General features: G+C 36.6%; 41 protein-coding genes, 1 long non-coding RNA gene and 2 other non-coding genes across 77 annotated transcripts; 21 read left to right on the top strand and 23 right to left on the bottom strand.

The window, feature by feature from the left end:
- Positions 1-2,542: 2,542 nt before the first annotated feature.
- LOC106167902 (uncharacterized) lies at positions 2,543-17,555 on the bottom strand. The gene is made up of 4 exons (XM_087008765.1): positions 16,970-17,555; positions 14,883-15,264; positions 7,167-7,771; positions 2,543-4,996 (listed from the first exon to the last, which is right to left on the bottom strand). The coding sequence occupies exons 1-4, from the start codon at positions 17,533-17,535 to the stop codon at positions 4,558-4,560; spliced, it is 1,992 nt and encodes a 663-aa protein (XP_086864891.1). The 5' UTR covers positions 17,536-17,555; the 3' UTR covers positions 2,543-4,557.
- A 2,074-nt stretch (positions 17,556-19,629) lies between these two features.
- On the bottom strand, positions 19,630-21,806 carry LOC147763161 (protein Star-like). The gene is made up of 2 exons (XM_087009677.1): positions 21,222-21,806; positions 19,630-20,643 (listed from the first exon to the last, which is right to left on the bottom strand). Exons 1-2 carry the CDS (start codon positions 21,236-21,238, stop codon positions 20,208-20,210), a joined length of 453 nt encoding a protein of 150 aa, XP_086865803.1. The 5' UTR covers positions 21,239-21,806; the 3' UTR covers positions 19,630-20,207.
- Positions 21,807-22,191: 385 nt separating this feature from the next.
- Positions 22,192-25,230, bottom strand: LOC106167926 (uncharacterized). The gene is made up of 2 exons (XM_024077125.2): positions 24,648-25,230; positions 22,192-22,924 (listed from the first exon to the last, which is right to left on the bottom strand). Exons 1-2 carry the CDS (start codon positions 25,205-25,207, stop codon positions 22,486-22,488), a joined length of 999 nt encoding a protein of 332 aa, XP_023932893.2. The 5' UTR covers positions 25,208-25,230; the 3' UTR covers positions 22,192-22,485.
- A 3,352-nt stretch (positions 25,231-28,582) lies between these two features.
- On the bottom strand, positions 28,583-37,160 carry LOC147763160 (uncharacterized). Its single transcript, XM_087008764.1, has 5 exons — positions 35,602-37,160; positions 34,339-34,770; positions 33,156-33,228; positions 30,986-31,599; positions 28,583-29,627 (listed from the first exon to the last, which is right to left on the bottom strand). Exons 1-5 carry the CDS (start codon positions 36,228-36,230, stop codon positions 29,189-29,191), a joined length of 2,187 nt encoding a protein of 728 aa, XP_086864890.1. The 5' UTR covers positions 36,231-37,160; the 3' UTR covers positions 28,583-29,188.
- A 141-nt stretch (positions 37,161-37,301) lies between these two features.
- Positions 37,302-86,060, bottom strand: LOC106167937 (uncharacterized). 4 transcript variants are annotated; one of them, XM_087007998.1, is made up of 48 exons: positions 85,864-86,060; positions 76,719-76,901; positions 65,807-68,687; positions 65,149-65,595; positions 64,373-64,576; positions 63,306-63,599; positions 60,796-60,933; positions 60,308-60,487; positions 59,182-59,475; positions 58,713-58,859; positions 58,028-58,201; positions 57,443-57,736; positions 57,077-57,226; positions 56,720-56,905; positions 56,255-56,548; positions 55,820-55,969; positions 55,311-55,499; positions 54,873-55,166; positions 54,551-54,700; positions 54,053-54,241; positions 53,497-53,781; positions 53,059-53,208; positions 52,609-52,803; positions 52,107-52,400; positions 51,739-51,888; positions 51,211-51,396; positions 50,581-50,874; positions 49,976-50,125; positions 49,479-49,676; positions 48,919-49,206; positions 48,580-48,729; positions 48,137-48,262; positions 47,601-47,894; positions 47,095-47,244; positions 46,586-46,693; positions 45,818-46,252; positions 45,314-45,460; positions 44,897-45,081; positions 44,262-44,538; positions 43,916-44,002; positions 43,500-43,799; positions 43,001-43,150; positions 42,657-42,795; positions 41,085-41,221; positions 40,606-40,760; positions 40,020-40,134; positions 39,490-39,676; positions 37,302-39,136 (listed from the first exon to the last, which is right to left on the bottom strand). In XM_087007998.1, the coding sequence occupies exons 2-48, from the start codon at positions 76,764-76,766 to the stop codon at positions 38,593-38,595; spliced, it is 12,579 nt and encodes a 4,192-aa protein (XP_086864124.1). In that variant the 5' UTR covers positions 76,767-76,901; positions 85,864-86,060; the 3' UTR covers positions 37,302-38,592. The 4 variants fall into 4 exon arrangements, with proteins under 4 accessions (XP_086864124.1, XP_086864123.1, XP_086864126.1 ...); XM_087007997.1 differs by lacking the exon at positions 85,864-86,060 and adding an exon at positions 84,904-85,080; XM_087008000.1 differs by lacking the exons at positions 76,719-76,901; positions 85,864-86,060 and adding an exon at positions 76,592-76,615.
- A 3,927-nt stretch (positions 86,061-89,987) lies between these two features.
- On the top strand, positions 89,988-92,758 carry LOC106167889 (uncharacterized). Its single transcript, XM_087008763.1, has 4 exons — positions 89,988-89,991; positions 90,580-91,494; positions 91,937-92,287; positions 92,595-92,758. Exons 1-4 carry the CDS (start codon positions 89,988-89,990, stop codon positions 92,756-92,758), a joined length of 1,434 nt encoding a protein of 477 aa, XP_086864889.1.
- Positions 92,492-101,453, bottom strand: LOC106167887 (heat shock 70 kDa protein 12A). The gene is made up of 7 exons (XM_013546781.2): positions 100,917-101,453; positions 98,583-98,792; positions 97,365-97,506; positions 96,823-96,972; positions 95,803-96,231; positions 94,841-94,978; positions 92,492-94,411 (listed from the first exon to the last, which is right to left on the bottom strand). The coding sequence occupies exons 1-7, from the start codon at positions 101,265-101,267 to the stop codon at positions 94,062-94,064; spliced, it is 1,770 nt and encodes a 589-aa protein (XP_013402235.2). The 5' UTR covers positions 101,268-101,453; the 3' UTR covers positions 92,492-94,061.
- Positions 101,454-109,764: 8,311 nt separating this feature from the next.
- LOC106167897 (uncharacterized) lies at positions 109,765-119,382 on the top strand. The gene is made up of 2 exons (XM_013546792.2): positions 109,765-110,032; positions 116,936-119,382. The coding sequence occupies exon 2, from the start codon at positions 117,095-117,097 to the stop codon at positions 118,229-118,231; it is 1,137 nt and encodes a 378-aa protein (XP_013402246.2). The 5' UTR covers positions 109,765-110,032; positions 116,936-117,094; the 3' UTR covers positions 118,232-119,382.
- A 14,535-nt stretch (positions 119,383-133,917) lies between these two features.
- Positions 133,918-144,098, bottom strand: LOC106167886 (uncharacterized). 2 transcript variants are annotated; one of them, XM_087009543.1, is made up of 6 exons: positions 143,595-144,098; positions 138,944-139,176; positions 138,425-138,651; positions 136,810-136,916; positions 135,169-135,309; positions 133,918-134,886 (listed from the first exon to the last, which is right to left on the bottom strand). In XM_087009543.1, exons 2-6 carry the CDS (start codon positions 139,143-139,145, stop codon positions 134,664-134,666), a joined length of 900 nt encoding a protein of 299 aa, XP_086865669.1. In that variant the 5' UTR covers positions 139,146-139,176; positions 143,595-144,098; the 3' UTR covers positions 133,918-134,663. The 2 variants fall into 2 exon arrangements, with proteins under 2 accessions (XP_086865669.1, XP_013402234.2); XM_013546780.2 differs by having other exon boundaries at positions 138,944-139,181; positions 143,595-144,097.
- Positions 144,099-146,261: 2,163 nt separating this feature from the next.
- LOC147763159 (uncharacterized) lies at positions 146,262-148,611 on the bottom strand. Its single transcript, XR_015333311.1, has 5 exons — positions 148,428-148,611; positions 148,153-148,210; positions 147,693-147,791; positions 147,135-147,257; positions 146,262-146,510 (listed from the first exon to the last, which is right to left on the bottom strand). It is a non-coding gene; the product is annotated as an uncharacterized LOC147763159 (long non-coding RNA).
- A 358-nt stretch (positions 148,612-148,969) lies between these two features.
- Trnay-gua (transfer RNA tyrosine (anticodon GUA)) lies at positions 148,970-149,057 on the bottom strand. The gene is given in 2 exon segments: positions 148,970-149,005; positions 149,021-149,057. It is a non-coding gene; the product is annotated as a tRNA-Tyr (tRNA).
- Positions 149,058-150,643: 1,586 nt separating this feature from the next.
- On the top strand, positions 150,644-153,589 carry LOC106167882 (nocturnin). Of its 2 annotated transcripts, none has more exons than XM_087008351.1 (3): positions 150,644-150,727; positions 151,146-151,385; positions 151,813-153,589. In XM_087008351.1, exons 2-3 carry the CDS (start codon positions 151,157-151,159, stop codon positions 152,637-152,639), a joined length of 1,056 nt encoding a protein of 351 aa, XP_086864477.1. In that variant the 5' UTR covers positions 150,644-150,727; positions 151,146-151,156; the 3' UTR covers positions 152,640-153,589. The 2 variants fall into 2 exon arrangements, with proteins under 2 accessions (XP_086864477.1, XP_086864476.1); XM_087008350.1 differs by lacking the exon at positions 150,644-150,727 and adding an exon at positions 150,750-150,896.
- Positions 153,590-155,257: 1,668 nt separating this feature from the next.
- LOC106167969 (uncharacterized) lies at positions 155,258-163,895 on the top strand. Its single transcript, XM_013546878.2, has 7 exons — positions 155,258-156,077; positions 159,170-159,242; positions 159,934-160,019; positions 160,899-161,006; positions 161,371-161,433; positions 161,738-161,818; positions 162,100-163,895. The coding sequence occupies exons 1-7, from the start codon at positions 156,006-156,008 to the stop codon at positions 162,268-162,270; spliced, it is 654 nt and encodes a 217-aa protein (XP_013402332.2). The 5' UTR covers positions 155,258-156,005; the 3' UTR covers positions 162,271-163,895.
- Positions 160,547-160,635, top strand: Trnay-gua (transfer RNA tyrosine (anticodon GUA)). The gene is given in 2 exon segments: positions 160,547-160,583; positions 160,600-160,635. It is a non-coding gene; the product is annotated as a tRNA-Tyr (tRNA).
- A 4,077-nt stretch (positions 163,896-167,972) lies between the features above and the next one.
- On the top strand, positions 167,973-169,567 carry LOC106167973 (uncharacterized). The gene has a single exon (XM_013546887.2). It carries the CDS (start codon positions 167,981-167,983, stop codon positions 169,331-169,333), a length of 1,353 nt encoding a protein of 450 aa, XP_013402341.2. The 5' UTR covers positions 167,973-167,980; the 3' UTR covers positions 169,334-169,567.
- A 168-nt stretch (positions 169,568-169,735) lies between these two features.
- Positions 169,736-178,742, bottom strand: LOC106167972 (uncharacterized). Of its 3 annotated transcripts, none has more exons than XM_013546886.2 (3): positions 178,584-178,742; positions 172,610-174,377; positions 169,736-170,515 (listed from the first exon to the last, which is right to left on the bottom strand). In XM_013546886.2, the coding sequence occupies exons 2-3, from the start codon at positions 174,174-174,176 to the stop codon at positions 170,220-170,222; spliced, it is 1,863 nt and encodes a 620-aa protein (XP_013402340.2). In that variant the 5' UTR covers positions 174,177-174,377; positions 178,584-178,742; the 3' UTR covers positions 169,736-170,219. The 3 variants fall into 3 exon arrangements, with proteins under 3 accessions (XP_013402340.2, XP_013402339.2, XP_013402338.2); XM_013546885.2 differs by lacking the exon at positions 178,584-178,742 and adding an exon at positions 176,174-176,289; XM_013546884.2 differs by lacking the exon at positions 178,584-178,742 and adding an exon at positions 175,951-176,276.
- Positions 178,743-180,693: 1,951 nt separating this feature from the next.
- On the top strand, positions 180,694-184,766 carry LOC106167947 (BTB/POZ domain-containing protein KCTD3). Its single transcript, XM_013546853.2, has 4 exons — positions 180,694-180,879; positions 181,174-182,627; positions 183,007-183,162; positions 183,631-184,766. Exons 1-4 carry the CDS (start codon positions 180,722-180,724, stop codon positions 184,167-184,169), a joined length of 2,307 nt encoding a protein of 768 aa, XP_013402307.1. The 5' UTR covers positions 180,694-180,721; the 3' UTR covers positions 184,170-184,766.
- Positions 184,743-191,511, bottom strand: LOC106167948 (putative divalent cation/proton antiporter TMEM165). The gene is made up of 7 exons (XM_013546854.2): positions 191,171-191,511; positions 190,267-190,486; positions 189,696-189,794; positions 189,301-189,377; positions 188,610-188,780; positions 188,063-188,168; positions 184,743-187,742 (listed from the first exon to the last, which is right to left on the bottom strand). Exons 1-7 carry the CDS (start codon positions 191,318-191,320, stop codon positions 187,663-187,665), a joined length of 903 nt encoding a protein of 300 aa, XP_013402308.1. The 5' UTR covers positions 191,321-191,511; the 3' UTR covers positions 184,743-187,662.
- Positions 191,512-192,072: 561 nt separating this feature from the next.
- Positions 192,073-197,889, bottom strand: LOC106167962 (protein FAM47E). Its single transcript, XM_013546871.2, has 9 exons — positions 197,711-197,889; positions 195,692-195,851; positions 195,179-195,397; positions 194,715-194,854; positions 194,426-194,534; positions 193,863-194,129; positions 193,309-193,473; positions 192,849-192,929; positions 192,073-192,580 (listed from the first exon to the last, which is right to left on the bottom strand). The coding sequence occupies exons 1-9, from the start codon at positions 197,779-197,781 to the stop codon at positions 192,458-192,460; spliced, it is 1,335 nt and encodes a 444-aa protein (XP_013402325.1). The 5' UTR covers positions 197,782-197,889; the 3' UTR covers positions 192,073-192,457.
- Positions 197,890-198,287: 398 nt separating this feature from the next.
- On the top strand, positions 198,288-209,549 carry LOC106167961 (protein Jade-1). The gene is made up of 15 exons (XM_013546870.2): positions 198,288-198,483; positions 199,367-199,430; positions 201,264-201,329; positions 201,773-201,867; positions 202,363-202,556; positions 202,810-202,970; positions 203,182-203,240; positions 203,417-203,506; positions 203,853-204,034; positions 204,273-204,378; positions 204,711-204,884; positions 205,411-205,559; positions 206,508-206,628; positions 206,855-206,980; positions 207,549-209,549. Exons 2-15 carry the CDS (start codon positions 199,385-199,387, stop codon positions 208,551-208,553), a joined length of 2,574 nt encoding a protein of 857 aa, XP_013402324.2. The 5' UTR covers positions 198,288-198,483; positions 199,367-199,384; the 3' UTR covers positions 208,554-209,549.
- A 652-nt stretch (positions 209,550-210,201) lies between these two features.
- On the top strand, positions 210,202-265,479 carry LOC106167957 (uncharacterized). Its single transcript, XM_087008866.1, has 22 exons — positions 210,202-214,296; positions 250,414-250,491; positions 251,068-251,247; positions 252,769-252,885; positions 253,219-253,311; positions 255,934-256,104; positions 256,479-256,529; positions 256,977-257,080; positions 257,343-257,434; positions 257,853-257,965; positions 258,255-258,370; positions 258,892-258,983; positions 259,362-259,435; positions 259,723-259,928; positions 260,262-260,425; positions 260,660-260,753; positions 260,995-261,081; positions 261,340-261,407; positions 261,761-261,909; positions 262,574-262,748; positions 263,004-263,177; positions 263,458-265,479. The coding sequence occupies exons 1-22, from the start codon at positions 210,814-210,816 to the stop codon at positions 263,712-263,714; spliced, it is 6,138 nt and encodes a 2,045-aa protein (XP_086864992.1). The 5' UTR covers positions 210,202-210,813; the 3' UTR covers positions 263,715-265,479.
- Positions 241,627-243,682, bottom strand: LOC147763158 (uncharacterized). Its single transcript, XM_087008870.1, has 2 exons — positions 243,471-243,682; positions 241,627-243,350 (listed from the first exon to the last, which is right to left on the bottom strand). Exon 2 carries the CDS (start codon positions 243,236-243,238, stop codon positions 242,057-242,059), a length of 1,182 nt encoding a protein of 393 aa, XP_086864996.1. The 5' UTR covers positions 243,239-243,350; positions 243,471-243,682; the 3' UTR covers positions 241,627-242,056.
- Positions 265,480-266,446: 967 nt separating the features above from the next.
- On the bottom strand, positions 266,447-269,422 carry LOC106167952 (small ribosomal subunit protein uS3). Its single transcript, XM_013546859.2, has 5 exons — positions 269,337-269,422; positions 268,274-268,498; positions 267,715-267,809; positions 267,157-267,344; positions 266,447-266,761 (listed from the first exon to the last, which is right to left on the bottom strand). Exons 1-5 carry the CDS (start codon positions 269,364-269,366, stop codon positions 266,580-266,582), a joined length of 720 nt encoding a protein of 239 aa, XP_013402313.1. The 5' UTR covers positions 269,367-269,422; the 3' UTR covers positions 266,447-266,579.
- Positions 269,423-269,426: 4 nt separating this feature from the next.
- On the top strand, positions 269,427-273,622 carry LOC106167951 (cathepsin O-like). 2 transcript variants are annotated; one of them, XR_015333473.1, is made up of 10 exons: positions 269,427-269,618; positions 270,009-270,114; positions 270,360-270,492; positions 270,762-270,827; positions 271,164-271,320; positions 271,615-271,730; positions 271,984-272,159; positions 272,379-272,471; positions 272,713-272,888; positions 273,240-273,622. XR_015333473.1 is itself a non-coding variant. In XM_013546858.3 (9 exons), the coding sequence occupies exons 1-9, from the start codon at positions 269,427-269,429 to the stop codon at positions 272,745-272,747; spliced, it is 1,074 nt and encodes a 357-aa protein (XP_013402312.2). In that variant the 3' UTR covers positions 272,748-273,622. The 2 variants fall into 2 exon arrangements, 1 of the variants encoding a protein (XP_013402312.2); XM_013546858.3 differs by having other exon boundaries at positions 272,713-273,622.
- Positions 273,623-274,045: 423 nt separating this feature from the next.
- Positions 274,046-284,355, bottom strand: LOC106167949 (chitinase-3-like protein 1). The gene is made up of 10 exons (XM_013546855.2): positions 284,210-284,355; positions 283,221-283,410; positions 280,442-280,694; positions 278,745-278,869; positions 278,254-278,377; positions 277,802-277,987; positions 277,350-277,469; positions 276,372-276,786; positions 275,576-275,758; positions 274,046-274,349 (listed from the first exon to the last, which is right to left on the bottom strand). Exons 1-10 carry the CDS (start codon positions 284,298-284,300, stop codon positions 274,147-274,149), a joined length of 1,890 nt encoding a protein of 629 aa, XP_013402309.2. The 5' UTR covers positions 284,301-284,355; the 3' UTR covers positions 274,046-274,146.
- Positions 284,356-287,782: 3,427 nt separating this feature from the next.
- Positions 287,783-302,341, bottom strand: LOC106167971 (uncharacterized). Of its 4 annotated transcripts, XM_087008868.1 has the most exons (3): positions 301,041-301,162; positions 300,372-300,393; positions 287,783-292,072 (listed from the first exon to the last, which is right to left on the bottom strand). In XM_087008868.1, the coding sequence occupies exon 3, from the start codon at positions 291,914-291,916 to the stop codon at positions 289,811-289,813; it is 2,106 nt and encodes a 701-aa protein (XP_086864994.1). In that variant the 5' UTR covers positions 291,917-292,072; positions 300,372-300,393; positions 301,041-301,162; the 3' UTR covers positions 287,783-289,810. The 4 variants fall into 4 exon arrangements, with proteins under 4 accessions (XP_086864994.1, XP_013402335.2, XP_086864995.1 ...); XM_013546881.2 differs by lacking the exons at positions 300,372-300,393; positions 301,041-301,162 and adding an exon at positions 301,954-302,341; XM_087008869.1 differs by lacking the exons at positions 300,372-300,393; positions 301,041-301,162 and adding an exon at positions 297,066-297,232.
- Positions 302,342-303,467: 1,126 nt separating this feature from the next.
- Positions 303,468-312,273, bottom strand: LOC106167964 (uncharacterized). The gene is made up of 8 exons (XM_013546873.2): positions 312,102-312,273; positions 310,712-310,825; positions 309,887-310,045; positions 309,156-309,243; positions 308,031-308,207; positions 307,580-307,767; positions 307,054-307,207; positions 303,468-306,933 (listed from the first exon to the last, which is right to left on the bottom strand). Exons 2-8 carry the CDS (start codon positions 310,777-310,779, stop codon positions 305,584-305,586), a joined length of 2,184 nt encoding a protein of 727 aa, XP_013402327.2. The 5' UTR covers positions 310,780-310,825; positions 312,102-312,273; the 3' UTR covers positions 303,468-305,583.
- A 67-nt stretch (positions 312,274-312,340) lies between these two features.
- Positions 312,341-317,369, top strand: LOC106167965 (U3 small nucleolar RNA-associated protein 18 homolog). Of its 2 annotated transcripts, none has more exons than XM_013546875.2 (13): positions 312,341-312,654; positions 312,896-312,951; positions 313,230-313,322; positions 313,501-313,574; positions 313,756-313,880; positions 314,187-314,270; positions 314,543-314,714; positions 314,918-315,018; positions 315,156-315,246; positions 315,597-315,720; positions 316,058-316,229; positions 316,492-316,631; positions 317,016-317,369. In XM_013546875.2, the coding sequence occupies exons 1-13, from the start codon at positions 312,430-312,432 to the stop codon at positions 317,038-317,040; spliced, it is 1,482 nt and encodes a 493-aa protein (XP_013402329.2). In that variant the 5' UTR covers positions 312,341-312,429; the 3' UTR covers positions 317,041-317,369. The 2 variants fall into 2 exon arrangements, with proteins under 2 accessions (XP_013402329.2, XP_013402328.2); XM_013546874.2 differs by having other exon boundaries at positions 312,360-312,654; positions 312,890-312,951.
- An 863-nt stretch (positions 317,370-318,232) lies between these two features.
- LOC106167959 (gem-associated protein 8) lies at positions 318,233-320,035 on the top strand. The gene is made up of 3 exons (XM_013546867.2): positions 318,233-319,019; positions 319,214-319,285; positions 319,502-320,035. The coding sequence occupies exons 1-3, from the start codon at positions 318,446-318,448 to the stop codon at positions 319,708-319,710; spliced, it is 855 nt and encodes a 284-aa protein (XP_013402321.2). The 5' UTR covers positions 318,233-318,445; the 3' UTR covers positions 319,711-320,035.
- Positions 320,036-320,232: 197 nt separating this feature from the next.
- Positions 320,233-332,002, bottom strand: LOC106167958 (tudor domain-containing protein 5). The gene is made up of 22 exons (XM_013546865.2): positions 331,259-332,002; positions 330,798-330,943; positions 330,494-330,550; positions 329,985-330,150; positions 329,636-329,772; positions 328,734-328,839; positions 328,294-328,391; positions 327,729-327,949; positions 327,429-327,576; positions 327,134-327,195; positions 326,784-326,853; positions 326,455-326,538; positions 325,868-326,142; positions 325,516-325,623; positions 325,098-325,212; positions 324,722-324,807; positions 324,430-324,498; positions 324,121-324,223; positions 323,575-323,696; positions 323,021-323,142; positions 322,409-322,524; positions 320,233-322,001 (listed from the first exon to the last, which is right to left on the bottom strand). Exons 1-22 carry the CDS (start codon positions 331,863-331,865, stop codon positions 321,351-321,353), a joined length of 3,669 nt encoding a protein of 1,222 aa, XP_013402319.2. The 5' UTR covers positions 331,866-332,002; the 3' UTR covers positions 320,233-321,350.
- Positions 332,003-332,161: 159 nt separating this feature from the next.
- LOC106167955 (tetratricopeptide repeat protein 19, mitochondrial) lies at positions 332,162-334,841 on the top strand. Its single transcript, XM_013546863.2, has 2 exons — positions 332,162-332,359; positions 333,592-334,841. The coding sequence occupies exons 1-2, from the start codon at positions 332,190-332,192 to the stop codon at positions 334,541-334,543; spliced, it is 1,122 nt and encodes a 373-aa protein (XP_013402317.1). The 5' UTR covers positions 332,162-332,189; the 3' UTR covers positions 334,544-334,841.
- LOC106167953 (uncharacterized) lies at positions 334,550-361,112 on the bottom strand. 2 transcript variants are annotated; one of them, XM_013546861.2, is made up of 28 exons: positions 360,961-361,112; positions 360,522-360,637; positions 360,114-360,221; positions 359,519-359,658; positions 358,428-358,632; positions 357,828-358,034; positions 357,353-357,493; positions 351,524-351,737; positions 350,876-351,138; positions 350,448-350,651; positions 349,861-350,118; positions 349,393-349,515; positions 348,686-348,916; positions 348,265-348,381; positions 347,512-347,625; positions 347,066-347,367; positions 346,394-346,756; positions 346,072-346,252; positions 345,450-345,592; positions 344,989-345,154; positions 344,539-344,689; positions 343,998-344,224; positions 343,340-343,561; positions 342,764-342,985; positions 340,279-342,237; positions 339,842-340,015; positions 339,409-339,531; positions 334,550-336,367 (listed from the first exon to the last, which is right to left on the bottom strand). In XM_013546861.2, exons 2-28 carry the CDS (start codon positions 360,583-360,585, stop codon positions 336,108-336,110), a joined length of 6,882 nt encoding a protein of 2,293 aa, XP_013402315.2. In that variant the 5' UTR covers positions 360,586-360,637; positions 360,961-361,112; the 3' UTR covers positions 334,550-336,107. The 2 variants fall into 2 exon arrangements, with proteins under 2 accessions (XP_013402315.2, XP_086865373.1); XM_087009247.1 differs by lacking the exons at positions 359,519-359,658; positions 360,114-360,221; positions 360,522-360,637; positions 360,961-361,112 and adding an exon at positions 358,977-359,076.
- Positions 352,969-356,772, top strand: LOC106167954 (uncharacterized). Its single transcript, XM_013546862.2, has one exon. The coding sequence runs from the start codon at positions 353,277-353,279 to the stop codon at positions 355,089-355,091; it is 1,815 nt and encodes a 604-aa protein (XP_013402316.2). The 5' UTR covers positions 352,969-353,276; the 3' UTR covers positions 355,092-356,772.
- A 941-nt stretch (positions 361,113-362,053) lies between the features above and the next one.
- LOC106167896 (divergent protein kinase domain 2A) lies at positions 362,054-367,458 on the top strand. 3 transcript variants are annotated; one of them, XM_013546791.2, is made up of 5 exons: positions 362,054-362,160; positions 362,548-363,329; positions 363,754-363,876; positions 364,482-364,659; positions 365,325-367,458. In XM_013546791.2, the coding sequence occupies exons 2-5, from the start codon at positions 362,703-362,705 to the stop codon at positions 365,660-365,662; spliced, it is 1,266 nt and encodes a 421-aa protein (XP_013402245.2). In that variant the 5' UTR covers positions 362,054-362,160; positions 362,548-362,702; the 3' UTR covers positions 365,663-367,458. The 3 variants fall into 3 exon arrangements, with proteins under 3 accessions (XP_013402245.2, XP_086865396.1, XP_086865395.1); XM_087009270.1 differs by having other exon boundaries at positions 362,063-362,160; positions 362,514-363,329; XM_087009269.1 differs by having other exon boundaries at positions 362,082-362,243.
- On the bottom strand, positions 366,109-399,313 carry LOC106154873 (C-Jun-amino-terminal kinase-interacting protein 4). Of its 7 annotated transcripts, none has more exons than XM_087009248.1 (31): positions 399,011-399,313; positions 396,510-396,630; positions 396,132-396,202; positions 395,787-395,884; positions 395,251-395,519; positions 391,198-391,437; positions 390,665-390,758; positions 388,038-388,111; positions 387,706-387,741; positions 386,281-386,307; positions 385,779-385,796; positions 384,088-384,145; positions 383,800-383,856; positions 383,210-383,357; positions 382,618-382,811; positions 377,914-378,093; positions 377,326-377,551; positions 376,649-376,804; positions 374,661-374,835; positions 373,828-374,049; positions 372,965-373,021; positions 372,498-372,530; positions 372,208-372,306; positions 371,653-371,887; positions 371,137-371,204; positions 370,688-370,839; positions 370,164-370,335; positions 369,652-369,765; positions 368,933-369,118; positions 368,350-368,451; positions 366,109-368,032 (listed from the first exon to the last, which is right to left on the bottom strand). In XM_087009248.1, exons 1-31 carry the CDS (start codon positions 399,311-399,313, stop codon positions 367,911-367,913), a joined length of 4,107 nt encoding a protein of 1,368 aa, XP_086865374.1. In that variant the 3' UTR covers positions 366,109-367,910. The 7 variants fall into 7 exon arrangements, with proteins under 7 accessions (XP_086865374.1, XP_086865380.1, XP_086865375.1 ...); XM_087009254.1 differs by having other exon boundaries at positions 376,739-376,804; XM_087009249.1 differs by lacking the exon at positions 385,779-385,796 and adding an exon at positions 385,079-385,096.
- Positions 399,314-399,508: 195 nt separating this feature from the next.
- LOC106167895 (uncharacterized) lies at positions 399,509-406,998 on the top strand. Its single transcript, XM_087009262.1, has 19 exons — positions 399,509-399,749; positions 400,170-400,270; positions 400,592-400,661; positions 400,811-400,941; positions 401,496-401,590; positions 401,965-402,064; positions 402,351-402,394; positions 402,574-402,651; positions 402,948-403,144; positions 403,339-403,394; positions 403,558-403,664; positions 404,076-404,181; positions 404,261-404,360; positions 404,682-404,724; positions 405,138-405,189; positions 405,401-405,587; positions 405,915-406,035; positions 406,392-406,482; positions 406,860-406,998. The coding sequence occupies exons 1-19, from the start codon at positions 399,524-399,526 to the stop codon at positions 406,929-406,931; spliced, it is 1,977 nt and encodes a 658-aa protein (XP_086865388.1). The 5' UTR covers positions 399,509-399,523; the 3' UTR covers positions 406,932-406,998.
- Positions 406,999-407,570: 572 nt separating this feature from the next.
- LOC106167934 (uncharacterized) lies at positions 407,571-430,693 on the bottom strand. Of its 6 annotated transcripts, XM_013546834.3 has the most exons (10): positions 425,700-426,001; positions 418,206-418,373; positions 417,351-417,449; positions 416,987-417,085; positions 416,120-416,218; positions 415,314-415,511; positions 414,034-414,132; positions 413,749-413,839; positions 412,640-412,665; positions 407,571-411,195 (listed from the first exon to the last, which is right to left on the bottom strand). In XM_013546834.3, the coding sequence occupies exons 1-9, from the start codon at positions 425,775-425,777 to the stop codon at positions 412,655-412,657; spliced, it is 942 nt and encodes a 313-aa protein (XP_013402288.1). In that variant the 5' UTR covers positions 425,778-426,001; the 3' UTR covers positions 407,571-411,195; positions 412,640-412,654. The 6 variants fall into 6 exon arrangements, with proteins under 6 accessions (XP_013402288.1, XP_013402289.1, XP_013402287.1 ...); XM_013546835.2 differs by lacking the exons at positions 412,640-412,665; positions 425,700-426,001 and adding an exon at positions 430,537-430,693; XM_013546833.2 differs by lacking the exons at positions 412,640-412,665; positions 425,700-426,001 and adding an exon at positions 428,317-428,615.
- An 856-nt stretch (positions 430,694-431,549) lies between these two features.
- On the top strand, positions 431,550-441,270 carry LOC106167931 (FAD-dependent oxidoreductase domain-containing protein 1). Its single transcript, XM_013546829.2, has 9 exons — positions 431,550-431,915; positions 432,245-432,374; positions 432,835-432,943; positions 433,519-433,613; positions 434,134-434,273; positions 434,676-434,800; positions 435,189-435,324; positions 439,193-439,297; positions 439,515-441,270. The coding sequence occupies exons 1-9, from the start codon at positions 431,631-431,633 to the stop codon at positions 439,770-439,772; spliced, it is 1,383 nt and encodes a 460-aa protein (XP_013402283.2). The 5' UTR covers positions 431,550-431,630; the 3' UTR covers positions 439,773-441,270.
- Positions 441,271-441,734: 464 nt separating this feature from the next.
- Positions 441,735-462,834, top strand: LOC106167929 (uncharacterized). Of its 3 annotated transcripts, none has more exons than XM_013546827.3 (35): positions 441,735-441,924; positions 443,076-443,251; positions 444,347-444,487; positions 444,856-444,956; positions 445,118-445,478; positions 445,684-446,203; positions 446,425-446,481; positions 446,637-446,745; positions 446,907-446,981; positions 447,091-447,192; positions 447,435-447,668; positions 447,837-447,965; positions 448,156-448,399; positions 449,254-449,418; positions 449,683-449,779; positions 449,964-450,194; positions 450,462-450,709; positions 450,923-451,122; positions 451,290-451,369; positions 451,574-452,430; positions 452,838-453,045; positions 453,255-453,869; positions 454,144-454,274; positions 454,432-454,613; positions 454,854-455,112; positions 455,408-455,643; positions 455,960-456,142; positions 456,362-456,609; positions 456,871-457,324; positions 457,598-458,018; positions 458,173-458,368; positions 458,487-458,613; positions 458,814-459,263; positions 459,423-459,792; positions 460,022-462,834. In XM_013546827.3, exons 2-35 carry the CDS (start codon positions 443,137-443,139, stop codon positions 460,435-460,437), a joined length of 8,562 nt encoding a protein of 2,853 aa, XP_013402281.2. In that variant the 5' UTR covers positions 441,735-441,924; positions 443,076-443,136; the 3' UTR covers positions 460,438-462,834. The 3 variants fall into 3 exon arrangements, with proteins under 3 accessions (XP_013402281.2, XP_013402280.2, XP_013402282.2); XM_013546826.3 differs by having other exon boundaries at positions 451,574-452,466; XM_013546828.3 differs by lacking the exon at positions 449,254-449,418 and having other exon boundaries at positions 451,574-452,466.
- Positions 462,835-463,094: 260 nt separating this feature from the next.
- LOC106167944 (uncharacterized) lies at positions 463,095-483,466 on the bottom strand. 3 transcript variants are annotated; one of them, XM_087009264.1, is made up of 18 exons: positions 483,157-483,466; positions 477,011-477,120; positions 474,681-474,800; positions 474,080-474,185; positions 473,751-473,812; positions 473,488-473,508; positions 473,121-473,212; positions 471,112-471,244; positions 470,124-470,199; positions 469,766-469,901; positions 469,330-469,412; positions 468,675-468,873; positions 468,118-468,175; positions 467,635-467,785; positions 467,067-467,193; positions 466,221-466,304; positions 465,774-465,949; positions 463,095-465,731 (listed from the first exon to the last, which is right to left on the bottom strand). In XM_087009264.1, the coding sequence occupies exons 1-18, from the start codon at positions 483,303-483,305 to the stop codon at positions 465,716-465,718; spliced, it is 1,899 nt and encodes a 632-aa protein (XP_086865390.1). In that variant the 5' UTR covers positions 483,306-483,466; the 3' UTR covers positions 463,095-465,715. The 3 variants fall into 3 exon arrangements, with proteins under 3 accessions (XP_086865390.1, XP_086865389.1, XP_013402305.2); XM_087009263.1 differs by having other exon boundaries at positions 463,095-465,949; XM_013546851.2 differs by lacking the exon at positions 474,681-474,800 and having other exon boundaries at positions 463,095-465,949.
- Positions 483,467-483,475: 9 nt separating this feature from the next.
- Positions 483,476-490,410, top strand: LOC106167942 (uncharacterized). 2 transcript variants are annotated; one of them, XM_013546847.2, is made up of 8 exons: positions 483,476-483,719; positions 484,276-484,444; positions 485,306-485,506; positions 486,372-486,538; positions 486,923-487,100; positions 487,363-487,464; positions 487,920-488,143; positions 488,602-490,410. In XM_013546847.2, the coding sequence occupies exons 1-7, from the start codon at positions 483,627-483,629 to the stop codon at positions 488,123-488,125; spliced, it is 1,116 nt and encodes a 371-aa protein (XP_013402301.2). In that variant the 5' UTR covers positions 483,476-483,626; the 3' UTR covers positions 488,126-488,143; positions 488,602-490,410. The 2 variants fall into 2 exon arrangements, with proteins under 2 accessions (XP_013402301.2, XP_086865398.1); XM_087009272.1 differs by having other exon boundaries at positions 483,576-483,719; positions 484,289-484,444.
- Positions 490,210-501,067, bottom strand: LOC106167941 (26S proteasome non-ATPase regulatory subunit 5). Of its 3 annotated transcripts, none has more exons than XM_087009265.1 (9): positions 500,871-501,067; positions 500,356-500,500; positions 499,940-500,072; positions 499,572-499,595; positions 499,408-499,487; positions 496,717-496,969; positions 496,086-496,274; positions 491,790-491,899; positions 490,210-490,871 (listed from the first exon to the last, which is right to left on the bottom strand). In XM_087009265.1, exons 1-9 carry the CDS (start codon positions 501,053-501,055, stop codon positions 490,473-490,475), a joined length of 1,518 nt encoding a protein of 505 aa, XP_086865391.1. In that variant the 5' UTR covers positions 501,056-501,067; the 3' UTR covers positions 490,210-490,472. The 3 variants fall into 3 exon arrangements, with proteins under 3 accessions (XP_086865391.1, XP_086865393.1, XP_086865392.1); XM_087009267.1 differs by having other exon boundaries at positions 496,813-496,969; XM_087009266.1 differs by lacking the exon at positions 499,572-499,595 and having other exon boundaries at positions 499,408-499,511.
- On the top strand, positions 493,421-495,927 carry LOC147763157 (uncharacterized). The gene is made up of 4 exons (XM_087009275.1): positions 493,421-493,647; positions 494,166-494,316; positions 494,655-494,729; positions 495,053-495,927. The coding sequence occupies exons 1-4, from the start codon at positions 493,510-493,512 to the stop codon at positions 495,544-495,546; spliced, it is 858 nt and encodes a 285-aa protein (XP_086865401.1). The 5' UTR covers positions 493,421-493,509; the 3' UTR covers positions 495,547-495,927.
- LOC147763156 (E3 ubiquitin-protein ligase TRIM32-like) lies at positions 497,317-499,344 on the top strand. Its single transcript, XM_087009277.1, has 2 exons — positions 497,317-497,440; positions 497,987-499,344. Exon 2 carries the CDS (start codon positions 498,230-498,232, stop codon positions 499,073-499,075), a length of 846 nt encoding a protein of 281 aa, XP_086865403.1. The 5' UTR covers positions 497,317-497,440; positions 497,987-498,229; the 3' UTR covers positions 499,076-499,344.
- Positions 501,068-502,234: the final 1,167 nt, after the last annotated feature.

Raw genomic sequence — 502,234 nt, 5'->3', positions numbered from 1 at the left:
GACTATCTTTGAATGTAAAAATGGATTCATTAACCATTGGTAAGTATGGGAAAATTGTTGTTTACTCCAGGAAAATTCATTTTTTGGCCGAAAGAAAGAGTTATTATCCCTTTAAAATGCTTAAGCTGTGTAGTGGACTAAGTGACTGCATGTTGTGGTCAGTGTACACCCATGTAAACACGGTAATTGTAGGTCATATAGGTATAAAATATAGAATGCGCTTCATGTACATTGGTTCCTTTTCTGACAGTATACTAAGCGATAAGCTGTTTTCATGTACGATGTACATGTATTGAACATGTCTGTTCATTTTGATATTTAAAATGTGCTTAATATATGATATTTGTACGTGTGTTGGAGTAATTGGTTTGCGGATGTCAGTAAAATTGTGTAGATTGCTTTAGTTAAGTGGACATCCAGCAAGCTTATGGTAGGAGCCCGTGTAAATGTATATAGCTGTTTAGCGTTGCTTTTGTGTTTGAAATCAAACTAATTAAAAGCAGTTGTTATAAACTCATCCAGGCGTCTTATTTGCAATTAATCTGAGATAGATTCTTTAATTTTATTCACTTAATATTTACCGTTTATTAATTTGTTTTTATTTATTTATTTATTTTTTTGGGGGGGGTATGAAATGCTTATATTTTGTTGAAAGGAAAGAAAGTGAACACTCTGCAGTTGAATTGCCTTTGAGTGAAAATTCCAAATTCTGGTAATAGGACACAGTCGAAATACGATTACCAAAATTAAAAAAATTAATAAATTTCATAAATATCGCAAACGTAATTTGCGCTAAGGTGCGCTGGTGTTTGAATTTGCACAACGGAAGCAAGGGCACAATTTTTACAGACAACTTAGATTTTCTGTCTAGGCTGTTTCAACGCGTTATAAGTTAATACAAATATAGAATGTAGAACATTCACGAAAACCACCTTGTGTCAAGTTAGTCGCTGTAAGAAGAAATTTCATCAACGGTGGCTGGGCCTGTGTAGAGGCGTCTGGGGATTGCCCGACTCTGAATCAAGGGGGCGTCGGATCGAGTCCCACCATAGGTCCACGCCGAATACCTTGTGCTACAAGAATACAACAAATGTGTACAGTCAGCGCGACTAGAAACCCCCTCCACACACACACACACTGCAAAACGAAGATGCTGGTAAGACGGCTGATTTCAATTATGATATCAAAGAACAGAACAATTTTTATGATCATCAAAAAATAGATTTTATTATACTTAATCAGTTGGATAAGGCAAATGTAATGTTTTTAGTAATCTACACAATTCAAAATACTATGCCAACATAATGCTGTTAAAATTATATTTGAAGGGGGGCATAGAACAAAATAAAGCAAATCACCTTTATCAAAACCTTCTTACCTAGCTGTATCACAAAACAAAAACACGGGAAAGAACTGCAAACATAATCATCATGACTCACGTAAACGTACTTGTTTCAGCCAATATTATTTAATCAAGTCAAATTTTTAGCTAAATCGGTGATATAGTGTGGAATAAGCACTGGTAATCTCTTAGAAGAGATAATGACTTTCTGTCACCGGCTAAAAATGTATGGTTTTGTGAACCCAAATATTTATACTTTAACAGAGATTCAATGTCTTCGACATTTCATATATATTTAAATATATTAAAATATATATTTATATATGTCTATCGATATTTATATATGTCTATCGACATTTCATACATCTCTCTAAAGCACATTCTCGTGGTGATGAAATTCAATTTTAACACGTGGGTGCCTTCTAACACGATAAGACGGTCAAGGAAAGGACTCAGCGGTCACATGCAACCCGCCTCCCTTGGCTTCTGAGCTAACCCCCATTCACCAACCTTTCGCTCCCAGAAAAAAAACATAAAAGCTCCCAGATAGTGGCTAACCTCCACCAAGGCAAATAATTAATTAAAAATTCACCATTAATTAATGGATCGTTAGCAAAATCTAACCTTAAATTGATCCGTTTCTGACCTATCTCGAAACTTTCTTCTAAAACCATCCACTTTTTGAGATAGACTGGTGACTGACAATCAGAGGTGCAAACATAATTGCTGGAGATAAAAACGGTGTAACAAGAGAATCGAGACCCAACCAAGGCAATTTTCCATTACAGCGCATTTCTCATCATGATAAAGTTGCCCTAGACTATAGTTTTTAAATAATTAAACCTTGTAAACGCAATTCAATGCCTTCAACTGAGATCACGAAAACATGTCGACTATTTTGACCCGCATCTTACTGAAAATCATGTGTAATACAATGTTTATCTGGGCAATGAGATCTCAGTGAAGAAAAAAAACTGTAAGAGGGAGACATAGATATCTGTGCATCAACTTTAGTCCTGGTCATCTTATCCACTGTAATATATATATATATATATATATATATATATATATTTTTTTTTTCTTTTTTTTAGTACGGGCCCGTCGTCTCTTGCGTTCCTTTGCCACTGGAAATATTTAAAAAATTGCCATTTAAGGAAGATTCTTTTATTCATTATCACCTGAATCATTATCACCAAAATGTGATCATTTTCTGACTCGCACAACGTTGGTGTTATTTATACAGTCTCGATATACTGATATAACTTAATGATATTATAACGGTGCGAGGTTAAGTGTGTGTAGACCTTTGGTTAGTACTGCATGTAACTTGGCGTAGAATTTCAATACTTTTCTGAAACTATTGCCATGTATTTGTTATTCGATAACAAAACATATTACGCACATTTCGGATAATATCGATTTTATCTTAAGCTTTTAAACCTTTTTTTTTCGAATAACGAGATTGACATTGCCATATCTGCTCCAATGACCGCAGGCCCGTAGCCAGGGGGGTTCGGGGGTTCGAAAGGACCCCCTTTTACCGGGAAAGGTTCCCTCTGGGTAAATTTTTATCTAGGTACATGAAGGTTTCATGGTAAAAGGTTAACTTTTTAAGAAAGAGACCCCTCCTCCCATTTGAAAATGTTGGCTATGGGCCTGGACCGACTAGCCATTATAAGTGGAAGGCCCATGACCAATGGCTAAATAGAGAGATAGCCTATAGTGTCCACGTGCATCTCATTGTCAAGACGATAAACTAAAACCGAAACTGGTAAATGAGAAACATATCAACTGTAGGCCTACTTACGAAGTACCGGTTCACTCCTTCTGGAGATGTCTTTGCCTTCAAAAGTGTGTTCAGTATGACAGTTTTCTCCTCGTCTGTCGCCATCTTCCACTACCTTCCTAGCTGTCTGAGTGATTGTCACTAAAAACTAATCTGAATAACAATGCAGCCAGACATGACACGACGTCACTCAAATATCGCATTCGGCTCACGTGCGAGCTAGTAATTTTTAAAGGCCCCGTCACACGCATTTGGAATCAGCAGGAATCAATCAGAACCAGCCGGAATGGAGAATTTTCAAATTCGTTCTACATTCGGGAAGAAATTTCAAGTTCACCTCAATTCTTGTAAGAATGCCGTTGGAATACTCAGAATGCACTTGAGTCCGCCTGGAATGATTCGTGCTCATTCCGCCTCTAGTGTGACGGGGCCGTAAAAGCCTATATCCCGCCTCTTTTTGTGATGTTATTTTAAATTGCAGAATAACATGAAGAAAAGAAGACTGACATGTGGGTTCCACTGGGTCTGTAAAGCAGGAAGCAAAAGTTTGCTTTGGCTTTCTGGGTTAAATTGTTTTACCGTTATAATAACACAATACTGATCAATATACAGGCCCGTAGAAAGGTGTGTGGGGGGGGGGGGGGGAGAAACGCCCTTTTGGCGGGGAAAATCCGTTTTGAATCAAAATCCAAGGGTTAGCTAAATGGAGTTCATGCAAACATTCACCTTGAAAATTTGTTCTGATAAGAAGTATGACAACTGTTCATCTGGGTTCATATTTCCTAATAAATACACTTATGCATTCCATTTTACCACCAAAACAGCGGTTATCACAATTAATCTGGAATCTATGCTTTCCATCAGACCACTTGGACTTTCATAGATAGCTATGCCTCCGTAATTATCTCTTAAGAGATTATTTTTTATGAAAAAAACATTTAAAACAGACTAATTTTGGATGTCGGAACAGATTCAGTAACTATTGGTAATCATGGGAAAATCGTCGTTTACCCCAGGAAAATCCAATTTGGCCAAAACAAACAGTTGTTATCCCTTTAAAGTAGAATATTACCGTTTGAAATACATTAATTCCGAAGCTGCATTTGAAAGTGGAGTTTATTTTGTATTGTAAGAGCCAAATCGACAAGGCCATTTTATGTGCACGGGTGTAAATTTCTGTGACCTTTGCGGTCATTTAGGATATTTCAGGTTTCCCAGGCAAAGGTTTTGGACGTTTGGTAGGTTATTAATGATGGTAACTTGTGAAAGTGCATTAATGATAATCGAATGTAGAGAAGGAACTTCCCAACGTCCCCTGAAACTCGGGGTTTGACTTGAATTCGACATGACGCGATCAGACAACCAAAGTTTATATGGGAGATGTTTGAGTTCAGCTTTGGGGATGGCCAAGTCAGCAACACCTTCTTTACTAGGCCAGTATCTCCTTTCTAGCAAATAGTAAATCCTGTTTTAATCTAGGAGCATCTATCTCTTGGTACACCCCTGTGTTTTGGAAGATCTTCCTGATTTCTGTCTTGCGCCGGATTTCCTCCGTTCCTCCCTTCCCACGGAAGACACCATACTCCACCGTCCACACGTCCACCATGATATCTTTCCAAGGGAATGTCTGGAGAACCTCCTCCTCGACCCCTTCGACGTCCAGGGAGAAGTAATCCACGTGGCTGACGCCAAGTGCGGCAAGGATGGAGTGTATTGGGAAACACTGTACTAGTCCTTTGCCTTTTCCTCTAGAGTCTGGAAACTTGTGACCCAGTTCACTGATGCCACCTAACCTATTGGCATAGTTAAATTCCATTCGCGCTGGGTGCGGTATCGGAGACAGGCAAGCGTTGATGATATTTGATTTCCTGTATCAAAAATAAAATATCAAAAGTAAACAATAAGAATAAAGTGATGTGGAACTATATAAAGATAGAACAAAATTGTAACTGCACGTAAAGGAAGCAGGAAGAATGTATGTGGGGCTATTGGAGACAATATTTCCGATATATAGTATAAATAAAATATGTACTTTTTATGTCATATTTTTCCCGAGAAAAAAATTATGACAGTTTTGTGTACGCCAATGCAAAACAGTCAATATTTGCATAATAATAATAATAATTATATATATATATATAACACAGGGCAAATATATGTGTTTGTATGTGTTACAAGTGAGATTGTGATTCAGTTCAATCGCCGATTAGGAAGACCGCGATATCCTACAGCGATTGAGAGATTCGGAGTTGGGGGGGGGGGGTCTGGATCTGGTACCGCAAAAAACCAGCCAATTATTACATGGGCTGTACGTGGAGTAGCATTATCATCCTGTAACAGTAAGTTCACATGACTCATGTCAAACGCCTCTTCTTGTTTAAACTGTTTAAACTGGTTTCTCAAAATCCCCTTTAAATTGTTTACTTCATACATAGTTATTGCTTAATGTTATCAGATGTCATATATGATTGAGTGTGGTTTTAAATGTAACACACCTTGCCTGCAAAAGATTTAACTATGAAAAAAATGGGATAATACCCAAATAAATACATAAAGATTCATTTTGCAACATCTTTCTGGTAAGACCTTGATTTTTACACTAAATGTAACAAAATATAATCACCTAGCAAAATATAATGAACGTTGTGCACATTTCTTCAAGGGTACCCATTAAATAATAACTAGGCAACTTATCATCGTGTAAATTGGGGATGTGAATAGAACATTGAAGAACTGCAAGACAAAGCAAGAACATTTATTACGAATATGTCTTGTTCATACCTCACGCGTCAGCTCTCATTGGAATGCCTCATCCGATTCTAGCACCCCCCCCCCCTTTGTGCATGCAAGGGAAGCTGTGTGAAAAAGAAAGGATTTTCATGGGCAACTGTCATCCCGTGGCAGTGGGATATATGTCAAAATAAGGCCTAAAATTATTTTTACAGAGGAGGTGACCGGTTTTATCATGACGTTTACTTTATTCTCATAAACAAGATTATGTTGTTGTTGAGAAAAATACGGTATGTTTAATAAAGTACAAGAATCTTATAATATAAGCACATTGTACATTTCCTCACTCTCTCTGCTATGATGCCAACATATTTTGCTAAATTTGGTAAGTGATTTCTTATTTTTAGGTTGATTTAATTGGCTAACCCAAGTTCAGGAGTGGTAGTGTATTATCTCGGTATTAAACAATTCCTATGGTGTTAAACAATTCTATCTCTTACAAGTAAAACAAACAATGGAAATCATCTCTAATATCATGGTATTTCTAGACACAGATTATATTTTCATTCACGAGATATAGAAATTATCCCTAGAATGTTTTAATCATTTAGTAGTGTGGCAAAATTTAGCAGGAATGTTAAACATTGACCAGCTTATTTTCCTTTTGATTAACACTTCTGAATAGAAAGTTGATTTTATCATGAATAATAAGAAAATGTCAAAAAATAGTGCTTGCCTGCTGCACGAAGCATTTAAGTCATTAAGAATAAATATTAAACATTAATGTATCATTTTCAAATGAAATGAACTTATTTTGATGTAAAATCAGATGGTTTTTGTTTTGGTGTTAGATAAGATCGTAAAACACAGTAAATATAAAGTTCTGAATCAGATTTATTCTTTGATATACTCCTCTAAATAGATGTACAATGCATGCTACACAAAAGTATTAATTTTGACTAGCTGAAACTTTTTAATTCGAATAAATGACAGATTTCTATAGAAAATACTGTACAGATTCGTTTCATATTAGGGATGACGTTATCATATAATCATCTATTTTGCATTTGACTAGCTTAGGGAAACAAACTGATGGATCAGCAACTGTCCTTGAACAATCGCGATCCGTCAAAGGAGAATTAGTTAGAAACCACACCTGTCATACAGTAGATTATAGATAATATTATTCAAAAATCAAGCCTTTCATTACATAATAGGCTAATAAATAATCTAACACACGGGAGTGGGTTTGTGTGACAGATGTTTGTTAGTTGGAAACTATGTGATATTGAAAGAAAACGCACCTACCTGTGTTTCTTAGTCAACTTATCGAAATCCCATGGGTTTGCTTCTACCAGTACTCCCGTCCAATTCCGAAATCTCTCAAAAAACAACGAGTTAGATAAACGTTCACCATCCGCGGCTCCCGCCTCGACAAAGAAACCGTTCTTTCTTTGCTTCAGTAGCTTATCAATTGCTTTTGATTGCCCAACCTGAGACATATGTACTTTTTGTGGTTCAGCCAAGTGGTAGGGACGTTTGGAGGGTGCAAGAAGCCATTTTTCGCGGAGGAGCTTCAATAATCTAGGGTCGGTTGCATTCATTCTCTTTGATCCCAGGTCCTCCATCATGTCTGCATCTGTCAGTTGGCTATCACCTTGAAGAACGCCGAGTTCCTCGCCATGCCTAGCTTGAGGGTAATCAGTCGGCACCCATTTCTTTGGTTTGGTTTCTCCAACGATCTGTGTGATATCCGGAAACAATAAGAAAGAAATAACTAGTAGTGCCCCAATAACCAGTGTACTTATTTTCAACGCACCACCAATTTTTGACGGTAGCACATGTACACATCTTAAAACATACATTGTGCAGCTAATTCGATCCCTCACTTTTGCTGATCCGCCACGTATTTGCTTTCAATTCAATATAATGCCGGTATATGACTTGGATCGAAAAGAAAAACATTTCCTTTTTACTGCTAATAAATAATGAGCTGACGTTGCATGCTCTCATTTCCCAGAATGTAATATTTGAGACAGTTACTTATATTTGTTGCGTATGGTCTATGTTACGTATTACCACATATTTAGAGAGCTGTGTGGCGTGTCTTTTTAGAATTTAATTATTTTGAATGAAAAATTGTCATATTAATTTGAACTGAAAAAGTGAATACGTTCAGAAAGAACGTAAATACAATTACGATTGCAAAATAAATACAATTACGATTGCAAATGTATAATTTCTTATATATAGTGTGGTCTGATCTACCGGTGAATTCAGGATCATTCGGTGCCGAGTCTGGTAGTTGGGTTGGCCTGTTATATATTCTTTCATCCCAAGGTATAAAAGTTATCTTTACAATGATGTAGTCATTTGGCAGTGTGGCAAATTTTGCAGGGATTTTTAACATTGGTCAGTATATTTTTCCTTTAATTTATTCCTCGGAATAGATAGTAGATTTTATCATGAATAATAATATATTATCAGAGAATAGCTCTTGGCTTCTGAATGAAGTATTGAAGTAATTTAGCACAAAAATTAAACTTTAATACATGAATTTGATATGAAATAAAATTATTTTGATGCAAAATCAGATGATTTTGTTTTGGTTGTTAGACTACTACACACACTGGACAAAAGAAGTGTCACCCCCTGAATCAGAGTAATCAAAGTTATAAGATGTAAGATGTAAGATAAGAGTTTATTCAGCCATTAATATATAAATATAAAATTCATATAAAACGGAAATTGGACTGCTATTCGGGTTACAAATTATAAATAAATAAATTATAAATTTCCATTTTGTTGTTAAAATAAGACACAGCAGATGGGTAAAAACTCTTTAAAAACCTTTTAGATCCCTTAAAAGTTAAAAGCCTGCAGTTGCTCGGTAAAAATTTAAAAAGCCCATGTGCGGGGTGGGTATAGTCAGACATGATTTTCTCTGTTTTTGTTACTGATCTATTACAGTGCACTCGGTAGGATTTTTCTAAGGGAGTACCGTACCCCTTGCCCAAAAAAAGAAGGGGTAATTTTCAAAATGAAGGGGTAAAATTAAAAAATGCTCATCAAGGTGTAATTACTATGTCACCTTATAGTGTTGTTTCTTTGGCTTTTTCTCCAAAAATCAGTTGGGGGGGGGGGGGTGGGTGAAAATATAACATGTAATTTATTAGAGATTTTACATTGCTTTTAAATTACCACAGAAACAATCAAAATACAACAAGTACGACTGCACTTCATAGCCAAAAATTTACAATCTATTCTTGACTGAGATTTAAAAATGCTCCTGGCCTAACTGCTTCCTTAGTAAAGTTTTTAAAAAAACTAGGTCAAACAAGCGCTCTGTAATAGTTGGGAGAGGGAGAGATAGAGAACGGCGCCAAAATGTCTGGACACTGACAAGTAGTCACCCAGTATCCGTCTCTGTCAAACAAGCATTTTTTAGTATACTATTTGAGAAGGGACACAAAATTTACATATTAAGCCATTTTAATCAATCAAAATGTTCATACTTCTTATTCTTCCTAGTGTTTCTCCCTAAAATTGATGCCGACAAAAAGTAGGTCAAGTCGGGAACATTAGGCACCCGTCGTTTTTAAGTTTTACTAAATTGTTTATAAAAATTAAACCTTTGCTTTCAATTTGTAAATAATTACTAGAAATATTATTTCACAGTTTGTTGAAAGATAATTTTTATTTATGTTTGTTTGCGCAGCACTTCAAGTTCAACTGTTTTCTAAGCTGGCCAAATCTGGAGCTAGCCGGTTGCTGCAAACCACTTTGTTTCCAACCGGCAAATGACTGCCAATAATAAACGATCTATTTTGTCTGTGATAATAAATTTTACACTTCAAATTTTCCGGGCAAGTGAACAGCCGAAAGTCACTTGCGTTTCCGGGCAACTACCAGCTAAATTTTAGTTGCCCGGCTGATAAAACTAGTTGCGAAACGCAACCATCGCAAGTAGGTATGTCGGACTCTGAAATCTATAGTAAATAACTTTGCCTACCTTGCATGACAAAATTTTTTAATTGACTGTTGTTTTTTTCCTTTGCTTTTCCTTTTTCTCGTCATTTTGTCATCACTGGTAATCAGCAGAGCTGGAAATTCCCGGTCGCCCGCTCGTCAAATGCGACTAAAAATTTATTCTGACGACTAAAACTACAAAAGTCACAAGGGTTACTGGCCTAAAGTATATTTGGTCTGGGCGAGTGATTTAAATTGGTCCTAAACGTATGGTTGCTCAATTAAAATGTTGAACAATTATGTGAATAAAAAAACGATCATTTCATCGTTGTTCATACCTTGTTTATACTAAAGAGAGGCACACGTGCTTTGACCTAAAACTTGCATATTATGACCAATCAGAGAAGATTACGTCATCCTCTGCGGCTCAGTGAAAGAAGAAGCATGTTTTAGTCGGGTAATTCAAATATCTTAAGAAAAAAATGAGACACTTGGGAATCAATTATGACATTTTCAACATGAGTCTGACCGTCAACAGTCAACAGACTGGTCAACTTCGCCGATCTTCAAAGCCAAAGGTGTGCGTATTCGTACGCGCTGGGGCTCCAGCCAATGCGTAAAAACAGCAAAACAACGCGTAATTACGCACTCTCATACGCTAACGAGTTTACTGTATTAGTATAGATGGCACCTAGAGAGGGGAGTTCCAGACCGATGATTTTGCCGCACGTTGATGTGACCATATCTAAACGCTTGCGTTCTTCTACAGTGGCCCGCCCATACCATACTATGATTGCAAATGTTAATATACTTTCTATAACGCATTTGTAAAAGTTTGCTAAAATCATTTCATTTGAAGTAAAATCCTTCAACTTTCTTAAAAAATAAACCCTTTGCCTCGCTTTTTTTAACTGTTTGTCTATGCCTGGTCTACTTATAATGTGACTAATGAGTATAAAACCGCTGTACCATGGAATTGTATTGTTGGTCTTTTTGTAAAATATGATGTTAATAAAATGATACCAGGAGCATATCATATCACAGTCATTTATTTCCCCCAAAGTATTGGTTCAGTAGGGGTGACACTTCTATTGTCCAGTGTGTGTAGATCGCAAAATACCCAATAAATGTTGAGAAATGATTGTAATCCCTAGAGCGTTTTGGTAAAATCTTATAAGGGCTTTTATACATAGTTCTCAATCAGTTTTATCCTTTGATACATTTCTCTGCATAAATGTACATTACTATACAAAATATTGATTTGGCTAGCTGAACCTTTTCAATTCGATCGAATCAAAGATTTAGACTTCTTTTAAAAAAACAAATCCCTTTTATATAAAATATGACATTATTATATAATAATCATTTTGCACTCTCGATAGCTAAGGAAAACATACTGATGGATCAGCAACTGTCCTTGAACAATTGCGATCCGTCAAAGGAGAATTAGTGAGAAACCGCACCTGTGCCATACAGTGAATTATATGTATTATTATTCAGAAATTAATAGGCTGATGAATAATCTAGCACACATAAGCGGGTTTGTGTGACCGATGTTTGGCTGTGGGAAACAATGTGATCTCGAAAGAAACCCACCTACCTGTGTTTCTTAGTCATCTTATCAAATTCCCATGGGTTGTCTTCTACGAGTACTCCTGTCCAGTTCCGAAATCTCTCAAAAAACAATAAATACGTTCACCATCCAAGGATCCCGCCTCGACAAAGAAACCATTGTTTCTCTGTTTCAGTAGATTATCAATTGCCTGTGATTGCCCAAGCTGAGACGCGTGTATTTTTTTTTTTTTTTTTTTTTTTTTTTTTTTTTTTTTTTGGTTGATCCAAGTGGTATGGACGGTTGGAGGGTGCAAGAAGCCATTTTTCGCGGAGGAGCTTCAATAATCTAGGATCGGTTGCATTCATTCTCTTTGATCCCAGGTCCTCGATCATGTCTACACTTGTCAGTTGGCCATCACCTCGAAGAACGCCGGATTCGTCGCCAAGCCTAGCTTGAGAGTAAACACTCGGCACCCCGAACTGCCATTCTCCAACGATCCGTGTGATATCCGGAAACAATAAGAAAGAAATGACTAGTAGTGCCACAATAATCAGTGTACTTACTTTCAACGCACCACCAATCTTTGACGGTAGTACAAGTCTCCATATATACATTGTGTAGATAATTTAAACCACTTTTGCTGATCTGCCACGCATTTGCTTTTAATCCATTATAATGCCGGTACATGTATATGACTAGAAAAAAAAATCCTTTTCACTGCTAATAAATTATGAACTGACGTTGTATAGGTTGACCACCATCCCCAGAAATGCACTGCATGACGTCACGCTTAGCCCACTGCGCATGCGTGCACTTTTAATGAGTTGCTAGATTGCCATAGGAAAATGAATGGGTTTACGATTCGTGGGTAATTCGTGATAATTGACAAACTAACGGCCTGATGCCGATAGACAGCAACGCTGTGCTGTGCTTCAAGCAACTCCTGACCAAATATCGCTGGGGTTTTTAAAAAAATTCTGTTGTACACACGTACTAAGAAGTTTGCCGTGTATGCCTAGCCTACCCTCAGCAAAACGCACATATTTTCAGAAATAGTGATTTTAGACGGTAGATTCACTCAGAAACAAAGGCAAACTAATTCGTTGCCGATAGCACCAGCAGATAGCAGCACCATACAGAGTCTGTTTATAAACTTTCATGGCAATTGAAGAACTTTTACCACTGTACAATGGAGTCCAAAAAAGCACTTGGCACAAATGTGAAACTGCCCAGGGCAAGGCCAAGAATTCTATCAGTATTTTCAATCATATTATCAGATTCTACATAAATTGACTGACAATATCACTACTCAGTATTTAACTAATCTCTTAATCCAAAATTCCTATCATCATCTAATAATAATGCAAATTTCTTCTTTCAGATTGCTATTTATTTTAAATTTTAATGCTTCAACTGTTCCAAAATAATCTTGTAGTAAAGGAAAAATGCAAATAAGAAGTGGAAGACCAATTTTACCCACATTATTCAATTATTTGAATATAAAAAGAATAAGATCACGATTTAACAAATTAAAATAATCTTTCATGAACTCTTTCATGAATAACATATTAAACAAAATTAAAGTTATAAGTTAGTGGTAATGGCTTACTGTGGAATATATGACCTCTGCACATCATCAGTACCTGACTTGGTACAGTATAGTTACTACTTGGATACAGAGTTAGATTTAATAATGTAACAATAAGAACAATATATATTACAATAAACTTCTCTGCACATGTCAGACGCTTGTTACCATGAACTAACACTACTTGACTATGAGCACTTATCACAGAGTCTGTGTGCGATGCCATTTTTGTGCTGTGATTGGCTAGTTGAGTCACGTGAAGCACTACTGTAGCGCCCTCGCGTATCGCGTGAATGCTGCTCATTTCTGGCCATGATGCTGTCATTTTCTATTTTTATCATTAGAATGTTATATTTAAGACGGTTATTTATATTTGTATGATGAAATTATACATTCGATGGAAATAAAACAACTACTGTATAATATTTCCTTTGGCTCGAAAAGCGTAAGGCTAAACATATAACTAAAAAACGAATATCATGTTATTCCCAATTTTCAAGGTTAGATTAGTTTGTTGTGCAAATGAGTCACGTATATAAACTCAACTGTATTAAACTTAAAGAATTAAAGCGTGGAATGAAAACGTGATGTCGCACGTTAATGTTTTTTTTTTTTTTTACTAATTTAAACCTTATCAAGTTTGTAATATATTGCACTATACGAAATACAGGTGCGACAGGAATGTTTGTCCGCTAGGAACTGTAGTCCAGTCCCCATCACTTACACTAGGTTCTAGATTTCAGTATTGCCAGCGCGATCTTGATTTCATATATAACCCATATCAGAACTGTAAAACTATCACATGAAAAGTGTAGTGAACAAGCTAGCTTTATAGTGCCCTGACACTCAGGGCACCATCACTTGGTCTAGTTGACATTCGTCCCATCTACGTATAGGGCCATTGATGGACTGCATCGCCCAGTCAAACGTGATGTCACAATTATAATAGCTTCTGGTAGAAGGGATTTTAAAGGGATAACAACTGTGCACATGAGATTCATATTTTCCCAATAAATACATTGTAAACGAGCAATAGAAATCCAATAAATTCCATTTTAACACCAAAACATAGTTATCACAATTATTCTGGAATCTGTGCTTGCCATCACACCTGGTGGACCTTCAAAGATGGTGTTTCCTCCGTAATAATCTCTTACAAAAACCAAACTTTTATGAAAAAAAAACGACCATCTTTGGATGTCGTAACGGATTCATTGACCATTGGTAAGTAGAAAAAAAACGTCGTTTGTTCCAGGAAAATCCTTTTTTGGCCAAAACTAACAGTTCTTTAAAGTAGAATAGATAGCTACTTTTGGTACAAATTACCTTTTGAAATACAATCACTTCGAAGCTGCATTTGAAAGCGGAATTTACTTAGTAGTGAAAGATAAAGTATTGAAAAAACCAAATTATATTTTAAAATGAAATAAATAGTTGATTTATAACCCCATTTAGTAATATATGTCTGGTTTCTGTTGGAAACCTTTTGGGGATTAACAAATTGAATAATTACCATTTCAGATAGTAGATGGGTACAATGACAAATGAAGTACGTGATTAGTCTACAATAGTGGTACGAATCAAGCACAGCGACATTTGATATGCAAGGGTGTAAATTTCTATGGTAATTTGCAGTCTTTTTCGATAATTTCAGGTTCCCCATGCAACGGTTTTGAATTTTTATTGTTTTGATGATGATAACTTGAGAAAATGCATGTATGATTATCCAGAAAGTAGAGAAGGAAGTCCCCAATGTCCCCTTAAACTCGATGTTTGACTTGAACTTGACACAGTTTATACAGGCAATGTTTGAATTCAGGTTTGTGGTGACCACATCAGCAACACCTTCGTTACTAGGCCAGTATCTCCTTTCGAGCAAATAGTATATCCTGTTTTAATCCAGGAGTATCTATCTCTTGGTACAATCCTGTGTTTTGGAAGATCTTCCTGATTTCTGTCTTGCGCCGGACCTCCTCTGTTCCTCCCCTTGCATGGACCACCCCGTACTCCACAGTCCACGTGTCCACGTGTCCACCATGATTTCTTTCCAAGGGAATGTCTTGAGAATCTCCACCTCGGCCCCCTCGACGTCCAGGGAGAAGTAGTCCACGTGGTTGACGCCCAGTGCGGCCAGGATGGAATGTATTGGGAAACATTGTGCTAGTCCTTTGCCTTTTCCGCTTGGAAACTTGCGGCCCATGTCACTGATGCCACCTAACCCTTCGACATAGTTAAATTCCATTCGCACTGGGTGCGGTATCGGAGACAGGCAAGCGTTGATGATATTTGTTTTCCTGTATTAAAAATAAAATATCAAAAATAAACAATAAGATTAAAGTGATGTGAAACTAAACACAAAACATAAATGTTACTGCACACAAAGGAAGCAGGAACCATTTAAAATGGATGTGATGCCAGTGGAGACAATATTTTGGAAATATAGTAAAACAGATATGAACTTTTTATGACATGGACTTTACTATTTTTCCCGAGAAAAAAATTATGACTCAGACTTTGAACCTTACATTCTCCAGAGACAGTTTTGTGTACGCCAATGCAAAAACTAATTATCTCATCATAAATACATGTATAAAAGAATGTCTTTTAAGAAATCTTTAAAAAATCCAGGTCTGTCATTCATTTAAGTTTAAAAAAGTTCAGCTAGTCAAATTAAATAATTTTGTATATTATAACCTTTTCAGAGGTGTATACCAAGAAAAAATCATGTTTTTAGTTCCTAAAAAAATTGCCAAAACTATCAAATCAGCAAAACACTCTAGGGATTTCTATCTTTCTCCACATTGAGGGGATTTTTTACGATCCACTCTAACACCAAGACTTAATTCATCTCATTTTACACCATAATATGTTTATTTCATTTTATTACACTAATGTGTTATGTTTGTCCTTTAGGCAGTAGAATGCAAATTTTTATACTTCCCTTGCAAAATATCCGAGGATATCCTACTCATTCTTAATGAGGTTCTGAGCGGTTGAGCGATTTGGTGGTGGCGGGGGAGAGATCTAAGTCTGGTAACGCATATAACCAGCTTAATATTACATTGGCTTTACGTGGAGTAGCATTATCATTCTGTAACAGTAAGTTCACATGACTCATGTCAAACTCCTGGTTTAAACTGTTTTAACTGGTTTTTCAAAATCACTTCTATCTTGTTAAGTTCATACATACCTGTGAAAAACAATGGAATAAGCTTGTATCTGTGTTATTAATGAAAAAAAAAACAAGAAGAAAACATAAAAGAAAATGCCCTGAAAAATCAAAAATGTTTATGAAAATTCAGATCTTGGGATTTTAAACATTGGTCAGTTTATTTTCCCTTTGATTTAAACCTCTGAATAGAGTTGATTATATCATGACAATAAGAAAATGTCAAAAAATAGTGCTTGGATACCTAATGAAGTATTCAAGTCTTTAAGCATGAAATAAACTTATTTTGATGAAAAATTGGATGATTTTTGTTTTGGTGTTAGATTAGATCGTACAATATACAGTAAATATGAAGTTCTGAAACAGTTTTATTCTCTGATATACTCTTCTAAATAGATTTAAATATGAAGTTCTGAACCAGTTTTATTCTCTGATATACTCTTCTAAATAGCTACACAAAAATATTAACGTTGACAAGCTGAATCTTTTTTATTCGAATGAAAGACAGATATAGATTTCTACAGAAAACACTGTACAAATTCGTTTCATATAAAAGATGACATTATTATAAATTCATCCATTTTGCATTTTACTACAAAAGGGAAACAAACTGATGGATCAGCAACTGTCCTTGAAAAATAGCAATCCATTAAAAGAAAATCAGCGAGCAATATCACCTGTTCATACAGTGGATTATATATCATATCACTGAGATACCAAGACTTTCATTACATAATAGGCTAATAAATAACTTAGCACACAGAAGTAGGCCTGCGTGACAGATGTTTGGTAGTTGGAAACTAAATGATATCGAAAGAAAACCCGCCTACCTGTGTTTCTTGGTCATCTTATCAAATTCCCATGGGTTTGCTTCTACGAGTACTCCCGTCCAATTCCTAAATCTCTCAAAAAACAACGAGTTAGATATACGTTCACCATCCGCGGCTCCCGCCTCGACAAAGAAACCGTTTTTTCTTTGCTTCAGTAGCTTATCAATTGCTTTTGATTGTCCAACCTGAGACATATGTACTTTTTGTGGTTCAGCCAAGTGGTAGGGACGTTTGGAGGGTGCAAGAAGCCATTTTTCGCGGAGGAGCTTCAATAATCTAGGATCGGTTGCATTCATTCTCTTTGATCCCAGGTCCTCGATCATGTCTACACTTGACAGTTGGCCATCACCTCGAAGAACTCTGAGTTCCTCGCCATGCCTAGCTTGAGAGTAATCAGTCGGCACCCCGAACCGCCATTTCTTTGGGTTGGTTTCTCCAACGATCCGTGTGATATCCGGAAACAATAAGAAAGAAATGACTAGTAGTGCCCCAACAATCAGTGTACTTATTTTCAACGCACCACCAATCTTTGACGGTAGTACATGTACACATCTTAAAATATGCATTGTGCAGATAATTCGATTCCTCACTTTTGCTGATCTGCCACGTATTTGCTTTCAGTCCAATATAATGCCGGTATATGACTTGGATCGAAAAGAGAAATATTTCCTTTTTCACTGCTAATTAATTATGAGCTGACGTTGTATGCTGTCATTTCCCATAATGTAATATTTGAGACGGTTATTTATATTTGTTACGTATGGTCTATGTTATCTTTTACCACATATTTAGTGTTGACAGGTGTGTGGTGTGTCTTTTTAGAATTAAATTATTTTGAATGAAAAATTGTCGTATTCATTTCAGCTGAAAAAGCGATTACGTTCGGAAAGAAGGGCATAAGTCTGTTGCAACATAAATTATGTTTTAAAATACTATTATATTTCATATATATATATATGAAATTATACATTTGCATGGAAATAAAACAAATACTGTATAACATTTTCCTTTGACTCGAAAATCGTAATGCTAAACATATAATTTTAAAAACACGAATATCACGTTATTCCCAATTTTCAATCCAAAATTAGTTTGTTGTGCAAATAAGAAACGTTAATATATATACTCAATTACATTAAACTTGAAGAAATCGTGGAATGAAAACGTGATGTCGCACGTTAATGTTTTTTTTTACTTTTGTTTATTTATAACTTATCAAGTTTGCAATATATTCCACTAGACGAAATACGGTGCGACGGGAATTTTTGTCTGCTAGGAACCGTAGTCCAGTGCCCATTACTTGGTCTAGGTGACCAGCTGCCTGAGTGATGGCCTCTAAAACTAATCTGAATAAGAATGCAGCCTGACATGACACGACGCCACTAAAATATCGCAACAAACGCATTTTGCAATTGCTTCTCTAAAGTACGCTCATGTTTGGTCCTCATAATGATGATGCGTGGTAATTCTTAAAAGCCAATACGCCGCCTCCGTTTGCAGTATTATTGTAAATTGCAGAACAACATGAAGAAGGGGAGAATGACATGGGAGTTCCATTGAGTCTTTAAAGAAAGAAGAAAAAGTTTGCTTTGGCTTTAATTTCCGGATTAATTGTCATTAAATGTTATAAAATCCATTAACTAGATGACATGTATCTTGAAAATTGGTTTTGATAAATAAATAAACAAGGGCATGAAGGTTAGATGGTCGTTCTTTCTTTTGGAATCTTATTCTATTAAATTATCCACGGTTGATTTTCAAGCGGCTTATCATTTTGCAACTCCCATTCTGTCCTCTCTCAGCCCGTTTTTTTTAACACGTTGGCATTCAGGGCTCCGTAACTCGAAAGCATCGCGAATTACGACCGAGCGCAAGCGTCTCTATTCCATAACTCGGTATTTACTCGCTTTCGAGTTACGTAGCCCAGATTTCATTTATAATGATAGTTTTGTAGATGGAGAGGCACAATATGCCCTGCATGTGTAAATGTGATATATTTCTCATCCATTTGCACCCATTCAGGTGGGGGTAGACTTTGTTGGCCTGCAGCATTCCACAGTAGAAATACACACCAAATACCCAGTAAGTAAGTGTAGTAAGAGGTTGAACTGTGTTCGCAGACGGTTGCTTCTTTCCAAATGCGTTTGATAAAGGCACTTGCCAATAAAAAATACCGTACGATACAAAGAAAAAAGGAATATGATTTCATAATTTGGTTATCTATATGCGTCAATGCAAAAAGATATAGGGCCATTGACGGCAGTGAACAGTCAAACATGATGTCACAATTATAATCGCTTCTGATATAAGGGATTTTAAAGGGATAGCAACTGTGCATATGCGGTACATATTTTCCAAAAACAAAAAAATGCCTTGTAAACAACCAACAGAAATATAATAAAGTCCATTTTACCATCAAAGCAGCGGTTATCATAATTATTTTGGAATATTTTTTTGTCATCAGACCACGTGGACCCTCATAGATAGCTATTCCCCTGTAATAACCTCTTCAGAGATTATTACAAAAAACAAAGTTAAAAAACATATGGACCAACTTTGGATGTCGTAACGGATTAATCAATCATTGGTAAGTAGAAAAAAAAACGTCGTTTGTTCCAGGAAAATTCTTTTTTGCCCAAAACGAACAGTTGTTATCCCTTTAAAGTAGAATAGATACCTACTTTTCTTGGTAAAAAATTACCTTTTAAAATATATTCACTTCGAAGCTGCATTTGAAAGTGGAATTTACTTAGTAGTGAAAGTAAACGTATTACAAAGAACCAAATCATATCTGATAATTGAAATAAATAAACGATTTATAACCCCTTTTAGTAATATGTCTGATTACTGTTGGATACCCTTTTTTAATTTAAAAATTAACAAATGGAATAATTATCATTTCAAACAGAAGCTGAGTGCACACAAACGAATGTAGTGCGTTATTAGTTTGAAATAGTGGTACGAAACAAGAACAATGACCTTTGATATACACGGGTGTAAATTTCTAGGGCAATTTTCGGTCATTTTGGTTATTTCGGATTCCCTATGCAATGGTTTTAAACTTTTGGCACAGGGGCGGTATGATGATGATAACTTGAGAAAATGCATGTATGATAATCCAAAGTGGGATTTGACTAGAACGTGACCCAGTCAAACCCCGAAATCAGACAAGCAAAGTTTATACAAGCAATATTTGATTTCAGCTTTGGGGATGGCTGTATCAGCAATGCCTTCCTTACTAGATCAGTATCTCCTTTCGAGCAAATAGTAAATCTTGTTTTAATCCAGGAGCATCCATCTCTTGGTACAACCCTGTGTTTTGGAAGATCTTCCTGATTTCTGACATGCGCCGGGCCTCCTCCTTTCCTCCCCTTGCATAGTAGACCCCGAACTCCACAGTCCACGTGTCCACCATGATTTCTTTCCAAGGGAATGTCTGGAGAATCTCCACTTCGGCCCCTTCGACGTCCAGGGAGAAGTAGTCTACGTGGTTGACGCCCACTGCGGCCAGGATGGAATGTATTGGGAAACATTGTGCAAGTCCTTTGCCTTTTCCTCTGTCTGGAAACTTGTGGCCCATTTCACTGATGCCACCATACAAATTAGCATAGTTGAATTCCATTCGCACTGGTTGCGGTATCGGAGACAGGCAAGCGTTGATGATATTTGATTTCCTGTATTAAAAATAAAATAACAGTAGCTGAGTTGATTTAGTGAACTGCACCGTTGATGACAAGAGCTTTTGTTAGACTAGATCGCAAAATACCCAATAAATGTGGAGAAATTATTGTTATCCCTAGAGGGTTTTGGCAAAATTCTATAAGGGCTTTTATACATAGTTCTCAATCAGTTTTATTCTTTGATATACTCCTTCTGAATAAATGTTCAGTACTATACAAAATATTGATTTGGTTAGCTGAACCTTTTTAATTCGATTGAATCAAAGATTTAGATTTCTTTAAAAAAACTTTACAAAACCCTTTTATATAAAATATGACATTATTATACAATCATCCTTTTGCATTTTCACTAGCTAAAGAAAAAAAAATGATGGATCAGCAACTGTCCTTGAACAATCGCGATCCGTCAAAGGAGAATTAGTGAGAAACCGCACCTGTGCCATACAGTGAATTATATGTTATATTATTCAGAAATTAATAGGCTGATGAATAATCTAGCACACATAAGTGGGTTTGTGTGACAGATGTTTGGCTGTTGGAAACAATGTGATCTCGAAAGAAACCCCACCTACCTGTGTTTTTTGGTCATTATATCAAACTCCCATGGGTTTGCTTCCACGAGTAATCCCGTCCAGCTACGAAATCTCTCAAAGAACAACGAGTTAGATATACGTTCACCATCTGCAGCTCCCGCCTCGACAAAGAAACCATTTTTTTCTCTGCTTCAGTAGATTATCAATTACCTGTGATTGCCCAAGCTGAGACGCGTGTATTTTTTTTGGTTTATCTAAGTGGTATGGACGGTTGGAGGGTGCAAGAAGCCATTTTTCGCGGAGGAGCTTCAATAATCTAGGGTCGGTTGCATTCATTCTCTTTGATCCCAGGTCCTCGATCATGTCTGCACTTGTCAGTGGGCCATCAACTCGAAAAACGCCGGATACCTCGCCATGCCTAGCTTGAGAGTAAACAGTCGGCAGCCCGAACTGCCATTTCTTTGGGTTGGTATCTCGAACGATCCATGTGATATCCGGAAACAATAAGAAAGAAATGACAAGTAGTGCCCCAACAATTAGTATACCTATTTTCAACGCACCGCGAATCTTTGGAGCTAAGTCACGACTCAAAACTTCCATTGTGCGGATGATTTGAACCCTTGGTTTTGCAGACCTGCCACGTATTTGATTTGAATTTTATATAATGCCAGTATATGGTTTGGATCGAAAATAAGCATTTTCTTGTCGTTGCTAATAAATTATAAGCTGATGTTGGATCGGTTGACTACATGCAATCATATTCCTTTTTGACATTAAAGTTTAACATTTAAGACGGTTATTTGTATTTTTGTTGCATTGTAAGACAACGTATTGAAAAAGAGACAAATCCCCTCTGAAAAATGAAATCAATAAATGATTTATAATCCCATTCATCAATATATGTCTTTGTACTGATGGATACTTTTTTGGGTTTAAGTAATGGAATAATTATCATTACAAACAGCAGATGTGTGCACATTAAGAAATGTAGTGCGTTATTAGTCTGACACATTGGTACGAATCAATAACAAGGCCATTTTATATGCACGGGTTTAAATTAATTTACTTCCATTTTGGATATATCAGGTTTCCCATGCAAAGGTTTTGGACGTTTGGTGCGTTACTGACAATGATAACTTGTAAAAGTGCATGTATGATAATCAAAAGTAGAGAAGGAAGTTCCCAACGTCCCCTGAATCTCGGAGTTTTACTTGAACTCGTCATGGCGTGATCAGACAACCAAAGTTTATATAGGAGATGTTTGAGTTCAGCTTAAGGGATGATCAAGTCAGCAACGCCTTCTTTACAAGGCCATTATCTCCTTTCGAGCGAATAGAAAATCAAATTTTAATCCAGGAGCATTTATCTCTTGGTACAACCCTGTGTTTTGGAAGATCTTCCTGATTTCTGACATGCGCCGGGCCTCCTCCTTTCCTCCCCTTGCATAGTAGACCCCGAACTCCACAGTCCACGTGTCCACCATGATTTCTTTCCAAGGGAATGTCTGGAGAATCTCCACTTCGGCCCCTTCGACGTCCAGGGAGAAGTAGTCCACGTGGTTGACGCCCAGTGCGGCCAGGATGGAATGTATTGGGAAACATTGTGCAAGTCCTTTGCCTTTTCCTCTGTCTGGAAACTTGTGGCCCATATCAGTGATGCCACCAAAAAAATCGGCATAGTTAAATTCTATTCGGACTGGGTGCGGTATCGGAGACAGGCAAGCGTTGATGACATTGGATTTCCTGTTTTAAAAATAAAATAACAAAAATAAACAATAAGAATAAACTGATGTCAAACTAAAGATAAAAAACTTTGCTGTTGCACATAAAAGAAGCAGGGACCATTTGGAAATTAATTGTGGATGCTTGGCCAGTGGAGACAAAATGTCCGATATATTATAGATAATAATAATAATACAAATATGAACTAATTTTATGTCATAAACCCATATGTCCTGATAAAAAATTCACGTTGACCAGTGCCAGCTCGCCTACACCATAGTAGCCAACACACCCTATACGTGTCTATACCCTATACATGATGGGTGCGTCCTGTCGACCAGAGGCAGAGAACTGGGAATATACTTCTTACCAGCTGTTCTTTAAACACTATGCTTCCATACATTCTGACGCTAAATCTGTTTTCATCTGAGAACAGTATCAATGCCCAGTGATTGACTGGTGTCCATGCCAGAGTTCAAATATACCATTTGTTCCTTGTGATCACTGGTTTCCTAACAGAAAGCCTGCCAAAATAATGGCGATTTTGCAGACGTCTTCTGACGGTTAACTGGGAAACATGGTTTTCCCTGTTCTTGTTTTATGTTAAACCAACCTTCTGGCAATTCAACGGGTCAAGACACCCGCCTATGTCAACCACTTGGTACTATGTATCCTTGTCACTTATATTAGGACCCGCATATTAAAAACAATTGGTGTTGGAGTGCTTCAGTGGTTACGGTGGGTATGTTAATGATCGTCTACTCACATCAGGGGCGTAACCAGACATTTTAAAATTGTACGCACAGATTTTCAAAATTCCCAGGTACAGCGAAATGTAGACACATGCAACAGATAAAGGGCAGATTAACTTAGTTTTCACTAGTAATCAAATCATCACTAAAATTTTTAAAAAAATCCTGCGATTTAATGAAGTTCCAGTATATTATTCCACCCAAAACTATATATTTATTTAACTAGGGCCTCAATACATAAACTTTGGGCACTTATGCAGATTATACCTGCTTGTATCGAGCTCAATTCTGAATTATGTCGGTGCGGTACTGTTATTCGATTTGGTTTGCGGCATTTATCTTGAGTTGTCAGACAAGAACGTGAAGAACAGTTGATCGTTGTTATTATTATACCCTCTTGCTATCCACTTCGTGATATCCATGGTAAGCTGAATGATCAATTAACTAAGAGTTGAACTTATATGTGGTATCATCGAGGTTACATGTGGGTGCATGGCTCCACAAATCAACCAATTACTAGTATATTACAGGATAGAAATCTGATACATGTATAAATAATTTTAATTATTTTGGCACGGATCAAGTCTGTGTCAAAGTTCTTTGAAGCTTTGCAGAAAAAGTCTTCTTTTGTTTCTCTGGCTCCTTATTAAGCCCAATGTCCAGATTTAATCTAGTTCCCCCAGGTCTGCTGGAGATGCTCTTTGAAAATAACACACATGTAGATTTTTTTACCTGATATAAATATCGCCAGCGAAAGTGTGTTCGATACACTCAAGGCAAATACTACCCGAGAGTTGAAGGGTTCAGAATAATATCTTGGTAAAAGATTCTCTTTTCAGAAAAAAAAACCCTTTTGGAATTGCTGGCTACGGGTCTGGTGGATTACATATTATATTATTCAGAAATCAAGACTTTTTATTACATAAGTAGGCTTTTGAGACAGATGTTTGGTAGTTGGAAACAGTGTAGTCTCGAAAAAAAAACCCACTTACCTGTGTTTTTTGGCCATCTTATCAAAGGCCCATGGGTTTGCTTCTACAAGTACTCCCGTCCAGTTCCGAAATCTCTCAAAAAACAAGGAGTTAGATATAAGTTCACCATCCGCGGCTCCCGCCTCGACAAAGAAACCGTTTTTTCTCTGTTTCAGTAGCTTATCAATTGCCTGTGATTGCCCAACCTGAGACGCGTGTATTTTTTGTGGTTTATCTAAGTGGTATGGACGGCTGGAGGGTGCAAGAAGCCATTTTTCGCGGAGGAGCTTCAATAATCTAGGGTCGGTTGCATTCATTCTCTTTGATCCCAGGTCCTCGATCATGTCTACACTTGTCAGTTGGCCATCACCTCGAAGAACGCCGGGTTCCTCGCCATACCTAGCTTGAGAGTAAACAGTCGGCAGCCCGAACTGCCATTTCTTTGGGCTGGTATCTCGAACGATCCGTGTGATATCCGGAAACAATAAGAAAGAAATGACAAGTAGTGCCCCAACAATTAGTATACCTATTTTCAACGCACCGCGAATCTTTGGAGCTAAGTCACGACTCAAAACATCCATTGTGCGGATAATTTGAACCCTTGGTTTTGCAGACCTGCCACGTATTTGATTTGAATTTTATATAATGCCAGTATATGGCTTGGATCGAAAATAAGCATTTTCTTGTCATTGCTAATAAATTATAAGCTGATGTTGGATCGGTTGACAACATGCAATCATATTCCTTTTTGACATTAAAGTTTAACATTTAAGACGGATATTTGTATTTTTGTTGTTTTGTATACGTATAGTCTATGTAACGTATTTCCACATATATAATGTTGAAATGTCTGTACAGCTTTTTTTAAAGCGTAATGCTTAACATATTATTTAAAAAATTCGAATATCATATTATTCCCAATTTTCAATCCGAGATTAGTTTGGTGTGCAAGTAAGAAACGTATATAAAATTAATTAAACTAAACGTAAGGAAATCTTGGGATGAAAACGTGATTTTTTTCCATATTTCAATCTAATCAAGTTTGCAATATATCCCACTAGATGATATACCGGTGTGACGGGAATGGTTGTCCTCTAGGAACCATAATCCGGTCCCCATTACTTGGTACAGGCTGTATTCAGCCCATATACCAGTACTAAGCAAACTGCTCCGACTAAACCCTAACCAGTACTAATCATATGGGACCTCGGACTTTCCTACGACTACCATCCCTTTCATATCGGCTCACTCCTTCTTTTGGAAATGTGCTGCAAAGCATGCGGAACACAGGCCGGTTGTTCCTTCAAAAAAGTGCTTAATATATAGTCGGATGTTGTTTTCTCCTAGTTTGCAGCCATCTACCCTTGCCTTCCTAGCTGCCTGGGTGATTGTCACTAAAAACTCATCTGAATACCAATGCAGCTTGACATGACACGGCGCCACTCATATATCGCAACAAATGCATTTTGCAATTGCTTCTCTAAAGCAGGCTCAGGTTCGGTCTATGTGCGAGGTAATTCTTAAAAGTCAATATCCAGCCTCCGTTTGCAATCTTGTGAATTGCAGAACAACACGAAGAAAAGAAGACCGATATGAGGGTTCCACTGGGTCTTTAAGGTTGGAAGCAAAAGTTTGCTTTGGTTTTCAGAGTTAATTGTCATTTAAATGAAAATTGGTAAAAATCCATTAACTAGATGTTATTCGGCTTGTGATTTTATTATCGTTAAAGCACAATACCGATCAATATGCAGTCCTGTAGGAAAGGGGGGTTAAAGAAACGCCCCTTTGGTGGGAAAATCCGTTTTGAATCAAAATTCTCTGTCATTTTTAAGAGCGCTTTGTAAGACAAGTTTGGTATTAAAATACTTTAAAATCCCATATATGAAATATTTGAACTTTAGACACGTATGTTGTGGGAAAACACGGACATAGAATTCTGCATAGAGGTATATAATGACCAAGGTGTGCCAAATGGAGCTCAAACATTCATCTTAAAAATTCGTTTTCGAAAAGAAGTTGAATAATAGCAAAAATAGCAAACCTAAAGTTTAGCATAGGCATTAAGGTTAGATTGTAGAAGATGCAATCAGATTCCGCCAATATAAGCTTTTTCCACTTCATTTGGAATCTCCAAAAGATCTACTCAATGAATTATTCTCGGTTGATTTTCAAGCAGCTTATCACTTTGGACCCCCTATCGTGGCCTCTCCCAGTCCGTTTTTTTTTATTTTTATTTTTATTTTTTTTTTACACTTCATTTATAGTGATATAGTGTCGTGGACGGAGAGGCATAATATGACCTGCATGTGTAAATGCTATCTCTGTACCCGGTAAGTGTTGCAACAGGTTGAACTGTGTTTGCAGAAGGTAACTTCTTTCCAAATACGTTAAATGGTCATCTTTGAACAATCAAATAATCTGATTGAAGCCACTTAGAAATAAAAAAATGCCATATGATACAAAGAATAAAGAAATAAGACTCCATATTTGGAATACATGTATATATATGCGACAATGCAAACATATTTAGGGACATTGATGGACTGCAGTGTCCAGTCAAACATGATGTCACAATCAAAATATCTTCTGGTATAAGGGATTTCAAAGGAATAACAACTGTGCATATGAGATAAATATTTCCCAATAGATACACTCTTGCCCAAAATGGTTGGTACACGGAAATTTTGGGAGGCATATCGCCCTGTTTCTTTCATTATTATTGATATTATCAAATTAATACTGTTTACATTGATAAATATGTGAAGCTGGAGAATTGGTAAAGTCAAGGAGAAACAAACAATGCCAATGTGAAAAAAGCGTAAATTTATTTAGGGTATTTTTTCTCATGCCCCCAAAAAGGGTACTTTTTTTGCATAACAGTACCAAGTGAAAAATTAAACATAAAATTATACTGTGATTGACAATTAATATGAAATTTGGGGAAATTGTCAAGAAACATCTTCAGAGTTCATTATTGATCTAAATAGCGGGTATGCCCACCCCGAGCTTGGACAATGGCACCAGACGGCGTGGCATACTGTGAACTAGAGTTACAGCTCTTTGGAGAGGAATTCTGGTTCATTCATCTTGAAGGGCATTTCGCAGTTCATCTAGATTTGTAGGGGGAAGGTTTCTCCTCTAAATGGCACGACCAAGTTCGTCCCACATGTGCTCAATTGGGTTTGCATCTGGGCTTCTTGCTGGCTGTGGCATCGGCTGAATGTTGTTTTTTCGGATATAGTCTGCAATTAAGCGGGCTGTGTGGGGAGTTGGATTGTCATGTTGCAATCTAAAATTGTCTCTGTATATTCCTCTTTTGAACAGCTCCAGGTTCTTCTGGAGATTGTCTCTGCATCTGGCAGCGTTAAGGTTTTCATCCAGAGGAAGCAATGGGCAAATACCGTTGCTGCAAATGGCACCCCACACATGTACAGAACCACCTCCTCCAGCCATTGTTTCCTGGATATTTTCATTTAACAGCCTCTCCCCAGGGAGCCTACGCACTCTCATAGCTCATAGCTATAAATTAACACTTTTTTCACATTTGCATTGCTTGTTTCTCCTTGACTTTACCAATCCTCCAGCTTCTCATATTTAACAATTTAAACAGTATTAATTTGATAATATTAATAATAATGAAAGAAACAGGGCGATATGCCTCCCAAAATTTCCGTGTACCAACCATTTTGGGCAAGAGTGTATATGGTAGAAATGTAATGCATTCCGTTTAACCACCAAAACAGCGGCTATCACAATCATTCTGGAATCTGCGTTTGCCATCTGACCACGTAGACCTGCGTAGGCAGCTTTACCTCTGTGATAATCTCTTAAGAGGTTATTGAAAAAAACTTTTTAAGAAAAAAAACATGGACTGATTTTGGATGTCGGAAAGGATTCAGCAACTTTTCGTAAGTATTGGGAAATCGTCGTCGTACCCCAGGAAACCTTTTTTTTTTTTTGCCAAAACGAACTGTTGTTATCCCTTTCAAGTAGAATATATATTTACTATTATTTATCAAAATTACCATTTGAACAACATTCACTCTGAAGTTGCATTTGAAAGTGGAATTTTATATGCATTGTAAGACAACGTATTAAAAAAGAGCCAAATCGTCTCTGAAAAGTGAAATCAATAAATATTTTATAATCCCATTCATCAATATATGTCTTTGTACTGATGGAGACTTTTTTGGGTTTAAGTAATGGAATAATTATCATTACAAACAGCAGATGTGTGCACATTAATAATTGTAGTGCTTTATTAGTCTGACACAGTGGTACGAATCAAGAACAAGGCCATTTTATATGCACGAGTCTTAATTTACTTCCATTTTGGATATTTCAGGTTTCCCATGCAAAGGTTTTGGACGTTTGGTGCGTTACTGACAATGATAACTTGTAAAAGTGCATGTATGATAATCAAAAGTAGAGAAGGAAGTTCCCAACGTCCCCTGAATCTCGGAGTTTGACTTGAACTCGTCATTAAGTGATCAGACAACCAAAGTTTATATAGGAGATGTTTGAGTTCAGCTTTGGGGATGGTCAAGTCAGCAATCCCTTCTTTACAATGCCAGTATCTCCTTTCGAACAAACAGAAAATCAAATTTTAATCCAGGAGCATTGATCTCTTGGTACACCCCTGTGTTTTGAAAGATCTTCCTGATTTCAGACATTCGCCGGGCCTCCTCCTTTCCTCCCATAGCATAGAAGACCCCATACTCTACAGTCCACACGTCCACCATGATATCTTTCCAAGGGAATGTCTTGAGAATCTCCACCTCGGCCCCCTCGACGTCCAGGGAGAAGTAGTCCACGTGGTTGACGCCCAGTGCGGCCAGGATGGAGTGTATTGGGAAACATTGTGCTAGTCCTTTGCCTTTTCCTCTGCGTGGAAACTTTTGGCCCATATCACTGATGCCACCAAAATAATCGGCATAGTTAAATTCTATTCGGACTGGGTACGGTATCGGAGACAGGCAAGCGTTGATGACATTGGATTTCCTGTTTTAAAAATAAAATATCTAAAATAAACAATAAGAATAACTTGATGTCAAACTAAAGATAAAATAACTTTGTTATTGCACATAAAAGAAGCAGGAACCATTTGGAAATTGATTGTGGATGCTTGGCCAGTGGGGACAAAATGTCCGATATATTTTAAATAATAATAATAACAAAAAAACAAATATAAACTATTTTTATGTCATATTATTTGTCCTGAGAAAAAATCCACGTTGACCAGTGCCAGCTCGCCTACACCATAGTAGCCAACACACCTATACATGCCTATACCCTATACATGATGGGTGCGTCCTGTCGACCAGAGGCAGAACATTGGGAATATACTTCTTACCAGCTGATCTCCAAACACTATGCTTCCATACATTCTGACAACGCTAAATCTGTTTTCATCTGAGAACAGTATCAATGTCCAGTGATTGACTGGTGTCCACGCCAGAGTTCCTATATACCATCTGACTCGACGTAGATGGTTCCTTATGATCACTGGTCTCCTAACAGAAAGCCTGCCAAAATAACGGCGATTGTGCAGGCGTCTTCTGACGGTTAAGTGGGAGACATGATTTCCCTGTTGTTTTATGTTAAACCAACCTTCTGGCAATTCAGCGGGTCAAGACACCCTCCTATGTCAAACACTTGGTAATATGTATCCTTGTCACTTATATAGGAGCCGCATATTAAAAACAATTGGTGTTGGGGTGCTTCAGTGGTTACGCTGGGTATGTTAATGATCGTCTACTCACATCAGGGGCGTAACCAGACCTTTTAAAATTGTACACACGGATTTTCAAATTTCCCAGGTACAGCGAAATGTAGACACAGGCAACAGATGAAGGGCAGATTAACTTAGTTTCCACTTGTTATGAAGGTGCTTAAGAAATTCTGCAACATGTGAAATCAAAATTACCGACGTCCTTCGACCCTTTTCAATTTGCATATCGTAAGAACAGGTCGACTGAGGATGCTGAGGATCAAGTCCGTGTCAAAATTCTTTGAAGCTTTGCAGAAAAAGTGTTCTTTTGTTTCTCTGGCTCCTAAGCCAATGTCCAGATTTAATCTAGTTCCCCAGTTCTGTTGGAGATGCTCTTTGAAAATAACACACAGGTAGATTTTTTACCTGATATAAATATCGCCAGCGAAAGTGTGTTCGATGCACTCAAGGCAAATACTATCCGAGAGTTGAAGGGTTCAGAATAATATCTTGGTAATTGCTAGCTATGGCTCTGGTAGATTATATATTATATTATTCAGAAATCAAGACTTTTTATTACATAAGTAGGCTTTTGAGACAGATGTTTGGTAGTTGTAAACAGTGTAGTCTCGAAAGAAAACCCACTTACCTGTGTTTTTTGGTCATCTTATCAAAGGCCCATGGGTTTGCTTCTACGAGTACTCCCGTCCAGTTCCGAAATCTCTCAAAAAACAAGGAGTTAGATATAAGTTCACCATCCCCGGCTCCCGCCTCGACAAAGAAACCGTTTTTTCTCTGTTTCAGTAGCTTATCAATTGCCTGTGATTGCCCAACCTGAGAAGTGTGTATTTTTTGTGGTTTATCTAAGTGATATGGACGGCTGGAGGGTGCAAGAAGCCATTTTTCGCGGAGGAGCTTCAATAATCTCGGGTCTGTTGCATTCATTCTCTTTGATCCCAGGTCCTCGATCATGTCTACACTTGTCAGTTGGCCATCACCTCGACGAACGCCGGGTTCCTCGCCATGCCTAGCTTGAGGGTCAACAGTCGGCACCCCGAACTGCCATTTCTTTGGTTTGGTTTCCTCAACGATCCGTGTGATATCCGGAAACAATAACAAAGAAATGACTAGTAGTGCCCCAATAATCAGTGTACTTATTTTCAAAGCACCACCAATCTTTGACGGTAGTTCATATACACATCTTAAAACATACATTGTGCAGATAATTCGATCCGTCACTTTTGCTGATCTGACACGTATTTGCTTTCAATCCAATATAATGCCGGTATATGACTTGGATCGCATAGAAAAACATTTCTTTTTTCCTGCTAATAAATTATGAGCTGACGTTAATGCTGTTATTTCCCTTTTTTATACTTTGAATGTAATGTTTGAGACGGTTATTTATATTTGTTACGTATGGCGTATGTTATCTATTACCACATATTTAGTGTTGAGAGGTGTATGACGTAGAATTTAATTGTTTTGAATGAAAAACTGTCATATTCATTTGAACTGAAAAAGGGAATACGTTCAGAAAACAGGGCATACCTGTAAGTCTGTTGGAAAATAAAATATAAGTGTTAGAATACAAATATATATATATATATGTGAAATTATACATTTGCATGGCAATAAAACAGCTACTGCATGACATTTTCTTTTGACTGGAAAAGCGTAATGACAAACATATAATTTTAAGCACACGTATATCATGTTATTCCCAATTTTCAATCCAAGATTAGTTTATTGTTCAAATAAGAAATATATATATATACTCAATTACATTAAACTTGAAGAAACCGTGGGATGAAAACGTGATGTCGTACGTTAATGTTTTATTTTTCACTTATTTAAACCTTATCAAATTTGCAATGTAGTCCACTAGACGAAATACGGTGCGACAGGAATTTTTGTCCGCTAGGAACCGTAGTCCAGTGCCCATTACTTGGTCCAGGTGACATTTGTCCCATTTATTAACCCCAAAGCTCCAACTAACCCTAACCTGTGCTAATTATATGGGACCTCGTACTTTCCTAGGACTACCATTCCTTGCACATCGGCTCACTCCTGGAAATGTACTGCAAAGCGTGCGGAACACGGGCCGGTTGTTCCCGCAAAAGTGCTTAGTCGAACGTTGTTTTCTTATCGTCGGTCGCCATCTGCCTTTGCCTTCCTAGCTGCCTGAGTGATGGTCTCTAAAACTAATCTGAATAATAATGCAGCCTGACATGACATGGCGCCACTCAAATATCGCAACAAACGCATTTTGCAACTGCTTCTCTAAAGCAGGCTGAGGTTTGGTCCACAATTCTTAAAAGCCAATACCCTGCCTCCGTTTGCAGTATTATTGTAAATTGCAGAACAACATGAAGAATGGGAGAATGACATGGGAGTTCCTTTTAGCCTTTAAAGAAAGAAGAAAAAGTTTTCTTTGGCTTTTATTTCCGGATTAATTGTCATTAAATGTTATAAAATCCATTAACCAGATGAAATTAATCGTGAATATGATTGGTTTTAATAAATAAATAAACACACCTGGAGCTTTTTTTTTTTTTTTTTTTTTCAGCACGTTGGCACTTAGGGCTCCGTAACTCGAAAGCATCGCGAATTGCGACCGAGCGCAAGAGTCTCGATTCCATAACTTGCGAATTACGGAGCCCAGATTTCATTTATAATGATAAAGTTTTATAGATGGAGAGCCATAATATGCCCTGCATGTGTAAATGTGATATATTTCTCATCCATTTGCACCCATTCAGGTGGGGGTAGACTTTGTTGGTCTGCAGCATTCCACAGTAGAAATACACACCAAATACCCAGTAAGTGCAGCAAGAGGTTGAACTGTGTTCGCAGACGGTTGCTTCTATCCAAATGCGTTTGATAAAGGTACTTGGAAATTAAAATGCCTTACGATACAAAGAATAAAGAATTATGATTCCATATTTGGTAATCTATATGCGTCAATGCAAAAAAAATAAAGGGCCATTGGACGGCAGTGAACAGTCAAACATGATGTCACAATTATAATCGCTTCTGATTGAAGAGATTTTAAAGGGATAGCAACTGTGCATATGAGGTTCACATTTACCAAAAAATACATTGTAAACAACCAACAGAAATATAATAAATTTCATTTTACCACCAAAACAGCGGTTTTTACAATTATTTTGGAATTTGGCTTGTCATCAGACCACGTGGATCCTCACAGATAGCTATTCCTCTGTAATAAGAGATTATTGTTGATTATCTCTAAAGAGATTATTACAAAAACCAAAGTTAAAAAAACATATGGACCAACTTTGAATGTCGTGACAGATTCATAAACCATTGGTAAGTAAAAAAAAACGTCGCAAGTTCCAGAAAAATAATTTTTTGCCCAAAACGAACAATTGTTATCCCTTTCAAGTAGAATAGATAGCTACTTTTCTTGTTAAAAATTACCGTTTGAAATACATTCAATTCGAAGTTGCATTTTAAAGTGGAATTCATTTAGAAGTGAAAGTCAACGTATTACAAGAAACCAAATCATATCTGATAATTGCAATAAATAAATGATTTATAACCCCATTTAGTAATATTTGTCTGAATACTGTTGGATACCCTTTGGATTTAACAAATGGAATGATCATCATTTCAAACAGAATATGGATGCACACAAACGAATGTAGTGTGTTATTAATTTGAAATAGTGGTAAGAACCAAGAACAATGACCTTTGATATGCAAGAGTGTAAATTTCCATGGTAATTTGCTGTTATTTTGGATATTTCAGGTTCCCTATGCAGTGGTTTTGGACTTTTGGTATAATGATGATGATAACTTGAGAAAATGTATGTATGATAATCCAAAGTAGAGGAGGCATTTCCCAGTAGTCCCTGAAACTCGGGATTTGACTTGAACTCGACATGAAGTCAAACCCCAAGATCAGACAAACAAAGTTTATACAGACCAAATTTGAATTCAGGTTTGAGGATGGCTATATCAGCAACGCCTTCCTTACTAGGCCAGTATCTCTTTTCGAGCAAATAGAAAATCAAAATTTAATCCAGGAGCATCTATCTCTTGGTACAGCTCTGTATTCTGAAAGATCTTCCTGATTTCTCTCATGCGCCGGACCTCCTCCGTTCCTCCCCTCGCATTGAGGACCCCGAACTCCACCGTCCACACGTCCACTATGATTTCTTTCCAAGGGAATGTCTTGAGAATCTCCACCTCGGCCCCCTCGACGTCCAGGGAGAAGTAGTCCACGTGGCTGACGCCCAGTGCGGCCAGGATGGAGTGTATTGGGAAACATTGTGCTAGTCCTTTGCCTTTTCCTCTTGGAAATTTGCGGTCCAGTTCACTGATGCCACCCAAAAAATTCGCATAGTTAAATTCCATTCGCACTGGGTGCGGTTTCGGAGACAGGCAAGCGTTAATTATATTTGATTTCCTGAATTAAAAATAAAAGATCAAAATTGTCAAGAATAAACAATTACAATAAATTAATGTAAAACTAAAGAAAAAATTGTTACTGCACATGAGGGAAGCAGGGACCATTTGGAAATTAAAGATAGATGTGGGGCCAGTGGAGACAAAATTTCCGATATATAATAAAACAAATATGAACTGTCATAATCCATACCTACTATTTGTCCCGAGATATAATTATGTAGATCAATGAACCTTACATTCTCCCGAAATGAACAATGTCAATATTTGCATTATACTTAGAAGAGGTAATGTGTTAATCCAAAGTAGAGAATGCAGTTCCCAATGTCCCCTGCAACTCAGTGTTTGACCTGAATCAAACCCCGAGATCAGACAAGCAAAGTTTATACAGACTAAATTTGAATTCAGATTTAGGGTGGTCACATCAGCAACGCCTTCCTTACTAGGCCAGTTTCTCCTTTCGAGCAAAGAGAAAATCAAATTTTCTGACTAGCCGAACTACTTTTAATTCGGATGAATTGCAGATTTCTTTTTGAAAGACAAATTTGCTTTCGATAAAAAATGACACTATTATATAACCCTCCCTTCTGTATTTTTACTAGCTTAGAAAAACAGTATGATGGATTAGCAACTGTCCTTAAACAATCGCGATCCGTCAAAGGGGAATCAGTGAGAAACCGCGCCTGTGCCATACAGTGCATTACATATTATATATTATTCAGAAATCGAGACTTACAGGTTAGGCTTATAAATAACCTAGCACACAGAAGCGGGTTTGTGTGACAGATTTTTGGTAGTTGGAAACTATGATTTCGAAAGAAAAAACACCTACCTGTGTTTTTTTGTCATCTTATCAAAGGTCCATGGGTCTGCTTCTACAAGTACTCCCGTCCAGTTACGAAATCTCTCAAAAAACAAGGAGTTAGATAAAAGTTCGCCATCTGCGGCTCCCGCCTCGACAAAGAAACCGTTCTTTCTCTGCTTTAGTAGCTTATCAATTGCCTGCGATTGCCCAACTTGAGACGTATGTATTTTTTGTGGTTCAGCCAAGTGATATGGACGGTTGGAGGGTGCAAGAAGCCATTTTTCGCGGAGGAGCTTCAATAATCTCGGGTCTGTTGCTTTCATTCTCTTTGATCCCAGGTCCTCGATCATGTCTACACTTGTCAGTTTGCCATCACCTCGAAGAACGCCGGGTTCCTCGCAGTGCCTAGCTGAAGGGTCAACAGTCGGCACCCCTAACTGCCATTTCTTTACGATCCTTGTAATATCTGTAAACAATACGAAAGAAATGACTAGTAGTGCCCCAACAATCAATATAATTATTTTCATCGCACCACCAATCTTTGGAGATAAGCGAAGACTCAAAACATCCATTGTGCAGATACCTTGAACCCTCAGTTTTGCTGACCTTGTTTTTATCTCATATTTATGCTGGTATACGTCTTCTAATGAGCTCATGTTGTACCGCAGTCATATGCCCGTTGCAATATAAAGTATAAGATACTAAGAATACAATTATATGTATATGTAGTTTGACATGTAATTCAAACAACACAAATATCAAATTATTCCCAATCTTTAACCCGAGATTAGTTTGGTGTGCAAATAGGAAACGCATACAAAGTTACTTACATTAAAGTTAAGAAAAACGTGATGACGCCATGCAGAATAAAGGGGCTTTAACATCAATCTGTACTTATTATATGGTCCCCGGACTTTCCTAGAACTACCATTCCTTTCACAACGGCTCATTCTTTCTGAAAATGTGCCGCAGATCGTGCGGAACACAGGCCAGTTGTGTATGCAAAAGTATTTTTAATCGGACGTTGTTTTCTCCTTGTCTGTCGCCATCTTCCATTGTCTTTTTAGCTACCTGAGTGATTGTCACTGCAAATAACCTAATCTGAATAACCATGCAGCCTGATATGACATGATGTCACTAAAATATCGCAACAAACGTATTTTGTCTTTGCATCTCTAGATCAGTCGGCGGTTTCGGTCCACATGCAAGGTAATTCTTAAAAGCCAATACCCCACCGGTGTCTACAGTCTTAGGGTGCCTTCCCCATGAAACCATTGTGTTAGGTGAATCGATCAAACTCTGAGGACTCACGCTGAATACAATCAGATGAACTGAACGACACGCCTCAAGCAGTTAAGGGTGGTTAACTTTTTTGAGCACTTAGCCCCCCATGGAGTTGGACCGACCCACCTAGTTTGATAGTTTCAGTGGGAGCACATGCACCTTTAATGTGAATGAACAAAAGGAGACTGACGTAACAGACTTTCCCTCTCCTACAGGAATATGTTTTTAATGCCCCCTTTTTTGACATATTATTATGACAAAAATAGAAACAGAATTTAGTTCGAAGTTCTACGATATCTATATCCAGTTTCAAAAAACCAATTTCTCATTAGCTAATACTGGAGCAATCATTTCACTCAATCGTATTTTGGATTGGATATAATTAGTCTATATGTGTCACTAAGTATCAATAAGTGTATGTAAAGAACCCAGCAAGGCATATCAACAAGTCTTTTAGACATTTATTTTTAAATTGCAAAGCGAGTCAACATTAAATGCCCCTTCACTTAAACCTCAATCATTTAACAATATACAGATGTACGCTATTTATCCCTTTTTAATATAAAAACAAGATTTTTGTAGCTTCTTAGAATGTCATCAGCTAACAAAAAATGGTGATGCCGTACGGAAAAGTTCTTTTCTAGTTAAAACATAATTAAGACATACTTGGTAATTATTACTGGCGTGAATATAGACATATAAAATGCTAAATACTCAGTTAATTAACTGATTTCGTCAAACACGTCTTGTTATAGATAAACCAGATAAACGTCAATATATGAAATGAGATATAAAAATACCAACTAATAATATAAAAACATCAAGCATTCAAAGATCATGAATAATGTAAAAGCCACCTGTCTAATATCATCAGTGAAAACCTAAATTATTTAGAGGTGCAAAATAGCAAAAGTTAGATGGAAATTATATACACAATGTATAACGAGAAAACACTCTTAAGAAACATCACAGGGGAATGGAAACATTTTCGGTGCATATGGCGTTAAAATATGTAAGGATGAAAAGATACACATTCCACCATATCAATCTTTTAAAGGCGGGAATGACATTTAGAACGACAAATTTACAAGAACCATCCCTATACCTTTAGATTTGTAAATTCTGGCATGACAAACCACGAAGTAAACGTAGACTCATGTGTGAGTGCATAATGATCATTAGTTTAACGCCTAGTATAATTATCATACGCTTAGTCTATAATTACACAGGTGTCCCTGTTAAAAAGTAGTACAAACGTTCTGCAGTAATCACTGGTAGCGATGTGCTTTACAGCATTGAAAAAAATCACAACTATCCACCGTAAGACTTTGTAGCACGCAGGGTTTTTCAAACCACTACTTAACATATAATCTGTTCGAGTTATATAGTCTGTGTAAACATCATAAGCCAACAAAAAACATTAGGCATTTCATTATCTTAGATAATAAAAATTACCAATCTACAACTTGGTAAAAGAGTGATCAATTATAAAAAAATTGAAATGAATATTATTGCGCAAGATGGCACAGAGTTAAAATGAAATCTCATGCTCAAGTTCATATATGAGCTAGGACGACTGGTTATGTTTTGTGCATTAAATGACAAACCATAAACTGCTGATTTTACTGTGATATACTTATGAAAGACACTGCTCTAAATGAAAATTTTCTTACATGATACCTTCACTTACGCTATAACTGATAAACAACAAACCCGTCCACATTACACTTGCAATTAATAAAGCTGGTTAATCACAGTCTTGGCAAAAGCAGCGGCACACAAAGCTGAATATGGTCGCCACCCTTTCTTCTCCCCGCTTTCGTAATCACATATTCCTTGTATAACGAGGAAATTGTCCTTTCCTCTCTTCGCCAAAGTCTCAACCAATTCAGAATAATTTGAGCTGAAAGCCAAAGCACCCGACACTGCCGCAAATTGGCTGCGGAAGTCTTGGTGACGTATGATTGGGCGACCTGAGGCAATCGTTCCGAAACGCACGGTTGGTACATTTTCCGGGTACAAACTCTCAAAAGCTCTCGGGGGTTTAGGGTGTTGAACCCGTACCACTTCGCCATCTTCCATTTTGTAAAAGAGGCGATCAGATTTGACTGAAGGTCTTTGGAAAGCAGAGTCTTCACTGTGGAGGGTTTCCTGTCCCGCAAAAATGTGTTCTTCCCAAGGCCTTTCACGTGCTGAAAGATGCTCTGCCATTGATTTAAGGCGTTTGACAACGGACTTCATGGAGTAGTCACGGCTACCCCAAGAACGTGTGATGAAACTGTAAAATGAAGAAAAAGCTTTAGAGTTTTAAATAGATAAAACCTATTCGGTTTTCAATACAGGTATATTGAAATTTGACAATTCGCTAGAACATATCAGTAATGTTTGATGATGATACATTTTTATAGTCGATGAGCTAGTCCTTTTTCACTGTGTGATTTGACGATGTAAGGCTAAACATTATGAATGTTAATGCATACACTGAAAAGAATAAGCAGAAAATCGATATTGCTTCCATGTGCGACCTGGGATTTCATCATTTCGCTCTCTACTGGACAAAAAAAGGTGTCACTGATTCATGCACATTACACACACAATCGGCGGCCAAATGCATCATTAAAAGCCACTTACCGGAGTTTACTTCCATCTTCAGAAGCCGTTTCTAACTTATCACAGTGTATATAAACGTGGCCTTGAGATTCCCTGGCAAACCCAACGACAATGTCACCGCGGCGGACGTGTTTGTCAAAGTCCGAATAGTGAGGAACGCCTCCTGCCACACCAACTATGATCACGTTGGCTATTCTTCTAAATAGTTCTTTAAAATGAAAATAATTAAAATAATAACAATAATAATATCAGTTTTTAATCATTGTTTTAATCATTTTAGTACTCCAGGATACAAAACCACTGAACATGTTTTTTTGCCTACTAAATCGTGTGATAAGTATTAAAAAATTCTGCATTTTTAAAATTTATATCAAAATCGATTTGATAATTTGATTTCCCCTAGGCTGTAATACGTTATTGGTCACTGGTATGTTTGGAATTTAATTTTTCATGAAAGGGCTGACCAAACACAGCATTTTAATGCAGTGCAGATAATCACGTCAAGATTATTACTGAGAAAGGCATCGGTGTATACTAAAACTGGTGTGTACCTAAAAGTTCCTGAGATGCCTTTTCTATCCTTCCTTCCTCTAATGGCACGCTGGAGGCACTGGGAAATTTGGTGGAAACCACCCGGTGCCTGCCGATGTTACCAAAGGTGAAGACCTGAGCGTACAAAAGGAATATGTATCCATTAACTCACCAATTCATCTCAATGCCCTCGTCAACTGCAGTAGGTTTAAACCGAATTGATATTATTCAAGTAAACAGGTTTTAAAATTCAGTGGAGTGCCATGCTCTATTTCTAATAAAAATGCACATTAATTTTCTGTAATTATAATTCTATGCTGGAACTTCACTCGCACACTAAATGTGGCATTTTCTTAAATCAAAATCTCAAATCAGAACTTTATTTGTTCTCTTGTACTCAGGTGTATTAAGATGTCAGGTTAACAAACAGCTTCCTTATAGAGAGCATTAGCTTTTATCTTAGCTGTTGACCAAAGAAATTATTCATCTGAAAACTTCCCATTTTGTGATTAGTAGGCCTAACCATGCGTACAGGTAGTTCCAATACTAAAAACAGGTTTCGCGTTTCCCCATCTTTCTGTTGAATAACAGTTTAAAAAACTTTACCTGTGAATCACCATCAGTGGTGTACTTCAAAAAGGTGACCTTGTTATCAATCATAGTGTCTACGGCCACTTTCTCATAGTATAGAGTGGTGATAATGGCGATGGTTGGCTGCGCCTGGGACTGTATGGCAGGCATCTCTCTCACGACATGGACATCTGGAACATTTCATTACATTACATATAACAGCATATACAAAAGTAGATTAATAATCCCTGTTTCAAATACCACTTTATATGGCCACTGCGACCTAATGTTGATTTTCAATGCATCGGAAGATAATTTCTAATGTGGCTAAAATGCAAACAAATTCTCACAGATACATCTTTCATTTTGCATAGTACACAACAAATAAAAAAACAATCACATATGCACTACGTGTTGTCAATGTGAGCGCAAATCATTTCGAGCGCAAATTTTATTTTGTTTTAAAGCAATGCTAATGACATAAGCATTCAGTTAAAGATCTTCATTTTCCATACCATGTGAAGGGGCAGCCAGGATTATATGCGCGCGCATCCATTTCCCCTTTTCTACTTCCTTTATGAGTCCCCTGTCCTCCATTTCCTTCAGCATCACCACGGACATCATCATGTCCGTGGGTTTCGTTTTCATTAACCTAAACAAATGAATTAAATAAAAACTGAAAAAAAAAGCGAACCAATTTCGAACATGCAACATCCCGTTCTTCTCAGTTTGATTTGTACACCAGAGTAGTCTTACCATGCTGTAGACTTATGGCTTTATGATATATATATATATATATATATATATATATATATATATATATATATATATATATCAAGTGGAACAAAGTTATCACATACATGATGTTTTAGTATATTTTAATACTTTAAAAATAATATTTTAATAACTACATAGGCCTATAAATGTCAATAAGTCTTTTTTGCATTCTATGTCTATTGGTCTAATTCTGTAATGCTACCAGTTCGATAAGGTAAATGAATTTCTAATCATGTTTTAATGTCATAAAAGATTTTAAAGTAGGTATGTTTTTAATCTATGGTGTGGAGCATCTGTAGGTGTTGGAATAGGAATAAAGTCTTTGCAACTTGAACATATGCAAGAGAAAACTGAACATATATTGGATTTGTATATATCGTATTGCAAAACACTTTCGTCAGATTCAACCCACAAAGAGTGATAAAAACAGAAGAACTTGCAGAGGAAATATAACAAGAAAATAATCAAAATGCAAACTCTGCCATTATCAAGAGAAAAACTCATCAATTCCACAATTCACTTCTTGAAGACGGGGTGGTCATTCTATCAGAAAAAATCAAAACAATAAAGGAACCCTTCAAACAGGTGAGCAACTGACACACACACCACTAGGTAAAAATCCTAGCCTACCCTGATTCTATATAGATGAGGGCAACAAACTAGATCTTTCAATTATAAATAAGGATAGAGATGCATTGGCTCTTCACAGTGGAAGATACCATCTGTGACAAGTGGGTTAATTGGTCTCCAACTACACGCCTCGTTTGCGAAATTATATTATAACGGTACCATTGGATGACCCAGAAAGAACGAGGCCAATATTGCAGGAAGTGAAGGTATGTCAATCCCACAGTGTCCTTAACCTACCGATATTTATCATAAGACGCACTGTTGGTACATAAAATACTGGCACATGTAAAAGAATAGTAAGCACAAATAAATGACTACGCATGCAATGCAATAACATGGTATTCCTGGCAATGTCTTTAAAAGTGGGCAGTGGTGTTTTTACAGAATAATAAATATTAAATGCGTTGTTTTTTTTTATTTTAACAACAACGAAGCAAACTTAAAATACATATTATTTAATATGTATAGATCTCTAAGTTAAAAACTTAAAAGCCAATTATGCTCATGGACCTTTCAAAAATGGTTAAAGAGGTTAATTCCTAGTAGTCTGCAAGCCCAGTTCAAAATCATGTTAAAGTCAAACTAAAATCAAATTTAATATGTTCAAATGAAACCGACGTGCACGGTATATACTCATTGAAGTATCAAAATACAATGTACAGAAACATAATCGCTTTTACCTCAAGAGGTCCTTTGTATCCAAAGGATTCGGATAGGCATCCTCCAATATATTTAACATTCTTTGTTTTTTAGACATCCACAAGAGGCTAACTCGGGCCTGCTTCATGCGGTCTTCTTTCGTTTCTTCTTTATTTGGATCTACAAAGTAAATTCATACTTATATAGTTTAAATAGCTAAAAACACAAAAATGTACGCTGTAACACCTTGCTAAAAATACCTGTCTTCTCTCTGCTGCGATTGAAGTAAGCTTTAAATTTTACTGCTTCAATATCTTAAATACACAATAAAAATATACAAGAAGAAGTCCTGTTACATGTCTTTTTATGGATGTGATGGAATTACCTATATATTCTACAAATTCCCATTGCCCATCGGATCCCTCTCCTGTCGCTACCGCAAGGCAATTGACAGAGTGCATCTTCTCTTCCGGTATGGTCCATTCTAAGAAAGATCGCTTATACTTCTTGTTTCCTCTGCCTACTCTTATTTTGCCTGTAAAACAATTTAAAATATTAGATGTATAAAATGTTAGTATAATAATGCAATAACTAAATCTGTAAAATTTGCCTAGACAACTTTCCTTGGTAAAATGATTTTCTCTTTGATAGAGGAGCTGTATTTAAGGGGCCCTCATCAAAGCCTTGGTTTATATCGCTGTAATATCAAAACAGATATTTTAAGTGGGGACATTCGCTTCACAAATTAATTACTTTGTCAAAACGTTATATCCAAAAGAAGCATTCGAAATTTTATTTTAAATCTTATATATCCATCCATCTATCTATCTCATTCATTTTGTACAAAATCAAAAAGAGGACAACATGAGCTTTATCATACATACCTCCATCCCAACTGATCCAAAATGGTCGGAATTCCTGGGGATTTAACACTCCTCTGGTATAAGTTTCAGCATAAATAGCACCATGCCCGCCATGTCGAATCATCGACCGGTTGTTGTCCCTACCTCCAAGCTGAATTTCGTACGTTTTGCTGTCGGTTTCCCCGTATATTGAAGACAGGGCTATATTTCCGTTGCACCCTGCCCTCAGCCGGAATGTAATCCATGTTTTATCTGTCACCGGTACTTCTGGTAGGTACTGATAATCGTAAACCGCAGGAGTGAGGACGGTGATGAAGTTTTCTGAAATAGAAAGTAAGTTTGCCATGAAAAGAAAACAGACATAAACTGACAAATTTCTTGTTTTCGTTTGAAACTTTAAATAAAAATCTATTAAGCTAAGAGTAACTGCCACTCACCTATCAGGTCTAGGCCACCCTCACTTTCTGATTCACTAGGATAATCTTGATCAAACAGGTACTCATCTCCAGCGGTCTGCCTCCAACCTTTAAGAAATACAGAAATAGCAAAATACTTTCTTGCACATACTGTAGCTATCAGTTGGATTGCTGGTTTTCAGAGTTACACACTTTGGGTATATGTTAATTCAGAAGACTCCGTCCACAACAGGATGTGCATCAATTCTGTGATAGTACAAGTGATAATCAACGATATTCCACAGCAGAAAACATTATTTTCCTATTATGCACTTTCGATGTTATATCTAAAAGCCCTTGGTCTACTTAATCAGTTTTATGGCCATACCTTTATACTTGAGGAACTCCCACTCTGCCGCTGTCACACCCGAACTGACGCCCAAGTTCGTAATCTTTTGCCAGCTTTCCTTCGGCGGCTCCCATTCCAGGATCTTATCATTGCCCTTCTTGTACCCTCTCCCGATCTGCACTTTCGCGTCCTCCCAAGACAACCAAAATGTTCTGAAGTTGTCAGAGCTGAGGATCCCCTTACTGGAAACTTCTGCTTCAATACGGTCGTTTTGCTTGATGTAAGTCTTTTTGTTGTTGTCAGCTCCAAGAATGATCTGGTAAGTACAAAGGGCTACATTAGAAGTGCATATTTCCTCAAAGAAGGGTAGTTCAAAACTAACAGTGTGTATTTGAATATTACTGTTAGGCTCTTTTTTTTAATTGTTTTAAACAAACTCCACAAAAATATTTATCCAGATGTTTTGTTGCAAGAAATAGTAACTCATCTATAAACAGAAGTCAGTAGAATTTCTAATGAAATACTTATTAAAACAGTGGAGATATGGATAAAAATTCAGACTGTTTCTCATTATGGTTGTTCATCAAACATCAAATCTGAATTCACCGAGTATTTTGTATATCCAAGTCTACGTGAGAAAGAAAATGAAGCACCTGAATCACACTGACACAAACCTCATATGCATCCTTCCTCAGTTCACTGCCCCCAGTTTCTGAACTCCCTGACAGGGCCACTTTGGCTTCTTGGTCAGTCTTGACTCTGAACACCGTCCACTCTGTCCACTCCTCAAATGTCTCTGTCCATTCCTCGAAAGTCTCATATTCGCCATCTGGCTCGGATTTGGCGGAGATGATAGTTTCTAAAAAAAAATTTTCACGCATTTACAAAATCCTAAACTGCAACGCGAAATGGTCAAGCTCTATTTCTGTGACTATCTGTCGATACGAATTTTATAACTATTTTTAAAAACGACACAAACACACACACACACAAACACACACATACATATATATTTTTGTGTCTTTTTTGAATTCCGTCTATGACGTTATTGACAAGTTGGTACTGGTATTATGGACGTGTTATTTTCTTACCAAAGTATGGCTTTTCCTCTTCTCCTGACTCCGACACTTTTCTGCTTGTTTCTATGGGAACCTTTAATCCTTCAGGTGTTATATGGTATCGCTGTTCGTCTGTCGTCTGCTCAACAGTAGTGGTTTCAGTGGAGTCGGTCACATCACCTTAAATAATATCAATTTTGTCAACATTCTCCTTTTAATTGGAATACTGGGTATTAAAGCTTAATAAAACATCGTTATTTAAAAAGAAAATGATCGTGTGACAGTTGAAGAGAATATTTTGCAAACGCCCCTCATCAACTTTACTGCCGTTTAATTTTAACCAACTTAAAATTTCTGTTACATTTACCCAGTTATATGTTACACCAAGCAATAATAAACTATCGGGTCCCTAGAGGAAATTCATTAAACCACACAAAACACTATATAAAATGCATTTCACCAGCTGCGTGATATTTCCTTCATATACAAGAGGAGAGAGAGATACTGTCAGAGATAGCTTAGTGCAGTAACACTCACCGGTCACTTTGAGCACCTGCCATTCAGCCGTATCAGTACTAAGCACGGCCGCGGAGATGATTTCGTAATTTTCATCTGGTATTGGTAACTCCATCAGCAGATCAAATCCCTCAAACTTCCCTCTACCAACACGAAGTTTTTGGTCCGTCCAAGTTATCCAGAAAACATGATATTCAGTGTCTGATATTATATCATGCGTATCAGTCACCACTTTCACTTCTCCATTTTCGAGTATTTTGGACTTGTTGTTTGCGTCGCAGCCCAGAATAATTTCATATTTTCTGTTTTTATCGAGACCAGATACAGACGATAAGACAACATGGAGTTCCCCTTTTGATTTAACGTTGAAGATTACCCACTTCTTTTCCACAACTGTAGTTTCCTCGAAGAAATAGTAATCATCGTCCGGGTTTGTGACGAATGTCTCCACATTTTCTGAAAATGTTAAAAACTGATCTATGAATATACCGTTATCTCGCTGATCACTAATGACATGAAAAATTAATAAAAATGAATTTGAAGAAATTGCAAAATGGAATAAAGCTCTTGAGCTAAAACGAGAAAAATCTGTAAATCTATACACCAGTATGTAGCCAATTAATTGATCTAGCGTATATGTATAAATTTGAAAACATGTCTCTCGTTTACACAAACAATACTAATATTACTTTAAAATGTGATTGTTGTACCTGAACGGCTGTCTTTACAATTTTTGATATATATGGAAAAGCTATTGACAAATACTCTTGAACATGCTTAACATGTTACCTGGCTTGGGTTCTTTATTGTTTATCATGAAATTCAGCGCCTCTTTAAATCGCACTGACTCGTCGTAGGTCACTACTTCGGTCTCTTTTTCCGGCGTTTCTTTTGGTTCTAAAACAAATTCACAACGAGGAAGTGCGCAAATCATGGGTATTCAGTGCTTAAATCATCCAAGCAGGTATTTGTACTTGATTGCATAGGTAAAGAGGTCTATTTATTAATTAATTTTTCTTCAATCAACTGATTTTCCCGATTCTGGCACCATTACTATGGTACGGGATGGAAAGCATTGTCTATTAGCGTTCATGTAATGCAAAGGAGTGGGTTAAGTCAAACTAGGGATGCATTTGGTATACTAAAGGGAAAAACACCAAATTTAATAATTTCATCACTGAATTTAACACATTTGTAGCATGGTAATTCTGTGCATTTTGTTCAATCACACGACAAGGTATATCATGGATCAAAGCCGTTTAGGAATCAATGATACAACCCACGCACGTAATATTTACCTGCAAAATCAGGCAGTCTCCAAGACCCTCCATCCTTATCATCCACAGCAACTGCAACCGCATTGACTGGGTGTATTTTGTCCTCGGGTATAGCCCACTCTACCACCACGTCCTTCTTGACCTCTTGACCTTGCCCCATCTGAATTTTTGCTGAAAATGATTAGAGATTCAAGCTTTTAATTACAGACGTCGTTACTAACTTTATCAGTTTTTTTTCTCATTTTTTTTCTTATTTTCTTGTGTGTGTGTGTGTGTGTGTGTGTGTGTGTGTTGTGTGTGTGAGCAATCAGAGGGTGATGCACATAAGTATGTTTTATATGACATGACACTACTCGGAATCTAGGATGACTGTTTTCACATAACGGTTCATTAGAATTGGAGGCGTGTGGCAAATAGTTGTGCTATTCTCATTTTCTTTAGCATAACACATAGACGTTTGTTTGTACAAATAAATAAAAATTCAAATTAAACAATTTCTTGAATTTTTTAAAGGTAAAGGTCACTACCTTCATCCCAACTGATCCAGTAAGGTTTAAACATGTCTTTGGAGAGAATGTTCTCAGTTTCCACCGTCTGCTGCGTTTCTCCGCCTTCTCTTATTTCTGACTTGGTGTTGTCAGCGCCACCTATAACTACTTCATATACACCGTGTTGGACGTCGCCCGTCTTTGACGTCAGGGCCACCCTGGCGTTGCCCGCTGCACGGATGCCAAATACGATTGATTGAAATGTCTCTGTGGGGTACCCTTCAATGAACTGGTAGTCGTCTGCTTTATGAGTTCGCATGGTGACAAATGTTTCTAAAAATAAATTAGAGAAAAAGTAAACGTATCACAGGCCCATCTGTCATTACGTGTAAGCAGTTAGTATGATGTGGAGGTTTGATTTCATTCCGTACACTCCCTTTTTTTGGATAAATGCACGACGAAAATTCCTGATCCTATGTACAAAACTGCATGGCTCCAACTGAAATTCGTGAGATTTCTCTTAAATTGCGTCCATTAAGCTATAACATGTACGTGTTACCATTCTATATTTTTACCTATACGCGGTTCAGTTACGGTCACTGTCGTCTGCTCTTTTTGTTCAATCGTCTGCTCTGCCAGCTGCACGCTGGTCTCCTCCACTTCACTAGTTGTTACAGCTGGGGTGACCAACTCTTGCTCAACTGCAATTTCAATGAAAATATTTAAATATGACTAGTGAAAATGGCAGTTTTTTATGTTTTAACAAATATCTGAAAAAGAAAATAGAAGGACGAAGGCGCCATGACAAAAAACATCCTAGTTTGACGACACCTTCTTGACCAAAATTTAAAAAATGTCATTCAAATGCGCAGGATATTCAAACTGCCACCATACTATTTTCTCATTTTATGTGATATTTTACAAAAATGGCACTACACAGAACCATTCCGAATGAATGGCAAAGAGTCCGTCACTCCTTTTCATGGACGCGCATAATTTTGTTTCCTAGTGTACCAACCTGCAAACATGGGTACCATCCACTCCCCGCCTTCCTCACTGTCTACAAACACGGACACTTCATCTACCGACTGGAGCTTGCTCTCTGGAATCTCCCATTCCAAAACAGTCTGTTCGTCCTTTGTAACACCTTCACCGACTTTAATTTTGGCTACGAGAAAAAGTAGTCCCGTATATAAGTTCACTTTTAAATTGTGATGGCGGCATAATTCTCATAAATCTCGACAGAGTAACAATTGAATATATTCTAATTTACTTCAGAGCTTTATTCTCAACGAGACGTTTCTATGTTCATACATGACAAGAGCTGCGATAAACACTGTTTCATAGAAGGACATACCATCATCCCAACTCATCCAGAATGGCTTCATTAAGTCTTGGGACAATATAGCCTCAGTGGGCGCCTCCACAACTGTCTCTCCGGACTCTTGGATCTCAGTTTTACTGTTACTGTGGCTACCAATGACAACTTCGTAGGACTTCTGTTTCGTGTCACCGTGGACGGAGGTCAGGCAAACCCTGGCGTTGTCCTTCGCCCGGACACCAAAGACCATCCATTCTACGTTTTGGCACCCTGGGATGGTGCGGTAGTCATCGACCGGGAGGGTTGTTACCACGCTGTAGGATTCTGAAATAGTACCGTAGTGGAATGTAACATTTGGCAATAAATTACTGTGCTTTTAGCTTGAGGGTTTACCACCAAATGGTCTTTTTTTTATCCCAAGTAAGTATAGTTTGCACATCGTGTGTATATTTATACTGTGCATGAAAAAAGGTTGAATTAAAAGTGTGTGACAACAAATATTTAATAAGAAACAAATCGTTACAAAAAAAGTAATTTTATGACAAAGAAACAAGATCACCAATATCCTACCAATGTAATTTTTAAAAAAAACTTACCGATTTTTGGTTCTACTTTAGCAACTTCATTGAGCTGTTTTTCAACTTTCTCCCTTTGAGTCAAGTGAATTTCTTGAATAGAGATATGTTCTGCAACCTCTTGAGCCGGGATTTTGTCCTCTTCAAGTTGCAGAGTTTGGAATGTCACAAGAGATGTCTGGGCAAGTGTTTGTGGCTTCACGTGGCTAACGGATTCCTCTGCAAAAAAAGAATAAGATAAAAATAAAAATAAGAAAATAAAAAAAGCTTCTTGCAATATTTTGCCACAGATTCGTGATCAAAAATAGAAAAATGAACGCGTAGGTAATAATGATACATATAGTACCTAACGGCTTTCTTTTAAGCGAATCTAATAATACAACTGTATACAGCTGAAAAACCCGATAATATTTTAAAACCCTAATCTTAATTTCTCCTTCTAAAATCCATACAGAATTATTGCATATTTTTGCAAACTACAGATGTGATTCCTCATGGAAAAAGTTTGTAGGCATTACCTGTAAATTCTGGAATCTTCCATTCTGCCTTACTGTCACCCCCAGACGCTAGTGCTACGTGTTTCACAGTATGGCGTTTATCTGCGGGTATCTTCCACTCAAGGATGGACTCCTGAGTGCCCGTATCACCTTCTCCTACCTGGATAGTATCTGTGTAAACAAGAAAAAAACATGAATGCTGCTTTTTGTGTAGATTTATATAAGTTTACATGGATAATTATTTTGAGTCACTTTACAACATGAGCTTGATCATCTGTTTAACAATATCATGATCTCGATCGTTCCTTTCTGTAACATCAACTACATCTTTGCCAAAATTATGATAAATTATATATATATATATATATATATATATATATATATATATATATATATATATATATATATATATCACAGAATTCTATTTTCCTGGTATTGAAGATTATACTGTTTTAAAGTGAATGCTTTGATTCAAGTAGTTGTACTTTCAGATAATGAGAAAATTGAATTTTATACTGAATTTTATTATTAAAACGAGCATCAGTAAGGTTCGACCTTCTCACATCGACCTTGACACTAGTGACAGCTCAGTTATCGTAGTTAAAACCGTATTGGTTGCTGCGTACCGTTTTCCCAGGAAATCCAATATGTCTTGAAGATATCCTTGGACAAAATACTTTTGGTCATCACCTCCTTTTGTGTCTTCCCAGATTCCCGGATTTCAGTCTTGGTGTTACCCTCTCCTCCCAGGATGATTTCGTAACATTTCTGCTTCGCATCGCCATAAACAGAGGTCAGGCAGACACGGGCGTTTTCGGCGGCGCGGACGCCAAAAATGACCCATTGGTGCTGGAGGGATGGCTGATTGACAAGGAACTTGTAATCGTCCACGTACCTTGTGTACATGCAGCGGAATTTTTCTGGGTTTTGAAGAAAAATGTGTTTTCGTTGAAGTTGTATTTTCTGGTGAGAGTTATGAAGCAAAATAACAACGTATGGTTTTAGTCAATTCTCTTATATATAGTCTGATTTATAGTAAAATGTTTTTGCTAATAGTTATTTTGACTATAGGTCGAGCGATATGATATAAATCTTTAGTTGAAAAAAGGTGTCCAAATTTTGTGGGTTTTTTATATTATCCCTTTGTTTCTAAATGTAAATCTTCCAAACAATGTCCTTTTTATAATCATATAAGACTTTCCACGAAATAGACGATACAAAATCCCCAAGCAATTAGAATAAATAGCTATACTTACTGATTTTTGGTTCTACATAAACTATTCTTTCTTTTAGTGGTTCAGGTTTTTTCTTTGAAATCAGCTGTATGTCAACATGTACTACTTTATCGGTGACGTCAAAGATTGTCGGTTTTTCAGTCTCCAGTGTTAGAGACATGTAGGTCAAACAGGAACACCTCTTTACGTCACATAGTGGTACAGCAGCTAAAGAAATGATGGAAACCATGCAATGCCATGTGAACATTAAATGTGGAGGGTGACATTTACCATTTTGTATTCCTTCTAAAAAATCAATCAAATAAAATAATAATTTTACCTTTATGTATCTAGTTCACTTGATAAACCTGAATATGAGAATTGAATGAAATCTTGAACTTTTAGATATCTTCAGGGGTAATTTACAAAGCATTAAGAATTAATACTGTCTGTTTGGGTTAGGTGTCATCCATTAGTAAAATATACCATTTCTTCTGCTGCACGTATTATGCAATTGCATGCTACAATAAATAGGCGTATTTAAACACGGTGTATATTACTTCCACTTACACTGAAATTCAGGAATCATCCACACTGCGCCGTTCTCATCACCACTTGAAACAGCAATGGCGTCAACTCTGTGTCGCTTGTCCGCTGGGATATCCCATTCCAGGACTACTCTCTGGGTGTCTTGGTCACCTTCACCAAGTATCAATTTATCTGAAAAAGGCGAACTAATGAAATCAATTCATATCCGTCTTGCTATTGACACCAGATAAAAGTCTTAACACAAATGTTAAGTTAAGAATACTGTGTTAGGAAGCAACATTTTGGTTTAGGACACTGTGTTCTGGTCAAGATAATTTGAAACTATCACTGGATAGAAAGTGCTGAACTTTCACCGTGAATCCCGTTCAGTTACTTTTAAATCACCTTACCGTCACTCCAACTTATCCAAAACGTCTTGAAAACATCCTTGTTGAGAATGCTCTTGGTAGGTCGAATAATTTGTCTTTCTTCTGACTCTTTGATTTCTGATGTCGTATTTTCATCTCCTCCAATAATGATTTCGTAGCTCTTGTGTGCCTGGTTCTCTTCTACGGTGGCCAACACGATTCTTGCGTCTTTGGAAGATTTCAGACCAAAAACTACCCATTGGTGTTCTGGTAATGGCCATCCTTCCAAGAACCGATAGTCGTCTACTTGGAATATTGTTAGACAACGGAATAGATCTGAAACATATCAGTGATTGATTTTTATTAATAGTAAGATTTGCCTCGTCTGGTCTTTCATATACAAATTCGGAATTTGATACTGATGTCTATTGCTGTGATTTTTTCATTAACCAACACTAAACAACACAAGGATTCTCTTCTTACTTTGATGGTGAAATGGATGTTATTTTTTGTTGTGACTCTAAGGCGGAATAGCAGATTTCACCTATTTTTGGCTCTACAGCCACCTCACTCTCTTCCTCATCCTCGGGTTCCTCTACAGTATAATCCGTCACTAACTGGATGTCCTTGTGTACCGCTATGTTGGTGACATCAACAATAGGAGGTGCGTCATGTTCAAGGTGGAGAGACTGGAACGTCATGCACGATTGTTTCTTGATGTCCACCGGTTCGGTAGTTTCTATGTAAGAACAAAATACATAAATTCAAGACACTAAATCTTTTACCCAATCTGCCATCCAATTTTTTCCTTCTCCTTAGCAAGTTAGGGAGCTAATTTTGAAAACAATAAACCACGTTAGTGAAAATGAAGATAATATTCACAGTATATAAACATGTATGGCTTTTTTGACAATCCTTAAAAGGACATCTGACCTGAGTACTATTCTACTATTTGTACAGATCTCTCTTCTTCTCTCTCTCCAAAAAAACTCACCCTCAAATTCTGGTACCATCCATACGGCGCCATGTTTATCTCCAGCAGCCACCGCTACAGCACTGATGTGTCGCCTCTTCTTTTCTGGGATGTCCCACTCCAGAACAGTTTGCTGCTTGTCCTCTTCGTTTGCACCGACTGTGATTCTGTCTGTGAGTAAAAAAGGAAGAGAACGGAATAAATCTCATGTAATCTACATTTCTTAATATTCATCATTATTTGTAAAACGTATCGTTCGTTTGAGACTCATTTTCCGCATGCGCTGATGAACGAAGATTGTACGTAATAACTTAAATTTATATTATATTTATTTAAAGACGTTTGCTCACATTTGCAATGTGTGGTGCAATGATGTTCCTCACTTTGGAAATTACACTAAGTCATGCACCTTTTTACACAATTGTTAGTAAATATAACCGATAGCATTTTGTGACCTACCATCATTCCAACTGATCCAGAACGTCTTAAATATGTCCTTCGATAATATGCTCTCGGTCTTTTCGCTCTTCCGAACTTTTCCCGATTCTCTTATTTCTGTGGTGGTGTTGTTGTTCCCTCCAATGACTATCTCATAATTCATCAGTGCCTTATTTCCCTCTTCGGTCCCAAGGCAAACGCGGGCGTCCTGGGCTGCCTTGAGCCCGAAGACGAGCCACTGTTGTAAAGGAAGCTCGAGGAACCGGTAGTCGTCGACTGTTAACACGGTGAGGCAACGGAATTTTTCTAAAACATATAAAAGACTCAGATGATGGACCCATTATTTTTTTCGTTGTTTTCTTTTTAAAGTGGTTATAAACAGAAACATTCCAAGTTGTTTATCTTTAACAGTCAATGGTAAAGGACATTTGTCCTTACATGCATAATTATTATTATAACACTTGTATTGGCCTAATGTTCATTGATGTGAAATATTGACATAACAGCAAGATGGTTTGATGCTATAAGTATTATACATTTTTCTAACTACGCTTATCCAAAAGTAATAACAGAATACCTATTTTTGGTTCCACGGGTATGGTTTGCTCGGCTGGTACTGTTTCTTTCTTTTCCACAACCAGCTGTATGTCCTTGTGGACAACTTTGTCAGTGACATCTACCATAGGGGGCATTTCACTGGGTTCAAGCTGCAGGCTCTGGTAGGTTAGACACGACTGCTTGTTGATATCAACAGGTTGTTTCATCACTGGAAATGAGGACAAAATTCTTATTATTTCTAATTAAAATTTGTGCTTTTAAACATTTTCTTTCTGTGTCCCTATGTGTTATCGTGGCCCTGGGTGGGAAGCAGTTTTATCTTAAAGCAAATCATACAACTGAAAGAAGTAAACATTTATTTGTAGCAAAATTAATTTTTTTATCTAATTCCATAAATATATTACTTTTAATACATCATACAGTACATCATCATTCTTTTATCAGTACAGATGAGAGATGAGAACTAATCTGAATCATATTTCAAATATGCAAAAACGTGAGCATGTTACACAATTACCTTGGAATTCTGGAAGCATCCACACTGCTCCGCTCTCACATCTTGATGAGACAGCAATGGCGTCTATATCATGGCGTTTGTCGTCTGGAATATCCCACTCCAGCACAGTGCGCTGTGCGTCTTTGTCAGATTCTCCTAGGGTGATTTTATCTGGAAATATAATTATAACGATGAACATAAAGGTTCCATAGATTTTTATGGGAATTGATTTTTGTCGATTTATTTGGTAACTTACAAACAAATACAACTACGATTTTCTAAATGTCTTCAGTCAATATAGTATGATCATATATTCGAGTACACGGTCGCTTTTGATTTTTACCATTGCACCAGCTGATCCAGAATGTCTTGAATATATCTTTCGATAAAATGCTCTTTGTTGGTATCGTCTGCTGGGTTTCTCCATCCACCATTATTTCTGTGGTCGAGTTCTCATTGCCTCCAATGACGACTTCGTAGCTCTTACGTGCCTGGCTACCCTCCACTGTAGCCAGAACGACCCTGGCGTCCTTGGCTGACTTCAGCCCGAAGACTATCCATTGCTGCTCTGGGAGTGGCCATTCGTCCAGGAAGCGATAGTCATCAACGTGAAGGACGGTGAGACAACGGAACTTCTCTAAAATACAATTAAGTACATATTAGCTCAAATATCTTGTTTCACGGAACACGGATTTTTTTCTATATCGTTCTTTTTTCTTAATATGTAAGATTTTACATAAACTCAAATAAATCAAACATGTGAAACGTTGTTGACCTTTACCTATTTGAGGCTCTAAAGGAGCCGCTTCCTCCTCTGGCATTTCTTCTTTCTGTTCCACAACCAGCTGTATGTCCTTGTGGACAACTTTGTCAGTGACATCTACCACAGGGGGCATTTCACTGGGTTCAAGCTGCAGGCTCTGGTAGGTAAGACAGGACTGCTTGGTGATATCAACAGGTTGTTTCATCACTGAAAAGTAGGACAAACTTCCTTTTATTTGCCGGTATATATTATGTTTATTTACACATTATTTTCTGAATAATGGAATCAATTTAGACTAAAAGGAAATTTCACAATTGAATTATATTTAGCAAAGTGTAATTGTTTTGTTAGACTCAAATTCTTTGCCACCAATATAACCACGTTTAGTGCCTCATACAGAATATAACTTTCATAAGTACGGATGACAAAGATGAATAACTTTAAAATTCACAAATGAAGATGGTCCCCGGTCTGAAACGCATTATGATTACACTAGAGCGAATACGAATAATTGGATTAAACCTTACCTTGGAATTCTGGAAGCATCCACACTGCTCCACTCTCGCATCTGGAGGAGACAGCAATGGCGTCGATATCATGGCGTTTGTCTTCTGGAATATCCCACTCCAGCATAGTGCGATGTACGTCTTTTTCAGATTCTCCTAGGGTTATTTTATCTGGAAATATAAATTTTACCTGTGTACATAAAGGTTAAATATAGCAATGTTTGGTCCTGGTGATGCGCGCATTCACAACTGACAGTACATGTCCATGTTTTTGATACAAACTTTACTCCAATCAACTTGATCAATACCAACTTAAACAAAACTGATTTTTACGCGGAATTAATTTTCCCGATTTCTTAGTTAAATAAAAAAATACAAGCAATTCTTTAAAATCTTGTAGGAAATATACTAATATCGTTCTTTTATTTTTGGATACACGTCACTTTTGATATTTACCATTGCACCAGCTGATCCAGAATGTCTTGAATATATCTTTGGATAAAATGCTCTCTGTGGGTGTCGTCTTCTGAATTTGTCCCTCTGCCATTATTTCTGTGGTAGAGTTTTCATTGCCTCCAATGACGATTTCGTAGCTCTTACGTGCCTGGGAACCCTCCACTGTAGCCAGAACGACCCTGGCGTCCTTGGCTGACTTCAGCCCGAAGACTACCCACTGTTGCTCTGGTAGAGGCCACCCGTCCAAGAAGCGATAGTCATCCACTTGGAATACGGTAAGGCATCGGAAGTTTTCTAAAACGTACAGAACTCATGGGTATCAATTTGATTTTTTATTGCTATACAACATATGGAAAAACGTAAATATTCTTCTGTGGGTTTATCTGACACATATATCAAGCTTTAAATTGAGATACGTGCTGATGTGAACTGACAGCCCACCTGGCGTTTTGCGTGACATCTTACCTATTTTGGGCTCCCCAGAAATTTCCTCAGCAGTAGGCTCCAATTCCTTTTGTTCTTCCACGAATTGGAGGTCTTGAAAGATGTTCCTGTCTGTGACGTCAACAATTGGTGTGTCAGCACACCCTGCCTGCAGGGTCATGTAGGTGACGTGGGAAACTTTATTGACATCATTCGGCAGCGTGGTGACTATTTGAGGAAAAAGCTAAGCGTTATCTTATATCTCAAATTCACACTAGTCCACATACCACGACCTGTCTGTTTACACTTTTTCTATCTTCTATGTATTTTAATAAAATGCTTTCAATGGACGCTGTCTGCTAATTAAAGGATCATGAAAAACTACAAAATGTTCTTTACCTTCAAAATTTGGTACCATCCATGTAGCGCCCTTTTCATCCCCACAACAAACTGCTACCGCATTCACTGGGTGTCTTTTTTCCTTCGGGATTTCCCACTCCAGTTTTGTTTTCTGTTTACCTTCATCATTCTCTCCAAGAGTGAGTTTATCTATAAAAGATCAATCGCACAACGATTTGTTGGGCTGGTGCATGTTTATTAAGTTATTAGCTGTATAACTGTATTCTGGCAGTACGTCTTTACCAACCAAACATACTATATTAGTCGAATATCAATATTTATTTAACATTAAACTTTTATCAACAGAAACACTTAATGGCGATGATTTAGAAGCATTAAACATATATAGTTAAGATAAAAACGTACCGTCCTCCCAGTTAATCCAGAATGTCTTGAAGACATCTTTTGACAGGATGTTTTCAGTAGGAATAACCATCTGAGTTACCCCATGTTCTTTCACTTCAGTCTTCGTGTTCCCCTCACTCCCTAAAACCACTTCATAGCTCTTACGAGCAACGTTTTCCTCTACGTTGAGCAGAGCCACGCGGGCATCAGATGAACCCCGGAGACCGAATACAAACCACCGCTGACCTGGTAACGGGTATCCCTCAAGGACACGGGTAGCATCGACTTGGAATATTGTGAGACAACTGAAGTGGTCTAAAAATCGAAAAAAAAATAGTGAAAATTTTCTCATTATAACATATTTAGAAAAAACTTTGGATGGCTTTAATATGTATGTTAAATTATTCGTGTTTACTGATGATTATGAGAACACCTTATTGGAAGAGGACAGGTGTAAAGATAGCAAAACTTTCGAAGTATTTTATTCTGATCTGTGTAAAGAAATGTTGTAGTAATTTTTGTGGCACAGCACGGGGTAATTGCTTCAGCAAAAGCTTCCCAATTAACCCATTTCTTTCTGTTTACGAAAGTCAATTTCTGCTGTACCAATTTTAGGCTCCAATGCCACTAGCTCTTCGAAAGGCGTCTGCTCTTCTTGCTGCTGTACAGTCTCAAGTTCCGGTTCTGTCATTTTTACTATGGCCTCCTCCGCAGTTTTCTCTGGCTCCATTTCTAGGACCATATACAGTAACTGAGTGGCCTTGGGAAGTTCGGAAACAGCTATCAAATATCAAAATGAAAATACACACCATGTATTTGCGAAATTGCCGACGAATCATTTATAGTCTCTACTGTGAAAGAGCGTTTGTGCTGATTTGAAACGGAGACCTTTAGTTTTTTCTGATTAGGAGCAAAATTTTGTTTTATTTAATTTAATATGAAAAACTTAAAATAATTTAATTTCATTATGTTTTACGTCTTCAAATCAGCTTTAATAAATGCGTTTTGCTTTATGGATACGATCATCTTGGCAACAGGTGCGGTAATGATGTTGGCACGAAGTGCTAATTTTTGATAGGCATAAGCCGCCCTAGGCAGGCGTGACAGTATGGTATGTGCTATCCTGTCAGAGATAAGCATCGCTTTTAAATAACTTTTCATATGATGTTTTAAGACAAAAACGACAGTTGTGATATATCGTGTTTGTGACAGGTGTATAACTCTGCGACATCTCATATCTGCGTCTTTTAAAGGGATAAATGTCATCCCCACAGTATTGAACTAGTCTTACCATTAAACTCTGGAACTCTGAATTCTGCCGGTGTAGCGCCGATTGATAAAGCGATGGCGTTGACGGGAAATCGTTTGTCATCAGGAATTGTCCACTCTAATATTGAACGCTGGTCATCTCTGTCACCTTCTCCAACCTCTAGTTTATCTGAGGAAGAGTATAAAACACTTGGGTAACTTCAAATTGCAGCCAAATTTATTTATTTTGAATAATTAACAAATCTTGCTTCGTAATGTTATTTTGACGTTGTTTTTTACTTATATTTTAATGACGATATCACATCAAATATTAAATCAAACAAGGACTTAACATAAACATTGATGATCTTATCTCATTTCTGTGATTACATTGGACAAGCGTTAGCTATTCAAAATTATCGAAATGTCGAATGCCATTAAGAAATGAAACTGTTACAAAATACAAGATCATTTAGCAAAATAAATAATTTTTAAAAATTCACAATGCTCACCGTCGTCCCATTTAACCCAGAAAGTCTTGAAGACCACGTCAGAGAGAATCCCATGAGTCGGGACTTCTATTTGTGACACCCCCGACACCACAACCTGCGTCTTAGTGTTCCCCTCACATCCCAGTTGCACCGTGTAACAATTCTCTTTCGTTTCTCCTGCCGCCGACGATAAATAAACTCGGACATCGTTAGCGGCGCGAACTCCAAAAACAAACCAACGCTGCTGATGCACGGGATGTGTATCAATAAAGCGAATGTCTGTCTCTTGGCTAATGGTGAACGATTGGAGATTTTCTGAAAGACATCAAATGTTCATTGCTATTTACCTAAATATTGCTAAAGGCTATTATGACAAACACATCGCTCATGAATAAGAGTTGACCTTTCCGGAATAAACGTGACTGATTATTTAAAAAAAATACATGTATAATAAAAAAAACGTGAAGTCAGTAAATTATTTTAATCACAATTATCATTTCAAAGAACCTTGGTGGATATTAAACGTATTATAAATTATACACCTATCTCTTGCATATGTAATAATCATAATCTTTACAAAAAAAAGGGGGGCTTGCCGAAAGAAAAACACGTTTCAATTAATGGGCTGTAATGAACTGTTTCGTCTCGGCATAACCATTTTAAACCACAATGTGTACATGTTTTGGTATTGTGGTAAATATAGCCAGGTTCTTGCTTGCCGAACCTATCTACCAGACATTGTGTTGTCGACAGGTGTAACAACATTGGTCTATAGCACTACGAAGATAGTCAAGCCTACCTTGCGAGGTTCTTATATACATACCCCCTAGCCCGAAAGGATAAACAAATCTTTACGTAAATACACATTGAATATATCAAAGGTGATATTGCTTTTTGGAAGATCAGACTGTTCAGTAAAGCTGTATCAACAGAAAACCATTGTGTTGTATGTCGTATTTTACGCTCAAGCAACGACATCGTATCAGTTGTGCTGTATCTACTGCTTGAATGAAAAAACTAGGTTGTAAATACAATGAAAAGCGAATATTTCATCTCCCACACAAAATGCTTCTTGTTTTGCGAGCGCTATTCGCGCTATCACATAGTAAAATACCAACCTATATTACTTCAACGGACGCAAACCTACCTATTTTAGGTTCCAGTTTCATAGGGGTGACTGTTTCCAATTCTTCCTGTTGTGCCAGAAGTACCCCTAACCGTACCCGCTGCTCTGTGACCTCTGTATAAGAAGGCTCCTGGGGCTCTAGTTCCAGAGCTTTGCTGACCAAGTACGTCGCCCTCTTTTGAAAATCTTTCGGGGGCTTTGCTGGAGGAACAAAACGAATAAAAATCGTGTTTCAGTGCCACATATTTGAATTTTGTAAAAAAAATTGTGAAACAGCAACGGTTTCTTACACAATGATAGTACGATTTTAATTTTCATCCCTAACTTTCAATGAGATCACAAACAAAAAACAGTCAGTACAAAAGGGATGGTCTTAAATCTAGTCATACCTCTAATTAAGTTTTAAAAAAAAGCTTTTACAGGATATACCAATCAATCGAGGTAGTTACGAACTGGTCAGTTATAATATACGAAGGGGGCAATTCTGACACAGAAAAAGTGTTACTTACATGTATATTCCGGTATCTTCCATACCCCTGTACCACAGATGGCTAGGTATTTGATGGTGTGTTTCTTTCCCCCTGGGATGTTCCACTCCAACACACTGCGGTATTTACCCTCCACACCTTCTGCAAGCTCGATTTTATCTGAAAACGATCATTGATTCAATAAATATGGATAAGTGATTGTCTTACAGGATTATTTACCTGCGTTGTAATTATAATATAATCACAAATAAAGGACTTCACAGCAAGAAATAACTGCACAACAAATTCATCCATCATGAAAAAGTCTCGAATTTGAGAAGTTGTGAAATAAATGAATGTAAGATTAAGATTTCTGTGTCATTTTGCTATGTTATACATAAATAAATTGTTGCAGACGACTTTTATTTGAGAGACTATATACATGTATGTATTTGTTAGGTTGTCATTGGGAAGATACGAAGTTTTACAGGACATGTAGACAAAGAAAAGACCTGAAATCCAATCGTGTCCAGCATAACTTTTATGTAAAAATCAAAACGCCACTGGTCGTGAACTGCAATGGAACACCATTAATTACTGTTCACGTAGGTCTCATTCTACTACTGAGTCATTTTGGTAACTCTTCCTAAAAGGGTACTTGACCTTGGGGTTGTTAAATAAGGAATGTCGGATTTTTCACCTCTTTGGAATCCATTGCTCACAGCAGAGTAAACTATAAAGTGCGTTATATAAACATCTTTGCTATTCTTTCGCCTTACATGTGACACATGAAGCATCTGATAGCACATGTGCGCTCAGACGGGGAAAATCGGGTTTGAAACATATTTGTCATCAGTGGAAAACCGTTATCAAGCTTTCTCAACACAGCTACACCTTCGTCAGCCATATTACCAGACTGTTGAACTTGATGATTTTTTCTACAATAAACAAGAGGCGCAATCCGAAACTCCACAGTGTCCTTTCTACAGTATTATATTTTATTTATTTATTTATTTATTTATTTACTAAAATGTATGCATTGAGGATAAAAACATGTAAATTAAAAATGTATCTACTCCATTCATCCTCCCCATGGTCCTTTCTATCTTTTTCCGTGTGAACGTGCCTGTATTTGCATACATCCACGCGCCTCATTTTCCTCATGCATGCCCTCTGTATCATGTAAAGATATGCCAAACGATGCCAGCAGGACCACCCCGAGAATCACAGATAACCGAAAACTTCCTTCAATCCCAGGTAACTTCTTCCTCTTATAGTGATTGGAAACGGAAAAGCCATGCTGATGATGAAGGTTAGTTAACAGTTATCTGAGAAATTCCGGGTGAATATGACTTAATTTCGAGTTAATTCCAACACCTCACACGATGAGCAGTTTCGGCGTTACTTTCGATAATGGCAAATAACTAATAGAGTAAATTTCTTCTAATCCGCTACTAGTCATCAGTTATTAGTCTAAAACTGATGCAGAAAATGTACATGCAATACACACATTCATAATTTACTGCCGTTATGACACAGTTTCGTATACTATTATCTGTCATCAGGGCCATTGCAGCAACAATGATGTAGAACATATGATAGGCAATAATTCTATTGCGGCACAACGTCTCATATAATTTTCTATTAAACCCAGAAAATCATAACTGCCATAAGCCACCCACCGGTCAGTTTAACACTACTGACCCTCGTGGCAAGGGACATACTGCCAGAAGATTGTCACCATTTGAAGAATTCGTATTTCACGGCAAATGTATTAAAGCTCAGGTTTATTTATATTTATTATTCATAACATAATCTTCCATTATGCCGTATAAGTTGCTGTAACAGGTAGATGTAGGCTAGCGCTTACATCACGCAAACAGCGCATTTCTATCTTTGACGAACATTTTTTACCTTATTTCTTTCATTACCTTGTCAAATATACAAAATACTTTTCCGTGATTTTTCAGGAAAAAATGATCCGAAAGTACCTCTTGCTTAACCGATACAAGGTTGAATGTACTCTTTGATGAATAAAACAAACATATGCGCATGCCTTACCAACAAGTGATTGCTGATTATTATTACCAGCAGAAGGTAATGTTCACAACCCCGCTCCGACTAATGCTATTCCCTTTGAAGAATAGAACTAAAAAAACGTATACTCAGACGTAATTTTCCTATTTCCAGACCTGCTAATCACATGCACATGACAGGTGCTGATTGTTTCTGTATATCATTTCAATATGGCCGTCTACCAAGTGGCGTCAAGAATGACTACTTTGGCAATAATATCTGTTAACCTTTTCCAGCAAGGAGGAAGCAATGGCTATCACAGTCTCACTGAAATGCTGTTTCATGTAAAGGAGAGAAGGGGTGGCTAAAATTGAGTTTTATTTTATAATAACGTGGTCAGGTGTTCTCCTTACTGCCTAATATACATGTAGGAGAAGCCACATTATATGGTCTAACAATGATGTTTGCTAGTTATTTCATTAAAATGTATATAAATAACTTAAAGGCTGTCCAATGTCGGTATAACTGTAGCCTACCTTCGTTCCAACTGAGGCAGAATGTCTTGTACATATCCTTTGAAAGAATGCTTTGAGTCTTCCATTCATCCTGCTTCTCTCCGGAGGCCATGATTTCTGTCTTACTATTGTTATCTCCACCGATTATTACTTCGTAGCATCTTTGGGAAAGTTCGTCATACTCCGAGGTTAAAATCACCCTCACATCAGACGCTGCCTGAAGACCGAACACTACCCATTGGCAGTCATCTAGAGGATAGCCGTCGATGAAGCGATACTCTCCAACGTGGAAAACGGTCAGGGTACGGAAATTGGCTGTAAATCATAAAGCATATAAGCATGAAACACACGATAACTGAACAGCGACAGTTCTTCTGATAGAACTGTACACGCACCCAGTGGTACATGTACAATGACTTACTGATTACATGCGAAGTCACCAGAGGTCACATTTTCATGTTTTTTCTTATTTATCTTGCGTGCTTGATAACGTGCCGTGTATCATAGACATACTTTGCCAGGTCAACGGCAACGGCGACGATGCAACCGTCCTCTACCGCAAGATATTTACATTGACTTACAACAGACTTATACTGAAACAGGCTCGTCTATCCATGGAGAGAGCTTTGATTAATCTCCCTCATACCGCGATACCCTTTATCTTTATGTGAAGATGATATATCGTCATCGTAAATCCATTCAAATGCGTACAGAAGATGCTCCGTATAAATCTTTGAACTGTCTGCCAGCAAGCATGCGGGCAGGACGATGAACATCAATATAACTATATTAAGATGAAATATAGATATCACCTGTAGAACGCATTAATTTGAAACCTTTCATCTAATTATTTTTACAATACGAAAAAAATATCTATTTGCTGCTAAACGTATAAATCCATACTACAAATTTGAGAACAGAATTTTTTCTAAAAAAATGGCCTACCTTTCCTAGAATAAGGCATGGTCAAAGTATTGTACACCAGCAGCTACCTTAGGAACAGAAACGCCATTCCGGTGCACTGTTCCTGCACTCTGTTAATCTCTCTATTAATCAGTGTAGTACAGTCTATTATCCAATCCACATACCTATTCTAGGTTCCACTAATCCCAAGGTTTCATCGTCTGCTCCTTCAGTAATGCTCTGTTCCACTAGCCCCATCTGGCGGCCAGGTAGAGGTTCTGTGGTGAGTTCCTCTTGTGGGGGCGCCATCTTTTCTTCTCCTGGAATTTGCTCTTCAAAGGAGTCTAGCCTTTCAACGCCAATTGTGTCTTGGATCATTGCTTTCAGTTCTGCAAACAACATTGTGTATAGCAATAATGTTTCATTATATAAGTTTATTGCAAGGCTGCAAAGACCATCATATGTAACTATACGGTAAAAGTCAATTGTTTATTTACAAAGACCGGTTATAATCCAAGTTTAGTAATCATGCTATCCTCTCATTCAATTTACGTGAATACGAAGTATCAACAGTGAGTGTCAGTACTATTTAATTTTTAGTGTAACCAAAACAACTAAAATAATACAAAATTGTTAAAGCATCGATTCGTCGAAGGTTTTAAGAAATAATTCCTTCAAAACACTTTCGCTTTGGGCGTTTCTTTTCGTGCTTATAGTCAATATGAGAATAAATGAGAATAATTGTTTATGTGTTCTCCATAACTGATGAGAGCTCAATTCCGTTTGGGAATTCGTATAAGAAGCGTGAAGCATTTTACATTGTATAACCCATTAAGGGGGGAGCAAATAAGTCATAGTTTTTAAATCGCTTTAAAATACGGTGTAACACGCAAAAGGAGGGAAGCGTAGAGGCATAACATAAAGCATAAATAAAACATACATGCATGCAAATTTAATGTACCTGGTGTGAGGAAAAATTCCCATTCAGACGGTTTTTCACCAGTGCCAACGGCGACGTATTTTATTGGAAACCTTCTGTTTTCTGGTATATCATATTCCATGATGGTTCTGTATCCTCTTCGTCTCCCTTTTCCTATTTGTAGTTTATGATTATCCCAGCTGATCCAAAAACTCCTGAAATATTTCTCAGACAGAATATTGTCCGTTTTGCAAGCATTTACCACGGGCCCTTTTGACCCATCCTGGATCGTGGTAAGGGTGTTGTCTAGGGCCCCAAGGGTTATAACATGAGCGTCGTTCTCGACGTCTTCAAGGGTTTTGGTCAAAGCGACGTAAACCTCGCTCTCTGATCGCACTCGAAACGTCGTCCAAGGAATAAATTTGAACAGAGTCTCCGGCAGAAAGACGAATTTGCTTGGAACAGCAGTATCCTGAGTGTGGTAAACATCTGAAAAATAATTATTGCAGTTATTAAATATAATTAAATTTTTTATTTAGTCAATTTTCCGGCTGTGGCCGGTCTTAATTGAAAGTTTATTTTTGTCAATACATGTGTGGCTTTAGGACCTTTAGGACCTTTTTAGTTATGCAACCAGTTTTGTCCTCACACCCAGGAAAAAAACCTCACATCTTAAACAAAATAAAAGGCATGATCATACCCAATGGCTCTTCGTTTTCCTCCTCCTCTTCTGCAGTATCTGGTACAGGCTCCCCGTCTTTTATTTCCATGGCAGCTAACACCATTTCACGAAGCAGAGATTCGTGTTGAGATGGTTCCTCCTCTTCTCCAGTTAGAGACACGTCTTGTTGTATTACTTGGACTTCCGTTGCTGCTACCATAGCTTCTTGCGCTTGTATCTGCTTTTCGTCTTCTGTTGTTGGAGTAATGTCATTGGCTGGCTGAACGTGCTGTTCGTCCACGTGTGTTGGTTCCACGTAGCGTTGGATGGTTTCTTGACTACGGACATTTGACACGTCTTCAGGAATCTCCTGAGTTGGGAGGTCTTCGACTTCTAATGGTACATCGGTAACGTTTTCCTGAGCCTCAGATTCGTCAACTATATCAAAAGCAGATTCTACCATTTTTCTAAGTTCTGATGGAGTTATATCTTCTTCCTGTTCGACTAACGTAGTTTCTGTAACCGTCACTGTTGTTTCTTTACGTTTTGTCAATGCCGTTACAGAAGGACCTTCTAAAGTTTCCTCTGAAACACTCATACTGGTAGTTTGTGGATGACTACTTTCCACATCCACCGTAGCGTCAACTTCCGGTCTTTTTATCTCACCCACTTCCGGTTCTTGTGATGGCGGCGGCGGAGCTTGCAGGACTTGTCCAGGTATCGCCATTGTTTCATTTTGATTGGTATCCAAGTCTAAAACTGGTTTGTCCTCCATAACAGTCACTATGCGCTCGTCTAGCTCTTGCGATTTACGTGTCTTTTTTGGCAAAGGTGGAGGTTCAAGCAATTCCTCGTCTAGCTTAGCTGTAGTGGTAGCTTCTGGAATATTGACTTCATCATCTAATGGAACAGTAACTGTGTCTGGCGAAAATACCACGTCTTCTGATGGTTCTTGGGATGATAAAGGTGTGCCCTCTATTGCCCTTTCATCTAATGGCTTTACCTCATCTTCCTCGGCAGGTGCAGTTTGTGTAGGAAGACTCTCCTCTGATGTCTGTACAACTGGGCTTTGCAATACCTTTTCTGGAACAGTTGCACTTTCTACGATTTCATCATCTTTTAAAATCATAGTCTGCTTCGGTTGGTCTGGTCCCGCAAGCTCTTCTATGGGCTCTTGTTCATATATGGCATCAGTCTTTGATGGAATTTGCTTTTCGTCAGTTCCGTTAGCTTTAACATCTAACTCAATTATGTCTTTCGGTTTAGGATCTTCTTCTTCTGGAGTCTTATCCATTTCCTCGGCCACTGGTTTCTCTAACGTTTCGACTGGAATTTTTTGTGTAGGAGGATTCTCTTCCGATATCTGTACAACTGGGCTTTGCAATACTTTTTCGGGAACAGTTGCACTTTCTACGATTTCATCATCTTTTAAAACTATTGTCTGCTTCGGTTCGTCTGGTCCCGCAAGCTCTTCCATGGGCTCTTGTTCGTATATGGTATCTGTTTTTGGTGGAATTTCCTTTTTCACAATTTTGTCTATATCAACATCTGAATTAATTATATCTTTTGGTTCCTCTTCAGGTGTCTTGACTTCCTCCGTCACAGGTTTTTCTAACGTTTCGACTGAAAGTGTCGCAGTCTGTGGGACGAGCGTATCTAAATCCATAGTTTCTGTAGATTTATCCGGACTAATTAAATCTTCCCTGGGTTCTTGTCCGTGCGATTCTCCTGGCTTGGGCGGCGTCCTCGTTTCCTCAATCTCAATTGTATCAAATGCCGATTCAACCATGTCTTTTAACATAAACTTTTTATCTTTAGGTTCAGGCTCACGATCATCTAAATTGCGATCTTCTGGTTTTTGTAAAGTTTCTGACGGCATGATTGCGGTTTGAATATCTCGAGGCTCATCCAAAGCAATTAAAGCCTGAGGTCCATCTGGACTCACTTGCTCTTCTTTCGGCTCTTGTGCTCCACCTGGTGCTTTTCGAGTTTCCTCTGTGGTTACTGTTTCCAAATCAGTCTGAAATACTACATCTTGTACTGAAACGCCATTTCTTTTCGGGCTCTCTGGTTTGTTTTGATCAAATGCTGACGGTTCGTCAGGGCGTTCCGGTTTGTCATCTGATGACTGACTTGGCGGTCTGATGAGGCGCTTTTCCTCCAATTTTAGCCCTACCTGCTCTTCGTCGGGCGACAGGATTTCTGTGGGAGTTCCCTGGGGTGTGATAAATACCTCGGACGTAGACTGATCTGTACTTGTGCTGCCATCTATCGGCTGTGCATCTTGTTTACCGACCTCGGGTTTCGTATCTTCATCAGGCGTCCCATCGTCCTGCTTGTTTGACTGTATATCTACAGGTAGAATTTCTCCGTTAGAGATTGGTGTCGGTGGTTTCTGTAAGACTTTGTCAGTAAGAGAAACACCCGGCGGGTGTGTTAAGTCGAGTTCTGTTTTTGGATATGTAGCATCCACGATTATAGTATTGTCTATCTGATCCACTTCCTGCGGAGTGGGTTTCTGTGGTGGTTCTGGTTCAGCAGGTTTTAATATCTGTTGTTCCTGCAGCGTCGCCTGTTTTTCCTCGTCGTCCCCTAGCTGTAGAGTGGGTGTGGCACTTGGCACTACCACGTGTTCATCTTCCTCACGATCCTGTCCAAAGCTATTTATATATTTAGATTTATCTTTTTCGAAATGAGCAAGAAGTTCAATTCCTCCGAATTTAAACGAATAATCACGCGTGAAAAGAGTGTTCTTTTCAATCACGTGACTCTCTTCACGTTTTCGGGACCCGTCGTCTGCTATAAAGTCACGTGTTGTGATTGTGTCCACGGTCGTCTGGTCCCACGTGAAGACTTGCTTGCTCTCAAGGAAGTAACGCCTCATCTCCATTGTTCCGTTAACCTTATTAGCTGGTGACACCTGAAGTAAGAAAAAAATGTGTAAAAACGTCGGAAAATCATTTTATTTACGAGTCAGATTCAGAATTTGGACCTACTTAAAACAGAATAACGATTATTCACAATTTAGCCACCATGCAGCTACATAATTTGCCATATATGTGTTCACTAATCTTTTCTTTGCAAACCACTACAGCAGAAAACGTTCAACACCACAGGTAGTCCTAGGCATCCTGATATTTATTTCAGAAAGTTTTGATTGAATATTTCAAATAAACTGCTATCCAACATTCTGACCTCATTTTCATCATTTAAACACTTCACTCTGGAGGCCGAAAATGAGGCAGTCTGATGGAAAGCGGGCCTTAGGGGGTAATTTGTTGCAGATTGACCGAAATGTGAAAACATTTACAGATCGTTAACATTGCATTTCATGCTGCGCAGTGCAAATTAACACCCACAGAGGCAAAACCAATATGTCTGGGTCGTATAGGGGACTCTGTGAAACTTGATTAATAATTACACGATGTATAAAAAGAAACGGACCAACAACTGAAAACGACCTCATGAGTCCAAGCCCAAAACTGCGATATCATCATAACTTATATGTAATAACAACGTTAATGTTTAACATACGTGCATCTGAAGTTAAATTATAAGTCATGGTATATACAAAGTAGATAACTAACCAGGCCCGTGGATAGCAGCTAAAGAAATGGATGCCAAACAACTCTCTGCTGGGGGATCAGAACAACTACTCTCTTGCCAGCCATGTTGTTAAAATAAGTCTGGGGAAACCAAGGACGCTGCAAGTGCCTCGTTTATCTCATCCCTTGCAACAGTCTGGATGATCGTAATAACTACTCTTCTAAGTAACGACTACCTTTACCCTTCAGACACCTATGGGAATTTGCAAGATGATAACGGTTGCTTCTATCATTGATAACGACATTCTGTTTTTCTCACTCACCCTGGTACTAGTTGTTAATATGTCGTCACTTTACATGGATCTCAAACACGCAGGATGCTACCCCGGTTAGGTAGTATATAAACCAGATAAACCACCTTTCACACGCAGAGAGCATAAAACTAATTCCTTGAAGGTTATACGTAACACAGGCAGAATCACAACAGTACCCAGTAGCTGCTGTTTCTACTCATTCGTCTTTTTTTTTTCATCTGGGCTGAATACTTAAACTAGCGGCGTCGGTACACCGTTGGATAGAGCAAGTATTTATTATAATGGAAAAACTAATTATAAAAAAAATCAACGACCTTTCTTGATCTATTAAGCTGGTCCTTATGGTGTACCTCGTTTGTCTATCGGAATGTCGGAATGTGTTTAATCTTTTTCAGTGGACGGGGGGGGGGGGGGGCGTCTATCTTTACTGCCACTATCACCTTTAGAAATCCTGATATAGAAACTAAAACTTAGCAACAAATATGTTTAAGTGTGGGTTTGTGTGTTCGTGCGTGTGTGTGTGTGTGTGTCTGAGAGGGAGAGAGAGAGGGGGGGATGGCGCAGTTAACCATTTGTCACGCTGAGCTGGGCCGCAATGACCAACACTTAATTTAGCCGTTTATACCGTCATATTATAAAATAGAATAGCTACATTAATCAACTAGGCACATTGACAAAGTTTTTACTGGTGAGAGAACGTGCTCAGAATGCTAATTTAAAGCACAATAACTGGGTGATGACCTACTGGTAGTTCATGTGCAAAAATCCTAGCAAAACAGAAATGTGCACAGCCAGTGAATATCCAGAGAAATGTCAGTTAAAATATCTATTGCACAAAACTCTCTCTGGGGTCCAGGTAGTGGGTTATACTTTCTAACGAGTGGTAATATAGGGTCTAAATTGCCGCAGGAGAAGTGCCAGTTGCAGCTGGGACCTGTGGTTTTCTTATTACAAAAACATTGCAGAGGTTAATATGTTTTTTTAATAGAAGTCAGCCTAAAGGCCACTTTAAAAAGGCGTTCAACATGCATGTAAAATCATTGTTATCGTCTGATCCCGTGGTTATGGTAAAATGTTTTTGCACTTTTCTATAATCTGTCGATTTCGCAACAATGCCGTCTATAACAGGTGTAAAATACACATACCTAAATAAATACAAAATGCATAAATACATACGGGTATAACTGAATATAATTGAAGAAACATATAGTAGTATAATTACATCTAAGGGCTCATTCCCAATAAAACTATTGTCCGATGTAGATCGATCCAACTCTGCGGGGACTCTCGCTGAATGCAATCAGTTTAACAGATTAATGCTCCCCCCCCCCCCCCTGGCGTTGAGTAGAACACAGAAAAACTGCTGATAATAATGCGAATACGTTGGAAACAAGGGGAGGCGTGTTAATTTGTTAATCTGATTGCATTCAGCCAGAGGCCCCTTGGAATTGGATCGATCTGTGTAGAACTATAGTTTCATTAGAAATGAGCCCTTGACTTGCTCTACACATGTTCTACACATAATACCTACATATATATATATATATATAAAACCCGACTATGACCTTTACGCCAAAGATTCTCTACCATACTCTTACATTATTGATAGGTTACATAAATAGTGCGCCATTCCTTATGTTCATATATGCCATATTTCAAATACTGTGGACCTCGTATTTCCAATACACGTTCATCTTAATATGGTCTACTTCGTTTATCAGAGTACATGTATTTCTAGTTTTTCTTTTTTCTTTTTTTTTTAATTTTTCCTATCTGTCTTCAGTGCATGATATTTAGGAACACAATTTGGACGGCAAAACCAGAGTGAAAATTTATACTAAGAGTCACGGTGTACAGGGGGCAATTCTCGTGTGCCAAGGAAATATGTATAGGAAACGACACTACTCTTCGGAATTCAGAAAAATTTCCTACTAATTTTTGAAATTTTGGGCTATTCAAAATACTTCTCAGAAAGGGGTAAATTGTTTTTTAAAAAACATCTGAGAGCAAGAGAGATTGAAAGAGGGGGAAACACTTCGCACTACTGCGTCTGAAAATAAGAGAGATAGAGGGGGAAATACTTTGCACTACAGCGTTATAGAAATAATTGTAAACAAAATATCATGTTATTTCTGAAGAAGCATTGGAGTCACACGGACCAGTAAACATGTCGCTTTTTTCAATTATAAAATAGAATAAAAAAACTGTATTTGAATTTTAGTACATTCTAAGAGGTATGAATTCTTAAAACAATTGTTATTATCCATGTCTCACGAATTATTTCACAATAAATCTTGTCTTTGGTCCCGACCAATGTGTCTCACTTTTTAAATAAAGCCAGCTTTTATAATCAGTTTCTTTTGAGATAGAATGTGTAACTGCACCAATATGGTACCAGTCTTAATAAACCATTTATTTACGTATCAAATCATCTTCTTGAGCAAGTAACATGGAAGTAGTATTAAATGTCCACGTGTTAATCATTAATGACGATTACAAGAAATTGCTGCACGATTATGATGGCTTATTTCAATGCATTTTATGTGCTTATTGTTCGCTTATGCACACTCCATGTTACATCTTCTTAACCATTTTCTAGCCACAGGGTGCGCTAGTAGTCATGAGCTGTTACTAAATTATCGTATGTCTCATACCTACATTTTGTATACTATGTTAGAAGCCTCTGATATCGGAAGGTGCCCTATGGCCGCTGTCTGGGATGTCCCGATTATATGTCGTCCATCATTAAGTGACCAAGGATTCCGTTACATCTGGTTATTTCACGGATAGTTGGACATGAATGGCGACGATTTCTAATAGTTGGTCTCTTACATAGACGGCCCTTCACCGATGAATAGCAGGAGAGATCATTATACAAAGTGCAGTTTGGCTGGAGTTCTCTCGCCAACACATAGCACTTGTGCATACTTTATTCTTGTGACTAAGTGAATCGAAATTGTGGCAAATATAATGTATACCATCCATTCTTTTCTTCTATTCTGATACTACATATGTAAACATATATAAATGTATATCCTTATATATTGTGTGAATAATGTAGTCTAGTGAGCCTGCAAATGTATTCATATCATTTAGTGCTCAATAAACTTATAAACTAAAAAACGAAGAACGACTTTTGACGTGACAGCATTATTGAATAATTCAAAAATAAAATGTACTAGATGTCAAATAGAATACACTGACGATTATGCTACTGGTAACGTCTGATTTTAGTAAACACAAACATTTTCGGCCATATACTAGTATGCTCCAAGTAGATATCTGAGAAAGAAAATGATTTCATAAACCATATTTCAAAATCGTCAAAACAGTATGATATTAAATAACAATTTTGAAATAAACTTCATTAGGCCTACAATATTAATAAAATCATAGCAGACTGTTCGTGTTTTGGACTTCGCTGGTAATAATCTTGTGGACAAATGTACTAATAAAGTTGTTTTAAAAGACGGCTCCCAGCTCCAAAGGTGTCATTAACTCCGGCAACGTTATAATTGACTCGTGGTCTATTGGTGTTTAGTTGGCTGGGATATACATTTTAATACCCCGAGGAGAAACAACGATCCACAAAGGCAACTTTTTATCTACATAACGTAACGATTATACCCATAACCCAAGACTGGCTTTTCTAACAGCTGGGCAACTGGTAACCAAGTCAAACACCAATTTATTCACATCATCCTAATCAGACGAAGTCATTTTAGTGCTGATCGCTGTATGACAAATACTTGGAAGCATTTACCTGTAACTCAAGTACCATTTGATGTGGTTCTGACTAAGCCATAATCAGAACTTATATCTTTTTCATTTTTTTCCTGAAGACATAAAGGTATTAAAGGCATTTCCAGCATACAGCGTAGTATTGGATTAGATGTGGATTTGGTGGGCTCTAAAATATGCGCCCCCGCCAGGAGGCTGCGCATAGCTTACGGTGCTCTCAGGACACCCTTATAGTGGTCGAGTTACGATGAGGTGAATCGTCTGAACAATATAGGAGGAAATACCATCTGCGTTAACTCTGAGAGCAAGTTTGCTCTCCCGGCACAACAATACCGTTACTAGTTTCCCTTACTTTCTTACGGAGATAATGTGCTTGCACTAGTGGAACCTAAGATTCAGGACTTTGGGGGGGGGGGTACTCGGAAAGTTTTGCCGAGCTTATATAAAATAGTGGACTAGAACAATTCAACTAGGATATGTGAGGCATAGGGATGGGTACTTTGTTTGGTTTTTTCTCGTTTAGCTTGTTAAAGGCTGTTATAAAAATGAACACTGGAGAAAGGGGGACTTGCAACACTAAAACGGAAGGGGCCCGTGACCCAGGGCCCTTCCCTAGACCCACCATAGTTTTGTAGTACATCCTTTTAGAAAGGTGTTCCACCCGCCTTTAAGGGAGGGGGGTTTAAAGCGTCTAGTACAAAGAACACCACAGCCCCCCTCCTTTAAGGTGGGTCGAACACCTTTCTAAAAAGAAAACACCACACTGCTATATCAAGACTGTTAACACCAAGTCCATAAAACTGTATGGCCAATGCTTTTAGTTTCTGTTCATATTACCTTTATGTCCGAGAGCTATAACATACAGCACTTATCGCTGATCTAATAAGCATGACTAGACTATTTGGTATGTACATAATGCGGCCTCTTCAATGGCAAATGTTTTATCAAATGTTGTATTCAAATAAACTTCGTTTGCGATGAGTCCGCGGCAAGCCCCAGTGCATGCATGTGCCATTCATATATAGTTACTAATACAAATACTTGTAAAGGTTTTAGGATTAAAGTCGCGTGTATTGCCCCGTGGAGGAGTAAATTTATACAACAAACGCAGTAGGTCGTGTCGGCATAAACTTTTTTCTTTAGATGAGCCAGAGAAAATAGGATACAAGAGCGAGGAGAAATGGGCTATTCTGAAGAAGGCAGAATCCCACATGGGTTAATTGATAGATAACTACCAAACACCATTCCGTGGCAAAAGAAAAAACACTGTCTTCATGCATAGAATACAAGTAAAGTGACAGATAAATATAAATCAAATATAATTAGAGAAAACTGAAGGTCTCCAGCATTCACAGATTCCGTAGAATATGTATTTCAATAAATCTATGTCACAAAAAATATGCATAACACACATGCTGTACAACACTGCTGGATGTTGTTAACCAACTGGTAAAACCAAATGATACCGCTGGTAAACATGACTGATACGTATGCTTCAAGTTCCTTAAGTGCTACATATGCCAGAAGCATCTTGTTTTGCATAATCATAAAATTATAATAACCTTAGTACACTTTTACATGTTCGTCTTGTCACAACCTGCATAATATATTAAGACGCGTATTGTGTGGTTACATATATAAACTAGAAATATCTCATACATCTAAGACGAAAAATTTCTGCATGCTGTTTCGGTAGGGTGGTATGAAGTGACTAGCTGATTGACAAAATCATCAAAAAATATTGTTCTAATGACAAACGTAACACACACATACACATAGACGAACGCATCACCAGTCGTTTGCACTCCGTAAACTATACCTTAAAATTTCTACAATGCCATCCCTACTGGAGGAGAAGTAAGTGCGCAGCAGGAGCGGCAGCGGGGAGCCAATTTCTGGGACAGAAGAGCATATTGAGTTCCCGATGGCTGACGTAAGGAAACATACATCTCTGCAGACATGTTCTCACATAGAGAAAACAACCGCAGTCATAAGCGCTGCCCTAAATAGATCCTGCACGTGATTAACTCCCAGGTATCTATTTATTATTATGCATCATCCTCCACAGTTGCGGGAGCAGTTGATTATCCACCAATGTAAGAAAAATTACATATATTTTAAGACCGCCAAAGAAACAGCTGCAGCTCCTTAAAGCAATGCATCATTGACTAATCACTCCCGTTTGACTTTTCGCCGATCTCTCGGCTCATTCGGTATTCAGACAGCTATATATATACAGAATACATTACACTTTTAAGTGTACATTGTGTGCCTAATATATTTTAAGTGTTGTTCAAATTTGATAAGCGGATGCATTAAAAAGTTATGGGTTGAGCAGGTTTTTAAGTCAGCTGGGTCACCCACAGTGGGAAATCTTAACGAGCGTTTTAAATTAAAAAAAAAACTTTTTAATGTGCAGTGAAATGCCTAGTTGTTTCAACTTGCTGTTTATAGAATGATTTAAAGTGCTGCATTATATAAAAAACAGCCCATGAACCTTAAAAACATCTGAAAGGGTTTAGATGTAGGAGGTACACGCGTTCCATTATTAGTTAAAAAAGATTAAACGATTAATTCTATTCTATTAACTAAGTGTAGGCTGTCTTAATTTTTTTAAGAAGAGGGGGGCAAAAGTCTTCAAAGGGCCATTTTGTAATATTGACCATCAGGTGAATCCCCTATCACGACCTGGAACAACCTGTGGCTTAGCCAATTAAGGCCAAAAGAACAATTTTCCATTAACTTTGCACTACCATTAAATCTTTCAAGGCTAAGTGAAAAAAAAACAGTGCAAGAATATGCTCGTGCCGTACGTGTACAAAAGTGAACTCTAAATATATGTGTTAAATCAAAATACTATTTGCTTTCATATCATATTCAAACATAAACATGGGATGACTCGTTGTCTTCCAAGGAAACTATAATATCACTTTGACATGTATATGGAGTGTTAAGAATACTTTGAGAGGCCGATAAGGAACTCAAAGTTTAAAAAGTAATAATGATGTCAAATATTAGCTTTAAGGATTACATTCTGTGATTAAATGTCACATCAAATTGGAATGCGTAGGTACTATTTCTGTATAACGCATACACCTGCTATGAGCCAAACATCGTCACTGACAATTGAAGCAAACAGAAAGATTGTCTGCCTACCCAATCGACCGTCCGGCCGACTGAAAAACGGCACGAGATTTAAACAAGCAAGCAAGCAATTCTTTTACCTATCGGCGCAGATAATCCGAAAATTACACGCTGTCCTTTCCACCTATGTTTCTCGTATAAGATGCATCAACAACACGAAATTGTAACACAATAAGAATAGTAAAATTGCCAGCTCGAGTTGCTTACCTGTCCAGACTCGCCCGATCGGGACTGCTCCTCGGCAATCTTCGGCATTTCGTCGTGGAGCCTGGATGTTTTTTAACCTCTGGCCAACGAGTGAATTATGCAACGTTATTTATACGTCTAGAAGCAGCTGGCAGAGAATTGCTTCAGTAGTAATGACTCGGATCGGTGTTCGCACATGAGCCCCTGATAAATAAAAAAAGGGAGAAGGCAATTATCAATCCGTACAGAGCTTTTTGGCAGAAAATATATGGAGCCCGGCGTTTTTTTTTCTTTTTTCATTACTGGACTACCCCATCCCCTTTAGACACAAATATATGTAGGCATTTATTTATCCCCAGAACAGGAATACATATTATTTAGAAATATGAAGTAAACTACGCCGCCAGCCAAAAACCAATAATAATAATAACAGTTATAATAAAAATAATTATAACATGATGGAGCATACATGTATGGCGGTATGTCTTTTAAATAAACTGGATGTGCTTTTATGCATGAGAGAGAGAGAGAGACAGACAGAGACAGAGATTAATTCACTCCGTACTTAATTGAAACGAAAAGATACAGTATATCATTCATAACGTTTTACATGTCGAAACTACTATACTTTTACATTGACACACCCCATGTCTTCCCCAGCGTTATACAAATACAAATGTTGAGCAACATACAAATGCAAAAGAATGATATATTGACATATTTCAAGGCACATTAGTATGAGCCCACTTTGGCAGACCTCACTCAGCGCGGGCACTACAGTTTATGTGGTTTTAAAGTGAGGGATGTGGACATGATGATATGCCAATTTCCAGTTTATGACCAATTGAGTAGCAATAAAGTTTGGACAATATTTTATGTATTATAAATAGGTAAATTGACCACTTTCAAGCTGAAATTCATTTGAAGGCCGATACATGAGTGTGGTATTAGATTCTGATGAAAATGACTATGTCTTCAGTAATATGTTTACTTGATTATCAGGAAATGTATATCAATCTTATTCTGGAACTTAAATGTACATGGTAAGCTTTATCGACTAACGGGCGTTGCAGCCTCAATCAAGACTCGTTACTTGGTAATGACCTGGATGGACCGGTCACCTTATTTAGTGTCATAAGGTCACCAGCGCCCAGTCCCCGGTGTTGGAGAGATTAAACTTTTCCGTACAGTACCCGTATGACACTAAACAAGGTGACATCCAGCTCCTTACCATGTTAAAGGCCTCAGGGTGAGACCGCAACGTAGGTTAATCGTTGAATTTCACCACGTAAGTTTCAAAATTCGATTGATACATATTCCTGATTCAAATTCTACCGGATGGCCAAAAACATTCACTCATTTACTTGATTAAATTAAGCAGCAACTAATGAATCTCTCTCTCTCTCTCTTACACATCTTTTTATCTCCATTATCACGCCTACCTACAAGGGAACAGCTGGTTCACAGGGACCGTTCGATATAAATCGCATTAATAACACCGCACCATATTTTCTTACCTTTTTGTGAACTGTTTAAAAGATTCTCGTGTGTTTATATAATTAACAAAAGATACCAAACCGATTCAAACACGCCTTTCCGAGAGACACGATTTTCTAACAGAAAATGTACAGAACGAAACTTCTGCATAATTTAATATTCATTAAATAATGACAGGACGATATGAACATTTTTGGTTGATATAAGACATATAATGCAAAGAGGTGAAAGGAGATTTAACACACTCTAAATCAAAAAGTGTTCAGTCACAAGTTAAAGCTATAAAACATTGCGTAGGCCACTTTCACTTATCCATTTTCTTAATTTGATTAATAGTGCATCACGCAGTTGAGTCAAAGTCTATGTTTTCGATTAAGAAAACATTACTCACTACTGTGGAAATTTATCGCTGATACAGATTTTTTTATCTCCATAACACCACTTACAGGTGCCGAGTTTGTTGTTGGCTGGTCTTTTTGTAAAGTTGCTGATAGAGATGTATTAGGCTGTCGCGTTCGTTTGAGAAGTTTACGAAAGGTGTCACTCATGTCGTTTCCTTTGCATACAGTCGTGACCATGATTTTTCTGTTATTATGGATTTGCTTGCTCTGCAGGGCACTGGGGTCCTAGTTTCAGGGTATTTTAATATATTCTTTACATAAGTATGCAATTTTGCAATAGTTTTTTTTTTAAATTATTTACACTGAAATAATATAATTGTGGTTTTAAACAAGATTGAGTTGTTTTCGAGGTTGTCAGGTTTTGATTTATGCTTTTTAAGAACGCTCTTATCTCTTCCACGAGACACACCAGGTTAAAGACACTTAATATTAGCGCGGTATTTCGGTTTTATTCAAGACATGTTTTTAAAAATGATACTTTACTTTTGACAGAAATGATGATGATTTATTATGCGTTTTCATGTCTTTTTTATAACCTTACGCCATAAATGGCATAATTGAAAGATCGAGCTTGATACGTAAACAGACTTTATACGAGTAGCTCACCGAAGCATGCTGAATATAGGTGTCATTTCAGAAAAGATGTCAGAGGAGGAAAGCTAACACCCTCACCTTCCAACACCTTTAGAAAAACCTCCGCTACTTATAATATAGTAAATGACACATTGAACTGCACAGGGAAATATTGCCGAGTCTGATTTAAACAAGGTTAAGTACTGGTATACATGGTATATATAAATATATTTCCACGAGCTTTCCTATATGCTGGTGTTTAGAATTTTCCACAAAACTTAACACATTGAAATGATAAAGGACTTGCAAGTGTGAGAATTTGACACTCTTATTACATGTAGAATCTCTATTTTTCTCTCTTTAAACCACACTAATTGTTTTTCAACATAAAATTAATTCCTCCTACTACTACTGGTACATATATTATTACTTCGTACAACGCTACTCCTTTACAACAATAACTTTGAATTCGTGCGGGACGTCTTATTTTTCAACTTTTTTTACTGTCCGTTAAATCTATCAGAAAAGTTTGCTTTACTGCGAAACATTTACCAATTAACCCACGCACCGTTTTGTCGTAGGACGACTCGCAGTTTATCAATCAATATTTGAAAGACATTTGATAAGAGCAACTGATTTATAATTCGGACATGCGTAGGAGGCGTAAAATGACATCGGTGCGAGGGATACGGGCTTTATAGGCCTATACATCCCAACCCCGTCATCTTATTTTCAAGCAGGGTTCATTTAAGGTCGGCTTAACGAAAGATAAGCTTGACTTAAATTGTAATGATTGCTCGATTTATATTCATGTCATGTTGCACAACTACTACGGAAACACGGAAGGGTAACATTACAGTGACTTCGGTATTTGGGTGTTTATCATCAGTGAACGCCCCCGTCCTTGTGTCTTTTGGTAGGACGAATACCGGTAGATGTGAAAAAAAATGTCAGCTTGGGATTTGAATTTCGCCATCTAACATCGAATAAATACAGTCTATGTGCGTATCCGAGCGAATTGTTCCAGTATTAATTATTACAAAAACTAAGATGTTTTAACGGGTCTTAGAATGGAACAGAATTAAACTAGAGATCACCTATAGATGACCAGTGAAAGAAACTAAACCAGACCAAAATATGGCCTCAAAATGGATCAAAGGAATTTGCATCCTCCTCCCGAATAAAAAAAAACGCCATGTGATAACAATGCCTAGGTGAAACAAGATCGTTCACGCGGCGTTCTATAACACCTATCATAGCATATAGTGACAGCTTGTATGATATTGTCACATGTGTGCATTTCCTTCATATTGGCATTCGATGTCTCATCTCTACCCTGAGCTAGGCGCGCTGATTATCACCTGACATATTTGAAAGTCTGGAAAGCTCCAGCCCTCGGTGGCTGATAATTGTTATTATTATTATTATTTTGAATGGAGGCCAGCAGTGTGTGTGTGTGTGTGTGTGTGTGCGTGTGTGTGTGTGTGTGTGCGTGCGTGCTTGCGTGCATGCGAGTGCCCGCGCTTGTGTGCTTGTGGAGGTTAATGTCTTTTTTAACACAGATGCCAGGTGACCGGAGACCCAAAACCTATGCTCTATTCCATTTCCTTCAGTGAGTCATTATTGCAGACAAAGGCCACCAACGTTGTTATAAATATACCAAGAAATGACACCTAAGCTGTATTATCCAGATTAAATAAGTAATCCCAATTGCTATGCAAAACATGCCCTTAGAGTATATAATACCATAAAACCTTTCGATTTGATATAAAAGCAAGAGCAAGTTTGTTTTTTGGCAAAAAATATTTTTAAGTATATTAGTTTCTTAATCGTTCTAAAAACAGATGAGGTGATTATCTTGTCGCGAACCTTTTAACGGGAAAGACAAAAGAAAGGACAGTGCACCCTGATACAGACATGACAGTGATGCTTGGTTCATGTTAGTGCATATAATTAAAGTACTGGCAAACCCCCAAACATATACATCTAGTTCTGGCATACAAATCGAACACAACTTCCCTGGAGGCCTCAGAAGCACATGTACCCCAGGTTATTGGGAATGCTATAGGAATGGCAAATAACATGACTTAGCCTCTCTCTCTATCCCTTTCTCTCTCTCTCTCTCTCTCTCTCTCTCTCTCTCTCTCTCTCTCTCTGAAAATGAGTATTAAAATCGGTGGGATTCTGTACTTAAGTGTTTTTGACGTGATGCTTTTTTTACAGTTACCTCACAAGTAATAGTGGACAATGGTTCAGTTTTTCTAGGGCTGGCAAGATACATATTTACACCCATAAAATAGTTAACGGGAATACATCAACTTTTCATATTGTACAGTTGAAGGTGTCTAACGCATTTTGTCAATGTGATAGAATGATGTTGCCCATTTCAAAAATGTTTCGGGTGACATCTAAAAATAATTTGAGATCACCACCTCTCGCCTTGCAGAAAGGTTAAATGGCCATTTGCATTACAAATCCGGCCATACAGTTCATGGGACGTGTTGTGCTTCTTTAACCTCAGTATAATGTGAAGGCCAAGAATTTATGATGCACTATTAAGGTCTTGGTGAAAAAAGTACCGGACTTTTAATTGGGCATTTTAGAACCCCGCCTTCATTTAATTCACCTGTAAAGCTTGAGCAATTTTTCTCTGCGTACATGTATAAACAAACCAATTCACAGACCTCGATTCAGAAAAGAATAGCCACTGCTGATTAATGACCCCTCTATCGGCGACTATGTTAAAGGAACAATACCAGAGTGAATACGTTTTATGTTTGTGTACACAAGATAAAGCACTATGAAGGACAGTAAATTAAGCATCCAAAACGACAACAAGTACCCGTATACATGTAGCAAGTGCGTCTGTAGGCCCGTAGCCAGGGGTTCGAAAGGACCCCCCTTTTTGCTGGAAAAAGGTCCACTCTGGGTAAATTTGATCTACGTAAACTAAGGTTTCATGAAAAAAGGTCCACTTTTTCAGTAAAAGAACCCACTTCTGCAAAAGCTAGCTACGGGCCTGGTTTGAAATGTAAAAGAACACACACACACAGATACGTGTAGATGCGGTCACCTCGAACTCATGTGAGTCGTTTCCCCAACTCAATGCTACAGGGAAAAAATACACTCGAATCAGAAATGATTAAATTAACCCTGAGTGACCTCGCAAGCAAAAATTGGACAAAACATATCCATTGACGAGGTCTTTCTCTCGGTTCTTTGATTCATATGAAGCATGTCAGTAGGTTTTCAGTTTGACAACTGATTGAGTGAGGCGGTTATCAAATACATTAACATGCATTGTTACATGCAGTGACAACTGCGTTTGGGGCCAGATGTATTACTACCGATACACCACAATGACATGTACAATATGCCATATTCGAATAAAACACTGAAAACACATACATGCTTAAATTGTTACGATGTTTTTTTTTACCAAAATCGAACAATATTAAGAAGGAAATACATATATGAAAAATCCATATATTGTATTTCTTGATATACGAGTATCAATATAAACCATTGTCATTTAATCAGAGTAGGTCTCTTAGTTACAATATCATTGGAAAATATATTTTTATAATAAAATGTGGCCCTTGTATTAAAGGAAAAAACCAGCTGATGTTTCACTTATTGAAAATAAAACAGGACACACTCCATATTGTCACAGTGTTAATCTTGCATGACGCTGTCAGGAAGAAAAACCTGTAATGTTATATGCAGGTCATATAAAATATATATATAAATATATTCTGCAGTGATGCTATTGAGGAATGCGGGCAAATGTATATGAAATACATTATATCTCTGTGAAGTAAAGTAAAGTCGGGTTAAGGCATTATCAGCCGTGTTCACACACACAAAAAAGGTTTTCTGGGTACATATCAAAGCATCCCCAAAAAAAGGAACACAATAATAAAACCTAATACAGGGATAAACATACGGGGACGAAGAGCTACTGCCGGATGTAGATATTAGATGTACACGATTTACTGAGACAAAGACCTCGTTCCCAATGAAACTATTGTTCTGTGTAGAGTGATTCATTTCAGCGGGGACTCTCGCTGAATGCAATCAGGTTATTTATAATAGATTACCATGCCTCCTCCTGGAGTTGAGTAGAATCCAAAAAAAGCTGGTGGTTATACGAGTACATGTAGTTAGTTATTGTATTTCCTATTACTGTCTAGGCGATACAGTGTTACACATGTACAGTAGATTATAAATAGGATTTGACCGACTGCGTACATTAAATATAAACAAGTACGTTGGAAACAAGATGAGGCGTGTTAACCTGTTAATCTGATTGCATTCACCTAGAGTCCCTGCAGAGTCGGATCGATCCATGTGGAACGGTAGTTTCCATTGGGAATGGAACTTAAGTTCATCTCTATGTACCTGTGAGCATGGAGCTACCATTAAGGGGTTTTAAGTCATGTATGCATAGCGTCAAATAGGTGCCTCCACTTTTACGACTTTCATGCAAATAATGCATGATTGACGGTCCTATTAATATTGTTCAAGACCAAGAAAAAGTAATTTTCACAGAATTTGACCCTGGTTTGTGTACTGACCCTGCATAACTATAGGAAGCCGGAGTTAAGCATAATTGTGTCACCAGGTGGTTGGGACCGAATGCACGTAAGGAACTTACACAGTGACTTGAATATTATAACCAGCTGTGCTAAGTGCTCGTCTCTGTCTGTCCCCATGAATGTCAAATCATAAAATATCCTGCCCTCTTCTGATTGATAACCTTCTAAAGAGTAACCGTCGTTAAAACCTTGCTCAGATACGCCTGTATGTCTTATACTGTGCGTTCTGCTGTCATATGAGTGCACAATTAATATCCGGGTCACCACCTTCCAAAATGGTCATTTAAAGATATCACTATAGCTGGTTTTACTCTAAAGCAACACCACCATGGGGTTCAGAGTTGATCATCTGATTCTACTTCTTCTTATTTTAAAGTGCACCTTCACACATTGTAAACCCTATCTCACCCCTTGACAAGTTCCCATGCTTCCATTCATGCGATCATGACATTCATTTATTTACATACTTTACTACAGTATATTAGCGGTGCTCACCAACGTAATATATACTCAAAAGCCTCAATTCAATAAGCTATTATGCCTTTGCCCATCTGAATTAAGATACAAAGCATAGCTACGTACAAACGTTCATGTACCTGTATGCGCTCGCGCTCACGCACAAAATCACCTTTATATCTGTTGTTCCCAGTCTAGACCCGATTAGCAGTCATAATGTTTTTCCAAGTTAAAGACAGGTCTCAGTATGAAGTTATGCAATAAATCCCGTGATCTATACGCAAACAGTCCGGTCTTGGATTGAACCACACTATTTCTATTATAAAATGTAGACTACTACCGGCATAGCCTGTAGTCTGCAGCAAGTGAATGGGTCTTCAACGCATACCATAACACATCCTGACAACTGCACTATTAATTAAATGTCAATCTCCCGAGCCTGTGCGATGTGATTAAGACTTAGACCTGGGAAATTAAGTTGTAGACTGCTATCGCAAGACTCCGTAAGACTTCAGTTACTCTTTGATACCTTATCATTCATTTCTCAGACCGGCACCAAGGCTCGGCTTTAAGCAGGTGTATTAAGGTGCAGCCAGGAGTCTTATGACAGTGCACGGGGTTCAATTATTATTACACTTGATCGATGACATGTTTGATATTTAATAAGGTAAGCCTCATTACCTCGAAGTAGGCGTTTCCTCTCACTCCACTCGCCCGCGTGCACCCAACTCAGTCCCGTACAAACAAACCGTGGTACGCTTTACATTGTTTCGAGTAAAACTGGTTTTCCGTGTTGTTATTCGGCGCGACATTTACAGCCAACTGAATGCGGCTCCCACTTTGTAAGGTGTAAGTGGAGTTGAACGTTGCGGTGACTAACGTCATATCAAAAGAATGTAGGTTACTGGCGACAAGATGTGTTGTCCAACGGCTGCATGGGCACACATTGCGTATCAAACGGCCTTTGTTTCGAAAGCGGGTTTTTGCTTCCTCACTTTGTGAAATGTCACTGCTACCGGGGAGAGAAAATGTTAATTGACAGTAAAGAAAATATTCGCAGTTTGACCTGTGGGAAGAGTGGGTGACAGCGCTAAATACATGTACCTGTGGAAGAACTGCTAGTGCTAGTTGAGTCACATTAATTATCTTAACCTCTATATATTACACATTTAATTGCCTCACTTCCCTTTACCTTTGAATACACGAAGTCGCCACTGAAGCCAGATATGCAACGAGCAGGTTTTTCTATTTATGATAAATAACACAGTAAATTAAATTTTAAAAAAGCGTTTCATCAGAGTTATTGTGTTTAAAGACCATTGTGTAAATGTTGACAATTAACTTATAAGTAGTCGTACATGGGCAGTTATTCCATCACTCGTTAAGCAACGACACCTGCGTCTCTTCTCAATGACGAGACGGTGACATCGTTGTCAAGCAGCCTGTTTTCTAACCAGAAGGTCCAGCACTCCTCCGCACACCAATAACAATGAGAGAGTGTCACAGCGACCCCAGGAAATAAATAATAGGGTCGTGTAGCTTGATGACATGTGACAAATGACTATTCTAGTGAGGTTAATTTAAAAAGAATTGTCACAAAGTAAATACTATCAGTGCTGTACTGTTAGCAAAATAGCGTACCTGTGCTTTGATACCCGACGACTTTAGGTGTTGCGCGCTCTTCCCGGGGCCCTCTCCTTTTGGTGTGACCAGTCGTCCCTCTACACTTACAAAGCCAGGTCAAGTCCTTCTCTCAGCAGGTGCCTACCATTGCGTTAACTGCAGCGACAGCGATATAAAATAAATTGTGACCTTGAACAGCGTCATACCTAAGCCCCCATCACGACTTTCGTTCATTCACAGGCCTCTCTTATAGCGCTGCAATAAACGGGGGCAAATCGAAGCGTGGGTGGGGAGTGAACCTGAACGAAATGCATCTTGAAAAACTGGTCCCCGGCGCTGCCTCGTACTATGTGACGAATGTAAACATATGGGGCAACTGATCTGCCATGATGACAATCACAGTAAAAAAAAAAGGTGGATGAAAATACGATTTGCTGAGGAATGCGCTAGTTGTGACAATTGTGTCTGCTGCATTCAATCTGCCACGTTCGAAAACGGCTCTCAAGCCTGCGTGAATCACAGCGACTCTCAAACCAATTGTATTCCCAGGCTATCTAAAAATGGATGAATTTTTCCCAGGAAAAAAAGATAAAACTGACAGACACTATGCTTTATTATAGCATCATTTTCTTTATACAAAAATAAATTAACTTGGGATATGCTTCTCTTTTATTTCAATATCTGACAGGCAGACAGAAGGAGACAAAAGCCGCGTTCAGATTCAAACAACATACCAGCTGGATCGATCCAACTCAGCAGGAGGATTTTCGCTGAGTGTATTCAGTGTTATCAGCTTAATTGTTTGACACGCCTCCTTGAGTAGCTAGTTAATTAGTTAATTACCATCTAGCAGCTAGAGGAGACGTGTAAGAAATTTAAGCCAAATAATTACAGTTATCACACTTTAGGAGAGTCTCCAGTAGAGTTGGATAGATTCAGCTGGTGAGATGGGTTTATCTGAACGCTCCCAAAGAAAATCAGCTACGCAAACTACAACGGATAAAACAATACAAAAAAGAAAGTAAATAAAAATAAGTGGCTCATAAAATCAACAAACAGACAACATTTTATCACTTGAGCCTCGGAAGCTTGACACTTCCATAAATGCATAATTAAATACCTTATCCGTGTCGGGCTTATTCTGCTCATTGTATTATTATAGTGTTCCCGCAATCCATTTGGAAATAATACTGCAAGCGCTTCGCTGCTGAAAAGGGAAGCCTTTGAAGGCTTTATACACCACCTTTAAATATTGCTGGAATTTATCTTTCCATTTATAGCGCGTTCTTAAACTCAATCAACTTTTCCTGTACTTTCAGATGTATATAAATCAAAATATAAGCAAGCAAAACACGCTACCTTCAAAGTTTCACATTGCATGACAAACCTTTTCCATTTTATGATAACACAATGCCATATGTACCGTGTGCCCCCCCTTTAGAACCTAGCTGTAAAATTAATATGGGTTAACCTTTTAGTGTACAATACACAAAAGGAAAATGAGGGGATTGCAGAATTATATATTGTATGTTAGTACTGTAATATTTTTTAACGCAGTGGATTCAAAATGTAAATGGGCCAAATTAATGTTAGTGGGATGGGCTAGATTTGAATTACCGTAATATACTCGACTTTTAAATGGTCAATATTTCTATAGCATTTTTTGTGCATTTAATCTAATTGCATAGAATAAAGATATACCAGTAAAGCAGCATTTTTTTTTTCATTTTGTTGCTATTACTTAATTTTTTAAGAAATTATAACTTACAATTACAGTATCTGTAAAATTCACAATTTTCCCCCATTGAAAAGATTGAGTAATTACAGTATTTCACTGCATATCGTGTTGGTTTTCATTTCCACATTAGCACACAATAGAATCATGAAATACATTGCTAAAGGAGTAACGGGTTTGCTTTATCACAAGCAACTTCCATGGCCTGAAGGTACCTCGATTGAGACCCAGAGGCGTGTAGACTCATAAAATCGCTTTTGCATACATGGTAGTTAAAAGAGCTTGCATAGCTTCAGATTTTGTGTCATACGCCTGAAAATGAAACAAGTGACACTACGGTAAAATTTTTCACCAGTAGTACGTTTTTCAGCACAGAACAAAAAACAGGAAATAAAAAAAAACCAATCAAGCTGGAATACATAAAAAAGTCATGTTTACTTTTAACAAATTTCCGACCACACTACCAGTATACAGATCCCCTACAGTTTTGCCCACGGCGAGCAGCGCGAAATGTACCACACATAGCCAAAGGGTATGGTGACAACGGAAGAATATTCGTTTGATTTTATTCCCTTTTCATAAATGCATAAACAGCTTTTATTGAAGCAGACAGACTACAACAGGCAGCATATAGACAAAGAGTGACTATTGCTCCAAGTTGAGGAAACGGCAAATAGTCGTTCTGGCAAAAAAAGGTAAAGTAATTGGTAAACTTTTTCTTACCGTAGAATATCTATGATCATATACTGCTATGCCTACATTCTATCTAATATCATGAATTTTGAATTTCAAACACGTCTGGTATCAAATCACTTAAATTTCTACATTGAGCTCAAAGCCCCACGTCAGTAAACAAGGCACATTGCTTTTTTGTTTAAAAAGGCGTTTACAAACTGTATATCCGGACTAAAACTGATGTTTCATATGCATGAAAAAGACTTTATGAGATGATTTAATTTTGCTAAATAGGCCCGTTTCCAATGCCTTTTAAAATTTTTATCCAACCAGAGGTCTGCTGTATTTTGCCTATGATGGGTGGTTTGTTTTGCAATGTTTTGTTCCAAATATACGACGGTATTTTGCTTAATTGCAGCTGAAGGAGACACCTCCATGTTCTTAACGTAAGCAGGCTCGAAGCAGATACAAAGCAGGATGCAGCTACTCTGCCTTAAAGTAATTCTCGTAATTACTTTTGTACAAGATGTATGTGAAGGTAAGAAGACTGTCTATCTTCAGTGTGTATCTATGTATCCATGGGGGTTCAACTCCCAAGGTGCAGCAATGTAGAGAAGGTTGATAATTCTGATGTTTTGTCTCTTTTGCATAGTTTGTTCGTCCCAAATATATGCATGGAATATAAGACAGTTGCAAGATTATTTTTGCACCAATTTGGTGAGCCTTTTGGTGCACACTAAAATCGGGGAATAAGTAAACTCAGCACTTGTACTGCATTTCATGGGCACATTTGGGACGAAGAAAGCCAACAAATTGATTTGTAAAAGAGACAAAATGCAAGGATTATCAATATACACAGCGTACTTATGTCTTGGGAGTTCAACCCCTTGCTATCCATCTGTGCGCATTTCTGTAAAATCATCTAAGGGCAGGTTTGGTAAAATTATATTTTTTTAAATTCTTGTTACAAATTACCGGGACCACCTCATATTAATATTCAAAGCAAACTTTATTATCATCTGCCAAACTGAGTTTTAAAAGTATGAGTCACTCGGGTTAAGAATTAAAACTTTTTTTTTATTTATTTGCCTGACTAAGAAAGTGGGCACAGTATTACTTGAGTCAATTTTGCAGTATTGCTAGGTAACGTAAGTACCATCAATACCCAATTATGAACTGCTGTTATTGTGGGCTACAGTATATGTTACTAAAACAGGCTTAACGAAAGACTATAAAAATTTTAACAATTTCAAGCAAAATAAGTCACTTAGGCTAGGTTTCAAACACAAGTCGTGGTATGGCCAAGTCCACTCAATCACTCCTGTAAGTAATAAGTGGATTGTGGTGAATTTTTCAGGATAGGCCGCAAACTTAAAAGTGATTACATTTTGGTAGTGATCTGTTAATACAGGCCCGTAGGCAGAGGGGCTTCGGGGGTTCGAAAGATCCACCCTTTTGCTGGGAAAAGGTCCACTCTGGGTAAAATTTGATCGATGTACTTGAGGATTTCATGGTAAAAGGTCCACTATTTCAGAAAACGAACCCTCTCTCTGGAAATGCTGGCTACGGGCCTGAAATGCATCATCCACCCATTAAATATATGTCAGTAAAATACGGTATTGCACAGGCTTTGTTTGAGTATATTTTCTCTATCAAACCCGTCACGCATGCGCTATAACTCCCACCCCTGGCTTCTCATGAATATTTGGTACTCAGTCTAGACTGATGCAATATGCGTAATTTAAATCTAATCATCCGGCAGCTTCTCAAAATACTTTTGAATGGCGTCATGGCGTACGTCCGGTTATTGCCGTGATCTTGAAGACGTTAATGTTATGGTTTGCGCCAAATGTGAAGCGTTCTACTTCAAAATCTACAGTTTACATTGAAATTTTGTAAATCAGTCCTTAATATTACATTGCATCTACATGTACGTGCAAAATTTGAGTTTTAGCTATCATAATTTTTCTACGTAGTCCATTAAAAATTTGAAATGTACCTTTTTTGTCGACTTTTTTAATTATAAGGTTTAGTCTAGGTGTACGACACTGAACTGTATTTGAGCTCTTTAGATAAAGCCTGTAAAATAAGGAACAATGTATACTGAATGTTTCCTTATAGCGTGTTTACAAGTAAAAATTGCATGCCGATGCCATGCGCTAGGTCAACAAGAAAAATAAAACTATATAACCGAATACGTTTTTCCGGTCCATAAAAATAATCTTTGTGATATGTGTGATAAAGCTGAAATATTTAGAAACATATTTTGTAACGTACAAGCCATTGCGCGTCACATACTGATTACTGTATTTCGCCACTAATAGGAACGGCAGGTACAGGAGGACCACCAGGGACAAGTGGACCACCAGGAACAGGAGGACCACCAGGGACAAGTGGACCACAAGGAACAGGTGGGCCACCAGGGACAGGTGGTCCCCCAGGAACAGGGGGACCGCCAGGAACAGGAGGGCCGCCAGGAACAGGAGGACCACCCGGTACAGGAGGGCCACCAGGAACAGGTGGACCACCTGGTACAGGAGGGCCACCTGGTACAGGAGGGCCATCAGGCACAGGGGGGCCACCAGGGACAGGAGGGCCACCAGGGACAGGAGGGCCACCAGGTACAGGAGGGCCGCCAAGCACAGGAGGGCCACCAGGAACAGGTGGACCACCCGGTACAGGAGGGCCACCAGGAACAGGTGGACCACCCGGTACAGGAGGGCCACCAGGAACAGGTGGACCACCGGGTACAGGAGGTCCACCTGGTACAGGAGGGCCTCCAGGAACAGGTGGTCCACCAGGAACAGGAGGACCACCATCAACAGGTGGACCGCCTGGGACAGGAGGGCCACCAGGAACTGGAGGACCACCGGGAACAGGAGGACCTCCAGGTACAGGGGGGCCGCCGGGGACAGGCGGACCTCCTGGGACTGGAGGTCCACCAGGTACAGGCGGGCCTCCATCAACAGGCGGACCACCAGCAACAGCCGGGCCACCAGGAACGGGAGGTCCACCTGGAACGGGAGGACCACCTGGAACTGGTGGACCACCTGGGACAGGAGGACCACCAGGGACAGGCGGGCCACCTGGGACAGGAGGACCCCCAGGTACAGGAGGACCACCATCAACAGGAGGGCCACCAGGCACAGGAGGGCCACCAGGGACAGGCGGCCCCCCAGGAACCGGAGGCCCACAGGGAATAAGCACCGGTGGCCCACCAGGGACAGCAGGACCCAAAGGTAAAAGCTATAAATAAAATCATCAGACTGAACAGTTTTTGTCGTCAATTTTGTGAACAGAAATTCTCACCCCTCCCAGTTCCTACCCACACCCTCGTACAGTTATTCAGTCGGTTTTACCTGGAATGTGAAATAAGAGGAAACATTAAAATTGTTCAATATTTATATTTTTTTCTCAATTTTCTATGATTAAGCATTGTTTACAAGTACATCCTCACTTCAACACGACATATTCCTTAAACTCATATTTTAATTTCAAAAGTCCGTCACAACCATATAGATGTACAACCAGTAAGATCAGTAAGAATGTACGTTACTCACAGGCTAAGCGGCAGCTATTCAGATACTTTCTATAACGTAAGGCGAATGTCCTGGTCAGAGAAAGTCACATGGTATTAAAGGTCTTCATTTTAGAAAATCGGAGTTATATAACTATTTGCAGGTGTGAAAGGTATGGTCGGCCCGCCTGGTGACGTCAAAGGTCAAAAGGGCCAGAAGGGCGTAATGGGAAATGTAGGGAATTTTGGTGCAATGGGAGAAATGGGCATGCCGGGGATGAAGGGGATGAAAGGAATGAAGGGGATGAGTGCAATTGGACAGAAAGGACAGAAGGGTGATACCATGACAATGGTGCAAATGCGCCCTGGAGGACAACCCAGCCCACCTGGGAACCCAGGAGGACCAGTCACGAATGCTCCGGCCACTGCGGCCACTGCGGCTACTGCTAGGATACAACACGTGCCAACCGACTGGTTTGACGGGAAACAAACGGATCCAGAGAGTATAAGCCCAGGTTTGTTTTGCCTTGAGACATTTTGCTAAGTTTCTATTCTCTTTTTTATCTCTCTCTCTCTCATCCACATATTATCTACAGTGGAAAAAACTCATAAGCTGAAAGATAACTCAGTTTTAAGTTGACGACGAATGCAGGCTGTTAAATATCAAGTTGATCAGGTTTCTGTTAACGAAGTATTTGAAGACAAACAAACAGAATTAGGACGTTCTAAATCGCATTTTTATTTCCATTTTTCTACTCTGTTTTACATTTACCTCTATTATGTCCAATTTCTACCTGTACCATTCGTTTTTTTCATCCACAGAACTTAAAGCAAAACTGGATGCGGCTATAATGCACCAAATCATTCTTGGGTGCATAATTGGAACCGTGCTCATTGGAACCATTGCCATATACGCTGTCTACTTCCGGGCTCGACTCAGAGAGAAAGCCGCCATTGAAATAATGCGGCAAAAACTTTTAACTTAAAACCTCACCAACCATACAACGCGACACACTGACTGTCATAAACTGAGACTGTAACTGATTTTAGAAATCACATTTCAAGGAGAAATGCAACATGATGAGAAAAGTTTTAGCTAAAGTGAATTAAAAAGGCTTAAGTTCAACAAATTACTGTGCCGCTGTTCACAATAAATACTTTACCACCACTTCTAACATAGTCTATATGTTGTGCTGATATAGCTGCGGTGGACTATTCATAAATATATGAGTGTTCTTAACAATCAGACATATTAAAGGAAATATAAGGTCATTGCATCTTTTAGATGTCAGAATGCCGGCCTTATTACAGAATAGAGGATACTGCCACGTAACATTATTTTAGAAAGTGGAACCATACACAAAATGTTTTTCTGGATCTACCTTTCGCTTGTACATGTACTTACTTATTTTTTACATGTGCTTATTATTATTTTATGTAACAATACTTGGGATCAGCCCAAAACGTTTCTTTGTGCATGTGATGTGTTCCGCGTAAAGTCAATAACAAAATATGTTCACATAACGCTGTTATAAATACGACTAGCATTACTCATTCACCTTTTGTACGACGCCCAGTCGAGAAAATTTCACATTTCCTCATTTCGTTCCCTCAACAATTTATGGGATGACCTATCGTTAAGGTTGTAATAATAACCGCGTTAACCACTTACACATTCAACTGTGGTATACGCCTAATTGCGATTCTGTCGCGGATATTTTTTATTATGTGAGATCACTACATAGGCCTACTCATAACCAAGGTCCTTATAAACCCACCTCGGGGCTTGGGTTCCGTGGCAGTCAAGACCGGGTGTCTACATTTGGAGCGCCTGCGCACCAAGTAGACGCTCTTTTATTTTCTGGGAGTATTTGACAAGGTGTACATATCGAGTTTCAGTAAAAATGAATAGGAACAAGTCAAACCCACCAACCTTCTTGTCGCATGTCCTACCGGTACCGCGTGGTGACGATTTCATTTTTCACAAGATATGGATATATTTTCATTATCGAAATGTTTCCTTTTCAAAGTAAATACATTATTTCATATCGCATGAACGGCTCTGAAGTTCCCGCATCGATGATCATGTCATAATCAGAATATATAATCATAATCAGAAAAATCTGCACATGCTTAACAGGAAGAGCGACTGGCCCTTGATGACCTTTCTTGAGTGAACGCAAAAAAATGTGTTCATACGAGTTCTATGGGGGTTTATTGGGCCGCGGTTTGCTTGATGTGCTTTTATTGGGGTATTTTTTATGAATACACGTCTGCTGCATTTTAGTGTCATTTTGCGAGGAAGTTGATGTTCACCGGAAGTGACGCATTTCCGGTCGTTAGATCCACGGCAGTCACGTGGATTTCTGTATCTCCGAAGCCCATGCGAACTTCAACCAGTCTTTCCTTGCCCGGGTCATTTTGGCCAGGTACACTTACTGAAATTTTCCCCAATGGTGTGGTGTCCGGGTCCGTTGTGTACTTGGCATCTTTAGAGGAACTAACGTAAACCGGAAGCTGCATTGTGTGCTTAAATGGGACAACAGCTTTGAATCTATGCGTAACGTTCTCTCCTATCTGAACTGAGGAACCAGCTTCCACAAAGGTTTTGAAGACGTTCTTACATTTATCCCTGCCAGCTAGAAATGAATGAATAAACCAAAAATAAATATCATTTCACAAAGAAAGGAAAAGCTTTTTTAAATATAGGCCTATAGATTTTGGGGCCGTAGCGATAGTCCGAAGGTTCAATAGTCCGAAGGTTCATTGGTCCGAATGTTCACTATAGAACCTTCGGACCAATGAACCCTTGATTAAAAAATCGATGAAAATGTTACCACTTTTCGGACCAATGAACCTTCGGACTATCGAGACGCCCCCATAGATTTTAAAGCGGGCGCTACTCATTCGAATAATGACATTGGTAAAAATATTTTTCTTTTCACTCCTTCCACCTGACGTATAAATAATCTCTCTCTCTCTCTCTCTCTCTCTCTCTCTCTCAAACACACACACACACACACACACACACACACACACACACACATATACGAACGGTAGGGGCCTACCTATATTTATTTTATATTCATCAGGATGAACCCCATCTGTAAAGTCTGCAACACACTCGATACCGTACGTCATTGAGGACACTCGCCGCTGAATCACTGTTGGGTTGTGACCGTACAAAACCGCTCCTTTCACTATCGCTGTACCAGAAAAAAAACAATTATACTTAAGCACATCTACTCGCCCAGAAATAAAAGATGATAAAAGATACATAATGATTGAAATCATGCTGATCGGATGGCGTTTTTGAACTAATTTTTATATATTCAGCAAACACATACCATAAGTAAATAAATAAATGGGTGTATATATGGATTGGTTGCATGCATGTGTGTAAACTTTCGTGCAAGCGTGCGAAAATGTGTTGTTTAGTTCACGTAAATAACCCCCAGACTTCTAAATTAATTTTAATAGAGTTGCTTGTGCACTTGACTCTTTTTATGGTTTTACATGTAATTATATAACGCTAGTAGGCGTGTGCAATTTGAGTAATTAAAACTTGTATGCACCGCCCAATAGTGCCGCATTGACTCCATCTTAGATAAGGAATTTGGATATAAGACGTTCAGAAGTAATATCTCGGAGATCAGATTAAGGGGGAGACCGCTTGGGAGAGCTATGAAGACGGACGCGAGTTATGGAATAGGGTTCCGAAGTTGGAGACATCACCTAGAACATGTAGTTTGCGAGCATCAACAAATAAACCTTTAAACTTTGGTTTGTTTTCCTTGAGCGACTCAACGAAAATGTGACACGAACCGTGGAAATGAGGATTGCGCTTTGCGCAGTAAAAAAGTTTTTATTACAGTGTGTGACTATGCTCGTGTTATTGATATCGTCTTTTTGTAAATTTGCATCTGCACGCGCATTTGTGTGTATTGAAATGGACACATATTACACAGTGTATATTGAAGTGGACGCACGCGTATCTCAGAATAATAGTTAATTAACATGGTCTCCTTACCTAACCCGGCCTCCTCAGGCGGTATCACAACCTGGTGTCCGTCGCGAAATGCATCCTTCACGGCCTGTTGCAGTAGCGGAGACTCAGAGAACCCACCAACTAACACAATATACTGAATGTCAGTGTGTTCCGGCTCTTCAAACAATGTTTTAACGTGATTAATGATAGAAGTAATGCTGTCTTGGAAAAATTCAGTCACCAGAAGGAGCGGCAGTCGCATCTTATCGGCAGCCCACTGGATACCAAGATTGCATTTTGCGCATGCGTCTCTCATAGGCATTTCTCTTGCAAATTGAAATTCTTCGCGTAGACTGTTTGGAATTCGAATGTTGATCATGGTTGGGCTGTCACCTTTAACGGTGCGCTTCTTTAGTTCAAAATCTCTTATAAGTCCCACCCAGTCGCTAGGGTGCCTAACTTTGTAGTCCTCTGAAAGAAAAAAAAATGACACGCATCACATTCTCCGTGTATCGTGTAACATATCTCCAGGTGTAGTAGAGATAGATTGATTTAACTATGTATCATCCACTTCAGAGGGCAGTTTAATTAAGGCTAACTGGTCATTTTGGACATAGTGGATATGTTTTTTTCTGTCCCCCATCAGCGATGGTTGTAGGCCGCGCGCTATATGTTTGGCATCTAAAAATGTGGTTAGATTTTTGAAATCAGAGGTAGGCCGCACCAAGAAGGTCTGAGATACCTCCATGGCTGCACTCATACTGGTACATTTATCGTTGGAGCAAACCATAATATCAAAGAATCAATTAAGATATATCACTTAAGTAGGCCTGGCTGCGCCACTGTGTATCAATCCAGATGAAGTATTCTATCTAAATGATTGAATAAAAACACGGAAGAAAGAAGTTAATGAATGAAATGTCACAGAAATCAACAAAATAACAATAATAAAATATTTCAAATCTCTCCACACACACTATCAATATGATATATATTTACAAACGGTTTTTCATTGATACACACTGACTGACAGCAATAACTCGGGGATTAGCATATATTTACCAATGAATTCGTCTTCACAGATGTCCTTAAGTAGCTGTTCAAACTTCCTGTCCACCGTTATGCCGCCCCAGGCCCCCCCGGACGCCTTGTGCAGCGTGGCCAGATGACCGTTGTCCAGTATCTGCTGGATGGTGACGTCCACTGTCCCGCCTGAGGGGGGAGAAATATGTCATGTTTTATTTTTATGTTTATTAATTTTTTATTTTTATTATTATTTCTATTTTTTCTATTCAATCCTACATAAGAAGGACTGTCAATTCTGTGCATTTACATTATACCTGTAACCTGTGCTTACAAAACTCTTGTCCTCGCAACAGAAGTGTAAGCCTTGAACCTGCCGTGCCTTTGATAAAAAATATGGATGGTGATTTTACACTAGTAACGGTTTAAAGGGCATTTTTAAGGGTATCACATTGGAATATACACGTCCTGTGTGTCAAAGCTATACTGGTAGTATACTTTTTATCGGTCGTTTCCAGCATCCTTCAGGTGTATTTTTAGATAGGCCTACTTCTGGAAAATAGGGTGAAAAAACGACCCACCTCCGCAATCCAGCACGAGGTACTTGGTGCCCTCTGCCGTGAAATTACCCACGAACGCGTGAGGGGACAAACGCTGGCAGAAAACAGACGCTGCTTCAGGTTCGTAGCATATGACAAGCCGACTACTGACCCTGATCCCAGCCTAGGAAAAAAATCAGGCAAATATTGTGCTGAATATGTACATGAATGAGCTTCAATTGGTATATGTTTAAACTATGTTTTTCATGCAGTAAAAACAGAGTGTGTGTGTACGTGTGAACTTCGTGTATTAAGAACACGTTAACTAAACATTAAAAACTACATGTACACTAGATATCATGCAAATTTTCTCAAGCTGAAATTAAGGAGCTCTCCAAATTGGTAGTCCACATCATGATCAGGAAGTTGTCTCTCAAGGTTTCAACAGATATGCTTGTTTCAACGAATTTTGTTAGATTGTTATATTTTGAATGCTTATAAAAACTCTCTAGCAGTTCATCGTACACAGTAATGTGATCGGCAGTAATATTCCTCGAAAGAAAGAAAGGTAATGCGGATAATAAAGAGCTTCCTAGACTGTCAGTGACATTGCAATGAATATGAACAGCATGTAAACAAAGGCATTATTGGTAACTGAAAGAATTGATAGCAACCCAGTCTTAATAATTAATACAGCCGGCGTCTTACAAATACCGTCTTGCATAAGAACCTGTCAAGAATGATATGTACGTTTCTGGAAAAATAATAAAAATGATGACCTTCATCCCAAAGGATGAGCTGGCAAAGGTCATAATTATTATTATTTTTAGATTTTCACCTTGTACGTTCTAAAGGTGGTTGGGGGACTGTGTCTGAAAAAAGTTTACTCTTTGTATTCTTGTGAAATTGATGATAAAAATGGATGATTCCTTAGTATGCTAGGCAACAGACATACGTGTACCATCGCCGAGGTGATGTCTACATTTTAAGATTCACCAATCATCATAGCCGTCATTTGATTCTGAAAGGTTTCTTAATTACCAACTTGTGCAAAGAGTGAAATTTCTGAAACACCAGCATTATCTATTTAGCATTAATTATCAGCCACAGGAACACAAAGTCGCAATCCAAAATTAACCTGTTTCTTTTCCTAGAAAACGTGTCTTGTACGTGATACAAGAGAGAGAGAGAGAGAGAGAGAGAGAGAGAGAACGAAACAGCGAAAGAGAGAGACATGGCATATAGGAACATGTCCAATACCTTTTTGGCTGCTTCCCTCATGAACTGTTTGGCCGAATCTCTCCATATAGAGGGCACTGTGATCACCCACCTCACGTCGTGATCCGAGACGCTATTATGCTGTCTAGCAAAGAAATGCTCCCTTAAATGCCTGATAGCCAGCGAAAACACCTCCATTGCGCTTTTCGTACGTCCGTTTGCAGCGACCAGTTTGATATTCCTGTCCAGGCGCTGCGTTGTATCAAAGTAAGTGTACTGTTAATATCTTAGAAACACATGCAAATATATAATATTCTTTTCAAATGGATGTTTGTATATACTAGTGTACTTGTAGGTTATGTGATATAAATTTTTTTCAGCATGCTTTTTTGAATGTCTGCATTCTTATTCACGTGCATTGGCATCTCTTGGGCGCACACATGTTAAATGTCATTTGTCAACACTATTCAATGTTTATCATTAATCTGCTTCATTTCTTTTAGTAATGGGACTTTCAATAAATGCGGCCGTCATCGGCCAAATTTCGAACAGCATACATGTACTTGAGTTTGTTCCATTATTTTATCTGCATGTCATATTATTTAAATTAGCTTAGATCAAGGAGACATAAATCAATTGTAGTATTGTATAGTATTGTTGTATTGTAGTAATATTTAGGACTTTAAGGTATGCTTGTAGGACTTTTGTAATCATACGTCTTTGAACCTTTTTGCCTATCTGTTACGAGGACATTTAAAAAAAAAGAATATGCAACATAAAAACATTGTACCAGCAGCCATTCAGCGGAAACAAGGTCTCCTAAATAAATTCAGAGCTTTTCTTTCTGCTTCCAACTGGAAAGACCGATGCTGTTTTTTTTTCATTGTTCTCACAATAACAATTGTAATAGGAAACCTCCCAATTTGTGTATTCTTTTTCGTGCCAGAATCTTAAGAAAGCTCCTTATTTTTCTAGACCTGATGGACACAGCCAATGAACTGCAAACAGAAATTCAAATTACTCATGAAAACAAGCCTTAATTGCCTGAAGGGTTGGTACAATGCACTACTCAGTCTATGTACACTCCTATTAACAGTGTCCCTGGAGGGATTATCGATTTGGCTATTTTTAAGGCTAATCTGGACCTGACTTGTTCCAAGACCAAAAACACGTGCACAAATTCAACGTGTTTCCAATTAACATAACTAGTTACAGCAAAACCGGAGATTGTTGTGGATTTTTATATCAATATTATCTTTTATTATAGATGATATAAATTATATATATGTAGGCCTACATTCACTCTTCTGAGGTTTAACTTTCGTAGTTCAACAATGTTGATAGATTCGACGACTTTAAGCTAATTTTTTGGAGTAAGCAAAATATAAAAAGTATATAGTTTTTTATTATAAACAGTGTGGCCGTTAAATTTAACACTCATATCTACATCTACGCAGCGATTGCGTACTGAAATTAGCACATGAAACACCTTTGTTTTCAAAGATCAGTTACATTTGGTAGACTATTGCGTCACATACGACTCGATATACTTTGTACAACATATGCTACTAAATATGTACAGATATATTGCATAGTATTAATGATAAGATAAATCACGAGTGTTCATAACACTTTATCGTCAAGAAAGTCCCTCTTGGTATGTAATAGAAAGTTAAACAGTGTTGGAATGAGAACTGCAACCTACGCTTTTAACATCAAGGACGCTCACAAATGTCACCACAAGTGGTGATTGCTATTGAAAATTATCAGATAAACCTATCACTGACTATTTGTCGGAAACCATGGTGATCCTGAGGTATGGGCGCTTAGATTAAATAAAAAAAGACTATTATTTTAGAAATTTTAGATATGAAATAAAAAGCACTGAAAACACAAGGCTTCATTTATGTAGAAAAAAATGGAAATAAAAGAAAATAAATAGAGATGTCACGAGAAAATGCGTCATCGTTACTATTGCGCATGCTGTCTGAAAACTGTTCGCCATGTTATTATTGAATGCGCTCAATACTAGTATTACCATTGACCATTGTTTAGCACAATAGGAAACACAATACTATCTTCCTACAGGTATTTGGTGTACGGAGACCTTATTTTTATGTTATTTTTACGTTAATTATGCAATTTTCAGAGAAATTACTCAACAAATTCTGTAATAAGTTTTGTTTTGTAATAAGGCGGACTACTGTGCAGATCGTAGTATGTGTGAACGCGCTTACCCTGTGTTGGATCGTATGTGAGCGTGTCGGAATACGTTTGTGCGTATTTTTGGAGAAAGGGAGGGTTTGAGGGGATTGAGTGAGTGAGTGAGTGAGAGGGAGGGAAGGAAGCAGGGAATAACAAAACACATCAACCTACCACTTCTGTGTGTAGTTTTAGCTTAAACCTGTCAAAGTAAAACCACTCTTTGTGACAGTCCTCTTCTTCCATTTCTGCATACTTCTCGGTCGCTTCAAATCCAAACGAGTCTAGGGTGCCATCGGGTCTCAGCAGGAGACAGGTGGGGGTTTTGTACAGGGCACATCCCACCTCGTTCCCCCAGTTTTTGTTCATGTATATACGGGAGGGCTCATGGGTGTACGAATAGGCGTACCCACTAAAAGAAGTGCCGAAATCAATTGCCACGACCACCAGTTCTTTGGCGGCAGTGTTCTGGCTGCCTTGGCTCTCTGCTGGTATCTTCTCGTGTCCTTGACTCTGATGCGCCATTTGGACGAACTCGGATACTGCCAAGCTACATGCTGGTTTCTACTTGGAACGTGACCATTTTGGCCCTGTCCTTACGGCATCGGAATATATCGCACGTGTCGATGTAAAAAGGGTTAAATGGACACACAGGTTTGACACACTTTAGCAGCTGCGTGCCTTCGCTACATATAAATGTGAACTATTTTGATATCAGAATGTTATCTTGACCAGCTTTAATATCTGTCACATGAGATACTTGATAAAAGGGGCTTATCTTCATAAATCTATTGAGGTTGACCTGCATTGATTACATATGTATCAACATACTCGCACGATTCACATGTTAATAATTAAGTTTTGGCTTGCTAACGTGCAAAGTTGAAACGCATGTATCCTCCAACTGTTAATAGACACTAATGTTTTAAACTATTCCTTTTTTTTACATTAAAATAATTCTGGAATTTCATTTATTCCTTAATTTAATTCTCTGCTAACTGCGCATATCTATTTAAACACATTTTTTATCTAAAAGCTGTATTATATTTAACACTGAAAGACGTCAACCTATTAAACTAGACGTTGATTAACGAAGTCGATACATATACGAATTACGCATAAAAGTCACGCAGTTACTTCGACTAACATCTAATCTCTGACATATCATTCAATAACTTCCCCTTTTAATTCAATTAAAGGTTATTGAAGGACACAAAACGAAATGTTGTCAGCTTGCATTTAATACCTAATTTAGCGAACACGTTTGCTACACATAATTTCAGTCAATTTTTGCAGACTGTTGTACGCCTTGGGATGTAATCAATGATAAATGTATTTTTTATTAAATATTCCAGTTCAAGTTGTCTTTTAATTGAGTTCACTCACCGTTGACGCGTGCTTTCATACTAACATAAAAATCAGAAGTGGCGGTTTGTCCCTAAGATTGGAGCGGCTTCCTGTCACTTACATGTACCTCAATCACTATTAATACAACCACCATTAATACAATTTGATTAACACCATCATGTTTCATCAGCTTTTTATTCAGAAGTTCCATTTAAGATCTAGTCGAAGAACGGAATTGAGGATCCTATTGCCCGAAGGTGTCATCATATAATTTTCAAGAAAAAGTCAATGAACTTTTTTCTTTTTTTGTAATTTGTTTCATTTCGCCGACGCACGAACCTCTTTGGTAGTTTTCTATGAGTCATGTGCCATGAAGGACTCGACTGTCCTCAAAGCTGATCAGCGATTCATGTCTACTTGATACCTAATAAACAATTGAAAACTTATTATCGGCTGGTCTCCTCTTTTGTAGAGGTAGGCTGGTAGCATCTCTATGAGGTGAATTTCTTATCATTAACATTACGTTTTTGGAATTTGGTTTCTTTTGGTCACACACGCTCTTTTACTGTACGTTTGTTGGTTTGTAAGGTTTTTAATGTATGGCAACAAAACAGATTTGAGGACAGTCGAGTACTTTATGGCACATGACTCATAGAAAGCTACCAAAGAGCTTAGTGTGTCGGCTAAGGGTTTTACAGGCCACAACAATTTCCAGTTTACATGTATCAACGCTATTACACAGGAAAGTCAGACTTAAGCATGATAATGTAAGTGCTGATTTAAATAAGTAATTAAATAAAGAAGACTGAATTTCATATCATACTGAGTGCTACATGTACCACAAGGATTCACTGCTGGATAATAAAAAAGACTACTTTGAGAAGCTGTTTTCAAGCAAAATTTGCACTTCATTTTTTGGGGAGGGGGGATGTTCAGTCCAATTTGTGTTTTGCGAATCACTTTTCATTTGCCATGCGGATATTAAAATCTAAGAAAAACGCTGACTTCATCCTCATTTCACGTCACGCAATTGACATTTGAGGTGTGGTGTTCATCATTATTTCATATACTGTATATACAGGGCGAATGTTTAGTTAATTTTTTTTTATTTTTTTTTTTTTTTGCGTCCCGCTGTTCTTTTGTCATGAGGATATTAAAATCTTTAATAAGCGCTGACATCATCCTCAGCTCTCATTACCCAGTTGACGTATGTATTGTCCTATTCTTGGAAAAGTCACATCATTATTTCACTTACCAAGTTTTAATAGCCTTATCTTTAAACTCATCCCTAACAAATAAACAATATCTCAATCAATATTCATTCAAATACAGTGTATAATTGTGTACGATTCTCTGGTAATGTATACTGTCCTGATTTTTTTTCAAAACCCATCCGTTGTGTTTCGGGTTTGCTAAAGCCTGGTGACGAACAGACAGACAAACAGGCGAACAGAGGTGAAAACATATCTCCTTGGTGGAGGTCAGGGGCGGATCCAGGATTATTTGAAGGGGGGGGGGGTCCGTAACGACAGGCCTCAGATGCAAAGCCGACCATCGTCCCCTTGGTGTGGAGTTTAAAAAAGATATTGGTATTTTGGAGAGCAAACAGTGCCCTTTGGTACGTTTTAGAACTATGATTTAGTTAGTTAAAATCCTAATTTAAAGAGGGGAATATTGGTGTGATATATTTTTCAGAAACCAAAGAGGGGGGGTCAGGAGCCCCCCAACCCCGCCCCCCTCCATCTAAATCCGCCACTGGGAGGTAATGCTACTTACATGCATTAGGGTGTGGTTTATCAAAGTTAAAGGCATCATAGGATATACTAATGAATGCTCATCCTGCAACACAGGCCAAAGAACCTTAGTTTATTTACCAAAACAAAGATGACTGGTTGTTATAGGACCAGGCTTTGTGCTAAGTACAGCAAGAGAGGTTTCCACGAAATCGCTTACTGCTAGAATCTGCATGGTTTTTTTTTTTTTTCAAGTGTGAAAATTATTCATTTCTACTAAGGATGTGAAATTAAAAACCCTCCCAAGTCTCAAAGTCGATATCTGGATATCAATTTTTCAGAGATAATTTAACAATGTAATATAATTGAACGATTTTACAAAGCGGGTAATTGCTCTATATAGACCAAAGCGTTTTGTAAATTTAAACCAATTCCGTGGCGTTAATACTGTGCTTTAATGTTATTAAAACAGAATAATAATAATAATAATAATAATAATAATAATAATAATAATAATAATAATAATAATAAATGATATCGACTCCCACTAAAATGTGGAAAATATTTTTAATGTATGAACGGACGAAAAATATAAAGTTTATATTGGGCGTGATCAATCTTTTAATTTTATTTATTTGCACCCCAATTTGACAGCTTGACAGTGAAATAGACCCCATTTCCAGAGATTAGATCTATCTACTTTAGATCGACCTAACTCCCTGGGGGTTCACGCTAAATAGCTGTCAGCCGAGCGGACACGAAAGTTAATTACCCCCTTACAGCTTGTAGTAGGCGGGACGGACATTTAAGCCGGATTATCTGACAGTAATCTAGTGAGACTCCCCGCGGGGATAGATCGATCTAAAAGCTTTGGGAATACAGCCATAGAGCTAGCTTACTGCAATCATAGTCGACACACCAAAAAACAATATTTATTGCAGAAGAGTTCACGTGATGTGTTACTATATATAAGCAGACAGTACAATTTCTAAACACAAATGGATCAAGGTTTTTAATCATCATTCAACAACTTTTAGGGTATTTGTGGTAGCGTGCCCATAGGTCTTGATTACTATGGCCACATTCACAACCAAAGGCCGCACTCACAACCAAAGCTGATCCGCGGACTTAATATCTCACTCGATGTCATTTATAATCTACATGTATATCAAAGGAGAAAAATCAACAAAACCAAAAAGATGGAGCCGAAGTACATGTAAGATGCTAAAACGTGCCGTCACAAATATACAGACTTGACATTTAATATGGAATATTTTAGTTTAGAAGGTATGCCTAGGTAAAAATGCGTTCTTTTTTCAAAGAAATCCGATCTCATATAAGATATGTGAATGGAAAAGTGTGTAGTGAGGTGTGTCTCTACTAATTAACTGACTACCATGTTTATTGCACTGCTGAATTGTGTAATATGCAATGATTTAATTGGGTAGTGCTCCTTTGGACTGGTCCAAGCTTGGGTGTGCCAAAGCATGGTTCTATCAAAAAAGTATCCATATGTCGGCAACTACTGCATAAAATAATTGGAAATTTTGCATGCAAGCGGTCGGTTTGCAGTGCTTAAAATGAACTAAGTGGTGTTTTAAAAAATGCTTTATCTGTGGTAGAATGGTGCTAAAATGAAAGACATTGTCAGACAGATTATTGCGTCAAACAGAACGGTCCGCATAGTTTTATAGAGTAATGCCCAGACTGATGTACCTACACAGAGGCCACACCCAATGTATCAAAATCATGCCAGCAGGGTACAGGACTCACTGTCTTTCGGGATATGCTGCTGCAACTGAACAAAAACCACCCAGTCCGTTCAGAACGAGGGCTAAATTGCTCTCAAAAGGCGGTTTTCAAGGCCCTTAGCGAATAACAAACTTGTTTAAGCAGGTTAGAATACCAGACGACCTCCGGAAACCTACTGTAAACGGTAAAACAGCGTCGTCTGTTTTTTTAATGAATTGGGGACCGTGACAGTTTCTGGGTAAAACACTGAAACCGCGTGGCTTTCTTTACTGAGGTCAGATTTCACCTGTACCGCTCAATTAGTCAAAACAGAATTTACAGACATCCAGAAGAGGCCTATGATGAAGAGTGTGCCAAGTCTAAAGTGACTAGGGTCATTGACAGCGTCAGTATCTGGACTGGATACCACATTGGTGCCAAAACACCAAGAGAAGTCATCGATGAAAACCTGAACCAGATCAAATAAAGGAATAATCTGGGAACCACTTGACTATCATTTGATAGGGGGCACCTTAGGAACAATTTCAGGTAGCACGGTGAGAGTGCCGGATCACACAGAACACTCTTAATAGCAGATAACTTTCAGAACCAAGGGACTGAGCAACTTCCTTGGTTATCAAAATCGCCAAATTTGAACCACATAGACAATATGTTGGTAGGCCATTACTAGCCGAATCAACAGCTTACATGTCGTGCAACAAAACTGAACCAAATTGGACAAGTTTTGGTCAATGCCTGGAATATTATTCCAGATTGAACTCTAAAAACCTATCCCAAGAAATGCCTTGCCGCTTGAGAGACCTGGTAGCAGCCAGAAGAAGTCAGGCGTAACAGCGACCGTTGCTGTGACTAGACACTGACATGAGGGTCCTTTGTGGGGCGTGTTACTCTTTTACAGACGATCATTTGTAAAATATGGAGATCCAAAATACCAATTTTAATGGTTGCTGTATGACATACAGGGTTACCACTTAATATGGAATATTATTTTTTGGCGAGTAAATTTTCTACAAAATATTTAATTTCTCTCTAACTACTTTAAATCCAAAGCTGAGGTGTCACTCCATGTGTAGCCAGGTGTGTTATCTAATTACCACACAACTCTCGAAACAATTGATGCATGCAGTTGCATGTTCTGTGGTCAGAAATGTGAGGGGTGGTCTTTTCGGCAATTTCTGCCCTTGTATAAAAACGCATGGGTTTGGTCAATCTTTGGAGTGTGTTTAGAGAAGCAACAAAGGGATCGCTCTGAAACTTGACAGGTACCTTAGTGAAGATATGGTTCGACAGCTAAGCAACACAGCTTACTATGGGATTCTTGCTGTCAGAGAAAATGGCCAGAAACGGACAGCAATTGCCAGGTAATTCAACATTTATCAGAAACCGTTTGTGAAGTCCTCCAAAGAAATGCTGCAACAGGGGCACCTACTCCAATACCTCTACCAGGGTGTCCGCGTATCACACCAAGAAGACAGGATCGCCTTCTCCTTAGAGGACGCCGTGCTGGTCGTACAAAGACAACCAGTGTCCTCAGAAAAGAGAGGCAAAATGTCATTCAAACGCCCGTTTCAAGTTCCCTTGTGAACAAGAGATTACTGCAAGCCGGTTATTTTGCACGAAGGCCAGTAGGGAAACCACTGTAAGCAGCAGGTCATATACAGCGACGTATGCAATGGGCTGGGGACCACGTGCGTTTGCAGCCAAAACACTGGAATCACGTCGTTTTCAGTGATGAGGCCAGATATGGATTTTTTAGGGTTGATCGTCGAATCCGTGTCCACCGACGTGTACGAGGGGCATAAAACGATGATTGTGTACTGCCTAGGGTGCAAGCAGGGGATGGTAACGTCTCTGTTTGGGGAGCAATTCATGTCGGTGCCCAGAACCAGTTGGTTTTTCTAGGAGGCAACCTCATCCAGGATTCCTACAGAGACATTCTACAGCAAACAATGCTTCGATTGGTAAGAGTCATCTTCAGGAACAACTTTGTGCACCAAGACGACTGCACAACCCACCATCGAGGCCGCAGAATCACTGTTTTTTATCAAAACCAATGGGTTCAGCAACTGCCCTGGCCGGCAAACTCTCCAGATATGAACCCAATCGAAAATCTGTGGGCGGAAGTAACTCACAGAATTAATAGCTATGGTCCTCGGCCGGTAAATAGTGATGAACTGCGACAGGCAAATATCACTGGCGGAATGATATCCCCACCCAAACTCTAAAAAACGTGTCACAGGGTATGCCATGTGGGATGAGGGCACTGCAAGCGGCTGCTGGAGGTCATACCCGCAATTACTGACTTTTCATGATTTACTGTAGTGAGTTCTTTGACTGTGTAACATATCACTGTCCGGAGGCTATCATTTTCTTCAATATCTTATCTTAAAGTTTATACTGACATCAAACTGTTGATATGGTTTTCTGGGGGTGTTCCTTTCTTTTGAATGGCATCTCATGTCGGACTTGATATTATTGACCAAAATATCTCACAACAGAAGACTGGATGTTATTATCACTCAGTGACATACTTTTTTAATGACTCAAGCCAAAAAAAAATTAATCAGCACTCAAAAATAACAATGATAAAAAATATTCCATATTAAGTAGCAACCCTGTAGAATAGGCAATGTTTTTTTGTTTGCTTCACTGTCGAATTCAATTAATGAACTGATGCCACAATGACATAAAGAGATCAATTAAAGTTATTAAAACACGATTTTAATCCCTATTTTCATTTATTAGTCAGCTAAATAGGTAAAATTTGATGAAAAGTGATTTGGAAAAAAAATATTCCATATTAAATGTCAAGTCTGTAGCTTACAATCTTATCTAATCAACATCAAACAATTTTTGTCAAAATATTTGCTCTTCTTCAATAACAAATAAGGTATCTTACTATGACCTAGTTTATTATTATTATTATTATTAATATTATTATTATTATTATTATTATTATAAACCTCGGGATTGCACTCCCTTACACAATTTGGACAACAGGGCAATTTGCTAAGCTTGATTTTTTTCGCAGTCGGGTAGATAAAAGAAAGCCAAATCAGCCGAATTCGAGTCAGATTTTAACAGGCAGAATTACAGTATAATAAAGCCGCTGTCTCTGCAGACCTAGACTACTTTTGTTCACAATTACGTGCTGGTAGAGTCATTATCATTGACACGTTGGCAACCACTAGGGTAAGCCAACGCACGTATACCGGCGCATTAATTCTAATAATTTTAATTCTTTATATGGTTACCTTTTAACCTTTTAACAAATTGGGGTTGACCCTAGATGGCATCAAAATCTGTCTGAATTGTGATTGAATCTGTGAAATGTATATATGTTTAACAACAACCTAAAACAATGTTTTATTTGACAAAGTTAACCTGCTTACAGTCAAGCCCTTAAGAAACTGACGCATTTGATCAGCAGGGAATATAATAGAGTGACGCATCACCGTTCAATCTACCAGGGAGATACGTTTACTAAATACATATATTCACATATCTCTTTGACTATGTATAGACTGTGCACGTGTATGTACATGTACTGTTCGGCGATTTTTTTTTTTTTTTTTTTTTTTTTTTTTTTTTTTGTTCTCTACTTCAGCGTAAATCTACCTTTTAACTCCACCTTAAAGGCTACAAAACAATCGTTTCAGTCATCATCTATGTGCTGAAATCTCTGCTAACATCCAAACTATTGAATATTTTCAGATTCACAAAGCGAGTTTTGAGACTGATTTGAATTACTGAAAACACCTCAGTCCAACCGCAATTAGACCTGATATCCATATGGCTTGAAGTTTAAGACAGCCTTAATGAACGTAGTATCAGCGCGATAATGACACCACATACATGCATACATGTCCAGTATCCCTGTAACGATAAAGAAACCATGATCTGCATATGCATAAAGCAAGTATTAATATCCTTCTCTGATACAACAAAGAAACATAAGCTGGTTTTGCACATCATAGGAAATGTGAAATGTCTCAATTTGAGCGCCAGGTCTTGCCTCAGTTGATGCAAAGAATTAGATATTTCCTTGGTTGATGCCAACTGCAGCCTATGCATTGAAGCTAGCAAGGGGAGCAAATGAGAGCTATACATTCGCCAGCAGTTTGCTCGCGACAGATAACCATCAAATTTTCATTGGTTGACGTGTAATGGGCGGTATCGTTATAGGCGGCTGTTAACAGGGGCTCTCCTCAGAATCGCTATATGTTCTCAGTGTTCATCTGGGAATAAGGGAACAGAGCACAAGGGGTTTGTTTCAGTATTCTGGCCGTTAATCGCACAAACATATATTTGCTTTAAAACCAAATTTCTCGTGGATGGTTGAGCAAATGGTTCCATTTCAGAACGCATGGGGGTAGTTTCATTGCCGTTTGTATAGAGACGTGGTTTATCCCTCGACGGATATTTGCAGATACCGGTCGCCGGTCGCTAGCCTCAGAGGTAAGCTATCTATAGCTACATTAATACTGGAGTCGAAAGATAGGTTTATGATACTCTGCACCAGAGGTTGGTTAGGCGATGAAGAATTTTTGTTGAAAATTAGCAGAGAAATATGCACAGGTGGTAGACTCTTTGTCATTTGAAAAGGAAGTGGGTAACGGGGAAGTGAAGATTTTGGAAAAACGACTTATATTTAGTTATATTATAAAGGTAATATTATGTTTTACGGTATGAGCAAAATTACACCTGAACCGGATGCGTTACGGCCGAAAAAAAAAAACACTGATCATTAAATACCTTTTAGTTCTGGCAGTTCGCGATAGGTAAATGCTTTTATACTGTATTTCAACTGGCACAGTATGATTCCCTACTGGAAGCTGAATTGGGACCTGTGATTAACAAAGAAACCCAGGCAGGCGGTATTTATTAATAAACGGTAACTTGTATCATTGATCTTACGTAGGATGACGTGCAGTTGGAGAATTTCATCTTCGGAAACGACAAATAACCCCTGTCCGTATTCATTAAGTAAAATCTCTTTACACAAAAGCTCCCGATTGTTGTTTGGGTGTGCAACGAATTAGCAGCATTCAGAAAATCTCCATCATGATTCACAGAGGGAGTCGAAATCTGTACATTTTCACCTTGGGACCTGTTATACAAAAGGCTCCCTCACCTGCTCCCTAATCCGCAAATAAATTTTCAAGCTTAGCATCACCAAGAATAGAGCGAGTTAAGACCCAAATTATGTGAAACCGGCAATAGACGGCCATATACGAGCAGACAATTAAGCACGGTTGCCCTAAAGAGACATGTTATGGTGATTGGAACTTTTGTGTGTTAAGGGGGGCAGGTACCTTTATATGGTCAAAATTCGTCAAAATAGTTATTTTTTTTTCATTTATATTATATAAAATATATATATCTAGATATAAGTGCAATGAAATTAAACCCTATAAGAGCAAAAAGATCCCTTTTGCACTGCTTTATTCTACACCCCACGTACTACTGCTTTTGAGCTCTGCCTCCGGTTTTCGTCTGTTTAGCTGCTTTGTTTATTGATGTAAGATAGTGGTTGACTTGCGGTGTAACTCCGTCATTTTAGACAAATAGGCGTTAAGACTGCGTTGATAGCTGTTCAGGCGACTGAAATCTGCTAGAACTCGAAAAGACATTTAGACACAAAAACGCTAATGTTACGTCATCAGCTTAAACAAATTCATCCCGATGTATCTCTGATGTGACAGCATTGTCTCATAAAATACCAAGGTTCATTTCTGCAATATCTAAGCGGATAAGGAAATAGATCTTAACGAACCTATCATAAGAAATCAGATTGTCTGAGTTACCAATGCAAATGTTGCCGATTTCTGTTTGTTTCCAATTAGTCCTTGAGTGTCACGTTCCTGTGCGATAAAATACCACGCAGCTCGTAACGGGTGAAAAGGAAGTCTGGTGCTTGCAGTGATGAATGCCTATAACTTGGTAACAAACAGATATTGCTTCAAGTGAGCCATACAAAGCGTTCCGAAATCCGATACCCAACAAGAAGTTCTATTAATGGAATGATACATACAGATTTCACAATATGCATGAGAAAGTGAGTAGCAAAGTTCTTCCTTGTTTGGTGTTTGTTTCTTTCTTGGTCACGTCATCTGAAATGTTATAAGATATCTTATTATTATCACCATACAGGCATCAAGAGCAATAGAGTGAAGTTGGTTGCTCAGCCGAAGTAAATGGTCCTGTGCCTTGACATTTTTTCCCAGGGAGAGCAAGACGAAAGCAAAATCAGCATGTGTATATGTTAGTGAAATCTGGCTTCCACAATAAACTGACAGCTCAAGGACCGGCGCCACAAAACGGCTTTAGCCCCAAAATTGGTCTTAAATTTTAGACCGAAAATTGCTCTTAACGTTTAGGCCCGAAATGTGGTCTACTTGAGTGCAAGATAGAGCAGTGGTAGTTCACTTGATAAGTATTGATCTGAAGCACACGCCATGTCTTGCTTGTTATATGACAGACACAGTATTTTATTTTATTGACCTAGTACTGATTTATCTTGTATAAAAATGGACATAATTTGGTCCGTAGGTTTAGTCCAGTGTTAGGGCTTTAAAGCTCTTTGGGACACGAAACAGGACCCAGGTCCCACGCCGTGGAGGGCCAAGAGCACATCTGTTCGGATCCCTTGTATAGGATACCATGGTTTGACTATACAACACCGATTTTTCTTCAGATCTTGGTGGTTATTTTCAAGGTGCAAAATTAACTTGTTATTGTTGTTGGTATAAAAAGGCCAAGTTGTCGACATATTTTTCTATGAATCCATATATATATATATATATATATATATATATATATATATAGGGAATGATGACTGTTTGCATTCAAGGAATCTTATCACGGGTCCATTTTCTTAAAATTTACTCATCACTTCTAGTCAAACTGAACATTAAACATAAAAGATTAGCAACATGAGGAAAATTGAGTTTTTTTTTCCAAAAGTATACATTAATAAATGGGTTTAGGGTACCGCGAAAAGGTCGCCTTAAGTCACAGTCAGTCAGTATTACATATACCTCTCCCAACTTGACCCTCCACCCCCCTTAATATATACAGAGAGAGAGAAAGAGAGGGGGGATATTAGCCATATACTGTTTTATTTATTATCGCTATCATTGTCATTAACGTATTCGCTATGGTTAAAATGGGTCATAAATTGAAGAGCACGTTTGGACGCACAATGACTAATTAAGGCATTTGTCACGTAGGGTAAACAATTACATGTAAGCGGAATTGATATATTCAATCACCTGCGTCTCAATCTCAGAGGTAAAATTATTTTGTTTTTTCCTCTGAAAATCAATCCCACACCAACGATGTGCAGAAAACATATCATCAAGAAAGCTGTTTGCGCAGCCAGGCGTTGAAAAGAGTGATTTCAGGTTAGATTGACTGCCGCTTACATTGCCAAGGTTTGCAATTAATAGGATACAATTATTTGTAACCTTACCATTGACGTGGGGATCTTTTTCAACTCCACATTTTTATGTAGCACGTGGCATAACGTCAATGTGCATGGTAGGTCATAAAATCCACTTGATGTAAAATCATTATAATCGGAACAGATGAGATAGAGAGAGAGCACAACATTATTCGCTCTCTTTCCCCATTTCTGCGGTATACATTTTTTTTCAAGAAGAATTACGAGTCAAATATAACAAAACTTATCACTATGTTTATTAACTGCTCGATTAGGAAAGTGGGTGGGTAGGGTGACACGTATATCGGCAACGGCTACCGTAGAAAAATCGTACACACCGGCTCCAATGCAAATAAATGGCATTAATGACCCTACGTCTTAAAGTCTTGTATCATGTCCCTCCATTATTTCAAAATGCCATCTGTCCTGGTTAACATGATTTTGATTGAAATTCCTAAATTCTAAACCGTACACACAAAAAAAAAAATACGAGCCCGACACGATGGTTTCCATAGACAAAATGTATTGTCTTTGGCCCTCACTTAGGCATTTTTTAACCAATTCCAAAATTAGATAAGTAAAAGATAAGTCTATTCAGTGTATCGGTGAGGGGATTTTTTTTCATAACATATCACGACAGCCAACTGCAAAACAACATTTGGTTCCGTGTACATAAATTGGTTGTTTACAATGTCATACTGCCGCAGAAGTTGCAGCTGCTAACAATGAGATGGACAGAAACGGAAATGGAAACTGACGCAATTGTTGTGGATAATGAACAAGTGCTCCGCGCATTTGTATGTTTGATTAATGTTAATACCGTTTACATGTGCTAGAATTAAGAAATAGGCCTACATTATATTACATTTCTAAACAGATAAGCTGTAGAAAAAAAATTATTGCCCGTTATGTTATACAGAATATTGATAAATCGATAATTAAAAGTCACCTTTATCTTTTTTTCCCCACCTCAGTGTGCTTGCCGTCCAATTATTCACCTTCCTGACTTATTTATGTTTAATTACGGTTATTTTCTGGCACAGGCCCCGGCAGGTCCTCTTCGTCACACTCTAAACTTAGTCACATAAGGTGTTTGTGACTTAAAGCAATCTGAGTCCTAAACTCTGCTTTATAATTATAGAGTACCTTTTCCACATTCCAATTATTATCTAATCTATTATTGAAAGAGTTTATTGACTCGGCATTCACCACTTGTTCCGGTAGGCTATTCTGTGGCCACATGTTTGCTACTCTCACGGAGAAACTGTATTTCTTTATGTTAGAAAATAAGTTCATCTGGATGCATTACGTATAATATTGTCTTTAGATGTCGTTCTCTTTTGGATGAAAAAAATAATCTCTTAAGATAATGTATTTCATTACATTGAGTTTAGGTCTCTGCACATAAATTTTGTAAGAATGCCTTACTTTTGAAATTTGCCTACAAATTAAGAATGTCCTATTCACTTATTGCAAATATTTGATATATGATTAAACCTTAAATTCATTTGTGCAACTTGTTCTCGACTGAAATCCTTTAACTGACGTAGGTCTGACAGGTATCGTTTACTACGTGTACTACTTAATCAGTTACAATGATAAATTTCCAAATGCCAATTTGTTACTGATTAGATAAAAGACAAACGTGATTCTGCTGTTAGGAAGACACATACAGCGAAAAAGGCTTATGGAGTTACCGCTCTGGGCTCTGATGAGATCTGTACTGTATACTTTTGCAAGGATACATTTCACTTTAAGTCTAAAGTGTAATTTTCTATCATACTCAGGTGAAAGGAATCTTTCTCCGGAGGAGATTGACATTTAAGGAATTGAATTAGACTCAGTTTAGATTTTTGAATTAGTGGGCAATGGAACTGCACGTCAAATTTTATTTTCAACAACGTTTCTCGAAAATGAGTCTGTGAAAAAGCCATTTGTAAACTCAATGTTTCTTTAGACCAATAAATACTGTCTTCTGCAATGGAAATTTAACTCTTATATTTAGAAAGCACAGCACGTGAATCAGACATAGGTTTGCCATTCAAGGATATGTCTTTTTCATACGGTAATTTCACATCCCGTTCCTTAATCTAATTTTCATTACTTAATGTCATGAAATCAAAAAGGTATCCCGTTACAATTACGTAAAATTTATGACAGTAACTGGAAATTACCTCTGTAAAAATAACAGCCTGTGGTGAGGAGCTAATAAAACCTGGCATGCAAATAGGGTTGATGGAACGGGATATTGAAACAGATAATTAAATTTTTATGTCACATCGTCATTTAATTCAGCAGCATAAAACATCAATTTTACTGCTAGATTTTGCTAGAAACAAAAACTAGAAAGGAGCTTTATTAAATAATCCCTTGATAATGATAGACTTTTTGAAGTAAAATAAAAACGATCAGACCGATGCGCTGTTTGTCCAAGTTGAACTATGTAGTTGCCCGCAGAAGAAGGGTTTGATGCTACAAGCACTTTTGAGGTAACTAGATGGAATATGTAGGAAATGGCATGTCACGAAAATGTATTTATTTATCTATAAGTTTGTTTCTTTCGTTAGTTTGTTTATTTGATTATTTGGTTGGTTGTTTTGTTGGTTGTTGGGTTTGGCACTGCTGGCTACATCCACTTTCCTGGCCCCAGTTTTACAAAAAAAACTTAAGTCACTTCCCTGGCTATGTTGCAATTGACTTGGATTTCCATAAGTGGTGTTGTAACACTCTTCTTGATAATGATAGGGTAAGATGATCGCATGTGACCATGTGACGTTGGTAATTTTAATTTAAAGTTCCTAGCCAGGGAACTGGACTCCTTTTTCTTTTTCTTTTTTTTTTTTTTTTTTTTGTTTTTTTTTTTTTGTGTGTGTGTGTGTGTGTATGTGTGTGTGTGTGTGTGTGTGTGTGTGCGAAACCGGGGCCTGGTAACATTGTGCTAAAAAAACTGGCGCCCAGTACGTGGTATTGGCTGGTCATTAAGTGAGTTGAACGGCAGAGACGTGTACAGTCGACTTCCGAGCTCAAGACCAGAGGTGTACACACACACCCGCTTGCAAGGGTGTTTCAGCCAAAGCGATTTAAAATTCATTTGTGATTCTAGTACCGAAATAATAAATACATTTTGTATCTCAGGTCTGTGGGAGTTACACTAACTATGAAAGAAAAGTCACAGTAATTTATCTAAAAAATAAACAGGATACTAGTTTTAAGAGTGACAAGGATCAGTGGATGACTCACAAGTTCTTGTAAGGCAGGCAGCATTGACGACCTGATGGCATGAAAAGGGAGTAACTTAGGTGAAAACTTCCAAATAATAGGCGAGTTTTCCGGGAAGGTTTCTAATTGAGGTTTACGCCAATCTAATCAAAAGTAGGTTTAGTCTAGTCTAGTAGGTCGTAAGTATACTGTATAGTGAAAAGTATGAACTGCACTCCAGTCATTAAAAAATGAAAAAGGCACATTTTGTTAGGCCGTGCATTTATCACCTCGGCTGGACAAGGTCTTGGCGTTTCTAAAATTTACCTTTTCAGGTAGTATTTTGAAGTATTCGGTAGATCAAAAAAATTGACAGTCTCTATCAGAAGCCATGCAACTGACTGACGACATCGATTCTGAGCAAATGTTCTTGCTTACAGTGCGGAAATCTGCACACAGTTAGCAAAAGAAATATCTGTGGATATTACGTGAGTGAGTTAAGAGGGTTAAAAGACTGACAATATTCCAGTAATAAAGAGTGCCTGGATATTAATACCGCAGCATGGACAACGAAACCCATCGATTTGCTATTGGGGTTTTAATGTTCTTATCATCCAAAATAACCTGAAATATATTGTTATATTAAGCATACAAACTACCAATTATTTGAAACAAGCATTGATCTCTGTATTTATGTTACTTTAATTTCGTCTCTTTAGAGCAAGCAATACCCGCCAATACCCTAGAAGATCGCAGCCATAAAGACACCGCCAATTGCGTCACGCAAAGGGCTGTCGCTAGAGAAAATATTCGCACTTGCCACTTCATCACAGGAACCGTTAAAGAAGACATCCCATTACCAGCACAGACGTCTAAGAATGGATGGGACGGAAGAGGCTCTTCCTGCGCTTGCTCTACGAGTTCCATCGCAGAGAACAGGTTTCTATAACATGTCTACCTCAATAGGAAACACGGAAGGTTTGGGAAACGATACCCTATTTGTCAATTATTACAGTGGAAGTGTTTTTCTGACATACACAGCAGTTGCCGGACTTATAACTTCCATCGGCTTGCTTCAAAATGCGTTGTCTCTTTTAGCTCTCAAGCACATGCGTAGGCCGATGAACAGTTTCCAAAAACTCATCATTAATCTTGCCTTTGCAGACTTTCTCTTGATGTTCTTTTGTTGTGCGGTGTGTGCTATCCGACTGTACCTTGGGGTAGGGTATGTGAATCACTCCACCATGCCACCGGAGACACGCTCCATAAGCTGCATCGAGCAGATCGTCATGGACATATCTATTCACCTGCTCGTGCCGCCGCTTTTAGCCACCACGGGCCTGGTGCTGAACCAGTTCGTTGCTGCCACGCGGCCTCTACGGTTCACCAACATTGTGACGGAACGCCGCATTCGGTGCTATATTGCCTTTACCTACGTGAGCGCAGTTGTACCCCTCGTGATTCTCCATGCGGTGTACTATATCATCTACCCTAACGCAGACTGTATTACTCATATGGACAAATATTTTGTGGCCTTAGAAGGCCATGTTGGCATTTTCATGATGCTCCTTATGGTTTTGAATGTGTTTATATGGTACAAACTGTACACTAAGATAAAGGAAAGCCTTTCGTATCGACACGACTTAGCAAGTGATCCACAAGACCACGAGCAAGCAAAACTGAACGTTACAGTCGCCATTCTACTGGTAACAATCTTCGTGTGTTGGGTACCGGGCGTGGTGACGGCTTTTATTTACTTCGGGTTCGACGTTTCACATACAAAACGACCAGAGTCGTCTGACGCCGTGGCCATGGTCACAAATATTCTTTTCATCTTTAACTCCTTGGCAGATCCTATAATTTATGGTCTCCGTATAAGGGACGTTAGGCATGGGTATGTTCGCCTTTATCAGCGTATCAGTGACATTTTCTGTTCCAGTGGACGGTTGGCAAAAGCGGACAGTAGGCACCACATATCCTGTAACCATAATCATAACACTGGGACACCAGTATAATGACATAGCATGGATGAAGAAAGGTCGTATCTATATGACCGTGTGCATATGGCGCCTTTGCAATGCACAAACCATCAATTAAGATAAATGCGCTTGCGGAAGAGCAAGACCTTATTATGATTACAAAGCGTATTTATCAAAAACGGTTTTACCAGCTTCATTCCGTTTTTGGTGGCGCATTTGATTGAACAAATCTAAAAAGAAAGGCATTCATCAGTATGGAATCTCTGTCATTATTGAAAGAAAAATCGAGTGTGCAAATTAACTGCATCATTATATTCTGTTGATACTGCTAGTAACATAACGTTTGTTGATGCCAGGAACATGCCACTTTCTTGACACCTTGACAAATTAGTAAATCGATGTAAGGAACAAGACTGCTAGATAAAAAAAAAGATTAATTTCAGGATGAACTCCTTTGATTTATATCTCTGTACTTACATTTGTGCTTTAATATTGTTTCACTCATTCACTTCATTTGTCTTTGACGATTACGGCGGCTCTAGACATATCGTTTATGAAGATGCCAAGTTAAATCGTCCAAGAACATTCCTATGATGTTGTTTTGTATTTGATATGGAGACAAAAAGCATTTGTGAAAGACAACGAAATCTGTGAAAAGAAAACTGAAAAAATGCGTAACATGTTATTATTTAAAGATCAGTCATTTGCTCACGTTCAAAGGCATTCTTTTTAAGAAAAAAAAAACGAGAAGAAAGGTATATTTTTGCCTTCCAAAGTTTATATCGTTGAAACGTTATCAAAAGATAGCTGACAATAATACCTCACATGTGAGGGAAATGGATATGTTTATAATGTTTGTACTGATACAACAGATTCGATGGATAATATCAACCACCTTACTTTTAGTTGTTTATTTCGTCAGTAACCGTGAGTTTAGTGTTGTTAAAGCTATTATTGAAGTCGACTTTTCCAGAATTTTTCAGTAATGATTCTGTTTAATTGGCTGCAGAGGGCAAAAACAACTATATTCAGTGCTTTGGTTTGAATTCATTCTAGTGTTTCAGAAATTGTGAAACTTCATCTGACTCTGTGTTTTATTGAGTATTGAAATGGTGCACTTAATGTCATATAATTATTGTGATAGATGTATCGTTTTATCATGGTAAATAAAAACGACAAGTAATGTTTTCACGTTGTACTTTAGGTGGAAAAATGACATCTGCTCCACAACGCTTGGAACCGCGTCTCGCACTCACGCTGAGTTGCTCTTGAAGACAGACAAGGAAACGTCATACTTTGTAATGCCTATTTAAGAAGTTGCATAATTCCATCAGCATTAATCCCCACGCCAGGTCTCATTATCCCCGATACTATCACAAAAACTATTTTTGTTTGTCTGTCTTTCACATGCACTCTGCAGGGAATGCCGGAATATCCTTAATGATCCATGGGATTATTTCCATATATCCTCCGTATAAATAAAAAAAAGACTCATCAGACGTTATTATTACAAATTGTATTTTTTAATGTTATTTTGAAAGAATCGTTTGTCAAACAAAAACTTATCGCTCTAAAATTCCAAGTTTGGTCATTCTACCCATCATTCCATATCACTGGATTTCATTCACCCACTCTTCATGTATGTCCGATAGATTTATAATGGAAGGTATAGCATATGAACGAATACCAAAGCTGTGCTTAAGATGATATCAAACCGATATCAAAAATGCGCAAATGTATTAAAACAGGTTTTCTTTGAAATTTACGAGGAGAAATCGTAACCTTCAAATTTGCGGAACAAAATTGAAATTGCAAATGACAGAGATATTAAATGTGACATATGTGACTTTTCCTTCCCCTTAAATTTTGTCACATAAGTTATGCAAATATAATCAATAAAACAACGATTTTGTAAAAAGTGGCGCAATTGAATTTCGAAAAATGAACGTATCGCTAGATCTTTCGAAATATGTGAAACGTGTTAGCAAATGTGCAAGAAGGCCACTTATCTTCTTTCTCTCATACGCATTAGCGACCTCACTACGTGATAGCTGACCACGCTCTTTCATCATTGCCAACTGTGTTTTAGCACTTGACTGTATATTATTATTGATGTGTCAGATTTGATACGCGCTTAAGTTCCTGCATCAAAGAATAGGTCATTAAGTCCAATGTGATATAAAGTAGCTGGGATATGAAACATGCAAAAGGAAGTTGTAGTAAGTCAATGATATTTCAGCCGATTCTTGAAGGTTTTCTGACAGTGATACCTTTGGTCTGGCTTATACATACCGGTATATAACAATACAATGAATTCAAAAATGAAAATAGCTTAATTTTATCGTGTGCCTGCTGTGTGTAAGTGTTTCTATGAGATAGCAAAGTAATCAGTACTGAACTTATCTAGCAAGATCCAATTTGTTGCAGCCAATGCCATAGATTTGATCGTTCGACCCGTCAAACATTGTATGCCATATTCCGCATAAAAAATAAAAAGTCAGTCAAGATTAAAACAAAATTGACTAAGCCCATCGCTATCTCATATGGATATAATGCTCATCGCCATAGCATATGTAATAAATATGCTCAGACATACGATGACTGGAATGCACAAGTAATTTCCAACACAAGAAACCTAGAAGTTGGCAACTTGTGGTGATCTTTTTAAGTTTCAGAACACAAAAGAAACCTCTGATCTTTACTCTGTATCAATTCATTGCCTGACTTAATCACCAACCAAGGGTCTATGTCATCGCATGCTAACGAACTGATGACGCGTGCAACCAATCTGTCTTTGTGCTGTTAACAACTTTATTAACGATTCTAGAAGATTTTTGAAGCGCTGTTGAAACTGAGAAAATTGTTCTGGTACCGGAGGCAGTCTGCCAGTTGCGCAGCTGCTTAATCGGTTTCGTAGGATTTAAGTCATTGATTTGGACCAAATTTCTTTACATTAAAGACATCATTTTAAGATTACTCGTTATACACATGATACCATTATCAATGATGTCAACGCAAATCTAACTGCGTACCTTAAATCATTTCATCTAAAGGGTCAACCAATGTGAGAGGCAGTGAACAGGCGATAGACGGGCCTATGCTTTCGGCGTTCTCAAATGTGAAACGGATATTTGCAAAATGAATGTGATCGTTCATCATTCTTTAGTTCCACATTTTCGCATTTTATGTAATGAGCGCAGACAAAGTTAGTGCAATATTAAAATAAGATCGCGTTTATTATTATTATTATGTAAAGGAGGTCGCATTAAACGAGATGGCGTTGACAATCGGGCAGGAAGTTGTTCCCATCGCAATGATTTAACGTAAACAACGCCCAAAGCACCGCATCAAAACCAAAATTTCTATCTTTTCTACATGTCAATACAATAAGTACTTAAGTGACTTAGTAAGATCTGTGTTGATGAAATAATTGGCATACGTCGTTCCAACCACATATATCCGACCTCCCACTCACAAGGAAATAGTATAAATCAACCAACGCCGTCGACTATCATGAGCGTGTTTCTGTCATGGACAAAGTCAGCACTGTGTTCATAAACTATGCATGCATACAGCAAGAACTGTGGTTCTGATACGTATACATATGCATATGACAGTTTACAAAAACGTGCCGGAAAATTATCCCCTACTGGTAAATATACAAGTATCAAATACACCTCATTGTCGATACTAAAGATCTCGAACGCGTGTTGACCAGTATGATTATGATTATGATTAAGCTGTAAATCAATTTCGCTGGACAATGAAGAAGGTCACGTACCCCCCTCTCTATGTTGTATCACTTATCATGACGTCATATCAGTTACTGATTAACCTAATTAAATAATCTCTATACATGTACATGTGCTGTGTATGGGTTTATAACAACAACATCACGTTAAGCTTAAAAAACAATGTGTAGCTTAAAGTTGAAGTGCAATAGAAAGTTACACGTATGACCGAATAGTAACAAATTGACAATAAGGCCACACTTTTTTATTTTTATGGATGACATCCTGCGCGCGCACCGATTTTCGTCTGTTCTCCGACCCCCCCCCCCCCCCCCCCAAAAAAAAAAAAAACGAAAAAATCAAATTACCTTGGATATACACACACTGGACAATAAAAGTGCCACCCCCTGAATCAGAGTAATCAAAGTTATTAACCTGAAGAGGCGGAATATAAGCGATGTCAGAATATCGATACAGTTGAACCGTTTCTTTTGTGAAATTTGATGTTAATAAAATGATACAGTCATTTATGTCTCCTCATTAACCCAAGCCAAAGGATAAGTAAATGACAAACACAGATATATAGTGTTCGAAATTTGGCCGGTAGCGGCCGCTTTTATTGAAAGGTCCCTCTATTAAAGAATGGTGTTAGATATTATATATTGTCAAGTGTGTGTACATCATCAATCCCATAACAAACACCGGAGCCGAGATCAATATTCCTTCCAAGAAAAATCTAATCTGAATTCGCGAATACAGAATCTCGGAAGGGAATGCATGTCACCATACTTTTTGACATGCAAAACAACAAAAGTGGCAAATCGGTCTGAGTAAATACATGTTTTGCTCATTTTCACAATGGTAATCTAACTACCTCGTTTTTCATGATTTCAAGTAAGGGGTAAGATTATATTTTGGTCGTCTTGACAGTGACATTTACGATACTCTTCGTGGTGACAGTTTACATTGCTTAGTAGCCCATTGGCTGTGGGCAATCTGTTCGTCAAACTTTCCAAGAACACATATATCACAAAACCGACTTTTTGTAGTCGGCTATCTGAGTTTGACAGTCTCGACTATGCTGAAAAAATTCAAGCATTTAGTGACACAGGTCCCGGATAAATCCGCGGATTTGAAAAATTTTGTTTGTGAGTTGAACGAATCTTTTCATGAAGCCGTTAAAATCACTGTCATCCTATTCTCTACTCTTTCAATTCATTTTAAGGCCAAGAATACCACAGAGAGTTCACGTGATATCAAAATGAACATGCTCTAATATCATTAAACAGTAGCATTTAACTGTATTCATAAGCTAGATTTAAGATTATCATATGAATTTTAATCTAAAATAAACGTAAAAACCCTTCTCTTTCTACCGCCCCCAATCAAAAATACACACACTACATGTAAATGGCTTAGTGTATGTGACGAAGTGTATTTTTTAAATTTGGGGTAATATAGTATAGCATTGTTATTAAATGTACAAGATGTGGCTTGAAGATTCAGATGCTTGTTGCAGAGTGAATGAGTTACAGTAAAAATATATTGTATATTCATAAACGTAATGTCCAGGGGCCGGTTTCACAAAGCAGTAGTTACCTGTAGTTAGCGATCGGTAGTTAGCCTATCGCTAGTTGGAGTGCCGTTTCACGAAGCAGTCGCTAGTTCTCTCGCTCGTTATTGTCTCGTTGTTGCCTTGGATATTTAACGACTGATCAGACCAGTCGCTAACTCTAGAGTTTCATCGTACGCATTAAAAGATTTTAAAAATCTTCAATTGTACTTTGCTTTAAATTGGATTGTTTTAGATATATTCATGCTGCCAACGCGATCTTTCGAAAATAGGATTCAAATTCCCATCTAGACTTGAACATCGGGCGGAGACAGTGGTGGTTGGAAGGGTATCACGTGATACGTCAAAAGATGCGCACGCACGTCAGTCATTTGATGCATGGACATAATGAGAGACTCATTATGTCCATGTTTGACGTTTTGCCGTCGAAGAGTAAACATCGACGTCTTCCTGCGTCTTCGCCCAGTAACGTTTGCAGAACTGTGTGCGATGGATTGTTTATTGGGGCATTTGCGTAACGTTACGCCGACTTTGTTTCAATGAATTTATATAAATGGTTTAAATATGGATGCTACAAACTTATAATAAAATACTTGAAAAAATGTGCAATTTATGATCAACAAACCGACGAGTAGAGTTGTAAAATGTCAATGTGGCATAGATATCACATCTTTATCAGGACATATAGGGCAGTAGTAAAATTTGCTGGTAGTGTCGATTTTTTATTGACTTTAATTTTTCTGTGTATTATTGTTAATTTCTTGTTTCAATAAGAATAATAATCACCTCTAGAAATTAAAATAATAAATTATGTAAAGTTGATAGTTCAGTTGATAACTATAAGGAAGGGCATGTCAGGACAATATTTTTTTTTTTTTTTTTTTTATTTATTGTGGAAAATAAGCTTGACCAAAGTTTAAAGCAAATAAAATGTGAAATGACAAAATTATCAAAAATAAATGGAAGAACTTTGATATGATTATAAACTTTTTATTTCACATATTTCATAAAAACATAATTAAGAGTATATTTCATTTCATACATTTTTCTTATACATCTAATCACTAATTTAAATATTCACAAAATATGTAAAATTCCCGCTTTTTTCATTGGCTCCCAAAAATCACGTGATACCCTTCCACCCACCACTGGGGCGGAGAATTTTCGAGAACTAACACTCGGCAAACAATCGCTCCTGCAGTGTCTGCAGCACAATCAACAACATTTTGAATCTGTAAAGTGATATTTATCTTCTCTAAAGCTGCTTATCATTAACGCTGGGATTTTCTTTTAACACTTACTATCAAAGCATCCGTTGGATAATCTAATGGCTTATATTCTGGACAAATAACAAGCCCTCGTTTCTTGGCTTTCCGTAAAAAAAAAAAAAGAAAACAGATACAGAAAATGCTCTTAAAATTAACAAAAAACAAGTTTCAACAGTGCTTTATAACTTTCAAGCACTTTAAAAAAATTTTATACTTATTTTGCAAAAGTAATTTAAGGTCATAAAATTTGTGACATAAGTTCAACCTGATTGGACAGTACTTGACCTCATTATGATCAGCCAATCAGAGGCATATGTATTCATGAATTCTGCAGATGCACCGAAGAGAATGATAACTTTATTTCTATCACTTCTTCAAAAAAATCCAAACCGTTTAGTAGGTTATTGTTCTTGTAACTTACCAGCGCCGCTTGGTAATAATAAAAGTTTGTGTGACTTACAAATAGGAGACACCCAGTCTATAATTAGGGAAGAGGCATCTGGAGCTCATTTTATAAGAGCCCAGCTCCCTGGGAGGCTTACATAACATAGACATACTCATCACACATAAATCCTCTTATTGTAGCCAATATATATATATATATATATATATATATATATATATATATATATATATATATATATATATATATATATATAATTGTCTGTCTGCTGTGGAGAATTTATAAACATAAGTAAAGCAGGGAGGATAAAGAAGGTCGGCTTCTTCACAATAATGGATGGCAGACGAGGGAACCAACTGACATTTGTGAGACTCTGCTTGCATGTCCAACTTTACCTTTGTTGTTTGAATTATATTAAAATAACCTAGGCTTATACCCTTTGAAAATATTTTGCTTGTAAACTAAACAAAAATATCGCAGTTAAGTTGTTCAAAAGATGGAAATCCAGCAAACTCATGGCGTTATTATAACGTTACCATAACGTTAATATAACAAAAAAAACGTTACGGTAACGTTTTAATAACGCCATGAGTTTGCTGGGAAACCGAAGTTTTAAACATGAATCAAATATTAAAAGTATTTAATATTATTTGGCTACCAATCTTACAAGGAAAATTATTTAGAGTTTTAATTTTGTTTTATAAGAAAATACATCAAATTATATTCCAGACGTTATTCATCAACCACACCATTGGAACCAAATAGAGAAAGTAGAACCTCTTCTCACAACAGTTTTATACTTAACCATTCTGACACTGTCCAATTTACAACCTTTTTTATTTTGGACAGTTTAAATTCTAGACGTAGATCTGCTAGATGAACAATCTTTTGATTAAGCCAAATTTCGACGAAAGATAATTAGCTCGTTTGTATAGATCGGTTGCATTCCGAAGTAATTCAGTTCAAGATGAATGCATTAGCCGTCCACTGCCGTAATATAAATATCGCTCTGAATCCTACGCAATGACAGTACCCTATTTATTTGGACCACTCCAGATTTTTACCTTCTGCCAAAGTGGACATCAATTTTGGGTTAAAAGTTTAGACCAACTTTCGGGCTATAGAAAATTTCTATAGCAGGCCCTTGCTTACCCAGTATGTACTAAGTTAGCCGTCTTAACGTGACTAGAAATACGACTTCAATCAAAGCTGACGGTCATTACATTCCCATGGCAGCAAAAAACACGTATTTTTGTCATTTACGTCTTTTATAAAAAGTTGTTTCTTATATTTCTATTTTGTAACATATGCCATGCCTTAGAAGCCTCATTTCCAGAGCATCATCTTAATATCTCAATCATGGAAAGGCTTGTTAGTAGAGTTCTTCACTGACAAACCCAATTTGATCAGCGTTAACAAGCAAAAGCAAGGCAAAGCTATCTGGCGTATTCTTCATAAACCTTCGGTCAGTACATGTTTACGTCTAGCTTCCAATTAAAATAAAATAATTATCACTGACAAAGTTAATATACTGATATTTCATGCTACGAGTTATTTTATCTTTGTTTGCCTCCTTTTTAATTAGTATATATGGCTAATTACACAAGAGAAGGAAGCAGATACTGGTCAAGATTTATGCATCTAGTAGTGGCTGTGAAATACAATGCTGGTAAGCTAGCTGTCTACAAGATTATATTAGATCACCTTCAGTGACAGGAATCCTGTCAAATATATAATGAATTTATCGAAAAGTAAATTACTGCTGGGAGACAAATTACTTAGTGTTTGAGAAGCGATGCATTATCCGTGTTCCCAAACCACATTTATTGTTTTAGTCACAGAGCACAGGCAAATACAATTTAACTACAAGTATATCAAAATCACAATGTCATTATATGAATGAAACAGACGACTTGTCCACCCCACACAACGCTATGCTACATTACTAGCACATGATATGCTGCAACATTAACAACGGCACGTTACCCTTGTGATAAGCTGATATGTTTTCGCTGAACTAGAACTTTTTGATGTTTCATTAGTTCAGTAATATTGGCGCCTGTAAGAGAGCGTGATGCATGTTACTGATTGGGTTAGCAGACTATGACAATACCAAACTGAAACCTTAATGTAAGCGTCCATCCGCTTACAAAACATAGCTGACTTAAAAAAGGTTTCTGTTTTGAGTTTGTTCAATGTTAACACGTCATTTGCCTGCACGCATCAATATGTGCTTCGGTGTGAGAAATCCCTGAAACCCAACATGATATTGTACCCCACTTGTAGATAATAACGAATACCAAGTTTATAAGTGCTGTTGATACAGGTTTAATGTAAAAAAATAGACTAAGCAATTAATTATAACCTGTACAGACTTCAGATTTCCATAGTCACAATTTACCGATGAGGCGGAGATGATGTGACGGTCTGGGTAAATTACAGATATGATATAAAGCACGGAGTAGTGACAGGAAAATACTACCCGCATCATTTTCATCAATATGAGTTATCAATTTTGAATATTGATACATCATAACCGCCGCAAAGGAAACGCCAGTTCCGCGATTGCTGGGTATCTTAATGATAAAATGGCGTGTTTGAACGGGTCTTGCTGTTCCCTAGTAATATCTTTTTTTCTAAGTGTTAAATTTCGCGTGCTCAATATCCGTCTCTCCAGCTGCAAATACTGAAAGTGAACACCAATCTTTAATTCGTCTTTCTGAAATAGAAATGTTTTTTGTCGTTCTTGATTTAGTTTTTTTTGCTTTTCAACCCTTGACGTTTCTTTCCTCCATTATCACCGCGTTTGCGTTTGCGTTTCTACTGGCTTCAGCCGTCGGGAAGAAGAATATGAGAATAATTATGAAAGTGATGCTTTCTACCCTTATTGTCCATTCATTCCTTTTTTTAGATCATATCCTATATACACAGGGTAAGTCTCATAACTTAAAGTTACAGATGAAGTCAAATATTAACTACTAAACCCGCCCATATAGGCCCCTACCATTATATAATTACAAATAGCATAACTTTAAAAATACCGAAAAAACTTTTGAACTGCTTGCTTCTTGTCCTATATAACCTGTGTTGATTCCGTCAAGTGTAGTTTCAATATCTATACAATTGCGCGCGCAGACTAATGTGTCATTCATTTCTTCGTCATTTGACGGACTTTTACGAACCGGAGGGACGGGTAAACAGGTCAAGTTTTCAACCATAAAATTTAAAGAGAGGACAATATTTAAGTTATTTCTGGCTGACCGATGGATAAATTTGGTTATCCAATTAACATATTGACTTGATTTGATTCGTATGAGAAACTACTAGAAGTTGTTTTTATTCGCCACAGGGCATCCGCACTCGCTTTATATGTAGCTTTAAAGAGATACATAACTTCACAGTGTACCTTAATAAGCTACAGCCGCTAGGAAACGAACAAAAAAGAGCTCTTCATTTTGTGTTGAAAAGATAGGAATTCTTCTGATATCTGGTCATTTTTCTCACGCATTTTACTCATCGTCGGAAATAAAACGTAACCCAGTCCAAAAGGCAGTTCTTATCAAATGTTTGCCGCACATTGTCTGGCAAAGATTACGAGATAATATAAGGAAAGACAGTGTGAAAGCCACACCGATTCTTCTTGGAAAACCAAAATCAATGAACTAGTAGGACATCAGGACGCAATTTGTGCTTCTCCAATTCACTTATTTAACCCGCCCTTCCTTCACATTATATCGGCCTTATAACCCTAGGGTAAACTTAAGGGGGCTAACAAATTGTTTTGATCAACTTGGACCGAGCTAATTATGAACAAATCTAGTGAAAGAAATATTCACTCGTGTCACTGTACGAGATACTGCAACAGTAACCATAATAAAACATGAATACACTACATCACATTAAGTTTGGATGAATAGAATTGATGTTATGAAACTTGGAACTGCCCGAGCGTGTGTAAACTCATCTTCGCATTCAGTGTAAATGGAATAATGGAATGATATCCATCTCCCATTTGTGTGGGGAAATTAATGGACCTTGGTCACTGTTAAGATAGGGACAGGGACCAAATCTCAAGCTTGCTGTATAATAATGTAAGATATACGTGGCCATTTTCTTTCGTCAAGAAACCAATACAAAGAGAAACTTATGAAGCAAACGAAATTTAACTGCGACTCGACGCGCCTATCTATGAACGAAAAATAAGGCCCCATTATTTCCTTGTCTGGTTACAAAGGGTTCAAACGCTCTCAATAATTGAACTATTTGATTATCTCTCTGTCAGTTCTAAGTAACACAGATTAAGATATTAGTGAAAGTCAAAGTGTGTTACATACAAGTTTAAACTAAGCCATATTAAACCAAAATAAGGGCTAACTCGTCTTGTACATGCTGACATCCGTTGTCACTTTCAAATTGATGCAGACTCGGAGCCACCAAAAACGCTTCTCAATTTTTCAAGAAAACGTCTGAATTATCCCAATGAGTCCTTAAGTACCAGTTCAAAAAACGGTACAAGAGCACCAGATTTGGCTTGCATTTTGAAGCTCTTTCAATGAGATTTCACTTCTGAATTAACCTCAACTCTCATTATATTTGAATGGGCCGGAAGGTTCTGGTAAAAAGACCGATAGATTGGTATAAGTAAATTGCCAAACTAATTCATTTCAATAGCAGAGAAGTGGATCAAAACCATTATTTAGCTGAATTAGGAAAAGCACCAAAAGCCAAGAACTTACAATTGGGAGAAGCACTTGGCTCAGGTATAAGCTTTACACGCCAGGTTCTTACAACTGCAGGTAAGCATATTGTATATATATTACCTGCATGGATTGTAAGACCTAAATTGGGGCAAGAGAAATGCTGCAAAATGTACCAAAATGATGATGATGAACCCTGAATCAGAGTAATCAAAAGTATAATGCCTGGTCTACTTATAATGTGACTAATAGCCGCTGTACCATGGAATTGTATTGTTAGTCTTTTTGTGAAATTTGATGTTAATAAAATTATACCAAGAGCATATCATTCCACAGTCATTTATCTCCCCCAAAGTATTTGTCCTGATGCATTTTTATTTTTAAGATACCATTGAATAAGATTGGTTGCTGCACAATCAGGTTAACAAAAGTCTGTGCGCAATACAAGTGTAATGACTGTCTTCAAACTGACAGAGGGCGATAACCTCGTTCATCCGAAACCCGTGCGTCAAACAAAGTGCGATGACATCCTGCCAATACTAAAATTACCAAGACGAAACCTTATTCTGCAACTTGCTTCGCTTCGTTATCATATGACCCCTCACATTCCTCCTTTAATTCTTAATCATGGTACCTTGTCAGGGTCATTACCAAGATTTAAGCACGCAAATCGCCAACACTGAAAGAAAAGATCGGTATCATCTGAACAACAGCAACAATTAGGGACTTGTTTAAATGGCAGTTTGAACGTGGTGTGGAGTGATTTCCAGGAATGGCCTTTCAAAGCAAGGTAATTACCAGTAAATTGCTACTTACAGCCTCAAAGGTCCTATCCACCTCCTCATATTTACTTTCATATATGGGCCGTCCAGTGAGATTGAAACCAACATGAAATGGCGTCTACTAATTAAAATAAATGCACAATGTTCAGATTATTTGCAAACGGTCATATACACTCATGAAACTGCTGACAAATCATAGCCATTTATCATCGTTGAAGGAATGTTTGAAATTGCATTCAAATTCGTGCACCATAAGCAAATACGGAAAACCTTGGGAATCATCCAAGATTGCCTAAAGTTTTGCGACTAAGCGTGATATCGGGATCAGATATAATGGCAGACTACCGCATGCGGCGCGGCAACGAATAACGGATAAGAATAGACAGAATTTATCCACGGCAGGGGTATTTTCCAGTTTTCTCTTTAGTTTTTCTTTTTTTTAGAATAATTTGAATCTTTTGCACAATAGTATGAATCCACCATATTTGGCACATCACTTTTGCATTGCTGCCTTAAATGAAATTCCCTCGCATAGAGTTTTACCCTTATCATTGAATAGCTTATCTCACCTCACGCGGATTCTCGCACGTGTTCTTGCCACGCAGTACCGACTGCCTTGTTTTGGAATGAATTCAATCGCACTGATCCAGCATTCCGCGGATTTTACAGCTTTGATAGAACGGAAACAAATGCCAATATTGAGCATTTACACTATCTTCATTATAGCATATCTGGAAAATATTACCTTCTTATATAATCTGATACAGTTTGTCTTGACACACGTTCGATCGACTGAAAATTTCATTAAAATTCCTCTGCATAATGTTGATAACAGGCAACTAAAAAAATAACTAACTAATAATTAACCACTAATTAAGTAATGTATTAACATCAAAATTTTATCATTTTTAAGTTAGCCCATGTGTTACCTTCCGTCAAAATTTCAGCAAAATCCATCCACAACTTTTTGAGCTAAGCTACAACGAACAGACAAACCTACCGATAAACCTCCTTGGCAGAGGAAACAAAAAATGCGTTTTTATGTTCACCCAACTTGATCACTTTTTAATCACCTGGTATGGTTTTAGGGCTAATGTGAATTATCCTAAAGTCTTCTTCAGTCTGACGTTAACCTGGTCCGACTGCCAATGCCACTAAAAATTGGACCGGGCCAATGAAATTTCTGAAAAATAGTCACTGGATTTTTTAGCTGTAACATGTACTACAATTCGTTTAATAAAAGTAGGCTAAATGCCTCATATCTTTTGAAACCCCATGTTTTTGTTCTCATTTGTAATATGAAGCGTGTTAAGTCTCTGTGGATTATTATAGGTAAATTTTTTTGAAAACTGGACTTGGGCCAGTGAATTACCATTCAGGCCAGTAGATCCTCAGACCTTGGTGGCCTGGATTGCCTGTAAGTTGAAAAGTATTTGGCACAGACTGTTTCTTAATCACTTACGCTTGTGCGGATCTTTAATATACTAATATCAGGTTGACCCTGAATAACCATATCGGCTGGATAATAGTTGGCAACGGAACAAAGCACCAGATATGTCAATATAATCGTATGTTCTAATTAATCTCTATACAATGTATAAATACTGAGCGAAAATATAAACACCCCATGTGAATTATTTAAGTAATGGGTTACCGAGAGTTTTCTGTAACACATTAAAGAGCAAAATTCACTTTGTATGATTTAAAAAATATAGATTATAACCCATAATGCCGATAATTATTTTAAGTATTGCATTAGGGTTTATATTTTTGCTCAGTATATATTACTTCAGTAGGATGGTATTCAATAAAGAAATGCATTTTTAGGCAATCAACTAAAGATAAGGTGGGATAGTTACAAACAGCGGGTTGTGAAGAAAGAGGTGGATCAAAGATTTACAGTGAGGAGGTGATTGTTTTCGTCTTGATTTTCTCCTCTCGTTTTCGTGCATTTTTGCAAAAGCTAATACCAAGGGTATTTACGCAACTAACCCCGTCACATGCAGGATGGGATGTCTTTACTCCCTGTCAGTTGACAGCTCCGTTATGACGTCATTTCTATACTAAAATTCTCGCTGTACAAAAATGTGCTCAGAATTGACCAGGGAAACATGTATAAGTATCTGTGAAAAGTAAAATCCTCGACGGTCCCGGTGTGACAGGAACGGTAGTCTGTTAGGAACCGTAGTCCGTTAACCCATTAATTTATACAGGTGACATTCGTCCCATACACTTACCCCAGTATTACAACTAACCTTAACCTTTTCTCAGCATATGTTACCCCGGACTTCCATTCCTAGTTTTACCATTCCCGTCCCACCAGTAGAGTGTGGGATGGAATTATAAAAGAAACAAAACGCTTATTTTCGGTCTACTTTTTCGTAGTGATTTGAATAAAATAGTTTGCTTTAACTGTACACACGTACATTTTCATCAGCACATGCTACGAAAAAGATTTTATATGTGATAGGAATCCCTCGGTCTCCAGATGACGGTTCGGTTTGAGTTTGAGATACTCTCAAAGCGGTGAACTCCACCAATTTTTGGAACTCGGAATGCTGACTGATGAAGTATCTGTAAATCTTCACGCCAGCTAAACAAAATGTGTAGGCGGGGGCTGCTTATTGCATTTATTTGATTTCTACAGAGAGACCCTCTAAATCCATCTGATGTTGATATTGTCATAGATTTCATCAGATTTGTAGTTCAGGATGTAGTGTGACCATATCAGTAAGGAGGGAAATTAACAGTCCGCCTCAAAAACATTGGAATGCAGGATGACATCAAAGCCTTTCAAGAGATCCATTGTAATGAAAACGTAACCCATAGTTAAGGTTATATACACCAACATCAAGACACTGAGGCAAATAAGTCCAGGATCCGGAGAATCGAGTTGTCTGATCATTTCTGGTTTTCCAGTTGGCAAGGCTGAAGAGAGGCTCAGCCGCAGTGACCACAGTATAAAATCCATATGTTTCATGAATTATACGCACCAATTGAGATATCAAATAACCTTAAATCTTCAAAGCTGTCTTTCCATTCCCAATGGATCGATCATCCCTAATTTTGGAGTTTGTCAACTAGAAAATACATTTATTGGAGAATCGGACTTTAGGGTAACGGAACGGGTATGACATAAGGAGACCTAAAAGGTTGATACCCTTATTTATATCGTCATGTGTGTGTGTGTGTGTGTGTGTGTGTGTGTGTGTGTGTTATATAAAGATATATATAAAGTAAAGATTATAATATAAATAAAATACCGTGATTGTTTTATTTTAGTAAATTTTATTTATTCACTATTATATTTAAAGTATTTAAATGTACGTGCAGTGCCAGCAAAAGCGTCCTTCGCAATTGTAAAAGGAAGCAACTGTTAGAACCTTATTACATTTTATGAATATAAATAATTGTAATTTCTAAGCTCGTGTCTAGCCTGAGAAATTTGACACATCTAATTACCAAGATCTCATATCCTCTTGATAAACTACAACGCAGTTTCCCAAGCTTAACTGATATGTCCTTGGTGTTTTTGTCTTAAACTGATCACGTGGACGGGGTGTGTCGCTTATGTACATAAAAGGAGGGAAAAAAATTGCAATGATTTCCCATTCCCTTGCCCGATTTCCTGTGTCCGACAGTGAAAAACGCACGTTTTAACAAAATTTAACCATTATTTACAAATAACAGTGAGCTCAGTACAACACTAGTAGGCCTTCTGTACAGTATTCCTTGAGGCCAGTAACCTTAAAACCAGAGGATGTTTTCTGACAAACTTTTTCAAGTGGGCACATTTTATTTTTTTGCAACTTTTCCTTACTTAAGGGACCATACGCTTAATTGCAATTCCTTTTTTATGGAGTGATAATAGATAAACATTCTCCTGACCCAAGTAAAACTAGCTGCAGTTCTGTGCCTCCGTACGCTTCAGGTCTACAGGGCGACATGAAGCCCCTTTTCAATTGGATCTCATCTTCAATGTCCCTTCAGTTCAGCTCTATGAAAAAAAAACAGTTAGGTCCCGACTGACCTCCTTGATATCGACACCTCTTGCCCGTTGGTCAGTACCAGCTCCCCCCGACTGATGACCTCCACCGTTTGGCCACTGGCCGTTTCTTCTACCTCAATTTCCTCGTGCTCCTCCAAAATGGCCGTGCGTTCTGGGCAGTAGCCGGACTTAATATCGAAGTTGCCGAACTGGCAAGGCGGCGTGTAGCAATCCCGTCGCTTGATGCACCTTAAAAGATAGGAAAGATAGGAAAATTTTGCTTGTTATGAAGAAAAGCTGAAAATCGGGATTTTTTTACCTTCTTGTCAACAATAAACATTCAAAGGACGTAGTCAAATAAAAAACGTTCCAATATGATAGCATGATGAATTACCAAGACTTATTTTATCAAAAATTGCAAATGAATATTAAATTGGTGTGCGACCGGTCTTGTATACATGAATCTTTAATACAATGCGGTTCGCCATAAGCTTTCCCTTCAGTGTGTTGTATGTAAGGCAAAACACTCACGACAACTGATTTTCTTCGAGAGGTTTCTTTCCCCTGCTTATTCTTTTACACTCCCTTGCTCCATCACGGCATTGGCAGTCACACTGGTCAACAGCAACGTGATTGCGTCGCAGAACGAATGGGCGCGGGCACTTCTTACAACTAAAAGAAAATGAGAAAATTATCAAAACAGAGGAATTTCGTCGGACGCTCGAAAATCAAATCAGTTTATAAGATTCCAAACTTATCGAAGCATGTTTTATTTGGAAGGATTTGATTTGATCTGATTACATAAACCTAGGCCAATATTGATTAAATTTTTGATCTATTCAAGAGCAGCAGTGCCTTTTGAATTGATATTTTTAAAACAATCCTGCCATATGATGAAAACGAACACAAGGAAAGAAATTATAATGGACTTGTGATAAAAAAGCCTATAATTCCGAAAGATTTCGTAATGAAATCAGTACATGAAATTAGGTTGAATTATACATATATCAGTTTGCGACATCAAACACGCAGCTTATCCGCAAATGAGATAAATCCCATAATCCCCTCCGCATAGGTTCTTTTCACAATTATTTTTAATCAGTGAATTATATATAGGCCTACTTCCTTTCTTGATTAACACGTACGTACTTAAGCCTGACACATTAATTATAAATCTCCATCATTTGGATGCTTCAGCACGTTGGACAACATGTGTTAATTACATATTCAGACATGGGGGAAAACCTTGAAGATACTGAAGGTCAAGATGACCAGCACCACAAGATACCTGCAGTTCTTCCCAATTTTTTGCTTGTTTGAACTAATTCTTTCATTTCTGTGAGGCTATGTTTATATGCGATTTGTTATTCTGCATTGCATTTCACAGAAACTTTGCTCAGTCCCGATGACCTGTGATGTTAAAATTTTTGCGGGTTTTTTTTTTTTTTTTTTTTTTTTTTTTTTTTTTTTTTTTGTATTTCAAGCAGTCATGATTAGTCTGGCAGGCAATTTCCCGATGGCTGCATATTTCTCCATCTGTGTATGAATGTAATATGTACGAGTAGGCTCCTACATTAAGAAATAATTCAAACAGTACTGTGTATTGCTTTTTAATTATCAAATGATAGTGGGAATTTTTATTTCTCAAATGTTGGAACGGTGTGAAATAGGAATCCTCATGTCGTTGGTTCATATCCGGCTCACAATACACATCATCATTTACTACTTTTTTATAATTAAAACTATAGATCGCTACTTGTGCAACGAAGCCGTCTATCATTGCAACGTGCAGCGAAATCGGTCATCAGCAGTGCGGTTGTGCACGTTCAACAACTAACACATTCTGCATCGGAACACCTATCGCAATCTTAAAACTACCATCAGTGTTAAGTTAAAAAGTAACCATCCAGTTTGAATTTGAACAATAAGTTTGGCATAGGGGAAGTCAGGGTCGAAAGACTCACCACTCCCACACTTTTACAAAAAATGAAAGAGACAGATACAACCCTCGTTTTGTACCAAAAGGGAAGGGTAGAAAAACAATCAGGCGCACAGAAGCAATACGACAAATCGTGCCATGTCAGTTTTTTCGGTCAATTAAATCCCGCGGGTGTAAGTCCCCCGCCCCCTTCATTTTAATATCCTATATATCCTAAGGTTAACTGAACTCACCTCGGCAGTGTCTTTATAGGTATGCATCCACACTCCGTGTGGTTTTCAAATGTCAAGGTTTCCACCCAAGGAATATGGAACGTATACTCCCTTTCCAGTCCAACTACCTGGAATACAGGAGAGTTACAAGTATAAAAGGCCCATTTTCTGAAATTCGGGAACACTAAGTGTATGCCACCTACCCTGAAATATTACATGTGTAGCAACCGTCCAGCCCCCCTTGTAGAAATGTAGAAACATTGAACATTGTATTTTTACATGATCCTGCAACTTTCTCTAGCCCGAAAACAGGAACGCGATTTGACATATTTATTGTGGATAAAAAACATCTGGCGGCCACTTAAAAATATAATAGTACCCAAACTGCAAAATAAGTCGAATGACGTAAACGTGAGTTATGTACTTCTAACTATAATTCAACGTTTCTTAATCATTTTGAAGTCAAGCCAACGGTTTATCAGAGTATAAAAAAAGATGACATCTGTATTCTGCACCAAAATGTTTACTGCCAATAGACGGGCCACCTGTGAAGCAGGAAGTTCCTATTTAACGGTGCCTTGGCGGAAACTGAAAAGCTTTCAGCAGGATTCCCCATTATAGTAACTTCGGTACTCAAAAGTTTTTAACCTTTTTTATTCAGAGGAAACTTTCAAGAAAAAGAAGAGAGAGAAAAAAGGCCGCATTATGTAATTTCATGTGCTTTGCACCTCCAAGATTATTTTCAGTGAGTTCATGAATTGCATTAACTGCCATGTTTAACATCTTCATAAATGACAATTTATAATTTAAAGGAAAAAATGAGTCAGTGCAAGTGCACTATTCAAACAAACCGGTTTCTTACATTATGAATCCGAGCATCAGATAACTCGTTGAGTCAAACTGGGAGATATTAAGGATACGGTCAGGGTTAGCCAAAAAAAAAACTCCCTATTTACTGACTTATATTCATTTTTGGATAGTAGATAAATCTTCATAATTGCGATTTTGGGCTAAAAAAAGGGAAATCGGTTTCTCAAATTTCTCATTAACCTGAGCACCCACGAACATGATAGCTCAGTTGGCAGATCGGAGGACCGTAGAGGAGAAATTGAAATCCCTAGGTCGCTGGTTCAAATCCTGCTAAGGAGAAACTTTTGTAAAGACATGGCATCGAAAATCAGCTTTCAATACAAGTCAAAGTTCCAGCCACCTACCACTACAGTCTTTTGTCACACTGGTTATGTTTAAGAGAGCGTTTATTGGTTAATTTGTAAGCACGCAGATCGACACGATTTCAGACATGCCTCTTTTCGTACAATAAAAGTCTAGTTTCCGAATAAAATGATTATCATACACTGAAACGGTTTTTATATCACTTCCTCTTTATCTTTTATTTTGCGCACATGTTTAAACACACAACAGTATGTGTCACTCAAGTTCTACAGTGTATGAGAATACATTTTCATAAAGATTAGGTGGGTGAGTGGTGGCGACTAATAAAGCAACTGCACTGGATCCGCTTCGATAGTCCGATCATAAGTACACAAAGAGGCAGTTTCCAAATTTCTTTTATATTAAAAATTAAAATTTTCATAAAAATGCGTGTTCCATACTCATAAAAAATAGTGTTACTCACATAAAACGCCCTTGTTATATTTTTCTTCCTCTTGGGTCCGCACTGTGAGGATGCCGTGCAACAACCAGCTTCCCTGCGACACCTGTAAACCACGGTGCAGTCCGGGATATAAGCCTTGTGAGGGTTGGTGTTGATTTTGTTGATTTTGATCACCTCAGCGATGGGCGTGGAGCAGGAGACAGGCGCCGAGTGCACCTCCCGATAGTGTTCGTATGCGGCTTTTAGGTCTGGGAATAAAGAAGTATTTGTTGGACTTAAAAAATAATGTTGATTTACACTGCGTATGGATTGTAACATCGGTCCTTACCTCATCGATTGTTTCAGTATGGTCTATATGAAAAAACTCTTGACCAATATATCTGCTCTGTCGATTATTTGAATTAATTGCACTTGCTTATAACCTGTTGATTATGTTTAAAAAATAGTGCATGAATTATAGTCTCTATTACAGAAAAAGAGAAAAAGAAGACAAAACAGCTAAAAGGCATATGAACAGAATTCCTTCTCGTTTGCATATACCTGCTGAGTTTAATTTATGAGCCACGTGGTCTGATCCAATGTCGTTCACCGTTTCTATCCCAAGACCGTGTCTCAGTTTTACCGTCACGTGCTCCTGAGATTTTCCCGTCAACATGTCTTGAATCTCCCTATTGGACAGGTCGTCTCCAAGGAATATTCTGATGACGTCATGATACGATTTCGTCTCTTTCATTTTCGCCATCAGATCAGAAATTTTAATTGGAAGAACAAATCTATCCTTAAAGAAAAGATCAAACATCAATATATATCAATGACTTGGACGATGCATCTAAAAACTATCCACATGTATAACACATTTATCATAGCAATTTAGAGGAATATACCAAGGTCTTAAAAATGATGTTTTTATTTTGTTACTAATATTTGGACTATCCTGTACAATGTCTACAATCTATGGTGTTAATTATTGTATAATGGTTCATAAAGCAAATGAGTGTACAAGAAATTTAAGGTTAACTGAAAACATCTTGATTCATGCCTAATAGCAAGGCAAAAAATGACTTAAAAGAATGCAAGCTTAATAACGCTAAAATTATTTCACAATACGTCTCCGCGCTTTCGACTTTCCTTCAACATTAAAAAACATTTTGTAATGATAACTAGATAAATACAATGCACTGTATTTTAATAATATAGAATATATTTATCCATTTACGAATATGCATTCATCTTTCATTGACGACGTTGAATTTACTTTCTGCACTACATGAAATAATCCATTGGAGACTTTTCTTTTAGTAATACTCGTGTCGTATGTTATCTTCGAAGGAATTTCACACGAGTTAATTATAAAATTATTTATTTGTTCATAAATTTATTTATCTTTTTTGTGAAGATATTATAGGACGTATTGTTTATACAGGGTGGGACACAATAAGAGGGACAAAAGGCCCATATTGTCTACAGCAATGATATTTCTTTTTATTTTTCAGGTGAGCTACAGGTAAGGCCTGTAAGTTTTATCTGATACCAAGATGGGCCACTAAGTGAATTTTTCTGTGGAAGAAAGGTCAAAGATAGTGGAACTGTATTTTGCAACAAAATTACCTACTCTTGTTTGGAGGTTATTTCGACGTGAATATCCTGGGACGAGAATTCCACATTGCCATACGATCGCACGTTTTTTTAGAAAAGTTTAGAAACACTGGAGGTGTGGTTAACAATAACGAAGGTCATTGTGGCCAAAAGTTCACAGCTAGGACGCCGGCTCGTGGTCAAGATGTCAAGGGCTGGTTGGAACAGTCGTCCTGCAAGTCCACAGGGCGTCTGCCACATCAAGTGGGTATTTCTTGTTGGCTTGAGTTTTAGGTTGAAGAATCTGCATTTTGTAGGTAACAGTCTCAATCAGTCTCAATTGTGGATAATTCCCCGCACAGATTTCAGGGATCGAAATGGGAAATATAGAGCACTGGTCCTTTTTCATTGGTGATGAGTTTGTGCAAAAAAAAAAATACCCCCAAAATATTTGGTTCTAAGTGAACACACGTTCTGACGTCCCTGTAGCTTGAGGTTAGTCACGAACACTATTATGCTTTTAACGTTAATTCCCCGTAACGAACCGTTGCAAAATATTTGGTGTCGCTGGTATCATGTTTCTTTGACTGTGCAACATGGAGACTTCGACGATAATGTGCCCTTTAATCTCTTTTTAGGTTGCTTATGTAAAATCAAGGAGGAGACGTTCTGAGAAGGGACTAAAATTTCAAAACATGGTGGTAACTTTTACCTTAAATTTGGGTTTGTAGTAGTAATATTTACATCTAGATTTTAAAAGCATTTCATGCATGTCACATGAACCCGGATTTTGTTCGACAGGGAGGGTGCGTTATGAAATAAACAGTTGCCTAAAAAATGCGCTAGCCAGAAACAATATTAATAGTCTCTTTTTTTTACACATTTTTGCTTTTGAAAGTTAAAACGGTAAAATGGGGATCAGCTTAGCCTAGTGAAAATAAGCGGAAACGCTGCCCACGAAGCTGTTGCAAGAATATTTCATTTGATTATTACACCCCAAATAGTTTGGTTTTCACAAGCAGCTCGATAAAGCGTAGATGTCATATTCAGAAAAGTTTGAAATACAAAAACGATATTTAATGACGCCTGCGCGATACCATTCATACTGCTAAAGAACTTTTTTAATTTCTCCCAGGCAAATGTAGACTTTTAACTTTCAAAGGAAACAAACGGTTTTTTAAAACTTTTATACTATCGCTACAACTCTTTTAAATAGTAAAAAAATAAAGATTTTAACAATAACTCTCAATCTTTTTTTACTTCTGCCTGCATTGTTTTGTACTATATTTTATTCATGTATTTGATCTTTACCTAAACCCGAGACGGTAAAACAATTTCTGTTTTATGTGTATCTTATAATATATATGTGCAATGGATGAATAAACTTTATTATTACGGTTCGTCACGTTCTCCAGAAACCTGGTGCCACCGATAACATCGTCGCGTCTCGGAATTGTGATCACTAATCTACTGTGAAATCATAACCCTTCCTCCCAACCCTTCCAAAAGTTATACAATAATAGGGGAAGTAAAAAAGAATATGAGCTTATGACTCAAAGTTCGAAAAGAATGCTGCTCGCTTTGTTGCCAGACATGCGGACAGAATGGCGGACGGACACAATGACAGACAGACAGACAGACAGACAGAAAACATGTAATGACAAAAGAATTTCCCGATACACTTCTAAGGTCTTAGTTATGGCCTTTGGCCTGCCAAGCAATAGTTTCTCGACAGCTCTCTCCTTTGATCATTCAGTCTTGCGACATTTTAGAAAAACCTTTAATGCCAATGTAAACAGTACGGAGCAAAGAACAAACTTTATGCCTGTGATAGAAAAGACACGGTGAAATGAAACACTCTCCGCGAAATGCCCTCTTTCTGGGTACGAAAGCGTGCAAAGTTAGCCATATGTAGGTATACGTCACTTAATAGAGACAAAACTGATAAAACGTCTCAACTCGGATGATCCATAAGATATCAATTTTTACATGTAAATATCTGCGTGACCCACAGTCATATGGTCAAACACTACTGGAATGAATTGAAAAAGCATAGAGACAACGTTTGAACATTGAACTTCAAGTGAAATTTTAATCTGTTTGAAAAAGAGCCAATTTTTTCTAGTAAAAAAACTTACTCGTCAAAGTTTATGAAAGTACGAAGGCGTCTTAATGTCATCAACAGCTCTTTAAGTTATTCCCCGTATCCCCACAATATTAATCCTATATACAGCAATTAAGGAATCGTTTAAAGAGCTCGATTTGTTATTCAAGTCGCGTTGCGTAAAACAGGAAATACCAATGACAGCAGTAAAATACGAGTACGAATAGCATTATTTCTGGGTCGTGTGCTATTTAAAGGGCAAACATTAACAGGCCTTCACTCATACCCTGCCTCGTCAACACACATTGATCTCGGACCACATAAGATCGAACCCAATGGTACGATATGAAGTACTGCTTGCAAATGAAGACCAATTAATAAATATTCAATTTTTAACAGCAAGAAGACCGCTGGAAGAGAGTCAATACACTGATGACCACACTAGTGAGCAAGAGAAAAGTGTGCGCAGCAGAATAGTGTAACGCACTCTGCGAATAGGCCCAAACTTATCTTAAATTAGTTATCTATGCTGCAGGTGCTCTTTGTGGTAGGTATTGCTCATTTTTCTTCTCTGGAGACAAATTTAACTCTTGTACAAACAAAACTTGCTGTGAGGTTACTTTAATTAGACTGATGACACGATAACATATTTTTCCCCTATAAAACATTTTCTATCTATCTGCTGAGGGTATAATATAAGTGAACCAGTGACGAAACGAGTGAGAGAGAAAAAATCTAAAAGCCATATAAATATATACAAATGGTATAAGCAAAGCAACACATCTTTGATTACATTACAGAAATTCTTATGTTGTGTGTTGCATCATCTCATATTTTAACTATTTTTACATGCGATGAATTTGTTAAATAGGCAACGCCTTCACCTACTCAGTGACACATTTATGGAGACGAACGAGGCTGGAAGCTTATTCTTATCGGATCAGGTCTGAATTAGACACGGGCTAGAAAAATGGGTGTAAACGGAACTTACGAGCTTTGTGCTTTGAAGGGCGTAACTCTTTTATCCTCGATGCTGGTTTCATTATCATTTTCAATGCTATGGAAATGTTGCTCGATAGGTGCCATTCGCAGAAAACATATGTTCATTGCTTATCAGGTACGCCAAGCACCACAGTGTATTTGTCGCATATATATAAATACACATGAGCATCCCAAAGCTTAGTAATGATTTACACTGACGGTGTAATTTTTATTGAATCATCGGTCCCAATTTTACCCTACAAGACAAAACTAACAATCAGATTAGGGAATAATATTTCAATCATCTTGACCCCCCACCCCACCCCACCCCCCACCCCCCGGTCGTGCATTTTCCCGTGGGGTTACCCACGGTTGAATTGTTCAAGACAAGAGACTCTGGAGGGAAATTCTGGGTTGTTTCAGAAAAGAACAGTCAACACGATCCACAACAAAAGAATGAATACGTCCGTCTTTGAACTTTGAAATGCTGTACATGCTAAATTTACAGTTGCAAGTAAAATAAAAGCTTACCATTGAGGAGTACCCCGGTGCGAAATCGTTAGGGAAATGCCTCTTAGTAAAACCGTCCAAAGCATGTGCCTTCAACAGATTTGATTTAACTGCGATCTTTGACATCTTATCCGCTTTGCTGTTACAACCAGTGTTTGAAGTCAGACAGGCAATATAACATCCCAAGAGCAGTCTACTAGCATAGACGTAATTGTGACTCATGCTTATCCTTGTATCTCTAAGGATGCTGATAATAAGACGATTCCACCGTGATGTCCACTAAAAAATTCACGAGGCAGGTGCCTTTCTACCCCAATGAGCCTTCGATTTCTTCGCTCTTTATCAGCGCTATGACAGCAAAAATCCCCATTTAAACGTGTTTTCCTAGTATCTGTTCCTCTTTAGTGAAGAAGGATATTCCTTAGCTTAGTAGTCACTTGTTTTGTGTCACTTGACGTGACTCACAGAGGCTGTCAAAAATGTGTGTACAACCTATTTCGCCGCAGGAAGCAATCGTAGTTTCTTTACTGTAAACAGAGATCGGATATTTCGATTTCACATTTAAGAAATACTATAGGGCAGGGAGAAAAGCCAAGCAGCATGAAAGGAATAAAAAATGATTGAGTGAGAGGGAGAAGAGGGAGAATGACACACTCCGGGGGGTGGGGGTGGAGAGAAAATTGATAGGATGATTCAAGCTGTATTTCACGCAGAAGTGACCTAGTTCTGCTGACTTACATCAACAGTTACGTATACACCAATAACCGTCACTCGAAGAACAAGCCAAACCGAGTAAAGAACTTGAATTAATTCACGATACTGTTTTCTTTTTATTTGTTTAAATCAATTTGATAAATCTATAAACATACTTGCGCTATGCCAAATATTCATAAATTTATTTATTTATTTATTCATTTATTTATTTATTTATTTATTTATTTACAATGTATATTTTTCATTTATCTGTATTAACGTATTTATGTTAATTTTTATATTTTTGAATGGATAAATGAAAGTCGGCAGATGAACAAAGACACTACTATATTAATCAAATGAATAGATTAATCAGTATGTCTATCAATCAATCAATCACTAAAAACAATAAAAATATAACTGGGTAGCTTTGGGGAATCAAACTTCATAAATGCGTACCTTTCAAATCATTGTAACCCGCATAAGAGCTGAGCTACACAATAATTAAAAGAACAATTTGAAAAAATGCTGGATAAATTAACAAGATATTTTCAGATTTTTTTAAAAAGAAGAGACTGTTTATCATCATCGTTGGCATCCTGTCTCTTTCTTTAACCCTAGGGGTTAAACATTTGATCAAATTTGGCTTTAACCTCTCCACAATTTGACACTGTGTCAGCTTCTGTCACTTCCAATTAGCGACTGAACACTCTTTAAGAGCATAAACGTTCAAGCTCCGTGGTGGGGCCCTTGAAACTATTAACGTTTGCCGAAATAAGTGGTCAAGTGTTGTTTACACTAGAATGGACAATTAAATCCACAGCTACTTTTTAAATCGAAAGAATGCCACCATGATGAAATGAATACTGATATTTAACCTCGAGTATTTTTCTAACGGTCTCGCAGCAGCAGACAGCCTACGAACATGATAGTGTGGTGTCCCGCCACAAAATAGGGAGCATAGAGGTTGAACGCATGCCAGAACTATTTCGGATATTCACCCATCACGAAAATCTGAGACAAAATCAAGATTAATGAAAATGTGCTTCACTTCAAAAGAAAATATAATAAAAAGAATACATTTTAATATGTTTAAAAGTGATTTTTATTTTTATTTTTCAAAACAACGACACACACGTGCAAGAGAGAGAGAACAATACAATTATGAAAAGATTGAGTAGGGGACAGTACATATAGATCTAAGAGAGAAGAAGGAGAAGGAGAGTGAGTGAGAAAGAGATGGAGAGAGGGGAGTTAGAGGAGAAACTAGCAGCACCAGTCCATAAAAACAAACGTTAGTCAACCATTGTGACGGTAACCGCTATTAACCTGTCAACTTGATTTAAAAATGTGTTTTGTGTACTTAAACGCACGCGCACGTAAGAGAAAAACAAGAGCAAGTGCGATAAAAAAAGAGGGGACTGTATAAAAAGGACAACATTGATGGTGTTACTGTATTTCGTCATAGAGCGCATTTCTATTGAAGCGGTTGGTCTTCGTCGATCGATCCAACTCCGCAGGGACTCTTGCTAATTGCAATCAATTTATTAACAAACCAACACCGTAACACGCCTCATCTCGTTTATAACGTACTCTATAATCACCAGCTTTTCTGTATCCTACTCAACGCTAGGAGGGGGCATGTTAAATTGACTGGATTTAGTGAGAGTTCCCGCGGAGTTGGATCAATCTTCGTAGACCGATAGTTAAATGGGAATGAGCCCATGGTAAGACAGAGAGGTAAAGGGAGGGGCGGGAAAATAAGCAATTTAACCTAGAATAATAAAACATAATCAACCGTTGTCCCATTAATCGCTATTGCATGAGATCTTAATGGAACTTTCCTATCGCCGTTAAGCGGGAGGCTTGTCTAGCAGTCGATATAGCACACGTCAGAGGCGACAGATTGTACGTCGAAACCAACGACTACGATTTCCTGACAAGTTAACTTATCACCAAAGGACGTCTCAGAATAAAAGACATTAAATTCCGATATCGTTAAGTGATATGCAGGGCTTTATTTCAGCGAAGATACTTGTACAGTGTTACGCATGACGTTAACCGCATGACAAAAAATGAATTATAGATCTGTTTTAGAGATCACGCATATCAGTCTCTTATATGGCAAATCGAGATAGTTGATAATAAAGAAGGCTGGTTCTTCTTTAGGAAATCTTTCGACAAGTGTTTGTTTGGCAGATGTAACGCTATAGCTACTGGCGCTGTCTGCCAAATGCTAACAACCTGAAATACAAATAGAAAGAATACTTTCACGACAGCTAATAATTGAGTTTGTGCGATTGCATATATAGAGAGAAAAGGATAAATCATGACGTGAGATTGAATAACTGCGCATGCGGGTGAAATATGCGGAAATCTTTTTAAAATACATCATTTTGAAACTCTTGTGCATTTTCAAAAATATTGGTCTAAAGAAAACCCACTTTATGCTAGTTCGGGTCGAACAGGAAAGAGAAGAGACGATTAGCGCAAGAGAAAAAAACTAAACAAAATCTAAGACCTTTTTCTGCATCTGTGCGATCCTTAGGGTGCATTCCCAGAGATTTAGATCGATCCAGAGATTTAGATTTATATCGACCTATCTCCCTAGGGGTTCACGCTAAATTGCAGTCAGCCGAGCGCGCACCATAGTTAATTACCCCCTTACAGCTTTTAGTAGGCTGGACAGACGCTTAAGCCGGCTAAGCCGACAGTAATCTAGTGAGACAGGGATAGATCGATCTAAAATCTATGGGAATGGGGTCTAAGAACACGCTGACAGGAAAGGGTAAAGACGGGGGGGGGGTAAAAAGGCACAAAATGATAGAAAACCAACTAAAAAGTTATGTTTAGTAAGATTTCTCTTACGTCCAGCGAAAGTGAGACTGTAATCTTGGCCTTGTTGGTTGCAACGGTAACGGAACGACCCTTCACAGAAGGTTTTTCCTGCTTGAACAAGGACTCTTTCCCCGTCTTGTCCCCTCAGACAGCCTGTGAAAAGAAGGAAACTTTAAAAAAAAAAGAATTTTGACACAAATGATAATGTCTCCCTCAATGATGTAGGTTGAATTCTATCAAAGTGAAGGTTTGTATTTTTAATTCCAAAAGATGTTTTTTTCTCTATGAAGATGACTGAAAGTCACCGAAATAGAATCGTGGGTTATAATTAAATCCTTCCAGGGAAATATTCTTATAAAACTCCTGGGGTCATTTTTTAATAGTGTATTTGTCCTTCTATATTGCATTCCTCACAACTGAATGATTGCAGACACAATAATGCCTAAAACGAAGCATGAGGAAAAAACAAAGTCAAATGATACTACAAGTATTAACCGTCTCCATATAAAACTCTTTACGAATAGCTTATTGATTGTGATATTTTACATAATTTCTTTGAATGTCTTCTAGCAGGGATTTGATTCGTACCTTTAAAAACGATTCGTCCGCGTTCACATCCCAGTCGGAACCATCCGTTAAGTCTCTGGGTGTCCCACTGGTCTCCGTCCTTCTTGCCGTTTGTACACTCTCACATAAAATAAAATAAAACGAGGCACATAGAAATAAAATGAAATATAACGAGGTACATGGAACAGGTAAAAAAAAAAGGAAAAATAATTCCTGCAATCTTTATGTAAGCATAAAAAGATCTTTAAAGGGTTAAAAGATGGGGCACTAAAATAAATCCTATCACTACAACAAAGAAAATAACTACTGCAAACTTTATGTAAGCAGAAAAACATATTTAAAGGGTTAAGAGATAGGGCACTGAAAAAAATCTGATCACTACGGCCTTCCTTAAGTCTTGTTATTTATTTTATCAGAGTATGGTACCCGTTTAGTATTCCTGTATAAATAGAGAAGCTGGTAAAAAGCTTGTGTAGTTTACCTCCACTTTCCCTTGCGGTGGTGACCGCAATAAATGAAAGGAGAAGCCCAAAAACCAACTGAAATTATTCAAATAATAATGTCTTTTTTTTTTCATTAATAGATTTTTCTTCTATCCAACTGAAATAGCTATCCGCGTTACGCATTTTCAAATAGATACTTCCTTACGAACAATTTATTTAGGTTCACAAAATTTCTTTCCCTCGACAAAAATCAAATTATTCTTTGTTACTTCAGTCAAGTATTCCTTTTAAGAAATACTGAAATCAAACTCACCAGTGTGTTCATAGCGCGCTTGGATGAATCGCTGTTGACAACTTTCGTAAACGTTATCAAATTTTGTTTTTATACTGATTGACAAAAATTGCAATGTAGATATATCATTTCCCGTAATGATTTACATGGTTAATAGAGCGTTCAGTAATAAAAAGAGGATATTACATGCATTTATCCGACACACTGAATAAGAAGAGGATATTGCAATAGAGCATTAATTCAATGTGTAGTTCCGTCCGGGAATAAGACCAACGTGCCATTTTCTGTTCTACAAGTGGAACGTGTCCTCGCTATATTATATCACTTTTCATAACTTATAAGCACTTCTTCCTTACTTAATTCAATAACACTATCTTTAGCGCACTGCCACTGCCAACTTGCATGCCTTTAATATACTGAGTAATATGTACCATTTTCCAATGATGACTTTCATAATTTTATCAATATTTCTTTTTTCAAGGAACGGCATAAAATCCAATTTTTACCACAATATAGCGTGTGAAATCACATTTTCAAGTGAAATAGATGAAAAGAAAAATGAATCTCGCGAGCCGGATTTGAACCAGCGACCTAAGGATAGCTATGCATTGCCACTACAGTCCTCCGCTCTACCAACTGAGCTATCGCGAGGTATAGAAAAGTATATAGGTATTTTTAACCAGGTCGTCAATAGACAATGTGCTGTGTATTTCCGGATTTTTGGCTTGCATTGATTTTCCTTCGTCTTTTACCATTCCTGATTTTCATAATTTATTTAGAAGCGATTCCGACTATTTCGCGTGCCCAACCTGCGATTACAGTGTATCTCTACATGTGTCTTTTTAAAACGCCGTATCATACGGCTGGTAAAAAATGTGAACATGGGTTATGTTGGAAGCCAGGCGTAGTTATATAAAAGCAAAAAAAAATTTACATAAGCCGACTGGTGTCATGTTAAAAAAATTATTATCTCGAAATTTCGAGGCAGCTATGTCGAAATTTGGACAAAAAATATATATTGTCTCGAAATTCGAGATAGCTATGTCGAAATTTCGAGATAATAATTTTTGTTAACATAGGCCTAACACCAGTCGGCTTCCGTAAAAAATTAATTGTGTCCAGATTAAAAAAAAAAAGAAAATATTTATAATTGGGTACTTATTATGTAATTTGATTGATGTTTAATAAGTTGAAAAACATCAGAGATGTTAAATGTAATTTGTAAGAGGATCGAGGTAATAGTAACGGAAATTATACTGCTTATATAGCGGTGATAACAGAAATTCAATAAAGTCCTTTCAGCCAGTAATCAGAGAAATATGAGTATACCCGTGTCTAATGGCACATTAAACAAATAAATTCGAAGTGAAGTACTAGTAAATGCGATTTGATCACGTTTCGATGTGCTCTAGTGGAAACCTGGGCAGGCAGCAGAGAGCCATGTACAGTGTACTTAGGCCTACTGTTAGAAAAGATGGGGGTTTATATGGAGATGCTGAAAAAGAATAGACCTGAGTTCCTTCCAATAAATGACAATGTATGCTTATCCTCTATCCTCATGATGTGGCACGGTTCACATGTTTGTACGAAGTTTTGCAAGTATCTGTATAGATAAGTTTGTTAAGTATAATGCACAGACTACAGAAAATTTCAAATATCCTGACAAAAGTTCTGTAAATCGTTACCCTAAATCCGTTGAGAAAATAAATTTGTTCAGTTACTGTCTGGAAAGCTGCAGGCAGCATTAACTCAAACTATGACTCAATATTCCATATTATTGAATTTTATTTATTTATTTATTTATTTATTTATTTATTTATTTATTTATTTATTTATTTTCAATTTCCAGATAAAATATTTAGTCCTAGACCTAGGAGCGGCGGATCCAGGATTATTTGAAGGGGGTGGAAGTCCGAAACGACAGGCCTCGGATGCGAAGCCGACCGTGGACACCTTGGCCTACTCATGGGCCCTGATTTTTTTTTTTTTTTTTTTTTTTTTTTTTTTTTTTTTTTTTTTTTAGGGCAAACGGTGCCCCATGGTACGGTTTAGAACTATATGATTCAAGTCAGTAGTCCAAATTTTAATTTCAAGAGGGGAATATTGGTGTGATGTATTTTTCAGAAACCGAAGGTGGGGTCAGGACCCCCCTGACCCCCCTCTAAATCCGCCACTGCCTAGGACATAAAACATTTACGGACATTTACTGCATGAAACCCAATTGTGGTAGGTGTGCCCGTGTTGTGCTATCATTTCGCCCAATTAGAAGCAGGCATTTAGTTTCTCCTTATGTATTCAAAATTGATTTCCGCTGACTCCAGGTAAACAGGGAAGTTTGTATCGACTCTTGTCTTAACTTTAACCGCGATAAGAATATTTGGATATTAGATGTTCCTGTTGGAAATATGTACCTTCTAATCACAAATCGAATGCTGTTGTCAGTTAAATGCATAGTAGTAAAGTGGATACATCAACAGGCACTCGATCCCTGTAAATATGCAATCACTGTGTGATTTACCAGACACTTGAGATGATATATTGCAAATGAAGGGGAGAGGGGTCAAGAAAATATGAAGCAATTTTAGTGGGATTAAGAATTCGTAAAAGGGGATAGCATTTTGTATGACAGTATGAAAATTGTTTGGAGTTTATGATCAGTTGTTTACTACCAGTACTGTAAATCTGCCCCGTGTCTTTCATTTTGATCAAATTTGACACATTAACTTGTCAACTTTTTAGCAAGGTGTAAAATGGGTGACCACAAGAACGATTATGACATCCAGTTTGCACCATCTGCAACTCACAGTGAACTTCTGCAGAACATCCGGACAGCATTGCATGGACACCCCCCTTTGCTGACGAGAGAGTTTTCTGAGGTCAGTGCTAATGCGCCTCGAAACACTTCTGGTTGCAGTAAGGGTGATGCTGACTGCCAGCCTGCTAGAGTGAGAGTAATGCAGTGGAATCAGCTTGCTAGAGGTATAGAACCACATAAATAATAGAAGAGTTGTACTAATTTATTTATTTATTATTATTATTATTTTTTTTATTTTATTATATTTATTTATTTATTTATTTTTATTTTTTTTTTTTTTTTGCTTCCAGTGAAAAGTCTAATGAATAAAGTTTTACATTTGCAGTTATTTATATGTACCCATGCACAGGTAGGGAACATATATATATATATATATATATTTACCACTAGTTTTTCTTGGTTAAAGATATCTATACTTATACTGCTGTATTTCTTATTAAGGCCCTGACTCTACCCTATAACTAATACTTCTGATGTCTTAATATTGGTAGAAGTAAGTGCTGATTTCCCTTTTCTTTCAAGCCAGACTATTTGACAAAAAGCAAAATGCAATCATACTAGTAACTGATCATGATTTCTTCTTTTTTTCAGCCTTGTGTCAAGGTGACGATAACTTTGTCAAATGTCCCAAAGAAGCCTTTGACTGGAAATCTAGACGTTTGCACATCTTGGAGGAGATTTTACAGTATGAACCAGACATTGTTTGCTTGGAAGAAGTTGACCAGTTTGATTTTTTCAAGTCTGTTTTGGGTAGCATTTGTTATGAAGGGACATTTTTTCCAAAACCTGATTCCCCTTGTCTCAGTATGGAGGAATCCTATGGCCCAGACGGTTGTGCTATATTTTACAACACCAATAAACTAAGGTCAGTCAGTGTACAAAACTTTAATTTGAAAATGGGAAATAAATCCACCAATCAAGTAGCCATTATTCAGCAGCTGCAGTACTGTGATTCTAAAAACCCAAGATCAGCCCATGAATTTTACATAGGGGTTACCCATTTGAAATCCAAAGTGGGTTGGGAAGAAACGCGCCGTCTGCAGGGACAGAGTCTTTTGGAAGTCTTAATGGAAAAAGCAGGTAGTTCCCCTGTTATTCTGTGTGGAGATTTCAATGCTGTGCCAGAGGAACCTGTATATTCAGTCTTCAAAAATAGCCAGATGGGTTTTGACAGTGCATACACTAAACTAACAGGTGATGGTGTGGAGCCACTCTATACCACATGGAAAATCCGTGGAGGCAAGCACTCAGGAGAGGTCTGCAGAACCATTGACTATGTGTGGTACACCAAAGGCACTATAACTGTTGAGAAAGTGTTGAAGTTTCCAACTGGAGAAGAAATCGGCCCTGGAAGATTACCCAGTGTTACCTATCCTTCCGATCACTTGTCTTTGGTCTGTGACTTGAGTATACATTGAGCTTGACTAATGTATATATTAAGGAATTTTTAAAAAATTCTTTATATTTTTTTCTGTGGACTAGTGTATTATATTAGGGAAGAAGTAAGTCCATTGCAAAATATAGAAAATACAACGACTTGGAGCCTGCTCTTTTGGCAACTCCAAAGATATCTATCTTAAATCTGTGAGGTTGTATTTATGCTAACTTTACAAACACTCCAATATTAAATACTGTTTTTATTTTATACCAATATATTTTTGCCATTTATATTAGACTTTACTTGGATTACCATGTTTGATATTATTTAGCATTTTTTAAAGGTTCTCCAAGGCCATACTAACATGGGCTTTAGTGTGAGTGGTGTCTTGTGATGTGATAATAGTACTGCATTTACTCATAACTTGGTTGTTTGCTCTTTTTTGCCTCAATGTGTTAATTTTTTTTTACAATCCAGTGTTCCCAACTTGTCAATATGAAAATCACATACCAGTACATGAAGTCCAGTACTGGCTGTTAAACAGAATTCATGTAATTATCATTTTCTAATTTGTAATTATCATTTTCTTCTACGGTGTAGTAATGTGACATACTTTCAGGTTATTATTGCAGATATTTTCTGAAATAATGGATGAAAACCTAATTTAACAATACAGCTATTAGTATGTAGTCAAGGATGTGAATGTTAAATCTGCTGTACATTTAATCACTCGAGGGCTCGCAGTAGCTTTTCTGCCTTGTGTTTCTTAGACATACTTTTTATGTGTGCCATCATTTTGCTTGATTATTCTCATATTTTTATACAAGATTTCACTTTTACAATTCCAGTTTTCTACAGGGAGGATCGGGCATTCTCAGATTCATTCATACGTACTTTACTCTTGAGAATTATACTTGCCTTGTCTGCCAGATCCCCTTGTCTATTTTCCATTTATCTAATCATTTCAATAAATGATATCATTAATCTTAAGCAGTTAAGCTTTTTTAAACAAGACAACTGGGTGATGGTTCATGATGAAAACCTTATTTTTTTATTAATTATTACATTCCCTGTGATATTTTAGTTTGCTCTAAATAGTCAAATTTTAGATTGTTTATGTAATTATATAAATAGCCCAAGACAAGCCACATACGAATAAAAGCATGCACAGCGCAACATAAATAAACATCGACAGCAACACAAAAAAGACAAGGCAGCGATTTTTTGATTATTATTGATTATTGATTGATTATTGATCCGGATCACCACCAAAAACTAATCATCTCTTCCTTGGCCCACTTCTGACAGTTCCTGAAAATTTTATCAAAATCGGTCCATAACTTTTTGAGTGATGTTGATGATAGACAGACAGACAAACAGGGGTGAAAAACATAACCTTCTTGGCGGAGGTAAAAAGTCCTCTCAGGACTCACACTGAGGCCTACACTCGTATTGAAATATTGGAATTGGTTAATCCGACTTATTTACGGACTCTTCGGTGACTCTTTGTATTGGTATATTGTTTTATAACAAGCGAATTGTTGAATAACTTTGAATATCCATTTATTTACTGATATTTACGTTCCTCAGAATTTATTCATATTGCCCATTAATATTTATGAAAATGTCCTCGTATATAAAAGTGCGGTCAAATACAGTGCACGATCTTTGTCTTTCGGCCTGACACAGCTGTGACAATATAAAACAATATTTTGATTTACTTGTAATCTATATTTTATGGAATATTCTCTCTCTCAATATTCTCTCTCTCTTTCTCTCAATAGAGACACATCTTACCTCAGCAAATCGATTTACCTCTATCTTAACTCTGACATTTTTTTTTTGTCCGAAAACTTGCTGGTACACACAAGAGGCAATGTTCAATCATGCACGGTTGGCTGAGCCTGGCCTGTTGTAATCTTTTTGTGTTGTATTTGCAAGTGCAACATCGTTTGTAACAAGAATCGGACGGACTTGACCCCTTTCTCCCACTTGGCCTTTGCTAACAAACTAAATCCGAAGTCCCAACGCTCTCTAGCAGTAAGTGATCTTTGAAATACATCGTGGGTTTATAAAAGGACAACGCATACAAAGATGTCGGCGTGCAATCGGACATATCGCTCCGTTGGTTTTATACTTGAGGAATATAATAAATATGTTTCATTTTAAAACCATGTCCCAGTTATAAAAATTGTTAAACCTGCGTTGATAAAGTAAACATGAAAGTAAGTTATACATACAATATAATAAGGTTTATCATACCTAGGCAATGAAGTAGTTTGATCATTTATTTTACATTCAGTCATGAAAAACCAACCTGTTGTTAAGGAACGCAACAATTAATCCGCAACCTGGCATAAACTTTTTTTACCTGAGACGGCAGGTTGACCGATTGCATCTGTCTCAAGTCTTGTTTACACTTTTCTAAAATGTCATCTGACTCTGGTCTGCACCGGCCTGCGTTTAATACCAAAATAAAAAAAGTGTACCTAATATGTGTTTATAGAAACCACACTTGGGTTTAACAAACAAATCGATACAAGGCGACAACGTGTTGTTTTCATCAAATTGAAGCCATTGTACTCAGTCCTGGTTTTAGTGTCGAGTAGACGGGATTTAAAAACTGACCCGGTAAACACTCTTCGGCAGAGAACCTGACGAAATAAGGTGAATGACCACATCGATACGTCTGTCCTAGACAACATGTAGGGTCAAGGATGGCCATACTCGACTATACTCGTGTATTCTATTGTTCGACGCAATCTACATCGTTCTTTATCTGTTGAGGCAATTGTGAGGAGTTTAAGAGAAAACACTTTCAAAACTTTAAAAGGCCTGCGAGACCACCGATAAAAGATTCCAGTAAAAGATAACCAAGATAAGGTAAAATCTCCAACAATAGTTACCGTGATGAATTATTCACATTTGCTGATATAACTTAATTTGCCAGTTAGCTTAGTTTTGCATATTAGATTTTAACTACGTTGGTATGTATAATATGAAGAGAGAGGACAGTCTTCCGCGGACAGTCACGACTTTGGAAGCAGATGTGCAGCCGGTGTGTGTAACATGTGCAGCTACATGACTTCAGACGACTTAAAGACTGAAGTTGAATAGTTTTCGCTTGGCTTTCACTGGATACTTAAATCACGGGATTTAATACGTGAGAACCAGGAGTTAGCGGCTGGGTAATTAGCAGGTTGATGCGCGATAGACCGGACGTTTTAATCCTTTTGTAAATAGATAAAACAACAGTAGGGACGTTTAAAGGCGAGCCTTGTTACGAGGGTGAGACCCTTGCTTGTTTATCAGTGCCTCAAGCCATTGGGAGATTTCCGGTCAGACAGGTTTGCGCCAGGGAGCAGAGGTGCTGCAGTTTTGGGGACGCTGAGGATACCTTTGGAAAATGGCTGTCATCAAAAAGTTTTTCTTTTGGAATACCCGGACTGGATCAATGATGGTTGCCTTCTACAGTTTGGTGAGTGTTGAAGAGATTTCATTTTTTTTTTTTCATAAGATATATTTACAGGTGAACGTTTACAAGGTTTTCTTATCGAGATCTTTGAATTTCTGTGACCTGAACTTACATTGAAAGATAATGGTATGGTATTTCTTCACGCAGAACATAAATAGTGTTTACCTGCCCTTTCTGTTAATAAATGCTGCCTGCATAAGCTTATGCCAATATGGTGTGTATATATGCCAGTGCTCGAAAAAATTCGCAGAGCACTGAATTCACCTTTTGTTGGTTGTTTGTTAGCGACATTTTACACGTATGATATAGGTCAGTGCAGCCTTTGTATTCAATGATGCAGTGTCCGCGTTGATATAAACACAAACGGTTTCACTTAGAACATCCACGAAATACAACACACATACGTGACGATTGTGATTATTATAAATGGGAAATAAATATAATCAGGCATCTGCAAAAAGAAAGTTTCCTTTTCTGATTGGGAACCATGTGCATCAGGTTAATTGTAGATCTTTCGGGGTTTCACTGTTGTATTTTATGCATTTGTTACGTATTAATTTTCATCACCCCACAAATAATCAGTGTTTCCATCACCACCATATTTCCTTAATTTTACCCCTTTACTTAGAAGTTACATTCACAGATTCCGTGATAAAAAACGGAATTGCATACAAATTATCTCGAAACTTATCTTCGTCTCCAGCTGCAGGTTTTTAACAATGGTGTAATAATAACACGGGCGCTAGGCCCAATAATTAAAGCCTTTTGCGTTCGGGCCAACTTGCTGAGAGATACCATCTATCGCTCTCTAATCTACAATAATTGTGCTCGTCGGTTTGTTGCAAAAAGATTCGTGCCTGAAGGAAAGATGCAGATTGTCGTCTGCTGATGTTGACACTACAACAGGTTTCGAATACGACGCCATTTGGTGCTTTCAATATGGAATTGGAAACATTTGAAATACGAAATAGTTTAACGCACACTGCTTTTTTTTCGTATCTTTTGAATCAGCTGATACAATATTTGTTCGTTAGCCAGGTTCGGAAATGGGCCGATGATGTTTTGAGCTTAAAATATTTCTAAAATATTTCCAAATACCCTTTATTTATTTATTTATTTATTTTTTATAGTAACCTCAACGTTTCGTTGCGCCTTCAAGACGTTTTCCGTAAGGCGTTTTTGTTCTCCTTTGCAAAATTATTCGATGTCCTTCAGACAATGAAACACCCTCAAAATTACGGTTGCAAAAGCATTAAAGCGTTGAAAGTTTGTGTCCGTGATTGCAAGGCAAACGGATGCATCATTTAAGTCTAACCTACACTTAAACTTGTCGAAGGACAAACATTTCCCCTGCAGGCCAAGCTCATGCGTCATTTATATGGACAAGATTCTCGTTTGCAGCGAAAGGCGGCAGACGATAATGGAGACACCCTCAAGGTCTTTTTGGCGCGTTTTCGCTGATGATGCTCCATCAGACTGACCCAACTGCAATTTAAGGTCTTGTGTAAAATATTTTGGAATAAAACCAACCATGGCGTTTTAAATTGCTTCACTAAATCATAAATTTTCTCTTTGTGAAACTGGCTTCAAGTTGAATCTGTTTAGAGGCTGAAACGTGGTGTTCTAAGTAACAACGCGGGTTCGGACTATAAACGTTCATGTATAGTGAACAGCCTGATTTAATTACTTGCCTAGTTAAACATTAGACGGCAAATGCAGGTGTATTGCCTCCTGTCACCACGAGTGTATTATATATGGGTTGAACGAATTGTTGCGCCATTTTAAAAGCTAAAATTACCATTGAAGCGTAGAGCCAAATTACAGTCAAGGGGATTTTAACAACACGTCAGGTAAATGCATGAGACTGGTATTGTTAAATCTCAGTAAACTACAGGGTGTCGGTGTTGTTGTTACGTAACATGGTTGAAGAACGCTTGCACACAATGGCCTTCGTTTTTCTCTCGTGAAAACTTTAATCTGACTTTTTAGTTTGTTTGTTAGCATTATGTCAAAGACTGAACAGAGTTAATCCACTCATTATAAGTTTAACGACCTCAGAGTAAATAGAGGCATTAAACGCTATTTGAAGCTTATTGCTTATTGTTTGTTACTGTGGTGTGAAACAAAATATATAGGGATTTTTAATGTAACTTTCAACAGTTCCCGTTTTTTGAAAGAAAGTCATTTCTCAGGTGCAGTTTTACAGTTGAATATTACTAAACCTAAAATTGTTGAACGACATAAAATAAGGTCATACATTTTCTATCCCCTCAGATGCAATAGTTTTCATTTTAAATGACCGCATGTAGCTATTTGGTGTCTTGAAAGAGAATGTCAAGTTGTCACAAACACTACTTATTTCGCACGATAAGTGACTTAATATCGCCAGTTGATCTTAAATCACAAAAAAAGCTTGTTTCCCCTTTGATTTAAAACGTTTATTGTGTCCTTAGAAAGATCGTGTTCACATAAGTTAGAGATGTATTAAAATCTGAGCAATGAAGCACGTATAGCCTTTCGAAAAAAAATAATCATTTGGGATTAAAAAAATCAACATTTCAAAAACAATTATCAATAGACATTCCGCTCACAAATATCCAGAACGTTCTTTTTAATTTCTCAGGAGGAAAATGACTCACGATTAAGGATTTGATTTATTTTCCTTTTACCTCAATACCCTTTGTTCTATGTCACTCTCATGTGTATGAAAATCCATGAACACAAAACACCCCCGTAAAATGCTAAAGTGTGTTCGTTCATGATAAAGCAACCGTTTGTGGGCGTTATTTTGCGCAAACTAACTGTCTTCGGGTTCAATGTTCAATACCATCCGTAACACATCCCATACTTCCCATAACAAACGACTCTGCAACGCCCCGCAATGTTTCACAAATGCATCTAACATGATTAAGACAACTTCAAAGTTACGTTCATCTGCGTTTTGATATGCGATCGTTAGTCACTATTTAAAATGTAATGATTATTTAATGCATGTTCTGTTATATAATTATTGCATAATTGGCCAACTATCAATTTTCCTTTTTACGTATGCTTTATCGCAAGTAATATAATTTCTGAATTATCTCTTCCTTCAGTGCGTAGCAGTGATCTGCATATCTCTGTTTCTGGTAAGATACGTGGGCAACAACAAGATACAAGAATACACAGGTGAGCTTTTGATTTGAACAAATTAACTATAATTTAGCCCGCTTATGGACGCGCTGTCATTGTGAATTTAAACGAGACTTCAATTATTTACGTCATATCTAGGTATAAGGGTGTGGGCACCTGACTAATATAGCCGGCATGTCTCTCTCATCTTAACCTGTGCCCGGAAGAGTTATCGAACTTATAGTTCAGCGCAGTAGCCTTATGGCGTATCTGAACGCTAAGATGCACATAAGCGAAATGCTTGATATATAGTGAATTGGTGTCATTTTAGATACAGCTATCTTCTGCGCCATGTCCAGTCAACCGCTGACAGTCCCTGCCAAAATTTGTGTGTTACAAATTGTTGTTTGCATCTCGGAAAGTCCCTCTGCTATGATTACTACGTGATCTCGAATTTTCACCTTTTATTAAAAGACAACAGATCTTTTGCGCAGGTTATATTCATTTCATGAAATGTTTTCTATTATAAATTGCTCTTCATTCACGAAAAAAGAGTCTATTTTACGCCCCCGTCTATTTTACGCCATAGAAAGGTCTACCATTTTTAATGACTGAAATATTTTTTTTAATCTCTCTCAATAAAGACCCCTGTGAAGAGGCGTCGCTGCATGTTGGTTAATTAGAATTTTTTATGCTGATAGTGCAGCATGTTTGTTTTAATTGAGTTTGACTTTGATCTTATTTCCAGCTTACTGCGTGGTCAGCTATATGTCCTTCGTCTTCTACACAGCCTACATTGTGGTATCTCTAACGCTTGTGGCGGGAGTTTATGTGGTAAGATATTCTAACGCACTAAATGCACTGCTGGGGAATCAGCGGGCAACACAGTAGACACAGTAAACAACTGACTTGTATAAGGCTGCAAATTCTCAGGTTTTTATTTATTTATTTATTTATTTATTTATTTATTTGTGTGTGTGTGTGTGTGTGTGAAAAGTAGTGTTATGTTGAAAAGTAAAATCATTTTTGCTGACCGCATCAAGTGTCACATACGAACTGGAGTTCAATGAAAGAAATTACTTGTCTGCTTTCCTGTCCTAAATGAAACAGTAGACAATATTTATTAAAGAAAAAAGTGGAAGTCGTGTACATATTTTTCATCTTAAAAAATGATCTCTTTGTCGGCTTTAAGTGCATGTAAATTGACTGCATGTAACAGCTGTTTAAAGCAATAACCCACTTGTATGTACAACCGGTGTCTCGCCTGAGGAAAACAATTTTCATTGCATATATGACCTTCATACCGACTGATAAAGCAGATGAGCTCGGTAGAAAGATAATAGCGCCCGTACATGCCGGTACTCGCGATAGCTCAGTTGGTAGAGCGGAGGACTGTAGTGGAAAATTATCAGGCATCCTTAGGTCGCTGGTTCAAATCCGGCTCGCGAGAATGCTTTTTTGCTTTCATAAAAGCACAATAGAACAAAGAATAACCAAAGAAAAACATGTAGTGAATAGATTTTCGGCTGATTGTTTAATCTATTTATCGAGCAACTTTTGCACAGGTCTATTAAAGTATTTTAATAACAATACAGCTGGCATAGACGTTAAGTTGAATTGGTTAATTTCAATAGTAGTAATGTAAAAAAAATGTTTGAAGTGATGAAAACCATCATTTAGAGGACATGTCGAAATATATTTTCATATTTGCAGGATAAACGAGATCTACTATTCCCTTGGCTCCTAGGTGTATCTTTGCTGGTCATATACGAGCTGGCGACAGTCATGTTTCTCTCTGTCCATCACTCGCATCAAGAAGAGGTAACGAGTCTTTCGTTCTCTCTCTCTCTCTCTCTCTCTCTCTCTCTCTCTATCTATCTACCAGGGCGACTGATTGATTTTCCACAGACATTCACTAATATGTCTCTAGATAAATAGACAGTCATTTTGGTCTGATGCCTCAGCAAAAAAATGTCCACAATAATAACTGCGACCCTGGTAGAGGGTACTCTCTCTCTCTCTCTCTCTCTCTCTCTCTCTCTCTTTCGCTCTCTCTCTCTCTCTCTTCCCAAATTGTATTCTGAACCTACATTCTCCCGTTTTATCAATGGAGTCAATTTTAGTTGCGTCGTATCAATATATTCGTTCCCTGTAACGTTATGCACACTTCACTTTATCATTTCAGACCGCGTTTAGTGACTGGACCATAGTTTTTATGACATTTTTTATTGTCCGGACGATAGGCAATGTAAGTGTCGTTTTACACAATCATTTGTGTGACATAGATTTACACGTCAGCTGTTCAATAATACGCCTAACAGTGTTCTCTTCCTCATGATATTACCAAGTTATAATTAAAAGAAAGTTAATTTTGAAAGACTCAAACGTTGAAATTCGTTTGTTGAGTGTATTAACTGTCGTGGTAATTTTAAAGGGTAACCCAGATTATGCTTACTTTAGTTTGATTTTATTTTGAATTGATTATCCTGACTGTACAGTCATTCTGTGGCAGTTGAGATATTTCATTTTTTTTTCTTTCGTATATATACTAGGTGTACAGTTTTATGTGTGTCTACACCCAGTATACGGAGTTAGGGGCCGGCAGAGGCACATACGAATTTTTCAACAAGCCCGTAAGTAAAGTCTTCTCTCCGAGAGTGTTTTATAAATGACATCTAGAAAATGAGTCGGATATAGAAGAATAATTACCATTTGGATTTGAGAAGATAGATAGTGACAATAACAGAAAGTGTTGTGTTAGTTTCTTACGTTACGTGAAAAAGGCAAATAAAATCTTCATATCTGCTAAGAAAAAAATACGTGAGAACGTTTCTACGAGAAAACTTTGAAATCACAGCCGTTATTCTATATCATCAGTTGCTTTTTAAGTCACATTATATATTGTATATTACAGGAGCGCCGTTCAGTGGTGTGCCATCTTCCCGTTATAACGACACAGCACCAGATTCCACTGCCGCCGTATATAGAAGACCCGCCCCCTTACGCCACGCTTAACCCACTGCCGGCTGTCGTAGTGCCAGAACTCCCGACCGACCCAGCGCCGCTGTACGAAGAAATTTCATAGCGGTTCTGAAGAAGTCGTTTAAATTTTATCAATATCGTTCCAATAAGACCCTTTCACTGTGGAGATTCCATAGGGGTGAATGTGTGAGAAACGACCGAATGCATATTGATTGCGATAGTTGTTCTTTTTCACTGTTCGCACTCTCAACCGTGATCTGTTTTGTTTTTACTCAGGATAATTTGCAAATAGGATGCAAATATCGGTAGATGGACATACGATAAGATTTAAGCCCCTCTTCATATCTCCACAGACAGTACGTAGGGTTTGATGCAAATGTTGTTTTAAAAACAGTCGTACCAAGAGGGATTGTTTTAAATGCATTACTTACCAGTCATCAGTATTCTGCTTTCATCACTTGTCATCTTAAACGAGTCTGTCGTGAAATCTGCTCAGTACCAAAGCAATGCCTCTATAACAAGGTTTTGTAGCTCTCAAATAGGGATGACAAAATAGGAGCTACATGAAGGATTATGCTCAAATTTTATTTTTTTTCTTATATGTGTATTGATGTAAATTTTATATTTATTCATAATTAGAGACAGTTGCAATATTTAGATCTTTTAAAAAGAGATCTTAGTTAGTTGTTTGTAGTTATTCATGTAATCTTAACTTTGTAAAGGCCTTTCATCACAGCTACATTTTGTCAATATTTTCTTGTATATGCTTGTTTACTGTGTCACTATTATGTGTACTTTCCATTCGGCTTTGTTTTACTGTTGCGCCAGACTCAAGTGATAGAATGGCGACCGAAACGCTCTTAGCCGGTCAGGAGAGTCCTACACGTGTAAATATTATTCTAGTCACGATTCTTCATCAGTATTTTCTCGAATAGACACAATGTGAATTAGCTACCTTTTTTATTTTTCCTATTTAATTATTTTCTATGGATTGGACTTAAGGTGGCGGTAATATATGAATATATTCATAATGGTACTTGGTGCTTTACTGCCACTTTCATGCCAACATTGTACAAAGAAATCGCGAGGCGTAATTTTGTAAAACGTACATATATCTTTTCCAATTAGTGAAACCATATCTTCCTAAGTTTTCACCATATATTCATCCGCAATAGTTTAAGGATAATTCTTTTGGTTACTCCATCAACAAAAAAAAATATTACCTGCACCGTTACTTCCCCCAAACGTTACCCCAACGATTTTTGAATGAAAAAACAACAGATACACAAAATTATATGGGCTAAATCCAAATACGTCAGAAATGAAATGCTAAGAAGCTGATGCTGTATTATCCATAATCTGTTGTGGAGATATATGTTTTTTTTTTCGTATGCAATGTATCTAATATCTTAAAGATATCTGTAGTGTATTTTTGAAATTGTTTCTGTATTTATACATCAGTTGTATTGTATTAGGCCCCTATTGTTTTTTGTATTCCTAACTTAACAATGGGGAAATAATATATGTAACGTTTTAAAGATTTGTAGAAAGAATCAAAATATATCCAAAATGTATTATATTCGATGCAGTATATAATACCTGAATAGAAAAATGAAAATATGCTTGGAGTCGTTCAGAGGATCTAAAGTAAATCCAGCTTTATAGATACTTCGTCTACCACTTGTGTACATAGATGATTTTTATGCCTCACTGAAAATAAATATTCAATATTCAGTAAAAAATCAGGATCTACTCGAAAAAATGCCATTGTTTCTTTGTTTTTTTGTAATTAACAAAGCTAGATGTTTACAAATTACTTAACACTTCTGACATTAATCAGTATGGTCTAGGTATGTGAGCAAACAACGTACTGAATATTTATTGACTAGAGGGTCATGTTGTCTGGACCAACGTTTTAAGACATGTCCGGGATTTTTTTTTCGTCATCAGTCTCAGCGTTGGTGTCGAAGGGGCCATTCAAAACAAGCCAGTGCGCACTAACTCCACGGGGACTCTCGCTGAATGCAGTCAGATTAACAGACTAAAATGGCTCCGCTTGTTTCCAACTCACCATCTTCTCTGTATTCTACTAAACGCCTCTTCCTCCTATCTCTACTTTTGTGTCTGCAGGCATGGGTCAAAAGAAATTTTCGGTACATTTCATTATTTAGTTCATTCTTTTTGTCAATGACATGTGTGAATAATATACAGACTTGACATTTAATATGGAATATTTTTTCCAAATCATTTTTCATCAGTTTTTTCCTATTTTGCTGACTGATAAATGAAAGTAAGGATTAAAATCGTGTTATAATATATTTTAATTATCTCTCTGATATCATTGTGATATCAGTTCATTAATGGAATTCGCCAGAGAAGCAAACAAAAACACATTGCCTATTCTATGTCGTACGACAACCATTAAAAGAGATTTTTTGGACCTCCATATTTTTCAAATTATTGTCTGTAAAAGAGCCACACGCTCCACAAAGGACCCTCATGTTAGTCTCTAGTCACAGTAACGGTCGCTGTTACGCCTGACCTCTTCTGGCTGCTACCAGCGCTCTCAAGTGGCAAGGCATTCCTTGGGTTAGGTTTTTAAAGTTCAATCTGGCATAACATTCCAGGCATCGGTCAAAAACTGCCCAATTTGGTCCTGTTTTGTTGTAGGACATGTAGGTCATTGATTCGGCGAGTAATGGTCTACCTACATATTGTCTATGTGGTTCAAATATGGCGATTTTGATGACCAAGGTAGCTGTTCATTCCCTTGGTTCTGTACTTAATCTGCTATTAAAAGTGCTCTGTGTGAACTGTCAATCTCACCGTGCAACCTAAAATTGTTCCTAAGTTGCCCCCTATCAAATGATAACCAGATCGTTCCCAGATTATTTCTTTATTTCGTCTGGTTCAGGATTTTGTCGATGACTAACATTAGTGTTTTGGCACCAATGTGGTATCCACTCCAAATTCTGACGCTTTTAATGACCTTAGTCACTTTATACGCGGCGCACGCTTCGTCGTTGGCCTCTTCTGGATGTCTGTAAACTCTGTTTTGGCTGTTGGGAGGTACATGTGAAAACTGAACTCAATAAAGAAAGCCACGAGATGTCAGTGTTCAACCCAGAAACAGTCAAGGTCCCCAATTCGTTAGAGAAACATACAACGATGTTTAGCTATTTACAGTGGGTTCCTCGGAGGTCGTCTGGTATTCTAACCTGCTAAAACCAGTTTGGTGTTCGCTAAGGGCCTTGAAAAATGCATTTTGGTGACAATTTACCCCCAACATGAACGGACAGGGTAGATTTTGTTTAGTTGCAACAGCATATCCCGAAAGACAGTGGGTCCTGTACCCTTGTGGTAAGATTTCAGTACATTGGGCGTGGCCTCTGTGTAGGTAGATCAGTCTAGGCATTACTCTATAAAACTGTGCGGGCCGTTTCGTTTGGCGCAATTATCTGTCTGGCAGTGCATGTCTTTTTCGCGCCATTCTGCCACAGATTAACAAATTCGTAAAGCACTGCATAGCTCATTTTACACAATGCAAACCTGACCACTTGCATGCAAAATTTCAAATTCTTCTATGCAGTCGTTGCAGACATATGGATACTTTTTTGACAGAACCATGCTTTGCCAAAGCCAAGCTTTAACCAGCCCAAAGGAGCACTACCCAATTAAATCACTGCATATTACATAATGCAGCAGCTCAACAAACCTGGTATTCAGTTAATTGGTAGCGACACACCTGACTTCACACTTTTTCATTCACATATCTTATATGAGATCGGAGTTTGTGAAAAAAAGAACGCATTTTCACCTAGGCATACCTTCGAAACTGAAATATTCCATATTAAATGTCAAGTCTGTATTAAAACTGCAATGGGGCCAGTGAACAGACATTCTATATTCGAAAAAGGAAATATCTCACCCAGCTGCGAGAAAAAAAAAGAAAAAAAAAACTTGATAAATACACCACGTCCACAAGCTTCTAAAAGCTATCAAGCAGTATTCGAACTTCTGTCCTTTAAGCTCTCATGCTTGAGAAATTTACGAGCATTTTGCCTCATACATCATAGTTATCAGCCAATTTTCACTTATACCGTCTATGGGCGGATAATTTAGCGGTTTTTGATAAAATTAAATGAGAGCATTCGCATCTGGTGTTAAAGATAGTAACCAAGTTCTGGATCCAGCAAAGTTGAAAAGATAAGCGGTCTTTAATCCCTTTATTCACATTACATCGTCTCTAACCTTGATTACTTTATACCACGAACAAAAGTCGGTATGCGTTCGTTTTGATAAAATAAACACGCTATAGCAAGCAGAATGCGGCCATGAGAAATCGCGCTTTAATTGAAGGACGTGTTTGTTAATTAAACATAGGTGATTTTCTCCTGTTAGACCCCTTGAGACCAAGCAACGGGCTCTAAGTCTTAACCACCGTGAAGGTGCAGCGGGCACAAATTAATGTTTGCATGGGTTGGAATATGATTCTACGCATGATGGAAATCAAATGAGGTGATTGTCAAGGCTAATGTTTGTCGTTAGTGATCGCCATGCTGAACCTATCATTCTAGACAAAAGTTCACGATGGATTTTAAAGTAAATATCAACTGAAAAGGATCCGAGTGATTTATATTTTAATTTCGCCAATGACTTTCTACTGTTTCACCTTTCATTGCTCTGGAATTTTTATCATTTTTGTAAGCTGTTTTGTAACTTGAGAGATAATTTAAAATATGTACAATCATGCACGCTAGTTATAAAAAACTAATCTATTTCACTCACGCGCTGAGGAATTACTTCTCCATTTTTAGGCACAACAATGAAAAGACCTACGTAAAAACTGACAATTTTTGACACTGCAAATTGCCGTTGTCTAGGTATCGAAATCACCTGACCTACCACCTGGCCGGACCATCCGATATCTTCCAGCGTCTCCAAGCCGCATAGCGATCATGTTTACCGTGAATGCAATCAAAATGTGAGTCTCCTGTTTGAACGTGGAGAGGCGATTTAGGTCTTAAAGCGCTCACCTTGGTCACCTTGAACAAGGCAAACTGGCCAGTTTGAACACAGAGAGGTACCAATGATGTGTTGACGCAGGTTATAAGCTAATAAGGAACAGACAGCCTTGAAACAAACCGGGGGATCCCATAACGACGAGGAATTTCGACACTGAGCGAGAGGTATAGCTGTGTAACAGTTGACAACAGCTTGGTGGGGAGGAACGTTACCGGTATTGGTCTTCGCTGGTTGAGAGGAAAGGTCTTATCATTTGGCGGCTACATGAGTGATATTTTGTGTCGATTAATTCTTTGTAAATACTGAACACTCAGACTGCAGACCGCGGCAAATCAAGCCACATTGAAATCAGACATTAACTGGGAAAGGATGAAAGAGAGAAAGCTTATGCATTGGGATTGAAACGGTTTGCAAAATTGCAAGAAAAAAGTAAAACACGGTAAAACCCGTGAAATGCTTGGAAGAGCGAAAATTGAGGACAACAGTATTCAAAAGAACAACATTTAAACACTGGACTGTTTGGTTTCACAGCTCATTCTATATGCATAACTTCGAATGGACGAAGGTCGCCTCAGTAATGAGAGGAGTATATGAGAAAACACGGAAAGATTGGTGTTATTTATTAGGCTCGATTTAATGAAATTTGTAGGGATTTGTGCATATCCCTAGCACCTGGCAATTCGCATAACCAGGTGAGTTACCGGTCAACCTAACTACTCTGAAACATGTGAAGGTTTTGATCTCGTCGAAAATAATACGTTATAATTTGTCTTCTTCGGAAAAGAGAGATGGCCACACTTTTCAATTCCAAGAAAGTTGAAGCAAGTGGTCGCCCGGAATTTTTGAATATGTCTGAGCGATCTCCTCAGGTTCAGTCAGCAAATTGGAAAGAAGAGACGGGCTTGCAGAAGACTCTTCAGCTTTTAAACAAGACCGAGAAAAACGTCGTAAATCAAATTGCCACAGAGCAGCGTGTCATACATAAACGATTCCTTCGACAGCTTTCCCTGTCGCGCCTTGCGTATGCGCGTATGATGGGGGATAGAGAACAAGAAAGGGCCCTTCGAGCCCAAAATAACGAACAGCAGCGCAGCAGAAATGCAGAAGATAACGATTTAATGTTAAAGAAGATACTCAACAGAAAGTCAAGGTCGTTTGGACCGGGGCTTGACGGAGGTCCGGTCAGGAAACCGCCTCCAATTCAGCCGCCAACGCCTGCGTTCCCAGAGTATCCATCAAAACCAGCGCGCAGCAAATCACTGGGAGACAAAACGTGCCTTAATTTTGATGAAATTGCGCGCCTTTTACGACCGAAGAGCGTGGTCAGTATTGCAGAACCAGTCGTGGAACTGCGACCAACGACGGCGTTCGAGCTTGTAACTCCAGACGGAGTGTCAGAAAACGACGAGGACGGCGATTTAGAGAAGGCCGGCACAAAACCTAATGACGTTTTAGAACCGACCGAAGTGAAAATGAAACAAGATTTACCACCCATAAACTGCGATAATAAGAAATTTAGAAAAGAACCGGCAAAACAAAAACGCGCGTATTCCATTTCCTTTGGAGAATTGAGAGGTTCAGCTTCGCCCAGTGACAGAAATTTATTGGACGACTTGGAAGATTTGCCAAATGTAAGCACCCACCGCCCATGCACGACCCAATTTGCAGGTACAATGGGTTCGTCATCAGATGCTGGAGAAAATCTGAGCAAATCCAGCAAATTGTGCAAAAGAAAAGGAAAGAAACACAACCATGGATACAAAATTCCTTCCACGAACGACAATGCATATAGAATTGTCAGTTTGAAGGACTCTCAGCTAAAATGGGATAACATGGAGGAGAGAATGCGTGGATTTTGTGATTCTATTAAATCACTTGAAATGGAGACAAATATACACAAGGATTATTACTCATCGCGGATGATGGAAACATCTCGCATACGCCGCATGCAGCAGATTCCTCTCGTTCTTCCGGGCACCCCAGATGACGAATGGAGAGAAAATATCCAAAATTCGCGTGTGCCAAATATGACATTTAAACCTTTGGATTACGACAGCGTGGATGAATACAGTTCTAGATCAGCTTACATAGAATTCCCAGCCCCTGTGTCTCAGGTATGGGCACCGCCGGTCATGGAGTAGCACAACGACTTAATGTGTTAGGTGTGAAAACACAATCAAGCGTTAGCTGTGAATTTGCAATTAAATGAAATCGCGCATCGCCTAGCGTATTTTCATTGCTGAGGACTCGGTTATTGAGGAATCGGTTGAAGCTGTATACGACTTTTGCTTGTGCAGAAATGTGGATTTGTTTTGAATATTTAAGCTTAATTTTGCAAAGACACCGACAAATTCACACGGCTAATTTCGACGTCGTTGGCTTACTAAGGTCAGTTATAGGCCTATGGTAAACCTGTCGTTTGCATTTACTCTTAACGACGTTTTAAATCACTTTGTTATGTAAAATAAGAAGAGTGCTGTTATGAAAGTGGGGAATTGAAATGAGGCTAGTCCACAGATTAAAAATATATCATTTTATTTGTGCACCTTGGTTTTTGTGTAACTTCCATTCTTAGTTACATTGGACGATCGCGTTAGAGTTAAAGCCATTTATGGCTCAATTTTATCCCAATCGATAATAGGAATTGTTTCTTTATTAACTAGCTTTGAGCTCAAGCCACCCTCTTAAAGGAAAATGTCTTACCACCAAACATGATGTAAAGTATGGACCTTCAGGTCGATTTAAGAAAAAATCTGCATTAAAAATTTGTGTAAAAACCTAGAAGTACACTTTCTCAAAACTATAAAGTAAAAATTATTTCAGTTGTAACGTTACATTCTTTACAAATTGTTCTTGTTTATCATTACTCGCACCACTTTTTGGGATAAAAATCTAGGCGAAGAAACGACAGAAGCTAGAAGACGGAATAACATCTTCACGATATGACGCCACGATCTCCCATTGCTACAGAGGTGACAAACACAATGTTTCGACACTGCTTTAAAGCTTTTGACTCATAAGAGGTTCTTACAACGCTTTCGATTTCCAACTTGATCTCTTGGTGTAACTTTCTCCTTTTGCTTTCATTTCATACTTTAAATCAACGTCAAAGCTTCTCAGATAACCGCACTGTTGAAGCCCTTCGCTGGAATTTGGATCAAGGTCACTCTTCATGAACTTTGCAGTCGTATTTGCAAGAGCTGTGCTCCACGCGGCTCCGAGGCCGAGCATCCTGGTTGGTTTGACTTCCGTTTTTGACGGATCGGGTTCTTCCATTTTTTTCTGTTCTGCTGCTTCTCGGAGTGCTTGCTTCCTCATGTCGTCTGAAAATCACGATTTGAAAACGCTCTTTTAGTTATTTCAAACAAGTAATACGTAGTTGAAGATAGTTTACAAAAAATAATAATAATAATAATAAATAAATAAATAAATAAAACGGCATCAAATAAACCAGTTAATCATAAATAAAAAGTAGGACTACTGGCACTCATACACCCCTACTCTGGGCCACACTGAAGGCCCATATCATGTACCTTACCTACCCTATCGCTATATTTATTTATTTATTTATTAACGTGACATGTGAGAGCCTCACCCGGCCTCATGGGCCTACAAGTCACCGTACTATATAATACTACAATATATCAGAAACAGAGAATAATAAAAATAGTAAAAAAAAAATAATCATCATAGTAATATATATACATAAATATTAAAGCTGGAAGTTAAATAAACACTATAATTCATGGTATACTCAGCACATGTGCCGCCTTAAATAAGACTGTCTGTCTTAGACTTAAACTGTCTTTTAAATAATGTGCCAAGTTTTTAGGTTTATTTACAATTATGTGTATTAACGTTTTAATTAAATCTTCCCTGTCGACATTACTGCCGTCCAGGTCTCTCTTATAATTCTAAAACCAGAGTGCAAGGTGCCCTTTGATACGACGATTCTACTTTGGTTAAAGGTCCTCAGATATGCCTTGATAATATTTTGATACAACCATCCCCTGTTTTATTTTATAAATGACATCACTACTTATATGACCGCTTTAAATGTTATTGGATACTTCTCAGAAGTAATATCCGTGACAGATAATCGGTAAGATTGAAATTGGCGTTCTGCAAACATGCCAACTTTTAATTTTTCGATGTCAAACAAATCTAAGCAAATTCAGTGAATCTTTTGTTGTGAATATTGCTATCTTTTATTCCATACTTCATTTGCCCTTTTTCATTCGTGCATTCTTAATCGACAAATCCTACTGAATCAATTCTCCTTACGGCCGAATCAACATCGCCGGTAATTCATATCATTCAATTTCTCTATTCAGTCGTAACGTGTTGAATGGCCTACGTATAAATGTTTGCAGCTGTGCTTTTAGCAAATAAAACGTAAGTGCGATTCCTAATTATATCTGATCACTTGATTGGTTTTGTCGCTATCCTGTAGCTCTGAATTCCCGTGGAAGGGATAGAGCTAACCAGCGTTGGTGTTTTCAGTGTTTTATTTCACTTAATTTTTTAATCTTTACATTACACCTCTAAAATTGGTAAATTTTGCAAACACTTTGAAGTACTTACAACTGGTTTACAATTAAATTTGTTTGGTTTTTGCACAATTGTTTAAAAAAAAAGAATACATCTGTAATATTAAAATGATTACTTGTAACTTAAACTACCATTTGACATCTTTTATTTTACCAGCGTAATCCGTTTTCCACTAAATCATTCACATACCAGAGGACAGAAAGAATACAACAGATTGCAATTGATCACATCTGATGCGATACAAAGACTTTCATATTACATATTTTATGGAGACCTTTTTAATGTTGAAGTTATTTGGACTACAAATTATGTTCAAATTTACACGCGAGGAGCATGAGGTTGTTCTATTTACCATAAGTATCAATGTAATCGGCAATGTCAATATGCCAGCATTACTGGCTTAACACTCAAAGCGCCAACATATTTTCATGATGTTCTTCACTTACAAAAGCGTGCTTCCTGGGGATGAAAATTTATATTTGCTTTGGTTTCTTTTTCTTTTATTTGAGAATAAAAGAGAATAATTAAAAAGAAGCTTTTACGAGCTTGGAAGCGCTCTTTGCAAATATTTGTTCGCTTTCTCGGGTTCTATTTTTATAAGATCTTTGTGGTCGACGGAGAAAAAGACAAATATCTTAAGGGAATACAGGTTTCTATTCGCCTTGAGTATTACGTATCAAGTGCGACCTATCGACTTTAAAACTTGCTTTAAGGACATCACATTAAGATTAACATGCTGGGTTTTTTTTTCATTTATACTCTCCCTCCTGTTTTTCATCCCTTCTATAACTTCCATTAATAAGCAGATCTTTACGAAGCAGAGAAAAGCAACTTATTTTCAATTTTTTTCAATAAATTCAACTCACCTTCTTTGATATACTTTTGATGAAAATCGTGTAGTTTATCACCAATATGATTCCCGTGCAACATCTCGGCCTCACGAAGTTGCTGCAACTGTCTCTTTTTCGCATTTGTTGGTAGTTTGAACTCTGCTCTTCTGAATTCCAAGTGATGAGGAACAACGTTGCCCTGTTCGTCTTTGACATATATGGGAGGCAGCCCTGATAAGGCTTCTTTCACTTTTCGCTCTCGCTCTTTTCTTTTTCTCTTATTGTATTCCACAAAGCTGAATTTCTTGTCCTTATTTGAGCTGGTAGAACTAACAGAATGTTTCCTATCAGAAAACGATAAGGAAGGACTTGTTAATAACTGGAAATCATTTTGCTGCGAAGTAACTTGTTTTGTGTTTTTTCTATGCTCACACATAGGTAATACTGGAGAAGTATCGCTGGCTGCGGAAATCAAGTTTAAATTTTTCACCGAGCCATTCAGTGACGATTCATTACTCTCGTCAATTATGGAAAGCTTTCTTAGGGAAGGCTCAGTTTTTAATGTACAGCGTTTTTGTCCAATTTTGAGAATGTCAGGTTTTGTTGCTTTGCTGTCTGTTTCATCGTGTTTTGAGATAGTCCCTTTATTGGGTAAAGAGTGCGTGACTGTTTCATTCAAAGGCGGCAATTTAAGTCTGCTGGAAGATGTTTTATTTTTCACTTGGATTTCTCCTTCCGACTTCTCTCTTACGAGAGGTTTGGTCGAATCCTTAGTCACTTCTACAACTTTTGTTTTACGTTCAAATCTGTTTTTTCCTGTGTCTGAATTCCCATCAAAATCGCTGCTGCTTTTTACGTTGTCATTTGAACCGCTGAAGGGGTGATTAGGAACAGAAACCGCGTCCTTGTCCTCGATCTTTAATGGGTTTATTTTCGTGGTATCACGCACCGCACAAGGAGTCGGTTTGGTCGGTGAGGCAGTATTTGTGTTTGTTTCTGCATTACTGCACCGAGCGGTGTCACTGTCAATATTAGCACCGTGGCTCGTACTTAGGTAAAACCCTCTTGAGTCTGCCAAATTCAGGGTTAAACCCACACCGGTCTCATGCTCCTTCTGTCCTTTTGAACTTTGGGGTTTTGTGGAAGAACTGGGGACTCCTTTCGCCTCCGTATACAAAGAAACGATTTTGCTGCCCTTTCCTTTCGGATCAGATGTGTCAGAATGAGATAACTTGTCCAGCACCATCAAGTTAATCTTTTCTTTGTTTTGGCTCATGATAACCCTGTATTTTTCTTGCTCTTTTTTGTACGCTTCATACTGAAGTCGTTTCTTGTCCATGTTCACTCTGAGCATCGTCTTGTAAACAGAGTGCTGTCCTCGTTTGATATTGCCAACGATTATGTTATGTTCTCTATGCCATTGGCTCAGTTGCTTTTTAAGCGCCCTGTTGGCGGCCACGTTATAACATAGGGCCTCGTGGCTTATTTCGCTCTTCTTCGTCCGCTTTAGGGTTTGGATGTCGTCCCCGCTCATTTGCGACATCGTCTTGAAAGACGTGCGCTTGTTCTGGCGGACGGTAATAAGGGGTTCCGCGCGCTTCATTTTCTCTTTCTCATTTCCCTTCCTGACGCTGGTTAATCGACCATGGTTAAGTTCCGAGTACGTTGCTAAATATTTGCCCCTTACAAAGGTCACTTGCTCTCTGTTTTAATCGGTTTGTGAAAATCGACGCAACGTGAGGTAATGTCAACGTTTCAGTGAAGCTCTACAGTGATAATGATTCTGGACTTTTACTTGCTAAGCCTGAAAGAAAATGAACGGCTTTTTAGTTAAGAAAAAGCAATACATAAGTCCCAGTTGGTTTAAGTTTGAATAGCAGCTGGAGGGGTTTACGGTTTCCTCATAAAAACGCTAATATATACATGTACAGAAGTTGGAATTCCCTACTAGATAAATTACAGGGCTTTGTGAAGGAACGTAGCCGTTGTTCTAGTAATAGAATTAAAATTATGGGTTCAGAACTATTTGGCTGTGAAAATGAACATTGAGTTATAGCCCAGTATTTATACAAATAGAACTTGTGACAAATGTTAAAGTCAAGAAATCATTTAAGTATGAAATTTTTAAAGAAATCACGTGAAATGAAATATATTGTGCAGACATGTCCAAGAGCACGAAGCGCTTAAATTAAAGACCCCGTTGCGAGAGAAAACTTTTTATCTACCTCGTAACATAACCAATTCCATGATAAAAAACGATGTGACATGACTGCTATTTTATATACTGTAGCTAAATTTTGGAGACATTCATAAAAATTGACAGTTTCAATGAACTTGTTAAATATCCAAATTTGAAATTCAAGATAAATTGTCAAGGCCGTCATTTTAGTATATAAATATCAGGTTGAACAACAAATGCCTTCGTCTTACTTCAAGGTTTGAGAAATTATTGTGCAATAAATAATGTTAATTGGGCGCAAAGTGCGACCTTGGCAAGGTTCGTTACATTTCACATCATTCACAGCAGTCTTATCCAAGCTTTTTTTAAGGAGAATAAGACGCGTGTCACGTCACATTAATCAGGTTTCTGAAATATGTTAAATATTATGGCGTTGACGTCACGTACACTTAACCTCACCACGCTTTAAAATAATAAAACGCTACTGCTAGAAACCCAATACTGTGGAAACTGCTGCATTTTTCAAAACCTCTAACGCGTTGTGAAATGTGTTTCAAATCCACCTTGAATAGATGAGATGAAAAATATGATGTATGAAAAAATTATTCACAAGTCAAATATATTAGGGGTTCAGATGCACGTGTCAGATTTATAAAAGAGAACAGCACAAGATGTATAAAAATTTTACCGTACCATCTAACTACTAAATATCGACCGAAAGACACTTTTAAAACGCATATTTAAATAATCGTGGCGATATGTACTCCACCTAATTACCACCGTAGTAGACATAATTTTAAAAACGTTTACAGAAAAGATGAAAGTACTCCTATTCAGTGCAATTTTACACATTTTGGTTTAATGAAAATGACAGATCTGCATTTCTCTTCTTGTATAAATTTCTACAACAGATAAAAGAATAAAAAAAGACCACTCACTCAACTGAACACAGGGTGCGTCTGAATTTCAGCATCCAGTTCAATGCCATGCTTGACTTTGTTCAATGTGACATTCTATCACGGAACTCAGATTGATGCCCTATTCGTGATATCATACAAAATTCCTCTCACAATCTAAATTAGATACATGTATCAGACGCCGTGACATCTTATCTTACATAAGCAACAAAGGTCCAATGTTCAGGTTATTAGTTTTTTGGCACGTTTAAAATCATATGGCCACATTTCTGTTTTCTTACCTGACCCTGAAATCCATTAAAGTCTACAGAATACCTGTTGTTGTCGGGGTACTTCAACGTTACCCAAATGTTTGTCGAAGCGTAGAATACTCCTTAAAGTCTACTGGTTCATCTGTAGTACCTGTAGTAGGCCTTCTCTTTTAAGTCAAATTCCCATGAGTGTATTACCAACTTCGGCTCTATGTATATTAAGTTTTGGAGTTTTCTTACAATTAAAAATTACCTAATTTCAAACAATATCCTACTGCCGGCAATGTGTCATTGCTTCCTATTCTTCCGCCTGTTTCCATTGGCAGCGCACTTGTATAGTGTCAATACACCGCGCTCGCTGAAGATCTATATATTTGTATCGGGTGGGCCACGGGTATATTTGGGGAAGGGAGGAGGGTAGATGTTTTTTTAAAAGCTGCGTGCGGTGATATTGGGGGTATACAGTTGGGTGCACTAATGCGCTCACCGGTGTCTTTGATTATTTTCACTATTAAATTTTATTGGCACGTTCATATCAGTATGTTTGAACATTTATAAAAGATAAAGTACACGCAGTGAATAATCATTGAAAAAGCAGGCCTTTTCTGAAAGAGCAGAACTTCTATTTCTTAAAAATACCAAGTGGGAACAACGGAAGCTGAAGTTATAGCCTGTGAGAAAAAGACACCGTTATCTTATTAAACTTTCCTTGTTTAAGTTCAAACACATATTTTGTTTAATGTTATCATTCCTCATTAAGATAACGCCAAGAGGCAGAAAAGTAAACAAAGGTGAGAGGCAATTTTAGACTTAAAATATAAATGTCGACGCCTGAGATGAGACCTCCCTTTAAAAATTAATGAAAATTTCTCATTAAGATGGCGCCAAGAGGTAGAAAGGTAAACAAAGGTAAGTGACAACTTCAGACTTTAAAATATCGACTACTAGAATGAGACCTCCCTTAAAAACTCACGAAAATTCACCCTGTGTCCCCTAAGAAACATTGTCAACTATCCCTGATATACAACAGTTATAGTGGCCGCTGTGTTCGCTTAAAGTGTTATTTTATCTGCCTGCAATGAACAGGGGATCAATTTACTGCGCCCTATTGCCTACACACAAAGGGTGTAGTTTGCATTATTTTCCTGAAGTTATAGCATTATTGACCCACACAGTTTAGCCGGGTGGCAAACGGGGCAAGATGTACGTGCAAAATAGAATTTATCGGCGCCTATTAGTCTGTCTTGATTTCTATGCAAACATCAAATTTTCCGTATCAGTGAAGGTGAATTTATACTTGGATTTTCACACCTCTGTCGGAACTATATATCCAGTCGGTGTTGGATGTCCAATTACATTCCTTTCTATCTGCTATTTGGACATTTTAAAATAAGATTCAAATGATCAAAAGTTTCACATAACTTTTTTTCTTCTTCGGCAAGGAGTTGGGGGGGGGGTGTCCTTACTGAGTTTGATCATCTCCTTATCCTGTTATCTTAAAATTCTGACAGGTATTTAAAGACGGTTGTATTGACAAGCCCAACTCGAAGTGTTAAGTGCTGTTCTGAATGTCAAGTAGTCGTGAACAGATATATGGAAGATCTACTCCATGCTGCAGGGGTTGAGAGCATCAATTAAAGTGCATATATAATCAAGCATTTATTACGGTACCTCACGTGGATTAAATCAACATTCAGCACTTTATCCTTGTCGAGATAGTCCTTCATCGAGTAAACTCTAGGGTGTTTGATTGCGAAATCATTTAAGAAAAAATATACAGTGGTATTTAAATGTATTCACAATGCAGCAGAGTAGGACGCCTAGTCATTAATAGTAAAGCATGTTCCTATTGAAAAAATATCGTGATTTTGATCATTAAACAAAATTGTGAAGTTGATTTTTAAGAAAAGAAACAACATCAAAATCTAGACACGCACAAGAATTGCCATTACTTATAAAAGGGTTAACACATGCGCTGGAGTTTCTCGAAACAATACATCCGCAGTTGAATCAGGTAATCGACGTCCTTTTAAGAGTCCCCTTCTTTTTTTACGTGTGTATGTTACCACATATAACCGCATCAGTGCTGATTAAAAAACAGTTCGTGCGAAAGTAATACACGAGTTGATGCAACTGTTGACAGTGTCAACTGCAATTCATTAAGCGTGTAAATAAACCGTGCGCTATGCATTAAAGAACAGTTACATCTATGGAATTCGTTAAATTAGAAATTCAGTGGCATTTGTGGAATTCTAGAAGAAACATTTCAATGTTGTCAACGTTAATGGGTATTTTTTAAGAAGCAAGCACGAAAAGTACAATAAGAAAATTTCAAGAATTTTTACTCAGCATTAGTTTTTTTAAATTTGATACCTCTAAATAATATCTTTTTTCCTTTTTAATACCCAGATTTGAAAGTCCTATGAAAACTGCCAAAAGAGTCACATCGAGAAAGTAAATCATTGTGACACTATTGACACGCGCTGAGACACCGTTATTTGCCAAGTATGACTGATGCAAAAAAAAAAAATAATAATAAATAAATAAATAAAAAAGGATCGCACAATCTTAACTTCCCCCGAATTCTGGCCCGTCGGACCTATATATTATTTTTTTGCCATAGTACTCAAATATTAAATGCAATTAAAACCAGTCTTACTTACCTTTGTTGACTTGGCTTGATAATGTTTTTACTCATCTCTGGTCGAACTCAACGCGCCAGAAAATACACAATTTGTTATCAACAAACTGATATGAATGCGTGCACCTAGAATTTAGGCCTTGTTGTTTTTTACTTGTATTTTAGCCAACTGAAGTTAACCTAAAAATAAAGAGAATAGCACCGTAATAAGTTAGATTTTACGAAATGCGCGTTTCCGCACACATGCAGCTGATTTATAGTGAAATTCACCGTCAGCGACGTCCAAAAACTTGCACTTGATATCGGACTCGTGTTGTTATTTTTCATGAAGAAAAAGATCACAGGGTGAAAAAAACGAATGAGCAATTGGCGATATTAAACAAACAAAACCCACAATACTATTCTCGTATATCTTTATAAATCTAATCAGCCGAACGAATAATAGCTCACTCTAAATGAAGGTAAACTTCACTAAAAATAGCGTCCAAAACAAGGCGTCGTTTGTTATACTCTTTACAGGCCGGCTTTAGAGAATGGTGTGTAGCAACCTGGTATTTATGGAAACGAATAAACATGGTATGCAAAAGGGGACTAAGTGTATTGTCACCTGTAGTGTCCCTAAAAATATTTCAAGGTGAACACCCTCTTCAGGTGAGCCTTGGACGAAATATCTCCCAGACGTTATATCATCCCTATTGATTCAACGGCTAACTTTGAAGTATCAATTATTATGAATAATGCACATAATAATTGGGTTTTTTGAAAACCTGCAAGACCGTTTCTAAAAATAAATAAATATATTCGGTAGACCGTGAAAATTTTCTGTGAAGCATCAGGTGTCAGAGTTCACGATAAAGCGCTTTTCATAAACTCCCTGGTCTTAATCTGGTTAACTAGCGTATGAAAATTAAATGAAAATACTGAAATTTTATATGTCTCTGCTATTCAGAGAAGGAAAAACAGTTACGTAGAACAAAACTTTAAGAAATGGTTGAAATACTATCGGTCCCGCTTATTCCCAAGCCATTAAATCTTACTAGGGTTTTAGAAATGAGAGAGCCGGGTGTCTTTGTAAATATGACCTGAGAGCGTTCAAGAAAATAGCCTACAATTAGCGGCGCATGGTCTTCTATCTTGAATCTTCATATCTAGGCTACGATAATAATATCTAAAATTAATCTCATTAAGAGACGACGGTCATAAGCCGTAAATTTTGGTAGAAAATAGACGAAATATGCCTGCTTTTCCAAGCAGTCGTGTTAAAAAAAATAAAGATTAAGGCATAGACAAATACTTTCTCAATCCTTTTTTACATATATACGACTCTATGAAAGGTTATATTAGAAAAGAAAACGTGTCTAAATGACTCAATTTGGACCCTTGGAAGTCCAAAATGCCACTAATCTGAGTTGCCATTTTTGTTAAAATGACAGACATCATGCCAATTTAGATTATATGGTATTTTTACGAGTTGTACATCAATTAAAATCCTGCTGGTTGACATCAGCCTCGATAAAAAAACAAGGTTCAACAGCTATAGTTGAGCGTGTGTCAAATGTAACGTTGAATGTTGAAAATCAATACCTCCCCTCCTCCTCCTCCTCCCACCTAAGTTACATTGTACAGGGGCGGATCCAGGATTATTTGAAGGAAGGGGGGGGGGGGTCCGCGGATGCGAAGCCGACGCTCCCCCCCCCCCCCCCACGCCCCCCCCCCCCCACCCCACCCCCAACTTTGGCGTGGTGTCCAGGACCCACCGAAGGGCCCCGAAAATTTAGGGTATTTTAGAGGGAGAACGGTGTCATTTGGCACGGTTTAGAACTATGATTCAACTAGTCAACATTCTAACTTCAAGACTGGAATAGGCCCTATTAGTGTGATTTTTTTTCTTTCAGAAATCGAAGGGGCTACTATAATAGACTGTTGTACATGCATGCTGAACACTGATAGAACAAGAAGTTAAAATTTGCCAAATGTGGACGATAGATAGAAAACAAATATTCACAAATAATTGACCTATTTAAACGTCCAATTAGCCTATTTTAACGTGCCACCTGATTTTCAGTGATGGTGCTATGGAAAATCATTTCCAAAAGTGGCTTGTCTTTGCTCACTGAATGCCACCTTTTGGCGCTTTCATTTCCGTTTTCACATCTGCACATGCGTACTATAACTTCACAAGCAGATAATCAAGTGGTGACGACCGACGCCCAAGTATGTGAAAAGTACTGTTTTTTACATATTTTACGGCGCTGCAGAATGGCTGCACCATCTCACATCCAGGGAGACATTATAAACTTAAACGTTGGAGGGACAAGGTAACTAACTGTGCTTAAAATGTATTTATCGATGGCAAGTTATTTCACCAGACACTGACTGCAGAATGAGTCAAAATCAGATAGTCTCCTTATGAAATTCAGACGCGTTACAACATGTAAACACTGTACTTGAGACCGACTCACTTCGCTATTGAATGCTGGTTATACAGAACTATATTTTTCACGAAAAAAGAATCACTTTATATATTAATGCAAAAACGTATTTTTAATAAAGCGGTCAATATACCGGGTATGTAGTGGTTCATGAAATATTAAATGTTTATCTCTTTCCAGATTTTCCACATCCAGACAAACCCTAACATGGAGCACAGATTCCTTCTTTACTAGTCTACTCAGTGGGAGAATCTCTTCTTTAAAAGATGAGACAGGTTCCATATTCATAGATAGGGATCCCAAACTATTCTCACTAATATTGAACTATTTGAGAACCAAGGAAATTGACGTTAAAGATGTTGACATTTGTGCCTTGCGTCATGAGGCAGAGTATTATGGGATAACACCTCTGGTAAAACGACTGCTGCTGTGTGAAGATCTGGATCATTCATCATGTGGAGATGTTATATTTCATGGATATATCCCTGCTCCTAACCCTCCCCTGCATCGAGCTCCATCACAAGTGAATAACGATGACACAGAACAACACCAACACCACCAACAACAGCAACCACTGAATGAGCCTGTCTTGCCAAGGGAGACCTCTGTGAGACCTGGAAATGTGATGAGACTGTCTGAACGCACGGGTAGAACCCACTCACGGAATGCCTCTGCAGATCTTCATCTCAGCCACTCTCGTCAAGGCTCTCTAAACCTCCGCCACCATTCCCGCAACTCTTCAGTCGACCTGGCTCACCACCTTGCTCAACAGCAGCATTCTAGAAACTCCTCGATGGACCTGAGAAAAAACGACGTGTCGCTACTATTTGGTAACATGGGTCCCGGTGCCCACGTCCACCAAGCTTCTATGGATCCTCTGCGTGTCACCATAGTAAAGGGGCATCACAACTGGATAGCTGTGGCTTACAACCATTTTGTCTGTTGTTACAGACTTAAAGAGGCCACAGCTTGGCACCAGGTGTGGACCAGTCCATTCCTGGAGGAGCCAGTAGAGAGAATCGCCCTGAATGCCAAAGTGGCATCAGCCAATCAGGAGACTAATAAAATGCTGGCCGTGGCCACAGGTTCTCATATACACCTGTGGAGTCTGACTGATGCAGGAGAGGCTCGTGCTGTGGGCTTGTTTGATATGACAGTTTGTATAGACTCCTTATTCTTCATAGGGAGCCAGCTTGTGGGGCTGAGCCACACAGGGAAAGTGGGGGTGTGGCATTCCATGACACAGCATTGGCAGATACAGGACGTAGTGCGCATCACGAGTTACGACACAGCGGGCTCTTTTCTTATTCTAGGAGGTAACAATGGCTCCATCTATTACATTGACATGCAGAAATTCCCCTTGCGTATGAAGGACAATGATCTCCTGGTGACGGAATTGTACCGCGATCCTGCCAATGAAATGGTGACGGCCTTAAGTGTTTACCTGACGCCAAAGACGAGAGAGCTTAGTGGGAATTGGATAGAGATAGCATACGGCACCAATGCTGGGACAGTCCGTGTGATAGTGCAGCATCCAGAGACAGTGGGGCAAGGTCCACAACTGTTTCAAACCTTCACTGTACATCGAAGTCCTGTCTCCAAGGTCATGCTTTCAGAGAAACACTTAGTTTCAGGTACTTGTTATTTTCTTAATTCATTTTCTTTGCATTAAGATCAGATAGAAATTTAAAGTTAAGTCAGTGTATTGGTTAGTGAAGGACTGACAGAGATGGAGGTAGATGAAGTGAAAAAGGTTTTATTGGTTACTTAATTATAAATGTTGGTATTTCAGTTACATACATGTTTTATACATTTGTGAAAATTTATTGAAATCTTCTGTAAATTTTTTTTAGGTTCTGAAAATCTTTGTTTATCACACAAGGTTGAAGAAAATTCCTGAGAATTCAAACATTTTTAATGAAAATTAGGAAGTAAAAACTGGCTTGAAGAATGTTTTCCAGTTCAAATTGCTTCTAGATATTTTACGCTGACTGTTTTCTTTTTATTTTCCAGTATGTTCAGAGTATTATCATGTACGGACTTGGAGTGTAACCCGTTTCAGAGGCATGATATCCACGCAGCCTGGTTCTACTCCTCTGGCCTCATTTAAAATTGTCTCCTTAGAAGATACGGAACCCCTAGTCAGCTACTCAGCAGGAAATGATATTGGTAAGAAAATGGACGTTTAGTATTTTCATCTTTTTATCCCTGCAGTTTTGTGTTAGAAGTTAGGGGTTATTTTATTCTGTCCATCCCTGCATCTGTCTGTTCAAGCAGTTATGATTTCCAGTATAACATCAAGGAACTTGAAACTTGAGGGATTGATAGAGCTGTTGTCAAAGATCTACATGGGCCCTTCAGAATTTTAGTACAACTGAGGGTGTGGCTGTAACTTTTAAGGGGTGTCAGTGCTGTAAAATAATAGCCATATAAAGTTTGAAAAAAGACCCATGGGGCTATCTTATCTATAACAGATAGAAGGGTACTACTTTACTTTCTAAGCACTGTCTATTGATAAATTGCATATATCTGACAGAATGATGGAATTTGTTGGTGCATTCCATTAAACATCATTCTTCTTTCCTATATTAGGAGAGAGAGAGAGGGAGGGAAATTAAATTATTTTTCATTTTTCAGGTCCATATGGTGAGCAAGATGACCAACAAGTGTTTGTTCAAAAAGTAGTACCAGAAACCCACCAACTCTACGTCCGTCTCTCATCAACAGGGAAACGAGTTTGTGTCATCAAATCTGTGGACGGGACTACTGTGACCTCATTCTGTGTGCACGAATTTGAGGGGTCCAGCCGCATGGGGTCCCGACCACGTCGTTACATCTTCACGGGTCACGCCAACGGGAGTGTGCAAATCTGGGATCTGACCACGGCTTTGGATAAATTTCTGAAGGGAGAGCCAGACCAGGGGGATGATGGAGGCCCCACCCCCACAGAACTTATTAAGCTACTTGATGAGTGTGATCTGAGCAGCTCCAGGTGTAGCACTCCCTGTATAAGCCCATCCCCATCTTTACTGGGTCCCAGGGGGGACACTCCTTATATTAAGGCCTCCAACCTATCGCTGATCTCTATGCATGGGATTAATGGGGCTAATTCTAATGGAGAGCCTGTACAAGGTGCAGTAGGAGGCTTCGTGGGATACCAAGTAACCAAATTCTAGTAGCCCATGGATGGTCCTTTTCAAAGGTTTTAGTTTTATCTGTTCCAGACACTATACGAAAAGTGCCCCATTTTCAGCATTAATAGCAAAATAAGTTAAAATGCACAAATGGTTTGGATGCAACATTGGTGCTTTCTTCTGAAATAGTGATTATACGTACATATAGTGTGTAATTGTGGAAAGTGAATACAAAACAATGCTTACTATTGGAACTTTCTTGTTAGTTTACATGTTATGTATGTATGTTTTAGAATTTTAAAGAAGACAATTGCGGAGTGTTTTGCTTTCTGGTTTAAAAGTGTGCAATTTACGTGTACCCTTCAAAGCCTTATTAATCAACTTTGCACAGTGTTATTTATTAGGCTGCATATTTTAAAATTTTAACAGATGCTGTGAAAAATAATAAACGAAAGTTAAGAGGCATGATTAATTTTGTAAAGAGGAAAGTTTTTTATGATTGTTTGAGCACACATTATGCGATTGAAAATATATATTTTAAGATACCTGAGTTATCTGATCTCTTTTAAGAAGGAATTTTAAGTGTGTGAAACTATAACAAAATCCTGAATAACATGAATTAAATGTTTTATTGAGTTACACGGAAGTTTGTATTCTTTTCATCCTATATTGGTACAAGACTGCTTATGAATACAACCTCGGCAAACAACCTCGGCAACCAATATATCCAATTAACACAAAACCGTAAAAGATGAAAACTAAAATTTCACTTTTCCAGTAACATTTAAAGTTGCTGGCCAAGATTTTCATTGCAATACATTAGCAGAGAACAATTATTTTAAGGAGAAACTTAAGAAAAATCTGAAGGAACTAACACCAGCTAACTAAAGATTGCCTGTTTTCATTCCGTTTTACCTCTAGATTCAACAATAAAATTCTTAATCAAAATTGACAAAATCAAATTTTTAATGACTGTTGCATACAAAAGCCTTCTTGAAAAAATTATCTTTTTTAGTAATGCTATAAATATGATAAGGCTTATAAACTTGCTTGCTATTGAAATAAGAACACTGTTTTGGATTGAATTTGAAACCAATATCTGATCTAAATCTTTAAGAGAAACCAGTCCCTGTTCGTAAGAATCTTCCATGTTATAGCACGTGAGATGGTGTGGTTAATATATAACAATAATTTTACCCACATAACACTAATGCCACCTGTACAAATTACATAAATAATCTTGCTTATGATTAATTCTATGATGCATAGTGTATAACAACATGATACACATCTGTATTTACACATGGCACAGCCATCAAAAAACATGTAACTTACACAGCAAACCACAGCTGTTCAAAATATAAATAGTAATCTGAAGTTGGTTTCAAGGATATAATTTATTTGGATTGTTTTCAACGCTTCCAATTATTTTCAGACATATCATTTTCAGTATTATCCTTTCAGTTCAGACTAAACTAACAATGTGCTTTGAAATTTTAATAGACAATCTTATACTGCCAATTCAATGTATACATTCTGGTAAAAAGTTTGAGAAACCCATTAATTTAAAAATGGAGTAATCAAGGAGCATAATGCTTTTTTTAAATCAAACAATCCATTTTATGCTTTTGTATTCTTTGTAGTGGTAATAGATAATTAGCATACATTAATTTGTCACAAGATATATACTATAAATTGAAACAACAAAATGACTGGAATTCCAAAGGAAAACTGAAAGACAATATATACAATCATCTTAATCTGAAACCTCACATCTTAACTAGATAGAAAAATTGTGACTCGGCTGCAACTATAATAAAGCTCTACACACCCACTTGCATATAAAAACAGTTTGATTAATTTCTGTTGCACATAATAAAAATGAGAAATGCAAGTGCAAGTAAATGCACCTCTTAACTACATTATTTGAAAAAAAAAAAAACATTTGAATAATTACTTGGCAGCTTATCGCTGGTTGTTGTTATCTTTTCATTTTTGGAATACTACATGATACACAGTTGTTATTATCTTTAAAAGTTTTTGGAAAACTTCATACGTGAGCCTCAGTATTTGAAAAAATCTCTGAACATTTATTGTGGCACCAATATCTATTGGCCGGAAGTCCGAGGGTTGCCTTCAGAACTGAATTTAAAAAATCACAACTGCCCAATTCACAAAAACAAAGCTCCTGTCTGATACTATTTTTTGCTGGCACAACTGGAATATATATCAATTTGTACCATTATATTCCCTGCTAATTTCTCTGTAATCAATATTCAAAAAGATAAACATATAATCTTTGAGATTGCCCAACTAAGTCTAACAATCACCTGCTTTGTAAGCAATAAAAAGAGACAGATCATGATCTAGGCCATTTGCTAGGCTATCATTCTGATTAAGATGTAGGCCTTTGACTAGTAAAAGGACCCTAGAGGTAAGACATGGTATGCATTTTACCTATGAGCATTTTGCAAACCAAGCTGTGTGTAGGGTTACTTCAGATTGCTTTTGGTTTAAAACTATAGCACAAAGCTAAAGTGCAATTGTATACAGTCATTCCTTGGGATGATTTTGCACCAATGAAGTATATGCACCTTATGTCATAAATTAACACCGGGAGTGGTATATTTAATCCAATATGTACATATACTATGTTACCCTATCCATGTCAGTTAATTCACAGCCCTTGGTATATCAGCAACTTTCAAACAGGCATCAATATGATAAAAAGTAAATAGTTTCTGAAGTGTGCTTAGATCCTCATGGGATAAAGAGGTTAAAGTAATAATAAAGTATAATATAAGAAAATAATTTCTGAATAGACTGTGACTATGAGGCACTACGTTTCTTCTTCAAAGGTCCTTGATCATGACTGTCTTGTCAGTGTGATCAGGGTCCTTTCAGGAAGAGTCAAAATGTCATGCCTCGTAGGGAAAAGAAAAAAGTTTGGTCCTCACAGCAACAATTTACTTTTTTATAACTATTACACAAGAGACCATGAAAAATCTATTTCAGAGGATCAATATCTCCTATTGTGATTTCTTTATAGACAAAATTGATATGAGCTTAAAAAAAACATTCTTTATTGCAAAGTGCAAGTGTGTGCAAACCATACCTTACACTGATACATGGTCTTCTGATGAAAATGAAACACTGTGTTTATAACTTAATTGTGTAAAAGTTGCAGGACCCCTTGTCAATAGGTCTTGGAATCTGCTTCGACATTTGGAAAACAAATCTATCAGACAACAGCAAGGGATGACACTGTCATTTAGTGAAAAAGTTGGAAAATATAGCATGGGATCCATGGAGCTGACTAGACCAATGATATTTTTAGCTCCCAAAAAAGTCCGAAATCTGCTGATAGTCAGAAAAATCTCATCCCTATTAAGTTGTTGACTAGAGACCCAGATGTCAATGGAAATTCTTCACGCCTCATTCACTCCCATACACAACGTATATACCCCATCCGTTGTAAACTTTGGTATATCTTGTATCTGTGCAGTTATATGTCTCTTTTCATATGGTCCTCCCTCTATAAGGAGTGCTCATCTGGGTCAATTATAAAAGCCGAGAGGGCAAAAATCAAGAACACAACTCCACCAATCATATGGACTGAAAATGTAAAGGAAAAGCAAATCAGTTGTCAGTGACTATTATAAGGCAAAAAATACAGTATTTTATCTAGTAAACACAGTATTGCCTGAACTTTTCAGAAAGCAACATTACTGCAGTATACAAATACACATAGCCTTGATTACCTTCGATGGATATTCAAATAATTTTAATCCATTAATATTTCCACCAGATATCAGTGAAAGAGAGAGAGAGGAGTTTAAGTTCTGTTCAAAAATTGCCCTCAGTCTGTATGATTTTTAATTACACTGGAAGACTTCACATGACAGTAATACAACAGTGATGAAATCATGCCTCACCAGTTCTAGCTGAGATCCTCTGAGCAATGAACCTCCCCCCTAACACAGCTAACCCAGTACAGAGGGCATGACCTATGCACCCTCCCAGTATTACACCTGCTACCTCCTGAAACAGAAGCAGAGAGCAAATATTCACTGGTTGTATTAAGCCTATCTGCACTACAGAATGTAAATATGTGCTATTTTTCTTTTTTTTTTTTTTTTCACTTTTGATGGTGTTGTCTTTTTTAAATGATCTTATATTCACTGATAAATATTCCAAGGATACAATGAATACTACAAATATTGTAGGACTCATGGAGTATGCCATGGATATTCTGAACAATAACATGACCTGATATTCAAATAATCCTGCACATCATGTTAAAATACATAAAATTAATATTAACTAAATCATTTACATGGCCTTCTTAGATCATACCAGGACAATTAGTTAAGATCAACCATGATTTAAACTCTGACAAATAGTAAAAGATAGTGAACACAAATAAAAATATTGATTATTGGTTGAGGGCTGAATTTTTTTCTTTCTTTTATTTTTCTTTACCTCTCTGGCTCCTAATATAATTGTTGCTATTTGAGACCTGTCCCCCCACTCTGCTAAAAATGTTAATGTCAGAGACTGTATGAAGATCCTTGGTAAACAGGACAGCCAGCCACGCCTCTTTACCCGTATTATGCCTGTTTCTATATCTGTTGTAACATTCTCCTTCTCAAACTGAAAGATACATATAATGCATTAGTACAAGTGCAAAGAACAATGCGTTCACCTATTAATTAATAAGGAAAAATATGCTGAGGAAGAAAGCTAAAAGAACATAAAAGCTGTAATTATTTAAAAAATTAATCAAGAAACCATTGTAGCACTGTCAAAATGTTAAATGATCTGGACCATTCCACTGGATTTTTTTCTGTGACATCTTGTTTCCCTTGGTAAAATTTAGCCATTTCCTCATATCACACAAGGAAATAACCAAAGATCTCTTATATTCTCTCGAACCAAGAAGGTGGAAACAGTTTTTTTATTTTTAATCGGGGGGAAAGGATATAAGAGAAAAAAATTATGCATCTTGCTAAAAGACCTATTTGTTATTGCTACAGAAACTAATTCCTTTTTTTGACAAACAATTTTGTTCACAACAGTATTTTGAATTGAATAACCTATATGTGCATCTATATATGAAAATTTATCTGTATTCAAAGAAATTGTGGAAGCTCATCAGTATTTTATAACTCACCTCATCTTCCCTTTTTCTGAGATCTGCCTGAACTTCTTCATATTCTTCTTTGGCCTCATCATCAGACATTGTCCAGCCTACAAGTAAGAAATTAAAAAAGGTGTCCCATATGCTAAAAGTCCCAGAGATTTACAGTCCCCATGCATTTATTATTATTTCTATTATTATTATTATCATTATCTTTTAGGGGGAAGGGATAGCTTTATACTACAGCACTGGTTTGGGAGGGTTGACAAACATGGATTATGTACAATAGCAGTTTGATTATTTTGTTATATAATGTTATGCTAATATTCATATTATTTCTGATGTACCCCTAGATCTTATAAACTTTGCATGCACTTGTCAGCTTATTCATGTGATACCATTATAAATCATCAATTAACAAGACATACCTTCTCTAAGCATTTTGAGTCCAAATATTGCAAACAGAGCAGATGACAAATAAAATGTCAACTTTCTTGGGATGACAGTGGTGGCATAACCCAGACAAGCTGAAACATTGGCAAAAATAAATATATGACGTTAAGCAGTGTCAAACTTGCTGGAACCAAAATTAAACTGTTTTTAAAGGGATTATAACTCCTCGTATGAGATCTATATTTCACAATAAAAACATTGTGAACAACTCATAGAAATATAATGTATTCTGTTGTACAAGAAAAACGGCAGTTATAGCTATTATTCTGTTATCTTAGCTTGTCTTCAGAGCACCTGACCTCCATTGATGGCTATAGTCTGTTATGATCTCTTAAGAGATTTTAACAAAAAACCAAACTTTTTAGAAAAAAACCAGACTAACTTTGAATGTAAAAATGGATTCATTAATCATTGGTAAGTATGGGAAAATTGTTGTTTACTCCAGGAAAATTCATTTTTTGGCCAAAACGAAGAGTTATTATCCCTTTTATATGTTTCCATGTACCAGAACTATTTATTAACACTTTTTTTCCATTGAAGACATACCTGATAACACTGTCATCAGTCCTAAAGCACCCATGGCCCCAGCAAACACTATCAGTCTTGAATGTCTCATTGCCATGATAGCAGCAATGAAAAAAGTTTTGTCTCCAAGCTCAGAGACCACAATCACTGATATGGATGCTACGAAGGCATGGACAAAACCCAGGTCCATCTCAGGGATTTCGGGTTTCAGCTTAGAAGCAATCTTTTTAATGGCAACCTCCTGAAAAAAATTGTTTGTGGTACAAGTGTATGTTCAAACAGAAAAGGTGAATCTACTCCTGGAATAAAGCCCAAGATCAAAAGCAGATGTTGACATTTTGTGCACGAACCCCCCTCCCCCCCAAAGAAAAAAAATAGGTAGCAATGCCAGTTTAGGTAACCAGTTATATGCTGCCAATGGGAATACAAAGAGTTGGAATATGGTTGTGCTTGACAAAATGTAAAATAAGCATTTATTGAAAAACTCCACATGATTAAGCATGTTAGTTCACACAAACCTAGTTTTTGTGAAAACTGTAACAGTGAAAGTCCAAGTGTAAAGAACATTTGAAACCTCCACTCAGTATGCTGCCACAATAAGCAGATACAAGCAGTACATCCTAACATTAAAATTTGAACTGAATTAATTTTTTTTTTTTTTTTTTTGATTTTGTATTAAGATAAACATAATAAAGAACTGATGAAAAAATTAAATGGGAAGTTCTGATCAGAGTAAAAACATTACTGTTCCATATTTAAATGAAAATATGTGTCTAATGCAAAGTAATTAGTAAATTACATGGTAATTCAGTAATTAATTTTCACGCCATTTCGCCTTGCGAGATGACACTATGAAAATTAAAAACTAGCGGCACTATTTAACTAATCAAATATTTAAAACAAACAAACAAACAAAATATTTTACCTTAACATCATCCTTGGAATCATTTTCTTTTTTAAATTTCAGTTCCTCTGCATCTGATGTTATTACAAACAGCGATGACGTGACCAACAATATTAGAATTAATTCCGAACACCAAGCAAGGTGCCGGCTTTTTAAGTGTCTCGCTAGCATATTGTATGTAAAAATTTACGATTTGATTTGGCAAAGGACTTGACCAGTTTCCCTATCCTCCGTCAACGAAGAATTCACCGTTATTGTTAAGCGAAAAAGAGAGAACAGTACAAAATATGATTGATCTTTCGCTTCAGCTACCGATTGTAGGCTGCCATGTTGGCTACTACTCATGGCCCATATGGCGATTTTTCTGTTTCGGTTGGGACATTATCGGCACAGGGTTTGCCATAATATGTATCTAAAATCATATAAGCTTGAATAATGTGTAAATGATTTGATAAAGGAGAACAAAAATATGAATTTTTAGTTTGTAGGTTACAACTTTACATATTTTCGATCAAAGAAGTTTCCTGGCCAGTGAATACTGCATAGGGTCAAGGATGCCCAAGACAAGCCCAAATAATACTAACAAACTAGCACAACGTCATTCCAGATCAAGATATAGATTTGTTTTTAGTTCGATTGCGGTGTATTTAACAGAGGCCTGAATATCTAGATATATGTAAAGATGAATTCAAATAGTGCTTTTCTCTAGCGTAAAAAATTTAAGCAACAGTAACAACATAGCATTCTTTGTCTTGTTTTAACAAAATGCATGTTGTAATGCTCATCCAAAAGTAAAATTAATTAAAAATTGCAATTACAAAATGCATGTTGTAATGCTCATCCAAAAGTAAAATTAATTAAAAATTGCAATTTCTTTTAAAATTATTTACTTGTGTATAATGAGAAAGCAACCGAAACTCCTGTCAGGTCTCAGCATTATACTCTCATTTATTAGCATCTACAATACATCAACACTCTTTTACTCTCATTTCTTAACCTTAATTGCTTTACACACTATTATAATTATATCACAATATTATAACTGTCCAGCAGTTTTAATCAATTGTATAAACATGAACAACTATACATTTGTTTCTCTCAAATTTCATATGCTGAAAGGGATATAGTCTAGTAATTAATGCTTTTCTACAGTTTATGGCAACATTTAATGATATCTAATGAGATGATACACTTACAATTTTTTATATTACATATTTTCATAAAAATGAATTCATGAATAAGTCACTGATGATGGAGATGTCAGATGAATTAAAAACTGATGAATTCAGCAAATAATATGAATATGAACTATCTTGTGCTTGGAGTTGATATAGCCGTATTATGCCGTCTGCTTTTGTTTTGTTCAGCAGATAATTTGGCTGCCTCCTCCTCTGCAGCTTTTCTTTGTATCTCTGCCACATGTATGAGAAACTGAAGAGAGAGAAGTATCATGAGCTATAAGACATTCTGTCTTTTTAATGCATGAAATTATTTGTAAATTTAACCAACATATTTGTACTGCAATATATGTCACAACGCTATATTTATCTTTAGGGCATTCCCATTTATAATGAACTAATACCTTAACTTGTACCAGATGTGTTTAAATGAACTTTTCCATTTCTCCACAAAATAGTGCCTTTTTTTTTTTTTCTTTTTTTTTTTTTTGCACACAATTTCAGAAGCAAGTCAAACCTACCTCTGGTTTTCTCACTACTTTTTTCCTATCAATAAAATCCATAAATGCTTTGGAGCCATGGAGAGGTGCCAATTCATGATCCTGAAATTAAATGGAATTTAAAATCATCTAATTAATCATTTCATATAATTCAGCATATAATATCCTTGCTTTAGTATTTCAGTCTAAAATGCCTGACACACATCAACATGCAAACATAGTACCGTTAAATCTGTCTAAATTTTGCTTAATTCTTTTAATATCTATAGACTATTTGGTAATAAATTTGATTTTATTTCTTATATTATATAATATTTAGCTGAATTGTAAAACAACTTCAAATTAGACATTTAAGCTAGTTAAATCTGTCTAAATTTAGTAAATAATTTAAGCTTGTTTAGATTTTTTACTACCAAAATAAGGGAGAATATTACTGTAAGCATTTTTATCAAAACAACTATTAACTAACTTTAATCCTTACCTTCTCATTGCTCTTTTTCTTAGTTTCTGATTTTTCTAAATCTTTCAATGCCTTAGGATCCTGAAGTGGTTCATCTACTGGGCGCTTTTGCCAAAGTTTTGTGGGTAAATACCAAGCACCATATTTATGAGGTACCCAGCTTGGTTCATAATTTCCTGAATGTATCTGGATAACAAAAAGTAAATAAAATAACCATAAGTTGAGTTATTAAAAACACTGGCAATTACTGTATATTAGAAAACATTACTCACTATGCAGTCAATCAATCAATAAAACTTGGACTTTATGTTTGTATGCCATCATTAAAAATGACTGCAAATGTGTAAGATAGTAACTGTAATTAAGTTAGATAGCATCCCATTATTTTGTTGAATTTATATTCTTGCAACAAAAGACTATTTGAAAATTAGGGAATAAATGAATTTTGAATAATTCATCACATGTCACAATGTCTGAATCTGAGCAAATAGAAGCATGATGTCAATGCTTGACTAGTATGATGTATCACAAGTAAAATCCATGCTTTGAAAGAAATGCATTATGGTCTGACTTACCCAATCTTTTTTAACTTGTTCTGCTGTTGGCAAATTTTTGTTATTTTGTTGTTGTGTTAGTGGCACTGCTGCCGACTGCCTCAACTCTGGTGGCACATTGGTTAACTCTACAACATGGATTGGAACAGACAAAGCTGGCTTGGTCTCATATCCACTGGCAAATAAACTAGTAATTGTTGACTCCTCTATGTTGTTTTTATTGCTCTCTCCTCCTAAGCCTGCCACCCAATCACAGAAGTCTTTGGTAACTGTTTTGATGTGTTCATCCTTAAAAGAAAAACAACCAATTCTTTCATATAAAAATATGTGCAAGGAGTTTATTTAATCAATTTTTTCTTTTCTCACATGAATAATGTATTTGTAAGTTGTATTATCAATACATTTGAAAACTGTCTGAAATTTAAAAATTGAAAGTAAACAATGACAAATTATAACACCAAACCAACTGAAGTATTTCTATGCAACACAATCATTATAAAATCAGTGTCATATGCAATAAAATCAGTGTCATATGCAATAACAAATCCTTATATAAAAAATCAAATTTTATATGCATTTTTTACCTGTGATGGAGAACTTGGCCTCTTATCCGTTTGTTTCTTTTTATCTTTCTTCTCTTTTTCTTCTTTTCTTGGCAACCATCTATATGGGTTTCTAATCCTATCATCCTCCCTTTAAATAAATAAATAAATAAATAAATAAATAAATAAATAAATAAATAAACAATTTAATCTCAGTCTCCACATGCAAGGTAGAAATATTATACAAAACTAAACACATAAAAATTTTAATAAGCACATTTCTAATATTATGAAAAGTTACATATTTGAATTGTACATATAATTTTCTTACATCTCTTCCTGCTCATTCTGTGGTTCCTCATCAACTTTTTGGTCCATGGATTCTGATTTTTCTGATTCACTGTCATCAGATTCATCGCCAGGATCCACATTCATCTCAGGATCTAGGATATCTACCACCTCCTCAAATAACTGAAATTATAAACCAAAAGACATGCAAAAACATTTGATTAAATAGATCTAAACTTATTCATTATCTGCAAGTCACTGTTTGATTGTACTTATGACCATGGCAACAAAATGATGACATCACAATAATAATGAATGAATCACTTTTAACAAAGGTCATATTCCATTGTATATTTTCAACAACAGATGCACAATTGTTGTGGGACTGCACATTTTTCAACAAAATGAGTATAGTTAAGATCAATTTCTGTTAAAATTCTAGGTATACCACTTGCTGCATTAAAGGGTGGGGTTATAATACAGGCGGCTTTACTAAAAATAATTTACCTCTGGTGGCATGCATTCCTCTAAATGGGGATATAAAGCTAAGGGGTGCTGTGTTAATCCATACTCTATCTCATCTATATGTTCCCTGCGTTTCTGCATTTGTGGTGTCACTCTAGAGTAGCAAACTTCATATTTATTGAACCTCCTCCTCTGTGCTGGCTGTTTGACTGGGGTGCTGTGCTCACTGCCCATTAGATTTGGAGCTGGTCCTTTGCTTGACTGTAATTAACACACAAATTCAACAGATATGAAAAAGATAATCACAAACTTATCTAGCGCATTGTTTAAATAGATTCATTACCATGACATCACAATAACAATCAAATAAAAAGGATTATTTAGGTGTAATAAGGTTGTAATATAAAGAAAATTACAGATAACTTAGGTAATGATACTTTTTTGTATCTCATAATACTAAACTTAAAGCTGTTATTTCAGTATTTGTCAATTTCAGTGGTATGCCATGATAACAAAAGTCACTGTAATTTTTCAAAACGCACATTATTGACATACCTTTATCATTATATCCCCATCATCTACTTGGGGTGGTAATCCATCTCGGAAATCATCTAGCCCATCTTTTATAAACATCCAGTCTTTTCCTATCAACATTTTTGATGTGTCTGTAGGCTTCAACGACTTGATATATTTTGTATATATCCTCTCTTTATACCTGTTCAAATGAAGAAAAAAGACAATCTTACTGGTTTGACATTGCTTTACAACTCCAAATATTTCACCTGAAGAAAGTTGTAATTTGTTTGATAATTTGCTGTATTGAAGATAGACACTGTATTAGCAGACTTTACGAAAGGCGTCGGACCGTCGGACATGCCTGGCAAATTTCGTGTCGGTCCGATAAAAAATCCTGTATCGTCGGACCTTCCGTCCGGCAAGTTTTCAAACTGATTGGGAATGTGTAAATATAGGGAATACGTTGTTGTTTCTTTTCTGGACGATATATTTTACTTCATTCGTAAAGAGAGACGGGATGAAAATCTTGGGGAGTTCCAAGCTAATTATACATAATTTATTAACCTGCAGTTTCACTCACAAATACTATTTTGTGACTGGCTGAGGTTGGGGATTCCTAGATGATGTAATGTACAGTCTCGTTTTCGGTTTCGTGATACCCCTACACAACAAAATGGCCGCAACACATGTGCTCGTGCTATTTGCGTTTTTACAGACTTGATCCTCTGTTTTTTCATTATCAGTCGTACACAGTACTTTTGGATAAGCCTTTTGTTTAGAAAATGACGTTGTTAAACTTAAAACACTTCGTTGGTGCATAGCGTGGCATAAATGAAAACAAAGTGAGGAAGGGAAACGGAAGTTTACTAAAATTGGAAAGAAGGTAAGCCCTGGCGGCTTATGATCTGTAGGAGAGGAAAAAAGTGTGTGCCGAGTGCCAGGAGTACTAAAGTTATCAAATTTTAATCAATAGCAACATAAATCTTACAGCTCTATTACGGGTTCTTAAGTTATGGAACATATGAACGTATCTGCATGTAGGCCTACTATTCAAGACCCCGAGTTGGAGAAAGTGCACATGAACTTAATGAAAGCTCACAGTTTGAGTTTCTTTTTATAAAAAAAAAAGAAATAAAATGAAGAAGGAACTTAGACGCTGGCTGGACAGTCCCTGTCAAAGCTTCAATTAGATGAAAGAGACTGCCCTACTGTGCTGTTTCACAATGCAGATGTTATTGTCCAAAACAACGGGTGAAATGGTTATCTGATTAACAGACGATTAACATACATTTGATATTACTAGCTATACATTCTTCATACTTGTATTGTTTTTAGTCCTTGTGTCATTCCACGCCTTTTTCATTAGATAAAAACAACTTGTTATGCAAGTAATTTTTTGTCAATTTTTTTTCTTTCTTATTTTACTTTTTTACAAATAAATAGGCCCTATATATAAAAATTTAATATTTGATTTAATGTCGATAATATAAAACGTTAGAAAATACACATGAAAACATGAATACTGGTTCATATTTCTATTGTTTTACTTTGGTCTGACAGATTTTGTTTCGGTCTGACAGAATTTTCAAGCTTGTCAGACCGAATGTCTGACAGATTTTTTGGCCTTTCGTAAAGTCTGTATTAGACATTGATATTAAAATAATTTATTTATATAATCATTTTAAGAAAGACATATGCCATTGGCAAAAGAGTGATTTTATCTGAAAACAATTATAAAGCATTGAAAGTACCTGTAATATGATATGGCACAATGTTTGAGTAACACTAGCTAACAGGTGGCCACAGGCATTGCTGATCAACTGACTTTTAAAATTCAGAGTGACCAAATTGGTTTGGTCGGTGTATATCACTTGCAGATAACTGACAGCATGAATTTAATCAGAATTGATATTAACCAATGTAAATGAAAAAATGACAGGTTCAATGTGGTGAGTGAACGGTCACAGCACAGCCACAGGCATTGCTGATCATTCACGAATCGCAGTGCTCGCACTGATTAAGAGTGTTGCTCTTGCAGCATTGCAGCAATTTACCTACCATGGTTTCTCTCTGATCTTCTTATCTGTTAATGTCTTAACAAGCAACAAATCATATTTGTTTTCTGCCATAGTTCTAAGATTGGTATCCTTGATTAATATTGTCTATCACGTTTGGCTCTACTAGTCCTCTAAAATGGCGGCTTTTGTTTACACCGCAGTGGCACTAGCGATTATGTTACTCCGCATAAAAAGAGGGCTTTGCCTCTGTGAATAATGGTTAAATTTAAACAAGTGTTCTAAAATTCTTATCTTTTGTCAAACTTTTGCCCTCTGTTGTGAACTTGTAATGTTATATTCGCCAAAAAATGCAATTTTTATGATACGCGTCTTAATTTCTCTTCAGCAGTTTATGTGATGCGGTTGGTGGTTGCTATGGTAATTAAATCTGAAGTGTAATGTAAAAGGATTATTTCCATTGGAATAAATTCAACATTTGTGTTCACTCTATGCATACTACAATATTTATGTCTATTTGAATGTTTCAATTTATAAAATCAAGAAAACACATTGGTGTAAACAAATCATTAGAAGAACTGTTCAGCTCTGTATGCAAATCCACGCAAATCCTCGCGCCCTGTCACGTGACGCTTTCAAACATGGTAATTTTGCAAAATACGCCATGATGGTGGCGCCAACCGAAGACATGTTGATATTTTACATCATTCAACAGAAGACATTTTGTTGATTGGTCATTTAGGGATCTTAGTTATTTCTCAAAATACTAAAGATTCTGACGACGAACGTCGGTACGCTGTAGACGTAAAGACGAAGGTATGGTAAACGCCTGAATACGTAATGAGCTAACCAAATTTGGCTCCAAATGCATTTTACGCTATGCATACGCTTTATAATTTTACAACCAGCCCGTTATATACCTATCACATATTATAGCGATCAAGTCTTGGTTTCAAGAATAAGACTCCAGTGTATTTTGCGTTAATTGCATGATGGTAGTAATGCTATTTGACGAATGTAATACGTCAGAGAATTGAACGAGATTTGGCGGGTTGCCCAAAATATGATTGACCTGACATAATACAGGACATAAAAACATCAGGCATTCCAATAAAATAGTAAGTCTGTTGACAATTAACATTTCTGACAAAAAATTAATTCAGGTTTGGTCTCTCACATAGAATGTCACAATGTATGCTACTCACTGGCTAGTAAGGGTCAAGTTACAAGGTCACTGACCTAGATTATAACTCAATATTGAGGACATGAGTTATTTGAAGGGGGGGGGGGCTAATTGATGTCAGTTATAGTCATGTATAGAGACAATAATATTGTTCTTATGTTATGAATGTTATGTTGATGCAACAGCCAAAAGAATCGATAGTGATATAGGTTTTCACTCCAGCTTGCCCTAGATCATATTGACATAATATATTTAATTAAATTCTATAAAATATTCTAATAATAAGGCAGTTGTTCCAATGAAAAAGCTTAGTAGTTATTTGTAAAGGGCGTCTCTATTTCTATTTTAATTTATTTTACTTTTTTGGTCATTGAAACACTAAATATTGTTTTACACCACAGACTAATATTTTCATGTCCTGTATATTCAACATTATGAAAATATGCAGATGATTATTTTGATAAATTGATTAACCTCCCCTAAATGAAAATGTAATCAAAAAGTATTTATTTCCAGGGTTGACTAAACAACATCATGTCTGGAAGAAGTAAGCGTGGAAAAGGAAAGGGAGAGGATGCAGGTTTGTCCTTCTAAAATTCATTTTATTAAAGGGATAACAACTCTTCACATGAGATTCATAATTCCACAATAAATATAAACACACTTGAATATAATAAATTTCATTTTACCACCATAACGGTGGTTATTGCAATTATTCTGAAATCTGTGCTTGCCATCAGACCATTGTGACCCTCATAAGAGATTACTACAAAAACCTCAGTTTAAAAAAACTGTGAATGTCTATTTGGAATCATTAAACAATTGAATGTGTGGAAATATTTTCATTTACCTAGGAAAATCAGTTTTATGGCTCTCAAAATGAAGAGTTGTTATCCCTTTAAATCATATTTTAATCATCAGGAGAGGTCCCTGTTTGGTTGTGAGAAAAGACGACCCCTTGTTTATCAGAATTTCTCAGTTCTCATGAACGTAACTTGTGTTCATACCATTGAATTGTTTTCAACATTTCAATTAGAAAGTTATTTGAAATGCTGCAGGGTGGTACAATTGGATTTTGATTGCTTTAGAGTAAGTAATGTGGTAAAAAGATGATAGAATACCTCTAAGCAAATATTGATTGAAAAATGAAAAAAAGATGAAATCAAACCTCATCCCCTCATGGACCACAGAATTGACATTCTGTGATTATCATTAGAGAAAAATTTGTTTGCAAAAAGGTATTGATCTTATTGGAGAAAAACATGGCAGGAAATTACTTCTACTCTGCTGATTTGAAACAAATCAAGATATGACTTCCTCTGAGCTTATTTGCTTTGAAATAAGTTTTTGTTAGTATGTTACAGAAGTTCACAAGGAAAACATCACTGTTTTGGACAAGTTAATTGGTAAATGAAATCGTAACAATTTTCAAAATTTAATCAAATGGTATATGTTATTTGATGAGAAAAGGATCAAGTGTGAACTTTGAAATTATTGATGAAATGGGTAGTGTGTCATTGTCATCATTGTTTAGTTTTTTCTTCATACCAGCCAATTTTTACATTCAGCGTTATCCATATTCTTCATTTTATATGGCAATAATTGTAATAGAATTGGTGAAAAAAATATAATCATATGGTTGATAGAAGACTGAATGCATTTGTGGTTATTAAATTGTGATTTGACTTGGCTATGTCATTGTAACCATGCTGTACCTCAGGCAAATCAATTTAGTTTAAAAAGGATGTGCAGTAATGGTTTGGATATGATCAGATAATGGGGTAGTGCTAACACTCGCCAATTTAGCCAAATGCTAAAACTGACTTAAATTGGCTAAAGAAAAAGGGCTTGATTTGACGTTTTAGCCAAATTATAACCATTTTGATAACAAATTGACAAAAATGTGGTGATTTGGCTAAGTGAAAAAATTGCTAGCGCTACCCAAGAGATGTATACAATATCATGAATATTTGCAAGAGGAACAAGGGAACAGATGTTTCTGTTAGGTTGATAAGTGCATATAGAAAAAGACAAATTCAGTTATGCTGATGGGCATGTGCTTTGTAACATGAACGTGCAACAGAGCAGAAACTGAGTTAATATTTGATGCTTTCAACATTTGTTGCAGTAGACGCCTGTCAATTTTCTCCTATCTAAAACACAGCTGTGTAAAAGTTGCGATTACTCCAGTGACTCTGCAAATGTAGATAAGAGTTCAGGATAGTCATTTATATCTTTATATTTTGTGGTTTTCTGTTTTTAACTGTATAATTTGGTTATATTTGATCATTGGGAATTCTCTGACTAGTATAACTCTGTTTTTGAAACTTTTAGAAGTGTAGACATTGGATAGTGCCTAGGTTTTTTCAATTAGTGAATAAGTTTAATGGTAATCTACCCTTATTTTGAGCAGATGGCATTGGAAAGAGACCAAAGAAGAGAAGGCTGAGTGACAGTGATGATGAAGAATCCAAAAGAGGTAATGTTGCTGATCTTTCTAGACTATCAATGTGTACAGGTTTAGAAATGGCCACTTATCTTTAATACCAGTTACTTTATTTCCCTGTTAAATTAACAAAGCTACAGTATTTTTCTTTTTATCAACCGTGTTAGGGAACAGAAAACTTGGTAGTATATTTCAGATATGTGATGAAATTGTTAAAATAATACTTTTCTTTCTTTTTGAAAAGAAAGAAATGTTAAAGATAGAGACTTAAATAATAACTTAATCATCAGATATGTTACCAAGAATACAAAACATTAAAAGTTTTCATATCTAGAAATAAGATAAAAAATTAAAACATAACAAATTGGTCATTCAAAAGAAATTTCAGTATTTTATGGAATTGTTTTGAATATATGAAACATGCTCTTTCTGAAATAACATTTTAAATGTAATGCCAGTTTTAACAACTGTTTCAGGGTCCACAGCCTCTCCTGCTGTCAGTAAGTCCAAGCTGACTGGCGATGTGCCCCCAAATGGTCTCAAAATGCTTGGTGCCAACAAACCTGCAGAGGTAAGGAGTGTGCGCATGAAGAAATGAACCAGTTGATTGCCCCATGCTTGTTACAATGGCCGAACAAAGACATTTTGAATTGGCATAGAAAAGCGATTCTTATTTGATTATTTGCGGTTTTAATTTTGTAAAAGAAAAAAAAAACATTTGGTGAATAAAAGTGCAAACACTTATGCTTTTAAAGCTGTTTAGATAGCAATTGTTTCAGAGATAATACCTTTTTAAAACATGTTTTGTAAAGTGAAGCAATTTGTTTCTCAACAAAAAATGTGTATAAAAACATGAAGGATTCAGAACTCTCAATTTTCCATCATTGATATTTTGTTGCATTGCATCCCTTGTGTAGTGATGTAATTCAGTACTTCATAGATATCTTTAAAAACTTTGAATGTAAATTAAAATTATAGGTGTATTTGTACTGTAGATATTTCTCTATCGTGATTAACCTAGCCCCACACAGTCATTTAGTTTCTACGGATTTTTTTTTATCTGCAGCTCTTCAGAAAGGATTTAATCAGTGCTATGAAGGTGGCAGATTCTGAAGCAATGTATGAGGAATATATTTTCATCAGTGACCCTTGGCGCCAGGAGTGGGAGAAAGGAGTTCAGGTTCCTGTGAACCCTGATGTCCTGCCCAAGACCTCCATGAGAATAACTATGTCACTGGGGAAGACGGGGGATTTCAAGATGTAAGTCTTCTTCCCTGATATTTAAGTCCACAAATGATTGTTTGTTGTAGTAGTCTCTGACAAATAGATGATCAGAACATAGGTACATTGAAATTTGGGCCACCTTGACTTTTTTTTTTTTTTTCACGAAAATTGAAACTTAAATTTACTTGTAAAAATATTGCCAGTCAGTAGTTTTCTTCAATTGATGATTAAAAGACAAAGAAACTGGTCCATTGGTGTATTGTTAAACCCATGTATGCTCTTCCTGCAGCCCCCGCAAGCAGCTCCATGCTACAGTAGATGAAAACTACAAACAGGGTATCCATGAGTTAACAGGCATGCAGCAGCTTGCTGAGCAAGTCTGTCGCTACGATTTGGACGACATGGATGTCAAGTGGTTACAGCTATTTAACGGAAAAAGAGAGGAGATGGGTAAGCAGTGAATGTACACCATGTCTTATAATGATACTTACTGTATTTTTACCCTAAGCAGCTAGAAAAGTATTAAAGCAACTAAATTATTTAAAAAAAAAAAGATTTTTTTTAACTCAAAGTTGTTGTTCCAACCTTTTTAAATTGTGCTTGCCTCACGGTTCATACTTGATTTGTTTTTGTGTTGGCATTCATGAAATTGTTATTTCAGGTGAACCACCTATGCTGGAATGGACCATGGAGAAGATTATAGAAGAACTAGAACACCAGGTCTGTCTGAATGACGCTTCTTTTTAGTAAAAAGAAATGATTTCTGGAAAATCAAAGAAAGCAATATTCAGTGTAACATAAATGTCAGATAGATTTTATATTTGCAAGTCTAGCATCTTAAGCAAAGATGAGGTTTGACTTTAAAGTGTCCTAAAAACTAAAATTTTGCTTTGCAGTGTCATGAAAACATAGAAGCCACAATTAAAACATCAGAAGGCCTTGGCATTGAATATGACGAGAATGTAGTATGTGATGTGTGTCGCTCTGTAAGTATGAGGCAGTGTGGAACTTTTTGTAGTAGTTGTATAATAATGGTATAAATGAGATGGATTATAATATAATTTTGAAGTACTTAGTAAATGGGTGACGTCAGAAAATAACTTTGATCACTGTAAGATTACATAATAAGTATTACACTGGACTTCAAAGTCCTAACACTGAATGGGTATGGTATGCTGAAGACCGGCTCTGCTCTATAACCTTAAATAGTCCCAAGTTTTACTTTGTTTATACAAACAAACCAAAAGCTAGGTTTGATTTCATGAAAAAAATAGACATGAACAAAAGGACTATTGTCATTCAACTGTCTCTCTATATATTTTGTGTTTGTAGCCTGACAGTGAGGACCACAACGAGATGGTGTTTTGCGATTCCTGTGATATCTGTGTGCACCAGGCTTGCTATGGGGTGCAGAAGATCCCAGATGGTAGCTGGCTGTGTAGAACATGTGCCCTGGGGATTAAACCCCAGTGTATTCTCTGCCCCAATAGGGGAGGGGCAATGAAAAGCACAAAGTAAGAATCCAAGAGAAGAATTGTGACTTTGAATAAGTATTTACCCTCCATCTTGGTTTTTAATTTCCTTTAACTTATAATATTTCTTTATGACACACCTAGTGAATATTTTTATATGTAGGTGTGTAAAGCATTTGTATTTTAGTGAAGTTAAGCTGTTGAAAATATGAAAATGATAGTTGGGGGAAGTGATTATTCAGCTCTGAAGTTCTTTTTTTTTCCCCTTCTATTATTACAGGAGTGGCACCAAGTGGGCCCATGTAAGCTGTGCTCTCTGGATTCCAGAAGTTAGTATTGGAGACCCAGATAAAATGGAGCCAATTACAAAAATATCACATATTCCTGTAAGTTGCAATATTTCATTGGAATTATTCATGATATTAAACTGGACATTTATCAGTTGTTTGTTTTATATAATATGCCCTGCTGTCAGCACAAAGAAATATAGAAGCAATAGCAGTTTCTGAGAAGGGCAGTGTTTGAAGTATCATTAAGGTTTAATAACATAAAGATTGGAATAAGATCATACAATCAGTTTTTTGCTGTCTCTTGTTTCTGACTGTCAGTATAGAGTTAACAGATTGTAAGTGTAAAATGCCAATTTCAGCTCTGTGTAAAATAATAAAAGCAGTGATCCCTTCACATATTAAATAACCATGATATATGTCTCTTCCAGTCCAGCCGGTGGGCCCTAGTGTGCAGCCTCTGCAGGGAGAGGAATATAGGAGCATGTATCCAGTGCTCTGTGAAAACTTGCAAAACTGCATTTCATGTGACCTGTGCATTTCAAAATGGACTGGAGATGAAGACAATATTAGATGAGAATGATGAAGATGATGTGAAATTAAAGGTGTGTTTGTGTTTATATATATGTTCAGGTTATTACTGCTAAACATTTATTTATTTATTTGGGATAAAACTTTTATGTCATAAGATATTGTTTTAAAAATAAATAAGTAAATTCTAGGTTTTCTCTCCTAATACGTTATACCTTTCAGTTTTATTATCACTGTTCTAGAGATGATTACAATTTATTTCTTGCCTATTTGAAATAATGTACTCAAGCCCAGCATTTTAATGTGCCCATTGCACTTGCTCAGGTTGCCTGGTAGTCAAACAACTAGACCGGAACCATTTTAGTATTCAAGGTGCATCACAGCTGTAAAATTACTTTAAGTTTTGTTAGTCATTTCAACTTTTACTTACTCACTTATGCCTATTGCCCCTATTTTAACTTTAATGTATCACTAAATGTATTCTTTAACAGCAAGTTTGTCCAGTTTTAAATTAGACACATTGCAGTTGTGCAGGGAGCATGATCTCCAAAACGGGTTCTCATCATGATTTTATCCTGCCTACCTGCATTTCCTTTCTAGGCTTATTGTAGCAAGCACAGTGGTAGAAAACGCAGCAGCTCTGATTCTAGTCCCCCAGGCAGCCCATATAAGGTGGGAAGCCCTGGAACCCCAGGAACGCCCAGGAAAGAACTTACCAAGCAAGAGAAGGAAAATCTCAGAGCTCACAAGTAAGGAACGTGGTTATATATTACCCTAGATATAATAAGACATTATTGGTAATGAATAATCTAGTTAATCATCACTGAAAGTAAATCTTAGTAGAAATTATAGTGAATTTATGTTAGACATTGTGTCTCCTGGTGATATGTAGTACTGCTTATGATGGAGAAGATGTAAACTAGTTATTAGTTGGCTATAAGTAGCAAAGCCATGTTAGACACAGTGCCTTGTGGTGATCTTGGATATGAGGATGTATATTAGTTATCTATTAGAAGTTACAGTAAATCTTGAAGCATTATATTAGAGACTGCTGCTTGTGTTGGTTTGTAACCCTGAATTCAATGAGAGCCGAATGAATAAGCATATGATTTACTAGTAAATATAAAAAAAGTGAAATGTATAGGCTTTTATTGGCCCTGACTAGTAATGAAGCAAGCAAATATTAGAGATATTTTATCATTGAGTTTAGTTTGAACTGTATTACAAAGACCACTTAAAGAATCATCATTGTTGGGATTTTCTCAACTCTGTTTAGAGCACTCTCTCCTTACTGTGCTCCCCTCTCCCTACTTTATCCCAAAGTAAAAAGTCAAGACATTTTAAATTTGATAAACAAAGAACAGACATTTTAGTAGCATGATAAAGGTTGTGGTTATTGGTAGCAGTCTATTTATAACCACAGGGCATGCTTTGTAAATAATAAGTCATGTCCTCGTTCCTGAAAGCCTATAACAGATTTCAATACAAAACCTCACTTAAGGTATAGAAGGCCTGATACCCATACTTAACAAGAGAAATGGTATGTTTTATATGCTGAACACATTTTTTTTTTTTAATTCAAGAAATAAGAAGACTTAAACTGAATTACTAAAGTTTTGAGCATTTTATTTTTGCTCAGGTTTTTTCATTCGTTGTATATAATATATTGAATCAATAATGTAAATTTTTTATTGCAGAATTGAAGAACTTAAAAATGAGTTCTACACAGTGGTAAAAGTAGAAAAGGTCGCCCAGGCATTAGAACTTGACGAAGAGCTGGTCTCATTTGTGTTCGAATACTGGAAGTTAAAGAGAAGGGTAAGGATATCTTAGAGTAAAAGTCATTTCAAATCTAAGAATTTCATTTTATTTTATAGTGTAGGCATCCTTATGGGAAAAAAATAGGGGGGAAATGGTCAGTTTGTGAAGTCACTTCATACTTTTTAGACTGAAATGCGAAAATCATAAAGGTTTCAAAAGTTATGAACATGATATGTTATTATTATTATTATTATTATTATGCTTGAGGTTTGAACTATTTCAGGCTCGGTTTAACAAGGCCTTACTAATGCCTAAGATGGAGGAGGAAGACATGTTAAACAAGCAGCAGGAGAGTAGTCTGATAGCCAGGATGAAAATGTTTGTTCATCTCAGGCAAGACTTGGAAAGGGTAAGGAATATATATAGTGTTTTGCACCCTGTTTTTTTATGTTAAAAATATCAGTGGTGTCAGACATTGCGATTTGCATTTAGATTCGTGGATTCTTTGATTGCGTTAAACAAATGTAAGCTCTGTTTTCTGATGTCATTTGCTTGCTGAGCTATGCAATAGACATGACTGTGAGTGGGAGGAGTGACAGATTGCATAGACTGCCTGTGGTTAACATAGTTTAATTAGGCAATCCTCGGAAAAAGACTTAGCCTCTTCAACATGTCTCAGATGACACTAGAAGAATGCCTGAGGCCTATTAGTAATACTTGAACTTTCTGTGTGACTGTGGTAATTGCCTTTTGGCAGAAAAAAATGCCTGACTCTTTGACAAGAGAGGAAAAAAACAAATATTGAAGAATACACAAAGACAAATATTTGACCACGCATTTTTGTCTCCATGTGGTCATATGTGTCATGTCATTTCTTAGAAAATAAATTTGCACCTGCCTCAAGTATGTGCCATTGTATACTTGACACTCAATTAAGCCGTTGAGTACAGTGATAATTGACATCATCTATTTCTCAGGTTCGTAATCTGTGCTACATGGTAAGCAGACGAGAGAAGATCAGGCGTTCCTACTACAAATCAAGAGAAGAAATTTTCTTCAAGCAGGCAGAAGTGGTTGAAGGTGACCCCAGGATGTCTAACAGGGAAATCCAAAAAGTCATCGACCAAGGAAAAGGAGAAACTGTTTATGATTTATACTTTGCTGCTGCTGAGGAGCAAAGTAAGAGAGAACGTATGACACGAGGCAGCCCATCCTCACCCTCCAGTTTAAAGGAAAACAGGCTTAGTCCAGAGAAAATTCTGAACAGGAGAGGAATGGACTTGCACCTTGATGAGAAGAAGGACTTGAATGGTGTTTCCTTAAAACCTGCATCAAAATATCTTGTCTCCGAACAGATAAAGCAGAAAGTACAAAATAAAGTATTCCGATCTCGAAAACTTCGGCCAGTAAACGGAGTCAATGACCATACACAACGTAGGCTTGATTCTTATTTCAAACCACTTCTTAAGAAGGAGGATCCAGTTCAAAATGTTAATACATTACAGGAAAGTAGAACACCTCAGTCCAAGAGATTTAATGGTCATTCAGGTAATGGACAGAAAACGTTTTTGAGCACTCGTGGTTCACCCAATTTACGGAATTCTGGACTCTCAGACCCGTTGAACAGTCCTGAAACCAGGAGTACCAGGAGGAGGATTGAAATGGACATTGACACAAACTCTCGTGACCGACTGTTTGAAAATGTAGACAATGAAATCAGTATTTGTCGGTCAAGTCGAGACACAACACCTGATCGTGAAACACGGTCCACCACACGGAGGCCCAAAAAAGCTATCAATTTCAGGAACTCTGAGGTGTTTAGAGAAATCTGCAAGAAAACGAGGACTAGAAAAAGCAGTGAAAGTGACAGCTCGGATTCGGATTCCGTTGATGTGGAAAGTGTCAGCGATGTGTCGGATGTTAGTGGGCCAACAAGGAGAGTGACACGTAGCAGGCTAGGAGACAGTGGAGACGGAAGATAGCACATGTACTGTATAGAAACAAAATTGTAAAATATGTGTATATAAAGATATATGAAGGTCTGTGCATTTGATAAAGGATAAAGTTGGGAATGTGACAGTTTATTTTCTTGAGGTCAGTATAATTTAAGAAGGCAGGAAAGCCCTTTGGAAATGATGCAGTTTGACAAGAGCAGCCACATAAATAAATAGGAGGTTTCATAATTTGTTTAACTAATTAACTAATTCGTTATGGACATGTCACTATCTAATTAGTTCCAACCTTAAAGCAAACAACAAAGGCATGTCTAACATAGGAGGAAGAATGTTCTGGAAAGCATTTAGTCTCAAAACAACTGAGTATAATATCTGGAGCAATGCTAAATAGCAACTGTTCCAATTTGTTTTATAAAATGATGTTTACTTTTACAGTCAATTGGATGTGACAAAAGGAGAAGCAAAAGGAAAAAATAGAACAAGATCACTTGGACAACTATTTTACTCATTTTATATGTTGACCAGTTGGTTTGTGGTGCTCATCCTTAAAAACTCTTGATTCAAATATATGTGGGGCAACAGGGTTAGAAAGAAGTTGTTTTGAAACATTTTTGGTTTAGTAAGATCTCCTGCTTTGTTTTTGATTGAGATATGCCATGTTTACTTTGTTGTGTTTTCTATGAAAAGTTGTGCTTTCACTTGATCAACAAACAATAGAAAATGTGATAAGAAGTTCTTGTCTTTCCATCATAGAAAACGACAAAAGAGACACGTCTTGTGAATTTTTATGAAATATCTACACCAACCTTTTTGTGTTCTTTTGTCTTAAAACGTATTTTTGTTAATTATGAAATAGATGTTGGCTAGGAGCAAATGTTACATTTGATATTTTAAACTGACAATGTTTACCTCTTTTGAACTCTAAAGAATGTTCAACTTGTGGCTTTTGAGAAGCATGGGCTGTAAATAACAATCGCAAGTCCTTTTTACTGTTGTACAATAAAATGTAGAAAAAGGTTTAAATTGGCTTTTTGTATCTTTATTATTGATTGGAACAGAAAACTGATTTTCGTCGATCACGCTGATGTTTTGCTATGTTCAATTTGGTACATTTTCTTGTGCTGTTTTGTTTAATTTTGTGTAAGCAATAGTTTGTAAAATTTGTAGAATCTGCCTCCAAAGAGGCGATTTGCTGCAAGTACGTGAATTTTTCTTACTGAAGCTGAAGATTTTGCAGCCTAACCTCTTCACTAAAGTAAAACACAATCGCACACTGCTAACACATTTTTCTCTGGGCTTATCAAACACACTGTTTGAGTATACCAGAATTAAGATGTTGAAAATATAGAAAGATACATGTGCCTCGGGCAAAATTTTAATTTGTTTATTTGTTTTATTTAACTTCACTGCTCTCTTCACTACTTCAGTCTTTAACAAAGGACAATTTCTCCATCTACTTTCTTTCCCCCTAGACAATCACGCTATAAACGTTTAAGTGCAAATGGTCATGTTTCTATCCATCGGCTAAACAAAGACGTCACGTTCAACTTTATTCATTATTTTACAAGAGAATGCTCTTGTTGACATAAAGGTGTGAACGAAAGAATGAAAACGGAAGTTAATTAGATCACGTGACCAGCTGTGGGGCACCAGCAGGACCCTTTTGTCGCATGTCGTTCATTTCGCTAATTCTACAATAAATTTACTCGATTCTGCATTTGATCAACCACGTGAATGTAAATTTGACTTTGAGCGCGTGCAATGCGTTCAGCCATGTAGAAAATCAGACTATTTATCGTACATTAATGCGCTTGCCCTTCAGGGCAGTAATGCGACATATAGTCAGGATCGGGTCGTAGTGGGCACAGTGTAGTCTCGCTGGTTGACAGGCACGCGTGGCCCAGTCAGTGTGTAAAAGGAGGCGATTGAACGGGGAGGTCGCAATCTCTCCGGCGCTAAACGGCGCAGGTGGCACCTCTTTGTAGACAGTTTCAGCACTAATCAGAAGATAGAAAACTCACGTAAGTCTCGTATAAGAAAAAGTCAATATTTGACCAAGTTACAGACGCATTTGACCTTTGTCACAAATGTAAACATTGCACTTGACTGTGGAGGTTGCAGCCAGCGGATATCGTCAACATTGAGAGACAGATCGCCGAACGTGCCGGAGTGCTCTTTATATTGCTTCATCTTCTCATGATTGCAGCAAACCCTAGTGCTTCAGAGGCTGCCGGCTATCGGATTACCGCCTATGCCAATGCTGCAGCTGTTTATCTAAACTCAGTCTATGTCAGCCGACGGACTCGACTTGCGTTCTGGCGCACGGCCAGACCTAGCAGCCACAGAAGGGGATTCGATTCATGGCAGCGCTGCGTCTCGCTCATCGCTGCTCCGCCGTTACGCCGTGCATCCCTGTGTCGGTGCACCTGGGGCTTTGGGTAGCATTCACAATACTGAGGTCCAGGATGATAAATGTTTAACGGAGGAAAAACAGATTGTTTGCACTACCGGTGATTGTGGGGAAGGCAAGCCCCATCAATCTGCTACAGACGCCTTGTACACTAGTGAAAGCGGACAGCTTGCTGGTGGTGAAGCACCTAAAATAACTTCTAGAGAACAGCTGAGGTGTAGTGAGTGGAGAGAGAGTTCACAAGAAAGGGTAGAAATCAGATCGGCAGTAGCACAAACAGCGAGGGCTATATCAGCCCAGGAGCCTGGTATTTTTTCAGGAGGTTTGAACCAAAGTTTTACCTTTGAGAAAAATTCTAATTACGGTCATGATGGTGATTATAACAGTGAGGCACAAGTAGGGGATTTCTGTAATGCAGAAAGGGCTCTCAGCAGGGATTTAGATACAGAAGGAGGAAAAATCATTGTAACTGGTATCGGAGTTTCAGAAACTGGTAAAGGTCAACAGAATGAACTCACACGCCAAAATATTTTAAGGAAAAAGTTATTTTCCAAGGAGGAAGGAACAGCTGATCTGGGCCAGGACTATTCTACCAGTAGTGCAGACTCCCCCAAGGAGAATGATAATAATTATGCGGCTGGGACTGCACGCTGGAGTGAGGCTACTAGTTCAGCACTGAGTAAGGAATTAACCCCACTAAGCACTGGGGGTTATAATGAAACCAGTGCAGATGGTTCACAGAGTGTACAAGTGCATGCATTAAGCCAGCAGTACTTGTCAGTCCCGGAAGAGTATAAGGAGGTGCATTCCTCACATGTTTCTCCCAGTCAGTCAATATCTACCTATGATAATAGACCTCCATTTCGCAGAAGTTTCAGCGAATCTACAGTCGAGGATTACTACAGGGATGAGCGCTTCGAGTTATTGGCAAGGTCAGATAATAATAAAGCAGAGGTTGTCAGTTTAAAGGCAGATAACCCAACAGGAGTTGGTGCTTCAGAGTCAGTGGATGCTCCTACAACTGGAGTTGTAAGTTCACGTAGGAGAAAAGGAGTTGTGACTGAACCCCCAAAGTTTGAGACATACCCCTCTATTACTAATGCTGATAAAACTCTGTACTGGAATGACACACAGTCACAGGCTCAGCCAAACAATCGTGCCCGTCGCAGGAGTTCTAGTCAGACGTCAGAGGAAGACGAGGACTGTTGTGCGAGTGGGATGGCACAATGCGAGCTGATGCACTTACGACAAAAGTCACGTCAGCGCAGTATATCACTTTCAGAAAGATCTGCTCTCAGTAATGTTACAAATTTAAAAACCAGACAGCAGAGTAGCCAATACAACGCCAGTGTGTTTGGTGTGAAAAAAGTGCACGTTGCACGTCTTGCAACTCTGCAGTCATTTTCAGACAGCACTCCTATCAGCTCTTTAAGTAGCAGCAGGCGATCCAGCGTGGATACGTTAAAAGACTCTAGTGTGGAATCGGTCGAGGACACTAGCAGTAACATGGATGCTAGGTCTCCTCCCTCCATTACACCTTCACTTTCTAGGTCAGGAAGCTTTAAAGCCAAACCAAATCTGCCGCCATTTGCGACGTTCAGGCGCCCTACGCTGAGTCGTAAGCCAGCATCTGAACTCTCTGGGGAGCAACTGCGTGCTGCACAGAGAAGTATCCTAAGTAATGATTTTTTGACTAAGTATAGTTTAAGATCACGGTATGGCACAAGCACGCGCTCATTTCCAACGTCTCCAATGATGATGTCACCTGGCATAAAGTCTCCAACCTATGGTGACATGAATATGTCAGGTTCAAATAAACTTCAGAACTTAACGCAGCGACTGGCAATGTTAAACAAAGAGAATGTTTCACAGGATAATTATTCAGAGACCAGAAGTGAGCCAGCATCAATAGAGCTTCATGAGCAGGAGCTCGATGATAATCATCACCTTCGTCACAGTAAAACTGGGTCCTTGGATCGAGACACCATTTTTGACCACTACCATTTAACCAGTTCGCCTCCCCAGCAAATGTCAACACCCAAAAAGAACGCCAAGACTTCGCCTGCCTTGAAAGTGGACGATGAGGATGAGGTGTTTACATCTGACAGCGCTGTGGAAGATGGAAGTGAATCGGACAATAAATCAGAACAGTCAAGTGGTTATTCTGATGCTATTCAGACAGTCACCACAGCATCGCCAACTATTGTAGTATTGCCAAAAATGCGTCGAAGATCGGGATATGATGCCAGAAATTTGCCCAAAATTATCACCAGTCCTGTATCTGAGCAAGAGGGTTCAGAACAGTCTGGTTCAAGGCAACGGGTCAGAATCGATTCTTCTGGACGGTCAGGGGGCAATAAGGCCTCCAATGGTAGGTTTATCACCCATCCCCCTGGTCGCACTGAGAAAATGCCTGAGAGTGAGGAGAGGGGACCAAAAGACAGCAATGGTTTCGGAACGCTACACCCAGAGAAGGGGTATGGGCCGCAGGTCTGTGAGGGCCAGCTGGACGATCAGATGAGTGTCCACTCCTTAGCAGATAGCCACATATCGCAGACTGATTCAGAAATCACTTCTTACAGTGATGTGGTTGAGAGCGTCATTGTAGGCGAAGGGGAGATTGATCGCTTGGATGTATCACGTCGTAATAGAAATTCTCTGAAAGTGAAGTCGAAAAGTGACCCAAGCGCGGATAAAATGAAAGAAAGTGTAGACATCCCAAACATCACAAAAAAATCTGTACAGCCCCAAAGTGCCAGTACTCCTCAGTTATTAGAAGAAAGAGACCAAATCACCCAGTTGCCAGAGTTTCAGAGAAGCCAGGAGGACACTAGAGAGAAATCTAAGTCAGAAAATATCTTGCCTTCCACCAAACCAAAGATACGTGCTGCTGACACCAAAGAAATTGAGTTATCATCCAAAGGAAAGTTCATCATTGTTAAACCAGACAAGATTGAACTCGAAGACAACCACCACAAGAGGTCCTCGACGAGCCCCGAGACTTCATTTTCAGATTCTCAGGACAGACCTCGCACCCTGACTATCCCAGGGCCGGGTAAGGGGATAACCCGCAGCAAAAGCGCTGTGGGCATGATTGGGAGTAGGAAAAGCAAGCTGTCCTATTCCCCTTCCTCTGCCTCATCTCTCGGCATAATGAAAGACCCCAGCCCTGTGAGGAAAACCAGCGTCACCATGGAAGAGGCGTTTCGCTCTGTCCATCTGAGCCGTGAAGCTGCTGCCGGCGCAGCTTCCTGTGATCTGCCTTCCCCTAGCAGCTCTCCCACTTGTCAATCCACACAGGATCTCACCCCGACACCGAGGACGTCCCCTGCCAGACAGACACCCATCCCTTTTGTGCAGGTAAGAAATCATTGATTACTACTTATTCAGCTTACCTTCACAGCTTATAAGGTTAAGCTAAATATCAGACTGAAATGATTTTGCCTAGGAAGCGTGTGATAACTGTAGCCACTGGGATAAACTGTTGTATTGCCACTTTAATATTACAGGATTTAGAATGAAGATTTTGACTGTATTTAAGAAGATGGCCAAAGTGTTTTTAATTTCATGTGATGATTATTTATGTCCCCTTGCTTGTTTTCATTATACTTGTCTACATGTTCAATACTAAATGTTATTTGGCATTTAAGGGTGAAATGGTCTGCTTCTGGTTTTTTGCCCAATGTCCCTACAGCTGTACACTTGAGAACATATTGTGGGTTTTGTTGTTTTTAAGGCTGCAAGAACATAAAAACAAGTTTTTCCCTTTTGTCTCATCTACACCTGCTGTAAAGGGAAATTAGAATTGAAGATTAATTTCTTCAAAAAAAAAAAAAAAGAATTCAATTTCAATTAACATGGGAGAAGATTGGAAAAAGCAGTGAACAGCTGATTTTTTTTCATAGCCTGTTGTGTTTTAAAAAGCATTTAAAGAGCCAGAAATAATTAGAAATTTCATCCCCTTCCAGTGTCCTCATAATATAAACAGTTTTAGGTGAACTGGATTGTTGACACAGCTTTTATACATTATTTCTGCATTAGAAGAAGACCTGGAATATGATGCACTAGGAAACCTGAATGTTGACATGAACAATTATGGTCGAGCCTCAGACAAACACGAAAAACATGCTCCAGTGCCAAACAAACATTTATAAAAAAAATTGTGATCCAGTTGCACACAAATTTTAAGTTTCCTGTCAAGTTTGCCCTCTATAATATTCCTTATTTCTTGAGGTTTGACCACACTACAAGAATCAAGTTAGAAATGTTAAAATTCACAATTGTGTTTTGACAAGCCCACAAAAAGACTGGTTACATTTGACAATTCAAAAATATTATTATGTACCTCTTTGTGCATATATGCAACAGTAATAACTGCATATATATATAAGCTGTTATGCATAGTTTGACTTTAAGAAACATTTCTTCATGGAAAACTGATCTTGTTGTTTTTGTTAGATGCAAGATTATGAATTAACATCAGTAAACTGTAATTCTAAGTCAATCCCCTACACAAAAGAAATTGCAATAGGTATCACAGTGTCTTAAGATCTACATCAAACTTTTCTTTGCTAGATTAAGTAAGCATTTGTTGTCCATTGAGAGTGATGTATATTTCTTTAAAGGCCTTTTTCCCTTTGCTTGGATGTAGAAAGGGTTAATATGGCGATTTTTGCCTGGCGGGCGTGAAAGAGTTACATCAGAGTTGCTTTTGTTGAAGGGGAGAAGCTAGCTGCAATAAATTGCAGCATGTTTGTCTTTGGTAATTTGCTTTATGAAAAGGCATACATACTGAATTGTAAATGAAATTGTGTCCATGACATGGTGTAGCCGGAATAACGCTACAACAATATCAAGTTACTCCTCTATACTCTCTTACCCAAAAGGCACATATAGTGAAAGTTGCCCAGTTGTTTGTTAATTTCACTCAGCTTCAAAGTGGAGGCAGTCACAATGCTATTAAATATGTCGGTTTATAAAGTGGAAGGACTTACAGGGCCATTACACATGTCAGTTAGCAAGCAGAGGAATTGTTGTGCTGCTGTTAAATGTCTGTTTCAACTCACCTGCAGACCTGCAGCGGTGTTGGAGAGTGTGGTATGCGAAAAAATAAAATTATTTCAGAATTGCATTTTGAGCCTAAACAATCAAAACACGATGCTATATACCGAATTTTAATACAACACCTTAGATGCCCCCCCAAGTGCTAATCTTTTCTATACAAACTCTAATAACTTAATGTGTTCACATATTTAGCTCAGCTTAACTCTGCAGAACTTAAATTGGATGATAACACTTCAGGGTGACAGATAAAATTTAGTCACCACAGAGTGTCAATATTGAAGTCTGGAGAAGGTTTAATTACCTTCAACATACTTCTATGTCTATTCAGTTTCAGCTATGTCAGTTTTTGCTATTTACTTTGTCTGTTCATGCATTTTACACATACTGGTTTGTACTGGAATTCAGCTGCTTTTTAAATACCTTCATCTCTGGCAAGTTTGAACCAAATAACGAACATTTTTTCAACAAGCCACAGCATGGAGTAATGCAATCAATTTCTTTCTCTGAAGCTGGTGGCATAAAGGCTGACGTTTGATTCAGACTGGCAAGTGAAGCACAATGCTTTGAGTAAACTTGCCATTTTAAATCAGAGCCAGATCAGGCAGTAAAGCTGTTTTCTTCATATCATAGAGATCCGATATGCCAATGAATTGAAAGGCAGTAATGAAAATCATTCAGAAATATTGCCCCCAAGATTTAATCAGGATACAAATTGGGTTGTTGTCTTTATTCATAATTAGAAATGATTGCTGAACTTTAAGGTCAAGATGTTGATTGGGTTAAAAGGAAGGCAGTTAATTTCTCCTTATTTAACACAACGCAGACAGGGGAGTTTTATGGACATATCAACAGAGATTACTCTCGGCAAATATTTTCAGATGTTAGAACAAATAAATAGAATCCTTTTATGCAAGTAAACAGAACATGGCAGGGGAATGAACCTTATACTAATCTCTTTATTCAGCAAATAGCCTTAAAACGCAGCCAAGAAAGTAAATAATCTACCTTAAGCCTTGTAACAGGTAGAAAAATACATTGTGATAAGTTGATTGCAGATGGTCATGTAGTACAACTTTATATGGCAAAAAAACTAGAAGTGGGTACTTCAGTATTCTTAATATGCATGTTTCTCTTTTACTGTATCTTTTATGAAATGAAGTTTTCTCATACATAACATTTTATAAGTATAATTGGGTTTGTTTAACTTTGGTTCTCTGTTTCTCATTATGCATTTACAACACTACATGCAAGTGAGAAAGATGTAATAGCAACTATAGAAAAAAAACAACACCAATGTCCTCAGTTCTGAAAAAAGGTTAAATATACCTGTATTTGTCAACCAGTGTGATGACACAGGCATACAAATATCCAGACACCCATTGACTGGCATTTTGAGCCTTTTGTGTTCTAGTGGTATATCATTTATCTATACAGTCATGCAATAAAATCAGACATTTGATTCTGAACTCAGGCGTCATTGGGATCTGAATGAGACAGGTTAAGGAATGTTGGGATCATTATTACTAAAGGTCCACTTTCTGCTCATCAATCAGGGGCCATTTTATGTCAGCAAGAATTATGTGAAACTCAATCAGAAAAATGAATTAAGTGAGAATATCCATACTGCAGTTCATCATTATTTTTTCCATGTGAAAAAATGCAATCCTTTTTGAAGTACAAATGTTTTACTTTTTTGTATTTTATGCAGTGTAACATCTATTTGTAGTGTTACAGGTATTGAATGTCAGCTTGTCAAAAGAGTAGCATACCTTCGGAAGTCTTTTGATACTTACTAGGTGTAATGTACTAGGTGTAATGTTTTTTGTACTTTGTACAGAGATTTTACTTTTCTATTGAGCCATAAGTACAGAATGTTTCATAAAAGATAAGTTATTATGTCATACTCTTCTCAGCAGTTTTAAAAGGCATAGTTATAAATAATATATAAGTGCAAGTGACTTTTTTTTCTTTTGTTCACTTTAACAATTCCAAGAAAGATAAAAGATGCAGATTTTTAATGTCATTTTTTGAAGTTATATAAATCAAATATCCTTAAATGTAAAAGTGAAATTCATGTTTAATTTGCTTCATATCAACATGAAAAGGGGGAAAAAAGCTCAGACATATTACTCATTATTGTAAAACACTGTGTACATACTTATAGGCTTAACCAGTACAAGTGTATGTAAGGCTGCATGTGGGAGTTGTTCCATCAATGTTGTCAGTTCTCCAGCAGTCATAAAAAACACCACATGAATACACTTAGGTCCACTGTTGGTGGTAGTTTTTTTCACCAGCTAGAGATACCAGCGGAGGGAATACACATTTGAGCAAGTCTCTGACAGCGCTTGTTTTTGTAAATAGAAAACACACAGCCACCACCCTTTAACAGTATGCCCATATTTGTTTAAGACTACTGTTAGGGGAAAAGAATAAGATTACTCATCATTGCTAATAACAGGTCAGATCAAATGAGAAAAAGATGTGTTTGATGTTGGACTATTTTTCTCACTGTGGAATTTATGCCCGTGCATAAGCACTCGAGGCAGATTAGGTTTGGGTTATCGTTGGTGAAATGATAAGTATATACCATGGACAGAGTTACCATTCATAATTTTGTCCGTGTTTATATATATTCACAAATTGCAATCACTTCACAAAATTTCAGTATCGTAATTTTTCAAGATTCAATATTTTATCCCACAAACAGATGCATAATCACACTTTTCATCTATTTACATGAACCCAACTAACTTTTAAAACTTTTTCAATTTCCAATTTTCTTTTCAAGATATGTGCTGCAAAATACAGTATCTGTACATACGATTAATGTGTTTTGTCCAAATTTAGTGAGATATTACCGTAATGTGTTTGTGTGTCCTTACATTATGCACAAATGCTCCTCATTGTGTGCATTATCTTTGTCTTTTCACATGGAGCTGATTTGGCTGAACTGAGAATATTTGCTCAGGTGTTAGAGGAGGGAGGTGTGAATCTTCTTGATCCGGTTTCTGGCTCTTGATTCTCAAACGATTATGGCTGTGAAGTTATATCACCTGTGATAAGTGGCCTTAAGAGACTAAGTCACATATTTGGGCAGCAGATGTGAATGTTGGACTGAAAGTTTTCTCCCCTCACTCTCTGTTACCTATGTATGTTTTCATGGAGTTTGTTTTACCATTTTGTAAATAAGATAAAACATTTAAGTTTAGAAATTTCACCCCCCAGTTGACATCAATATTCAACATTAATTTTCATCTAAATCTGTTGAATTTATATAAGTATGAAAAAGTGTGTATATTTATAGATGTAAAAAGACCATGGTTTCAAAATAATATTTTGAGGGGCTAATTTTTCATCACAAAATAAAAACTGATTTTTAAGAGATTCTAAAGCTCAAAAAGAAAAAGCATAAAAAAGTACAGTCATTTCTTTTTCATCGTCATTTCCTTTAAGGGTATTGCATGCACCTCGCACTGAAGCTCATGACTAGGTAAGAATCTTCTCTATAAACTTCATCCGTGGCATTTAATTCTAGTGTGTTTAATACTAGTGGCATACTGAATGGATTTACTCCACAAATACAGGCTCACAGACTGAGCGCACATGGAAGGGTAGGCCAGGTACAGGAAGTGCTTTGAGCCTCCGTCACAGATACCTGGGCATACTCATATAAAATTAAAAGTCTCTGAGGTACTAAATATCTGTTTCGTTTACAAATGCTCTATTTTCCGTGACTTGTTATCCGAAGAAAATCAGACCAGTATTTATGATATGCTTAGCATAAGATAAGTAACCAAACTGTAATATGAAGTTTGTTTATGGGTGAATATATGTTAGTAAATACTGCCTTCTTTTAGGTCAGATGTTATGCATTATGTATGATTACATGTTTCATAATATAGGTGATATTTAGTTTATTAAGCACTTAATATATTTCAGTTGCATGTACGGGTTGTTTATTTTAAACAAAAATAATATGTGTATGTTGCAAATATATTACTTTGGAGTAACTGATATTGCAGGTCAATGAAGGGAATGTAGTGTGCTATTACACTGTAGAACATGTAACTCCGGCAAATCAGTTTGGATAAATCTATTCATCATTTTCAAAATACAAGTTGTATTTAACAATCAAACTCAACCAGCTTGCAAAATTAAGCCTTACAAGTAGTCACACATGTAATATATCATCATGATCTTGAAATATCCGTTTGTAAAGAAAAAAACAACCAGACTTATCTGTCTTGTTATCTGAGGAAAATCAGACCAATATTTATGATATGCTAGATAAATAAGCAAACTGTAAAAGTTAATGGCCTTGCTGAATGAGCACTTTTCTTTGACCCATGAGCCTTTATGAGATTTCATCCTCTATGTTTCAGGGATAGCATCTTTATAAGCATAAGTATATATGATTTAATGCTTGAAAACACTGCACATGGCAGTTAGTCACTGCTTTAAAGCTATTTTGTTATATGCTAGGCAGAATGATGCTTTTTAAGAGTGGCCTTATTTTGCACTGGTTGTCCCTGCATTAAGATGATCTGAGCATTCATACTGTTCTGAGTACGTTTCTCTGTATAAAACTTGAGGTGAAGTGTCACCTCAGTGCCTCAGTTAAGGTTGCAGCCTTTTAATAATTTGAATGAACTGGACCTCTGCCCCCTGGTGATTCATGCCCATGTTACTGCAGACTTCATAAAGAAACCATAAGTACATTGTGATGCTTCAGTTCACCAGTATAGCAATATTGACCCTTTGATTTTCACCTGACCAAAAATTAGTCTAGAGCACAGTGTCCCATGCCTATACTTCTTAGTTACTGGTGAAAGCGAACCACCTGGTTTTGGGCATGACTTAACTGGGGTCATCACGCCCATTGTCCATACTCTTTAGACAGTAATGGAATGCCACAAAAATTAATTGTTTGATGATAACCTTGTCACATGCAACTCCCGCGTTAATGAAGCTACAGTTTAAAGCCATCAGAAAAATAAGGCACGGTGTACCAAAATATCATACCACTCCCCTTAAATTATGTTGTTAATTATATTTCATTACAAATAAGTTTATTTTAACACATGCCAAAGTAATGATAAATTATTAGCAGTGGACAAAGATAGCACCATCTGTTTAACATGGATCTGTTTTGGAGGCTCTGCCAATTCATTTTGCAGTTTCTCTTTAATGATCTAGCCAGCTTGTGGTTGTATAGTACTAGGTGTAGAAACATATAAATAGCCAAAGCACTAAGTTTTACAAACATTAATATACTAGTATCTCATTCCCACTGATTGAACTCATAATTAATATCCATGTAACATATTATGGTAGATGCTAGATAATCATTGTGTTTGCCCCAGACTGTGTGCTTCACTTGTATTAATATATAAATGAAATGTTTGGACTATGGAATGTATGCTTCTCTTAAATTTAGTATTATTAATATATTGAAATAATGTTTAAGTAATGCATAAGATAATTAAATTGTATTCAGAACCAGATCAGATGTAAATCAACTGTATGCTTATATGATTATTCAAGTGTTTTAATTATCTGCATCTGATCAGTTGCCGCTGAAAAAATTACGACTTGTAAGCATTTTTTTCATTTCTTATTTTGTTATTATTTTCAAATTTGGCAGTCTCTATTTCATGGACCTGTAGTTCCCATACATATGTCACTGAAAATGGTTCAGTAGTCCAGTAGGTTCAACCTTTACAAGCAAATGTAAGAAATATTTTTGCAAAATTACGAGCAGAAATAGCAGGCACATGGAATTGTGGGTAGCACCCTGGAGGTCAAAACTTGTCATCAGATCTCTCAGTTACAGACTACACATTCCATACATTCATACATCTTGTAATGTAATACATACTTTTGAATGCCAATTTCTTTGAAATTGTTCCAGGCCTAGCTCTATTTGGATTAGTAGCCTCAAAACTGGACATTGCTACATATACTTGCAGTTCCAGGCAGGTGTCCAGTTTTGTGGCTAGTCCAAAAAGGGCATAAATGTAATATCAGAGGATAGTTGCAGCTGGAATGAAAGATGAGCATATCAACCCAGGTTAGAAAGGGTGTTGTTCTGAAATCCATCATGGAAATGAAGGGTAATGCTACACCTGTCTTTTGAGCTCTATGGAACATTCACAGAACTGCTATGATACCAAATAAAAAAAAAACACCAAAATGTGTCTTCTTTTTTTTTACTGAAATCCACTAGATGGGTTGATGGGGGTGTCAGGGAGGGGGTATGGCGGGGGGGGGGGGGGGGGTGAGGGGGCAGTAGATGGTCAGTCTTGTTCTAGCATTTCATAGCTAGCTAGCAACATTTTGTGTAAATTAAGCAGTGGATTAGGTAAATGCTACTTCTCCCCTACATATCACATTGCTCATGTGATTGATTTACCTCTGGTGTGTTTGCCAGGGCTCTGGGAGTGAATTATGGAGAAACTGACTGAAGACTTCAATGAAAAGCTTGGGTCTATTTGTAATTAACCCCTCTATGATAGCAGATTAGGATCTTCTTTTGATAAACGAGCAGGGGGTTTCATTTTCCATTGATCACTAGCAATGGTAATGTTTTAAGAGGGGCATTTACACAAGGAGTTTTGTGCTGTGTTGCAAACCAAGTGGTCTTTGATTAGTTATAGGCTGTTTTGTTCTTTATGTTACTGTTGAATGTATGTCATAGTATTCTTTTGATGATATAAAAAAGGTTATATGTATTGTATGTGTATATGTATTCCACTTTTGAACATATGAAGTCCAACAGATTTTGTCTAAACTGGATGGTTCTTTTATTCTAGGTATACAAATTATTTCCTAGATTCTGTCTTGGGCATTTGTTGTATGATGGAAGTAAAAAAAAGGGGGATTGAGATTGGGAATTCTTAAATGTTTACAGATGCATATGATTTTGTGTATGGCACACAATGCGGAAAAATGGATACAGCAAAAATTAGATCAAATAATTTTTCATCATTAATTAGGCAGACATCAAAATTTCTTAATAAATATAATATCTCTTTATTGAAGTCTAATTCTGATTATGGAAAGGAATTTAAGTTACACAACTACTGATTATGCACCAGCACATACAGAATGTCGGCATAAATGTTAATGGTGTGCTCATGGAGTGATGTATGAAGCTGTACACTTCCTATATGTAAGTATAGCACGGTCTGGGAGTTCTACTACATTCTTGTGCTGTACTGTGAGCATTCACCGTACATCCTGAAGCTGAGTGAGTTGCCAGCCCACTTGTGTTTCAGGTAGGCATTTTTTGCTCTGTTTGAAAGGTAGTATGCCATTTAGATTGAAGGTTGGAATCCACACCTGTTACTCTAGTTGCAGGGCCCTCTAAGTACACTGATTGGGCCCAGAATTGCACCTTGTGAGATACCTGACAGTTAAACAGGTTTAGGGCACTTGTCCATATTTGTGAGCCCCTTAAAGGTATGAAATGTAAGTCGGAGAATGCTGCTGAAAAGTTCAGCAGGGCTGTAGGGGGTAATTTTTGATCTACATAAATTTTGGTGAGAGTGGGCTTGGGGATCACTGATTAGGGCACCTTGCATTGCTTGATAAATATAGGTGGGGGAGTTAGGTGGGTTTCATGCCCCCCCCCCCCCCCCCCCCCCCCCCCGCCTCTCTAGGTGACAGTCTGATAAGTGACTAATATTCCTAGCTCTCCACATGTTGAAGCTCTGTCTGCCAGATAAGGCATTCATTGTATCTTTTCTGTTATTATGACCTGTGTAGATGTCGTTCATTTTTGACAATTATGATGTGAATTGTATGTGACAGTTTCTAAACTTAAAACCATATGAAGATTTAAGTATTGGGAAAGTGAGTTTTTTTTTTTTTTTTTTTTTTTTTAATATTTGATAAATCCACACAAGTCATGATTCACTGTTGATCCTTTTATTTATTTATTTATTTATTTATTTATTTATTTATTTTTGTTTCACTGCTAATTTTTTTATTCAGTTTTTCATTATCATAAAGTAAATCTCCGCCTGCACTTGAGCCTTGATATATTCCATCTCAATTGGGCTCAGTGGCAAGAATACCGCCTCTCATTCTGAACAGTGTCTGGCCATTTCTCTATGACAGTAATTAATCATGTGAGTCTAGACTGTGTTATCAGTCTTGATGTAATCCCACATGTCCAGTAGACGGCTGCTGGTTGTCAAGTTGAATTGCCACTAAAGTGTCTGCTCCTCCAGGAGCACCCTGAGTTTCACGGACAACTTAGAACTCTTCAACATTGGCCTACGTAATACCCGTTGAAACCAAAGGGTTTGATTGTGCCGTTTTGATGTAGTGAAAAGGATCAAAGTATTTTGAAATGTAGCTGAAATGGACTAATACCCAATACCTGTAGCTTAGATTTTTTCAGCAAATAGTGGGGAAAAGTACTGAAGGTCTAATAATGAAGCATTATTATGAATTTCAGCGAAAAGAAAATGATTTATACTCTAAGTATTGTGTAGATATGGATTTTCATTTCCAGTTTCACTTAAACTAGCAATATATTTGTATCCCTGGACTTGATTAGTCTATTTGATTAGAAATCCACCAGAATCCAGGCATAAAATTATACCACCTGCAGATAATTACTGCTTGCTGGAGATTCATCCTGCACCCTGTTGATAAGAGTTTCAATTGAGACCAATAAACATTATTGAAGTTTACTTTCCTGCCATTTTTTACACTAGGCATTTAAGTTTAAATGGCATTATCGAAAAAAAGTTGAAAGAGGTGACACGAGTCGTACCCCATACTTCATGGACAGGTATTACTGACCAATAAACCAAAAATATTTGAATTTTTGGTACCTAGGGTGTTCAAAACTACATCCAGCATGTGCCGAGCAGCTTGGAGGAAGAATGATGTGGTAGATCAAGAAATAAGAGAACGGCACGTTGTTCAAATATTACGAGGAAGAGCTGCATCTGGGAGGAGAGCTTGCTGCAAATTTGCACATGATTTCTTACAGGTGGGCAGTGCATTGCCTTGTAAAGTTTCTCAAGCTTTTTCAATGCTCATATTACATGGTGTTTGAAATGAAAAATAAAAATCTGCCTGCAAGAGGTACAGAGACGACATGAAACAAGTATCAAAGCGAACACATGCTGGAGTTGTATTCGGAAATCGCAATCCCACCCTCCTCCTGACCAGCTGTGTAACTGTAAGCATAGAATTGTCCATCAGCTTTGGTGCCCTGTTTGACTGACAAGTCACTGTAGTGGCTTGTAAATTCTTTTGGTCAATTATTGCTCCCCATTGGGAAAAAGGAAATTATTCTGGAATTTCTGAGTGCTGTAATTGAGTCTTTTCTCCAACCTGTTTCTGTGTCCCTGAAACAAAAACATTGTGCAAAACAGATAAAGTGTGGGTGAAGGAAGTAGAATATGTAAATAAACCAATGTTGTAAAGATGAAAAGAGTTGGCCACTATATTTAGTTCAGAATTTGATTGGAATGCAGACATGAACTACAGTGTGAACTTTTATTTGGTGCTAAGTAGATTCCTTGAAACAAGCCAGAACCAGACAGCAAGACAGGTGACAAACAGAAGTCTAACCCAAGTAAAACATAGCCTGTTTAATGGTCCACCAGATATGAATGATGGTCCAACATTGGGTAAACATCAGGTCAACATCAGGGTAACATGGCATATTTTTGATGGCGCAGGTGGTATTATCTCAAAAAAAAAAAAAAGAACCCAGTTTTTTGGACACACACTGAACCAAAACAACAAACCCAAAATGGTTCCAACCAACATTGCCCAGCACCGATTTGACCAAACTATCTCCATTTGATCTTCATTCAGATGCTCAGATGTCAAGACAAACCATGAAATTTAATTGACATTTTACTGCTATGAAAACTACTTGCCATCTTCAGCCAGTGCTCATCATTAGGACTTCCAGTGGAATGCACTTTTTTTTCATTTTTCTGCAAAGTTCTCAAGATGTATTTAAACACACAACTAGACCCAAACTGGTTTAAGTCTGGATGACATAATGTGACTGCTAGATTACTTATTCAATTATTTTAGAGTTTCATCCCTAACAATACCTCCTTCAGCAGCCATTGAGCCATCTTGTAATTAATTATTGTGAACAATTATTAGATCTAGCTGCAGATGGCAGCAGTGGAGTATCATCCAGTTTCCACTGGGCGCAATTGACTAAATAAGTGGGAATTATATCTGGTTGTCTGGTAGTGTAATGTAGACCTAAAATTGGTTTTGGTTTTTATCTTAGTCTTGACACACCTTCGGTTGGGTTCATTTCCTGTGTACTGCCATAATTGTTGGTTTGTTTACTACATTCCAGTAATAAAATGTTGTTTAATGATGATGTATTGTAGTAAGTGTCAGACTGTTTTCTAGATTGGAATGCTCTTTAATGCATGTTATATAGTTATGCAAAAAGTATCTTAGGATAGAAAGCCTGGTGAATGTATTTTTGAAGTATACAGTTTTTAGTTTGAAATAAGTTACTGTGCTAATATTAGATAGCATTGTCAGCTATGTGGTTTGATAATTTCCGTGAAAGGCTGTCTCAGAACTTGGGGATGCTCTGGAAACCATCCAGTAGGCATGATTTCTTGTGCCAATGGCTGTTATGAAAAATGGGTGATTTTGCAGCACATTGGGAATGTAAAGTGAAATATCCAAGCTATTTAAGTATGGTCAAGCAATTAAGTGGAGACCCCTGTGATGTTCACATAAATCTGAGTTCTCCTGCACATGCCAGTAACCATTCAGATATCCATAGTTTCTGACCCATGAACAAAACAGTGAAAAAATCAAGTGTTAAGGCATGTTTACATTTGAAAAAAACTCTGGTGTGATCTTGGTGTGCTGCTTGAGCTGTCAGTATACAGAACGGCCATTTAATTCTTTGATCTAATAAAATGGAATCAAAAGTCTGATTCAAGTAGAGCCATCAATTTGAGTCCTACTTATGCAAATAGACACTAGCAGGGTCCAAGTTTGTGGACTGTTTATTCCAGTAAGCTTGGTGTAAATCAACCTTTAATGTATTGTGTACACTACACCAACATGGGTGCTGGACCAGCAGCTAGTAAAATGGCAGTAAAATTGCCATTGGACCTGCTCAATTGAGGTAAAAAACAGAGTTATTTTTCTGTGTTCAAGCATGGGGAGATTACTGACATTTAGGTCCATGCAGTTGCATGAGCTGCTTGCCTTTCCTGATTGGATAGCATTGAATAGCATTGCCGTAATAAGCCAAAGTAACACATCCCAAAGAGCATAGGATATTACAGAAATGTGATGTGTAAGCAACAGTTTATTAGAAGCTGTGTGAAGGATGTTTTTGTAATAAAATTTGGAATGAGGATAAAAATATTTTTGGATGTGTTTGTTCATTATTTTGTCTGCTGTTACTTGGATTTGTGAGAAAAAAAACATCAAAGAGCTGGTCAGAGTTTGTAATGTGATAAATGGATGTCTGAAACAATGCGGATGTTTTGTATTTATTTGGAAATAAACACATTAAGTTAAGGTGCATTTAATCAAGCAGGTGATCCTGATTTAAGTGACCGAGTACAGGTGTAGGTCAGTTTTGCACCCAGGGTGGAAGTTTAAAGTGATGTGTTGATACTGAGGTCCATGAATTATTGTTTCAATAATATTTAGCCATGTTTTGAAAATCTCATGTGAGAGAAATTAAAGTGACCAAAGCGACATTAATTTTTGTTATGTTGTTCTTGGCTTTGAAAATAATACATTGTCGAAAAAAAATTATCAAAAGAATTTTACTTAACTTGGATGGTATTTTTCCAATATTGTGTCATAAAAAATGTGGCAAACCCGTTTGTGAAACAGTGTGCAGAGGTGCCTGGAAAGAAAGTGAAACAGAGTTCAGAACTGAGCCATCCCTCTAGTAATCCACTCATTCCATATGGAGACATTACTGGAGGTAAAGAGTGGCAGGGGCCAGTAAATTATGGGAGGAGAATTTGATTATCTCGTTTATCCGATTTATGGGTGAGTTCAAATCTCCAAAGCACTATTAATCAGGCACCAATTTCTACCTACAACTAAGAGATTTCCAGTTCCATATGGTTCTCATATGGCACCTTTGTGTACTTAAAACTTCAGGTGTGAAGGTGGGGTTGAGAGGAGTGATGGGGGGTGGGGGGGAGGATTTCACAAAATTCTCTTTGTGATTTCTTTGTGATTTGATGATTTACCAATGAAGTTTTACGTTTGCACTTTGTATATGTGGGAGTTGTGGAGGTCTATGACAGACAACGTCTGCAAAGGGAGAGAGATAGAGAGGAAGAGAGAGATGTTTTTTTTTAATGAGATATCAGTCTTTACAAGGTATGATTACAAAGGATATTGTTTCATGGCCAAAGAATTTTTCCCATGATATCAGTTATAGGCTGCTTTTCTTTCAATGAAATGCTGTCAAATATAAGCTTCAAAAAAATCTTCTAATAAAAGATTTGCGATGGGAGTGACCCGTGGTCAACTCCTGCTTGTTTAGGCCACAGTGGTCAGGCAACATGTTCCAGTGTAAGTGCCTTTAAGTGTTTGTTTTTGCTTTGGGTGCAGGATGTTGTGAAAATTGGCTGCTGGTGGAAAAGGTTTATGACAGAAATCAGCATGTCAGTAACACCAAATACTACACACAAGAAGAGCAGGCCAGCTAAAAGTATACCATGGATTTGCTCAATGTACAGTCTTGCCATTAGTAGTGCAGAATGTGAAGGGGGGGGGGGGGGGGGGTGTAGAGAGATAGGTAGATTGCACTGGTACATGGTAAGTAAAAAAGGTACATAAGAGACTCATGATGCCTGATTAGCAAGGAAGGATTGCCACTGTTTACTAACAAAACAGATGTGACACCTGACAGACATTCTTATCTGTTCTGTGTGATAGGCATTCAGGAATATTGCAGATGGGAACTTTTACCCAACCCCAAGACAATGACAAAAGACAGGTATACAGATAGACAAACTTACCTGACTAAAAATACAAAATGGACAGGCATTCTTACCTGAGCCTTTGAACATTTAGGCAATTAACACAGGCAGTCTTTTCCAACTCAAAGACAGGCACAACAGACAAGCACCTTTGCAGACAAATATTTTATAATGACATTTATGATAGGTAAATCACACAGGCACCAAGTCAAGACACACCTGACAGGCACTCTCAATAGGCACATGAAACGGGCACATCTCACAGCCAAAACACACAACCTGTATGGAAGCTGGGGTTCTGGGGTCCAGCACTACAATAACAATGGCTGTAAATAGTCCACAGAGATTAGTGTGCTAGCACTTGAGTGTAGACTACAAACACTCTTTGACTGGCCAGGACTGTCTGCTGGTGACAAATAGGAAAGAAGATTAGGATTGGGGTCAGCTGACCTTTTCTCAGATTTGAGAATTTTGATGTCTCACCTAGAGCTGGTTTCACAAGAGATTTTTAGACTGAAAGTAGGTGTAAACTTATAGACCAAACTTTTTGTTCATTATCACTCAAAATAATATGAGCCAGTAGTTATTCACTTACATGAAATAATTTGCCTGTTTTGTAAAAGTAAAGGGAGGACTAATGTTTTATTTAAAAAATATTTTAAGGGGATTTTATGGATTTATCCTGAATGGAAGTTGGTGGATATTTTGCTCTAAAAGTGAGGACCAATATTCGGTCTGATGTTCTCTTGTGTAACTAGTCCTAGGGCATGTTATATACAGGGTAGCACTATCTCTGTCTGCAGGTAAATATATTTATGTCAGAGTTGATGAAAACCATTGAAAATGACCAAGAATTTTCCTTCTTCTAATTATTAACTTGCAAAACAATATATCATCCTTGATAATTAAGCAGTCTCCACAATGGAGTTTTTATTGTAAGCAATTAGTTCATATTAAATCATAATTAGTGAAGTCCCTATCGTCTAAGGGGGTCTTGACTCTACAAATTAGCTGGATGTGATAGTTAAGAGGTTTGTTTGGACATACTCTGGGCACTTTTGCATTAGAGGTAGTTTTAGTGTTTGCGTACCCTGACCTCTCATACTGGGGGGCACACAAAATTAGCTCCGAGGCTTTCCAGTCTTTACATACATGGTGGTCACTGACCAGTAATGATCACACATTATATGACAGGTGCGAAGGATGCCCATCCTCCTGTGCACTAATTCCAGAATCTGTCTATCCCAAGTACGGCATAAATCGCAATTTGCAATATATCACCCTGAGTTCACAAACATGCATCACCCTGTTGAGATGTCATTGGATCTAACCTTATGCTGTTGCAGACAACAACAGCGGTGTTTACATGTATTTTTTCAGAATCTCTGAAACTTTGGATGACAGGCATACATTTGTGTATCATACCCCCACCCCCACCCACCCCCCGTCACCCACCAAACCACCTTCAAAATATCACTGCTAACCAGGAGAGGTTTTGGTGATGTTTACATCCTCTCTCCCACTCAGACTCCATCTGTGTCAATGCATTGCTGATAATCAGTGGGCTTGCTTAGCTACGTGACAATTAACCCATGCTATCACATTTATACCACACACTGCAGGAGAGCAATCAAGAGACAGCAATGACCATGAATAACAACATCGAGGCCTAAAGTTGCACTTAGATTGCCTTCAATGATAAAAAAGTTTTGCTTCTAAGTTATGGAAGAAGACACTTGATTGGAATACTTACTGAATGAAAATTTTAGCATCTGGTATAATGTTGTAATGGACATGAAACTAAATCTAAAATTTGCTATACAATAAGACTTGAGTAAATGAGTTGACTGCATTGCATCTTGCAGGTACCACAAAAGGTTTCTGCAAGGGGTAATGCAGAGAGCAAACAGTGGTTGTGAAGCATCTTGCAGAAAAATGTGGTGATATCAGCAGAATGTATTGTAGGCGACAGTAAAAAGTTGTGTGCATATGTATATGTTCACATGCATGTGTGCACAAATGCGCGTGCGCACACACACACACTTATTTTTCACAATTGTGAAGGAAAACCATTCCACCTGTACGTGGGACAGGGAAGTTGCGTGTCTGAAATATTCCTCATTGTATTCAGAGTCAGACAGATACATAACTGGAAACATGAATATTCAATGTTTGGAGCCCACCCAAGTTTCGCATTCTTTGTAGAGCACTTATGGTGCCGGGTAAACCATGGCATTGCCATTTTGCAGAAAAAAAGAGAAATTTATTAACTGCTATATTTTAGAGATAAGGAGATTATTTGAAAATAAGTCGAGAAAGCAGAGAGGCACTGTGCATATATGGTATCTTTATTTCATCATAGTATATGTTTGTATAATGGTACTTCCCCTTCCCCTTCTCACCCCCATCCCCCCCCCTCCTCACCATACCATGCCCTATATGCCATGTTGCCATCATGTCAAAGACAAATTGTTAACACTAGAGACAAAATGACATCTTGACTGGACATTTTGACAGTTTTTATCACTGCTATCTGATCTTAGCACTTCAGAATGACTCCACTTGCTGTAGGTCTGATAAACCTCTTCTTGATAACATTTATGAAGTCACAGGGGCAATATTGACAAAGAGATCATGGCATTATTGACTCAAACATCAGACCTGGAATCAGCAACATGTCCAGGCTTAGCTAGATTAGACACCATTCCCACAGATTTTAGATCGATCTATCCCTGTGGGGAGCTTAAATGTCTGTCCCCGCCTACTAAAAGCTATAAAGGGGTAATTAACTACCGTGCATACTCAGCTGGCAGCAATTTAGCGTAAACCCCCAGGGAGTTAGGTCGATTTAGACGGATCGATCTAAATCTATGGGAATGCACTCTTAGACACCTATGTGATCTTCATGTCCAACACTACAAATCTTTCTTAATCGTGTAGATTTTATCACTTCTACATACTGAAATGGCATTTATTTGTTATTTAGTTTTTAGGTCCAATAGCCTGTTGTAAAAATCATGCTAGTATCAAATAAAATATTTTTTCACAATTCTTCTTTGGTCTTTCTTTTTCTTTCCTCTCCTTTTATTTTTCTCCTCCTTTGCTTCTTTAAATCCTTTTCTCTTTTTCGCATGCATGTATATGTATTCATGTGCGTGTAAGAGTTTACAGGCACCTTGTCTTACACCCCATTTCCATAGATTTTTAGATCGATCTATCCCTGTGGGGAGTCTCACTAGATTACTGTCAGCTTGGCAGGCTTAAGCGTCTGTCCTGCCTACTAAAAGCTGTAAGGGGGTAATTAACTATGATGCCCGCTCGGCTGACTGCAATTTAACGTGAACCCCCAAGGAGTTAGGTCGATCTAAATCTTAATCTTTAGATCGATCTAAATCTCTGGGAAAGCACCCTTACATCTTAACATCCTGTGCTTTACTTTGCTTTGCTATGGTTATGGAGAACTACGAGGGATCCAAGTGGAGCCTTCAGCTATGATATTAGTAAGCACTGAGGGGGGATATTTTCAACAATAGAATATGGAAGGTTAGCAACAGAACCTGAAGACTTCACTGTGGGAACCAAAGAATTCACTCTAGGGGGACCCAGTGCTGAGCTGCACAGCAATACATATCCCGGGGCATATTGTCATGAATTTTTGGCTGCAATGTGTGTTCGATGTAGACCGTAAAGTGTGATCCACTTTATCAGTTCCTGTCATTTGAATTAAGGCCCCTAGCATGGATATTGGGTTTTCTCAATAAAATGATGTTTGAATGAAGATTCTGGGGTCATGGGAAGAGATAAATTCTGACCTCGTCACGACAGTTGCGCTACCTTATCGTGATCGATGCTATAGCATAAAATAGAACCTGTTGATTCTAGTCCTCATCATTAAATGTTGCTTTTTATTCACCAGAGATTAAGCAGTTAAGAGGTAGTGATTTGTAACATTTTACCTCTATTTATACCTGATTTCCTTATTAATCACAAATTTAAAGAGAGCGTGCATAAGTACTGTTGACTTCAGCCTTACCCAAGATGTAAGTGTAAATGCTCTGAGTAAAATAGTAAAAAAAGATACACAACACTCATGGTAACACTACTTGATCAGTAGATGAATACTTTTTATAAGATCTGTGAAAGTATGTGCTTTTAAAAAGATTTGTTCTGCATGAATTGGTAAAAAGCAGGAATAGATACCTTTCCTAAAAGTTCATTCACCGTGACAAACAAATCCATAAGTCAGACTTTATTTGACTGAGTACTGGTTTTTTCACCTTTCATTTATGTCTTTTGGTGCATCATACATGTTAACATTTAACAGAAGAAAAAAAAACAAGTTGAAGTACTAGAACGTCTGGAAACATGATTTTCAAATGAATTGTTGTTTATTTTTTGGTTGTTTAACCATTACATCAACAGTAAGATTGATAGCCAGACGGTTTATTTGAGCTCCATGGTTCAAGTTTAACAGGGATAATATGTTGGCAGACAGGTTATGGGTAGTTGCCTTTACATGGGCCGATAACACACAATTTATGTGATACATTATGGTCAGAAAAGACAACATTTCCAGTCAGATATGGCAAAAAGTTGAGATTGTAAAAAAGAAAACTGTGGGAACTTTTTTCCCTATTTTCTTTGTATTTTGGAAATAGCGTAACATGTGTTAATATTGGGGGGGGGGGGGGGGGGGTCACAAGAGAATCTTATCCTGAAACTTGGTTTATACGAAAACGAAACAAATCGATAGCAGTCCACTAATCCACTAAATAAATTAACATCATCAGACAGCTGGATTGCTTTTTTTTTTTTTTTTCGATACAGTTTAGGATCTTATATTATCTTGCCATTTGGTCACATCAGTTAGGATGTGTTTACAGTGGAGATAGGTACTGCTTACCTTAGTCAGGGGGCCCACAGAGAGGGGGTCAATTTGAGAAGGATTGACATAATTTCCGTGTAAATACATCCTTAAGATTATTCATATGTGGAATGTAGATTGAATGCGCCTTAAGTTTTACATCTCTGCTTTAAAGAAAAAGGCATATCATATTGGCCGTATCAGGGAAAAAAAGTTTTTTGTGAAGCTGTAGAGTTGGCTGAGTTATGAGCCACCTTGGCCAATCATATATTGCAGTGATACATGTGCATTTGAAAAGGATAAATATTGGCATTTTGCATGAGTAATATGCTGTGAAATGCCTCACCATACTGAAGAAATGACTGTTTGTGTATTTTTGTCAGATGTATGGTGAGAAATGAGGAATCTAATTTTTTATTCAGTCCCATATGTGTGTTTTGAGGTTAGCATGTCACGTACTGCTTTTGATAATCTTTACTGAGTAGAGAAAAATTGTTTAGTTTTTTTTTTTTTTTCTTTTGGATGCTCATCTTAAGTAAGAAGCCTCTGCCAATCCAAACACAAACTTACTTAAAGGGCAGTGTGTGAAGTACCTGGCAGACCCTCATCAGAAGATCCCATTGCTGTTTAACATGAAGAGGAATCTACTTGATCCTATATGTATTACCCCACCTCAATTTTGTGCTTGATCAATAAAAGCTTTGCTTTTCACATATGTAAGAAAGTCTTCATTATTTGAACATTTATCTTTCTGTGTAATTTATTTGTTCAATCTCATAGGACATTTGTCATTTGTGTATTTTTTTTTTTTTTTTGTCTTGTTTATAAGTGTAAAATATCTGGATGGATATGATTTTCAAGCTGCTTTAGCATACTAAAAATATTTTCATTTTATTATGCAGTTGAAAAAAGATTAACTTCATACATTATGCCTAGGGGTCATGTTAGGTTTTGTGACCTTGAATTGGTTGTTGTTGTTTTTCTTTTTTTTCAACTTAAAGTGAAACAGCATCTGTGGTCAACTTATTAAAGTCACACATCTTTGTGGAGAACATTGCCTTTTGCTATTTTCTTCTTCACTGCTTGACTACAAGTCTTGTCAAATAAAGAAAGAACACCTTACAGAGCACACATGGAATACATTTTGATAAAATTTCATTTTACCAAAAAAAAATTTGGAAGCAAGGGGAAAAAAATAACCATCAACTTAATAAAGCCCTGCACAGTCTCCTACGGAATACATATGAAAGTAATTTTGACCAATTTACACAGTTTTACTAAATTGGAGCCATGTGAAATAGATTTTTAAAAAATGTTCTGTGTTTGGGTCTGCACATGTAATAGACACTTCACAAGAGTGAAGAGACAAAGTACAACCAAGTGGAACCAGAGAGTTTTGTATCAGGGATAATAAATCTAACTCCGGACTGTTATGAGTGTCATAAGTGTTCCTTTAAAAGGAGAAGATGAGTTCTTTGGACTGAAAAAAATAAAAGATAGGAAGGGACAGTATTGGTGCAGTTCTAGGGTTACAGATTGGAAAGGAAAATGCAGTCTTTGTATGAGCAATGCACACCACGAAATCTTTTTATTTTTCATATGTGTAAAAACTTCTATGGCTTTTTATAACAAAATCCATGTTTATTATCAAACATAACAGCACAAAAATCACTCAAATGAAAAAAATAATGACTGTTATATATATATCATGAAAGTACAAGATTTCTGATTCTGTCAATTTAATTAAGTAAATTTTTGTGTGTATGTTTGTGTACATGTGCTTTCGTGCATACATTTTTAATTCACATGATAAAAATTCTCAGACAGATGGTGCACTGTTTACCTTACACTGACAGTAAACTGAGCACACCTTTGAAATTGCTCACATCATCTAAGTTACCAGACTTTGTTGTTGTTAAGTACCATAAAAGGAAATTGTTGGACAAAACACTTCTGACACTCGAGTGTGTGAAATACTGTAAGAGAGCAATGGCAAGAAGACAGATGGCACAAAATTACAGGTTTCGTTCATTTGGTGCTTCACTGAAGACTTTCAGTGCAGCAATGAACGGTCAGAGGTTGGCAGGTTGTCTGGTATATATTTTATGGATTTATTCAGTCCATTGAAACCTTGTCATGGAGAAGGTGTGGTGGTCAGGTGAAGAGTACTGGACAAAAAAAAACATTTAGTCGGAAAACTTTTGCGTCTGTTGAAGAACAATTGTCAGAAGACAGATGGTATCAGATAAGAAAAGGGGTGTAGTTTTATGGGGTTTAAATCGATTTTGCACTTTTTGTGAACAAAGTGTCATGTACAGGAGGGAACTCCGGACAAGGGACCTTTAGTCAAGCTATCCCATAGTCTGTATAAATGAGCAAGGGTGAGAAGACAAATTATATAGCAAACGAGAAAAAAGGTCCCCATTTATTAGTATATATAGCACTGCCACAATACTTGGCAAATATGATGAATGAATTCTGTAGTCTGTGAAACAGTGGTGGTCAGAAAGCAACTGATACCGAATGAGAAATGTGTCGCCTGTGAAATCTCCTCTTCAAGAATTAGTAAACCAACAATAAAAGTTTTGTGGCTGCTCTTGGGAGAAGTTCAAAGTGTAGGGGGGGGGAGGATGATGGAGGTTTTTCAGTTAGTCACAGGGGACTGTTACGCCATTTCCCCAGTACAACGCAATACCCCAGCAGGAGAGGATTTATGTGGACAGATCACGGGTATCTGGTATGGGAGCAAGCTGTGTCCTTTTAGCACAATACCTATAAATGCCAACAGTCTCCGCTGGCACTTAGATTATACTCCTAGTGAGCCTTTATTGTCATATGTTTTGCTTTGAGTGGAATAATATTACACAAGGTCTTTCGGGCCACAGTCTCCATATATTATGATGTATGTGTGAACATAGAGCAATGGACAAGGTTCAGGTGTCAGAAGATAAATCATCCTTTTTTTCTGACTGAATTGCATGTTACATTACATAAAGTCTATGCCGCCTAAAATTTGGCAAAATGTCACTTTTTTGTCATGCGCATACCCAGAGTGCAGCTTAAATAAGCTTTTAAATGCCTTTACATGAGACTTCGCTTGAAGCATTTATAAACTGTTTAGAATTTTTCTTTCAGAATTTACTTGATATCTTCCGCTAATTTTTTTATGGGTCAGAGCTAATTGTTGAGGGAATTCTTTAACGTGACTCCCTCTCCTGACAAAAGTAAATAAACACGTGTCATCAAAAAAGTGTCTCGTGTCACTCTGTAATACACATGACAGCCAGACGTGTCTGTCCCAAGAAACAATGAAAAATAATGACTACACTAATAAAAACAAAATTCCTCCTTGTTTTGTCTGTTGAAATGTAATATCCAGAATATTTATATACCGTTGTTGTAAAGAGTATACTTTACAATTTATTTGACAGCAAGTAGCAGTATTAAAAGCATTTCTTCATAACTTAATTGATTTATGGATTTAGGTTTTGGCGAAGAGGGAACAAAACAGAGCCTTAAAGAAGGAAGAATAACTGTTGTAAGTGTGTCTTTGTCTTATGTAGGCCAACAACAACAAGAAAGGTTTGAAAAAATTTACCAACTTATCTAAGGTCATGATATCTATAGGTTTTTACTGGATATAATTTATAGAAGCAAAAATATAAAAAACATAATAAAATAAGAACTCTCTTCGCTGAACTAGATCAACTTATTTGATAAAATAAACTTCAATCAAAACTATTGAAACTAATCAAATTCGCCCAGAAGAGAAAAAAGTGCATGTGTCTTAAATTTCCCCTAAATTAGAAGTACAAACTGAGTGACAAGACCAAATAGAGGTGTAAACTTGCGTAACATGTTTTAAAAGGGGAAAGAAAAAGTTATTTATATGCTTTCCACAGTTACAATTACTAAACACACGTTGCAGACAAAAAAAAAATGGCCGCATGGTGCTTTCAGTACATAATCATTGGTTTAAGATGTCTGCTAAGGTCTGCCTGCTTAGAATTAATATCAACAGAGGTATGGTTTTTCAGCAGGACCAATTTAATAACAATAAATGCCATTCTAGCGAAGTTGACATGACCTTAAGCAGCAACAAATCCTCTTGGTTGTCATGTTTATGGTCGCCTGTCGTCACTGCACACCAAGCTTTCACCATTTTTTTTTACTCTTTTTTTAATGATCCCAATAATATTGTGTTGTTTGCATGTATTCCAAACATGTTTCTCCTGTGGTAGTTGATAAAGGTTTTTGACACAAGCAAATAGTAAATAAACTCAAGTTTGGTTTGCGTGGTATATCTGCATCTACTAGTTTCAGCTGCTCGAGAGCTGTCAAATGTGATGCAGGTTTTCAATGCTGACACATGCATTGGTATAATGATCAAAAGTTAAGTGAACCTGATATGTTTTTGTATGAGAGAATTGATGAAGATTGATCAGTAATTGGAGGTTGAGAGTTCATCTCCCAAATATTCTGTGTACTTGCTGGTATCAGGCAATACATATGATCACATTCAGAAAGGTTTTAACTAAAACTGTTTATAGACTAACTCCAGGTAGACATATTGACTACACCCAACCATCAGTCTAATATAAGCATTAATTAATTGGTTGAATTTTATCAATTGATTAATTATTGAGTGATTAAGATTGGTTAACTGAAAAATAACTATAACATTGTGATTGCAATCAAATTTCCTTCTTGACTTATTGACATTGGAAGTTGTGCTGTCTCCATTGTTCCTGCTGATAAAGAGTGAGGTTTGGCGGGGGGGGGGGGGGGGGGGGGGGGGGGGGGGGGGATGAGGGGGAAATGCAAAGCTCAAGGAGGGAGGCAAAACACAACACCTTGTAAGAGATTTATCACCTGTTATTAGGGTAATTTTAAGTCCTGGTGTATCCTTATATATTTGACAGTTAAAAGTTAATCTCAGAGAAAGATTAGCAAACATGCAGTGATGTTTTATTTGCAATATGTCAAAGTCTCATCGTAAAAGTGGTAAAACAAACAGTTCTGTCCTCAGAGTAAGGGTGGACAAGAAAAGAATTCTGCCAGAAAAAAAGTTTGGTGAATCTGAACTTTTTATGTTTCATTGTTCTTCACATAAAAGTATTATCACCATTTTTCATGCGTCATTCCTTTTTCAGTATTTGTTTATTATGTAAGTTTAATTCTTAATTCAATCTCTTTTTGAATAAATATTATGTTATTGAAACAATAACTGTTTACATTAAACAAAAGTCAACATGGATCTTAAATGTCAATATAAATACAAAATGTTTGAATGCATTGTTTTACCAGCTTTTCTTAGAAATACAGAAAGAAAAAGGACAATATGTGTTTAAAGTGCCTATTTTCACTGACCAATTTTGAGAAAGCCCAGTCACAATAGAAATTTGCTGCTATAAAAACAGCACTGTCTCAGAGGTGAAGACTCCAGTATTTTGCTATAGATTACTCTACAGATCAGGTTACCATGCTTGGCATGACAGCCTCATAGCAGGGGCACCCTGGGTTGCATGGAAGTGAGAATGTAGTACTAGTATTTGTATGAGAGATTTGTGATCTAGCCCAAGAGACCTTTAAAACTGCTGTGGGTTGCGTGCCTTTCTTTTAGTCCTGTCAACTGTTTTCATCACTGCAAAACTCAGGGTAGCAGATGGTTTCCTGCTCTTTTTATTATTTCATTGTATTGTAAAATAATTAACATTTGATTTGTTAATGGCTATTAATGTGTTTATGCTATCAGCAAACAATGGAAACAATTACCAGGGGTTTCTCCAGTGTGCTGGCCAGGGCCTTTCAATTTTGACTGTTTTTCTTTTTTAACCTTTTAAAAAGGAGAAAAATGCTGATTGTGTTTCCCAAGCACAGGGTTAAACTTGCCTCAATTTGGCTTTCAGCTGATAAAATCCTTAGTAAACCACCCTTAGTTTTAGGACTCATTTCCAGTGAAACTATGATCCCATGTGGATTGATCCAACTCCCCAGGGACTCTTGCTGAATGCAGTCAGATTAACAGGTTAACACACCTCCTCCTGGCACTGAGTAGAATACAGAAAAGCTGCTGTTTATACAAACACATCGAGTCCTCTCTGAGTTGATTCGATCTAGGTAGAATGCTAGTTTCATTGTGAAAGGGCCCTTAGAGTTTACTTGAGAAAAACCTCTGTTACAGCTGTTTCATGGAGGTTGTTAGTTTCAGGTAATCTCTTCTGAAACTCAGGGCATATGGAGAGGATAAATGGAAAAACTGCATTTTGAAAGTAGATTTGAGCAACATCTTCCATGATTAATAACCCCATGCAATATGGAGGGTGTTAAAAAGCAGAAAGCCAAAATGAATTTTAAAAAGTACACTTTTAGGTGTTACAAAGCAATAGGTTTGAAGACAGGTTTCGTTTCTTCTTCACTTGATTTACGGTGCAGTATACCTACTTCCTAAATAAAATTTATCTTCAGTCATTGTAAAAAATAATGATTGGCAGTCACTGTCCTCCCCTTTCCAATGGTCTTCATCTAAAAACCGTCTTTACTCAAAGACATAAGCAATTAAAGTGTCTAGACTTCCTGATTATTTCAACAGAAAAGCATTGCACATGCATTCAGAGAAGAGATTATAGAATGTCACTGTTTTCATTTAAACAAAATGTGGCCCATTCAAAAGCAAATGGGTTTTAATAAGAAAAAGGACGTGTGAGAGATTTGATATTTAAGGATAGATAAAGCATGACCAGACAGTGAAGGTTGACGTCTATGAAATGCTGACACCCTGTGTTTCAAAGGACATACTTCTGATTTCCTTCTCTCCCCCTCTGTCCCTTGCTTGGTAAAATTTGCTTGGTACATTTTGACCAAAAATACAAAGAGAAATGAAAGGTGCTCTTGTTAAGACCAAGGACTATTTAGATTAGCTGGACAAACCCCTTAAACTTTTTTATGTACAGACACAGATGTGTCTGTACATATTGCCATCACCTGCGTCTGTCGTCGCCGTCGCCGTCGCCGATCATGTCGCCGTGCACTTTCAGCGTTAACACCATAAGTGGAAGACAGTTTTATTTTTTGGCTTTATATTTACAGAGCTGACTAATATTCATAAAACGCAGGTCAAGTTCGAAAATCAGCATGATCTGGCCATTATTGTAAAATTTATGCTGTTTTTTCTCTTTTTAGCATATATGCAACACTGTTAACACATTTCAAGGAAAACCGATAGGCCTGTTGTCATGAAACTCACAGGAGTAATCAATCTTACTAAAACACATATCAAGTTTGAAAATCGGCATGATCGGGCCACTATTTTAGTAGTTATGCTGTTTTTTCACTTTTCAGCATATATGCAACACTGTTAACACATTTCAAGGAAAACCGATAGACCTGTTGTCATGAAACTCACAGGAGTAATCAATCTTACTAAAACGCAGGTCAAGTTCGAAAATCAGCATAATCGGGCCATTATTTTATAAGTTATGCCGTTTTTTCACATTTCCTCAGATTTAATTCTTAGGCATGTTAACAGTCTCATTATTTAGTTAAGAAGATACGTAAAAGTGTTTGTTTGACATTTCCTGCATCTTCACAACATTGTTAGTTGATTTTGTAAAAATGATGGTATACTTGTTATTGTGTATTGTGTAATAAAGTTTCAAAAATGGAAATAAACTCATATCATTGCGGTTTGTCAGATTCAATCATTCACTATGTTCAGAATCTCAGAATGGAAGAAATTGGACATTTAACACTGTTTTATTGATATTTTTCCCATCTCATCTAGATAAGATGGACACTATTTGATTTCCAATCTTTATTAACTGGAAACAATGAAGGCTGAAATGCATACAAACAAACTATTAGTAAACTCAGTAATATAATAAATGGAAAAATATGAAATACACAATAAAGAACTAGATCATGAAATACTTATATATGTAAATAAATGAAAGTCACCTCAGGTATAAAAAGTCCTGCACACCTCCTATCAGGGTGAAGTCCAGTGTCTGAATGATTCACTATATAGGCCTACACAGTGTGCATATAGAGAATGACATGTTCTCCAGGTAAGTACTGATGCAACATAGCCTTTGGCTACATCTAACATCTGACTAAGTACTCTTGGTAAGCAATTACCTTTGAATGAAAACTACAGTATGCTCATTATTCTCTATGCCCCCCCCAGTCTTTTAAACATTAAAGACGGTTAAAGTTAGTTTTTATTTAGTCTTACAGATCTGCGTAGTCCTTCATTTGATTCCTTTAGTCCGGGTTTGTTGTGTGGTAAAAGTCTTGTTAACATCCGTGGTGGTTTTGGAAGTGCTTTAGGAGTTTCATGAGATGGTTGTGTTAAAGGTAGTGTTCCTGTTTCTTTACACTTTCCATCAGTTTCATTTGGTACTATGGGTAGAGTTGTGGTGACAATTTTTTCCGACTCCACTGACTCATGTGAATTTTTCAATAAGGTAGATTCTGGTTCTGGTAATTTGCTGAATGTAGGTGTGTCATTGTTGACTGTAGGCTGTTGTATGTAAAATCTGTGCTTTAGGTCATCAATGATAGAGTGACGAGGTAGAGATGACACATACGGAATGAATTTCCTTAAGAATTTTCTATTGCGTAGTGTCACACGTCCAGATCCATCAACTTTCACCAGGTACTGGTCAAACTGTTTTACTTCAGTAATAGTGCCAGTTTTGTCCCATTTATTTGGATGCGGACCAGTCTGATTCTGAATACGAACGTGGTCTCCAATAGCAAGTGGTGGTAGGCGTCTAGTGTGTTCACTCCAGTGATCTGCGGATCTCATATGTCTGTTACGGAGTGCTTCCTCACGTGCTGCTAATGTTGACTTCCATGTAGGATGTGGTTCGTATCGACCTGGTAGTATTGGAATAAAATCCCTTATTGGCCTTCCAAATATACACATTGCAGGGGACAGTTTTGTATCTGGATCAGGTGTATTACGGTACTGTAATATTGCACGCTGCACTGAATTGGTGTCCAACTCACCATTTGGTCCTGTATTGTTCATAAGCAATCGTTTGACTGTTTTGACACCAACTTCAGCGCGACAATTGCTGTGGGGAAATGCTACAGATGATAAACGGTGATGTACACCCCAATCTTCAAGTATTACACGATCTTGGCCAGTAATTTTGGTTGCTATGGTATATTCTTTCCACCTTGTCAGAAAGTAAGTCCAATCTTCACTAGTACCAGCTGTAGATATTGTGGGGCGACGAATCTTGTCAGTTTTGACCTTTGTAGATGACTGAGAGGAAGTGGCATTATGGCTTTGTGCATGTATTGTCAATAGTGTGTTGACAATGGTATCTGCCACATCTTCTGTCTCATAAGTGCAGTCTGGGAATGGGCACTTTACAACTGGCATGCTGGCCTGTAGGATGGACTGTTTACCGGTAGACTATGGTCATACCTGAGCCTTCATAGATAAGATGGACACTATTTGATTTCCAATCTTTATTAACTGGAAACAATGAAGGCTGAAATGCATACAAACAAACTATTAGTAAACTCAGTAATATAATAAATGGAAAAATATGAAATACACAATAAAGAACTAGATCATGAAATACTTATATATGTAAATAAATGAAAGTCACCTCAGGTATAAAAAGTCCTGCACACCTCCTATCAGGGTGAAGTCCAGTGTCTGAATGATTCACTATATAGGCCTACACAGTGTGCATATAGAGAATGACATGTTCTCCAGGTAAGTACTGATGCAACATAGCCTTTGGCTACATCTAACATCTGACTAAGTACTCTTGGTAAGCAATTACCTTTGAATGAAAACTACAGTATGCTCATTATTCTCTATCATCAATTTTTTTAGTTGATCATATAAATATGCCAGTAAACTCTTAATTTTGTTTTATGTTAAAAAATTGTTAAAAATGGGAAAAAAACATTTCAGAACAGTGCCGTCTTGTTTACATTTTGGCATTTTTAAGTTGTGACTTTGAAGTTCCATGGGCCTGAAGACCTTTGCTAGTCACATTTTCTGAATATCCATGATACTAATATTTTATTATTAAAAATTGATGGTCATTATGCTGTTAAACATTATGTAATATTGCATCAAAATTTGAAAAAAACCTATTTTGGGCACTGCTCCCATGATGACCATTAAAGAAAAACCATGTCACTTACTGTTCTCAAACAGTACAGTAAATATATATAGATGTGTCTGTACATATTGCCATCACCTGCTTCTGTCGTCGCCGTCATCGCCGTCGCCAGCGCCGTGCACTTTCATTGTAAACAAGATAAATGGAAGCCAGTTTTACTTTTAGGCTTTATATTTACAGAGCTGATGAATATTCATAAAACGCAGGTCAAGTTCAAAAATCAGCGTGATCAAACCATTATTTTAGAAGTTATGCTGTTTTTTCACATTTCCTCAGATTTAATTCTTAGGCATGTTAACAGTTTCATTATTTAATTAATAAGATACATAAAAGTGTTTGTTTGACATTTCCTGCATCTTTACAACATTGTTAGTTGATTTTGTAAAAATGATGGTAAACTTGTCATCGTGTATTGTGTAATAAAGTTTCAAAAATGGAAATTAACTCATATTATTGCAGTTTGTCAGATTCAATCATTCACATAATGTACTTTTGCATCACAAATGACAGTAGCCTATTTTGTGCATAGTTATTTCCTGTTTTTTGTCTGTACATTTGACAGCTTTGCTGCCTTGTTTTATCTCAGCCCACATTCAGACAACTGGGATGTGTCACTAGTCTGAAACTCAGGGTGTATTCAACATGTTTTATTCCTAGACTCCTGATGTAGTCAGATAAGGCTTAACAAAATGTTTCACATAAGAGAGGTGTTAATAATATCAAGTCTGTTGATATTGGACAAAAGAGTCGGTAACTTTAAAGGCCCTAATTGAGTTGAATTATGCCATAATAATAATAACAGCTTGAAAATAAGGGGCAGAGAATAAATGCAGAGTGAATAACATGAATCAAATTTGATTTCGAAATGAGACAAATGTGTGTTGAACAATATTATGACTTAAGTACCATGTATTAAAAAGTTAACAAGGCTATAAAAGATATTTTGTGTATATATTGCAAATAGAATAAATACTGTAAGTGATGACGACCTTTACCTCAAGTACCGCATATATCATTTGACGAGGTAATAAATACAGACGGTAATCATGGACAATAAGGATAGTGTGCATTTTGATTGATCTTGTTTTAATACAAAAGTGTGCAGCTCTGGCTAGACGCATTCCAGTCGACTGCCTAACCCACCGTTTATCTTTTTTTGGGCAATACAGGTGGGATAAATAAATAAACAAAATATGTGTGTGTGATAACAGAACCAAATTAAATGTTATAAATGACCACAGGAATGTGGAACATTATTGTATGTCCAAGAATGCAGTTTATTTGGATGTTGAAGGTGCATTTACAGTCCTGTTGTAACTGCTAAGCTTACAACCATACCATCTTGGCAGATGGGGGAAGTACACTTCCTAACATTGGGAAGCCTATCTAATCCCTCTGCTGTTCCACATTCTTAAAGTTTAGTTAACCTAGCACTGGGAATGATTGGAACATATTGTACACATAGGGCTTATTCCCACTGAAGATCAAACTCTGCGGGGACTCTCGCTAAATGCAATCAATTTATCAGATCAACACACCTCCTCTTGGCATTGAGTAGTATATAGAGAAGCTGGTGATTATGTGAGGATGTTGGAAACAAGAGGAGGCGTGATAATATTGTGCCAAGATAAGCAGTCAAAAGTCAACTGTAAACATGCCACTGCTCACCATAGAATGGGTCTCTATGAAAAATTCTTCCACTTGCTTTTTGTCATGAAAAATGCTGAAATGTCTATATTTATAACATGAAATCAGCCAATCATTAATAATTTTAGCCTTTTTATGTACAGACACAGATGTGTCTGTACATATTGCCATCACCTGCGTCTGTCGTCGCCGTCGCCGTCGCCGTCGCCGATCATGTCGCCGTGCACTTTCAGCGTTAACACCATAAGTGGAAGACAGTTTTACTTTTTGGTTTTATATTTACAGAGCTGATGAATATTCATAAAACGCAGGTCAAGTTCGAAAATCAGCATGATCGGGCCATTATTGTAGAATTTATGCTGTTTTTTCACTTTTCAGCATATATGCAACACTGTTAACACATTTCAAGGAAAACTGATAGGCCTGTTGTCATGAAACTCACAGGAGTAATCAATCTTACTAAAACGCAGATCAAGTTCGAAAATCGGCTTGATGGGGCCACTATTTTAGTAGTTATGCTGTTTTTTCACTTTTCAGCATATTTGCAACACTGTTAACACATTTCAAGGAAAACCCATAGGCCTGTTGTCATGAAACTCACAGGAGTAATCAATCTTACTAAAGCGCAGGTCAAGTTCGAAAATCAGCATAATCGGACCATTATTTTATAAGTTATGCTGTTTTTTCACATTTCCTCAGATTCAATTCTTAGGCATGTTAACAGTCTCATTATTTAATTAATAAGATACGTAAAAGTGTTTGTTTGACATTTCCTGCATCTTTACAACATTGTTAGTTGATTTTGTAAAAATGATGGTAAACTTGTTATCGTGTATTGTGTAATAAGGTATCAAAAATGGAAATAAACTCATATCATTGCAGTTTGTAAGATTCAATCATTCACTATGTTCAGAAACTCAGAATGGAGGAAATTGGACATTTGACACTGTTCTATTGATATTTTTCACATCTCATCAATTTTCTTAGTTGATCATATAAAAATGGCAGTAAACTGTTAATTTTGTTTTATGTTAAAAAAGTGTTAAAAATGGAAATAAACCCATTTCAGAATAGTGCTGTCTTGTTTCACATTTCCTCAGATTCAATTTTTAGGCATGTTGACAGTTTCATTATTTAATTAATAAGATAAGTAAAAGTGTTTGTTTGACATTTCCTGCATATTTACAACATTGTTAGTTGATTTTGTAAAAATGATGGTAAACTTATTATCGTGTATTGTGTAATAAAGTTTCAAAAATGGAAATAAACTCATATCATTGCAGTTTGTAAGATTCAATCATTCACTATGTTCAGAAACTCAGAATGGAGGAAATTGGACATTTGACACTGTTCTATTGATATTTTTCACATCTCATCAATTTTCTTAGTTGATCATATAAAAATGGCAGTAAACTGTTAATTTTGTTTTATGTTAAAAAATTGTTAAAAATGGGAAAACACCCATTTCAGAACAGTGCTGTCTTGTTTACATTTTGGCATTTTCAAGGTGTGACTTTGAAGTTCCATGGGCCTGAAGACCTTTGCTAGTCACATTTTCTGAATATCCATAATACTAATATTTTATCATTAAAAATTGATGGTCATTATGCTGTTAAACGTTATGTAATATTGCATCAAAATTTGGAAAAAAAATATTTTGGGCACTGCTCCCATGATGACCATTTAAGAAAAATCATGTCACTTACTGTTCTCAAACTTACAGGAAAGAAACACGGGACTAAAATACAGCTTCAGTAGGCAATGCAGTGTGTTTGGTAATTCTTTCTGCTAGTTAAACAGTTTTTTTTTTTTTGTGAAAATTTAATTTTTCACATATTGGCATTTTCAAGGTGTGACTTTGAAGTTCCATGGGCTTGAAGACCCATGCTAGTCACATTTTCTGAAAATCCATGATATGTATATTTTATTATTAAAAATTGACGGTCATTATGCTGTTAACCATTATGTAATAATGCATCAGAATAGAAGAAAACACAATTTTGGGTGCTGCTGCCATGATGACCATTATGGGAAAACCATGTTACTGATGATTGCCAAACGTTCAAAAAAGAAATACAGGACTAAAATGCAGCCTGAGTTGGAAAAGCAGTCTGATTGGCTTCTTTTTCTGGAAGTTATTCATTTTCAAAGTGTGAACTTGAACTGCCATGGGCCTGAAGCCTTATGCTTGTTACACATTTTACTTACATTGGTATTACCTGTTGAGCATAATTAAAATTTGATGTTGAATTTGCAGTTTAACATAATGTACTTTTGCATCAGAATTGACAGTAGCCTATTTTGTGCATAGTTATTTCCTGCTTTTTGTCTGTACATTTGACAGCTTTGCTGCCTTGTTCAATAGCTTGTTTATGCCAAGGGTGATCTGGACAGTTTTATATATTAATAATGGTAATAATGATGATAATAATTTTATAAACCATCATGCAGTCAAAATATCCCAACCGTAACTGGTTTATCTGAGAATATATGAGAGCTCGTAATTACCAAAGGAAATGAGAGACATGAACTGTTAAAATCAGGATTTGGTTGCCAGCCACCATGGGTTCTAGTGGTTTACCAATAGATCAAACAGATTTCGGAGAAGATTGTTTGGGAAAATGAAAAATTACATGAAAGTTGGACAACATCACAAAATCTACACAATGGTGAACATGTGTATAGTTCATTCATGGGCAAAATAGAGATCATTGCCATCTGAGAACGGAAACCACAGCCCAGACACAATTTACCACATGGGTCTCCCAGATATACTCAAAGGGGCTTTTATTGTGTTTTGTCTGTTTCAAAACCATTTTGACAAAAGCAAAGTTTCGTAATGAGGCTTGTGAGTCCTTCACATGCTGTTATCATTGACTGGGTTCCCATACCTAGATCAATCTAACAGGATCGATCCATCTCCAAGGGGTTTTCTTGCTAAATTGCTTTCAGCTTAAGCAACTAAGATCAGGCCTAACCAACTACCAGACTCGGCACCTAAGGATCCTGACTTAACCGGTATATCGGACCGCACTACCCGTTTTCAAGGTGTGTGTCAGATCGCATTTCGGAGTATCAGTCAGAACACCGACAGGATGAGCCCACGCTCGGCTGTCACCTTGATTGGATAGTAAACGATTGTCGTATTAAATCGCTATATGATTTAAAAACCGGGTGCATAAATTTGAAAGCCCCCTAGATGAACCTTAGACTGGCATATTAATCTAATACAATGCAAAAAAGCCCTATCAAAAGTGGTTAAAGCATTCAAACCGAATGTCGTAAAGTCCCATATACCCCCATAGAGATAATGAAATAGAGTACTCTAAAGTAAGAGTACAGTTTAAGGTTGTTCAGCCGAGCGTGGATGAGCCCGCAGTCGTCATACAAAATTTGTTGTTGGGTATGATACTCCGAAATGCTATCTGACACACACCTTGAAAACGGGTAGTGTGGTCCGATATACCGGTTAATTCAGGATCCTTAGGTGCCGAGTCTGGTAGTTGGTTAGGCCTGAAGATATCTAACAAGCCTACCAAAGCTGTTAAACGCCTACCCTAGCAGCTTCAGTAGGGGTGACAGACATTTAAGCCACTTATGTTGATTGCCAAGCAACAGATGATTAGTTTTTGGTGGTGATCCAGATCAATAATAATCAAAAATTGCTGCCTTGGCGGAGGTCTGCACTCTCGGAGTGCTTTTCTAGTTTAAAAAACATTTCTGTGTAGCATTTGGTGCTTCTACTGCATAGAATAGGACTATCAGGTAGTCTACTTTTCATTTTTGTTGCAACCACTCAATAGGAATGTTCTTATTTTAAGAATTTATCTCTTAAAAAAAAACAGTATTCAGTTAAATTCACAATTGTCCCAGTAGAAAGAAACGAGCCTTCACCAGAGTTGACACAGTACAATTTATGTGATGAAGGTTTTCCCAGTCTGTATGGGACAATTTATTTAGATGTAAGGATTGCTACTTAAATGAATTTTATGTATAATTACGCACAGGTGAATGGTAATGTTATCATGTGGATGTTAGGGGGGTTTGTGGTTTTAGCTCACTGAGTGCAGCTTACCTAGTTAATCTGGTGTAATTGATTTAATCTGTGGACAAACCACATTGTCAGTTCATTTTATAATCAGTCTTTATGCACACATGCACCGGAAACTCAGCTAGATAGTGGGTAGATCACACCAGGTATTTCATTGACATTTTCTGGACCTGATGTGGCCTGGTCAAACTCTGGATTAATTTGGACCGAAATTGGTCCAAACTGCATCATTCTACATAATCAAGCATCATATTGATTAGAGTTAGATTTGAAAGCCTGTTTGAGATGGTCTGTATATTCTAGGTCATCTTATGAAGTCAAATGATGCATTGTAGTCAGTCATTGGTCCAAGTTAGTTCTGTGTGTGATAAAAAGACCCAATTACATTACATTTCTACTGAATGATGTGTATATTAAACCAATAACATTACCTAAGAGAGTGCTTTTAGGGGCCCATGATTTCAATCATCTCCAAATGCTTATTAAAACATAAAATGAATGCTATTTCTAAAAGTGATTATGCAGAATGAAAAAATTCTCTAAATGTGATCCATTTCAATTCTATTTCATCACCATTCTCTGCTTTTTCAGGTTGGATTTTTTTTAAATTAGCAATATGGCATTTATAAATCATCATTTTACACCAGTTGTATAAATAAAAAATACAGCACAGCAATAATTATGCAAAATATTTAAAAATGATGTTGTCTTTTTCAGGACAAGCGCTACCACATCATCAAGGAGCTGTATAGTGTAGAACAGGAATATGTGGACTCCCTCCGAATACTGGTGGATGTAAGTATAACAATATAGGATAAGCAGGGGGGAGGGGGGTAACTTATAAAGTTAGGTAGTATATTTTATCCAGCTTAGAATTATTGTATTATTGTCATACTGTTTATGATGTTACAACTTACACATTGGCATGACAAATTGTGACACGTGTAACGCATTGTTACACCCAGTAGTGGTACACCTAACACATTAGCACACCCAATAGTCACAAACTTACTCATTAACACACCCAATAGTGGCACACCTAACACATTGGCATAACCAAAGATGGTACACCTGACATTTTGTTATACCCAGCAGTAGCTGACTTCAAATATTGGTCAATCCAGTATTGGCACACTTATACTTAGGCACATTCAATAGTGACACACTTAATATTGTTACATCTTACTGTCTTATGATAGTGCAGCACTAAACTGTCATGGCAGCAGTGTTTAACATGACATAATGATATCCAAATGTTCTTGCTATCCTGCTGGTAATATAAATAACATTTTCTATATTCAGGCTATACACAAGGCTCACTCTGAACATCTGTTTAAAGAATTAATATGTTTTTGCTGTTTTTTTTAACAGAAATATGTGATTCCACTGAAAGCTCAAGACATTCTGGACAGCTCCATGGTGGATGAAATATTTTACAAGACCATGATTCCTGAAATCCTCACACATCATGCAATTTTCCTGACTTCACTAGAAAGAACATGGGAAAACTGGAGCAGCACACAGACGGTGGGGGATGTTATAAAAGCTATGGTAAGAGACTCCCAGTGAGAGTGTGCGTGTTTCATATGGTAGATAGAATCGGGTCAACCTGACCCAGTCACTGAAAGCGAAACCTGGCACAACAAGTAAAAAGAGCAATATTCAGGAAGTTTATATGGATGTTCAAGCTGGTAAAAGTCATGCTACTGTATTGTTTTGTTTAGGTGGATTACTTGAAAATAAATTAGCCATGTCAAAGGCCTTATTAATTCAATAACAATTTGATGAAAAATAAGCTTTTTTTTTCATTTTTTCAGCCTCAGTGAATTAAAAGTCAAAGGCAAAAAAACATTACCATACTAACAGGAAACAAGTCTGAATGCAATTTCATACCTATTAGTCTGAAATCAGTACATGTACAAATTTTAATTAAGATAGAGATCAGAAGGGAAAAGATACAAATCCAACTTCCTGTGAATTTTTTTTACTTTTTTACATACAGATCTTTACCATCAAGTGTACTACTAGAGAGAGGTTATTACGCACTTGGTTTTGCGTCTCGAAATCAGGGCATCTAATCTCGGCAGCATATGTTGTAATCACTGTTTAAACACAGTGACAAGTGGTACATCCGTGAGACGCACTAAAGAAGGCAGTGGTGTCAGACTGCAAGTTAAAATGGTCGTTCTTAATCCATCCTCAAACACTGTAACATGATTGGGGATGTTTATATGTGCGATGATGAGGTTGTATCTTTTTATTGGGCGTATCATGATAATTACTGATTAACCTGATATTACCCAAGTGGATAGGTAAACATAAATAAACTTCAACCTCTTAGTTGTATTTTTTTCTTTAGGTTTCATGAATTATTTTTAAAAGTCTATTGACATTCCATAGATGTATTATCACATAAAATGATGCAATGACAATGTACATAAAATATTAAAGTAGTGTATTTCACATACAGCAGCGTGCACAGGGTTTTCCATAAAGATGGTGACGTCTACTTAAAGTTTTTTTTTTTACACAACTTGGCATACAGCGTAATAAGTGACGTGATCTGCTCTTGATGTGATAGTCTTGTTTTTCTTGTAATCTTGTTAACAGTACTCGTAATCACGGGACACTTTGACACCGATTACACAACTAAACACAGGTGTACGCTGTGACATTTACAATGTGTCATTGTGTTAGGAGAGTCTGGAAAACAGACTTATGGTGACATGTTGCAGGTTGCAGTTCCTATTCACTGAAATTGAAACAGTTAGTACTGAATAACTACCTAACACTGAAATGTATACTTAAGCAACGTGATAGGCAATTCAGAAAAGTTGCTGAAGCAGAAATAAAATATATGTGTCAGTGTGTAGAAACAAAAGGTTTTAATTAAAGTCACTGAAGTGTTTGGTTATGTTGTGGTGTAAACAAAAAAATTTTGTTTTTTTGGTTTTATTATGGTGTATATTAGAGTATTTTGGTCATCTGTGAATAAAGATTTTAGATTTCGCCTTCATTTCCAAAGTTGCTGAAAAAGATTTAAAATTTTATGTTCTATATTTTTATTTTCAGTTTTCAAAGCAGTCTGTAGTTGAAAGCTACCTTCTTTTTATCAAAAACTACAAGCGCTCCGAGAAGATGATAGACCACGCTTTGCAGACAAAGTCATCATTCCAAAAATTTTCAGAGGTATTTTCCTCAAAACTTGTTGTCTTTTTGTTTACAAAAATGTGAAACAACATGACACATGCAAAAAAGAGCTTAATGTTTTTATGTACCTATCATTATGTTGATGTATTTTACTTCATAATAAGCATTACTTTAAGATTTATTCATAGTATATTTCTGCAGTGCCAATCGAGTTGTTATACTTTTTATTTTAATTATTAAGGTATTCGGTATTACTTTGAAATATATTCATGTGGTATTTCAGCAATTAATGCCAATCAAGTAATTATACTTTTTATTTAAATTATTAAGATAACCAGTGTTACTTTGAAATATATTTATGTGGTATTTCAGCAATGCCAAAGAAGTAGTCGCAGAAAGCTTAAGATCAAGGACCTGATTATACAGCCAGCACAAAGAATACCACGATATGAACTGCTGATTCAGGTAAGAAAACACCAGCAAAAAAAAGATCAAATGAATGAGTCAGATTGCACACAGTGTACATATGGACATTTCGGAGAAAGATTTCAAGGAAAAAATATGAAAAGGTTTTCAAAGAAGTGTACTGTAACAGAAGAGGTTCGTGCCTTACATGCCAATGATGTTCTTTGTATCAAGTTTTTACAAAGAAACTCACAATGGAAAGACATATATGGAGCCTGCCTTGTTCTAAAAATATATTCAAAAATAAAGAACTTAAGAGCTGTTAATTGGTGACATTTGTTGGCATGCAGGTTCTTTATTTCTTTATACAGGTTTGGTTTTCTTATGGAACAGGTAGTGTTGGCCTTGTAAATTAGCAAATTATGGACATTTTAAACAAGCCTTGAATTCTTTGAGGAAGAAATAACTTGATTTAAGAAACAGATTTGCAGGATTTTTTCCAAGGTGATTTGGCCCTACTTTTCTTAGAAAATCTCCAAGCAGACGACCTGCTACTGCTTGTCATGCTAATTAGAGAAAATTGATGTTGACTTCTGGCACTTAGATGGTTACCCCACAAAGGTTGGGGGGTCACAATCTTAACCCCAGGGAGGACAAATTCACTACCTCCTGAGTTTATAAGAAGGTTTATATACCCAGGAGATATTTTGGGAAATTATTCCTGTCCTGTTTGGTGCTAATTTCAGATGTAATCCAGGGAGAGTGTTGGGGGTTTGTCTCTAAAGGTTAAGTTTAAGGAACTAAAGTTAGCCAGGATTAATAGGGACTGCTGGCCAATGCAGTGCACATAGCGGGGAAGATATTTTCAGCCTGAGGAGCTCACTGTAAATACTTTCTTGATGATGTTTTCAAGTTCAATGAACTTGACTTTTTTTTTTTTTGCGAAAATGCACTTTTAAGTTAAAAAATGTGTATTAAAATGTTTATATCTATGGTTAAAAAACAACAATGATGGCTCTTGTTTTCTCAACTTTAATCTGCAATTCTGAATGTATAACTGAGAGAATTAACTAAAAAGTCAAGTTTTCATTTGCTTTGTTTCCATGTGTAAAAGAAAGACAAAAAACGAGCAAAAAAGTTTTTTATGCTGAAATATCTAAATGCTGTCATTTTCATTCAAATTTGCCATGAAGCACTATACTATATCCTGTAATGTGTGTGTATATCTACAGAATAATAAATACTTAAGAGAAGTTGTCTGACTCAAAATTGGGATTCAGCCATAGCATGCCTATTAGAAACAAAATGGCATGTGTATGACGTACTATGTATGTGTTCAGAAACTATGGACAGGCAGATCCTGCTGATTTCATCTTATTATACAGTGAGAGCAGGGCTCATAACAGTGTCATAAGAAGGATCAGCTAGGCTTCCAGTGTCTTGCTGTTTGTGTGCTATTCTAGTGTTGTTTGCATTGTGTAATCCGCTTTATTTTCTGTTCGTAGCACAAAAACTTGTCAGTTTGGATTTGTCTAAGCACATGTGATTCAGTGGCAGAAAGGTGGTATGATATGTGAAAAAAAGATTGGAATCCATGTTCAGGGACATTGTTCAGTTAAACTTTAGGCCACTGTATTTGATGTCTACAGTAGAGCACATGTTTTTCTGCACCATCATTCAGGATTAAGAATTGATATTTGGATAATTCATTGGATTTTAATCATTCGAGAAATGACTTCAAAACTTTGTTCCCATTATTCCAAGTTTATAAAAAAAACAAATGTAATTTATTTTATCATATTGGTACGAAATCCTTGTTTAACCAGAATGGTTCTAGGCTTAACTTTAGAAAGCAGGCACTTTATTACAATCAACACTGTTTTTATTGTGATCCCCACCATTGAATGAAATCTGATTGATCGTGATTCCCAATATGTTACTGTATTTTTGGTCTATATGTTACTGATTTCATTCCAAACTAGTAATATGTTCACACTAAGCCGTGAATTTAAGGATCAACATGTCATGATGGGATAACTTAAGGTTTATGATGGGGAGAGGGGGTTAAGTTTCTTATGGCTGAATCTAGTCCTTTAATTGAAAAAGTTGAACTGGGAGGTTTTGGTACATGTCAAGATGTTCTCATTGATTATGTGTCAGATCATTGTTATTGTTCGACAGTAGGAACTTTTACTTTGCAAATCTTTTTATACTTATGTATATTGTTTCAAAAATTCCTTGGTCACACCACCAAAAATCATCCAATCTTCTGTTAGAAAAACCAGGAAGATGTTCATTCAATCACATGCTTCTGTGCTATCGTTATGCTTTTCAGAAATTCCTTTGTCACACCACCAAATTTAATCCCACCTATCATTGTTTTTAAATGGACAGAAAAAGTAAAAAAAAAAAGTCTGCATTCCTCTCTTATCTATATGTAGGACTTTCAGTTCACACTGATTTGGCTAAATCCACTTCTTGTTGTCAGTTTTGTGGGTCATACCTACAGAGATAACCTTGACTTTTCTTTGTTAAAGTTCAATCTAAATTTTATTTTATTTTGTCTGTCTGTCTATTTTTTTGTGTGTTTGTTTGTTAGTTTGTTTTTTCCAACAAACAACAATCCTTTTTCCCATTGAAGCAACTAGCAAAGGTAATAGACATTTTGGTATATATTTTCAGAGATTCCTTGATCACACCAGCAAAGATCACCCTGATTACCCCCTGTTAAAGGAGGCAGAAAAAGCTATTCATGACCTGGCCATGAAGATAGGAAGTGTGGACAAATCTCGGAGGGGAGAGGATATGCAGGAGACTTTAAAGAAACTGGAACTGTTACTCCTCATTGATGATGTAAATAGCTTGTGATATAGTTTTCAAAAATTATTTTTTGTGATTCCACCCTGGTGATGGTGATGATGAATTTGTTTATCTTGGATACAAATATTTAAAGTTTATATGTTATTTACAATAGATTTGCAGATGTTTTATAATATTTTGTTTACCCTGCATTTGAAATGTATAATTAAATAAGATGAACACATTTGTAGATTGTACATCTATACGTGCATTGAAACACATGCAGGCATACAATACACACACACACACACACACACACACACACACACACACACACACACACACACACACACACACACACACACACACACTTTGGAAGATAAACTGAAATGCTAACTGTAATACTTCCTTTTTCTTTCATACTCCAGCTTGCCACTCCAGATAGAGTATACTTACGCCATGATATGGTGACAGTGCCAGTAAGTAGACTGCTGCTTGCCTATTACATTATTACAATATACATGTATCTTCTCATCACTTAGAAAAAAAGAATTAACTGTATTTTATCATATATTGAAGCTGAAATTGTGTTAATCAACATAAGCAAGAAAGGTGGTAGGTCTGTGTTCAGAAGGCAGATACTTGATTGCAATCGACCTCTGTTATCTATGAGTTAAGTGGTTGGTTTTACACAGTGTGTCCCAACTGGCAAACACTTTTGGTCATTCAGTGAAAGTGTTTGCTTTGGGAAACAGTTACTTTCATTAAGAACCAGGACAAAATTTGACTTTTATTATGTAGATATGGTATGGAATGATGACAGGTTTATTTGTCCAGTTTAAATCACTAATAATTATTCAAATTTATTTAGCTCAAAAAAAATGTTTTGCATTTATTTGTATCTTTTCATGTTTTCTCTGTCTTAGAACCGAAAGGACATGTGCTGCATATGGATGTTCTCTGATCTCATTGTATTTACCAGTGTCAAAAGGAAAAGTGGAAGTGTAGGAAGGAAGACATCTTTACTTGTGTATGTATATTTGACCCTATGGACTAATACTCAATCATTTTTCATCAGTCTGTGCCAACCATAATAAATGTATAAAATAAGCCTGGCAACATTTTGGGCAAAATACCAGAACTTTAATGACTTCTTCGCTTTTTATAATGATCAGAAAATATGTATATTTTAGACTTTTCAATTGAAAGAACTGGGTAACTTCTCTCCAGTTTTCTCCAAAGGAAGCCAGATATAATTTTATTATATGTGTGATTTTCTTTTCCTTTACCAGGCAATCTCCATCAGGGAAAGTGGATTTTATTGAGAATATCAAACACAAATTTTGGCTCAAGATTGGCTTAGATGATGTTGAAATTGTCAACTGTAAGTAATGTATTATAGATGTAATACAGCACATTGTAAATGAACTGTTTTATGGGTTATGATCACAATCAGTAACTTGACAATTTACTCCACACATCTCCACTAGCACAACCCACTTGTCTCCTCTAACACAATGTAACTTTTTATAACATTATTTTAGTACCCTATCTGTTGCATGGTATCAATAATCTTAATTTTTCCAAATATTTAAATTGAAAATGTTTAATTTCACTTTAGGAAACAGCTAGGAAAGACGTAATGTCTGCACTTAAGCATCTGTGTGTGTGTGTGTGTGTGTGTGTGTGTGTGTGTGTGTGTGTGTGTGTGTGTGTGTGTGTGTGTGTACTTATAATGTATGACCAGTTTTACTGCACTAAAGAAATCACACATAACGGCAGTTTCTTCTCTCTGCTTTCAGCACCAGACACATTGACAAGGAAGCGCCACAAAGACAAAGATCAGCTGGAGTCTGACCTGGCTGTTCTCACAGATGTGACAGAACTAGTCTGTAAACTCAACTGTGAACATCAGGTATGTGCTGGGACACAGGGCTTTATATAGTGTCTTTGTTGCATGTTTTTATTAGCTTTTGTGTACTATAGTGTGTGTGTGTTTGTGTGTGTTTACAATATTTGTCTCAATTGTCTGTATGATACATAAATAGGCATTGACAATTCTGCAAATTACAATGCAAATTTCTTAAAGAGTCACCATAGAACAATGTTAAGTTCAACAAATGGTCAGTTCATCATTTGAAAAAAAAAATTAGCTTTTAAATTAAAACTATTCTATATATACCATACATGTGTTGTTGTCTCAGATGTTGAAGGACGACATCGCAGAGCTAACGAACACCCTGAACAACCGTCTGTCAGAGCTGCAGCTCCAGAGTGCTGGTACAGATATGTGCAGGATTGATCTCATGGCCACTACACCGTAAGTACACTACAGACAAACATGATGATAACTCACTACAATTTAAAAAAAGCCTTTTATTTCATTTTCAATTAATTGCATTTTATTTTTTGTTTCATTTTTATCATTTTATCAGTATTTATAATGAGAAGAAGAAGATTTTATTAATTAATAATAATAAAATCTACAAGAAACATTGCCTTTGTAATGATTTAAAATTCGAGCAAATGTGAATGGGTATTTTGATGAATAAAATGCACTGTTATTGGTATATATTTTGGAAATGTGAACTGAATGTTTGTTCCTCTTTTGTGATGAGAAAAAAGAATCCTTATTTTCATATTTACAAAAATATTTTGAGATACAAAAACGTCTTTGTTTCAATTTATTGAATACCACAAGTAACTGTATGTAAAAAATGGAAGGATACATCCAATAATTTCATGTTTTGACAAATGAATAGAAATACCTGTTTATAATTTTCTGAATACAGCACACTAATTTTCCCCATGAACATTTTAGTTTTTTCTCCTTTTTTTCAGTGAGGGTGTGTCCAACATCATAGCTATCTTCCCCTCTCCAGACAAGAGGAAATCCTGGGAAGACGGATTCATGGAGGCAAAGCAAAATCTGTGTAAGTTCATTTAATTTAAAATGAAAATCAATATTTTTTTCATGAATGGATGTACCATTGCTTATGAAAAATCACTGTGCAATTATTGCAGATTTAATAGAGCTAACTCTTTTATGCAAGCATTGTCTTAATTGGCCCAGATAAGTCATATGTTTCAGTAAAGATTACTGGTACATTTTGTTTTATGAAAGTTATTTATTGTGACTTGAAAAAAATTCAGATTTTATTACAGCTGTTATCATCATGATAAGTATCTGTATTCCGTAAATCATAGTAAAAAATATATATCCAAGAATATGCTGGTTGCTGATCTGTAGAACTGATGACCTTATTCATATACCTGATCATTTTCAAGGATTTCCTGTTTGTACATTCCAGCTGCCATTACGGAGAAAAGGCCACCAGAATTCATGCAAGCTTTGCAGATCACTAAGACCAGAGCTGGAATGCAGGTATGTAACACTTATGTTTATGACCCCTCTCTCTCTCTCTCTCTCTCTCTCTCTCTCTCTCTCTACAATGCAAAAGTGCACATGCTTTCTTAAAAAAACAATATTTTATTATGTGACAAAATAAATTGTGGATTCCATTACTACATGATAGACCCTTTTGGCTCTTTTTTTCTCTTCATCCCTGAATATTTCTATTTAATTTGATATAATTAATTAAAATTTATGGATGGATAGCTACATTTACATTATTTTTTCATTCTAACTTTCTTACCAATCTTTATTTGCAGTTTTCCTGTGCCTCCCCCGTGGACGGTGTGAACACGTCAGGCTACAGAGATGTGTGGGTGTGTAACAGCGATGGCTACGTGGGGCACATGTGCCTGCTCAGTCTACAGCCAGAACCCATAGTGACACTGAACACTCCCGTCCCAGGGTGCAACTCAAAGATACTGTGTATATTTGCAGTGCCAGCATACAATGGGCCTTTAAAAAGGTACAAATGGGTATAAGATTTTTCTTTTCCCCCCCTTCCCCCCTCAATTATTGACCAAACATTCGCAGTTTACGGTTTAGGTAGTGGTTTATGTCCAACAATTATCTATCATGTTCTTTTTCCACTACTTCTATAATTATTTTGAATCAGCTCCGAGTCATTGCCAGAAAACAATCATTTTCCAGTGACAAATGGTGCTACATGCTACGTACCTAACAGGTTAATTGCAACTCATATAATTGTGAAGTTTTGTTTATTGTGAAGGAAGTACAAATATATATATATATATATATATCAAAGCTTTATGATGATGAAAGGAATTATTGTTTGCAGGAAAGGAAGTGGTCGCAATCGATCAATGGACAGTGGTCACCAGGACGATTTCAATCAGGTCAGTTTGGAGCTGAGTAACACAGAGTCCAGTGATGGGTCTGAGTCTGATACAGAGTCAACTGATGATGAGGATGATATGCCATCTTATAGCAGGAGGAATGTTGGTATGTGTTAGGACTCAGTATATAAACATTCTCTTTTATTACAAATTTGAAAATACTTTATATAATGATACAGTAAAACTGAATATTTGTTATATATTCGTTCTCTATCTCATTTACACAAACACCTCTAACTTTACAATATTTATTGTGCAGATTTGTACACTTTATTTAATCAATTATATTGTATCAAATATTATATTGTATCAAATATGAAATGTGTTTTACTATTTTTAGGACGCCACACCAGACAGAGCTCAGAAAGCAGCAAGCAGACACCTCTCCTGGACCCCTATAAGAGCACTATGTGGCTAGGAACAGACAATGGATAGTATGTGTCTAAGAAAAAATGACTATACAGACTAAACAGACCAGAAGCTTAATCTTAACAGCATTATTTCTTGTCTGGATTTCACAACTTCCTGTTCAGAATGATATTTTTTTAATGCAATTTGGGAAAAATGCAAAATTTCTCTATTGGCAACTATTCTTTTGTTTCAGAGTTCTTGGACAGATCTATATCTTTGCAAAATTAGATAGTGGCATATGGGATTTCCTTGTATCTTTTTCAGTATCCATATCTTTCAAAGCACAGACAACATCAAGACCACCAAGAACAAACTGAAAGTGCCACATCCTGCAGGAGTTCTATGCATTGTGTAAGGAATGATTAGAAACTTTAAAAAATAGTATTTAAAGTATTTAAAAAACCAAAAAAATTGTTAAGGGAATTATGATAAGTGCAATATTGTCAATAAATGTGTGACACCAATTGAATTTAATGTTTATACATTTATGAGAGCGAGAGATAGAGAGAGAGATTATAAACAGCAGTACTACTGGTACATATGTCTAGTCTTAGTTATATGCAAAGTTTGACTTTGAGGACACTAATAGTGTATTATTGTTCTCCTCAGGCATTTGGATTGCAAGGTGTTTGCTTCTTTAGCAAATGGAGAGATCCGTGTGTACAGGAGGGATGCAGGTGAGATTGCCTTAAAATCTTAAATTAGTGTTGTAAAAGATTTTTATGTAGAAAGTTGATATGTTTAAACCCCCTTTGTTTTGTTGAAATACATGTACATGTGTACCACCTGTGAGCACACTGGCAAGCACATGTATTTCATCATTTTAGTTTGAGAAAAAGTGGTTTTCTGTTTTCTATTTTATATCTTTTCACTTTTTTACAAGTTTTAAGGATCTGCAGGTTGTGACAATTTGAACTAATTGTGATGACTGCCTTCCAGAAAATGGCTTAAAACATATGACATTAAGTTTTTCTCCATAAAAAGTTACTTTCCATGAAAAGTTCATATTAACTTCTCCATTTACCACTAGATGGCAGCTGGGACACACAGCACCCAGACACTCTATCAGTGGGCACTGTGACATCACCAGTGACCAAGATGTTGGCAGTGGCTGGTAAACTGTGGTGTGGCTGTCAGAGTGGGGTCATGATGCTGAACCCCACAACTCTCGTCTCTGAGGTAACTGCGCAAAGATATGTTATGGCCTGTGGCCCAAGTGAAATTTGAAATGGTCCTTGTTTGGGATAGGTTTTCATTTTATTATTTTATACTTAATACACATACTATTGAATACACAGATAAAATAGACTAAACATTATAATTTACATTAACAAAAATCAGCACAGTTACATGAATGGAAATCACACTACAGCACAATGGAGAAAAGGGGCGAGTTTAAACATTTCCACTGATATTTTGTATTGAAGCTGGTAGCCTGTACATCAGAGTTGGGTGATGAATGTGTCTACCAGCAGTTGCAACTGTTGTCTTTTAGATCATCTTTGAGAATTTTGTGTGATTCATAGAGAGGATGCATGATGTTCTTGTACAGAGGAAATAAATCATCTGAGAATGAAGAAAAATGTTAAATATTGGAGCTTGTTTGGGGGATGGGAGGATGAGCAAGTTTGTGATACTCATATTTTTTGTGTTATAAAAGACAATTACATGTAGGCACTGTGTGTATGTGTGTTTAAAATATATATATATATTTCTTATATATAGTTCTTTGCTTACAATAGTCAAAACCTAGTCACCAGGGGAAAATCGTGCAACTATAGATATTATAAGTGTGATATTAAAATTGACATTACCATTCACATCATCTTCCCCAATATTTCAGGTTTCATTTCAAATTCCCACAGACAGCCCACGCCCCATCCAGTCCATGGTGTGTTCTGGTCAGGGGGTCTGGATAGCACCCCAGGGCAGCTCCAAGGTGGTGCTCTTCCATGCTACCAACAGACAGTTCCTTACAGACATCAGCATAGCTCAGGCAGTGACACAGAAACTTATGGGTAATGTGAAAGATTTTTCTTTCCATGTAACAAGACAGACAAAAGGCAGATGTGAGAACCTTGCCTTGCATTTGATGAAATGTGTCGTTCCCTCCTCCCTCCATTTGAGTTGCTGAATATCTTGAAGAGAAAAAAAACCTTGTAAATTGGTTTTGTTCAAGATATGGATATTTTAATCTTATGCTGTAATAGAAAAATTAACTTATGCTAGCTTGTATGTAAATTTAATTCATGAAATTTTTTGCTCTTCATCAGCTACAGATGACATAATTAGACAGCATAAAACGGCGTGCCTTCGTATCACCTCCCTCCTGGCCTGTAAAGATCTCCTCTGGGTAGGAACCAGTGCAGGGGTCATCCTCACCATTCCCTTGCCGAAGATTACTTCATCCACCACTAAATCTACTCTTCAAGCACCCAGTGTGACAGGTAAGCTGTATCATTTTTTTTTTTTTTTTTTTTTTTTTTTGATTGACTTTTAAAATATGAGTAGGGTAATTGTTTCCTTATTTCAAATAAAATCTATGAAATTTCCCAAAATGAAGTTATATAAGAAGTACATAAAGGATCACTTTCACAGAAAATAATAGAGAAAGCAATTGAATATTATTGTGAAATATTTCAACTGAAAAAGAATGCTACTACAATATTTAACCATTATGTACTCAAAAATGCAGTTAAGTATTCAAGGTTTTTCAACTGTTTTCAGGTTTAGTCCATGGTCATACTGGTCACGTGCGCTTCCTTACAGCAGTGGAGATGCCTTCATCTCGACCTTTTCCGGAACAGTCGCTACAACAACATCACTTAATACGTCGCCGCTCAATAGGGGGCACTCCTGCTCGTGCCACCAAGATGCTGGTTATCAGTGGAGGGGATGGTTATGAGGATTTCCGCACAGGGATTAATAATGAAGCAGCAGGCAGGGACGATAGCACCAACCACTTACTGCTGTGGCAGGTCTGATGAAATGGATTCCCCTGCAGGTGGTGCCATCTATTGTTATGTTGCCCTTGTGAAAATGTGGGTGCTTACTGAAAATATGGGTATTTATTTGTTATAGAGGACTGGATGACACAAGCAGAAGGACTTGCAAGAGTCTGCATGATATGTGATAACAACATTTACAAAATCCTGCTTGTCAAAGGTGGAAATTCATGCAGCCTTCCAGACAATGAACCAGGTTTTTTAATTAACAGTGTTTTAGGAGGCTTAACATTGTATCAACATCAGTGTGTCTCTGAACAGTCGATCTGGTAAAAATGGGGTGATTTGGAGCATGAACTGTGATGTGATAAGTTAAAGAAGTAACAGATTTGTTCATTGAAATTGCACATTGGTGGACTTAAGGTTGGCCCAGAAGTGAGTGTCCACCAAACAAAAATGTGCTATGAATAAAAAAATTATTAAAATGTAAGATCACATGACATTTCCTAAAATTTTTATATTAAATGAAGCAAGTTCATACAGTGAAGATCAGGTATTTTAAACCTCAATATTTGGTATCCTTGCTTGCTTGTAAAATCAGAAACAAAAGTTTTGCACTGCAAAAGCAAATATTCTTAATAGTCAAGAAAATTGATCTGAAAAAAAAAGAATTTGGTAGCTGCTCATTCTTTTGCCTGCAAACAAATCTAAAGAAGGCTTCTAGTTGTTTTGCAAAGTTATTGTGAAACGCAATTTTCTTAAATCTATTATTCTCTTTAAGAGACAATTGTGTATGGGTATATTGTCTGAATTTAAAATAAGTGTACACAAAATTTGATTGATTTCCATTCACATTTCAGTTTAACTTGTATGTTTTATCAAAAAAGAGATATTTTCTGGCTTAAAGGATTACTCATTGAAGTCTGCCAGTGGAAGTGTGCTATTGCAAATTTGCCAATATTAAAGAATATCAAATTAGTCATTGAGGGGAGCAGCCTCCAGAATCATTTTAAATATTTCAGCATAGCTGTAAATATATACAAATCTGAACCTCAAGAATTTTGGTCAAACCAATTATTGTATTTCTGCAAGGGTTCTTTTCACATTATTTACATGATTTTAATATTTCATGTTATCGTTTCTTATCGTATCAACTTGTGTCACGTTTGCAGGTATGAGGGGTCACCTCATCTTACGTGCTTTTGTTTGCAAATTTTTAATGTGCTAATTTGAAAACTGGTGCATCTGCTTTTTCAAGTCAGTTGGACATGCTAAGTCATGCAATTCATATGCTTCCACGTCATCACAGTGATACAATCTTTCTGGAAGTTTTCTCATTTTTAATCTGCCATTTGTGGCCTTGTCATGTACCCCAAAACCCATTTTACAGTGGGTGCAAAAAGAGAAAGAAATTTTTAACATTTTTCCCACCAATGAATGTCATTAATGTATCTATTCAATATTGTAGACAGGTGCTACTAGGCTGCATTGTTTTTATCTCAAGGATGTAAGTTTTAGATATGAAAAAATCAGTGTACAGTTATGGTAATACAAATTAATTTTTAATGATAACATATTAGATGTACAGACAATCTTATCAGGTGGTGCCATCATACAAACTTGGTTTGTAAAGGTCTTCTAGGACGTCTTCAGCACCGTTTGGCCTATGAAAACATTGTGGTATATATATATACTGTATGTAAGGAACAAATTTCCAGTATTATTACAAGTTATTTTGTATATTTATGAAGTATTGAGTGAGCTGGGCAGTCTTCAGAGAAAATAAAAATGTGAATTCATCAAAGTTTTATATTTTTCATATTGAAACTTGATGTCACTTGTGCGCAACTCTTTTTGAACAGCAGTAAGAATTTTTGAGTTTTTGTGCTTTTCAAAAAGAATTATGCACAAGTGACATCTGACCACCTTTTTTAAAAACCCATTTTTGATGGTAAATTACATAAATTCAAAGAAATCTTCCTCTAGTGAAACCACACAAATTGGTTTGACAGTAGTAGTCTGCTGGGAACTGTAGTCCATTTCCCATTACCTTAAAGGGATAACTCTTTGTATGAGATGTATATTTCACAATAAAAACATTGTGAATAACTCATAAAATATAATATATTCTGTTTTACAACAAAAATGGCAGTTATAGCTATTATTCTGATATTTAAGCCTGTCTTTAGACCACGTGACCTCCATTGATAGCTATACTAAGTTAAAATCTCTTAAGAGATTTTAGCAAAAAACCAAAATTTTAGAAAAAAAACAGGGACTAACTTTGAATGCAAAAATGGATTCATTAACCATTGGTAAGTATGGGAAAATTGTTGTTTACTCCAGGAAAATTCATTTTTTGGCCGAAATGAAGAGTTATTATCCCTTTAAACAGGTCACATTCATCCCAAACACCAACCCCATTCTTCACTAATCGCGAAACTTCAACTTCAGCAGCACTGACTGGTCTCAGCAATTTAATAGTATTCAAGCTTTGATGGTGTTATTTTCTTCAATTTCAAAGCAAGCTTTGTCCCAATTCTTGTGAAAAAAATATTTTAAAAAATCTAATCTTGCAAGAAACGAGTTTCTTCACATACGAGATGAAACTTTTTTCAAATTGGTAAATGAAACAAGTAAGTTCTAATATGTGGAAGACTATTTCAATGACCAAATCATGTATTGCACAAAGCCAAGCTTGAAGAGATGAATATTAAACCATCAATTATGATATATGAAGAGTCATTCACAGGGATAAAGAACTCGAGACATTTTTTCCATCTCACTTTATCTTTATTTCATGGATAAGTTTCTTTTTTTTACTTCCTTTTTTCCACATTTGAGATAAAGTAATAATATTCACAGTTTTACAATTCAGTTAAGTTCAGTCTCTCCACCATTCTTCTACTGTGTCACTACAGGAGCAGCGTCGGGCTTTCCACCCTTCTGTTCGCTGACTGGTTGTGTGCAAAGAATTTCTTCTTTTGGTTCCACGATACTGACATGATCTGGCAGAGGGCGCTTGGGTCCAATCTTTCCAGAAGGATCCCACGGCAACATGATCTTCACTTTTATTCCCAAGACACCTGTAAATAAAAAGAAAATGCACTGAAAAACTACAAAACACTTCCAAAGAGTTTTTTTAACCTAAGTAACCTAATAAGCTCAGGTCTATGTGTAAATTCAAAGATTTTTAGCTACAACACTGAGAAGCAAGAAGGCTCAACAAGAGATTCAAGGCTAAGCATCTATCCAAACAAGAACTTCCCCAAGCAAAACAATAACTTTTGGTAAGGTATGAGAAAGTTGCTTTTTTCCAAGACAATCATCCTAGCATAGCTTGGCAGAAAATAAATCTTTTATATATAGCTGTATAACAACCTTCTGATGACAGTGAAAAAATCTTCACAGGTCTACTTCCATTTCCAGAAGATTATATTTTTCTTCCCTTTCAAATCCTACTGTTTCTCTCAGGACTCACCTTGTCTCAGCAACACATGCCTGACAGCTGTGTCAATGTACTCGCTGGCTGGCTCACCACTGTGGATCATCAGACCATCCACAAATTTCATGGCCTTGGCACGCTGACCACGCAGCTTACCAGACACCACCACCTCGCAACCCTTGGCGCCAGACTCCATGATGAAACGAAGGACACCATAACATGCCCTGCAGGGTGAACAGTGAATCAAATGTATAAAAGTGGTTTAGACTTTTAACACAGATGAAAGAGTGTGTGGTGAGAAATCAATGCCATTATTTATCATGAAAATGATATAATTCATAATGCATCTTTAAATGTGCCTGATATCAGTGTGATAATGCCAAATAGGCGACAAACTTTAGTCTTGACATTTGCAATGTTGTCATAGAACCAATTTATGCAATGAACAGTACATTTTACCTTTATTCCTGCCACTCTAATTAATCTTTGTCTTAAAGTATGCCATCATTGTATTTTGTTCCAAGGTTTATATACAGACTTCAAATACATGAATGTTTAAGATGTGAGCATGAGAGCATTATTTAATAGACTTACCTACGCACAGCCAGACCACCAATGAGCTTGTACCTCAGAGACTCTGCCTGGGCAATAGCACACAAACCTCTTGTGGCTACCTTCTCAGCATAGAGCTAAAAAACAAAATCATTTAATCTTTGCTCAGTTTAAGAAAATGAACTTGTATTAAATAACACACTGTCATGCAAAAACAAAATATTAGCCCAAAGATAGAACTCCCCAAACTGAAAATACCACAAAAAAAAAATAATAAATAAATAAAATACAAATGTATTAGAACAGGGTTTTACAAATAATTTGTATTGTAACAACATCAACATCATCTTCTGGGACATGGAAGAATTTAGTGCACTCATTTTGTATTAATTTTTTTAAAATTCACTTTACCCCAGCAAAAAGAACAAAAGGGCACATTAATCTCAAATCATTCACACATATATAAAAACAATCCCACTATATAGCAAAACATGAGTGTAACTTCCATACACAAATGCCCTTGCAACTAACCAATTCTGCACACACAAACACACACATAAGCAGAACAAAGTATCATCCTCAAAAGTCAATTGCACATTACCTCTACTGTGCCCTCTGGGAAGCTGAACCTCTTCTGGACCACGGAGGTGAGTTCTCGGATGCGCCTCCCCTTCTCACCTAGCACATTCTGAGTCCTGGTGGCCAGGATGATGATCTCGGTCCTGGTGGGTGTTACTCTCACCTCGACACCACTGTAGCCATCCTCAGCCAACTCGCGCATCAGGAAGGCATTGAGTTCGGCCTTGAAGACACCGTCTGCGACGAACTAAAAAGAAGATCGATTTGAAGTTGACAGTCATAATGTAATTAGGAGTAAGCATTCTATTTGGAGACTCAGTTGCATACATTACAATACAGGCAAAGGATCTTTACAACACATTTCAGTCAAGAATTTCAAAAGGGGAAGAGGGTGTTACTTCTTTTAAAAAAACATGGCCATTTTGCTTGTTAGTGTACTTAAATTGAGAAATGGCACAGAAGGTAGATGAAATGTTGATAAACAGCAAACCTCTTTCTGGCTTTAAAAATTTTACCCTCCCCCTTGCCAAACCTTTGCCTACAGGCAAGAGACCATTACTCAAAAGCATCGAGTTACGGAGCCCTGGAATCCGTGCCATAAATGCCAAATATAAAATAAGACAATTCTATAACTTTACCACATCCTTTAAACATTAATCCTACGTATTCGTATGGATATATTCATGACCAATTGCTCAATATAGTGGCTGATGGTTCATGATAACAGGCGCAGAGGTTTCATTCGAGTGTACAGATGCATTGGCCGTCTTGATAGTGAAATACTACTGGAATTTTTGAAATATCCCTCGAATTTTTCCAGCAGCAACGGATCTCATAAACAGTGGTACCGATGCTTCTTGAATTGAACGGATCTGCATATGGCCACTGCTGTTCGATTAAACAGGCCATAAGCAGTTTAGGCATGTCGGGAAAGGCATCCAAGAGAATCGGACCCAATCACTGGCTTAGAGGTTCATCCAGAATAAATGACAATAGCATCATGAAGAAAGATGGTTTAATTATACTGCACATGGTTTCTAACATTTGCTAGTAAAAGGAGACATGAGATAGAAGGGTTTGTTTACCTTCCTCTTCTTTGACACTGTCTGCGCCATTTTGGAGGCCGGAAAAGAGGAAGCAGTTCTCGTTGCCGCGTTGCATTGTGGGTAGCCAAGATGGAACCACCATGGAGAAGTCACATGTCCAGTGTTTTGATTTTCATGACAGTAATATTTATTTCAAGTCACTATTTTGTAACAACTGCTGTTACGGATGTTGAGCAGAAATTTAAACTTTTCATTAAAAAGTACCAAAAGCCGTACAAGATAGGTTCAGAAGAGTATTACAAAAGACTAAAAATATTCCAGGTGAGTTCCCCATCAGCTGACTTACTGTAAACAGTAACAAGAAAGTTCAAGTAACGTTAACGTACGTTGCAACTTGCAAGTTTACGTTACTTTCTTCATGAAATATTCCAAATAATTCTCAGATTACAAAAGCGTTTATTTCTTCATCAGGAAAAATAGTTGTTCGTGTCTGTTTTAATAATGCCAATTTACTGGAAGACAGGTACTGGTATTATAGTAGTACAGTGTATATACTGGTGTAAGTACATTTATCATGTATATATTTTTGAAATTTTGGATTTTTTGATAGCTTATACATATTTGTCATAAGATTTGTCAACCTGACATTGCAATATTCAGTTTTATGTTGACAACATCATTCATGAAGTTTTCTTATGATTTACATTCCAGGACAGTCTGAAGAAGCACCATCAGTTGAATTCTTTAAGGACAAGTAATCATAGTGCAATATATGGTGTCACAAAGTTCTCTGACCTTACAGATGAAGAATTCATTGGTAAATTGACTTTCAGTGATAAAATGATTAAATGTTAAACAGAATTAATTTATGGACTGCCAGAGGGCAGGATTGAAATTTTAAACAAGTACATTATTCATATATTTGATCTCAATATAATGATTGTTAAGTTGTGTGGAAAACATTTAGTCGGCCTAATTTTTTAATTAAATAAATTATAAAAGTTAACCCGAATTCGGGTTTTTATTATTATTCAAAAATTAATGCAAATGCTCTGTTTTAAGCTCAATACCTTGATGATACCAAAAAGCCACTGAAGCACCATCTTCTGAAGAGCCAGGGGGGCTATGTCAAGAATACACAAAAACAAACCACAGATCATAGTTATAAATCATTCCAACCACAGAAGTGGGATTGGTAAGATACCAATGATTGCATTTTAATAAAAGACCAGACTATTTTTTTAAACATAGTGCAAGTAAAGACAGTAATCTTGCAAAAACTTCACATCTCATCTGTGTTTCAAAACTATATATGCTGTTATGAATTTATTTTTAAGCTGTGATAATTTGTATTTACATTCATGTTTGTTTTCTTTAACTTTGAGGTATTGCTGAGTGATGCACAATTTAATAAAATTATACAAACAACTGATAACTGATTTATTATTATTATTATTTTTTAAGGAGGACAGACTGGAAATGGCCAGTCATCACCAAAGTAAAGAATCAGAGATCTTGTGGGGGATGTTGGTAGGTACATGTACTTCACTCTGTACTGAATGAATTCTGTATGCCTTGAAAAACTTGGTTCACTCTAGGATTTTTATCTAAACAGACAGTAACACCTTTTAAGATTAATCAAAATAATGAACCAATGAATTATGAATTTTGCAACAAAAATTTTTTTTTCAGAAAAGTTAAAAATATGGCATATATCAAACAAATTCAAACATGTCTAGACCATGCTGAGTGGATCTTGACCATGAAGTCATCATTTTTCATGAAGATTATATTTAAAAATTTTAAAAAGATAGAGATAAAACCTCATTTGTCCAAGCCAACACCTTGTCTCCCCGTTTTCCCCAGGGCCTTCAGTTCTGTGGAGTCAGTGGAGACCATGTATGCCATAAAAACCAAAGACCTACGTGATCTTAGTGTCCAACAAGTCATAGACTGTGCAGCCTATGGTAACTTTGGCTGTAGAGGGGGAGACACCTGCCATGCTTTATACTGGATGAAACTGGTGAGAGGATTGGATTAGTTTTTTCTATGGTTTTGGCATACTCTGGTGATTGTGAGAAAATTGCTGAAATTTCCAGGAACCATTTTTCTTTTTAAAAAGAAAGGTCTGTTTATGTTGTGAGCCCAGAAATGATAAAATGTTTTTGTTACTCTAATGAGTTTTTATGCATTGTGTGAATTAAAACAAAAAGTTCGAATTTAAAAAGCTGAGACGGGATAAGACAGATTACTACTGGAGGATCATAAAAAGTCAGATGTTTGACCTAACTTTTTTATTATTTATTTATTATTTTAGACCAGAACACCACTGGTGACAGATCAGGAGTATCCTCTTACAGACACTTCAGACTTCTGTAAGATAGAATCCAATGCAACCAAAGGGGTGTCCCTGGCGGACTACACCTGTGATAAGTAAGTTTTCTACCATGTATCCTCTTCAGTCACCGACTTTATTGGTGAAAAGTCCACTGGAAACACACAGCTTCAAAAAGAGACCATAGTTATATTTTAGCCTGATAACAGTCTCTGTAACATTTCAAAACTAATAACATGGTGAGTATTTAAAATTTTATCAAATTAAGTTTCTTCAAGAAAAAAAATCACTTTTTATAAACCCTAGACTTCATGAAGAATTTCACCATATGTTTTCACTCCATTTTTACAGGTTTATAAACCATGGTCAATCCACTGAGGGCCAGATGGTCAGTATGCTACTTAATGGCCCACTGACCATATCAGTGGACGCTACATCCTGGAAAGATTACCTTGGAGGCATCATCCAGTACCACTGCTACAACTTCAACAATCATGCTGTCCAGATAATAGGCTATGATCTGACAGGTAGAAAGACGAGGGCAAAATTGCCCTTTTGAAAATTGATGTTCTGAAGTGATGTTTGTTAATGCATTATACATATTCCATCAAAAATTTCTAGCCATTGATACAGCAGAATTGATATCACATAGAAACCATGTATGTACTCTCTCTCTCTCTCTCTCTCTCTCTCTCTTTATTTGATGTTTGGAATGTACATTTCTACTTAATGCATTTGTATTACAGGCCCAGTTCCCTATTTTATCATCAGAAACTCGTGGGGAGATGACTTTGGTTTAAACGGTTATATCCATATAAGAATAGGAAACAATGTCTGTGGTGAGAATTTATTTATATATATTTTTTATTTATTTTATATCCTATGTGTGCAAAATTTATTAAACACTAGGAAAGCAAAAGACTTCTTTCACACAAACTGTCAGGCCCATTTGTAACAATATTCTACAATTGATTAAATGACATAGAGTAGGAATTGCAGGTATACCCGTATTCAAAAAATATTTTAATGTGTATTAATATTGTTGTTTGATTTTGATTTTTTTTTTTCATGAAAATATAGGAGTAGCAGAGGAGGTTTCCAGTATTCAAGTATAACACGGTACCCAAATGCTTCCTATCTTTAATGCTAGAGAAGAATCAGAGTCTCCACCAGTGAAATATGCACATGCAGAAAAGAAAGATGAATTTGTACTCAGTGTCTTCCATTGTAGTTGAAGCACATTATCTAGAATTATTGTACTTATTTGATTCATATAATTTTTTTCATGTAGATTATGAAATTTTTTAAGGTTAACATGCAGGAAAAATGAATTCCTGGAAAATTTGAAATTATATGGTGTATTGTCAGTCTGCACCTTAAAATCAAACTGTTTTGTATTATAAATTTATATACATTTTTGTAGATAAATAATATACAATGTAATATTTTTTACACACCAAACATCCAAGCGTATCTGTAGGTTGACTTGTAAATCTTTGTCTATACTGCTGCCATTTTTGCCTCTTGTACTGTTGGGTCCAAATTATGTCTAAAACTTGTATGAGATGAATAAGTTTTCACACAACCTAAATGTTTTTTTTTTTCAGCTGTGACTGTACTGTGATATAACTTTATCGTTGAAATTGACTGAAAACGTGCCCCGTGCTTGGTCTCTTTCAAGGTGCTATTGAAAATATGCTTCTTGTTTGTGTAGACCAGTCAGTATCCTTGCACTTTCATAGAAGACAGACGATGAAGAGTGCATTAAGATGTCATGTTCTAATAAATATATTTTGCATAAACACTTTGGGAAATGATAAGATTATCATATGTAAAATATTACTGAATTGTTTTTATATAAAGAGAATTTGATGCCTTGAAGGACCTCTCAAATGGCTTGTTGCAATTAGGTCACAAAGTATGAGAAATCGTGCATACAAATATATTAAATATATATTTTTATTGAATAAAATGTCACTGAAATCTGAAATTGTTATTTAGTTTATTTTGTACTTGCTTGATAATCAAAAGAACCATGGCAATTGCAGGTAAGGATAGCTGTTGCCTGAAAGTAGATCGACTTCATTTCTTTCAACTGAGTTGAATTTTGTTCTTTTAGTATCCTTTATTTATTGAGTTTTGAAGTGTGGTACTAAAAGAAAACGACTCTAACAAATAAGTGGTGTTCTGAATAAGTATTGGCATTACAGTCAGTTAAACGCTGCAATCATTTCTTTTACCATGAAACTGTCAAATTCTGTTATTATTATTATTTTTACTATTATTTTACTACCAAAGAGGGAAATTCATGCTACATGTTTATATTTGTGTGAAAATCATTTCTACGTTAGACCTCTTAATAGTTTAGCTGGTTGAAAAATATCCGCTGGCAAATTCATTTCAACAGTCCAAATTACATATCAAAATTTTATTTTAACGCCGTTTCTCGAACATCATACCCAACAAAATTTGGATTGTTCATATCTGCGGTCGGGCGAAGTGATCTAAGATGATCTAACACCCTTTCACATTGTAAGGCCAGTCGCACACGCCGCTGGCGCTGCCGATTTGGTTGAACGCGAGTCCGTGCGGGCATTCCATACGGTAAGGCTTGTGACCCGGGACGCACATGTAATACTTCCCACAGTTGTCCGGGTCTCTGAACACGCCCTGTCCCTTCCATGAGCAGATGCTATCTGGCTTTTGGACAGACGAACCTGAAAAGGTGAAATGTAACTTTAAAAAAAGCTCAAGGTTTGTGTTCGGATCATTGTTACGCCAAACAAATGTTTAAGTCATACGGAGTGCTGTCTTTCACCCTAATTACGGAGCTCTGTTATGCTTTTACGGCTCTGGACTATTCTCCATGAGGCTATATTACAAAAGAAGATGAATCTTGGACTTTAAGACCAAAATTTTTTATCAAATTTTAGCCAAGATGAGAAACCAAAAGTGGCTCACTTCAATGAGGTTTTTATGTTTATTAGCAAAATGTAAAAAATAACTCATGTCACTGACATGTTTTCATTATTGTACACTTTAAACTTGTTTTGTGAAACTGGCCCTGCGACCAAAAATTGAAGAGGCAAATAACCCATCGTTAAAGGTAGAGGGGCTCCCTTTACCAACCTTGGCAGTTTTATCTAAAAATAAGCCCAGACGAAGTAAAAACGTGCATCATTTGCCTAATCCTTGCCACAGCCTTGCTATTTTTATATATGCCAGCTGCGATAGTTTCGTGATTATCAGGTTTTTATCAGGTAAAGGCCATGTCATGTAAAAGCCATGTTAGGCAAAGGGCCCTTTTTAAAAGTAGATTTGGACTCGGTATATACAAAATCTTCTTACGACCCCAGACATTTAAAATAATCAAATTATTTTTTTTAATGTGAACGGCTAGTTCAAAATTAAAATGAAAAACTGTGGAAAACCTTCTAGACTTCCTCAACTTAAGTTAGATATGATGTTGTCAAAGTAAACGATCCTTATATATAAAGAACATTTATCAATATTCTGAGACAACAAAGGTGTGACGAAGTTTGCGTGCCCTCCCAGGTTATCAGATATTTAACAGTCATTAAAAAATATTGATGACGTAAACCTGCCAAAGCCAATCACCACATTGACAATATGTAGGCCTACATAACGAGTTTGATGTCCAGAAAAGAGGACTATCTACCACATATATATTTTTAAGTGTAATAATATACTCAACTTTTACAATTCAAAATCCGATTCGCAAAGAGCTTTGCTTTATTAAAATATCAAAATAACTACAGTATATTAGAATTATTTAAAAACAAGGGTGAAATAACAACGCTTCAATTTTGGCATCCAATGAACAGAGTTATATTAGAATCATGACCCCGGCAGAAGAGTGCCAAATAGGCCTACGTAGCGAGGGCAAGGGCGTAGGGGCATAGAAAATAATCGCCATAATTACCATCACCATATTTGCAATTGGCTTTTTCAGGGAAGTCGCACACTTTGTTTGTCTCGTCAAAGTGAGTTCCGGCGCCACAGCTCATGTGATACGAGGTGAACCCAGAGCCGGCGGGTTCACATATGTAGAATTTACCGCAGTCCTTCGGGTCAGTGAAGTATCCCTTAGACTGGCACTTGAATTCTAAAAAACAGAACGTCTCCGTTAAAACTGTCCGCCAATCTAATTGTGGCACCGGTGGGAAACACAAACCCCATACTATACGTACCCTCTACCAGGGTTGCACATTGATTTTTCACTAGATATTCAAAGATCATGTCTCTGGTTAAATATGGTCAGTCTTCTAACTGTGATAGAGAAGAGGACAAAGAGGACATATTTTCCGCGGGCCTGGTAGAGGGTATACTATACGACAGTTTTAACTAAAAAGAGAGAGAGAGAGAGAGAGAGAGAGAGAGCTCTTTTTGCCTCCTAGTTCCATTTCTGCTGGAAAGACGGAGGCAACAGAGAATAACAGGATCTGGTTTCATTAAGATTGGTCAAAAAAGAGAGTAGGTACTTCATTAATGTAATACTAGTCAGGGACGGATTCAGAGATATTTTCTGACAGTCTTCCAAATTATCTTTGTTGATCCATCCTCCATTTTTGACCGTCTTCCGACAGAAAAAATCAGATACCCGTCAATGTAAACTTGAAAATCTGATCGTCTTCCGGAAGACCCAGAAGACGGCCTAAATCCGCCCCTGCTAGTAACTGTTGCCTGAATATTATGCATGTTAAGGTTACACCGCCTACCTGATCCAGGCGCCTGTGTTGGCTGCACGGGAGGTTTTGTTTCTGGTGCTTTGGTGGGCGGGTTTGTTTCTGGTGCTTTGGTGGGTGGGTTTGTTACTGGCGCTTTGGTAGAAGGATTCGATGGCGCCTTTGTTGCGGGTGGAACGGTAGTCTTCGGATCAGTAATAGGTGCCTTAGTAGATTCGGGCAGAGGCTTAGTTGGTGCAGGTGTAGGTTTCTCAGTTGGTGTCTCTGTTGGAGCGGGTCTTGGCGTTGTTTGAGGTAGGGACGGTGGTCCTCCGGCACCAAAGAGTCTGCTCTTGACGGTGTTCATCAAAGGATATCTCCCTTCACCACAGGAGCTCCCAGTGTGATCGTCCAGATCTAAAGCCCAGACCATTGCTCCGCCGAATCCTTCTCGTTTCAACCAGTCAACCTTTACAAGTTAAAGTATCTATTACATCCACAGGCTTAATACCGCATTAAAGGTATTACTTTGAAAAGGTAAAGTAGGCGATATTTCGTGTCTAAATAGAGCAGTTTGGGAGCCGATGGGATTCTATATGTGGCTAGAGTATAAAAACTCGCAAGAAGAAATAGTTTTCATAGGGCATTTTTCCATCAACAACTCGCCCCCTTTTCCTTGTGATCCTGGCCTCGCAAAGAAGAAGGGGTAACAAATGGTCTGGTGCCTGCGCATATAGTGTAGATTTACGATCATATTTTTTAGTTTTTCTCCCTCTTGAAATACATGTTATTCATGCTTAAATATTTTACTATCAGTCCACAGGCCTTTATCATCAGCAAAGGTTCTCAGAAGCCAAACGTAAAGATAGATATGAACGACAGAACTTACGACCAACTGCCTACCCGGCAAACACAGAACGATTTATAACGTTACCATAACGTGGCCATATCGTTATTTTTTTAAAAAAAAATTAACGTTATGGTAACGTTATGATAACGTTATGTGTTTGCTGGGTAGACCTCGTCGCTTACCTTGAGTTTCAAGCTTTGCGGGTTGTCGTATCCTACCCACTGGTCGCCCTTGTAAGCATATGGTACCTGGTGTTCGTTATGCCACACGCTGGTGGCGCCATTATTCAACATTTCACAAATCTAAAAAAGATGAGTGTAATGATTTAATTAAAATATCAGCGTTTTGTACAGTTATTTAAATAAGCATTAGTTAATGTACAAACGTGCATGTCGAGATATGGAAACATAAGCTAGCCATAGACATTTTTAAAGGCAATGCCTCTCTTCATAAATAGCGTTTGACGAACTTTTTCAAATGTCTAATAATAAACCTCCTTTTTTGTATGCTACTATTCTATGTTTTATTGACTTGCAAATTTTGTATGTACGGTGCCAACATCACATTTAAAGATAGGTCGAGTTTTCAAAAAAGTATCCAATATTTCATACTCATCAGTTCCACAAGGGGTTACCTCATAATAGGACAAGAATCCACCCTCTCTGGTATATCTTCCAGCATTGGCCGCACCTTTGGCTGGCGCACCCATTCCGTTGTTTGCCGGATTGCTCAACGTAAAGCCGCGCCCGTAGGTGGGCATGCCGATGATCAGTTTCTCTGGCACCACACCCTGGCTTGCCCAGTATTTGGCAGTGAATTCCTGGAACCAATGTTATTTGTCATCAGAGAACCTTGCACAGGAATCCATGGCGAGCTGTCTTAAGACTTTTAAACATACGCCCTGACTTTGTTCATATATTTTGTATTAAACTTTTCCTGTTAACTGTTATCCGTTAGACCACATAATGCAACTTCCGGACGATCCAAATTTTATACATTTGTTTGATATAGCGTGGAACTTAGCATTTTTGAAGTAGAAACGAGGAAAAACTTTAATTCCAACCGTTATATGCATTTAATTCTTACCAAATTCAAGTAAAGGTCTTCTCCGGTTTCGTCTTTTCTTGGATAAAGAGGACTCTGGTGGCCGGTGACTGATTCCCAGGCTCCTCGGAGGTCATACGACATAAGATTCACGAAATCGAGGTACCTGCAACGTCGTCGTTAAATTAGACACTGTCAAATAACTCTAATTTGAGTGATCGTCCTAGTTCAGCACTAAAACGATTGACTTGCCAATTTGGCAATTGCGTCCACAACTTATTTTGAAAAAGTAAATATGTTGACATGATGTGCAAAATTATTTGAAAAAATAACATTTTGTGATAAAGGGTGATAGTTAGATAGGCCTAAATACCAAGTTAAACGAGCCAAATTGTTTTAGGAACCCCGATACAGGCCAAACTTTCAGTACGACATGTATCTTTTGTATATAAAGGACGAGCAAGCATCTGGCTTTGTGTGCCTTAATATCATCCCATGAAAATACCAAGGGATCCTTCTATTAAAACACCTACTTGCCAACAGTTTCAACTTCGTATCCATTGTCAATCGTTTCCTTGCCTGCTGGAACAGCTGCCGTCAGTAACAACCGTTCATTGCCGGTATTTCTAGCTTCGTCAATGAACGCTTCTTTCAATTCCTAGAACAGACCGAGTATATGTGAAAAACACGCACAGTTTTACTTTGACTCACTCGTGACAATTACCTGAATGGACACCCTTGACGAAAAGGAAAACAAAAATTCCTGTAAGGTTTTGGCTAAATATCACGGTCTGGGGTTTCCTTTGAAATTGGCCAACTGTCCTTTGTTGGACTCAGCTACTCACAGACGTCCTTAATTTTGCTGACATTTAGTCGTCCAAAGTGAATTTTAATTTTAAAAACTATATGGCATAAAGGAGTTCAAAAAGTGAATATACGTCACGTGAGCATGTGTCTTTGCCATGTAATATATATAGGCCTAATGATATATTCTTTAAGAGTCTAAAATCCATAAAAAATATGTTCTGTAGACTTAACAAATAAAATTAAAACTTAAAATAATTATTTTTGATTGAAAGGTTATTATATTAAAAGTAAAGAGAAGAATGTCCGATTACAATGTTCTGTAAAGTATAAAATGTCCACTCATATATTTTTTTAGATAGTTTTCAGTTTTTAAATCATCTGATGAGCTTATATTTCTTAGTTCTAATGGTAGACTTATTTACATACGCACGGGCCACGTATTCAAAAGATTTTCTCCAAATGTTTTAAGCCTTGCGAATTGAAGTTTTAATAATAATTGGTCCTTAGATCTTAATGTACGATTTGGTGTATAGGCCTAATGAGATACAAGGTAGCAAATGGGTCAGTAACAGAAACCCCAAAGAGTTAAAGAAACAAGCTGTCAATTTTAATGAAAATATACATGGTATATATGTGTAGATCAAGTTTATGATGAGGTGACTGCATTTTTGCTAGCAATATATCAAGAGCAGGAAAGTAGTAATACATGTTTCTTATTGATTGCTTTATAAAGGTCTTAAGGCGGGCAATGTCTGTGCACAACATTTAATGTAGATAATATAGACACTGGGTAGGCCTTCTAATATATTAAGGTTCCCACAGTTGACACTGTGCAATCTTATCCAAGAGCTAACCAAAGATAGCAAGTATGATATTGGTGTCATCGTGTCAAGATGCGAGAGACGCCCAGGCGATGATTAACTGTGAAGCTGGGAACTTGTGAAGTAGCAGATAGAATTCCTGTCATGGGGAGTAAGACAGCTGGCCGACATAACACGCCTTTATTTGATCATATCTCTCTGCCCTCGCAACTGTGTGTGTTCAAAGGGCTTGTTTCAAAACATATTGTCTTACCGACAACAAATATACAGTATAGTACACATGTAGATGGTTTAAACACTGCCATCTTTAAGGGCCAACCTCTTGAATATTTTAACGGTATTTTCTAGGATTAGCAGGAATAGACCGCTCTGATTTATCTTATTTATAAAGATATACATATCTATAATTATCATGAAAATGTGCAACGTTTTAGCAAGAAAGTTTCGGGCACATTTGCCCCATGACTATATCAATCTCATACTATAGGAAAGTCTATAATTTTGGCAGTAGAAGTAAGTGACTTTTAGTAACTGACATGATGACTGTTTTCTTTCGGGTTTTCAATTGAAAATACGGCCCAGATTTCTAGGTGCAGACATACCTTGACCAAAGCAGTAAACCTCTGCTTGTCCTCAGGCGGACTCCCCCTAGCGGCGGGATATTCCCAGTCCAAATCCAAACCATCAAAGTTGCGATCTCTCATAAACTTGATAGATGTGTCAATAAACTCTCGTCTGTTAGCTGCTGTAGATACCATTTTGGTAAAAGGCCCCGAGGCAAGGTTCCATCCTCCAACGGCGATGAGAGTTTTCAAATTTGGATTCTGTTTTTTGAGGTTATTAAAGCGCTCGTATCTGGAATTAAAAATGAAATATTGTAATTTTCTTTCTTTTCTTTTAAATCAAGTTTACTTAAAACATGTCAGTGCGTGAGATCTTTAACCAAGTTACAAATATACAGCTTAAGTACATGGGGAGAGAATTCCAAAGTTCATTACCATTTTCCCTCTTTATCTATTTTCGACTAGGCCTATTGTTGTTTTTAAAGGAACTTATGACGTCAAAATTTTAGGATGCAGAAAAAAGGGGTTTAATGAAGAAAGATTTACTGGGTTTTGACTTGAGTGTAAAACTCATATCTGGTTGTGAAAAGAGATTATTCTAGGTAAAGAAAATAAATGATGCATAAAATATTTCTGCCTATACTTTTTTGGCAAAATAGCAGAATGCAGCTTTTCACAACAGGGAGCTGTAGGCATACATAAAAGATGGATTAAGAAAAAAAGAGAAGATTTGATATATCATTTTTATAAAGAAACCAAGAACTGTGATTTTTCCTTTAATTTTAGCACAAGGCATGATCCTTATACAGTGTATGATATATTTAGTATATTTTGAATGCAACGCTGATACTTTGACAAGGTACAGTAAACCTGACTGATGATCACTTTGATTACGATGAAGTAACTATAGAGATAAGCCTGTTATAGGAGAATAGTAATTTCATCGTCTCACTACCTTTGCAAAATTAAAGATTTTAATCTCTTCCTATTTTTTTCAGATGTTGAATGGCAAGTGAAATACAGCTGTGTATTTTCTGTATAAATTTATGAGAATAAAGTGAGTTTCTCCCCCCTCCCCCACTTTTCCCTACTGTTGACCCTGACATATGGCCTTTCTTTCACTCTCCTTGAGTTTCGATTATTTTTATATTTATGTGCATTGTAATTTTAATTGCAATAGATAAATTGGTTTTTGAAGCTCTACATTATGTGTGTTTTAAAAATACTCTTGTACGGGTTGATGATTAACATATTTATGAGTAACCAGGTTTCATTATATCATTACTAAGATTGTTTTTTATACCCTGTCTAATTTGAACACAATTTTAACATCTTCTAAGCAGTGGGTATACATTTGAGTATTTACTGGTAAGTTTTTATTAAAAATAATGGGTAACAAATTTTAAAATTCCTTTATGTTGGTGACAAAATAGGCTTCTTACGCCTGACATTTTATTAAAGACCCCAGTGGACGGATGAAACCCGCATACTCCGTGTTGGAAATAAACGTAATATTTTTTGTACTGTTGCGCGACTCGATCTATTTTCCAAAAGCTGACTTTCTCGCCTTGCCTTACATTTATCTGAAATTAAAGGTAAGATTTGTTGTCCTGACATGATTCAATTTATTTTCTGTAAACTGATTCGAAAAGGATTTGACGGTGCAACATGACACAGCATAAAAAAGTAAAAAAAGAATAACGTGGGATAGATGTGTCACCTGCTTTCAGATACCAACTTCCTTGTTTGCAATCTCTCTGTTTTTCATTAAAACCTCTTAGTTGAACGCACTCCCTTCCTTATTATTATTATTGGCTGAATGAGTGCTCGTGACGCCAAACAGGACATTTTGGTTTTGTTGTATCTTGGTAAACAAATCAGTATTACATATGCTTAATCACGAAACTTACTGTACAGCAAAAAATAAAACGCATGTTCACGTCTTAAAGAAAAAAAATCAATCGCAATAGAACTGTCTGATCAGTGACTCATATTATGAATCAATAGCTGTGACAAATGTTAAGTCACGTCCCAGAAAGGGGAAGACTATTATTTTGTTGTTGATGGCCGATTTCTAATGAGGGACGAAATCCAAATTTGATAGCAGGTTTATTACTCAGAAGTAGGATTGTGCACTAGATTTAGCCTATCTTTCGATGACGTGCACCCTGACCGTAAATACAATTCATTAACTCTTTCGGTGTCACGGGCCACTGAAAAAATAGTGTTGGCGATTTGATTTATTTTCAGTAGTTCAACATAAAAGTTTTTTTCTCTGAGGCTAGACCCATGAGTTCCTCACATTTTTGCTATGTACGGGATTTTACAGCCCAGTAACACACAACGTGGCGCTATGTGACAGAGCAGCGCGTTGTTAAAAACATTTTCACTCGTTTACTAATTCATTCCTTTGATTTCAATGACAGCACGAGTGCGCGATTTACACATGATTTTATGAATTGATATTCTTAGCTTTTTAAAAAAAAATGCATTCCTATGGGTCTTTGTAATATGTAAGTTGTGATATTTGAAGATTTTTAATTAAGTTATAATCAAAACTTATAATGTCAATGACTCCTTGTATATGGAGTAAATGTTAAGGGATACCGATACATATTGAAAAGATAAGAGGTCCTGTAAATGAGCATGCATTTAATATTTTAATATTTAAAAATAACTTATTTTTATATTTATTTTTTTTTTTTGTTGTTGTTGATGATGATGATGGTGATGTTGCTGCTGCTGTTGTTGTTGTTGTTGTTGCTGTTGTTGTTGCTGTTGTTGTTATTGTTGTTGTTGTCGCTGTTTCAGTACTTACAAGCCTACAGACCAGTCCGTGCTCTCGTCATTCCATTCAAAGGCCGCCAGCCTGTTCCCGTTGAACTTGGCAAAGGCATAAATCAGATGGGTGCACAGGTTGGGGTCTATGTCTTCTGGGAAGAACTTCCCTGGCGAGGGGCGGTACTGGGACCAGTTGGTGTGATAGCAAACGAACTTGTAATCTTTACCTGAAATTACCATCCCAATGTCTAGGTGGTTATATGGTCTTCTAAGTTATGTATATGTATGTATGTATGAATGTGTATATGTGCGTGCTGGTATTTTGTGTTTGTAAAAAGTGCGAGATGTGCCACATTAGTTCATCCTAATCGAGTTTATAATGACAAAGTGCTTATTATTAACAAATACGTTTTAAAACCAGGTTAAAAATTTCTTAAAAGTTACTTTCCAAAATTAAAGAGAACTGGGTATTTATTTCAGAAAATTATTAACAAATACGTTTTAAAACCAGGTTAAAAATTTCTTAAAAGTTACTTTCCAAAATTAAAGAGAACTGGGTATTTATTTCAGAAAATTCAACAACGCGGAGTCTAGGATACAAATGTAAGGAGAAACTGGTGATGAATAATTTTTGAAGATAAAAAGAACCACTCAAGAAATGCTATAAACTAGAAAAGTTTAAGACCCTAATGAGAAGTAAGCCTTAGATCTGTTAGATTCAGAATGGACCTTAGATCTGTTAGATTCAGAATGGACCTTTACAGTTAAAAAACAAGACAACGATAGGGAGCGTACTCACGAGTCGTATATCCTGTTGATTTTTCAGTTTTTCTTTCACAAATATTTTTTATCATTATGAAAACTATATGAGTGATATACATGTACTTACTTGTATTTTAAATGCTACACACTTAAAACGTTTAGTTTAATCAAAATAAAATGGACTATGAAGAAAAATAGGAGGATAGATTCTACAAAACAAGATTACTGCCAAAATTCAGTCCCGTAAAGCAATTAAAAACATACCTGGTGTGGTGCTATAAGCCCTGAGGTAACTCCTGGCCTCAGCGTGCCATAGAAAGCAGCATACCAGTAGAATCACACTGACTCCCTTCATTTTGTTGTTACAGTAATAGTGTGTACACGGAGTGAGATATGAACCCTTTTATAGATCACCTTACCAAAGCTAGTCAGCGTGAGCCAACCAAAGGCTGATTAATAAGTTCCGATGACATATCAAAGGATAAGGATAGGGTGAAGGTTATCTGGGAGGTAGGGGAGGGGGGTGAACGATCTGGTGCGGGTTTTCTTCTTCTCTCTTTCTTTCTCTTTTCTTTCGTTATTTTTTTCCTCTTTTTCTTTGAGTTGAGTTTCCATCTTTATTTCCCTTCTTTATTGTTTTCCCTTTGTTTTTTTTCTTTAATTTCATTCATTTTTTTCTTGCTGTCCGCTTATTACTATATGAAATGTCAGGTATGCTATGTTCGTTTAAATTGAACTCATACATACATATTTTATAAGTATGTTATCATTTTCCAGTCCTTTGCCTTTACTCCTTCAGAAAATTGTACACATTAGCTAAATGCTGAACCAAGTCCTGTTTGTATTATGTGAATCATTGCCCGATAATGCTAAATATATCTGTTTCTCCCGATAATATTTTACCAATAGGCATTGAAAATCCGAGATAAAACTCCTTCAGCGTTTTCTGAATTTAATGGCCATTGAACTGATTTTTAAAATATCCATCCTATCAATAAGGTAGAGCGAGGCTATTTCCTTGGATTGGCCCGCTATACCCTGGTTAGGACAGGGTGTGGAGTAGTGTGTATGCGTGGGGGGGGGGGGGGGGGGGGAGGGGGATATGCCTCATTGTCTTTTGCCTTCTTTGCAGCTTCGCTCACGTAGACCCCTACTGATAGCAGCGTGGGTCACCCTAAGGGAGCTATTAGTGCAATGCCCTGGAAGTGCGTCCATCTGTGTCACCGTGATCTTAAAGGGATAACAATTGCTCGTTTGGGCCGAAAACGGGTTTATCTGGGGTAAAGGACGATTTTCGTATACACGTACCTATCAATGGTTAATGAATCGATCCCGACATCCAAAGTTAGTCCAAGTTTTTTTTTCTAAGAAGTTTTAATTTTTGTTACAATCTCTTTAGAGATCTTTACGGAAGTATAGCCATCTTTGAAGTTCTGATCTGATGGCAAGCACAGAGTCCAGAATAATTGCGACAACTGCTATTTTTGTGGTAAAATGGAATTGATCATATTTCCATGAGTAAATTACAATGCATTTATTGTGATATATAGATCTCACACAAATAGCTGTTATCTCTTTAATATATGCAGGTTATTCGGTGTGTGTGATACGGTAGTCCTTTGATTGCGATCTCCGCGTTTTTCATTAAAATCTCTAAGTTGAACGCACTCCTTGCTAAAGCCAAGTGGTTCTTCAAAAGTTAACATAAGAGTGCAATTATGCGTCTGGTTCAGGAGGTGAAGACTAAGGGTGCTTTCCCAGAGATTTAGATCGATCTAAAGATTAAGATTTAGATCGACCTAACTCCCTGGGGGTTCACGCTAAATTGCAGTCAGCCGAGGGGGGACCATAGTTAATTACCCCCTTACAGCTTTCAGTAGGCGGGACAGACGCTTAAGCCAGCTAAGCTGACAGTATCCTAGTGAGACTCCCCACAGGGATAGATCGATCTAAAAATCTTTGGAAATGGGGTGTAAAACAATTTGGGCTATAGCCGACCCGTTTGCGGTGATCTAAAATTGATTTTTCGCTATTTGTATGTTTCAGTGTTCATTTGTTTACATAAAATGCCTTTAATTGGTTTTATTGTGATTAGGCCTACCATCCATCATTGTTCTATTTCTCTGTGTTTTACATCTGTCCTTGTAGTTCTGTTTTGGGTTCTCAGCATCGATGTTTCTAAAAAAAGTATAAAATCTATGAAGTAATGTAATAAATGTTCATAAAATGATTTAAATACCAAGGGGCACATGATAAGAAAAATTATCAATTTTACACTGAGACGGCATTCAGATTCACACAACCTACAATCTGAGTCGGTCCAGCTCTGAGGGTGATTCTCTATTTCGCTATTTAAGTGGAATCAGCTTAATTGTCTGACACGCCTCCTCGATCAGCTAGGGGGTAATTAAGCCGAGTGCACATGAAAGCTAATTCCACTGATTGCACTTTGGCAAGTGTCCACTGCAGAGCTTGACCAACTGAGCTAGTACGATGTGTGACTCTGAATGCACCATAAGAATTTTATAATGAGCAAAAAGAAATGACCACTATTTGCAAAATAGTAAAGAAGGTTGAATCAACTATCTATAACACTGTTTGGTTGCGGCACAGGTAAAAAACTACTCCCTACCAGGACTACAGATTATTTTTCACTAGATAGTCACAGAAATGTCACATAGCTAATTCATGATGCAAGTACAGATAAGTTCACATAATTAGCTAGAGGCATATATGTGAATATCAAGTGAAAATTAATCTATGGGGGTAGGTAAAAACTTTGAGTTTAACAAAATCACACTTTTGAGTCCCCCCCCCCCCCCCCCCCCCCCCCCCCCCCCCCCCCACTGTTATCATAATGAAACGCGGGAACACGATGTTCAGGGGGAAAGAAGGGGAAAGAAGCATATACATTTTATATTTTAGCTCATAATTGCCTTGACAACTTTGAAAGACGTTGCCCAGAAATTGCACCAATATAATAGCCGACGTCGTAATTAATCATATCATCAGTTCACTTTATTTTGCTTTAAATGAACTGTTAGAGGTGTTAACAGCCATGCCTCATACAAAATTATCAAATTCTTAAGCTTCCATTTTAATTTTAATAATGCACAATTCGGAAATTAAATGACGACCAATAACTTATTAGTCTATATATACTTTCAGTCAGTAAGCCTCTGTGGCCCATTATATAATAATAATAATAATAATAATAATAATAATAATACAATATTATTCGTGCTGCGACCAAAACAATTTTTACGAATGAAGTAGAAAATGTCTGTTGGTTGGGAAAAGAGTTGTGATGAATTTGCTTTGTAAATGTGTTAGATGTGAATAAACACACTTTTTTTCGAGGACTTTCACGTGAAGATTTATTTATTTTGGTCATGCATTTCATTGTTTCTAAAATACTTTATTCATAATATTTCTTTTATTCGTTTATAAATACATGGATTCTGCAGTTTTACGTCAACTTTTTACATTTTGTATTTATTCACTTTGGCGCTTTAAGCCATATACCCATGAAAAAAAACAATTTAACTTGACAGAAACTATTTCATACTATAGATGCATAAAATATCTTCCAGAAGCTACAGTTCCGGTCCGTACCATGTTTCTTTTTCATTTTCAAAAGGATTCTATTTTTCATTGATGTTTTATCAAAGTTTACCGCTCCGATAAAATTCGGTTCGGTTATTCCGATTTTGTAGGCCTGTCGGACAAAAGACGTCGTAAACAACCCCTGCGCCTTTTTAGTGGCCAACTTTGTGAACGGTGTGATAAGCGTGCAAATGCAGAGATTTGAAAATGAATAACCTGGAACGCATCAGATCTGAAGCTGGGGTATATATTTCTGGAGTGAGGATATTACATTACACAGAATTAATAAAATAATTAAAATTAATTCATTTTGAAAACGAATGACTACTTCTGTAGCATTGCTCTCGATATTCTAATAAAATGTCTTTTATAATTTTGTTTAAGCCATAAAGTCAAGTTAAAAAGTGTACAATGATGCGAACATAACGCCAAATTCGCTGATCGATTGGAATTGTTGGTAACGAGCAGTACAAGACGGTAACATAGTAGATTTTCATACTCTGATACTGTTGTCATTCCGCAGGGACTCTCGCTGAATGCAGTAAGGCCGCATTCACAACAGCGGACTAACAAATCCGCGGAAAAATTTGGCGACTCACTTAAAAGCTTGCTGCATAATCCCCTAATACACACCGAGGGAATAACCCGCTGGGGTTACGCGACAAGCATTCAAGTGTACATGCGCCCTAAGTTTAACAAATTTACGCGCCTCCTCTCGAGTGGAATACAGAAAAGCTGGTGATATAAAGTACGTCGGAAACAAGAGGAGGCATGTTAGTCTGTTAAACTGATTGCATTCAGCAAGAGTCTCCGCGGAGTTGGATCAATCTAGGCAGAACGATAGTTCCATTGGGAATGAGCCCTAAAACGATACACGTTATTCAACTTATTCAAGCTGTTGACTTTCAGTTTGAAATAAAGCAGCTGCAAAATTTCCAATGAAAAAATTTGTTTTCAGTGTTAGGCTGCTTTCACATGAAAAATCTATTTTCTAAAAAATCTAAAAAATCTATTTGCGGTATCTTGTGATCACGGTCTGTGCCCTGAATACCCCACGGCGTAATTACGGGCAGCGCGAGCCAGTTACTTCCAAAGCTGTAATTAATTCTCGGCGCTGCCAGTAATTAGATCTACGCCGCGGATTTTTAGAAAATAGATTTTTCATGTGAACGCAGCCTTACATATTATATGGCACAGCAGAATGACTAGAATATTTCCTGGAAAAAACGGGATTACTTATCTACAAAAATATTTATCTAAATTGTTAACGGTGTCCAAGTCATGTACAGACAAAATGCAGTTAATATTTAAAGGCGTTTCTTACTAGTCTAGATATTGCCACTAAAATATGTTGGAGAATAGTAAAAGCACCATTACATTTATACAATATTATATATCAAAAAATTTCCATCATTATCATTTTTCTTAAACTTCAAAACATTTATATTATAAAGTCAAATTCGCTGAACGATTGAAACCGTTTGTAACGAGCCGAATATGACCATACAGTTGCAATAATCTCTGATAATTTTTCACAGCGCTGTATAAATGTTCAACTGTCATTGTGCTATTGTATCTAAAACGATACATGTAAGTTAGCTCATTCAAGCTATTTACATTCAGTTTCAAATGAAACAGTTTTCAAAGCCTCCAATGGAAAAAAACATTTTCCATATTACTTCTTATTTAAAGTTGCACACACAACTAACTAGGAAACTTATTGGAAAACCCGGGACCATCTATCTCCAAAAATATTTATCTAAATTGCTAACACTTTCTTTAAAATGTACAGACAAAAGGCAGTTAATACGTTCCCTACATGGTGTAGATATTGCTAGCGTAAATTTGAACTGGAAAATAGTAAAAGCACCATCATATATGTAAAAAAACTCATCGCAACACTATCATTTTTCTTCAGCTTCAGTTTGCATGAGTTTCCTATATTTTCTGCATTCTCATCTTTTTATTTCTGAAACTCGTGTGATACCACGCAAGACACGCTACAGTCTTTAATTGAACATTTCTACTGTAAATTCTACATTTTCCCCTCACCGGATATATATTTGATGAATTTTTTCAATGTTCATTTTCTTTTCACACCAGAAATATGTGAAACGTAAAACCAACACTATCTTTCACGGCTTTTGTTCCGGAAATTGCACTTCTGAATTGACGTACATTATCTCCATTAGAGCAGCTTGTGGAGATCTATCCCTTCCTGGCGTCCTATTTGTGACCGTCATCTTTCCATGGAGACAACTATATTTCTAAAGCGTTCGTTTTCGGTTTCGACCTCAATAACGATTGGTTATTTTGGCGAGTTTGCAATAACTGCGTCGATTCCTTATTTTTTGGAACATTCTTCTGGAGCACATCTAACTCTGTGCGTCTTTGGAGCACTCTCTCCTTGGGTGGGCTTGGATCATTGACGATAATAACACCATCGCTTTGCCCCTCGCACCATGTAGTGTAAAAGGCCTCTAGCTCGCTGATTTCCAAGTCGTGAACCGCAAACATCCTCGAATCAAGTGTAGAACAAACGTGTTCCTTATCATAGTCCGTTGGATATAGAGACATTCCGTTGAGATTGACAGGGAACACGTTGATGGCGCGGGCAAGAATGCCAGTTACAAAGACATCTTCAAGGTGAATCATGGGGAGAAACGGGGCCACCTTAAACAACCTGTGAACAACGTCCATTGACATTACGTATATCGGCCCATGGGCAAAACTCGGAAAGTACCCGTAAGGGTATTCATCAAATGTAACGTCCCATTTCGGTTCATCATCTCTGTGGACCACGTCCTCAGAAGTCACGTGGCCGCCGAGGAAACCCCTGGTGTACCGCCCGCTCTTTAAAATACGCCTCAGAGTTTTTGCGTTGAGGAAAACGTCGTCATCCATTTTGACTAAATATTTGGCATTGTTACAGTGCTGCGACGCCCATTTTAGCATCATTATTGACTTCACTGATAAGTTCCGGTATGTGTCTAGGAAATCAAAAGCTATTATGTCATTATACGCTTTACTTTCATATTCCACAGCTTCCCATAGGGGAGATTTAGAACTACCAGTCCGATCGCGCCCTAGCATAAAAGCAAGGCGAAACGGTGATTTTGCATTAAAAAGATTTTTGGTAACCCGTCGCAGTGTAGCCCGCAGGTAATGTGACTTTGGGTGAGTTATAACGATTATGATCATCTCGACTTTTCCATCACACAACGCATCTGGAGACAGAAGTTTGGTGTACGTAAAGTTGTTCACAGGCCGTGCCCTTGGTACAAAGTAACTCGGTGGTGGCTCTTCCAGGGTAGTCTCCGCAGGCTTTGTGAAGCGACTCCTCATCATTGCAATTTTCCTAACTTGTTGATGAATGTCACCTTTACCTAAATTGACAGAATACTGGAATGCTTTATTGTTTCCATTAAAGGCTTGCTCCTCTCTGGTGTGCAATGGTTGGTAATTTCGTATCGTGTGGAGATGCTTATCTACATGTAGAGGTAAATCGGCGTTAGTTTTGGTGGGATGAACCATATTCCTTGTATTGGGGACCTGGATATTTTCAAAGTGTTGTGTGCCAGCTTTGCTGCGCTGTGGAACATTTTGTATTAAGCCTACACTTGGAACAATATTTTTGCTGTTATGCTCCTGTGACCTGTTCTGACGCGGTATTTTTGTATGGGTCTGAAAATTAACCTTGAGTGTATGTTCGCGTTCAGGCGTAGGCTTGGTTGCCTTTATGTAATAAGAATTTCTGACAGGTAGCTGTGAAGACACGAGATCCACATCAGTGTCGGGATTGTCGATATAGCGAGAGGGGGATTCCTTTCTCCGGGGCACTTCGAATAACGAGATCCGCTTAGTTGTTGGAAATATTTTCCTTTCCATCCCCATTTTTGAAGGCATGACCATCATGCCTATTGTAGGTCTGCTCGCTAGAAACTGTGACGGTGCCAGCGATAGATCGGTTATAGTTTTCCCAACTGTAGACGTTGATGGAGCCGTTGTCGGGACAGCAGAAGTCGATGTAGTTGAGAATCCAGTACTGGATGGCGGTTCTACATGCTCGTCATCGGCAATATTATATAACTCCTCTCTGCTTTCGTTTTCAGAGTCCCCCTTCGGTTTCCTTCCGCTTGATTTTACTGCTTCCTGTTGTAAATGTCGTACGGAGGGAGCTGATGGAAATGGATATACTGTTTGTGAAACGTGTTTAAGTGGAGTACTAGAATTCCATTTGCTTCCTTTACGTTTATGAATGATGAATTTCTTGTGATAGTTTTCGGTGGAATGATAGATTCGCGTATACGCCATAAATGTCCACACAGACATGCATATGAATATTACCAGTGCCTTTTTTCGCATATTGATGGGAAGGATGTCACAAGTTCTTCAGTTCTTGGAAGTTGGTTTGCTCATTTATCGGGCCCTCTCTGATCTAGGTTCTTAGCATGTATTGTCGATTCAAAAAGGTCCTCCAACTGAATAGCTATTAGATGGCTATCTTCAATACCATAGTTCCTGTAAAAACAAGAAAAATCCATTTTTCTGCAATTCGAAAACTTACTTTTCAAATGTAAAATTATCATTGATTGGCGGTTGTCAATGAACTAGAAAATGGTTGGTTATACATCTTAATATGTTAACAAATAAATAAAAAACTCAATTTCTTTATTTCTAAATCATAGTTTAAATTTACTCTTCAAACTAAAACTTTCACCTTTCTACAACACAACACAAGAAAATGGACAATTATGTGAAATAATACCAGTCCTGTGCCGAATACGCTTACAATCCAAACACAAGAGTACTTAAGTAAAAAAATCACGTACAACCCTACTAAGGATAACTAAACCCAAGACCTTAATTGGCAATGATTTTGATTGGTCAAATGTTTGCATAGCTCATAGACAGAAGGCACCAGTTTGCCCAATCAAAAAGTGTCATTGCAAAGCATCACGGGATTTTATACCACTTAGGCCTGCAATATAACAAAATTAATGCTGGCTACAAAGAATGCACAGTATAATTGAGGTGAAAATATTTTCAAATATCATTTTAGTCAATTTGTGAATTAAAAATTACACAACAATGTAGAGATGTCTTAATAGCTGTAAGACCTGAGAACGAAAATGCATTACATATAGCAATAACAAGCATTATGATCCTTCACTATGTGTAATGAGCCTTTGGAGTAAAATATTAGCACACTGTATGTATTTTTCAAAGATCGCATATCTTTGGAATAAGTTAAAATGATCCATTGGGGTAAAATATAAATATGTATGTTTAATAGATTGCATAGTTTTTTGTTTTAATTCAGGTGAATTTAATTCAGGTTAAACTGATAGCATCACGTAAAATAACAGGTGGTACGCAATCCTTTTTATTACATAAATATGTATCTTGAATAGATCGTGAATGGTGATATACCAGATGTGAGGTAGCTGGTAATTATTTGCAGATTGCGTTGTGCTACAGTACTTAAAGACTTCATTCCTATAAAGACGCGACCGGTGTACGTTGATCGACCAAACTCTGCAGGAACCCTCGTTAAGTGCAATCACCTTAATTGAATCTCACTCCTCGTAGAGTTTCCAACATACTTGTATAATCTCCAGCTTTTCTGTGTACTACTTAACGCCAGGAGGAGGCATGTTAATCTGTTATGCCGACTGCACTCAGCGCGAGTCCCTGCAGAGTTGGGTCGATCCACGTAGGTAGACTAAGACCCCATTCCCAGAGATTAAATCGATCCAACTAGATCAACCTAACTCCCTGTCAGCTGAGCGGGCACGACACTTAATTACCCCCTTACAGCTTGTAGTAGGCGGGACGGACATTAAAGCCGGATTATCTGACAGTAATCTAGTGAGACTCCCCACGGGGATAGATCGATCTAAAATCTATGGGAATAGGCCCCAATTGTGTTTATCTGAATGCACCCTAAATGATATCCACATGGCTAGAGACACTTCAGGAAGTAATTAGCTACTAAAAGTGATGTAATGGGTGAAGGATCTGCAGCTGAATGGCTTTAATGTGAATAGCCAGATTTGTACTGGCGAGAATTTGCCAAAGAGTTAAATGGGTAACTTTGAAGAAAGATTATTACAAAAGAATACAAGTTTCAAATAAACGGGCTTACACACTGTAACAAGCTAGACGACACTAGGCAACGTTTCCGTCTCTGTTATAGTTTGAGATAGTGTTGTTTTTGGTCCGTTAAAAATAAAAATTGCAATGTAGGTCCCTATACAAATGTCTAACTACTGTATTAAAATAAGTCTGAATGTGTTTTCTTGTTCTGTCTCATCATTATTCTGTGCATTTGAAAACTGTATAAACTGAGGTGACTTACAGGCACATGGTGATTTGTACATATTATGTTAATAAATGCCAAACTAAATGCATTTTAGTCACATTGTCTGTGTCTACAATTTTACATTGCCCATCGCTTTGCTCGGTAAAAACGAGCTCTTAGCAAAATCCTGGGTCGCCATGATTAGCCAATCTGATCAGTGTAACCGCTCCTTTACTGCCCTCTCCTTGCCTTGGCGGAGGGGGGGGGGGGGGGGGGAGCTGTGAACGTGACAGCTAACAGCTGATACAGCTCTCGGGCGATAGCTATTCTTAGATAAATTGTCATCAAATTCTTATCGCCTGAACGAGAATTTGGCCACTTATACAAGTACTCACTGAACTGCAATCTATTTTTTATTTAACAAGGCGGTTGTATGATCCAGTTGAAACAAATCTGGTCATGAAATTGTATATTCGTGTACCTAAGTTTGCAAATTCGAATGAGCAGTTGTCGAAACCAATTTAAAGATATGTATTTTAATTTTGTCAAATTTAAAGTTTTTGGGTGTTTCACACGTCATAGTTCTCCACTTTTTTTATCTAACATCCAAAATAAAGCAAATCAGGATTTCTTGGTGCAAAACGCCCCTTTCTCTCATATAAATACTCGAATTATTGATTCGATAGGAAGGGTTAACTGTCTAACAAAAAGACATAGTTACTTGAAATTGTATGTTTCCTAGGTAAATGAAAAATAGGATGCTCAAAATCCCATATTTCCTCATACAGTCGATAAAGGCATGGGCGATTCGATGTTTTCATTTTCGCCAATATCCACGTTTACACAAACGCTCCGAGACTCCGCTAAGCCTTCGCGGCTCGTTTTAAATAAGTAACATAAAATCCAACATTTCAGGTTGAAACGAAAAAGTCACGATTTGCATGGTAGCCAACTTCCGCGAGTCCCGCGGATACGGCGCTAATCCGTCTTAAAGATAATACACAAAGGCACATTTCTTGGAGCGGATGTTGATCCAACTATAAGTATCTTCCCGTTAGACTGAATGAAAGTGAAATCAATAATCAGGGAGACGGTAATCTAATTTTTTTGTCATTTGAATAGCAATAGAAAGATAACATTGTAGATACCTAGAATAATTTCTCCTCTAGGAAATATTAGTATAAGTATTAGGTTCCCTTATGAAATTATTGCCATATCATTGAAAATCGCGTTTTATCAAAGCACCTGAAGGGTATCAGTAAAAACATAGATCTTTCATCTGAATCGATACCATTTGAATGACAGTATGAGACGATGTTCACGAGATACACATATCTCCACATAGCCTATATAAACGTAGCATATCATAAAAAAAATTACCACTATATTTGCTTAATAATGTCATTTGCATCCCTCATTACCTAATGTACTGTTAGATGCATTCTACATCAAATAAACAAACAATTTCTATTACATCTGTTGATAATCTTCTTTTAGACACTTACCACCAACCTGGACACTACGACAAAGTACTGGTCTACGCTCTGTTACGTATAAATCTTCACAAGAGATTGTTGCTGTAAGCGATCTTGAGAGATTATTGGGACGAACCAGTCACTCGAGAAGCAACGGCATTAATCGGATGGAATCAAAAGGCCCTTTCCGACAATCCGATCTACAAACCGATCCAGTCAACAGAATGAGAACAGTCGACAGCAGTCACTGAGCTTGATAAAGTGCCCCAATAAACCCGCCTAATATATCGAACAACTGGGTTTTAGTGAGTACCCCAGTTATAAATACGGAGAACTGCAAACGGCCAACAGGCCATGAAATTAAATTATACCTCGCCCATAACTTCAGCTTAATCTGAAGTACCATTAGCTATGTTTTGTAAATATTAGACGATAACATGTGTTTAAAATACAGGTCAATATCGCTAGTCCACGGCCGATCTGCGAAAAATCGATTCCGCCTCCTTCCGCAGAACTACGAGATCAATCCGGAAATGAAAAACTGCAAAGCTCAGCTTTGTTGCCACCAGTTTTGTATGAAAAAAGAGTTGGGTTCAACACCAAACTGCAGCTGATGGCGGCCCTTTTTTTTGATAATAATCGCAAACGCAAACCTGCTATCATGTAATGGTAAAGACATTTTTCCCTTTTACTGGCTTGCAATAATTACCTCTGACAAGGAGGTTACGTTTTTGGTCCCGTTAGTTAGTTTGTTTGTCTGTTCGCAACATTAGAAAAATGTTTATGGACGGATTTTGATGAACATTTCAGGATGGGTAACAAATGAGCCAAGGATAATAAATAATTAGAGTTGAGGAGCTGGGGTACGGCCTATTATTAAGTTTGTTTTATAAGCAGTAGTAATTACTTCATGGGGTTTTTTTTTAAATGGTACACGTCACAGACATGATTTGCAATCTGTGGCCTGGCTTCTTGCATTTGCCGGAGGTCTGCCCTCCCTGAGAGCTTTTCGAGTTCTACCTAAATCTTTGCTCACTGGCAGGTCCTTTTTTCAAAGTTGGCACCCGTTTATCGGATGCCATTTACTTAAATTATCTTCATAACTGCATTCATATCAATTTCATGATATATCCGTAATGCGTCCAGAGAAGACCACCATTGCCAGACATAAGCATAATGCTGAAAGCAATATACTGAGACCGCCCTCTTTTAATGCTATCTTTTAAATGCAGCAGTGTGGGTTGTTTCCAAGGACAGGCCAAATTACAGGTTTACTTATTTGTTTGCCACGAAGCCACATTTAAACCTAAAACCCATTGCACCAACTGTGTAACTATGAGGCCTTATTCGTTATTAATGAAAATGTTCCTTCCGATACTTAGGTCCACCAAGGCACGATTACTCTGCCACATCATGTATATTTTAGAGCTGTTGGAGTGGAATGCAGCGTTCACTGCCTTATACTTACCGCACATATCCATGTTACATGTACATCTACGATGCACTAGATATACCTTATACCTTTCATCACCTTATCTGACACTTAATTTATAATAAAAAACCAGATATATTATAACTTGCCATATCATATTTACATGTTATACATCCATTTTATAAAGGCAGCGGTTAAAATTGCTTCACAAAAAAACGTGACATATCATATATCCAGTATGCTCAATCACTAGTGCATTCTCTACCGTAGTTCGGCGCATTAGTGACTAGTTCAGTTACAAACCTGACATTGTATCCTTCAGTTTAATAGTTCTTGTATCTATTATCAAATAACTGAGGCAGTTGAGTCGGTTTGTCTTAAAGAAAACCGAAATCCGACCTTCGATGTGAAAGTTGCTCTTTCATAGACTCGTTCCAGACACTTACTGGTGGAGGAGCACCAAAACAACAACTATTTCACTTTCAGGATGCGGTTATCTTATATTCAAAAACGGGAAAAAACTACTCCTACTGTTCACTTTTGTGATAAGGCAGTGACACCTTCCAGGTTCACATCTAATATGGCGGCCAATTCATGATGGCATCTGGATTCAACAAAATTTTAATGGTTATAATGCTTATTTTTGTTAATTGCTATTCGTTTTGATATAAGAAACAAAACACTTGGCTACCAGTATCTATGAACGATCCGACTCTTTTTCCCCACGAAGTACGCCAAAAGCTTATGGTTCCCATTTCCAAAAATGCTAGCACAAGCATTTAAGCCATCTTGTCAAATCCCACGCTTTTATCACAGAAATGAACAGTCATGTTTTATAACAGCTGAACTAATCTCGAGAAATGAATAAAGGATTGATATCTACCCTCTGATATCAGGGGCCTCTAAAATAGTAAAATTATAAGTATATGACACGCGATACGATATTTTTGTATCAGACTCCTAGAGACACCCCCCCCCCCCCCCCCCCCCCCCCCGCAAGAGCAAGAAGAAGCTGTCAGAAGGGCATCGTGGGCTGGGATTGCTCTTTACACCCGGTTGTTAATAACGCTGAGAGGGGTGTAACGACAGGGCTCCAAAGATTTTTCCATGTCTGCATGTGTTACAATCTTCCAACTTTTTGCCCTTCACCTTCCAATCCTCCGCCCCCCCCCCCCTCTCTCTCTCTCTTTCTCTCTCTCTGAGAGAGCGGCCAGAACAAGTACCGACTATTCGTTTCACACTCTGCTCGGTCAGTGTAAAGTTAGCCCTTGTTCTGGCCGCTTTCTTAAGTAAACTCTCTACCATCTGAGTGCATGTTCCAGGGCTTCAAACGCTCGTTATCTTAAGGTCAAACCCTTAAAAACTGCACCCTACACCAGGGTGGCAGATTATATCAAAATGACTGTCTATTTATCTAGAGACATATCTGTGAATATCTGTGAAAAATCAATCTGTCGCCCTGGTAGAGGGTATAAAAACTGTGGCGTGACTTAGAACAAAGATGCTAGTAACTATATGTCCCGTTACGTGAATTGGCGTGCTGAAAGATCTGTTTATGCATAGATAAGAAGAAAGGTTGTAGAAGTTAGATTTTCTTTGTGTGTAATCTTTAAATAATATCTAAAGGGTTGATATCTTTTCATGGGCGACCCTAGCAAGTTCAGCACACGCATGCTATGCAACAGATCTTAAATAATTATATACGATAGCTTATCAAACGTCGCCAGTTTTTTAATGTGCTATAATAAATTCATGAGTGCAAATGACTTGTGGAGGCCGCTGATAACATGATAAAAAAACACGCCACGTATAACATTAACTTTGAACAACTAGAGGCGTCAACTTGTGAGAAAAGCAAGCTTATTCATCATTTGCAAATAATAAATGTCGCCTTCGTTCATATAGCATTTGACATTTATGAAAACAAGCGATGATTTGCTTAATTTCAGCTTGCGGCGCTATACAGAGCTATACCAAATTGCTTCCGTTTTTTTAAATATCTTTGGTTCCAAATGTTGGTTTGGAAATGGGAGGGGGGTCGTGGAAATGATTTCTTCGATATCGTTTTCTAGTCCTTACCGTTTTTGAAAGGTTTTATTTAATGCATAGTGCATCTAAGGGCCCATTTCCGAAGAGACTATTGCACCTGCACTTAGTCGATAAACCATAAGACAAATGCACTGACTGAGACATACAAAAAAAAAAAAATAATAATAATAAAATAAATATAAAAAAAAATAAAAAAAAAAAAATAAAAAAACAGGGGTTCAAGAGATTATATGTGACCTAAATCCAAGAGATGGGGACACAGGTCCTTGCGGTCTAGGAGGAGAAGCGGTAACGGTGACTTGTACGATACGGGCCGGGACTAAAACCATGAGTACCGCCAGTGTACACGCTGGTGGTACTACATGTAATAATCAAAATGAATGAAAATAAAACTGAAAATCACACGATCCGTACATCCGATAGTGTGTAAAAAAAAGGAAAGGCAGACCGTTAAGGGACTGTTTATTGTAGGGTGTGGCAGAGGCATGTGACCGTGCGGTTGTGTCCGCGCTGAACATTGCCGGTGACGTTTTAATTTGAAGAGTAGGAGGGCGAGAGGAGAAAGAGAAGAGGAAGAGAAAAAGAGACCAGAAAATGTCCTCGTAAAACCAGCTATTTTAATAGACATAATTCAAAAATAAAATAAGATCAAACAATTAAAAAAAAGAAAAAAATGTTACAACTAGATGGGACTGTCGCTAAATGCAATCAGATTTACACGCCTCCTTTGTCTCCAAGTTAAAAGCGCTCCGTTCATTTGATTGCATTCAGCAGGAGTCCCAGCAAAATTGGATCAATCTACGTAGAACGATTGGGAACGAGCCCTAAAGCACATATGTACACCAGGATAATCACATGGGCTTGAATGCAAATAATCATCTCGAATTAGGCAATTTAAATGGAATTCGAAACCAGATTAGTAGGTGTTCAAATACTTCCGTCTTGACGCTCGTTGTACCCGCCGCTCTCCCGTGGAGCCATACAAAACCATCTTGTTGACAATATTGTATCAGATAGTTGTTCAATTCACACAACCAGTCGAATGTTTTTCCACTGTGCTTTGGTTTCTATGAATAATATAAAACGACTGTGTATTATGAACAACAAGAAGTGCGCAGTTCAAGCAAGCACATGGCGGCCAGACTCGATAGAATCGACGTGACATCGACATCTGAATGACGTTTTTCATCTGCAGTGGGAGGGGAGGGGAGAGTTAACACATTTCTTTGTACGCAGCATGCAACAGAAGGGCTGTTTGTATTGTCAAGACACCTTATTGAGTCAAGAGCATTTATTTATCAGGATCTGGCTTATCGATTTGTTCATTATTTGCTGATCATATCTTTGGGGATATTTAGTGAGATATAAGTAGCCATACAAAAGTATATATGCTCTACGGGGTGATAACAGTGTGCTTTCACTTCTACGATGCAATGGCTAATATAGTCAATATAGTCAATACGTGTATTTTTTAAAATATTTTTCTCCCTTTCAGTCGTTCACCCATTTATTTTCTCTATCTCACTCTCTCTGTCTCCCTCTCTGTTTAGTCATTCTTACCTTGCTTGCATCTAGGGCCCACCTGGGGACAGCGCGCTGTGCCGAAGGTTCGCTGTGCCGAGGGTTCACTGTGCCGACAAAACCGGAAAATTGGTCTAAAATCGGCTAAGTTTTTCCGGAGCCCCAAAATCAAATGTTCGCTATGCCGATGGTTCGCTGTGCCGAAAGGGTCGCTGCGCCGAGGGTTCGCTGCGCCGAAAAAGTCGGCCACCCATCACCCATTGTGCTTGTTATGTAACGTGGCGAGCAGTGGCCTTTTTAGAAAATAAACGAGTTTTAAAAGTTCTCTTCTTCCATCCGTACCATTTGGATTTGTTAAAACTGCGCATTGAAGGTTTATCCTTATGGACATAAACATCTTAAATCGCTTTAAATAATCAGTTCTGTAAGTTAATTTATTAATTATTTTTGGCACTATGGGCGTCACCCACATTTAGGAAATTACTGACAAGAAAACATTCTCTAATTATTTTTGGCGAACTTGTTGTAGTTATTGGGTGTGTGTAAAATTAACATCTTTTTAAAAACAATCGGCATAGCGAACCCTCGGTATAGCGAACCTTCGGCTCAGCGAACCCTCGGCATAACGAACCTTCGGCATAGCGAACCCTCGGCACAGCGAACCTTCGGCATAGCGAACCTTCGGCATAGCGAAGCGCACCCGCCCACCTTAGTTCGCCCTAAATTCGATTCAAGACTTAGAAAGACCATTGATGTCTAGGCCGTTCGATAACAAATGGTAAACAACACGAATGTAGGGCAGATTTAGGAGATTGGTCTTTTACCTCTGAAACCGCCCATTACACAACAGATTATGCATTGTTTAATTCGTCTATCTAGCAAATAGTATTTGCTCGAATAAAACAATAAAGACGCTCATTTCGTGCTGTCACTCAAGGTCGTCTTTGACATCGGTTTTGACGCTAGGGGAAGAAAAGGGAGAGAAGGGGGCTATAATGTGACCCTAAAATAAATCTAATTGGTTTGACCGCGTTGCTCAAGGTAATATCAATTCAATGGTAACCGTATCCCTTCCCGCCCTCGTCTCAGCTTGGTATGCTAAAATTTACGGGTCAAACAGCTGGATTTTATTTGTGTTCTTAGCCCCGCCGCGGTAGAGAGTGTTTAATGCAATCCTGGAAATAGCGCAAGCAGCTACACTTGCCACCGGTCTATGGCACTATCTTACTTGGTACAATATAAGACACGTATGTACTGGGTACATAACAGAATAGTCCCTGCACAATGAACGTCTTAACTAGTGCTTCTAGTAGTTCGTTCTTTGAATTATCTGTTTCAACACGAAATGCAAGATCCACGACCTTAGCTCTGAGCAGGGAATTATTGTCTACGATATAATTCCCTGCTCTGAGGCAGACAAAGAATAATTATTTCGTTAATTTTTTTTCTAAATTTGATTTCTTGATAAAGCAAAGCTCTCAAAGGACGCCCCCCCCCCCCACACACACACACAACCTTAAGGTCTCGAGAACAACGACTGAGTCATATAATCTGTATTCTTCAATATTCTTCACAATGACAAAAAACCTGAGTAAATACGCTCCAATCTTATATAACTCACCAGCGCCTAAGTGTTGTATAGATTTTTTCAATAGCCTGGCTTCCTTTCATCGTGGCACAGTTTCCCATTTGTTAAAAAGAGAACCCTGGTATGTACGTCTCGTATAAGTCAAACATATAGTCTACGTTAACGGTGCAACGATCATGTTAATAAACATTGCATAGATCAGTCTTCTTTAACTCCGGTCGTGTCGACTGCCTTTTAGTGACCTAATAATGTCAGCGTTCAATCCGGTTTTGCAGTGTGAACATACACGAATTTACAAGTATATTATGTACAGGGAATTGCGATATATTCACAGCCTGCCTCGGGTAGAGCTCGCTTGCAATCGGTTTGGCTCGGTGTGACTCATAGTCCCACAACCTCTCGGGTAGCTAACTGGAATGTGCTATTTTTATCAGAGGCTTGCCCTTCGGTAAATAATCTGTATCGCCATGCTGGGGCGGATTCGGCTGGGGGGGGGGGGGGGGGGGGGGGGCGAGAGGATTTTAAAATAATCATGTAATTAGGGGAAGGCATGGAAAGCGAAGGGCTTCCGAAGCTTATGAGGGGCACGTGATCTAAATGTAAATAAATAATAATAAAAAAGGAAGGAAGATCAATTAAAGCAAGTAGCAGTTGGATTTTACATCAAATGCTTTCTGCAAAGACCTTATCAGCGGACATTTGTTACCAAGGAACAACTAAAAGGTACTTGGTCTTATAAAACTAGATCTTGCTGCAAGGGCCTATTTTACGGAAAGATTAATTCTTTGGGCTAGACTTCGATAGATAACAGCGGAGGCGACCTTGCGATATTAGTCCAGGGGTATTGCCAAGCAATGCAACACTATGAAATGCAGTTGATATATATATATATATAAAACAGAGTTATTATTTTCACTTCTTGGAGTAAAAATGTTTGTCAAAGCAATGGCCATTTGATCTTAGCGTGTAAAAGAAAAAAGACCAAAAATGAAAAATACGAGAATAGCGTATTTTTAGATTCTTTGCAACTGGGTTTTATCTTCTCGGTATATTACACTTTACACCACCATAGCCCACCTTAGCCCATCAATAAAAAGTTTGAAATTCAACATAATATACAGAATATAATAAAAAAGAAAACATGTCAATGATTTTCAAAGGAAACCGATTAAACCGAAAGATCCGACACCGAAAACTAGTTTGACACAGCACGACGAAAGTATCGAAAACGCGATCAAATTTTGTTACACGATGTCGGTCAACATGTGCCTTTCACGTTGAAAGGACTGTTTGTATGATTCTCTTATCTTCATCTTTTCTTTTAGGAAAAAAAACCAAGATTTATGTGTGACACAACACTTTACGTAATAGCTATCCCAAAATATCCTCTTATACCAAACTGACAAGTTTTTTCCCCCTAACTTCCCTCCCAAAATATAAATTAATAAATAAATAAAGTTATGTTTCCGGCGAATACGGCAGGTTCGAACTTAATCGCGTAATGGCAGTTACTATAAAAGATTTCACGATGAAATAAAAAATCGTCATTTGTTCAAAAAGCCCACTTTTCCATTTTTATTTCTAACTCAAACGCTATAATTATAGGTTACAGATGTACCTCGCTATTTTAAACTAACAGCAATATACAATTAACAAATTATAAAAAATAAACATTTTAATATAATGACTAGAACAAAAAAGTATCACTAAGGAACTTCAAAAACATTTTAAAAGTTCCTGTTGTCCGTGCTACCTTACATTTCTTCTGGAAAGCCAACACAACTTTCACAATAAGTTGCTCCAAAATATATCTTCAGAAATAATTAGTTTAAAATATTAAATAAAGAGCACCAAGGTTACGAGATTTTGGTCTAAAACTTGCATTATATACGGCTTTAAGCCTTGTCCAAAATCCTTATCATTCTTGGCATAAAACTCAAAATTAAAAGTTAACAAAACAATGTGTCGTATCTATAGATATTACCAGTGGACAAGCTATGGACACACTGAACACAACAGACTGCAAGTCACCCTGTGCTGTTGTGTACCACAACTTATTTATGTTAAAACAAATGTTTATTTCATCTATCAGTTTCAAAAATGCAAGCTGTAAATGCAACTTTAAATCTAAGAGATAAATGCTACTTCGTTATATAATGCAGATGCATCTTTTTTAATTTATGCATTGAACCAAGATATTAATAAAATATTTTACAATGAACAACAAACGTCAAATATTCTAAATAAACCTTTGGCCATTATTGCCTGCTACATTACTTTTACGTTGCGATTGCCCGTTTAGTTTGCTATGCAATCATATTATGTAAAATTTATTAAACATCTTTAACACAGTATTAATAGCTAAGACATGCCTGTATTCATTTGCGTAAAACCTCATATATTTGATAAATAGCTGAAACCTGAAAACAACCCTGCTTTAAACTAAAATTTCCATGCACATAAAAAAATACAACGGCTTTTTCCTTTACAATAAAATGTTCTTACTGTTTTCAGTTTTAGTTGATTCAAAATTTCTTGGTTTACAGTCTGTCTTTTGAAAGACCTAAGCTATCACACAAAGATAACTTAATCAATGAATTGAAAAAAACAAACTATCACAACTCAAGGGAAGTCTCTCATAATGAAATAATCAGCACTCTGTGTAGCAAGATCTTAGACCCCATTCGCAGAGATTAGATCGTTCCAACTAGATCGACCTAACTCCCTGGGGGTTCACGCTAAATAGCTGTCAGCCGAGCAGGCACGAAAGTTAATTACCCCCTTACAGCTTGTAGTAGGCGCGACAGACATTTAAGCTGGATTATCTGACAGTAATCTAGTGAGACTCCCCACGGGGATAGATGGATCTAAAATCTATGGGAATGCGCCCTTAGGAATGTCTCTGCAGTTAAAAGTACTCTGCAATTTAAAGAACATAATGGTATATCTAATCTTCCTTGTTGGAAAATCAATTAAATTGAAAGACATGCAAACAGTGATTTTCTGAAACCACTTAGGTCTTATATGAAACAAAGCCAGCATTTCATTCAAATGCAATTAATTTTTACTAAGACACAATGAAAGCAGTATAATTATACAGCCATATTTTCACCTTAGACAAAAAAGTGAAATTCCATATTCCTTTGCTTATAATTCAAACAAAGTTTTTTTTTACCAAAGAAGATTAAAGCATGTGGGTTCCATTTACAGTGATGGAACATAAAAATACCCTTAATTGATCTACACACTTAAAGGATATGAGGTAATCTAACACTAAATTTCATATCCCTTTGGTTATAATTCAATTTTTTTTTTACCAAACAGGATTGAAAAATGTACCACAGAGGATTGAAAAATGTGGGTTCCATTTACAGTGATGGAACATAAAAATACCCTATACACTTTTAGGATATGAGGTATTTTAAAACTAGTCTGCTAGCAATGTAAGTGGTGAGATTTTTTAATTTTCACACAGTTCTAATTTCACATTGCATGCTTAGTACACTTGTATATGTAATGACAGAGGGACAGGTATGAAAGCATCAACATTCACTTTCTTTCACTCTTTTCACTTTTGCACTTCAGAACCCAAATATTGACAACAGAGTCTAATCTATTCAATATTCCTCGATACAATCAGTATGGAAGAGACTTCTGACAGGATCAACATTCACTTGGTCTGTCTCTCTCTAGCATCCTGATATCGTCCCTATGAAACAAAGAGGACTGAATATTCTCTTCTTTCTCCGTCTTCTCATCCTCTAGGTCCTCCTCCTCCTCTTCTAATGTGTCAGCAGGCGCAGAATCATGGACTTTGGACCTTATGGCTTCTATCAGCCCATGCAGTTCTGCTGACAAGGCCTGCACATCTGAGTCACCAGGGGGAGACACCTGCAAGTGCAGGTCACTATCACTGATGTCAGCATCACCATCATAATCATCTTCCTCCTCATCCTCATCTGATTCTTGGTATGAATCCTCATCCTGGAAATCCTCCTGGCTCACTGGCATGTACCCTTTCTGAATCAACTCAGAATGTCCTTTAATCTGATCTTCCTCCTCACTGACATCGGAGCACTCAGCTATTTTCCGTTTGGTCTCATCCTGTTGAGCAGTGCCATCTATTGCTGGTTGACCAGTCTGGTTTAATGAAGTCTTGGGGAAGACTTTCATATTAGAAGGGGTTCGTGGTTCTGCCTCTAATTGAAGAGAATTGTTTTCCCTCTGATCTTGCTCACCTGACAACGAAGAGCAACTTTTGGTAGAAGCATCATTCAGACTGGGTTGTCCTTCCAACCTTTGTTTAAAACATTCAAGAGAAGATTTGTGTACATTTTTAGCCTTCCCTTCAGATTCGTGAGCAGACAAATGCTCCAAATCTTTATTCAACTTTATGCCAGGAGGCAACGATTTTTCCAGTATTTTATCATCTTCATGTTCCTCTCCTCCATTGCCCTTACCATCACCAACATCAGCAGCAGCAGCAGTAGTAGTAGTACCCTGACTCATAGCATTGTATTGGGGCCCATGAACTGAAGAAGACAGGGAGGGTTCGTGAGAGGGTGAACTAGTTAAACTGCTCAGTTCAGATGTCCCAAGGTTGCTCATACTGTCCTCCGAGGCCTGGTGAGAGTCACCACTGGCTCCAACCAATGTCTTAACCTCTGCACCATCGTCCCGATCATCTTCCACGACTTTATCATCCCCATTTTGCCCATTGACTGAAGAATCTCTATTCAAGTCACAACTGCCGTTCACAAACTCAGACCTCAACCGATCAAAGCTGGCACTTAGTTCTGTGACATTCCACAAGCCACCAACTTCTAAAGTTCTCAGCTTCTTTTCCAGTTCAGCAACCCTGTTCCCTAGAATCTTGTTTGTTTTCCTCTGATGAGACAGGGCCAGGTTTTTGTCATTTATGGAATCCATCAGTCCCCTGGACAGGGAAACCAGGTCCATCACAGTTTTCATTGTTGGAGGCATCTGAGCAGCTTGCTCTAATACCTCGTGCACCTGCAATAGGAAGGGTGGAGTTTCTGATCATCACTCAATTGTTAGATCTTGTACACTGCAGTCATATCTCTTAGATTAAAAAAAAATAATACCTTTGTTGAATAAAAACCTAACAATTACCTGTTTCTGTGAAACTATCAATCCACCTGGGGTCTTGCCACCTTGGACACTGCCCATTTTCAAAATGCCTTTATTTTTCCTTCTTTCCAACAAACTTTTATACTTAGTTACAGTTGCCATGGCAATACACTTCTCCTCTTCCATTTGCTTTAACCTAAAATGGACAAGCACAATAACACACTCAACTTATATTTTCAGATTTAAAGCAGCACAACCACCACAATAACCATGATTGAAAAAGCTGTTGTAAAAAGAAGCATTTAAAGAAGAACAATGCCTTCAGATTTAATAACTGGATTCCCGATGACACTTTCCCCAAGTCCAAGAAAAAGGAAACCAATATTAATATAAGTTGGCTTCAGTAATACAATCTCAGACCTTCAGTAATACAATCTCATGCATTTGGAAAATGTCAGAATTATGGAGACTTAACAGAGAAGAAAGTCATATTCATAAGCACTTTAATAAGTTATAGCTATAAACACATTAATAGTAAAGAGCAGATTGTTAGATATTTAAGGGATACCTTTCTTGAAGATACTTGTTTTCCATGGATAAAGCATCAATGTCTAAAATCCTGTTCTCATCACCCTTAAGAATGTAGTTCAGCTCCCTGTTGAGACGTTCATATTTAGTTTTGTAGGCATCTCTTTCTGTTTCCAGGTCTTCTTTTTCATCTAAAACTTGTTGCACATCTCTTTCTGCTACCAAAACCTGAAAATTAAAAATGACAATTGAGAAAATCTGTTGTAGAATCTCAAATCATTATCAACAAATAAAAGAGATCATACAAAGAGAAATGTTGGGATTTATGTTTTGTAGAAGTAGTGAGGGTTGCCAGATTTATACAGGAAGTGAACCAATGAGGGTTTCACACAACATGGCTCATGTCTCAGTCACTGCCATTGTCGTGTGGCTTCAAAGACAAGAACAGTTTGATCGAAATTCTTTAGTAATAGCTTAGCTATCATAAACACCTTTTCCTGCATGTCTTCCAGTTTAGTCACAAGTTCTTCTCTTTCGTGTGCAGGAAAGTGCCTCATGTTCATGCCTTCTTCAGATGTTCCCATGCGCTGCCGTGCAATTTGTTCGCGCAGTAACTTGATATCACCATCTGCATCTCGTAATTTTTGCTTCAGATCATCAACCTCCACCTGATTGGTAAGAAATATTCGATATGAAAACTCAACAAATCTCTTTTGCAGAAGCCACTCATTTTGTGTAGAGTTGTTAAAAAAGTATCTTTAATAAAGGTCAAATTTCAATTAAAACAAAGATATGAATTTGCTTTTCTTAGGAAACTGATAAAGATTTGTAAATATTACAAAATACAGCGTATAATTTGAAACCTGGTTTAATGTTTTTAAATCGCAATGTATCACGAGTTTTACTATAATAATAGTCTGTATTGTGTAAGAGAACAAAGGGAAATATTTCATCATACTTATGGAGACAATAAATGCATTTCTATTATTCTGTTATGGCCTTTTTGTGCAAATTTTTGGACATGACCCCCATCACCACAAATAATCTCCTGCAACCTTTTTAAAAACTGCCAAATTGATAATTCATCATATAATGGTACTCTCTTTCGTCATCCTACATTGCCATAAATATTTCATTCCTTAGCATAATTTTTTTATCTTTTGCAACCATCTGCACAAAACAGCTGTGTGTAGTAATATGTAAGTCAAATAACTTATGTAAGATAGAAAAAAGGGTATGTGGTAGGAATAATAATATTTTTAATAAGCAGCTGTAAGCTAATCTGCACAACTAGAACTATACAATTTCTAACATTGCAATTTAGTAGTCCACAAAAATTTACATACCACCATCTTTGTGTAATTCAAACATCCATGTAACTGATAACAATTCATGCAACACCTGATAATTTCCTAAGCTTTCATACAGCACTGCAGCAGTGAATACCATACTCCCAACCAGGAAGTCTTATCAGTTCAATGACTTCACTACTGATTATAACATCTGATAACCTATCTGACAAATCTTTTTTACACCACAATGCCCAGCTTACTCCTTTTATCAAAGGTGTTATTAGTTACATGGCAAGTGGTTTGTATCTTATCTGATAATACTACCTGTAATGCTTGGCTTCTCATAACATGGTCTATGCTCTGTCGAGTTGGGGAGGTTGGTATGAACATCTTGGCATTGCCCTGTCTGTATCTTCAAAAGACAGAATATTAACCTTAAATTCTACTGATGTAACAAAATGTATATTGTAACGTTCATTAAAAGAATTACCATGCTTCGAGTTCAACTTTGATGATCTGTTGACTAATAAACAATAGAAATGCTAATAGTAGAAACAAATATCTGTTTTTGAAAAGCAGTCTAAGATAATACATACATGAGTGGATTTAATCATAAAGGAAACAACTTTAAAAAAACTGCTAAATACAATATCAAAACATCAACACAATCAATAAAACTTTAATTCATGCTTGGAAATACCAGAAATGTGACTTGTTATTAGTTTTGTATCTAGAGTAGGGCAAGTAAGTCATGTGACCTGGGCAGAACTTCAAGTGTGTGTGTGTGTGTGTGGGGGGGGGGGGGGGGCACTGAGTGCTCTATTAATTGCATCTAATGATCCATACAGGGATGAAACTGTCGTTAAATGGGGGTCGCCTAGGCCAAAGAAATTTTTTAGCTCCCAAAAAGGTGAAAATTGGCCAAAAGTCTGAAAAAACTCATCCCAGTTCATATAACCATGTCTTCACACTGGTGCTAAATTAATTTCTGTAGATTTGCAACTGCTTGTCATCTATATGTGACTGAGTCCTTAGATATTCTAGAAATATATTACCTTTGTTGTTCAATGATAAGGCGAAGTTGATCTCTTTCTCTTCGACAGCCATCAAGTTCTTTGGTCAGAATAAGCAGGGCCTCACACTTGCTGTCCAGCTTTCTCTTACAAATCTGGTACTCATTTCTCACATGGTCCAGCTCCTGCATCTGTCGCAATCTGCAACATTCAAGGCAGAGATTGTGTTTCAAAATTGCATTAGTTGTGACAGGACAATGTGTTAGATAAGACAACTTTCCAGAGAGGATGACCTGTGTTACAATAAGATGTCTGACTTACTGAAAAATAAGTGAAAACGAGGCATAAAACTATTCTAGAAGTTCTAGAAGAGAGTGGTATTAACCCTGGTGTTGATTTTTATATAATTTTAACTACAAGGCATATATAAATATTTCACTAAAAATGCCTCACTTTCACTAAATATTTTATCTGATACACACTGAAAATAGTGTGTGAATGTGCAAGTGCCTGGAGTAACCTTTTTAATAAAACATTAATAGCATACAGTGTGTGTTTGATCTTTACATACAGCAAAAAAAGGGGGGGGAGTTAACAATTTCCCTAACCCTAATCTATTTTTAGGATCTAAATTTATTTTTTCACCTTTATATTGATATTCACTACTCTTTATCTACATTACCAGACCCAGAGTGACTGAAAAAATGTGAAACTGGCACAGTCACTAAAAAAAAAATTACTTATTGTTATTCTGAGGATTGAGGGGAAAAATATTAAAATTAAAAAAAAAAAAGCTTAGGTTGTCTTTAATCAAATCCATCAAAGTGCCAACAGTTTAAGACTTTTCTCAATGTTACACTATCATACCTTATTCTGTCATCCATTCTGTTAAGTAGGTTAGCCCATTTCCACCTCAAGTACTGTATCAAGGGCATTCACCAGCACCTCTGATAAAAGATAAGCCCCACATCTTCCTTCATTCTGGAAGTGATAAGAGTGTCTAGTGAAAGCACACTGTATAATTCAGAGGTGATTTTTCGTACAAATAATTACTGTTTCCATTTGCTGGGATGTGCATTAATCCATGTGCATGAATGAAAAACCCATAACAAAGTAAAAATCAAAGACATTAATTAACATAGATATGCTGAGCACTAAGGTGCTGATAATTAAAAGTAAAATATGCATTTACCTTATTACAGATTTAAGTACATGTACCTACTGACAAATATACTGGTCTTCTAGTATACATCTCTAGATAGTAAATACATTATAAAGATCATGTTTTGCATGAAGTTACTAAGATCACACTCAATGATGAGTCAAGCCTGTGTTCACTTAAGACTAGTCATAAACAAGACAAATGTGGTCTAGAATAGGTTCTGATCAATAAAGATGCATAGACTGCTCCCTGATGTTTTGCCCAATGATGCTAATTAACAGCAATAATTCAGAAATACGGGGTTAAAATACAACACACTGTGTATTCAGTATGGAGGCATTAGTCATAAATTAAATGACAAGGGCAGATTTTTTTATTAAGATAATAAATCAAGTTATACTTTTGTCTAGTAGTCTTATATATGTGTCATGACTTGGGAACAGGTCCTTATTTAAACTGGTGCACTTATTAGGGAAAACATGTCTTATGCGGTATTAAAGTAATAAACACATGCAAGATCAGCTGTATTTTCATCCTTATGACTGCTTATCTTTATCTTTACAAAATTGCCTTAGCATTGATCTCTTTACTAGTACAATGTAACAAGACTGACTAGATCAATGGCATGGGACTGCATACAAAATATTAGGACCATGCACTATTGTACAGAAATTCAATATATGATGCAAAAGACGAAGTTCATAATTTCCTGACAATCATTAATGGTAAACGGCGTTATACCGTTACCATACATGTACAGTACGAGTTAATACCAGTACAAAACATTATTTATTTGCATAAAAGGCGGTTTATCATTATTTAAATGCAAAATAAAACGCAATATTTCCCCTCGAAAAACTTATGTCTTCATCTCAGAGTTGCTAGAATTGATACAGTCGTTCATAACACCATAAATAATGCATACTGATAAAAAAAACCAAGCTTTACATTTAATTACTGCAACTGCAAAATTCTGATGTTACCATGCATGAAATGATAAATAATATATATCAAACACGTGTCACCCAGCATTCTTTCAAAATACAAACATGAAAATATTCTCTGTCTGGCGACTAAGACGAAAATATTTCTCACCTTGAGAATGTCCACTGTGATAAATGTCAACGCTGATGTCTTACTTGATGCTGCCAGATGGCAATATTGACCACAATAGGTGCGCAGCTATCCTGCGCTTATCGCTTACGGCACTTAAAATAGTTGTACTTTCACTGTTCGTTTAGACTGCAAAACATCAAAAATTGCTACACATTACCACTTATCATAATGTATTATTGGATGTTTTGTACGTAGTTTCGTTATATTTTCATTAAAGAAAATCCTCAATGGTTTAGCGTTGTCGTAAATATAGCAGGAAGTCAAGACGTACCACTTTACGATACCAACATTCTAATGCACGTGGGAAATGTTGCGAAGAAGCCTCAAAAGATCAGCACAAAATGAAGCTTCAGCAGCTCATCAAGGGACTGGTACACATGCTAGCGAAGTGAAAAAGACAACAAAAGTACTTGGTAGTAGCAAAGACAAAGATGAAGCAGAAAATGTTCTAGAGAAACTAGTGCTTGGTGGAGAGAGTGAAATCGTAGAAAAGCTTCAGCCGAAATCTGCAAAAACAAAACCTAAGTCAAAGGTAAATTTAGCAGCTAAAATTTATAGATGTTAGGTGCTTGTTCTCTCCGAATCGTTCTTGATGTTATTCTAGTATAAAATTTCTATTTACCTTACGGATGAACAGGGTATACATTTTATTTTCTTTATTTTTCATTTACATTTTAATGCTAATTGTAAATGATATGTTAGTTTTATTTTTGTACGAATCTGTCCAGTTTATACTTGCAACTAAAATAATGCTGTTTTCCTTACAGGGAAAGGATTTCACACAGGAGAAAAAAGCAGCATGGGAAGATGAAGATGATCTCACTGAAAGGTAAACACATTATTTAATAATTTTTGTTTATATTTCCAAGTTTAAAGGTAAAGTGATTTTCAGTAAAAATAGTGTACTAAAAGAGGCAAATGTTGAAGTATTTTTTAAAAAATTATTTGTGAGATTTATATAATTGCATCTATCACTATTTCTTAGTTGTTCTAATAATATAAGAATAAGGGTTAATTTCTTAAAATAATATTCTCTAAACTATAACAAAAAACTTGTCTATTGCCAAAAAAACTTTCTTACATATTAATCATTTCTGTCTGAAACAGTGTCAACCTAACAAAAGATAGGAGGCATGCAGTTTTGAGTCATGGAGAAAAGAAGATCACTGGAGATTCTTTTCAACAGAGATTGAAAAACCAGTAAGTGATTAGGGTTGTATTTACATGCAAAATTTTGTTTCAATAAATATATGAGTAGCCTCTGTAGTAAGTTATTACAATATTGAGTTAAGTAACATTGGCTGTACTGTCTGGTTTTGACTGCAGCACCCTCAGTGCTTTATGGTTACTTGGTCAGTACACATTTTTCTCTGTACAGGTTTGAAAAAGTATCTGGAACACCAGCATGGGCCAGGCTGAAGTCGGGAGATGAAGAGTCAGATGGAGCTGAGGGTATGTGAAGTATATAAATTATTTATTGATTGATAATAAATTGTATCTTTACTGCCTCTTTGATATAAGCTTTGATTCATTGATTTCGTTTATGAAAGTATAGTGATTTGATTACGTGATTTCTTTTACAAAATAGGATCACTGTTGAATTTCTTTTGTTATTGTTACTTCTATATCCCAGATGACCCAGAGGCAGCACAGTTGTTACAGACGACAGGGGATTACCTAGCTCCTTCAGAGTCACTGCCCAAGGGGGTCATACAGATCAAGAGATGTAAAGATGCCAACAGTGAATGCCCCTCACAGGTAAGGCGCATCTGGTTTATGTTTTTCTTGAAGATTTTGCTCTTTGTGTGTGTGTTTGCACATGTATATATGGAACTGATTCTTAAAGATTTCATCTGGTACTGTGTGTGTGTGTGTGTGTGTGTGTGTGTGTGTGTGTGTGTGTGTGTGTGTGTGTGTGTGTGAAATAGAATGGAGAGAGAGATTTTAAGATTTGTTGACAATATTGAGTTTTTGTGTACATGCCTGTTTTATATTAAAATAAGGCTTGGCTTTTAAACACAAAATCCATAAAATTGATGTAATATGTATTCAAAAAATTTCCAGGGTAAAGTTAAGTCTGTGGAATTTCACCCCACTGCACAAGTCATTCTTACTGCTGGGATGGACCAAAGGTTACACCTGTTTCAGGTACTTCATTATGAATTATGCTTGCTGGATATTCCAGGAGGATTTTTTTCTCTTCTGTTTAACTTATATCAATATTGTCTACCATTTTAAATGTTGATTGGTAAATTACATGTTGTTATATGTACTCCAAGGATTTGTTTATAAAAGTGTCTTTTAACAAGGAAGGAATGATATTAAAAACAGCTACAACAACACATATATATTGTCTGTTGAAATTGTTCTATACAATCTCAGTTTACCTTCAGGTATGAACGTTTCACATTTCATTTCAGGTGGATGGCAAGAACAACCCCAAAATTCAAAGTCTTTTTATGGATCGTTTTCCCATTCACACAGCTCACTTCAGCAGGACTGGAGAGGAAGTCATCATGGGTTCTAAACACAAAAATTTCTATTACTATGACATGATAGCTGGGAATGTTGGCAATATTCCACAGATAAAAGGTATCCTAAATAATTGCATAAGGCAATATTTGTATGGTAATTGTACTTATGCAATAAGCCCATTATTGGCTATTTGTAATTTACTCATATTATAACTCACAGTAAGGAATGCAGGAATACAAAATTGACCAAATTTTCAACAGCTCATTTATATCAACAATACATACCCACAGCAATTGTTTTTTCAAACTATTTATTTTTAGGTATTGAAGAAAATGATATGAGCAGATTTGAAATGTCTCCTGATGGAAAATTTATAGTTTTTCTTGGGAAATATGGTCACATGCATTTGATATCAGCAAAAGTAAGTATTTAGATTGTGCCCATCTGTTTTAATATTTTTTTCATAGAGAACATGGTTTAGGTGTTCACTTAGTGTCATTTTAAATATCAAAGTATTGGCATGTTTTGCCATGTTTAATTTTGGTGTTTTCTTTTCAGTCAAAAGAATGGCTGAGTAGTTTAAAAATGAACGGCACAGTGGATTCAGTAACATTTTCTCCAGATGGAAGGAGAATGTACTCTATAGGAGGTACGTAGCATGAATTTTGTTTTGACCTTCACACTTTGGATGGTCCCACTGCAGCATTTGATAAGCTAAATACCTAAGTTTTGAAAATATGGATAAATAAATGGCTTTAGAATAAAGATATATGAGGATCTCCAACTCCTTTGTATGTTTTATAGTGTCAGCTTTGGTTTCTGATCTATAAAATTTTTTATTTACCAGAACGTATTGTATTGCAACTGAAGTTTTCTTTTTTTTGCATTGCATATGCCGTCATAAAGGAAAAATATCATTAATGTGAACTTTTACAGACTTGCATTAAAGATGATCCTTTGAAGTATGCTTTTGTTGAATTTTGCCTAATTTCTTTTCAGATGAAGGAGACGTTTATGTATGGGATATGACTACAAGAGACTGTATTCATCGCTTTAAGGATGAGGGCTGTGTTCAGGGCACAGCTATAACTATGTCCAAGAATGGGCAGTATTTAGCTTGCGGGTAAATGATTTTTCACTGCAATTATTACACTTTTGAATTGACAACCAACAATTAGCTTTTATGTGCAACGTGCAGTCTTGCACCTATGATGATAACAATAAGGTTGAAATGATTTTAGGAAAAAGTTGGTTTCAAGTAAAATTAGTATATATTAAACTATAAAAAGTCAAAGATGATGGTTGCTTAATTTACTTCAGCTCATACTGCAAACACAGATGCTCGAAGCAGATTATAGCTTGCTTGTTTATAGATTTATTAATAAGTGGCAAAATACACAATACTGGTCAATTCTCAGTTCAATTACTGTGTAATAATTCATCCTTTTTCTTTTTTAAAGGTCCTACAGTGGTGTTGTGAATATCTATGATGAATCTTATATGAATTCTGGTTATCCTAAACCTGTGAAAGCCATAATGAACTTAGTAACTCCCTGCACCAGTGCAGTGTTCAACTCCACATCAGAGCTCATGGCCATCACTTCAAATTATGCCGAGAGAGCGATAAAACTGGTACATAGTAGAACAAAATATACATCTTTTTTTTTGTAAAAACGAAAATGACCATAAGATTTTAATCATGGTCAAGAAACTTAATTTGCCAATGAAGAAAATAGGGCATTTAGATGATAATGATACTGGTTTTCATATTCAAAGATGTGTGTTAAAACAAATTCTTACACATTAGCAAATGTTAGAATACCTCTTTTATGTTTCTTCTATTTTTTCACATTGTCTTTATTATTTTAATTACTTACTAAAATATCTTTTGCAGGTCCATTTTCCATCTATGACAGTATTTTCCAATTTCCCAGACAAGGCAGACAGCCTAAGGATCCCTCTTGCTATGGATTTCTCCCTGAACAGTGGCTACTTTGCTGTGGGTAACCACAGGGGACAAGTGCTTCTTTACAGGTGACCAGTGGTTTCTTATCTTTTTACATACAAACTTGATTAAATTTAGATATGATATTTTTTAGTGTCTGTGTATATGCAAGTCCAGCTTTTTAGTTTAATGTAATATGATTTAATGTGATTTTTGAGAAAATGCCTGGAGTTATAGTAAATATATTTCTGTATGAAATAATTGAAATTTCTGTAGTCTGTCTTAGTACTTTGAAATGTAAATACATATCTGATGGCCAGGTACAGTGACAATATGCAGTTTTAACTTAAAAGCTGTTATTTTTTATGTCAGCTGATATGCCATCACATATCACATGAAATTCAAATCCTTAATCTGGAAGTATACCAAAAATTTGTAACACCTGCCTAACATACATGTTTTTTTTTATTCAGAGTAAAGCACTATGGGAATTACTGATAAGTTCGTCTACACTTGGAAGAGAAATTTGTGAATTGTGACTTACAGGATGTTTCACAGCCATTTCTTTGTCATCATCCAGTAGTAAGACTCTCAGGCTACAGTGTTTTAGCTGGACAAAGCATGTGACATTTAGTTTCACTTCCTGGCAATACTTGCACTGCTACAGATGCTCCCAAACTGAAGGTGCTTTGGAAGACATACAGACAATGGGGTGAATCCAAGGAACATTGTACAGAATTGTTAATTTTTATTTATAAATCATGTGTTTCTGGCATTTATTATTATTTTGCACAATAAAGTCATTCTCTGACCTGAGACCAGCAAAAGTGTTTTTTCTTGGTGACTTTGGTGGTGTTTTACTGTAATGTCACAATGATGAAAAGTTGAAATACATGTATCAAAATCTTACGTAGATTCGTTACTTAGCATCTTAAAGGGAATTATTACCAAAGGGAGACTGGGGAAAACTGTCAAATAATTAACCTTGAATATATGGATAATAGAGATAGATTATAGCATAATAGAAATTTAAAAAAAAAGAAAAGAAAATGAAGTCCTGTGGAAAGAGAAATATGGTGCATCAGAATAAAAAAGTTTTTTTTAAAGTTTTTTCACAAAGGCAATTGAGTTTATATGGAATACCATACTTTAGAAACCATCTTAAGAAGTGTAAATGTGGCATCAGGTTCTTTTGAGAAAAGTTAACATGTTGATTCCCCCCCCCTTATGGTCATGTCTCTATTACTTTTTTTACATGAAAAGATAAACCCTGTTGGTTTACGACATATCGATATTGTTTTTGCTTTTCTCTATGGAAGCGTGTATGGGTCACAACACCAACACCAAAAACAAACTTCACAACACCAACACCAAAAACAAAGCTCACAACACCAACACCAAAAAGAAAGCTCACAACACCAACACCAAAAAGAAAGCTCACAACACCAACACCAAAAAGAAAACTCACAACACCAACACCAAAAAGAAAACTCACAACACCAACACCAAAAACAAAGCTTACAACACCAACACCAAAAACAAACTTCACAACACCAACACCAAAAACAAAACCCTTACACGCTTCCATATTTCTCGTCAAAAGTTGGTCCCTATTTATGTTATGTACTTCGTGTAGCAGCCTAGTTTCTGCTAGAGCACTGGCTCATCTTGGCTTATCACTTCACTTAGAGCATCGACTGAGCGTTTTACCCATTTTAGCTGGAGCTGCAAGCTTGCAAAAAGTTGGTATTGATAACTCTGCTGTACAAAAATATAAAATTTTGGCTCTGTAAGGTGTGAATGCTGACAACCGAGGATAAACATTTTTCATCTGAATGACTAAACGAGCTTTCTTATCATTCATAAAGTCACAAGTTTGCTGCAAGTGCCTTGGAGAACTCGTATGAATCCACCGTCAGAACAAGCCACGTTTTCAGCTTCTGACACTCCAGAGGTTGATAAAGCAAGTAGCATTGAACATAATCAAAACACAGCAGATACTCATAGAAAGAAATATCTATTAGACTGGGAGAGTTTAGGGGGAAGGCCATGGTATGAACATCCTTATTTTCAGAGATACTGGACCCATTACCGATCAGTAATGAATTGTAATCAGCAGACGACAAAAACACCAGACAGGGGATTGAAGTTCGCCGGATACCACTGGATGCCATTTATGCTTCCATGTTACCTTAGCAACCCAGCATTAGCGCAGATGTCAAAACATGCATCAGCACACAGACGCAGTTCACAAACACCCTCCCATACCTCTGATACAAAAAGCAGACAAATGAAGCATTCAAAGGCATCAAAAAAGAGGAAAAGGAAGAGAAACTCTAGCAGTCGGTCCAGCAGTCGTGTCAGTTTTTCTGAAGATGTGGTCACAAATGAAGGAGACTCACATGAATTTGAGATGCATATTACAGATGAAATGCTGGCATTTTTTGAGGCTTCTGCCAAGCATCGAAAGGAAAGAGGTACAGTGCATACAAATGTTTGTGACATCCTTTATTTATACATGTTTTATTTTTTGATATGATTAATTTTTAGATTATTGCAGAATTAATTTACATTCATACAGTTATGGGTACACATCTCAATTGCTCACTTTGCATTTTTCTTTCTTTTTTTTTTCCTTAATGATAAACTTTTACAAATGTATCCATTTTAGATGCCATGAGACGTGAAGAAGAGAATAATGCTGACAAAGGAATTGAAAGTGATTATATTGACATAGAAGGAGGTAAGTGACTGGTGATCAATGTTACATTTACATTTTGTCAGATGCACAGGCTGTACTAATCCTTGCCTCCTTGAAAATAATACGTACCTCATTTTACAGAACGCAATTTTATCATAGTTTGACTTGACATATTTATCAGAGCGTGTAAAGACACTCCTGTGTACCATTTCTTAATTTATAAATGAATGACAGTCACCCTTTATATCACAATTCCAGTGACTGCTGCCACCAAGTCCAGAGCCAGTGCCCATGCTCCATCTGAGCGCCCAGGTGCAAAGCGCACCACACAGATGAAGCTGTTGTATGGGAAACATGCTGCAATGATACATGGAATGGAGACTGCAATGCAACTGACATTTGATAGAAATTGTGACATCAAGCAACCAAAACTTTGGCCCAATATGCCACTGAATATTAAATTTTAGAATGTCTTATGAAAAGTGACAACACGTCATGTCAGTATCATGTTAAATAGCATCATGACTGAATACTGGACAAGGGGTACAGTCATCTTTTCAGTTTGAAGGAATAGAACAAGATTTTAAAAATTCATCTACCAATCACTTCCCATGGCTCTGTAGTTAGAAATCATGACTGGTCTATGTGAAATATTAGCAGCTTGGGACATTTGAAACGAACACTTTCTCAATGCACCAAATATTTGCCTAGTTAATTGGCTTGCCTGGAAGTCGGAATGCAACTTTGTAAAGTGCAATTTGATTAAATTACAACTTTTTAACCTGTTTAAAATTGGTCACTCTTGAACCTAGCGATAGGATATATATATATATATATATATATATATATATATATATATATATATTTGGTAAACAAAATTGTCTAGTTTTTTTTTTCTTTTTTTTTACCATGAAAAATTGCATGTCAACAACATCAGCTCAAGCACAGCCATTTTCACTGCATGGCTAACAAATTAAAACAAAGCAAAATTTAAGTAGAAAAAATATTTATTTAAAGGATTAGGAGTACATGATGCTTGCAAGAACCTTCATTACAGTTATTTCTTAAGCTTGATGATGCCCCTATTCCAGTATATAAAAAGAATTATTCTTTGAACAGTCACAAGTAATTGCTCTCACACACTAGTCATTATTGTGCACCTTTCACAGTACTATACAATATGGACTTGTTCATGATTGCAATACAGCACCTTATTAATAACACTCATACAATGACTTTGACTAAATACTGACCTTGGTAACGTAAAAAAATCAACATTTACAATTGAAGTAATAACAGGAACAATATTAAATGTGACCTTTAACACCATTTCACTTTAGAAACATCATGGTACTTTTCTAACCAACTTCAGTTTTTGAAAAGTTCAGTGAAGACTTCAAACTTTCAGTTTTGGCATGACATTTGGCATATTACAATCAACATGTGAAACTTTTATTAACTATCTCAAATTAAAATCAAAATTAGGTCATGAAATGGCCATCAATTAGTAAATTCTTTATCTGCAATTCACTGACCTGAAGCCCACACTAAACATACCATTATTAAAATTAAATCCTATGTAGATAACATGGCCAACTAAAGAATTTAAAAACTTAGATACGTAGCTAACATGGCCAAGTAATGAATTAAAAAAATGTTTGTCTACAAAGTAAAAAGTTACTATATCTTAATATCATCTTAATGAAAAAAAACTTCCTGAGATAATGTAAGTAGGCACGGCAACAAATGCTACTAAAAAAGAATGTTGCACCAAAAGTGGGGAAAATTGCATTTCCAACTCTTTGGTATTTTTGTTTTGTTGCCTTAAATTTTCATACGAATTAACTAAATACTAACATCTATTATCTCTACCATTTTTATCATATATAATTAACATGCTAACATAAAGTCTAAAAAGTAAGGTTTTCTGAAATCAACCAGCTGTCCTGCTGGGACAAATCATTCTAATTAGCACCAGAAATAAGGAGGTGTAGACAATTATCCTTATCAGAAAAATACAGCACTTCTGTATATATTTCTCCATCCAACACCGATAGGCAATTTGTACTCTTTACTTACAGAAAGCCCTACCACATTACTTGGGAATTCATTCTGGAAAATTCTTATACGTCTTGTGCAGTCCAGTATTTTGATCCACTGTGGTTCCATATCCCAGTTGGTACGTTCTATCACCGAAGTCCATTTGAGACATCATGGCCGTTATATCTCCAAGATTTCCTAGCATGTTTTGTCCACCTACTCCGGGGACTGCCTGCCACTGAGGAGCTCCTTGTAGAAATAATGACGGCATCTGCGGGGCCAGGAAATTAGTATTTGGCACAGGAGTAGCTAAACGATTTGGCAAGGTCTGGGTGGACAAAGACGGTAACTGAGGTGCTGCATGGGGATACGCTGGTGCTGTCAACCGATATGTGGAAGTTTGAGGCGCCACAAAGTTTGGATGCAGAGCAGCATGAGCTGCAGCTGTGTTCTGACTCTGTTGTTGCTGCATTGGTCCAAGAGATATCAATGGAGTCTGCAGAAGCTGTGGTTGGGTCATCAATATAGTCTGGTATTGTAACATCAATTGTTGTTGTTGCTGAGGTGTTAATGATGTCGATGCCACTGCCATGTTGTTGGTGACAGACTGACTGCTGGGAGGGATAGTCAAGTTCTGAACTGGGCGACTGGGAACAACTCTGATTGGGGAAACTATGTTGGTTCTTGGTTCAGATTTTAAATGGGTAGGGCCACTAGGCTGCAAAAAAGATATCAAACAAATATAATATCATATCAATGCAATATCATAGCTCGGATATCAAATTGCATACTTTACAGATTTGATAAGATTTTGATCAGAATCGGAAGTCATTGGAGCAAAGATATTAAAAGTTATAAAACAGAAATAGTTTTAACCCTATTTGCATAAAATCAGATTGCAAAGTAAATTTTAACCAATGCTCAGCATCTCAATTTGGCTAAAGTAATAACAAAATATTTTGCTGACAAATTTGTCAATAATATAGTTATGGTCTGGTTTAAATTATCCTGAGCAACCAATTTGTTATACAATACAGTACATCTTAGTATAACTAAAAATGCAAACTAAAAGGCATATTTCACCTTACTGGACCAATTCTTTTTGTTTCACTAGTATGAACAAACCTTTGGTTGTATTATTCCCTGATTTTTCCCTGAGTCTTTTGGCATTTGATACTGCTGTTCCATTAAAGTGTTTATCAGTTGTTCCTCAGTCAACACCCCTTTCCCCTGGTCAGCAGCTAGACCAAAATGTAAATAACACCATTAATTTACCATAGCCAACATTTTAAAGCAACATTTAACTACACTCAGACAATGATATCAGTAAAATCTATTCTGCACCAAAATTTGATCTAAGATATATGCCATTTCTCAATTTGGGTTCACTAAGGGGGAGGGGGGTCTACTATCAGAAAAAACTCCCCTTTAAAATTGCTGGCTAGAGGCAAAATTTACATAAAAATTCAATTTTCAATAAGTAAGTTTCCAGGGATCAGCTGCCAATTTATAAGCCTGCTTTTGTGACACAGAATCATAAAGTAATGGTAAAAAATACTGTGTTTAACATACTGCTAGAGTTGCTGATTATGGCTTACAATCATATTATTTGCATATATCAAAAGTAAAAGTGACCAGTCCACACTGTGAATGGCAGTACTTAGTACATATGTAAATATAACAACCTCATGCTGAGTACCATTCAAGTTATATTAATCCCCTTGGGTTAACCATTACCATCTTTACTGCACAAATCCTTGATCATTTGATTAATCTTCACAATCCTGGCCTCCACTTGATCCAACTCGTCCACTGCATGACTTTTTCCTCCAGCCACCATACTATCAATTATTCTCTGTCTGCAAAGAGAGACCATGTGCTTTCAAATTTCTGCAATTTTATATGTCCTCAGGCAGGTTTGCTAACTATAAATATTTACCTACATTCTAGAGAGTATAAGCATTATGTTAAACGATAAAAGTATACACTGGATGCTGTAATATTAATCTCTCTCCTGTTACCCCCATTTTAGGTGTAAAAATGGGTTATGTTATAATGATGTATGTTGTTGATTATTCTGCAGAAGTCAAAAGTTCAGGGCAAAGGAAGTGAAAGTGAAACTGATGTGAACTGATATTGCTCTGTAAAAAAAAAAAAACACTGGAGGCAAACAGTATGTGCAGGTCACAATTAAAAGCGTGCCTTGTCTGTTAAATTTTCAGAATGTGTCTGCAGGTGTTAAGCTTATAATTTTATACAAGGTTTAAACATATATGTTTGCTTTAAAGTACCTTCTAAACTGTAATGCCTTCACAGCAAGGTTGAGCTCTTCTAAATTCAGTGGATTGCCTGCAGATTTTAAACTGTCACTGGCGCTAGAGCTGTCATCCTCTCCCTCATCACTATCTTCCCCCTGAAACAGGACAATCATTTTCTACAATCACATATTTTGTCAATACAGATTATTACAAAATACAGTTTTTTCAATATCTACCACTATTATAAAATAAAAAAAAGACCGTCTTCACCTCTGAATCCCCTCTGCTAGATGTTACTAGCAAAACACTGTTTTGGGAATTCAATTCATCCATTTTCTTAGTGATCAGCAAGCATTTACCAGATTATTGGAAAACAGTGCATCAAGCAGTGAATGAATAACTGACCAACACATTTTCAATGGTTAAAATATCAAATACTCCTTGATTTCATAGGTGTGTCTGAGATGTTAAGTTACTAGCCTCAACATATACAATTTTAAATCCTTTACTTGGAGACACCTATGAACTAAATGAGTGAACAAGAATTATATATACCAATAATATAAGCAGTTGCCATACCTGCCAGTAAGGGTCTTCAGGATCAAAGGCTTTAATCTGCTCACTGATGGCATCTAGGAGGTCCCCTTCCTGGCACTCCAAGGTATCCAGGATTGTTAATACACTAAAATATCAAATATCTTTATGAGGACCATGTATCTTATCCAGAATATTACCTGGATCATTTCACACTAAGAATTTGGATTTACAATACAGAAACTGACTATGCATAAGCAACACTCCTTCATATTAAAGAAGAACAGGTATAAGTGAAATATGTTATAAGAATGCACTCTTTGTAAAAGTCTTTTGAAATATAGGCACACTTACCTATCAAGCTCATAGAGTGTGATGTGAGATTTCATTACACCTTCAACAACAATGCCAGGGACTTCATACCTGGAAAAGCCAATTATAATGTGTCGCATGGATTCTGGGTACAGATAACTTAAATAGTGGGGTATCACTTAGTGTGTCTAAAGGATGATAATTTGCGTCATCAGACATACATGTAGACAATAACATACAGTTTACTTCATTTACACAACTTCATTTATCTTTTAATACTCAAGTTAGAAGCTTTTCTCAATACTTATTTGCCCAACATTTGATCAATACTCACTCTTTCAATTCCTCAAATAACTCCGGCTCATCATCTTGAGCAAGAACCACTTTCTTTATTTCAGCACCAGTCTTTGTGTGTCTTAACTAAAAAATAATTAAATGAGGGGATTATGAAGAATTACAAGGTCATCATGCTGACTGGAGACTGCCATGCTCCTTACTGTACTCAAAATGCCTATATCTGTCATTTTTAAAATATGTAATTACTAGTTAGTATAACAAAATAATACATTAAAACAATGGGACTATAAAAATCTTAAATGTCCAAAAAATCATGCCCAAACATTAAAAAATATTATGGATAAGATCAACTATTTACAGTGGGAACGACGAAATCAATTACTGATATCGTCCTGTAGCAATGTGATACCTACGGAAGACCTCAATATATCCTTCTCCCAGAGATAGCTGGATATTTCCGCACTTGTCACATAACCTTTGTCTTGATAGCATATCAAGTGCATGCTGTGTACCTCTGTTAACTCAATACTGAAATGTACAGAATTATTTGTGTGACAACTTTGTATGTGGCAGTGACAGGTTAAGTAAGATAGCCTCTGTAAAATAATTCAATTTATCTTCAGTAAAAAGAGCTAGTTATTACTAAAATAAATCTTCAAATACAATTTAACTGTCACAAATTAATGAATTATGAACATTTCAATTTAGGTGTAATGTAAGTATCACAGTTACAGTATATATTTACTATAACAGTTACAGTGCAGTAAAAAATTAATGACAAAGCCATTTGGAAAATGATGCAAAATTTTTGACAAGAAATTATGTGCTTACAATTTCACACATCTTGGGATAAGGTCCTCATCAACATCACTTTCTTCATCTGTGTCACCTTCAGCATTTTCAGCACACTCCTTAGTCAACTGGGCTAATTCAGTGACACTAGTGGAAAACAAAAAAGATATGAAAATCAAGTTTGTCAGTCAGGCTAATCTTTATTTTCTTTTTCTTAAGGAAGGGGTGGGGGTAGGGGGTTTAAACATCCCATACAAGCAATTTTAAGAATAAAATCTCTAAAACTTTATTTCACATGCAGTCTTACAGCTTGAATACGGAAATACTGCTTCAGTCATTAGTAAGAAATAACACTTCATCAAAATAAACTTACTATTTAATATCACCTCACCTTTCAACTAACAAGTTTGCTGGACCTGTATCAGATGCGTGATGAGCAACAGCTTCCTCTGCTGTTATGGCCTCAGACTGTATGGTAGGCTGAGGGAAGGCAGACAGATCAGGTGGTAAAATAGGCTGATCAGAGACAGGGGGATCAGTATTTGGGACAAGGTCTTCGTCGTCTGGCCAAAATTCAGCCAAACCTTCCGCACAGAGGACATCATTGATGTGGACGTCTTGGTTTGGATCTGAGGTATCACATAGGCACACAGAGCACACATTGTTCTTGAAAATACAAACATAAAAAGAATAAGATTAACCCAGTTTAAAACTCATCTTTTTTATATAACTACTTAAAGAGACACTGCCAGGATATTGCAAGTAAAGAAATACAGATTTAAGACAACAGAAATCCCTAGTACAGCCCCTTTTATAATTTATAAATGCACAGAAGCAAACACATAACTACCACCATAACCCATATGTTAGAAAAACATACCATAAAGTAATGCACCACTTTGCACATAAAGGATCCATTTGGAGCCTCTCTAGCAATTACAATTTCATATTTTATAGCTTCCAACACATTTGACTTACCACTGAAGGTGTTTCTAGGGCTACCAACAGTTTGTTGACACAAAGCTTCAGCATTCTGTTAGTTGACTTTTTAGACCATCCATTCTACAAAGACGAAGCAATTTAGTTTTCTGAATACTGATGTTTATATCCAACAAAAATTACATACATATACATAGTATATGCACTAAACAACTTACATCATTCAAGCAGTAGGATCAACTATCCACTGTACACAATTACTTGTCACTTCTGAACATGCCCTCTTCCTTATATAGCCCCTAAGGTAGTGACAAACACACTGCTGTACTATATAAATATAAAATTGGCTCACTGATAACAAACCTTACCTTGTCTGTGGGTCTTATATTGGACAGCCTTGCCCTAATTGCCTGAGCTGGAAGCTTCAAGAAGCGAGTTCTGGAAAAAAAAAGAGGAGAATAATAGTTAATTTTTAAAACTATTTATCATGGTATAAGCAATTTAGAATTCAAACTTTCTCAAACAGCAAATTGCAGAGAAGGAAAGCATGCAGACATGTGGTCAAATACATATATATGGTATTTATGCAATATTTTTACTACTTCATATTGATAGCGTGAACCACTGTTACTGGGACCTTAATGCAGAAAAAGATCCAGATATAAAACACTATAATGTCCTATTTTAAAGAAAATAATGAAAAGTATATTTCACCTACTTGAGCATTTTCAGAGATGACTTTGGAACACAGCAGGTATTTCCATAATCCACATAATAAACCTGTAATTCAAACAGAAGTTGCTGAAATCTTAAAACATCTTACCAGGCCCTCAAATTTTTCTCACAGTGAGGAATAATTAAGATTCAACTTTCAGATAATCTATTTACAAAATGCACCAACAGAATGAAAAACATCTTCTGACATGTTCTCATTAACAATCTATATGGTTACTGTTCGATGAACTACTGTATTTATTTATAGCACTAAGATACAAGACATATTTTCCTTTTACCTCAACAAAATCTATATTAGGAATCCCTGTAATTGAGACACGATGCCAGTTTTGGTCTTCAGGAAAGATGGCAACGCATGGCTGACCTATGGCTATGAGAGATTCTGGTAAAGCATAACGATCACCTTCCTGTCCATAATAAACTTCCCTTAAAAGAAAAAAAAAAGGTTAGATGACTTTTATGTCAATTGTCTTAGCACTGTCAAAGACACAACAATGAAAAGTGGTATGCTTGTGCGCACACACACACATACACGCATGCATAAACATACACACACATTCACTGCTATTCAGACTTACTCCAGTCTATCCATCAACTCCTCCAGAGCCAAGGTGGTGTGGTCCCCTTTCAACATGAGCCAGAACCGTCCAGGATTGACTACATTGGACACATACACCTCCAGGTATGGCTGTGGGTTAGCTGGTGAGGGCTGGGGCATCACCTGCCTGGTGTAACAAGCCCCTGGACCCACAGCATCTGGGGGGATGCCTTTCCTACTCAGAGACCTGGGAATGGACCCCTATTAAAACAATGTATAGATTTTTAAGGGGCTTGTTATCAGATTTTAAATTTTTGTAAAGTCATAAAATCCTTTCACGAAAACATTATTTTCAGCTTTCATTTTAAAAAAAATTAAATAAATAAATAAAAAATACATCCAAATTACAAAATATTCAACCCAGAGGGAATGCTTCCTAATTTGAATTAATTTTTTCAAGCTTCATAGACGATATAATTATGAGCTTCATATTCCCATCAATCCTTGAAGATTTACCTTAAGCAAAAACACATAATGTGACAGAAAAAATACAAAAAGCACTAAAAGGTTACAAATCTGTTAAAGGTATGTCTTTGACAACATACTTGTATGCTTTCCTTCTCTGCCCTATGTTGCTTGAGAAAGTCTGTAACTTTTCTGCCAGGCAATTCCGAGGGATCTGCGGCAAAGAGCAACACCTGGCCTGAAGAAAGAGCAGCACCGTGTATGTGTTTATATAAATAACCATATCTTTTACACGTTTTAAAGACATACTGACAAAAAGGGTATAGTAATCATTTTCTAGAAATAACAAAAAATGACTTTTTCTTCTCAGAGTATGAATTCAATTCAGCATTAATAGAGGAGGGCATGCAACCCAACAATTAGGGTATTTAGTAAGTAAGGGTTCCCATTTATCCTTCAGAGATGCACCCCTGGGTGGTGAGAGGATTCACTGCATGTTATGGGTTAAGTTTTGGGGGTCATTGTGGTATCAAATTGTTAACAATTTTTATTGAAGTGTGTTATACATAGGTCCACTTACCCTCTCCCTTGTGCTGCATGTGGATCACGTCTGTGAGATCCAACACTAATGATTCTAAATCACAGAACCCCATTTCTTGGATGGGCAGGTCTTCTCCCACCAGCTCCTGTAACAATAACTCAGCATTTAAATAGGCAAATGTCTCAATTTTAGTCAAAATTCCTACAAGTATAAACAACTTTGCTTTGAAAATCTGGAAAAATTGAGGTCTGATTTGTCTTTGCTAAACAAATCTTATTGTACACTGGGGTATGGTATATGGGAAGGATATCCGGAGGGAAGCTAGGATTTCAAATGAGAAACTATCCAATAAAAAAAGATGTGACCCATTTAGGTTAATATGACAGATCCATGTTATCTCATAGGCCGCATTTAGATCAGTGGACTAACTGGTCCAAGGGTCAAATAGTGCAGACCCACTTGAATACTTCTCCATAGAGAATCTTTTCAGTGTCTAATAGCAGATTAGACGGCAAGCTTTTTAGTGGGTCAACATTTTTTTACCCTTGGACCCATTTTTGACCCACTGTTCTGAATGCAGCCATAGTGTATGTATGGGTGCTTTCCCAGAGATTTAGATCGATCTAAAGATTAAGTTTTAGATCGACCTAACTCCCTGGGGGTTCAGGCTAAATTGCAGTCAGCCGAGCAGACACCATAGTTAATTACCCCCTTACAGCTTTTAGTAGGCGGGACAGATGCTTAAGCCGGCCAAGCTGACAGTAATCTAGTGAGACTCCCCACAGGGATAGATCGATCTAAAAATCTATGGAAATGGGGTGTATGGCATGCAGTAATTAAGAGCTGTCAAGTCCCATGGGTTGGAGGATATTATAAATCTATCACTTCAAGCATGTCCTTGAGGAATCCTAAAGTAAAGAAATTCAGCTGAACTCCCTCACCTTATAAACTTCTGGTAGAGAAAAGTAGGACACTCCATCTGGATTTGCCAGTAGCACCTGTCTCACAGCTTCTTTGATATTTGGGTCAATCTCTGGCTTGGTGCCAACTGATGACTTTGGTTGAGCTGATTCAGGCACTGATAAAATACGAATGTATAAATATATCTAAGACTATCTTGAAGATAGGAAAATTAATTAACATTAAGCATTGTATAAGCAAAAAGAGCAAAATATGATGTACATAGGGAATAACTTGACCCCCCCCCCCCCCCCACCAAAAATAATCACTTCCGTTTTTGGTAAATGAAAAAAGGGGGAAAAACGGTTTAAATTTCATTACAACAACTACCTTTATTGGATGAACTCTTAGGTTTCCAAGTCTGTGCATCATATAGCAGCCAGTCACCCTGCGGGTTTGGTCGCTCAATGGTAAAAATATCTGGGAGAGAGGACACAAGCTCTATCACACTGGCAAACCCATACTCTTTGCATGAAAGCTCTTTATTGTGGACTTGCTGTAAAAAAAATGGCCCAGATTTATGGTAACAGATTTTAACAAGAATATGTGAATATGTTAAAAAAAAAAAAAAAAAAAAAAAGAAAGTGGTAAAGAATAACTAATATCTCAAATCATCATAAAGAAGGGGAGAACTCAAAACCAAGGTCATAGTTTTATAATTCACAACTCTATACATAGCTAAGATAATTTTATAATTAGTATCAGAAATAATGTGTGCTGCAAACTCATGACTTATAAATAAACCTAACTTTTTATAACTAAACCTAGTTTATGTATCTGTTTAACCAAACACTTCCTGAATTGTCATACTGGTAGCTATTTACTGTCACTTTACTTACCTTGAATTCAAAAGGAAGCCTTGCTGCCCACATACCATTTTTCCTGCGACTAATGACCTGTCAAAAATGGTGAATTTACTTGTACAAATCTTAACAATACCATGGTTAAATGTTGTATTTTAGGTTGGAAATTTTGAATGAGATGCACAGTTTAGTTTCACTCTTCAAAACAATTCCCAATATTCATTTCTTGGTGTGTATATTTGCATGCACGCGAGAAAGAGAAAGAGTGAGAGCCTGTGCCCGTGCACATCATGCGCTGCTAGGGTGGGTTACACACAATTATTCATATATAGATGTTCACCTCTCTAAGCTCCTTTTTGAATTGTTCGTTCATTCCATCATCCTCATCTGGTGGTTCATCAAACTGTGAGACACTGTCATCTTCATTTTCTGAGCTAAGAGACAGTCGGTGAGTGGTGCCTTGATATCTACTATAACTGCTAGGTGCTTTATCAACAAAAATCAATATCAGTATGATCTAGTTAAAGTGCATCATTTTTTTCATTACCAACATATCATTTACTACCATTTATTACTTCATAACCTAGCCAATTTTCAATTTTTTTTACAGTTAAATACAAAATACTTTCTCTAAATTAATATCACATTTGCTGCAAACTGCAAGCAGTTTTTTATTACAAGTACTGAATTTTTACAGGCACGTCACTTGTTATTTCTAAAATTATAAAGTAAAATAAAATCACACCCCTCCCCATCTCCAATTCCTTAATAATGCATAACTTGATATGGTATTACTCATACCTTCATTTCTGTTTGCAGTGGACAGTCTGCTAGTCTTCGCATGTAATCGGAACCCTCCACCCCTCAATTCTTCAATGTCCACAATATCAGGTATTGATCGCAGAAGGTCACTTATAGACTTAAAACCACGCCGATTGTAAGGCAAATTCTGACCAAACCGTTTTAGAAATGCATGTCCAAAGCTGGAACCTAATAAACCACTTGGGTATGAAGTCAACAGTTCCCTAATCCTTACCCGCAGGAAAGGTGGGACTGTGGGTTGCTGCGGGGGCCGTGGAGGGCGACGCGGCGGCGGGCGCCTAGATGGCCGTTTCGACTTCTTGGCCACTTGACGAGATACAAGTCTTTCAATATGTTTCGTGCTCTCGTCTGCAACTCCTCGCAAAACAAGCTCACCATGGACCCAGTCGAGTGTGCAAACATCTGGGATGTCTCTGAAAAAATCTTCCGCGCTGTTATAGCCGAGTTCACGAAATGGAAGAGGTCTTCCCTGAAAATTTCTGTAATCGGCCAAGACTTCTCTGGCTGAGAGACCTTTTGGTGTGGATAGCAAAACAGCGCGTATTTCTTTTTTGGTTTCTTTCTTCAGACTTGCTTTTTCTGACATTTTGTTAAATCAAGGTAATTCATTCAATAATATTACTCAAACGGTCATATTTCTTGACTATTCAGGAGTAAACAAACATCAGCGTGTTGTCTTCGCGGGTCCTTTACGATATGCTCGTGAAGCTGAGTTGGTCGAGAATAACTAGAAGCGTTTCGAAATGCTTGCTTTACAAATAAAAAAATTAAATTGGACTTTTGAAAAATAATTCTTACCAGTAAAATATATAAGCAATTTGCTATAAGTCATTGTTATAATGATTGATTTAGTTTGATTTAAAAAATCATATCAATATTAAAACATTTAATGGAATAAGTGCTTACTAAAATGGCAGCCTCCTTGAAACGTGAGGTTTTTTCCAAACTTTTATTTATTTGGCGCTCTGTCAACAGTAAAGTATCACAACAGTGTGTCAGTCGTTTTCAAACAAAGCAAACTATTATCAAAAATATAGGATCTTCATATAAATTATCTTGCCAGTGGAGTTACAAACATAGGTAGGTACAGCATATCAGAATGTGCCAGACACAAGTTATATCATCTGAAAGGTATTTTTATCCAGAATGGTATACCGTTGGAATTAAAGGACATATCACAATTTTATTTGCCTAGCGATTTGGAGAAAGCTGTGACCACTGAGCGCTTTTGTGCCACTTTAAAAACATACTTCGCCTTGATCAATTTTCATGGGGTTTGTTCCATACCACAGATGTTCTATCCCAAATGTTCTTTCACAAAGTATATAAAATTAGGCGAAGAGAGATTTTAGTATCTATAGGTTGTTAAACGAGGGCCTCGGTGGTCGCTGGTCACAGGCAGGCCAGTGCTGCTGCAGGACAGGATTGCATGGGGCCTCTAGTGCATTCTCATATATACCTAACATAGGTGTTCTTTATAGTTGTATTTTTTGACTTGGAATTGATAAGTCTTTTATTCTAAGTTGTAGTTTGTGTGTTGCACTGTGAAGCATTAAGTAAATGTTTCTTGCAGAAGAACATTGGTTTGATTATTATTATTATTTTTTTTTTGGGGGGGGGGGGTAATTTACAGTAGAAAAAATAAGTTAATCTGAAAGTCTGTTAAAAGTTAATACTTCTTATCGTTTTCATGATAGCACCATAGTGCTACCATGACAACTTGTGTTAGTGTAAAGAGCATGGTTCTTTGTTCCAGAGTGAAGTTTAATTAACTACGATAGACACCGATTGAAGGTTGACAAAAGACAATTTGTCTGAACTGTGTTGGTATTGAAAAAACATGTCTACCGTACCTGCTCTCTGATGGCAGTTGCTCTTGAAATTAATGCCTATGTGGTTAGCATTAGGAAATGGAGTTAATGAATAATTCTGAAACAGATTTCCTTGGGTCTTCATAACCCTTGGCCCAATTAATTTTGATATATTATACCATATGGTTTTAAACATTTCTTCTACCAATTATTTTACCTTTCTAGTTTTAGTTTAATTGGTATTCTTAAGAAAATAAATTTCATTCAAGATGCAGTGTATTGGCCTTCTATGCCAAGTAGTATACAGTTCAAAATGTGCATGAGTGTTTTGTTTTGCTTGCAGTGCGTCTTTTTTTTGTTTTCGGTAAAAGTTAGTTGGAACACTCAAAAGCCCTGTAAATGGCAGGGCCTGATAAGTTAAAAGGTAAACGTAATATATGCTCACTTTAAAAACATAATTCTTTCATAATTTGTTTACAATTGTTATTTGTTTCATTTCAGAAATTACCAAGGAGAGCTGCCAAGAGTCAGTCTGGTTGCTTTATTCCCCGTCTCTCTGGCTGCAGCAAAAAATGCTGAGGAAGAAAAGGATCAAAATGAAACTGAACTAGTGATGATCCTGCGCAAGGGGATCCAAGCTCAAAATAAATCAGACTACAAAGCTGCAGATGAATTCTACCACGAAGCACTGCACTTTGTATACAAATTGCACAGGGAAGGCAAAATTGATGACAAAAGACTTCTTCATTTGCAGACTAACATATTTGATAAAATGGCTAACCTTGGTCTACTTAAAGGAGAATTTGACCATGCAGAGGTTTTATTCAAGGATACAATGAAAGGCATGTTACAGATGGGTCTGGATAAAACCGACAATGCTTTGGTTGAGATATCAGTGAAACTAGCTTCAATTTATGCCTCCAAACAGAAATTTGATGATGCAGAGCTAGGGTACCAGTTTTGTGTAGATACTATGGCGAAAAAAACTAAAGAACAAGGCTTGGATGCTGACTTGGACACAACACTTCTGTATGGCCTTTGCTTAGAGTCTCAGGCCAGATTCTGGGTGTATCAGAAAGAGTATGAAAAGGCTCTGGAAAACTATCACCTTGCTTTGGACATAGCAGCCAAATATCTACCATTAGATCATCCTCAGAAACTTGTCATTATGAATGATGTCTCCTCTTTGTATTACCTGAAAGGAGACATGACAACTGCAGAAAAATACATGGAGGAAGCACTAGACGTGGCAGAGGTGACCCAAGTCCCTGAACTCCCACAATTTTATTGTAATCAAGGATTAATCTTTGCTCAGTTGGGCAGGTTTGATGAAGCGGAGACGTCGTGTAGAAAGGCACTGAAAGTTGCCAAAGACAGGGATGACCAGGAAAGTGTGAAGGAAGCATTGGATTGCTTGGCTGATGTGAGAAAAATGAAAAACTCGGTCAAATGAAAAGTCTGCAGCTTTTAGAATTATTTATTTGACTGCTTTGCATTTCATATGCTGTTGAAGATATATTCACCATGTCAGTGTGTATATGTACATATCTGACCAAAGTTAGTCGGGTTGTTTTTCGGTTTTTATTAAAGATCATATGTACATCAGTATAATAAAAAATTTACAAATGCACCACAAAATAAATTCAATCTTTTCTGAAATATATTACCAACTTTCACAAAAGGTTTTCTAAAATGCCTGTCATAGTGCCAGAAGACAAAATAAATCTGCGTTGTATCTAAGCACCTGATAATATTGTTCCAACGTGTTTTACATATAAATCTGACATAAAGCTGAACTTTAAAACAAAATTTGTTTAAAAAGTCTGCATTGTCAAAATGAACAAACAGTAAGTCTACCTGGACGGTCTGAAATCCACAATTAATATGTTGCTCACAATAAAGTTAAAATTGTTCTATAAAGCGATAAATAGAGTTCATATTGGCATTGTCAAATGTGATATAACCTTTACCCTGTGCACATAATAAAATTACCTGTGCATATAATAAAGTTATTATAAAAACTTTTATAAGTTAAAATATAATAGATAGATATGGGAAATGGAATGTTAAATACATTGTACATATCCTAGTGTAATAGATATACACAAAACACTTCAAGCAGTACAGTCTTACATACTTTCAGATCATATTATCCTTCAATATTTCCAATGTTTTCATTTGCATCAACTATAAGAAGGCTACAGAAGAATATATCTGTATATTTATATAAAATGCTTGAACTTTTGTAAAGATAGGTGTATTAGAATTGTAAAATATTTGTAAATTTTCTATGTAAACTTTTAAAAAGGATTGTACAGCCAACATTTTCATAGCCAAGTTGAGACTAAAAGTAAAATTTTGGACGGAAAAGTGCATTAAGTAGGTATGGAAATGGAAGTGTTCATGGCAGGCAGCATATTTCAATATGATACAAAAAGAAAAAAAGAAAAAAAAATGAAAAATGGTCCCTCATTTAAGCTTGGTCTACTGGTGGTGTAACAATATTAAGATTATTACCACCTTTTCTTGTCTCAGCAGTGAGCTATGACTGTCCTCTTATCTATACATCAAAACCTTTAACTACATCATTAACAAAAGGCATGCTTGATATTCCTCCAGATGATTGTAGGTGCACAACTTGTACCAGTGTAAGGGACCTCTGTAGACCAATACACTGAGGAGTGTTGCCATCTCGTTATCAGGCGTCTGAATGAATAATGGGGCAGAACAATGCCCATTTTCCAGCCCTCTCTGAGTCTTAGATAATGACTCGATCTTTTCAAGCAGCTAAAATTATGAATTTAGTAGATACTGTAATTTTTTTAAAGGCATTAATTCTTAGGATTGTGAAGCAGCTACAAAACAGAATAACAGGCTACTCTGTAGTTCTCTTCCATACAATAAAAGCACCAAAAATGCTATAAAGAAACATTTTCAATAATTATAAGATTATGTATCTAAAAGATTGATAATTAATCCCTATTTAAAAGATTGAGTCACTACCATACTTCAGGTTGTCATATCAACTTCTCCTCTGTGTCTTCATCAAACATATCCTGCAGTGGAATGGACGGTCCATTCTGTTGTTCCTCCTTGGCCGGGTTGTATGTTCCCTTCATCTTTCTCATCCGTCGTACCCGCCATAGAGCGTATATGAAGATCAGCGTGATGATGAGGATGGCAACAAACAGTGGCACCAGGACTATGACCAGGGAGGGGTCCTCCCCTGTGGAAGGCAGCTGGACTGGAGTTTCTTTTTTAAGTTCACAATATGTTCCTGGAATGAAATGGAAAAAGGTGCACATCATGGATTTTTTTTCTTTCTGTGTGCTGCTTTATGATTACATCAATTCTAAATTGCAGTATATTTCAATGATATATAGATTTTTTTTTACTTGAATTTAATGCGTTGGTTAGTTTTTCCACAGCAAATGATTCACAGAAATCTGTACATCAATTGATTAACAATCTCATTGCAAGCAATCAACATGAAAACTATAAGAACACTAGTTTAAAACTTGCATTACATCTATAACATTAACACCAAGTTTTAATTCTGCTGCAGGTAACATGGACAATAAAATACAATTTCAGGCCCATGAGAGTTCAAATACACACAATGAAAATCCAATTTGTGACTAACCACGCTAGTGCACAAAAAAAAAAACATTATCAAATGCTTAAAAGCTTAAACAACATTAAATTAAAAATAATATTGCTCAATGTGGAAATACAGAAAATGTTACTAGTACAGGGCTAGTACATTCACATCTTCAAAATGTCAACATTTGAAAAATTAAAAATGAAAAAAAAAAAAAAAAAAGCATAACTTGGTCTACTTCAGACTTAGATGACTACATAAGTAAAAAGTGATAGTGTTCCCCAAGTTATCATTTTAAATTGGTAAATGATTTCATAATAATTCAACTAAGGGGAACTAAAATTGCTCAAAATGCAGAGAATTGTACAATTAAAATAACTGATGGGCAGTGTGTCGCTGCCCATGGCTCATATCTCTCATAGATTTAGGACACATGGTATTATCTCTCATCCCATAGATAGCCCAGATCACCCAGATTAACCCTTGATCTTGTAACCTGACATGCTATCTGTACAGAAACCAAGCTTCTGACCTGATACACTGAAGTGAAAATAACAACTGGTAGACTTTAATCTGCTGGAAAGTTTCAAAGAGAGAAATTCTCATACAGGTTTTGGAGCCTTTGGGTTGGCTGACAGTGTCCTTTGTTGCTGTGGCATCACTTGAAATTACACTTCTATAACAAGTGAGGTTATCAACATTTTAAAGTCAATGCCCATCAATGCTGATATTAGGTGGGTGGAAAAGAAACCTTAACAAAACTGGTTGTTATAATATCTTTAAGTTAACATAATATTCACGAAGACCATTTGTCTCCAGGTAAAGTATGGACATATTGCTAATCTACCGTTTACGTTTTATCACTAATAACTTACATTAATTCTCAACCTTCTGCAATGCCCAACATCAAACACAACAACACAAAATGTACAATAACTTTTGTGAATAGCAATCAATCACAAAGTTTTTTTTGTAAGGAAAATACCTTAAAACCAAACAAAATAAACAATTTAAAATAAAGGAAAAATATGGTTTACAGACTGGAGGGTGAACAACGGATGTGCCACATGGATATGAAGTGTTATGAGTTAAAATGACAACTTTTTTTCTTCTCCTTCAGGAAATAAATGATGAAAACAATAGTAGGAGTCTTCATAGCCCTCTTAACTGTGGATTTCATGGGTTGCTTTTTGTGGTGGATGGGGCAGCATCTTACTGGATCTCATATTGTACCTACCAAAGCAGCAACTAACTCAAGTGCGCATAATCCTGCTGTTCTAACATTAAATGCTAAAAATTCAACTTCTCCCAAAACAGAACACATTCTTAGAAATGTTACGAAAATCACTGCAGAATCAAAAATAATTTCAAACTTTAAGCCTAGGATGAACTCCAAGGATATGGGCACTATGATGCATTTACTCTCAGTTTTCACCAATGCTATTAAAAAAGCAAATTTATCATATATGATGTATGGAGGAACTCTCCTGGGCGCCTACAGGCACCATGGCTTCATTCCATGGGATGACGACGTAGATTTGCTCATGAATGATGCAGACAGAGGGAAACTAAAGGCAGCCGTTTCTGCTCTTAGCCCCGACTATGTTTTGGTGGTCTCACAAAAGGTGCGTTGGAAATTTTTCAAGAATTCTTCAGAAATCATACCAAATGTGCAATGGAAATGGCCTTTTCTGGATATATGTTTTTACAAGGAGAATACCATCCATATTTGGGATGTTGATTCTGAGTTTAAAAGACAATTTACCTTTCTAAAGGAAGACATTTTCCCACTACAGGAAAGACCTTTTGAAAATATAACTTTACTGGCTCCTAAAAACATGGAAAAAGTATTAGCTAAGAGCTACAAACTATCTGTTTGTTCCACTAATACATACAACCATAAGTCTGAACATTTCACAGACAAGGAATTACAAGTAAGAATTGGATGTGACAAGCTATATTTGAAATTTCCATTTGTTTTCAGAGAACATTCTAAGAATGGTGTAAATGAGAGTCTTATGCTAGGTAATTCTCTATTAAAATGGCACTTTGTTAAAGAATAAAAGTTTGAAAATTTATCACTGATGTTAAAAGACAACTCATATCAACAAATGAACACATGTTTACTGAAATTCTTTGAAAGATTCTAAATAAACCAAAAGGTTGATAGTTCTGTGGCGATTAAAACTGAATATTTTGTTTGAAAAGTTTTCTATGGTTTTTTAATATTAGAGATGACTAGCATAAACGCCACCAATTTTTAATGATGCGCTAGTAAACTGGACATTTAGGGCCATGGGATTTCAGTCACATACTGAAAATGTCAATATTTGAAGAATTTTACTCTCACAAACAAACAAACAAAAATGCAAAACAAAAAGTTAACCCATTTTCCACTTTATGTGTTATCTGTAATGCATATATGCTGCAAAAAAAGCCCCCCCCCCCAAACACACACAAAAAGTATTACTTTTGGAAAAATGATTTTTGATCTCTAATGGTATTTGATGAATATTCATCAGTTCTGTGAGTTTAAAAACAATAGGTCAAATGGTTTTCCACTTAATGTGTTATCACTGTTACAAGTGAACAGTGACAGGGTCGGTGATGACAGAAACAGGTGATGGCTATGTGTACAAACATGATGCGTCTGTACATAGAAATCGCAACTACGTAGCAAAACTTATTAACTACAATCAACTAAATGACAACTTTACCATAATATGGTGCTGGACAGCTGCATGAGAAGTTTCCTGGCCTGTTGACACAGGTTCCACCATTCCGACATGAACTAAAGCCTGCTTCATTACATTCATTGATATCACTCTCACAAGAAATACCTAAATCAAATACAAACTACAATAAGATTTAAGGGCATAAGGGTAAATACTGGTGTAAAACACTGAACAGATTTTGACTGCTAATTTTCTCTTTATGCCCAAAGCCAATTTCAAGTTATTCATCAATTCCAGGCACTTTATCCAAGTGAAGTTTTCATCAAAACACGGAAAATTTCAGTAGAAAAAAATTCAGTTCCAAGTTCTGACACATGCACCAAATGTTTAATCAAAAGTCACAAACTCTGAATGAAACATTCCTACATCTGTAAATGATGATAAAACAAAAACTAGTTTCATCTACTATACTAACCTTGATACCCAGTTCCTGAACAGTCACAAACAAACTTATTGAGCTGGTTGTTACAGATCGCCCCGTGTTGACAGGGTGAGCTGGCACACTCATCTATGTCCTGACCACAGGTCAGCCCTGTGTAACCCGGGGTGCAAACACACCAACTGGACCCTGGTCGGTTCTGGCAGGTTCCTTGCAAAAATAAGATATTAACATTAATTTTTTTTAAATCAGAATGATGAGAAAGATACTATACCAATTTCAGTGTTGTTTACTGGGAGTTAAACTAAACTCAATGACAATAACAGCCATTTTATACATAACTTTAAAGTGGCTACTGTAACAGTCAGAGACAGAATACAAAATCTGTAAATTACTGTCTGCTACATACCATATTACTCATTATTATACTTTAAATCACAAAGAGGGAAAGCCATGACCTTCTCTTCACTAACCTCCATTGAGACAGGTCAGAATACCATCACACTCGTTGATGTCTATTTCACAGTGTGTGCCCTCATACCCAGTCCCTGTACAATTACATACATATCCACCATCTAGGTTAGTACACTGGCTGCTGTGAAGGCAGGACTCTGGGAACAGACACTCATTCACATCAGACTGGCACAAGTTACCCTCATACCCAGTGTTGGTGCAGTCACACTGGAAAGAGCTTGCCCGAATCGAACAGCTTGGATTTCTCCTGCATTCTACCACCTGGCATGCCTCATCGTGCCAACCACAATTCCTGACTATAGATGTCTCTAGTTGTAAATTGTCAGGACAAGCACACATGCCCACATAGGCACATGTGCCGTTGTTCAAACAAGGCTGACTGTAACAGGAGTCGATTCTTTCTGAGCAAAAGAAATCCCCTCCAAAGCCTGGTTTACAGTTACAAGTGTAGTTGTTGACTAGGTCCACGCAACTGGCACCATTCTGGCAAAGGTGTCCTATGCAGTCATCTATGTCAGTTTGACACAGCTGCCCAGTGTAGCCAACTGCACACAAACACTGGTACGTCTTGTCCATGTCCTCCTGACAGGTGGCGCCATTAAAACACGGTCCAGAAGAACAGCCTCTTTTGTCCATTTCGCAGTGTGTGCCCTCATAACCAAGAACACAATCACATCTGTAAGCATTTATCTGATCCACGCAAGTACCAGAGTTCAGGCATGGATTACTAGTACACTCATTCACTTCTAACTGACACAGCTCTCCATAATAACCACTGGCACAACTGCAGTTGAATCCAGGGAAGAACTGATCCCTGGGTAACTGTGTGCTTTCAATACAAGTAGCACCATTCTGACAGGGGTTTGACCTACATTCATCAATGTCAAGGTCACATAATGACCCAGTGTACCCTGGCAAACACTGGCAAGTGAAATTTTGTTCTGGATTGCTCATATCAAACCAACAGCTCCCACCATTCAAGCAAGGATTGGTTTCACATTTATCGATGGGTGTGTCACAAGTGCTACCCTCATAATGCACAGTGCAGTCACAGGTGAATGTATCTGGTTGGTTGCTACACGTGGCCCCATTCTGGCAAGGTGACGATAGACAGAAATCTACAAACTCACACCTGTTTCCATAGAAACCTATGGCACAAGTACAGTTGTAATCTCCCCCATTGATAACACAGGAGGCATTGTTCTGGCACTGATGGTTATAACAGGAGTTAAATGTCTCACACTGGAGTCCTAAATATCTCTCAGTACATGTGCATGTAAAGTCAGTGTTATTTTCTCCATTGAAACAACTGGCACCATTAAAACACGGTTGTGAAGCACAGATCCTGGTGTTTTCACAATGAACCCCAAAATGATCCACGTCGCATGCACATGAATAGCCATTAACACGATCCATGCATGTCCCGTTGTGGGAACATGGCATGCTCATGCACTCATCTATATTTAAAGTGCAGTTTTTCCCAGTCCAGCCTGGTTTGCAGTCACAGGTGTAGTCCACTGGGAATACAGAGTTGCACTGTAATGTATTGTTTTCATGACAAGGAAAGAAGTCACATATCTCAATAACCTGCTCGCAGAATCGCCCTGTATAACCATGTGCACACACACAGGTATAGTCCATGTGACCATCTACGCATGTCGCTCCATTCGAGCATGAATTGTTCACGCAGTCGTTAATACTGAGAGAACAACCCATCCCCTCCCACCCCTCCAGACAGGGACACTGATATGCATTCCATGTGTCGAGACAGAACGAGTTAGCAGGACAACGATTTGGTTGGCAGACATCGTCACCAATGCAGCCCGTCCTCAGATTGTGATTTAATGAATGGACGCCGTATTGGTGGATGTTAGACTGAAGGTAACGCACGTGTTGCTGGTTGAACATGATGCCTCTTATGCAGCCTTTGTACCAGCCCACTAGCAAGCTTGTGTCACCTGAAGATGGAATGCCAATAATTATATCAAATAATATGCAATCCTTTCAGATATTGGTTACTGAAAGTCAGTATTTTATCTAAAGTATGCTTTTCAACAAAGACATTCTTTGTAATAGAAATAATAAAATACCACACCATCATTTATAAATTTTATATTCTAGGCAAAGAAGACTACCTTACATCATTCACCACATACTTACACAGCTCTCAATAATGCAACAGAATTGGGTGCATGCCACTTACAAAAGACATTTTCTTTATTGTAATTAATGTTTTCTATTTAAGGTATTGTTGGGCTCACTCTAGAATAAATTTTCCACAAACTTTATGGATAACTGTAGTCAAATAAAAAATTTGAACTAAATCAAAAATGAACCAATTTTCATTTTCCTTTAGCTAAATTACAATATGTTTTGCATCTGGCCTACATTTATTGTGCTAGGGTTGCAACATCACCTATCATATTGCTCATTCAACACATTAAAAATGACATTTCATTTATATGCTGGAATAAAAACACTTACCAGGCTGGAAAGGTTTTGTTCCTAAGAACACAGTCACAGTGTGGTTCCTGTTGGACTGATGAAAGGTAAAAGGAGTCTGGAGTAACAGGGAACTGTTACCGTGGGAACTGTTTCCAAGGGAACTGTTTCTAAGGGTAACTGAGATCCCTAAGGGTTGCTGTGCCCAGGTCACTCTGTGCCATGTACCATCAGATACTCGAGATGGTAAAGTTATACTCAATACTGAAATATAATTCACAAATATGTCAATAAAAAATCCTGGTAAAAAGGAAGACATTTTTGAATTTCATTTGTACAATAGAGGTCTCAGTATTACATGTACATATCTATACTATATGTACTCAAAAAGAGTAGAAACAATTAGGGCTATTGAGCCCTATAAGAAAATTCACAAATTTTGTACAATGATTTTGATTGAAAGACTTTGATAAAAAATTATGCACAAATACATTATCATGAAACTTGTTTTCATAACAGTATTGTGAAGAAAGGGCAAAGAAAAATTTTTTCTCACAAAAATATCATTACATCAGCATATCACACAAAAGTATTACCTTTGAATAAAGTCATACATACCTATTCCACTATATACTGTCTCCATTTGCAACTGTTGTTTGAAAATCCTGAACTCCAGACTATCAACTGGTGACCCAGATGTATCATATAATTGTATGTAGAGGAGAGTGCCATTGGCTCTGCTACGGAACTCAAAACTCCCACTGTCTCCAAATACAAACTGCTTAGTGTCCACTGTAATCTCTGCATAGCTGGTCATTCCATTGAATGTGGATGCAGACACTGAAGGAAAATTCAGTATTTGGTAAGTTAGCAAGGTACGGGGACACTAATGTTATTAATGAGCAACCTTACATAACAGCAAATGTGAGAATGATCAATAAGTAACAGTTAACAGGTTCCCTCAAAAGTCATGTGCAGCGTTCAAAATTAACGCTACTTTTCAGGATGGCTGGACTTTCAGTCCAGCAACTAATTTTCCTAAGAGGCACTGGTCATGTGTGTTCACAATTTAACTTAAATAATATCAAATAACCCGAGAAAGAATACTCTAAGAGAAATATTTATCCAATCTATTTTATGTCTTATGTATGTTCAATTCTAAGTAAATTCGATAGCATAATTCTCTAGTCAGCTACACTATCATATATAGCTGATCATTTAATCCAATATCGATATTCCTTTTGATTTATGTAAGAAATTCACAACTCTTTCTTACCCTGTGTACAGTTTTCTCCAAAGTAATCTTGATAGCAAGAGCAGGTATACCCTTGCCAGCCTGATCTACAGACTCCCCTGGCTCCACAGGGTGCAGTATTACAGTGGACGTCCCTGGGGCAACCAGGGATGGCTGAAGGGGGGTCATTCCTTAGAGAGGAGGGTGAAGCACTGGCCAAATTGACCAGCTGGTTGTTGATGGTCAGATTTCTTATGCAACCATAGAAGCTGAAAAAGTTCAATTCATTATTAAATACAACAAATTTTGTTTCATTTCCTAGTCTTAAAATGACCTTTTATAGAAAATTTTATCTTGAGTTTATTACAAACCAGACAAGTAAAAATAATAACCACATACATCATTTTGTCATCTTTTTCTAAGAAAAGCTTGAAAAAAATCCAACATTCATAATCTACTATCTCTTGTGTCTTACAGTCTTAGACACAGTAAAAGGCTCATCTTTTCAAATATACCCCACATAAAATATGAATGAGAGAATCATATCATATCATATATATTATTATACTACATTGTATTTTACCTGGCATGAGAGGACAGAGGTATTGGCCTGTTTCTCCAGATATTAAGAGCAGAGTCCAGGTGTAACTGACCAAGGAATACAGGGTACTGCACCTGGACATTACTGGCTGACTGACTGTCTGTGGACACCTGACCGGTTTCTTCATTTGTGACTAAAAATACAGAACAGTATTTTTTTAAATATCAGTTCATTATATGCTTATAAAACATTTGGCCCTGAATTTTTTTTTTTTTTGCTTTCGTATTTCTTTGTGGTATGATCATGGATGGAAATAGAAAATGCTACAAAAAAGACAAAAACAAAGAAGGAAAACTTCCCTCTTATTTTAACTTTTCTCCACTTCTGACTTTTTTACACAAAGTCCACCAACATCCAAAACTTTCATCTATGCATTAAAAACTTATCCATCAAATGGGTGAAAAAACCCATCCCAATCCTAGCTTTACTGACCTTGCACGGTTAGTTGGGTCTTTGTGAAAGTCGTCTGGACTTGGTACCAGTTCCCAGTGCTGATATTCTGACCTACATAAGAAACCACGTCACCACCAATCACCACCACATGAACTCTTAATGCACTGTTGTCCAGGAGAAAGGCCACCAAGGCACTGCCACTGAGCTAAATTAAAATATAATAATGCAATTTTAAAAAAGTTTTCACAGTGATTTACACTGTATTAAATTATTCATATTGAGACAAAAATGTGTGTAGAACAAATATATGTAAGTTTTCTATTTGCTGTATACTTTTACTAATGCAAATTATTCATGTTGACACAAAAAAGGTCACAAATATCTGTTAACTAATTTTCTATTGGCTATATACCTTTCCTAATGATATTTGTTTCCTGAAATGTATAACAAAGATTTATGGTATTTTGCAATCACATAATGCCACCCTTTGTCCAACTTACTGTGTAAAATATAAGACCATCTGGCTGGGTGGAAGTCAGTCCAAATTTGACCTGAGTAATGGAAACTGATGGTGAGGATGATGGGATGTGGAGGAAGGATTCTCCTGTGAAATGTGCCGTTGTCTGCAATTCACATCTCTCGCCTGAAAGCATGATGCAAGGAAGAGGTCATAAACAGCAGGAAAACATATAAATATTATAAGACACCCAGCTGAGATAAAATATATACATATATGAATGTATTTCTGAACTTGCAATTTCTGTCAAGAGAGGATTGTTATGATGTAATTGCATGAAGTTTTCACTCAGGCAAACTGTCACTGACCAGCCGAAGTCTTCAGGAATATGAAGCATTGTTGTCTGGGTTATAGTACGTAATAATCTATATACAAATACTGTCTTGTGAACAGTTAAATGACAAAAATTATAAGACATCCAGCTGGGATCAAATATAACCAGGTATGAATGCATTTCTGGACTTACAATGTCTGCTGATTATTATGACAAAGCTGCATTGAGTCGTCACCCAAATGTACCATCAGCCAAAACCCTCATGAAGAGGACCCAATTAATACACATTGTCTCAGCCAAAGTATTCATCTATATACAGATACTGTCTCACCTTGGAAGCCATCCAGACACTGACAAGTGGTGTGTGTCCATTGGTCCACACATTGTCCACCATTAAAACAACTGGCAGGTGTGCAGTAGCCAGGGGTCAAGCACCCTGGACTTGGGTCATCTGCCTGGACTGGGATGCTCACTGGCATCAGGTTCACAGCATTGTTATTGATGGAGAAGTTCTGTAAAATAGAGCAATTTATAAAATATAAAATAAAGTTATAACAATAGCAGAGATAACATTCAATATACTCCAAAAATTTCATGAGGTTATCAAGCATCACATCATTTTTGTACATTGCACAGAGAGAATTAAAACTTACCCCTAAACAACCTCTGAAGCCATCGTGTCCACTCAGTACAGTTTTGAAATATGGTGTCACAGTGGGTAGTCCACCTAGGAACAGGTCACCTGACAGGTTTACATCTGCATTCTGATTGGTCCCAGATGAAGCTGTCGCAAAACACCCAGTTCCCACAATGCAACTTTCTGGGTCAACTGTTATGTTCAGGTGGCCACTTCCTAAGGCAAGCTGTATATGAGGCTGAAGTAGACCCTGACCTTGGGATGTGGGGGATATCCTCAATGTGGCTTTAGCAGTTAGCATTCCAAATGTCACAGATGCTACAAGATCACCCTGGTAAAGTTCCACTGCAAGATGTTGTGGCTTTCCTTCACTGTTGTACTGAAATGTCAAAATTGTCATAAATTTTGTTCAGAAATATATAGTACAATGGCTTTTATGGATTATTGGCATGATAAGATGCTACAGCTGTTTCAATCAAGAAATTGTGGTTATCATGGTCAAAATAGATGTGGCACAAAAAATATAAGACGTAGACAGAGAATGTGTTTTGTGTTACCCTGTCAGAATAGATTATTTATCATCATATACGCAGGTATTCGGCTGTTTTTTACTATTATTATCAACTGGTTTATTTTTCTGATATTCTTCAAATCTATATCAAAATGCACAGATCATTTCATTTCTTACCCATGTTGTCCATAGCAATACACCACTGTTAACAGAAGTGAAGAAATCAAAGTCAATAACGACATCTCCAATTTCTGAGTTCCTCTTTTTTCTTATGGAATTCAGAGCATATTCTTGAATTGGTTGGAGTTGCAAGACATTTGTACCCTGGAAGGTGGCTGTCCTGACAAAGTCACAAGTGGCTCCATCTATCCCACTGATGCAAGCACAGCTGTATGCTGCCGGGGTGGGTTCCAAGCAAGTTGCTTCATGTAGACAAGGCGAGGAAAGGCATTCCTGGATGTCATGACTGCAGTTGCGACCTATAAATCAAGGAGAGCTTTTTCTCTGTAGAGAATGTTTGATTTTAATAATAAAATGTCAAGGTTTGATATAAAAAGGATATTATATCAGGCATAATCCTTACAACTTTCACTCATAATCTACCTAATATCTTTCTAAGTTACCTGAGAACCCAGCAGCACAGATACAGTGGTAATCATTGACTTCATCTGTACATGATGCACCATTCAAACAAGGCATGGGATCACAGTCGTCTATATTCACTGCACAGGTTACACCTGGAAGTATGAAAAAGTGACTATAAAGAGTGATTAAAATTCCATTTGGTTCGCAAATGATTTGACATTTAAAGACTATGCATTAACTTTTAAAACTGAATGGTCAGAGTTGAAAATATTCCAAATCACGGCATTGTAGGTTTGTGCGAGGGCCAAATACTTATTTCGTAGATCTTCCAACATACTAAATCTGTAATGTTCCTAAGTTTCAATTTATTTTTTTTCAATAAGGCTTAATAAGTGATGGTAGTTTTAAATCAATTACCAATTATCAAGAAATTACTTCTGCTGACATTTAAATTTTGATTTAGACAAATTATTATATTTCCTGGTCCAATTGACCAGAGAGCTGAAAAGTTCAAGTTGCTGACTGAATTGTTCTACAAAATCAAATAATGTCATCGACAATACCTATGGGAATTCTATGTAGATCGTACCAACTCCACGAGGACTCTCACTGAATGCAATCAGATTAACACGCCTCCTCCTGTTTCCAACATGCTCATATGATCACCAGTTTTTCTGTATTCTACTCAATGCCAGGAGGAGGCTTGTTAATCATATAGCATTTAGCAACGAGTCTCCACAGAGTTGGATCGATCTACATAAAACAACAGTTTCATTGGGAATGGGTCCTACCTGTCCAGCCAGCAGCACAAGTACAAGTGAAGTTGTTCACCAAATCCAGACATGTGGCCCCATTGTGACAGGGACTCAACAACTCACACTCATTGATATCCACAGAACAGTTCTTCCCTAAAAGTACAAAACTATTTATTATTTCAGAATTCTTCATCATCTTTCAAAAGATAACTCTAATACAAAATATACTAAAAATTAAAACAAATTGAAATTTATTGAAATTTATACAACTGCAGCTGAACTGCTATCTTTTCAATGATTTATTTTGTATCATATCTTTTGGTTGTTGTCTCCCTCCCCCTCCCAACCTAGAATAAATCTAGCCAACAAACCAAAATCTTTTTTCAGAAAGGCTATAAAAATGGTGTCACATGAACAAACGAGCATTATATATGGGATAGAAGTCTATGATTATTACCAGTCCATCCAGGTAAACAAACACAGATGTAGTCATCTATTCCATCCACACAGGTTGCTTCATTTAGACAGGGCTGTGGAGAGCAGTCATCTATATTAACACTACAGTTAATGCCCATAAAGCCGGTGGGGCAGGTACAGGTGTACCCGTTAATAAGGTCGTGGCAGGTAGCATTGTTCTGACATGGCTGGTACACCTGACATTCGTCTATCTCTGTGCCGCAATTTACATCTGTAAATTTAAGATTAAGAAGAAAAAATCTTTAAGTGTTACTAAATTTTTTAAACATGTAATTTCAAAATTGTTTATCTTACAGGGAAAACATACAATTGTTCTGAAATAGATGTATGTGTCTTTTTGGTAAAGTTTTGTGTTATAAAAGTTGGTCCAGGTAAGACTCTCCTCCATTTTTCCAAAGCCTTTTACCAGTAGATCAAACAATTCATATAATAAATTTGAATTTATGCAAAAATTCCTTTTGTAAGACTTGGCTAACATGAAAAAATGCTGTAGCCCAATTTCAAACTTAACTTTTTGCATTCATGAATCTTCAAAGTACTTTCAACTTCTGATTGCTACATTTCAGGTATTATTATTATTTTTTTTTTTATTAATTAATTAATTAATTTATTTTTTTGTAACATGATGAATGACACAATCCATTTTAATGCTTATTTAAGTTAGCAACCCTGTTGATCACATCTTACCTGTGTAACCAGGTTCACACATACACATGTATCTGCCCACCAGGTCCACACAGCTAGCATTGTTTCTACAGGGTGAAGAGAGGCACTCCTGTATTTCAGTCTCACAGTGTAATCCAGTATAGCCTGAAAAACAATGGGATGATTATAATCCAGAACATAACCTTAAAATTCTATGGTATTTAATATTTTATAAAATACTTTTGTGTAAAAAGCAAAAAAAAAAAAAAAAAAAAATTCATAAAATTTATGTGTAAAAAACGAAAAAGTAAAATACATATATGCAAAAATGTGAAAAGAAAGATATTATCTTGTATCAATCAAAATATCATTCATTTAAAGCTTTTAGAAAAAAAAATTCCATTCTTACTCAATAATTTTATCATTATTTTCAGTCTTTTATTAATAAATCTGTTTTAACGAAAACATCTCAAATCTATTTTGTTCTAATTTTGTAAGTAATTGCCTTACCTAGCATACAACTGCAGGTATAATCTTGTCCTATATGTTCAATACAGGAGGCATTATTAAGGCACGGCTGTGTGGCGCACTCTAACACCTCACTCTCGCAGTCCTGACCAGTCCAGTACGGACCACACAGGCACAGATAGCCGCCATCTTGGTTGATGCAGTGGCCGTCATTTTGGCAGGGGTTGAGTGAAAGGCACTCGTTGACGTCAAGCTCACATCTGCTGCCAGACCAACTTGGAGGACAGTTACAAGATATACCTGAGACAAAGGGAAGAGTTATTGTCTAGCACTGAATGATATAAAATTAAAATTTTTACAAGCAAAAATATCTAGAAAATGTTAAGAAAAATTGGCCATGAAAGTCACTCACCGTCCACATGGAAGTTACCAAGTTGCGACTTGATTCTTACATCATAACATTACAATTTGCATTATTTTGCATTATTATATGGAAATGATACTTTGAAAAAAAAAAAAAAAAACTCTAATTTTTCTTATAACATACTTTCCCAATAAAATGTTCTTGTACAAAAAAAAAAAAAAAATACAGCTTAATTCAAGTTATCATACTGCATATCTGGACATACCAGCCATCCCTTGGACACAAGAGCCATTATGAAGGCAGGGGTTGTGAGCACAGCTCTGGGAGTCTATCTGGCAATATGTCCCACTGTATCTACTTGGACAGCGGCACTGAAATCCTGCCTGGCCGTTGGTATTCTCAAAACACAACCCTCCATTTCTGCATGGTTGTGACAGGCAGTCGTACACATCTCCCTCACAACGCTCACCTGAATGGAAATGTGGTTAATTTAGACTCACCACAGCATATAGAATCCTATACTAAATGCTGAAGATAATTTTATTGTACCTATAAAGTGACACGTATCTTTGACTTTTTTGTTTATTTATCCCCATTTTGGTATAAAAATATTAATTTTGTTAATTTTTAAGTTGTTGAAAAAATTTTAATGAAATTTAAGATTCCAGTTGAAATTCACAGAGATCCACTCACCAATAAAACCCTGAACACAAGCACATGTGTATCCACTGTCTTGAGAACTGTCCGCAGTGCAGTTGCCATAGTGAAGGCAGGGGTTGGGCACACAGGGATCAGTGCTGATCTCACAATTAATGCCATCATATGGATACACACACTGACATCTATAGCCACTCCCACTTGGCTGGCAAGTCCCGCCTTGCTGACATGGATTGCTATGGCAACTGTCAATGTGGGACTCACACTGTTGACCTGTCATACCTTCTGCACACTGACATCTAACATAAATTGGGGAAAATGTGCAATCATGTATTACAATAAAGCTAGACAATTAAGGTTCAATCAAAACTGGTTAAAATTCATACAGAAACAACCTGACAGATATCAATATATTTTCTGATAAATGTAAAATTTCTAACATTTTCCTTTGCTGAATTAGAATATGCTTAGCATCTGGCTAATTTTTTTAAAAACCTTCAACTATTCCAATGGAATCAAATGGCACATTTTCAAATAAAAATGTTTTATTCTAAATTGCTGTCTATGAGAAACATGATCTGTTACAGTGACAAATGGGTCTATGGGACTGAGGGTTTACCCTTGCCAAAATAATAAAACAATATTCTTACATTATTTAAAATTTTACCATAAACCATCATTTACCTGTATCCATTCACCAAATCCACACATATCTGATAGCTCTGGCATGGTTTTGAGGCACAATCATCAATGTTCTGTTCACAATTTCTGCCCGTGAACCCTTGTTGACATCTACACACATATTGGTCAATGGGGGGATCCAGGCACTGGGCATTGTTCAAGCAGGGTCCACTGGCACACTCATCTATGTCTATTTCACAGTTACGCCCAGTGTAGCCTTAGTACAAAAAGTACAATATTAATGATATCAATGACAAAATAATACAACTTATACAAAATACATCAACACTTTAAGTTAGATTTATGAGTATTACATTAGTTGTATAACAATTTTGAGTGCTGTACAATAAATCTGGTGCTGGACATGGAGATTGTCCAAAATGTTTAAGATAAGAAAGCAATGAAGAATAATTAGAGTTAAGCACCTAACAAAGAAACCCACAATGGTTGGTTTGTTGATGGATTCTATAAATAATTATGCATTCAATAAACAATACTACTGTTAATTCCTATGATTTGAATATGGCACATACAAAAGATTCAGCATGTGATATCTTATTCACTACACAAAACACTAGTAGAATTTTGCTTGGAACAAGCACACTTCACTCACTAGAATAAATAGTAACAAGGCAGTAAAGCTGTCAAATGTACAGACAAAAAGCAGAAAATAATAATGCAAAAAATAGACTACTGTCAATTCTGATGCAATGAAATATTATACTTAACTGCAAAGTCAACCTAAAATCTTAATTATGCACAACAGGTAATACCAATATAAGTAAAATGTGTAACAAGCATAAGGCTTCAGGCCCATGAGAGTCCAAGTTCACACTTTGAAAATGCCAGAATGAGAAATATGAAAATTTCACCAAAAAAATGCATAAAATCAAGAAAAAATTATAATCCAATAGAGCTGGTTTTCTAATTTGAGCTGCATGTCAATCCTAAGAATCATTCTTGTAAGTTAAAAAAAGTAACCCAGTTTTCTTTTCATAACATTTGTGGTGGCAGCTAGTACACAAAGTGGGTTTTTGTCAATTTTGATGAAATATTACATAGTGATTAATGGTATAACCACCACATCTGTGTCCTGCAGACATGGTTCTATTTATTTAACTTCAGCTCAGGGTAAAAAGAACACAACTGTGTCACTGGACTCGGATTTTTTTAAACAGTTAATAATGATAATGAAAAAAAGTGTGTGCACATGCTTCTCTCTCTCTTTCCCTCTCTCTCTGTATATATCACAAAAAATCCCTAAAATATAAATATACTGGCCATTAAAACTGGGTAGATTTCTTTCACACAAAGAAAGGCAGAAATACCTGCATTCATAACTCTATTTCAGTAACATGAACTTAAGAGTAAACATAATACAGCTTAGTCACCAGTCAACACACAATGGTTCTTCCTTTTGTCCTCAAAGCTGCTTTGTTGAGGTCAGAGCCAGGTTATAAAAGTCAGCATATTTTTCTCCTACTTTGAGCAGTTCTAGAAGAGAAAGGAAGAAACAGGACGCGTATTTCATTTTAAAAACAGTTGTGATAAATATTACAGTAAGCCTGTTAAAGAGTGAATGTAGTACTAGTGACACAGCCACGTCTAATTGTGATCTGTTGATCAAACTCGAGCATTTGGAAGTAAATAGAGAAACTGAGCATTGTGACCGAGTTTTTAGACTGAATTATTCAATACCAAAGACAACAAAACCAGCTCAATCATTCTTTGTAAACTAACAAAGAGACGGTCATACATGGCAGAAGCACTAGCAGCAGATATCAAAGAGAATATCTTGACATGTAGCATCTGTCTGGGAGAGTATGGGGACCCCCGTGTGCTGCCTTGCCACCATACATTTTGCTACAGTTGTATATGTGACCATGCTAAGCGCAACCTGACTCCAAATAGGACATTTCTTTGTCCTATTTGTAAAGAACAGGTCCAGTTTCCAGATGGTGGACTTACTCAGCTGAAAAAGAACTTTTCCTTCTGCAGGACCAAGGAAATCAAAGCCCAGGAACGAGCTAGATGGACATTAGAAGAGGAACAGGCCAATGTAGCAGCGGTGGCACAGGCCATTGCACAGATGGCCATCAGCTGTGAGAAACATGCAAATAAAGAATTAAAATACTACTGTGAAGATGACGATACTGTTATATGTGGCCAGTGTATAGCAACAGAACATGGTGGACATCGTATTTCAGCAGTTGACACAGTTGCAAAAAGCAAAAGAGAAGAAATTAAAGCTGCTCTTGATAAAATGATGAAAATGGACAAGTTTAAAAAGGCACTTGCTATGGAAACAGCCAATGAAACAGAGGACTCTTATATTATGACAGTCACTATCAATAACATAAAAGAACAAACTCAGAGTATGCACAAATTCATTGATCAGAGAGAAGAGACACTAATATCAGAAGTGAATTCTGCTTACAATATCAGAAAGAAGCAAAAGGAGGCAAAAAAGAACATTCTTGAATCCCACCATGACTCCTTGCACAGTGCCTGTGACTTTGCCCAGCAACTCTTGACAAATGGCACTAACTCTGATATAATGGTTCATGCAAAATCTCTGATAGAAAGACTTGCAATGATAGACAAAACACCGGTCCCGACTCCAGACACACCAGCACAGATATCATACAGTCCAGGTAAGATATCTACTGCTGGGCTGGAAGCCATGTTAGGACAGGTTATGGTGCCGTCACAGCCTTCATTAGCTGGACAGGAAACAAATCCACGATCACCACCATATCCTCCCGTTTTCTTAGAGAAGGCAAAGTGTGTGCATTCCTTCAGTACTAAGCTGGTATATGACAGAGCAAATGACATTAACGGGTTAGCCATAGATGACGAACAAATATTTGTTGTGGATAATGGCGCTGAAAGCACAAAAATATTCACAGATGTTGGGGGTTTCAAGTATGGTATTAAAATAAACAGAGTATCTGATATAGCTGTATCACAGACTGGTCACCTGTATATAACATCATGGGGTGACAAATGTGTCAAAGTGTACTCCAACAGAGGTCGGCAGGTGACAACCATGGGTCAGGATCAACTGGAGATGCCACTGGGTATTACACTAAACAGACAAGGTGATGTGATGGTTTGTGACAAAAGAAGAAAATCCATCTTCACATTCCATGCAGATAGTGGACAGCTCCTGAACACTATTCCACTCAGTATGAGTGGAAGCCCACAGAACATCACAGTGAACAGTGTGAATGATAACATTGTGATATCAGACCCAGGCTGGAATAAGCACTGTGTACATGTGCTGTCACCTACTGGTGATCAGCTGTACCAGTATGGCAGCGGAGGTAGTGGTGATGGTCAGCTGATGTCACCACAGGGAGTGTGTACAGACAGCTATGGTCACATCTTTATTGCTGACTGTCTTAACCACAGGATAGTGGCACTGAGTCCACAAGGACAGTTTATCAGATACGTTGCCACCATGGTTGATGAGTTGAAGCGTCCAACAGCGTTAGCCATGAACCCCATTGGCCACCTGGTGGTGGCAGAGGCAGAGGGACAAATTAAAACATTTCAGTGCTTCCAATAAATACTGATCACATTGTACACTCATGAAAATATATCACAATACTGATATTTATAAAATCCTTATGTTGCCACTGATTGTGATGATAAATTGTGGGAACCACAACATAAGGTATAGTTAGTTTACTGAGAAGCTGTGATAGCAGAGTGTTATACCCCATTCACACTACAGTTGCCAAAATGCGCATTTCTATAATTCGGATTTTTCGTAAGGAATCCGATTCGGTATTGCGTTCACACTCGCTAAGCGAATCCGAATCCCATGTTGAAAATTTCAGGTTTAACTTCCTGTTTTGAACACTCGCGCATGCGCCGCACAGGAAATCTTAAAATACCAACAAAAATTTGTGACGACAAATGCAACTCGGAAGACATTCCAGCATTCTTGAGAAGTATAAGGTGGCAAAATAAGTTTGTTTCCTCATGTTGTAGTGAGTGGTGACCTCCAAATACGTTTGGTGCAATCGCTAAAGTAATAAACAAGCGTTCATAGATATCCGCACTTATCAGCACACATGCGCAGTAAGATCTGCACAGGTGTCGATTCCGGTAAGTTATCCGGATCGCGCTTAGAAATCCACCTCGCTTGCAGGATTTTGAAAATGCGCATTACAAAAATCCTCTTGCGTTCACACTACTGCATTTATTCGAATTGTGACCTAATTCGCAATTTATCCGGATAACTGAGCATAGTGTGAACGGGGTATAAGAGAAACTATTCTGATTGATATCATAATACTGTTTTTATTTAATACCTTTACAGTGTATTTGAAAGTACATTATTCATCTTTTCTTAATTCTGTACTTTACAGAAATGTTTTATTTTCATTTCAAATACATGAAAAGTCTGAGTTATGTATAATTTTTTTTTTTATCTAAGCAATGTATGGACATAGCTGCACATGTTTATTTAAATCAGCCTTTACGGGAACTGGTGAGAGTTATTAATTGCGCCGAGGAAAATGCAGAAAAAAATACAGAAAATGTCACTCATACAGAACTTCAGGTGGATTAGAGTAAAAAGTCACATATTTAAAATGCCTGTGTTTGAAAATTGAAAAATTAAAAAAAGAAACAACAAAAAATATTCCAATAAAGCTGCTATTCAATCTAGCTGCATTAACATGATATCAATCACCCCATTGAGTTTGAGGACAATAAGGCACTGTTATTCATCTATTAATGTTGGAAGTACACAAAATACTTTTTTTTTTGTAAATTTAATTTCAATATCATATATTTCTAATTATGAGACACTGTTAATTGAGACTTTCAGAAACTGTATCTGGCAGAGAACTAAACCTATGGGAGTTAAGGTCACACCTTGAAAATCTCAACATGTGTGTTTTATGTAATCTCATTTATTAGCCACTTCAGACTTTTAAGTTAAAACTAGGGAAGCAACTTTATGGGCGGCCAAAAGGGCAAAATTTCATGTCGTCGATTCAGTTATGTTTTGTCGATTCACTGCCTTCCCATCGATTCAGTTTCAAGTTTAAACGATCCTGTCATAAATTCAACATCTACTTTCGTCAATTCAATTGTCAAACATTTCTCATCTACAGTGTATTAAAACCAAAGCTCTCACGATTTTCGTCGATCCTCTAATCTCGTCGATCGTCCAACTATTCTTGTCGATCGTCTAACTATTCTCGTCGATCGATCGCCAGAGGGCGCTGCGGTAGCAACACGTGCTTCTGTCTGTCAATCACACGGTAATTTTTACCTTAACTCGGCCAGTCATGGTCAGAGTTGAAAACAACTAGAAGATAATGTCCCTACAACCGAATAGATTTTAATTATTAACAATTAAAATTGAAATTGTTGAGAAAATATTCTTATTTCACTAGCAATCCAGAAATTAATTACACCTTTGGAAGAAACTGGCTCGCGCTGCCCGTAATTACACCGCGGGGTATTCAGGGCACAGACTGTGATCAAAAGATACCATAAATAGATTTTTAGATTTTTAGAAAATAGATTTTTCATGTGAATGCAGCCTAACTTTTGAAAAAATGGCCTGATCATGCTGATTTTCAAACTTGACCTGTATATTCAGAACATTCATCAGTTCTGTAAGTTTGAAATCAAAAGCTTAAACAGTTTTCCACTTTTCGTGTTATCACTGAAAGTGCACGGCAATGGCAACGACAGATGCAGGTGACGGCTATATGTACAGACATCTGTGTCTGTACATAAAAATGATAAAAAGGACAGTACTGTAGTGACTTCTTAATAGTATATAAACAGGTTTTGAATACAAACCTGGTATACAACTACAGTTGTACCCATTCACTAAGTCAGTACAATTGCCCCCATTTAGACAGGGTGTACTGGCACACTCATTGATATCAAACTGACAGTCACTGCCATAGTATCCTGGTTTGCAGAAACATCTCTGGCCACCTGAATAGAAAAGAATACTTCATATGAACGTATCTCCCCACCATAACAATTAGGTTTAAATGAGATGACATAATTTGAATAATTATTAGTACAGATATATCATTTCTTGTAATCTTCTAATTTCATGTTACTTTAACATTTAAAATGTTGCACATAAAATTATTTTATATCTCATATACTGCTGTCAAATATTACAAGGAAAAAATATTGCCAACCAACCAACCAATGTAAATCATCTTTAAAGGTAAAATATGAACTTTAAGAATAACGATGAAATGTTTTTTATACAAAAACAAGTGTTGCATTTGTTTGTAAATAAAATACTGCATTATACCTGTCGGTATTTCTACACAGATTGCATTTTCAGAGCACAGGTCCAGCAGCTGACATTTCCGCACAATAGCCTCACAGCGATCACCAATAAAACCTTCTGGGCATGTGCAGTTAAATCCACCAATCAGATCCTGGCATGTGCCACCAAAATAACATGGCTGACTTGAACATTCATCAATTTCTGTTTCACAGTTCTTTCCAGTGTAGCCTTAAATACCACAAAAAAAAAAAAAAAAAAAAAGAATCAAATACAATATATACTTTGTTGAGATAATATTCCAACATATTATCAGTATAACAATGAGATATGATTATATACAAAATTGACAGAACGTTGTATATTTATGCCTATTTATAATTCTGGGGTAGCACTAGCAATTTTTTTCACTTAGCCAAATCACCACTTTTTTGTCAATTTGTTATCCAAATGGTTAAAATATGACTAAAACAAGTCAAATCAAGCCCTTTTTGTTTAACCATTTTAAGTCAGTTTTAGCATTCGGCTAAACTGGTAAGTGTTAGCGCTACCCCAGTTACTAAAAAATAAAGAAAATTTTATTTTTCAAAAGATAAAAGGGTAAGATTTACAAGATATCCTTACCTGGCAAGCACCTGCACTGATAATCCCCATACGTATTATCACACGATAAAAAATTTCTACAAGGTGCCAGGGTCAGACACTCGTCCACATCCTCAGCACAGGTAGAGCCATGGAAATTGACTGGACACTGGCAGAAAAAACTATTCAAGCGGTCACTGCATGTGGCACCATTACGGCAGGGATCTGCTAAACATTCATTGATTTCCTGGAGAAATTCATATTATGAATTTTAGTATTAAGTGCAGGCCACAGAATGCAATGAAAAAATGCTGTTCACTACTCATGCCACATTGTTCATATGTTTATCAAATCTTATATCTAATAAATGAGCAGTTGCAACCTAGGACCCACTGAAAAGCGGGTCCTAGTAAGTTAGTTTTTATAGCATAGGTAATAATGCAATGCTGGATACCTTAAAATCTGAAGAGAACAATTTCAAAACAGTTCAAAGAATTCATGTTGGTAGGAAAGCCATCTTATCACAAATGAATCCACCCACACAAATACTTAGACATGTTTAAATGAGAATTATTTATCAATGCACATTACCTGTTCACAGAGAGATCCTGTCCACCCAGGCTGACAGCTACAGGTATAGCCTGCTATTCTATCCACATAATTAAACATATGAGAATTATTCATCAATCAACATTACCTGTTCACAGAGAGATCCAGTCCACCCAGGCTGACAGCTACAGGTATAGCCTGCTATTCCATCCACATAATTAAACATATGAGAATTATTCATCAATCAACATTACCTGTTCACAGAGAGATCCAGTCCACCCAGGCTGGCAGCTACAGGTATAGCCTGCTATTCCATCCACATAATTTAACATATTATAATGAGAATTATTCATCAATCTACATTACCTGTTCACAGAGAGATCCAGTCCACTCAGGCTGACAGCTACAGGTATAGCCTGCTATTCCATCCACATAATTAAACATATGAGAATTATTCATCAATCAACATTACCTGTTCACAGAGAGATCCAGTCCACCCAGGCTGGCAGCTACAGGTATAGCCTGCTATTCCATCCACATAATTTAACATATTATAATGAGAATTATTCATCAATCTACATTACCTGTTCACAGAGAGATCCAGTCCACCCAGGCTGACAGCTACAGGTATAGCCTGCTATCTCATCTATACACCTGGCACCATTGGCACAGTTATGGAGGACAGGTTCACGACAATCATCTATGTTCTCTGAACAGTTGGAACCTTAAATAATGATGCAAAATCGATTAGAAATTCTACACAGGATTTAGAGAAAGTTACCAATTTTCTAGCAACAAGATAAAACTGTATGTACATTTTTTAAAAAGTGAAATGACTGTTAAAATAAAGAACACAATTTAAAATGACAGTGCGTCTATCCCCTTTAATTGACCTTTTCCTTGTAAAAGCACTCTCACTCTCCTCCAGTAACAAATTGTTTTGATTATAAAATCAGAAATAATATCCACATTCTGACATGTTATAGTAGTTTTTTAAATACATACTGTATTGTGTGTCTTGAATTTTTAAGAAAATAATGTGATTGCTTTATGCATCTACCAAAACTATTTACTAATCTAAGCTATTATTCAGAAGAAACTAATCAATGTTTAACACAGCTGCTGAAAATATTCATAGATCTTTGTTGCTGTTTTGAACAGAGCACTTTAATAACTTACCTCTAAAGCCAGTGGCACACTGACAAATAACACTGGTTCCATTGCTAAGACACGTAGCACCATTCTGACATGTGGAGTTTAGGCAGACAGAAAACTGAGACAAAATGCCTAAGAAAAAAAACAAAACAAAACAAATAATCACCTTTTTCATCTTATGAGACAAAACTTGGCCTCAAATTGACATTTTATTAATTATTAATTGTTTACTATGCAAGACTGGACCCTTCAACTCAAATATTGTACTTAAACATGTACATATTTTTGCTAACATTGTATACATAGAACTTCCTTAAGGCTGTATTTATAAAACAAGCCACCAATATCGTCCACAAAACATTGGAATTATAGAGGGTGGACTTCACAACAAGACATGTGCAGAATACAATACATGTGTATATACTGTATTACCTGAGGGTAGAATACAAAAGAGAAACAGTATTTGTAAATATGGAAGCTGCCTGTATAATATCATGTTGTCCTTTTACATTGTAGCAGTCCTGTCATATCTGTGCCTTATCTCATGCCTAGAAAAAGAATAAAAAATAATAAAAGATAATTTGTTGTCAGCTTCAGGTTAAACAATCATACTAGTACATGTACAGTACATTGTAAATCCAGGACTAATTGAGACCAGAATTTTACACGAGGATCCCAAGTAAAGCCTCCCAGCGTGTAATAAGCTCTAGCCTGTATATTATTGGTACAATCGCTGTAACAATACTTCTTATAACTATTTTACACACTACTAACGTTATCACTCATGTCACGATTTGATTCGAACCAACGTATGGCGCCAAAGTACCATGAATTTAATAGAGTTGATTAGTATTTTTAATAAACTACTCACTGTTATACGTTAAAACATCTTCTAATAAGGACGCTTCAATCTCTTATCACTCAAGAGATCTCTTGCACTTAGAAGGTAACACATTTGATCAACAACGGCTTTCAAATTCGCTTTTGTTTACCTCTCCTGGTCAACTTCCGGTATGCAGCATTTCAAGCAACTGCGCATTTAAGTGCGCATGGAAAGAGTCCCTAGTTATCATTCTGTGCTGGGTGTGGCCTCCCAAGCAAAACCAGGTGCAGACAGTAATATATATGCAGATAGCAGTAACCGTGATTGTCTTAACCAAAATTGGATAGAACCACACTTATTTGTCCTGTATGGAATAATTTGTTCTTGAAGAAACAGTTTGTAAAGACGTGACGCAAATTGTGGGTGCGGGGCATATATTTGTCAAAACATTTGCATCTAATTCATTTTTAGACATCTTTAAGTACCATAAAAAACCATCACAAAAACAGCAAGACATTATTTACAGATCAGATTAAGCACAATGAATTTGAAAGTCCTCAAACACAAAATGGTACTTTAATTATCTACTATAGTATATATTATCTTTATATGTACAGTCACAATTAATTTCATTTAAACAACGAAAAAAAGAAAAAAAGGCCAAATTACAAAAGTATTTATTCAGTTTTTATATGAAAAAAAAAATGCATAGATGAGCGAGGTGTTCATGATTGTGAAACAAAGGCTAGGGAAGTTTTGATGAAATTTACAAAAACAGACAAACTTAAAAGGATGCGGAATTGCGCAACCATATAACACGTACATGTACATGTACGTTTGTGATCTTTCTGGAAACTGCGAAACTGCAGCGTGCGATGAATACATGAATAAACGTTGGAGATAGGGCATATTTTTTTATTTACAGGAGGAGTTTCAGGTGAAATTATGTTATTTCAACCACCCTCTCTCATGCTCGCACGCATGTTTCTAACGCACAGCGCCAAAATGCGACAGTTGTGTCAATGCACAACCGAAAAAATGCGACAGCTGTGTCAGTAAAGCACTCGGAACTACTCGGATGTCTCCGCAGTATGGAGCTTGCGGAATTGGCCGAGGATTGCCGATTGTCAGTAAAGAGAACAGTTTTCAAATCTCTAAATACAAGAGAACAAGCGACACATGACAGTACTTGCGCTTCACTGCTATTACACGAAGAAATTAAAGGTGTAACTAAAGCGAACATTTGAAGTAAGTTTTGAATTAGTTTACCGTAAAATAACAATGACATGGAGCATTGAATTTTTATGCTTTAGGGACTCAGAGGATAAATGGTAATTACATTAACGTGAAATTCTAACGTTAACTTTGTGAAACCTGAATGTTGCCCGAGTTATTAAATCATATTATTATTATTAAACCTATAAAATGGACACAGTGATAACATAAAGTCAATTGTAAGTTGTAACTTTTAAGTTCTAGGTTACTATTTGAGAAAGTCTTATGTAACATCTCCGATTGAAATATTTAGGAAATGTTAAGGTACTGTAAGTACTAGTACTGTAGCTAGACAGTCACTACTTAAAGAGTGTTTTTTTTTTCAGATTAATATTTGTGGTATTTTTTCTATATTTGCAGTTAAAATTACGGATGAAATGTTCCAGATAGTGTCAAAGTTATTCAGGAAAGCTTTTGATTTTAACATGCTATACAGATGATGGAAAAGCACACCAATAAATCTGTGACTTTTCAGACTAGCATGAGTGCAATACAAATATTTTTTCTGAGTAAGAATGACCAGGTGTAACAAAATCAAAACATTGCTCTTAAGGAGAAAATGTAGATCTGCATCGCTTCTCATTCTGCTCATTTTGGCAGCTTATTCAGTTTACTATTTATGTAGTGACCATCTTAGTACTGCAGCTTTTCTTGAATTGCACAAATGCCCAGCTTGTTATGGAGTCTCGTACTGCGACCACCTGCTCGAAAAGAGGGTCATTCCAAAATCATGGTCAGGGACTGGACTTTCCAACCTTATCAATGTAAAAAATGTATTCTTTGCACGGCATAGTCACAGATGGGTAGTCCTGAAAAAACTGGGTCACGACAAAGAGCTTACAACTCTTGACAGAAAGCTCTGCTCTCTGGCCAACAAAACTACGAGTAGCTGTGAAGTTAACAAGTTGCATCTCGAGCCACTATTTACATCTCATTTACGCAGTAAAAAATTCTTACTAGAACTGGTCACTGGGATATCGGATTTGACCAGGTGTCCGTCAAAAAGACTTGTGGATCTGATATTGAATAGATACTCTGAGAGATATCTCGTTGGACAGGATGTCCAGAAGAGATGGACACCAGAGAGAATAATGGTGCTGCTGACCACCCTGGCTGCTAATCCAGAGCCTGTGATAATGCAGGTAATGACCTAGGAATCTAATTTCTTCATTTGATGTAAATACAATAATGCCTCACCGAATTAAAATTGATATAAAATTGATTGCCTAAATTTCTCAAATAAAGCTTGGTTAGCAATGAAACTTAAAACCATAGAAGTACTTTGATGTTAAAACTTACCAAATGCATGATTAAGAAAATCAATCTCGGCAATTGCCATTCATTATAACTTGTTGAGGAGAATGGTAGTGGCAGTTTTTTGCAGGATTTTAAAAGGGGGGAAGAACAGTGGAATTTCGATAAAGAAAAAAACAAGAATGAAATCGGGAAGAATAGCATACCAAATGTACAAGGTATCAGTCTCTTTTACTTGCTTGACTACACCTAAACTTTAAATTACACATCCCATTGCATTCCAATCTTACTTATGATAACTGAATATTTCAGATATTCCATCAAGACAATGGTTGGCCATTTCCAAGATATTACGGTGCTTGTGGACGTATGGTTGTGGAGCAGTACGTCGGGAAATCATTAGGAGATTACTATCTTTCACCTTGGAGGACCAGGGTAATATTTCAGTTTTTCATTTCTCGTTTATTGTGAAAAAAAAAACATGGAGAATGATAGCAATAACTTTACTAGTAAATAAATGTAAGCATAGGCGCTTGCAATAAAAATAAAGATGAAAAAATATTAGTATAATAATTAGTGATATAATATAGAAGAACAATTGTTAAGTTAAATAGCTGGCTAGTAAAGCAGGAGGTTCAACCTTTTTTGTGATTGCTTTTATGGATTTTGAGAGATTATTTATTACTGTATATTTATTGAAAAAAGATCTGAAATTAAAAAGTATTAATTTTAAAGTTGTACATACAGACAGGAAGTTCATTGGCCAGAACAGTGGTGTGAGAAAGTGTACAATTATAAAATATTTTAAATTAAAATTTAACTTTGCCTTGTCTACTCTCCAGATGTGAAGAAATTTGTTATTCCAGTAAGCTATTTGTTTGGCAAAATTCAATTTTTCTTGATTTTTTGAAAATTTTATTTCTTTAAGCCACTTGTAATCTGTGAACATTGTAGCTAGCTAGAGCTAAACATTTTGCCCTTTTTGTGTTGTACTTGACCATGGAATAAATAATACATATATATATGACCTTATCCACCAGGTTGGACTTGCTTACCAGCTATTCCAAATAGCAGACCTGCTGACCAACAACAAGGGGAACTGGTCACTCTACTGGACAGATGTCAGCTATGATAATATTGCAGTTGACCCTGATGGCAGGGTAGTGGTGGTAGATCTGGAGAATATCATAGTGGTGGACAAACTGAAAATTATTCAAGGTATTGTGCTTGATAATGGTTCTAATACTTTCTTACCCTAGGTCTGTTCATAAGTCTGTAGGTTAAGTGAAGTTCTTAGAAAATCACTCTTTGCATGGTAAAATGAGGCAACATGATAAATGAGTATATATGTTCATTTTTAAATTAAAATTTATACTATGTCTGTCTGGGCTTGCAAAGTTATAACAAAGATCAGGGGTGAGATTTTTCTGACCATCGACGGATTTCCCACTTTTTGGGAGCCCAAAATATCATTTGCCTTTGCGGTCCCCTAGACCCCATATTTTTTGACTTTTTCACTATATGGCAGTCTCATCCCTGAAAGATGACATTACATGATTCCATGAAGTCGATTCCAGGAAATTAAGATATACACTCACTGGCTATGTTAGTGTATTCAAACAGATGTTGCACCATGTGATTTTATGTGAATATTGCATACAAAATATTAAACCAATTTTAAATTAAAGTTGGAGTCCATTTCATTTAGGAAATTCATTTTTCACATTAAACATTAATTCAAGTTAAGAAGACTGATTCTGTGAAATTAAAAATTGACTTTTCAGTCATGATTTTGTCTGAAAGAAATTCACTCTCAGACTGTCACTTTTCATTTTTCTCAAGATTTTCACAGAAATAAGTGCACTTTTTGTTTCTCCTTCCAGATCGACCACCACAGTGGGACACAGTACTAACAAGCACCTTTGATGAATGCATTCCAAATCACAACTGTCTTTCCTTCTCACCAGACAACCTTTGCACGCGCCTGGTGGCGGACCACAATTACTATGCAGTTTGTCGTGGCATTTTATCCAGCTACGCCGATGACGAAGGTCGCCCTGGGGGGCTTCTACACAGCATGCCAGATATCATTAAAACCACTTGGGGACTGGACAAATTATTAGATGAATGCGCAAAACCATCCTCTGAACAAACTAGCAGGTTAAAGATTAAAGATCAGCTCCTCACAGTGCTTGCTGAATTAGCTGGAGTAAATGGTTGAGTATTTGTGTACGGTTAAAACGGTTTACAATATTATTTATGTAGAGAATATTCATATACCAGGAAAAGAGAGAAAACTTTTTTTGCTGCAATGGTTTGACTAAGCAATATGTATATTTGAATAATTTATAAAAATGCTTTTTATTGAATATTGTTGTCAGATTTGGAATGTACACTGAGAAACTATGTAAAATGCAATATGGAGTAAATCATTTTAGATTTATGGGATGGAAGTCCACGTCCAGGTGACACAAATAGTCATACAGTTTGACTAATCCAATCTCTAATGTTAATTTTGGGTACACTGTAATACTTGAAATAACATCAATATGATGTAATATGATGAATTAGGGACTTAAATAAATGTTGGGTAAAAAATTACGGTAAATGTTGATAGAAGACAGACTGACAGACTGCTGATAGAAAAATATAAACAGACCCTTGATCTTCAAATACTCACTTTTATTCCAACATGACCAAAGCATCCAGTTGATTTAGAAGAGAACACTTTTAAGTCTAATCAGTGAGAGATATAAGCACATTGCCATTTCCCATGGTAGAATACATGTATAGGACACATGAAACTAAAATGGTAAATATCTATATTGACGCAGGGCCTTGGTTACAATAATGACAAATAATTTAATAGCTAATACAAATATTTTGTTTGTGGTTTTAGCCCTGCAGTTTAATTTAAAACCATCATTTTGCATATCTTCTAAGCAAATTATACTACATTACAATTTGGTTGAGGTTGTGAGGAAGATGACCTTCAACGACATAATTATTTACTTGAAAATGCAAGCTTTTGGGCAAATTAAAAATGCTTCATGATACCATTAACATCCACTACATTATAATATCATCAGCTACATAATGTGAAACAATTATATTGCAATAAACAGTGCTGTCACATTATTTGAATCCTTAAAAATATAATTTCCTTGCAAGAAATAGATTAATATACTGTTCTGTCTCTGGAAGTAAGAAAATTAGTAAAAAAAAATGTCATTTACAAAATTATTTCCCATAAAATCATTTCAATAAAATTTCATTTCTTACTTAACCTTATCTAATATGGAAGTATCACCAGATTTTAATGTCAAACTGTTTTCCTTTGTTGAATACCAATAGATATTAATTACAGGAAGGAATGCACAGCCCAAAACTGAACAGCTGCTACTTGATGGACTAAGTTTCTGGAAACAAAAATCAATGACAAAACTGCATTAAACTTTTAAATAAGCAACTGTAAAAACATTAAATGGTTATAAATTTTTCGTAACGACTATCACAATTATCTGGTTTCACATATAACATACTATATTGGCTAAAACACTAATTACTAAAATACTGTACTAACACTTATTATAACTTGATATTTTAGCAGTTACAGGTCATTTGTACATTTATTACAATTATCTATTTCCTGGGCACATACAGGTAATATGAACATTTAATACAAGTTTAACTTTCTGCAAGTCCATGTGACATCAAACACATCTAGTCATAGTAAAATAGCATTTGGCCAAACTTCAACAATGATTTCAGTTCAATGAAATGTGTTAAATTACATTCTTGAATTGTCCCTCCAATAGTCTTAAAATATATAAATATATATCATACACAATTTTTTTTTCAGTCTTCACATCTTTTGTTTAAATTAAGAACCAAGTTGAACCATTAATTGAATTCTCATTTTTAAACAAGTTAACTTGAAAACCTATTATGCAAATCTGACAGCTGGTATGTTTCAAGGGTAATGGAAACTGCCAAATAAATTTTACTTTTCTTTCATGACTTCACGTTTTTTTCACATTTTTAAAATAAATGTAATAAAAGCTTTGAGGTAAATAGCTTCTACTGAAAGCTAATTATGAGAAAAAAATAAAGAGACACACTGACTCTTTCCTTCACTGTATCAGCACCAGTTAAAACTATTCAAATAAACAATAAATTATATATCTAGTATACTGCATGAATCAATTAAACAAGGTCTCTAACCTTGCCCTTTTTGTGCTGAAGTATGCTGGGCCTATGTTTAAACTTAATATAAGCTTTAAACATATCAGTTTGCCCATTCAGTATATCTGTTTAAATTAATAAAGTACCATTTCGACTTGCTGGGAGGGCTATTAAACAAATAAGCTTCGCAATTTTTGGGGTGGGTTCATCTGTCTGTCTGCCTTACAAATGAGTTTCAGCAACATTTTCAAGTGAGTTACATATACCAGTTCACACATATAACATTATTCTTGATTGGCCACCTCCCAGACAATCACATGACTTTTGTCTCCTTTACTGAGAGTATTCTGTTTCTTTTCCTCTGCGGCTGGACCGGGTAACAATGCCGACTCGTCATCCCCATCACCTGAAATAAATCATATATATTGTTGTTTGTATCATGAATAAACACAAGTGCCTGTATTCCAACTACACAAAGAAATAACACAACCAAAAAGTTTTATCAAGAAACTGGTACATGTCATTTAAAAAAGCATACCTTATAAACAAGTCTGTGAAATACAGTAAAATCCTTAAAAAGTTTTTGCTTACTTTGGTATATATTTTTTACATATTTCACTACATATCATATTCAGTACTCTGTATGTAAGGAGTATTATTTTTATGTGTGATCTTTCATTTGTTTTTTCTGTGCAGTATACATATGAGACTCTATATATTCACCTATTCTAAAATCAATGTACCCTTCTCCACCAGAAAGTATAAGCATGGCTTTGGACTTGGTTTGGCTGCTGCCACCAGATGTCACTCCCTGTCTCCCGGCCCCTATTGGTAGAATATGAAATGAATAGTGACCAGTCACAAAGTAATGAGTTAAGCAAAGTCCTTTTTTTTTCTTTTCTTTTTGAACACATTTCTTAAAGAACTATATACGCATATAAAACATATTGCAATCAATGCCTTGATCAAAGAAGAGGAAAATGTCTTTGAAAAATTACATATATTTTCTAATGAACACAGTGGTCACGTAATTTCAAGATTTTTTTTTGTCATGATGAACATTTCTTTGACTACTTATGAACACAACTGAGCAAATGTTGTAATCCAATGCTCTTTATCAATAATTGACCACTTTCACTGATAAATAATTTATGATTTGTGAAAACTTGCCAATAAAAGATGGCACATATAGTAACAGTGCAAAAAAACCCAAAGGTATAATCTTTTTATATGCATTATTTAATATCACAATATGTACATGTGGAAGTGCATGTGCAGGTGAGCATGTGTATCAAGACCATCATACCTGGTACAGCAACAAAGAACTTGACAGCATCCCTGTGACCATGAAAAGAGAGTTGAGCTTGTGCCATAGAACAGAAAGGTATAAAGCTTCCTGGGGTTACACTGTCCGTCTTGGTGTCAGAGTACACTCTGATCACACCCCCTGGTCTTCCACTGCCGCTCCCCGAGGTCATCTGCTGTTTGCTACCTACAAATAAACAAGTAGAAAACACCACAAATTTAAACCAGCAAAAATGTTCAAAAGTTTGGGATTTGAATAAAAATCGTGATAACTATTTGACACAAGCTGGAAAAATTTTCCTCTCTGAATGTTAGCTCAGACCCTTCTTCAAACTGACGAGAGTAGATGTTGCTCAATGACCACAAACTTATTTTTTTCATTAGCTCTTAAAATTACACACATATGGCTTTCTAACTTGGTAAATGTTCATACAGATATAAAGGAAATGTAAGAATATGTTACATCAATACCCATTTAATGCTATCACAACTTGTAGTCTAAATGGCATTTCCAATGTCCCATGATATTTACAAAAAGATAAACCCCAGCATCACTTTAAAATCACACTGCTGCATTTTCCTTTTATTTATTTTCAAATTCTGCTAAGAGAGAATCTTAACATATTGGAGCTTAAATTAACTAAATTTTCTTCTCAGAAGTAGACCTACTATTATTTTCTAAAAATGTGTTCAAAATTACTGAGGAATTAAAGAAGTTACCTTCTGAGAGTGGCACAGATATGACCACTCCATTGCCTGTCCCTATCCACAGCCTCTTACATGACACCAACAGTGAGGTTATACGTACAAAGGAGAAACCAAGCTTCCCAGTACCTGAGAATAATATACATTGTTATACTAATTATTAGAAGCATACTTGTATCCCTAGGGTTGTACATTAATACTTTTTACAGAATTTTTTTATACTTTAAGAACTCTTTTCTTCAAAAAAATATATAAAGATTTTATTGAATAACACATATAATATAATCTATTATAGATTCTAGCCAGTTATACCAATTAAAACTGTTACATATCAAAGAGCAAAATTTATCAACAGTTTTTTTTTTAAATTAAACTAAGTTTTGTTAAAAGACAAAAATATACAACATCTTATAAGAACTGATTACAGTAAACATTTATGTGCCAAAGAAAAATGTATACGTTCTGGCGACACATAAATCAATGAGAGTAAAATTCACACACACACTCATAGCACATTATTAACCTACCCAGCATTTTACTGACATATGGTTCTATGTCTACATCTTGCAAGTGTTCATGAGTATAGGCGTGGTAGAGCCTTAGTGTGCTGTCCAGGCGTATGGACACCCAGACGCCATCTCCAACCCAGGCCAGCTGGCGAACCTGGCTTTCCTTTCTTGGGTGGGCATCAAAGGATTTCTAGGAATATAAGTAACATCAGAATATAGGCATTTGTATATCTTTTGAAACTACTGCTTTATATATCATTTAGCCAGGATTTCAGATCTGATTAAATGCAGTTTCTCCATTTTCAAATGTCCACACATTTGCACTACATGGGAAGTGGCTCACTGATAAGCAGATTTGAAAATGTAGAGACTGGCATACATTATAACCGAAGCTCAGGGCACTAGTATCAAAAATATCCACTAACTGTACATTTTTCCTCAGTTTATAATGTCAGTTAGTGCCACTGCATAAAATAATTGTATTCTACTCAATTTTGTATGATCTATCACATGTAGATTTTTCATTTAAATACAACACTTACATGAATTTTCAGAGTTTTTGGGTCCACCACATGTATTCTGTTCTTGTAGCCACACCAAACATGCTTATTTCCTATGACAGCCATACATCTGATAGAGTGATGAGGGCGGCCCAGGTCCAGCAAATGGTAATTCCTCAGGTCCCACTGACCATCTGAAACACCAGGAAAATAACAATGAGTGAAAAAAGTTTATAAACTGGACCTTGCATTTTATAAAAGAAAGAAATTTGGTCGTACTTAAAAAATACAAATTTTATGTGAAACCTCCTTTTGTTTCCAACTTACTCATATAATAACCAGCTTTTTCTAAATTTGATCAATGCCAGGACCAGGCATGTTAATCTGTAAATGTAATTGCATTCAGCAAGTCCATGTGGAGTTAATGCCCATTAATAAGGTCTACAAAATTCATTGTGAACTGTCCCTTATATTAATCAATGTGTACTAACCTGAATCTCTGTGAAAGATTGCAACAGTGCCATCAGCCAGAGCCACCAGTACACGCCCCTTAACATGACTGCAATAAAGAAAAACATGGGAAACCATCAGCAACAGATATTCAAGGTGATGAGCTGGGCACAATTCCATGTATTAATATGCCCATAGCTTGCAGTATCAGGAGAAATATAAATTTTTTACACAAAATTTCCTCATGTAAAATGTATCTTTTGTTTGCCATTATTATCACAATTTTGATCAGAGGGGAGTTGAACTTCATGCTGTGTAAAACTATAGAAGGTTGCTCTTGCACAGGTTTGTGATATTTTTGGCTCTTTGTCAAAATGTGATGTTAGTGTAAAAAGTCTTTAATATGACACCAAAAACAATAAGATTATGTTTTTTTTTATTTTTTGAGTAAAAGCACAATTAAGTTTCTTTAGAGGAATAGCACTTTTAAGTGTTAAAACACTGGTCAATATTATGGGTGCCAATACATCAGCAAATCATATTGAAAGACAACTTACACAATGCTTAGTATGGAGTCTTTCAACTTGACAGAGTGTAGGCAGCGTTTCCACTGTGACACTGCAGAGTGTACAAATAGACTCCCACTCTGAGAGCCGAGCCACATGGTGGGAAGAACGCTACTCATCTTCTCCACTTCACTGGCAACCATGTTGTTGTCTGCCTGTGGAACAGAGATGCCATCTTTCACCAGTTCATTTGGCTCTCGGATGAAGCGCTTCTCACTCCCACTGCCTGAAGTGACAAATAGTCTGAAAGTTCAAACTCAACCACACACATTTAATAAATATTACAAAGAAACATCAATTTCAAGTAAATATGTAGCACGAGTGTATTTCAAATTATAACAAAGAAATAATTTAAAATTGTTTAAAAATTAAAACTTATGTCTTCCCCGCAGAAAAAAAAATCTGAGACATTTCAACTTATAGTATGAATAATCCAATAATATATGTCCCAGTTTGAATATGAAGACAACAATTAAATGAAGCAGTAAAAGCTTGGTTACTCATTAAAATGTGCAGCATTATAAGATGTTGTGCTGTTGTCCTTACCAATGGAACTTGTGGGTGTTTCTCCCCCAGATGATGCCGGGGATCCTGTGGCTTTCAATACTGTGGCTTTCACTGGGGATGCTGAGGCTCCAAGTGGATCTGCTCAAACATGGCAATGTTTATAAATATAATTCTAAATTTTAGAAAATTACCAAACTATAATTTTCAATACAATAATTTGATCGTAATGCCCGAAAAATATAATTTGAAAGTTTACAATGCAATTCACGTCAGAAAGTGTTAATATTTTTCCCTCACATTAGATAAAATAAGTTTAGAAACCTACATACCTTTGCTAGAAGAATCATCAAGACGATTGGTATCTGAAATCATAAAATTTGTCATGTAAAATACTGTTAACATTGAAAATATGTTAAACAATTTACATTTTGAATTTAAATCAAAGACATAATATATATGAAAATACAATTAACATTACATGGGTTATTTCCAAATTACTACATTTAAAACTGGTTTCAAAATACAAAATATATTTTAGTGCTATTAGTTACTTTACTTTAAAACATTCCTACATTAGTATTCAAATAATATTGGACCTCATCCATATCAATGGATTTGCAAAATTGCAATCAACACAAAAAAATGTTATACAAATTTTTATAAAAATTTTATACAAAAGAATCCTGATGGTATCACTACGATCAAAATGTTTTAAGGACATTTCTGAAAACACAAACCATAAACTATTAATACCACATACCACAACAGTTTAAATATTTAAAGCAATAACAATTACCCTTTTCCTCATCAGTTTCACTTTCCCGTAACCTCTCCGCTGCCTGTTTGATTGTGTCTACATATTAGTAAGAAGGAAATAAAATCAAAAACAATAATATTAGTGAAGTTAAAGTGAAATGATAGACTGAGTTAACTGAAATTTAGGTCTTTAGGTTTGAGTCTTGATAGGAATATAAGGAATGTGTCTGTCACCACTGTTATGCTTTCCCAAAATTCTGGCCAAAAACATGCTAAATAGTAGGATGGGCTCTTTTAAAAAGATTTAAGTACATAGAAAGAGAAATCAAACTGTGAAAACAAAGCATCATATTGAACTAAAGAATGTGACCAAAGGAAGAACACAATCCCAAGCACCTTGACCTTATTAAATTAAGTCACTAGTTCTAGCTTATATGTGCTGGTCAAACAAACATCTAAATCTTCCACCAAAATATTAGATCAACCAAAGACAAATCTAGGTTAAAGTGCCATGAATTTTGGTGACTGGTGGTAGTGATGGTGGGTGGTGGTGTGTGTGTGTGTGTGTGTGTGTGTGTGTGTGTGTGTGTGTGTGTGTGTGTGTGTGTGTGTGTGTGTGTGTGTGTGTGTGTGTGTGTGTGTGTGTGGGGGGGGGGGGGGGGGTGCATGAAAATTAGGGCCTGCAATATAGAGGTCTGGATTATATGCAACCTGGGAGCATAGGCATTTCAGAATTTATTGTTAAGACTGAGTTTATAGGACCAAAACATCTGTACTGATTTTATGCATGTGAGGGAGGGGGCAATGGGGAAATGAAGTTAGAATTATCATATATATTATATATAATTATGAAAGCACACAACTGAGCACTCTAAGATATGAATAAAAAACCATGTTGAGTACCTGAGTCCTGGAAAGCTGATCCATTATAGGAGCCCACAGGTGAAATAGTGGAGCCAGTGACACACTGGACAAAACTGATGCCACCAATGCCACTGGACTCAACTTGACCATTGCTGGACACTCCACTTTTCACGGACTCGTTGTCCGAGGGAGGTGCCAGGGCAGCCTCCTGGTCAACTTGTAGAAGCTCATCGTCCACTGGGTAGTCACTTTCTCTAGCACCTGAATTATAAAAAGGTTTGACTGGATATATTTCATTTCAATACATTTTCTATAAACTTTCTAGTTCAATTTAATTAAGGTATCAAAATTTATCGTGACTAATAACACGTTAAGATAACAAAGCAAAAATAAGGCCTGGTTTTACAAACTTTATAAGGGAATTTACATAAAAGCTGACCTAAACTTTATATTAAACTGATCCAAGATAATCAGTTGAGGTCTGCTTTAAAGGGTATTTTGGGTTTGTTTTACAAAAAGTAAGGAAGATCTATTATTTAGACCAATATTCATTTCTAAATTATCTCAGAGGACAACTGCAAGTTTATACTGGACTGAAATTGATCAAAATTTACAGTCTTGGAGTTGACAACCAACTTCTGATTCAGCTTTTGCAACCGAGTCTAGGTCTGTTTTCTATTCTTCATGAGAATTAACTCGGTATCTGTCCAGGGCCCCGTATCTTGAAAGCATTGCACATTACGACCGTGCACAAGCGTCTAGATTCCATAACTTGCCCATACTCACCCCATATAATACATTGTAGCCTCTATGTGATAGCGCTATTCGCAGTACACGATGCTTTCGAGATACGGGGGCCTGATCTAACTAACCTGGCACACTAGATATACACAGCAATGGGGAGTGGGTGCTAGGGAAGGTCTCCAGGATATCCCCTGGGTTATTAGCATCTATGACACTGACCACACTACTGGAGTGGGTACTGGTACATATCCACACCAGGCTGGACATGTTCTGATCCACGGGGTTGACCCCTTTCTCATGCTCCTGGAAGGTCAAGGAGTGTACACTTATATAGATGGTGCCAGCAGTAGACTGACAGGAGACTTTGGTTGTTATAAAATGTTGTACAAAAAAAGTCATGAATTTCAAGAATTTTAATCTTTGAGTTTCTAATTTGTTTTTAAAACATATGGTAAAATGACTGTTAGTGTGAAAAGAAATTTACTTCTCAGCTATATGTCATTATATCAAGTTATAATGGTACTGATTGAGCATTATTAATGACACAGTTTTCACTATACGTTTCCCTAGATTATCAATATGAAAAATATAGCTATATCAAATGAAAATGTCAGCATAAGAAACATGCAACATGAGTAATTAAAATTTAATAAATAATAAGACAAAAAAGCAAGACAACACAAACAACAGACGTGAAAACAAAACAAAAACAAACAAAACTGACATGCAGTCAAGTCAAAACAAGGTTAAAAGCAAACATTATGGTCTATGGGGAGAAGATAAGACCAAATGAGGACAAGAGAAGGACCAGAAAATTCACTGAATAGAAGGGAAATAAAAGAACAACTAAAAGGCAAAAACATCACATTACCTTTTTTTTCAAAAAACAAAAGAATACTGAAATTCTGTCTCTATTTGCATCATATTTTTCACATCACAAACTGAGTAATCACACTACAGAAAGAACTATACAGAGAATAAAAATGAAGGGTAAAAAGGGAAAAATAGCATAGTCCCAAAGGCAATTGCATTCATGTGGTGGTTTTATATGCTATAATCTGATATGAAAATTCGATTTTCATTGACAAAGTCATGTGTACGACAGATAATTCCAGGCATATGATAAAAAAAACCTGTCAGTTCTCTTTGGGCATTCTAAAAGCTGACAGATATTTATCAATTAGATTTACAAATCAAAAATGGAATTTGATTTCAATGGGTACAATTATTACAACCAGCGAAAACAAGCGTCATTTACATGAAAGGCTCTGGTGCAATTTGCAAAGCAAAACCCCAAATACCAAATAATTTCTTGAAGCAATAGAACAAGCCCAAATCACCTCTCGTAAATCTATGAAAAACATTTGGTCCATTCATCATTAAGGAATGCAGGCCTTTTTTAAATTTTCACAAAGCAACAGCTTTTTTCACCACCACCTTTTATCATATGATTGCAGTATGCAAAGCAACAAAGCTATGATTCGCATATAAATTTACTCACAATGCTAACGCAGTACTAGAGACAGAATCTCAAGTCAAAAGTTGGGTGATCAGAAGTTCTTACTAGTCTTCATTGACACATTTTTTCATATGCTTAATCAAACAGTTTATAAAGTTTTTTTAACAGACTGTTTCCAGGTTTGTTTTAGAAAGAATTGCAGCATTAATTAAGTATGAAGAGTTAAGATGAAAAGAAACGGTGTTAAAAATAGTAAATGTTAAGTTTTTTGTGCATTCAGGAAAGGAAACTTGTGCATTATCTCTCTTAAAAAAAGGAATATTATAAGCTGACTCATATCAGATGTTGGCTAAGTAAAGACTGATAAGCCATATCCATTTTGGTGTGATTCACAACGAATACTTATGTGTACTCGATTTGTTGTGTATCTTTCCAAAGCAGTCTAACTTTGATATGCCAAAATACGAAATTTTGTTTTTATGAGATCAAATCACTCAATCTCAAAATCTACTGCACAGACTATGGTCATTATATCAATAAAGTATCAACACTGCAGCAATACAGTTAGCAATACTCTTCTGACATAATACACTTCTGATCACCCAGGGGGGTCATAGGCACATCACACAGTTAAGCTGTGCTTTCCAGATTTTTAACCTGAAGTTCCTGGTCCAACTTATCAACCTCATTCAATACAGTCTTAGTCTTTTCCTCCTCTGGGGGTGGGTTGGAGTAGAAGACACTTGCCCCGACTATCGAGCCGCCATCTCTTGTGCGACCTCCAGTGATGTTCACCCCTGCAGCACACCAGAGCTAAAATGAGAATAACACAAGACGAAATATTCAATTAAGGATTCAAATGGTGAAGACTTGCTTTTGTCTGGGGTCTTCTTACAGTGGAGTAATGCACATTAAAACTTTTTTTCAAAGTGGCTGTATATGGGGGATCAACTACACAGGTTAAATTTTTATAAAATTGTGCTGGAAGCCACATTTAACATAAATGCTGTCCAGGTGTATGGTTTTAAAATCACACAAGCACACACACACATACACATACACGCACACACTAAAGTCATATATTTCTGTTACCTTTTCAACAGACTTTAAAAGGGCTGACATTGACTCTCCTATCCCAAGCAAACATTTGGAAAAAGCGTAGGGACGCTGGTTATGAACTCGAGAATCAAGGATGTCTTTTTCTCACCTGACAGGAAAATGCAGTGTGTGTGTGTGTGTGTGTGTGTGTGTGTGTGCACGTGCGTGCGTTTGCATGCATATGAATTATAAACGCTGGCGAGGAGACAAGTTCATGTCTGCCTCCACATTCCTACCTTCATTCCTGGCTCATTGTCCATGAGAGGTCTGCAGTAGACTGGTACAGGCACCGGGGCGGCACTGCGACCTCCCTCCTTGGGGACAGAGGGTTGGAATTTGGCAGGTAAGCTCCACCCATATGCCTGCATACGCCCATCATCTTTCTTCACGTGGGCACGCACTTGCTTGTACTGCTCCTTACGCTCTCTTTCACGCTCTAATCTTGACTTTTCTTTGCTTTCCCTGCATTATGGAGATTTGGAGAATATTATGGAGAATTTTTTCTTTTGCCATGAATATGTTTACATTAAACACAGTTAAATAAAACAATATCTTACTTTTAATTGATTTAAAAAATCACAACTCAAGTTATTGCGATATACCAAAAACCTTCACAAACAGCCATATAATAACCTCTTCACATAAAGGAAACTTTATAACAGTACAGATTAACAAGCAATGAGAGCATTAATTTTCTATACACTCCTACAGTGGCTGACCTTCCTTAGAGTCAAATTATCCCACTGAAGATAATCACAGTTACAGTACTATAAAAATCCCCACAGATTTCATCAAATTTCCTTTTTAATAATCAGAGAACTTACTGGTCTTCCATGAAGTCATAGGCCTGTTCTTTATCACCAAGGTTGTAAGTACTTCTGCGTTTCTTGTTTGGATCTCCCACTGGCTGTACATGGGTGGTAGGGGCATTATAGCGCACAGTGGCCATGGGTAGTTTTTCCTTTTTGGGTTTGTTTGAGGAACTGCTAAACAGGTTGCCGAAACTGTTCAATGAAAAATTGAAATAAACAGTTCACAGAGAATACACTTATCAAACATGCACACTTCCCAGCGGGCAAAATATGTTTTAACGTTGAAACAACCTTGAACCATAACGTTGAAAAGACGTTGGATAAACATTGGATTTGAAAGTTGACTCAACCTCAGATAACAACGTTGTATCAACGTCAGAAAACAACATTGTATCAACCCCAGTTGTTAGACAACATTCTTGCATGAAAAGACAGTGAAATGACCTGAAATGTTTTTATTTTTGGTACAAAACACAGGTACACAATTATAACGTACACTGTAAAAACATCCAAGTGCCTGCTTTGACTGATTTTTTCAACGCATTTAGCTCCTAAGCATGTTTTGCACCTAAGCATGGTACACCTTTTTAGCCTGGATGTGTTTAGCAGTAGGACATATATTTGATGGCTAAATATATGTATTGATAAACAAAGTATCACGTTTTCAACAATTAATATTTTAAATTACAATCCATGTCTGCAAGGTTGTGTCAATGACCAAAATACAATGTTGAGTCAACGTCACATTATGAGGGTGTTTCGACGTGGCTGGATCAATGTTGAGTCAACGTTGAATTTAGGTAGATCAACGGCAATTCAATGCATCAACCTGTTTTCAACGTTGATCCAATGCAACTATGCCTGCTGGGTTTATTTTTCAAACTGAAATTTTTAACACTCAATCAAATTTTTTTCATGATTTTGGTTTTAAGATTATGTATTGCATGTTTGTCTTGTATCATGAGAATGTTCCAAAAGCTGAGTGACAAAATTTATGCTAATACAATACAATATCTGTCTATTACAAAGTGAGATATGTTGTTCAATTACCTTCCTGCACAAAACCTAAATTTTATTAGTATAAAGGATTTTCCTTTCTTGAAAACATCTTTTTTTTCACCAACATATATTTGGGTGCTAAATGTGCTTTCATTCTGCAATTTCATTATCTTGACCGTTTGTAGCGCAAAACAAAATGTTAAACGTTTGTTTAACTGGAAAATTGTTTGTCTAATTAAAATGAAAATGATATTCCCATCTTTCAAAAGCTACCATGGAACATTAGATTGTGCTTAATACCCTCCAAAATTATTTTCTCCATTATCAATGAACATCCAGTTTTAGGTCAATGTATAAAATGTGAATTTGGAGATTAAAAAGAATTTGTCGCAAGATTTAGTTTGATCCCTACCCAGTACCTGCACTGTTTTCTTTCAAATGGCAGTTTACAATTTATTCGCAATTTTATTGCTTTGTTCATCCTCTCAAAATAAACACATTCAACCTCTCTGAATGGAAATTTGCAATGAAATTCAGGAGTTTTATTTTCAGTATCATCATTAATGCATTCACATTATCATGGTACTTTACACAGCATCCATGAGCATCTTTAAGATATTTATGACCATCATAATGAATATGTATCAGACAAAATATGCAGTCATAAAATTTACTTGAATGGTATCAGATTCCATTATGTATGTTATAACAAAGAAATAACAGTTTGTTTCATTTTAGAATATGATCCATAGTGTATGGTCAAGAACATGGGGAAGATAAACAACAAACAAAATCCATTTTCTTTTCATAATAAGTAAACGTGCAATTTATTGCTTTGCACAACTTTCCCAACCTGTACAAAAATGTGAACAGTGTTGAATAGTCAAAATAGACTAATTAGTTAAAGTTAACAGTCAACAGTGAATTATCTCTAATCTAATACAGAACGATGGCAAATTAAATTTTTTTACATTGAAAAGGTGCCTTAGAAAAAATAACAGTAAAGGGCAAGCAATATGTTTTATGATCAGATAAGTCTTGGGAATTTCTTGATCAGATGACAAAAAAAAAAAAAAAAAAAAAATCTTTCTTTTACAGATCATGAGGGATTTGCCAGATGTATTCGACTTTCAAATTTACGGTGATTGAACATTGTTCAATAGTAAGAAGGGATTTCATAGAGAAAGTTTTGAGACACTCAAAATTTCATAAAACATATTTTTTACCTAAAAAGTATAACAACTATTTTCCAGAAAAGTGAATAAATTTTAAATCTTAAATATGACTGATACAACAAAGTTACTTTTCAAATTCAATTTCAATTTGAAACCGCATTAAAATACACAGTCAAACTGTACAAATTAAAATTGCACTTGGTAAAATTTCATAAGAACAATGCATCCTTTTCTCAACTTTGAAAGAAATCCCCAGGGATCAGAAGACCATACATTATGGATCAAATGCATTAACACGAATCTGAATGTTAGTGCTTTAAAAATATTTTGCCTCAACCAGTCATCTAAAACAGGAATGAAAAAATTCAGTTTAGTAGCAAAGCAGTGTTTGGTTTGCAGTCCTGGAGTGAAAATATGTTAGGAATAAAAATAATATTATAAAACATTCAAATCTTTTTTTTTTTTTTTTTCGTTTTTGCTGTGTCAGAGCATTTACGCAAAGTAACAACATACAGACGTTTGAATTTAAAATAACTCAAACTTTGCAGAGCAAATAAAAGGGTAAAAATAAAAGACAAATTAAAAGCTGGCAAAACAATAAGCACCATGCTGTTTAACTGCTGATTAATTAATTTAGACTCATTGTTCAGCTTTTCATTTGATTTCCCACGTGGCCTTATGATCCCCAGGTACTAAATATTATGACAATTAATCAGTCCAAAATTTCTGTCATTGAAATTTTAATAGATCACAATAAGCTGCCTATGCATTATCAGGTACTTAAATTAGACAAAAATAAATTTCAAATCAATAACAAACACAATATGTGCATCTTAGCTCAAGTAAAAGCAAACTTCCACAGAGAAATTATATCCTAGATGTAAGATAAATTCCTTGCGCGGCTCGTCCTAAAATTTTCATTAAATTCATAGGTAAAGCCAAATAGTTGTATTTCAATCTCATTAAATTCATTAGGTCGATTTTTAAGAGTAGTTAATAAGGAAAACCATCCTGATTCACGAATATTACCTGTTCCACTTGATATCAATACTGCAAAATAATGATTTAAATTCTCACAATTGTACACTTCTTCCCTGAGATATGCATGGCAGTGACAGAAAACGACAAAATGGTGCTTAATTTAAAACATTAGCCAAATAGTTGAATTTCCAATCTATTAAAAATTATCTTTTATAAGACAAACAGGGAAATTATATCCAAAGAAAACATGTTTCCATAAAGCACCTGACGTAAAAAATAAGTCAACATTTAAAATGACACTGATAAGCCATCTGAAATCAGCACCATCTTTTTCCAGTCATGTAAATATTTCTACATGAAGTGAATTTGGTAACAGCTTTCAACCCTTCACCGAACCAGTTATGTATAAAGTGAGGGACTGCTATCTATAAAGAGTCCCATTATAGTTAAAATGCTAATGGGTTTTTGAGTATCAAAATTGACTCCCTTCTATGTACAAACCCTCTTGAGATCACAACCTAAGGATTCGCTCATCACACTTATAAAATATTGAAAATTCTAGGTGCTAGTTTCAGGTGCCTTTTTTTTTAAAGGTACAAAAATATATGAAATGCTGCATCGTAAAATGAGAAGGTAAGCTGCCGTCTTGGAATGTTAAATGACTGAAGATTTCTTCTCAGTTGGTTCATATGCAGTAGCAGGTTCAGGGTCACCATAAACGAGGTGATTAAAACTGCAAAGGAAATGACACAGAAAAGTCAAATGGCAGGGGATAAAACATACTGAGGACCAGACGCACATGCTTGGAAAAAACCAAATATGACAATTAAGGGGGAAAAACACCTAGCATGACAAAAAAATTTGAAAAAAAAAAACAAAAAAAAAATTATACATTTATAATACCATTGCTGTTATTTATATTCATAGTTTGGTAAAACCTTTTTCACAATCCTAAGCTTGCACTTGATTTTTTTATATCATATTGAAAAATTTCATATTCAGTCAGTGACATGTTTAATTTTTAAAATATTTTCAAAAGTAGCTAATACTTGGATCATTAAACTCCTAAAGTTAAAAAAGCTCTAAAAGTTTTAAAGAAGTCTAAGAGTTTATTCATTTTTATTCATTTTTTATACACATCCGTATGAAGTTCAGCCATTTTGAAACAACTTGGTCTTTATTTATACATGCATAGTGTAATACTGGTAAAATATCCAATTGAAATAATTTATCAGCATTGTGTTAATATCTACCAAAATCTGAAGAAATTTTTCATTCATCTTGATAGGAAATTTTATTTTCAATAAGAACATTCTGGTAATATAAATCAGTATGATAGATGCTTCACTTCTCCATCATATACTCTTTTGTCTATCATAAGTATTCATTACTCTACATCAATATCCATCATATACTCTTTTGTCTGTCATAAGTATTCATTACTCTACATCAATATAAGTGGGGAGTTCTTTATCTTTTCAGTTCCAATATTACGAAACAAGTATTTGGTCCCAAATAACAAACTAAACTAATGAACTATGATAAAAAAAGCACTACTTACAATCCCCAGACAGAGGACTTCTTCTTCTGTGTCTGTATCACTTCGGGGTGTTCTCTCGAGGCGCGGATCATCTCCGTCCAACGCACAGCCTCCTGCAGTTCCATCAGGCGCTCCTTGTACTGGTTTCTCTCCATTAGCACCCGTGCCATCTCCACTCGGGTGAAACGTTTGCGCTGGGACATGGGAACATCCTCCTTAGATAGAAATATACAACATTATGGTGAATTTGAGCACTTCTTGCTCCTGGTTTAGGCACTTGGAATAAAACAACATGCATTTGTGGTAGTTTGCAACATCGATATACCATTTGTATGTGACAGGAAATAATGGTTTTATTACTTAACTAAACATGCTATCTAAGTTGTGTAAAATTAACATTTACATAACAAGTATATTTATATTTTGTTGCCAAGAGTGTTCTTCTCAACGTTGCTATTGAATTCTTAAAACAACAAAAGAAACATTTTACTAAATTTTCTTCAGGTATCACATTAGGTCAAGAGAATGTAATCTCCAGTCTCTTCTGACTTAATAATCAGCCAGAAACCAAACCGAAGTCCAGTAAGTGTGACACAAATATAGATCTACAGACCTCGTCATCTGCTTGAGCAGCAGAAGACTTCTTCTCCAGTTCTTCCTTAGTTTTCTTCAGTTCTTCTTCCAACTCTGATATCCTTTGTGACAACCTGACCTTTATAGTCTGAAGACTCTGTATCTCCTGTCTCAGCATTTCCTGCTCACTTAAAGTAGAGAAAAATATTTAGCAACTAAATCAACAGACAGAGATTAAATAGAAATCTGCTCTTTAGCACAACTTAAAAGTAAGAATGCAAACAGTAAGAAATTTTATATGAGAATGAGAAAAATATTGCAGACCTGTCCTTTATAGTCGTTATTTTATTCTTTAATTTTTTTACTGGCAGGCACTATAGTTTAGGCTAGGTGGCCAGAAAAATGTAAGAAAATAAGGCAACTAATAATTTCAACAGTGAAATACTGATGGCAGACTTGAAGGGACATCAGGCTGTCCAATGTGACATAAAACCAGCAAAAACGTTGTAGAATCCTATAAAAAGCTTAATTCAATCAATTTCAAAAAGAAATTAAAGGATGAAGAATGTGTCTTATTCTGCCAATCATTTTGCAAGTAAGCGCCTTGTGTGAAGTAAATGACAGAGTTACCTAGTAAGTTCATCCACTTGAGCAATGAGATCATCTTTCACTATATTCAATGCATTCCTACAATGAAGAAGCAAACAATTAATACACATATCATCCACCTTATACCAACAGTATTTGACACTTACTTGTCAAACTAAATCTTATAAGGTTTAAAAGTCTTACTTATGTGCTTCTAAATTTTTGTGTAAAAGTGTTGATCTTTTTCCTTCAACTTTCTTTCTTATTGAGTTATCCTTTTTTTGGGCAAAATATTAACCAGAAACTTAAACAGTTAATAACATCACTTACTTGGTAGCCAGGAGCTCGTTGTTTTCTGATATCAGGTTCTCCACTTCTTTTCCCATTCCTGAAAAAAGATTCACTGGCAAAATGAATCTCAAAATTTAGATGTCGTATACCACAGCTGCCAATTCACAATATAAATAAGATATGAAGGGAACAAATTCTACATGTATTTTTTCGTGTCATTTAACACTGTATTAAATTAATATATCAGCAAAATATATTTAATATGTTTACTCTTTGAAAGCAGGTGATGTTAGTTAAGACAAAGCACATATCTGTTTATTGTTAAGCATTAAATGTTACCTAAATATTGATGTAAAACACTTCAACAAGATCTCTTCATTCAAGAAGACAGCAGATATAAGCAGGATTCTACTTTTAATAGTTAAAAAATTTTTCTTTTCAAAATCCCTTTTTTTTTAAGTATTACTACCCTTCCCACACTATCCTACCAACAAATTCCTCTTCCAAAAATATAACAACTACCATACTATTACAAGATTTTTAATTTACATGAAATTATAGATAGTTAAGATTGTTTCCCGTGATCTACAGTTAACTTTAACTATTGAGTCTATTCTCTCAACTTTATACCACATCATACCACAACAGACTGTCAATTTAGAGCTTTAACTTAGTACATTGTAAATCATATCTCTCACTCCACCTTCACTTTGATTTTGAAAACAGGGTGCCTCAAAAGTATATTTTCACATCATTTGTTTTCAATGCAAATTTCTTGACTCACTCGACTTTTTATCACAGATGGAATAAAAAGTCATCATCATTTTTTTTTTTGCTTCAAACCTTTGAAACACCCTGTACAACCAGAATCATTAATTTCACCACAAAGTTAAATATGTTTAATCCTGTCATTATCTTAATATAACAATCCATTGTTGATGATAAGCAAAAATTAGTGAATAATCAAATCTATAAATAACCACAAGTCATCAGAGAACACATAACCCTTTCTATGTATAAATGACATTACCATCAATCGGGTACGATTCTGCAAAGAAGCAATGCATCATAAAATTCAATACAAATCTTGAAAACAGCGTGACCCATACCTTTACACATTCATATCTAGGATCTGTACAATCAACACTTCAGAAGACGAAAATTGTGCTCAAGAGGAATTTTTGCGAACAAAAATCACTGTTGTGATAGGAGCAGCAAAAAATTTCTTCACTCTGGGCCATTTTCACATGGTAATAGTTTTCATTACAGTGCTTAATTTACCAGGGGCCTATTACACAAAATGACTTTATCAAAAACCAATCTTTGCAAAGACTACTAAAATTTGAATCAACCAAGTCCCATTTCATGAAGAATTTGAAAAGCCTCTTAAATGATCTTTGTTCTTTCTTTATCTTTTGACTTTAACCTCATGGGTCATTTGGACATGTCAACTATATTCTATGTGGGACAATTATTTATAAAATGCTCTGAGAGCAATATCCTAAAGTTGAATTTGCATTGTTGACTATTTGATTTTAGCAGTCCAAGCCTAGCGCTTCAGAATTTCTGTGAAAAAGGCCACTAGTCTTTAGAGGATATGGAAAATGTATAAAGGGATATGAGTTCCTAGATATGGTGCAAATTCAAGGAAGGGATCACTTGAAATATTGCAATAACATTCCTGCAACTTCACAATCGGGTAACACTGATTGTTATAAGCAACAGCTTACCAAAGAACGTGTCACTGACTGTTCCATCCAATTATGAAATGCATGGTTGGTAGAAAATGTGAAAAATATGCTGTTATTTCAATGTCACATGCATCTTTTAATTCACACACTGTAAGACAATTTGTTACTTAATAAATGTTAGAGATTTTCATAGCCTATGGAAGTTCTGTACATCTACAACAAGTGACTTCATACTTGAGACAGTGTAATACTAAAGACAAGTGAAACTTCTACTGTACATGCTACAAGATTTAAGTGACAGAAGTCGTCATATCAATGTGGACAAATGCAAACTTTTCTTCCAGATGGCATGATTTGATGATCCTTTCTTACAATTCTATTTCTAAAACTTTCCTTTCCCCAAAGGTTTAAATTTAAAAGCTTTTTGGCATTTCAATAAGAAATGCTCCAGAATAGCTCAATTAAATTTCATCAAATCATGCCTCCTGAGAATTTCAGTGAAAAGTTGTATAAATATAATATCTAAATAGTAAAATCCTACCGTGAGATTCATCATCATTCTCACTATCTGTATGTTGACACAGGAGGCAGAGATGCAGTATGCGCATGCAACATAGAGCATAACACAAAACACAAACATAGAAAAGAAAAAAATTAAACAAAATAAAATCATGCACAAATTCGTATGGAACAAAATTCAAAATCTAACAGTTTCAACTTAGAAGTTTTTACTTACAGGCATGGAAAAAAATCTATAACAATACCTCTAATTCTATTCATACTTATTTGAAGTTGAAAGAAATATATTCTGGCAGACAAAATAAACTGATTTTAGAAATATTATGCTATCATTAGTGGTTTGTTCTTTTTCCTTTTTTATATGTCCTATAATTTTTCATACAATTAGTAATTTTAGTCTCAATTTGATTTATGTGCTTGGTGCTTGTCAAATCACAGCCTATTTATAAGTTTCTTAAAACCAAAACCAAACTCAATCTTTTGGCCTGCACTCGCATTTAAAGTATTAGAATATTAAATGTATAATTGTGATGTTAAAAATGTAGTGAAGTTAAGTCCCAAACTCCCAGGGTATCCTTCCCTACTTCTCAGGTCCATAACCACTACCAAGTGTCAATAGTTTAACCAATTTCCCCTTTAAGTCTTTTTTTTTTTAATTAACACCTATCAATTAGATGAAAATTTCAAAGTTAAGTTTTCAGGTAAAATATTTCACTTATTACCATACCCATGCAAAACTTGTTTATATCAGTTTTTATTTCTTTTTTTATTAGAAAAAAAAAGTTATTGAACCCCTACTTAAAGTTTTATCTACTAAAACCCAGGGTTAGTGCATAGTTAGTGCAGAACTTTAGTAATGAAAGTGCAGAAAAGGACAAACAAAATGTGATATTATTTTTCTGGTACCACAATCATACCAACATGCTAAGACAGCAAAGGGTTAGGTTATCAAAGTTCCATAAAATAAAAATGTGCAATTAAACACCTTCAGCCTGGGGGATAGCAACAATGCAGTTATAAATTGATTATAGTGAATTGCATGCATGTGAAGAAAAAAAAAAAATTTTCATGTAGTGTAACTATTGGTGGCATGTCTGATGTGTAAATGTCATGATGCTAATCCCAAAGTTATTTATGCATTACTAAAATTCGACTGACTGTATTTATCTTGCCCCAATGTTTTGAAATTGTGTTTATTTTAAGTTGTGTCCAAATAGAAGATGCATTTGTGTTGTAAGTTGTTATTAGGATAGGCAATGTGAGAAATGTGCTTTTCATAGTGTATTTCATGTCACACTGCCAATGCCTGTGAACAACCTGTCAGAGAGTTAGTGCTAAATGTCTACTCAATGTTATTGCAGTACAGCTAAAACATAATACTACACATCACCAAAACCCAAACCAAACATAGTAAGAAATGTGAACAAAACCATGATATTTAACTGACCAGAAGAAGCGTATTCCCCAGGATGAACTGGCTTGCCTGGAATGAGACAAAAAATGTTTCTATGAAGAAACCCACTATAAAATACCATGCAGAATAAGGGATATACCAAATGTAAAAATCTTTTATGAAGGAAGGAAAAATGCTGTAAATAAACTGAATGGAAATCTGGACAACAAGATTCAACTGGATTCTCTACATTATAAATTCTTTGAATACTCATAAAAATATTTTTCTACATGATGGTTTTCATAGGAAGAATTTATGGTAGACATTTCCATAAGTACATCATCTTCACATTACTGTATTTAAGCCTTCATATATGTGTCTGATACCTGTGATATCAATCCCATCATCCATCTCTGCAATATCTTCATATAGTTCATCATACAAAGAAGACTCATTTCCACTGAAAGAAGTCACAAAGCAATACATATCTTATCAATACTTTATTTGATTAAAATTTTTAAAAACAAAAAGAAAGAGAACAAGAAAAGGACCTGATACATACAATTTGATATCTGATTTTTGAGAAAAATAGGGTAACAACCAAGGAGTAACTAGAGGATCAGAGAGGCGATACCGCCTCCGGATATTGTACCACCAGCTGGAGTAAGCGCATTCGTATGGACCCCCCCCCCCCCCCTCCTAAAAGGGACACCATCACCAGTCTGGTGTTTGACAAGCTCTATAAGATGCAATCAACAAGAGTTCTCAAAATATGCAAAAAAATATGACTAAAAATGATACAATCAAGCAGATTTTTGAATTGACTTGCATTTTCATACCCTTGATCACTCCTGTATTCTCTAGACAAAAGGCCTATTGGTTTTCCTTGAAATACGTTGTCAATGGTGCATATATGCTGACAAAAGATAAAACCTAGGGGAAACAATGGGGACATCTCTGCTAGATTTAAAGATATGAGAGGCAAGAAAATATGCAAAGCTCAGTTCATGGTGAAAAAGTAGGTCAAAGGTCAATTTCAATATCATAGTATATGAATTTCTATTCAAGTTCAATAGCAACCATGGGCATTTCTTTGCCAATTTTGCAGATTTAAAGGCCAGAAAACATGCAAAAAGCAGTTCATCATAAAAAGTAGGTCAAAGGTCAATTTCAAGGTCACAGATTGCTAGTGTACTTCCTATTCAAGTTCAATAGTAACTATGGACCTATCTCTGTCAGTTTTGAAGATAAAGGTGAACGAAAATTTGCTAAGTTCAGTTCAAAGTAAAAAGACGGTCAAAGGTCAATTTTAAGGTCACAGTAAATTGCCAGTATATGACTTCCTATTTAAGTTCAATAGTAACTATGGACCTATCTCTGCCAGTTTTGGAGATAAAAGGGAAAGAAAATCTGCAAAGTTCAATTCATGATGAAAAGTAGGTCAAAGGTCAATTTCAAGGTCCCACTTAGATTGCCAGTATATGACTTCCTATTCAAGTTCAATGGTAACTATGGACCTATCTCTGCCAGTTTTGGAGATAAAAGGGAACAAATATTTTCAAAGTTCAGTTCATGGTGAAAAGTAGGTTAAAGGTCAATTTTAAGGTCAAAATAAATTGCCTCTAATGACTTTCTATTCAAATTCAATAGTAACTATGGGCGTATCTTTGCCAGTTTTGGAGATAAAAGGGAACAAAAATTTGCAAAGTTCAGTTCATGGTAAAAAGTAGGTCAAAGGTCAAATTTAAGGTCATAGTAAATTGTCAGTATATGACTTCCTATTCAAGTTCAATAGTGACTATGGACCTATCTCTGTCAGTTTTGGGGATTAAAGGGAACGAAAATTGGCAAAGTTCAATTCATGGTGAAAAGTAGGTCAAAGGTCAATTTTAAGGTCACTGTTAAATTGCCAGTATGTGACTTCCTATTCAAGTTCAATAGTAACTATTGACCTATCTCTGCCAGTTTTGGAGATAAAAGGGAACAATAATTTGCAAAGTTCAGTTCATGGTGAAAAGTAGGTCAAAGGTCAATTTCAAGCTCACATCTAGATTGCAAGTAAATGACTTCCTATTCAACTTAAATAATAACTATTGACCTATCTCGGCCAGTTTTGGAGATATAAGGGACTAAATGTTACAATTCTGAGTTACAATAATGTGCCACCACAAAGTACTTTTTAATACAGCATAACACGAAAACCGTTTGGAATACAAAAAAACGGAGACCACCTCCAGTGTTGGGCTTTACATGCTCTACAAAATGCAAAAAAGAATGGGTCTCTAGCATTAACGGTTCCCGAATTAGAGACAGTTTTCAGTTTTGGCATCTTATGGCCGCTACTCCCAAGAAAATGCACCGATTGACCCCAAATTCATGGAGATGAAAGATGACCTGAAGGGTAACACTTTCCAATAATATTATTGGTTAAGTCTGTGTGGTGTCTGAATAACAGGGCAAATAATATTTTTTTTCTTAAAAAATTTCATTTTTTTTTAAATTTTGGCCCGTTTGACCTTGAAATAAAGGTCAAAGGTCAAATCCAAGGGCATATTTGAAATCTACACATATGACTTTTGGAAAGCTGTCTGTAGAAAATTTTCCCATAATTCCTTCCGTAGGGTAGATAATTGGCATTGAATTTTCAAAAATTTTGACAAGGGTGCATTTCAAGGAGCGTCACGCCCAGGTCAATGCAGCGACTGAGACAAAAAAACCTGGGGGTTCAAGTTGAGGTTATATGTGACCTAAATCCAAGAGATGGGGACAGGGGTCCTTGCGGTCTAGGAGGAGAAGCGGTAACGGTGACTTGTATCCGGCGCCAGTACGCGGAGCCGGCGGAGCTTACAGAGCCGGCGGAGCCGGCTGAGCCAACGGAGCCGGCGGAGACGGCGGAGCCGGCGGAGCCGGACGAGACGGGTCGGGACTAAAACCATGAGTACCGCCAGCGTACACGCTGGTGGTACTAATAATAGTGAAAATTGAAAGTTGTGATGCTGGACATTTAACTTACCCTCTTGGCTTGTTTGACTTCGAGAGAGACATGCCATCAAAATCTTCAAGTTCTGGTGTGGACTGAATAATTTCTGCCATAGTCTGACCAACACCTGAAATTACACAAAACGCTGTAAATATCATAACATCTTTTGTATATCAAAACTAAGCACAAAAACAGTGAAGAATATAAGAAAGTTTATATATATTGTAAATATAATTTACTCTACTGTATATCAAAACTAAGTACAAATACAGTGAAGAATATTAGTCAGTTTAAATATAATGTAAACACCATAAACTCTATTGTATCTCAAAAATAGACACAAACACAGTGATGAATATTAGAAAGTATTTCAAAATATAATGTAAATATCATGAACTCTACTGTAAATGAAAACTAAGCACAAACACAGTAATTGAAAATAATAAAATTTGAACAAATTTTAAACAGGAATATGAGTATGAACAGTGATCAACAAGTTAAAAGCAGTTTAAAGCCCCTCAGAGCACTAGCTTATCCGTCTGTTAAAGACACAGACAAAAACTTACGTTTCCTGGGCACTTCATAACTTTCTTCTATACTGTTCAAAAATTCCTGTTTAACTGGCACAAGGGGAACACGAGCTACGGGGGTACTACTAGTTAATAAACTAGACACAGGAGAGACATGCACTTTGCCCATTTTATCAGGGCTTTCAGTCCCTGTCTGATTTGTATTAACAGTTCCAGTGGATATTTGTTTCTCTCCCGTCTGTTCCATTTTGGTGTTTGAATCATTTTCTTTGGCAGCTGTTGGGAGTAACAACAATGACAAATGCAATAACATAAACTATACATGCACAAAATGTATTAAGATATAAAAAGAAATGAGAGTAAGCCACTTAAAACTAGAGGATCAGAGAGGCGATACCGCCTCCGAATATTGTACCACCAGCTGGAGCAAGCGCATTCGTATAGACCCCCACATACACAAAGTAAGGGACACAGCCACCAGTCTTGTGCTTGACAAGCTGTAAAAATGCAATCAACAAGAATTTTCAAAATATGCAAAAAATATATATAATTTAAAATGGTACAATCAAAGTTAATTCATCGTAAGGTAGGTCAAAGGTCAATTTCAAGGTCACAATAAATTGCCAGTATATGAGTTCCTTTTCAAGTTTAATAGTAACTATGGACCTATCTCTGCCAGTTTTGGAGATAAAAGGGAATCAAAATTTGCAAAGTTCAGTTCATGGTGAAAAGTAGGTCAAAGGTCAATTTCAAGGTCACAGTAAGATTGCCAGTATATGACTTCCTATTCAACTTCAATAGTAACTATGGACCTATCTCTGCCAGTTTTGGAGATATAAGGGACTAAATGTTATAATTTTGGAGTTACCATAATGTGCCATAAATTTCCTACAGAAAAAATTAATTAAAATAAAGAAAAGGTAATTTTGGTCAAAATTCTTGAAATGGGAAGTGTCTTGAAGTTCGAGATGTTCAAATTTGATGATATAATGTCATTTTTGACCATGAGTTGTCTGCTTTGCCAAGCCTTATGTTTTATTTTTCTGGAGTTCAAAATTTATTATCCATTACCGTACTGCGCATTTTGCTTTCACCACCAATATATACTTTTTGATACAGCGTAACTTTGGAGATAGAAGGGAAGCAAAATTTGCAAGTTCAGTTCATGGTGGAAAGTAGGTCAAAGGTCAATTTTAAGGTCACATTTAGATTGCCAGTATATGACTTCCTATTCAACTTCAATAGTAACTATGGACCTATCTCTGCCAGTTTTGGAGATAAAAGGGAAGCAAAATTTACAAAGTTCAGTTTATGGTGAAAAGTAGGTCAAAGGTCAATTTTAAGGACACAGTAAGATTGCCAGTATACGACTTCCTATTCAACTTCAATAGTAACTATGGACATATCTCTGCCAGTTTTGGAGATAAAAGGGAAGAAAAATTTGCAAAGTTCAGTTCATAGTGAAAAGTAGGTCAAAGATCAATTTAAAGATCACAGTAAGATTGCCAGTATATGACTTCCTATTCAACTTCAATAGTAACTATGGACCTATCTCTGCCAGTTTTGGAGATATAAGGGACTAAATGTTATAATTTTGGAGTTACCATAATGTGCCATAAATTTCCTACAGAAAAAAATAATTAAAATAAAGAAAAGGTCATTTTGGTCAAAATTCTTGAAATGGGAGGTGCTCTGAAGTTCGAGATGTTCAAATTTGATGAAATAATGTTATTTTTTTTTGACCACAAGTTGTCTGCTTCGCCAAGCCTTATGTTTTATTTTTCAGGAGTTCAAAATTTATTATCCATTACCGTACTGCACATTTTGCTTTCACCACCAATATGTACTTTTTGAAACAGCGTAACTTTGGAGATAAAAGGGAAGCAAAATTTGCAAAGTTCAGTTCATGGTGAAAAGTAGGTAAAAGGTCAATTTTAAGGTCACATTTAGATTGCCAGTATATGACTTCCTATTCAAGTTCTATAGTAATTATGGACCTATCTCAGCCAGTGCTGGAGAAAAAAGGGAAGCAAAATTTGCAAAGTTCAGTTCATGGTGAAAAGTAGGTCAAAAGTCAATTTCAAGGTCACAGTAAGATTGCCAGTATATGACTTCCTATTCAACTTCAATGGTAACTATCAACATATCTCTGCCAGTTTTGGAGATAAAAGGGAATCAAAATTTGCAAAGTTCAGTTCATGGTGAAAAGTAGGTCAAAGGTCAATTTCAAGGTCACAGTAAGATTGCCAGTATATGACTTCCTATTCAAGTTCAATAGTAACCATGGACATATCTCTGCCAGGTTTGGAGATAAAAGGGAAGCAAAATTTACAAAGTTCAGTTCATGGTGAAAAGTAGGTTAAAGGTCAATTTCAAGGTCACAGTAAGATTGCCAGTATATGACTTCCTATTCAAGTTCAATAGTAACTATGGACCTATCTCTGCCAGTTTTGGAGATAAAAGGGAAGCAAAATTTGCAAAGTTCAGTTCATGGTGAATAGTAGGTCAAAGGTCAATTTCAAGGTCACATTTAGATTGCCAGTATATGACTTCCTATTCAACTTCAATAGTAACTATGGACCTATCTCTGCCAGTTTTGGAGATATAAGGGACTAAATGTTATAATTTTGGAGTTACCATAATGTGCCATAAATTTCCTACAGAAAAAAATTAATTAAAATAAAGAAAAGGTAATTTTGGTCAAAATTCTTGAAATGGGAGGTGCTCTGAAGTTCGAGATGTTCAAATTTGATGAAATAATGTTATTTTTGACCATGAGTTGTCTGCTTTGCCAAGCCTTATATATATTTTTTTCTGGAGTTCAAAATTTATTATCCATTACCGTACTGCACATTTTGCTTTCACCACCAATATGTACTTTTTGATACAGCGTAACTCGAAAACCGTATGGAATACAAAAAAACGGAGACCACCTCCAGTGTTGGGCTTTACATGCTCTACAAAATGCAAAAAAGAATGGGTCTCTAGCATTAACGGTTCCCGAATTAGAGACAGTTTTCAGTTTCAGTATCTTATGGCCGCTACTCCCGTGAAAATGCACCGATTGACCCCAAATTCACGGAGATGAAAGATGACCTGAAGGGTAACAACTTCCAATAATATTTTTGGTTAAGTCTGTGTGGTGTCTGAATAACAGGGCAAATAATTTTTTTTTCGTAAAAAAATTAATTTTTTTGAAAATTTTGGCCCGTTTGACCTTGAAATAAAGGTCAAAGGTCAAATCCAAGGGCATATTTGAAATCTACACATATGACTTTTGGAAAGCTGTCTGTAGAAATTTTTCCCATAATTCCTTCCGTAGGGTAGATAATTAGCATTTAATTTTGCCATTTTTAGACAAGGGTGCATTGCAATGAGTGCCACACCTAGACCCCAATACCGACAAAGCCCAAATTTTACGTGGAACGAGTTGAGATTATAGGTGACCTAAATCCAAGAGATGGGTACGGGGGCCCTTACCGTCTAGGAGGAGAAGCGGTAACGGTAGCCGTCCGGCGGAACCGGCGGAGCCGGCGGAACGATCCGGACGGGACCGAAACCATGTGTACCGCCAGCGCTAACGCTGGTGGTACAATTATAATAACAGATCATATCATCATGTGCAATAGTTATGCTATCTATGGATTATTAATTTTTGAATTTTGTTAATAAAAGAATTTCCAATAACCTCATAACCAGTACACAGCCCTCTAAGAGTGTATGGGTCAGTAACACATTACAATTAACATAAAAAGAACCAAAATAAAAGACAATATCTTTCTCTTCAAACATTTACCTATATTCCAAAATACCTTAAAGAATGTGGTTAAGCTTTCAGTTCAGTAAGATTTACATGCAAAAATAAAAACATTAATTTTGTTTAGAAATTAAATTATGTTAAACAGGTCAAATTCACATGAAAAGCTGCTATGAAACTCAGACAAAAATTCTTGACAACTAACATCAACATGTACAGCAAATAAGCATAATGTTGCAATTGGCAACAGGACTAATTTGCAACTAAATAAATCAGCTAACAAGAATTCACATGTAAACATGAGAAAACAGCCATCATATGCCTTCTCTAACCTGGCGTAGTTGCGTGCTCTGCAGTCTCCAAACTATCCGTGACTTGGGTCTTGTCAGCAGTTTTCTTCTTGTCTCCAGAGGCTGCTCGCTCACGTTCCAACTGCTTCATTTCGTTACTGAGACTGGTGTTGTGACTCTGGGGTCGGCTTGAGGAGGAGTCGGAGCCAGAGTAGTCTGGAGTAAGCTCGCCTTTAGATGGCGTTTCTGCATTGGAATAGATGTTTACTCCTCCTGGTACTGTTTTGAGATGAGGCAAGTGAAGACCGCTCCTAATATAGAAATTAAAATATATTTTATAAACTGTATGCAAAACAAACAACACACCAAAACGACTAGCAAATCATCTTGACACTTGAAACAAATCATGTTGAAACTTCATGAAAAAAAAAAAAATAATAACTTTTAAATATGATATAGACAGTGAATAGGTAATAAAAAGATGTAGTATTTAATCATTCAAGGCAAAGCAATTCTTTAAGAATCAAGAACCAGTAAAACACAGACTTTAAACAAATACGCAATTCTTGGACATTTACCTTCCCTTTGGACTGACCAGTGGTTCAGTGGACACTCTTTCCTGACTAGCCATCAAAATCTTAGTTCTTTCCATGTAGTCCATGTGGGTTCTAAACAACTGGAAATAAAACAACAACACATTTCTTAACATTAAACTGTCACATGTAATTAATCTGATTCAAAGATGACACCAGAAGCCATCTTTAAGTACTATTAAAATTTTACCGAAGAAAATTCTAAAATCATATGACTGACTGTGCAAGAACATCCTATCCTTGTGTCCAAGTATTGTGTGAACACATAAGCATGAGATAATTTCTAATAAATTTGAATGATAATCAATTAATTTTTACAGTATACATTACCTCTGTATATCTTTCATGCAATTTATTATACTCCTTCTTTGATTCAGCTTCTTTTTCTTCTAATCTCGATACTGTGTGTGAAAAGGAAAAGATGCAGAACATAAAACTTGTTATCATGGAGCAACTTAAGACAGTACTGTTTTTAAGGTCTCCATGCCCCCCTTTATGTTAAAAAAACATGATAAGTAAAAGAATGAACAACTCCGAAATGTGGCCATCTTTAATGAAATAGTAATATAATATATATCAAAACTTTTTCAGCTGAAACATGATGAACCATCTTTCAAATATCTAATATCTAATAGACTATTTTTATGGCTCACTCCCTCTCTCTCTCGCACACACAAACAAGCACACACACTCACAGCTATTACTTACAATGATCCTGGTTATTTTTGGCTTTTAGTTCAAACATTTTAACAATGGACTCCAAGCTTTCCACCTTGTCCTGGAGGGCCTTCCTTTCTGTCTCATTAACATCTTCAATTTCTAAGTATTTCTGAAAGGATAACTCTTGAAATTAGTAGCGAAATGAAGAGTGGGACATAAAGTAAATATTCTATTTCATATCAACAGATAATTGTAAGATATACATAAGTTTTAGTAGCTGATTCAAATAACAGTAAAAAAATCCTCATCTTAAATTTCACAAAAGCATATCTGTTTTTATTTTCATGTACTGTGTCACCCTTAACATTTGTTCCAAACTAAAATTTTGTTTGGAATCCGGTTATTTTTTCTTCCTTGAAACCTCCTACATGAGAAATACTGATAGCACAATTGCCATTTGAGGTCAAGTTTACATAAGTGAAAACTAAACCATGTTTTTGACACATATCATTATTACATGCACTTTTTTCAGGTTAAAAACAATTTTAATAAAACCTTTTCTATTTTATATAAACCTGCATCCCTAAAGTGTTTTAAGGTATTCAATTATTCAAATTGCTCCTGACATAATTCCCACTTGTAGTTGAGAGTATTCAGACAACATGAAGGCAGCAAATCCTTGCATGTAATCAACACTCAACAGACAAATATATCAGCATTACCTTGGAATGAACCAGGATATTTAATGAATGCCCAATTCTGCTCAAAGCTGTAGTACATCTTATTAGCCACTTAACTAAGTCACCAAAGTAATTCCTTTTGAGACCCTTCATGTTGAAAATCTAGGCAATATCTTCCTCTGTAAGCTAATGCCACATCCTCTGCCACAGTGAAACACTGCACAAATCTATTGATCCAAAATATTACAGAATATCGCGTTTTATCTCCTTGACATTTGTAGTGTTTTCACTTCTGCTGAACTTTGGCTGAATACAATTGCCCAGTCTGCTAGCAAAAAATACAATGCAAAGACGATGCTATTTCTGGAACTGATCGCAATCCAATTATCTTGAGGTACTTGTTAGTCACGAATATCTATAATCATATATAGTAGGAGATACAAAGATGTTAGTTAAGGATGTCATATTATAAATAGGATGTGTTTAACTTGATTTTTTAACAAAGATCTGCACTCATTTTTCTTTTTGGTAAGAAACAAGTTATTTAGCAGTAAATGTTACCAAACCCGATTTATTTTCTTGGGAGGTCAAACTGAAACTTGACCCAATTTTGATTTTGACTGAGAATAAAGGATGTGTCACACCACAAGCTTTTTTTTTTTTTTTTGCCCTTTACTGTAAATCCCAAAGGTTGCATTGTCCTTATTTGGAAATTTGCTTGGATAGAAAACCTCTATCTTAATACATGGTTCTTTTAAATATATCAAGTGAATCAAAATGAAAGACAAAATTGAGTGTTTTCAGGAAATGAAAAGGAACATTCACACACCAGCCGATGAAAAAAAATTCTTTCCCATTAAGCTACAATGATAAGGGCATCTTACAGGTCTGCTGCATGATATGTTATCTGACTGACCCTATATTTTCCATCATAAACACTGGAAAAACATCTCTTTTGCATCAATATGTCATGAAATAGCCTTTACTAATAACCATATAAAACACTGGTGACATAACTAAACGGCTATAAAACATTAGAAATTCATTCTGTCTAAAAGAAACTGAAAATATATTCCTTTAACAACTGATGCAAAGCAAGTTTATCACAAACAGCAGCTGTCTCAAGTAGGCTAACAATCAAACGTTGTATAAGTATCCCCCCAACCTCAATCCAACACCCCCACCTCAGATTAGCTTGATTGTATTACTAACTACTTTTTCAAAATCAGGGGTCATTGTAGTTGTTCTTCATTACTGTTAAAGCCAAAGAATTTATTTTGCACCAAAGTGAATATTAATAACATCTGCAAAATAAAGTATGGAGTGAAAAAAAAATGCATATGCTAGAAAAGGTCTTGCAGATTGTCGTTTTAGGTACATGGGGTAGAAATCCATTAATTATCAAATTTCAATGGGATATCAAATCTAAACATCCTTTTCTTTGCATAAACACAATTATGGTAGTTTCTTAAAACAAACAATAGCAATATATCAACCCTAGGGTGTGTTTTAATGTGACGGACCACGCCCCCCCCCCCCCCCCCCCACACACACACACACACAAATATATCATAGAATTTCCACTACATCTTTGCAACAAATGCAACATGAAAATATTTTGTTACCTTAATACTTTGTTCTATTTATTTTTAAAAAAGGTTTAATGCTTTGTTGACTGCACCCCCTTTCCTATACCAGATCAAGATACAGGAAATGAAGAATTGGGATGGCCCATGGTTAACTAATTTGTACAATATGGTTTGTTCCCTCGTCATTATAACATAAACCTAAATGTAGATCTAAGATCTACCAGCAAGAACTTATACGGTTAACATGATAGACAACATTAGTGTTGAAAAAGACATTAACCTGGTCGGCCTGTTTCCTTAATTGCTTTTCACGTTCGTACTGAGTCAATAACTGCTCATTATCATCTCGTAATAATTCCAGTTCCACTTCATTTTCTTGCTTGTCCCTATATGACTGGTCTAGATTCTCTAGGACGCCTACAACAATTGGCATCAGCTGTTTTACGACATCTTCGTCGTATTTTTTAATCATCCGTTCAAACTCTCCATATACACTTGCTGCAAGGGCCTGCACTCTTTCTGACATTACATGAGTCTCAGACTCTTGCGTTCCATACACGGTATCACCAGACGTCTCTGCCATTTTTAGCGATCTGATCCCAACCAGTGACTCCTTATTGTGCTACAAAGATCCTTGGTGCGTTGGGACAACTCCGATCTCCAGTCTATATATCCATGGCTCATTAATAAGCTGTGCAAAATTATTTTAGGAGGCTTATCAAGCCCAGGGAATCTTGTACTATCGATGTGGTAAAAACAGTATCATGTGACCTTTTGCGCAAGCGCATCAACAATGCCGGAAGTTTTGACGGCGAATTGTGGGATCGAAAGGATGTCTGCACTCGCATGTCTTGTTCGAGACGTGGGCAAATTATGCCCTTTATATGGGTTAAAATGGTCCCGTTCCATTGGGGTTATTGCTTCTATCAAAAGACAACAGATTCGCCATTACAGCAAATCAAAGCAATCCATCAGAATAGGTTGCTGTTCTGGATTTTGGGGGGATACAACTGTTGCAGGTATCCCGACGTGTGGACTCTGACATCTACATTTGCTTGATATTTCTGTCGATACAGGCAGTGAGAACCTTCAACCAGATAGTTTATTTTGCTTTGAAATGCTCATACTCGTGGATGTGCAAGCACATAAGTGAAACACGTTGGAAACACCTTCTGGGGGGGGGGGGGGGCGTCCACTGTCATAATTTCCTCTTGATTTTACCGTTACACAAATTACATAATGGCATGAGTGGCAAACCAGTGTCAGAACATTATCCACATGCCCCTTTTTGTCGTTATTAAAACTACAAACTCATGTATGCAGAAGAAGGCTTTCAGAGCATTGAAATATAATTTTATACAAACTAATGGAAATTGTAATTCTTACTTTGTAGTAAGAAATCACAGTTTATTCCATGAAATTGCATCTTTTTATTCTAGCTCAACAGCTGATGTTAAAAGGTAATCTAGACTATTTGGTATCTGATTACCTCTCGGAGATAACAATGTCCTTGCTTACTGCAGCCAAGAGAAAACATCCGGTAAATCGTAATGCTAAAAATTTGTATTTGACAAAGTGAAAGTTGAAAATTAAGTTATTGTCAAATCTTCTAAGCCTAAATGCTGGCCTGTCAGTGAAAAAACCTACAGATCCAGAGAGAAACTGTTCAGTAATAGAGCAAATATAAAATATATATCGGCTTTAATTTCTATAGGGCCAGACTCTCATGGGTTCAATATGTATATATTTTTTCCTGCTGTGTAGTATCATAAAAAAAAGTTGTATTTACATATTTGATTGACAATTGACTGTGCCACAAATAAAGTGCACTTCTAATATTTACCAATGATTCTGCTTTCAGGATGCTGGTTACTGTCCTGATTTTCTGCAGGCTAGTGTTGGTCCGTACCTTGAACATATCAAGAACAGGGGTAAGATATAATTGCTCACCAGCATTGCAGCAGTAATTCTTTTGTTCTGTCAACTATACAAGCAGGGCACAATTCTAGGCATGGCATGTAGAAAGGGCTGGTAATTTTGAATTTTTAACTTAGGTTTAATTATATAATTTTCCTTTCAGGTGTGAAGATCATCAGCAATGCTGGAGGTGTGAATCCAGTTGCATGTGCTGCAGCACTAAACGATATGGCAAAACGGAAAGGCGTGGACCTTAATATTGCCGTGGTAACAGGAGATGACATTACTGCTCGGGTAGGTCTGATGATTTGCAGCAGGCAGATTATGCACTAATCAATTATAGAATGTTGAAAGAGATCTCAGCAAGTAAGCAATTAAGACCAGTTTTCATACATACATACTAAAGTGAACCAGTTTGTGACCAGCATGGTGGCTGGCCCCTTCCCTCCCCCCCCCCCCCTTAAAAAAGCTGCTACAATTAGAGTACAAAATTTGAAATGTGATGTATGGTTTGAGAAGATGGTGTCTACTGTAAATTATATTGGACATTTTTACTTAGATTAATTAATTACATGCATACAGTTGATAAAAAATGATAGCATTGCATTGAGAAACTTAGATTAATTAATTACATGATTACAGTTGATAAAAAGTGAAAGCATTGCATTGAGAAATATAAATCAGAAATACTGTTAAAGGTGGATATACTAAATACTAAAAATCAGAAATTACACAGCAAATAAATTAGAGATGTGATTGTGTAGAAACTTAAGAATGTGTTAGGTGTGACTGTGTGTCACGATAATTTCAAGGGTAAAAGAGAAAAAATATTTTGGTTTGTATTCCAGAAAGAAGAATTAGCTGAGCTGAATTTAACAGATATAGATAATGGCCAGAAGTTTCCAAATGCTGCTCAAGTTGTTAGTTTAAATGCCTACTTGGGGTAAGCTGTTATGTTTTGTTACATTTTTTTAAAGGTCTTAGAAATTAAATTTGATCTTTTGTACATCTCTTAAATTGATTTTTTTTCAGAGCTGATACATAGGGTCGTCTTTAACATGCTTGGCTCATTTTAGGATGAAATTCATTTTGGCAAATGAACTTGGATTCTTTTAACAAAATTAAAATTTGATACAAAATTAGGCAAAAAAAAAAAAAAGAATACACATTATTTTTCTGTAACCAAATCAAACTTTAAATTTTGGCTAAATTTTCTTTGTTGTTGTGAGCCTAGATATAACTATTTACCTTAGATAATGTATTCATGATGAGGAAAAATATTTGTATGGCATTATATGTTTTTTATGTTACTTTCAGGGCTGGCCCTATTGCCGATGCTCTGAATATGGGTGCAGATGTAGTGATCACTGGGCGTTGTACTGATAGTGCTTTAGTGCTGGGACCCTTGCTGCACCATGTATGTATTAACAGAAAGCCCTGTTCAAAACGTGTGAACCAGCAAAGTTAAACTTAGTAAACAATTGATAAATTTTTTTTTATCATTTATAAATTTACTTCAGTTTATAAATTTACCCCTGACTCAATAAATTTAGGTCTGCCTACAGTGTATGTGAACAAGCACTTGATCAGACCATACTGTCAGTTCTCCTTTTAAAGATGCACCAGACATTCACAGGAATATTATGCTACTGGTTTTTTATGTCCAAATTCAGTACATTTAAAACTTGTTTGTTTGTTGACAGTTTCAGTGGAAGATGGATGACTTTGACCGTTTAGCTGCAGGGAGGTAAGTGTGGAGAAAACATTATTTTCAGTGTAGTGTACTGCATTTTCAAAGTTATGCTTATTTTTAGATTATTACATGAACTTTCAACATTTCATTAGGTGTTACATTAAGTCATGTTTGATGTGAATTAACATATGATATTTGTAATGTTATATTGCTGTATATGTTTGTCATTTCAGTTTGGCTGGTCACTTGATAGAATGTGGTGCCCAGGCAACTGGTGGTATCTTCACAGATTGGCACCTTGTGCCTGACTGGTATGTGTATGGGTTCTGGATATCTCACCACTTCTACCTTACTGCCATATGACACTACAACCACAAGAATTTACAGGTTTTTTAGAACGATCACATTATCTTTTTCATGAATAATCAACAAAACATGATAGTTTTGTTTTCAGTTTTGTTTGAATATTGTTTATTTGCCATAACAAGGTGGCAGTCATATTGGTGGCATATTTCTGCAATTCCCATCGTGACAAATGTTAGATATGTATAGATAGTGGACACAAGTAGTTTTAACATGAAGTATTCTGTATGATTTTTAATCACAGGGATACTATAGGATTCCCTATTGTTGAGTGCTCAGAAGATGGCTCCTTTGTACTTACGAAGCCCAATGAAACTGGCGGGCTGGTTTCCGTGGGAACAGTTGCTGAGCAACTCACGTATGAGATTGGAGACCCAAAGAACTACATCCTGCCTGATGTTATCTGTGATTTTTCTGAGGTTCAACTTCAGCAAGTTGGTGGTTAGTATAAGAGACTTAACCCTCTTGAATAAGCTAAGAAAAAAGAAATAGTCAGCTGACAATTTCGAAGTCAATAACTCATTTAAATTTGTAGAATAGAAGAATAGTTGCTCATTGTAGATTTGGGTTTCATTCTGATTGATGGTATTTGAATTAATGATAGAGAATTTTTGCAATATTCTTTTTTATGTCAGATGATCGAGTGCTGGTACAAGGAGCAAAAGGCAAGCCACCAACACCACATTACAAAGTAAGAATAAAAAGACTGTCAACATCCAAAGACTGTCATGAATTAGCAAATTCTAGAATCTTTTATTTTCCTAATGCCACAAAAGATCTTTTGCCTATCACTGATGCACTTTTAGATTTCAAATATTTTTACCTTAAGATTTTTATTAATTGTATTTTTTCAGGTGTGTGGAACATACATGGCTGGTTATCGGTCCACTGCAGCTGTTATGATTGCTGGACCAAGGGCTGCAGAGAAAGGCAAGAGAACTGTGGAAGCCATTGTTAAAAGGTAAACATTATTTCCTTGCCTAGGGAGGGGACACTGTTTTTTATTTGTCATGTACTGAGAAGATTTATATTTTAAAAAATGTCACAGAGCTGGATAGGTTGCAGCTAAAAGGCCACCTATATAACTGCCATTCAACAGATATATGGCTACTGGGTTTATACTGACAGCAAAGTTGAATGATAAATTATTGATGGTGAGTTTTTAAAAAATCGCAACAAAATTGAGGCAAATTTGTTTTAGTTATGTAAGAATTGTACATGGACTGTAATAATGTAACTTGATTTTGTTTTGAGAATGGATTACTAAGTGGCTTTAATTTGTCAATATACATCTGATATTGTATTGTATTGTTACATCTGATATTGTATTGTATTTTATTATATTGTATTGTATTATATTATTCTTCCACAGATTACAGTATCTGTTAAAGGAATTGTGGTTCACAGACTTCAGTAAGGTTGAAGTCCAAGTTGTTGGCACTGAAGAATATTATGGGGACCAAGCTAGGAAAGATTTAGTAAGTATAAGCTTCCTTCTGATTTCAGTATCTCATTAGATTAAAAGTCCTTAAGTGATTATGCAATGTGTTATTTCAGAATCCAAGAGAAGTGGTAGTGTGGTTTTCAGTGGAGCACACAAATAGAAAAGCCCTTGAACTCTTTGCCAGGGAACTTGCTCCTGCAGGAACAGGAATGGGTAAGTCACACTTTCACATCTAACACAATGGCACATCCAGCTGTGTGTTGGGTGTGCCATTTATCACAATGTTTCATGTACCACCATGTTACTTCTTCCACACTACCCTATCTCACTAACAGTGACGTGAAACACACCACTGGATCTTAAACAGTTTTATATCTTAAGTACTTTTACATCTTAAGGGTAACCTATTGACTCCCTTCTAGGAAGGGAAACCTTAAGTGTGCTTTGTTTGTATGTTTTTGGACCCATAACTCTAAAAATACTACTTTAAAACTATAGTGACAGTATGCTGAAGTGATGTGCTTTCTCTTTCAGCTCCAGGATTGACTGGCCTTGCAGGGCGAGGAAGACCAAAGGAGTAGGTGTTATGAATAGTGTTCCCTCAGGGGTCATCCATTTTTTTTATTTTCACAAGCCTGCAAACTGTACATTGGGGAGGGGTTAATCCCCTTTGTCTTCTATTGGAAAAATAATAGAATGATGACTTTCACCCCAAGGGGTGTTCTGGCAAAGGTCATCATTTGTAGGTTTTACCTTGTACTCTCTGAAGGGAGGAGGGGGTTGTCTGGAAAAGTGCTCCTTTTTGAAGACGTGTTGAAATGATGATAAAAATGGATGAACCCCATATACATACATGTATTTTCAGTTTTAACTTAAAAGTGAGGAATAGTTTAGATTTTATTTAAATGAAAATATTCTTTTAAAAAAACTTGCTTTGAATTGACACATACGTTTATGTCAAAATGTGATTTGGTATGATTTCTATTTCAGCTCTCCTATTTTGAAGCTGTATTCATTTCTGCTTCCAAAAACTGAAATAGAGGTGAGTTGGTATTGTGTTGGGGGAAAAAGTTATAAACGGTTTGTTTCGTTGTCAACACTGCAAAAATGATTTATGTTGAACAGCTTACATGAAAAACATGTGAACAAACTATGTACAGAATTATGTTATTTCCTATTATTTATTTTTTTCTCCTGTAAAATGATCAACCGTAGACAAAACAAACCTATACCCTATTACTGTACATTTGCAGACTATTATAATGCTAGCAGGAGAAAATCCATATGTGTTTGACCCGCCTCCTGTACCTACCTCCTCTGAGATTGTAGACACCCCAGATGTGTCCACAGCTATGGACCTGCCCAAGGGAACGTGTACATATAGACTGGAGGACCTGGCCTACACCAGGAGTGGGGATAAGGGCAATAATGCTAATATTGGTATTGAGAAGTTTTTTAAAACTATGGGATAAATTGTAAAAAAGATTGTGGGTGAATTTTTTGTTTGTGTGTGTGTTTGTGTGTGTGCGCACGCGTGCAAGAGAGAGAGAGAGAGAGAGAGACAGATCATTGTATCCAGTCAGTTAACTGCTTTCATCAGTTTCTTGCAATTTTCAAAATAAATACTAATTATTAAGCAAAAATGTAACTATGTAGCTGGAACTATTTTTTTTTTGTTTGAAGCTCACTTAATGTATTAGAGCTGTGGAAAATGTTACGGTGTCTGGAAGTACACTACATATACCTTCACTGACATGTTTTTTTCAGGTGTGATAGCCAGAAAACCGGCATACCTGCCATATATAAAGCAAGCTTTGACATCACAAGCTGTAGAGAACTACTTTAAACATTTATTTGAACAAGATGATGAAGGAAAGAGGGTCCACAGGTAATATTGGATTTTTGTTGATGTGGTTTTCATTATTACTATATGTTTAGGCATTTGTCTTTTTTGTTCTCTTCCAGTCTTTCAAAAAAGATTATTTAGCAGTGGCTTACATTAAAGCCACCTGAACTTAATTGAGTATTATTTTGGTTCAGAGAAATATTTGGAACTTTTCGAACTAATTTTGTTTCTGAGACAACCAAATGACAAATTGTTTTTATTATTTTTAGTGAAATGTATCCATCTCTGGTCAGTAGGAAATTTTGTAATGTTTTTTATCGCGCCCCCCCCCCCCCCCCCCCCCCCTTTCGAATTTTTTTTAATTTTTTTTTAATTGATGTTGTCTGTTATTGTTGTAGATATGAACTCCCAGGTATTCATGGATTGAACTTCTTACTGAAAAATGTCCTTGGTGGTGGAGGAGTGGCCTCACACAGATATGACCCTCAGGTAACAGACAGCTACTAGAACAATATCTAATGCACAGCAAATGCTATAGCTTTGAAAAGATGATATTATTTGGTGTGACTGCCAGAATGTGTTCACTCTGACCTAGGGACAAGGTTATTTATTAATTTATTTTATTTATTTTATTTTTTGCAAAATGTGTTTTACATATTGTCATGCAATAACCCAAGTAGAAGACATCATCTACTCTTATCATGTCATGTTTATGGCAGATATTGTATTAATGTATTTCAAGCCAAGTACATATTATAACCTCTACAAGGGAATGCTTGGCATAACGTAAAGAATTTTTTTTTTTTAGAAAAGAGATTTAATATTGATGTTAAGGTACATATGATATTATTTCTTGTTATTTTCAGGGTAAAGCCATGGGCCAGATGCTACTTGACTTTAAAATTGAAAACATGCCAGAACTGGATAAAATAGTCTGAAGATAACAACATTGCTGCGAATGTCCTCACCAAATGCAATCAAACAATGCAATCAAAACTATTTTAGCCAGTGGTGCTCCTCAAAGCTGCCTGGAGTAGCTTTGTGGGGTTGATTATATAGGGTTGGCTTCAGTGAACCGTTGGTCTATGGAGGCAGCACTGAAATTTCTTTCTAAAATTTTCCTATAGTGATATTTCCTATTTCTGGCATTACATGTACATGTCTGCTCTCTTTTAAAGGTGTTCAGGTGAAATCTTGTACTAAATTTTGGAAAATGGTAGGAGGGATTCACCAATGCACAGGGATTACAAGACTTATATTTGATAATTTTTTATCATGAAAAGTAATTGAAATGGCCTATTCAGTATTCATTTACAAATTAATTTGTATGGGGGAAGACTGTGATCCGTTTCTTGATAAAAAGGGTTGTCATAACTAAGAAGATTGTTGCTAAAGATTAATATTAATTATATTATATAATATTAATTATACTTATGTACAAATTATGAAATAAATTTTAAGGCCGAATTGTTTTTCAAAATAGAACATTGCTTAATTATTACTGCTGCACTTACAGGCACCAATATTCTGTCCTTTCAATTTTTTTCTAATTCCAAAGCCTACAACAGAAAAACATATTTACATTAAACTGTTTATTTATTTCAATATTATGGTTGTTAATGGAAGAAGAATATAATACAAAGTTTTGATTTTAAATTAGCTCATCACAAATAAGCTAAGCAAAAAGGTTAACATTTTTTGTGGACGTAACCTTGTCCACAGTGACGCATTATATATACATGCAATACACATGAACTTGTTCAGAGTATAGCAGTGCCCTCAGATTAGCTGTCTGATGCTATACAAAAACTTATGCAAAATTAAGTCTACTCATACATAAGTGTGGTCTACAATTATTCTAAAATTATATTACAGCACAGTTACCTTTTTTGAGTAATAAAATAGGCGCAGTACCCCAACCCACAAGAAAAAAGTATCATTTCTCTGTCACACAAGCAGGCCTTCTCTGCTAATGTATAGGACTATAACAGTGTACACGTAGCATATACATTGAAGGCGAATCAAACAATGAAAATGCAAAAATTATACAGGCATAAATTTTCTTTCAAAATTTCAAACCAATAGAAAATTTTCTCAAAAATTATATGGATAACTTCTATAAGCCATTCTGTATACAAGCACATTAGAGTTATGACCCTATTTGACTATGATACAAGTGCAGTAGGCTTAATGTGCCATTACTAGAATAATCCATCAAAACTGTACAAACTAATATCATACTTAACCTTTGTCAGTGTATGGGTATATATATATATATATATATATATATATATATATATATATATATATATATATATATCTGACAACAGCATTTTATACATTATGGCATTGTAGTGTATATCTCCAAGAAAGTTATTTAGTACGATCTTTCAATCTCAACATACTCAATTAAGTCTACACAAAACACTCTAATGCTTCAACATTAGAGAATTTTTACAAAGTATTATATACTAAGACAAAAAATGAGGAAGTAAATTGAAATCTAGTTTCAGATTAATCTTTATCTATTCTGTGACAAATAAGAAACCATACATGGAAGTAGTCTGTACCAAAACAGTAGCCCCCTTTGAGACACTGGTCTTAAGAATCTACTGGGCCAAATAGTGGCCAGAAACGGAAGAATTTTTTAAAAAGCTTTTCAACACTAGCTTCAATTTTACTGGCGTTTTGTTTGGGGCTAGACTGTAAAAGAAGACTTAACTTAATGTGAGAGAATCTACAGGTGAAGAAGAAATCACAACCTGATTTCGTATTAAGGTTATACATGTAGCAATACAAAGTTAAGTGGCACATTTCACAGATCATTAAAAATACACTATTTTTTATCATAGTTAGACAAATACTTCTAAAATGTAACTCTCTATTATCTCCCAGTGCTGTTTGGTAATATAAAAACCTACAATATCTGTGTGCATGTGAAGATCATAACAATTAATTAATTAATTTTTGGCATTTTTTTCATCCTTGCACCATTTAAGTTTGTAAAATTATGATTTGTCAGAGAAATACCAAACTTTTTTCACCCCCAACAACCAGGGTTTTATCTTAAAATACTATGGGTTATTAATAACTGTTACATAGTTGTTATTGCACAGTTTTTTTAACAGCAAGGAGACAGATTAGAAAAAAATTCCTACATTATTTACAATAACACTGAAAGGCTGCTTTAGCATTTATGAAATAAAACAAACTTAATTGTATGAAAAATCTGCCACTTTTAGTCATGTAATACTTAAAAGACATAATACTGGGCAATATGAAAGCATCAGCAATTTCACTGCTGATTTCTTTCCTTCAGTACTTTAGGTAAGTACTAGTAAGTAAAAACAGTCACATATGGAAGCAGACGTAAAATGTTTGGTACGTTCAAAAGTTTTTATAAATCTGTAGATCTTATACAAAAATTCTGACCAGAACATGACACGGTAAATTGTTTCATAGTAAAATACTGCTGTAAAACTGTCACTGGTTTTGTCACTTCAAAAACCAACAAATTTTTTTTCGGTAGTGAGACAAAATCAATTAATCAATACAAAAAGGCTTTATCAACAAGCAGATAATACTATCATATTGCTATTTTGCAGAAAAAAATATCTACTGTTTAACTAATTGTTAATATGCCCATGTAATACAATCTCAACAAAAACTAAAGATTGCTTGCACACACACAAAATAGCACCTCTACTGCAAGATGACCTGAAGGATGAATTTAAAACTTCACTTGGATAATAGAGGCCATATAAATACATTCTCATTGGGGTTTTTCTGATTTATCTTGGGGGAAAAAAGGCAACTATAAGTAGAGGAGTTTACCAAGGCATTGGAAATGGCCATGAATTTGGCTAGAAAGGTTCCTAAAAGTTAATGCCCTTGTTTATGAAGTTCCACAGTACAAATTGAAACAATAGGAAGTACATAGAATGTGCATCTTTATGCTAAGAACCTTTCAATTTTGTTAAAACTATATGCAGATGTATTCATATAATGTGCAATATTCTTGGCACTTGGTGGACAATCATATAAAGAAAAAATCTAGTTTATTGGCATAGACCACCTTACTAATTTCCCTATAAGCTTCAAGTTATATAGCAATTAATATCAAGTTGTTTCCTAATAACGATAAGACGAAGTAAATCATCCTGTTTCAAAATAAGCACTCATTTTGAATAATTCAAGATAGTTGTATACTGAGATAGTGTCAGTTGTAACAAAGTACCGTTGAGGTTTTGTTGGTATATTTCAATAGTTGTGCTATGACATGGGGCTGCTTGTGCTTAGTTCATGTTAGTGGCAATAACTGTGACTTCAAATAGCTGCAAGATATCTCCTGTGGGTGATAAACACAATGCAATTTTCCTATCAGCAAATTTCCACCTTCCAAGTTGATGGAAGTGAGCAATTCACAAGTTTTTCATCCTTGCTCCCAGGTTTCCACTTTTAAAAGTAGACAGAAGACACCATGACATCTGTAAGATAATTCTCCATGGAGACTACAAAGTGGATAAAAGTCCACAATACAAAGTGGACAAAGTCCACAAACATAAATGAAAAATAGTTTTTCTTTCTTATACACACCACTTGTTTCGACACACACAAGTGAAAAACAACCCAATTTGGAAGCTTTAAAAATGCATTTCAAAGGATTTTTATGCCAGATTTAGAATATCAATGTTGTAAGGCACCGATTCCTTAGTGTTTCTTAGGCAGTGGTTATAAGGACACATCAATTTGTTTCTCATCAAGGGTTGATAAAACAACAAAGGTGTTTTATGCAGAATGACGGAGGCTGTTCAAATAAATTGTCCACAGTTGTATTTTTTTTCTACGTTATGTTCAACTTCAGTAGGGAAAAATAAACTTCACAGACAACAGCAATATTGCCCATTGCTCCTGCAAATTCAATGCAGGCATTTTATGTATTACTTATTTCTCTTGAGCAGCACATATGGTGAATAGCTGAAGGCAGGTTGTATTACATGACATTTCTGGTCAAGAACCCAATGTAAATATTGCTTGCTACAGTAGATGGTAATCTGTAGAAAGAAGATCCTGTTTTATGTCTTCTGTAGATACACAAATCCATGATCCTTTTTGCAATCCATTCTGCATTTTCTGACGAGTTTCTTCAGTCTTCTGGGAATTATCTTCTGATCTGATTTGGAATCTGGTTTTTGTTCAGGTCTAAAAAGAGAAGGAAAAAAAAGACAACTTGTAACTTAAACTTGTACAGCAGTGTCAGTGGTATTGAACCCTGAGTATCAGAGGGCACTAAAAACTCCCCTCTCTTCTTTCAGCATCCCTCTCCTTTTCCCAGTGCCCTTTGATACTCATTGTAGTATTTGGGGTATAATAAAAATTTCCTTCAAAACATTCGCCAATATTATTCCTTTAAAATGATTACAAAAAGCTACATTAGACACAAAACGTTATGCTAAATCATCATTTGAGTGACTGCATTTCACCTTGGCTCTCTTTAGTCCAAGATAAAAGAAAGGTGTCCAACCAAAATTTATCAGAAGCATTTCACCTGACATCAAAGTCCTATTTTCAAAATCTAAAAGCAAAGCCGTTTCTATCTTAAAACACAATGTCCAACAAAAGTTTCAAATTAATGCTCTTAAGAACATAATTCCATTTTGTTATTTTGTTTAGACAGCATTCAGATTCACACATTGTGCTAGCTGGATTGGCCCAGCTCTGCAGGAGATTCTCGCTAAAAAGCAATCAGTGTAATCTTAATTGTCTGAAATTCCTCCTCAAGCAGCTAGGGGGTAATTAACTACTGTGTGCTGATTACGATGATTCCACTGATTGCACTTTAGCGAGAATTCCACGCAGAATTGGACAGACCCAGCTAGTATGTGGAAATCTAGATGTGCCCTTATATAACATTTTTTCAAACAAAATATCAAATTTCTTTCATATTTACCAGTGAAAATGTAGCTAAAGCTTTTAAAAAGATTTTCATTATAATCACTTTTTTTTTTCAAATATACCGCATTCTTTTAAAAAATGAGATCAGTTAATATGGGACATATATATTTGGTAACATATGTTCACCATTAAAATTTTCATCAATGGGATAAGCCTGTGCATAAATAAAAGTAGAATCAAAGCCACAAAATCACTGAGCTCAATTCCATCATTCTACTTTTCATCTTTTAAGCTGTTTGAATTAAATAATCATACTGAAATCACTGATATTGTGTGACTATACACCTAAAACATCAAACACTATTTGGCAAATTATAATATAAGCAGCAAGTAGGGTTAGTGATTGTCAATCAGAACAAAAAACAAATGAAATCAACAAATGTCAGAACAGTGTAACAAAATCACACAATTATGCAAATAGCTTTGATATTGCTGAAGTATCTTAACTGTCATCAATTTATCTAAATCTTTTCATCTTTTAAGTTTGTCTTGCATTTATTCATTTTTACCTTAATGAACAAAAGTGTTTGTGTTTTCTTTGTATGGTATTTAAAGTAAGCAAAGTTTAAACACAATAAAGTATTGAAGTGTGTTAGTTGTGAAGTAAGAAAATGCTTTTCATGTGATATCAGATAAGACTCGAAAACAAAGCAAAGTCATATGATTTTGTTTTTCATAAAGGCTTGCATACCTGCTTATCACGTCTTCACATCTCCACTTAAATACAAGACAAAATAAAAAGAAATGCAATTACTTTATCAAAATACAGTTCTGGCTGAAAGAAACAGAAGTCTTTATGTAGACTAAACTAAAAACCTACTCACTGGCTTAAACAATGAATGTTACTTACTTTGATCATTATTTTTTTGTGTTTGGTATATATTAAACCAGGTTTAAGCTAAACAAAAATTTTTGCAAGACAACTTCACATGATCCTAAATATATTTCAAATGCACATACTGGTACATATATGTAATATGTGTCTTTAAATGTTCAGAATTTACCAATAAATAAATAAATACAGTACAATTTTTATAACTTTATAACTTGAAATTAAGTAGTAGGTGTTTATATATCAAGTGGCAAATTTTAAGCTTTATGTACTAACAAATGCAGGATGTACACATATGAATGAAAGACAAAAAGTATTTCAAACAAATTCCTTTTCAGTTCCTTAAGTTACATCATATATATTTCTATAAGAAACTTTAATTTAGATATATCAGTAGATTTTTAGGAAATTATTTTCCATCTTCATAAAAAAAGCAAAAAAAAAAAAAAAAAATCACTTTTTTTGCCAGGAATGCATTCATAGATCTTCTTGTTGAAATTCTAGTTTTTCCTTACATTCCAAAAGAAACCCACACTGCAGCCAAAGCCTTATTAAGGATTAAATAGCATTTTTTATCATCCTCCCTTTTTCTAAAATAGACATTAAGGCAGCCATTCTGAAATCAGCCAATATGCTTTAGTCAATCAGTCACATGCATTGAGACACTGTTCAGTGTACAATTTTTTGTCAAAAATTGTGAAATAAATGATATATATATTAACTATAAGTACATAATAATTTTAATAAATAAAGAATCATGCAATCACAAAATTAGCAATAATAATGATAAATGTAATCAGCATCACAATGACAAGAACTTTGACGAAACTGGTGAATATTTGCTGGATTTTCTTCTTAGACAAACAACATTGCATATGCCTAAACCTGAGGTGGCAGTCAGCACTCTCCTCTAGTTTTTCCAGATGTGACACTTTAAAATCAAAATGGAGGGAGAAGAGCATACTTACTGTCAGTTGTTAAATTGTTTAGATCTTGACTTAGTTCTATAATGGCATCCTGAGATGCAAGACCACGGTTTATTAGATCTGCCTGGGTATCCTGAAAACAACAACCAAAATTACATTCAGATCCTGAACAGAAAATAACTTTGTAGATAATGAACACTTAAATTCCGTGCCAAATCAAAAAATTTCACATACTCTGATCCCTTGGGATATTTCTTATATTTTTCAGCAATAATAGTTGTCAAATAATCTGATGTAGAAAACCATATTATGGCCACCCATCCTTACCCTGTCTAGCACTGATATGTCTGCACCAGCATCCAACAGCAGCTTGATTATATGTGTGTTTTCCTTGAGTACAGCCTCAGCAAGTGCAGTTCCTCCAGTCTGGAAACAAAATTAAGTAGCGTATTATTAATTGGGCTTCATAATCAAACAAGAATGATGAAGTGTTACTATTGTATAATAATAATAATAATAATAATAATAATAATAATAATAATAATAATAATAATACAATAAAGGGTATAATGATTGTTCTCTGAGTACATAATAATAATAATAAGAAGAAGAAGAAGTAGAAGAGAATTTATCCATGATGACTTTCTAGGGCTTTCCTGAAACTGAAAAATGTATGCATCTACTTTTGGCAACCACTGACTCAAAGGTCAGAACCCATATGGTTTGCTAAAAAGAATCATGCACTTAAATCACAGCTAAATAGTGCACATATAGTCAATGACCATCTGGCAAAAGTACACCATGGACAGTTTAAAAATCAAAGAGTGCAAAATTAATTCTTAACTACAGCAAAACACTTCTGAACAACGTACAAGCATTATACAGTACAAAACAAAAGCAACTTAACTAATGAAGCATTGGTGTCAAGTTCCATCAGTGATTAAAGAAAAAAATATGTCTGGAAGACAAGTTCTGTGAAGGGAAAAACAGACCTGGCACTCTTTCAAAACTAAGATCAAATAGTAAAATGTAAAACAACAGCTTGACGTAATGAATAAGGGTAACCAGTGCATTATGTCTGTTATTCATGAAGGTCGTCACACGACTTCTTAGAAAAACCCTTTTTTTCTCTTTCAAGGTCAGAGTATTTTATAAGTTATTAAGGTTCTGGGTAACCAAAGTCGGGTGTTTTAGCAAAGTTCAACCAGTTTCATTATGATGCCATATTACATAATATCTCTTTATTTTTTCATTGAAACCATCTATTATTCATTTGCATTTCATAAATGAAAAACAATCTGAGATAATTGGCACTCATAAACACCTATTTCTTGCTTCTGAAAAGGATAATTTTGTTTATTAAAAATCTCCCAATGGAAACAAATCAATACCAACCAAACCCTCTTAAATAAGCCACTTTTTAGGACATGTAAAGGGAAGTTACAGAGTGACTACACTACAAAGCTTGCCGCCGAATTCCCGATTAGACACTGAATAGATTCCCCACGAGGATTATGCAAAAAGCATTCAAGTGGGTCGGCCATATTTGTTCTGAATGCGCTCTTAGAAGCAGGGCACACGATGTTGACAAAGATGAAACCACCTACCTCATCCTTAATGTTGACTTGTGCACCAGCTTTAATGAGTGTTTCTGTCATTTTGGTGTGGTCCCTGGAGACAGCCACATGAAGTGGGGTCATCCCATCAGCATCTTGCTTGTTGACCTCCGCGTGTGCGTTAATGAGAAGCTGCGCAATGAGGGTCAAACCCATTCTGGCAGCGAGATGAAGGGGAGTCACGCCATCCTGTTTTAATATATAATATAATATAATATAATATAATATAATATAATATAATATAATATAATATAATATAATATAATATAATATAATATTTTTGTGACTTAACATAACGTTAAAAAAATATTATATAAAACCATATAACTTAATACAACTGTAATTAAATTATTGAATTATATTATACTGAATAATTTCACAGACGACAAGGGTTACAATTACAAAGAATTAATATTCTGGTTTACAATCCAGTCAAATAAACACTAATGTTATATGCAAAGTCCATACAGCAGCAATAAATTAACACATTTATCTGGATTTATTATGCAATCCTTTGTAGAGTAAGTAGACTAAATAAATCTTGTGACCTCCATCTGTCTTAAATGGTCTGGGGGCGAAAGGTAGAGCTAGGTTATTTATTGACATAAGGTAGCAGTGACATGGCAATTATGTCTTCAAACATGTCACAACTCTTTTTTCTTTCTTAATGATTTTCTTTGTAGTTTCTTTTACAGAGACTATATAAAATGTGTGGGAAGAGAAGTTTTTGACTTATGTACATCATCAGCAGCCATAGAAACCTATGTGTGGTGTAATTACATATGTTGAATGCTTACATTGTCTTCGTGATTAACTTGAGCTCCTGCTCTGACTAGAATTTCTACGACTTCCACACAGCCATCCTTGACTGCTAGCCTTAATGGAGTCTGTCCTGCCTACAAGAGAAAAGGTTTAGATTCAAACATCATAGTAAAGAAAGATAAGTCTTTCCCTTTTTGCCTGTCACAGATTGTTTTTCTGGAGAAGTCACAACTTATTGTGTTAGCTATATTCTAATGGGAAGTGTCATCAGTGGACTACAATGCAGCTGTTTACTGACTTCATGATTATCAATTTTCCGATTTGGTTAATAAAACACTTAACAAGGAGATCAAGTGGCGTAAACAACATTTAGCCAGTCGTTATTCATACACCACCTCTGGTTTGGAAAATCACTTTATCCTAAATTTGAAGACAGCAACTGTTACTAGCAGTCATCAAGGTGCATTTAGGCATTTTTAACATAACCACATGATCAATACAAAAAATACTTGAAAGCAGAAAAAAATTAGGTTAATCGTATCTGGCATTTCCTGCATAATTGACCCATTTGTATAGGATCTAAAGGCAATGACCTAATAAATAATGGCATACATCTAAAGAACCCTTAATTGCTGGCATTGTAAATAATAAATGATTCAGTCCAAGTTTCAAGTATCAATTTGTGAGGAGTATAGGCAAGAAAATCAAGACAGCTGATTAAAACATATTATACAGGTTAAATTTTTTTGATTCCATGATTTCATTTAGCTCAAATACTTTTGCAATTGTGCCTTAAAAAATGAGAAAAGAAAAAAAAAAGGCATCAGCAAATTTCCCTGTAAAATCATCAACATACCCAAATGACACGATTTCATTTCGTCCTTTTCACATTTTGTCCTTACCTTATTTTCTACACCTAAATCTGCACCTGCATTAACAAGGAGTTCCACCATAGCCACGTCGCCTCCTGCTGCTGCGAAATGAAGAGGTGTGAATCCAGCCTGCAAAACAATGTTATCATAAAATGGCTACTGTTCCATAGTTATTGACTTTGGCTTAGGTCAATATGTTGCTTTGCAGAAAAGTGATATCATCACCAGCCAAGCCAGATATAAGATCATTTTCTATGATATATATATATGTTTTTACTTTGATCTAATTAGACTTAATTTAATCATTATGCAAGGCTGTAGTGCTGGGGATCGACAAATCTTCCCGTAACAGCAACATTACAAAAGTTTGGCATGAAAACTATGCAGAAATTACCTTATTCTGTATATTGACGTCACCTCCTTGCCCAATTAAACATTCTGCTACAGTTAAATGGCCTTTTCTAGCAACAGCATGCAGCGCTGACTCTGGATACTGAAAAAAATTGAAAATTAAATAAATGAAATTAAAATACAAACAAATGAATAAATAATAATAATAATAATAATAATAATAATAATAAATTAATAAATAAAATATAGAGTACAACCTTTTTCTAAAAGAAAAACTTGGACATTTACTCATCAGGCAACAAATTGATCCCTTTACTCCTGTTAATGCTATATTTAATATAATACATATAATAACTTGAAGTTGACCTGAAGTTTTTTTTTCTCTATTCTTTTTTCAGATTGCTAGTTCACAGATCAGCTGGGGACATATAGTTCTCTAAATTAATCTTATCAGCAAATCTTTACATATATATCCTTCACAGCTGGCACTCTCCGATGAAAAAAGTGCAGGTTCAATCATTCTATATCTATCCTGGCATTATCTTAGATACACATAAAACTGGTTACTTGTTGCCTGAGCTATTTTTAACACCTGCAATGCTTTATTGGCCTGCAACCTGAAAAGAAGTTGCCCTCAACAGTTGATTAAAATGTGATTTTGCTTTTTCTAGGGAAAGGGAGTATCTTATGTGGCTTCAACCAGATTTGATAAGTCTGTGATTTCAGACTCACTTGGCTTACCCAAGGGATAGGGATATGGGGGGGGGGGGGGGAGTAAATTGGAAGGGGAATCAGAACTACGTTAACTTTTGATGGATTGGGAAGGGAGAGGAGGAATAACACAAGAATAAATAGTCACATAAAGCAATCTAGGCCTCACAGGAAAAAGCACACTTACCCACACTTCCTCGCTCCATTCCAAACATTCATTGACATTGGCCATGCCATCTTCCAGCAACTGCATTACTCGTTCGCAGTCACCTGCATCTGCTGCCTCACACAGTGACACCGTTCTCCGGGGACGAAAACGGGCGACGTTTGCATTAACATTCACCATCATGTCATCCTGAATAATGAAAGAAATATATTTAAGATTTTTTCAGCAATATATGTTTATTCTGAAAGCATATTTGAACATGAAACTGGTTTATTTATAAACCAGGGTTACATTTGTACCTTATGTAAATGAAATTTACATTCTGAAGGCAATATTCCACGAGTCAAGTTTTTATCCTTCTTTAATCATGCTCTCAATCACATGTACACACTCTTTATATTAACGCAAAATCTGTCACTCCCATACAACAGCCTAGAAAACACCATGCAGTAAACACCAAGTACCTATCCCTCATGTTTTTGTATCAGGAATCACAAAACTGCACCCCTCCACCAAATAAAAGGCACCTTCTTTTAATCTAGCAAATACCTTTCAGTTTCAAAATCATTTAAAACCCTTCAATCACGTTTTAAAAATTCCAACCTCATTAAATATATGGTTCACCGAGTTTGAAAGAAAATGGACATGTTTATGTGCCTGGCAAAGCGTGAAGAGAGCACAAGTCTTTAAACTGTCTCTAAACATTAAACCATATTTGTAGGTGCGGCTTTATCATAACATTGTAATAATGATACTCATGTTTTTTCAAGAGCACACACCAAATCACTTTGTTTACAAAGTGGACATTTTTGTGGTCATCTCACATTTTTTTAAAGATTAGGTTGCCACATTCTGTCTATAAAGCAAGGAACATATAGCAATTTAAAAAAAACACAAAGTGATTTTCTGGTTGCTGTATTAAAACAGATGTAGTCATCTTACTTTTTTTAGCCTTAGAGTATTCATAGTTTATTAAATAAAAATATGAAAAAAATCAACAATGTAATCATTGTCTGCAAAGTAAAACATTCAAAATATGAGATGAACACCTGTTGTATTTATTATCCTTCAAGACTAAAATTTTTATCGTAAACAGATTCTTGACCTTAACCCCACGAAACAAAGAAGAGTCAATGTCAATTGGCGCAGGTGTACGACACCACAGCGTGCGTGACATAATCTGATTTGTTTTACAGTATAAAAAACTTTCACAAGGACAAGCATATGTTCTAATTTTATATGCTAAGAACAACATGATGTGTGTGTGGAATAAACTGAAATGTTTTTTTAATCTAAAAATCTTTATAATATTTTCATAATGACAAAAACATTCACATTAAATTTCCAAAAAACAAGACAAAAGAAGGGGGGGGGGGGATTATAACAGAGGGCAACACAAGCTTGGAAAGAAGAATCAAAGAAAAATAGGTTATAGAGAAGAACAACAGAGGAGAGGAAAGTCAGTTCATAACATAATTATAAATTTATTTGTGTTGAAGCAAAAAAAATTTTGAACTGCTTTGCCTCCTTTGATGTGCAATTGAGATAACACTTTTTACTATAATTGCCATACGGTTGGTTGTGTGGATAAAAATATTCATTCGCGACCGCAACAACAACACCTTTAAGGTAATAATTATCTTCAATTATGTTGGATCTTCTGAGGCAACCACAGTGCTAACGTTAATGTTAATCCTCAGGCAATGTTCTATTTTGTCAGATTGTGCAGGCACTGTGCCACTCATTTTATGTGTGTAACATTATGATTAATGTGTTTACTACCATGATTCATGTGTTGATGAAGTAAGGAGCTCTTTTACCTAGAGGAGCACAAGGGGTCAACCATGTATGCCCAGCAGTGCATTAGCTACTTAAAATTATCAATTATGTTTTGTTCACTGAGAGCAAAAAATTCAATTAAATAGTACATTGATTTAAAATCCCCAATGGGACCATGAAGCTTCTCAGAAGAAAAAGAACACTCACCGTGAATACGACATTTTGCTCATGCATTGATTAATAAATGTTCTTTAATAAACACTTAAAATTTTCAAAGTGATGTATGATAACCAAACCAAAGGCAAAATATCATGTTTCTTATAGTTATATGTAATTATCTTTCACAAATTGCAGAAAAATTTTAATGCAATGCATTAGAGCTATGAAGAAAACATTTCTGTGAAGAAAGAAATTTGCATTTGTCTGCTAATGTATTGAATTCAGGCTAATATACATTCCAAGTCATCTAGTTTAATACCTAAGTTATTTTAAATTCTAAATAATGCTGTAAACTACATTAAATCATTCCATTACATATCCATCATCAACCACTGATATTATAGATTATTTATACACTCATTCAGGCAAGCATTTCAAGTAAACATGAACTGGGGCATATTGCAAACTATACTGTACAATTCACCTATATATGAGTCACCATAACCAATGTGACACATATTTAACAGTAAGCTATACAAAATGATAACTGAAAGGCTTTTTTTTTTTTAATTTTCATATTTCCATCTTTGCTGCTTACATATGTCAAGTCAGCAGAGACTTTTTAAGCCAACAAAAAATAAAACAAAATAAAAATACCAGCTTTTCTTCACCTATAATCTCTATGTACATGAAGGCTGTTCATCTGCAAGACCCAACCTCTCTTCCACATTTTATCATTTAATAATACATAGCCTAAGTCTACCTCATGCCCGTCAGCCACTTGAGACTAACTGTTCATTTCACCTCTTAGTTTCATACACTTGTGCCAAATGATAATAGCCCTTGATGACTCTTTGTAAACCTGCCACATAAACATCATCAAGAATCCATAACCTTGGCAAAGGATTCTCGATATTCTTTATCACATTGCTACACTTCACTTAACATACCTTCATCTTTCCCAGTCAAGATCTGTTTCCAGGGATAATAAAATGTTTCAAGGGTAAAATGAGGTAAACTGTGGTTTGTATCTAGGTTAATGTATTCCACTGAATGTTGTACTTCTTTTGAATGTTCAACCTGAACCAGGCACGTCACACAGAGAGGGTCCTAGGTTATGCTAAATGATGTGAATTTACGTAACATCTGGCACATTCAGTTGAAAAATAATGACTCTTAATGTTTCACACGTTAGAATGCCAGTCAAAAATTGGGTTTAATGTCTTCAAGAACTCAACTTAGTATCAGTAACTGAGGATAAGATCTGCATGAGCATGTTTAAAAAATGATTACTCTCAGTGTTTTATATCTACTAACTAAAAAAATCATTACAGAAATATAATGTTTCCCTGCTCAGTTTACAAGCTCTATCATATGATTTTTGGTACTAATCTGGTTCTTTTTTGAAGAACGTATCTGAAATATGACTTCATTTGATCAAGATCTAGAGTATTTACACCTGCCCAATCGTCCTAATATATTTCAGTTCCCTCTGCCATTTAACTCTTTCCTAGAATCTAAAAACAACAAAAACACAATTCCAAGAATACATGCGAGGTCTCATATCTCATTTATTATCCAGTTCCATGTAGCTTCTTATATATTGCCTAGATCCACAGCTTTTTACATTGTCCAAATAGCAGGAAATGTTTATATATATGTTTATTCCAAGAGCAAATATTTCAAAATGCAAGAGTGGTGCCAGTTTCACTGATGTCTAAGTTTACTTGAAGTTGGTAAAAAATCAAATGGTTATTGTTTCTCAAGAGACTAAATGTATTTTTTTTTTTCACTTATGGCGCGAGATGTTTGGACCTTTCGATCTCTTGAAACAACTGACTTTTTTACCATCTATACCAAAGAAACACCCTTATCCAAAGTAGCTGCTATTTTTCAAATTTACATTGTATTTGAAACAAAGGAGTTAAACAAATGAAGCCAATTTCATTTAAAGGCAGCACATTCATTAAATACAGTACTTTTCCAGTTTTAAACTCCAAATTGTTGTCTACGGTTTTCCACGCTATCTCTGCTGTTTCTTTTCTAATTTCTTCTCAGAATTTTATTCTGAATTTTGATGGATAAATCACCAGATGTTTTCCACACTACTTACTGGTACTAGCATTCACCTACTTATATTCAATCAACCAGCCTGTTGACAGAGGACTCGATGAATTTGATATCCATTTGCACATCACTCATACATCCCTTTTTAGTATTGACTGTTATTTTACCATGCATTATTAGTAACTCAGAGCTAATGCTTCCTCTGAGATCACATTTTTAATAAACATTTTAAAAGAGATCCTTTAAACACTACTTAATGCAATACGCACTATAGTTTTTGTATCCATACCACTTTGCTACTAGTATTTATCCAAGTCTCTGAAAACTTTTCATTCATGCCAACTGATTGAAAAATAAAAAAATTCTGAGTGTTATTTCACAGTGGTTCAATTAGGTACAGTAGCTCTGCCTGTTATTGGGAAACATCAAGAAACATCATAAGAAGACCAATTCAAATAAATGATTAAAAAATTAATAAATATTCAAACCCTGGTCATCATTTGCTCCCATGTGCATATTTGCTAACTTCAACTTCTCATCTAACACTAAAATACTATTAATTATCATAATTTCATTTCTTTATTTTTCGGTAGTACTATTATCTACTCACTACCCCAAAATCTCACCTCAGCTGACCTAATATTATAATGGCAGGACACGTCCTTCTGACCTTCCTTTCTAAATACAAGCATACAACAAAGTTATTGTAGAACTGGCCTAATCAATACATTTTATATTTCACTGGTGCCAGCTGTGGGTCAAAGAATTAAATTTCCTTTGGTTAACATCAAGGCACCTTCTTGCAGCTCAAAAAATAACCTGTAAACACCCCATCAAGCTTTAGGGTACATTTACTGCAATTCTTGTATTAACAGAATAAGATGAAAATGACCAACTAGCATGGGATATCTCAATTTGTCAAGATGTAAATTACCAATATTTGCATCTATGAATCAGTTCACTCGTAAGATCAAAAAAAGATATTGTTGGGTGAAACTGGTATTTTGGTACAAATAAACAAAGTGCAGGAGAGAGTTCATTAACAGGAATTAAGCAGGAATGATTTGTGGACCACCATGTTTTAGTTCACATGTGACACTGCTATCTATAATACATTGGAAGAATAAATTTTGTTTCTGTATAACAGAAAAAATTTGAAAGCTAGGGAATCATTGCTTTGTTTTGTAGTTTTCAGTGTCTTTACTAGACTTGTTTCATGAGACTTCAAATATCAAACATTATCAGAAAATAAGACAGACAAACTGTAGACTTTTTATAGAGCTTGTAAACATTTAAACAATCATGATCAAAATAATTATGGACATTATAATCAATTTTCCTAAACTTTCAGACTCAAATTATGCAATGATTGAAAAGAAATTTTAATAGGAATTTTATAAGAACTGGAGCCATCTACCATACTCCAAGACTAGCAGATGCTTTTAAAACATGCACGTTTGACAAAGCCTTAGCCAGCTATTGCACTTTGGTTAATGGACATTGTGTATATTAAACGGCTATTTCACCTTCAACATGCATGGCAAATTAAGCGAAGTAAAACCAAAGTGACAAACTTGACCTATAAATGATGGCTTCCTGACCAAGGGTCCAGTTTAAAAACCTTAGGAGTGACAGTCACAGCAATTTTTAAAGGAAAAAAACTATAAATGCAAAACCTCAACCACCATAACATTTCACTAAATTTGCAATGATACAGTATCATTTTTTTTTTTTTTCAAAGAAAACTATCATCTTTCCTAACTCGGAACTTAGAAATAAACCTACTGATTAAATGCTTCAAGTTGCCTACTTGCCTAATTGTTCTGCAATAATTCAGAAGTAATTGAAGAGTGAAGACATCACACCTGAGCTTTAATTCAGCAACAATTTATAGGTCTGGTCAAAATTGTCAAAGCGGTTAAATAAGTCGGGGAAAGACTGTAACAACTCTCTCCATGAAATTTCTTAAAAGGCAAAAAAAAGGAGAAAAAATTAAAAATTGTGTCAAGGGACCTAATACATTGTTTCACACCTTCTTTTCAATCAGTTTGTTAAATAACTGGATGTTCAACTCTAAAAAAAAATTTTAGAGCTCATAAACAAGTTGTGTACATAACCTCTTTTATCAAAACTAGCCTAACCTGTAAGGTAAATATTGCAGATAATATTATTTGACTCTCACTGGAGAGCAGACTACCACAGTACTTTTCCAATCTGACTATCAATTTTCAAGCAAATTAAAAAAAGGAAAACTTAAAGTTTAATTTTGTTTAAAATGAATAAATCCAGAACTTTTAAATCACCATTTTATAATGTCTTTTAAAACATTTTAAAAACTTGGCTATTGTTTCATAGTTTTTCTCTCTCCCTCAAACAATTACAAGTTTTTAGACATATAACAATCACTTTCTATGAAAGGAGTAGTGTTGCTGAGTAAGTACAATAAAATACAATGTTTTTTCAGTAGTGTACGTTGCTGAGTAAGTACAATAAAATACAATGTTTTTTCAATGTCTTTTATCCTGTGCATCTCAATCTGTTACACTACTTTTAAAAAGGTCTGTCAGTCTACAGAATGCAGAAGAGTTGTACATCACCTCCACTCCCCTCAAATACATTTATAAATTTCACAGTGAGCTTCAGACATTATACTACAAATCCCTATATACCTGAATTTGAAACCACTTTTCTGTTGCGCTTACAAGGGGATAATTTTTCATTGTGACTTCTGTTCAACCCATGACCTATCTGGGCGGTGTGTTCAACCATGTAATACGTTATGCATGACTCTGACCATTGTTCGACCAAAAATAGCCTGGACAAATAATATACCCACTTTATGCTCCAGTCACTGCAACTAAAGCCAACAGTGGGGGTTTATATTTCATGAAATAAACTAGGTTACTTTGGCTCTCACATAACTTTTTTGCAAAACTTTTTTGTGGGCATTCTTGTATGGCACTATGTGTCCATTAACTGGAGTTATTATGCAATAGAGATCTTACTGAGCAAGAAGTTATAATTTCTTATAACTTCTTGTACTGAGTTACAGTTTGGCATCATTTGACCACTATTTCCCATATTGCACAAATCTTTGACCTGTCCAAGTCTAAGCACTGGGCAGTAGTGACTCACTTAGCTGGATCCTTTGTTAATTATTTAGTAGCACAATCCAGCAGAGAGTTCACAAAGAGATTCAGAAAAAAAAGAAAGAAAAAGGACTGTAAACAGATTTGACCCAAGTCCCAGATGCTGCACCTATGCGTTCTACACAGTAAACACACACACATGCCTTGACCTTAATGCTGGGCAGAACAGCATACGGGATTTGATACTAAGACCACACTTTCATGCACAACTTTCAGCTAGTTCCCACTAATCAATACTATCCCTGGATCAAGCTCTAGCAACATTTAGTATTTACAACCCAGCTGTGAGTGCCTTAGTAGGTCAGGTTTGTGAGTATCAAGTTTAGCACAGAGAAAAGGCCTGACCCGCTTGCATACTTACTGGATCAAGCACAGAATGCTGCCTGTGAAGCCGACGTTTACTCTCAATGCTCCCCGTTGACTGTGCCCTCCTGCTCATTGTAAAACTATTGCTTTTTTAATCCCAAAAAACAAAAACATCCACATTGAGTATACTCTCCTGGTAGATCGCGTATGCCTGCCTCCTGACCCTAAAGCACACCTCTCGCACTGCTAACTCCCTCAGCTCTGCACAACTGACTGATGAACACAAGTCTGCTGTCACGCTATAAACACACACCCAGCCCGTGTTTTCACTGCCAAAACTGTGTTAAGGTTATAGAGTTCCACCAATGCTAATCTCCACAGCCAGGTCTACTGGTGTGAAAGAAAGGGAGCCTTTGATATATATATATATATATATATATATATATATATATATATGCACAGTGGGGCTTCAAGTAGAGTGTTATTGTCCGATATATAAAAGAATCTAGGTAGGGAGATGGACAAAAAGATCAGCAGAATAGAAAACTTTCAAAAAAGAGTGCAGTATCAATAAAACTGATACTGGGATTGCGCTAGCACTCGCCAATTTAGCCAAATGCTAAAACTGGCTTAAATTGGCTAAACAAAAAGGACTTAATTTAACAAATTTTAGTCAAATTAAAACCATTTTCATAACAAATTGACAAAAAAGTGATGATTTGGCTAAGCTAAAAAAAATTGCTAGCGCTACCCCAGTGATACATGTTATGAACTACAAAATGTACACAAAGAAAGATATATATACAACTGTACATGTATTTTAATCTTTTTTATCACCTAAAAGTGGATATTATGAGAAAACAAATAAAAGGACAGAATGTACATGTACCAGTATGAAAATAAAGACATAAGGAGATTACGTAGAATGCAGAAGAACAATGTGGACAAAAGAAGTCATTGTACAGACTAGTGATCTTTTTATTCAATAGAAAATCTAAAGCTATTTTAACCAAATATTAGAACCTTTTATTTCTTTAAGTATTTTTCTTATGATTTTTCATCTGTTTTCCTAGAGTATTTTACAACTTCCCTACAAATTGTACAAAAATGTAATTGTCCTAAAATGTAATTTAATCACATTCATTCTCTACAAAATATAAAAATGTACTCCATATAAAAGCTGCAATAAGCTGCATTTATCAACAAAAACTTTCTGATGGCACTTTCATCACATTGTTATTCAATCTATCTTTCTTTATAAACTCCATTTGGCTTAAAAATGCAGCACGGGAATATGACCTGTGTATTTAACACAATTAAAGACAACAGGTATGTTCATCAAAATTATAATCAAGAACAGCTAGTGCAAGTACACCTTGGAGCACTTCACATTGCATCTTCAACAGTGTAACAATTAGCAACAAAGGCAAAATATTCCAGTCAAGGCACAACTTATCACATTGCACTTTATGTCAACTCAAAGAGAAAAAATATAACAATAATAAAGATTAATAATGAAAATAATTATAAATGTAAATTAAAAAGAAGCAAACTATCATAAGTTAAATAAGTGCATTAATGCCCCCTCACCACATTTTATGGCATTTTTTTTTTCACATTTTCTTCAGTGCCCAATGTCAACTTTATCTTTTCATTCATTTATAATCAATCATTCATTCATAAGGCAACTTCCTCTTTTTTTCAAGCGCAAACAAAATTGATTGTCTTATTTTACCATTGAGCGGAGCTGTCATGCATGACTTCCTAGCCTTCATAGATGACAGGCTTTTCAGGATGTGACAGTATGAGCATGAAATCACATGATCTATAATATGTCATGGCAATGTCACGGAAACAATAAAAGGCTTTTCAGAATCAGGGCAGCATTCAGATAGTCCAAATAGTAAGTAAATGTATTTTGAATGACAGCTAGATAACATGATAAAGAAAGCCAGACAGTCTCCTTCAGTAAAGGGTTTACTAAACACGAGCATCTGTCAATCGATCAACACCAAGACTAATTGTTAGCCTATCTAGCTATACTTTGCATGACAAAACTTGCAATTATCATTTTGCCTATCAAAATCATCCACTTGTTGGGAGGCTCTTCCTCACTCTTGGTTCATAGAAATATTACACATCTGAAGATGTTTCTTTTCCCTGCACCAGAATCAAGTTTTTAGTCACATTATTTCATGATTATATTGTCTTAGATCAATAGCAATTGCAGTGTATGTTTTAGACTAAACAGTTTTCTTAGACCCCATTCCCACAGTTTTAGATCGATCTATCCCCGTGGGGAGTCTCACTAGATTACTGTCAGCTTAGCCGTCTTAAATGTCTGTCGCGCCTACTAAAAGCTGTAGGGGGGGGGGGGGGGTAATTAACTGTCATGCGCACAGGCTGACAGCAATTTAGCGTGAAACCCCAGGGAGTTAAGTCGTTCCGGATGGATTGATCTAAATCTCTGGGAATGCACTCTTAATGTTGATCATAAACAGAACTTACTTTAATTCGCTTAAAAAATTTACCTCCGTATTCTTTTAATGCAGTCAGAAATTATGGAAAATCAAGAATAGATTATTTTACTTTATGTGTAATCAAATCATTCAATCCCAAATATTGTACCTACATCCACTTTAATAAGAAAACAATGATACAAAATATACAACCTTGCCAATAAACACCAGTTTTCTTCTTCTGGCTCTTGCAACAGTTGCACACATTATCCCAATAATTTATTCCTTCTTTGTTGTCTAAAAAAAGTTCTCTTGTTTCTCTGCAAAACTGTTATCGAAGTCTGCTGATAAACCTTTGTTACAATGGGAGCTAATCCTACATGTAAGCAGCGAGCAATTCAAATGACGAAAAGAATGTTCAGTGTGCAAGCAAAATAATAGCAGGTATTAATCAATAATGTTCACGTAAGACTTCTCTTAGATGCAAGTCTGTATTGTATGCTCTTCTGTGCTCTGGAAATTGTTCCAGCATTTATACTATTGGGAAAGCCCATCCCATTTAGCCTTGATAACCTATAAATTCTATTAGATACACTTTGACGTCTTTTGTGAACATTTCTGAGGCCCTCAAGGGGGAACAAATTAAAAACAGTTTAACACGTGTAAACAAATCTGGCAACAACCATACACTTTTATTAGAAATTAATAAAAAAAAAAAATCAATAATTAAAAACAAAAAAAATCCAATATTTCTTAAAAGCACACAAGGAAAGAGTTATTTTTGGAATAAATGTTCAAGTAAAAGGGAAGTTTGGGTAAATGGATCAATATCCTGTTCTTATTTATGACCTTTGCTGTTGTTATTTAACCTTCCAGAAAATTGTATTGGCGTTGCATGTACTTAGTCAAACTGGACACACCAAATATTGTGAGGGTGGTGGTTTTCATCCTTCACACCATATCAAGATCAATTACAAACACTCTGTCTGAATTAAAACACAAGCACTCCTCTTTCATTTCCACTAACTTAAAATAATATATTTACCAAAACAATAAGGAAATTAAAAATAAAATTGATAGTGCATGTTTCATTAGCAAGTTTGGTGCAATATCACCAAAACTGATAAGTCTGCAGTTAAAATTTTTGTATGATCAGGAAGATTATGATACCTAGACAATCAAGTATTTGAAAAGAATTTTCTTTATACAGGTCACACAGAACATTTTTATCTAAAAAATAGTTACATACAATGTACCATTATTTTTTCAGATATACATAAATGCCAGCCTAAATACCAGAATGCAGATTGCAATAATACAGATCACAAATAACCTTATCAAAATATTCCAATTATGCATAAAATCCCTGTTTTTCAAGGATTTTGGGGTTAAATGTCAGTCACACAATTGAGATTCAAAGTACTTTACAGGTCTTATCGTGTCTTATGCAGCAGCATCACCAATTTTGAATACAATCATAGACAACCTCAGAAGCAGGAACAGAGAATATGGAACACGTCATATCAGACTGTTGTACATGTAGCAGCCTAGCAAGTTCAAGCTGAATATTTGTCCAATTTTTTTTACTACTAAAGTGCATTAGGTTTTATTGAATCTGCTATATGTATATTCATGGGCATGAATGAGCTTGACATCTGTGACTGCATGTTAAAATAACGAAATAACTAAAATGTACAGAAGACCACATGGCAATCTAGCTTAACATACTGGTCTTATTTCCTAATGATTCTCAAGCAGGTAAAATTGCTTTTTTTCTCCCAAAAAATTGCATGCATATTTGAGCAGGGCTCAATGGGGTATAGTAATTTCATAATCAAATACATCATCATACATGTACTTTACTTGCATGTTACAACTGCATCACCCTGCGTAATTTTATAGATATATTCATATTCAAAGGATAACTTGACTAAAGGGAAGATGGTATAAATACACATATGAGTATACATGTACATGTACATACATGTACTATGAGACAACAGTACATGTGCTGTACATGTGCTTTTGTTCTGCATATCTGGCCGATTCCAAGCAGGGCAAAACGACTACACATTTATACTGCACATATACTTCGAAATACAATTATTAACGTTGAATGTACACGTTAATGGCACGAGCTGCACTGGAGTACAAAGTTAATCAACGCCAATTAATGCACGTACTAGTGAAATCAAATGTTGGTCGCTTGCGTGTACTTACTGGTACTACATGTACTACACTGTGTAGTACGAGTACATGTGCCAGTAGCTAGCATTGCCTCAGTTTTCAGCCCTACATACCCATGCACTCCGTAAGGCCGAAAACTGAGGCAGCCGCTGCTTTGCCGAATGCCGGCAGAAAATATAAAGTCAGTAAATAAACGCATTTACGGGGTCCATATGATATTGAAAGAATTATCGTAAATTAACTCACCATTTCCATCACGAGATGCATATCCGATAATTAATACAACGGTTGTTTGATAATATTGGTAATGTTATCTGTTGTTATTTATGTCTGAGTCAGAAGTAAGTCGGTAACCCTGACCTAATTTCAGAGACCTGTCAATTCGCCATGCATGGCGACCCAAACTAGGTCACCGACTTTTTAGGGAGAGGTCATAAAAATGATAAAACTCAATCAATACAGAAATAAATCAATGGTCTTATTATTTTGCAATAAAAAGAAATATGCCCAAATCGTTATGTATCACGTTCAAGTTCTGTGTATTTAATTGGAAACCAAAAACTAATTCTTAATTGTATATAAATTTATGTTATATTTTTTCTTTGCCTCTCCCGAGTAAGTTTGAAACCTCTGTATTTTGACACTTGATCACGTTTCATGTGCACTTTTACGTTTTCTTTTTGTTGAAGATTGCAATATTGCTCACTTGAACTACAAACAAAACGTGATGTTACACCTTAATTTGAAAAAGCTGTTTTTCACAATCAATTGTCAAATTTTCAGGACATAAAAATTTGTTGTTTACTCCTAAACGCAGTTCCTGATTCAGTTTCTAGGACTTTCATTCACAGAGCTAATTAACCCAGTTATTGCCTATGCTGTGAGCTTAGGCCACATTTCATGCAAAAAAAAAAAAAAATATATATATATATATATATATATATATATATATAGTGAGAGACTCTGGCATTCAACAGTCAAAAACTTTAAATAAAAAAAATCAATAACCACATGTACATTCCATTATCAATTTACTTGTCTATCCAATAATATCTTTCTATAGCTATTTATATATTCTTTATTTTTTGCGAGAGTAGATCATATTTTAACACCAATTTTCAGACTGTGAAAGAGATCTTCCCCAGTCTGTAACGCCCCCCCCCCCCCCACCCCACCCCTTCTCAGTCATGAGATACTTCATGACAACTGTGGTATGTGATATCAGATTGTGATAGATGTGAAATGCGATAGCAGAGATTATTTGACCTAATTTACGGTGATGGCACGCTAGGACTGTTGATACATCTGTACGTTGGTTCTAGGTAAGGGGAATATTCAGAATGCCACCATCACTCAGCAAGGTGACAACATTTGCCCTGCGGGGATGCAGGCACTCACTATTCTCAGCTGCAAAATGCACCAATATTTCGAGACAATTCGGCACAATCATTGACAAAATCGACAATATTGTCAAGCGTGGACGTGCAAGTGAATGTGAGATTCCCAGACAAGCAGATGTCGTGATCATAGGTGGTGGTTTGGTAGGCTCTGCCGCAGCTTTCTGGCTCAAACAAAAAACAGGACCAGGAGAGATATCAGTGACAGTATTAGAAAGGGATTTACAGGTTTGTCCTTTTATGGTCAATTCTATTGAGATTTACTAGAACAGTATTTACATACATTGTACTGAGTACATGTACCGTACATATTGGTGTAGTGTTTAAAAAAAAATTCCTTAGTTGTCTACAATAGTAATGATAATACTAGTATATGTATGATGAATTAATACTTTAAATATTTTCTTTTAATTTATATTTGTTGAGTTAAGCAGTTGAGTAAATACTGAGTATTTTTATCCTTGTGCTTTTACCCCTGCCCTTTAAATTGGCAAAACCCAGGTTGTGTCAGTGGAGTGCTGTTTATATTTATTATAGTACTTTGTTTCCTTTTCCAGTATACTCGTGCATCATCCACACTTTCAGTGGGAGGTATACGTCAACAGTTTTCATCTGAGGAGAATATTCTTATGTCACTGTTCAGTGCGGATTTCTTTGAAAACATTAAGGAGCACTTGTGTGTGTATGGTAAGGTCTTTCAAAATGTGTAATTTTTTCAGGATTTAGGCATGTAAGAAGACTCTACAGAACAGGCAAATTATGATCTCCAAGAAAAGATGAATTGATAAAATTTATCCGCAATAACATCTTCATGTTATGGATGCTGTCTACGTGGGGTAGTTTAACCAAATGCTTTATATACATGTACAGTATTAAACATCTTTACTAGATGTCATGAATTTGAGATTGAGTTTTTAAAAGTAATAGTAAATATCGGTAGGCTAATCAGTATCAGTATGATTGACTGATGCAAGTTCATGCATCCAGGTACATAGATTTACAAATAAAAAGTTTTAAAATGTACAAGCATGACTGCACTTATATCAAAGAACTCAGTTACATGTATGTTATGAATTTATCCAGCATTTTGAAAACTTAACCTTGTTATTAAATTACAGTATAATTGTGTGATTGATTTACATTTCAGACTCTGATCAAGATCCTCCCGATTTGCAGTTCAATCAAAATGGTTACCTTATCCTAGCTGCAGATCAGAAAGCTGCGGTATCACTAGAAGAAGCAAATAAAACGCAGATGTGAGAATTAAATTGTTAACTGAGTGTGCCCCCCCCCCATTCCTTCTCGTAGGAAACACAGATTCAAATTGATTTCAGCAATTAATGGGAAAGTTCAAAACAGAGGAGGATTAAATGTAATTAACCCAGTACTATATACTGGAGTACATTATAGGCCTATTTCAAATCGATGCTGCAGCAGAATGCCCTTACAAAAACAAATCTTCTCATTTAGAACTACATGTACATGGTTAGATTTGTTTATTTATAGTGAAATTTGTGAGAGCAACATTCTTTCTTTTGCAATATTTTATGAAGCATACCTGCTGTTTTTTCTGAATGACAGCATGTCCAGTAGGCAGTGAAAGCCCCCTTAAAATCCTGGATCTGTCCTGCTTTGTCTCATTATTTTCACTGTACCTATAGATAACAGGTCAATTAACATTGTACTGTATGTACATGAGAATTAAAGGTCAATTCCCTTAGTTTTGATAACAACATGTCATAATTAACTTTGCATTAAATCTAATGAATCAATTTATATTGAACAACATATATGTATAGTTACAACCTGATATAATTCTTGTTATATTTAGATCATGCGGTGCTAAGGTAAAGCTAATGGCCCCATCACTTATGAAAGAGAAATTTCCATGGTTAAAAACAGATGACCTGTTTCTTGGATCATTTGGTGAGTGTAGTGGAGACTTCTTATAATTATGTTATATGTTTTCAGTAAGACTTGTCCCATTTGCACCCTGAATATCAGATATATGTAAACTTACATTGACATTTTTAGTATCTGGAAACTGCAGAGGTATGTTGATAATGTAGGTGAGTTTCTAGTAGTCTTTGAAACTCAGGGTGGCCATTTCTTTGATCATACTGAAATCCAGAAGAAATATGCCTTATTATTAATGAGCATGTGAATTTGTCGCAGCTTAAATATGTGCAGGCAATATTTAATACAGTTACCCTCAAAAGTTAATTGCATTATCTCATACAGAGACTAGATATATGCAGGTTGTATTTAAATGTAATGTCTCAGTACAGAGTTTCTGTATGTAAGACTGAGAGAAAAGAGCAATATGTGTGTGTGTGTGTGTGTGTGTGTGTGTGTGTGTGTGTGTGTGTGTGTGTTTATCTTTCAGGGGAGCTAGGGGCTTTAAGGACTTTGATTTTAAATCTCATTTAATGATGAAAATTTCTAGGTTTGGAAAATGAAGGTTGGTTTGATCCTTGGCTCTTGTTGGATGCCTTAAGGAAGAGAAACCGTTCACTGGGAGTGGCATATGTCCAAGCAGAAGTTGTGGGATTTGACACATCGCCAGGGAGTGTAGACCATGTCATGGTGATAACATGTTAACTGGCACAAGTTAAAAATAATGACTGCACAATAAAAAACAAAGATATCATTAGAAGTGTAGTTCTAGATATTGGCATTAATAACATGTGATTTAAAAGGTGCTGTTGTGGTAGAGATTGTATTTTTATACTTTTTTTTTTTGCAAAAACATTAACATATTAAACTGTTACATGCCCCACTGTCAGAGGCTGATCCAAGAGGGGGTCAGATGAAATTGAGAGGGGGAGGAGCCGCCCTTCTTGTAATGTTATGTCTATCGTGCGGATGCAAAGAGTGAATTAGGAAAGCAAGGCAACATCATACCCATGTGTCCCCAATTGTCAGTGTTATGTTGTATAATGTAGTTAATGCACAGGGCACAGTTGTAAATATATATATTCGATTCAGGTGAAAAATATGTATGGTGAAGTGAAAGAGATCCAGTTTGTTCACTGTGTCAATGCAGCAGGTCCCTGGGCAGGAGAAGTCAATAAGATGTTAGGGGGTAGTTTTCCTCTTCCAGTGGAGCCAAGGTACTCTCAGTTGGTAACACAAGTACCGTGAAGTATTGTATCATTAATTGGATGTATTGTAGGGAATATTATTATTCTGCCTTAAGTAATTCTTAGGTAATATAATGCATTGATTTGATTAACAGCAGACAGACTTGAACTGCATTACTTAAAACCAGTTTATACCTAAAATGACAGAAGTAAAACGTAATACAAAATATGGTTAATGATGATCTGTTGCCTGTGATTTCAATTATAAGATAAGGATTTTTCCATTGCTTAAGCCATATAGGTAACAGTTCTTTTTTATAAACTTGAAGGCTTTGATTAATTACTAATAGAAATCATCCTTTTCATTACTTCTTATGTGTCCTGATGTTCTGATCATGAGTGAAATTCCATTTTTCAGAAAACGTTACGTGTATGTCTTCCACTGTCCCAACGGGCCTGGTGTTGACTGTCCTCTGCTTGTAGACCCAAAGGGAGTCTACTTTAGGAGAGAGGGACTTGGGGGAAATTATATATGTGGAGGTTCCCCTACAGAGGTAAGACGGCGATTTTCATTGGTGGTGGTTTGGTAGGCTCTGTTGCAGCCTTCTAGCTCAAACAAGAAACGGGACCAGGGTATAGTTTTGTATCTTTCAAAAGAAACTAAATGAAAATGAAACATTATTTTACCTATCATTTTGAATTATACAATTATATCCAATGTCATGTTACAATTGTTTCAAATAATGATACAACGGCCAGTTCAAATTTACATTTTTATTGTAAAGGTGAACATTTGAAAAATGTTTTTATTGATTGGCTCAGCCTAAGCTTAGAAAGAAAAAAAGCTGTGATAACCCAAAGCTTTTGTTTCTTTTTTTCTGAGTTATAAAACAGTAGCATATTTGAGGTAAATAATAACTAGAAAAATGTTGAAAAATATATGTAAATTTTCTTAATTGTATTATTTTATCAAAGCATTTCACAAAGCATATTACATTAGAGTTACGGTAATGTGCCATGAATTTCGAACAGTAAAAAATAATTAAATTTGGGAAAAGATCGTTCTGGCCGAAATTCATGAAAAGGAGGTGCTCAGAACTCCTGAAAGTTCGAATTTCATGGAATTCTGTCAATTTTGACCGGAAGTTGTCTGTTCGTCGCTAGGCCTTCTGTTATCTTCTCCCGACGATCTATTTAGAGTTACCATAATGTATGATGTGTGAGTGTCAGTAATTGCGACCAAAGGTATACACGTACTTTCACCCGATCACTGTGTATGGCCCATAGATAGAGCGGTACTCTTGTCTAGGGCCGCAAAACAGCATCGTTATCAGTAGTGTCGTTTTTCAAAAGCGATTCTGGCAGCCAGAAACTAGTGTCGTTTTTCAAAAACGATCCTGGCGCTCAGAACGGGAGTGGACGGAGGGAGAGACGGCCGACGATTAGCGTCTGCCACGGCCAGATAACCTTTACTATGGAAGCTTAGTGTTACCGTTGCTCCTTTCCGTGCACTGAAACGGAGACGACAGCCGATCAGTGTCTATGGCGCACGTGCAGCCTTCATCTGCGATAAGTGTCTTCCGCGACCAGGTTCGTTGCCTTTACCGTTAAAGTCGGGCGGAGCTTTACGCGCGAATGCGTCCTCATCTCGCCGTTCGCGGGTCGGTGTCTCCGACGCATACGTGGCCTTCCCTGCAGAAGCCGGCCTCGGCACTACGGCCTCTACTCCGTGCGGGGAGGCCACTACGACCGCAGATCGGTATGTGCGGCGCACAGGTAGCCTTCGCCACGGCAGCCGAACTGTGTATTACGGTCTCTCTCCGTCGTGCGCTGCGACCAAGATGACCGCTGATTGTTGTCTGCGATCAAATATACTAGGCTTGGGGGGGGGGGGGGGGTGCAGGGCCGTTTTTTTTTCGCTCAGGCAACCCAATCTTAACCAGCAGCAGCAACTGATTTCCTGGCGCATAGTTGCGTCAATGTACGCATTTGAAAAGCGTGTACGTTTTGTCATCTTCAAACAAACGCGAGAGATAGGTAAGCTAGAGTAAACCGAAAAGGCAGTTTTTATATTCGTTCAAGGGACTGGAAGATCGTCAATGGGAGATAGTGAGCGATCTGAGCGCGATAATAAGCCAATTTCCACACTAGTTCAAGGGACTTCGTTACTATATTCGTCAGCAAGAGATCGTCAGCGATCCGAGCAAGCATAGAAGCTTGGACTTTTTGTCCATGCTAGAAGGCAATTTTCATGTAGTCAGCAGGATATGGTTTGCTGGTTTGCGACAGGGGCGTAACCAGGCATACGCACGGATACACTGTGCGTATATAAAATTTTTTGGCCAACCATGATATTATTCTCTATAAATCTAGTGTACTTTTCAAGGAATATTATCGAAAATCCCCTTCGATTATAAGTTAATGTCACCCGAATGTACAAATTCTCTGTATAATTTATATATGCACCATTGTTCTGACACCCTTCTCGTTAGCTTTCACAGAACTGAGGTAAACAATACTAGTTACCATCTGAAGTCCGATCTTAATCGTCTATCTAGCTGGAACTTGCTTTACCTCTTAATTAAAGGGTAAAGTGCCCTTCAGCTCACAGGTAGCTTTTGTCTTGAGTGTATCGAACGCGATATTTATCTCAGATAAAAATCTACCTATGTATTATTTCAAAGAGCTGCTCCAGCAGACCTGGGGGCACTAGATAAATCTGATCATCGGGATAAACAAGGAGCCAGAGAAACAAAGGAAGATTGATTTTTCCTGCAAAGTTTCAAAGAATTTTGACACGGACTTGATCCAGCTTAACCCTCCAAACTAACGGGGTGGCATGGGCAATTTTTACAAAATTTACAAACAATTATACTTAGATATATTACAATTTTATCCTTTAATATAATTTTGGGAGGCATGCACCCGCATGTAAGCTGGGTGATGTCAGTAAGCCCCTAATTAAATAAATATACCCTTATGAGCAAGGCTTTTCCCAGCGAACCGTCCAGCCGTCATTTGGACGGCCGCTGACATCACCGGACGGCCTATATTTTCAAAGACGGCTAGACGGCTTGCGACTTTTTTTTAATGACGTCTTGGCTTGTCGGGACAGCCGTGGACGTTGTAAGAAATTTAGAGTAATTTAGAGTAATTTGACGTACCTTAGAGTAATTTGACGTACCTAGCTTTTATGATGCGTCACAGATGTGTAGTGTACGCTGATATTCAGTCACGACGAAACTACTTCCTAAAGCTTACAAAACACAATAAAATGTTTCTATGAACCTTAAGATACACATTCCACGCCGTATGCAGCAGTGACAAGAGTGACCTTCATGCGGTACAAAACACTAAGCAAACTACAGGCCAATTTGTGAAAGGGGACACCTTCCGGACCTTCATACGCACGGCAACTGACAAAGCTGATTGACAAAAAGGAAAATTTCAAATTTTCAGCGAGAGATCGTTCGCAATCCGAGAGAGACCAGGAGGCAATTTTCATATTTGTTAAAGAGACTTCGTAAGCCAAAGGGCGAGACGAGAACGCAATTTTCGTATCATCAGCGTCGCAATCCGAGTGAAACGAGAAAGCTCATACTCGTTCAGTGCCTTTCGTTTGCGGCAGATCGTCAGCCGGAGATCGTTCTCGATTGTTTTTAACCCTCTATCCCTCCCCATTGGAATTTATAATTTTTAAAAATATTTTTCATTTCATTTGTACATTTCAAGGGACCTCATTAGCGGAAGATCGTCAGCGGGAGATCGTGAACGATCTGAGCGAGACAAGAAAGCAATAATGGTAATCTTTATTGCAGCTCTTAATATTGCTCTTTTGTTCTGTTACTGAAGTCTCTACCGTTAACAATGCTATTGTGCGCCTCAGCAAAACTACCGATCGCTATCTCACACCGAATACTGCGGTAAAGAAACAACAGCCCGACAGTACAACTCTTAATAGATTCTCCTGTTATCTGAATGAATGGATATAACGATGTTGTTTAGCGTCCTAAACTAACTGTACTGATCGTTATCTTGCACCTTGGGCAGCACACGTAGTACTCAGGTAAAGGTATGCTAGGGCAACATTGCCGACTGTTAGATCTTTACAAGCGCGAGAATAGCCCGGTGGCCGATTTTAAGGTGTACGAAATTCACGAAATCAAGATCGCGCCAAATTGCTGACTGGCCGAAATTCATGGTCCAGAAAAAACTCCAGACGGCCGATTTTAAGATCGTTCGAAATTTAAGAGCCGTTCGAAATTCATGGCACTTTACCGTATACAGTAATGGGTTTTATTTCCTACAAAACATAAGGGGGTTTAACTTTTTCCACCCAAAATGGCGACAGGTTCACATCAATCAGGTTTAGTTAAGGAGCTAATTTAGTATAAATTTCATGATAATAGTGTTTTATTACAGGAGGAAGAGCCTGATATTGCTACATTGGAAGTGGACTATTCATTTTTTAATCAAAAACTGTGGCCTATACTTGCAAACAGAGTCCCTGCATTTGAGAACATAAAGGTAGATACATTTTACTTTCCACAATTTAAAAGCTCTAAAAAACATAAGTCATCAAACCTCTTTCAAATTTATCATACTTAAGGAAAGATTAATTTTTAGCTGCAATATACTGTGAGAAATTTGCAGTTTTGTAACACCTTCAGTGCTTCACCCAGCATTCACCTAACAACAATTGATAATATGACTAAAAATATTGATTTTTACTTTTGGTCCATAGGTGAAGAATGCCTGGGCAGGTTACTATGACTACAACTATGTGGATCAGAATCTCATTATAGGCAAGCACCCTGAGTTCCCTCAAATGATTTTTGCTAATGGTTCTAGTGGCCATGGAGTTCAACATGCTATCCCAATTGGACTTGCAGTTTCAGAACTGATTCTGGAAAATGGTTATGAAACTATAGACTTGTCTTCGCTTAGTTATGAAAGATTTTGCACTGAAGGTGGTTCAAAGAAAGAAAAAAATGTGTATTAATATTCTGATTTTTAGTTGGAAATCTTGTAAATATATGACAGAGAGCGTGCAGGATACTTACATGATGCTGTAATGTTTTTATAATAAAAATTACTAATACCGCCATTTATGGCCGTAAGCACAGTGAATGTGCAGCTTACTGAACAATGCAAATTAATTTCATCACATTTATATGCAAATACATAAACTTGTGCTTTAAGCACCAGATGCAGCTGGATTTGTATCTTGAACTATAGATCTGATTTGCTATTTTGCATGTACAGAATGGTTATTTATCAAGTCATTCTTTTTATGTCATTTATACCTGCTGAATTCTCCAACTGATATATTTTACTGTATGAAGTACATGTAATAACACTTGTAGTTCTTATATTGTACAAGTAGTAGTAACCTAGCATTGCATTCTACAGGTACATCATCATGTATCCATTAATCCTTGGTTGAAAATTAAAAACTTTTAAAATGTGCATCAATCAAATTACTGCCATTGCACTGATGTTTGAATTCCACGAGCAGAGTTATCAATCACCCTGACACATACACTTCTTTTGGTATGACACATTTCTCCTGGGTAATGGCCACTTTGAGTTCAGCAATGGTTTGTGGATTGTTCTCATACACTGTACAAGTTGTGTCGAGATAGAAAAAAAACTTGGGTTTCAGATCAGGTGAATGCAGAGGCACATATAGGTGCCTGCTGTTCAGCCAATTAGGGAATTAATGATCGGGCAACTCTATCATGGTGTTGGCGGTATATGGAGTGGACCCATCTTGTTAAAACCATTGCCCTTTTTGATTCACACCACATTCTAATTGCCCTCTAGAACTTGCTGAGCACCACAATTAAAGTACTACACTCATTTGTGACAGTGACTGCCTTTTCATCTCCTAGAAATGTGCTTGTTTTCTAATAAACAAAGCATCAACTAGGAAGTCGGAAATCTTTATGATCTTGTTATATGGTCATTGAGAACAATTAAGTGCTGTAAAAAAATGCATCCTTTGAGAAAGATCTTGACCGAAACTTAAAATGAAAGTTTTTTTTTTAATTATTGTTATATTTCAGCTTCCATGACAAGTAATTTTGTCTCAGTTTCTTGTATCAGTAATATATTGGGGGCATCTCAATAGTCTGAAGTTTCATTGGTCCAAAGATTCGTATCATCAGTTTTTCAGTAAAGATAGTACAGAGATGTCTGGCTAATTGGTGATAGGAAAGGGAACATGATTTAACTGTGGCCTTGGTAGAGTGTAGGGCGCTGCTCCCTGAATTTTCATTTTTGTCACATATGACCATGTACAGGGTAAGTGCTTCTGATTAACTTCTTTTATTACCACTATACTGGAAGAATCTATACTAGTAATTAAATGTTATTGCAATATGCATAATTATAGATATTAAAAAGGATAACAACCCTTTGTATGAAATCCATATTTCACAATGAAAAAACTGTAAACATCTCATAGAAATATAAAAAAAATATTTTACCACTATAACTGTGGTTATTGTTCATATTGTAGAATTCGTGCTTAATTATTGCATTTGGACCCAGTGGCCTCCATAGATGGATATATATATATATACCCTGTGTAATAAGCCAAACTTTTTAGAAAAAAAACTTTCATTGTTAGAGCGACTTTATTAACCATTGGATAACATGGGAAAATTGTTGTTTACCCCAAGAAAGTCCATTTTTGGCCAAAATGAACAGCTGTTGTCCCTAAATGGTGAAAAAATTAAATGAAAATTATGCATAGAATGTTTTAGATTATTTATTCTTGCAAGAGAATGAAAATGTTGAGAGGGGGCTATAGAACAAAATTAAAGTTAAAGATATTGATTTCTGAACAGGATTCTTGCGCGATTTCTAATTACCCCAAGAAAAAATATCACTGCAGCAAAAGAATGAAACCATCAAGTTCAATGCCCTCTGTGTGGGACTCGCTGTGTTTGGTGAGACGCGCATAGCACTCTGGGAAGGTGACGTAATGATTTAAACATACATTTGCATATAGTCGCCATTTTGGAAGCGAAAAAAGTCGGATTATTACTATCTGACAATCCAAAGAAATCTGTCGCCATCGGACAGCGGATTGTCCTCGAAAGAGCTATTTTTTGTCGCAAAGTGATCACCCACTCGAACGGCCCGTGGTGAGTATTCGATTTTCTAAACCGAAGCTTTGGGTTTGATGAGGAAGAAAGGAGAAACAATGGCGTTACCTTGAGAGGAAATGCATTTGAGTCCATTGTGTTGACTGGTCATTTACACAGTTATGACGATTACTGCTCCATGCTCTTAATGTCTAGAAGACCGGTTTCGAAGTAAAACATTTGTTGTTCGCAGCCAGTTATGTAGTTTTGAAGTCGTAGGCTTTTACCTGACGACCAATAACATTTTTTTCATAATTTTTCATCGCGTTCATTTTATACTTTTGTTCGCTTTTGTTGAGACCCATGGCACTTAACCAAAATGATGTTATCGATAGAAAAAGCAAGTATTTTAAAACTTTTCATTGATTGATGAGCTAATGTTAGTGTAGGAGAGGTTGTACGATTGACCGGGTTTTTTAGAACCACGTACTTGTGCTATATCTCGATTTTTATCAAATCTTGATTCAGTTTTGTGGCGACTTTGAGCAATGCCACTACTATTGAAATAAATTAGTATGCCAATTTACTTGATTTCTCCTATATTGTTGCCGAAAATTTTGTAGCCGAAAATATTATTGGTAGAATTTCTTATTTTTCACGTATCTTTGACTTTTGATAGTATTTTGTATTCCACTTGATTTGATCTCCACTACTCAGTACACTGCATTCTTCATCTAAATATTATAGGAAAGTATCAAAGTTATAGGACAGATAATATTTAGGCTAGAACAGGCTGAAGGCTTATATCCTTTTTAATCAGTAGAGATGATATTTCAGTTTTGTGAAAAACCCTTGAGGTGTATCTCTTGAAGACTTGAAGTGAAATGCCCTTTGAAATATTGTCAATCAAAACAAGTATTTATATCAAAATGATTACTGCATTAATTAACAGCCTATGGCATTTTGTCAGTGTAAAGTTAATGATTTTTAGGTGACAAGGGAAACCATGGCAGGTCAGAAAAGATATTATTTGGTATTGTCAGCAAGAGTGTATTGAGAATATGTTAATCATTATGGAAGTGAACTTGAGTGTTCCATAAAATCTTACATGGCAGATTTTAACCAGGTGATAAAGCTAATGGGGTCAACAATATTGATCCCTACATCAGATCTGTAAGACTGTACATTACACATCGGAATTTTTTCTCCAGGTATCACCAGGTCCGTTCATAGGGTACGTAAGGTACACAACTCAATGTGCTCTCCGACAAAATGTCCACACTTTCGGGGCTAGGCAGCAAGGGGGAGAAAAGCAAGTCAAAATTCACGTCGATCAATATCAATACAATATACAAGGGCAAGACCGTTGAGACCCAAAAGACTTCTGGTAAGTATGATGTTTACATTTTACACATCTATAAGTAGCAGTGCAGATGTGTGAGGGCCATGCATAAGATAGTGTATACACTTAGAATGTTTTACCCTCTATAATACTAGAATATTATTATTATTATTATTATTACATGCATGTTCATTTTACCTGTTATAAGATTTGTAGACATCACTTTTATTAGAAAGAGCCCATTGGTTTGGTACTAAAATGCAGTTATCTGAAATTGATGAACTGCAGGTAAAATGGTGTCATTGGTCTGAATTTCTGTGAGACGAGTTGTATAAGTGGGGCTGTTTGTTGTAAAGTCTATAATTGAATTTTAGAAAGGACTGTAGCTTTTTGGCTCTCCTTCATACTTAGTAAGATTTTCTGTTTACATGTATGGTTTTAAGAAAAGCAGACTCCCAAACTGTATATGAAAGAATATAAAATAAGGCCAGTTGTATTCTTTTTTCCTCCCGATGCATGCCAGAATCCTGTAATATTTATGTGGGCGTATCAGTTAACTGTATGTTTTTGTCTTACTTCTATAAATTAAGAAGCTGTAAATTGATATAAATGTGGAAGCATATGGGAAACTGCTGTGTGCTTTGTTTGTAATTAAGTTAGTACTGATCCAGCATCAAGCAAGCTGTTGCACTCCAAGACACTTGACCTACTGGGCTAATCAAAGAAGACGGATGGCTTCTAGGATTATTTCATTGATTACCTTGAAAACACTTGGAATTTCAATAGTTCAATCATGATTGTGCACCTAGCTCAGATGTGCTCAGCAGAATTGCTTGTGGCATTTGCTTTTAATTTACTCTGTGGATCAGGCTTCAAGTATGGATTAAGGTCATAGGAAGGATATTATTGAATAGCCGGAAAGAATATGACCAAAAGGCTTTTATCTGAAGAGGTTGTTGTGCAGTCTTTTTATGGCTTAGTGTAGACTGGTTTGATTTCTGCTAAGATAAGCCATTGTGACAGTTTAAATATCTAAAAGTTGAAAATTAAACATACCCTGATTGAGTAACTAAATAAAAATGTGATTTTTAAATACTTGTATGTCTTAGCACACTCAAATTTTGGTGCCTATCTTTTTAGTTCCTCGTCAACATGGCTTACAAAGCCTGGGAAAAGTGGGAGCCGTGCGGCGCATGCCACCACCAGCTAATTTACCTAGTTTAAGGAGTGAAAACAGCGGAAACGACCCGAACGTCACCTTAGTGCCAACTGGAGGAGCAGGTAAGCTGGTTCTGCTGAAGTTTTTAATGTATCATTTTTATTGTACTCCTTTCATTTTAAGATGTATTGAACTGAATGCTGTTACAAATGGAAGAACAAATGCTGTTGAAGTGAAGTAACTGGTACACCTTTGTTGCAGCATTATTGACTGACAAAGTTTGCTAAATTGACCAGATGTATAACTTGATATTTTTGCAGTATGTAAATTATCACATCAAGCTTTTAATGAAAAAAAATTGTAAGTGGCTACATGTTTTTTTAGTTGGTGGAAGTTGCCCATGGCTGTTGGTTTCACACACAACTTGCTTACAACCTTGTATTTGTCTAACTCGCAGTTATTAGTAGTGTTGATTTTGCTTGTACTTCAGGATGGGGCACGAAGGAGGAGAAAGAGAGTGGAAGTCAGCCGCCGTCATCGCAGCAGCGGCCGGCTACCACACCACAATCACAGGGGCAAACTACACAGAAGGTATGGTTCAGTCATGAAATATGTAGAACAAAAAGTCCCTATATGGTTAGATTTTGTATTGAGAATTTCGGATATAATAGGCTTTTGATATAAATTTTTGAAGATGGCACAATTTTAGTTTGTGATTACCATTTGTAAAGAAAGTTTCTATTGAATTTTAGACACAACCTGGAACCGGTGCCATTGCTGGGGGCAGCAGCAGTGGTGCAACAGCAGCAGCTATACCACCAGCTGTATCAGTATCAGCAGCAACATCTGGGGCAAACAACACACCTGGAGCAGGAGGGGCAGGGGGCAAATCTTGGAGCAGCATCACCATGGGCAATGTAGGGCTTGCAGCAAACTTTGCCGCAGGACAAGAATCACCTTATTTTCAACAGGAATTTCCAAAACTTTCTACAGGTGGAGACGAAAACACCACACCAGGCCAGCAACAGCAGCAGCAACAGCAACAACATCAAAAGGCGGAAGAAGACAAAAAAGAATCGGAATACGGACCAGGGCCAAGTTTAAGACCACAAAGTAAGCTTCCCATCTAGACAGGGTCATTAAAAAGAATTTATTTTTTATTTCCAGAATTTATATTGAAAAGTACAATCAAACGTTTACATAAATTTACTATTCACTTTGTTCAGTCTAGATGAAAATATATGTATTAACATAAAACCCTATTTTGTTTTCATCATGCTGGCAGTTCCAGCTAACATAGTAAGTGTTGTTATTGCAGATGTTGGAAGTTGGCGCGAAGGCGGTGGCCGTGGAGTAGTAGCACAACAGCAACAGCAGGACTCATCATCCCAGAATGGTACTCCGACGTCCGGTGGCGGCGGAGGGACAGACCAACAACGTGACCAGCAGCAACAGCAGCGTGAATCCCCACAGCCGCCTCGCCCTGGGTCAGTTGAAGGTCGTCCGCAAGTCATGCCGCCCATGGGCCCAGGGGGACCCATGATGATGCCACCCCATTTCCGAGGAATGATGCCACCATACATGTATCCCAGAGCAGGGTTTCCAGGGCCCTTCCCAAACTTCCCTGGGATGAGGCCACCATATCCTTTCCCAGGGCCAGATGGGAAGTTCCGTCACCCTATGCCCCAGCAGCGGGCTCCACCTGCCGATTCCTCAGAGGAAGTGTACAAGAGGCCAGCCATTATCAAGGACTCTGATTTGAGAGAGTTTGATGAAATTATTAAGAATGATGACAATGATGGAGGCTGGGCCTCTGCACATGGAGAGATTGATTATACGTATGTATACTTGCAGGGTGGAAAATAATGCAGTAGGGGTTTTAATTAAAATGGATGAACCATTATGATAGAGGGCTTTAAGAGTTTTGGATTCTTTTTGATAATATGTATTTAAACAAAAGGAGGGTTTTTGTTTACACCAATTTTGATTAAGTCAAGGATGAAGCTTAACCCATAAAAACATTCATATTGCATATAATGACTTTTCTTTTCGCTTGCAGGGAAAAATTGGTGTTCAGTGATGATGAAGATTCCCCACAAACTCCAAGAGAAAAGAAGTAAGTTGGTTTACAGATTGACATGTTTGGAAAATTGTTGTCACATATACTTCAAAAGATTCTCACAAAAAAAGTTATAATCTGATGTCAGAGATGTTTAAATGAGTTGAAAGACCTACGTAAAAATGTTTTGAAATTTGTGTTATGTGCTTCAGGGAAGAGAAGGGAAGAAGTGACAGAGAGATGTTTGAAAGATCCGGTCCTACAGAGCCTTTTGACCGACAGAAAAGTCCAAGGGAACCCTTCGACAGGCAAAGCTCTAGGGTAAGAGTACACACAGCTAAACCCCATTACTTATCTTTTTAACTTGTTAAGTCCTTGAGAAGAGTTTCTGAAAAATTTTAAAAACTTGCGTCTGTAACAAGTTTGTATACATATAAAAAGTTAATAACAAGTAAACTAATAGCTTGTTAATTTAACTGTAGGAGGATCGCCCAATGCCGCCACATGCTGGATGGGAGGCACACGGGCCTATGGGATACAGACCACCCATGGACCAGGTATGAGAATTCTAAAATACTTTTATTGTACATCAAATGTTTCTCAATAAAACGGAAATAATTTGAGAAAGATGGATGATATAGTGTAATGTTGTAAATTCACTTACAGCGCCAGTGGCAAGGTCGAATGCCCTTCGATGCCACTCGTGGTCCCCCTCCACCTGGAGCTTATCCACCTCCACCCTTCATGAGGCCGCCACCCCCAGGACAGGTAAGCCCTACTAGCCTATTAACTTTGTGCTCCTACAATGCAGTACATGCCTCTCCACAATGAGTATAACACAATGTAATATCTGAAGTTGGATCTGTTTTACTAACAGTTTGCTACATTGAGTTGATTCTCATGGTTGAAGAAAAGTTACTTGGCTTTTGTTCTAAGAAAAGTTATTTATCATATAAGTATTAAACAATATGCATTTTCTGTAGCTTAATGTTATTATTATTATCCAATAGAGACCCTTCCCACCCACTGGGCCAGGACCCCGGAGTCCAAGACACTCTGAAACTGATGAAGATGAGATGTGGCGTCAGCGCAGACGTAAGCAGCACGATGAAATGTCTGAGGCAGTGGAGAGGGCTCGTCAGCGCCGGGAAGATGAGGAGAAGCGTGTGGAGGCCGAGCGCAAAGCAGCAGCCCAGGAGAAGTTGAGAGCCCTAGAGGGCAAGCTGGGCAGAAGAACTGACTCGGTATGTTCATAAACTTGAATGGCTTTGGAAATGATGTGACATTCGGTTCTGTATGCTTGTCGTGATGCTTGAAGTTTTGTTTATAACCGAAAAAATTGTTAAATTTTGGAGTTTTGAATGCATAGTTTTAGTTCTTGTTTAATTTATCCCAGATTATCTTTTATATAGGAGTCAGAAAGTGACAGGGAAAGAGAAACAAGTCGGGAACGCACTATTAGTGAAGGACGAGAAAGATCTGTCAGTTCTGGAGAACGAGAGAGAACCACTAGTGAAAGCAGTGACAAGGCAAGGTCCCAGGTAAAAAATAAATGTGGACAACCATGGAAAAGAAAGGATTAGTAGAATTTACTTGTCTAGATATTCCCATTTTGATTTAGCAATTGTTTAGTGTACAACTGGATTTTACAGTTTTATTGAAAATGAGATATTAACTTGAACTTGTCAAAGTTACATGACCTCATCATGTTTAGTGGTCTTTTCATTTCAGTCATCTCAGTTTTCCAAGCAGTTTGCCAAGAATGTTCCCCCAAGGTTTCAGAAGCAGCACTCCTCAGAGCCGCCGCCTGCTCCTCCTCCACCCCAGGGAGGCGGCGGTGGTGGTGTACCCCCACAGATGATGAAGGTTGGCCCCCCGGGTCCGCCTCCCCCTGGAGCCATGCGTCAAGGAAGCAAAGGGCCACCGATACCTCCATGGTGGGGCTACATGCCACCACCTCACATGATGCCACCAGGTTAGTGCTAGGATATGACAGAAACCAAATATTAATATTATCAGAAAGTTTTTGATTTTAATATTTGTATTGTAAGTGCAAGATGGTAATCAAGGTACCTGGAACCTAGAATCAGAGAACTGTGCTGTTGATTTTTGTTTTTATGGAATAACTGATTTTGAGTAAAGGTGTCCTTCTTTGTTGATGTTAAATTTTATTCTACGATTACTGCATGTTGGTGTAGGGCTTAGTTTAAATTATAAGTGAGAGAGTAGGAGTGCATGCAGTTTGGTGCATGATGGTGTTAGTAAGAATAGTCCAGTTGAAGACCACCTGTGAATGTATTTTGTCCATGCATGAGCTTACTTATAGTTCTAGTTGTAAATTGGTTGGTCCTGCTGCTACTGTACTGATTTGTGAGGCATTGAAATTTTTCTGTACAATGTGCTTGCACAGCCAAGTTGGACAGCACTGCACATATAAGGCAGAAGTCTATTTGTCACAGAATGCCTTTGTTTTCTCCTAACATGTTCTATGAAAAGGGATTGAATAGTTATGGTTTAGGTGTTGATTTGGGCGCTTACTTGATGTCGTAGTCTTGATGGACCCTTGTTGAATGTTGTCTGTTGTAGACGGGAATGGGATGGGTTGTTCACATTGGCATGCCTGTTTGCTGACAGCACATGGGTTAATCAATTGCTGCTTGCATGTTTGCACACCATTGCTTCATAGCTTCGACCTGGTGTTTTTTCGCCCGTCCAATGATAGGCAGATATGTCACTGTTGTAGTAACCCCCTTTTTGTTGTTGTACACATTTGGTGTTGTGCCTGTTGGAAACTCTTGACTTAACCAGAAGTGGCCTGTTGCCTTGCAGGCATGCCAATGTACCCTGGGATGCAGAGGCGGGGCCGCACAGATAGTCGTGGGGAGTCTGGGGACGGCCACCCTGACCATGGCCCCAGAACCCCCGAGTTTCCGCCCTATGACCGAGATCCGCGGCACTGGATGGACCGCCCTCCATATGGCCCCATGCACCCAGGTTTGTAAGGCCCACTTATTACAGTATTGTGTTAGGAGTGTTTGGAGAACACTGATTTATATACACTGCAGACAGACGGACAGGATGGTCAGAAATATTCTGAAACCCATATGTGTTGGTAGGGGTACTTTAAATTGTGCAAGGCCAGTTGTGATAGGGTTTGTGGTGTTCAAATGCTTGTCTAAATTTTTAAAGAAGAATAGACTTAATTGTTGCAGAAAAAAAGTCAAATAAAAATGGGAATGTCATTTTGCATATTTCTAGGGGCTTTTGAAGAGATGAGGAGATACTACGAGCAGCACTACAAGGAATGGGAAAGAGAGAGAAGAGAATATGAAAACAGAAGAGCTGATTTTGAAAGGTAAGAGTGAGAATATTAAGAAAAATTCTGGAATCAAAAATTTTTATGAGAAGAAATGTCCATTCCAAAAGCAAAACCCATGTCACACAAGTGTTCTTTTCTCCAAGTTTATGCAAATGAGTTTTTTTTTTTTTTAATGATTGTGCAAATTACTCAAATTTCATAATTGAATCTCCTCTGTCAGGGATGGTGATAAAGGCAAAGAGGAAGAAAAGGAAAATGGTCCAAGAGAAGGTGAAAAAATCCCACGAGATATGGACAGGCCCAAATCTTCAGAGCCAGAGAGGGAGAACAGGAATTTGGATAAGAGGGACAGGGATGGCCAGAGAGACATGGGACCCAGAAAACCGCCCGTGGTGCAAAAGGATCCATTTGAAGATGGGTCCGACTTCTTTCATTCAAGAAGAGAGGATAGGTAAGATGGAGCCTTCTCAAACTTCTAAGATAAGTAAGGGTCAGCCTGATGATGATTGCAAATATGACAGATGCTTTAGCAGAGAAGACAAGACTCATCACCCATCTTATTGATGGCTGCTCAGATGAGTCGATTTTAAATTGCTGAATCTCATATATAAATGTCAAATTGCTAAGGATGTGTATATAAGATCTTTAACCAAAATGGTTTTGTTATTGAGTTGTCTTAAGTAGACCTTGCCTTATATATACATTGTCCATTTTTCAGACAACCAGATCCCAAGAGCAGAGAACGCCATGACAGTCGTGAGAGCCATGGTAGCCGTGGTTCAGAACAAGATCGTAGGAGGGAGCGGCCCGACCGTGAAGATCGCCCAAGAGATCAAGATAGAGGAAAAGACTTCCCCTCTCGAAGAAATGACAGGAATGAACGTAGCAGAGAGGAGGAACGGGGAAGAAAGGAGGAAGCTTGGAGTGACACTCCTTTTCAGTTACCTGAGGAACATAGGCCACGGGGTATGCTTTTGATGCTTTTGCTTTTGATGAAAAAATGCAATAACCCATTTAACAAGGTCCATTTTAAAAGAAAAAAAATTACTGTAAGCATTGAACTTCATCTGGTTGCATGTTGCAGTTAAGAGTAGTGCTTGCATTTATCAAACAGACTGCCAAATATTCAACCAATACTGTTTCTGAACACTTAGTGTTGACAACTTTTCTTCATTGAAGGTCGACCAAATGCCCCAGTTCCCATTCCTTCAAAAGTGGCTGAGAAAAATTTACCTCCAAGGAGTAACTACACTTCTCTGAAGAGGTCCTCCTCCAATATTTCCACCAATTCCAGCAATACTGGAGAAAGGAAAACTGAATCTCCAAAACAGGAGAGTCCATGGGGAAGACCACCACAAAAGGACAAATCCTCCAGCAAGGTTGGTATTTCTTCACTTACTAAAGGCAAAAATGTTCTAGCATCGAAAAATGTTGAGGGGACAAAAGGTCCATATCCTATATTGAAATACTTCTGTAATAAACTTAGTGTTTATCTTTCAGGAATCTCTCACCAAGTTATCACCAAAACTTTGTGTTTATCTTTCAGGAATCTCTCACCAAGATATCACCAATCAAAGAGAATAAGGAAAATGAAAAGCCACAAGAAGAAACAAAAGAAAGGGAGAAGTAAGTCTTTATACTTCAACTTATGTTGTTTTGACTCTTACGGAGTATATTAAAGTATATTGAATGTGACGAATTTTTACAGTGCCTATTGTGTTTCTGGTTCCATATTCTAGTTTAATATATATTTGAAACTGACATGCATACTTTGAGACTAAAATACCAAGTCTTTACAAATAAACTATGCTTACACTTCTATTTAACCAGACCTAAGCAACGCGAAGATCCCAAAGCTGATGAACCCAAAGAGAGAGGAGACAGACCTAAGACAGCCACAGCATCAGTTTCAGACACAAAGAAAAATGATGACAAATCCAAGAAATTTGATCTGAAGGAAAAAGAGAGAGATGGAGATAAACCGCCAGTGAAGAGAATGCGTGATGATCGTGGGCCGCCAAGCAGCAGGCGCTACGATGAATATTATGATCGTTCTTCTAGTCGAGGCAGAGGAAGAGAATATGTACGAGGAGGTCGAGGTGGTCCAAGAGGTCGAAGTGGATACAGTGCTGTACGCGGAGGAAGAGGTCGTGGAGAGCGTGGTCGGGGAGGCTACAGTTACGACAACCGACGCGGAGGGGGACAGGGCTATGGAGAGGGTAGAGGAAGGTCCAATGAGTTGACAAAGGACAATAAGATAGGGGTATGGGACAACAGAGAAGCTGAGGTCAATCCTAAGTTGTCAGTCAAGGACCAATACGGTGATGAGGAAAGTGATGATTGGTTAGAAGAGGAGGAGACTCTGAGTGAAGAGACCTCCAGCAGCCGGGCAGAGGATTCCAGGGAGAGTTCTAGGGATAAGGAACTGAAGCCTGGGTCTAAGGACTTCTCAAAGCCCAGCCATAAGGAAGCCAATTTGCCTCCTAAGAAGTCTGCCTGGGAGAGGAAACCTGACATCAAGCCAGACCAGAAGGAGGCTGATTACAAGGAGAACAAAGATGGTCACAACAAAGAGGAGAAGAGGTCAGATGGACGCCGCTCATCTCGCGATGGTGGACGAGGGCGTGGTTCTAGTACCTCAGCATTACAACGCGGTGGGCGTGGCGAGAGAAGTGGAGGAAGAGGAGGTAGGTTCTGGAATGAACCCAAACAACATGCTGATAGTAAGTTGCAGTTCAATATAGTGAAGCAGGGCTTGAAGAATTCTTTTGATGGAATTTACCTTCTTTTTTCAAACCCAATTACCAGATAACGGATTTTAAAGCCAGCTTCTTTTGTCTGTATCATATACTGATTGTAAACATGGGAATTCAATGAACATGACACTACATGCATTTCGTAAGAGATCACTATGGAAATCCAGATACAAGCTTTTTTTTTTTTTTTTTTTTTTTTTTTTTTTTTTTTTTGCAGTTTTTCCTTTGCTGTTAAAGTATGGTGCTTTTGTATCTCTGTCATTAAATGAAATGCCAGTATGGATTATTATTTATTAAATTATTATTATTATTATTATTATTATTATTATCCTTAACAGGTGGGTATCCAAGAGGTGGACGTGGTGGAAGGTTCTTCTCTGCTCCACCAAGACCTTATAGTGGTCATAACAGTGCTGGCTATGGCCGCCCACCAGCCAAGCACAGTGCATCAGCCACAGCTTCTTACAATTCCAAACAAGATGAGAACGAGGTGGAAGACACACAAAACTTGGTTAGGGAAGACAAAGAAAATGTTGGAGACAGAGAGTAAGTGATTGGGTACATTTTCTTCTTGTTGAGTTAATGCATGGCAGTAGTCAGGGTTGAAACTGATTATGGTTTTGACTACCTGGAAAAGATATTACTTAAACCAATTGCTGAATTTTGTGTTTGTGTCTTTTACTTCATATCTTAATAAATTTGAGGCAATGTGGAAGGACTGTGGTTTATGATGAGACATCTTCACTTTTCACTAGCTATGACTACAGAAAGGGAGACAAGAATTACCCACCTAGGTATGGTGGAGGCAGAGGTGGCAGCTCTGGTGGAATGGGGCGTGGCAGAGGCGGTTACTCTGAGCGCTCACGAGGACGAGGCAGAGGTCGCGCTGGCAGCTACTCAGCAGGACGAGGCAGTGGGCGTGGCAACAAGTCCCAGCAGTTGAACAGATCCAATTCCTCAGATGTTAATGCCAATGACCAGGAAGAGTGGGAGACTGCCTCCGAGAGTAGCGATGTCTTGGAGCGAAGCGACAAGCAGGATTCAAAAAACGAATTTAAAGACAACAGGGACAGAAAAGAGAATGGCCCCTTCAAAAAGAGTTTCTCTGGCCAAAGGCCTGTGACTGACCGAACTAATCGCCGTGCAAATGGTGCAGATAACTGGAGGTCAGGAGATAGAAACAATAGAAAAGAGAAGTCACCCAGTTATAAGGCTAATGGGACGGCTGGTGGAGGAAGGCCTGGAAACCCTGGTCCAAGGAACAACAAGAATTCTGCCAAGAAGGAAAACGTCAGTGTATACAGAGTGGATGAAATCGTCCCTGATGATCCTAATGCTATTAGGAATGCCCTGAGTAATCTGAACAACAAGTAAGTAATTTAATCTTGATTAGAAAAGCTTCCCACGCTCTTCAATATTAGCAATGATGATGTGTTAGAAAATCTGTCAATCCAATGAATGACCATGATATAGAAATCTAACTCTACTCTGAGCTAGCTTTGTGATTGAGGTTAGGAGATAAATTTTTCATGAGCATTCTACCCAAGGAGGGGCACTTTTCCAGTGCTCATCAGTTCATAGAATATTTGATATTGCAATTGTTGTAGTTATGTTTGGTGAAAGTTTCCCTTATTTCTTTTTTAGGAATAAAATGACCTCCAAACAATCTGGACTGTCAGATGTATCCAAGCCTTTAAAAAATACCCAAGAAAAAAATGAAAAGGACAACAAGAAGGCTGATGCACTAGCAAATATTGATATTAACAATTATGCCAGTAAGTTTTGTATATTTTTAGTATGATATAGTAGCAATTTTTACAGGTAAATATAACCGACAGACCTTAAATTGTACTCGTGTTCTTTTATAAATCTGGTCCCAGTGTACACAAGCATTCAACTTTCCCAGATAACCTAATTCCTGGTTTCTTTCAGGTGTGGTGGTCATAGATGACCAGCCAGAAGTGACCATAGATGATCCAGACTTCCTGTTTGAAGCCAATGAGGGCTTTCAGGAGGTTTCCTACAAAAAGTCCACCAAGAAGACAAAAGAAACACTGCTGACTAAGAAAGTCTCGGATCAGAAGGGTAAAAAGGAGAAAGACCTGCTGTCAAAGGTAGGAGCAGTTGGCTTTCGTGTATTTCCATCTTTGTGTTTGCTATGATGATGTGTTAGAAAAATCTGTCAATCCAATGAATGACCGTGATATAATAATCTAACTTGACTCTGAGCAAACATTTCATCACAGCTTATATAATAAAAATAAACCATGTGTCAAAGGTTGGAGATATTCAGGTTTTATCCTGTTTGATCACCACCAAACAAAAATGATAGACATTATTGGCCATTTTTTAAGGTGCTGTCCTCAAAGCCAAGAGTAGCAGCCTCCCCCATAGTAAATTCTGGTGAGAAACTCAGCGGCGGTGGTGGTGGCAAGTTCAGCAAGCTGCCCCCAAGACTGGCCAAGCAGAAAGAGCAGAGAGAGAGGGAGCGTGAAAATAACAAAAACAACAACACCAATGTGTTCATGCCAAAGATAGAGAACTGGGATAACGAGCTGGCCAACAACATTCCAATGTCAGGGGGACCTAGCATCATGGAAGTGGAGGCCAAGCGTAAGTTGTTTATTTTAGGTATTTGTGAGGATATGGTTAAATGTGCAACCTTGTTTGGCATAGTTTAAGAATAAAGTAGGAATCACTTTGAGCCAGATGATGACTTTCAATAAAGCAGATGCCTTGGCAAAGAAGACAATACTCATCACCCACTAGACTGATGGCTTATCAATATTTTATGTGTATGTAAATATAGAAAAATCACATTACAAATTGTTAAATTCCTTGAAAAGATTTAATTTTGATAATTATAGAAGGTTACAGCTATTTTATTTTTGTTTCTTTCCTCGCACAGACTCCCTAGCCAGTGTGACACCCTCCGTTCCAACCAGCCTGTTGCCTAGCGTGCCAGTGAATGCCTGGGACAAACCCATCACCTTCTCTGCTCAGATGGGGATAGCTGAACCGCTGGGAGAGCAGAAGTTTGACAAGAATGATCAGCATGACAGTGGCATTGACATGAACGACATGAACAATTCTGCTCCCTCTTCCAGAAGGAGCTCTCCTGGCAATGAGAGCAAGATAGCACAGGTATGACTGGAATGTGTGGCTGTGAGCTCAGTTGTGAAGTTCTGTAGACTTGAAGAATTCAGCCATATGATGACTTACAACACAGCAGATGCTATGGCAAAGAAGACATAACTCATCACCCATCTACCTGATGGCTGTACTTATATTTAGTTTTATGCCTCCTTCATGAATACATATTTCAAGCCATTCTATTACTTATGTTTGCATTTTACTGCCTCACTTGCTCTTTATTTTGTCCAAGTGCCATTTGAAATGATAAATCTATTTGTTTACAACTGAAATGAGTAGTAATCGGTACATGCTGTAAACTTTGCAGCTGAGTGAAGAGTTGGCAGCTGATGCTCTGAGCAGTGCCACATATGATGCTGTCAAACAACAAGAACACCAGTCCAAGGGTGCTGGAAACAAGGCAGAGGAACTTAGTCGCACACCAAGGAAGGAGAACAAAGTGGAGCCCATCCAGTTTCCAGCTACATTTGGCTCTTTCAGCCTGTCGCAGGTAAATGGATTAGGTGCTTTGGGCTATGTCAACCTATGGTTTGACAAAAAAAGAAAAAGTTGAACTAAAATGAAAAACTGAGATCATAATCAGAAACAAGATCAGTTTTTTTAATGAAAAATTAGAAAACAAATTAACAGTATTCATATGCTTACCATCAGCCCTTATAACTATAATCTAAATAAGCTGGTGTGTTATAATGGCTTGTTATGTTTATAGAACGAAGAATCTGCAGAGCTGAAGCTAGAGTTTACCTTTGACGAGGAGTTGGCCAAGCTTGCAGATGATCCCACAGACAGTAAGGAGTCTAGTGGCATAGTGAGGCCAGGCAAGGGCAGCATGTCCCTGGCACAGGACAAGATGGCAGGACCCCTGTCTCCCAACTCCCCTGCCTCTGACCTGGGCATGAAGATAGCTGCTGTGAAGAGTATGTGGGAGACACCCATGTCCACAGTGTTTGAACACGGGTATGTTGAAATTGACATAGTTAGGATGTAGCAAGACTTAAACCAGTTCAGAGGATCTGTAGAATGTAGTTAAACACGTCTTGTAGGCACGTGTCATTATTTGCAACTCTCGTGCTTGGTCATTTTACGTAAATTAATCCAAAATAATCCAAAACGGTTCCCTTGGCAAGATGTCTATTTCACAGTGAATCTCTCTTAAGTGATCAAACTAGCTCTTTGAAAATTTTTTTCTATTAAATTCCTTTATGGTTATAATTTCAGTGTCCACAGCAGTGCCATCACCACCAGCACCAGTTCAGTCAACAGCAGCACCGTTGTCACATACTTTGACAATAACATAGATGGCAGCAGCAGTGACATCTCCGCTGAGGCCAACATGGTCTCCACTGCCATGGACCTGAACAACACAGCTGCTGTAGCCGCAGAGATGCTGACCAACGCCAGTCTGGCCAGCAGCAGTCAGCAACAACAACAGCAGCAGGTGGTCAGTGGACAGCAGGACACCAGCATGGGTGATATGGTGTTCTCCGTGGCCATGGGGGAGGCGCCCAATGTGTGCAAGGTGCGTCCACAGCAGCTGCAGCCGACCAGTGACTCCCCTAACATTGGTGCCCTGGTTGACGTGTCTGGGAACATTCCCAGCCCTCCAGTGATCATCACTGTGTCACAGTACCAGCCTTTCCAGCTGGGAACTCAACTGGTCACAGACACTAGGGTAAGGGCCAGGCTCAGTGAGAGTTTGATTTTGTCATATCAAATGATTAGGGAAGATGTTTTCAACTTGTCGATGAATCGAAAATCTGTTTTGGGATTTTATTTTTGCGATATGCACCTGTCATTAAAACTCTTTGTGATGTTGATAATAATGGTCAATCCAACCCTTGCATGTGTAGAGTAAAGCTTTAAAAATGAGCTGTTTTTAAGAGACAGGCCAACTGTTTTTGATCATTGATTTATTTTAATAGAGCAGCAAATCTTTCTTCTCCAGTACTCCCAGCAGAGCTATGGGTTCAGTTTCTCCCAGCCTCCACAACCCCAGCCCCAGGCCCAAGCTGCCTTCAGCCAACCCAGCCTCTTCATAGGCTCTGCTCCACCACCAGCCCAGAGTGACCTGTTACAGAACTATCCTTACAGCAGGCAGCCATATGGCCAGTCACAGCAACAGCCCTACGGTCAAACACAGCAGCCCTATGGTCAAAATCAACAACCCTATGGTCAGTCACAGCAAACTTTTGGTCAGTCACAACAGGCCTTTGGACAAAATCAGCCGGCATTTGGGCAGTCCCAGCAAGGCTTTGGACAGGCCCAGCAACAGTATGGCCAGTCTCAGCAGAATACTATTATGGTGTCCTCTGCCACCACATCTCTGATGTCTGCGACCATTAAACCGCCATCACAGAATGCCTTTGGTAAGTGCAACAAATTGTCAGATTTGTTCACAATCAAGTGGTATCGTAGTATTTCTCTACAGTTATTGTAACGATTTATGATTGTGATGTGCACAGATGAAAAGTATTCACTTGTATGTGTGTAGCGGTTAATTGTAAGGCATTCTTTTCTCAGGTAATCTGCCAAAGAACAACTCATTCAACTCCCTCCAGTTTGGACAGCCCCTCAGCAACAGCCAGTCCCAGCTGTTTGTCCAGTATGAACCTGCTGTACTGGGTGGGAGTCAGATGTTGGGAGGGACACAGCCCCCCACGCAAAACATGAACCAGAACTCCTCTCAAATCATTGGATCACATACGGTGCAACAGAGGTGAGACTTTCCATTGATGTGTTTTTATGGGTATTTAAAGGATTAAAAACATTGGTGTCAGTATTTTGTGTAGATTTGAAAGAGAGTGTGTAATCATACTTTCTGTTATTGTTTTCAGACAAACTGTGCAGAACCTGCAGGCAGTCCAGCCTCCACAGACTTCATTCTATTCCCAGCACCACAACCAGACCCCACTGTCACAGACTGGCTTCTACCAGGCACAGCAGTCCTCTTCCAATCTACAGGTGAGCAGTCGACCAAGTCACTATATGCGCATGTACATGTGAGCAAGTGGTCAACATTGAACAGAAAATGGTGGTGTTTAAAGACCGATAAACATGAAGAACACTCTTGCTGGCACATGACTTTAGTTAAAGTAATCTTCCCTTCTTTCTCTATCAGACATGAAATCTGTCCTATTTTAATGGTTAAATTTTTTTTACAGCAAGGGCCTATACAGCAAGTGACTGCTCCCACACAGTATTCAGTCCAGGGCTTTGGAACTCAGATCAACATCCTGCAGCAACAACAGCAGAACTCTGGCCAGCCCGTAGGACTGCACGGCCCAGCTGTTAACATTGCCCCAGGGGCACCTTCTGCTGCCACGCCCTCTGGTCAAATGCCTGGCCAGTTTGGCTTGACTGGAAGCTACAACTCCTTTGGTTTGTCCTCGCATATCCAACAGCAGCAACAGCAACCTGTTGGATCCAACAAAGGCAGTATGAAAGGTTACAATAATTATCATCATCAACAGCAGCAGCAGCACCACAATGGGTCTTACAATAAACCTGTGGCTGCAGGAGGGGATGGGTTGTCTGGGAAGATGAGCAGCAGCCCCAGCCCAAGAAATAGTAGTGCGCCAAGCCCTAAAACAGGGAATGCCCCTAGCCCAAAGGTAAGGAGACCAGCCTTTAATAAATCTGTCTGTTGTTTACTTTGACCATTGAAACCTGATTAAATGTTCCTTCTATTGAGTTTTTGGCCCCTTTCATGTAATTGATAAACAAAGCTTGGCACAGGTGACTCATTCTTGAATGTCTTTCTCCTAAACCAGGGAAAGTTCTCTGCCCAGAACAATAGCAAGCATGTGTCATCATGTGTCAATAGCAAGACCTCGACAACATCAACAGTGGTAACAACACTGTCGTCCAGCAGCAGCACTGTGAGCAGTAGCAGCAGCACCACAACAACCAAGACAACCAGTAAACCAGCTGGAAAGGATGGTGCCACTAAACCTGGTGGTGCCAAGGGCGCCACTGATGGTGCAAACAAAGCTGCAGGTGGCCTGCAGTCTAACAAACAGCAGAAGTGGAGCTCTGGCCAGAACAAAGGACCTGCAAGGCCACAACAAAATAGAAATCAGTTTGGGGGAGGACAGAATTTTAACAATGTGAACTTTCCATTTGGGAACCCACTACATCCAGGTAAAAAGGCAACAGTGTCAAATTCCCATTGAAATGAATTGTCATGATATATTGAAATGAATTGTCATGATATATGTATCAAATTTTTTTCATATCATAGAGGAGTGATTCAGTTTGATATCACAGTTACTACCAATAATTGAATTTCACAACTGCCATAGTAAACATTATGAAAATGTCATAGGATTGATGACTGTTTTTGCCTTAACTTCTGCCTTCGTTGTTTTAGGAATTGTACGCCAGAATCTTCTGATGGGAAACATGGGAATGAACATGATGCGTCATCTCACACCGCCCGGGAATAGTGGTGGAAGCAATACCCGATTCCAGGCTCCAGGTGGGGGGCGCCAGGGTGCAGGCAGTGGTAACGTCCACCAGCAGCGCCCAGATCAGCGCAGTCTTAACAACAAGCCAGATAAGGCCAGTGCCATCAAGGCACAGCAAGCTAAGCAACGTGAAGAGTTGCTGAAACACACCATGAATTTCCTGAACCCACAAGGGAAAGCCAAGGCAAAAGAGGGCACCACCAGTGCCCCAACCTCAACAACGACTACTTCGACAACTAGTAAAGCGGTGGATAAGAAACCGGAGGAGAAGAGTGGGGATAATGCTGCAAAGAAAGAAAAAGAAGGAGAAAAGAAGTAGAGCAATGTCTCATTATTTGGAATATTAACTTCTTCGTTTCACAAGGATTTTACATTTCAAGACAAATGTTTTTATGAGAATGAAGATTATTTGAGACTCAACAACATTCTTACTGAAGGATGTAAACAGTATAAAACTGACATTATGATCCAGTCGTGATTCAGGAAATGAGCCATCTTATTTAGCATTGGAAAGCAGGACGTTACTGTTATTTCATGGACTTGGATTTAGAACTAATTAAAGACGACATGGATATATTACTATATTATCTCAAGACCCGAGCCTTTTGTGTGATTCACTGTTAAAACATTCACCTAGAAATGTGACTGCTTATTGAGCTTAAGAAAGAAGGATGGCTTCTTGGACTTGTGTAGAAAATGGACATTGGACATGATCATTTAAAAAAGAAACAAGTGATAGACTTTTGGTCCATATCATCTTTTCAGAGCAGTTGGAGTTATAAATATTGTTATTCCAAAGGACATTCATGTGGGATACTTTTATAACAAAAACTGAATTGTACTTGACATTATGTAGTACTTCTTGTAGATAGAATCATAGGGAGTTGTTTTGAAAAGGAGGGTTTTATACAATATGGGGGGGAAAGGTGAAGGGATTGCCCCAAGTAGTAATGAAGGTGTGGGATAAGTAAGGAAGGTAAGGAGACTTGCAACAATTAAGAAAACTAAAGGATGATGAGAGCTCTTGGAGAATATTTGAAAAGGGGGGATATAGGTGCGAGAAGGGAACCCTCTGAATTATTTGAAAACGAGAAGAGGGTTTGGGTAGAATGGATCTCCTAAATTGGTTGGAAATGTTGGTGTTTTTAGACAGTTGAGGATAAGAGATAAATTGAGATTTAGATTCAGTTGAGACATGGAGAAAATATAAGATTAGGTGGTGAAGAAATTTGCTAGGGTACACAGAATGAGGAAGTAAAATGTTGGTGTGTGGTAGATGCTCAATTTTGGAGCTGAAAGTGAATGGGTGAGACGTTGATGTCTTTGTTGATGATGAAATGCATAATGCGTTAAGGTGAGGGAAAAGTCCAGTGTGGTTTACTGGATCACTTGGTCAAAATACAAGGCCTCGGCCACTTGTGGCTTCATTCAGAGCCCTGATGTTGTCCAGCCTGCAATATGGAAGGCTTTGGCTCCTATCTGTGGCCCTAGGCTGTAGTAGTTACGGTATTCATGTTCTGCCCCAGGAAGGGGTGCTATTGGTGGTGAGATAATTCTCTAAAAGGCTGATGTCTTTCTAGTTGAACACAATTGCTGTAAAAGTAAGGCGTTTTCATGTTGGTCAATAACTTAAGGGATTAAACGAGTCCATGGGAAGTAATGAGGAAAAAAAATATGAAAATTTAATGGACAATTCTGAGTATGAACAAGTGGTGAGCATTCTTGAATTGCTGAATGCCAAATCTTACCAAAAAAAAGAGAAGCCCAAAGAAGGAGGTTGAATCCAGGTTAATAAAAAAAAATGTGTAATCTAAGATGTGAAGGAAGCTATACTGCCCCTATAGCTAGGAGTGTAGAATTTGAACAAGGGAAAGATATTCCCATATAATGAGGTTCAGAAATGATAAAATATGAATCAAATTTAAGCTGCCCATTGAGAAGAAATGGAAGCACTATTTTAGTGGGAGTGTGTGTCCGTTGCGCTGCCCCCGTGTCGGACACTTAATCACTCCATATTATTGTGTAAGGTAAACAAATTAATGTTCAGTTAAAGTTGTTAGCCACTCTAGCAGGAGCAGGGACTTGGTCTGCCCCACCAAACTGCTAACCTGCAGGTGGCAGCACTGCACTTTAAAAAAAAATCGAAGCATGTGTTTTCTTTCTGTGTATTTATTTATCATCATTGTTACTATAACCATTAATTAACAATAGTCGGTGCAAGGAGGCCAAGAAAGGTCTTCTGCTGGTTTGGGTTGAAGTACATTAGTATTCACTATAATTGGTCTATACCTGACCAGTTGTTTAATTTCAACACTTGATTGTGGAACTCGAATGTAAGGATTTTAGTTCACAAGCAATGTATTCTGTTTTAACTACATTTCCAGCATTGAATAACAGGGCATGCATTAACCCCCTCCTTTCTATTTAAGAGGTGTACTGTAATACAAAGAGGGTGAAAATGGCACTGTATTTGGTCGTGGAGTATGCCAGTAATATAGTTATGAGCACTTCTGTGCTTCAATACGCGTTTAGCTATAACCAGTAAAGTTGGACCTTAGTTGGTTACCGCAGATCTGAGTGACAGCCCATTATTTCATACTCCAGCACATTATAATATTTTTTTTCCGGATGCTTTATCCCCAGGTTTTTTTGTACTATATGTTGCATAGCAAAATGTTGGATGGAGAAATAAAGTTGACTTCGTATTGGAATATGATGAGAGTGTGGCATTTTGTTATTGGTTTTGAATATATATAATTGGTTTTATCTAGGCCATTTACCGTTCCTGTGTTTTTACAGTTAAGGAAATGGGGCAAATTTAAGGGTAACTTCTCCGATTTATAGGATTTCCCATTCATGTTCTATATTAACTATGGGTGTATCTGTTCTAGTTTTGGAGATGCCAGGCTAAAAAAAAATTATAAAAGTTAATTTCATCAAAAGGAAAGTTGGTCAAAAGTCAAAATCAAGTCTGGATCCTTTGATGATGGTATAAGAAATTTGGTTTTTATTACAGTTCTTGTACACTATATATTGTAAGTTACCAAACAAAATGGGTACTGCACTGCTTGAATTTCAACATTTTGCATGCTTATACTTTACCACAAGGTTTGGACGTTTCACCATTTTAACTAAATTTTCAAGACACTTTACCTTCAACATATGACCTTGGCCAAGTCCTTGAAATTCTCTATTTGAACTATTAACAAATCCTTCAAATGAATTTTCTTAGTTTTCACTAGTCAAATATGTATGTTCATGTTAACAATGTATTGCTTTCATCAATACAAGAGAATGTATAATATACAGCAGCCAACGAATTTTTTTTTTTCTTTCCTGTTATGGGGGAATTTTTTTGCCTTGGGGGAACATGCAACTAAAGAGCAAAACTTGATGCTGATATGCAATTCTTATTCATACATACATATATATATATATATATATATATATATATATATATATATATATATATATCAGTCATAGTTTTAAACTTTTCAGAAAAATAACCTTATCAAAATGCCCACCATTCTCACTGTATTTTAACTAAAATAATTACAAGAGCATGAATCAGTGAGGATACAGGATTAAAGGTGCATTACAATAAACAAAAACTGAAATCACACCATAAATAATGAACTGTATAGTTTAAGTGATAAAAATCTCACGCCTTCATGTGTACCCACATCATGCTGTTTTAAATAAAGTGTAAAAAAAAAAAAAAAGGTTTCCAAATTCCACAGCATGCCTTTCCAGAGCAAACATTCTCCTCTTATTAAGTTGAAAAGAAAAAAATCTCTTCCCAGTTATATACAATTTTTCAATTTACAAATTTTATGAAATGACAATTCCATTCAACAGCATTTAGTTTTTCAATATAACCCAGCACCAAAACTTCAAACCTTTAGATGTACATCTAACATCATTGCTGGTTCTGTTTGCATATCAGCATTTCTGTGGGGAAAAATAGTTAACAACATATTAGAAAATGGAATTTGAGCGATTTTCTTTTCTTGAAGTGTTATTTACACTAGGTAATTTTAGAATTAGTTGCAGCCATACACTGAGACTAGCTTTAGAAATGTATCTTATCAAATTCATCTGGCCATGCCAAACATAACAATAACCCTTGTCATATTTAAGACCCCATTCCCATAGATTTTAGATCGATCTATCCCTGTGGGGAGTCTCACTAGATTACTGTCAGCTTAGCCGGCTTAAGCATCTGTCCCACCTACTAAAAGCTTTAAGAGGGTAATTAACTATGGTGCGCACTAGGCTGACTGCAATTTAGTGTGAACCCCCAGGGAGTTAGGTTGATCTAAATCTAAATCTCTGGGAATGCACCCTAAAAGGGTATGTACATAACTACATAACACACATCTAATACTTCAAAAGTAATATTCAATCGAAAATCAATCACCTGTACATTTGAAAGATGAAATAATTCAAAGGTTACTTCCACAAAGTTTGAACCACTTAGCTGTTTAATTCTATATATTCAAAACTTGTTATTCTCTAAGGTCCCATGTGGATAGCTACCTCTTGCATAGATCTCATATTCCTGTGGATATTACCTCCATTTTGCTGTTTTTAACCCAATCTCTGTTTTATTTGAATCAAAATAAGTACTGGGATCAGGGAAAGGTGATATGAAAACCCATTCCCCCAATCCACTGTCTTCCATTTAACAAGCTGAGATCACTTCAAACCAATGAATTTAAAGAATGAGCTTGACACAAGCTTCTATTACCTATATTTATATATTACTATTTTCATTTCATGAGCAATCTTTTCATAAATTAACCATTACATGTTTTATCAATATATATTCAATAATAACACAATATAGGGAGTGCAAACTTCCCATTTCTTGTCTGATCAAACGACCATGAAACTTTTCACTCAAACCCTACACACCCTAAATCAGATCATATATATGTTTGTATGTATATATCACAGTGTTTCTTTTCCTCTGCTGCCTAAGGAAAATAAAAAGGGATTTTCCCCTTGACATGTAAGTCTTGAAATCACACTGTTTATTCCAAGTAAACAAGAACTGTATGTACTTCAAAGCACTGTATCAAAAGATAAATAAATAAATACATAAATAAATAAATAAAATAAATAACATGAGGGGCACTCAAAGAGTTCATACCTCTGCCAAGGAGGAAAGTATTAAGGCAATTTTATTATAAATAATAGAACAGAAATGCTTACTATTTGAGTTGCCCTGGTGGCCCATGTACAACTTGAATGATTTTCAAAATTCACAGGAACTGTAGTTCCTGCCAACTTGTCTATGTCCCTGTAAATTGGTAATATCTAACAACGTTTGGCCTTTATTTAAAGAGTTATCATGCTAGTAGATGGACACCCAGAAATTCAGATGGATAAAAGAAATATAAGTTACGGCATTACCTTTACCACTTGGCATTGGTAATGAAATGTAAAACAAACAAAGCACTAAGTGCTCCATTACCAATGCTTGCAGTCTTCAACTGATCATTTATTTTCAAATCCAGGTTGTTCGTTTGTTCTGATACCAGTGATTTTAGTCATCAGATAGCCATGACCTAGGTTCTCAATTGACCTTGACCTTAGTCTTCACATGACCTTGCCCTTTCCAATTGACCTTGACCTTAGTCTTCACATGACCTTGCCCTTTCCAGACCTGGACGTGGACTTGGATGCTCTCTGAGGAACTGCACTTTCTCCACTGCATGTTTGGCCGCTTCCTCTATACTGCTGAATACTGGGATTCCTTCTCTCGCTGCCAGGTCAGCCAAGTACATACGGCTACGGTTGTAATCTTTTACTGCTCCACGAGACAACTACAGTATAATACAATACAATTAATATTATTTTTACCATTTGTATTTCAAAAGACATTTTGCACCCGTCAAAGGATATTTATCTCACTTCTATTTCAGTAATTCAAGGAAAAAGGCAATTCTTTCTTTACTTCATTCTAAAATAGAATTACACTTTATCAATTGCAATATCTTCGTCTTATTAGCCTGGGCCATTCTACCATGCAAATTTTGTTGGAGTTCACTGTTGTCATATTTTTTATCAAATAAACAACAGTTTAAATATACATACAGAGATCCCTTGAACAACTGAGTCCTGAGCCATATTCTCAATGCTGAGGATCAGGTTATAGCCCTGGCCTATGTCATAGCCAATCTGAAAGACAGACCAAGGAAGTTAATATATCATAACATTATCAATAACTGTGTGAGTACTGGTTTAAAAGAGTGACAGTCTGTTTTTTATGGTACATTTTAACTTAACAAGGCAGTCTATGACAGTAATTATGAATAGTGTGATTTTCAACTATGAATGACCCAATGTGTGTGTGTGTGTGTGTGTGTGTGTGAGATACTCTCAATCTTAAAACAAATGTAAATGGGACACTCCATAGGATTTTCCCACCAAATTGAATTTTCCCAGGGCAAAGGGCAAATTTCTCCTACTCACAAATTATTGCTTGACCCGTCCTTGCACTTCAATTTGATGAATTATGCCATATTAAATTTAATACTTTAGTTTACAAGACTGGCCAGTCATTATAAATGACATCCGCCATCACGCTCATTGCCTGATTTTCACACAATTGCAGACCTGTGCTGTGTACAATACTGTACAGACGTTAACAAACTGGCAAGGCAATGGCTACACGATGAGGCTCAGAAGATAACAACCACACAAAGTAAACTTCGGATTAATTTTTATCTAAAGGATTTTATTGGTTTTTATAGTCTAAACTGGGAAATGTAATAAGCTTTGCAGGAAAAACATATGAATGTGGAGGATTTTCAAACGCATGGAGGGAATCTCTGACAATACATTTTGATGGAAAATTCCATTGCAGTGGCCCTTAAACTAAAGAGTAACAAATAGCAATATTAGATCAGAATGCTCATAAAATTCCTCCCCTGTGTGTACCTCCATCATGTCCACTGTCCCCATGGTGTTGTCCTCTATCACGTAGAGCAGCAGACGACACCGGTTCTTCTCAATTGTGTCCCGCTCGCTTAGTGTCTCTGAGCAAAGATAGGTCATGCCTTTTTCCCTGAAGAGCAAATTATCTCATGTATCATTAATAATCCTGTACGAATAGTATCACTAAAAGTGTTTCCCTTTTTCCAAATATATTAAACAAAATGTAACTGAGTAAGGTGGGGCCAGCTTTTCAGAAATAAGGGCACTGAATATCTGTGCCAGGAAAACCCTGTTAGAGAGCAATACAAAACTGATACTCAAAATATGGAGAATTCTTACTATGCTGTACATTATAGTAGACTGACACAACAGAACTTAAGAGAAAACCACCAGAAAAATAACTGTGGATAAATTCTGTCAGGTTTCCTTTCTTAATGTTTCACACGTTATATCTGGCCCCACTCTCCTTTAAAACCTGCAAGAATTATCTAGGTTTTATGCTAAGACGCAAGATTTTAAACTACATCAGATAATTCCCATCAATATTTCCTTTGCTAGAATATCAGCCTACCTGAACAAGGGTAGCACAATGGTATTTCTCCAGTTGTTGGTGCCACAGCTACCAGCCACGTAAACATCCACCACGGACGCAGGCACGTAATGCATTGTGCTAGCATCGCAACTGAACGTCCGCGGGGCCATACACGGCTGCTTAAACCATCCTGAAAGAGGGAACATCGAACTATTCAGATAATGGGAATAAATATTAAATTCATGCACTAAATTCTCAAATGCGTTGGCCTACTTTCATTTAAATATTAACAATCACACTTAATTGAAATATACTGCAACGTTCTTTTTTCAAATGTCTTACTGAAGAAACTATATACCATAAAGTTGTTTTTCCCAGTGAACATGCCACTGATTATATTGGATATGACAAAGTATCCAGTTAAGATCTTCAGGCCTATATGTTAGTGGACTACATCGCAACTTTTAAACATACACCCAAACACTTTCTTTACAACAACAAAACATTATCTTATCTACTTACTAGATGGACTGAAGACCTTCATCAGACCATTTTGTTCATTCAAAGATTCTTTCCTTCTCTTAAAAAAGTAAGAAACACAGAAAAATGTTCAGGTTTGCATACTAACATATATTCGGCAATAATTTTAATTCACTTTTCTGCAAACAATATATTTTGTCTATATTGTTACAGAAATCCCTACCTCCCCAAATTTCTAATAAAAAGTTACATGTATTTAAAGAAACAGACATTTCATCTTAAAGCAAGAGTTTTATATCTTACAAAAAAAGAATACAGAGTCAAAAACTGACAGATGTTAGTTATTTGATTGCAACAAATGTGCAAACAATAGGTAAGGGACTAACAGGATAAAACAGTCTATGAGAAGTTTAAATACCCATAATTTGACTACATATGTTAAATGTGAAATCTCCCTTTTAGACACTCATAGGATGGCTCAAAAAAGGAGAATGCATTTGCTGAAAATATATCCTAAAAGTGTAAATCAAACAATTAACAAAATGTTTGCTCCACAAAAAAATTTATAAAATATTTATACCCTTTTGTCAAGAACTCACCCAGTGTTTGAATTCCGTAAATAAGCAGCAAAACTCGTCCAATGTGAATCTTTTACTGCTGACATTCTTAATGATAGCAGACACCAGATCTGTGCTCAGAACTTCTTTTGTAACCTGCTTAAAAGCGCGAGTTACACCCTTAAAATCTAGAGTCCCTGAGTTCTGTTTATCACAGAGTTCAAAAGCTTGCTTTATTGCTCTAAAAAAAGAACATAATATTCAATGGTATATTAATTATAAAGAGTTTTAACTTAACCAAAAATACTTGCTTTCTGTGCATCTAAAAGTTTCAAGGTTTGACTATTCAAGTAAAGCATCTATAGAAAGCATTTAATGGAGACAATGAAGTATTTTTTCTGCATGAAGTAACATTTGCCTTACAAGAGTTGTACAATTCAACCAGAGTAGGAAGAAGAGTCAGCATTCTGAAATCAATCAAATGTACAAATTACTCAACACATATAGCTAACCTTATTTCTCTGTTCTATAAAAACTTTGACTCATGTTTCAACACCCCCATCAAAAGTAGTGAAGATACCAGGGAAAAAAAAGATCAATAGTACCAAGTCACAGGAGAGGCATCTGACATCACACAGTTATAAGTAGACAGCAAGGCTTGCACATGTACAGACACGAAACAGATACACAATTTTACCTAATCGAGCACTCAATGGCTCCCAAATCAGTGAAGGTGCAGCCATGTCTCATACGGCGTCCTGGACCGACCAGTTCTTGAGTCTGAAAAAATTACAGTTGGGATACTCTCAATATATATCAGCAACTTCAAAAGGCATCTACAACAAAAGAAATCCACAAGGGTTACACATAGAAAAGACAATCCAAAGACAGTAATTTGCTTCGCTGAATGCACTTAGTGCAGTGTTGTGCTTTGTTCCATAAAAATATTCAGATGTCACAAAACATTACCCATGTCTGACTCAATGATTTTTCAATTGTTCAAAACCTACAAAAAGTCATTTTAAAAATCTCAATTTTGTAGTGAAAGCATTTCCAAATTTTATGCTTAAAAGTTTATAAAATTTTTAAGATTCCATCACCTATTTATTAAAAAATTTGGAATTGAGCTTTACCCATTTGGTTAAAATATTAGCACAGTCCAAGGCGTCTTTGACAACACTGAAAACAGGGACTCCCTGTTTGTCTGCCAAGTACTGCAGGATGGAGCGGCTATAGTCCAAATCTTCAAACTCCTTTATAGAAGAATTCCTGAAAAAAATACATTTAGTCAAAATCAACAAAATAAATGTCTTTATTTTATGCTCTGATTGTTGTGCAACAAAAGTTGTCATGAAATATAAGAAACTATGATTCATGGATTTTTCTTTTGCGATATCTAGTTTGTACGCTTTATTTTTATGCTGTGCCACAGACCAAACACAAACAAAACAAGCTTTGAATTTCACACAAAAAAAAATCTCATATTTTCACCTGCCCATCTTTGATTTTGAGTATGCTGGTTCTTCTGGCTCTCCGGTGATGACCAAAACCATCTGCCTGCCTGAGCCTGAAAAATATAACTAGGATTAAAAATACCCAATAATACAGTGTTTCTAAAATCAGAAACTTGTGATGTGTCATTAGATTGGAACTGGTATTTTAATATTTTATAATATTTTATTATATTTATTATAATAATTCATTATATTTAACCTAAAAATTAAATATAATGAATAAAGCGTCATGCATACATCCTTCCCATCCCTGTTCTCCTACTACTCCTAATTTTTTTTTTTGCTATCAAAACTTATGCCTTCACACTGCATCCCGCTCTGCATTACTTTTAAGATATAAAAACACTATATATACTTACACACCTCAAGAGTCAATTTCAGGAGTTCATTCTGTGGCATTCAATAACACCCAAGGACTACTGACTAGCAGATGGTATAAGGGCGTATTCCCAGAGCTTTTAGATCGATCTATCCCCACGGGGAGTCTCACTAGATTACTGTCAAATAATCCGGCTTAAATGTCCGTCCCGCCTACTACAAGCTGTAACGGGGTAATTAACTTTCGTGCCCGCTCGGCTGACAGCTATTTAGCGTGAACCCCCAGGGAGTAAGGTTGATCTAAAGTAGATCGATCTAATCTCTGGGAATGGGGTCTAAGACTAGCACAAAAAATTATCATTCAAAGTTGCTAGTCAAGACCAAAAGGTCTGGTGTAAACATAAAATAGTTTGTTTGTTTTTTTTTAAATTTTATCTATTATTAATATAATAATATATATTATTATATTCTATGTTTTTTATATTATTTCTCCATTATATTTAGCTTTCATCTCTGGAAATTTCACCAGGATTAGTAGTCTCAAAGCTCTACTAGTCCAAATGACCTGTGGGCTGAAAAGCTCAGGGCAAATACAGGCAGCCATTCACGGACTGCAAAAGTGAATAAAAATGGTGTATGGGACCCACCTGCCAGATAGGCAGCTTCTACAACTGAGGTGATAGAACGTGTCTTGCTGTCTATAACAAAGAACAAGATCATGGCATCCTGCTTGGCTTTGTCTTCAGCTTCTATCAGATCAGGAGTCCAATCACAGACTTGCTGAAATCACAAACCAGATGTATGAGATGTATGAGACAGACATTCATATAGAGAGACCATTCCCACAGATATTTGGATCGATCTATCTCCCTGGGGAGTCTCAGTAAATTGCTTTCAACTTAATCTGCTTAAATGTCTGTCACGCTTTGTAAAGCTGTTAGGGGGTAATTATCTTTACCCTAGCTGATTCAGGAGGCGTGGCAGACATTTAAGCCAGTTAAGTTGATAGCAATTTAGTGAGACTCATACATCTCATACATCCAAATGGATCGATCAAGACATGGGAACCCAGTCATATTTTACATGGAGTGAGGGAGGGGGTGGTATAATAGCCATAGAAACATGTGAAACTTCAATCTTGAACCGTATGAAAAACAACATGATGACTTGCTGACATAAACTCTCTACTGTTACAGTAACTGACAACATTTAAAATATCAGACTACATAAGCTACTCATCTTGTTTGTGGCTCTGTCTTTTGAGATACAATAAAAAAAGAAATTTTCTTTCATGGAGGGAATTGTAATTGCTGGTATTTTCATTTATACATTTGAACCTTCCTTTTACAAAGCAAACATTAACTCAATAATAATATGGAGTATAAACGTGCAAGCAATGAACATTGCTGATAAGGCTAACTATCAACATCACTGTAGTTCAAATTAAGGATGTAGATAACAGTAAATTGTCAAAATTTGGGTGTTTTTCTGAATTTGTCAGTATTAGATAGATGAAATATCAACTACATATCAGCCTATCTTAAAATAATGGAAGTTTACAAATAAACCCGTAATTTTAGCCTAATTGCTGATTTACCCCTGTGGTAGCGTGTCTGAGTTTTAAAGTAGGTCACACTTGTCCATATATGTGTTTGATTGGCAGCTCCACTGTGCAGCTGTATATTTCCCATACTAGATTGCTGCTAAGCCTATCACATTCTGTGAGTAACGTCGCGCTTTCACTTGCCAAACAATACTTTTCATTTTGAATTTATCAGTGAACTTAATTCTGACGATCTATTAAAGCTTTAAAAAGCAGACATATAGATGAGACGTATATGGGCAAAGGCACTCCCCCTAGGTGTCACGTGGTGAAGAATGCTGACGTCACAACTAACATGGTGGCTGCTGTCAATGCATGGAGGGGGCCTCCGGTTGAAAATGTTCAATATTAATGTTGAAAATGGATGAAAGACATAGTGACAGTTACATAGGCAGTGAGTAGAGGGCTGAACCAGTATAAATAACTAAATTTCACAGCTTGCCAATGCAGCTCACTGATTATATAACGTTGGAATCTCCGGGGAGCACTAAAAGGCTGATTTCTCTGCTTCAGTTTATGGCTTCAAGAGAACGATATAGACCAGTGTCAAAATTAATTAGAACTTTCAACTGATGAAAGCTGGTATTCATTCGTTAGATCTAAGGTTTGTCTGAAAGTATGTGTCTGGGATTTCATAACATCAGCTCCGTTTTCAACTTAGGCATGCTTTAGTTAGACTAGGGGGTCTCGTTGAACTGGAAACCAAGTTTATTTTGATATCTCTGCTAATTTAACACATATCGCTAATTTGAGGCGCATTCTTGTTGATCCCTATGAGGGCTCATGAGTCAAGCTGTCTACACATGTCCATTTGTAGTGGACTTCTAGTTTTTAAGGTGTAAAGATCATGTTGAGCACACCTATTAAGCATTATATCTCATTACGTAACGATTACATAATAAAATAAGGATATGAAATGAAGAGCTGTTGAAATAAGCTTTCTATTGATATGTAACATGTTGGTATATCTTGGCCGGTTTAGAAGATAGCTACCCCTGTTATCTACATCCTTAAGAAGAAGTTTGTGCTAATTGGTGTTAACAAGATACTCACTGGATTGAAATATGAAATTTTATTCGCTTCTAGATAAGGGACGGCTTCATCTTTTCTCCAAGTGGTTGGGTTACATGAGCCACCAAGAAAAACTGAAATATTTTAAAATCATATGTAAAATACAAAAGACTGTAAATACCATTCTACTTAAAAGGAAGAAATCTGATATTGCCATTCCTTAACTGAGATTTCACTACAATCAAAGTATTTAAGAATCCATTAATGACATACATACATGAAAAATTTTAAAAATCGTCTGTATAGATATCATAACTCTGACCTATTCTGGTTATATTTTGGAAAAAAAATTAGTCTTTTGCAGATTTTCAAAAATATGAGTAAGAGAAAGCATGCAAACCACACTTACTTTGACATTCATGTCCTAGACCTTAAAAATGAAACAAAAATTAACATTAATATGTAAATTATCCTTATGATACAAATATCTTACATGTATTCTCTTTTCACAAATATGTAACACAATTTAAAGTTTTCTTGCCAGACTGATATGTCACTAATTATGTAGTATTCAAAGACTTCTTACTATTGTTAAATAGTCACTGTATGTTTTTCAAGGCAACAATTCAAAGTATGTCATATGTGCATTCCACAAATTAAAGGATTACATACCTGATGTTTTCTTGCGAATTTGTCTCTTGGATGAATTCTGTCTTTGTAATTCCCTGAGATCTCTGAAAATAAACACTTTTTTTATCACAGTCCAAAATCAAAGTCCATGTAACTAGTGGTAAAATATCTTGAGACAAATCATGCACTTTATTTTCACTAAATAAGAATTATTCAAGTTGAATTTATCTTTTATTTTCGATGGGTTGTGTGTGGGGTTAGGGATGAGGGGGGGGGGGAGTGCTCAATTGTATATATGCATTATGTGTGCCCGTGTGTGTGTGTGTGTGTGTGTGTGTGTGTGTGTGCGTGCGAGAGACAGAGGTACCCACCTCCCCTTATGCTGCTCTTGGATGGTATCCACCATAATACAAAACTCTCCAAAGGTCACATGACCTTCAGATTTAAGGCACTTATTGGCATGAAGTAGCTGGAATGCTGGAATAAAAAGGAAATTTCTAATTTAAAAACCATCATTCTTGGGTGCGCCTTAAACCTTCTGCTAAGGTAAGCAAGCAAAAGAGATATTCTTCAGGTTAAGAATAATTCATGCTGGCATTCACAGAAACCCATGAAAAGTAAAAATAGAACTGGAAAAATTTCATTCATTTCAGATCCTTATTAACCAGAGAAAAAATTCAAAAATAAGAAACTGAGCATATTTTGGGTGTTTGATAATCCTTTGACAAAATCTTTCAAGCGAAACGCAACTGGAGTGTTCAAGTTATATACAGTTAGCACCTCCTACATCCACTGCTCTCAAAGTTTGAAAATGTCAAAGATACAAAGGTTAATTGAACATCATCTTCAAAGTAACACAGCCTTGCCATAGAGAGGTGCATCAGTTTCAAGGTAGATAGATAGTAGTAAGATACAGCAAAATTTAAACCTTCCCTCTTTAAATCCATAAATCTCTGGTAATAAATAACTTACAAATTTCTACTGAACAGTAGAGTGGCTGTCCAAATGAAGATAAATCCTCCTTCCTTGCAACCACCATATGACTACCAGACCATGTTAATCTAAGCTTTCTCTTTGACTGTGTTCCCATACCTAGATCGATCTAACAGGATTGATCCATCTCCAAGGGGTTTTTCATTAAATTGCTTTCAGCTGAAGCGGGTTAGATGTCTGGCATGCCTACTGAAGCTGCTTAACGATAATTAATTACCCTCTAGTAGCATCAATAGGCATGACAGACATCTAAGCCACTTACATTGATTGCAATTTAGCCACAATTCCCTTGGACATAGATCGATCCAGAGTTTGTACGATAGGGTCTGGGAATGATCCCTTAAGAGAGTTAAAACTATGTGAATATTTGGTGGGAAAAAAAGCCAATTATTCAGGGTTAAAAAATATGAAAATGCCCTTTACACATTCAGTACATCTTGAATGATAAATACGTATATGTAGTAACTAAGAAAAATCACAAAAGCTTTAAACTCTTGGCAGTTCTCTTGGTAAAAATGCCAGAAGACATCTGCGTTTCACCTATAATTACAATTTAATGAGGGTGGTGGGAGTCTCTGCGCACATGCTTCAGAAACTCTAGCAGTTGTACATCTTTTTAATCAGCTGAGTTGCTGGCACCTAGCAATTACTTAGATAAGAGTTTTCCATGAACAGTACACATTTCAAGTGTTTATCCAATCTTCAAGACTAGGTTGCATTAGATGAAGGTAAACAAGGATATTTTCAACTACCCTCCCACCCCCTAAAAACATAGATTAGGTTAGTCCTTCTAAGTTAAAAAACAAGGCATGATTGAAGAAGAAATTTGAAATTTCTTGAAAGGTAACTCTAAATACATATATGTTTTACATTAATCATGAAGTCTGGAAAAAATGGACTTACTCCATATTTCCACAAGTAACCCTTTGATATCCACTACTGTACTTAAGACACTCCTAATATTAAAGCACCCTGGGCTCACAGCTGAAGCTTTTTTACCACAAAACTCAAGATACCAATTTCTTTAACTTCTGCCCCCGCTCCTGAGCAGGGTTATCTATGAAAAGATCTACATCATTAGAAGAGAATGCCTATAACAACAACAGATGTTCTTCAGCATGTTTGGTCTGTATAAAAAAGAGAGAGGTTGAATAAGCAACAGATTGAACAGTAATAAATAACAAGAAGCAGGCATTTAATCTAGAAGTATGTTTAGAAGAAGTCTCCCCGTTGCACCACCACCCATGGCCAGCCACCATATCTGTTGCCCACCAAGCAATTAGACGCCTACTTTCATACTATACCAACACTTACTCCTACATTGCACCGTCTATACACCCACATCGACCAAATATGTTTACTGCCTGGAAAAACTCAATTTGAGACCTAGACAAAATTTCTCTTGAGCTGGGCACAGGCAAGAAAAAAATGACTTCTTGTAAATGCATGTTTCTTATCAAATTACAAGTAGAAGATTATAATATGAAGCTTGACAAGATAAGTCGAGAACTTCTCGTGAGTTAATCTTTTTCGATAACTTATTGGTTTTTTCTTTTCCACAGAGCTCTTCTCCAATAAGCCTCACTGTCTTCAGGGGATATAACACAGTGTTACATATCCTTCAATTTTCTTCATGAAATGTGCTAATTACATGAAGCTGTAAAATGTTGCCTGAAAATGGAGTTATATACCATACTGGCCAAAGGGCTCCCAAAATATGAAACTGGTGCACAGCTGATCTTTACAGTGAGTGAACTGAAGACTTGAAAATGACTGCATATTACGGTACCCATGTCCAAATCTTTGTGCTAGCTTGTACTTTTTGTTTCTACTTATTTGAAATTAATATATGAAACATTTGAAATTTGTCATTTACCAGTTTCAAACCACGGTTTCATTTTCTGATTGTGTGTTAGCATGTATTCCATCTAACTAATTCAGAGAATTCAGACAAAAATTAATGTAAAGGATTAAAGTGAAGATCCTTAGTGCTAAAAATTCCCAATAAAACTATAATTCTGTAAAGATCCATCCAGCACCATGGGGACTCTTGCTGAATGCAATCATATTAACATTCCTCCTCGTTTCCATAATGCTTATATAATATCCATCTTCTCTGTATCTACTCAACACAAGGAGGCGTGTTAAACAATTAATCTGATTGCGTTCAGCAAGAGTTCCTGCAGGGTTGGATCAATCTACATCTATAGAACAAAAGTTTCTTTGGCAATGAGTCCTCAACTGCCAGCTGCCATCTGGTTGATACTTGTTTATTTGTTTGTTTACTTTAACTTCCGTTTTTCCCTTACCTTGTGAAGGCAATAAATGAATGCCGAGGTCAAAGAGAGCTGCCTGGAGTTGTTTATAACTGAGCAGGTCACATCCACCAGAAATCTTTCTGTACAATGTCAGGAGGTTTCTAGAAACAAAAACAGATCATTGAGTAAGAAAATGTGCACAACACTTACTACAGCTCTCACTACAACTATCCAGTTAGGTGCATCTGATGGTAACATGTACTAAGTAGTGTCTGCACATAAAAAGTAATTCAGGGCTATCATGACCTGTGATAAATTAGTATTTTAACTAAAAAGATGTCTATAGACACCAGGAATATGCTATGTCAGAGTTAAAATTATGAACTTAAAAAACTGGCATCAAACTACCATTTTTTTTCTTTAATTTCTTTATAATAATCATTCAAAACTAATTTGAAGCCACAGTCAAAAGTTATTCCAGTGTTTAGCCTATAAGAAGACCAACACTGTAAATTTAAGAAAGTATTCTAAGAATAACTGTACAAAGCAGCAGCATCAATGAACCAGTTATAATATCATTTCTTGGTAACTTTGACTGGGTTCCCATGCTTAGATCGATCCATTTGGATCAATCTAACTCCCTGGGGAGTCTCACTTAATTGCTGTCAACTAACCGGCTTAAATGTCTGTCACGCCTAATGAATCAGCTAGAGGGTTGAGATAATTACCCCCTAACAGCTTTACTAGGCATGACAGACATTTAAGCCAGTTAAGTTGACAGCAATTTAGTGAAACTCCCCAGGGAGATAGATGGATCCAAATGTCTGTGGGAATGGTCCCTTTGATTGAAGGGAGACAATGGATTTTGTTACAGTAACCATTAATGAATTTCCTATCACAGATAGAAGTACATTTTACTCAAAAATCTGCACAAGATGTTAATCATTGATTAAATTTTGGCATATCTAAATAACATCTGTGTACTGAATTCATTCCTAACGATATCATCAAAGGGACACCCACTTGAGAAAAGAACTTCCATACTGCCCCTGTATTTATATCCTTCTTATCACCATATAATTGGCAGAAATGTACAGTTTGTCTGGGCAGTTTAATACCTTTAAATGTCCAGACAGTTTTACAAGACACCTGACCACCTTAAAAATGGTGTGGAGGTTTATGAATGGCCAAGGTAGAGAATTCTTCGGACATGAAACATACGCCTTCAGAAAAGTGAATTTTTCATCCTTCTTAAAATATCTTAATATTTACAGTTCTTAGAACTTCTATATACAAGTTAAAACATTTCCAATTTGTCTACACTGGATAAAATCCTCACTTTTTAAACAGATTTATATTTTTGGACAATTTTGACTTCATGACCCCCTTGTCGCTATCTTTTAAATGATTTGGATTAATCTACCTGCCGTATATCAGGATTGAAACTGATAACAGAGGGTGGAGACTAAATACTCCTCTTCACTGATAAAATACGGCAACGTTTTTTTTTTTCTTTAATTACTCCTCCCACTTTGAAAAATAGAATAAATAGTGCCCTATATGTTCAAACTGCAGAGGAAACCCAAAATCAGGATTCCAGGTATAATGATCAACTTTTCTGTAAAAGGTGGTTAACAGCATAGGTTGGCTTGATAAGCACATTTCAGATAAAACACTGCAATTAAGGAGAAATGCACTGGCTTGCAATCTGTATCAAACCTGTGTAAACATATGAATTTGGTAAAAACAAGCTATGTTCGTCAGGGTTTTATCTTTTATTCTACAGAACTTGGACAGTTGCCACCAGTAATTTTGACCCTGGTTGTATCATGAAGTCAACAACCCATTTAACCTGTGTGTATGAACTTTTATCACAGATGACAAAGTGAGACAAATTCTTTATCTTGCTCAGTCAGTGACACATGATTTTAATCCTGAAGAAAACCAAAACTTAAACTCCTTCTTTTGATTTCACAATATGGTATTTTAATGAAGATTATCAATTTCTCAAAAAAATATACAGTATGCTTATGAAACTGTTATGAATAATATTTACTATTTGGATAATACACAGTCCACTCCACAAAGCCAAAATCATTGAAAAGGTATTTAAAAAAATAATCAGGGCATTCCCAGTTTCAAACATGACCAGCAGAACAATAAGTAATCCCTGAGAGTTTGAAGTGCTCACTGCTTTCCAGCTATTACAGTGCTCACAAGAAATGTGCATATCCTTTAAAAAGAGTAAAATCACAGTACTTTTTTTGTTTTTAAATCAGCAAAATGTCCAATTTTTCACTTAATCAATTATCCCCTTTCAGTCACATGGATTTTTTTTCTTTTTTTTTTTTTTTTATTCTACACACAAATGTCTAAACAAACTCAAGTTTATCTTATTGAGAAAAAAAAACTGTTAATACCTTTATGAGAAATTTGATCGCCCACAAACATGACACTGCTTTTATGAGTAGAGCCAAAGCCACATCAAAATTACTACAGGTGGGCCGTGGGAGGACAGGTGATAGAGGTGTTAAAATTAATAGGCAGCTCAACAATGCAAGTCATGATTTGTAAAAAGAATAAGTAATGACTGTTCCCCCCAAAAAGTGATAAAACCAGTAATGAAAGACTTGGGAAGTTGATAATATTTTTCTCTTCTTTCTCTCTCTCTCTCTCTCTCATCCCCAATAAGCTCTGATTTTAATTTATACCGAGATCAATGTGACCACATTTTCTCTCTCTCTCTCTCTCTCTCTCATATCACCAAATAATCTCTGTGATTTTAATTTTCACAGAGATCATTCAATGCACAGTTTGGGCAAGTCATTATTAAATATACAAATAGAAAAACACATTCCACATTCACTTTAACCAAAGTAAATTATTTTTAATCACAACTAAAATTTTATGCAATGGCACAAGTCCTGCCCCCCCCCCCCAAAACACACACACACACACACACACACACACACACACACACACACACACACACACACACACTTGTATATAGTTAATATTCACCTATCAAATGTGTCGCAACACTAGTTTCTTTTATTTCTAATCTGAATACCTGTTATCAAATAGCTGTGATATTACAGAGTGTTTGGCTGATTGCAGACTTGTAATCATTCAAATAAACCAAGGTACACAGATTAGATTACACATATTTCAATCAAGGACAACCTTATTCATTTTTGTCAATGTTCCATCTAATTCTATTCACATAACAATCACGATAAGCGATTTAGGTGATCATATTGCAAAACTGCAATATACATGACTGGCACATTTACATTATCACTGTCCACACAAGGAATTGTGAAACCAACAGATAGGTACAGCTCAGATTTTGAAAAATACACTTCCTCGTAGATGACGTTCCACGTTATTTAATTTGATGAAATTATGGTTTTCCTTTTAGGCTTTTACACAAAAAATAAATGTCAAATACAACCTTAACAGCTAGAGGTTGGGTTGAGAAATCATTTTCGAAAAATTACTCAATTACCAAAAACAAAAAAAAAAATAGTCATTCTACTCGGCTACAGAAATAAGTACAAACTACAAGAAAAGCACATTTTGACAACAAGTGTATGAAAAGAAGCACTCATGCTTTACTTTAAGTGAACAATGGACAGTAGTTAACCACATGCACTGTGCATATTCACCAATACAATAAGGTGAGTGATTCTCTGTATTAAGATAACCACACCGATCCTGTTTTCACTGATCTTCATTCCTGTTTTTAAGTACACAATACACAAAGCACCCTTTTCTTTCATTAATTCCCCAATTTTTCATCAAAATGGCCCTTTGTTGAATCTTGTCTGTAATTAACCATCAAATTTATCTGCACAAAGTTTATTTTCTAAAGTCAAACATCTCATACTTTTGAGTTTTAACCAATAAACAATTATTAATGAGTCGAGTTTGGTACTGAGTTGAGCTGATCACATGATGCATCAGTAAGCTATGTGGAGTCACCATCAACAGCACGTAACTCACTGCATGTGACTATCACTATCAGACAAAGAAAAGAAATAAAAAGCTTAAACACAGTTCATCGTGCATACACTTCAGAGATGTAATTAAAATTTTTTAATTACAAAATAATAGGCAACAGGGGCATGTTTATCTCATTGTACATGAAAATAAGTATCAGTATGAAAGAAAAAAAATTTAAAAATAGACTGTAGATTTAACCCATTTCCCAACTGCCAGCTAGCAGCCAATATTTGCTTTTAAAAAGATATTTTAGTATACACCAGGGTGACTAAACAATTGATAAGAAAGGGCAAAATGCCAGTATTGTAAATAAATTGTTTACATTTACAACAGATCAGATGACTGGAAGAGAAATGGAAAGACGCAGTTCAAATCTCTTTGATAAAATTTGTATACATATATATATCTGTGTATAAGTATTTTTGTACACTATTTTTATATGTTGTTGTGTATGCTTTGTATTAGTTCTGAATAAAAATAGACTAAGGACTAAAATTTTTAGTCTGGTTCAATTCAGGACATATAAATAGCGATAGCAGTTCACCAAAATAAATTAACTAATTATTAATAAAATTAATAATAATACAGCTAGTACATTGCGTGAATCTGAATACGGTCTTAGTCACAGGTTTCTCTGTGTAACTAACCCCTTGCGCTTTCCTTTACCAAAATGCAAAACGCACATAAGGTAAATGAGGACATGTTTCATATGTTTCTAATAACTGGAAATTGTTCTAGTTCTCTTTTTTTCTTTCAAAAATATGCAACACACTGGCATAAAAAGTAACTCGATACACCAATTCATCTGAGATCCAGATGAAGACCTCTATCAGATTGGTACATGTATTCAAGTGGCTGCTGTGAGTAATTATCTGATATAAGAATGAGATTAAGGGATACATCAGGCAATAAGAATAAATACCCAAGTTAACTCAGTTTCTATTCAGTCTGAGCATAAGTGCTACATTTGTCAATATATACTTCCATCTTGACTTAAAGTAATGATTTGGCTACAGCTAACTCATGGCCTGGCTATAGTGCTATTTGAATGAGCAATTACCATCAGGTGCTAAATATAGGAGCTCCTTGAAAACCTGATAGTTATTTTGATCAGCAGCATGTCTTTTAGGCAAGGATTCCGTGTCTTTAAGGCAATGATTTGATTCTAATTGAAATTCTAAAATGTTGGCATCTGCAGAAGAACATATCTTTAAACAATGTACTCAAGGAGAGCATTAAGTTATAAGAGAAATGACATCAATAATATTAATGTTTTTTGTAAGTTAAATTCTTTTAATAAGCCTGTTACCATGAATCCAAAGTTTACATCAAGTTCGACAAGCCCAAACTGTTTGAAAGTGCTGGTGCTATACTAGATGACTGCGCACTTTAATAATGAAATAAAATTTTAAACAATGGCAAATATCTTGAATTTATGAGTAAAAACTCTGGAGGGGGGACCACCATTCCAACCATGAAAATTAATAATAATAATAATAATAATAATAATAATAATAATAATAACAATAATAATAATTGGTCAATTAATTTTTAAAATAAATAATCTCATGTTGCTTAAAATCCTTTAGAATCTCAGTTGACTGTTGGCAAACTAACAAACTAACTTAACTGTTGGCAAACTAAGTTATAGATAGAAAAGAAAAAAATATATAGAAAATCTTTCGTCCAAAGGGCTGACAAACCAAGCAAAAAAATCTACTTCACAAATTAAATACCCAGCGATAAAATATCATATAATTTGCACGCTAAAACTAGTGGCATCAACGAGTTGGAAACTTGATAAAAATCATTTCTATCACCTATATTCGTGCTTGCTACGTTGATATAAATGCGTTCGATGTCTTTATTGTCAAGACAGCCGGCTTCACAGTTTTATTAAGGGGAGCTATGTTCAAATAAATCATAGCTTGACACATCTAATTGAGACAATAATTATGATGTTAATGAGCAAATTTATCGAGTTAATACTCGAAATGCATATTTCATAAACTGATCTCCTTTATAAATGCCATTGATCACTGCATCAAGAACGCAAACATTTTTTAAAAGCAAAAACTTATATACACCGGCGGATACAGTCTTACGTGTACGTCAATGCAAAGCTTGAAAGTCATGGAACGAGTCTCCCAATCTCAGCTCTACTGACCCTCTTAATTAACTGCAATACCTACTTAGTCTTTTCTCCGTAAACGAAGACTTGGTTTTCTTTCGCTTCCGCATAGCTGGTTGCTCTCCTAGCTGGTAAAAGTTTATTTAAAAGACTTGAAAAGAAGCTCGTCATCTTCGCTCCGCTCCAACCATCGTCTTGCTGTGTTATCATCCGGGGACTTTTCTTACAGATGGAGTGCTGGGATTGTCGTTTCGAATAAATAGAAAATTTGGTGTGAAAGAATAGAAAGATGACCTCTTAATTCACAACAAATACACGAACGCGGATCATGTCTCCTCTGGTCACTTTCTTCCTTCCTGAGGATAAATATATGTGAAATAGAGGGCACTTAAAATAGATAAAAATAGCAATGACGTATTGCCTCGTTTTCGTTGACGGGAATTCCCATTGAAGGAATTCCCATCATTGCCACTGACTCCGACTGCTCACACTGCGTGGTTTTCTGATCGGTTTTCTTTTAGAACTTCGGAGATGTCAGATCAGTTTCGTAATCTCATCCAGATAAACGAAGAAACCTTATGCAAGCACCTGGAGCCACATCGAGTTCTCTATCGGATGAGCAATGTAAGTATAGCATTACTTTATGATGTGAATCACACATGCAATTGATTTTATTCGCATCTACTGTACACACTTATCTTGTCTATAACCCAGGGGCTTTCCAGTCGTGAATATTGCAATGCCACTCGACTCTCCAGACGTCAGAAAATTCTAACAAATATTGACATGGATTAGTTGTACTGTTGGCTGAGTTGTCACCTTTAGGGAATTTTCTTTTTTAATTACCACGGCTCACACTTACGGGGATTTCCAAGCATAAGTTTAGGGGTTCACATTCAGTCACAGAAATTTTAATAGGCGTTTAAATTACTGTGCAAAAACTTTTTTGTGCTGCTTTTTCACGGGATACAAGGAAGTGTTTCATTTTATGGTATTTGTTAGTATGATCATTTTTTCCCCTTAAAAATTTTTTTGATGTCAGCATTTGATAAACCATTAAACTTTTGAAAAGAACCTGTTGTTTGTCAGTTAGGAATGAAAGCATAAACATTTTAATATTTTTACATGTGGTTGAAATCATTAAACAAATTTATGATAATAAATGAATATAATTTTTCAGGTTTTTACTTCAGAGGATGAGAAAAAGATACTAGATGGAGTCACTGCTTCAGAAAGATCCAGGATCCTGTTACAGTGTTTAATGACAAAGGAACCATGGGCATTTGAAGTCTTCATCGGTGCATTGGAAGACCTTGGGCTTATGCATCTTGTGGAGTTACTGAGGGCAGGTAATATGATGGATCGAAATAGTTGCATGTGTATACTAGTATATACTTGTATATATAGGGTATGCACTGTGCATTATGCATAGTAGCCGGAGTTATGATCTCAGAACACAGCACTGTGTTTGATTAAAAGTCCTTTATTTTGCCAAATGCATTGGTACTGTATTGCATGAGTGTTTGTAAACTGGAGGCTACTGCATACTGCATGAAGTAGTTCACCAGTTCACCAGATAAGTCATCTATCCAGAATGACCAATGAGAAATGTTTTATCACACAAAATATACCACAAATTGTTTCAAACCTGTACCCCCTTAATTAGCTAAATTATCAACACATACCCTATGCACAGAATTAAATTTGATATGCACTAAAAATTATTTGATTCAAGTTCCATACCATTTTACCATTTTAGTATTAAAAAAAAAAAAAAAAAAATATATATATATATATAGCAGTTATAGAACAAGTGAAAATAAACTATGAATTACAGACTACATGTATGCAATTAATTTTGGACTCAATATACAGTAATTAATGTCATACATGACACATTGTGACTGAGAGAGTCCCATTGGGTATTTCTGTTACCCATGAAAGCCACTTTTTATTTCCCAAGATGCATGAAACGTTTGTATTTTTGTAGGCATGATCTGTGAAAACCCCCATTCCTGTAACTCTTTATGCGCCTTTTTACTCCTCATTTTTCTCAGTGATTTGTGATTTTCAACTGTTATTTCCTGCTTTTTCAACGAGATATGGATAAAGTTTTATTTAATGTGAAATTGATGGTTTTTATCCTGACAACTGGATCCCCCCCCCCCCCCCCCCCTTCAACAGGACATTCTTGTGAATACTTTTTTAAGGTCTCCACCAGCCAGGGATTTCAAGATCACAACAACCTGAAGATGCCAATCTCCAAGATGACTCTGTCACTAGCAGCAGCCCTGATACTGTGGTTGAGGATATGACAAAGATGGATGAACTGAAGGTGCCTGTATTGGAGAGTGCAGGGCCCGAAATGATCACAGAACAGCCCACATTTGGAGAGCAGCCCCATGTTCGAGGTACTAGTACAGTCAATTTGATTTGATTTCAAAAAGATTATTATTAATCTACTCATGAATTAATTGGGTTTCTATGTCTGAACCTTTGTTTATGTGTGCACTAGCATGTGTGTGTATATGTCAGTGTCTGCAAATGAACTCATATAAATTGATTTTTTTTTATTTGCACTTAAATGTAGTCAATAAGACACAAGACTTAAATTTACTTGAAGCGAGCTTGGATTCCTTTTAATGCATATAAACCACTTTTACTAGTTTCTTACATGTGTATGACTCAAATAAACCAGAATAAAGTTGGCATACCAAGGGAAAAATTTAATCTCTTGATCAACCATAAAAGAACTTTAAAACAACACCTTTATATTTCTGGCCTTAATTGACCTACACTTGTTCATTCCTCCAGTTCATAAAAGTCTGCCGAACTGATCTGTATGATGCATTACTCCTGTTAGCACAATATCACAGTTATTCACATGAGTTGCCAAAAAGGAGTAATATGGTATATATAGCAGGGGCGGATTCAGACATATTTTCTGACAGTCTTCCAAATTATCTTTGTTGATCCATTCTTCATTTTTGACCGTCTTCCGACAGAAAAATTAGTTACCCGTTAATGTAAACTTGAAAATCTGACCGTCTTCCGGAAGACCCAGAAGACGGCCTAAATCCGCCCCTGTATAGCACAGAAAGAAAGCAGAAAATATTAATTCAAATATCATTTTTCAAAAAATAAGAAATGCCCTTTGGTATTTCTTTAAGTTATGCTATTTGAAATGGTATGGAAGAGTTTGGTTGGGTTTTGTGGCAGAAATTTGACTTCAAATGCATCTTTAAAAATTCACACAATTCATTTTGTTTCCTACAGAAAGCGCAGAGGGTGCTTCAGCTACAACTGAATATTTTGGTTTGGATTTTTCTTCAAATCCTGCTGCATATAAAGACCTGGCTGCAATGCCCATGATGACAGAGGAAGAGTTGGAAACATTTTCGAACAACCTTAATATCAGCCCCTCTGCCAAGCATGTGTTTAAGGTACTGAAAGAGAGCATCCATGTACAGCTGGAATGTGGTTGTGCTTCACAATTAGACTTACTGATTGTACTTTATTAAATATTGTTTAGTTCTGAAAGGAAAAGGAAAAAAGTCACATATGTAAATTATCAGTTTTAATATAGCAGGGATGAATTGAATCTCAAATAAGTCCTTGAAACAGCCGATTCCATATTTTTAAAGACCATTAGAGTACTTCTCTTTAGTTATCAAAGGGTGAACCTTGAAATTATTAGAGTACCTCTCTTTAACGATTAAATAGTGACTCATGAAAAACAAAGTCAAGACCTTCAAAAATTAGAGAATCAAGGAAAATAAATTTAACAAGATAAAAATGTAAATGATAATTTTAAAAAATATTTTAAGGGTGAGAAAAATATCAAAGAAGTCCTTGAGGCAGTGGATGCTGTATCTCCAAAGACAGATCTCGGACTACTGATAACAGCTTTGGTGACATGCAATCGAAGGGATTTGGCAGACCTGCTGCAATCTTTCATTAGTCAGCCATTAGAGTCAACAAAAGATCAAAAACCATTTGACAAAGGTGTGAGAAACAACAAACCAATAAAGTGCTTTTGAAGGCTTTGCATATTAGCAGCATTTACTGTTGTAATATAAAATCATTGAAACATCTGATTTGCCCTTGGTAGTTTTTTTTTTTTACTTTGGGATCATAACAAATGAAAATTTTGATTATTTATTTTTTTAAATAAAAAAATGTCACAATTGTAATCAATGTTTCACAGTTAAAATGGAAAGAAAGCTATATATACCAATACAATATATATATTTTTTATGCATTTCAGAGTCAAAGAGGAAACTTGAGCAAGCTGAGCTGCATATATCACAAGTTCCATTTTCTAAGATAAATGAAATTGTCTGCCATGTCAGCATTACAAGTGACGATGGTCAGTAGCTTTTTTGCTTCGGTTGATCAGTTTGTTCAAATCATCAAATTAATTACACACACGTCAAATCGCTTACTTTCATTGTTTGTATTTCCACAGAAATGGACCTATTAAACCCATCCTTTCTTACCACATGGTCATTTGTTTATTGTTCAAGTGCATTGATGTATTGGCTCGTAATCTTCAGTGCTTTTATCAGCTCTCACATATTTGTCATGTACAACACATTATTCTGTGTATTGGCAGCAAATATTTTGTAATGATGTGAAATAATGACTCAGCTGAGTGGAAACTAAAAAAATTAATATAAAACTTTATTTGTATACCAAGTTAGATGTTGCAGTACTAACAGTATCAGATAGTACTGAGATGTGTCAATTTAACAAACACAAACACAGAAAGCGAGAGAAAAAGAGGGAGAGATTAAACATAGATATTTTACATGTTATTTTTAGGAAAAGATTGGAGGCTGGCAGCTGAACTGATGGGTATAGAAAATTACCAGAATCTTATCGCACTGTGGGCGCAGAGTGAGAGGCGGCCATTTGAGAAAGTTTTGGCTTGTTGGGAGAAAAAGATGGATGCCACGGTAGGCAAGTTACACGAGATTCTACTTGCCATTGGTCACGAGAGATGCGCATCACTGCTGATGGATTTATGATTTCTGAGTAAACACAAGGTGAATTATTGTTTTTACAAAGTATTACGGTTTCTTTCTTTTTATTTATTTATATATTTCTTTTCCTTATTAATTTTTTCATCACAAGTAAATATTTTTTACAAAGAATTAGGATTTATTTCTTTTTATTTATTTAAATATTTTTTCCTTATTAATTTTTTCATTACGAGTAAATATTTCAGGACAGATTGGAATAATTAGCAGTGCCCACATTCAGTGGAAATTGTAACTGATATTCAGTTCAAAGGCATTTATTGGGGATTAAAATAAAAAAAATAAAAGGAGTTTTGTGAATGATAAATATTAAATGGCTTACTAGTAAATATAAATATATGACAATTTTGCTATTAACTGTATAAATTAAGTTAAGGTAAAAATGTTAAGTACATTATTTTGTAACAGAAGCTGTGCTGCAACTCGTTTTAATATTTTGTCCTCATTTTATGTTATTATTTTAGGTAAGGAACATAGAAGCACCTCTGCAACTGGAGAAAGGAGTGTTCGTTACCTAACTAACTGATGCCGCTCAGATCAAGATATATGAAAACATGTTGAGTGCAAACAGACCTTGCTGTACATGTAGATTTTAGAGGCTGTTCCAAAACTCAAGATAAAACTTACTTAATGCACTATGAGGTAGTATTGTATTACAAAGTTTTATATGGCCTCTAGTTTGAAAGAAATGGCTAAAAATTCTGGGCTTATGTTCCAGTCTCTCATAAAGTTGTTACTGCTTTTATTACATTCTTATGTCATATATTTCCATAAATGGTGTCTAACATATCATTGTATAGGTGTTAATAGTATATATTTTTATAGTTTTATGTTATTCCAGAATTTGAGATTAAATCCAGTGTAGTGGAGCTTAAAATAATGGTATTACCAGTAAGATATATCACAAGGTGGGTAATGGTTGGGGTGGTACGGTAGATAAATGTTTGTGACTGGTCCTCACAAACATTTTTCCACATTCATTGGTTGATCCCATTATATAGGCCACTTTGTGTACAACTTTTTGCATATAGGCCTCTTTTAAGGTGTGGTGTATTTTCTTATAATGTATATACTAAAAACATTATTAAAAAGTTAAATATGACATAAAATATTCCATAGTTGTAAACATGCCCTAATTTCCTCAATACAAGTGATGTAACATGTCAAGTGCATTGTACGTCATATTCAGCATGCAATGGTTATTTTATTGGTGCAAAATTATGTATCGCTGATGATCCTTTTAACCACCCCTTACGTTTTACAGAGCATTTTCTTGGAGTATTTCCTATTTACTGACTCTGAGAGAATTGAAAGTATAAATATATATTTTTTTTTAAGTATTGTCATAAAGCAATCAAACTGCAATTACAATGTACTTTACAAGCCAAAGAACACAGTGAACTTAAGTGAATTTTAGGAGATACTAATGGTCCAGAGAACCTGCACTACAGTACAAGAAATGTGCAGGTCCTCCCAGTTCTGAGCTGGTCCGAACTAAATATTTTGTTCTCGTTAGTCTATGTTTACATGTTATTTATTATTATTATTATTATGTATTGTATTTTCACATAAACCTTGTCAGTCCAGAGGACCAGGGATATGAAAAATCTTATAGGTCCTCTGGCATTTCAAGCAGCCAAGACTAATTGGACAGGCACTCTCTCCATGTCTGAATTTTTTCCGTTTTTTTTTTTTTTTTTCATTAATGAATGTTATACACTCAAGTTATTACAGTGACGTACAGAATGTCCTTGTCAAGAGCTGCTGATCAAATTAATCTACACTGAAATGTGTCTTCTTCTTAGTTCCAGGTTGAAACATACATGTACTTACATCTGTGATAATACAATTTGTCTTTTAAATAGTCAAGTCCATTATTTGGGAAAAGTGTATGAAAATCCCAAGAAAGCCTATATGTACAGAAATTTTATACTTACAGCTTACAGAAAGCACAATCCCAAACAACATTTTATTTAACTTGCAAAAACAACTATCACAGATGTCCTTGTGCATTTTAATGAATATTTGGTTATCTTGTTTTTTATTATTTTTTTTTCCAAACTTCAATAAAATGTATATTAAGAGAAATACACTTTTATTATATTTCTTTGGAATATACTGACATAAAAGTTGTCTATATAAATTCATTAAATCCAGAAGTTTCACTGGAGATATCAATGGTTCTATCCATGCTTTCTGGTCTTTTATCAGAACTGTTATTATGAACTTTGGTGTTTATCAAAAATTCCAGAATAAACGTATTGGAAAAAGTTTCAGCTTTGTTTTTCAAATAATTTCGATAACCAAGCTGATAATGGAAAGCAGTTCAATAAAGCTAGTTGTCTCCTTCCGAAGCCACTGAAGACTCAGTCCTTACATAATAAGGCCCTTCCTTGTGGTAAGTTCGAAGACGTAAGAAATATGGCTGACCAAATATCTCCACAGCCGTAGGAGATTCAACAAGAGTTTTAACAATCTCAAATTTTCCATCTTTTCCTTCCTTTGTCGTTTCTGTTGATCGGTCCAGAAGGTACTCTGTAAACCCAGGGTGTTCCTTAAACATATGCTGTCCCCAAGGTTGGGCGGCCACGACAGTGTAAACATTCAATGCTGCAGTCTTAAGCTCGGTGAAAGGCTGCAGGGTGATATTGTGAAGAACCTCCATGGGCTTTGGAGAGATTCTTCTGAACCAAGATTCTGTGAGATTGAGTAACTCTTCAGTTTGGTCTGGTACCTTTTTTAAAAAAATATATATATATATTGGCAGAGGTAATAAAAACTAAAATAGAAATTCTACATAGTTGTCCTGTAAGTTCAATTTGGCATGGGGTAATTTCTATCATACTGACATATAAGTAGTTTACAATAAGATGTCAATAAATGCGATGTTCTACATCAATGTTTATAATTTTATTACTCTAACCAGCAGACATTGCAATCTTTCAAATTTTGTCTGTAAAACATTCAGTACAAAAAGTATAGCTCCTTCTGCCATTCTGATTCACAAATTTAAAAAAAAAAACAGGATTCCATACTAAAATTCACCATTAAAACTTTCCTTTAAATGCACCATATTATGTCTGATTCATCCACCCAAAAATGCACCTATTGCAACCAAATTTTCTTTAGGAACTAAAAAAGATTAATGCTTTCAAGTGAAAATCTAACTTAAACACATTGGCCTGTACTTATGAAAAGGAAACCCAATTGTTTTTAGGAATTAATTGGCAGGATTTGGATCAAATATCACGTCCTTGGTAAAATATATAAATAGTGCTGCCCAATGCATCAATATATATATATATAGGAAATACATGTAAATATGATTGAAGAGGTTCATTTGAGTATGAAAATAAATGGAATCATGCTCTTTACATACATGAAAACTTTTTTCCTAATTTAGGGGAGGGGGGGTCTGATGAATTCAACCACAAGTCAGTTATGTGATAGGTAAAGCACTGATCTTTAAAACCAAAAATATAAAGTAAAAATGATAAGTCAAAAGCACAAAATATTTCACTCACAAAAACTTTCTGCATTGTATATTATATCAAACTGTTAACTTACAAAGACTCAAATAATTTCACAAAATATGTCTAAATTAAGCTACAACAAAACAAAAATTGTAATACATTCTCTACCAGTTTGTTACCTTCAGTTTCAGTAGGTTTGCCACACTGTTTAGTGCTATCACCCTCTGTTCTGATGGAGGTTCCTTGACTAGCTTTCCAATTCTCTCTACTGCTGCTGGAACCACTGGCCCTAAAAATCAATAATAAAAGTTCATTTTAAAAATACAGTATGTCCAATTAAATGAATTTCTATACAACTGAGCGCATTCAATGTACTCATCATTCATTATTATAATCATCTTCTCAAGAAACTTTTTAAATTTACTGTTGTGCATATATATATATATATATATATATATATATATATATATAAAACAACCACACACATCTATCTGGAACATGCAACTTTGTAATTATGCCTATAAGACAAAATGCAGGGATATGAAGAGAAAACTGTTTTACAAGAGAAAAATAATACCCAAGGACAGTAATGGAAAGATACAATGGAAATTCTCACTGACGGTTTCACATGGTTTCCGCGGCCGGTAGCTACAATGACTGGATGGATTTAAAGTACAGAAAGGAGGGTTATTCTCATTAAATGCTGAAACCTGGGAATGCCACGCACTCAAAGTATGTTACAATATAATTTTAACAAGAACTTGAGAAGTAAATCAGTGATTTTGATGTGTCTGTTGCTATCAAATACAGTAAAATAAGGTGACATATGTGCCCTAATGCCAGAAATGAGTTCCTTAGTAGTGTGCTGGCAGGCATTTATTATAATGTCAAAGCAGTTACTATTAATCAACATTCTGAACTTTTCCAAACAAACAAACCAAATGATATACAAGTCAAGTACATCGAGATACTTAAAGAAAAGTTTTAATGTCCTTTGGGAAAGGAAGTCTTCTTGGTTCAAAGTTTGAAAGCACTTAGGTCCAAGTATCCTTTTATATTCTAGAAACTAGAAAAGCACTTCGAGCGCAGACCTCCACCAAGGCAGCAATTTTTTATTATTATTGATTATTGATTGATTATTGATCCAGATCACCACCAAAAACTAATCATCTTTTCCTTGGCTCATCAAAATCAGTCCATAGCTTTTTGAGTTATGTTGATGACAGACAGACAAACAAACAAACAGACAAACAGGGGTGAAAACATAACCTCCTTGGCGGAGGTAATAAAAACTAAAATAGAAATTCTACATAGTTGTCCTTATGTAAGTTAAATTTGGCATGGATTTATTTCTACCATACTGTCATATAAGTAGTTTACAATAAGATGTAAATAAATGCAATGTTCTACCTCAATGTTTATAATTTTATAACTCTGACCAGCAGACATTGCAATCTATGAAAATCTGTCTGTAAAACATTCAGTACCAAAAGTATAGCTTCTTCTGTGATTCTACAAATGATTTACAAACTTAAAAACAGGATTCCATACTAAAATTCACCATTAAATCTTTCCTTTAAATGCGCCATACTAAGTCAGATTCATCCACCCAAAAATGCAGCTATTGCAACCAAATTTTCTTTAGGAACTAAAAAAGGTAGACAATTAATGCTTTCACGTGAAAATCTAACTTAAACACATTGGCCTGTACTTATGAAAAGGAAACCCAGTTGTTTTTAGGAATTAATTGGCAGGATTTGGATCAAATATCACTTCCTCGGTAAAATACTGTATATAAATAGTGCTGCCTAGTGCATCAATTCACACAAGAAGTCGATTCCCCTGGCAGTCGATTCCTCTGGAAACTCTGCAGCTTCAAAAGGAAGATCCACCATTGCCATGAAGCAGAGAAGTATTTTCTTTCTCTTTGTTTGTAGTTTTCTTCTGTTTTCCAATATCAATTGTAGACCAGATGGGAAAGATACAGAGGAGGAAGATAGCAGTGCCAAAGACAGATTGATACTTGCTGAGCATGAGGTATGAGGAAATTAAACCCACCTTTCACAAAATATTGTTTCTTTACCAAATTCGTTTTGCTGAACTATGTATCACAGCACTCATTATTTTTATTTTTTCAATACATAAAGTGATTAAACAGATGGTGAACAAAAATGTTAACCCTTTTTGATTGAAAACAAAGGATGTGACATTTCATTAACATCTAGACAACCACAAGTAGTCTGGCATAAAGGAGGGGGAGGGCAGACAGACCTGAGAGAAAAATATGTTTAACCCCTGGCCCCAACCCCATCTTTGCACAAAAGAGCAAAAGAGAGAAGACACTTTAGGCTTACAGAATCTTGTTTTCTTTTCTAAGAGGGTTTGGGAGCAAAAAATGACAATGCAAATTTTCTTGTTCCGTTCTCTATGCGTTCTCTATTTGCTAGTTTTTTATATAGACCGTTATACTGGACGATAAAATTTAATTTAGAAGTAAAGATGTAAGAAACCATCAACAAAATATACATTGTTTCATAATGTTAAGTATATTTCAGAAACAAGCTGATCAGCAATACGAAAAAGAAAAAGAGGACGGAATGAGCCTTGCAATTGAGAGTATAAAGAAGGCAATTGATTCCCATGAGCACATACGACAAAGACGCCAAGCCAATGTCACGAAAAAAGTGCGTAAATCACAACAGCCAGGTAAGGGACCATCTCATCCAGCCCTGTACAACACACTGGCTCCATCAACTCAGGACACATCTAACACAATATCAGCTAGTCCATTTAAATCTGCCCATTTTCAGCATGTACTGACACACCTACAAACAGTACTTGTTTGAACTCAAATAAATCCAATACTTTTTCGATTTTTTTTTTAATTTTTAAAAAAATTTCAAAAATTTTATTTTTTTTTTCTTGGAGGGGGGGAGATAGGGAGTGGGAGGGTGTCTAAAGTAAAGCATAAGGTAAAATATATCATTATTAATCTGATGATATGAATGCATGAAATATGATACAACTATATTTCTACATTACAGGGCTTGCAGGTGGCACAACCTACATCAGATGGGGAAGAACAAGTTGTGCAAAAGGAGTAGAACTCATCTACAATGGCAAGTATTTGTATTAATTTGCTTGGTAACTTAGTTTATCTTCATTAACCAGGTTATCTTTTTTATACACACAATCAAAAACATTCTAATAACCTGTTATTTGCATTAAAATTGTTAAGTGTTAGATGAAGACCTTGTACTGTATGAGGATACCCGGTTGCATGTAAATAAATCAATCAGCATACTGTATTTATCCTGGGGTGCCACAGCAAAATTCTTTCTAAGTTAAAGTGCATCTTTTCCAATGATTTGATAATTTAAAATGGAAACGTGTGTTGAGAATTGGAGTATTAAGTCAATAAACATGAATTTCTTCATTACAGGTATTGCTGCTGGGTCATGGTTTAAACACGCGGGCAGCGGTAGCAACTTTCTCTGCCTGCCACACCAGCCTGAATGGGGCACACACAAAGATGGCTTCCAGTCAAATTCCTACATATACGGTGTTGAGATGGAGATTAACGGCTATGACCCCTTCCTGAAGACAAACACTCCCAAAACAGAAAGACTGAACCAGGAGACCGCAGTCTGTGCTTTGTGTTACGTCCCCACACGCGCGACCACAGTGATGATCCCTGCCATGAAAGCGTGTCCAGCTGGCTGGACCATAGAGTACAATGGCTACATCATGGCTGCCCATCACAGTCACCACAGGGCTGAGTACGTATGTGTGGACGAGGCCCCAGAAGTTAACGAAGGAGGGGACGGGGATCAAAATGGGGCATTGTGGTATGTCGTGGAAAGTGGCTGCGGTACTCTCCCCTGTCCTAACTATGTGGCTGGCCGAGAATTGGCCTGTGTTGTCTGTACAAAGTGATCACCGGTCACATGTTTATGCTTACAGTTTGAGCAGTAGCAATCAAAACTATTTACTTGATGAATTGTTAAGCGATTCATGTCTTGTATTGACTTCATCAACAATATTTACACTATTCACCAACAGAACTGTCTTCTACAGCATTCCTCACTAGACAGAATAAGTGTTAAGATGTGTTAAGTGTGAACATCTAGTAACAAGTTTTAAGATGTGTCAGTTGTAACAATTTATTGTAAAAATATTGTAATGCAGCTACCGTATTTACAAAGTGGAACAGTATTAAATTTGTCAGTTGTGATTGTGTTTAAGTATAAAATAGTGAACATTTTACTGGAGACAGGTTTGCTTTCTACTGTATTAAAAATTCAACTGAAAAAGTTTCTTTATGTCTCAGTGAATTTATTATAAAGCACTGAAAAAATACTGGGGTAAATAAAGACTGATTACCAGCATCTTCTATTTAATTAAACTATTATAAACTGAGTGCAGAATTAATTATACGCAAGCAAAAGTGTTAGTAACATAGAAGAGATAAATACCCATTTTATCAAAAGTCAACTTTCCCTCTGCAGTGCTTCCTATAAACCCCAGGGTCTGGACGGCCACGCCCCTCAGAGTAACATCCTGGCACTCCAGATAAGAAAACACCATGTTCACAAAAGTCTTGTACTTGGTCATGATCTCTTTAGGGTGAAGGAAGGCAACACTGCCAAAGAATTTGATGAGACCTAAAAAAAACAATAATAACATAAAGATCGATTGAAGTTACATGTACCTGTACATTCAAGTTCTTATGAATCCTAGGTACTTTTTTTTATGTCACTAATATGATAAAACTAAAAGTTGAATGCAGATTGAACAAGATGTGTGATGCTCTAATTTTAACAGAAAATTACAGTAAATCAAATCTTAAAAATAATAATTTGAATACAATATCCTAAATCTTAACCCTCTTAAATTCTTTATAAAGTCATATATCATTTCTCCACGTAAGTACTGACTGACTTGAACAACATTTCACATACATTATATATATTGAACTCAACATGTTTATATATATATATATATATATATATATATATATATATAGTATATAATGCTTAATCATTAAAAACAAACAAATAAACAAACACTTAAAAAGAAAACACATTTGAACCAACTACAAGTTACCAGGAAGCAGAAGTCCCATCATTGGGTCAGACTCAATATTTCCCATCATGGTCTCCAATTTTCCCAGAACCCCTTGCTGGTCCAGATACAACAGACCATGTTCACACATTGCTAGCTGTGACAGCATTTCAATACAGTTCAGCTGAACCAAGATGTCATCTTTATACATGTCATTGATCAGTGGCTGCAAGAAGCCATTGCTTGAGCACATCAACAAGGCCTCCGGGGAGTTCTGGGAGATCTCTATGAACACCTGGAGGAAATAAGATGAATCAAATATTTTTGATTAATGTCTCACATCAAAGAATTACTAGAACATGCATGAATAAAAATGTCTATATAGATGTGAAATCATTAGAAAAAAATTTGAAATTTCACTAAAAATCTCTCCCCCCCCCCCAAAAAAAATTCAAAACATAACTTGAACTGCAAATAGTCTATCTCACAGGCAATTTTTCTACAAGAGCATACACAAAAATATGAATGCATATTGTGCATGTAATAATACAATCAAAGCCAAATGTGGCCTGAAAATGAAAAGCATCTGCAGCTATTGTATAGCCCCATTATATCTGAAGCATAATATTTCAATAGACATGGTATTCAACAGAACTGGTGCACAAACATTTGGAGGCAAGAAGTAGTGGTTAGCCAGCCACATACTGGTATGTGTGACAGGGAACTTTATATTACATCAAGGAAGGTCACACAACTTGTATGATATGTAAGTTAGGTAAAGGGTTTCTGAACTACCAGTAAATGTAATTCACTGTCAGTTAAGCAACCACATTACATAAAAATAAGCTAGAGCTTCACAATTTCTGGTCAATGTAAAGAGTACATGGCTAGCTAATTTATTTTTAGTGTATGCTGTTCCTTTGGCCAGTATATCATTTTTCACTGTGTGTTTAGCATTACAAGTATCAAGAGGCTGATGTACATTTCTCTCTCTATGGGCTGGGGAACCAGTTACCCACCCTGTATCTTTTACATGCACACATATCTGTAAATATAATAACTGCTCCATGTGGTAGTGCAATTAATACTGGTACCCCTTGTCTTGGGGGTTTTAGAAACTTTAAGATAATAACTTTTTTAGTCAGAATTCATCATACTTGGTGTGAAAGTCAACTGCAACAAGAAACATGATAAACTGATGTCACTTGACCAATGTGTCACATACTTATGCTGTTTTTTTTTTTTTCAATTATGACTACCTTAATTGTTAAGCAAATACATTTTTACAATAATAATTTTTGTTTGATTTCAGATATCATCCAAATTATTCCTTACAGTCCAATATAAATTCTACAGTTGTGATATAATTCAGACAGATATCCAAGCAGACATGGCTCAATTTGTAACACATTTTCATGGATCACATACAAAACATGAAACATGATTAATCTTTTACTCAGTGATGGAAGGGTTTTCCATGAATACTTATTCTATACAAAAGTTACTCGCATATTGCCTCACTGACTGATAAAAAGCAGCCATGAAAATATAAAAGATGTCCAGACCAAAATTGCTAAAAGCATCAGCCACGAGATCATCCGACAAAGCATTCTATTCCTATGCCATGGCCACAGACCACACCGGCAGTCGCATCTACGTAAGAGAAGGAAATGAGAAATCATGCTCAGTTCTTGAACTTCTACGTGGCAGCAATGGCCAGTTTAAGACCTGCATTCCAGCGACTACTGGAGGATACCACAATATGGCTGTGTCTGACTCAGGCCATATTTATCTCTCTGACAGTGTTGACAAGGACTTAAAAGTGTATTCACCGACAGGTGTGCTGTCAAATAGTTTTGGAGGCCATGCCCTTCAGAAGCCCGGGCCTCTGACTATAAGCAAACAGGGACATCTTCTGGTGTACGATAAGCAACATCGAAGTGTCTTTTCATTCAGTCCCGACAGTGGACATGTGGTGAAAGTAATACACATTAACAAAGATATAACCCCCTTCTGCCTGACTGTTGATAGAGCAAATGAAAATATCTTGCTAACAGATCATGACCACCACTGCTTCTATACTCTCTCACTGGACACTGGTCAAGTTGTTTTTAGCCACGGCACCCCTGGCCGGAGTGGGTCCAGTAACAATCAGTTGTACTACCCCTCAGGGGTTTGCACGGATGGACATGGTCACATTTTCATTGCTGATCAATGCAATAAGAGGGTGGTCATGTTAAGTCTCAATGGCCAATTCATCAAACATTTGCTCAATGAGATGGATGGACTTAGGAAACCTTTAAGTGTAGCTATCGATTCTGAGGGACATATTGTTGTGGCTGATCAGTTTAAAAATCAAGACAGATGGGCCTACGCCCTTAAAACATTTCAATACTGGTAAACAATTAATATCTGGTAAAATATCTGAATCACTTTTTCACAAGAAAAAAGTGACAATTTTCTTTTTAATTCAGTATAATATATTGAATATATACTGATATATGTTATTAAAAATAATTATTTATTGATAATGTATTTAGTCTTAGGAAAAAACTTTAACGATAACACTAAATTAATGTATTTTTCTCAGAAGTATTAAAACTTAATTTTTTGTAATCTGCAATGAACACTGAGAGTACTTAGTTTAAAGAGTCAATAAATGTTAACTCACTAATGGTCAATTATTATTCTTATTATTAATTTCTAAAATGAGCTTTTTTCTGTTATTCTTACCTCATGTACCCTATACCTAGTTATGTCATCTTGTTCCATCACACTGCGGAGTTTCTCCAGCATAACACCCTGTGACAGACCTTGAAGGCAACTCATATTTGTACCTGTAAAATAACAATCTGACATATTATACAGTTTCTCCAGTATAACACCCTGTGACAGACCTTGTAGGCAACTCATATTTCTACCTGTAAAATAATCATTCCATATGTTATATAGCCAAAGTAAGAAATGACATTCATGTAATACAGAAGGCACAAAATGCAGTGTATAATCATGTCAAATCAGGCAAAGAAGACTACCAAAATGGCTAAAATTCTTAATTTCAGTAGCCAATTCAGACTCAAAAGCATGTTTGTAAAACAATTCAATCAAAAATATCACTAAGTTAAAGCCAATAAGATTTAACATATATTATGCTATTTTTTTCAAAATATTGCTTCTATCTTCATAAACAATAACAACAGAGACAAACAATAACATCCTCAAGCAACAAAGAACAATGACACAAGAATCAAACACGTTTACCCACCTAGATTGATCAGCACCTTTCCAGCAGCCTTGGCGACTCCAATACTTTTATCTCCCAGCTGTTTGATAATAACTAGCAAGATGTCAGAATATGTCATCAACTCTGAGGGGTTTTCCTCAGCAGCTCTCTGAACCTGAGGATGTAAATGGCCTAACTATAAGTTGTCAGTTTTGGCAAAATATTTTGGTTCAATGCATAAGTGCACTTGTCTCAGGCAGTAGATGATGCTTTTTTTTTTTGTTTTTTTTTAGTACAGAAAGTACAGCAAATCACATAATCAACGAAGTGTTAATCCAGCAAAACACATATAGGTCTAAAATAAAACAACACTTTGTATTTAAAATTAAGTGCCTTTTAGGTGCCTTTAAAAGAGTAAAGAAGTAAAGAACAAAAGGGAAAAAAAAGAAGAATGTTACCTGTTTTAAGCAGACCTCCCGAACAGGCTGTTTTGGATTCTCCAAACCTCTCAGTAATTCTTCATTAAAATTAATAAGCAAGGCCTGTGTCTGGAGGGCCTCCAAGAGTCTTCCCAATATGTCACAACATGTCTGAACCTCTTCGCTTTAACAAAAGAATAGCGATATACCATTTTCTTGTTGAGTTATACATGTAAATAAGGTCGATCTACAAAAGCCTATGAAGTACATGGAAATAGGGCCTTCATTCACAACAGCACCACCAAATATAGCGGTATACAGCTCCATTGTCAAAATTGCTGTCTCATCGTTATGGATATGTATTGGCTAAGAAGAGCACCATAAAAACATTTCTAATAACTAAACATATCATTTGCATTTGCTTTGTATGTCATACCTAGCAAAACCCATTCCCATCTCACTGTGTTTAAATATATTCGTCCAATATTATTTTTACAATGAAAATTCGTCTGCATGTGCCAAAGGGACAGCATCACGCTGGTTTTTAAGCTCACCTGTTGGAGGAGTTTAAACAGTCAAAAACTGAGCTAAATGACACGTCTGGGACAACGTCACGAAGTGCTGAAGGGTGGACTGCAAAAAGGACGGTTTTTATCTGTATCAACGTTTTCAGTGGATCGTCAGAATTTGGCAAAGCATCTAACAATGCAGAAATGTTCATGCTGCCGTCTCCAGCCATCTTTTTCAAGACAATCCCAGACCAAGTCTATTTGTTTCCGGTGCATGTTGCCGCACAATATTTAGCAATAATAGGTTCTTTAATTTTGCCCCTTTTTCAATTGAAAATTCATCAATTGTCTTTCTTTCATTGTCGTTCCAGATCGTTCTTTTCATTAATCGCTTCTAACCCAAAAAATCCCTAGGGACAGCTTTTGGAACTAAAGCGTAGGCCTACCTGTGCTTTTTGTTACTGTATTGACAGGCTAAATTATCTAAACTGGAAAAAATTTAAACAGTTAATGAATGACTCCTTAATTTTCACATTTCTTCGTTATACCCAGTATATTTCAGGAGAACAAATTAAACATAAAAGAATTTTGATAATTTTTTCCTAGCGTTAGACTAGCTCATTTAAATAGGCCTACAATGCGAATTGATGTTGAGATGAAATTTGCTGTAAACTCACTGACCAAATTTTGTCAAGAAGCCTTGTTAAAATTAATTGATTTGAATATCAAGGTCACTTTAGGGCCAATATGTAACTGAATTTAGAAAAAACATTGAAAAGCAAAAAGGCCTGCAGTGTATTTGATTATAACTGTAGGCCCTATATGCAAGCGACTTTTTTCTTTCTACTTCGAAGTGTTAAAAAAGCATTGTCCATGACCAGTTCTATGCCTACTCCGGAGGGGAAAGACTTTTAATTGTGTCTGCAAGGTTTTCAGCCAGCGATGTTTAAAATCTCAGTGGCGAGATTTTGCTGTAGGCCTATATAAGAATCCTTTGTTACCTCATATTAACTAAAAAAACGTATAAATGATTTGTTTCAATATTTGTAGCCTACATGTAAATCACTAATTTGATCTTTTCAGAAATCCCTATTTGATTAAAGGTAATCTAAAATAGTTCTTCAAATCAACACAATATTTTTTCCACAACACGATTACAAAAATAAAAATAAGGGCCAGATAATGATAATAGTAGTAGTAGTAGTAGTAGTAGTAGTAGTAGTAGTAGTAGTAGGCCTAGTAGTAGTAGTAGTAGTACATGTAGTAGTAGTAGTAGTAGTAGTAGTAGAATACATAAATAAATTAATAGGAAAAATATAACTCAGGTAAAAAGTTTTTCTTTTCAACATTCCTAAAATAATATGGATTGTTTCGCTAATTGCGTTATTTGATCGGGATCTTACCGTTAA

This window comes from Lingula anatina, chromosome 3 (assembly GCF_051362555.1).
Source record: "Lingula anatina isolate TDL-2025a chromosome 3, LinAna3.0, whole genome shotgun sequence".
Classification (NCBI taxonomy): Eukaryota; Metazoa; Brachiopoda; class Lingulata; order Lingulida; family Lingulidae; genus Lingula; species Lingula anatina.
The sequence above is the reverse complement of the archived record's forward strand: the minus strand, read 5'-3'. Positions and strand labels throughout refer to the sequence as shown.

Coding starts and splice junctions, on each gene's coding strand:
- LOC147763156 (XM_087009277.1), top strand. CDS start 498,230: ATGTCCAGACCAAAATTGCTAAAAGCATCAGCCACGAGATCATCCGAC.
- LOC106167937 (XM_087007998.1), bottom strand. CDS start 76,766: ATGCCGAAGATTGCCGAGGAGCAGTCCCGATCGGGCGAGTCTGGACAG. Junction 63,600..64,372: donor ATTAGTGGAACCTAGAATAG/GTATGTGGATTG, acceptor TATGATTTACAG/CCAATTTCCGTACCCTGACC. Junction 53,782..54,052: donor ACCCGTGGAACCAAAAATAG/GTATTCTGTTAT, acceptor TATATGTTTTAG/AAAAATTCCGTTGCCTCACC.
- LOC106167882 (XM_087008350.1), top strand. CDS start 150,812: ATGTACCTTCTAATCACAAATCGAATGCTGTTGTCAGTTAAATGCATA. Junction 150,897..151,145: donor TCAACAGGCACTCGATCCCT/GTAAATATGCAA, acceptor TCAACTTTTTAG/CAAGGTGTAAAATGGGTGAC. Junction 151,386..151,812: donor GTGGAATCAGCTTGCTAGAG/GTATAGAACCAC, acceptor TCTTTTTTTCAG/CCTTGTGTCAAGGTGACGAT.
- LOC106167896 (XM_013546791.2), top strand. CDS start 362,703: ATGACCAGGTGTAACAAAATCAAAACATTGCTCTTAAGGAGAAAATGT. Junction 363,330..363,753: donor CAGAGCCTGTGATAATGCAG/GTAATGACCTAG, acceptor TGAATATTTCAG/ATATTCCATCAAGACAATGG. Junction 363,877..364,481: donor TTTCACCTTGGAGGACCAGG/GTAATATTTCAG, acceptor CTTATCCACCAG/GTTGGACTTGCTTACCAGCT.
- LOC106167929 (XM_013546826.3), top strand. CDS start 443,137: ATGTCCACACTTTCGGGGCTAGGCAGCAAGGGGGAGAAAAGCAAGTCA. Junction 455,113..455,407: donor CATGGAAGTGGAGGCCAAGC/GTAAGTTGTTTA, acceptor TTCCTCGCACAG/ACTCCCTAGCCAGTGTGACA. Junction 455,644..455,959: donor ATGAGAGCAAGATAGCACAG/GTATGACTGGAA, acceptor TAAACTTTGCAG/CTGAGTGAAGAGTTGGCAGC.
- LOC106167941 (XM_087009265.1), bottom strand. CDS start 501,055: ATGGCTGGAGACGGCAGCATGAACATTTCTGCATTGTTAGATGCTTTG. Junction 500,073..500,355: donor GGGAGGTCTGCTTAAAACAG/GTAACATTCTTC, acceptor TTACATCCTCAG/GTTCAGAGAGCTGCTGAGGA. Junction 499,596..499,939: donor AAAGGTGCTGATCAATCTAG/GTGGGTAAACGT, acceptor ATTATTTTACAG/GTAGAAATATGAGTTGCCTA.
- LOC106167952 (XM_013546859.2), bottom strand. CDS start 269,366: ATGGCGCAGACAGTGTCAAAGAAGAGGAAG. Junction 267,345..267,714: donor GGTGGTCTGGCTGTGCGTAG/GTAAGTCTATTA, acceptor TTCACCCTGCAG/GGCATGTTATGGTGTCCTTC. Junction 266,762..267,156: donor GCATGTGTTGCTGAGACAAG/GTGAGTCCTGAG, acceptor TTTTATTTACAG/GTGTCTTGGGAATAAAAGTG.
- LOC106167971 (XM_013546881.2), bottom strand. CDS start 291,916: ATGCGAAAAAAGGCACTGGTAATATTCATATGCATGTCTGTGTGGACA.
- LOC106167895 (XM_087009262.1), top strand. CDS start 399,524: ATGCCGGAAGTTTTGACGGCGAATTGTGGGATCGAAAGGATGTCTGCA. Junction 401,591..401,964: donor AGTTTAAATGCCTACTTGGG/GTAAGCTGTTAT, acceptor TGTTACTTTCAG/GGCTGGCCCTATTGCCGATG. Junction 404,725..405,137: donor GGGCGAGGAAGACCAAAGGA/GTAGGTGTTATG, acceptor TTTCTATTTCAG/CTCTCCTATTTTGAAGCTGT.
- LOC106167953 (XM_013546861.2), bottom strand. CDS start 360,585: ATGATATTATACAGGCAGCTTCCATATTTACAAATACTGTTTCTCTTT. Junction 358,633..359,518: donor CTGGATCTCTCTGTGAACAG/GTAATGTAGATT, acceptor GAATTTCTCCAG/GAAATCAATGAATGTTTAGC. Junction 344,690..344,988: donor GACCCAACTAACCGTGCAAG/GTCAGTAAAGCT, acceptor CTGTATTTTTAG/TCACAAATGAAGAAACCGGT.
- LOC147763158 (XM_087008870.1), bottom strand. CDS start 243,238: ATGCCAGTTGTAAAGTGCCCATTCCCAGACTGCACTTATGAGACAGAA.
- LOC106167961 (XM_013546870.2), top strand. CDS start 199,385: ATGTCTGGAAGAAGTAAGCGTGGAAAAGGAAAGGGAGAGGATGCAG. Junction 201,330..201,772: donor TGATGAAGAATCCAAAAGAG/GTAATGTTGCTG, acceptor CAACTGTTTCAG/GGTCCACAGCCTCTCCTGCT. Junction 206,629..206,854: donor ACTGGAAGTTAAAGAGAAGG/GTAAGGATATCT, acceptor GAACTATTTCAG/GCTCGGTTTAACAAGGCCTT.
- LOC106167944 (XM_087009263.1), bottom strand. CDS start 483,305: ATGATAACACAGCAAGACGATGGTTGGAGCGGAGCGAAGATGACGAGC. Junction 468,874..469,329: donor GCCATTGAGTGCTCGATTAG/GTAAAATTGTGT, acceptor TTCTTTTTTTAG/AGCAATAAAGCAAGCTTTTG. Junction 467,194..467,634: donor ATTGTGCTACCCTTGTTCAG/GTAGGCTGATAT, acceptor TTTGCTCTTCAG/GGAAAAAGGCATGACCTATC.
- LOC106167958 (XM_013546865.2), bottom strand. CDS start 331,865: ATGTCAGAAAAAGCAAGTCTGAAGAAAGAAACCAAAAAAGAAATACGC. Junction 327,196..327,428: donor CTAATATAGATTTTGTTGAG/GTAAAAGGAAAA, acceptor TTTGAATTACAG/GTTTATTATGTGGATTATGG. Junction 324,499..324,721: donor TTATTTGAGGAATTGAAAGA/GTGAGTATTGAT, acceptor TGGCTTTTCCAG/GTATGAAGTCCCTGGCATTG.
- LOC106167942 (XM_013546847.2), top strand. CDS start 483,627: ATGTCAGATCAGTTTCGTAATCTCATCCAGATAAACGAAGAAACCTTA. Junction 484,445..485,305: donor TGTGGAGTTACTGAGGGCAG/GTAATATGATGG, acceptor TACTTTTTTAAG/GTCTCCACCAGCCAGGGATT. Junction 487,465..487,919: donor CAGCATTACAAGTGACGATG/GTCAGTAGCTTT, acceptor TGTTATTTTTAG/GAAAAGATTGGAGGCTGGCA.
- LOC106167886 (XM_013546780.2), bottom strand. CDS start 143,795: ATGAGTCACAATTACGTCTATGCTAGTAGACTGCTCTTGGGATGTTAT. Junction 139,182..143,594: donor CACCGGGGTACTCCTCAATG/GTAAGCTTTTAT, acceptor CTTTTCTTTAAG/GATAGATTTGTTCTTCCAAT. Junction 134,887..135,168: donor CTCGAAGAAAATCAGTTGTC/GTGAGTGTTTTG, acceptor CTATCTTTTAAG/GTGCATCAAGCGACGGGATT.
- LOC106167889 (XM_087008763.1), top strand. Junction 91,495..91,936: donor AGGGACAGCAGGACCCAAAG/GTAAAAGCTATA, acceptor AACTATTTGCAG/GTGTGAAAGGTATGGTCGGC. Junction 92,288..92,594: donor TCCAGAGAGTATAAGCCCAG/GTTTGTTTTGCC, acceptor TTTCATCCACAG/AACTTAAAGCAAAACTGGAT.
- LOC106167934 (XM_013546832.2), bottom strand. CDS start 425,777: ATGAGCAGGAGGGCACAGTCAACGGGGAGCATTGAGAGTAAACGTCGG. Junction 414,133..415,313: donor AAGTCAACATTAAGGATGAG/GTAGGTGGTTTC, acceptor TTTTGTTTCCAG/ACTGGAGGAACTGCACTTGC. Junction 411,196..413,748: donor AAACAATTTAACAACTGACA/GTAAGTATGCTC, acceptor TTCTCTTTTTAG/ACCTGAACAAAAACCAGATT.
- LOC106167957 (XM_087008866.1), top strand. CDS start 210,814: ATGTCAGCCGACGGACTCGACTTGCGTTCTGGCGCACGGCCAGACCTA. Junction 253,312..255,933: donor GATATGAACTGCTGATTCAG/GTAAGAAAACAC, acceptor ATATATTTTCAG/AGATTCCTTGATCACACCAG. Junction 260,754..260,994: donor CTAGGAACAGACAATGGATA/GTATGTGTCTAA, acceptor TATCTTTTTCAG/TATCCATATCTTTCAAAGCA.
- LOC106167972 (XM_013546886.2), bottom strand. CDS start 174,176: ATGAAGCGCGCGGAACCCCTTATTACCGTCCGCCAGAACAAGCGCACG. Junction 170,516..172,609: donor TCAAAAGTATATCAAAGAAG/GTGAGTTGAATT, acceptor CGTGATTTTCAG/ACGACATGAGGAAGCAAGCA.
- LOC106167954 (XM_013546862.2), top strand. CDS start 353,277: ATGGCAGAAGCACTAGCAGCAGATATCAAAGAGAATATCTTGACATGT.
- LOC106167964 (XM_013546873.2), bottom strand. CDS start 310,779: ATGCCCTTGATACAGTACTTGAGGTGGAAATGGGCTAACCTACTTAAC. Junction 310,046..310,711: donor AGAATGGATGACAGAATAAG/GTATGATAGTGT, acceptor TGAATGTTGCAG/ATTGCGACAGATGCAGGAGC. Junction 307,208..307,579: donor AACAAGTATCTTCAAGAAAG/GTATCCCTTAAA, acceptor TGTCCATTTTAG/GTTAAAGCAAATGGAAGAGG.
- LOC106167969 (XM_013546878.2), top strand. CDS start 156,006: ATGGCTGTCATCAAAAAGTTTTTCTTTTGGAATACCCGGACTGGATCA. Junction 156,078..159,169: donor TGGTTGCCTTCTACAGTTTG/GTGAGTGTTGAA, acceptor CTCTTCCTTCAG/TGCGTAGCAGTGATCTGCAT. Junction 159,243..159,933: donor CAAGATACAAGAATACACAG/GTGAGCTTTTGA, acceptor TCTTATTTCCAG/CTTACTGCGTGGTCAGCTAT.
- LOC147763160 (XM_087008764.1), bottom strand. CDS start 36,230: ATGAGCTCATTAGAAGACGTATACCAGCATAAATATGAGATAAAAACA. Junction 33,229..34,338: donor CGAAAAGAGATACTGGCCTA/GTAAGGAAGGCG, acceptor TTAATTTCCAAG/TACCTTTATCAAACGCATTT. Junction 29,628..30,985: donor AAGATGACCAAAAAACACAG/GTAAGTGGGTTT, acceptor TTTTTAAAACAG/GAAATCCAATGTCATCAACG.
- LOC106167951 (XM_013546858.3), top strand. CDS start 269,427: ATGGAACCACCATGGAGAAGTCACATGTCCAGTGTTTTGATTTTCATG. Junction 270,115..270,359: donor TACAGATGAAGAATTCATTG/GTAAATTGACTT, acceptor CTCTGTTTTAAG/CTCAATACCTTGATGATACC. Junction 272,472..272,712: donor AATAGGAAACAATGTCTGTG/GTGAGAATTTAT, acceptor ATGAAAATATAG/GAGTAGCAGAGGAGGTTTCC.
- LOC106154873 (XM_087009248.1), bottom strand. CDS start 399,313: ATGGCAGAGACGTCTGGTGATACCGTGTATGGAACGCAAGAGTCTGAG. Junction 390,759..391,197: donor TTATGAAGTGCCCAGGAAAC/GTAAGTTTTTGT, acceptor GTGTAATTTCAG/GTGTTGGTCAGACTATGGCA. Junction 386,308..387,705: donor TGGGGAATACGCTTCTTCTG/GTCAGTTAAATA, acceptor GTCAACATACAG/ATAGTGAGAATGATGATGAA.
- LOC106167949 (XM_013546855.2), bottom strand. CDS start 284,300: ATGAAGGGAGTCAGTGTGATTCTACTGGTATGCTGCTTTCTATGGCAC. Junction 283,411..284,209: donor GGCTTATAGCACCACACCAG/GTATGTTTTTAA, acceptor TGGTAATTTCAG/GTAAAGATTACAAGTTCGTT. Junction 274,350..275,575: donor CAATTGCAAATATGGTGATG/GTAATTATGGCG, acceptor TCACCTTTTCAG/GTTCGTCTGTCCAAAAGCCA.
- LOC106167962 (XM_013546871.2), bottom strand. CDS start 197,781: ATGGCAGAAAACAAATATGATTTGTTGCTTGTTAAGACATTAACAGAT. Junction 194,535..194,714: donor CAGAATGAGCAGGAAGAGAT/GTAAGAAAATTA, acceptor ATTTATTTAAAG/GGAGGATGATAGGATTAGAA. Junction 192,581..192,848: donor AAGTAGTGAGAAAACCAGAG/GTAGGTTTGACT, acceptor CTCTCTCTTCAG/TTTCTCATACATGTGGCAGA.
- LOC106167959 (XM_013546867.2), top strand. CDS start 318,446: ATGAATCCACCGTCAGAACAAGCCACGTTTTCAGCTTCTGACACTCCA. Junction 319,020..319,213: donor CAAGCATCGAAAGGAAAGAG/GTACAGTGCATA, acceptor TATCCATTTTAG/ATGCCATGAGACGTGAAGAA. Junction 319,286..319,501: donor TTATATTGACATAGAAGGAG/GTAAGTGACTGG, acceptor TCACAATTCCAG/TGACTGCTGCCACCAAGTCC.
- LOC106167897 (XM_013546792.2), top strand. CDS start 117,095: ATGGATGGGACGGAAGAGGCTCTTCCTGCGCTTGCTCTACGAGTTCCA.
- LOC106167973 (XM_013546887.2), top strand. CDS start 167,981: ATGGCCACACTTTTCAATTCCAAGAAAGTTGAAGCAAGTGGTCGCCCG.
- LOC106167902 (XM_087008765.1), bottom strand. CDS start 17,535: ATGCATATTTTAAGATGTGTACATGTACTACCGTCAAAGATTGGTGGT. Junction 7,772..14,882: donor CACAGGATTGTACCAAGAGA/TAGATACTCCTG, acceptor TTGAATTGAAAG/CAAATACGTGGCGGATCAGC. Junction 4,997..7,166: donor AAGTTGACTAAGAAACACAG/GTAGGTGCGTTT, acceptor TTTTTGATACAG/GAAATCAAATATCATCAACG.
- LOC106167948 (XM_013546854.2), bottom strand. CDS start 191,320: ATGCTAGCGAGACACTTAAAAAGCCGGCACCTTGCTTGGTGTTCGGAA. Junction 190,487..191,170: donor ATTCCAAGGATGATGTTAAG/GTAAAATATTTT, acceptor AATTTTTTTCAG/GAGGTTGCCATTAAAAAGAT. Junction 189,378..189,695: donor ACTCAAAATGCTTAGAGAAG/GTATGTCTTGTT, acceptor TCTTACTTGTAG/GCTGGACAATGTCTGATGAT.
- LOC106167931 (XM_013546829.2), top strand. CDS start 431,631: ATGCCACCATCACTCAGCAAGGTGACAACATTTGCCCTGCGGGGATGC. Junction 432,375..432,834: donor GGAGCACTTGTGTGTGTATG/GTAAGGTCTTTC, acceptor TTTACATTTCAG/ACTCTGATCAAGATCCTCCC. Junction 433,614..434,133: donor CCTGTTTCTTGGATCATTTG/GTGAGTGTAGTG, acceptor GAAAATTTCTAG/GTTTGGAAAATGAAGGTTGG.
- LOC147763157 (XM_087009275.1), top strand. CDS start 493,510: ATGAAGCAGAGAAGTATTTTCTTTCTCTTTGTTTGTAGTTTTCTTCTG. Junction 493,648..494,165: donor TGATACTTGCTGAGCATGAG/GTATGAGGAAAT, acceptor AGTATATTTCAG/AAACAAGCTGATCAGCAATA. Junction 494,317..494,654: donor GCGTAAATCACAACAGCCAG/GTAAGGGACCAT, acceptor TCTACATTACAG/GGCTTGCAGGTGGCACAACC.
- LOC106167887 (XM_013546781.2), bottom strand. CDS start 101,267: ATGGCGCATCAGAGTCAAGGACACGAGAAGATACCAGCAGAGAGCCAA. Junction 94,979..95,802: donor GCCTGAGGAGGCCGGGTTAG/GTAAGGAGACCA, acceptor TTTCTGGTACAG/CGATAGTGAAAGGAGCGGTT. Junction 94,412..94,840: donor TGAATATAAAATAAATATAG/GTAGGCCCCTAC, acceptor ATTCATTTCTAG/CTGGCAGGGATAAATGTAAG.
- LOC106167965 (XM_013546874.2), top strand. CDS start 312,430: ATGTTGCGAAGAAGCCTCAAAAGATCAGCACAAAATGAAGCTTCAGCA. Junction 314,715..314,917: donor CAATATTCCACAGATAAAAG/GTATCCTAAATA, acceptor ATTTATTTTTAG/GTATTGAAGAAAATGATATG. Junction 316,230..316,491: donor CCGAGAGAGCGATAAAACTG/GTACATAGTAGA, acceptor TATCTTTTGCAG/GTCCATTTTCCATCTATGAC.
- LOC106167926 (XM_024077125.2), bottom strand. CDS start 25,207: ATGGATGTTTTGAGTCGTGACTTAGCTCCAAAGATTCGCGGTGCGTTG. Junction 22,925..24,647: donor AAGATGGCCAAAAAACACAG/GTAAGTGGGTTT, acceptor TTTTTAAAACAG/GAAATCCAATGTCATCAACG.
- LOC106167955 (XM_013546863.2), top strand. CDS start 332,190: ATGGCAGCCTCCTTGAAACGTGAGGTTTTTTCCAAACTTTTATTTATT. Junction 332,360..333,591: donor CAGTGGAGTTACAAACATAG/GTAGGTACAGCA, acceptor GTTTCATTTCAG/AAATTACCAAGGAGAGCTGC.
- LOC106167947 (XM_013546853.2), top strand. CDS start 180,722: ATGCGTACTATAACTTCACAAGCAGATAATCAAGTGGTGACGACCGAC. Junction 180,880..181,173: donor TTAAACGTTGGAGGGACAAG/GTAACTAACTGT, acceptor ATCTCTTTCCAG/ATTTTCCACATCCAGACAAA. Junction 182,628..183,006: donor AGAGAAACACTTAGTTTCAG/GTACTTGTTATT, acceptor TTTATTTTCCAG/TATGTTCAGAGTATTATCAT.